General features: G+C 34.7%; 15 protein-coding genes and 1 long non-coding RNA gene across 38 annotated transcripts; 8 read left to right on the top strand and 8 right to left on the bottom strand.

Moving 5' to 3' along the window:
- Window positions 1–141,144: 141,144 nt before the first annotated feature.
- On the bottom strand, window positions 141,145–143,016 carry LOC149923667 (uncharacterized). Its single transcript, XR_016477004.1, has 2 exons — window positions 142,929–143,016; window positions 141,145–142,709 (listed from the first exon to the last, which is right to left on the bottom strand). It is a non-coding gene; the product is annotated as an uncharacterized LOC149923667 (long non-coding RNA).
- Window positions 143,017–166,025: 23,009 nt separating this feature from the next.
- On the top strand, window positions 166,026–398,346 carry Cals (calsyntenin 1). The gene is made up of 16 exons (XM_090161453.1): window positions 166,026–166,360; window positions 281,732–281,833; window positions 295,718–295,901; window positions 312,571–312,779; window positions 327,243–327,389; window positions 331,478–331,669; window positions 365,239–365,511; window positions 390,500–390,678; window positions 390,755–390,881; window positions 391,882–392,036; window positions 392,106–392,257; window positions 392,332–392,753; window positions 392,858–393,003; window positions 393,076–393,307; window positions 394,833–395,005; window positions 395,867–398,346. The coding sequence occupies exons 1-16, from the start codon at window positions 166,237–166,239 to the stop codon at window positions 396,032–396,034; spliced, it is 2,985 nt and encodes a 994-aa protein (XP_090017579.1). The 5' UTR covers window positions 166,026–166,236; the 3' UTR covers window positions 396,035–398,346.
- On the top strand, window positions 208,519–212,630 carry LOC149923666 (uncharacterized). The gene is made up of 12 exons (XM_090160795.1): window positions 208,519–209,760; window positions 209,817–210,345; window positions 210,401–210,548; window positions 210,599–210,737; window positions 210,792–211,110; window positions 211,169–211,269; window positions 211,325–211,633; window positions 211,687–211,896; window positions 211,949–212,059; window positions 212,170–212,312; window positions 212,372–212,587; window positions 212,625–212,630. The coding sequence occupies exons 1-12, from the start codon at window positions 209,022–209,024 to the stop codon at window positions 212,628–212,630; spliced, it is 2,970 nt and encodes a 989-aa protein (XP_090016921.1). The 5' UTR covers window positions 208,519–209,021.
- Window positions 214,657–215,345, bottom strand: LOC149923665 (uncharacterized). The gene is made up of 3 exons (XM_090160794.1): window positions 215,335–215,345; window positions 214,721–215,276; window positions 214,657–214,665 (listed from the first exon to the last, which is right to left on the bottom strand). Coding segments are annotated over exons 1-3 (567 nt in total). The 5' UTR covers window positions 215,337–215,345.
- On the bottom strand, window positions 398,335–399,875 carry LOC149923663 (cell growth regulator with RING finger domain protein 1-like). Of its 3 annotated transcripts, XM_090161455.1 has the most exons (3): window positions 399,776–399,875; window positions 399,640–399,693; window positions 398,335–399,456 (listed from the first exon to the last, which is right to left on the bottom strand). In XM_090161455.1, the coding sequence occupies exons 1-3, from the start codon at window positions 399,805–399,807 to the stop codon at window positions 398,613–398,615; spliced, it is 930 nt and encodes a 309-aa protein (XP_090017581.1). In that variant the 5' UTR covers window positions 399,808–399,875; the 3' UTR covers window positions 398,335–398,612. The 3 variants fall into 3 exon arrangements, with proteins under 3 accessions (XP_090017581.1, XP_090017582.1, XP_090017580.1); XM_090161456.1 differs by having other exon boundaries at window positions 398,335–399,538; window positions 399,640–399,851; XM_090161454.1 differs by having other exon boundaries at window positions 398,335–399,693; window positions 399,776–399,820.
- A 64-nt stretch (window positions 399,876–399,939) lies between these two features.
- LOC149923662 (DIS3-like exonuclease 2) lies at window positions 399,940–407,683 on the top strand. Of its 5 annotated transcripts, none has more exons than XM_090160948.1 (19): window positions 399,940–400,016; window positions 400,380–400,966; window positions 401,032–401,156; window positions 401,233–401,294; window positions 401,358–401,420; window positions 401,497–401,550; window positions 402,017–402,118; window positions 402,176–403,774; window positions 403,836–403,983; window positions 404,050–404,137; window positions 404,199–404,343; window positions 404,404–404,625; window positions 404,699–404,859; window positions 404,923–405,367; window positions 405,437–405,523; window positions 405,586–405,733; window positions 405,810–406,045; window positions 406,941–407,102; window positions 407,160–407,682. In XM_090160948.1, the coding sequence occupies exons 2-19, from the start codon at window positions 400,419–400,421 to the stop codon at window positions 407,181–407,183; spliced, it is 4,419 nt and encodes a 1,472-aa protein (XP_090017074.1). In that variant the 5' UTR covers window positions 399,940–400,016; window positions 400,380–400,418; the 3' UTR covers window positions 407,184–407,682. The 5 variants fall into 5 exon arrangements, with proteins under 5 accessions (XP_090017074.1, XP_090017073.1, XP_090017072.1 ...); XM_090160947.1 differs by lacking the exon at window positions 399,940–400,016 and adding an exon at window positions 400,065–400,111 and having other exon boundaries at window positions 400,334–400,966; XM_090160946.1 differs by lacking the exon at window positions 399,940–400,016 and adding an exon at window positions 400,070–400,132 and having other exon boundaries at window positions 400,334–400,966.
- An 893-nt stretch (window positions 407,684–408,576) lies between these two features.
- Window positions 408,577–416,081, bottom strand: LOC149923661 (segment polarity protein dishevelled homolog DVL-1-like). 3 transcript variants are annotated; one of them, XM_090160951.1, is made up of 15 exons: window positions 415,896–416,081; window positions 415,031–415,136; window positions 414,888–414,957; window positions 414,692–414,825; window positions 414,303–414,382; window positions 412,272–412,334; window positions 411,838–412,030; window positions 411,673–411,766; window positions 411,449–411,606; window positions 411,248–411,376; window positions 411,049–411,176; window positions 410,703–410,831; window positions 409,994–410,296; window positions 409,688–409,921; window positions 408,577–409,618 (listed from the first exon to the last, which is right to left on the bottom strand). In XM_090160951.1, the coding sequence occupies exons 1-15, from the start codon at window positions 415,948–415,950 to the stop codon at window positions 409,176–409,178; spliced, it is 2,319 nt and encodes a 772-aa protein (XP_090017077.1). In that variant the 5' UTR covers window positions 415,951–416,081; the 3' UTR covers window positions 408,577–409,175. The 3 variants fall into 3 exon arrangements, with proteins under 3 accessions (XP_090017077.1, XP_090017079.1, XP_090017078.1); XM_090160953.1 differs by lacking the exon at window positions 410,703–410,831; XM_090160952.1 differs by lacking the exon at window positions 412,272–412,334.
- A 30,015-nt stretch (window positions 416,082–446,096) lies between these two features.
- On the top strand, window positions 446,097–447,349 carry LOC149923660 (uncharacterized). 3 transcript variants are annotated; one of them, XM_090161092.1, is made up of 3 exons: window positions 446,097–446,218; window positions 446,302–446,386; window positions 446,461–447,349. In XM_090161092.1, exon 3 carries the CDS (start codon window positions 446,538–446,540, stop codon window positions 446,982–446,984), a length of 447 nt encoding a protein of 148 aa, XP_090017218.1. In that variant the 5' UTR covers window positions 446,097–446,218; window positions 446,302–446,386; window positions 446,461–446,537; the 3' UTR covers window positions 446,985–447,349. The 3 variants fall into 3 exon arrangements, with proteins under 3 accessions (XP_090017218.1, XP_090017216.1, XP_090017217.1); XM_090161090.1 differs by lacking the exon at window positions 446,302–446,386; XM_090161091.1 differs by lacking the exon at window positions 446,302–446,386 and having other exon boundaries at window positions 446,439–447,349.
- Window positions 447,350–447,781: 432 nt separating this feature from the next.
- LOC149923659 (uncharacterized) lies at window positions 447,782–448,996 on the bottom strand. Of its 2 annotated transcripts, XM_090161089.1 has the most exons (8): window positions 448,906–448,996; window positions 448,766–448,840; window positions 448,664–448,705; window positions 448,476–448,606; window positions 448,317–448,415; window positions 448,108–448,242; window positions 447,999–448,051; window positions 447,782–447,933 (listed from the first exon to the last, which is right to left on the bottom strand). In XM_090161089.1, the coding sequence occupies exons 1-8, from the start codon at window positions 448,991–448,993 to the stop codon at window positions 447,831–447,833; spliced, it is 726 nt and encodes a 241-aa protein (XP_090017215.1). In that variant the 5' UTR covers window positions 448,994–448,996; the 3' UTR covers window positions 447,782–447,830. The 2 variants fall into 2 exon arrangements, with proteins under 2 accessions (XP_090017215.1, XP_090017214.1); XM_090161088.1 differs by having other exon boundaries at window positions 448,664–448,840.
- Window positions 448,997–449,136: 140 nt separating this feature from the next.
- Window positions 449,137–452,693, bottom strand: LOC149923658 (protein regulator of cytokinesis 1-like). The gene is made up of 10 exons (XM_090161194.1): window positions 452,566–452,693; window positions 451,944–452,457; window positions 451,712–451,885; window positions 451,351–451,648; window positions 451,155–451,291; window positions 450,761–450,856; window positions 450,556–450,702; window positions 449,750–449,992; window positions 449,602–449,682; window positions 449,137–449,541 (listed from the first exon to the last, which is right to left on the bottom strand). The coding sequence occupies exons 1-10, from the start codon at window positions 452,610–452,612 to the stop codon at window positions 449,275–449,277; spliced, it is 2,004 nt and encodes a 667-aa protein (XP_090017320.1). The 5' UTR covers window positions 452,613–452,693; the 3' UTR covers window positions 449,137–449,274.
- A 7,953-nt stretch (window positions 452,694–460,646) lies between these two features.
- On the top strand, window positions 460,647–465,137 carry LOC149923657 (immunoglobulin domain-containing protein oig-4-like). Of its 3 annotated transcripts, XR_016476828.1 has the most exons (4): window positions 460,647–461,107; window positions 461,168–461,317; window positions 463,172–463,890; window positions 464,199–465,137. XR_016476828.1 is itself a non-coding variant. In XM_090159730.1 (3 exons), the coding sequence occupies exons 1-3, from the start codon at window positions 460,931–460,933 to the stop codon at window positions 463,334–463,336; spliced, it is 483 nt and encodes a 160-aa protein (XP_090015856.1). In that variant the 5' UTR covers window positions 460,647–460,930; the 3' UTR covers window positions 463,337–465,137. The 3 variants fall into 3 exon arrangements, 2 of the variants coding, with proteins under 2 accessions (XP_090015856.1, XP_090015855.1); XM_090159730.1 differs by having other exon boundaries at window positions 463,181–465,137; XM_090159729.1 differs by having other exon boundaries at window positions 463,172–465,137.
- Window positions 465,138–467,339: 2,202 nt separating this feature from the next.
- Plod (procollagen lysyl hydroxylase) lies at window positions 467,340–502,707 on the bottom strand. 2 transcript variants are annotated; one of them, XM_090159727.1, is made up of 20 exons: window positions 502,554–502,707; window positions 497,216–497,307; window positions 496,805–496,941; window positions 495,759–495,873; window positions 495,605–495,653; window positions 494,348–494,371; window positions 493,747–493,859; window positions 491,656–491,817; window positions 491,478–491,579; window positions 489,190–489,321; window positions 488,191–488,312; window positions 486,198–486,299; window positions 485,985–486,110; window positions 472,413–472,551; window positions 472,225–472,338; window positions 470,830–470,898; window positions 470,666–470,770; window positions 469,853–469,999; window positions 468,650–468,778; window positions 467,340–467,733 (listed from the first exon to the last, which is right to left on the bottom strand). In XM_090159727.1, exons 1-20 carry the CDS (start codon window positions 502,693–502,695, stop codon window positions 467,578–467,580), a joined length of 2,277 nt encoding a protein of 758 aa, XP_090015853.1. In that variant the 5' UTR covers window positions 502,696–502,707; the 3' UTR covers window positions 467,340–467,577. The 2 variants fall into 2 exon arrangements, with proteins under 2 accessions (XP_090015853.1, XP_090015854.1); XM_090159728.1 differs by lacking the exon at window positions 494,348–494,371.
- LOC149923656 (immunoglobulin domain-containing protein oig-4-like) lies at window positions 479,632–483,976 on the top strand. Of its 2 annotated transcripts, none has more exons than XM_090159732.1 (3): window positions 479,632–480,075; window positions 480,142–480,291; window positions 483,223–483,976. In XM_090159732.1, exons 1-3 carry the CDS (start codon window positions 479,899–479,901, stop codon window positions 483,376–483,378), a joined length of 483 nt encoding a protein of 160 aa, XP_090015858.1. In that variant the 5' UTR covers window positions 479,632–479,898; the 3' UTR covers window positions 483,379–483,976. The 2 variants fall into 2 exon arrangements, with proteins under 2 accessions (XP_090015858.1, XP_090015857.1); XM_090159731.1 differs by having other exon boundaries at window positions 483,214–483,976.
- A 1,091-nt stretch (window positions 502,708–503,798) lies between the features above and the next one.
- On the top strand, window positions 503,799–535,598 carry Gbeta76C (guanine nucleotide-binding protein subunit beta-2). Of its 3 annotated transcripts, none has more exons than XM_090160861.1 (11): window positions 503,799–503,835; window positions 503,904–504,007; window positions 504,152–504,220; window positions 504,288–504,433; window positions 504,513–504,576; window positions 505,074–505,312; window positions 508,324–508,453; window positions 508,625–508,696; window positions 510,584–510,800; window positions 510,868–510,988; window positions 535,393–535,598. In XM_090160861.1, the coding sequence occupies exons 2-10, from the start codon at window positions 504,002–504,004 to the stop codon at window positions 510,972–510,974; spliced, it is 1,050 nt and encodes a 349-aa protein (XP_090016987.1). In that variant the 5' UTR covers window positions 503,799–503,835; window positions 503,904–504,001; the 3' UTR covers window positions 510,975–510,988; window positions 535,393–535,598. The 3 variants fall into 3 exon arrangements, with proteins under 3 accessions (XP_090016987.1, XP_090016988.1, XP_090016986.1); XM_090160862.1 differs by lacking the exon at window positions 535,393–535,598 and adding an exon at window positions 516,369–516,451; XM_090160860.1 differs by lacking the exon at window positions 535,393–535,598 and adding an exon at window positions 522,417–522,708 and having other exon boundaries at window positions 503,801–503,835.
- Window positions 519,841–532,887, bottom strand: Gbeta13F (guanine nucleotide-binding protein subunit beta-1). 5 transcript variants are annotated; one of them, XM_090160864.1, is made up of 10 exons: window positions 532,543–532,887; window positions 528,556–528,640; window positions 524,256–524,407; window positions 523,594–523,657; window positions 523,130–523,359; window positions 522,928–523,057; window positions 522,713–522,784; window positions 522,405–522,621; window positions 522,107–522,220; window positions 519,841–521,719 (listed from the first exon to the last, which is right to left on the bottom strand). In XM_090160864.1, exons 2-9 carry the CDS (start codon window positions 528,610–528,612, stop codon window positions 522,114–522,116), a joined length of 1,029 nt encoding a protein of 342 aa, XP_090016990.1. In that variant the 5' UTR covers window positions 528,613–528,640; window positions 532,543–532,887; the 3' UTR covers window positions 519,841–521,719; window positions 522,107–522,113. The 5 variants fall into 5 exon arrangements, with proteins under 5 accessions (XP_090016990.1, XP_090016992.1, XP_090016989.1 ...); XM_090160866.1 differs by having other exon boundaries at window positions 519,841–521,496; XM_090160863.1 differs by having other exon boundaries at window positions 519,841–522,220.
- Window positions 535,599–538,980: 3,382 nt separating the features above from the next.
- Window positions 538,981–544,954, top strand: LOC149923652 (beta-hexosaminidase subunit alpha-like). 2 transcript variants are annotated; one of them, XM_090159990.1, is made up of 12 exons: window positions 539,001–539,199; window positions 540,933–541,215; window positions 541,280–541,398; window positions 541,462–541,572; window positions 541,647–541,748; window positions 541,880–542,018; window positions 542,118–542,316; window positions 543,430–543,586; window positions 543,653–543,848; window positions 543,910–544,000; window positions 544,532–544,636; window positions 544,696–544,954. In XM_090159990.1, the coding sequence occupies exons 1-12, from the start codon at window positions 539,095–539,097 to the stop codon at window positions 544,787–544,789; spliced, it is 1,701 nt and encodes a 566-aa protein (XP_090016116.1). In that variant the 5' UTR covers window positions 539,001–539,094; the 3' UTR covers window positions 544,790–544,954. The 2 variants fall into 2 exon arrangements, with proteins under 2 accessions (XP_090016117.1, XP_090016116.1); XM_090159991.1 differs by lacking the exons at window positions 544,532–544,636; window positions 544,696–544,954 and having other exon boundaries at window positions 538,981–539,199; window positions 543,910–544,004.
- Window positions 544,955–562,069: the final 17,115 nt, after the last annotated feature.

Here is a 562,069-nt window from a genome sequence, read left to right as displayed (position 1 = left end):
CATTCGTCCGAATAGTGTCGCGTTTGTCCAAATACTCATTTGTCCGAACTCGAAAACCGAAATTGTTCCATTTGTCCGAATTTCATTCGTCCGAATAGTGTCGCGTTTGTCCGAATACTCATTTGTCCGAACTCGAAAACCGAAATTGTTCCATTTGTCCGAATTTCATTCGTCCGAATAGTGTCGCGTTTGTCCAAATACTCATTTGTCCGAACTCGAAAACCGAAATTGTTCCATTTGTCCGAATTTCATTCGTCCGAATAGTGTCGCGTTTGTCCGAATACTCATTTGTCCGAACTCGAAAACCGAAATTGTTCCATTTGTCCGAATTTCATTCGTCCGAATAGTGTCGCGTTTGTCCGAATACTCATTTGTCCGAACTCGAAAACCGAAATTGTTCCATTTGTCCGAATTTCATTCGTCCGAATAGTGTCGCGTTTGTCCGAATACTCATTTGTCCGAACTCGAAAACCGAAATTGTTCCATTTGTCCGAATTTCATTCGTCCGAATAGTGTCGCGTTTGTCCGAATACTCATTTGTCCGAACTCGAAAACCGAAATTGTTCCATTTGTCCGAATTTCATTCGTCCGAATAGTGTCGCGTTTGTCCAAATACTCATTTGTCCGAACTCGAAAACCGAAATTGTTCCATTTGTCCGAATTTCATTCGTCCGAATAGTGTCACGTTTGTCCAAATACTCATTTGTCCGAACTCGAAAACCGAAATTGTTCCATTTCTCCGAATTTCATTCGTCCGAATAGTGTCGCGTTTGTCCAAATACTCATTTGTCCGAACTCGAAAACCGAAATTGTTCCATTTGTCCGAATTTCATTCGTCCGAATAGTGTCACGTTTGTCCAAATACTCATTTGTCCGAACTCGAAAACCGAAATTGTTCCATTTGTCCGAATTTCATTCGTCCGAATAGTGTCGCGTTTGTCCAAATACTCATTTGTCCGAACTCGAAAACCGAAATTGTTCCATTTGTCCGAATTTCATTCGTCCGAATAGTGTGGCGTTTGTCCGAATACTCATTTGTCCGAACTCGAAAACCGAAATTGTTCCATTTGTCCGAATTTCATTCGTCCGAATAGTGTCGCGTTTGTCCGAATACTCATTTGTCCGAACTCGAAAACCGAAATTGTTCCATTTGTCCGAATTTCATTCGTCCGAATAGTGTCGCGTTTGTCCGAATACTCATTTGTCCGAACTCGAAAACCGAAATTGTTCCATTTGTCCGAATTTCATTCGTCCGAATAGTGTCGCGTTTGTCCGAATACTCATTTGTCCGAACTCGAAAACCGAAATTGTTCCATTTGTCCGAATTTCATTCGTCCGAATAGTGTCGCGTTTGTCCAAATACTCATTTGTCCGAACTCGAAAACCGAAATTGTTCCATTTGTCCGAATTTCATTCGTCCGAATAGTGTCACGTTTGTCCAAATACTCATTTGTCCGAACTCGAAAACCGAAATTGTTCCATTTCTCCGAATTTCATTCGTCCGAATAGTGTCGCGTTTGTCCAAATACTCATTTGTCCGAACTCGAAAACCGAAATTGTTCCATTTGTCCGAATTTCATTCGTCCGAATAGTGTCGCGTTTGTCTAAATACTCATTTGTCCGAACTCGAAAACCGAAATTGTTCCATTTGTCCGAATAGTGTCACGTTTGTCCAAATACTCATTTGTCCGAACTCGAAAACCGAAATTGTTCCATTTGTCCGAATTTCATTCGTCCGAATAGTGTCGCGTTTGTCCGAATACTCATTTGTCCGAACTCGAAAACCGAAATTGTTCCATTTGTCCGAATTTCATTCGTCCGAATAGTGTCGCGTTTGTCCGAATACTCATTTGTCCGAACTCGAAAACCGAAATTGTTCCATTTGTCCGAATTTCATTCGTCCGAATAGTGTCGCGTTTGTCCGAATACTCATTTGTCCGAACTCGAAAACCGAAATTGTTCCATTTGTCCGAATAGTGTCACGTTTGTCCAAATACTCATTTGTCCGAACTCGAAAACCGAAATTCTTCCATTTGTCCGAATTTCATTCGTCCGAATAGTGTCGCGTTTGTCCAAATACTCATTTGTCCGAACTCGAAAACCGAAATTGTTCCATTTGTCCGAATTTCATTCGTCCGAATAGTGTCGCGTTTGTCCGAATACTCATTTGTCCGAACTCGAAAACCGAAATTGTTCCATTTGTCCGAATTTCATTCGTCCGAATAGTGTCGCGTTTGTCCGAATACTCATTTGTCCGAACTCGAAAACCGAAATTGTTCCATTTGTCCGAATTTCATTCGTCCGAATAGTGTCGCGTTTGTCCGAATACTCATTTGTCCGAACTCGAAAACCGAAATTGTTCCATTTGTCCGAATTTCATTCGTCCGAATAGTGTCGCGTTTGTCCGAATACTCATTTGTCCGAACTCGAAAACCGAAATTGTTCCATTTGTCCGAATAGTGTCACGTTTGTCCAAATACTCATTTGTCCGAACTCGAAAACCGAAATTGTTCCATTTGTCCGAATTTCATTCGTCCGAATAGTGTCGCGTTTGTCCGAATACTCATTTGTCCGAACTCGAAAACCGAAATTGTTCCATTTGTCCGAATTTCATTCGTCCGAATAGTGTCGCGTTTGTCCAAATACTCATTTGTCCGAACTCGAAAACCGAAATTGTTCCATTTGTCCGAATTTCATTCGTCCGAATAGTGTCGCGTTTGTCCGAATACTCATTTGTCCGAACTCGAAAACCGAAATTGTTCCATTTGTCCGAATTTCATTCGTCCGAATAGTGTCGCGTTTGTCCAAATACTCATTTGTCCGAACTCGAAAACCGAAATTGTTCCATTTCTCCGAATTTCATTCGTCCGAATAGTGTCGCGTTTGTCCAAATACTCATTTGTCCGAACTCGAAAACCGAAATTGTTCCATTTGTCCGAATAGTGTCACGTTTGTCCAAATACTCATTTGTCCGAACTCGAAAACCGAAATTGTTCCATTTGTCCGAATTTCATTCGTCCGAATAGTGTCGCGTTTGTCCGAATACTCATTTGTCCGAACTCGAAAACCGAAATTGTTCCATTTGTCCGAATTTCATTCGTCCGAATAGTGTCGCGTTTGTCCGAATACTCATTTGTCCGAACTCGAAAACCGAAATTGTTCCATTTGTCCGAATAGTGTCACGTTTGTCCAAATACTCATTTGTCCGAACTCGAAAACCGAAATTGTTCCATTTGTCCGAATTTCATTCGTCCGAATAGTGTCGCGTTTGTCCGAATACTCATTTGTCCGAACTCGAAAACCGAAATTGTTCCATTTGTCCGAATTTCATTCGTCCGAATAGTGTCGCGTTTGTCCAAATACTCATTTGTCCGAACTCGAAAACCGAAATTGTTCCATTTGTCCGAATTTCATTCGTCCGAATAGTGTCGCGTTTGTCCGAATACTCATTTGTCCGAACTCGAAAACCGAAATTGTTCCATTTGTCCGAATTTCATTCGTCCGAATAGTGTCGCGTTTGTCCAAATACTCATTTGTCCGAACTCGAAAACCGAAATTGTTCCATTTGTCCGAATTTCATTCGTCCGAATAGTGTCGCGTTTGTCCGAATACTCATTTGTCCGAACTCGAAAACCGAAATTGTTCCATTTGTCCGAATTTCATTCGTCCGAATAGTGTCGCGTTTGTCCGAATACTCATTTGTCCGAACTCGAAAACCGAAATTGTTCCATTTGTCCGAATTTCATTCGTCCGAATAGTGTCGCGTTTGTCCGAATACTCATTTGTCCGAACTCGAAAACCGAAATTGTTCCATTTGTCCGAATTTCATTCGTCCGAATAGTGTCGCGTTTGTCCGAATACTCATTTGTCCGAACTCGAAAACCGAAATGGTTCCATTTGTCCGAATAGTGTCACGTTTGTCCAAATACTCATTTGTCCGAACTCGAAAACCGAAATTGTTCCATTTGTCCGAATTTCATTCGTCCGAATAGTGTCGCGTTTGTCCGAATACTCATTTGTCCGAACTCGAAAACCGAAATTGTTCCATTTGTCCGAATTTCATTCGTCCGAATAGTGTCGCGTTTGTCCAAATACTCATTTGTCCGAACTCGAAAACCGAAATTGTTCCATTTGTCCGAATTTCATTCGTCCGAATAGTGTCGCGTTTGTCCGAATACTCATTTGTCCGAACTCGAAAACCGAAATTGTTCCATTTGTCCGAATTTCATTCGTCCGAATAGTGTCGCGTTTGTCCGAATACTCATTTGTCCGAACTCGAAAACCGAAATTGTTCCATTTCTCCGAATTTCATTCGTCCGAATAGTGTCGCGTTTGTCCAAATACTCATTTGTCCGAACTCGAAAACCGAAATTGTTCCATTTGTCCGAATAGTGTCACGTTTGTCCAAATACTCATTTGTCCGAACTCGAAAACCGAAATTGTTCCATTTGTCCGAATTTCATTCGTCCGAATAGTGTCGCGTTTGTCCGAATACTCATTTGTCCGAACTCGAAAACCGAAATTGTTCCATTTGTCCGAATTTCATTCGTCCGAATAGTGTCGCGTTTGTCCGAATACTCATTTGTCCGAACTCGAAAACCGAAATTGTTCCATTTGTCCGAATAGTGTCACGTTTGTCCAAATACTCATTTGTCCGAACTCGAAAACCGAAATTGTTCCATTTGTCCGAATTTCATTCGTCCGAATAGTGTCGCGTTTGTCCGAATACTCATTTGTCCGAACTCGAAAACCGAAATTGTTCCATTTGTCCGAATTTCATTCGTCCGAATAGTGTCGCGTTTGTCCGAATACTCATTTGTCCGAACTCGAAAACCGAAATTGTTCCATTTGTCCGAATAGTGTCACGTTTGTCCGAATACTCATTTGTCCGAACTCGAAAACCGAAATTGTTCCATTTGTCCGAATTTCATTCGTCCGAATAGTGTCGCGTTTGTCCGAATACTCATTTGTCCGAACTCGAAAACCGAAATTGTTCCATTTGTCCGAATTTCATTCGTCCGAATAGTGTCGCGTTTGTCCGAATACTCATTTGTCCGAACTCGAAAACCGAAATTGTTCCATTTGTCCGAATTTCATTCGTCCGAATAGTGTCGCGTTTGTCCGAATACTCATTTGTCCGAACTCGAAAACCGAAATGGTTCCATTTGTCCGAATAGTGTCACGTTTGTCCAAATACTCATTTGTCCGAACTCGAAAACCGAAATTGTTCCATTTGTCCGAATTTCATTCGTCCGAATAGTGTCGCGTTTGTCCGAATACTCATTTGTCCGAACTCGAAAACCGAAATTGTTCCATTTGTCCGAATTTCATTCGTCCGAATAGTGTCGCGTTTGTCCAAATACTCATTTGTCCGAACTCGAAAACCGAAATTGTTCCATTTGTCCGAATTTCATTCGTCCGAATAGTGTCGCGTTTGTCCGAATACTCATTTGTCCGAACTCGAAAACCGAAATTGTTCCATTTGTCCGAATTTCATTCGTCCGAATAGTGTCGCGTTTGTCCGAATACTCATTTGTCCGAACTCGAAAACCGAAATTGTTCCATTTCTCCGAATTTCATTCGTCCGAATAGTGTCGCGTTTGTCCAAATACTCATTTGTCCGAACTCGAAAACCGAAATTGTTCCATTTGTCCGAATAGTGTCACGTTTGTCCAAATACTCATTTGTCCGAACTCGAAAACCGAAATTGTTCCATTTGTCCGAATTTCATTCGTCCGAATAGTGTCGCGTTTGTCCGAATACTCATTTGTCCGAACTCGAAAACCGAAATTGTTCCATTTGTCCGAATTTCATTCGTCCGAATAGTGTCGCGTTTGTCCGAATACTCATTTGTCCGAACTCGAAAACCGAAATTGTTCCATTTGTCCGAATAGTGTCACGTTTGTCCAAATACTCATTTGTCCGAACTCGAAAACCGAAATTGTTCCATTTGTCCGAATTTCATTCGTCCGAATAGTGTCGCGTTTGTCCGAATACTCATTTGTCCGAACTCGAAAACCGAAATTGTTCCATTTGTCCGAATTTCATTCGTCCGAATAGTGTCGCGTTTGTCCAAATACTCATTTGTCCGAACTCGAAAACCGAAATTGTTCCATTTGTCCGAATTTCATTCGTCCGAATAGTGTCGCGTTTGTCCGAATACTCATTTGTCCGAACTCGAAAACCGAAATTGTTCCATTTGTCCGAATTTCATTCGTCCGAATAGTGTCGCGTTTGTCCGAATACTCATTTGTCCGAACTCGAAAACCGAAATTGTTCCATTTGTCCGAATTTCATTCGTCCGAATAGTGTCGCGTTTGTCCGAATACTCATTTGTCCGAACTCGAAAACCGAAATTGTTCCATTTGTCCGAATTTCATTCGTCCGAATAGTGTCGCGTTTGTCCGAATACTCATTTGTCCGAACTCGAAAACCGAAATTGTTCCATTTGTCCGAATTTCATTCGTCCGAATAGTGTCGCGTTTGTCCAAATACTCATTTGTCCGAACTCGAAAACCGAAATTGTTCCATTTGTCCGAATTTCGTTCGTCCGAATAGTGTCACGTTTGTCCAAATACTCATTTGTCCGAACTCGAAAACCGAAATTGTTCCATTTGTCCGAATAGTGTCACGTTTGTCCAAATACTCATTTGTCCGAACTCGAAAACCGAAATTGTTCCATTTGTCCGAATTTCATTCGTCCGAATAGTGTCGCGTTTGTCCGAATACTCATTTGTCCGAACTCGAAAACCGAAATTGTTCCATTTGTCCGAATAGTGTCACGTTTGTCCAAATACTCATTTGTCCGAACTCGAAAACCGAAATTGTTCCATTTGTCCGAATTTCATTCGTCCGAATAGTGTCGCGTTTGTCCGAATACTCATTTGTCCGAACTCGAAAACCGAAATTGTTCCATTTGTCCGAATTTCATTCGTCCGAATAGTGTCGCGTTTGTCCAAATACTCATTTGTCCGAACTCGAAAACCGAAATTGTTCCATTTGTCCGAATTTCATTCGTCCGAATAGTGTCGCGTTTGTTCGAATACTCATTTGTCCGAACTCGAAAACCGAAATTGTTCCATTTATCCGAATTTCATTCGTCCGAATAGTGTCGCGTTTGTCCGAATACTCATTTGTCCGAACTCGAAAACCGAAATTGTTCCATTTGTCCGAATTTCATTCGTCCGAATAGTGTCGCGTTTGTCCGAATACTCATTTGTCCGAACTCGAAAACCGAAATTGTTCCATTTGTCCGAATTTCATTCGTCCGAATAGTGTCGCGTTTGTCCGAATACTCATTTGTCCGAACTCGAAAACCGAAATTGTTCCATTTGTCCGAATTTCATTCGTCCGAATAGTGTCGCGTTTGTCCGAATACTCATTTGTCCGAACTCGAAAACCGAAATTGTTCCATTTGTCCGAATAGTGTCACGTTTGTCCAAATACTCATTTGTCCGAACTCGAAAACCGAAATTGTTCCATTTGTCCGAATTTCATTCGTCCGAATATTGTCGCGTTTGTCCAAATACTCATTTTTCCGAACTCGAAAACCGAAATTGTTCCATTTGTCCGAATTTCATTCGTCCGAATAGTGTCGCGTTTGTCCGAATACTCATTTGTCCGAACTCGAAAACCGAAATTGTTCCATTTGTCCGAATTTCATTCGTCCGAATAGTGTCGCGTTTGTCCGAATACTCATTTGTCCGAACTCGAAAACCGAAATTGTTCCATTTGTCCGAATTTCATTCGTCCGAATAGTGTCGCGTTTGTCCGAATACTCATTTGTCCGAACTCGAAAACCGAAATTGTTCCATTTGTCCGAATTTCATTCGTCCGAATAGTGTCGCGTTTGTCCGAATACTCATTTGTCCGAACTCGAAAACCGAAATTGTTCCATTTGTCCGAATTTCATTCGTCCGAATAGTGTCGCGTTTGTCCGAATACTCATTTGTCCGAACTCGAAAACCGAAATTGTTCCATTTGTCCGAATAGTTTCACGTTTGTCCAAATACTCATTTGTCCGAACTCGAAAACCGAAATTGTTCCATTTGTCCGAATTTCATTCGTCCGAATAGTGTCGCGTTTGTCCGAATACTCATTTGTCCGAACTCGAAAACCGAAATTGTTCCATTTGTCCGAATTTCATTCGTCCGAATAGTGTCGCGTTTGTCCAAATACTCATTTGTCCGAACTCGAAAACCGAAATTGTTCCATTTGTCCGAATTTCATTCGTCCGAATAGTGTCGCGTTTGTCCGAATACTCATTTGTCCGAACTCGAAAACCGAAATTGTTCCATTTGTCCGAATTTCATTCGTCCGAATAGTGTCGCGTTTGTCCGAATACTCATTTGTCCGAACTCGAAAACCGAAATTGTTCCATTTCTCCGAATTTCATTCGTCCGAATAGTGTCGCGTTTGTGCAAATACTCATTTGTCCGAACTCGAAAACCGAAATTGTTCCATTTGTCCGAATAGTGTCACGTTTGTCCAAATACTCATTTGTCCGAACTCGAAAACCGAAATTGTTCCATTTGTCCGAATTTCATTCGTCCGAATAGTGTCGCGTTTGTCCGAATACTCATTTGTCCGAACTCGAAAACCGAAATTGTTCCATTTGTCCGAATTTCATTCGTCCGAATAGTGTCGCGTTTGTCCGAATACTCATTTGTCCGAACTCGAAAACCGAAATTGTTCCATTTGTCCGAATAGTGTCACGTTTGTCCAAATACTCATTTGTCCGAACTCGAAAACCGAAATTGTTCCATTTGTCCGAATTTCATTCGTCCGAATAGTGTCGCGTTTGTCCAAATACTCATTTGTCCGAACTCGAAAACCGAAATTGTTCCATTTGTCCGAATTTCATTCGTCCGAATAGTGTCGCGTTTGTCCGAATACTCATTTGTCCGAACTCGAAAACCGAAATTGTTCCATTTGTCCGAATTTCATTCGTCCGAATAGTGTCGCGTTTGTCCGAATACTCATTTGTCCGAACTCGAAAACCGAAATTGTTCCATTTGTCCGAATTTCATTCGTCCGAATAGTGTCGCGTTTGTCCGAATACTCATTTGTCCGAACTCGAAAACCGAAATTGTTCCATTTGTCCGAATTTCATTCGTCCGAATAGTGTCGCGTTTGTCCGAATACTCATTTGTCCGAACTCGAAAACCGAAATTGTTCCATTTGTCCGAATTTCATTCGTCCGAATAGTGTCGCGTTTGTCCGAATACTCATTTGTCCGAACTCGAAAACTGAAATTGTTCCATTTGTCCGAATTTCATTCGTCCGAATAGTGTCGCGTTTGTCCAAATACTCATTTGTCCGAACTCGAAAACCGAAATTGTTCCATTTGTCCGAATTTCATTCGTCCGAATAGTGTCACGTTTGTCCAAATACTCATTTGTCCGAACTCGAAAACCGAAATTGTTCCATTTCTCCGAATTTCATTCGTCCGAATAGTGTCGCGTTTGTCCGAATACTCATTTGTCCGAACTCGAAAACCGAAATTGTTCCATTTGTCCGAATTTCATTCGTCCGAATAGTGTCGCGTTTGTCCGAATACTCATTTGTCCGAACTCGAAAACCGAAATTGTTCCATTTGTCCGAATTTCATTCGTCCGAATAGTGTCGCGTTTGTCCAAATACTCATTTGTCCGAACTCGAAAACCGAAATTGTTCCATTTGTCCGAATAGTGTCACGTTTGTCCAAATACTCATTTGTCCGAACTCGAAAACCGAAATTGTTCCATTTGTCCGAATTTCATTCGTCCGAATAGTGTCGCGTTTGTCCGAATACTCATTTGTCCGAACTCGAAAACCGAAATTGTTCCATTTGTCCGAATAGTGTCACGTTTGTCCAAATACTCATTTGTCCGAACTCGAAAACCGAAATTGTTCCATTTCTCCGAATTTCATTCGTCCGAATAGTGTCGCGTTTGTCCGAATACTCATTTGTCCGAACTCGAAAACCGAAATTGTTCCATTTGCCCGAATTTCATTCGTCCGAATAGTGTCGCGTTTGTCCAAATACTCATTTGTCCGAACTCGAAAACCGAAATTGTTCCATTTGTCCGAATTTCATTCGTCCGAATAGTGTCACGTTTGTCCGAATACTCATTTGTCCGAACTTGAAAACCGAAATTGTTCAATTTGTCCGAATTTCATTCGTCCGAATAGTGTCACGTTTGTCCGAATACTCATTTGTCCGAACTTGAAAACCGAAATTGTTCCATTTGTACGAATTGAATGACCTTGAGTGTCATTTGTCCGAACGAGTAGTAGCATTTGTTCGAATTTCCATGGCAAAAATAGTGTTTAGTATATAGCATCCAATGAAACTGACACCGCAATTGGTGAAAAGTAATTAATGTAATTTTCCAATATTATAAATATTATTTCATCACGAAATTGTTTTATTTTAACCAAAAATTGGCTGTTTTTGGTTAATTCAGAGTTGGCTTTGATTCCGTTAGGTTAGGTTGGGTGTCTGTTTTAATTGGAAGATAAAAAAACGCACATTTGGGACTCTATTTTTTACGGATTCGGTTAAATGTGATTCTTTCGAATTTGACTAAAGCCAATGTATAACGTTGGGAAAAATGACATTTCGGACATTTGACAAACGGATAGAACGGTTAAATTGCCAACAAATTATACAAAATAATTTTCTGACAAATGAAACCGTAATTCGGCCATCTGAGCCATATTTTTACAGTTCGGACAAATGAGTATTCGGATAAATGCTTCTCAAATTTCACTTTGGGAAATGTAATGTCATATGTAAGATAATCCCTTATAGGTATAGCAGTTTAAATAGAAATAATTCAATGAGACCAGGGGCCCTTCAAAATTCTAAGAAGGAATTCTTCTCTTGAGAAGAGTTCTTCGTGAGAATTTTTATATTTATTTATAAATATTTTCGGTTGCCATGGCAAATCGAATGGGTAGTGCAACGTCTCCTTTTGGGAAATTTCATATCTCATATAAGTCTACATAGAGGTCGGGGACGGTTAATCATTATCCATGTTTAAATAGATTTTTTCTCGGGGAAAAATGTAAACAAAGAAATTTACCGGACAATATTTCGGAAAATGATTAAAAAACATGTATTATTCGTAAAATTTTAGCTTTTTATCGGAAAAAACGTCGTTTTTCCGATTAATTTTACGAATTTATAAAAAAAATTAATCGGATAATACAGAAATATAAATTACTTGATCAAAACATTTTACGAATAATTTTGAGAGCTTTATCTATTGAATAAAAGTTAACCATCCCCGACCTCTTAAGCCTACATTACGCCCGACTTTGAACAAAATTGGCATTAAACACCTCGGGTACTCTCCTTGTTAGTTGGAAGTGACGAAAGTTACGTCATATGCCGTAAACAGTATTTCATTATAAAGCTTTTTGGCATACTTATGAGTGATTATGTTACATATGGTAATATGAAACGTTATCAAAATAGAAACCAAAGCTTACTTTGACCAAAATAATGATCAATTATTGAATCATAATATAAAATTAATTATTAACCTTTAGAGGTACAATTTTTCAAATTTCAGTTGTAAACCAAGTATTTCCTATTGATTTGGTTGTCCAAAAAGGAAAAATGAAACTCATAAAAATCTATTAAATTTCCGATACATTAATTTATTATAATTCTATTATTTAACTGCAAAATAAAAAGTAGGTGTCATTATTAAATTGTTTTTACTTTACTTATGGTCAAACTTGTTGTTATAATAGTTTATAAAGCTATATTCTTAAATTATACTTGTCTTAATTAACTATACAAGATTATATTTAATACTGTTACTTTGATAGTATCACATGAATATTTTAATACTTGGTATTCTTACAATTCTTTCTGGTCTGTCTGCCAGATCTATATGTATATTGTTTTTACATCATTTAGCCCCACCTGGTGGCTCCATATACAACACTTGTAAAAATATCGAACGATTTATATTTATACAACGTTCTAATTCGCTGGCTATAAAATGCTATCCAATTAGGCCTAAATTTGATCTATTTCACCCTGTAGAAATGTTCCACCCGCCGTACTCCGGTGTCCAGGAAGAAGTAAACTTTGAAAATCTAAAAAAAATTAAAACCACGTGATTTTATTGAACCATAAATCTTGTATAGGGAATCAAATTATTTTAAAAGACAATTTATCGAAGGTCTTTATATCAATGATATCAGTAATCTTAACCTTGATGATGGCAATAAAACCGAGGGGATAGCCGATTACAGAGGGGATAGCCGATTACAGAGAGTACAGCTTTTTTATCACTCTTTGCAATGCAGTCCATAGCCGTGGTTCCTTTTAACTTAACATTTCGTTAGTGAATTACTTAGCTCGTGATTTTGTTTCCATATTAATTACATAAGTGTATAATATTGTAACATAAGTGTGAAACTTCCAATTCTTCACATGCAAAAGTTTTAGAGAAAACTATTCGGGCTTTGTCGACGTTTTGCGTCCGCTTGCTCCCGCGTCCCACATAGCCTTTGACAGCGCCTCGCTAGGGGGAGATTTTCTTCTTGTGATGACGTCACTTCGTTACTAGATCTCAGTAAAATATTTCCCTAAGTGACCAACTTATGGAACAATATTATATGGTAGATTTAATCATTAATGTATTCATTTCAACCATGAATATCTAACTATATCATTACCCTTTCTATCATCTGGGGCTTTCTGAACTTTACGTAATGACTTCAGCCAATCAGGAGGCAGACCTTTGTCGTTGACTCGATCCACAAAACGTTTCAGGAATTGCACGATTTAACCGGCGAAGAAAATGAGTGCTGATTCTTCGAAAATACCTGTACTTTAACCAAATTATTTAATAATCATAAATAAAGGAATTTATTAATAATATTCTTACCTATTTTCGTTCAATCGAAAAGATGTTAATTAAAATTTTAGAAATTAACATTTCTTGCTAAGCCTTGGCACTGAAGCTATAGTCAAGTTCTGAAACGATTACCTTCAGTACAATTTTAGAGTGGCGGCGCGTGACCAACGTCATAATAACTAAGCCCTCCCATCCTAGCGAATGAGGCCAGACTGCCTATTGCATTCATGGTTGAAATGAATACATTCATGGTGTAATTATATTTTGTCTTTTGAAAGCTCAATTCTAAAATATTTAATAAATAAACATCCATGTGTTTCCTCCATTTCCATGGATCAAAAAAAAATGTTTAAAGGCCTAGGTTTTTTTCTGCCTGTTCCCCTTTAAATTAGCTTAGTGGAGCACAAATACCCTGGTGGTAGGCCAACTGCTGAACATGTTGGCCTAATTTAAAGGGGGACAGGCAGAAGAAAACCTAGGCCTTTGAGAAGTAAACTATCAGAGGCACGCTTCGAAATCCTATTATTTATCTCTCTTTGGCGGTTAGTATTTACGCGTCAATATTCTCAATAAAGTTTGGACTTCCGCTTGATTTATTTGGCAAGCTGTCTGGGGGGTCTAGGTATAATTGAAAGCGGCGCAAACCGCGTCCACGCGTCCATCGCTGGCTTCCATATCTCAATTCTCTATCCGTGGCTGCAGCATCCTCATCCTCATTTCGTCGTAGCACCATCAAAAAGAGCTGTTTGCGAAAGGTAAAAACAGATTTGGTGGGCGTCCTAATAGATTTCTAGCTGTGACCGTAATGCGTTGCGCCCCCCCCCCCCTTCACCGCCGCTGTTAGCCTCGTTTCCTTCTCTCGCCACCCCCTGATGGCCGCCTTGTCCTACACGAAGCCTTTGACAAAGACAAGAACACGAGGCTACGTCCGAAAAAAAAGACGCGAAACTTTTTGGGCGTTACGTATTAAGGAACGAACGCGTGTGTCAGGGGTGGGTTGCGCCATTGTTGGGGAGAAAAAGGGCTCCCCTTTAGATGTTGGCAGCTGACAACATCCGTCGCGGTACGGAACCACCCTACACATCCTCTACCGCCCAGGCTTATCCCTGTTTTGCCTACAAAGGACTATTTTTCCATAGAAAGGAACGAAAGAAACGCCTTTGGAAATACCTGAAGCCTTCGATAGTTTGCGTCTCAATATTGCTATTTTTATAGCATTTCAAATGACAGATTTTTTACTCGAATAACCGAAGTCTTTATTAGTTTAGTTTTCCTTCCATTTCAAATATTTATCGATAGTTTTTAAACTAAAATTACATACAGTCCTATAGACTGTATCTTCTAGTCTTAGTGGTTTGAGCCATAGTACTTCCAATTAGTGTTGTAAGTCAGAAAATATTCCGCGGAAAATGACCAAGCCCTTTTTTCCGGAAAATTTACTGTATTTTTCCGAAAAAAATAAAAAAAGTTTGCATTCCAAGATTAGTCTAATATTGTTTGCAAATTTAAATAAAGCGGCATTTTCGCCTCATTTTTTCTAAAAGTAAAACTAAACCTAGACACTAGCTTAAACTGATTAACGATGTGACACTATTAATTATTTGTAGTATGTTTACTGTTATTAAACCGTTTATAAAAAGTTAAAAAAATTAAAAAACCCTAAAAAAGTAATTTATGTTTCAATTTTTTACTTTCCCGATTTGCGGAAATTTTCCCGGAGTTTATTTTTCCCGAAAATTAACAACACTACTTCCAACCGTTTCTCAAATAACAGTTACGTTGTATGATCCGATGAAATGATTAAGCGATATCAGACTATCTGCATTTACGTTCCGTTATCATCAGATCAGTTGTTACGGTTCAAAATGCCTAACTAGTTGCTTAAACCAGAAATTAATCTGAATTCATTATAAGCCTCACACATCTCGATTTTACGTATCCCCTGATTAAATTCCATCAGAACCGTCCCTTGAGTAGGGCGAGCGGGGCAGTGGCCCAGGGCGCCAAAGTTTTAGGGGCACAAAATCAAAGATTTTCATTTAAATTGGATATCGAAAAATTAAAAATTTCTATCTAAGGTTCTGGGGGCGCCATTTTGTTTTTTTTTTGTCCAGGGCGACATTTGGGCTAGGTACGGCTCTGAATTCCATTTGAAATTTTAATTTATTTTATTTTCATTGGTTTTTTACAAGAATATCTATCTACTAGACGTATAAGTCAGATAACTGTTAAGAAAACTGTTCAGATTACAGTTCAGATAACCGAATTTGGTCAGTTCAGATCGGTTACTTGGTAAAACAGGCCCGTAGCCAGGATTTTTCAGTTGAGGGGGCCCAGCAAATTCCTAAGCGGCACAAGTAAAAAGCATTTTATTTCCTAAGACCTATGAGGCTATGACTAATTTAAAATTAGCTTAAAGGTCCACAACCCAAGGCACCACCATAGGCCTAAGTCATCAAGCGACGTTTAAAGCCATTAATTCACACTGGGGCTTGGCATTGGAACACGTGGTTTAAATAATTATAAATAAAATTTTTATAAAACGTAAATCGAAGTTGAATTTTCAATCACCTTAGTTTGGTTTTTATTTCTCAGTATTTTTACCGCAAATTTATCCATACCTTGACTTACAATGACTTGATTAATCACACGCGAGTCGATAGTGAAACTAAAATGGTGTATTGGGCTTTATTCCTATTTCCCTCAAACGGCGGTTTTCGGAAGCTTTTGTGCAGAACATGGTGAAGCAATTTTAAAAGTGTTGCCACGCATTTTTCGTTCTAAATTATTTATTTCGCATCGAAAATGTATGGCAGCCCTGTTTTTCTGAGAGGGCATGGGGAACTCTCATTTTTTTTTGAGGGGGCCCAAATTATTTTTGAGACGGCCGGGATAAAAAAGCTAAGCCCTAAACAAATTTGAAGAAATTTAAAAATTTACAAATAGCTCGTACCATAAGTAACATAATAACAATAAGTATGACAATTAACGAGATTTACAACCAAGCTGATTTTTATAGTTATTGCGTAATCAAGATGTTTTCTCAGCACAGAGCCCTCTAGCGTCAAAAATATGCGAGACTTCCGCTAAGCCGAAATATCTGGTTTCCGATAGATAGGCGGAATATCAGGCTAAAATTATAAACATTAAAAAAGTTTTTCTTGGTGCCACGAGCTCATGTTTTTTTATCACGCACGCGGGCTTCAAAACAAAGTCAAAGCCCCTCGCGACTCCAGAAAGTGCTCTCCGATATTAGGCTTAAATTTTTATCAAAAAGTAGTCATCCAAAACGGTAAGTCGCGAGTCCAAGTCACAGCTTGAAGAGAGTATCAGCGCCGAAAAAAGGTTCGGTTAGAAAATCAGCATTAAAGCAATAGGAAGTGTCATACTTATCGTTATTATGTTACTTATGCTCGTAATAATAGGTCTTCGAGCAAACAAAAATACGCGAATCTCGAACCAAATAGATTTTCGAGTGAAAAACTAAGTTAAATAAAATGAAATAACCAGAAGCTCCAACGGTGGTTCCTCTTAACTTAACATTTCGTACATATTATTGATGGCTTTTAAAATTGATTTTGTGAAAATACATGTACATGTTATGGTCAAAAAAGCAAGTAAAAAAGGCTGTTTGCCCAAGACATGTAGTGGCACTGTCGCGCGCAAAAACGTCATTTCAAATTCGGTCAATTACCCACCAATATCCCCGAATTCGAATTTCCGTTGCTACGCAACGCGTTTTGAAATTTATAATGTTTAGGCTTAGTTTCTCTTTTCGGTGTAATTGACGGCTTTTAAAATTCATTTTGCGCGTGAAAATACCTCTACATGTTATGGTAAAAAAAAACCACGAAAAGAAGACTGTGTGCCCAAGACATGTACCTGTAGTGTCGCGCGCTAAAACGTCATTTCAAAATCCGTCAATAGTCGCGAGCCAGATTTCCCGCACGGTACTGACGAGTCCCAAATAGGACGAAACTGGTCTACCGTTGGAATTTATGGTTTTTTTATTTAATTTAATTAAGTTTTTCACTCGAAGATGTATTTGGTCCGAGTTTTGCGTCTTTTTATTTGCTCGAACACCTATTGGTACGAGTTATAGGCAAGTTTTTTAATTTCTTCAAATTGGTTTAGCTTTTTTTTATCCTTTATCATTATGGACTATTCTACTTATTCGTATTTTTTCACTCTGTGTAAAGTCTTATTACTATTCAAATAAATTATTTGATTGTTGTCTTACGTTGATTAATTTCGTTACATACAATCGTTTTTCTTAGGAAACCTTAAACCTTGAAGAGCACAAGACGGTTAATTTCAACCGTTGGTTTGTTCAATTAACGAACTAATTATTAAAACAAACACGAAAGTCGCCATCGCTATCGCTATGAAAGCTACGCATACACTAGAAGGCTTTTTTCTAGCGCTCAAATTTTAAAATATTTCCTTTTGGATATATTAAGTAAACATTTAGTTTTTAAAGGCTTGCTCGAGCGTATAGACTCTTAAACGCGCCTCCCCAATCGACCGCCATGACCTTACAGTCTACGGGGAGGGTGATGAGAAAACCGGTTTTGGGGGGATGAAATTTCTGCGGTAGAGGGCTGGCTCGTTGGTTTTCTGTACGATAATGGCGGCGCCCAGTGAATGTTTCTAAAAAGAGTGTATACCAAATGATAAGCTAGTTAGTCGCGACTGACATACAGCTCTAATGTTTGATTTTCGAACGAAAATTTTCCTCCGCCCACTGATTTTCTTTTAAGGAAAGCGGACACTTTAAGTAACCAACCAACAGTGTCACCACTTCAAAAGAGTGTATACTTTTTCAAAATATCTTCCGGGGAAAACCAACGATGTTTCCCCCTTTTTTATACAGGGTGTCTCAAAAGGTTATGCAAAAATTTTAAGGAGTTGTAGGGGGTGAATTGAGAAGTATGCCTGTTTTTCTCCCATTTTCCTACGATGAGTTAAAAGAGCGCCAGAGAGCTTCAAAGTGTGGCCTACTAGCCCCTGGAAGTAGACTGCAACAAGCGCAAAACCAAGCAGCAGGGAAACGCGAACATTAAGGTTTGGATTTGTGTGATAGGTAAAAAAGGACTTTGTAAACAAATCGAGGTAACCAACGTAAAAAAAGTAAACTTAAGGGGGAAGAATACAGTAAAAGCCTCTTTTATCAATTACATATTTAAATTATATTTTTATTATTTTCTGAACCTTTCTCTAGTGCTTAAAATAATTTTTATAATTCTAATATTAATAGTTAACGAGATATAAGGTCCTAACTAAAGGGTAGTTTGGGCGCTTGCCCAACTTGTTTAGCTCCGGGGGTCCGAATTAAAACGTAATAACTTAATTATTTTTTAATTTAAAATTGTCAAAATTATTTTAAGCACTAAACAAGAGGCTGTTCTTCACTTAAGTATTAATTTTATAAGTTAAAATACAAAATTAAAAGAGTTCAGCTTGAAATAGCGCGAAATTAGACAATGACCACTATAGTCTTCCCCCTTGAACAGTATTTAAAGTCCCTGCTGCTTGGTTTTGTCCTTGTTGCAGCCTACTTCCAGGAGCTAGTAGGCCACACTTTGAAGTTCTCTGGCGCTCTTTTAACTCATCGTAGGATAATGGCGGAAAAACAGGCGTACTTCTCAACTCACATTATTGCATAACCTTTCGAAACGCCCTGCATACACCCATCCAAAGCGATCCTAAAACCCCAAATAGTTGGGACATCTTCCATCCAACAAGATCATTGAAACGTTTCAAATTTTTAAGATTTTTTTCAGATAAATTCTTAGTTGTATTATAAAAGGGATGATCGTTTTGAAAAGGCATTTCTAACAACGGTATTTGGGTCCCAGATTTTTAGAGGTCCCATTTTGCCAACTCGAGAGGAGTTAAACGCGCCTTTTGTTAAAATTCGATCTCGTTTTGAAGTTAGTTTCGAATGGCTTGGAAAGATTAATACGCGTCACCAACACTCAGAAGCAACTCGTTTAAGCCTAGTTCCCACTTACAAGGAGACGACCCGAGGTGTTACACACCGATTTTGTTCAAACTCGGGGGATTGGTAAACCTTCATGTAACTTGAAAAATCCTAAAGGGATTTTATTCAATGGGCAACGGGTTTGCCATGGCAACGAAAAACGTTTTTGACAACATAAAATAACATGGGATTTTGACTAGTGCTTCCAACGGCCACCTGATCAGATTATTCAGATCGTATTTCTTACGCGTATGACGTCATTCAGTTTGTCAGATTACCTGAATCTGGTAACCGACCCCCACCAGTTGATCTGATTTGAAATTCTATCCGATTTTTTTTCTTAATGTAAACTGACCTGATTAAATATAGAGGAGAACCAGTTGGCCTATCGGTTATCTGACATCCGATACACAATACTAAATATTTATGACAATTAATTAATTTTCGCATTTGTTCAATTTTATTTCTGTGTTCCTTACAAAGATAAATGAGGCATATTTAGTGGTTATTTCCACCAATTTTTTAAACAGGTTAGCGCAGTTATTGTTTCGGGCTGCATGGAACCTCTTTTGGGGGAAACAACATCTGATCCCGTAGAAAAGGCGCGTTCAGCGGGTACTGATGTTCCTGAAACGGCAAGGTAATCACGTGCCATTCTAGATACCTGCTTAAATTCGTCTTCATGCGCCTAAAATAGGGTTTATTAAGCCAACAACCTAAAGAAACCATTTATTGAAGATATTTACCTTCCACCATTCGATGATGTTGGTATGGGGTGGCGCAAGGTTGGCGATCAAGTACCTGTTCATCTCGGATCCCTTTGCTTGTTTCTTAGGACGCTTAGGGTAAATAGCAAGAAATTCATCTTCTTGTACCGAAGCCGTCGAGACGCTAGACGCATTAACCTCGTTCTGTTCTTGGTCTTCCAAGATCTCGTAGTATTTTGAGAAAACGTTGAGGACGGCCGCCTTCACTTTCTTACAACATTCTTTGCTATAGCGTTCCTTGAAAACGTCTAGCTTCAATGTTGGATTTAATACTGAAAATAACGCGAACTAAATATCTTTAAGTGCATAAACGTTTTAACTTTATCTCACCCATAGAAATCCAATAAACTTCCGTTCCCATGAGGTCGTGATACGTTTCTAATTTTCTCAATGCAGCGGAACAAACTGGTTTCAAAACACCATTTCTTTGCGCAATACTTGTTTGGAGTTTTTGAATTAACCATCCAATTATTGGCATTACCAGTCCCAACGTAGGATAGCGCGAAGCCGATACACGATTGGTGGCCACGTAAAAATCCTTGTCGGAAAATACTTTTTAGCATTTTCAAGTAATTTTAAGATCTGGTACTTTTACCTTTAGAACGTTAAGTAGTTCCTCGACATTTGTCCATTCCGAGTCCAGGATCATATGACTTTGAAACTCCCTGTCATCGTTCATAAGCGCCTGCAAAGACTAATAAAAACCCACGAACGGTCACGTCAGAAACCAAGGAGCCAAGGTCCGGTAAAACGTCTTTCAAAATGTTCCAACCTGGCGAAGTTGGTGTGCCCTACAGAGCATGACATATGTTGAATTCCAGCGAGTTCTAACGTCTGACATGAGAGTTACATTCGGAAGATTAAACAGCGTGTTAAATTCCATCAACTTCTCTTTTCTTCCTGTTGACAATCTAATTTTAGATACGACAGTTCTTATCTGCAATGAAGTGTAAAGATGATTAACTTACGAGGATAAATAATTGGGTTAATTTTCAATGGAATCAAAGTTATTAATTACTCACCTTGGCTACGGATTGACCAATGTTGCAGTCGTTTTCTAAGTAGTCAAAGTCGCAATCTTGTTCATCTTCGTCGTCATATTTAGAATTTGCTTTCAGTGCCTTCAACATGTCCTGCACAGCTATGTTAAGAATATGTGCGAAACAACGTACACGGTTCTTGGTATTAAACCTAAATCCTCTGTCTTTGGATGTCTTTTCGAATTCGGAGGTGAAGGTATCGTTGTTGGACGCATTGTCCATCGTTATTGCTAACACCTTGAAATGTATCAGTTACCACACATCGTATCCAGTAATGCTCATCACATGTCCTACGTACGGAACCATTACCTTCGATACTCCACGGTCGTCGATCATTTTAAGAAATGCGTCAGATATGTGTTTGCCGTCATGTTTCCCTGGGAAATGCATAAGTCCCAGTAGAATTTCTTTCGACCTCCAAGTGTCGTCAATCCAATGGGCGGTTATCCCAATAAAAGGCCACCCGTTATTCGAGGTCCAACAATCATGTGTAAACGATATTTGTCCAGAAACTTGCTGAAAAAGGTATAGAAGACGACTAATATTAACGATAAACAGTGGAAGAAACGAAACTTTGATATGATATTACCTTCATAATGGTTTGTAGGTTTTCAACTTCTTTCCAATAAGACATCATAACGTCATTTTTAACAGTTGTTGAACACGTTGGTATAGCATCTTGTAGCAACGGATTTTTAGGGGACAGTTCGTTAATGAAAGATTTGAAACTTGGCTCTTCTACCATTGTAAATGGTTGGTTAGTCAAAACTATCCACTCATTTAATTTTCGTCGTACACCAGTAGCTGTAAAACCAATAGTTTATCATCATATTATCCTAAATTGTGTATTGAATGTTGATGGAATTCTCAAATGATCAAACGAGGCGAAGTGTGAAAGTGAAACCACGTTTTGCCAAATTCGGGAAAAATTGGACATCTGCCTTAGACACTAACATTACCTCCATCTATCCATGACGAAAAGTGTTGTCTTGACGAAACCTCCGAGGAAGTAGCCAACGGTACTAGACCAGGGTGTTTATTCACGAGGTGGGTCTTCATATTACCAGTACTTTTATTAGATTTTCCGCTATACAAATACTTTCCTCTAGGGGCAATAAAAGCAATAGATATGGAAAATCTATCAACAAATTACAATATTTAATAATTAAGGATACATAGCTTACCTATCGCAATGTACACACTTGGCAAACTGGATCTCTTTTACTCTACCATCAGGTGATGTAATTCCTTCCGACATGATCATATAATGACCCCATATCTCGCTTCGTGGTCTCCGATCTCGACCGTCTAGCGTTTTACCGCTTGCCATATCTCAGTGATTAATTTCTACTCGTGACGTCCTATTTACTTATATAGCCTTTTTTCAGAAAGTATTTTTTGTCGAGTGAGTCGAGCGACCGCCCTTAATTTATGTTTTACTGAAAATCCTTCTAACTAAAAACACATGGGTGACTATACTGATACATTGTGTATTTTTATAGATCAAATAGGTGTATTTAACTAAAATAAGACAAATGGGTGACTGTACTGATACATAGTGTATTTTTATAGATCAAATAGGTGTATTGGACTAAAATAAGACAAATGGGTGACTGTACTGATACATTGTGTATTTTTATAGATGAAATAGGTGTATTGGACTAAAATAAGACAAATGGGTGACTGTACTGATACATAGTGTATTTTTATAGATCAAATAGGTGTATTGGACTAAAATAAGACAAATGGGTGACTGTACTGATACATTGTGTATTTTTATAGATGAAATAGGTGTATTGGACTAAAATAAGACAAATGGGTGACTGTACTGATACATTGTGTATTTTTATAGATCAAATAGGTGTATTGGACTAAAATAAGACGTCGCGCTTGCCTTTATCAGTGAATCAAACACAACCATTTACTTTAGGTTATACTCTTTTTAAGGAATTTAACAAATAGGGATATGTAAATCAGATAACTGTATTACATTTTTATATCTGATCAGATAATACCCTTCAGTTTGTGATAAACTTAGATTTCTTCCTGTAAAATTATCTGGATTGATAACCTGTTTCCAACCACCCGATCTGAAGATATTTTAAAATGTCATCAGTTTATCTGATGCCAGATTTATTCGAAATTTCGCTCAGTTCAGATAACGTAACTGTTATCTGAGTATCGGTTGGAAGCACTAATTTTGACCGATTGATAAAAATGTGAACAATTTTGATTTTTTTCGTCAATTTTTATAATTTTTTTTTATAATTTTGGTATTTTGATTTTTTTTTCAATTTTGTAAAATGTTTCGCAGTCCACACCTTGGCGATGAAAAGCTTCGGCCAATCAGAAAACGCGTTCCCTCGATCTATTCCGCTCCCGTCCGTCACTTATTAAGCCTAGGTCTTTAGAAAAGCGGCTCAGCCAACTTGACCAAGATACTGAAGTAAAGGTAATTATCTCGCGAATAGAATCGTTTTTTATTGAAATTATCAACAGGAACATCCATTTGGTTCATTTTGAACTGATGATTGATGTTAGGCCTAAAACATTACTAAAAACCCGCACGAGTGGTTTTCAGTGATTTTAAATTTTCGCGCTAAAGTGAGAACCGCTTCCCCAGCGACCGAAAAAACGCGTCTTTTTTCATTGTGCGAAAATTTTATTCGTCTCGAAAATTCGCCAAGTGGGAACTAGCCTTTAAACTGAACGCGGATAATTTTGACAGCTTTTAATTTTGGAATCCTGATTATCATCACGGCGTTTACTGTTTGTTTGGCCCGGGCCTCTCCAGACAAAGAAAGGGGAAGGGGCCCTCCGTAGATGCTTTCTGAATAGCACCTTGATTTATCTAGATCAGCCGAGCCTTTGTTCCGAGGATCGGCGACCTAGATAGGGACCAGGAACGCTCATCAATTATTTCCATTCCCTTTCGCAAAGATTCCCTCGTTCCGCGCGTGCCAACAAGTTGCGATACAAAAGTTTTCAAACGAGGGGGTTTGCGTAGATCTTTTATCACTATTTTTTTTAGTTTCGATGCCTCTTGGAGCGAGAGAGAGAAACATTGTTTTTCAAATCCTCCGTTACTTGATTAACAAATGTCTCGAGAGTCCTCGGGCGAGTTTTGGAAAGGCGGTTTTGCTTAGTTCCGATGGTCGTGTCCTATCTGTCGTACTCAAGATTCATTCCCATTTTGATTAAAGCCTAGAGCGAAAATCACGTACGTCGCTTATGATCTGGATTTATACAGGGTATTTCAAAAGGTTATGCAAACATTTTAAAGAGTTGTAGGGAGTGAGTTGAGAAGTATGCCTGTTTTTTCCCATTTTCCTACGATGAGTTAAAAGAGCACCAGAGAGCTTCAAAGTGTGGCCTACTAGCCCCTGGAAGTCTGCTGCAACAATCGCAAAAACAAGCAGCAGGGACTTTAAATACTGTTCAAGTTTACCTTTTTACGCTGGTTACCTCGATTGGTTTACAAAGTCCTTTTTTACGTTTTTAATATTCGGATTTCCCTGCTGCTTGGTTTTGTGCTCGTTGCAGCCTACTTGTGTACAAAGATTTTAAGAGTGATTATTTCTTCGTTTATAGCGGTATTTAATATCAAATTTATTAGAATAATTTCATAGAAATATTTCATTAAAGATTACTTTTAGATTGTCGGGTGTGCCGGATTTAGGTTTTCGTAGGCCCTAAGCACTTTGGTTTTGGAAATGATATATAAATGTAATTGTCGGGTGTGATTAGGTTAGGGGGGGGAGGCGATTCTGTAAAAAATCGACTGGGAATTCGATCTCGATACCTTATACCATGTCGAGATCGACTTCGACAATTTACATTGATTTATGCTTATTCGAAATCTTTATCGAATACCATTCGTTGAGATCTCGAAGTTCGAAATCTAGAATATTTACAGAATAGGCCCCTAGAGCCGGATTTAGGTGTTCGTAGGCTTTAGATTAACTACTGAAAACTCTCTTTCGTAGGCCCTAGGCCTGTGCCTAAAGTACCTTAATGGTAAATCCGACATTGGTTAGGTTGAACTAGGTAGAAGGCAATTACATAATTTGTTAGTTACGTTGATATTGAAATGAGAGATTCGTATGATCGGAATTCGACGTTGCTAGTGACGTGGATGAAAACAAATCTTGACTGTGTTTGTCGATAATAAAAGCAGTTTTCTGAGTCGCCGGCCGCTCTTGGATAATGAAGCGAAAATTTCTTTCGCGGTTAATTAGCCTTTGTCCGTGTGTCTCTCTCACACTCTCCGTCCCCCCCCCCTTTCTTTTGAAATTTAACGGCTGACGACTTTAGCCACCGACTTCCGAGGCAACTCCCGAACGTCGCGTTTCGCACCTACTCGCGCTTCACTTACGTCAATCGGAAGCGTGAATTCGACGTGTTTACGAAATCGCTAGATCCGCCTGGCCCTTTTTCTTGGCGGAAATTTTTCTATCTCTCGGGGTTCCCGCGAATCATCTTCTCCCTTTCTTCGCTTTGGGCGCCGCTCTCCTCTCGCATCTCGCCTTCCTGCCGACTAAACTTTTAACTTTTGGTTCCGGCGGCAACCGCCAGGGAATTCCTTCCTTTTTAATAGAAGGCTAGCCACCGTGCTTAAACTTGTTAAACTCTAATCGATTTTGGCCACCCGTAAAATTCCCTTCGCATTTTTTTGGTACGTTTGTTCCCGAGGATATCTTTTGTTTCGCAGTTAAGTAAAGTCACTCCGCGCGACTTCTTAACGCCAACGCTACCCCTTTCTTAGCCCGGGTGCCAAGTTTGGAACGAAAACGCTTCCGAGTTCCGTCGTCCGACTAGCCAGCAAAGGCCCCTCTGGGATTTGTTTCGGCTATTAATTATTAGGCATCGCGAACAACGCTGTTGTACTCCGTCGTTCCTTTGAAAAATCACTCGATAAGCGCTGCGTAAATACTGGATTTTCGCTAATTTTTATTCTTGTTCGGCTTGAGCCATTAGATTGTTCCACTTTTTATTGGTTCGTGTTTGGAGGTTAGAATTTTAGTTCGGATTATATTTCAAGATGAAGGTTTGGTCGCGTTTTTTACGCCTAATGATTTATCAGTGGCTATTTTCTTTGACGGAGATATTTGTCCTCTGACATATACGTGGTTTTCGCGTTAAATTATACGTTGAGTTCTGGTACCACAGCCGAATCCCATTGTATTGTATCGCAAATATTCGCGACACTTTCAAACTTTTTTAATACTTTCATTACGCGCTACCAAGAACAGGACTGCCAAAGTTTTTTCAGATTCATATCCCTGGCAGGAATACACTGGGTGAAAACTCGGAACAACTCCTTCTGCGTTGAGTTTGCAAGTTCTCTCCCCACTGGTTTAAGGGGTTTTCCCCCGAGTTCTTCGGTTTCCCCTTCCATAAAAACTTGTCTAGGTTAACGGTAATAGTTAGTGTAGGGAGCTGTTGGCTCGATCTCGTGGCATGCAGGGCTTGTCACCACCCTCCTACGCATTGTAACCCGGCCACCTGAATTAAGGGCTTCAAAAGTCGCATGATGACTTAGGCCTAAGGTGGTGCCTTGGGTATTAGCCTAGCTACTTAGAATGCTTATCCTGGCATATCGCGTATGGTAAGATCACTCTAACGGCTTTGGCCCCGCCTACGAGAGAACAAATCCCCTCTGCGCGCGCTCCCCTCTCACGTTGCTGTTTGTTAAGTCAGTGGCGTAGCCAGGGGGGATGCCCCCCCCGAAACGTATGGTTGTACGTACAAATATTTTTATTTTTTTACTTTTATTTTTCAATGGTGTGCCCCCCCCCCGAAACAAAATCCTGGCTACGCCACTGTGTTAAGTTAACAAAAAATAGTCCGCCACATCGAGACGAAAATCTGCCGCTATAAGCATTCCAAATATAGGTATGGATTCCTGATCCTGACTTTTCCAGGTTTTCTCTGACCATCTCCTTAGATATTCTGTGACTTATTTTGTCACAAAATTTGGTATTTTTTAACTAATATTTTAGTAAATGTTTCCTAATTCCAACCTAAATTAAATTCAATGACATTTCCCTGATTTTTATACTAATATTTAAAATTTCCTGACTTTTAGACCCATATTCAAATTACCTGACTTTTACAGAAGTTCCAGGATTTTCAGGTACCGTGGCCACCCTGAAAAATTTATTTAAGGAGACTAACTATATTGAATTATTGATACGATTTTCTAGCGTTTCTTGCAATATCCCTCACGTTTTAAGCTAACCCTGTATTTCATTGGTTCCATAAAAATGACGTTTTCCGACGCGATTGAAGTACGCGTCGTTGGCGTTGGCGTTTTCTCTACCCCTCTCGTTCCGGTATAAAAATTGAAGGTGATTCCCGGAGATCGTCTTCACGTAGTAATTATCCCTAAATATAAATACATCCTTAATCATACTTTTCGAAATATTACTAAAACAAAAATGCTTTTATCAAAGCAGTTTAAAGGCAGATTTAAAGGGGAACGGCCAAGCGTTAACCAGTTAGATAGCGCTATAGCCCATTAAAAACTAACGTTTATGGCGAAAATCGCATCAAAAAATATCGAGTGGTTAATTTTTAATAAAATAAAGAAATTTCGGGAAATCGAAAAGCGTGCGTCCGCCGCGACACCTGGTGAGAAGTCGGTGAGACAGAAAAACAATGTAAAAGCGCGCGCTGCTGAAGACGCAAAAAATATGTTTCGCACGCGCGGCGCGTTCCGATTGCCTAAATTGCGCGATTTTAAAAGTTAGGATAGTTCGCAAATCGCTTATACGGGGTTAGGGGCGGCAGCCCCTAAGATGGCGGCGAAAATTCAAACCCAAACACCTGGCGTTATTTTTCGTTTCAACTTTTTAGGCCAAAAGCTATTTTTTCAAGACAAAAATATATATATATTGAATGTCTTGTTAATCTTTTGATACGGAAATAATGCCATATTTGGAAAAGCTTGGCCGTTCCCCTTTAAGAGAAGGGGCTAAGTTTGGACCTAGATATTACTTAGATGTATTGTTTTGGGAATAATTTAAAAAATAAAGTATATTTTAGTTTATTCCATAAATGTTTGAAAATAATTATAGTAAATTTTCGTCACCTTTTCGTAAATTTATCTACATATTTATCAGATGGAAATGTATATATTTTAAAACCCTTTGTTTAAATTTGAGCCTCTAAACCATAATAGTAAAATTGATCATTATGTATTAAATTAAAATTGTGTATAGTTAAACGGTTAAGGAGTTTGAAACGCTATATGCAAGTTAATTTTAATCCATAAGTGTACTTTATAAATTATGTAACTGAACTACATTTAAATTTAGGCATGTGTTGAAGTTGTATGAAGTTGCAAAGCTAATTTTAAATGTCTAGCACGTTTAAGTAATTTATATATCGTTTCAGTTTCATATTTTTTACAATATTTCATTTTGAAATACATGTTACAAATTAATTGGTGTTATTAAGGAATATTTTTTTATATTGGAAATTTTTGGTATTTTACTACCAATCTGTGGCTTCGACCTATTATGTTCGCATTTATTGATAGCTTGTTGATGCTTAATGTTTTCAAAAAAATACATTGCGAAACACTCGCTGCCTTACTAAATGAATTCTTATACGAACAATGTTGTCCAAGATCTGAAAACTCCATATACTGAAGGATATTAGATTTTTTTGTTTTATATTTATCAGTTTTAGATATTAGTTACAACCAAAATAAACTATTTCCAGGTCATTCGATAGAGGCTAAGCCGAGGGCCAACGATTTCGGGCCAATCGGAGAAAAGTGGTTCCAACCGGACAACACTCAAAAACCAGAAAATAGACGAACTGATCAAAACTGAACCGAATTACGTTCGAAACCTAAAACTGGACGTTGACTATTACTACCTTCCACTCAAGTACTTGACTAAGGAGAAAGGGAAATTGGTTAACGTCATCTCGCCGGAATTGGTGGAGAAAACCTTCAGTGCTTCCACATGCGGGGAATTTTTCCCTTTTCCGGAATTTTTCAACCTTCCTAAACGCAAAAAGGGAATAATGCCATTTAAGAGGGAAATTGGGAAAAGTAAGGGAAAATGAGTCAAAAGTGCTCTTTGCACGGGGAGAAAGGGAAAATGAGTGAAAAGTGCTCTTTGCACGGGGAGAAAGGGAAAATGAGTTAAAAGTGCTCTTTGCTCGGGAAGAAAGGGAATTTTGAGCTGTTCTAGTCTACTCTAATTGTATATTTAGTCCATGTATTTATTTTATGAGTCATAGATGTAAAAAATATTTTTAATGCGTTCCTAGTAATGAAAGTCATGATCTAAATATCCATTTGCGACTTTTGAGGATATATTTTTGCAAAATTATTCCAATGTAAGTAAATTTGTATTAAATAAAACCTTATATTTGTAATTATTTTCAGAATGAAACTGAATATCTATATAAATTAGTATTAAAAGCTCCAAAATATAGCGAGGGAAAAAAAATGGGATTTTCGCAGTGAAAAATGTGAAAAAGGGATTTTTCGTTTGATGAAATTATCACAAGAGGGAAATTTTAGATATCAAATGTGGAAGCCTTGAAAACCTTTGGAATTTTCCCCTCTTTTGACACGAAACACGAGAATTTCAGGGGTACGTTCAGTAACGCAAATCTGTGAAAAATCGGTTTTTACTTGATGTTTGCTTGATGAGCGCTGGTCGTCATAGTGACATAGGAAGTTACTGAACGGTGTTATTTCTAGTCAGCGCTGTTTTTAAAGATGGCGGTTATTAATGGTTCGGGGCCTGAAAATCAGAGGAAGAGGAAAATATTATTTTCAATAATTAATGAGTTGCTAAATGACGAAATTGTTGACGACCTTATTTTTTTTTTTGCAATGATAGGTCTTTTATTAAAAAAGCTAAAACGGCTATTGCAGTAGCTGAGCCATTCCAATTAAATGATAGGCCTTTGACCAAACCAGTAGAATTGTTGATTAAAACTGCAGTTGTATAATTTTAACTCCTCCTCCGAGATCGTTTTTTGATGAGCATCGGATGCCCATCGTGACGTCAAATCGGAAACGCGAAAAATCGTACAGTAACAAAATGTTGGCATCGATTACTCATCGATGTTTCTGATGAGCGTTATTGAACGTACCCCTGGATTGACTTGAAATCTTCCTGGTCAGTATCGTCTGACGACCGCACCATCACCGACATGGTCAAGTCTTTTCTCTTGGATTAGGTGTTGCTTAGATTGTATATCAGGACGTCGTGGTTCTGAAGGAGATAGATGGCAAAAACAAGATTTTGCAAAAGTACGATGTCAGGGTCAAAAGGAAAATGTTCGAAAACGGAGTCAATTTTGACGTTCGCCTAGCCAACATGGCGCAATTAGTGTGACAGTGACACAAATGCAAAGAGGGGTCAAGTACCACTTGTTCATGCGGGAACTGGTCCAAATGACCAATTCCAATTATACGGACTACGATGGTGTGCAAGCAGCGAAATTTATCAGCGAAGTATTCCTCCTTGTAGGGCTTGTCTTCTTTCATATTTTTTGGTGTTTATTCCTCCAGTGCATCAACGAAGGAAAACGTGATTTATATCCCCACATCTTCGCCACAACCTCGTCGTCCAGTCTAAAGTGGTCTGTTAGTCGTGGAAAGATGGAATAGTTCTACGAGATAATACAATGGCCAGCGCTATCCATTATAACATTTAAAAGTAACGACGTTGTAGGCTTCCCATAGAAAGGTTCCTACTAGTCACATCTTGCAAACTCGATCTCTCAGATAGTTCTTAAGAATATATAACAAATTGCTCGGGCATTTGAACTTCATAAGTTAAGACCGAATGCCTTGCACCCAGACCTTTACGAAGGCGCTGTCAATGTCAAGTGATGTAACGAAAATGAAACTGAACACTGTTAATGAAAAAGGTTCAATGCGGGTAAAAATATAAACCTGAGTTCAGATTTCAGCCTTTAAAGGGTCATTTTACCGAGTAGATTCAGTGAAGAACTAGAAAAGACTCAAATACCAGAAAAGGTTCAGATGATATTAAAATATGGACCTTAAAAGATTTTGATCATTTTGAAGGTTCAGATGAATTTAAAATATGGACCTTAAAAGATTTTGATCATTTTGAAGGTTCAGATGAAGTTAAAATATGGACCCTAAAAGCTTTTGATCATTTTGAATGTTCAGATGAAGTTAAAATATGGACCCTAAAAGCTTTTGATCATTTTGAAGGTTCAGATGAAGTTAAAATATAAACCTTAAAAGATTTTGATCATTTTGAAGGTTCAGATGCTTTTAATATATGGACCTTAAAAGATTTTGATTATTTTGAAGGTTCAGATGAAGTTAAAATATAAACCTTAAAAGATTTTGATCATTTTGAAGGTTCAGATGAAGTTAAAATATGGACCCTAAAAGCTTTTGATCATTTTGAAGGTTCAGATGAAGTTAAAATATAAACCTTAAAAGATTTTGATCATTTTGAAGGTTCAGATGAAGTTAAAATATGGACCCTAAAAGCTTTTGATCATTTTGAAGGTTCAGATGAAGTTAAAATATAAACCTTAAAAGATTTTGATTATTTTGAAGGTTCAGAGGAAGTTAAAATATGGACCTTAAAAGCTTTTGATCATTTTGAAGGTTCAGATGAAGTTAAAATATAAACCTTAAAAGATTTTGATTATTTTGAAGGTTCAGATGAAGTTAAAATATGGACCTTAAAAGATTTTGATCATTTTGAAGGTTCAGATGAAGTTAAAATATGGACCTTAAAATATTTTGATCATTTTGAAGGTTCAGATGAAGTTAAAATATAAACCTTAAAAGATTTTGATTATTTTGAAGGTTCAGATGAAGTTAAAATATGGACCCTAAAAGCTTTTGATCATTTTGAAGGTTCAGATGAAGTTAAAATATAAACCTTAAAAGATTTTGATTATTTTGAAGATTCAGATGAAGTTAAAATATGGACCTTAAAAGCTTTTGATCATTTTGAAGGTTCAGATGAAGTTAAAATATGGACCTTAAAATATTTAGATCATTTTGAAGGTTCAGATGAAGTTAAAATATAATCCTTAAAAGATTTTGATTATTTTGAAGGTTCAGATGAAGTTAAAATATGGACCCTAAAAGCTTTTGATCATTTTGAAGGTTCAGATGAAGTTAAAATATAAACCTTAAAAGATTTTGATCATTTTGAAGGTTCAGATGAATTTAAAATATGGACCTTAAAAGATTTTGATTATTTTGAAGGTTCAGATGAAGTTAAAATATAATCCTTAAAAGATTTTGATCATTTTGATGGTTCAGATGAAGTTAAAATATGGACCCTAAAAGCTTTTGATCATTTTGAAGGTTCAGATGAAGTTAAAATATAAACCTTAAAAGATTTTGATTATTTTGAAGGTTCAGATGAAGTTAAAATATGGACCTTAAAAGCTTTTGATCATTTTGAAGGTTCAGATGAAGTTAAAATATGGACCTTAAAAGATTTTGATTATTTTGAAGGTTCAGATGAAGTTAAAATATGGACCTTAAAAGCTTTTGATCATTTTGAAGGTTCAGATGAAGTTAAAATATGGACCTTAAAATATTTTGATCATTTTGAAGGTTCAGATGAAGTTAAAATATAAACCTTAAAAGATTTTGATTATTTTGAAGGTTCAGAGGAAGTTAAAATATGGACCTTAAAAGCTTTTGATCATTTTGAAGGTTCAGATGAAGTTAAAATATAAACCTTAAAAGATTTTGATTATTTTGAAGGTTCAGATGAAGTTAAAATATGGACCTTAAAAGATTTTGATCATTTTGAAGGTTCAGATGAAGTTAAAATATGGACCTTAAAATATTTTGATCATTTTGAAGGTTCAGATGAAGTTAAAATATAAACCTTAAAAGATTTTGATTATTTTGAAGGTTCAGATGAAGTTAAAATATGGACCCTAAAAGCTTTTGATCATTTTGAAGGTTCAGATGAAGTTAAAATATAAACCTTAAAAGATTTTGATTATTTTGAAGATTCAGATGAAGTTAAAATATGGACCTTAAAAGCTTTTGATCATTTTGAAGGTTCAGATGAAGTTGAAATATAAAACTTAAAAGATTTTGATTATTTTGAAGGTTCAGATGAAGTTAAAATATGGACCTTAAAAGCTTTTGATCATTTTGAAGGTTCAGATGAAGTTAAAATATGGACCTTAAAATATTTTGATTATTTTGAAGGTTCAGATGAAGTTAAAATATAAACCTTAAAAGATTTTGATTAATTTGAAGGTTCAGATGAAGTTAAAATATGGACCTTAAAAGCTTTTGATCATTTTGAAGGTTCAGATGAAGTTAAAATATGGACCTTAAAAGCTTTTGACCATTTTGAAGGTTCAGATGAAGTTAAAATAAAAACCATAAAAGATTTTGATTATTTTGAAGGTTCAGATGAAGTTAAAATATGGACCTTAAAAGCTTTTGATCATTTTGAAGGTTCAGATGAAGTTAAAATATGGACCCTAAAAGCTTTTGATCATTTTGAAGGTTCAGATGAAGTTAAAATAAAAACCTTAAAAGATTTTGATTATTTTGAAGGTTCAGATGAAGTTAAAATATGGACCTTAAAATATTTAGATCATTTTGAAGGTTCAGATGAAGTTAAAATATAAACCTTAAAAGATTTTAATTATTTTGAAGGTTCAGATGAAGTTAAAATATAAACCTTAAAAGATTTTGATTATTTTGAAGATTCAGATGAAGTTAAAATTAGGACCTTAAAAGCTTTTGATCATTTTGAAGGTTCAGATGAAGTTAAAATATAAACCTTAAAAATTTTGATCATTTTGAAGGTTCAGATGAATTTAATATATGGACCTTAAAAGATTTTGATCATTTTGAAGGTTCAGATGAAGTTAAAATATAAACCTTAAAAGATTTTGATCATTTTGAAGGTTCAGATGAAGTTAAAATATGTACCCTAAAAGCTTTTGATCATTTTGAAGGTTCAGATGAAGTTAAAATATAAACCTTAAAAGATTTTGATTATTTTGAAGGTTCAGAGGAAGTTAAAATATGGACCTTAAAAGCTTTTGATCATTTTGAAGGTTCAGATGAAGTTAAAATATAAACCTTAAAAGATTTTGATTATTTTGAAGGTTCAGATGAAGTTAAAATATGGACCTTAAAAGATTTTGATCATTTTGAAGGTTCAGATGAAGTTAAAATATGGACCTTAAAATATTTTGATCATTTTGAAGGTTCAGATGAAGTTAAAATATAAACCTTAAAAGATTTTGATTATTTTGAAGGTTCAGATGAAGTTAAAATATGGACCCTAAAAGCTTTTGATCATTTTGAAGGTTCAGATGAAGTTAAAATATAAACCTTAAAAGATTTTGATTATTTTGAAGATTCAGATGAAGTTAAAATATGGACCTTAAAAGCTTTTGATCATTTTGAAGGTTCAGATGAAGTTGAAATATAATCCTTAAAAGATTTTGATCATTTTGATGGTTCAGATGAAGTTAAAATATGGACCCTAAAAGCTTTTGATCATTTTGAAGGTTCAGATGAAGTTAAAATATAAACCTTAAAAGATTTTGATTATTTTGAAGATTCAGATGAAGTTAAAATATGGACCTTAAAAGCTTTTGATCATTTTGAAGGTTCAGATGAAGTTGAAATATAATCCTTAAAAGATTTTGATTATTTTGAAGGTTCAGATGAAGTTAAAATATGGACCCTAAAAGCTTTTGATCATTTTGTAGGTTCAGATGAAGTTAAAATATAAACCTTAAAAGATTTTGATTATTTTGAAGATTCAGATGAAGTTAAAATATGGACCTTAAAAGCTTTTGATCATTTTGAAGGTTCAGATGAAGTTGAAATATAATCCTTAAAAGCTTTTGATCATTTTGAAGGTTCAGATGAAGTTGAAATAAAAAACTTAAAAGATTTTGATTATTTTGAAGGTTCAGATGAAGTTAAAATATGGACCTTAAAAGCTTTTGATCATTTTGAAGGTTCAGATGAAGTTAAAATATGGACCTTAAAAGATTTTGATCATTTTGAAGGTTCAGATGAAGTTAAAATATAATCCTTAAAAGATTTTGATTATTTTGAAAGTTCAGATGAAGTTAAAATATGGACCCTAAAAGCTTTTGATCATTTTGAAGGTTCAGATGAAGTTAAAATAAAAACCTTAAAAGATTTTGATTATTTTGAAGGTTCAGATGAAGTTAAAATATGGACCTTAAAATATTTAGATCATTTTGAAGGTTCAGATGAAGTTAAAATATAAACCTTAAAAGATTTTAATTATTTTGAAGGTTCAGATGAAGTTAAAATATAAACCTTAAAAGATTTTGATTATTTTGAAGATTCAGATGAAGTTAAAATATGGACCTTAAAAGCTTTTGATCATTTTGAAGGTTCAGATGAAGTTAAAATATAAACCTTAAAAATTTTGATCATTTTGAAGGTTCAGATGAATTTAATATATGGACCTTAAAAGATTTTGATCATTTTGAAGGTTCAGATGAAGTTAAAATATAAACCTTAAAAGATTTTGATCATTTTGAAGGTTCAGATGAAGTTAAAATATGTACCCTAAAAGCTTTTGATCATTTTGAAGGTTCAGATGAAGTTAAAATATAAACCTTAAAAGATTTTGATTATTTTGAAGGTTCAGAGGAAGTTAAAATATGGACCTTAAAAGCTTTTGATCATTTTGAAGGTTCAGATGAAGTTAAAATATAAACCTTAAAAGATTTTGATTATTTTGAAGGTTCAGATGAAGTTAAAATATGGACCTTAAAAGATTTTGATCATTTTGAAGGTTCAGATGAAGTTAAAATATGGACCTTAAAATATTTTGATCATTTTGAAGGTTCAGATGAAGTTAAAATATAAACCTTAAAAGATTTTGATTATTTTGAAGGTTCAGATGAAGTTAAAATATGGACCCTAAAAGCTTTTGATCATTTTGAAGGTTCAGATGAAGTTAAAATATAAACCTTAAAAGATTTTGATTATTTTGAAGATTCAGATGAAGTTAAAATATGGACCTTAAAAGCTTTTGATCATTTTGAAGGTTCAGATGAAGTTGAAATATAATCCTTAAAAGATTTTGATCATTTTGATGGTTCAGATGAAGTTAAAATATGGACCCTAAAAGCTTTTGATCATTTTGAAGGTTCAGATGAAGTTAAAATATAAACCTTAAAAGATTTTGATTATTTTGAAGATTCAGATGAAGTTAAAATATGGACCTTAAAAGCTTTTGATCATTTTGAAGGTTCAGATGAAGTTGAAATATAATCCTTAAAAGATTTTGATTATTTTGAAGGTTCAGATGAAGTTAAAATATGGACCCTAAAAGCTTTTGATCATTTTGAAGGTTCAGATGAAGTTAAAATATAAACCTTAAAAGATTTTGATTATTTTGAAGATTCAGATGAAGTTAAAATATGGACCTTAAAAGCTTTTGATCATTTTGAAGGTTCAGATGAAGTTGAAATATAATCCTTAAAAGCTTTTGATCATTTTGAAGGTTCAGATGAAGTTGAAATAAAAAACTTAAAAGATTTTGATTATTTTGAAGGTTCAGATGAAGTTAAAATATGGACCTTAAAAGCTTTTGATCATTTTGAAGGTTCAGATGAAGTTAAAATATGGACCTTAAAAGATTTTGATCATTTTGAAGGTTCAGATGAAGTTAAAATATAATCCTTAAAAGATTTTGATTATTTTGAAAGTTCAGATGAAGTTAAAATATGGACCCTAAAAGCTTTTGATCATTTTGAAGGTTCAGATGAAGTTAAAATATAAACCTTAAAAGATTTTGATCATTTTGAAGGTTCAGATGAATTTAAAATATGGACCTTAAAAGATTTTGATTATTTTGAAGGTTCAGATGAAGTTAAAATATAATCCTTAAAAGATTTTGATCATTTTGATGGTTCAGATGAAGTTAAAATATGGACCCTAAAAGCTTTTGATCATTTTGAAGGTTCAGATGAAGTTAAAATATAAACCTTAAAAGATTTTGATTATTTTGAAGGTTCAGAGGAAGTTAAAATATGGACCTTAAAAGCTTTTGATCATTTTGAAGGTTCAGATGAAGTTAAAATATAAACCTTAAAAGATTTTGATTATTTTGAAGGTTCAGATGAAGTTAAAATATGGACCTTAAAAGATTTTGATCATTTTGAAGGTTCAGATGAAGTTAAAATATGGACCTTAAAATATTTTGATCATTTTGAAGGTTCAGATGAAGTTAAAATATAAACCTTAAAAGATTTTGATTATTTTGAAGGTTCAGATGAAGTTAAAATATGGACCCTAAAAGCTTTTGATCATTTTGAAGGTTCAGATGAAGTTAAAATATAAACCTTAAAAGATTTTGATTATTTTGAAGATTCAGATGAAGTTAAAATATGGACCTTAAAAGCTTTTGATCATTTTGAAGGTTCAGATGAAGTTGAAATATAAAACTTAAAAGATTTTGATTATTTTGAAGGTTCAGATGAAGTTAAAATATGGACCTTAAAAGCTTTTGATCATTTTGAAGGTTCAGATGAAGTTAAAATATGGACCTTAAAATATTTTGATTATTTTGAAGGTTCAGATGAAGTTAAAATATAAACCTTAAAAGATTTTGATTAATTTGAAGGTTCAGATGAAGTTAAAATATGGACCTTAAAAGCTTTTGATCATTTTGAAGGTTCAGATGAAGTTAAAATATGGACCTTAAAAGCTTTTGACCATTTTGAAGGTTCAGATGAAGTTAAAATAAAAACCATAAAAGATTTTGATTATTTTGAAGGTTCAGATGAAGTTAAAATATGGATCTTAAAAGCTTTTGATCATTTTGAAGGTTCAGATGAAGTTAAAATATGGACCCTAAAAGCTTTTGATCATTTTGAAGGTTCAGATGAAGTTAAAATAAAAACCTTAAAAGATTTTGATTATTTTGAAGGTTCAGATGAAGTTAAAATATGGACCTTAAAATATTTAGATCATTTTGAAGGTTCAGATGAAGTTAAAATATAAACCTTAAAAGATTTTAATTATTTTGAAGGTTCAGATGAAGTTAAAATATAAACCTTAAAAGATTTTGATTATTTTGAAGATTCAGATGAAGTTAAAATATGGACCTTAAAAGCTTTTGATCATTTTGAAGGTTCAGATGAAGTTAAAATATAAACCTTAAAAATTTTGATCATTTTGAAGGTTCAGATGAATTTAATATATGGACCTTAAAAGATTTTGATCATTTTGAAGGTTCAGATGAAGTTAAAATATAAACCTTAAAAGATTTTGATCATTTTGAAGGTTCAGATGAAGTTAAAATATGTACCCTAAAAGCTTTTGATCATTTTGAAGGTTCAGATGAAGTTAAAGTATAAACCTTAAAAGATTTTGATTATTTTGAAGGTTCAGAGGAAGTTAAAATATGGACCTTAAAAGCTTTTGATCATTTTGAAGGTTCAGATGAAGTTAAAATATAAACCTTAAAAGATTTTGATTATTTTGAAGGTTCAGATGAAGTTAAAATATGGACCTTAAAAGATTTTGATCACTTTGAAGGTTCAGATGAAGTTAAAATATGGGTCTTAAAATATTTTGATCATTTTGAAGGTTCAGATGAAGTTAAAATATAAACCTTAAAAGATTTTGATTATTTTGAAGGTTCAGATGAAGTTAAAATATGGACCCTAAAAGCTTTTGATCATTTTGAAGGTTCAGATGAAGTTAAAATATAAACCTTAAAAGATTTTGATTATTTTGAAGATACAGATCAGGTTAAAATATGGACCTTAAAAGCTTTTGATCATTTTGAAGGTTCAGATGAAGTTGAAATAAAAAACTTAAAAGATTTTGATTATTTTGAAGGTTCAGATGAAGTTAAAATATGGACCTTAAAAGCTTTTGATCATTTTGAAGGTTCAGATGAAGTTAAAATATGGACCTTAAAAGATTTTGATCATTTTGAAGGTTCAGATGAAGTTAAAATATAATCCTTAAAAGATTTTGATTATTTTGAAAGTTCAGATGAAGTTAAAATATGGACCCTAAAAGCTTTTGATCATTTTGAAGGTTCAGATGAAGTTAAAATATAAACCTTAAAAGATTTTGATCATTTTGAAGGTTCAGATGAATTTAAAATATGGACCTTAAAAGATTTTGATTATTTTGAAGGTTCAGATGAAGTTAAAATATAATCCTTAAAAGATTTTGATCATTTTGATGGTTCAGATGAAGTTAAAATATGGACCCTAAAAGCTTTTGATCATTTTGAAGGTTCAGATGAAGTTAAAATATAAACCTTAAAAGATTTTGATTATTTTGAAGGTTCAGATGAAATTAAAATATGGACCTTAAAAGCTTTTGATCATTTTGAAGGTTCAGATGAAGTTAAAATATAAACCTTAAAAGATTTTGATTATTTTGAAGGTTCAGATGAAGTTAAAATATGGACCTTAAAAGCTTTTGATCATTTTGAAGGTTCAGATGAAGTTAAAATATGGACCTTAAAATATTTTGATCATTTTGAAGGTTCAGATGAAGTTAAAATATAATACTTAAAAGATTTTGATTATTTTGAAAGTTCAGAGGAAGTTAAAATATGGACCTTAAAAGCTTTTGATCATTTTGAAGGTTCAGATGAAGTTAAAATATAATCCTTAAAAGATTTTGATTATTTTGAAGGTTCAGATGAAGTTAAAATATGGATCTTAAAAGATTTTGATCATTTTGAAGGTTCAGATGAAGTTAAAATATAAACCTTAAAAGCTTTTGATCATTTTGAAGGTTCAGATGAAGTTAAAATATAAACGTTAAAAGATTTTGATTATTTTGAAGGTTCAGAGGAAGTTAAAATATGGACCTTAAAAGCTTTTGATCATTTTGAAGGTTCAGATGAAGTTAAAATATAAACCTTAAAAGATTTTGATCATTTTGAAGGTTCAGATGAAGTTAAAATATAAACCTTAAAAGATTTTGATTATTTTGAAGGTTCAGATGAAGTTAAAATATGGACCTTAAAAGCTTTTGATCATTTTGAAGGTTCAGATGAAGTTAAAATAAAAACCTTAAAAGATTTTGATTATTTTGAAGGTTCAGATGAAGTTAAAATATGGACCTTAAAAGCTTTTGATCATTTTGAAGGTTCAGATGAAGTTAAAATATGGACCCTAAAAGCTTTTGATCATTTTGAAGGTTCAGATGAAGTTAAAATAAAAACCTTAAAAGATTTTGATTATTTTGAAAGTTCAGATGAAGTTAAAATATGGACCTTAAAATATTTAGATCATTTTGAAGGTTCAGATGAAGTTAAAATATAAACCTTAAAAGATTTTGATTATTTTGAAGGTTCAGATGAAGTTAAAATATAAACCTTAAAAGATTTTGATTATTTTGAAGATTCAGATGAAGTTAAAATATGGACCTTAAAAGCTTTTGATCATTTTGAAGGTTCAGATGAAGTTAAAATATAAACCTTAAAAATTTTGATCATTTTGAAGGTTCAGATGAATTTAATATATGGACCTTAAAAGATTTTGATCATTTTGAAGGTTCAGATGAAGTTAAAATATAAACCTTAAAAGATTTTGATCATTTTGAAGGTTCAGATGAAGTTAAAATATGGACCCTAAAAGCTTTTGATCATTTTGAAGGTTCAGATGAAGTTAAAATATAAACCTTAAAAGATTTTGATTATTTTGAAGGTTCAGAGGAAGTTAAAATATGGACCTTAAAAGCTTTTGATCATTTTGAAGGTTCAGATGAAGTTAAAATATAAACCTTAAAAGATTTTGATTATTTTGAAGGTTCAGATGAAGTTAAAATATGGACCTTAAAAGATTTTGATCATTTTGAAGGTTCAGATGAAGTTAAAATATGGACCTTAAAATATTTTGATCATTTTGAAGGTTCAGATGAAGTTAAAATATAAACCTTAAAAGATTTTGATTATTTTGAAGGTTCAGACGAAGTTAAAATATGGACCCTAAAAGCTTTTGATCATTTTGAAGGTTCAGATGAAGTTAAAATATAAACCTTAAAAGATTTTGATTATTTTGAAGATTCAGATGAAGTTAAAATATGGACCTTAAAAGCTTTTGATCATTTTGAAGGTTCAGATGAAGTTGAAATAAAAAACTTAAAAGATTTTGATTATTTTGAAGGTTCAGATGAAGTTAAAATATGCACCTTAAAAGCTTTTGATCATTTTGAAGGTTCAGATGAAGTTAAAATATGGACCTTAAAATATTTAGATCATTTTGAAGGTTCAGATGAAGTTAAAATATAATCCTTAAAAGATTTTGATTATTTTGAAAGTTCAGATGAAGTTAAAATATGGACCCTAAAAGCTTTTGATCATTTTGAAGGTTCAGATGAAGTTAAAATATAAACCTTAAAAGATTTTGATCATTTTGAAGGTTCAGATGAATTTAAAATATGGACCTTAAAAGATTTTGATTATTTTGAAGGTTCAGATGAAGTTAAAATATAATCCTTAAAAGATTTTGATCATTTTGATGGTTCAGATGAAGTTAAAATATGGACCCTAAAAGATTTTGATCATTTTGAAGGTTCAGATGAAGTTAAAATATAAACCTTAAAAGATTTTGATTATTTTGAAGGTTCAGATGAAGTTAAAATATGGACCTTAAAAGCTTTTGATCATTTTGAAGGTTCAGATGAAGTTAAAATATGGACCTTAAAATATTTTGATCATTTTGAAGGTTCAGATGAAGTTAAAATATAAACCTTAAAAGATTTTGATTATTTTGAAGGTTCAGAGGAAGTTAAAATATGGACCTTAAAAGCTTTTGATCATTTTGAAGGTTCAGATGAAGTTAAAATATAAACCTTAAAAGATTTTGATTATTTTGAAAGTTCAGATGAAGTTAAAATATGGACCCTAAAAGCTTTTGATCATTTTGAAGGTTCAGATGAAGTTAAAATATAAACCTTAAAAGATTTTGATCATTTTGAAGGTTCAGATGAATTTAAAATATGGACCTTAAAAGATTTTGATTATTTTGAAGGTTCAGATGAAGTTAAAATATAATCCTTAAAAGATTTTGATCATTTTGATGGTTCAGATGAAGTTAAAATATGGACCCTAAAAGATTTTGATCATTTTGAAGGTTCAGATGAAGTTAAAATATGGACCTTAAAATATTTAGATCATTTTGAAGGTTCAGATGAAGTTAAAATATGGACCTTAAAAGCTTTTGATCATTTTGAAGGTTCAGATGAAGTTAAAATATGGACCTTAAAATATTTAGATCATTTTGAAGGTTCAGATGAAGTTAAAATATGGACCCTAAAAGATTTTGATCATTTTGAAGGTTCAGATGAATTTAAAATATGGACCTTAAAAGATTTTGATTATTTTGAAGGTTCAGATGAAGTTAAAATATAATCCTTAAAAGATTTTGATCATTTTGATGGTTCAGATGAAGTTAAAATATGGACCCTAAAAGATTTTGATCATTTTGAAGGTTCAGATGAAGTTAAAATATAAACCTTAAAAGATTTTGATTATTTTGAAGGTTCAGATGAAGTTAAAATATGGACCTTAAAAGCTTTTGATCATTTTGAAGGTTCAGATGAAGTTAAAATATGGACCTTAAAATATTTTGATCATTTTGAAGGTTCAGATGAAGTTAAAATATAAAAATCTAAAAAGATTTTGATTATTTTGAAGGTTCAGAGGAAGTTAAAATATGGACCTTAAAAGCTTTTGATCATTTTGAAGGTTCAGATGAAGTTAAAATATAAACCTTAAAAGATTTTGATTATTTTGAAGGTTCAGATGAAGTTAAAATATGGACCTTAAAAGATTTTGATCATTTTGAAGGTTCAGATGAAGTTAAAATATAAACCTTAAAAGATTTTGATTATTTTGAAGGTTCAGATGAAGTTAAAATATGGACCCTAAAAGCTTTTGATCATTTTGAAGGTTCAGATGAAGTTAAAATATAAACCTTAAAAGATTTTGATTATTTTGAAGATTCAGATGAAGTTAAAATATGGACCTTAAAAGCTTTTGATCATTTTGAAGGTTCAGATGAAGTTGAAATATAAAACTTAAAAGATTTTGATTATTTTGAAGGTTCAGATGAAGTTAAAATATGGACCTTAAAAGCTTTTGATCATTTTGAAGGTTCAGATGAAGTTAAAATATGGACCTTAAAATATTTAGATCATTTTGAAGGTTCAGATGAAGTTAAAATATAATCCTTAAAAGATTTTGATTATTTTGAAGGTTCAGATGAAGTTAAAATATGGACCCTAAAAGCTTTTGATCATTTTGAAGGTTCAGATGAAGTTAAAATATAAACCTTAAAAGATTTTGATCATTTTGAAGGTTCAGATGAATTTAAAATATGGACCTTAAAAGATTTTGATTATTTTGAAGGTTCAGATGAAGTTAAAATATAATCCTTAAAAGATTTTGATCATTTTGATGGTTCAGATGAAGTTAAAATATGGACCCTAAAAGCTTTTGATCATTTTGAAGGTTCAGATGAAGTTAAAATATAAACCTTAAAAGATTTTGATTATTTTGAAGGTTCAGATGAAGTTAAAATATGGACCTTAAAAATTTTGATCATTTTGAAGGTTCAGATGAATTTAATATATGGACCTTAAAAGATTTTGATCATTTTGAAGGTTCAGATGAAGTTAAAATATAAACCTTAAAAGATTTTGATCATTTTGAAGGTTCAGATGAAGTTAAAATATGTACCCTAAAAGCTTTTGATCATTTTGAAGGTTCAGATGAAGTTAAAGTATAAACCTTAAAAGATTTTGATTATTTTGAAGGTTCAGAGGAAGTTAAAATATGGACCTTAAAAGCTTTTGATCATTTTGAAGGTTCAGATGAAGTTAAAATATAAACCTTAAAAGATTTTGATTATTTTGAAGGTTCAGATGAAGTTAAAATATGGACCTTAAAAGATTTTGATCATTTTGAAGGTTCAGATGAAGTTAAAATATGGGTCTTAAAATATTTTGATCATTTTGAAGGTTCAGATGAAGTTAAAATATAAACCTTAAAAGATTTTGATTATTTTGAAGGTTCAGATGAAGTTAAAATATGGACCCTAAAAGCTTTTGATCATTTTGAAGGTTCAGATGAAGTTAAAATATAAACCTTAAAAGATTTTGATTATTTTGAAGATACAGATCAGGTTAAAATATGGACCTTAAAAGCTTTTGATCATTTTGAAGGTTCAGATGAAGTTGAAATAAAAAACTTAAAAGATTTTGATTATTTTGAAGGTTCAGATGAAGTTAAAATATGGACCTTAAAAGCTTTTGATCATTTTGAAGGTTCAGATGAAGTTAAAATATGGACCTTAAAAGATTTTGATCATTTTGAAGGTTCAGATGAAGTTAAAATATAATCCTTAAAAGATTTTGATTATTTTGAAAGTTCAGATGAAGTTAAAATATGGACCCTAAAAGCTTTTGATCATTTTGAAGGTTCAGATGAAGTTAAAATATAAACCTTAAAAGATTTTGATCATTTTGAAGGTTCAGATGAATTTAAAATATGGACCTTAAAAGATTTTGATTATTTTGAAGGTTCAGATGAAGTTAAAATATAATCCTTAAAAGATTTTGATCATTTTGATGGTTCAGATGAAGTTAAAATATGGACCCTAAAAGCTTTTGATCATTTTGAAGGTTCAGATGAAGTTAAAATATAAACCTTAAAAGATTTTGATTATTTTGAAGGTTCAGATGAAATTAAAATATGGACCTTAAAAGCTTTTGATCATTTTGAAGGTTCAGATGAAGTTAAAATATAAACCTTAAAAGATTTTGATTATTTTGAAGGTTCAGATGAAGTTAAAATATGGACCTTAAAAGCTTTTGATCATTTTGAAGGTTCAGATGAAGTTAAAATATGGACCTTAAAATATTTTGATCATTTTGAAGGTTCAGATGAAGTTAAAATATAATACTTAAAAGATTTTGATTATTTTGAAGGTTCAGAGGAAGTTAAAATATGGACCTTAAAAGCTTTTGATCATTTTGAAGGTTCAGATGAAGTTAAAATATAATCCTTAAAAGATTTTGATTATTTTGAAGGTTCAGATGAAGTTAAAATATGGATCTTAAAAGATTTTGATCATTTTGAAGGTTCAGATGAAGTTAAAATATAAACCTTAAAAGATTTTGATTATTTTGAAGGTTCAGATGAAGTTAAAATATGGACCCTAAAAGCTTTTGATCATTTTGAAGGTTCAGATGAAGTTAAAATATAAACGTTAAAAGATTTTGATTATTTTGAAGGTTCAGAGGAAGTTAAAATATGGACCTTAAAAGCTTTTGATCATTTTGAAGGTTCAGATGAAGTTAAAATATAAACCTTAAAAGATTTTGATTATTTTGAAGGTTCAGATGAAGTTAAAATATGGACCTTAAAAGCTTTTGATCATTTTGAAGGTTCAGATGAAGTTAAAATAAAAACCTTAAAAGATTTTGATTATTTTGAAGGTTCAGATGAAGTTAAAATATGGACCTTAAAAGCTTTTGATCATTTTGAAGGTTCAGATGAAGTTAAAATATGGACCCTAAAAGCTTTTGATCATTTTGAAGGTTCAGATGAAGTTAAAATAAAAACCTTAAAAGATTTTGATTATTTTGAAAGTTCAGATGAAGTTAAAATATGGACCTTAAAATATTTAGATCATTTTGAAGGTTCAGATGAAGTTAAAATATAAACCTTAAAAGATTTTGATTATTTTGAAGGTTCAGATGAAGTTAAAATATAAACCTTAAAAGATTTTGATTATTTTGAAGATTCAGATGAAGTTAAAATATGGACCTTAAAAGCTTTTGATCATTTTGAAGGTTCAGATGAAGTTAAAATATAAACCTTAAAAATTTTGATCATTTTGAAGGTTCAGATGAATTTAATATATGGACCTTAAAAGATTTTGATCATTTTGAAGGTTCAGATGAAGTTAAAATATAAACCTTAAAAGATTTTGATCATTTTGAAGGTTCAGATGAAGTTAAAATATGGACCCTAAAAGCTTTTGATCATTTTGAAGGTTCAGATGAAGTTAAAATATAAACCTTAAAAGATTTTGATTATTTTGAAGGTTCAGAGGAAGTTAAAATATGGACCTTAAAAGCTTTTGATCATTTTGAAGGTTCAGATGAAGTTAAAATATAAACCTTAAAAGATTTTGATTATTTTGAAGGTTCAGATGAAGTTAAAATATGGACCTTAAAAGATTTTGATCATTTTGAAGGTTCAGATGAAGTTAAAATATGGACCTTAAAATATTTTGATCATTTTGAAGGTTCAGATGAAGTTAAAATATAAACCTTAAAAGATTTTGATTATTTTGAAGGTTCAGACGAAGTTAAAATATGGACCCTAAAAGCTTTTGATCATTTTGAAGGTTCAGATGAAGTTAAAATATAAACCTTAAAAGATTTTGATTATTTTGAAGATTCAGATGAAGTTAAAATATGGACCTTAAAAGCTTTTGATCATTTTGAAGGTTCAGATGAAGTTGAAATAAAAAACTTAAAAGATTTTGATTATTTTGAAGGTTCAGATGAAGTTAAAATATGCACCTTAAAAGCTTTTGATCATTTTGAAGGTTCAGATAAAGTTAAAATATGGACCTTAAAATATTTAGATCATTTTGAAGGTTCAGATGAAGTTAAAATATAATCCTTAAAAGATTTTGATTATTTTGAAAGTTCAGATGAAGTTAAAATATGGACCCTAAAAGCTTTTGATCATTTTGAAGGTTCAGATGAAGTTAAAATATAAACCTTAAAAGATTTTGATCATTTTGAAGGTTCAGATGAATTTAAAATATGGACCTTAAAAGATTTTGATTATTTTGAAGGTTCAGATGAAGTTAAAATATAATCCTTAAAAGATTTTGATCATTTTGATGGTTCAGATGAAGTTAAAATATGGACCCTAAAAGATTTTGATCATTTTGAAGGTTCAGATGAAGTTAAAATATAAACCTTAAAAGATTTTGATTATTTTGAAGGTTCAGATGAAGTTAAAATATGGACCTTAAAAGCTTTTGATCATTTTGAAGGTTCAGATGAAGTTAAAATATGGACCTTAAAATATTTTGATCATTTTGAAGGTTCAGATGAAGTTAAAATATAAACCTTAAAAGATTTTGATTATTTTGAAGGTTCAGAGGAAGTTAAAATATAAACCTTAAAAGATTTTGATCATTTTGAAGGTTCAGATGAAGTTAAAATATAAACCTTAAAAGATTTTGATTATTTTGAAAGTTCAGATGAAGTTAAAATATGGACCCTAAAAGCTTTTGATCATTTTGAAGGTTCAGATGAAGTTAAAATATAAACCTTAAAAGATTTTGATCATTTTGAAGGTTCAGATGAATTTAAAATATGGACCTTAAAAGATTTTGATTATTTTGAAGGTTCAGATGAAGTTAAAATATAATCCTTAAAAGATTTTGATCATTTTGATGGTTCAGATGAAGTTAAAATATGGACCCTAAAAGATTTTGATCATTTTGAAGGTTCAGATGAAGTTAAAATATGGACCTTAAAATATTTAGATCATTTTGAAGGTTCAGATGAAGTTAAAATATGGACCTTAAAAGCTTTTGATCATTTTGAAGGTTCAGATGAAGTTAAAATATGGACCTTAAAATATTTAGATCATTTTGAAGGTTCAGATGAAGTTAAAATATGGACCCTAAAAGATTTTGATCATTTTGAAGGTTCAGATGAATTTAAAATATGGACCTTAAAAGATTTTGATTATTTTGAAGGTTCAGATGAAGTTAAAATATAATCCTTAAAAGATTTTGATCATTTTGATGGTTCAGATGAAGTTAAAATATGGACCCTAAAAGATTTTGATCATTTTGAAGGTTCAGATGAAGTTAAAATATAAACCTTAAAAGATTTTGATTATTTTGAAGGTTCAGATGAAGTTAAAATATGGACCTTAAAAGCTTTTGATCATTTTGAAGGTTCAGATGAAGTTAAAATATGGACCTTAAAATATTTTGATCATTTTGAAGGTTCAGATGAAGTTAAAATATAAAAATCTAAAAAGATTTTGATTATTTTGAAGGTTCAGAGGAAGTTAAAATATGGACCTTAAAAGCTTTTGATCATTTTGAAGGTTCAGATGAAGTTAAAATATAAACCTTAAAAGATTTTGATTATTTTGAAGGTTCAGATGAAGTTAAAATATGGACCTTAAAAGATTTTGATCATTTTGAAGGTTCAGATGAAGTTAAAATATAAACCTTAAAAGATTTTGATTATTTTGAAGGTTCAGATGAAGTTAAAATATGGACCCTAAAAGCTTTTGATCATTTTGAAGGTTCAGATGAAGTTAAAATATAAACCTTAAAAGATTTTGATTATTTTGAAGATTCAGATGAAGTTAAAATATGGACCTTAAAAGCTTTTGATCATTTTGAAGGTTCAGATGAAGTTGAAATATAAAACTTAAAAGATTTTGATTATTTTGAAGGTTCAGATGAAGTTAAAATATGGACCTTAAAAGCTTTTGATCATTTTGAAGGTTCAGATGAAGTTAAAATATGGACCTTAAAATATTTAGATCATTTTGAAGGTTCAGATGAAGTTAAAATATAATCCTTAAAAGATTTTGATTATTTTGAAGGTTCAGATGAAGTTAAAATATGGACCCTAAAAGCTTTTGATCATTTTGAAGGTTCAGATGAAGTTAAAATATAAACCTTAAAAGATTTTGATCATTTTGAAGGTTCAGATGAATTTAAAATATGGACCTTAAAAGATTTTGATTATTTTGAAGGTTCAGATGAAGTTAAAATATAATCCTTAAAAGATTTTGATCATTTTGATGGTTCAGATGAAGTTAAAATATGGACCCTAAAAGCTTTTGATCATTTTGAAGGTTCAGATGAAGTTAAAATATAAACCTTAAAAGATTTTGATTATTTTGAAGGTTCAGATGAAGTTAAAATATGGACCTTAAAAGCTTTTGATCATTTTGAAGGTTCAGATGAAGTTAAAATATAAACCTTAAAAGATTTTGATTATTTTGAAGGTTCAGATGAAGTTCAAATATGGACCTTAAAAGCTTTTGATCATTTTGAAGGTTCAGATGAAGTTAAAATATGGACCTTAAAAGATTTTGATTATTTTGAAGGTTCAGATGAAGTTAAAATATAAACCTTAAAAGATTTTGATCATTTTGAAGATTCAGATGAATTTAATATATGGACCTTAAAAGATTTTGATCATTTTGAAGGTTCAGATGAAGTTAAAATATAAACCTTAAAAGATTTTGATCATTTTGAAGGTTCAGATGAAGTTAAAATTTGGACCCTAAAAGCTTTTGATCATTTTGAAGGTTCAGATGAAGTTAAAATATAAACCTTAAAAGATTTTGATTATTTTGAAGGTTCAGATGAAGTTAAAATATAAACCTTAAAAGATTTTGATTATTTTGAAGATTCAGATGAAGTTAAAATATGGACCTTAAAAGCTTTTGATCATTTTGAAGGTTCAGATGAAGTTGAAATATGGACCTTAAAAGATTTTGATCATTTTGAAGGTTCAGATGAAGTTAAAATATGGACCTTAAAATATTTTGATCATTTTGAAGGTTCAGATGAAGTTAAAATATAAACCTTAAAAGATTTTGATTATTTTGAAGGTTCAGATGAAGTTAAAATATAAACCTTAAAAGATTTTGATTATTTTGAAGGTTCAGATGAAGTTCAAATATGGACCTTAAAAGCTTTTGATCATTTTGAAGGTTCAGATGAAGTTAAAATATGGACCTTAAAAGATTTTGATTATTTTGAAGGTTCAGATGAAGTTAAAATATTAACCTTAAAAGATTTTGATCATTTTGAAGATTCAGATGAATTTAATATATGGACCTTAAAAGATTTTGATCATTTTGAAGGTTCAGATGAAGTTAAAATATAAACCTTAAAAGATTTTGATCATTTTGAAGGTTCAGATGAAGTTAAAATTTGGACCCTAAAAGCTTTTGATCATTTTGAAGGTTCAGATGAAGTTAAAATATAAACCTTAAAAGATTTTGATTATTTTGAAGGTTCAGATGAAGTTAAAATATAAACCTTAAAAGATTTTGATTATTTTGAAGATTCAGATGAAGTTAAAATATGGACCTTAAAAGCTTTTGATCATTTTGAAGGTTCAGATGAAGTTGAAATATAAAACTTAAAAGATTTTGATTATTTTGAAGGTTCAGATGAAGTTAAAATATGGACCTTAAAAGCTTTTGATCATTTTGAAGGTTCAGATGAAGTTAAAATATGGACCTTAAAATATTTAGATCATTTTGAAGGTTCAGATGAAGTTAAAATATGGACCCTAAAAGATTTTGATCATTTTGAATGTTTAGATGAATTTAAAATATGGACCTTAAAAGATTTTGATTATTTTGAAGGTTCAGATGAAGTTAAAATATAATCCTTAAAAGATTTTGATCATTTTGATGGTTCAGATGAAGTTAAAATATGGACCCTAAAAGCTTTTGATCATTTTGAAGGTTCAGATGAAGTTAAAATATAAACCTTAAAAGATTTTGATTATTTTGAAGGTTCAGATGAAGTTAAAATATGGACCTTAAAAGCTTTTGATTATTTTGAAGGTTCAGATGAAGTTAAAATATAATCCTTAAAAGATTTTGATCATTTTGATGGTTCAGATGAAGTTAAAATATAAACCTTAAAAGATTTTGATTATTTTGAAGGTTCAGATGAAATTAAAATATGGACCTTAAAAGCTTTTGATCATTTTGAAGGTTCAGATGAAGTTAAAATATAAACCTTAAAAGATTTTGATTATTTTGAAGGTTCAGATGAAGTTAAAATATGGACCTTAAAAGCTTTTGATCATTTTGAAGGTTCAGATGAAGTTAAAATATGGACCCTAAAAGCTTTTGATCATTTTGAAGGTTCAGATGAAGTTAAAATATAAACCTTAAAAGATTTTGATTATTTTGAAGGTTCAGATGAAGTTAAAATATAAACCTTAAAAGATTTTGATTATTTTGAAGATTCAGATGAAGTTAAAATATGGACCTTAAAAGCTTTTGATCATTTTGAAGGTTCAGATGAAGTTAAAATATAAACCTTAAAAATTTTGATCATTTTGAAGGTTCAGATGAATTTAATATATGGACCTTAAAAGATTTTGATCATTTTGAAGGTTCAGATGAAGTTAAAATATAAACCTTAAAAGATTTTGATCATTTTGAAGGTTCAGATGAAGTTAAAATATGGACCCTAAAAGCTTTTGATCATTTTGAAGGTTCAGATGAAGTTAAAATATAAACCTTAAAAGATTTTGATTATTTTGAAGGTTCAGAGAAAAGTTAAAATATGGACCTTAAAAGCTTTTGATCATTTTGAAGGTTCAGATGAAGTTAAAATATAAACCTTAAAAGATTTTGATTATTTTGAAGGTTCAGATGAAGTTAAAATATGGACCTTAAAAGATTTTGATCATTTTGAAGGTTCAGATGAAGTTAAAATATGGACCTTAAAATATTTTGATCATTTTGAAGGTTCAGATGAAGTTAAAATATAAACCTTAAAAGATTTTGATTATTTTGAAGGTTCAGATGAAGTTAAAATATGGACCCTAAAAGCTTTTGATCATTTTGAAGGTTCAGATGAAGTTAAAATATAAACCTTAAAAGATTTTGATTATTTTGAAGATTCAGATGAAGTTAAAATATGGACCTTAAAAGCTTTTGATCATTTTGAAGGTTCAGATGAAGTTAAAATATGGACCTTAAAATATTTTGATCATTTTGAAGGTTCAGATGAAGTTAAAATATAAACCTTAAAAGATTTTGATTATTTTGAAGGTTCAGAGGAAGTTAAAATATGGACCTTAAAAGCTTTTGATCATTTTGAAGGTTCAGATGAAGTTAAAATATAAACCTTAAAAGATTTTGATTATTTTGAAGGTTCAGATGAAGTTAAAATATGGACCTTAAAAGCTTTTGATCATTTTGAAGGTTCAGATGAAGTTAAAATATAATCCTTAAAAGATTTTGATTATTTTGAAAGTTCAGATGAAGTTAAAATATGGACCCTAAAAGCTTTTGATCATTTTGAAGGTTCAGATGAAGTTAAAATATAAACCTTAAAAGATTTTGATCATTTTGAAGGTTCAGATGAATTTAAAATATGGACCTTAAAAGATTTTGATTATTTTGAAGGTTCAGATGAAGTTAAAATATAATCCTTAAAAGATTTTGATCATTTTGATGGTTCAAATGAAGTTAAAATATGGACCCTAAAAGCTTTTGATCATTTTGAAGGTTCAGATGAAGTTAAAATATAAACCTTAAAAGATTTTGATTATTTTGAAGGTTCAGATGAAATTAAAATATGGACCTTAAAAGCTTTTGATCATTTTGAAGGTTCAGATGAAGTTAAAATATAAACCTTAAAAGATTTTGATTATTTTGAAGGTTCAGATGAAGTTAAAATATGGACCTTAAAAGCTTTTGATCATTTTGAAGGTTCAGATGAAGTTAAAATATGGACCTTAAAATATTTTGATCGTTTTGAAGGTTCAGATGAAGTTAAAATATAAACCTTAAAAGATTTTGATTATTTTGAAGGTTCAGAGGAAGTTAAAATATGGACCTTAAAAGCTTTTGATCATTTTGAAGGTTCAGATAAAGTTAAAATATAAACCTTAAAAGATTTTGATTATTTTGAAGGTTCAGATGAAGTTAAAATATGGACCTTAAAAGATTTTGATCATTTTGAAGGTTCAGATGAAGTTAAAATATAAACCTTAAAAGATTATGATTATTTTGAAGGTTCAGATGAAGTTAAAATATGGACCCTAAAAGCTTTTGATCATTTTGAAGGTTCAGATGAAGTTAAAATATAAACCTTAAAAGATTTTGATTATTTTGAAGATTCAGATGAAGTTAAAATATGGACCTTAAAAGCTTTTGATCATTTTGAAGGTTCAGATGAAGTTGAAATATAAAACTAAAAAGATTTTGATTATTTTGAAGGTTCAGATGAAGTTAAAATATGGACCTTAAAAGCTTTTGATCATTTTGAAGGTTCAGATGAAGTTAAAATATAAACCTTAAAAGATTTTGATTATTTTGAAGGTTCAGATGAAGTTAAAATATAAACCTTAAAAGATTTTGATTATTTTGAAGATTCAGATGAAGTTAAAATATAAACCTTAAAAGATTTTGATTATTTTGAAGATTCAGATGAAGTTAAAATATGGACCTTAAAAGCTTTTGATCATTTTCAAGGTTCAGATGAAGTTGAAATATAAAACTTAAAAGATTTTGATTATTTTGAAGGTTCAGATGAAGTTAAAATATGGACCTTAAAAGCTTTTGATCACTTTGAAGGTTCAGATGAAGTTGAAATATAAAACTTAAAAGATTTTGATTTTTTTGAAGGTTCAGATGAAGTTAAAATATGGACCTTAAAAGCTTTTGATCATTTTGAAGGTTCAGATGAAGTTAAAATATGGACCTTAAAATATTAAGATCATTTTGAAGGTTCAGATCAAGTTAAAATATAATCCTTAAAAGATTTTGATTATTTTGAAGGTTCAGATGAAGTTAAAATATGGACCCTAAAAGCTTTTGATCATTTTGAAGGTTCAGATGAAGTTAAAATATAAACCTTAAAAGATTTTGATCATTTTGAAGGTTCAGATGAATTTAAAATATGGACCTTAAAAGCTTTTGATCATTTTGAAGGTTCAGATGAAGTTGAAATATGGACCTTAAAAGATTTTGATCATTTTGAAGGTTCAGATGAAGTTAAAATATGGACCTTAAAATATTTTGATCATTTTGAAGGTTCAGATGAAGTTAAAATATAAACCTTAAAAGATTTTGATTATTTTGAAGGTTCAGATGAAGTTAAAATATAAACCTTAAAAGATTTTGATTATTTTGAAGGTTCAGATGAAGTTCAAATATGGACCTTAAAAGCTTTTGATCATTTTGAAGGTTCAGATGAAGTTAAAATATGGACCTTAAAAGATTTTGATTATTTTGAAGGTTCAGATGAAGTTAAAATATTAACCTTAAAAGATTTTGATCATTTTGAAGATTCAGATGAATTTAATATATGGACCTTAAAAGATTTTGATCATTTTGAAGGTTCAGATGAAGTTAAAATATAAACCTTAAAAGATTTTGATCATTTTGAAGGTTCAGATGAAGTTAAAATTTGGACCCTAAAAGCTTTTGATCATTTTGAAGGTTCAGATGAAGTTAAAATATAAACCTTAAAAGATTTTGATTATTTTGAAGGTTCAGATGAAGTTAAAATATAAACCTTAAAAGATTTTGATTATTTTGAAGATTCAGATGAAGTTAAAATATGGACCTTAAAAGCTTTTGATCATTTTGAAGGTTCAGATGAAGTTGAAATATAAAACTTAAAAGATTTTGATTATTTTGAAGGTTCAGATGAAGTTAAAATATGGACCTTAAAAGCTTTTGATCATTTTGAAGGTTCAGATGAAGTTAAAATATGGACCTTAAAATATTTAGATCATTTTGAAGGTTCAGATGAAGTTAAAATATGGACCCTAAAAGATTTTGATCATTTTGAATGTTTAGATGAATTTAAAATATGGACCTTAAAAGATTTTGATTATTTTGAAGGTTCAGATGAAGTTAAAATATAATCCTTAAAAGATTTTGATCATTTTGATGGTTCAGATGAAGTTAAAATATGGACCCTAAAAGCTTTTGATCATTTTGAAGGTTCAGATGAAGTTAAAATATAAACCTTAAAAGATTTTGATTATTTTGAAGGTTCAGATGAAGTTAAAATATGGACCTTAAAAGCTTTTGATTATTTTGAAGGTTCAGATGAAGTTAAAATATAATCCTTAAAAGATTTTGATCATTTTGATGGTTCAGATGAAGTTAAAATATAAACCTTAAAAGATTTTGATTATTTTGAAGGTTCAGATGAAATTAAAATATGGACCTTAAAAGCTTTTGATCATTTTGAAGGTTCAGATGAAGTTAAAATATAAACCTTAAAAGATTTTGATTATTTTGAAGGTTCAGATGAAGTTAAAATATGGACCTTAAAAGCTTTTGATCATTTTGAAGGTTCAGATGAAGTTAAAATATGGACCCTAAAAGCTTTTGATCATTTTGAAGGTTCAGATGAAGTTAAAATATAAACCTTAAAAGATTTTGATTATTTTGAAGGTTCAGATGAAGTTAAAATATAAACCTTAAAAGATTTTGATTATTTTGAAGATTCAGATGAAGTTAAAATATGGACCTTAAAAGCTTTTGATCATTTTGAAGGTTCAGATGAAGTTAAAATATAAACCTTAAAAATTTTGATCATTTTGAAGGTTCAGATGAATTTAATATATGGACCTTAAAAGATTTTGATCATTTTGAAGGTTCAGATGAAGTTAAAATATAAACCTTAAAAGATTTTGATCATTTTGAAGGTTCAGATGAAGTTAAAATATGGACCCTAAAAGCTTTTGATCATTTTGAAGGTTCAGATGAAGTTAAAATATAAACCTTAAAAGATTTTGATTATTTTGAAGGTTCAGAGAAAAGTTAAAATATGGACCTTAAAAGCTTTTGATCATTTTGAAGGTTCAGATGAAGTTAAAATATAAACCTTAAAAGATTTTGATTATTTTGAAGGTTCAGATGAAGTTAAAATATGGACCTTAAAAGATTTTGATCATTTTGAAGGTTCAGATGAAGTTAAAATATGGACCTTAAAATATTTTGATCATTTTGAAGGTTCAGATGAAGTTAAAATATAAACCTTAAAAGATTTTGATTATTTTGAAGGTTCAGATGAAGTTAAAATATGGACCCTAAAAGCTTTTGATCATTTTGAAGGTTCAGATGAAGTTAAAATATAAACCTTAAAAGATTTTGATTATTTTGAAGATTCAGATGAAGTTAAAATATGGACCTTAAAAGCTTTTGATCATTTTGAAGGTTCAGATGAAGTTAAAATATGGACCTTAAAATATTTTGATCATTTTGAAGGTTCAGATGAAGTTAAAATATAAACCTTAAAAGATTTTGATTATTTTGAAGGTTCAGAGGAAGTTAAAATATGGACCTTAAAAGCTTTTGATCATTTTGAAGGTTCAGATGAAGTTAAAATATAAACCTTAAAAGATTTTGATTATTTTGAAGGTTCAGATGAAGTTAAAATATGGACCTTAAAAGATTTTGATCATTTTGAAGGTTCAGATGAAGTTAAAATATAAACCTTAAAAAATTTTGATCATTTTGAAGGTTCAGATGAATTTAAAATATGGACCTTAAAAGATTTTGATTATTTTGAAGGTTCAGATGAAGTTAAAATATAATCCTTAAAAGATTTTGATCATTTTGATGGTTCAGATGAAGTTAAAATATGGACCCTAAAAGCTTTTGATCATTTTGAAGGTTCAGATGAAGTTAAAATATGGACCTTAAAAGCTTTTGATCATTTTGAAGGTTCAGATGAAGTTAAAATATAATCCTTAAAAGATTTTGATTATTTTGAAAGTTCAGATGAAGTTAAAATATGGACCCTAAAAGCTTTTGATCATTTTGAAGGTTCAGATGAAGTTAAAATATAAACCTTAAAAGATTTTGATCATTTTGAAGGTTCAGATGAATTTAAAATATGGACCTTAAAAGATTTTGATTATTTTGAAGGTTCAGATGAAGTTAAAATATAATCCTTAAAAGATTTTGATCATTTTGATGGTTCAAATGAAGTTAAAATATGGACCCTAAAAGCTTTTGATCATTTTGAAGGTTCAGATGAAGTTAAAATATAAACCTTAAAAGATTTTGATTATTTTGAAGGTTCAGATGAAATTAAAATATGGACCTTAAAAGCTTTTGATCATTTTGAAGGTTCAGATGAAGTTAAAATATAAACCTTAAAAGATTTTGATTATTTTGAAGGTTCAGATGAAGTTAAAATATGGACCTTAAAAGCTTTTGATCATTTTGAAGGTTCAGATGAAGTTAAAATATGGACCTTAAAATATTTTGATCGTTTTGAAGGTTCAGATGAAGTTAAAATATAAACCTTAAAAGATTTTGATTATTTTGAAGGTTCAGAGGAAGTTAAAATATGGACCTTAAAAGCTTTTGATCATTTTGAAGGTTCAGATAAAGTTAAAATATAAACCTTAAAAGATTTTGATTATTTTGAAGGTTCAGATGAAGTTAAAATATGGACCTTAAAAGATTTTGATCATTTTGAAGGTTCAGATGAAGTTAAAATATAAACCTTAAAAGATTATGATTATTTTGAAGGTTCAGATGAAGTTAAAATATGGACCCTAAAAGCTTTTGATCATTTTGAAGGTTCAGATGAAGTTAAAATATAAACCTTAAAAGATTTTGATTATTTTGAAGATTCAGATGAAGTTAAAATATGGACCTTAAAAGCTTTTGATCATTTTGAAGGTTCAGATGAAGTTGAAATATAAAACTAAAAAGATTTTGATTATTTTGAAGGTTCAGATGAAGTTAAAATATGGACCTTAAAAGCTTTTGATCATTTTGAAGGTTCAGATGAAGTTAAAATATAAACCTTAAAAGATTTTGATTATTTTGAAGGTTCAGATGAAGTTAAAATATAAACCTTAAAAGATTTTGATTATTTTGAAGATTCAGATGAAGTTAAAATATAAACCTTAAAAGATTTTGATTATTTTGAAGATTCAGATGAAGTTAAAATATGGACCTTAAAAGCTTTTGATCATTTTCAAGGTTCAGATGAAGTTGAAATATAAAACTTAAAAGATTTTGATTATTTTGAAGGTTCAGATGAAGTTAAAATATGGACCTTAAAAGCTTTTGATCACTTTGAAGGTTCAGATGAAGTTGAAATATAAAACTTAAAAGATTTTGATTTTTTTGAAGGTTCAGATGAAGTTAAAATATGGACCTTAAAAGCTTTTGATCATTTTGAAGGTTCAGATGAAGTTAAAATATGGACCTTAAAATATTAAGATCATTTTGAAGGTTCAGATCAAGTTAAAATATAATCCTTAAAAGATTTTGATTATTTTGAAGGTTCAGATGAAGTTAAAATATGGACCCTAAAAGCTTTTGATCATTTTGAAGGTTCAGATGAAGTTAAAATATAAACCTTAAAAGATTTTGATCATTTTGAAGGTTCAGATGAATTTAAAATATGGACCTTAAAAGATTTTGATTATTTTGAAGGTTCAGATGAAGTTAAAATATAATCCTTAAAAGATTTTGATCATTTTGATGGTTCAGATGAAGTTAAAATATGGACCCTAAAAGCTTTTGATCATTTTGAAGGTTCAGATGAAGTTAAAATATAAACCTTAAAAGATTTTGATTATTTTGAAGGTTCAGATGAAGTTAAAATATGGACCTTAAAAGATTTTGATCATTTTGAAGGTTCAGATGAATTTAAAATATAAACCTTAAAAGATTTTAATCATTTTGAAGGTTCAGATGAAGTTAAAATATGGACCCTAAAAGCTTTTGATCTTTTGAAGGTTCAGATGAAGTTAAAATATAAACCTTAAAAGATTTTGATTATTTTGAAGGTTCAGATGAAGTTAAAATATAAACCTTAAAAGATTTTGATTATTTTGAAGATTCAGATGAAGTTAAAATATGGACCTTAAAAGCTTTTGATCATTTTGAAGGTTCAGATGAAGTTGAAATATAAAACTTAAAAGATTTTGATTATTTTGAAGGTTAAGATGAAGTTAAAATATGGACCTTAAAAGCTTTTGATCATTTTGAAGGTTCAGATGAAGTTAAAATATGGACCTTAAAATATTTAGATCATTTTGAAGGTTCAGATGAAGTTAAAATATAATCCTTAAAAGATTTTGATTATTTTGAAGGTTCAGATGAAGTTAAAATATGGACCTTAAAAGCTTTTGATCATTTTGAAGGTTCAGATGAAGTTAAAATATGGACCTTAAAATATTTAGATCATTTTGAAGGTTCAGATGAAGTTAAAATATGGACCTTAAAAGCTTTTGATCATTTTGAAGGTTCAGATGAAGTTAAAATATGGACCTTAAAATATTTAGATCATTTTGAAGGTTCAGATGAAGTTAAAATATGGACCCTAAAAGATTTTGATCATTTTGAAGGTTCAGATGAATTTAAAATATGGACCTTAAAAGATTTTGATTATTTTGAAGGTTCAGATGAAGTTAAAATATAATCCTTAAAAGATTTTGATCATTTTGATGGTTCAGATGAAGTTAAAATATGGACCCTAAAAGCTTTTGATCATTTTGAAGGTTCAGATGAAGTTAAAATATAAACCTTAAAAGATTTTGATTATTTTGAAGGTTCAGATGAAGTTAAAATATGGACCTTAAAAGCTTTTGATTATTTTGAAGGTTCAGATGAAGTTAAAATATAAACCTTAAAAGATTTTGATTATTTTGAAGGTTCAGAGGAAGTTAAAATATGGACCTTAAAAGCTTTTGATCATTTTGAAGGTTCAGATGAAGTTAAAATATAAACCTTAAAAGATTTTGATTATTTTGAAGGTTCAGATGAAGTTAAAATATGGACCTTAAAAGATTTTGATCATTTTGAAGGTTCAGATGAAGTTAAAATATAAACCTTAAAAGATTTTGATTATTATGAAGGTTCAGATGAAGTTAAAATATGGACCCTAAAAGCTTTTGATCATTTTGAAGGTTCAGATGAAGTTAAAATATAAACCTTAAAAGATTTTGATTATTTTGAAGGTTCAGATGAAGTTAAAATATAAACCTTAAAAGATTTTGATTATTTTGAAGATTCAGATGAAGTTAAAATATGGACCTTAAAAGCTTTTGATCATTTTGAAGGTTCAGATGAAGTTAAAATATAAACCTTAAAAATTTTGATCATTTTGAAGGTTCAGATGAATTTAATATATGGACCTTAAAAGATTTTGATCATTTTGAAGGTTCAGATGAAGTTAAAATATAAGCCTTAAAAGATTTTGATCATTTTGAAGGTTCAGATGAAGTTAAAATATGGACCCTAAAAGCTTTTGATCATTTTGAAGGTTCAGATGAAGTTAAAATATAAACCTTAAAAGTTTATGATTATTTTGAAGGTTCAGAGGAAGTTAAAATATGGACCTTAAAAGCTTTTGATCATTTTCAAGGTTCAGATGAAGTTGAAATATAAAACTTAAAAGATTTTGATTATTTTGAAGGTTCAGATGAAGTTAAAATATGGACCTTAAAAGCTTTTGATCACTTTGAAGGTTCAGATGAAGTTGAAATATAAAACTTAAAAGATTTTGATTATTTTGAAGGTTCAGATGAAGTTAAAATATGGACCTTAAAAGCTTTTGATCATTTTGAAGGTTCAGATGAAGTTAAAATATGGACCTTAAAATATTAAGATCATTTTGAAGGTTCAGATCAAGTTAAAATATAATCCTTAAAAGATTTTGATTATTTTGAAGGTTCAGATGAAGTTAAAATATGGACCCTAAAAGCTTTTGATCATTTTGAAGGTTCAGATGAAGTTAAAATATAAACCTTAAAAGATTTTGATCATTTTGAAGGTTCAGATGAATTTAAAATATGGACCTTAAAAGATTTTGATTATTTTGAAGGTTCAGATGAAGTTAAAATATAATCCTTAAAAGATTTTGATCATTTTGATGGTTCAGATGAAGTTAAAATATGGACCCTAAAAGCTTTTGATCATTTTGAAGGTTCAGATGAAGTTAAAATATAAACCTTAAAAGATTTTGATTATTTTGAAGGTTCAGATGAAGTTAAAATATGGACCTTAAAAGATTTTGATCATTTTGAAGGTTCAGATGAATTTAAAATATAAACCTTAAAAGATTTTAATCATTTTGAAGGTTCAGATGAAGTTAAAATATGGACCCTAAAAGCTTTTGATCATTTTGAAGGTTCAGATGAAGTTAAAATATAAACCTTAAAAGATTTTGATTATTTTGAAGGTTCAGATGAAGTTAAAATATAAACCTTAAAAGATTTTGATTATTTTGAAGATTCAGATGAAGTTAAAATATGGACCTTAAAAGCTTTTGATCATTTTGAAGGTTCAGATGAAGTTGAAATATAAAACTTAAAAGATTTTGATTATTTTGAAGGTTCAGATGAAGTTAAAATATGGACCTTAAAAGCTTTTGATCATTTTGAAGGTTCAGATGAAGTTAAAATATGGACCTTAAAATATTTAGATCATTTTGAAGGTTCAGATGAAGTTAAAATATAATCCTTAAAAGATTTTGATTATTTTGAAGGTTCAGATGAAGTTAAAATATGGACCTTAAAAGCTTTTGATCATTTTGAAGGTTCAGATGAAGTTAAAATATGGACCTTAAAATATTTAGATCATTTTGAAGGTTCAGATGAAGTTAAAATATAATCCTTAAAAGATTTTGATTATTTTGAAGGTTCAGATGAAGTTAAAATATGGACCCTAAAAGCTTTTGATCATTTTGAAGGTTCAGATGAATTTAAAATATGGACCTTAAAAGATTTTGATTATTTTGAAGGTTCAGATGAAGTTAAAATATAATCCTTAAAAGATTTTGATCATTTTGATGGTTCAGATGAAGTTAAAATATGGACCCTAAAAGCTTTTGATCATTTTGAAGGTTCAGATGAAGTTAAAATATAAACCTTAAAAGATTTTGATTATTTTGAAGGTTCAGATGAAGTTAAAATATGGACCTTAAAAGCTTTTGATCATTTTGAAGGTTCAGATGAAGTTAAAATATGGACCTTAAAATATTTTGATCATTTTGAAGGTTCAGATGAAGTTAAAATATAAACCTTAAAAGATTTTGATTATTTTGAAGGTTCAGAGGAAGTTAAAATATGGACCTTAAAAGCTTTTGATCATTTTGAAGGTTCAGATGAAGTTAAAATATAAACCTTAAAAGATTTTGATTATTTTGAAGGTTCAGATGAAGTTAAAATATGGACCTTAAAAGATTTTGATCATTTTGAAGGTTCAGATGAAGTTAAAATATAAACCTTAAAAGATTTTGATCATTTTGAAGGTTCAGATGAATTTAAAATATGGACCTTAAAAGATTTTGATTATTTTGAAGGTTCAGATGAAGTTAAAATATAATCCTTAAAAGATTTTGATCATTTTGATGGTTCAGATGAAGTTAAAATATGGACCCTAAAAGCTTTTGATCATTTTGAAGGTTCAGATGAAGTTAAAATATAATCCTTAAAAGATTTTGATTATTTTGAAAGTTCAGATGAAGTTAAAATATGGACCCTAAAAGCTTTTGATCATTTTGAAGGTTCAGATGAAGTTAAAATATAATCCTTAAAGATTTTGATTATTTTGAAAGTTCAGATGAAGTTAAAATATGGACCCTAAAAGCTTTTGATCATTTTGAAGGTTCAGATGAAGTTGAAATATAAAACTTAAAAGATTTTGATTATTTTGAAGGTTCAGATGAAGTTAAAATATGGACCTTAAAAGCTTTTGATCATTTTGAAGGTTCAGATGAAGTTAAAATATGGACCTTAAAATATTTAGATCATTTTGAAGGTTCAGATGAAGTTAAAATATAATCCTTAAAAGATTTTGATTATTTTGAAGGTTCAGATGAAGTTAAAATATGGACCCTAAAAGCTTTTGATCATTTTGAAGGTTCAGATGAAGTTAAAATATAAACCTTAAAAGATTTTGATCATTTTGAAGGTTCAGATGAATTTAAAATATGGACCTTAAAAGATTTTGATTATTTTGAAGGTTCAGATGAAGTTAAAATATAATCCTTAAAAGATTTTGATCATTTTGATGGTTCAGATGAAGTTAAAATATGGACCCTAAAAGCTTTTGATCATTTTGAAGGTTCAGATGAAGTTAAAATATAAACCTTAAAAGATTTTTATTATTTTGAAGGTTCAGATGAAATTAAAATATGGACCTTAAAAGCTTTTGATCATTTTGAAGGTTCAGATGAAGTTAAAATATAAACCTTAAAAGATTTTGATTATTTTGAAGGTTCAGATGAAGTTAAAATATGGACCTTAAAAGCTTTTGATCATTTTGAAGGTTCAGATGAAGTTAAAATATGGACCTTAAAATATTTTGATCATTTTGAAGGTTCAGATGAAGTTAAAATATAAACCTTAAAAGATTTTGATTATTTTGAAGGTTCAGAGGAAGTTAAAATATGGACCTTAAAAGCTTTTGATCATTTTGAAGGTTCAGATGAAGTTAAAATATAAACCTTAAAAGATTTTGATTATTTTGAAGGTTCAGATGAAGTTAAAATATGGACCTTAAAAGATTTTGATCATTTTGAAGGTTCAGATGAAGTTAAAATATAAACCTTAAAAGATTTTGATCATTTTGAAGGTTCAGATGAATTTAAAATATGGACCTTAAAAGATTTTGATTATTTTGAAGGTTCAGATGAAGTTAAAATATAATCCTTAAAAGATTTTGATCAATTTGATGGTTCAGATGAAGTTAAAATATGGACCCTAAAAGCTTTTGATCATTTTGAAGGTTCAGATGAAGTTAAAATATGGACCTTAAAAGCTTTTGATCATTTTGAAGGTTCAGATGAAGTTAAAATATAATCCTTAAAAGATTTTGATTATTTTGAAAGTTCAGATGAAGTTAAAATATGGACCCTAAAAGCTTTTGATCATTTTGAAGGTTCAGATGAAGTTAAAATATAAACCTTAAAAGATTTTGATCATTTTGAAGGTTCAGATGAATTTAAAATATGGACCTTAAAAGATTTTGATTATTTTGAAGGTTCAGATGAAGTTAAAATATAATCCTTAAAAGATTTTGATCATTTTGATGGTTCAGATGAAGTTAAAATATGGACCCTAAAAGCTTTTGATCATTTTGAAGGTTCAGATGAAGTTAAAATATAAACCTTAAAAGATTTTGATTATTTTGAAGGTTCAGATGAAATTAAAATATGGACCTTAAAAGCTTTTGATCATTTTGAAGGTTCAGATGAAGTTAAAATATAAACCTTAAAAGATTTTGATTATTTTGAAGGTTCAGATGAAGTTAAAATATGGACCTTAAAAGCTTTTGATCATTTTGAAGGTTCAGATGAAGTTAAAATATGGACCTTAAAATATTTTGATCATTTTGAAGGTTCAGATGAAGTTAAAATATAAACCTTAAAAGATTTTGATTATTTTGAAGGTTCAGAGGAAGTTAAAATATGGACCTTAAAAGCTTTTGATCATTTTGAAGGTTCAGATGAAGTTAAAATATAAACCTTAAAAGATTTTGATTATTTTGAAGGTTCAGATGAAGTTAAAATATGGACCTTAAAAGATTTTGATCATTTTGAAGGTTCAGATGAAGTTAAAATATAAACCTTAAAAGATTTTGATTATTTTGAAGGTTCAGATGAAGTTAAAATATGGACCCTAAAAGCTTTTGATCATTTTGAAGGTTCAGATGAAGTTAAAATATAAACCTTAAAAGATTTTGATTATTTTGAAGATTCAGATGAAGTTAAAATATGGACCTTAAAAGCTTTTGATCATTTTGAAGGTTCAGATGAAGTTGAAATATAAAACTTAAAAGATTTTGATTATTTTGAAGGTTCAGATGAAGTTAAAATATGGACCTTAAAAGCTTTTGATCATTTTGAAGGTTCAGATGAAGTTAAAATATAAACCTTAAAAGATTTTGATTATTTTGAAGGTTCAGATGAAGTTAAAATATAAACCTTAAAAGATTTTGATTATTTTGAAGATTCAGATGAAGTTAAAATATGGACCTTAAAAGCTTTTGATCATTTTGAAGGTTCAGATGAAGTTGAAATATAAAACTTAAAAGATTTTGATTATTTTGAAGGTTCAGATGAAGTTAAAATATGGACCTTAAAAGCTTTTGATCATTTTGAAGGTTCAGATGAAGTTAAAATATGGACCTTAAAATATTTAGATCATTTTGAAGGTTCAGATGAAGTTAAAATATGGACCCTAAAAGATTTTGATCATTTTGAAGGTTCAGATGAATTTAAAATATGGACCTTAAAAGATTTTGATTATTTTGAAGGTTCAGATGAAGTTAAAATATAATCCTTAAAAGATTTTGATCATTTTGATGGTTCAGATGAAGTTAAAATATGGACCCTAAAAGCTTTTGATCATTTTGAAGGTTCAGATGAAGTTAAAATATAAACCTTAAAAGATTTTGATTATTTTGAAGGTTCAGATGAAGTTAAAATATGGACCTTAAAAGCTTTTGATTATTTTGAAGGTTCAGATGAAGTTAAAATATAAACCTTAAAAGATTTTGATTATTTTGAAGGTTCAGAGGAAGTTAAAATATGGACCTTAAAAGCTTTTGATCATTTTGAAGGTTCAGATGAAGTTAAAATATAAACCTTAAAAGATTTTGATTATTTTGAAGGTTCAGATGAAGTTAAAATATGGACCTTAAAAGATTTTGATCATTTTGAAGGTTCAGATGAAGTTAAAATATAAACCTTAAAAGATTTTGATTATTTTGAAGGTTCAGATGAAGTTAAAATATGGACCCTAAAAGCTTTTGATCATTTTGAAGGTTCAGATGAAGTTAAAATATAAACCTTAAAAGATTTTGATTATTTTGAAGGTTCAGATGAAGTTAAAATATAAACCTTAAAAGATTTTGATTATTTTGAAGATTCAGATGAAGTTAAAATATGGACCTTAAAAGCTTTTGATCATTTTGAAGGTTCAGATGAAGTTAAAATATAAACCTTAAAAATTTTGATCATTTTGAAGGTTCAGATGAATTTAATATATGGACCTTAAAAGATTTTGATCATTTTGAAGGTTCAGATGAAGTTAAAATATAAGCCTTAAAAGATTTTGATCATTTTGAAGGTTCAGATGAAGTTAAAATATGGACCCTAAAAGCTTTTGATCATTTTGAAGGTTCAGATGAAGTTAAAATATAAACCTTAAAAGTTTATGATTATTTTGAAGGTTCAGAGGAAGTTAAAATATGGACCTTAAAAGCTTTTGATCATTTTGAAGGTTCAGATGAAGTTAAAATATAAACCTTAAAAGATTTTGATTATTTTGAAGGTTCAGATGAAGTTAAAATATGGACCTTAAAAGATTTTGATCATTTTGAAGGTTCAGATGAAGTTAAAATATGGACCTTAAAATATTTTGATCATTTTGAAGGTTCAGATGAAGTTAAAATATAAACCTTAAAAGATTTTGATTATTTTGAAGGTTCAGATGAAGTTAAAATATGGACCCTAAAAGCTTTTGATCATTTTGAAGGTTCAGATGAAGTTAAAATATAAACCTTAAAAGATTTTGATTATTTTGAAGATTCAGATGAAGTTAAAATATGGACCTTAAAAGCTTTTGATCATTTTGAAGGTTCAGATGAAGTTGAAATAAAAAACTTAAAAGATTTTGATTATTTTGAAGGTTCAGATGAAGTTAAAATATAATCCTTAAAAGATTTTGATCATTTTGATGGTTCAGATGAAGTTAAAATATGGACCCTAAAAGCTTTTGATCATTTTGAAGGTTCAGATGAAGTTAAAATATAAACCTTAAAAGATTTTGATTATTTTGAAGGTTCAGATGAAATTAAAATATGGACCTTAAAAGCTTTTGATCATTTTGAAGGTTCAGATGAATTAAAATATAAACCTTAAAAGATTTTGATTATTTTGAAGGTTCAGATGAAGTTAAAATATGGACCTTAAAAGCTTTTGATCATTTTGAAGGTTCAGATGAAGTTAAAATATGGACCTTAAAATATTTTGATCATTTTGAAGGTTCAGATGAAGTTAAAATATAAACCTTAAAAGATTTTGATTATTTTGAAGGTTCAGAGGAAGTTAAAATATGGACCTTAAAAGCTTTTGATAATTTTGAAGGTTCAGATGAAGTTAAAATATGGACCTTAAAATATTTAGATCATTTTGAAGGTTCAGATGAAGTTAAAATATAATCCTTAAAAGATTTTGATTATTTTGAAAGTTCAGATGAAGTTAAAATATGGACCCTAAAAGCTTTTGATCATTTTGAAGGTTCAGATGAAGTTAAAATATAAACCTTAAAAGATTTTGATCATTTTGAAGGTTCAGATGAATTTAAAATATGGACCTTAAAAGATTTTGATTATTTTGAAGGTTCAGATGAAGTTAAAATATAATCCTTAAAAGATTTTGATCATTTTGATGGTTCAGATGAAGTTAAAATATGGACCCTAAAAGCTTTTGATCATTTTGAATGTTCAGATGAAGTTAAAATATAAACCTTAAAAGATTTTGATTATTTTGAAGGTTCAGATGAAATTAAAATATGGACCTTAAAAGCTTTTGATCATTTTGAAGGTTCAGATGAAGTTAAAATATAAACCTTAAAAGATTTTGATTATTTTGAAGGTTCAGATGAAGTTAAAATATGGACCTTAAAAGCTTTTGATCATTTTGAAGGTTCAGATGAAGTTAAAATATGGACCTTAAAATATTTTGATCATTTTGAAGGTTCAGATGAAGTTAAAATATAAACCTTAAAAGATTTTGATTATTTTGAAGGTTCAGAGGAAGTTAAAATATGGACCTTAAAAGCTTTTGATCATTTTGAAGGTTCAGATGAAGTTAAAATATAAACCTTAAAAGATTTTGATTATTTTGAAGGTTCAGATGAAGTTAAAATATGGACCTTAAAAGATTTTGATCATTTTGAAGGTTCAGATGAAGTTAAAATATAAACCTTAAAAGATTTTGATTATTTTGAAGGTTCAGATGAAGTTAAAATATGGACCCTAAAAGCTTTTGATCATTTTGAAGGTTCAGATGAAGTTAAAATATAAACCTTAAAAGATTTTGATTATTTTGAAGATTCAGATGAAGTTAAAATATGGACCTTAAAAGCTTTTGATCATTTTCAAGGTTCAGATGAAGTTGAATGATAAAACTTAAAAGATTTTGATTATTTTGAAGGTTCAGATGAAGTTAAAATATGGACCTTAAAAGCGTTTGATCACTTTGAAGGTTCAGATGAAGTTGAAATATAAAACTTAAAAGATTTTGATTATTTTGAAGGTTCAGATGAAGTTAAAATATGGACCTTAAAAGCTTTTGATCATTTTGAAGGTTCAGATGAAGTTAAAATATGGACCTTAAAATATTTAGATCATTTTGAAGGTTCAGATGAAGTTAAAATATAATCCTTAAAAGATTTTGATTATTTTGAAGGTTCAGATGATGTTAAAATATGGACCCTAAAAGCTTTTGATCATTTTGAAGGTTCAGATGAAGTTAAAATATAAACCTTAAAAGATTTTGATCATTTTGAAGGTTCAGATGAATTTAAAATATGGACCTTAAAAGCTTTTGATCATTTTGAAGGTTCAGATGAAGTTAAAATATGGACCTTAAAATATTTAGATCATTTTGAAGGTTCAGATGAAGTTAAAATATGGACCCTAAAAGATTTTGATCATTTTGAAGGTTCAGATGAATTTAAAATATGGACCTTAAAAGATTTTGATTATTTTGAAGGTTCAGATGAAGTTAAAATATAATCCTTAAAAGATTTTGATCATTTTGATGGTTCAGATGAAGTTAAAATATGGACCCTAAAAGCTTTTGATCATTTTGAAGGTTCAGATGAAGTTAAAATATAAACCTTAAAAGATTTTGATTATTTTGAAGGTTCAGATGAAGTTAAAATATGGACCTTAAAAGCTTTTGATTATTTTGAAGGTTCAGATGAAGTTAAAATATAAACCTTAAAAGATTTTGATTATTTTGAAGGTTCAGAGGAAGTTAAAATATGGACCTTAAAAGCTTTTGATCATTTTGAAGGTTCAGATGAAGTTAAAATATAAACCTTAAAAGATTTTGATTATTTTGAAGGTTCAGATGAAGTTAAAATATGGACCTTAAAAGATTTTGATCATTTTGAAGGTTCAGATGAAGTTAAAATATAAACCTTAAAAGATTTTGATTATTTTGAAGGTTCAGATGAAGTTAAAATATGGACCCTAAAAGCTTTTGATCATTTTGAAGGTTCAGATGAAGTTAAAATATAAACCTTAAAAGATTTTGATTATTTTGAAGGTTCAGATGAAGTTAAAATATAAACCTTAAAAGATTTTGATTATTTTGAAGATTCAGATGAAGTTAAAATATGGACCTTAAAAGCTTTTGATCATTTTGAAGGTTCAGATGAAGTTAAAATATAAACCTTAAAAATTTTGATCATTTTGAAGGTTCAGATGAATTTAATATATGGACCTTAAAAGATTTTGATCATTTTGAAGGTTCAGATGAAGTTAAAATATAAGCCTTAAAAGATTTTGATCATTTTGAAGGTTCAGATGAAGTTAAAATATGGACCCTAAAAGCTTTTGATCATTTTGAAGGTTCAGATGAAGTTAAAATATAAACCTTAAAAGTTTATGATTATTTTGAAGGTTCAGAGGAAGTTAAAATATGGACCTTAAAAGCTTTTGATCATTTTGAAGGTTCAGATGAAGTTAAAATATAAACCTTAAAAGATTTTGATTATTTTGAAGGTTCAGATGAAGTTAAAATATGGACCTTAAAAGATTTTGATCATTTTGAAGGTTCAGATGAAGTTAAAATATGGACCTTAAAATATTTTGATCATTTTGAAGGTTCAGATGAAGTTAAAATATAAACCTTAAAAGATTTTGATTATTTTGAAGGTTCAGATGAAGTTAAAATATGGACCCTAAAAGCTTTTGATCATTTTGAAGGTTCAGATGAAGTTAAAATATAAACCTTAAAAGATTTTGATTATTTTGAAGATTCAGATGAAGTTAAAATATGGACCTTAAAAGCTTTTGATCATTTTGAAGGTTCAGATGAAGTTGAAATAAAAAACTTAAAAGATTTTGATTATTTTGAAGGTTCAGATGAAGTTAAAATATAATCCTTAAAAGATTTTGATCATTTTGATGGTTCAGATGAAGTTAAAATATGGACCCTAAAAGCTTTTGATCATTTTGAAGGTTCAGATGAAGTTAAAATATAAACCTTAAAAGATTTTGATTATTTTGAAGGTTCAGATGAAATTAAAATATGGACCTTAAAAGCTTTTGATCATTTTGAAGGTTCAGATGAATTAAAATATAAACCTTAAAAGATTTTGATTATTTTGAAGGTTCAGATGAAGTTAAAATATGGACCTTAAAAGCTTTTGATCATTTTGAAGGTTCAGATGAAGTTAAAATATGGACCTTAAAATATTTTGATCATTTTGAAGGTTCAGATGAAGTTAAAATATAAACCTTAAAAGATTTTGATTATTTTGAAGGTTCAGAGGAAGTTAAAATATGGACCTTAAAAGCTTTTGATAATTTTGAAGGTTCAGATGAAGTTAAAATATGGACCTTAAAATATTTAGATCATTTTGAAGGTTCAGATGAAGTTAAAATATAATCCTTAAAAGATTTTGATTATTTTGAAAGTTCAGATGAAGTTAAAATATGGACCCTAAAAGCTTTTGATCATTTTGAAGGTTCAGATGAAGTTAAAATATAAACCTTAAAAGATTTTGATCATTTTGAAGGTTCAGATGAATTTAAAATATGGACCTTAAAAGATTTTGATTATTTTGAAGGTTCAGATGAAGTTAAAATATAATCCTTAAAAGATTTTGATCATTTTGATGGTTCAGATGAAGTTAAAATATGGACCCTAAAAGCTTTTGATCATTTTGAATGTTCAGATGAAGTTAAAATATAAACCTTAAAAGATTTTGATTATTTTGAAGGTTCAGATGAAATTAAAATATGGACCTTAAAAGCTTTTGATCATTTTGAAGGTTCAGATGAAGTTAAAATATAAACCTTAAAAGATTTTGATTATTTTGAAGGTTCAGATGAAGTTAAAATATGGACCTTAAAAGCTTTTGATCATTTTGAAGGTTCAGATGAAGTTAAAATATGGACCTTAAACTATTTTGATCATTTTGAAGGTTCAGATGAAGTTAAAATATAAACCTTAAAAGATTTTGATTATTTTGAAGGTTCAGAGGAAGTTAAAATATGGACCTTAAAAGCTTTTGATCATTTTGAAGGTTCAGATGAAGTTAAAATATAAACCTTAAAAGATTTTGATTATTTTGAAGATTCAGATGAAGTTAAAATATGGACCTTAAAAGCTTTTGATCATTTTCAAGGTTCAGATGAAGTTGAATGATAAAACTTAAAAGATTTTGATTATTTTGAAGGTTCAGATGAAGTTAAAATATGGACCTTAAAAGCGTTTGATCACTTTGAAGGTTCAGATGAAGTTGAAATATAAAACTTAAAAGATTTTGATTATTTTGAAGGTTCAGATGAAGTTAAAATATGGACCTTAAAAGCTTTTGATCATTTTGAAGGTTCAGATGAAGTTAAAATATGGACCTTAAAATATTTAGATCATTTTGAAGGTTCAGATGAAGTTAAAATATAATCCTTAAAAGATTTTGATTATTTTGAAGGTTCAGATGATGTTAAAATATGGATCCTAAAAGCTTTTGATCATTTTGAAGGTTCAGATGAAGTTAAAATATAAACCTTAAAAGATTTTGATCATTTTGAAGGTTCAGATGAATTTAAAATATGGACCTTAAAAGATTTTGATTATTTTGAAGGTTCAGATGAAGTTAAAATATAATCCTTAAAAGATTTTGATCCATTTGATGGTTCAGATGAAGTTAAAATATGGACGCTAAAAGCTTTTGATCATTTTGAAGGTTCAGATGAAGTTAAAATATAAACCTTAAAAGATTTTGATTATTTTGAAGGTTCAGATGAAGTTAAAATATGGACCTTAAAAGATTTTGATCATTTTGAAGGTTCAGATGAATTTAAAATATAAACCTTAAAAGATTTTAATCATTTTGAAGGTTCAGATGAAGTTAAAATATGGACCCTAAAAGCTTTTGATCATTTTGAAGGTTCAGATGAAGTTAAAATATAAACCTTAAAAGATTTTGATTATTTTGAAGGTTCAGATGAAGTTAAAATATAAACCTTAAAAGCTTTTGATTATTTTGAAGATTCAGATGAAGTTAAAATATGGACCTTAAAAGATTTTGATTATTTTGAAGGTTCAGATGAAGTTAAAATATGGACCTTAAAAGCTTTTGATCATTTTGAAGGTTCAGATGAAGTTAAAATATGGACCTTAAAATATTTTGATCATTTTGAAGGTTCAGATGAAGTTAAAATATAAACCTTAAAAGATTTTGATTATTTTGAAGGTTCAGAGGAAGTTAAAATATGGACCTTAAAAGCTTTTGATCATTTTGAAGGTTCAGATGAAGTTAAAATATAAACCTTAAAAGATTTTGATTATTTTGAAGGTTCAGATGAAGTTAAAATATGGACCTTAAAAGATTTTGATCATTTTGAAGGTTCAGATGAAGTTAAAATATAAACCTTAAAAGATTTTGATTATTTTGAAGGTTCAGATGAAGTTAAAATATGGACCCTAAAAGCTTTTGATCATTTTGAAGGTTCAGATGAAGTTAAAATATAAACCTTAAAAGATTTTGATTATTTTGAAGATTCAGATGAAGTTAAAATATGGACCTTAAAAGCTTTTGATCATTTTCAAGGTTCAGATGAAGTTGAATGATAAAACTTAAAAGATTTTGATTATTTTGAAGGTTCAGATGAAGTTAAAATATGGACCTTAAAAGCGTTTGATCACTTTGAAGGTTCAGATGAAGTTGAAATATAAAACTTAAAAGATTTTGATTATTTTGAAGGTTCAGATGAAGTTAAAATATGGACCTTAAAAGCTTTTGATCATTTTGAAGGTTCAGATGAAGTTAAAATATGGACCTTAAAATATTTAGATCATTTTGAAGGTTCAGATGAAGTTAAAATATAATCCTTAAAAGATTTTGATTATTTTGAAGGTTCAGATGATGTTAAAATATGGACCCTAAAAGCTTTTGATCATTTTGAAGGTTCAGATGAAGTTAAAATATAAACCTTAAAAGATTTTGATCATTTTGAAGGTTCAGATGAATTTAAAATATGGACCTTAAAAGCTTTTGATCATTTTGAAGGTTCAGATGAAGTTAAAATATGGACCTTAAAATATTTAGATCATTTTGAAGGTTCAGATGAAGTTAAAATATGGACCCTAAAAGATTTTGATCATTTTGAAGGTTCAGATGAATTTAAAATATGGACCTTAAAAGATTTTGATTATTTTGAAGGTTCAGATGAAGTTAAAATATAATCCTTAAAAGATTTTGATCATTTTGATGGTTCAGATGAAGTTAAAATATGGACCCTAAAAGCTTTTGATCATTTTGAAGGTTCAGATGAAGTTAAAATATAAACCTTAAAAGATTTTGATTATTTTGAAGGTTCAGATGAAGTTAAAATATGGACCTTAAAAGCTTTTGATTATTTTGAAGGTTCAGATGAAGTTAAAATATAAACCTTAAAAGATTTTGATTATTTTGAAGGTTCAGAGGAAGTTAAAATATGGACCTTAAAAGCTTTTGATCATTTTGAAGGTTCAGATGAAGTTAAAATATAAACCTTAAAAGATTTTGATTATTTTGAAGGTTCAGATGAAGTTAAAATATGGACCTTAAAAGATTTTGATCATTTTGAAGGTTCAGATGAAGTTAAAATATAAACCTTAAAAGATTTTGATTATTTTGAAGGTTCAGATGAAGTTAAAATATGGACCCTAAAAGCTTTTGATCATTTTGAAGGTTCAGATGAAGTTAAAATATAAACCTTAAAAGATTTTGATTATTTTGAAGGTTCAGATGAAGTTAAAATATAAACCTTAAAAGATTTTGATTATTTTGAAGATTCAGATGAAGTTAAAATATGGACCTTAAAAGCTTTTGATCATTTTGAAGGTTCAGATGAAGTTAAAATATAAACCTTAAAAATTTTGATCATTTTGAAGGTTCAGATGAATTTAATATATGGACCTTAAAAGATTTTGATCATTTTGAAGGTTCAGATGAAGTTAAAATATAAGCCTTAAAAGATTTTGATCATTTTGAAGGTTCAGATGAAGTTAAAATATGGACCCTAAAAGCTTTTGATCATTTTGAAGGTTCAGATGAAGTTAAAATATAAACCTTAAAAGTTTATGATTATTTTGAAGGTTCAGAGGAAGTTAAAATATGGACCTTAAAAGCTTTTGATCATTTTGAAGGTTCAGATGAAGTTAAAATATAAACCTTAAAAGATTTTGATTATTTTGAAGGTTCAGATGAAGTTAAAATATGGACCTTAAAAGATTTTGATCATTTTGAAGGTTCAAATGAAGTTAAAATATGGACCTTAAAATATTTTGATCATTTTGAAGGTTCAGATGAAGTTAAAATATAAACCTTAAAAGATTTTGATTATTTTGAAGGTTCAGATGAAGTTAAAATATGGACCCTAAAAGCTTTTGATCATTTTGAAGGTTCAGATGAAGTTAAAATATAAACCTTAAAAGATTTTGATTATTTTGAAGATTCAGATGAAGTTAAAATATGGACCTTAAAAGCTTTTGATCATTTTGAAGGTTCAGATGAAGTTGAAATAAAAAACTTAAAAGATTTTGATTATTTTGAAAGTTCAGATGAAGTTAAAATATAATCCTTAAAAGATTTTGATCATTTTGATGGTTCAGATGAAGTTAAAATATGGACCCTAAAAGCTTTTGATCATTTTGAAGGTTCAGATGAAGTTAAAATATAAACCTTAAAAGATTTTGATTATTTTGAAGGTTCAGATGAAATTAAAATATGGACCTTAAAAGCTTTTGATCATTTTGAAGGTTCAGATGAATTAAAATATAAACCTTAAAAGATTTTGATTATTTTGAAGGTTCAGATGAAGTTAAAATATGGACCTTAAAAGCTTTTGATCATTTTGAAGGTTCAGATGAAGTTAAAATATGGACCTTAAAATATTTTGATCATTTTGAAGGTTCAGATGAAGTTAAAATATAAACCTTAAAAGATTTTGATTATTTTGAAGGTTCAGAGGAAGTTAAAATATGGACCTTAAAAGCTTTTGATAATTTTGAAGGTTCAGATGAAGTTAAAATATGGACCTTAAAAGCTTTTGATAATTTTGAAGGTTCAGATGAAGTTAAAATATGGACCTTAAAATATTTAGATCATTTTGAAGGTTCAGATGAAGTTAAAATATAATCCTTAAAAGATTTTGATTATTTTGAAAGTTCAGATGAAGTTAAAATATGGACCCTAAAAGCTTTTGATCATTTTGAAGGTTCAGATGAAGTTAAAATATAAACCTTAAAAGCTTTTGATCATTTTGAAGGTTCAGATGAATTTAAAATATGGACCTTAAAAGATTTTGATTATTTTGAAGGTTCAGATGAAGTTAAAATATAATCCTTAAAAGATTTTGATCATTTTGATGGTTCAGATGAAGTTAAAATATGGACCCTAAAAGCTTTTGATCATTTTGAATGTTCAGATGAAGTTAAAATATAAACCTTAAAAGATTTTGATTATTTTGAAGGTTCAGATGAAATTAAAATATGGACCTTAAAAGCTTTTGATCATTTTGAAGGTTCAGATGAAGTTAAAATATAAACATTAAAAGATTTTGATTATTTTGAAGGTTCAGATGAAGTTAAAATATGGACCTTAAAAGCTTTTGATCATTTTGAAGGTTCAGATGAAGTTAAAATATGGACCTTAAAATATTTTGATCATTTTGAAGGTTCAGATGAAGTTAAAATATAAACCTTAAAAGATTTTGATTATTTTGAAGGTTCAGAGGAAGTTAAAATATGGACCTTAAAAGCTTTTGATCATTTTGAAGGTTCAGATGAAGTTAAAATATAAACCTTAAAAGATTTTGATTATTTTGAAGATTCAGATGAAGTTAAAATATGGACCTTAAAAGCTTTTGATCATTTTCAAGGTTCAGATGAAGTTGAATGATAAAACTTAAAAGATTTTGATTATTTTGAAGGTTCAGATGAAGTTAAAATATGGACCTTAAAAGCGTTTGATCACTTTGAAGGTTCAGATGAAGTTGAAATATAAAACTTAAAAGATTTTGATTATTTTGAAGGTTCAGATGAAGTTAAAATATGGACCTTAAAAGCTTTTGATCATTTTGAAGGTTCAGATGAAGTTAAAATATGGACCTTAAAATATTTAGATCATTTTGAAGGTTCAGATGAAGTTAAAATATAATCCTTAAAAGATTTTGATTATTTTGAAGGTTCAGATGATGTTAAAATATGGATCCTAAAAGCTTTTGATCATTTTGAAGGTTCAGATGAAGTTAAAATATAAACCTTAAAAGATTTTGATCATTTTGAAGGTTCAGATGAATTTAAAATATGGACCTTAAAAGATTTTGATTATTTTGAAGGTTCAGATGAAGTTAAAATATAATCCTTAAAAGATTTTGATCCATTTGATGGTTCAGATGAAGTTAAAATATGGACGCTAAAAGCTTTTGATCATTTTGAAGGTTCAGATGAAGTTAAAATATAAACCTTAAAAGATTTTGATTATTTTGAAGGTTCAGATGAAGTTAAAATATGGACCTTAAAAGATTTTGATCATTTTGAAGGTTCAGATGAATTTAAAATATAAACCTTAAAAGATTTTAATCATTTTGAAGGTTCAGATGAAGTTAAAATATGGACCCTAAAAGCTTTTGATCATTTTGAAGGTTCAGATGAAGTTAAAATATAAACCTTAAAAGATTTTGATTATTTTGAAGGTTCAGATGAAGTTAAAATATAAACCTTAAAAGATTTTGATTATTTTGAAGATTCAGATGAAGTTAAAATATGGACCTTAAAAGCTTTTGATCATTTTGAAGGTTCAGATGAAGTTGAAATATAAAACTTAAAAGATTTTGATTATTTTGAAGGTTCAGATGAAGTTAAAATATGGACCTTAAAATATTTAGATCATTTTGAAGGTTCAGATGAAGTTAAAATATAATCCTTAAAAGATTTTGATTATTTTGAAGGTTCAGATGAAGTTAAAATATGGACCCTAAAAGCTTTTGATCATTTTGAAGGTTCAGATGAAGTTAAAATATAAACCTTAAAAGATTTTGATCATTTTGAAGGTTCAGATGAATTTAAAATATGGACCTTAAAAGATTTTGATTATTTTGAAGGTTCAGATGAAGTTAAAATATAATCCTTAAAAGATTTTGATCATTTTGATGGTTCAGATGAAGTTAAAATATGGACCCTAAAAGCTTTTGATCATTTTGAAGGTTCAGATAAAGTTAAAATATAAACCTTAAAAGATTTTGATTATTTGAAGGTTCAGATGAAATTAAAATATGGACCTTAAAAGCTTTTGATCATTTTGAAGGTTCAGATGAAGTTAAAATATAAACCTTAAAAGATTTTGATTATTTTGAAGGTTCAGATGAAGTTAAAATATGGACCTTAAAAGCTTTTGATCATTTTGAAGGTTCAGATGAAGTTAAAATATGGACCTTAAAATATTTTGATCATTTTGAAGGTTCAGATGAAGTTAAAATATATAAACCTTAAAAGATTTTGATTATTTTGAAGGTTCAGAGGAAGTTGAAATATGGACCTTAAAAGCTTTTGATCATTTTGAAGGTTCAGATGAAGTTAAAATATAAACCTTAAAAGATTTTGATTATTTTGAAGGTTCAGATGAAGTTAAAATATGGATCTTAAAAGATTTTGATCATTTTGAAGGTTCAGATGAAGTTAAAATATAAACCTTAAAAGATTTTGATTATTTTGAAGGTTCAGATGAAGTTAAAATATGGACCCTAAAAGCTTTTGATCATTTTGAAGGTTCAGATGAAGTTAAAATATAAACCTTAAAAGATTTTGATTATTTTGAAGATTCAGATGAAGTTAAAATATGGACCTTAAAAGCTTTTGATCATTTTCAAGGTTCAGATGAAGTTGAAATATAAAACTTAAAAGATTTTGATTATTTTGAAGGTTCAGATGAAGTTAAAATATGGGATCTTAAAAGCTTTTGATCATTTTGAAGGTTCAGATGAAGTTAAAATATGGACCTTAAAATATTTAGATCATTTTGAAGGTTCAGATGAAGTTAAAATATAATCCTTAAAAGATTTTGATTATTTTGAAGGTTCAGATGAAGTTAAAATATGGACCCTAAAAGCTTTTGATCATTTTGAAGGTTCAGATGAAGTTAAAATATAAACCTTAAAAGATTTTGATTATTTTGAAGGTTCAGATGAAGTTAAAATATAAACCTTAAAAGATTTTGATTATTTTGAAGATTCAGATGAAGTTAAAATATGGACCTTAAAAGCTTTTGATCATTTTGAAGGTTCAGATGAAGTTGAAATATAAAACTTAAAAGATTTTGATTATTTTGAAGGTTCAGATGAAGTTAAAATATGGACCTTAAAATATTTAGATCATTTTGAAGGTTCAGATGAAGTTAAAATATAATCCTTAAAAGATTTTGATTATTTTGAAGGTTTAGATGAAGTTAAAATATGGACCCTAAAAGCTTTTGATCATTTTGAAGGTTCAGATGAAGTTAAAATATAAACCTTAAAAGATTTTGATCATTTTGAAGGTTCAGATGAATTTAAAATATGGACCTTAAAAGATTTTGATTATTTTGAAGGTTCAGATGAAGTTAAAATATAATCCTTAAAAGATTTTGATCATTTTGATGGTTCAGATGAAGTTAAAATATGGACCCTAAAAGCTTTTGATCATTTTGAAGGTTCAGATAAAGTTAAAATATAAACCTTAAAAGATTTTGATTATTTGAAGGTTCAGATGAAATTAAAATATGGACCTTAAAAGCTTTTGATCATTTTGAAGGTTCAGATGAAGTTAAAATATAAACCTTAAAAGATTTTGATTATTTTGAAGGTTCAGATGAAGTTAAAATATGGACCTTAAAAGCTTTTGATCATTTTGAAGGTTCAGATGAAGTTAAAATATGGACCTTAAAATATTTTGATCATTTTGAAGGTTCAGATGAAGTTAAAATATAAACCTTAAAAGATTTTGATTATTTTGAAGGTTCAGAGGAAGTTGAAATATGGACCTTAAAAGCTTTTGATCATTTTGAAGGTTCAGATGAAGTTAAAATATAAACCTTAAAAGATTTTGATTATTTTGAAGGTTCAGATGAAGTTAAAATATGGACCTTAAAAGATTTTGATCATTTTGAAGGTTCAGATGAAGTTAAAATATAAACCTTAAAAGATTTTGATTATTTTGAAGGTTCAGATGAAGTTAAAATATGGACCCTAAAAGCTTTTGATCATTTTGAAGGTTCAGATGAAGTTAAAATATAAACCTTAAAAGATTTTGATTATTTTGAAGATTCAGATGAAGTTAAAATATGGACCTTAAAAGCTTTTGATCATTTTCAAGGTTCAGATGAAGTTGAAATATAAAACTTAAAAGATTTGGATTATTTTGAAGGTTCAGATGAAGTTAAAATATGGGATCTTAAAAGCTTTTGATCATTTTGAAGTATAGATGAAGTTAAAATATGGACCTTAAAATATTTAGATCATTTTGAAGGTTCAGATGAAGTTAAAATATAATCCTTAAAAGATTTTGATTATTTTGAAGGTTCAGATGAAGTTAAAATATGGACCCTAAAAGCTTTTGATCATTTTGAAGGTTCAGATGAAGTTAAAATATCAACCTTAAAAGATTTTGATCATTTTGAAGGTTCAGATGAATTTAAAATATGGACCTTAAAAGATTTTGATTATTTTGAAGGTTCAGATGAAGTTAAAATATAATCCTTAAAAGATTTTGATCATTTTGATGGTTCAGATGAAGTTAAAATATGGACCCTAAAAGCTTTTGATCATTTTGAAGGTTCAGATGAAGTTAAAATATAAACCTTAAAAGATTTTGATTATTTTGAAGGTTCAGATGAAGTTAAAATATGGACCTTAAAAGCTTTTGATCATTTTGAAGGTTCAGATGAAGTTAAAATATAAACCTTAAAAGATTTTGATTATTTTGAAGATTCAGATGAAGTTAAAATATGGACCTTAAAAGCTTTTGATCATTTTGAAGGTTCAGATGAAGTTAAAATATGGACCTTAAAAGATTTTGATTATTTTGAAGGTTCAGATGAAGTTAAAATATAAACCTTAAAAGATTTTGATCATTTTGAAGGTTCAGATGAATTTAATATATGGACCTTAAAAGATTTTGATCATTTTGAAGGTTCAGATGAAGTTAAAATATAAACCTTAAAAGATTTTGATCATTTTGAAGGTTCAGATGAAGTTAAAATATGGACCCTAAAAGCTTTTGATCATTTTGAAGGTTCAGATGAAGTTAAAATATAAACCTTAAAAGATTTTGATTATTTTGAAGGTTCAGATGAAGTTAAAATATAAACCTTAAAAGATTTTGATTATTTTGAAGATTCAGATGAAGTTAAAATATGGACCTTAAAAGCTTTTGATCATTTTGAAGGTTCAGATGAAGTTAAAATATGGACCTTAAAATATTTAGATCATTTTGAAGGTTCAGATGAAGTTAAAATATAATCCTTAAAAGATTTTGATTATTTTGAAGGTTCAGATGAAGTTAAAATATGGACCCTAAAAGATTTTGATCATTTTGAAGGTTCAGATGAATTTAAAATATGGACCTTAAAAGATTTTGATTATCTTGAAGGTTCAGATGAAGTTAAAATATAATCCTTAAAAGATTTTGATCATTTTGAAGGTTCAGATGAAGTTAAAATATAAACCTTAAAAGATTTTGATTATTTTGAAGGTTCAGATGAAGTTAAAATATGGACCTTAAAAGCTTTTGATCATTTTGAAGGTTCAGATGAAGTTAAAATATGGACCTTAAAAGATTTTGATTATTTTGAAGGTTCAGATGAAGTTAAAATATAAACCCTAAAAGATTTTGATTATTTTGAAGGTTCAGATGAAGTTAAAATATGGACCTTAAAAGCTTTTGATTATTTTGAAGGTTCAGATGAAGTTAAAATATAATCCTTAAAAGATTTTGAACATTTTGATGGTTCAGATGAAGTTAAAATATAAACCTTAAAAGATTTTGATTATTTTGAAGATTCAGATGAAGTTAAAATATGGACCTTAAAAGCTTTTGATCATTTTGAAGGTTCAGATGAAGTTGAAATATAAAACTTAAAAGATTTTGATTATTTTGAAGGTTCAGATGAAGTTAAAATATGGACCTTAAAAGCTTTTGATCATTTTGAAGGTTCAGATGAAGTTAAAATATGGACCTTAAAATATTTAGATCATTTTGAAGGTTCAGATGAAGTTAAAATATAATCCTTAAAAGATTTTGATTATTTTGAAGGTTCAGATGAAGTTAAAATATGGACCCTAAAAGCTTTTGATCATTTTGAAGGTTCAGATGAAGTTAAAATATAAACCTTAAAAGATTTTGATCATTTTGAAGGTTCAGATGAATTTAAAATATGGACCTTAAAAGATTTTGATTATTTTGAAGGTTCAGATGAAGTTAAAATATAATCCTTAAAAGATTTTGATTATTTTGAAGGTTCAGATGAAGTTAAAATATAAACCTTAAAAGATTTTGATCATTTTGAAGGTTCAGATGAATTTAATATATGGACCTTAAAAGATTTTGATCATTTTGAAGGTTCAGATGAAGTTAAAATATAAACCTTAAAAGATTTTGATCATTTTGAAGGTTCAGATGAAGTTAAAATATGGACCCTAAAAGCTTTTGATCATTTTGAAGGTTCAGATGAAGTTAAAATATAAACCTTAAAAGATTTTGATTATTTTGAAGGTTCAGATGAAGTTAAAATATAAACCTTAAAAGATTTTGATTATTTTGAAGATTCAGATGAAGTTAAAATATGGACCTTAAAAGCTTTTGATCATTTTGAAGGTTCAGATGAAGTTGAAATATAAAACTTAAAAGATTTTGATTATTTTGAAGGTTCAGATGAAGTTAAAATATGGACCTTAAAAGCTTTTGATCATTTTGAAGGTTCAGATGAAGTTAAAATATGGACCTTAAAATATTTAGATCATTTTGAAGGTTCAGATGAAGTTAAAATATAATCCTTAAAAGATTTTGATTATTTTTAAGGTTCAGATGAAGTTAACATATGGACCTTAAAAGATTTTGATTATCTTGAAGGTTCAGATGAAGTTAAAATATAAACCTTAAAAGATTTTGATTATTTTGAAGGTTCAGATGAAGTTAAAATATGGACCTTAAAAGCTTTTGATCATTTTGAAGGTTCAGATGAAGTTAAAATATGGACCTTAAAATATTTTGATCATTTTGAAGGTTCAGATGAAGTTAAAATATAAACCTTAAAAGATTTTGATTATTTTGAAGGTTCAGAGGAAGTTGAAATATGGACCTTAAAAGCTTTTGATCATTTTGAAGGTTCAGATGAAGTTAAAATATAAACCTTAAAAGATTTTGATTATTTTGAAGGTTCAGATGAAGTTAAAATATGGACCTTAAAAGATTTTGATCATTTTGAAGGTTCAGATGAAGTTAAAATATCAACCTTAAAAGATTTTGATTATTTTGAAGGTTCAGATGAAGTTAAAATATGGACCCTAAAAGCTTTTGATCATTTTGAAGGTTCAGATGAAGTTAAAATATAAACCTTAAAAGATTTTGATTATTTTGAAGATTCAGATGAAGTTAAAATATGGACCTTAAAAGCTTTTGATCATTTTCAAGGTTCAGATGAAGTTGAAATATAAAACTTAAAAGATTTTGATTATTTTGAAGGTTCAGATGAAGTTAAAATATGGGATCTTAAAAGCTTTTGATCATTTTGAAGGTTCAGATGAAGTTAAAATATGGACCTTAAAATATTTAGATCATTTTGAAGGTTCAGATGAAGTTAAAATATAATCCTTAAAAGATTTTGATTATTTTGAAGGTTCAGATGAAGTTAAAATATGGACCCTAAAAGCTTTTGATCATTTTGAAGGTTCAGATGAAGTTAAAATATAAACCTTAAAAGATTTTGATCATTTTGAAGGTTCAGATGAATTTAAAATATGGACCTTAAAAGATTTTGATTATTTTGAAGGTTCAGATGAAGTTAAAATATAATCCTTAAAAGATTTTGATCATTTTGATGGTTCAGATGAAGTTAAAATATGGACCCTAAAAGCTTTTGATCATTTTGAAGGTTCAGATGAAGTTAAAATATAAACCTTAAAAGATTTTGATTATTTTGAAGGTTCAGATGAAGTTAAAATATGGACCTTAAAAGCTTTTGATCATTTTGAAGGTTCAGATGAAGTTAAAATATAAACCTTAAAAGATTTTGATTATTTTGAAGATTCAGATGAAGTTAAAATATGGACCTTAAAAGCTTTTGATCATTTTGAAGGTTCAGATGAAGTTAAAATATGGACCTTAAAAGATTTTGATTATTTTGAAGGTTCAGATGAAGTTAAAATATAAACCTTAAAAGATTTTGATCATTTTGAAGGTTCAGATGAATTTAATATATGGACCTTAAAAGATTTTGATCATTTTGAAGGTTCAGATGAAGTTAAAATATAAACCTTAAAAGATTTTGATCATTTTGAAGGTTCAGATGAAGTTAAAATATGGACCCTAAAAGCTTTTGATCATTTTGAAGGTTCAGATGAAGTTAAAATATAAACCTTAAAAGATTTTGATTATTTTGAAGGTTCAGATGAAGTTAAAATATAAACCTTAAAAGATTTTGATTATTTTGAAGATTCAGATGAAGTTAAAATATGGACCTTAAAATATTTAGATCATTTTGAAGGTTCAGATGAAGTTAAAATATAATCCTTAAAAGATTTTGATTATTTTGAAGGTTCAGATGAAGTTAAAATATGGACCCTAAAAGATTTTGATCATTTTGAAGGTTCAGATGAATTTAAAATATGGACCTTAAAAGATTTTGATTATCTTGAAGGTTCAGATGAAGTTAAAATATAATCCTTAAAAGATTTTGATCATTTTGAAGGTTCAGATGAAGTTAAAATATGGACCCTAAAAGCTTTTGATCATTTTGAAGGTTCAGATGAAGTTAAAATATAAACCTTAAAAGATTTTGATTATTTTGAAGGTTCAGATGAAGTTAAAATATAAACCTTAAAAGATTTTGATTATTTTGAAGATTCAGATGAAGTTAAAATATGGACCTTAAAAGCTTTTGATCATTTTGAAGGTTCAGATGAAGTTAAAATATGGACCTTAAAATATTTAGATCATTTTGAAGGTTCAGATGAAGTTAAAATATAATCCTTAAAAGATTTTGATTATTTTGAAGGTTCAGATGAAGTTAAAATATGGACCCTAAAAGATTTTGATCATTTTGAAGGTTCAGATGAATTTAAAATATGGACCTTAAAAGATTTTGATTATCTTGAAGGTTCAGATGAAGTTAAAATATAATCCTTAAAAGATTTTGATCATTTTGAAGGTTCAGATGAAGTTAAAATATAAACCTTAAAAGATTTTGATTATTTTGAAGGTTCAGATGAAGTTAAAATATGGACCTTAAAAGCTTTTGATCATTTTGAAGGTTCAGATGAAGTTAAAATATGGACCTTAAAAGATTTTGATTATTTTGAAGGTTCAGATGAAGTTAAAATATAAACCCTAAAAGATTTTGATTATTTTGAAGGTTCAGATGAAGTTAAAATATGGACCTTAAAAGCTTTTGATTATTTTGAAGGTTCAGATGAAGTTAAAATATAATCCTTAAAAGATTTTGAACATTTTGATGGTTCAGATGAAGTTAAAATATAAACCTTAAAAGATTTTGATTATTTTGAAGATTCAGATGAAGTTAAAATATGGACCTTAAAAGCTTTTGATCATTTTGAAGGTTCAGATGAAGTTGAAATATAAAACTTAAAAGATTTTGATTATTTTGAAGGTTCAGATGAAGTTAAAATATGGACCTTAAAAGCTTTTGATCATTTTGAAGGTTCAGATGAAGTTAAAATATGGACCTTAAAATATTTAGATCATTTTGAAGGTTCAGATGAAGTTAAAATATAATCCTTAAAAGATTTTGATTATTTTGAAGGTTCAGATGAAGTTAAAATATGGACCCTAAAAGCTTTTGATCATTTTGAAGGTTCAGATGAAGTTAAAATATAAACCTTAAAAGATTTTGATCATTTTGAAGGTTCAGATGAATTTAAAATATGGACCTTAAAAGATTTTGATTATTTTGAAGGTTCAGATGAAGTTAAAATATAATCCTTAAAAGATTTTGATTATTTTGAAGGTTCAGATGAAGTTAAAATATAAACCTTAAAAGATTTTGATCATTTTGAAGGTTCAGATGAATTTAATATATGGACCTTAAAAGATTTTGATCATTTTGAAGGTTCAGATGAAGTTAAAATATAAACCTTAAAAGATTTTGATCATTTTGAAGGTTCAGATGAAGTTAAAATATGGACCCTAAAAGCTTTTGATCATTTTGAAGGTTCAGATGAAGTTAAAATATAAACCTTAAAAGATTTTGATTATTTTGAAGGTTCAGATGAAGTTAAAATATAAACCTTAAAAGATTTTGATTATTTTGAAGATTCAGATGAAGTTAAAATATGGACCTTAAAAGCTTTTGATCATTTTGAAGGTTCAGATGAAGTTGAAATATAAAACTTAAAAGATTTTGATTATTTTGAAGGTTCAGATGAAGTTAAAATATGGACCTTAAAAGCTTTTGATCATTTTGAAGGTTCAGATGAAGTTAAAATATGGACCTTAAAATATTTAGATCATTTTGAAGGTTCAGATGAAGTTAAAATATAATCCTTAAAAGATTTTGATTATTTTGAAGGTTCAGATGAAGTTAACATATGGACCTTAAAAGATTTTGATTATCTTGAAGGTTCAGATGAAGTTAAAATATAAACCTTAAAAGATTTTGATTATTTTGAAGGTTCAGATGAAGTTAAAATATGGACCTTAAAAGCTTTTGATCATTTTGAAGGTTCAGATGAAGTTAAAATATGGACCTTAAAATATTTTGATCATTTTGAAGGTTCAGATGAAGTTAAAATATAAACCTTAAAAGATTTTGATTATTTTGAAGGTTCAGAGGAAGTTGAAATATGGACCTTAAAAGCTTTTGATCATTTTGAAGGTTCAGATGAAGTTAAAATATAAACCTTAAAAGATTTTGATTATTTTGAAGGTTCAGATGAAGTTAAAATATGGACCTTAAAAGATTTTGATCATTTTGAAGGTTCAGATGAAGTTAAAATATCAACCTTAAAAGATTTTGATTATTTTGAAGGTTCAGATGAAGTTAAAATATGGACCCTAAAAGCTTTTGATCATTTTGAAGGTTCAGATGAAGTTAAAATATAAACCTTAAAAGATTTTGATTATTTTGAAGATTCAGATGAAGTTAAAATATGGACCTTAAAAGCTTTTGATCATTTTCAAGGTTCAGATGAAGTTGAAATATAAAACTTAAAAGATTTTGATTATTTTGAAGGTTCAGATGAAGTTAAAATATGGGATCTTAAAAGCTTTTGATCATTTTGAAGGTTCAGATGAAGTTAAAATATGGACCTTAAAATATTTAGATCATTTTGAAGGTTCAGATGAAGTTAAAATATAATCCTTAAAAGATTTTGATTATTTTGAAGGTTCAGATGAAGTTAAAATATGGACCCTAAAAGCTTTTGATCATTTTGAAGGTTCAGATGAAGTTAAAATATAAACCTTAAAAGATTTTGATCATTTTGAAGGTTCAGATGAATTTAAAATATGGACCTTAAAAGATTTTGATTATTTTGAAGGTTCAGATGAAGTTAAAATATAATCCTTAAAAGATTTTGATCATTTTGATGGTTCAGATGAAGTTAAAATATGGACCCTAAAAGCTTTTGATCATTTTGAAGGTTCAGATGAAGTTAAAATATAAACCTTAAAAGATTTTGATTATTTTGAAGGTTCAGATGAAGTTAAAATATGGACCTTAAAAGCTTTTGATCATTTTGAAGGTTCAGATGAAGTTAAAATATAAACCTTAAAAGATTTTGATTATTTTGAAGATTCAGATGAAGTTAAAATATGGACCTTAAAAGCTTTTGATCATTTTGAAGGTTCAGATGAAGTTAAAATATGGACCTTAAAAGATTTTGATTATTTTGAAGGTTCAGATGAAGTTAAAATATAAACCTTAAAAGATTTTGATCATTTTGAAGGTTCAGATGAATTTAATATATGGACCTTAAAAGATTTTGATCATTTTGAAGGTTCAGATGAAGTTAAAATATAAACCTTAAAAGATTTTGATCATTTTGAAGGTTCAGATGAAGTTAAAATATGGACCCTAAAAGCTTTTGATCATTTTGAAGGTTCAGATGAAGTTAAAATATAAACCTTAAAAGATTTTGATTATTTTGAAGGTTCAGATGAAGTTAAAATATAAACCTTAAAAGATTTTGATTATTTTGAAGATTCAGATGAAGTTAAAATATGGACCTTAAAATATTTAGATCATTTTGAAGGTTCAGATGAAGTTAAAATATAATCCTTAAAAGATTTTGATTATTTTGAAGGTTCAGATGAAGTTAAAATATGGACCCTAAAAGATTTTGATCATTTTGAAGGTTCAGATGAATTTAAAATATGGACCTTAAAAGATTTTGATTATCTTGAAGGTTCAGATGAAGTTAAAATATAATCCTTAAAAGATTTTGATCATTTTGAAGGTTCAGATGAAGTTAAAATATAAACCTTAAAAGATTTTGATTATTTTGAAGGTTCAGATGAAGTTAAAATATGGACCTTAAAAGCTTTTGATCATTTTGAAGGTTCAGATGAAGTTAAAATATGGACCTTAAAAGATTTTGATTATTTTGAAGGTTCAGATGAAGTTAAAATATAAACCCTAAAAGATTTTGATTATTTTGAAGGTTCAGATGAAGTTAAAATATGGACCTTAAAAGCTTTTGATTATTTTGAAGGTTCAGATGAAGTTAAAATATAATCCTTAAAAGATTTTGAACATTTTGATGGTTCAGATGAAGTTAAAATATAAACCTTAAAAGATTTTGATTATTTTGAAGATTCAGATGAAGTTAAAATATGGACCTTAAAAGCTTTTGATCATTTTGAAGGTTCAGATGAAGTTGAAATATAAAACTTAAAAGATTTTGATTATTTTGAAGGTTCAGATGAAGTTAAAATATGGACCTTAAAAGCTTTTGATCATTTTGAAGGTTCAGATGAAGTTAAAATATGGACCTTAAAATATTTAGATCATTTTGAAGGTTCAGATGAAGTTAAAATATAATCCTTAAAAGATTTTGATTATTTTGAAGGTTCAGATGAAGTTAAAATATGGACCCTAAAAGCTTTTGATCATTTTGAAGGTTCAGATGAAGTTAAAATATAAACCTTAAAAGATTTTGATCATTTTGAAGGTTCAGATGAATTTAAAATATGGACCTTAAAAGATTTTGATTATTTGGAAGGTTCAGATGAAGTTAAAATATAATCCTTAAAAGATTTTGATTATTTTGAAGGTTCAGATGAAGTTAAAATATAAACCTTAAAAGATTTTGATCATTTTGAAGGTTCAGATGAATTTAATATATGGACCTTAAAAGATTTTGATCATTTTGAAGGTTCAGATGAAGTTAAAATATAAACCTTAAAAGATTTTGATCATTTTGAAGGTTCAGATGAAGTTAAAATATGGACCCTAAAAGCTTTTGATCATTTTGAAGGTTCAGATGAAGTTAAAATATAAACCTTAAAAGATTTTGATTATTTTGAAGGTTCAGATGAAGTTAAAATATAAACCTTAAAAGATTTTGATTATTTTGAAGATTCAGATGAAGTTAAAATATGGACCTTAAAAGCTTTTGATCATTTTGAAGGTTCAGATGAAGTTGAAATATAAAACTTAAAAGATTTTGATTATTTTGAAGGTTCAGATGAAGTTAAAATATGGACCTTAAAAGCTTTTGATCATTTTGAAGGTTCAGATGAAGTTAAAATATGGACCTTAAAATATTTAGATCATTTTGAAGGTTCAGATGAAGTTAAAATATAATCCTTAAAAGATTTTGATTATTTTGAAGGTTCAGATGAAGTTAAAATATGGACCCTAAAAGATTTTGATCATTTTGAAGGTTCAGATGAATTTAAAATATGGACCTTAAAAGATTTTGATTATCTTGAAGGTTCAGATGAAGTTAAAATATAATCCTTAAAAGATTTTGATCATTTTGATGGTTCAGATGAAGTTAAAATATGGACCCTAAAAGCTTTTGATCATTTTGAAGGTTCAGATGAAGTTAAAATATAAACCTTAAAAGATTTTGATTATTTTGAAGGTTCAGATGAAGTTAAAATATGGACCTTAAAAGCTTTTGATTATTTTGAAGGTTCAGATGAAGTTAAAATATAATCCTTAAAATATTTTGATCATTTTGATGGTTCAGATGAAGTTAAAATATAAACCTTAAAAGATTTTGATTATTTTGAAGATTCAGATGAAGTTAAAATATGGACCTTAAAAGCTTTTGATCATTTTGAAGGTTCAGATGAAGTTGAAATATAAAACTTAAAAGATTTTGATTATTTTGAAGGTTCAGATGAAGTTAAAATATGGACCTTAAAAGCTTTTGATCATTTTGAAGGTTCAGATGAAGTTAAAATATGGACCTTAAAATATTTAGATCATTTTGAAGGTTCAGATGAAGTTAAAATATAATCCTTAAAAGATTTTGATTATTTTGAAGGTTCAGATGAAGTTAAAATATGGACCCTAAAAGCTTTTGATCATTTTGAAGGTTCAGATGAAGTTAAAATATAAACCTTAAAAGATTTTGATCATTTTGAAGGTTCAGATGAATTTAAAATATGGACCTTAAAAGATTTTGATTATTTTGAAGGTTCAGATGAAGTTAAAATATAATCCTTAAAAGATTTTGATTATTTTGAAGGTTCAGATGAAGTTAAAATATGGACCTTAAAAGCTTTTGATCATTTTGAAGGTTCAGATGAAGTTAAAATATGGACCTTAAAAGATTTTGATTATTTTGAAGGTTCAGATGAAGTTAAAATATAAACCTTAAAAGATTTTGATCATTTTGAAGGTTCAGATGAATTTAATATAGGGACCTTAAAAGATTTTGATCATTTTGAAGGTTCAGATGAAGTTAAAATATAAACCTTAAAAGATTTTGATCATTTTGAAGGTTCAGATGAAGTTAAAATATGGACCCTAAAAGCTTTTGATCATTTTGAAGGTTCAGATGAAGTTAAAATATAAACCTTAAAAGATTTTGATTATTTTGAAGGTTCAGATGAAGTTAAAATATAAACCTTAAAAGATTTTGATTATTTTGAAGATTCAGATGAAGTTAAAATATGGACCTTAAAAGCTTTTGATCATTTTGAAGGTTCAGATGAAGTTGAAATATAAAACTTAAAAGATTTTGATTATTTTGAAGGTTCAGATGAAGTTAAAATATGGACCTTAAAAGCTTTTGATCATTTTGAAGGTTCAGATGAAGTTAAAATATGGACCTTAAAATACTTAGATCATTTTGAAGGTTCAGATGAAGTTAAAATATAATCCTTAAAAGATTTTGATTATTTTGAAGTATCAGATGAAGTTAAAATATGGACCCTAAAAGATTTTGATCATTTTGAAGGTTCAGATGAATTTAAAATATGGACCTTAAAAGATTTTGATTATTTTGAAGGTTCAGATGAAGTTAAAATATAATCCTTAAAAGATTTTGATCATTTTGATGGTTCAGATGAAGTTAAAATATGGACCCTAAAAGCTTTTGATCATTTTGAAGGTTCAGATGAAGTTAAAATATAAACCTTAAAAGATTTTGATTATTTTGAAGGTTCAGATGAAGTTAAAATATGGACCTTAAAAGCTTTTGATCATTTTGAAGGTTCAGATGAAGTTAAAATATAAACCTTAAAAGATTTTGATTAATTTGAAGGTTCAGATAAAGTTAAAATATGGACCCTAAAAGCTTTTGATCATTTTGAAGGTTCAGATGAAGTTAAAATATGGACCTTAAAAGCTTTTGATCATTTTGAAGGTTCAGATGAAGTTAAAATATAAACCTTAAAAGATTTTGATTATTTTGAAGATTCAGATGAAGTTAAAATATGGACCTTAAAAGCTTTTGATCATTTTGAAGGTTCAGATGAAGTTGAAATATAAAACTTAAAAGATTTTGATTATTTTGAAGGTTCAGATGAAGTTAAAATATGGACCTTAAAAGCTTTTGATCATTTTGAAGGTTCAGATGAAGTTAAAATATGGACCTTAAAATATTTAGATCATTTTGAAGGTTCAGATGAAGTTAAAATATAATCCTTAAAAGATTTTGATTATTTTGAAGGTTCAGATGAAGTTAAAATATGGACCCTAAAAGATTTTGATTATTTTGAAGGTTCAGATGAATTTAAAATATGGACCTTAAAAGATTTTGATTATTTTGAAGGTTCAGATGAAGTTAAAATATAATCCTTAAAAGATTTTGATCATTTTGATGGTTCAGATGAAGTTAAAATATGGACCCTAAAAGCTTTTAATCATTTTGAAGGTTCAGATGAAGTTAAAATATAAACCTTAAAAGATTTTGATTATTTTGAAGGTTCAGATGAAGTTAAAATATGGACCTTAAAAGCTTTTGATCATTTTGAAGGTTCAGATGAAGTTAAAATATAAACCTTAAAAGATTTTGATTATTTTGAAGATTCAGATGAAGTTAAAATATGGACCTTAAAAGCTTTTGATCATTTTGAAGGTTCAGATGAAGTTAAAATATGGACCTTAAAAGATTTTGATTATTTTGAAGGTTCAGATGAAGTTAAAATATAAACCTTAAAAGATTTTGATCATTTTGAAGGTTCAGATGAATTTAATATATGGACCTTAAAAGATTTTGATCATTTTGAAGGTTCAGATGAAGTTAAAATATAAACCTTAAAAGATTTTGATCATTTTGAAGGTTCAGATGAAGTTAAAATATGGACCCTAAAAGCTTTTGATCATTTTGAAGGTTCAGATGAAGTTAAAATATAAACCTTAAAAGATTTTGATTATTTTGAAGGTTCAGATGAAGTTAAAATATAAACCTTAAAAGATTTTGAATATTTTGAAGATTCAGATGAAGTTAAAATATGGACCTTAAAAGCTTTTGATCATTTTGAAGGTTCAGATGAAGTTAAAATATGGACCTTAAAATATTTAGATCATTTTGAAGGTTCAGATGAAGTTAAAATATAATCCTTAAAAGATTTTGATTATTTTGAAGGTTCAGATGAAGTTAAAATATGGACCCTAAAAGATTTTGATCATTTTGAAGGTTCAGATGAATTTAAAATATGGACCTTAAAAGATTTTGATTATCTTGAAGGTTCAGATGAAGTTAAAATATAATCCTTAAAAGATTTTGATCATTTTGAAGGTTCAGATGAAGTTAAAATATAAACCTTAAAAGATTTTGATCATTTTGAAGGTTCAGATGAAGTTAAAATATGGACCTTAAAAGATTTTGATTATTTTGAAGGTTCAGATGAAGTTAAAATATAAACCTTAAAAGATTTTGAATATTTTGAAGATTCAGATGAAGTTAAAATATGGACCTTAAAAGCTTTTGATCATTTTGAAGGTTCAGATGAAGTTAAAATATGGACCTTAAAATATTTAGATCATTTTGAAGGTTCAGATGAAGTTAAAATATAATCCTTAAAAGATTTTGATTATTTTGAAGGTTCAGATGAAGTTAAAATATGGACCCTAAAAGATTTTGATCATTTTGAAGGTTCAGATGAATTTAAAATATGGACCTTAAAAGATTTTGATTATCTTGAAGGTTCAGATGAAGTTAAAATATAATCCTTAAAAGATTTTGATCATTTTGAAGGTTCAGATGAAGTTAAAATATAAACCTTAAAAGATTTTGATCATTTTGAAGGTTCAGATGAAGTTAAAATATGGACCTTAAAAGATTTTGATTATTTTGAAGGTTCAGATGAAGTTAAAATATAAACCCTAAAAGATTTTGATTATTTTGAAGGTTCAGATGAAGTTAAAATATGGACCTTAAAAGCTTTTGATTATTTTGAAGGTTCAGATGAAGTTAAAATATAATCCGTAAAGGTTTTGAACATTTTGATGGTTCAGATGAAGTTAAAATATAAACCTTAAAAGATTTTGATTATTTTGAAGATTCAGATGAAGTTAAAATATGGACCTTAAAAGCTTTTGATCATTTTGAAGGTTCAGATGAAGTTGAAATATAAAACTTAAAAGATTTTGATTATTTTGAAGGTTCAGATGAAGTTAAAATATGGACCTTAAAAGCTTTTGATCATTTTGAAGGTTCAGATGAAGTTAAAATATGGACCTTAAAATATTTAGATCATTTTGAAGGTTCAGATGAATTTAAAATATGGACCTTAAAAGATTTTGATTATTTTGAAGGTTCAGATGAAGTTAAAATATAATCCTTAAAAGATTTTGATTATTTTGAAGGTTCAGATGAAGTTAAAATATAAACCTTAAAAGATTTTGATCATTTTGAAGGTTCAGATGAATTTAATATATGGACCTTAAAAGATTTTGATCATTTTGAAGGTTCAGATGAAGTTAAAATATAAACCTTAAAAGATTTTGATCATTTTGAAGGTTCAGATGAAGTTAAAATATGGACCCTAAAAGCTTTTGATCATTTTGAAGGTTCAGATGAAGTTAAAATATAAACCTTAAAAGATTTTGATTATTTTGAAGGTTCAGATGAAGTTAAAATATAAACCTTAAAAGATTTTGAATATTTTGAAGATTCAGATGAAGTTAAAATATGGACCTTAAAAGCTTTTGATCATTTTGAAGGTTCAGATGAAGTTAAAATATGGACCTTAAAATATTTAGATCATTTTGAAGGTTCAGATGAAGTTAAAATATAATCCTTAAAAGATTTTGATTATTTTGAAGGTTCAGATGAAGTTAAAATATGGACCCTAAAAGATTTTGATCATTTTGAAGGTTCAGATGAATTTAAAATATGGACCTTAAAAGATTTTGATTATCTTGAAGGTTCAGATGAAGTTAAAATATAATCCTTAAAAGATTTTGATCATTTTGAAGGTTCAGATGAAGTTAAAATATAAACCTTAAAAGATTTTGATCATTTTGAAGGTTCAGATGAAGTTAAAATATGGACCTTAAAAGATTTTGATTATTTTGAAGGTTCAGATGAAGTTAAAATATAAACCCTAAAAGATTTTGATTATTTTGAAGGTTCAGATGAAGTTAAAATATGGACCTTAAAAGCTTTTGATTATTTTGAAGGTTCAGATGAAGTTAAAATATAATCCTTAAAAGATTTTGAACATTTTGATGGTTCAGATGAAGTTAAAATATAAACCTTAAAAGATTTTGATTATTTTGAAGATTCAGATGAAGTTAAAATATGGACCTTAAAAGCTTTTGATCATTTTGAAGGTTCAGATGAAGTTGAAATATAAAACTTAAAAGATTTTGATTATTTTGAAGGTTCAGATGAAGTTAAAATATGGACCTTAAAAGCTTTTGATCATTTTGAAGGTTCAGATGAAGTTAAAATATGGACCTTAAAATATTTAGATCATTTTGAAGGTTCAGATGAAGTTAAAATATAATCCTTAAAAGATTTTGATTATTTTGAAGGTTCAGATGAAGTTAAAATATGGACCCTAAAAGCTTTTGATCATTTTGAAGGTTCAGATGAAGTTAAAATATAAACCTTAAAAGATTTTGATCATTTTGAAGGTTCAGATGAATTTAAAATATGGACCTTAAAAGATTTTGATTATTTTGAAGGTTCAGATGAAGTTAAAATATAATCCTTAAAAGATTTTGATTATTTTGAAGGTTCAGATGAAGTTAAAATATAAACCTTAAAAGATTTTGATCATTTTGAAGGTTCAGATGAATTTAATATATGGACCTTAAAAGATTTTGATCATTTTGAAGGTTCAGATGAAGTTAAAATATAAACCTTAAAAGATTTTGATCATTTTGAAGGTTCAGATGAAGTTAAAATATGGACCCTAAAAGCTTTTGATCATTTTGAAGGTTCAGATGAAGTTAAAATATAAACCTTAAAAGATTTTGATTATTTTGAAGGTTCAGATGAAGTTAAAATATAAACCTTAAAAGATTTTGATTATTTTGAAGATTCAGATGAAGTTAAAATATGGACCTTAAAAGCTTTTGATCATTTTGAAGGTTCAGATGAAGTTGAAATATAAAACTTAAAAGATTTTGATTATTTTGAAGGTTCAGATGAAGTTAAAATATGGACCTTAAAAGCTTTTGATCATTTTGAAGGTTCAGATGAAGTTAAAATATGGACCTTAAAATATTTAGATCATTTTGAAGGTTCAGATGAAGTTAAAATATAATCCTTAAAAGATTTTGATTATTTTGAAGGTTCAGATGAAGTTAAAATATGGACCCTAAAAGATTTTGATCATTTTGAAGGTTCAGATGAATTTAAAATATGGACCTTAAAAGATTTTGATTATCTTGAAGGTTCAGATGAAGTTAAAATATAATCCTTAAAAGATTTTGATCATTTTGATGGTTCAGATGAAGTTAAAATATGGACCCTAAAAGCTTTTGATCATTTTGAAGGTTCAGATGAAGTTAAAATATAAACCTTAAAAGATTTTGATTATTTTGAAGGTTCAGATGAAGTTAAAATATGGACCTTAAAAGCTTTTGATTATTTTGAAGGTTCAGATGAAGTTAAAATATAATCCTTAAAAGATTTTGATCATTTTGATGGTTCAGATGAAGTTTAAATATAAACCTTAAAAGATTTTGATTATTTTGAAGATTCAGATGAAGTTAAAATATGGACCTTAAAAGCTTTTGATCATTTTGAAGGTTCAGATGAAGTTGAAATATAAAACTTAAAAGATTTTGATTATTTTGAAGGTTCAGATGAAGTTAAAATATGGACCTTAAAAGCTTTTGATCATTTTGAAGGTTCAGATGAAGTTAAAATATGGACCTTAAAATATTTAGATCATTTTGAAGGTTCAGATGAAGTTAAAATATAATCCTTAAAAGATTTTGATTATTTTGAAGGTTCAGATGAAGTTAAAATATGGACCCTAAAAGCTTTTGATCATTTTGAAGGTTCAGATGAAGTTAAAATATAAACCTTGAAAGATTTTGATCATTTTGAAGGTTCAGATGAATTTAAAATATGGACCTTAAAAGATTTTGATTATTTTGAAGGTTCAGATGAAGTTAAAATATAATCCTTAAAAGATTTTGATTATTTTGAAGGTTCAGATGAAGTTAAAATATGGACCTTAAAAGCTTTTGATCATTTTGAAGGTTCAGATGAAGTTAAAATATGGACCTTAAAAGATTTTGATTATTTTGAAGGTTCAGATGAAGTTAAAATATAAACCTTAAAAGATTTTGATCATTTTGAAGGTTCAGATGAATTTAATATATGGACCTTAAAAGATTTTGATCATTTTGAAGGTTCAGATGAAGTTAAAATATAAACCTTAAAAGATTTTGATCATTTTGAAGGTTCAGATGAAGTTAAAATATGGACCCTAAAAGCTTTTGATCATTTTGAAGGTTCAGATGAAGTTAAAATATAAACCTTAAAAGATTTTGATTATTTTGAAGGTTCAGATGAAGTTAAAATATAAACCTTAAAAGATTTTGATTATTTTGAAGATTCAGATGAAGTTAAAATATGGACCTTAAAAGCTTTTGATCATTTTGAAGGTTCAGATGAAGTTGAAATATAAAACTTAAAAGATTTTGATTATTTTGAAGGTTCAGATGAAGTTAAAATATGGACCTTAAAAGCTTTTGATCATTTTGAAGGTTCAGATGAAGTTAAAATATGGACCTTAAAATATTTAGATCATTTTGAAGGTTCAGATGAAGTTAAAATATAATCCTTAAAAGATTTTGATTATTTTGAAGGTTCAGATGAAGTTAAAATATGGACCCTAAAAGATTTTGATCATTTTGAAGGTTCAGATGAAGTTAAAATATAATCCTTAAAAGATTTTGATCATTTTGATGGTTCAGATGAAGTTAAAATATGGACCCTAAAAGCTTTTGATCATTTTGAAGGTTCAGATGAAGTTAAAATATGGACCTTAAAAGCTTTTGATCATTTTGAAGGTTCAGATGAAGTTAAAATATAAACCTTAAAAGATTTTGATTAATTTGAAGGTTCAGATAAAGTTAAAATATGGACCCTAAAAGCTTTTGATCATTTTGAAGGTTCAGATGAAGTTAAAATATGGACCTTAAAAGCTTTTGATTATTTTGAAGGTTCAGATGAAGTTAAAATATAATCCTTAAAAGATTTTGATCATTTTGATGGTTCAGATGAATTTAAAATATGGACCCTAAAAGCTTTTGATCATTTTGAAGGTTCAGATGAAGTTAAAATATAAACCTTAAAAGATTTTGATTATTTTGAAGGTTCAGATGAAGTTAAAATATGGACCTTAAAAGCTTTTGATCATTTTGAAGGTTCAGATGAAGTTAAAATATAAACCTTAAAAGATTTTGATTAATTTGAAGGTTCAGATAAAGTTAAAATATGGACCCTAAAAGCTTTTGATCATTTTGAAGGTTCAGATGAAGTTAAAATATGGACCTTAAAAGCTTTTGATCATTTTGAAGGTTCAGATGAATTTAAAATAAAAACCTTAAAAGATTTTGATTATTTTGAAGGTTCAGATGAAGTTAAAATATGGACCTTAAAAGCTTTTGATCATTTTGAAGGTTCAGATGAAGTTAAAATATGGACCCTAAAAGCTTTTGATCATTTTGAAGGTTCAGATGAAGTTAAAATAAAAACCTTAAAAGATTTTGATTATTTTGAAGGTTCAGATGAAGTTAAAATATGGACCTTAAAATATTTAGATTATTTTGAAGGTTCAGATGAAGTTAAAATAAAAACCTTAAAAGATTTTGATTATTTTGAAGGTTCAGATGAAGTTAAAATTTTTGTTTTGATGTTGCTGCTGCGTCACGTGTCGATCACGTTTTACTACGAAAAGCCCTGGAAATAAGGGTAAATTAAACGAGGCGCCCTGTATAAACTACGGGTTTCATGACGCATGAGCTACATAAAAACAAGTTCAGCAAGCGGAGCCAGGGCCGGACTTAGAGATCCTGGGCCCATAGGCAGATAAGGAGTCTGGGCCCCCTTTTCACGCGCTGCATTTACTCTTATCCCGGGAACTATTCTGTGCCTGAATTTCCCTTATTCAGCGTAGAAGTCTGGTTATATTATTAAATAAAAGCTCTTAACAATCGTCGACTAAATACACGATAATTATGCAACATTGCGATTTAAGGCTGCGTCCGTAAACTGCCAGGCAGAAATTTTGGTAATTTTAAAACCAAATCTTCTACCTAGGAATTTCTCCAATATAAATTACGATTGATATTATAGATTTATGCCTTCGAATACAGTAATTACGGTCACTGGAGGGCCCCTTCCAAGGATGGGCCCTTAGGCCACGGCCTAGGTTGGCCTAGGCGGAAATACGATACTGAGCGGAGCGTATTTTATGGAAAGACCTATTGTTCGATTTCAGTTAAGGTTCAGAATTCTTGAAAATATAGTCGCGTTCACACTAGACACTTTGGAACCGTTTTCAAATGGTTTCGAAAGCTAAAATTTAACATTTATGGTGTCGACTGTATTAATAGCCATACGATAAATACATTCGACAGCAAAATTTTACAATTTGATCTTTCGAAACCGTTTTAAAACGGTTCCAAAGTGTCTAGTGTGAACGCGGCTTTTGATACCTTTAATGTTCGAATTACTTTAACGGTCGAAGTGGATAAAACAATTTTGTGCAGAAATGTGAACTCTCTAACCATTTTCATACTCCGTTACAAATCTAACATCTAATTTGTTCTTATAAGATAAAAAGCTACATGAACATTTTAGTACACACATTCCACCCAATGTGCTAAGTAAATCCTGCATATTTAAGTAGAATTTTAAACCAATTTTTAATTATCCTGTATATAAGCTTAAAAAGCGCCCTATACAAACATAAAGGTGAAACATAATAATAATAATAATAACCAGCTAGGCTAATACCCAAGGCACCACCTCAGGTCTAAGTATAACCAGCACCCTGTATAACAAATGACCACCGTAAATAACGAGCACCGAAAGTAAGTTATATTCAAACAAAAATGCTTTTACCAAAGCATTTTAAAGGCTGATTTAAGGGGATGGACGATATTTTAGGTTTGGAGATATTTTTTGTGAATTAACTTTAAAACATAATATATTTAGCCTTTCTCTCAATCCACCCGTTGGTCCCCCCAGTACGCTCCTCCGCTTAAAATAAAACGAATAGTCCCGGTATTTCATTGGCTGCTTAAAATTTACGTCACCTAACGCGATGGAAATCTAACGCCGGTGACGTTTTGTCTTTCAACGTGCCAGGCGATTGTCGCAACATAATCATTCTTCCTAAATATAAATAAATACATTCTTGATATATTTTAGTATATTTTATATTTATATTTAATATTTAATATACAGGGTCTTTTTTTTTGCTCGGAAAAGTGTTTTTTTTCAAAAACTATTTATAGTACCGATTTCAAATTTGGAAGGTCAATTCTCTATACCGGGGGACATCAGTTTGAGAAATTTGAGCGTTTTCGGTAATGTTTTTCACCAATTTTGAAAAATTATTTTTCGACCACTAGGTGCGAGATAAAAAATTTCTATTATAAAGTTGTAGGCCGTCATCGAAAACCCTTAAAAATTGTTCACTCGACGAAAAACAATTTATTTATCAGTGAAAATTCGAGCTTGAAAAATTTACAAGTTGGTGAAGCCAAATTACGATTGTTTGAAACGATAATTGAAACCGAATTACCTAATCCAGTTGAAACTTTGGTTAAAAAAACGACCGGCTTTAAAACACACGAGGCTATAGGTCAATCCTAAACATGCATTGGGTATTTAAAGGAAAACTTTGGGAGATTATTATCAGTGTTTGATAATATTTCGAACAATGCCTCGTTATTCAGTAGCTGAGCGTACCGAGATAGTTGCCATTTACTATGGAGAAGCAGCGCAAAACCTTAGAAGAGTGACTGAAATCTTCGCAGAAAGACATCCAAATGGAGCACCATCTGTAAATACAGTAAGACGAGCAATTCACGATTTCAATCAATTTGGTCACTTGCAACCTAGGTTTCGCGGATTGGGTCAACCGGATTTAGACTTCGAGAACAATGTACTCGCGTACTTTGTGGCATATCCTCGTCACAGTTGCGCTAACACCGCTGCTGATTTGGGTTGTTCTGCAAATCGTGTGTGGAAAATTCTTCGTAAGAATCGCTATCACCCATACAGAGCTACGCTCCACCAAGGACTAATTGACGGAGACCATCAAAGACGTTATGAATTTAGCAACTGGTTACTAAATGCTGTCCAAGAAGATAGACAATTTTTGCGCCATGTTTTGTTCTCCGACGAAGCGTCATTTTCTAGAGATGGGCCCTTTAATCATCAAAACAGCCATCTTTGGTCTGACATCAACCCACATTGGGGTTTTGAATATCATCACCAGGTTCAATTTGAACGGGTCAATGTTTGGGTTGGACTTGTTGGAAACCGTTTGATTGGTCCCTTTTTCCTGCCGACGAACCTCAACGGCCAAAGGTATTTACATTTTCTACAGAACGAACTGAGTGACGCAATCGACGACCTTCCATTGGCTGAAAGACGTCAGTTGTGGTTTCAGCTAGATGGCGCCCCTCCGCATTTTTCCCGGCAAGTAACTGAGCACCTCAACAACGAGTTTCCTGAAAGGTGGATAGGGAGAAATGGTCCAGTGCATTGGCCAGCAAGGTCACCTGACCTAACACCGCTGGATTATTTTCTCTGGGGATTCGTTAAAGCAAAGGTATACGCCACGCCCATTGAAACTAGGGAGGAACTCATTAGACGAATAATCAGTGCTTGCCGAGACGTCACACCAGAAATGGTAGAGAAAGCGTTTGAGAACTTAATTGTCCGCGCACAAACCTGTGTTGCAGCCAATGGTGATATTATTGAAAATGTTTTGTAAAAATTTATGTGAATAAAATATCTGCATTTAAAAACCAAACGTGTACATTTTTTCAAGTGTGAAAACTCTACTACGTTTGTATTAGACTTGTTCCCTTTTCAATTATCGTTTCAAACAATCGTAATTTGGCTTCACCAACTTGTAAATTTTTCAAGCTCGAATTTTCACTGATAAATAAGTTGTTTTTCGTCGAGTGAACAATTTTTAAGGGTTTTCGATGACGGCCTACAACTTTATAATAGAAATTTTTTATCTCGCACCTAGTGGTCGAAAAATAATTTTTCAAAATTGGTGAAAAACATTACCAAAAACGCTCAAATTTCTCAAACTGATGTCCCCCGGTATAGAGAATTGACCTTCCAAATTTGAAATCGGTACTATAAATAGTTTTTGAAAAAAAACACTTTTCCGAGCAAAAAAAAAGACCCTGTATATTTAATTTATATTTCATAAATTTTCAATTGGTAACTAGCACGCTTGTATACAATAGGGGTGTAATCGAACTAGCTGGTACTAAGGTTTTTCTAGGTTAATGCTAAAACACCGTATCGCCAAAAATATACCAACGCTTGTAACGGCGAGTGATAAAATCACCACCGTGTAAAGCCACTGTCAACTTAAAATGTTATATATTTTACTTTTTTTTAATTGCCGTTTTGCACCAGATGGCACTCTTAAATTAATAGCGTTCCCTCCATATCTACCCTTTTATTTTTACCCTGGGGTCTTTAAATCACTCGCCAAAAACGCCAGCCAACGCTTTGGTTCATAATATTTTTTAAATTACCCAAAATACTACTACTCAATAAAAAAATGAATTTTAATTTGAAAGTGTCAATTTGAATTAGGCTAGTTTTGGATCATTGGTGTGAAAGAGTTAAGAAAAGATGGAAAAGCAAATATTTTAAATTATATTTGGAAATGTTTTATAAACGGTTCTCAACCAGTGGCTTAGCCAGGGAGGGGGCACAGTGGGCCCCAGCCCCCCCCCCCCGAAACGTATGGTTGTACGTACAAATATTTTTATTTTTTTACTTTTTTTTTCAATGTTGTGTCCCCCCCACCCCCGAAACAAAATCCTGGCTACGCTACTGTTCTCAACCCCCGATATCAAGTCCGTATTTCCTGCACTTACCCAAACTTGATGAAATTTACCTAAAGGCGGTCCAAATTACCCATTTCATGATTTTTAAATTTTCGTAGCTAGGAAAAAATCCCATGCTTTTTTAAATGGAAATTTATTTGTTTTAAGTGGCCAAAAACATTTTCGGTTGCTATGGCAAATCGAATGGGTAGTGGAACGTCTCCTTTTGGGAAATTTCATATCTCATATAGGTCTACATTTCGCCCGACTTTGAACAAAATTGGCATTAAACACCTCGGGTACTCTCCTTGTTAGTTGGAAGTGACGAAAGTTACGTCATATGCCGTAAACAGTATTTAATTATTGGGTACTCTCCTTTGTAAGTCACGTAACTGTCCAGCTAAGCAAATCTGGTGAGATGAAACAGATTGTTACTTGGTATAATGAATCAGATACAATTTGAGATCAGATTGCTCGGGAATATAAAATACTAATATGATCTGACTATCTGATTATCCTCAGATATCTGAAAATTAGGGACCTGATGGACCACGTAAACGGTCAGAGCGAAACTCTAAAGTTTCATGTCCGTGACTTCGTACCATTGCCCGGTCTTGGTTGTGATTTTTTGTAACGACGCTCGCCAAGGACATTTCGATAAATTAAAACTAGCGTAAAGCAAAACAATTGGTTTATGAGTCAATGGTGAACCTAGTTGACTTGATTTGAATGGTACAAAATGTTTAGCTAAGGTTGAAAGCATTTGAAACAAAGTTGGACTGAAGGGATAGCTATATATAAACGTTAAAAGGAACCACCTATGGACTGCAATGCAAAGGATGAAAAAATTAACGAATTAGTAGATTAGTCCATTATGAAAAGGGATAAAAAAGCTAAACCCTAAACTAAATTAAATTAAATAAAATAGTCAGAAATTCCAACGGTTTAGTTTTTCACTCGAAGATCTATTTGGTCCGAGTTTCGCGTCTTTTTGTTTGCTCGAAGACCTATCGGTACGAGCTCTTAGTAAGTTTTTAAATTTCTTCAAATTTGTTTAGGGTTTAGCTTTATTGTCCCTTCTCTAATGGACTAATTTACTTATTCGCTAATTTTATTATCCTTTACAATGCAGTCCATAGGTGGTTCCTTTTAACTTAACATTGCGTATATACTAATCTCCACCATTCTCCCCCTATTCGGCTTTCCGTTGTTATGCAACTCGTTTTGAAATTTTTAATATTTAGGCTTAGTTTCTCTATTCGGTGTTATAGTCGCGAGCCAGATTTCCCGCACGGTACTGACGAGTCCCAAATAGGAAGAAACTGGTCTACCGTTGGATATTCTGGCTATTTTATTTAATTTAGTTTTTCACTCGAAGATCTATTTGGTCCGAGTTTCACGTCTTTTTGTTTGCTCGAAGACCTATCGGTACGAGCTATTTGTAAGTTTTTAATTTTCTACAAATATAAAAACGTGACGAAGTAAAATAGACCAACTTCGTTATCCAGGATTTTAAGCGCGCGTATGCATTTTTACTAAAGTCTAATTTCAATTTCAATTATACCCGTTACCAAGAGCGTTTTAAATTCACGTTGCTAGGTCTATTTTAACGAAATGACCCTAACCCCACCCGGGTCTCACCCGTAGGAGACGAGATGCTTATGTCTAATGACTATCTTATGGGCTATTCGCTTTTACTCTGTATAATTTATGGGCTATTAATTTGCCATCCACCGGAGGCTATTTTCCCAAAAAACGAGACTACATTTTTCAAAACTCTCTATGTGAGGAAAATCCTATTAAATTTCCTCGTTTTTATCTATTTTTGGCCAACTTTTTATACGTCGCCTTTTAGTATTTATGTATTTTTTTTTTTTTTTTACTGTAGATATTCTTGCTAATATTTTTTTCCCCTCGTTATTCCGTTTGCTGATAAGAGCTGATACGTATGATCATATGTAACATAATCACTCGTAAGTAAACTAACAAGGAGAGTACCCGAGGTGTTTATTGCCGATTTTGTTCAAAGTCGGGCGTCATGTAGACCTATATGAGATATGAAATTACCCAAAAGGAGACGTTGCACTACCCATTCGATTTGCCATGGCAACCGAAAATGTTTTTGACGACTTAAAACAAAAAAGGCTCCATTTAAAAAAGCATGGCATTTTCTCGGTTTCACAGCTACGAAAATTTAAAAAAAAATTAAAATCACGAAAGGGGTAATTGGTACCACAGTTAGATAAATGTCATCAAGTTTGGTTATATTAGAACATTTTAGGGGTAAAATTGTAACAATTTTTGAGTAAAATAAGGAAAAACTCTTATTTTGGTTTTAAGTGGTCAAAACCATTTTCGGTTGCCATGGCAAATCGAATGGGTAGTGCAACGTCTCCTTTTGGGAAATTTCATATCTCATATAGGTCTAAATTACGCCCGACTTTGAACAAAATCGGAAATAAACACCTCGGGTACTCTCCTTGTAAGTATGCCTCTCTATAACATTTGCATAAAAAAAATTCAACGAGATCTTGTTTCACACATAACATACAATAAGAGGACCTAAAAATAAAAAAAATCTAATAATCCTTACCATAAGTCTATAATATTGTTCAATAAGTTTGTCACTTTGGGGAATATTTTACTGAGAGCTAGTAACGAAGTGACGTCATCACCAGAAAAAAATCTCCCCTAGCGAGGCGCTGTCAAAGTCTATGTGGGACGCGGGAGCAAGAAGACGCAAAACGTCGACAAAGCCCGTAATGCAGTCTGTCTTGTGAATAGCTTTCTCTAAAACATTTGCATGTGAAGAATAGGAAGTTTCACACTTATGTTACAATGTTATACACTTATATCCTTAGGCTATTGAAAAAGTTAATATGGAAACAAAATCACGAGCTAAGTAATTCGCTACCGAAATGTTAAGTTAAAAGGAACCACGGCTATGCGAATATGTAGAAAAGTCCCTAAAAAAAGGGATAAAAAAGCTAAACCCTAAACAAATTTGAAGAAATTTAAAAAGCAAACAGATCTTCGAGTGAAAAACTAAATGAAACGAGTCTAGGTGGCGTAACGGCGCTAGCCTCTCTTAGGTTGCGCCTATAATCTAACGTCTGCTACAGAAAAATTATAAAGTCATAAAAACGTTTTTTCTGAAATAAACTTATCAAAATATAAGCACACGATGCAAAAATTATATTAAAAGGCAAATATCATTATTTATCAAGTCAAATTTACCAATAACGATGAGAAAAAACTAATAGCGCTACATATATAGGTTTCAATGGCGAACCCAAGGGGGCGTTGCGATAGTTTTCGGTTGCGAATAGATTGTTAAAGTTTGAAACGCTGGAGTTTTTCGTCATATCTCGTGAACAAGGTTTCATTAAAAAATTCTTTTACGGCATACGAGTGTTGTTAATTTTCCGGAAAAATAAAATGCGGAAACATTTCCTGAAAATTTTCCGCAAATCGGAAAATTAAAAATTGAAACATAAATTACTTTTTAAGGGTTTTTAATTTTTTTAACATTTTATCGTTAAAAAATGTCTAATAACAGTAAATATACTACAAAACATTAAAAGTGTTACATTGTTAATCAGTTTAAAGGTAGTCTAGAGGTTTAGTTTTACTTTTAGAAAAAATGAGGCGAAAATGCCACTTTATTTAAATTTGCAAACAATATTAGACCTAGGAGCAACAAACACAACACCCCACCAAAGGAGAACGCAACCCGTCAAAAGTCGTCGATTTTCTTGTGTACGTTTTTCATTGGCTAGACGCTTTAGCGCCTACTGCCGTCGGAAGGGGAAAATTCTGAAATTGTCTTCCCCCCCCGCCCGTAAAACGCTCAGCGTAAAGGCTCGTGACGCTCGTCCAATGAAATTCGTACACAACCCTTCGTTAGCGTGTTTAAAGGCTAGCTACGTTCTCCTTGTGTTTGTTGCTCCTAGATTAGACTAATCATGGAATGAAAACTTTTTATATTTTTTTCGGATAAATACGGAATATTTTCCGGAAAAATGGCCTTGGTCATTTTCCGACTTACAACACTACGGCATACTTATGAGTTATTATGTTACATATGGTTTATGTTGGCGACCCAAGAAAAGACTGTGTTGTAATTATGGATCTCTACGTAGTCTAGCTCCACACTAAGCTGGTATCTAGGTCATGGCGAATGCTAAGGAGACTTTACTCACTTTTGTATCCCGTGGTAGCACTGTCGGGTCATTTTTGGAGTTTCTATCTCTCCTGCCAACATCTCCATATAGCTCCCCTACGATACCACGACTCATTAGCATATTTTACTTGTCTGGCAAACCATGTCACCCGTTCTTGGAGAGATTAAGCAGCCCTGTTGCGAATGTCTAACGTCTACGTTAAGGCATAACAAGTATCGATCGCTTAGAGCGACCTAAAATATTTTAAGTAACTAAGAACTTTGAAAATATGAAATATCATGAAGTTATACTTTTCATATTCATGGAATTGACTTGGGTCTTCTATAGTGTTTACATTTTCAATTTATTATTTATTGTTATTATTATTATCTTTACTTATATAATTATAAATTATGATTTATTTTATTATTTATTGTTATTATAATTTTTACTTATATAATTATAAATTATAGTTTATTTTATTATTTATTGTTATTAGAAAATTATCGCTATAAGACAATTATAGAATTATGTAAATTACCACCTATCAAAAATAGAATTCGTTATCATGAAATAATGTTTATATACAACCTAATTAACTCAAGTATCGACTGTAATGAACTCTTGAGCAGTCTAAAATTCCGTATACCCAATAAAACAACCAGATCGCAAGACATTTTTTATATTCCTGACCCAAGAAGCACCAATCCTATAACGAGTCTCCAAAAAACCTGTAACTCAATATGTAATAAAGAAACCGATAATAGCAATGTAAACCTTGACTTGGCTGAGCCAAGCAAATTTAAATTCAGAAAAAAACTATTGCAAACCATAGAAATCATGAAATAATTATTCCAGACACTCTGCAATGAACTGTGATCATTTTATGAATCTATCTGCAATACACCTGTTAAACTGTGAAATTTTCTTTAATTTATGGAGATTGATATGGATAGATTTAGGGAGCGCTTAAAGATAGAAGAGATAGAAATAAAAATTGTAGTAAATAAATATATGTAGACATATTATGTAAAGAGTTTAAAAAAATTGTATGTAAATATGTAAGAAAGGTCTTATTAATCTTTAAGATTAACATTAATTTTATCATATTTTACCATGTTGGACCTAACTATTGTTAAAAAAAAAGAAAGAAAAAGTGTATGTAGATTCTTGTAAAAATCTTGAGTGTTTTAAAGCCTAGGCAAACTAACCAAACTGGAAAAAGATGGATAGAAAGTTAGTAACAAACAAGATACAAATAATATAAGACCCTGTAATTTTGTAAAAAGCGCCTATAGGCGTGTTATTTTGGAGGCAATAAAAAAATATTTGAATTGAATTTGAATTGAATTATTATTTTTACATCAGCCGCTTTGAAGCGCCTCAAGAACTCTGATCAATGTGATCATCTATCACTACGAGAATCTTAGTCGGGGCTTAGGCGAGAAAGTTATGTTAGGCTTAATTGATTTAGGTGGGGTGGTGGAGTGGTTAACACTTTCGCCTCGCAGCAAGAGGAGCCGGATTCGATCCCAGCTTGTGGTACTGGGTGAAAACTCGAAAAAACTCCTTCCGCGTTGAGTTTGCAAGTTCTCTCCCCACTGGTGTAAGGGGTTTTCCCCAGAGCTCTTCGGTTTCCCCTTCCATAAAAACTTGTTGAGGTTAACGGTAATAGTTAGTGTATTGAGCTGTTGGCTCTATCGCGTGGCATGCAGGGCTTGCCACCACCCTCCTACGCATTGTAACCCGACCACCTGAATTAATGGCTTTAAAAGTCGCTTGATGACTTAGGCCTAAGATTGAGCCTAGCTGATTATTATAATTTTTTTAAGTTTAGAAATGAAATGGATTCCAATGAATTTAATAAAATAAAACCTCAGCTTTACGCGGCTTAATAGTTAATTTCACTTAACACAATGGTTAATTACAATTACTCAATCCTTTTAAAAAACCAATTTTAAAAACAAAAGGTCTAAAACTTACTAAGACTTAACCGACAACAACGGCGCCATTTTCTCAAAATTGAACGTGAACGCTCCAGCTTATCTAGCTTCTATACGTCGGAAATCGACTTTGTTGACATTGAACTAAAATTTACCGTGATTTTCCTATTCCCAGTATTTTTAAAGCCTGAATAGTAAGTCCCCTTAGATTCTTGGTCCATGGTATGAGATCATGGCATCGAGCGAAAATGTTATTAGATATAGTTCTTAGCTACTTCAACGCCTTCTTGTTTATTAAAGAACTTAAAGAAATCTCTATAGATTTTATCAATATTACCATATGTAACATAATCACTCATAAGTATGCCATAAAAGCATTTTGATTAATGAAACCTTGTTCACGGGATATGACGTAAATTACGTCACTTACAACTCCGTGACGAAATACGCGTCATCAACATTACTGATGGGAAACGGAAGTTAGTGAGAATTCCTCGCGCGTTTCTGGCTTTGCCCATGTCAAGTTTAGCTCGTGCCTCGCGATCACATGATTTCATTTCCATGGTAACCTTTTCAAAAGCGCAAGGATTATAAGCATTTTTGCATTTTTGGGTCCGCTTAATGTATGTTCCGCGTGAAACAAGGTCTCATTCAATTTTTTTAAATGGAAATGTTATACAGAGGCATACTTATGAGTAATTATGTTACATATGATATTACTACTGGGTTTAAAAGATAGGACATTTTCCCTAAATTATATTTTCCCATAAGTCGAAAGAAGCGTTTCTATCCAGAATACGAAAGTTTTAAAATATTACGCTCCCGTTCCTGTTCAGGTTCATTCGTAACGGGCTTAATCTCGTCTTAGTACGTGACGCGACCCGCATGCACGTATCCTCGTCCGTCTATAGACCCGACAACGCTAATAACAGCGACGGTTTTGGAGATACAAACTTTACCGAGCATTCGCCATTGAGCGTTTAATTCGCTCTCTATCTCCGGTTGAAGCGGTCTGATGGAGGAGGGTTGGAATTTCTCCGCGGCTGGTCTCATCTCACTTTCTCTGCCTGTCTCTCTTTGCCTGTCTTTTGTATTCGACGCAGGTGGAATTATCGAGATGCTCAGCGAGTTTCCTTTATCATGGTCCTCAATCGATATCTTTCCAAATATTGTTATATTGAGGCGCATTTAAATTTTCGAGATACGGAGAAATGACGAAAAATGGAGGTATTTTCGAAGCATTAATTCTATATTACTCCAGCTTTCAAACAAATTAAATGTATGGGCTATACGGTACGTGATTATTTGCTTAAAATTCGTTGCATTATTAGACGCGATCGTGTTCCCAAATATTCCTTTAGGAATTTAATATGATGCTTGCGAATTAAACGAATATTTGCAACGCTGAGATACAGCTCCTTTTCACTTTATAGAGAGCCTGTATTATGTTTTATAATTCAGTTGTGATATTATAATTTTCATGGTTGTTATTTCAAATGATTTGAGACACGAATTAATTAATTACTCTTAACTCATAACTTTTTTCTCTCACTTGATATATTAAGTGTTACACAACTCTTGTTATTTATTTACAAATATTTACAACAACCTGATATCTGTTTATTTACTTTGACACCTAAAAAAACTATAATCCACAGTCAAAAACCTCTTAATTGCACCGTCAGCGAATACAACAAAAAACTAAACGCCATTTTTATACTGGTGTTCAACGATATAATTCGCTTCCAACGTCTTTTCAATAAATGCAAAATGTAGTGACATTCAGAAAAATATTAAAACCCTAATCAGATAAATCTGATCCTTTAAACACTGTAATTAATTGAACTAAAATTAAATGGACACTGCCAGAGTCCAGGCCTAAAAGTCGTTTAACAAACATTGTAACCAACTAATATATTTCATCAAATAAAATTTGAATTTTGAATTTGAATATATATAAAAAAAATTCATTAGCTGTTAGACCCGCCAACAATATATTTTGGACGTTCCATTCGCACGAACAAATTTAAAACTTAAATCAATTTTCTGTTATGGCGCGAAACTATACAATAATATTAACCCGTCGCGTCGGCCCCAGTTACCATGGACTCATTTAAAAATTTGCTAAATCATACGCATTAAATAAAACTGTATCTTGTCTGTATAACAACTCTTTTTGTATATTTTATGTAACCATTGATATTTGATTTTTTCTTTAAAACTCGAAAAAAATTTACACATTAATTTTACACATACAGAGGCATAAAGTCGTTCTCGACTTAGCCTCCCCCAAACAAAATTTAAATATTCACTTTAACAAATAAATCATCATAATTATTAATATCTTAATATTACAAAAACGTTTTTTGTAAGTCGGAAAATTTTCCGGAAAATGACCGAGCCTTTTTTTCCGGAAAATTTTCCGTATTTTTCCGAAAAAAAATAAAAAAGTTTTCATTCCATGATTAGTGTAATACGTTGTTTACAAATTTAAATAAAGCTGCATTTTCACCTCATTTTTTCGAATCTAAAAGTAAAACTAAACCCCTAGACTAGCTTTAAACTAATTAACAATGTAACACTATTAATGTTTTGTAGTATGTTTACTGTTATTAGACATTTTATATCGATAAAAAGTTAAAAACATTTAAAACCCTTAAAAACTACTTTATGTTTCAATTTTTATTTTTCTGATTTGCGGAAAATTTTCCGCATTTTATTTTTCCTGAAAATTAACAACACTACAAAAAACTAATAAAATAAGTTTTCAGAATGATGTAACGTTATTTTCATTGTAAATAATTTTTAATTAATTAATTATATTATGTCGGTATAATTATATATTATATTTAACGTTAATTGGCCATAATAGGCTACGCCCCTGTAGAAGTGTTCTACCCGCCGCGCATCTCTGTTCAAGGTGAAGTGAACTACCAGGGACTCCTAGAATTCGTAGCGAATATGTTTCTTGCCAGCAGGAGTTTTAAGTCCTCAAAGGCTCAAAGATGGAAAAACCAGTTTAAAGAAGTATAAATGTCGGTGGCCAGAAGCGGCTTAGGCTTCGTGTTTTGACGTTTCTTGCTGGCAAACAGAATCAAATGGAACTCGTCCGCTCACTCGTTATTTACTCGTTATTTTCGATTTGCTAAAAGCTTTTTAGGTCTAAACTTCACCCTCCCTCTTTTAAACCGAATTCCGTCGTACGGTTCCAGATACTTTGAAGAAGCCGGTTCACATTTGTCACTTAAATCGCGTTTGATTCGCGACATCTGGGAATGTTTCCATTTCTGTTCAGCGGACAACTTAAACTTATAGTTTCACGTTGTGTTGTAAGACGGAAAATTTTCGGGAAAATGACCGAGGCCTTTTTTCCGGAATATTTTCCGTATTTTTCCGAAAAATATAAAAAAAAAGTTTTCATGCCATGATTAGTCTAATACTGTTTTTTTTTTCGCCTCATTTTTTCGAATCTTAAAGTGAAACTAAACCCCCCGACTAGCTTTAAACTGATTAACAATGTAACACTATTGTTGTTTTGTAGTATGTTTACTGTTATTAGACATTTTATATCGATAAAAAGTTAAAAACATTAAAAATCCTTAAAAATAATTTAAGTTTAAATTTTTTATTTTTCCGCAATTCGGAAAATTTTCTGGAATTATTTCCGTATTTCATTTTTTTCTGAAAATTAACAACTCTAGTTCTGTCACGGAATTAAGATAACTGACTACCTTCTATTTTCGCACTAAATTAATAGACTAAAATAAAAAACTAAATTAATAGACTAAAATAAAAAAACGAAATTAATAGACTAAAATAAAAAACTAAATTAATAGACTAAAATAAAAAACTAAATTAATAGACTAAAATAAAAAACTAAATTAATAGACTAAAATAAAAAACTAAATTAATAGACTAAAATAAAAAACTAAATTAATAGACTAAAATAAAAAAACTAAATTAATAGACTAAAATAAAAAAACTGACTTGTTTCCTACCTATTTACTGTAAAAGTAACTGGTGCGAACTTTTATACCTTCCAACTTGGGTGCATCTAAGTAACAATTCTAGTATATCAAAATATAGCCCAGAAATAAATAGCGTTGGATATCTTTGACTTTTTTTTTTGAAGAGATTCTATTCCTGCGCTTTTTCTCTTCAAAAACCCGAGAAGCTTATTGATTCTTATCGTGGCTAGAGTTACCTCAAAGTCCTTACGTACCAATACAGTCGCGACTTTACCTCTCTTCCGGTCATTGAAACAAATAGTCGACTGAGTGAACGCGTGTTAGTAATACTTTTTCTGCGCGGGACAACTTGAGAGTAGGAATATGTAAGGAGCTGAGAGAGAGAATATGGCGGGGAAAAATATCTCTTAGGCAGTCTGCCATCAGAGAAATGTTGTAAGCGGAATCGAGCCGGGAACACGTGTCATTTGTGTAGCCCTTAAGGTCTTCTCGTCTTTTGTATCGTGTCCGAGAAAAAGAAACAGCTTTGGCTTTGAGCCCAGTCCAGATAGCGGATAGCAGATATAAGCTTTATGAAATGTCAAATACATCGCTCTATACTGCGACTTATCGCCGGGTTTTTGTCGCATTCTACGCTGGTCCAATTTAAGTAGCCGTCATATCTTAGACTCTTCTTTATAGTTTACATACTTTAAAAGAAAATACCCCGTCTATTGGATTTGTTTTCAATGTAGGTTTTTAAATTAAATCTAGACTTATTGTCAAGAAAATACGAAGCTGTTTGGAAATATTGTCTAAAGTTTCTATGTATGGTGGGAGCCTTTTACTATTGTACATTGATTCTTTTGGGTCTTTGACTGTTAGACAGGTTAAATCCGTGAAAGAATAAACGTGCAGCGAAAACAGTTTGTACATAATAACACTATGACTTACAATTATGCTTATTTAATGCTACAGTTTCGAATATAATTTTTAGACAGTTTCGAGTGTAATTTTTAGATAGTTTCGAGTATAATTTTTAGACAGTTTCGAGTGTAATTTTTAGACAGTTTCGAATATAAGTTTTAGACAGTTTCGAGTATAATTTTTAGACAGTTTCGAGTATAATTTTTAGACAGTTTCGAGTATAATTTTTAAACAGTTTCGAGTATAATTTTTAGACAGTTTCGAATATAATTTTTAGACAGTTTCGAGTATAATTTTTAGATAGTTTCGAGTATAATTTTTAGACAGTTTCGAGTATATTTTTTAGGTAGTTTCGAGTATAATTTTTAGACAGTTTCGAGTATAATTTTTAGACCGTTTCGAGTATATTTTTTAGATAGTTTCGAGTATAATTTTTAGACAGTTTCGAGTATAATTTTTAGACAGTTTCGAGTATATTTTTTAGATAGTTTCGAGTATAATTTTTAGACAGTTTCGAGTATAATTTTTAGACAGTTTCGAATATAATTTTTAGACAGTTTCGAGTATAATTTTTAGATAGTTTCGAGTATAATTTTTAGACAGTTTCGAGTATATTTTTTAGATAGTTTCGAGTATAATTTTTAGACAGTTTCGAGTATAATTTTTAGACAGTTTCGAGTAAAATTGTTAGACAGTTTCGAGTATAATTTTTAGACAGTTTCGAGTATAATTTTTAGACAGTTTCGAGTATAATTTTTAGAATCCTAAATACAGAATTAGAAAGAAAATATTTAATATTTGAATATTTGTAATAAAAAATTCTGTTAATTATAGCCGGGCATGGAGATATTATGGTCAATTGTGAAAATAAAATAAAATTTACCGCATTTGTTACGAAACAGTTCAGAAAAAGTGCCTACGAACAATGATTATCGACTTTCTGAAGTACCACATTATTCACCAACAGAAGGTTTTTAACATAAGAAAGCTTTTCAAATTTGTAGATATCGGAACAACAATTTAGCCTAACCAGATGGCCTAATTCTATGTCGCAATCATCCGTGGAAAGATAAATAAGCGGATATAGTTTTACAATTCCCTTTCTGGTTAGCGATATTCGTATATCAGTCTTTAAGCCCTTGTAAAGTCGTCCTTTTAAAAACCGGAGAATTTTGGAATTTTTGGCGTAAAATCCGGTTGCCCTTGGAAACGTTCCTTCTTTCTTCGCCCCCCCCCCCCCCCGGACTGCTCTTTCTCTCCATTTCAAATCACCGCTAGTGAATTTTTTCGTGTTTTTTTTCTTCTCCTCTTTCGCTCACTTCTTTCTGCCGTCCAAAAGCCGGTTTAATATATAGTTTTTAAATCAAGGAAGAGAGTGTGTTCCGCTCCGCAGATATCGATTCTCTATATTTTTTTGCTCTTTCATACTCCACAGCTCCATTTTTCAGCTAAAAACCTATAGTAGATAAAAAAATAGACTAAAAGATCATAAAAGGGTTCTCAAAATTATGCACAGAGCACGTACTTTGAAGGGATTACGTTAAGGTTTCAATGCTATCAACGTGTTTATTTTCTGGGCAGAAACTTTAAATAGGTTATTTTTTTTAAATTCTACTTTGAAGGAGTAAACTGTCAAACTGATAGCCTGATTTAATCAAAATTTTAAATTTATATTATCAAAATATTAGTATCTTTAATATTATCAAAATAATAGTGTCTTTAATATTATCAAAATAATAGTGTCTTTAATATTCTCAAAATATTACTATCTTTAATATTATAAAATAATAGTTTCTTTAATATTATCAAAATAATGATATCTTTAATATTATCAAAATATTAGAATCTTTAATATTATCAAAATAATAGTGCCTTTAATATTATCAAAATAATAGTGCCTTTAATATTATCATAATAATAGTGCCTTAAATATTATAAAAATATTAGTGTCTTTAATAATATCAAAATAATAGTGTCTTTAATATTATCAAAATAATGATATCTTTAATATTATCAAAATATTAGTATCTTTAATATTATCAAAATAATAGTGTCTTTAATATTATCAAAATAATGATATCTTTAATATTATCAAAATAATAGTGTCTTTAATATTATCAAAATAATAGTGTCTTTAATATTATCAAAATAATGATATCTTTAATATTATCAAAATATTAGTATCTTTAATATTATCAAAATAATGATATCTTTAATATTATCAAAATAATGATATCTTTAATATTATCAAAATATTAGTATCTTTAATATTATCAAAATAATAGTGTCTTTAATATTATCAAAATAATAGTGTCTTTAATATTCTCAAAATAATAGTGCCTTAAATATTATAAAAATATTAGTATCTTTAATATTATCAAAATAATAGTGTCTTTAATATTATCAAAATAATAGTGTCTTTAATATTATCAAAATAATAGTGTCTTTAATATTCTCAAAATAATAGTGCCTTAAATATTATAAAAATATTAGTATCTTTAATATTATCAAAATAATAGTGTCTTTAATATTATCAAAATATAAGTAATAATAATAATAATAATAATCAGCTAGGCTAATACCAGGGCACCACCTTTGGCCTAAGTCATCAAGCGACTTTTGAAGTCATTAATTCAGGTGGCCGGGTTACAATGCGTAGGAGGGTGGTGGCAAGCCATGCATGCCACGAGATCGAGCCAACAGCTCCCTACACTAACTATTACCGTTAACCTCGACAAGTTTTTTTTATCTTTAATATTATCAGGAAACTATAGATGTATACACTTGGAATGTCTAAGGTTCCATTGGGACGGTGATACGAAAGCGCGTCGTCAAGGGTAAGACGTAACACGACATTTCAAATTCATTGGCTCGAGGTTTGACGCGAAAAGAACGCGTCGTCATGGTAACAAACAGGCGATCTTCCCGCGCAAAAAAAGGCTTATAAAATGATGGATTTGAAAACCTCAATTTGTTATCGTACTTAATATTTTGAAGTAATTATAATGTTCTTCGTGAAAGAAGTGTAGTGATACCTAATTTCAGGTATTTGTATGGTTATAAAAGAGGTAATCAGGTAAGCTAATAATATAAAGACCATGACTTGGCTTAATGACGAGTTTTCGTCGAATTAGGGTAGCGAGTCGCGAAAGTTTTTCTCGTGAGTTTTCCCGCTTTAAGACACGCCCATTTCTACGAGCTTCATCGCGGCCGTAAAAATCTTCCTTAGACATTCCAAGTGTGCAGCTATATAGTTTCCTGATATTATCAAAATAATATTATCTTTAATATTATCAAAATAATAGTATCTTTAATATTATCAAAATAATAGTATCTTTAATAGTATCAAAATAATAGTATCTTTAATATTATCAAAATAATAGTATCTTTAATATTATCAAAATAATAGTATCTTTAATATTATCAAAATAATAGTATCTTTAATATTATCAAAATAATAGTATCTTTAATATTATCAAAATAATAGTATCTCTAATATTATCAAAATATTTGAATAATTAATATTATCAAAATATTTGTATAATTAATATTATCAAAATAAGAATACTACTATGAATATTATAAAATTTTTGAAAGCCAAGACGATAAACATGTATAATTGTAAATAACTCAATATGAAATTTTTCAAATAACTTAATTGTATATTTTTTAAATAACTTAATTGCATATTTTTTAAATAACTTAATTGCATATTTTTTAAATAACTTAATTGCATATTTTTAAAATAACTTAATTGCATATTTTTAAAATAATTTAATTGCATATTTTTTAAATAACTTAATTGTATATTTTAAAATAACTTAATTGTATATTTTAAAATAACTTAATTGCATATTTTTAAAATAACTTAATTGCATATTTTTTAAATAACGTAATTGCATATTTTTTAAATAACTTTTTAAACTTTTAGGTAAATATTGTGACGTTGTCGTATATATCCTTGTATGTATGTATTTATTTACTGTTGATGTTCACGTTATATAAAGAATTTCATTTCATATTCAAATAAGAATAATATTATTAATATTATAAAATTAACAAAATTAAATACGTTTACTTAATTTTACGCAGACTTTGACAGTAATAAATCATGACATTTTATCCAGGAAAATTTAATAATATTTAATATAAGTTTAGTTTATGTATAATGAGGAACTCGAGTGAGTCGAAATTTCGTCCGAGATCAGCGAAAAAATCTAATATAAAAGTTCTACTCCTTCCCCCCCGTTGCGGTATTTTACGAAACTTTGGCGCGATAACCGACAAAGAGATCTTATCCCTCCTTTCTTCTTCGCCGCTTTCATCATAAGAGATCCCACTTCTCATTCGGTGGCCCTTCTTTTCGCGAACCAATTCTAACGATCTTTCGACGCAAAAAATTCAATATCCTCCTCACTGTAAAAACAAATAGGCCTCTCGATAGAAGAAAGAACTTGGAGAGATATGAACGGGGAGCTCGCCGCTACCTTCTTTGGCCAGTATAATAAAGCCGCGAGAATGGAAAGCCGATGTTAAAGGAGGTGAACTTCATCCTTGGAACGCCTCATTGCGAATCTATTGACTTAGCGACGTTCCCATTAGCCCCAAGAAATATAGCTCTCTTTCGCGACCGCAGCGTAGATTCCCATTGTAGTTGAAAGGGTTTCTTTATCATTTATCACGGTTACCGCGGGAATACCCCAGAAATGAACGGGGATTGATTGATATCTTATTTTCGGTTAGGGAATTGATGGAAAACGTTATTTTTAGTTCAGGAATTTTCGGGAATGGATTTTTCCCTATGGCCGCGATACTTGGAGTTCGGGAAAATGCTTGTCGAATGGAATGGGAATGGTTGGATATTGTTTCGATGGGAACGAATATTGTTTCGATGAGAACGGATATTGTTTCGGTGGGAACGGATATTGTTTCGATGGGAATGGATATTGTTTCAATGGGAACGGATATTGTTTCGATGAGAACGGATATTGTTTCGGTGGGAACGGATATTGTTTCGATGGGAACGGATATTGTTTCGATGGGAACGGATATGTTTTCGATGAGAACGGATATTGTTTCGGTGGGAACGGATATTGTTTCGATGGGAACGGATATTGTTTCGATGGGAATGGATATTGTTTCGATGGGAACGAATATTGTTTCGATGAGAACGGATATTGTTTCGATGAGAACGGATATTGTTTCGATGGGAACGAATATTGTTTCGATGAGAACGGATATTGTTTCGGTGGGAACGGATATTGTTTCGATGGGAACGAATATTGTTTCGATGGGAACGGATATTGTTTCAATGAGAACGGATATTGTTTCGGTGGGAACGGATATTGTTTCGATGGGAACGGATATTGTTTCGATGGGAATGGATATTGTTTCAATGGGAACGGATATTGTTTCGATGGGAACGGATATTGTTTCGATGGGAATGGATATTGTTTCGATGAGAACGGATATTGTTTCGATGGGAACGGATATGGTTTCGATGAGAACGGATATTGTTTCGGTGGGAACGGATATTGTTTCGATGGGAACGGATATTGTTTCGATGGGAATGGATATTGTTTCGATGGAAACGAATATTTTTTCGACGGGAACGAATATTTTTCTATGGGAACGAATATTGTTTCGGTGGAAACGAATATTTTTTCGATGGGAACGAATATTTTTCTATGGGAACGAATATTGTTTCGGTGGAAACGGATATTGTTTCAATTGGAAAGGGCTAGAACTCGTTTCCACTTTTAGCGCAGCTCTCTATAGAGTTCTAGCCCTTTCCAATTGAAACAATATCCGTTTCCACCGAAACAATATTCGTTCCCATAGAAAAATATTCGTTCCTATCGAAAAAATATTCGTTTCCATCGAAACAATATTCGTTTCCACCGAAACAATATCCGTTCTCATCGAAACAATATCCGTTCTCATCGAAAACATATCCGTTCCCATCGAAACAATATCCGTTCCCATCGAAACAATATCCGTTCCCATCGAAACAATATCCGTTCCCATTGAAACAATATCCGTTCCCATTGAAACAATATCCATTCCCATCGAAACTATATCCGTTCCCATCGAATCAATATCCGTTCCCATTGAAACAATATTCGTTCCCATCGAAACAATATTCATTCCCATCAAAACAGTATCCGCTCTCACCGAAACAATATCAGCTCCCATCGACCATGTAGACTACTCCATTTAAATTGGCAGTGGTGACTATATTCTGTTTTTAGCTCGTGCGAGTGACTTTATCAAAAAGGACTGTATCAAATATCTTCTACGTGTGCGAACGAAACTTGTCAATACCGTCGTCTGCAGGAATTGTTACATATTCCTCCATTATAAGCTTTCCTCAGCGTTGCGGATCCGAACGCCGTTAGTTCGAAGCCAGCGACTCCGAGCTAAAATTCGTATCTAGACGGAACTAGAATCGAATCATAGCGATATTGTTCTTTTATACACTCGATATATATCGCACTTGTATATGGACATACTTCGCTATTAGTTCGGTGTCTATGCTTTTTTCCCTATATTGATTAAAAAGAGGGCTGACGTCAAACTAAATTGGCACTTACAGAGAAAGCTCTTACCAAGGTTAATCGACTCGGCCAGAGGCGAATACAGTTCCAGCAGCGGCTCGTACCCTATTGGCGCCTTCGACAGAACTCCTGTTTTATTATTGATTATTCCCAGGGCTCTTCTAATTGAAGAAGATTATATTCAAGCGCGCTTCTCGCTACAGAGTAGTAGCACTCCGTAGCTATAGCCATGGCCGCCATTGTGGGTACGAATTTTTTATGAATAGGAAAAAGCATGGGTGACGTCGTGTGACGTAGCACTGCCATTACTCTATTATTTATCCGCATCCATCCTGATCGTTCATTTTCATAAGGGGACTCACGTACCGAAAGACTCGAAAAGATTCTTAGTAGGAACTTAGTTAGGGAAGATGATTCCGCCCTTTAAGAAGTTAATATCGCTCGCATCCTTTCACCTAAGATGGCCACTTGCTGGAGTTCCGGTATTTGACCGGAGGGAAGGGGAATTTCGTGAAATAAATTCAACGATTGCGTAGCTATACGAAATTGATTTACACATCGTCAAGTAGAGATAGATCAATTAATAATAATAATAATAATAATAATCAGCTAGGCTAATACCCTTTTTAATGCCTTTAAACAGGTGGCCTGGTTACAATGTGTAGGAGGCTTGTTGAAAATATTAATAATAATAATCAGCTAGGCTAATTCCCTTTTTTAATGCCTTTAAACAGGTGGCCCGGTTACAATGTGTAGGAGGCTTGTTGAAAATATTAATAATAATAATAATCAGCTAGTTGAATATTAACATTTTGTTATATTATATAATTTATATTTAAATACTACACTGCAAAAAAAGGTTCACTAGTAAATCACTAAAAGCACGCTAAAAGTGCGCAACCAAATCGGATCACTATACACCAAGAGATCACATTTGGAACATAGTACTTCGTGTGTGTAACTAGTGGACTATAGTGATCTACAAGAGTGAATAATACGTTCTTTAAGCAATTCAAAAGTGTGTTTTGGTGGATCACTAAAAGATCACTAGCTCAACAAAATTGGCTCACTCGTTCACTTAAAGCACACTTAGGAAACACATAAGAGAACACTACTGTTTAAGTGTTCTTAGGTGTGTTTTTAGTGTTCCTGAGTGATCTTGTAGTGCTTTTTTGGCATTCTGAAAGTGTTTCAGAAATAGTTCGAAATAGAGCACTAAAAGATCACCTGCGCAACAAAATTGGCTCACTTGTTCAATTAAAGAACACACAGGAAACACAGTAGAACACTTAAACAGCAGTGTTCCCTTATTTCTTTAAATGAACAGGTGGCCCAATTTTGTTGCGCATGTGATCTTTAAGTGCTCTAATATTGAACGGCACTTCTACAAATGGGCTGATGTAGTGCATTATTTTGGTCAAGCACGAAAAGAGCTGTTATAGATTCTAATTTTCGGTGTTCAGTAAAATTTTTCAACGTCAAGGTTTAGTTTTATTTAAATGTAAAACTTTATTACATTTTGACAATTTGTTAAAAAATCTTGGTTTTATCGATATTGTCCCCTACTCACCGCGTTAGGAAATAAATATGTAAAAGCAATAGGCCCCTGGCGTAGATTAGATATCTGGCAGCATTATAGCTAACCGCAGTGAGGAAAAATACCACATGTGGCTCACATTTTCATCTGCTTTATTAAGTTTACACGATTTTAAATTTACTTGGGTCTACTCTTTTCATGCACGGGGCCTATAGACGCCGTGCGTAGAAAAACAGGAATAAGAGTCATCGCCTACTGTCCGTGTTTAAAAAGAAGTGTGTTAGCCATACTGAAACGAACCTAGGTGGCGCCAGCGACGCTGAAGCTTTAGCTTAGCTTCTGCTCAGTGGGATCACCGTGTATCAATCGTCTGCTAAGCCCCCTGCTCTCGTAGCTTTGACTTCATTGCGTATTTGTATCCTCTACATGTTTTTAATGGCCGCCGAAAGGGGGAATAACGAAAGTTTTCAGTAGCGAATGGGGATAAAACAAAAGTATGAAATTTAAATTCGATACCGAAATGAGACTAGGTGGCGCAGCGACACTCAAGCTTTAGCGTCTGCTAAGAGGAGATATATAAACTATTAGATGTTACGCATAGTGTACCAATTTGCATTATTTAAATTTAAAGTGTTCGAAAAGAGATTATGTGGTGTAGCAAATTTTACAACGTGGTGTTCTCAAAGTGACAATTTAGTGTACCAAACCATTGCTACTAGTGTTCTAAATGTGTTATACGTTCTTTAAGTGCACCCTGCTCACTTTAAGATCACGGATAGGTGAAACGAGATCACTTATAAGCGATATTTTCAAAAGAGTGAACACTCAGAGATCGTAAAAGCACACATGGGAACACTTTGTAGAACATATATAGATCACATGTATGTGCTCCCAATGTGTACAATAGTGATCTAAAGGTGAACGATTTATTTGCAGTGTAGGATATTATTAAAAATAATAAAACATAATTATTATATTGATAGCATAAAATATATTACGTCGTTTGATGTTATTTCACAGAATGAAACTGACAAACGTGTTGCTCAAAAAACCAGGAATGCAATGACCTCTCCATAAAGAGACCCTGGATTTACAGCCGAATATTGTTTCCGTTTCGAATTACCTCAGTCGATAAATTTTACTCCCCTAATTTGTCTAAAATTATGGCGAAAAATAAAAAAATATTGTTGGTGCGTGTCCATTTGACCACGGTGAAAAACCGGAAGCGAGACTGTTAAGCAAAGATACGTCATCGTATAGCGGACGAAGTCTTGGGTATTATTGGATTTAAGCTCATTAAAGCCTTGTTAATTATACCGTGATATCACCCAAATTATCCTCTAGTCACGTATATTCTATAGGCACGGAAGAGCTTACGAAGAGGTACATTTACATTCTTTTGGGCCCTCTGTTTAAGCTTCGCGAACGGTGTCATGGCGAGCTAGCTTTTAGATTTATTAAGCATTGGCTCTTGACGGCAGAAGCGTTACTTCGGGTGTCGAATTTTAAGACACTCCAATGTACCTAGAACGGGCATTCATCACTTTACATTCTCACCGCGCGGAGTTTCCTTTGGTTATTCAACTACTCACGCGGCGATAAACCTTAAATATTTACTGCCAAGCGCTACGAGTAAGAACGGCGTTATCGTACGAGACAACGTCTTGAATTAGTCAGTGGAGTTGAAGACGCCCCGGCTTTGTTTGTCGTGATATTTTCGGGTTGGGATTTCCCTCCGGACTTTCTTTTCTCGAGGAGGCTATTTTTCAGGCTGCGGAGCGAGTTGTTGGCCCGAGTGGGTAAATATTAATTACGTTAAACCCCTGAAAAATGAGCGAAAGGATGCTATTAAATATTGTACGCTGGTGAGAATGCTGGCGCATCAACATTACGAAGATGGTCGGTACGTGCGCTGTTCGTGCTAGATTCAGCGAGCTTACGATAGGCGTCCAACCGCTTATCCTTAACGTCTCCGCTCTGCTTTCCACAAGCCATTTTATTCGTAAAGGAGGAAACCTTTCGCGAAAACGGGGTAGAATAAGTTACGAAGCCGCGACGGACGCATGGTTTAAAAGGGATTTCCTAAAAGGAACAAGCAATAAAGTATCATTTTTCCATTTTTCCGAAATGGAATTAACATCTCATTCGGGTAACTGATCTCTGTCACACGCTTCTAGTTAATTGCCCGCCTCGGACATATATTAGAGTCTGATACCACGTTCGTACAAACATCGTGTCCGACGGCGATGGACCAAAATTGTTTGGTACGAACTAGACGTGACCCTCCCGGCTGAAATTCAAGGCGAAGCTACTCCCACGTGTCCTATTTCGCGAATATTTGTACCACGCTGATATATAATAAACATCGAATCTGTTAGAAAATGGATTTCCCTTCTAGTCTTAGACTTATACTTTCCCCGCATCGTCGCGAGGAAGTAAAGGCCACCGCTATCTTAAAGCGAAGTTAGAACTCTCTTTTGTATTCCAGGCGCGCGCCTCGCTTTGGCGGCTGACTCTACGGGCAGTTTAATTAGCAGCAGAGTCTGGCTAATCTAAAGTCCCGGCGTAGTTTCCTTTCTCCGTTCAGCGTGACCCCGCATTCTTCCCAGGTAAACACGATAATCGCATCAGCAATAATTAGCCCGACTAATTCGAAGGCTACGGGTCTTGAGGGGGAGGGGCACCTCTTTCTCTTCGACGCACCTTCGAAGGTGGCCGATACGCCGCGGCCGGGGACAGACTTTCCTCGTATTTCAATCGGAACTGTTCCCAACAATCGGATGGTCACTTTCAGTAACCCCGATAGAATGACCTTTAAGGTAGCTTCCCCGCGGGCAGCACTGACCCGTAGTAAGGATGGGGGGGGGGATTGTACAGACCGCTCCTTTTGTAATTACCAACAATAATTAACTGGCGAGCGTCGTTTCCCGTCAACTCCAAAGCTAATCGACAGCTCGTAACTTGGACGTTCGCCGCGCGTGCCTTTGAGTCTTTCGAGAAGAAGACAGTTTAGTCGCGTACGTGTCGAACTTTTTGCTTTTTATGTAGTTTAGTCTCATATTGAATCTTACGAGGGGATAAACACTTCGGAAATCGGGTGAACCGGTGCCGACAAATCCAAAAAAAAACGTTTCTGGAAGTTTAGAAATCCTCAACGTATATAGGAAATATTGGAAATCTCTAAAAATTCGAAGAATTATTAAGAAATACGAAGAATTATTCTATATCTTAAGAAATACGAACAATTATTAGATACCTTAAGAAATACGAAGAGTTATTAGATATCTTAAGAAATACGAAGAATTTTTAGATATCTTAAGAAATACGAAGAATTTTTAGATATCTTAAGAAATACGAAGAATTTTTAGATATCTTAAGAAATACGAAGAATTATTAGATATCTTAAGAAATACGAAGAATTATTAGACATCTTAAGAAATACGAAGAATTATTAGATATCTTAAGAAATACGAAGAATTATTAGACATCTTAAGAAATACGAAGAATTATTAGATATCTTAAGAAATACGAGGAAATGTATTCAATATTTCTAGAAAACGGAAAATCGTCAATGAAAACCGGAAATTTGAGAAATCCGGAGAAATATTGGAATTATCGAGAAATACGAAAGCAAAATAGAAATCTCGTGAAATTCCAGAAAAATTAGAAATATCGTGAATTTCATGAAAATATTAGAAATCTCGTGAAATTCCAGAAAAATTAGAAATATCGTGAATTTCATGAAAATATTAGAAATCTCGTGAAATTCATAAAAATATTAGATATCTCGTGAAATTCATAAAAAATTTCGAAATCTCGTGAAATTCATAAAAATATTAGATATTTCGTGAAATTCATAAAAAAATTCTAAATCTCGTGAAATTAATAAAAATATTAGAAATCTCGTGAAATTCTTAAAAATATTAGAAATCCAGTGAAATTCATGAAAATATTTATAATTTCGTGAAATTCATGAAAATATTTATAATTTCGTGAAATTCATAAAAATATTAGAAATCTCGTGAAATGCATAAAAATATTAGAAACTTTTAAGCGGTTGTTCTGTAATACATTTTTTAAAAAATTTACTTTCTTCACTTCTGAGTGATACTTCACTTCTGAATCTTTGAAGAGCAACGTCTGCAACGATGGCGAATCCGGTCACCGCGTTCCCGCTGAGTGGCTCTGCGGGTAGTACATTCAAAATGGAATAATATGGCGCTGATTCAAGTTGACACCGAAATTACACTGACGCGTTTAGGCGTAGTTGAATGTAATTGTTTTACCACAAGTGTATTTTAAAATGTTGAGACAATTTTTAGGTATCTGCAAATCCTTATTTAGCTTTTCAAACGCAAATAAGTCAATGTTTGTAAAAGCATATCCAAGTACAAAGATGGCACCACAGTGTTGGCTAACAAACCACCTTTTTCATAAATGGTGATTTACCCCTGAAATACTTTACATTTTAAATATGGAGTATGCAAACAAGAAATAAGGTGACGTCACCAACGTTTTTTTGGTTTAAGCCTACCTGTCAACGCATTACATTACTATAGTCAACTTTATTTGACTATAGTAATAACGCGAACTAATAATATTTCTTAATAATAATAATTATGAGCTAGGCTAATACCTTAGGTCTAAGTCATCAAGCGACTTTTAAAGCAATTAATTCAGGTGGCCGGGTTACAATGCGTAGGAGGGTGTTGGCAAGCCCTTCATGCCTTGCGAGCCAACAGCTCCCTACACTAACTATTACCGTTAACCTCTACAAGTTTTTTTATGGAAGGGAAACCGAAGACCTTCAACCAGTGGGGAGATAATTTGCAATTTCAACGCAGAAGGAGTTGTTCCGAATAGTCACCCAGCAGTGCTACAAGCTCGGATCAAACCCGGCTCCTCTTGCTGCGAGGCGAAAGTGCTAACCACTCCGCCACCCCGCTGTTAACTATTAACGCTACAGCTATGACATCACGTTATTTGAAAAACGTCATGCCATTAAAGTCTCCATACATAACAGACGAAAGGCTTTAAAGTCTTAAACAATCCAAGAATCGTTACACGCTTGAACGGTTGCAAATCCCTTTTAAGGCGCCCGATGTCTTCCGATCTCGGTATCTGACGCGAGGTAATTCGCCATCCAAAGGGAAATCCTCGTCTTTATCCTAACTTACCTTATCTGTGACTTCGTAAGCACCACCTTATCAAAGCAGAAGCGTCGATGTTTACCTAAGATTTAGCCAGTTTGAACAACAACCGATTGTTACTGACCTTTAATTAAAGGCAAATTATTCGGATTAAATATTAAGTAGACCCGGGAAATCTTTACTTCACTCAGGTATTAGCATTTTAATGAGCTATGACGAATCCTCCCCTTTGCGTAGCTAGTTGCTTAGCGCTAAATATATTTTCAATTTACACTTTTATTGTTACGTAGTATTAACTGATTATCTAGCTGGGATTAATTTTTATACTTACCTGGTACAGATAATTTGTATACTTACCTGGTACAGTTTGTGGAACGTATTTCGTTGGTATTAATCTGACTTCCTTACAAAGCTACGTGATGCGTATTAAAGTATTTCATTAGTAATTTGATCTAAAGCCTCGTTCGCAGATACATGTACTAATTAACAACAGGGATGGTCCGGCATGGAAAAAAGTAAAATAGAACAAGCATCGACGCACTCTAGCGGTACTCGCAAGCATAACAGGAAATGCTTGTATAGGCTGGTGATTCAAAAAAGGCGGGGGGAGTAAAATAGGGCAAGAAGCTTCCTTGGAATGCTTGGAATTTAAAATTTGAACCACGAGATTAGCATTAAATTAATCGTCGTAAAAATTTAGAATGTCGAGCTTCTTCGATCATACTTATAGTAAAATATTCTGCTTACCGTCTGAAAGCAATTTCCAAATTTGTAACGGTTGTTATTATTAACATTGTATAATATTATTTATAAATATAAATGATCGTACCGTGGCTAATAGTTGCTTACCTTTTTTATGATGAATAATTTAGAATTAGAAGGTATCTTAGAATTAGAAAGGGAAAACGTATTATTTAACTATACTAATTATACTTATTTAACGTGATAACATAGATGGTTATGAGACACGTTTGGGGCTTCCTTTGTAAACAACAATCTGAAAATTCCAATCGCAACCGCTAAACCGTTAAGAATGTTTCCCGACAGATGGCGAAATTTCAAAAATCAGTTTCCAGTTTATGACGTTTGAATCACCAGGGTAAAAAATATTTGCCTGACAACGCTGCTGAACGCGTTAACACTTTTTTTTGGGTCTTTATAAGGAAATGTTATAGATCTGGACCGTCTCTGTTGTTAATTAGTCCATGGCAGATACAAAGTCAATATTGATAGTGTGAACCAGACGTTATAGATTCGGGTATGTTTCCCATAATTAACGCGATTACGATGGCATTAATTTTTATACAGGGTGTTTCAAAAGGTTACGCAAAAGGCAGCAACAAGCGCAATACCAAGCAGCAGGGAAATGCGAACATTAAGGTTTGGGTTCGTGTGATAGGTAAAAAAGGACTTTGTAAACAAAGCGAGTTAACCAGCGTAAAAAAGTAAACTTAAACAGTATTTAAAGTCCCTGCTGCTTGGTTTTGTGCTTGTTGCAGCCTACTTCCAGGGGCTAGTAGGAAAACTCATCGTAGGCAAACGGTAAAAAAACAGGCATACTTCTCAACTCACCCCCTACAACTCCTTGAAATTTTTGCACAACCTTTTGAAACACCCTGTATACAACAAGATCTTAAGCGGTGTAAAATTATAATTTAGGATTTTGTAAACACGTAATAATTGTTAAATAGGCCTACCAGATGGAATTGATTATCTTAAGCCACGGTGACACTAGAACTTAAAACCCAGTTTAGGTCGGTTTGAATGAAAGTTTTGACCGTCGACGATAATTCTTGGTTCACACGTGCGAAATCGCTTCACCCCGGTTCGCGAATAGCTAAGGCTTAACGTCATTTCAAATTATGACCTGAATTTTGGAAATACTAAAATGTATCCCAAAACAAATAGTTAATCATGTTTACTATGCGTAAAGTAATAGTATTTGACATTATTTTGAATTTTATTCCCATTATTTCTGATAATACGAGCAATTTGACTTCCCCGCCTTGTCGTTTCGAAAGCGATTCTAAGCGATCCGACTTGGACGAGTTGCTTCGTGAACCAACACGAAGCGATTTCTCAGGCTGGTTTAGAAAACTAGTTATCTAAAACGAAGCTATTTTAGGAGTAAGTGCGAACCTGGCCTCAATCGTTATATACTCCAAAGCGTACTGCGAACGCTCTCGAGCTCAGCATTTAGACTATACCGGTTGCGTCCATAATCCATTAGGTCCTGATGAATCTTTAAACACGATCGACACGATTCTCTTCGGTATAAGCTTTGATGTAACAATGGAATCGCTTTAAATCCCCGAAATTAATCCAACTATTTGATTATATTCGAAGGCGAATCTCTCTAAGTACGTTGAGAAGGCGCACTTGACTCGATTGATGACCCTTCTTTTTAAATATACCGAAGTCGCGCTTTATCTCCGAAGTGGCTCTGATGGGAATTAAGAAAGGAGCCCACCTAATAGTTGATGTACCAATGCGATTATATATATATTATATGTGAGTATATGTATACAGTGCCATCTTAAGACATTCGTAGGCCCTGGGCACTAAGACCTTTGTAGGCCTTATTTCTAAGAAGAATTTTTTTAATTGAATTTTTTCATACTCATAAATTTTCGTGGACCCTTTCGAACCTTCGAAGGCCAATTCAAACTTTCGTAGGCGCTGTGTCCATTGTGCCCATCGGATAAAACGGCTCTGAAGATGTAGATAATAATAATCAGCTGGGCTAATACCCAAGGCACAACCCTAGGCCTAAGTCATCTAAGTTCGGTAATCTGCCTTGAACCCAATTGTTCCCATTCATTATTCATTGGTTTTTTAAAGGTGAAGCGATAAACACAATAACAAATACCAAAAGTTCATTATCGAAGTGTTTTAAATCCTACAATGCTTTTATTAATGCCAAGTTCCATTATTTCAAAGAATCGAGTTTCATCGACAATGTTAAACATGGTAAAAAAAATTGGAAATAAGGAACAAGTTTGCACGAGGCGAATGCCAATTCAAAGTATTTTCCCCGATGGATGCTGGAATAGTGCTTTTTATTTTGGAAAGCGCAAAAGAGTGAAATACGAGTGTTCAAGCTGAACGTTTCTGTTTTAACAATTACACAATTGAATTATATTTTTCTTATTAGGCTGAACCTTCCTCTAGTGATTGAAATAATTTTGATAATTCTAATATTAATAGTTAACGAGATATAAGGTCCTAACTAAAGGGTAGTTTGGGCGCTTGCCCAACTTGTTTAGCTCCGGGGGTCCGAATTAAAACGTAATATCTTAATTACTTTTAAATTTAAAATTGTCGAAATTATTTTAGGCACTAAACAAGAGGCTGTTCTACATTTAAATATTAATTTTATAAGTTAAAATATAAAATTAAAAGAGTTCAGCTTGAAATAACGCGAAAGTAGACAATGGCCACTGTAGTCTTCCCCCTTAAGGAAACTGTTGAAGACACGGAATAGTACTGATACCGTTTGATTCGCGTAAAACCTGACCATTTAGTTAAGTAAATTATTTACCAAAGGCGGACTCAAACAATAATTACTTTAGGTTCTTACCTTTGTCGAAAACGATCCTGGGAGACAATTGGTTTTAAATAACGTTATGGTCTGGCGAATTCTCCATGGTCATCAATTTCACCCGTATCACGTTCAAAAGGTTCAAGCTCTGAACGACGCAGTGGCGGATACATTTGGGGGCGCATCCCCCCCCCCTCCTTGACGCGAGTGGCCCAGCACCAAGCGCGGTTCACGGCAAGGGGAGGGCGCGCAATTTATTCGTCAGTCGAGTAGTTGTACTTGCATAGGTACTATCAGGATACTATAGAGGTATACACTTGGAATATTTAAGGTTCCATTGGGACGGTGATACGAAAGTGCGTCGAGAAAAAGGCGGGGCTTAACTACGTCAAGTGTAAGACGTAACACGACATTTCTAATTCATTGGCTAGAGGTTTGACGCGAAAGGAATGCGTCGTCATGGTAACAAATAGGCGATCTTCCCGCGCCTGACCTTTTTGGTAATATTCCTGGTAATTTTCACGATTTCATAGGTAAAAGTACAAAGTGAATTTTTTTTAAATATCTCAAACTGTAATTAGTATTAAAGGCACTTATACATAAGAACTTATTTCTTATTTATATCACAAACTGTATTATATTTTTAACAACATACCGAGAGCGTCTCTCTCCTCTCTCGGGAAAAGGTGCCAGACGTGAGCGCCCAAGAGAAGATACATACCTAATTTTTCTCTGCGATGCAGAGTTTGTTGATTAATGAAATCCCTTACTTATCAATGACTTTTTACGATATTATTTAAATCCCTGACTTATCCCTGACTTTTTCCCTAATTTGAAAATCCCTGATATCTCCAGGTTATCCAGGATATCCAGGTTCCGTAAGAACCCTGTTGAATGGTTAGACATACTTAGAAACTAGAAAGCGCGTGTGGTTTCTGAAAGATGGAGCTCCACCCCATTTTAGCCCTGACGTAAGAGCTCATCTTGACGCGAGTTTTCCTTTAAAGTGGAGAGGTCGTGGTGGACCAATTGTGTGGTCAGCACCATCTCTCGATTTAAACCCACGCGACTTTTTCCTCTGAGGATATCTTAAAGACTTGGTTTACAAGACTGAAGTTCGGGACGTTGACTAGCTGTGACCACGCATAATTGACGGCTGTGAAACAATCCGCAACACAGTTGGAATCATTGAAAGAGTTCGAGAATCATCTGTGAACTTGGCATTAATAAAATCAGTGCAGAACTTAGCACACTTCTGCGAGTACAATAATAAAATTTTGACATTTCCTATTGTGTTTATCGCTTAACCGTTAAAAATCAAGTTAATAATAAATGGAAACAATGGTACTCAAGACAGAATACCGAACTTCACATTACTGGCTATTTCGTTGTTTTTGGGCCTGGTTTAAGTGGGCCTTAAACTCTGAAACATTTTCGACACATAAAGTCCCAAAGAACACGCCCTTAAATTTTAAATTTATTTATAAATGTAGATGTAGATCTATGTATGTATATAACTGTAGATTTAGATGTATGTATATAACTGTAGATGTAGATGTATGTATATAACTGTAGATTTAGATGTATGTATATAACTGTAGATGTAGATGTATGTATATAACTGTAGATTTAGATGTATGTATATAACTGTAGATGTAGATGTATGTATATAACTGTAGATATAGATGTATGTATATAACTGTAGATGTATGTATATACATGTATATATATATATATAGATCCATGTATATAAATGTAGATGTATGTATATAAATGTAGATTTAGATGTATGTATATAACTGTAGATGTAGATGTATGTATATAATGAAGATGTAGTATATGTATAAAAATGAAGGTGTATATGTATATAAATGTAGATGTAGATGTATGTATATAATTGTAGATGTATGTATATAAATGTAGATGTATGTATATAAATGTAGATGTAGATGTATGTATATAAATGTAGATGTAGATGTATGTATATAAATGTAGTTGTAGATGTATGTATATAATGAAGATTTAGATGTATGTATATAATGAAGATTTAGATGTATGTATATAATGAAGATTTAGATGTATGTATATAAATGTAGATGTAGATGTATGTATATAAATGTAGTTGTAGATGTATGTATATAATGAAGATGTAGATGTATGTATATAAATGTAAGTGTAGATCTAGATGTATATATATATACATTTAAAAAAGAAGCGGTACCTGCACCGAAAATCAAAACGGTTACCAACGGAAGAAAAATAAATTTTTAATCGTCAGCGATCACAAACTAAAGGACTCATTAAAAGAGATAAGAACATCTACCTTTCAACTATGGCCAAATCCGTTAAAAAGGACTCCAAAACATTTTGGACCTTCGTAAATAAGAAACGAACCACCACCCAGAGATATACAATTCTTCTTATAGATGGCAATTTAATTACTCAACCGGAACTGATCGCCCAAGAATTTGTTAAATCCTTCTCAACCATCGCCACGGATAACTCTATCCCAGAAATTGATACTTCAAAAACCAATATTCTTCCGAATGACTTCTTCTACTTGAACGTCACAGAGGGCGATGTCAAGACGGCCATTGAAAAACTCAAACCCTCTACCACTGGTGGTCACGATGGTGTTCCTAATTTTATTTTAAAAGGATGTAAATACCTCCTTATTCGTCCTCTGACTTACATATTTAATCTTTCGTTGAAAACTGGCATCTTTAAGGAATCGTGGAAGACAGCGATAATTTCTCCTATTTATAAGAAAGGATTTCAAGGTGACCCAGCTAATTATCGGCCTATATCTGTGTTAAATTCACTAAGTATGGTCTTCGATTACAATACCTCCCGGAAACACAACATGGGTTTGTGAAAGGTCGTTGCGTCGAAACCAACCTTTTGTTATTTACTGACTACGTCGAGCAGGAGATTTCTAACCGGGGTCAAGTAGACACGATCTACATTGACCTTTCCAAGGCGTTTGACCGGGTATCGCACCCCAGACTTCTAAATAAACTAAAATTACATGGCTTGTCTGGTCCCCTTCTCAAGTGGTATAGCAGTTATCTATGTAATCGTACCAATATCTTAAAATGTAATGGATACATTACGAGTATCAAATATGACGTCATATGTGGCGTACCCCAAGGATCGTCCCTAGGCCCTCTATTGTTTAACATTTATACATTTGATATACCCACACTAATTCAACACTCAAAACTCTACCAACTGGCTGACGACCACAAACTTGCTCGAGCCATATCTACAATAACAGACTGTCATGTTCTACAGCAAGACCTATTAAATCTTAATAACTGGTGTAGTGCAAACAATATTCCGATTAACGATTCCAAAACAGTGGTTGTCTCCTACACGCGGAAAACTAATCAAATATATTACAACTATAACTTAAACTCTTCTACTTTAAAAAGGGAAACTGAGGTCAAGGATTTGGGAGTATTTTTCGATCAGAAATTATTATATACAAAACATATCACCCAAGTTTTAAATAGGGGAAATAAACTAATTGGTGCAATCTATAAAATATCTAAACAGTTAAACTGTAGCGAATGTTTTAAAACACTTTTTCAAAGTTTGGTCCTACCCTCCTTGTTATATTGTTCTATCATATATAGCAACACATGTGAAACAAATCTTAAGAAATTGGAATCGATCCAAAATAAGTTTTTATATTTACTGGGATCAACCTTTAAACCAACTGTGCCTGAAAATTATACCGAAGCCCTTATCTTCCTAAAATTCGATAGCATCAAAAATTGTTTAATTAAGAACGACATAAAATTTCTACATAGATTGCTACATTTTAAAATAAATTGTCAAGAGCTTTTAAGGGGGAAGTCTGAGGTAAGTTCAGAAAAACATGGTTTTTTCTTGAACTAGTTACAGAACAATTAAAACTGATAAAAATAAACGGTTTGCGGCGTTTTGAAGTAAAAGGTTTGAAGTATTTCAGGAATCAATTTCATAAAGCTAATACTAAAAATGAATTAATTACAAATGTCTAAACGTAACTTTCTTTTTGTCACAATAACTCAAATACTGCTGGTCGGATTACTATGGTTGAACCTTCGAAAAGAAGAGAAACCAACAGGGTATTTACTGAATCTTTATCAAAGTTGTCATATAAATTTTACTATTAAAAAAGTAATGTTTTTCCGTAACCCCACCGCTTTTTCGTGGCTTATATCGAAAGATCAAAGATGTCGCTACCGTTAAATATTCCGAAAATATAGGTCTTTCGAAGACTTCGAAGTTCATGTCGTCAATCACCTTGGCGACAAAAGAAAGTACGATTTTCCCGAAATCTGAAAATTGGAGGGGGTACGCGCTAATTTTCGGTATTCGCAGCAGGGAGTCCCGCGGGCCATCAAACCACCCTCTGGTAGAAAAATACCCGTAGGCTAAGTAAGGAATTCTTTATTATAACAAAAGAAAATCCCCTTTCAGTCGATTTCCCGGAATAGGGGATTTTTTTTTCCACAACTCCGTGGCCACAGCAGAAGTAACTAGGCGCCAAGCTTCGCTAAATGGCTGTTGGACTAAACAAGGGAGGGATATAGCTAAACAAATTGAAACGAGATATTTTGGCGCGTGATATCACACCAAAACTTATTCTGTAGAGAAAAGTAGATTTTTTGTCATTCTTGATCCGTTATTGTTTAAAAAAAATTGAGATAGAATATTTTGTCTTTGGACTAAATTATAGCTATTGGTATCAACGGACTAGGTTTGTTTTCATTATATTTATATTTCTGGTTTACTTGATATATCGTGGTCACTTTTGTGTATTTCAAACAATATTGGTAAAAATATGTGGATTTAAAATTTAAACGATTTCAGTAAAATATGAAGCAACCGTTTTTTAATATAACTTTTTGTTAAAATATATTTATACCCTAATTCGGGTGTAAAATGAACCATAATTTAAAACATGGTCTAATATTTAAATTAAGATAAAGCTTACAAATTATTCGGTCAAGTTTAATTCTTAAATAATTAGCTTGGAATTGTGTTTTTTTAGAAATAGTGATAGAAAGTTGTTTATTTTATCTGCATTAATTATATTAAAACTTTATTTATATGGTTTCAATAACATTAACAGCCCCTTGAGACGTAGAATAAAATCATAATCTTAAATATTTTCAATATTTTAGTTATTTTATTAATTTCAGTTTTATTTAAAATGTCATTTTTTTAAAACTTGACCCGTGTCGAGAATAAACACTGAGGGCCCGTGTAGAAACGGCTTATACTACAATATAATATGTGAGAAGGCTCCCATGAAAGATCCTTGAGCAGTATCTTTTGTCTACTTACAACAAAGAGTATAAAGCTTACAATCCCCAAACTCCACATGCGGTCTTTCTCCCTTCCACGCTAAAAGCCTCTACGTCGCTCTGGCTAGTCGATAAAGATCGACTATATTGTCACCCACCTGTCAATCAATATTTCAAGTTGTAAATTCCAAATTTTCGCGCGTAAAATTTGACCGAAAATATATTTTGGCAACACTGCCAAGAGACGAGTTTTAACGCCATCTAGTATTTTTTTCTCGAAACACAAAACCTCTTACTTCCCCCTTAAATTATATTTCTTTAAACTGTTCGATTAGAAATCAAAGACACGGGAATCTTTTTTACCCCAACGCAAATTGTACCCTATCTCTTACAAGAATCATGACAAACTCTAATAAGTTTGCTAAATCCGTTGACTTTTTCAATAGCAAGAAACTTTTATCCAAAAATATAAAAATTGATAATCATTGTTAATAGTTGTTCCAAATTTTGTTTTATTATAATTTTTTTTATCTTTTAATTATTTATTTTTATTGGATCCATTCAAAATTGTTTTAATATCTATACGACGAAGTTGCAAATCCCTTAATTTTAAGTTAATTTAAAAAGCGGATTTTGTAGTGAGTATAAAAACCTGTGTACCAACTTGCTGGTTTATTTGTAACTGTTTTGGTGCACAATAAAAATACATTCTATTCTATTCTATTTATATATATATGTAGATGTAGATGTAGATGTATGTATATAAATAAAGATGTAGATGTATGTATATAAATGTAGATGTAGATGTATGTATATAAATGTAGATGTAAATGTAGATGTATGTATATAAATGTAGATGTAAATGTAGATGTATGTATATAAATGTAGATGTAGATGTATGTATATAAATGTATATGTAAATGCAGATGTATGTATATAAATGTAGATGTAAATGTAGATGTATGTATATAAATGTAGATGTAAATGTAGTTGTATGTATATAAATGTAGATGCAAATGTAGATGTATGTATATAAATGTAGATGTATGTATATAAATGTATATGTAGATGTATGTATATAAATGTAAATATAGAGTATGTATATAAAAGTAGATGTAGATGTATGGGTATGTGCGTATAGATTTTGTCGTCTGGTCGCGATTTCGTCCAAGGAATGAGTAGGTGATAGCATTGTGTACTGTAGCCATTTAATCCGCATTCGCTCGAATAGAGAGATCTGGGAACGGCGCTGTTTACATCCGAATCGAAATGAAGGTTGCCTAATTAAATTTTGGCATTCGCGAGGGGGTGGGTGGTCGGAGGCCGTCCGCCGGCCAAATCCAATAACGGGTTTCCAAAGTGGTAACACGGTATCGGCTGAGAGCCGCGGGAGGACGCGCCCTAATTGTATGATTTCTAGGCGCGGCGCCCCAAAGCCAGAAACCAAATGATTAGCTATCTGGGATTGGATGTTCGTTCCGTTCCCCTTGGCTCTCTTTCGCCCGTAATGTGACTTTTCCGCGGTGAATTTTACCGTCTCTCTGATTTTCTCGGACAGTGAAACTCGCCGCGTCTTGGGGCAGGACTGGCCGGGTTCAGTTGGATTAATTGAGGACCGATTCCCGGGCGAATTACCAATTAACGATCCCCGGCCGACCCGCGTACCTGCTCCAGCCCATTTTCTCCAAGAATTTGATTGGCTCGCGTCTTATTCTTGGACGATTTGAAAACGAATGGATAAACACAAAGTTTGCCTCGATTTCTACCCGTATTCGTTATAGTTAAAAATAAGTTACCCATAACTATGGAATTATAATGAAGACCTAGGAAACCGTGTAATTTATTTAACCGACTGAACCAAAATAACTTGGAATATATTCGTTACAAGTTACCCTTAGCTATGCAAATATAATGAAGACCTAGGAAACCGTGTAGTTTAGGTCACCGACGGAACAAAACTGTTATTTTTCTGGATTGCTTAGATATATTCTTAAACTGTAGAATACACCACTTTAATTGTTTTCACGATTTTAATTGAGCACATTAGCGACTGCAGGGGGTAAATATCATCACCCCTCCTTTAATGAACTATGAATGTACTAACAAAGGTCCTCCTTTAGACTATGAATGAAGATTGCCCACTTAATCTCAACCTTCAAAATGTGTCTCGAAAACATAAAAATAGTTTTTTTTTTATAAATTAAACTATGAACAGAACAATTTCGACGTAGAAAATGTCCATCTTTTGAATTGGATGTTTGGGTAATCTTCAAAGAGAAAAGTGAGCAACATTAAATATCGAAGTGGTGTCGACTTGTTCATCACCTTTTAAGTAGAAAGATAGGATTTTCGTCTGTAGCATCCTCCCCATTGAGGCTGTGAAGGCTATTTTTGGTGGTGGCGGGGTGAAATTGAAGGGTGAAGTGTCGGTGAGAACAAATTACACGCGTTTCTTTCTCGTCAAGATAAAAACCCAGAAAAAAGAAAGGAAGATCCAAGTTGGCGTGTTCCGCGGACAACTTTCTTTTAGCAAAAAATATTGGTGAGGATGACAGCTAGGGTAGGCCACCCTTTCCTTTACCCGCCCATGCGCCCCGGTCGCTGGAATTTCCTTACAATTAGTGGGTGTGCTTCGGCGTCAAAGCCACCGTGACAAACGTCGGAGTGATAGTCGGAAATTGCACCGCTGCCAAACTAAACCTCTCTCTCTTTGCTCGCTAACCAGTTAGATTGGCTTTTTCTATAGTTTTCTTATAAAAATTTACGGTCCATTTGGTCCGCGAAACCGAAAATTGCTTTACGTGATTTAGTGCTGTTAAATTAATTTGACTAAATTCTAAGTCAGCGACATCGACGTAGATATTTATTACTAAGACCAGAAGTATATAGTATATCTCTTACGAGATAAGTATTTGGTGTTGTAAGTCGTATTTTTCCGAAAAAAAATAAAAAGAGGTTTCATTCCATGATTAGTCTAATATATTATTTGCAAATTTAAATAAAGCGGCATCTTCGCCTAATTTTTTTTCGGATCTAAAAGTAAAACTAAACCTCTAGACTAGTTTAAACTGATTAACAATGTAACACTATTAATGTTTTGTAGAATGTTTACTGATATTAGACATTTTATATCGATAAAAAGTTAAAAACATTAAAAACCCTTAAAAAGTAGTTCATGTTTAAATTTTTTATTTGTCCGATTTGCGGAAAATATTCCGCAATTCGGAAAGTTTTCCGCATTTTATATTTCCGGAAAATTAACACTAGAAATTAAGTATTCATCTAGCTATCATGTTATTCGCGTGTAAAATGTGCCTACACAGGCTCCCGTTGATATTTTAAAACACGTTTTGGGAATAATAGTGCGGGCTGAAGACCGTCAAATATTGATTTTCTAATATTGTTTCATCGGTTTATCAATAGGTAAATATCCCTACGCAATGAAATTCTTACATTTTACGTCTTTCCGTTGCTATGCAACGCGTTTTGAAATTTTTCATTTTTAGCCAGATTTCCCGCACGGTACTGATGTGCCCCAAATAGGGCGAAATTGGTCTACCGTTGGAATTTCTGGCTATTTTAGTTAGTTTTTTACTCGAAGATCTATTTGGTCCAAGATTTGCGTCTTTATGTTCGAATACTTATTGGTACGAGTTATTTGTAAGTTTTTAAATTTCTTCAAATTTGTTTAGGGTTTCGCTTTTTTGTCGCTTTTCACTATGGACTATTCTACTTATTCGGGTGTTTTATCCGTAAATTTTGAGCCGTGACACTGTGTAGTGTGTACACATCCACGATTTGGCAGGAAAGCTCGCACCCAACGGACCTGTGATGGGTATTAGCCTAGCTTATTATTACTATTTGTGTTATGCAGGCCCGGATTAACCCCAATATCTGCCCTAAGCAATTTCAGAATTTTGGTGCCCCCCCCCCCTCATTAGTTAGTAGACGCCGGACTCAGGAAATCAAAATTCTTATTTGGAATCTTGGATAATACTAATACAGATGTATTTATATTTTATTTACATTTTACTCCGTAACTTAATTTTTTAACGTGTATGAGATACATTTTGTAGGATAAATTTTTATATTTTTTAAATTAAATTTTATGGTAAATCCGCCACTGGAATAAGGCGAAGCGTCTACAGCTGACATCGGCAATTCGCCAAAACGACTACCTCAGTACTTCTATAAATATATTAGCTATCGCAAAACTGGTGGAGATAACAAAATGGTAACACGAAATGTTTTGACTTTACTAAAGTATAATAGATGATGCCAGACTACCATTATTTCAAAATGTTTTCCGAGTTAAATGTATTTACTGAACTGTGAGTTTGTGACGATTTTAGTTCCCGACTCCTACCTTACAGACTGCAAGAGTGTCCCAACCAAACAAACATACGGGGATTCTCTTTCGAGCCGACACTAAATACCATCTACAAAAAGGGTTACACACTGTTTAGATTTTATCCCGGGTTTCCATTCGCGTAACAACCACTGGTATTGGAGTTAGCGAAGTATACTTAAACATGGGTCAGCTGTTGTCTAGGGGTATGAATATTTTTAGGCTTATACTAAACTGAAAACGAGACGTTGAGAGTACCAATAGATTTAATGATATAATTAAAAGTAGAATTAAAATTAAAAGTTACTAAAACAAACATAATTGGAAGTACTTCTCTTCGCGACATAAATACACTATTAATCATGCAATATATATAACATGTGGGGAATGGGACATTAGGGATTATTTACAACATTAGTCCTTTGTCCAGTTTTCTAATTGGGCTGGTGGCCATTAGTCCTCTGTCCAGTTTCCTAATTGGGCTGGTGGCCATTAGTCCTTTGTCCAGTTTGCTAATTGGGCTGGTGGCCACTTCTTGGGTTCCGGTTGATAGGTGGGCGCTGATGGGGGGGACACGTTGATACGAGGATGTTATGTCCTTTTAAGGAAAGGGTGGAATTTTCGGCACACCTGCACTGCACTTGGACCTTACCACGGTACACGCAGTTACCTTGCGCGACTCCGGTTAGGGCGCTCACATTGGTCCTCGGTCAGAGAGGCAGAGTTCAGGCGTCTCCACTCTCTCGTTGCGCCAAGACCTTTTTTTCTTTTTCGCCAACTTCAGCCCTTTTTCTCTTCGCAATCGTCATGTGACCATTCCTACGTTAGCCACTCATGACTCGACCGCGCATCTTTTTAAATTATAACGGACATAGTCCGCATCTCAACCCAAGCTTACGAGTCCGTAGTAGCAACTCTACGTATAGTGGCACTATTTGGTCTCTCTTGGATCCATGCTGCGCCCTTGGACGTCCAAAGATCTAACGTTAAAACCGCACAAAAACATCGCAGATGGGGAACACAAACACTCGCCGAAGAGGGGGACACAACAATAAAACAACACTTAAAATAAAATAAAATAAAATAAAATAAAATAAAACTGGTAATGGTTCTCGCTTGGCACTCTCAGTCATAAAACGGGGGTGGCTAAACGGGGTTACAATTACTCCAAAAATATTTCAATAAAAGAAGAGAGGGAAGCTTCGCTATCTCTTGGCAGTGGTCACCCTACAAACTTCGACCTCGGGGGTCCAGGGAGAATCTTGGCCAAAGACTCGCCGCTGAACCAAAGCCCATAAACTTTCACTTGGCGACCCGCGCCTTCGAATTGAACATCTGATGCCCATTACCCGAAGTCTTGTTAACGAATATAGGCCTACCATAGATGTTTGGGTATATTTTAAAATTGAAGAAAGCTCTCTTTGTCGTTAGGCCTATTTTTGGCACTACAACCTTTAATAAATAAAATTTTACCAAAATACGTGTCTTTAGTATATTTAGTATAGTCAAATATTTCATGTAGCCTTTTTGTTCCCGCCACCAGGCCTGCGGTATTCAATATATTTATGGAGGTTATCGTTTTGGCGAATTGCCGATGTCAGGAGACGCTTCAAAGGAGTATATTATTATAGATATTATATATTTATACTGATATAGTTATTTTTTTATTTAGTTTTAGTTCCATTGTATCATTATCACATTTTTTAGTTTTTCCTAATGAATAAAATTTCGATGGTGCCCCTAATTTCTATATTTCTTGATGCCCTAAGCAATTGCTTTTTTTTGCCTAATGGTTAATCCTGGGCTGGTGTCATGGATGTTGTAATAGTAATAATTACCAAAAGTATTCAATCATTAACAACTTGTACTTTATTGAGACTGTTGGATCAGATCCAGGTATGAAGTGGTCGAGACCTTTGATAGATGTTGTACTGGAGTGTGTTGGAGGTGGCGGACTAGTTCCAGGCATGATGGAAATTTCGCATAAACAAAGGAGAGTTTTTGATTGGTCTGAAGATGATGGATAGATTGGAACGTTTAAAAGGTTCTTTGGTTCGTTGCCACCATGTTGTAATAGTAACAATTACCAAAAGTATCGAATAATTTACAACTCGTACTTTATTTTGTTAAAAGTGAATAACATGTATCTCGTGTACTTTTCTTAGATAACGCCATCCGACCTCTGTCCTGTATATAGCCACATCTGGAAGCCAGTGTGATATTTTTACAGATTGATTATTATACAACAACTTTTTTTGTAGCCAATAGTAGTGATCAGTATCGAGAAGGAGGGTGCACAGGCGGTCTCGGGTTCAAATCCCGCCCGATGCGATCGCAAATTGATACTAAGACGAAAACCGTGTACAACTGGTGAAAACCCTGCCATTGGACGTTAAGATGTTGCATAACACTCAGCACTCGGTCCGTCCCAAAGTCATTAAGAAGAAGTTGGAGAGAAAACGCCCGTACAAACACAACAGACTCCACAACAATCATAACACAAACACCACTGACTCAACAAACACAACAGACTCAACAAACACAACAGACTCAACAAACACAACAGACTCAACAAACACAACAGACTCAACAAACACAACAGACGCAACAAACTCCACAGACGCAACAAACTCAACACCCACAACCGTCATTACAAAAACTCAACATTTACACCCTACACATAAACTTTACAATAACGAAATATCCAATCAAACTGAGTTAAAACCGTCGCAGCAATTTCGAGAAACTGCGTACGCAATGATTAACCTTTGCACGAACGCGGGGCAGACGCACAGACAAGCAGACAGACAGACACGGTGATTGTATAACCCCTCCTAGGGGACTTTGTTCAAAATGCATTTTGAGTTAGACAAAGTAAAAGTATTTGGCATTTTACATTTTGGGTTTCTTGGAAAGTATTTTGCATTTTACATTTTGCATTTTCAAAATACTTTTTCAAAATGTTTTTACTCTGGTACAATCGTCGCGTACTCTTTTTACACTAAAACGTTTCATTCTCCTTTTCCGTTGATGAGAATTACTCCGCCGCATAAACTATTCGCTTGTTCCGGAGTATTAGGGCTACTCTTTTTACTCCTTCTGAAAAGGAGGTGTAAATAATTTATCTGCTAAAAAGGCCACAGGCAGCCATTTTGGACTCAAACTATTCGCCAACACAGAATCTGAGTAAAATGACGTCATAGCTTTACTCTTCTTACCCTACTCCGAAATCCCGGAACAAGCGAAAAGAAACCACCAATTTACTGACAAGTAATCATAAATAGCGATACTCAGTTTCTCACTTACTCAGAAGCAGACGAACATTCGTATAGTGAGGAAAGCATTTTTACAAACCTTGCAGTGCCACCGCTTTAAGTCCCACGCTGGTTGCAAAGGATTTGAAATAAATCTCTACGTAATTATGGTTAATTACTAATTAAAAATAATAATTAATAAATATCTACGTAATTATGTTTAATTACTAATTTAAAATAATAATTAATAAATATCTACGTAATTATGTTTAATTACTAATTTAAAATAATAATTAATAAATATCTACGTAATTATTGTTAATTACTAATTAAAGATAATAATTAACATCAATCAAGTATTTTTGAAGTATAATACCTTCTTCTGCTCCAGTTGAAAGAATTTTTAACTACTCGCAAATAATTTTTTCACCTAACAGACAACGTATGACGAATGAAAACTTCAAGAAATTTACACTTCTGAAAGTTAACGAATTTTGAATAGAAAACATGGTATCAAGTTGATACTATCAAACTACCAATGTTTTTCTCGTGTACAATAAACTCATTGTAAATTACGCATGCGACTAGCGACTAATAAAAAGTAAACATAGTGCATTTGTAAAACCATTTTCAAAATGCATTTGGTATTTTCATTTTGAGTTATGGAGAAAGTATTTTGCATTTTGAACAACCCTGCTAAATGTGAATACTTATCTCTATTTATCTTATGTACTTCAGTTGCAACGCATTTTCCCACCTCTTCAAATTCCTCAGAAATTACACTTGAGATATTACGCATTCGTGAAGAGATGAAAGTTCAAAATGTTTGTTTTTGGTAGGCACAATTTGCATATCACACTAGAACGTTTTATCTCTTTGTTTCGAGTCTGCATTCACTTCGTCACGAACGCTGGACTTTCAAAGGATGTCTTAAACTTAAATTCGTCTATTTTCTTAGATAGCGCCGAGGAAATTGCGTGTTTTGAGGGACTCAAACTTTTATTCGCGAACGGAGAATATCTAGAACCGAAAGCCACGCCCCTCGGCCTTTCCTGTCGCAATCTTGCCCTCTCGCTGCTTGTAAGGAGACACTCCAGTGCGATTGCAGGTTTCGTGTAGCCGGATAACATCTTCCGGAAATACTGAAATCAAAGGCTGCATCATGGCAAAACTCACTAAACGCCCTTTTTAAAATTTTAGATATTTTAGTAGTATTTCATATAGAAATATTTTGACGGGTGGCAATTTTTCCAGTACATAATAATAATAATCAATTAAATTGAAAATGGCGTTTTTTCTTGTGTATATAGATATTTAAAAGAATAATCGACTTTTACACAATTAAAAATACTTTATATTATTATTGTAATAAAGTATTTTTAATTGTGTAAAAGTCGATTACTCTTTTAAATAACAAATAAATAATAATAATCAAGGTACTAAGCCATCAAGCGACTTTTAAGCCATTAATTCAGGTGGCCGGGTTACAACGCGTAGGAGGGTGGTGGCAAGCCCTTCATGCCACGCGAACATGAACAGCTCCCTGCACTTACTATTACCGTTAACCTCTACAAGTTATAATTAAGTCTGCTCTAATTTCTTCAGCCGCATTCCCAGGGTAACAGTCACAATGGCCGTTACTCAGTATTATAATACCACATAACGCGTTTCTGCCAAGAGTTTTAGCCAAACGTGCAAAACGCATTATGTAAAATTATTTTGAGATTTACTTAACTTTGGCGATAGTCGTTGTCATATTTAGAAGAAACCCAGAACAACTAGTTTTCTGTTAACTAAATACCGTAGTATTGTTATTTTCATTACAAAAATCGATTTATCTCGAAATGCCATTTTAGGAGGTAATGCATTTCTGAAACGGAGGACAGGGTTAGCCGGATTACAATGCCTAGGAGGGTGGTGACTAGCCCTTCATGTCACGCGAACAAAGAACAAAGAACACACATAATTACCGTAAATCTCAATAAGTGTTTTAAGGAAACCGAAGGACTCAGGGAAAATTCCCCTCGGAAGGAGTTGTTCGCTTGTTCCGGTTTTTCCGAGGGCCTAGCCACTGTCAGGTGGTCTGTACACCGATTACGCGTACTCGGCACTGTTAAAGATACATAATTTCACCCAGTGCCACACTCTGGGATCGAGCCCGGCTCCTCTTGCTGCGAGCTGAAAGAGCTAACTAATCCGCCACCCCACTTACAAGGAGACATCCCGAAGTGTAACCCACCGATTTTGTTCAAACTCGGGGGATTGGTAGACCTTCATGTATCATGAAAAATCCTAAAGGGAATTTTTTCAATGGGCAACCGTTTTGCCATGGCAACGAGAAATGTTTTTGACAACACAAAATATTAAATTTTCCCATTGAAAATAACATGGGATTTTGACCTCAAATTGATCAAAAGTTGATCAACTTTGATGTTTTTTTTATTAATTTTTATCAATTTTTGAAATTTTTGGCATTTTCGAAATTTTTAAATTTGTTAAAATTTTTCACAGGGGGGTTCCTAGGAATCGGTCAGAATCCCATGTTATTTTCAATGGGAAAAGTTCCATTTGTTGTTGTCAAAAATATTTTTCGTTGCCATCGCAAAACGATTGCCCATTGAATAAATTCCCTTCAGGATTTTTCAAGTTACACGAAGGTCTACCAATCCCCCGAGTTTGAACAAAATCGGTGGGTTACACTTCGGGATGTCTCCTTGTTAGCTGTACCATTAGCAACTGGAATTAACTCCTAACCGGAAATATTTAAAATTGGTGTTTACTAGGTTTTGTCTCTGACGTCCCTTCCAGCCGAGTGACGACCACATAAATTCTTGACTCCATCTAACGTCTCTGACGTCACTTCCGTTGCCCTTTAGAAATGATGTGGGAAACAGTTTATAATCTTTGACGTCATTTAAAAAAGAGGGAAAAAAGCGATTGATTGGAGAGAGCGCGTTGCTCGTGGCGTCATTTTAATTTCCTTATCAAAGTTCTTCCTTTACCCACTTTTCGATTCTTGAAATTGAAGTTGCAACTTCGGGACCTCGTCTGCCGGAGTTTGGCTAATAGGGTGAACGGCGACGTTCCGACATCACAGACTGTCGAGTTTGAAAGAGTGACAGGTCTGCCAAAACGTAAATTCATATTTGAGGAGAGGCCCTTTTTTAAGAGTGTGATATTCGGGTTCGTCTTCTCCTCTGGCGTTCCTCAGTTTCTGTCTTTGCATTCTTAATGAGATAAGATCCTTCTCTACTATTTAGTCTCCCTTTTAGTCCTCGCTTATACACGAACCTTATGATAACTGAATATCTGTATAAGTGGTAGGGGAGTTTCAAGCACGTAGATATATAGAAAGTCTAAGGGGGGGGGGGGACGATTTATAACACAACCAGATGAAATCGCGAGCGCAGCGAGCGCGAAACTTTTCTTTAGCAATAACGCATATTTATAGTACTGGCTAGACTCGGGACGAGTGACAATGACATTTCCGCACGTATATCAAACGAAGTTTTTTAATACATTTGCGAGAAAATGATAATATTTATGATCCTATTAATATATTTAATATAGTAATATATTTTACTTAACTGTGCTGCGTTGCGGATATTTCAATTCATTTTTACGTCTTACTGTTTATTTCTTAATGTTGCGCTCCTTTCGTAAGGAAATTAGTGAGATGGATGTACCAATTAATTCATGAACACAATGTAAAGGATTCATTTCCTAATGTCGAGATTGCTTTGAGAATTTACCTGACATTAATGGTAACAAATTGTTCAGCTGAGAGATCATTTTCAAAATTAAAGCTAGTGCTAAATAGGCTACGAACTTCGATGCTCGAAGGGAGATTGAATATTTTGACTCTCCTCAGCTTGGAAAGCGATGTGTTGAGAAAAATAAGCCATGAGAGTATTATTAATACTTTTGTTCAACTTAAAATTAGACGTAGGCCCATTTAAAATCTGTTCCTTCTAATAGTTTGTAAACAAATTATTTTCCTGTTCCTGTAGAAAGTTCGCTTTTTTTAATGAAAAATATTGGTTGCGCTGTGCCTTTTGTCTTAATTACACTTTACAACATTCGATGGGTTATGTTTTGATTTCATTTTTATTGTTTCGTTTCTAATGCTAATGTGGGAAGAAAGTCATTAGGACCTTGGCAGACTTAAGCTATTTTAACTACAAAGATTTGGGGGCCCCCACCGCAAGTTGTGCCTAGGGGCCCCCAAAGCCTAAATCCGGGCCTGCAGCAAATGGAAATTATGGAACCAGAATCATTAGAAAAAAGGCTGCACTTCGCTCGCCAGCGCTCCTAGCGAAACAATCGCGAATCGTTTCCACGCAAATACAAAGAACGTGAGTAAAAATTTTAGATGTTGCGATAAAGATATTAGGTCTAAAATAACTTGCCTATTACAATCGACATCTGTTAATATTTGGTGGCGCTACAAGCGGCGCGGTTCTAAAAGCATCAAGCGCGCAAACTAGATCCGTGGGCATTAATGTCTAATTTCCACCTTGCAGGAAAGAGGGGAAGAAACAACGTCATCACTGTGTGTTTCAATCACATCGCGTCATCTTCAGGGAACCGATGAGATAGCGGAAAAATTAAGTTTTATTAGGGGGAAAGAGCTCACGGTTAGAGCATGAAGGGGAACGAGCTCACTGTAAGAGCATGAAGGGGAATGAGCTCACTGTTAGAGCATGACAGAGGAGGACCTCACAGTTAGGGCATGAGGGGGAAGGTGTTCACTGTTAGAGCATGACAGAGGAGGAGCTCACTGTTAGGGCATGAGGGGGAAGGTGTTCACTGTTAGAGCATGACAGAGGAGGAGCTCACTGTTAGAGCATGACAGAGGAGGAGCTCACTGTTAGACTATGACAGAGGAGGAGCTCACTGTTAGACCATGACAGAGGAGGAACTCACAGTTAGGGCATGAGGGTGGAGGTGTTCACTCTTAGAGCATTACAGAGGAGGAGCTAACTGTTAGAGCATGAGGGGGAGGTGTTCACTGTTAGAGCATGACAGAGGAGGAGCTCACTGTTAGGGCATGAGGGGGAAGGTGTTCACTGTTAGAGCTTTACAGAGGAGGAGCTCACTGTTAGAGCATTACAGAGGAGGAGCTAACTGTTAGAGCATAAGGGGGGAGGTGTTCACTGTTAGATCATGACAGAGGAGGAGCTCACTGTTAGGGCATGAGGGGGGAGGTGTTCACTGTTAGAGCATGACAGAGGAGGAGCTCACAGTTAGAGCATGAGGGGGAGGTGTTCACTGTTAGAGCATGACAGAGGAGGAGCTCACTGTTAGAGCATGACAGAGGAGGAGCTCACTGTTAGACTATGACAGAGGAGGAGCTCACTGTTAGACCATGACAGAGGAGGAACTCACAGTTAGGGCATGAGGGGGAAGGTGTTCACTGTTAGAGCATGACAGAGGAGGAGCTCACAGTTAGAGCATGAGGGGGGAGGTGTTCACTGTTAGATCATGACAGAGGAGGAGCTCACTGTTAGGGCATGAGGGGGGAGGTGTTCACTCTTAGAGCATAACAGAGGAGGAGCTAACTGTTAGAGCATGAGGGGGGAGGTGTTCACTGTTAGATCATGACAGAGAGGAGGAGCTCACTGTTAGAGCATGAGGGGGGAGGTGTTCACTGTTAGATCATGACAGAGAGGAGGAGCTCACTGTTAGAGCATGAGGGGGGAGGTGTTCACTCTTAGCATTACAGAGGAGGAGCTCACTGTTAGAGCATGAGGGGGGAGGTGTTCACTGTTAGATCATGACAGAGAGGAGGAGCTCACTGTTAGAGCATGAGGGGGGAGGTGTTCACTCTTAGCATTACAGAGGAGGAGCTCACTGTTAGAGCATTACAGAGGAGGAGCTAACTGTTAGAGCATGAGGGGGGAGGTGTTCACTGTTAGATCATGACAGAGGAGGAGCTCACTGTTAGGGCATGAGGGGGGAGGTGTTCACTGTTAGAGCATGACAGAGGAGGAGCTCACAGTTAGAGCATGAGGGGGAGGTGTTCACTGTTAGAGCATGACAGAGGAGGAGCTCACTGTTAGAGCATGACAGAGGAGGAGCTCACTGTTAGACTATGACAGAGGAGGAGCTCACTGTTAGACCATGACAGAGGAGGAACTCACAGTTAGGGCATGAGGGGGAAGGTGTTCACTGTTAGAGCATGACAGAGGAGGAGCTCACAGTTAGAGCATGAGGGGGGAGGTGTTCACTGTTAGATCATGACAGAGGAGGAGCTCACTGTTAGGGCATGAGGGGGGAGGTGTTCACTCTTAGAGCATAACAGAGGAGGAGCTAACTGTTAGAGCATGAGGGGGGAGGTGTTCACTGTTAGATCATGACAGAGAGGAGGAGCTCACTGTTAGAGCATGAGGGGGGAGGTGTTCACTGTTAGATCATGACAGAGAGGAGGAGCTCACTGTTAGAGCATGAGGGGGAGGTGTTCACTCTTAGCATTACAGAGGAGGAGCTCACTGTTAGAGCATGAGGGGGGAGGTGTTCACTGTTAGATCATGACAGAGAGGAGGAGCTCACTGTTAGAGCATGAGGGGGGAGGTGTTCACTCTTAGCATTACAGAGGAGGAGCTAACTGTTAGAGCATGAGGGGGGAGGTGTTCACTCTTAGCATTACAGAGGAGGAGCTAACTGTTAGAGCATGAGGGGGGAGGTGTTCACTGTTAGAGCATGACAGAGGAGGAGCTCACTGTTAGGGCATGAGGGGGAAGGTGTTCACTGTTAGAGCATGACAGAGGAGGAGCTCACTGTTAGAGCATGAGGGGGAGGTGTTCACTGTTAGAGCATGACAGAGGAGGAGCTCACTGTTAGGGCATGAGGGGGAAGGTGTTCACTGTTAGAGCATGACAGAGGAGGAGCTCACTGTTAGAGCATGACAGAGGAGGAGCTCACTGTTAGACTATGACAGAGGAGGAGCTCACTGTTAGAGCATGACAGAGGAGGAGCTCACTGTTAGACTATGACAGAGGAGGAGCTCACTGTTAGACCATGACAGAGGAGGAACTCACAGTTAGAGCATGAGGGGGAGGTGTTCACTGTTAGAGCATGACAGAGGAGGAGCTCACTGTTAGGGCATGAGGGGGAAGGTGTTCACTGTTAGAGCTTTACAGAGGAGGAGCTCACTGTTAGAGCATTACAGAGGAGGAGCTAACTGTTAGAGCATGAGGGGGGAGGTGTTCACTCTTAGAGCATTACAGAGGAGGAGCTCACTGTTAGATCATGACAGAGGAGGAGCTCACTGTTAGGGCATGAGGGGGGAGGTGTTCACTCTTAGAGCATTACAGAGGAGGAGCTAACTGTTAGAGCATGAGGGGGGAGGTGTTCACTGTTAGATCATGACAGAGGAGGAGCTCACTGTTAGGGCATGAGGGGGGAGGTGTTCACTCTTAGAGCATTACAGAGGAGGAGCTAACTGTTAGAGCATGAGGGGGGAGGTGTTCACTGTTAGATCATGACAGAGAGGAGGAGCTCACTGTTAGAGCATGAGGGGGGAGGTGTTCACTCTTAGCATTACAGAGGAGGAGCTAACTGTTAGAGCATGAGGGGGGAGGTGTTCACTCTTAGCATTACAGAGGAGGAGCTAACTGTTAGAGCATGAGGGGGGAGGTGTTCACTGTTAGAGCATGACAGAGGAGGAGCTCACTGTTAGGGCATGAGGGGGAAGGTGTTCACTGTTAGAGCATGACAGAGGAGGAGCTCACTGTTAGGGCATGAGGGGGAAGGTGTTCACTGTTAGAGCTTTACAGAGGAGGAGCTCACTGTTAGAGCATTACAGAGGAGGAGCTAACTGTTAGAGCATGAGGGGGGAGGTGTTCACTCTTAGAGCATTACAGAGGAGGAGCTCACTGTTAGATCATGACAGAGGAGGAGCTCACTGTTAGGGCATGAGGGGGGAGGTGTTCACTCTTAGAGCATTACAGAGGAGGAGCTAACTGTTAGAGCATGAGGGGGGAGGTGTTCACTGTTAGATCATGACAGAGGAGGAGCTCACTGTTAGGGCATGAGGGGGGAGGTGTTCACTCTTAGAGCATTACAGAGGAGGAGCTAACTGTTAGAGCATGAGGGGGGAGGTGTTCACTGTTAGATCATGACAGAGAGGAGGAGCTCACTGTTAGAGCATGAGGGGGGAGGTGTTCACTCTTAGCATTACAGAGGAGGAGCTAACTGTTAGAGCATGAGGGGGGAGGTGTTCACTCTTAGCATTACAGAGGAGGAGCTAACTGTTAGAGCATGAGGGGGGAGGTGTTCACTGTTAGAGCATGACAGAGGAGGAGCTCACTGTTAGGGCATGAGGGGGAAGGTGTTCACTGTTAGAGCATGACAGAGGAGGAGCTCACTGTTAGAGCATGACAGAGGAGGAGCTCACTGTTAGAGTATGACAGAGGAGGAGCTCACTGTTAGAGCATGACAGAGGAGGAGCTCACTGTTAGACTATGACAGAGGAGGAGCTCACTGTTAGACCATGACAGAGGAGGAACTCACAGTTAGGGCATGAGGGGGAAGGTGTTCACTGTTAGAGCATGACAGAGGAGGAGCTCACAGTTAGAGCATGAGGGGAGGTGTTCACTGTTAGAGCATGACAGAGGAGGAGCTCACTGTTAGGGCATGAGGGGGAAGGTGTTCACTGTTAGAGCTTTACAGAGGAGGAGCTCACTGTTAGAGCATTACAGAGGAGGAGCTAACTGTTAGAGCATGAGGGGGGAGGTGTTCACTCTTAGAGCATTACAGAGGAGGAGCTCACTGTTAGATCATGACAGAGGAGGAGCTCACTGTTAGGGCATGAGGGGGGAGGTGTTCACTCTTAGAGCATTACAGAGGAGGAGCTAACTGTTAGAGCATGAGGGGGGAGGTGTTCACTGTTAGATCATGACAGAGGAGGAGCTCACTGTTAGGGCATGAGGGGGGAGGTGTTCACTCTTAGAGCATTACAGAGGAGGAGCTAACTGTTAGAGCATGAGGGGGGAGGTGTTCACTGTTAGATCATGACAGAGAGGAGGAGCTCACTGTTAGAGCATGAGGGGGGAGGTGTTCACTCTTAGCATTACAGAGGAGGAGCTAACTGTTAGAGCATGAGGGGGGAGGTGTTCACTGTTAGATCATGACAGAGAGGAGGAGCTCACTGTTAGAGCATGAGGGGGGAGGTGTTCACTCTTAGCATTACAGAGGAGGAGCTCACTGTTAGAGCATGAGGGGGGAGGTGTTCACTGTTAGATCATGACAGAGAGGAGGAGCTCACTGTTAGAGCATGAGGGGGGAGGTGTTCACTCTTAGCATTACAGAGGAGGAGCTAACTGTTAGAGCATGAGGGGGGAGGTGTTCACTGTTAGATCATGACAGAGAGGAGGAGCTCACTGTTAGAGAATGAGGGGGGAGGTGTTCACTCTTAGCATTACAGAGGAGGAGCTCACTGTTAGAGCATGAGGGGGGAGGTGTTCACTGTTAGATCATGACAGAGAGGAGGAGCTCACTGTTAGAGCATGAGGGGGGAGGTGTTCACTCTTAGCATTACAGAGGAGGAGCTAACTGTTAGAGCATGAGGGGGGAGGTGTTCACTGTTAGATCATGACAGAGAGGAGGAGCTCACTGTTAGAGCATGAGGGGGGAGGTGTTCACTCTTAGCATTACAGAGGAGGAGCTAACTGTTAGAGCATGATGGGGGAGGTGTTCACTGTTAGATCATGACAGAGGAGGAGCTCACTGTTAGAGGGGGACTGGGAGCAACGCTCAATATCGTCTCATTCACCCGAAATATAAATAACAAATAAATAAATGTTATCTCCCCATAATATCAGAGACATTTAGTCCTTTTTGTTGGGTTCGGTTAAAGACACTTGTGCCCGGACTTACGACCTGTTTTCCCCCGTTGACGGTGATGTAAAACTAATTATTAACTATTATAATAATTATTTATGTATACATTCCGGCGTATACAAAATAAGTTTATAACGCGGGTTTTCCATGGCAGAGAGAAGGGAATTAATCACGAATGCCAGACAGTCGGACGCTTCTGGTAAAATGCAAAACAGCCCGAGAGAGGAATACAGGCCCACCCTCAGTCGCAGATCCTAGTTTCGCTAAGCTCCCTTTTCGTAGCTCATTACCTAAAATTCCGGTGTCGGGGAAATTTCGAGAGATACGCTCTCGCCCCTGTCATTCTGTCTTCCTATCATCATTCTTATCTCCGTTCTGGGGCTTCTTTCCATCCCTCCTCATCTTTCCTCCCATCCCCAGCATCCGCCATAATGAAGATAACCCGAAAGAGAATGCTGCGAAAAAATGTTACGCAAAATATTTTTTCTCGTCATTGAAAACGGGAGTATAAAAACAAGGTGCCAAAAGGCAAAATATAGTCCGGTGCTTAAGTCAGCATCAATATTAATCGAACATGAGGCAAAAAAAAGCCCGGTAATAATATTTTATTTTTAATTTAATTTAATTTATTTATTTAATTAAATTTTATTTTAATTTTTCACCGAGTTCTTCGGTTTCCTCATTCCATAAAAACTTGTAGAGGTTAACGGTAATGGTGAGTGTAGGGAGCTGTTGGCTCGTGTGGCATGAAGGGCTTTCCACCCCCCTCCTACTCATTGTAACCTGGCCACCTGTTAAAGGCATTATAAGTCGCTAGATTAGCGAAGCTGAGTATTACTATTATTAATTTAAAATTTAATTCCAAATTGATGCTATATAAGTTCATCTTTATCCCTTTATACCGTAAGATACAGGACCACTTCACCTTAGGAAAAGGTTTCAACAATCAGTAACATAACAACAATAAGTATGACACTTCCCATGGTTTTAATGCTAGTTTTCTAAACGACCTTTTTTGACACGTTCGTCTAGCTCGGACTTTGACTCGCAACTTAACTGAGTAGTATATTATCATCCTTGTAAGTAGTATATTAGACACTAGGTGGCTCTGTGTTGAAATAACCTTGATTGCGCAATAACTATGAAAATCAGTTGGATGATAATTGTGCTAATTGTCACACTTATGGGTACTGTGTTACCTAGGAGCCACAAACACAACACCCCACACAAGGAGAACGCCACCCGTCAAAAGTCGTGGATTTTCTTGTGTACGTTTTTCATTGGCTAGACGCTTTAGTGTCTGCTGCCGTCGGAAGGGGAAAATTCGGAAATTGTCTTCCCCCGCCCGTAAAACGTTCATCGTAAAGGCTCGTGACGCTCGTCCAATGAAATTCGTACACAACCATTCGTTAGCGTGTTTAAAGGCTAGCTACGTTCTCCTTGTGTTTGTTGCTCCTAGGTGTTACCAAGAATGTATTTATTTATACTCAGGGAGAATGAATATGTCGAGACTATCGACGGAAACGTTGAGGCCCTAACCCCGTCACGCTAAGGGGGGGGGGGGGCTATCTTATTTTTTGCGTCCTCGCAATACATTCTTGGTGTTACTTATGTTTCAAACCAAACAAAATTTATAAAATTAGTCCTTTCATCAGAGTATAATTGCGGCATCATCTATGACGCGCCGGACTAAAAACCGCAATTGTAGGAGCCGGGGTCGCTAGTGGTCTCGTATGTGTACCTGGTTCCGAAATGGTTCAGTCGTTAAAGCGCGTTTATTAGAAATGGCGTCGCTGCTCGAAGCGATAACGCGTGCTGGTGCTAGTTAGGTAATTTGGAAGGTGCGGGGGTGGGGTGTAAAGGGTGGGTCTCGCTTTCTTTTTGGCTGGCAAAGTTTCCAAAAAATAAGAGAAAAGGATGCGGAACGAATTGAGCGGAACGAAGCGTGTGCCTCCGAATCTATTTTAGAATGTCTTCCATTTCGTTCTCCCAAAATAGTGGAGACACATTTTCCGTCTTTTTAAATAGGAGCGTTTTTTCGACACGCTTATTTGTCATCAGGGCGTACGTTCCAGAGGAATCCATATCCTCCGTTATCCGTAGGAAGCTCTACTTGTTAGTCATCGAAATTGCTAAGTAGCTACGCAACTTTTCTTAAACGGCTCAACAAGAACGGAACGAGGCAAACTGAGAACACGCGAACCCAAATCGTAAAATAGTTCTTTCAGATTCCTTATCGTGACGTAAAGGTTTTGTTGAACGCCAAACCATTCAAAAACCGTTTAAAATCAAAATTGCTGATAAGTAACATTTTCTATAACGTATGTTTTATTAAACGTATTTAGTCACTATCCCTGAGTATAAATAAGTGTGTCTTGGTAATAGTTATCAAATTAATTGAAATCAGTAAAAGGTTAAACAGGACAAGGAAAGACATCGTTTAAAATAAATTAAATACAGCATACAAATAATTAAAAATAAGTGAAATAAAGTATACCAATAATTAAAAATAAATTAAATACAGCATACCAATAATTAAAAATAAATTAAATACAGCATACCAGTATACAAATAATTAAAAATAAATGAAATACAGCATACCAGTATACAAATAATTAAAAATAAATGAAATACAGCATACAAATAATTAAAAATAAATTAAATACAGCATACAAATAATTAAAAATAAATTAAATACAGCATACAAATAATTAAAAATAAATTAAATACAGCATACAAATAATTAAAAATAAATTAAATACAGTATACAAATAACAAAAGAAATACAATACTAATTTAGAACAAGTGGACTACCACGGGTACCATATGAGAGGATCGCGTTTTGTACGGTGGTCTAAATTGTAATTTATTTAATTACGGGGTTACTAGACTGACTAATTCCGTTCTCCGCTATTTTGCTACACCCCGTTAGATGCGGTAACCTACTAAAAAGCGTAGACTTTACCTTAATCCCACCTTTCAAAGGGGCAACGCAAAGGTAAACACGAAGAGAACGAAAAGCATTTGAAGCGAATCAACTCGAGACAGACAATCCCTTAATTTCATTAAACGCAAAATTGTCCCCGCTTTGAGAGTCCTCCTTTTGTTTACACGTTCCCTTCTTCAGGGTCGAAATAATCTTTGGCACGAAAATAATATATTCTCTCCATCGGCGGCCCATTGTTATTTCGTTATGGAATTTTGCTCTCTTCGGGGTCGCATTCGAATCACGTTTGCGTTATGCTTTTGATATTTATTTCGCCGCTAACATTTTTTCGCTTTCACGCTTTCTTCGAATATATTGGAATATCCCTATTCAAGAAGTTTCTAGACTCTTAAATTTTATCTTGGAAATGCCGACATTTTAGACATTTTTCAGACTGTTATTTTTTTATCATTCTAGATAGCGGGAGGTTTTAGGTACTGATGGAAAGAAATATAAATAAAAGATACTTTTTCCCCGAAAATATTTCAAATATTTTTATTATTTAGCACGTATTGTCAACATTATATATATTTTGATTTTGTGATATTTTCAATGTCGGTTATAATTTTGGTGGCCATTTTGGGTAATCTAATAATAATAATAATAATAATAATAATCCTATTTAGTGTCCAATATTTTCCTATAATTGACTTATTTAGTTTCCTATATTTCCTATAATTAGCCTACTTAGTTTCCTATATTTTCCTATAATTAGCCTACTTAGTTTCCTATATTTTCCTATAATTGACCTATTGAGTTTCCTATATTTTCCTATAATTGGCCTATTTAGTTTCCTATATTTTCCTATAATTGACCTACTTAGTTTCCTATATTTTCCTATAATTAGCCTACTTAGTTTCCTATATTTTCCTATAATTGACCTACTTAGTTTCCTATATTTTCCTATAATTAGCCTACTTAGTTTCCTATATTTTCCTATAATTGACCTATTTAGTTTCCTATATTTCCCTATAATTAGCCTACTTAGTTTCCTATATTTTCCTATAATTAGCCTACTTAGTTTCCTATATTTTCCTATAATTAGCCTACTTACAAGGAGACTACCCGAGGTGTAACTCACCGATTTTGTTTAAATTCCGGGATTAAGTAGACCTTCATATAACTTAATATACCCCAAAGGGACAAAATGCGATGGGCTTTAGTTTTACCACATGTGGCAACCGAAAACGTTTTTGTCAACTAAATTATTAAATTTCTCTATGTAAATTAACATGGCAAAATCGAAATTATTCAATTTTTTTTAAACAAAGGTGGTTAAATTTGGGTACCTGTCTAATTTTGGGTAAATGTGTAAATTTGGGTAAATATCTAAATTTGGGTAAATACCTAAATTCGGGTAAGTATCTTATTTTGGGTAAAAATCTAAATTTGGTTAAATATCTAAATTTGGGTATTTAAATTTGGATAAGTATTTAAATTTGAGTAATAATTTGGGTAAGTACTTAAATATCTAAATTTGGGTATTTAAATTTGGATAAGTATTTAAATTTGAGTAATAATTTGGGTAAGTACTTAAATTTTGGTAAATTTTGGTAAATTTTTAAATTTTGGTAAATTTTAAAATTTTGGTAAATTTTTAAATTTTGGTAAATTTTAAAATTTTGGTAAATTTTAAAATTTTGGTAAATTTTAAAATTTTGGTAAATTTTAAAATTTTGGTAAATTTTTAAATTTTGGTAAATTTTTAAATTTTGGTAAATTTTTAAATTTTGGTAAATTTTTAAATTTTGGTAAATTTTTAAATTTTGGAAATTTTTTAAATTTTGGTAAATTTTTAAATTTTGGTAAATTTTTAAATTTTGGTAAATTTTTAAATTTTGGTAAATTTTTAAATTTTGGTAAATTTTTAAATTTTGGTAAATTTTTAAATTTTGGTAAATTTTTAAATTTTGGTAAATTTTTAAATTTTTTGTAAATTTTTAAATTTTGGTAAATTTTTAAATTTTGGAAAATTTTTAAATTTTGGAAAATTTTTAAATTTTGGTAAATTTTGGTAAATTTTTAAATTTTGGTAAATTTTTAAATTTTGGTAAATTTTTAAATTTTGGTAAATTTTTAAATTTTGGTAAATTTTTAAATTTTGGTAAATTTTTAAATTTTGGTAAATTTTTAAATTTTGGTAAATTTTTAAATTTTGGTAAATTTTTAAATTTTTTGTAAATTTTTAAATTTTGGTAAATTTTTAAATTTTGGAAAATTTTTAAATTTTGGAAAATTTTTAAATTTTGGTAAATTTTTAAATTTTGGTAAATTTTTAAATTTTGGTAAATTTTTAAATTTTGGTAAATTTTTAAATTTTGGTAAATTTTTAAATTTTGGTAAATTTTTAAATTTTGGTAAATTTTTAAATTTTGGTAAATTTTTAAATTTTGGTAAATTTTTAAATTTTGGTAAATTTTTAAATTTTGGTAAATTTTTAAATTTTGGTAAATTTTTAAATTTTGGTAAATTTTTAAATTTTGGTAAATTTTTAAATTTTGGTAAATTTTTAAATTTTGGTAAATTTTTAAATTTTGGTAAATTTTTAAATTTTGGTAAATTTTTAAATTTTGGTAAATTTTTAAATTTTGGTAAATTTTTAAATTTTGGTAAATTTTTAAATTTTGGTAAATTTTTAAATTTTGGTAAATTTTTAAATTTTGGTAAATTTTTAAATTTTGGTAAATTTTTAAATTTTGGTAAATTTTTAAATTTTGGTAAATTTTTAAATTTTGGTAAATTTTTAAATTTTGGTAAATTTTTAAATTTTGGTAAATTTTTAAATTTTGGTAAATTTTTAAATTTTGGTAAATTTTTAAATTTTGGTAAATTTTTAAATTTTGGTAAATTTTTAAATTTTGGTAAATTTTTAAATTTTGGTAAATTTTTAAATTTTGGTAAATTTTTAAATATTGGTAAATTTTTAAATTTTGGTAAATTTTTAAATTTTGGTAAATTTTTAAATTTAAATATTTAAATTGAATTTAGGTAAGTATTTAAATCTGGGTATTTAAATTTGGGTATTTAGAATTGGGTATTTAAATTTGGGTATTTAAATTTGGGTATTTAAAATTGGGTATTTAAATTTGGGTAAATATCTGAATTCGGGTAAATATCTGAATTCGGGTAAATATCTGAATTGTGTAAATATCTAAATTTTGGTAAATTGTATGAATTTTCCACCCTACCTTTTTAATTCAAATGGGTAAATCCAAATTTAAATACTTATCCAAATTGAAATACTTATCCAAATTTAAATACCCAATTTAAAATACTGACCAAAATTTAGACATTTACCCAAAATTAGACATTTACCCAAACTTAGACATTTACCCAAAATTAGACATTTACCCAAACTTAGACATTTACCCAAAATTAGACATTTACCCAAATTTAACCACCTTTGTTTAAAAAAATAATTGAATAATTTCATTTCGATTTTGCCATGTTAATTTACATAGAGAAATATAATGTTGTCAAAAACCATTTCGGTTGCCATGGTAAAACTAAAGCCCATCGCATTTTTTCCCTTTGGGGTATTTTAAGTTATATGAAGGTCTACTTAATCCCTGAATTTAAACAAAATCGGTGAGTTACACCTCGTGTAGTCTCCTTGTTAGTTTCCTATATTTTCCTAGAATTCGCCTATTTAGTTTCATATATTTTCCTAGAATTCGCTTATTTAGTGTCCTATATTTTCCTATAATTCGCGTCTAAAATTCCTATTTTTCCTATAACATTTTCAAAGTCTTTCCCTGGTTACCCTGATAAAAAAAAATTAATATGGCTATGTAATATTCAATTGAGAAATCTAGACAACCGCGTAGACAATATCCAATATTAATTATAATTATTATTATTATTACTATCAGGTAGGCTAATACCCAAGGCACCACCTTAGGCCTAAGTCATCGAGCGACTTTTAAAGTCATTAATTCAGGTGGCCGGGTTACAATGCTTAGGTGGGTGGTGGCAAGCCCTTCATGCCACGCGATCCAACAGCTCCCTACACACACTCAACAAGATTTTATGGTAGGGGAAACCGAGTAACTCGGGGGAAAACACCTTTTAACCCGTGGGGAGAGAACTTGCTGTGAGCCCGAGCTCATTTTGAGACCCCTGTTAAAATACAAATTACTTTGAGCTTGAGTTTGACCCCATTTCATGACTCACATTACTTGGAGCTCGAGCCCAAGCCCGTTTTAAAAATTAACATACTAAGAGCTCAACCTTGAGCCCAACATAATATTTGAGCCCGAGCTCGAGACTGATTTTGGTATTTTTTATATCTGAGGTGAGTCCGAGCTCAACTCACGATTACGACTGAGCCCGAGCCCGTGACCGATTTGAATACTGGTTTCGAATCGGAGGATGAGCTCTATCTCCTTCCAATTCGCGATATTGTTTAGCCCTAAGCCTACGGTCTAGCGCCGTCTGGATTCCCGGGCTCAGGGCTGCCCGACCGCCTCCGACTGTCTTCCAGGTGTGCCATTGATGCCGGAATGGAGCTCGAAAACATAGTCAGACAGGTCTTGGATTAATTAAACACGGGGATATACCACTCCAGCATAAATCTCCATTATGTAGCGGAAAAGATGTTGAATTACCGGAAATCCCCATTGCGCATGCACGAAATTGACATTTTAAGCCAAGGCTTAGGCTTAGTGACTCCACTTACTCTCACATTACAAATTTCAGTAATTAAGTTCTTACTATTGATTCGGTTGCTTGCATTGCTTGGTTCTGATGTCAAATGTAAGATCGCTAAATATTTTTAGTTTAAATTGCTATGATGGAGAATTACCATGCGTACGTTCACCTCTCCCGACTCCCCTAGATCCACTTATCGCGCATGCGCTTTAGTCATTTCCGTTTGGGCGCCGATTTCACCAATAGAGGTTTCAAGCAATCGTTTCCGCGTTTTTGCTTCTGTGGGATATCCCTGTGTGTCATTAATCCAAGGACATTTAAATCATCCATCGAAAACGTGTAGGGAAAACTCTTAGTACTAGTATAGGTTGCTACGCTCAGCTACAAGTTCCACCTACATGTTGTTGTCTCTAATTAGTTAATAATATTAGTTAGGAGCAACCAACTCATTCGCCTGTTCCGGGGATCATAATTACTCCGGCCCATAAACTATTCGCTTGTTCCGGAGTATTAGAGCGATTCTTTTTACTCCTTCTGAAAATCTAGGAGCAACAAACTCAAGGAGAACGCAGCTAGCCTTTAAACACGCTAACGCAGTGTTGTGTACAAATTTCATTGGGCGAACCTTTACGCTGCACGTTTTACGGAAAGGGGGAAGACAATTTTCCCCTTCCGATGGCAGCAGGCGATAATGCGTCTAGCCAATGCAAAATGTACGCAAGAAAATGCACGACTTTTGACGGATTGCGTTCTCCATGTGTGGGGTGCTCTTGTATCCAATATGGTCAGTGGCAGCCATATTGTTAGTAGGCCAAATGGCCAGGATCTTATCTTATCAGGCCTAACTCCCAAGGGCACCGATGGTGGCGCCAGTGTGGGGTTAGTATAAAAGGATATAAGCAGGGAGAGAGAGAAGCAGAGCTGTAGAGTCAGTGGTTAGTAGCAGTCAGGAGTTAGAAGAGAAGTGGTTAACTCCTAGCTGGCCTGATAGTTAAGCATAGTATTTGCCCCAGTGGCTGCAAGGTTACATTCTCTTCCCTTGGTGGGAATATCTCAGAAATATTAGTATCTTATTTTAATAGGATAATTATTGTGTAGCGTTAAAAGGAACCACCTATGGACTGCAATGCAAAGGATGAAAAAATTAGCGAATAAGTAGTATAGTCCATTATGAAAATCGATAAAAAAGCTAAACCCTAAACAAATTTGAAGAAATTTAAAAACTTACAAATAGCTCGTACCGATAGGTCTTCGAGCAAACAAAATGACGCGAAACTCGGACCAAATCGCTCTTCGAGTGCAAAACTAAATTAAATGAAATAAAATAGCCAGAATTTCCAACGGTAGACCGGTTTCGTCGTATTTGGGACACGTCAGTACCGTGCGGAAAATCTGGCTCGCGACTATAACACTGAAAAGAGAAACTAAGCCTAAACATTAAAAATTTCAAAACGAGTTGCGTAGCAACGGAAAGCCGAATAGGGGGAGAGTGGTGGAGAATAGTATATACGCAATTGTGACACTTTTAAATATATGAATAAGAATTAGGGTCAGGTTGTCTAGGGGTATTAAATGATCCTAAAATAAAGTGTCAGCATTAGAGATAATACACACGTGGTTTAATGAAACGATCAAATTAATATTACGCTGGTAACCAAGTACAAATATAAAAGTTATTGCCCCACTAATGAAGAACATTGTTTAACGTATTGTTCTTACATATAGAAAAATAGTCCTTCGATGATTCAATCGGCTGAAGTTCCTGGGCTCCATAACGAAACGCGGAACGCGATACATTAATGCGTAAACTATTCGGACGCGAATTAAAGTTGTCGCCGACACATTACTCGTTTCGTTTACCACGAAACAGTAAGATGGAAAATCACGAACTGGGGGACCGGCGAGCCGGTCGCCATTGTCACGAAGGAGCGAGAGGACAAGTTGTGGTCATCTTCGGGTCGAGAGACCAAGAGAGAGAAGGTTCATGCACGTGCCCCGAAGGTACGTTACCCAACCTTCAGAGTAAGAGCGACTACACTGTGTGTGTTGCTCCTAATAATATCAGACGCGATACTTATCTCGTAGGAGTCTATCATATACTTTTGGTAATAGAAAACCTATCTCCGAGTGGGTCGATGAAATTGAACGTTCTAAATAGGATGCCTATTGAGAGCCGGGTTGTCTCACTTGTTGGTAAACCCGTAAGAGCGTCCGTGTCGCTTTCGGAAAAGTGGCAGGCCGACAAAAGATCTCCGTTGTCCCCCTTCCGGCTATAACTGATATTATTGTGATTGGAGAATGGAAAATAGATCCTCGCTTTTAATTGCGTTTCGTGGGAGGAACAAAAGAGGCCCTCCTTTCGTTGGCCTCATTATTCGACATAAGCCCCATCCCCCGGACCCCTTCTAGACTTTCGTTCGCCCCGAAGATTTTGCTCTTTGTCCTTCGGTAATTATTCCCGCTTCATGCGCCATTTCTCTACGCTAGCGCCCTCTTTTGATGTAAACGCGTATTAAATCACGTAGCGGACATTTTATTTATTTTCGTTATCGTTTCAGCAACAGTCAACTTGTAGGCCTTAGAATGAAGCCCTTTACTCGCTTCAAATTTGCGTATTAATTTTTCAGCTTGTCCGGAAGACGGATTTTATTCCCGGATAAAAAATGTAATCAGTTCTCTTCATCATTCTTAGTCTTCAATCTCTTCATCCCGTCGCGTTATTAATCAATCATCAATATAGCTTGGCATCGTAAGTAACGTAATAACTACAAGTAGGACAATTAGCGCAAAGTTATTGGGAAAACCAAAAATTTATTGCTTTATGCTTAGGAAGAATCGAGGGGCAGGTCACTTCCATTTTGGGTGCGTCTTAATCATAGTAAAATGATTTAATCAGGATCATCGTGATTAAATCAGGGTGATCAAGATTAAAAAATTTAATCGAGATTATAAAATCTAATCACGATTTAATCAATCTAATCACAATTTAATCAATCTAATCGCAATTTAATTATTCTAATCATGATCTAATCTTTTTATTCAGGATTTAATCATTTTAATCAGATTTTATCATTTCAATCATATTTACTCATTCAATCATGATTAAATCCGATGTAAACATTCGAACCATGATTCAACGTGATTTAAGCATTCTAATCATGATATAATCTTTTTACTCATGATCTAATCTTTTTAATCATGATCTAATCTTTTTAATCATGATCTAATCTTTTTAATCATGATCTAATCTTTTTAATCACGATCTAATCTTTTTAATCATGATCTAATCTTTTTAATCATGATCTCATCTTTTTAATCATGATCTCATCTTTTTAATCATGATCTCATCTTTTTAATCATGATCTAATCTTTTTAATCACGATCTAATCTTTTTAATCATGATTTAATCATTTAAATCCGATCTATTCATTTAAATCCGATTTAATCATTTAAATCCGATTTAATCATTTAAACATGATTAAATCCGATTTAATCATTTAAACATGATTAAATCCGATTTAATCATTTAAACATGATTAAATCCGATTTAATCATTTAAACATGATTAAATCCGATTTAATCATTTAAACATGATTAAATCCGATTTAATCATTTAAACATGATTAAATCCGATTTAATCATTTAAACATGATTAAATCAGATTTAATCATTTAACCATGATTAAATCAGATTTAATCATTTAACCATGATTAAATCAGATTTAATCATTTAAACATGATTAAATCAGATTTAAACATTCTAAACATGATTTAAAGTGATGTAATCAACATAATCGTGATTAAATCGAATTTAAGCAAAATAATCACGGTTAAATTGGATTTAATCTTTGTAGGGGTGCGTCGTTAATCAAGGAAGTGACCTGCCCCTCGGGAAGAATACGCTTTTCCGTAAAATATTTCTGGGTGCTTTCATTGTTTCTTTCTACGTCACCCACCACCAATTTCGCTAAAACTAAACAAAAAATTGGCTGTCCCCAAACATTTTACAAGGAGCTAGGGGAGGCTTACTGGTTTAGTGACTTCGGAGCTCAAACTGATTTTAATTTATTTTCGATACTAATTAAATTAATTATCATTGCAATACTCATATCAACTCTGTGAAAGTATATATATTTATTACTAAGTATTTTATGATAAACTACTATGGCTGTCAATGAAATGTTAAGCCTTAGTTAACAAGGCTATTTAAACATCATCGAAACCGTGCTAACCTTTTCGTTTTTAAATATTTAAATCCTAACTAGTTAAGTAAACTAAATACTTTTATACTTTAAACATTTGATATAACAAATTTAACAATATCACTTGGATTAATTTTAATTCGCCATGTTTTGCAAATACTTACACTCGGTAGCAGACGACATAACGAGCTCAAGAGTCGAGTGAGAGTAAAGACAAGGAGTAATATATACAGTATAACGTTGTTCTAAATCATCCTTGCAAAAACCGTTTTCCTTCCCCCTCTTACCGTAACAAACATTTTATGGAAAGGTCTATTGTGTTTTTGCACAGAGCCCTATATTAGGTGGTTTCTTTTCGCCTGTTCTCGGACTAAAAGTGTACTCTTTTTACCATTCGCCTGTTCCGGGGATCATAATTACTCCGGCCCATAAACTATTCGCTTGTTCCGGAGTATTAGAGCGACTCTTTTTACTCCTTCTGAAAATCTAGGAGCAACAAACTCAAGGAGAACGCAGCTAGCCTTTAAACACGCTAACGCAGTTTTGTGTACAAATTTCATTGGACGAGCCTTTATGCTGAACGTTTTACGGAAAGGGGGAAGACAATTTCCGGATTTTCCCCTTCCGACGGCAGCAGGCGCTGAAGCGTCTAACCAATGAAAACTGTACGCAAGAAAATGCACGACTTTTGACGAGTTGCGTTCTCCTTGTGTGGGGTGCTGTGTTTGTTTCTCGTAGCTGAAAAGGAGGTGTAAAGGAGTAAATAATAATCAGCTACGCTAATACCCAAGGCACCACCTTGGGCCTAAGTCATCAAGCTACGTAGATTGGATTTTGTCGTCTGCTAGCCAGAATTTATCTGCTAAAAAGGGTACAGGCATCCATTTTGGAAAAACGTTTTTACTCCGACTACCACAGAATCGGAGTAAAATGACGTCATAGCCTTACTCTTCTAATCTTACCCTACTCCGAAATGCCGGAACAAGCGAAAAGAAACCACCTAGTGTCTAAATATACTCAAGGCGAAATTAACGACGATAATATACTTCCGAGGGGTAAGACACTCGGCGAACTCGGTGTACACTGCCGTACCTTTGACGGTGCTAAATGGAACTCGCGAACTCTTGAAAATATGTACCTTTAACAGTGCTAAATGCACGAACTCCGTGTACAGATTATCTGAGACTGTCTTACCCCTCGTATACTTCTCAGTTCGGTTGAAAGTCTAAGTCAAACCTGGATCAGAGTATCGATAGGAAATATCATACTTATTAGTATTATGTTACTAATGGTACCAAGCAATTTAAATTTTTAACTCCAAATACCTAAATTAAAGTTTTTTTAAATGGTTACTAATTTGACTTTTAAATATTTACATTTTGGCATTGATTTATATTTAAAAGCCAAATTTGTTATCTTAAGAAATGTTTTTTTTTGTTTGTGTGTGTATGTTATTGGTTTATCTTGTCTTACGTCCATCTTATTCAAGATTGTCTCAAAGTTCAAATTCTTAGGTTTTGTGTCATTTATGAGAGATTAGATTGTGACGTTCCGAATTCTCTTTAAGAATCAGTAATATACCGAGAAATGTGTTTATGTGTTTTGAGGAAATCTGTCGGAAACAAGTTTGGTAGAAAAGAAGGTGCGGAAGCCAGCGCAGGCCTGCCGTGGGCATTTATTCTTTTGCCATCGTTACCACCCTCCCCAGTGCCGCGTCCCCCCGCGCCTTTCCTCCGAGGAAAAGGGCTTTCGCAGTCGGGCGCATACGCAGTAAAACGCGTATATCACGTGGGATTTTCTCTAACCTTCTCGCGCTGTTTCCGCCCCCCCGCCTTTTCCGCAGTTCGCCTCCCTGGGCCAGTGACGTCACTAGACAGATCGCGTCCTCCGTACTGAAGCGCCGCCGCTGCTGCGTCGTCGAAGGAACTTTTCCGCCGATTCGAAAGGAAGCCCAAATTACGGTTTGTTCGGCCATAGCCAAGTGTTGAAAGCCGATTCCGTCGAATGCCTTGGAAAAATTGGTCTTTGCGGATACGCGCCAAAGTCGGACATTTACATGAGACAATGGGATTTCACGTGATTTTCGTCGTTTTAAGTTTATGTGCGGCCATTACTACGCAGAGTTCTGGTGAGTACCGATATTATTTTCGCTTTAATTCTATCGAGCGCTGCCCCTCGCTCGGCCCGCGATTAGCCGCCGCGAAAACCGCGTATCGTTATCCTTATCCGTTGACAACTACCGAAGGCGCGCTAAGCCTCGCCCGTAGAACCACCATGGCCAGTCTCTCGGTTAGGCTTAAAAACGTCGGCTTCATTCTTTCGGAGCAACCGCGTTTGCAACCCGCGCCGCCCGCGGGCTTTCGCGTTCGCCGTCATTCGCTGGCTAACTAGACCCCGCGGTTTGGCGATCTACAAATCGACTTTGCATAGGCTTAGAACTCGACTATTCCTATATTCCTAACAAACTTACGAGGTTTCTTATTTAGCCCTCCTCGTACGAGCCAGTTGCGTTCGCGAAATACGTCTGTTTAAAAATCAATAATTTGAGGTTCGTCGCGTACTTGGCCGTAATTACACGAGACAATTTCGGCCCTTATTCGAAAACTAAAGTCTTGACCGAGGGTCAATCTCGTTTGACGCAAAAACTCGTCTTCGTGCATCGTAACTGGACCTTGTCGTCTACGGATCTCTGTCAGAAAATGTCAGGAATTCTTGTTAGGCCGGTATAGCGAGTGAAGCTATTATTTTGTAATGCGATAATTTATCGTCCGACTTGTTATAAGAAACTTTGCAATGACGAGGCTTAAGTAATAGGTATACCTAAGAAGGTGTAGCCGACCATCCATATATGCCTTCTTAAATACGGTCGAGCTATCTTGGCCTTGGGACATTTTCTATATAGAAATTAAACTTGTGATGGTAGCTCGTAATGTTTTTGTTATGACATAGGCTTAGGTCCGATTCCTCGTAAACCCCCACAACGATAACCGTATAATTCTGCTGTTTTGTTTTATTAGTTTTATACGAGATAGTTGTTCATTACGTACGGTATTTTTACCAAACATTTTCCTGCGAAACGAAGACCTTCGCTCGTAGGACTGGTTTATGTACTTTGCATTTTTTGGGGGTGTATTCTTTGTAGTTTTGACCCCAATTTCTATACAGCTTAACCTTTTAGGGCTTCGAAACGACCACCGATATAAAACTAAAAAAATCCCTGTTTTATATCTTACGGTTATTAAAGAAAATAAACTGACTTTGGAGTTTTATTTTAAACATTTCCTTCCTACAGTTTATCGAATGTTTATTTTGGTTATATTTAAATATTAGGGATATGGGCACAGCCTATATATCGGCTTTTAGTGACCGATATAAACAAAGTTAACTATCATAAAAGTAGTGTATATGATAAAATCATTGTCAAAGACGGTTCAGTACACTGTCATACCATTTTATTCTAATTTTCCATTAAAAAAAGTTTGCAAGAGCATATCCGAATATGTTTCTTTTCATTTTACGTGATACATATTTTCTTTGACAAATCGAATATCGTTGTTTTTTAACTCCCTGTCCAAGAAAAAGGTATGATCTAGCTTCTGAAGTCTGGCGTACATAGCTCGGCCAACAATAAAATATTATCATTAGTTATTTAAACATTAATTAAACATTATAATTTTCTTATTTTTAAATGTTTTTCTGAAAATATTTTTCTTATACCGATTTCGGCCGATACCGATATTAGAAAAATAGGCTGATATATCGGTGCATCCCTATTAAATATAAAAACATTTTTGGGGTTAGTGTAAAGGTGAATTAACATACTAAGTATTTAACGTTACCTAAATATGGTTATATATTAATTTTAAAGTCTTTCAACTCGAATGAACTCAAATGAAAAGTGTTCTAAATCGGGTTTTAATAGTAATTGCGCCTAAGTTCACGTAGCCTGACTTTCGTAATACCGGGTATGTCGTGTCTGGTGACCGTGAAAATTCGTCTACTTTAATAACGGCTTAATTCGCCGCACTAACCTGGCACTAAGTATTTACGCTATATATATACCGCGGCGTCTTCAAATGGAACGTTTTCATAATATTGTTGGACTAAATTATTTAACTCCCACGCTATGAAATGATAGAACCGCATCTCGGAGGCAAATAATAGTATGTTCGCCACTGGGAATTTTATTAAAAACGTGTCAAACGCGTTATATCATAATCCTAAAAAACCTTATTGTTTAATTTACGATATTTGGACACTTTCGAAAAAGAAACAAATTTGAAAGATACGATATATTTGAAGCGATCTAAACTAGAAATCGGAATTCTAAGATAAGGGGAAACGAACCGTGCAAAAATGTCGTATCTGTCTTTTATAACTCGGATGATGTAGGGTCTTTCCCGTAACGGAAGAGACAGTTTATTGTATAAACAAATTATCAAGAAGAGTGTTTAGGTTTAGAGAGAGGGGAGTGATTCCACTTTTCTCTATGGGTGGATTTCAGTTTAGTCTGGCTTCTGGGTTCGCTTTGCTTAATGAGCGTACTGTGTGACAAATCAGGACTGCGCTTTTTTTTGTCCTGTCTTTAGGCTTCGGGGTGGTGATTATCACCTTTGTTTCCTGTCTGGGGTTAAACACTTTTTCAATATACATATCGCGTTTCCCACGTCCTCCTCATCTGAGAAACACATGTTTGTAGTCATCGGTGGGAGAATATGCTGATATTTAATGTAAAACACATGTTTATTGACGGGGGTCACACGTGGGTGTCGAGGAAAAACCGAATTTTTTTTCGCACGAAAAGGCTAATTTCTGTCATTGTTTTTCAATTTGCAACTGAGAGACACTGTATACGTTTAACTGCGTGGTAAATGTGGCGTGTTTCCGGCTAAGGACTACCATCCACCCCTCAACACGATTAATTTAACGATATTTTTTCATGTATAGGTGAAGGTTTTGGGTGTTTGTGCCAAAAAAAGGTGCCAATGGGACACGCTTCGACGGTTTATGAGGCGATTTGTATTGTATCTGTATCTACCTGCGTTCGATTTGCATTCAATTATTTTATTAGTTCCAACAGGACGTGTCTAGTTTGTTGAAATGAAATACGCTCCGAAAACCCGGTAGTATTGTAGGGAATTTTTTCGAAATGCGTTAAAATCGTTTAATTTCAGATAAATATTGCGTACAGAACGTGCTTTTCCCCACTTATTTATTAAATTTTATTATAATTTTTCCTTAATGGACGGTTGTTCAGTTTATAGTTTGTTATAAAGAACTTATTTATTATATTTTGAATAACGTAAAGAATTAATTGTTTTAAACATGGTTTTCGGTATGTTTATTAAAGCAGGTGACCAGACTTCCTATATTTACTATATTTTCCGATTTTCTTTTATAAATTCCTTTATTTTAACCTATTTTCCTATAATTTCACGGTCTTTTGATAATGAAAGAACTTTTTTTGTACGTGTCATAAAACATGTATACAGTGTAAACACTGCCACTTTCGAATAAAATCTTGCGGGCTTTAGAATCCTCTAAGTGATCCAATAATGCAAGAAAACAGTGTACAAAAAATTATTAATATTTTAGGTGATTCGAGTCCAAGTATACCGATATTCAATAATTACCTTATTATTTTTTTCCTATATTTTCCGATTTGGTGTCCTATATTTTCCTATAATTGGCCTATCTAGTTTCCTATATTTTCCTATAGTTCGTCTATTTTATTTCTTATATTTTCGTATAATTCGCCTCTAATATTTATATTTTTCCTATAAAATATAAAAGCCTTACCCTGGTAACCCTGCAAGAAATCAATATGGCTATGTAATATTCAAAGAGAAATCTAGACAACAGCGTAGACCATGTCCAATAATAATAGCAATAATTATTGTTATTATTATTATTATCAGCTAGGCTAATACCCAAAGCACCACCTTATAGGCCCAAGTCATCTAGCGACTTTTAATGCCATTAATTCAGGTGGCCGGATGACAATGCGTAGGAGGGTGGTGGCAAGCCCTTCATGCCACGCGAACCAACAGCTCCCTACACTCACTGTTACCAAATGCACTAATATTTGTACCAAAAATCGTCCCGAAAACTTTGCTCTCGTCCATCCAAAAGCACTCGTATAGTCGTATAGAATCGGAAATATTTTTTCATAGCCCACCTTTGTGAATTTAGGCAGGCCCGCGAAGAGAGGGGGGGAAACCGGGACAAATTCCCGGGGCCCGTGCCGTCTAGGGACCCGGGTTTGAACAATCGAGGTATACCAGAAGTAAATGAACCGAAGTTATCGCTCTACTCCCCTTGTTGGAGGCGTTTTCCTTATGAAGTTACATTTTGACCTCGAATTTGAAATTTTGCGCGCTCCTAGGCCGAAATAAAAATGTTTTGGTTTTTAAGAAACCATTTTTTATCCATAGAAATAGCTATACCCACAATTCCCTTATCGCGTCAAAAGACGGGGATGGAAATTAAGCTTTTATTTGACTCGATTTTCGCATCATTTTCATCAGGAAAACGCCCTCCGATTCTGAGCGCTATTTCGATATCATTTACTTCTGGGTATACTTATCCCGGTTTTTAGTTCGGGGCCCGAAATTCATATTTTACCGGGGCCCGGGCCCGATCTCGGTGGTCCAGAATTTTTACAAAATAGGTATTTCGTGTACTTAATATTATAAGATTTCTGTATTTTTCTATATAAATACGTAATTTAATCGGGAAATAAGTAAATGATAAAAATCTTCGTTTCTCGTGAAACCTTAAGAAATCCTTTAAAAAACGTCACTTCATAAATAGCCTTAATTCGTTTTGATTTCGTAAGAAAATGAAATGACGGCTAGTCGTAACCTTTATCGTCAAAACACGGCGCTGATTGATAGGCGGGAACGGGCCTTTGCTTATAATTTCAATAAAGCGAGATCAGTTTGCTCGAAAAACGAGACAGAAGGAAGTGAAGAAAGCGTGATTTGAAAGAGCTTCGGAATTTGCAACTACTCAAAATAATACACTTTATAAAACTCCCATAACATATCTTTTTTCTCACTCTCGAAAAGCAAACTTTGAACGACGGGCGAGCGGCCGAGCAACCCGGAGAAGGGGTTTTTATCCCTCGGATTCTAGGAAAGACCTTTGACAGATTTTTTTCGCTAGTTGAGCATTTTATTGATCTTGAAACCCCAACTTCGGCACCCTCGGCCCACCCTGGTTCGATATCTGCCATTTTTCGCCCTACCGATTCGAGCTGTCGCCCACCCCGCGGCTCCTAGGCAGGGCTGCGGAAATTGTCAAGTTTCTTATAGATTGGACGCTATCCGCCGCGGTAAGAAAAATATCTTTAAAACATTGACAGAGGGCTCTGGCTTGGTTTAGTTTCTCGCTATGAATATCAAGTAACTTAGTTGTTACTTGTCTATAGGGTAATTCGCAAAGATGGCTCCGAAATAGGGTTCCCATTTATTCGCTCCTTTTTATGGCCTTTTAGAACGGGAAGGATCGAATATAAATATACGAAACAGCCTGTTATTTTCTCACGTTGCTTAAATTTGCCATTATATCTTCGATCGATTTTCTCTCTCTCGCTAGGCACACCTATTTACAAATACCTTCTTTTAAAGAGGAAAACGAGTTCACCTTTATTGTCGCGTTTTAGTGAGAATCAATTTCCCATGCAAAATTTCCATCTCGACTTCCTATTTGCGTATTTGCCAATAGCGTTGAAATTTTTCTATTTGTAGGTTTAATTCTTTTAGAAATGCGAAATAATTTTAGGTTTAATACATTTCGGAAAACCTAATTTGTAAAATTTTCACATTTATTATTATTAATTTGTACAATTTTCGGTCCAATATTTTCACTTTTATTTATATTAATTTGTACAATTTTCGGTCCAATATTTTCACATTTGTTAATACTAATTTGTACAATTTTCGGTCGAATATTTTCACATTTGTTAATACTAATTGGTACAATTTTCGGACGAATATATTCTCATTTGTTAATATTAATTTGTACAATATCCGTCGAATATTTTAATTTTTTTTATTAATTTTTATATGTACAATTTTTACTCTAAAATTTTGTTTTATGAATATTAATTGGTACAATTTCCGCTCGAATAGTTTGGCATTTATCAATAATAATTTGTACTATTTTAACTTAACTTGGTACATTAATACATTTATGGATATTAATTTGTACAATTTTAACTTTTTAAAAATTGGTACAAATTTAATTATAAACTTTTTACATATTAATATCTATAAATATAATAATTTTCGATCTAAACTTATTAGATTTATAAATATTAATTTATGATATTTTCACTCTTGAAAGGAACGTAACGTTTAGTTCTATCAGCCCCAATTGGTTCCAATATCGTCCGCTCCCTACTTTTGACATTTTCGGCGCTGCTTAGTGGCGTATTTCGGAGGAAATTCCTAAAATTATTTGGGGTGCTTCCATAAAGAACTCGTTGATTTATTATTCCCTGTTTAATTTGAAAATTTTACTGACAACCTATAAATAAGACTTTTTTTTCACAATACCAATCTCTAATAATAGCTTTTTGCAATTTATCAAAAACGGAATGACCAACTCTTCGAAAAAATAATTGGGCGACACTAAAATAACGAAGTTTTATTCCCTTTCTTAAAACAAATTAGCGATTCGAGAGTCGTATCATTTTTCGTTATTGGTTCGCTATTCACGAAATATTCCGGCGTGTAGAAGTAATAAAAAACTCTGTCGTGTTTATTACAATCGAAAGATCATTTTTTGTTCCGCCCACCACCACTAGAGGGCCATTTTATTAATCTAGTGGGCGCGAGAAAGTCGGCCTTAGGTTCATTACGCCCTCTGATTAATAAACGGCGCGGTACCGTAAAAATATTTCGGCCTCAAAATTTCTCGGGTAATGACCAGCGAGCGGTCCACCCCTTCTTGACGTACCCCGAAGCGGGCCTACGTACCCCACCCCGCGGACACTGCCTATCCATTCCGTCTAGTTTCCTAGAAAATAGCCGCTTAAAGTCAGCGACGCCAGTCCGGGAGATTTTCATTTGTTGACTTCCTTTTGTCCCCGCTACGAGTTGACCCGGCGCTGAATGCCTTCCTCGTCTTTTAATCAAAGCCCCGTTTCGTAGTCGCCTGCCCCCTCCATCTCATTCCTTTCTGTTTGGTATTCGTGACGCGAGAGGACGCTAGTGGCGTTTTCCCTTCTCCAGCCTTCTATGCCGAGTTTCTGTGATTGGGATTTCTTTTAACTCGCTTAGTTCTCTTCGAGATCTATTTCGGGGCCGAATAAAAGCGATGCTCGCCGAAATACCGATGTTTGATCACGTGGAATGTTACTATTCCTAAAAAATAAAAAATATTCTTCTCCACGAATGTGCGTTTTTTATGGCTAAAAAATGAATTTATTTATGAGTAAACTAGGTAAATATCCAAACGCAACCTACTTCAGGAACTCCTACGAAATATTTCAAACTCGATCGATTCCCAAGATTCAGAAAAATCTTAATGTTTTTATTTTTAAAATATTCAGGGTACTAGGTACTCTGATTTAAAGGTAGTCCAGGCACGTGGCGGGGTGCACTTTAAAATAGTTGGTATATCAGTGGATAATTCAGACATTATTGGTCGGTCCAACTCACTTTGGACTGTAATCCTATTAATATTACTGGGATATCCATTCTCACTCAGGGTTGTCATTTGTCAAGGAATATCAGGGATATGCCAGGGAATTTGAAAATAGACCTAAAAGGTCGCGCTATTTTAATTTTAAAAAGTCAGGGAATTTAAATTTATTTTAAACATTTATGACGGTAATTTTGCTGTAAATTCTACTCTTTATTTAGTGTATTTTAAGCATTTATGTCGGTAATTTTACTGTAAATTCTACTCTTTATTTAGTGTATTTTAAACATTTATGACGGTAATTTTACTGTAAATTCTACTCTTCATTTAGTGTTTTAAACTTTCTGGTCATTTTCAAACGGTTTTTTAGTTAAAACATAAGCCGTTATGAGTTCTTTATACGCCTATATTAAATTCGAATATATACGAAAGATCAATAAGTAACTGTTATTTCTTCACAAGTCGTCTGAAACGCAGATTTTAAACCGAAAATACGAAACTACGCAAGACCGGAAATTAGTCTCCATATAAATTAAAATTTCGCAGGGCGAGTCCACATTTTTACCCACCTTTTAATATAGGCGTATAATAAAATATGTTGAAGTAAATTCATTAACTTGCGACAAAATTAAAATATAAAGTAAAAAAAAAGTTCAGGTTTTGCCTGTACGATGATCATGGAATTTGAAACCGAAAATATTGTTCCAACCTTGTAACTTTGCAAACAAAAAACCAAAAACGTAAATGAATGAAATTCCATGATGGTGCAACTGGGGTTTTTTTCTATTGGATAATTACTTGGTCTCGCTTATTTTTCGTGGCTCCGTCCCCTCAACGAGAGAGAGAGAGATGATTCTCTAGAAAAAGAATCTTTCCGCTTTTAGTCGATTTGTTTCGGGCGCGCGCCATTGGCTTTGATCTCATTAGTCCCAAAATAGCCCAACGCCGCCGAGTAATGGAACAAGATGCGCTTCCTCGATTCCTAAATTAGGCCTACTACGGTTCGATTCAATCGCCATATCGCCGCTTACTAACGAGGGCGAAATCGCAAAAGAAATCTTGCAAATGTTAGACGCCAACGCCGATCGGTTTTCAGGGTTGCAACACGTCAGGGAAAAGTCAGGGAATTTAAAAATGGGCCTAAAAAGTCAGGGAAATGTCAGGAATTTTAAGAATTGGTAAAAATCAGGGAAAAGTCAGGGAATTCAATTTTATCTTGGCACTTTTTGAATTTAATTCAACTCTAGATCTATGACAAATTCCACGATTATCATTTATTTCCTTGAATGTTTGGCTAATTTTTTCAACATTGCAATAACCTTTTTACTGAAATATAAGTTCATATAAATTTATTAACTTCTGATAAAAGTAAAATATAAAAGAACAATTTTGGCCTTAATAAGTCAGGGAAAATCTGTTAAAATGGTCAGGGAAAACAGGGAATTTGAATCTGAAATTTTGTGGCAACCCTGTTTTTCTTGCGCCGCCGCCGACGGTTTTGAACGGCGCGCCGCCGACGGTTTATAAATTTTTTTTAACAGTGCTACTAGATTTTCCGTTGATATCAGTTTCTTTGCAGCTTAAACAAAAATGTAGTTATTTCGTTTTTACATTTCAATAGACCATTCTATAAAATAATACTTTTGTGTACAGATAGGCAGAAGGCTTGGCTCGATTTTTCACGAACCAGGGCGGCTCATAAAAGGATTCTCTGGCAAACCTGCCAACCTAGTTGTTTGGATAAATAGTGGATTTTTTATCTAAGTTTTACTCATTTAACGGTTACAATTTTATACAAACCATTATAAATAGTTAATTAACTATATATCATTTTGTAAATAGTTCAGTTATAGAATTACTATATTTTTAAATATACTATCTTCACGTAAGCTACCTTAGCTATATTTTGAAAATCCCATTCAAATGAGAATGAGCATAAGTTAAATTTTTTAATCCAAAGAATATATGCTTTTGCGAGTCTTTCTGAAGTAGCACTATGTTGTCTTAGTGAAAGTGTTTGGCCTGTTTAGCTAGGAATTTATGGAAAGTTCTATTATTACTTTGGTAGTGCAAATAAAAGAAATTTCATATAAACGCCCCTAACGCGGCCGTTACAGTTTCGTTGTTCTACGCCTCCCCGACCAAAAAAGTCGACGCACGCCGATGGAAAATCACCGTATCGCCGCCGCAGGTCAAATTTCGCGGCGTCGGGTGGTACATGTACTATAGACTTCATTTCGCGGCAAAACATGGGCGCCGCCATTATTGACTATTTCCCGTTACAGTCACCATTATTCATCACCTAGTAGTGATTTTGGAGAATTTCTCCCATGTTCGTACAATTATTCTAAAGGCCCGGGCCCCGGAAAAATATTAATTTCGGGCCCAATAGAGCCGTAATTATTGGAGATGACTATACATTTTAAGAACCTCGTTTCTTCCAAATCGGGCCCCTAAGGTTGCACGGGTCATTTGTACAGGCTTCCTGTCTACAGGCGGGCAACCCAGCGATCCTATAATTCCTATAAAATTCTATATTTTTAAATTGTTTTATATTATCCTAGAAATGTTCTATAAAGTTACTTAGAATGTCTTCGAAATATTTATTTAGCGACATAATTCTTGCCTGAAAAATATAGCCTAATCCTTTTTCAGTTAACCATAGACCTTTCTATAAATTCCTAGCTAAACATGCCAAACACTTTCACAAAGACAACATAGCGCGCTCCTTCATTAGGACTAGCCAACTTGCCTATTCGGCCTTTGGTTTAAAAAATTTTGCTTATGCTCATTCCTATTTGAATGGTATTTTCTAAAGCGTCACCCATAAAGTGAATTTTCAAAATATAGCTAAGGTAGCCTACGTGAAGATAGTGTATTTCGAAATATAGTAAGTCCATAACTGAATTATGTACAAAATTAACGAGATATAGTTAATTAACTATTTATAATGGTTTGTATAAAACTATAACCGTTAAATAAGTAGGATTTTGATCAAAAATTTACTATTTATTTAGACAACTAGGTTGGCAGGTTTGCCAGACAATCCTTTTTTGAGCCTCCCTGGTTCATGAAAAATTGGGCCAAACCTTCTGCGTCTCTATACACAAAAGTAAATAACCACATAAGTAGTATTTTGATTGTTAACTATGCCCACTTCTTCGTGTATTTGTAATTATAACGTTTTTTATGCTGAAATTTATTAGGCCTATATTATCATATGCAGTGGAAAAAATGGATAATAAGGGTAAATTGCATTAAAAATCTCAAACAACTAATTACATTTCAGTTTTTAATAAATTTAAAATTTATTTTCATTGATATTTAACGAACTTTTTATAATTTTAAAAAAGTTTTGTATATATTCTGCAATATGATTAGCTGGGTTAAGTCCGCGCTTGAAAACTCGTAGATTTAACGTGTAGACGTAGCTTTACCGTGCATAGACTCTATGCTTCACGTTCCTCAGCGCCGGCTTAACCTGCCTAATATTTTAATGGATCTTTTTGCCGTTGGGTTTAATTATCTCAACGAGAATTCGAGACGGTGAATAAGAGATAAAATCCTAGTAGAACTCTGTAGTTAATATTTTCGTTCATTTATTGGCCCATCTTGACTCCGGAGGGGCAAATGATCCTTTTTATTATGTAGCTGTTTAGTTTACGGTAGCCACTAGCAATTACGTATCGAAAATAATTGGCCATTTGTACGAGACGTCGTTACTAAACATAAGCTATGACGAAACAACTAAAATAATATTCTGATAAAGGGACGAATTTCATAAATATAGATTTTGTTGACATTATTTCCGCAAACGTGTTCCTACTAGGGAATAGAGGGAGAGTATATATAGGGCTTCGTCGCTGTCTGTTACAGGAATATGGCGCCCTCTATCTAGTGGAGTTAAAGGTTAAATTTAAAAATAATTTTAAAATTAAACTAATTAAATTAAAATCAAGAATTAAATTAATATTACAATGTAATTCTTGATTTTAATGTAATATTAATGTAATTCTTGATTTTATTATAATATTAATTTACTTCTTGATTTTATTATAATATTAATTTAATGCTTGATTTTATTATAATATTAATTTACTTCTTGATTTTATTGTAATAATTTAATTATGGATTTTATTGTAATTTAATTCTTGATTTTATTGTAATTTAATTCTTGATTTTATTGTAATTTAATTCTTGATTTTATTGTAATAATTTAATTATGGATTTTATTGTAATTTAATTCTTGATTTTATTGTAATAATTTAATTATTGATTTTATTGTAATTTAATTATTGATTTTATTGTAATTTAATTATTGATTTTAATTACATTTTTATCTTTTCTGGCCAGCTGATCGGTTTTGTGGATAGCACCGTTCCAAATTTTGAATGTGGTTGTGTAAAGAAAAGAGGGTCGTATAAAATAATATTATATTTCTCGCTGGCCAGCTGGTGTCTTAGATATTTCTTACTAAGGTATTTTTTCTTCGGTATTATTATTTTTTGGGGCTACTCTATCTCTTCAATTTCAGCGTTGGCAGGTGGCCCTTTTTGCAAGTTTTCGACCAACTGGATATAAGGTTTACTCTCGCTCTGGTCGGCCACTGGTTTTCTTTAATCGTCTGGACGATTGTGCGCACTTTGTGCCCATTTCCCTCCTCGCTCTCCCCTCTCGTCGTTTTTGGCAGTTTTAAAGGGTTTTTAAAATAGTTTCTTCCCTTTTTTTATCGAGAGCCGTCGCTTCCGGCGCTTTTTCTGTATTGTTCGGTCGCTCTTCTTTGGCAGAAATGTTTGATGTTTGCCCTCTCAACGAGATAGCCAGGGCCGACGACCTGTGGGGTTTTGTTGTTCGGTTCTTCGGTTTCAAATTCGAAGCTTAGAATAGCGAAGGGTTGCCACAAATATTGCGCTCGTTTTGATTGTGAAGAAAATTGATTTTCAAACGTATTTTTTTTGCTCCGCGCCTAAAATTACCGATAAATATCGATTTAAAAGCGCTAGAATCGTCTTAAACTGGCAGAAATGTTTACCTTTAACTTTTATCTCAATTTTATGTGAAAATAAGTTATTTTTTATCTAAATGTTTGTGTTGAATTAATCTACTTTTACCTTAGTTTTGGTTAAAATAATCTAAATTTAAATTAATATTGTTTAAAATAAGCTACTTTTATCCTAATTTTTTGTGTTGAATTAAGATATTTCTACCCCAATTTTTGTGTTGAAAAAAGCAATTTCTACCCCAATGTTTGTGTTGAAAAAAGCTATTTCTACCCCAATGTTTGTGGTGAAATAAACTATTTCTACCTTATTTTTTAAGTGGTAATGTCGAGATATTGTCTACTTTCGTCTCAATTCTGGAAACAATAAAATAAAATTATTTTGACTAAATTATTTTTCATCGTTGAAGGTTACCGATGGTAAAAGTAATTATACATGGCAGGCTATTTCCAATCGATCCCGGATGTAATAAATTTTGGGTTACCGATAATGGAATTAAAAACAGCCAGACAGTCGCGATTTCGAAACAAAGAGTTGACTCGATGAAATAAATAATTTTTTCGTGACTTGGCGTTAGTCCTCCCAAGTTGTTTCTAGAATGAGGAAAGTAGGATTGCTAAATCCTGATAAATGCTAATATTATAACTTGTTTTAAACCAATTTTTTTGGTTTTACAGGAACACGACAAAGCCTAGATTTAATATTTCCAATTTGCAAACGATTTCAAAATCCTAAACCATCTTTTATTATTTTTCCTTATCTGATAAGAAAGTTTTATATTTGTCTTAGAAATGATGACGTAGGAATAGTGGCGTTTTTTCTTAGCACATGCTATTAAAAAAAATATTTTTCTTTCTTCATCGAAGGTTAACTGGAACCCATTTTAAAGGTTTTCTTTAAAACAATCTGAAATGGAAATAAGCTATCGACTATTTTATCGCGGAAAGTACCTTTTCTATTTTAATTTTCCGATTTTGTTGTGTCACTGAGTGATTAAATTGGGGCTTTTATGATAAGTTTTTCTCCCTGCTAGTAGAAAATGGGACACCCACGTGACACGGCTTCCTTACTTTTGGCCAAACATGGAGCCTCTTGAGTTTTTGTAGTTTGCTATATGTTGTAGTCTTATTGGAGAGCTTCATATGTCTGTACGACCTAGTGTTCCGAGGTGGGAAATGTCAGGTGGACAATAGTGTGGAAAATTCCGGCCTGGCCAAAAGTGGATAATATTTTTACCACAGAAAATTATAAAATAATAAAAAAAATATTGTAACACAAATTTCAGATTTGGGCTACTTAAGGCAAATATATATGCATAGATTCTATGTCAGATTCTGATTAACATTAGAATAGTCGATTAATTTTTGGAATAATAAATTATAACATTGTAAGTTCAGTAAACTAAGACATTTTTACAACAAACTTCTTTAAAGTTCAATTCCATTTACTTGTTTAAGCTTTGAAACACATTTTTTCTTTATTAGCCAATTTTCCAATATTTGCCAATATTTGCCACTGGCCTGGACCTTTCTCCAAAAAGGTCCAAACTCTAGCCACAAAAATACTTGTATACTAGAGTATATCTATAATATTTTTGACTTGTTGTTATATAAACGGAAATTAATTGGTAGGTGGTAGTTGTAAAGCGCTCACGTCACAGCTCAAGGTACTAGACGGTAGCTTAATTTATTTCATTTCCGATCTGCCTAAGTGACGTGATTGCGTAAGGTAAATTCCCTTTTGGGCAGCTTAGTCATTGTTGTGCTCTTTTACTAATATTTTTGCAATCAAATTTCGTAAGGATGACTTTTTCTGTTAATCTTTTCTGAACTTTATGAATTCGGTGTTATTATTTAAAAACCCATTTATTTGATTTTGATTGTTTAAACATTTAATGCCTTTTTTTCTGTAGATAGCCTAAGGTAGTGCTGATTATGATTTATTATTATTATTGTTAATGATTAGACTCTTATTGAAATCAACTTGATTTAAATAAATTTTTATATAGTATTTTTGAAATAGAAACACCTCGCCAATTGCTATAATTTAGGTTTAAATATAATCTTCTTGTACTTCCCCCCCTAATGTTGCATTGGATTGTACCTGTGGGTGGAGATTCCGCCGCATTTGTTTTGTAAAAGTACCAAAATAGGTTTTAAAAAATAAAAACTTATACGATTATTAGCTTAAATTGAATCAATTCATTATACATATATATATAGTCTTTAAAAATTAAAACATTTGTTTTAGGTAAAATTATGATACTAAATTATATAAAACTTTGAAATTTTAATTAAAATAAAAAATCAATAAAAATACGATTTAAATAAAAAAAATCGATTTATTTGATTTTTTTTAGTAAATCAAAAAATTGTCAACCTATACTTCAATATGTCCACCAATGATCCTGTCGGGGCTAAAAATTGAAAGCCTAGTGATGTCACGAAATATTTCTCGCTTTAAAAGTGTAGGCTCAATGTTCTATGAGACAAAATTTAATGAAATCTACCCAGCTGGCGGCGCTGCGTTGCTAGTAATACATATTCATATTTTAACGAATTTCGCCTCCTTTAAATAATAATGAAATTTAATGAATGTTATCAATGTCTCCTGAAATATTAATTTGGTTACTTTCCGCTGTTTTTGAATAATATATTCCATCTCGTGATGGAATGTGAATATTAATGATTTTAATATTTATGTTTTTTATTTGTAGCTGTACAATTTTGAATATTTAATTAGTAGTAAAAACTATATGGTAATATTTGAATCTCGCTTATCAAATATAAAATTTAATATGGCGAAGTTGGAAAACCGTCCGAAAATGGTACGCCATGATTTTATAAACAAACGAAAATTTAACTAATGGTTTGGTTCCCTCAACCCACCAGAATGTAACGATTAATCGCGTTCATTTGCTAATGCGCGGGCGAGTTTGAATAACAATTGAATGAGCACGCGGCTTCTTTTAATTTTTGTCAGTTAAATCGGAGCCCTGTGATTAAAGACGGATTTTTATAACCAAGTTTGGACTTTTCTTTTGTGCGATGATAAATGGTCTGTGTGGGAGATTTTCCCCATTAATTAGTCACACACCTGACTCAATTCCGCCCCCATACTCTTAATTCTTATAGTCTCAGGACTATAGCCGCTGCTAGGAACTATTTTCTGGTTTTACTACGCCGTACCATACACCGTTGGCTACGTTATTATAAAGGCCTGTGCACGGGAAGGTTTTGAAATTCATTTTTGGAATTTTAGTTCGACAATAGGGGTACGTTCAATAACGCTTATCAAAAACATCGAAGAGTAATCGATGTCAACATTTTGTTACTGTACGATTTTTCGCTTTAGTCCCATTCGACCGAAGGCGGTTTTTGAGGTGTCCCATTCGACCGAATTCCGCCGAAACGCGCGGTTTTTATGTGTCCCATTCGACCGAACGCTTTTATGTGTCCCATTCGACCGAACGCTGCTATATAAATTGGCTTTTGCTATGTTTTCAATTTAGTTACTGAAGTCGTTTGCAATGGAGCGGATAGCTAATAAAGGATGGTATTTATACATCAATCATAATTATTTATTCCGTCTTAATAAAAAGAAAGATACAAATTGCTATTTTTCTTGCCGAAACGCGATGTGTAAAGTCAAGAAAAGTAACGGAACCAAAACTGAAATAGTAAACTTAACCAACTCTAACCTAACCTAACCTAACCTAACCTAAACATGGATCTTCGATAGTACATACCTTATAAATAAAATACCAAATCACCCCGCCAATTGGGCTACATTTTAAAATTCTTTCGGTCGAATGGGAATAAACGGATTTTTCGCGTCTCCGATTTGACGTCACGATGGGCATCCGATGCTCATCAAAAAACCATCTCGGAGGAGTAAAAATTATACAACTGCAGTTTTAATCAACAATTCTACTGGTTTGGTCAAAGGGCTATCATTTAATTGGAATGGCTCAGCTACTGCAATGGCCGTTTTCGCTTTTTTAATAAAAGACTGATCGTTGCAACAATAAAGAATATTGTCGTCAACAATTTCGTCATTTAGCAACTCATTAATTATTGAAAATAATATTTATCGCTTCCTCTGAGATTTTCGGGCCCCGAACCATTAATAGCCGCCATCTTTAAAAACAGCGCTGACTAGAAATAATACCGTTCAGTAACTTCCTAGGTCACTATGACGACAAGCGTATTTATTATTTCAGATCAAACTAAATTTAATAATTTAAAAATTAATTTTAGTTTACAATAGAGGTACACGTAAATTCAGAGTAAACTAAATTACGAGTAGTTAATTTTAATGAAATTAAAGTATAATTTGCTATGAGTTTCTGTATTATAAACTAAATTACCAGTAGTAAACAATTTTAAATAATTTAAGTTTAACTTTGGTTTACAATACCGCTGCACGGAAATTCAGAGCAAACTAAATGAAAAGTACCTTTTTAATTAAGATTAATTTAAATTTTGGTTTACATTACCACCGAACGAAAATTATTAATTAGTCGAGAAAGAGGCAAAAATATAAAAAAATAATTAAAACAAAAGAAATCTGATTTTAAATCTAATAATAATAAAAAACATAATCTAGGCCTTGTGTTTGTGACTAATCAGCCTCTATCTAATTTAAGTAACCTTTTATATTACTGGAATGGAGAATTTAACTGAAAATAATTACGCTTGATACGGGTTACCCCGTGTAAATTGTCCGTATAGGGGGCTAGGGGCTTCAAAATTATTTTCCCTCGCGTTGCATTTTATATCGCAACCTAAATTTTCCTCTTCTATAAATCGCATTCTTCGAGTGACTTCCCCCATGTATTTTGGTATTTTACAAGGCCGGCTTCAAATATTAATTAAAAATATTTCTTTCCATACCGTAACTTTTTAATTCTATCATTCCACAAACTTTTTAGTTTTTTGTTCCCGTAGTTCTGTTTTAAATAACCGGTTTCTGAATGCGTAAAGCGCTTATCTCGAGTTACTAGTTTATGGCCATGATCAGGATTTTCACTTCCGTTCTTGATAACGTTCATCTTTGAATAGAAATTGGGAATTGCGCTGGCATTGGTTTTATTTACCTTGTCCGCGCGAAAGTAGGGCTAGCCCGAAATATAATTTGATAAGTGACGGTACAACAGTGATGCCAAATCGCGAAAATAAAATTTCCCTTTCACGGCGTGAAAATTTACCTTCTCTAGACAAATATTCCCTAGTTTGACAAAACCTAAGAGACATTCATAGTTACATCAAGGATACAGTATCCTTGGTTACATTAAAAACTACATGTATTTTTCATTCTGACGTAAACAATACTCTAAACTAGTGAAAACTAAATAATTAAATTGTTTTCAAAACAATTATCCCATATTATAAAACTTAAGCGCCATCTAGATTCTCAATATCGAACTATATAACCATATTTAATCTCTAATATTACTTGATTTTTAAATTTAGATTTTTGACGAAGGCTTAAATAAAATACCGAAACAAGATTGGATGTTAATATTATCAGTGGCTAAATTTGTTTTTTTTTTCTTAAATTTAATGAATTTAGTCAGCTGTTGTGAATTTTTAATAGTTTCGAGAATTTTCGATTTAATTTCCATTTTCCCCAATTTTCTAGGTCTAAATTTCCCTAGATGTGGGAAATATCCCCCAATCTGGCATCACTGACGTAGAATCGGTCGATACACCCAATTCAAGTCGCGCACAAGACTTTCAATTACGTAAAGAAAGTTTTCGTTTTGTTTACAAATTCGTTTCGTAAAACAAAAACCACACCGTCAACGTAACTGGATTTATTGCGTTAAGAGCGTGATTCGATTGGGCTTCCAGTTTCCTAGCTTTAACTCCACGTTCATTTTAAGTTGTACTTTTTGTCCGGGTTTGGGATGGGTTCTCTCGCGGCACACCTGTCCGGGTAATGACTGATGCTAGTTTGACTTCAGCCTGTTACCCACCCTCGTACGAGTAGCCTGGCTTACGCCGTCGAAGCCCGTACCCCCGTCCCTTCGCTTAATAAGGAGTGTTAGGTGACACCCTGTCTGATGATTGGGGTAACCCACACTGGCTGCGCCAGATGCCGAATTCAATTTTTCCGGCGCCTCGAGACAAGGTAGTTTGTTTAGCCATAGCGGGCTTTTTAACCAGCGTTCGTCCTTGTTGGATTAGTAATGGCCTACGTGTTTTTCCACGTCTTCCCCCCCCCTTTCGCGCCCCCCTTTCGCTATTCGCCAGCTGCTGCAGATGGCCCGTTTGGGTGCATTTCGTCCACCTTGGATTTCTATATCTATCCCATATGCTTATGTTTTAAGTGTCCCTGCCTCACCCGTTCGCCGCTAGGGGGATATATGATTCTTTTATGCAAATAAGCTCCCTTTTATCTTAATTCTGGAGAGTCGCTTATTATCGGTAATAATTGAAAATCCGCTCGCAGATTAGGCTTATCTTTTACGCTTCAAATTTTGAAGGGCTCTACCGCGATTGTTTTTGCCTGTTGTCGTTAAAAGAGATTATTCAAGTTGATTTGTTGCCGCCAGGGTTGCCAGCTCGCAGTGTTATGAGGTGGACAATAGATCGATTTACAATTTTTAACGTGCAAAGACGACTTTAAAGGGGTAAAATTCATCCGAGGTAACGTGCTGATGGCGTTATTTGTTAGTAGATGGCGCTCTGATAGCAACATGACGTCATAATTTTGATTTTCAACGATTGGTTGAAAGTTTTCAGTTTTTAGTGGAGAACGGTTTTGTCGAGATTTAAAATTCAAAATTATCTTCCCTGATTGGATAGTTTAAAATTGTACTATAGTGCCATCTATGGCGGAGAGTGTTAACTACTGTTAAAATTAATTGTTAATTTAAATTACAAAAATTATATATTTTTAATAAGAATTTAAAGTACTATAATTTAGTAATTAATTAATATCTTTTTAAAAAGTTCATTTTTCATAAACTTTATAGTGTCGCCATCTACCTCAAACATTATTAAATAGGAAGGTACCTCGGGTGGATTTCGCCCCTTTTTGCATATTTCCCTGTAGGCAATATGTGAATGCGTCTATAGTGTGAAAAATAGTGCCAAATTCCGTCCTGGACAAAAGTGAATTCCGTGGACAATAAATATTTTTACCACAGAAAATTATAAAATAATAATAAAAAAAATATTTTAACACCAATTTCAGATTTGAGCTACTTAAAGGGAGCATAACCTTTTCAGATATTTGAGGCAATACATAATTCCCTCCCCCCATTTTTCTAACCACGTATTATACGTAGTGTGAAATACAGTGGTTTTTGAGGAATTATCCTACTAAAAGTATCCCCGCTTCGGCGCTTCGGTAGTGCTTTAATTTCTCATATCTACTAGAACGCCTTTCGTGAATCTAAAACCACGTACCTCATTATTAAGAAATCATATTTGAATAAATATCCAAACTATAATGAAAATATTTAATTTATAGCTCGGATATTGTGGTTTATATGTTAATTAAGGGTGCATTTAAAAAGTAAACACTAAATATGAGACAGTAAAGGTTTCAAGTGAGAAAACCTCTTCAGGGCGGGCACGCTTCCTCTAATTGAAGAATTGGGTGTTTCTACTATCGTTCTAGACTAGCGCCATGAGCGAATAAAGGGAGAGGCTATGGCGCACCCTACCAAACAAGGAGGGCTCTACTCCCTTTAATTAAGGCAAATACATATTCGTAGGAATGGTCAGATTCTGATTAAAATTAGAATAGTCTGTTAATTTTTTGGAATAATTAATTCTAACACTGCAAGTTAAGTGTAAACTAAGACCTACTTACAATGCACTTCTTAAAAATTTAATCTAATTACTTTTTTAAGCTTAAAAATGCAATTTTACTTTATTAGCCACTTTTTGTCAATTTTCCCCTATTTGCACCTTTTTGTCAATTTTCCCCTATTTGCCACTTTTGTAAATTTGCGACTATTTGCCACTTTTTGTCAATTTTCCCCTATTTGCACCTTTTTGTCAATTTTCCCCTATTTGCCACTTTTGTAAATTTGCGACTATTTGACACTATTTGCCACTTTTTGTCAATTTTCCCCTATTTGCGACTTTTTGACAATTTTCCCCTATTTTCCACTTTTTGCCACTGGCCTGGACTTTTTAGGAACACTGCAAGCTCGCTTCTCAGATTATCGCACAAAACCTATTTAAAGTAGCCCAATTTTCCACCCAAAAAAGATTTCGGTATTATCAAATTAGTTCCATTTTCCGCCCAAATTTAAACAATGCCAACTAATTTCCTAACGATGCGTATTAGTTTATAATATAATAATCAGCTAGGTTAATATTGTAAAACTTTGTTTAAACAATATCCACTACTAAACTTTATTAATTTATTAAAAATTCCTCAAAGTGAACCTCGAGCGTTCATCAGTTGATTAAATGAGTCTAGAAAAAAAGTATTGTTTCGCGGGAACCCCGCGAAGCTTCTTTGGCTCTTTTCGACCCTTGATGTCCCCAGCTAGAGACAATTTTTAACGTTATCAGGGCCCACAGAGGTCCTATAATTTCTATAACATCCTATATTTTTAGCAAAATCCCCAAAAACGTCCTACAAAATCCTATAAAATCCTATAATTTTGATATTTTGCCCATTTCAAATCCAGCCACTCAGTTAAATTGCTAGATTTAGCTATAGGATAAATTCCTATACAAAGTCTCATTCTAATCTATATACTTTTGTTATTGTTAACATGGTTAGCTACTAGCAAATTTTTATTGATAAAATGGTTAGTTTCTATTTTTTATGTTAAAATCAAAGATTTATTTCACTGAATACTACAGATTTTGTTTTTAAATGCCTAAAGTTAGTAAATGAAAGCGTATATAGTCCTATGAAATCCTATAATTTTGAAAAAAAGGTCCTATAAAGTCCTATATTTTTAGAAATATAATCCTTTTTTACCTATAAGGTGGTCTGTGGTTTTATTTAGGAATAAAATTCAAATAGTACGATTTTTTGAGTGTTTTAAGGATTTTAACCTGCGGGTTTTGATTTTTAATAAACGTTTTTTTTTAAATGTCTAACACAAAAATAAAATCTGAATCTGAATCGGAATTTTTTAAACTTAACTGATATTACATTTTTGGTACAGAAGCAACTATTAATTTAAATGAAATTAAACCAGGTTTGAATAAAATAACAGGATTTGGTTGTAAAGATTAGTTTACCAACCCTGCTTTGGAATTTTTGAAAATTTCAATTGTTTTAGGTTGATTCCTTTATTTTCAAGATTTAGCAAAAAGTATCATGAAATCCAAAAGCACTAATTTTAAAACGAATTTTACGAAAGCGTAAAAGCGTAGTTTCTTTAAAACATGATTTTCAATTTTGTAAATCTGGGTGGGATTATCTCGAAACACATCCGAACACCATTATATTTTGAATAATATTTTCATTAATTTTATTATTTTTTACCAAGAATGTATTAAATTTAAAAGAGAATAGGTGGCCGACACTAAAGTCCTTGTTTTACGAAAAAAATTCTAAGTACCGTTGGAAACTTTGTGCAGTTGAAACAACAATAAAACTTAAAAATTGTCCGGCGAAGAACGGAAGGATTCTCGTCATTACCAGCGAAAGTGCTAACTCTTTCTCTCCTTAATGATTCAATGTAACAATCTTCTTTTTAATTATTTCACGTTTTGGTCGTTAAGATTTAAATCGCTTTAGGGTGGCACCTTTTCATTTTGTTCTTTCTGTTAGAACTAATCACAAACCCATTGTCTATTGGAATCATTTTTACCTTTTTTCACAAGGTTAATCTCGAAATCTCTCTCCCAAGACCTTCTTTATTTCCATTTTATTTCTAGAAAAGCGTGCTTTTGGAGCTGAAGAGATTCGTAAATTTTTTCCTCCCCAACCCGTATTAAACGAAGATTTGTTTGCCGGCAGTTCCTTTTCTAAGTATATAAAATGGCAGCGCACCCTGGAGGTAAAATGGGCAGAGTTAAAGAAATGTCGGCGCTAGATGGCGTGGATCTGTGAAGTAATTCGCTTTATTCGGCCGGCGATCATTACGTCCTGATGGAGGGCTGCCGCGTGAAGAAAATGAACTCGCCACCTCGCGTGATTTGAGTGCCTGGCCGCCTTACCGGCTAGTTTCCCGTAGCACCGGAGAGAGGGTAAAGTTAGCGTGTTTCATTCAATTGAAACGCGGCTCGGTCAGTGGCGATCTTACTCTTATTATTTTTGGAAAAGGACCCTTTCTTCACCTTTTCATTCCAGCCCTCTTTTTCTTAAATTGAGACTCTTTTATATTCGAGGGTCTTATACGTACATTCTTTTCTTATTGAATACATTTTGTAGAATTGGTTCTGGTTTAAAGGGGAAGTTTTAACTTACGACATTCTGCCTTTATGAAATTAATTACGTCACCGAGCACGAGACAATCTGATTGGTTCTATAAATTTTAAAGTGAAAGTTTTAACTTACGACATTCTGCCTTTATGAAATTAATTGCGTCACTGATCACGAGGCAATCTGATTGGATCTATAAATTTTAAAACGAATGTTTTAACTTACGACATTCTGTCTTTCGGTATATAGTCTTATATCTAGCCACAAAATCTGTGATGTTTTCGTATTAAATGTAATATTACCATTCAACAAAAGTTCCTTTAAAAGCATTGGTTTTATCTTTATTAAAATTATTATTAAAACAAATAGTCATTTTATAGGAAATTCTAAGATTCATTTTTAGGTAACTATAGGAAATTATAGGAATAATTTTAATAAAGATAAAACAAATAGTCATTTTATAGGAAATTATAGGAATAATTTTAATAAAGATAAAACAAATAGTCATTTTATAGGAAATTATAGGAATAATTTTAATAAAGATAAAACAAATAGTCATTTTATAGGAAATTCTAAGATTCATTTTTAGGTAACTATAGGAAATTATAGGAATAATTTTAATAAAGATAAAACAAATAGTCATTTTATAGGAAATTCTAAGATTCATTTTTAGGTAACTATAGGAAATTATAGGAATAATTTTAATAAAGATAAAACAAATAGTCATTTTATAGGAAATTATAGGAATAATTTTAATAAAGATAAAACAAATAGTCATTTTATAGGAAATTCTAAGATTCATTTTTAGGTAACTATAGGAAATTATAGGAATAATTTTAATAAAGATAAAACAAATAGTCATTTTATAGGAAATTATAGGAATAATTTTAATAAAGATAAAACAAATAGTCATTTTATAGGAAATTCTAAGATTCATTTTTAGGTAACTATAGGAAATTATAGGAATAATTTTAATAAAGATAAAACAAATAGTCATTTTATAGGAAATTCTAAGATTCATTTTTAGGTAACTATAGGAAATTATAGGAATAATTTTAATAAAGATAAAACAAATAGTCATTTTATAGGAAATTATAGGAATAATTTTAATAAAGATAAAACAAATAGTCATTTTATAGGAAATTCTAAGATTCATTTTTAGGTAACTATAGGAAATTATAGGAATAATTTTAATAAAGATAAAACAAATAGTCATTTTATAGGAAATTATAGGAATAATTTTAATAAAGATAAAACAAATAGTCATTTTATAGGAAATTCTAAGATTCATTTTTGGGTAACTATAGGAAATTATAGGAATAATTTAATAAAGATCAAACAAATAGTCATTTCATTTTATAGGAAATTCTATCTTTATTAAAATTATTCCTATAATTCTCTTTAAATTCGCCGAACGTTCTTATAATTTCCTATATTTACCTAAAAAGACTATAAATTTCCTATTTTTCCAATAAATAATTGGAGGGTTTCCTGTGGTCAGTGGGTCACCCTGTAAGCTTCATTCGAGCCGAGTTTTAAGAAGACGCTGATCTAAAAGGCCCTCATAATCTGATAACGCTGAAGATCGTTTGGCGTCTTTGCGAAATTTAAATTCCGCAGACTGCCATCGTAATAATCCTCATCAATCCCCCCCCCCCCCCCCAAGTCGATCTGATAAAGTATTTCGAGCCAGCAGCCCAGGCTCTCTTAGCGTATCTATCCTCTCCAGAGCGCTACGTGTCTCGAAAAATGATTAATTACAGTTGAATTTGGAGAAAACTGACTTCCCTATATATACGATTAAAATTGGCCGCGCTCACACTTTGATTAATGGACTTCCTCGCGAACCCTACTAACTTTACACTAATTATAAATTAGCCCTATTAGGGTAATTTATCTAGGCACTTGGCGCCATCTATTTTCTCTATTTGAGACCACGCCTACCTTTAAGAAAATGGGATCAAGGTTGAAGGGACGAGCTCAAATCTGGCGTGTTTGATTATTTTGTTCGAATGATTTTGAATGAAACAAATTGGCAAATGGGTCGAGGAATTTTTAATTTAGCTTGCAAATGAAGAGGTTTCACCAGGGTTCATACATACCTGGAAAACCTGGAAATATCAGAGAATTCGGCTGTCGACAGAAAAGTCAAGTCAGGGAAATCAGGAAATTTTATGAGAGTTCAGAAAGTTTTCCCTTATGAGTTCAAATTTACATCAATAAGACATAAGTTTTATTTTAAAAATGTATTTTCCAAAGAGTAGCTCACGCATCTAAGCCCCGTGTATAATACTTCCTAGCGAATTTTAGCGATACACCCATATGGTTACAGCCAATATATCGACTATTAATGGCCGATATACCAGCGATATTAACATAGTTATCTATCATAACAGTAGTGTATATAATAAAATCATACCATTTTATTCCAATTTTTCCTGAAAAAAAGTTTGCAAGAGCCTATCCGAATTTGTTTCTATTCATTTTACTTGATACATATTTTCTATCACAAATCGAATATCGTGGTTTTTAACCCCCTGTCTAAAAAAGGTATGATCTAGCTTCTGAAGTCTGGCGTACGTGGCGCGGCCAATCGAATAAAATGTTTTAATTAGTTAACCGAGAATTTTCTTAATTTTAAATTGTTTTTCGGAAAATATTTTTCTAATGCTGGTATCGGCCAATATCGGATTTGCTTAAGCCGATATTAAAAAAATAGGCCGATATATCGGCTAGGGACATATCGGTGCATCCGTACTTTATCTTAGCGCCTATCACAGTCGACTCCAATAGGCGAAACTATAAAGTCCAGGGGGCTGAAAAGATGGTAGTCACGTGACTTTGTGGAGAACTGCAGCGCCATCTATCCTAACAAATACGAACTATTATTAATTTTATTTTGCTAATGGTGGTTTAAATTTTGATCGATTCATATAAATTATCTATTTATTATTATTATTTAAAACATTTTGTAATAGAAAAGTGTAAGTTAATTAGCTGTCTGCAGTATCTGGAAGGAATATTTTTTCTTTAACGTCATACTGCCAACTATGAACACCAGTTACCGAATCGAAGTTGGCTGTGAAAAGGTAGTCGCGTGATTTTGTTTTCCCATTTAAACAAGTTGGTTAAGATGTACTTTATACTATCGCCTATTGGTAAATGTATGAAAACCCTTTTGCATCAGACCTTCAACCGGAAATATCCAGTTCCGCGTATTAGCGACAAATAACCCGTCAGATCCGGAAAAAGCGCAACCCGGGAGCCGACGATACGCTAGCCATCTTATTTGATTTGGAATCCATACCGTACATTCCTCGCATTTGCGTATGTCCGACGTACCGGCCAGTAAGACGAAGGGTAAGAGAAGGCAGACTTTACCCCGTCTTGGCGGTCGATTGAAACGTCAGGCGTCGATGTCGTCGGCGGGGCGCAACCGTGACCCCGATAATCCCGAAGGCGTAAGTGACTGGGACTATTAGCTAGCAACCAGTAAGTAGAAAGAGTAGCCGAACCAAAAGAAAAAGTGGTTTGGAGGCCGGCGAGAAAACTCAATCTTGGCCCCCTTTTTAGGGAGTGCGTAGCGCGTCCAGTCCCCTTTGACTCGGGCGCCTTTAGTTTCTCCCCGCGCCTGACAGGCTGCATTCTGGAAGCCCGCGAAAGAGACTCTATTCGACCTTTCGGGCTGAGTTCAGTCTCTTCATCTTTAAACGAACGCGAATCGAAGGAAGGAGCTGTAGCTTGTTTATTTGCCGCACTCGTTCTGAGGTTCTTCGCTAAACTTACTTTACCAGACTGGGCACCATTTTATTTTACTAACCGAGACGAGTCTAGGTGCTCCTGGGAGTCGACGCTCTTCCAAGGTGTAGCGCCTATTATCATCTAGCCAGGGTTCGTACACTACCTGGAAAACCTGGAAAAGGCAGGGAATTTGGAAATGTTTCGAAAAGGTCAGGGAAAAGTCGGGGAATTGGAAATTGTTTCGAAAAGGTCAGGGAAAAGTCGGGGAATTTGAAAATGATTCGAAAAGGCGGGGAATTTTGAAATGTTTCGAAAAGGTCAGGGAAAAGTCAGGGAATTTGAAAATGTTTCCAAAAGGTCAGGGAAAAGTCGGGGAATTTGAAAATATTGGAAAAGGTCAGGGAAAAGTCGGGGAATTTGAAAATGATTCGAAAAGGCGGGGAATTTTGAAATGTTTCGAAAAGGTCAGGGAAAAGTGGGGGAATTTGAAATTGTTTCGAAAAGGTCACGGAAAAGTCGGGGAATTTGAAAATGATTCGAAAAGGCGGGGAATTTTGAAATGTTTCGAAAAGGTCAGGGAAAAGTGGGGGAATTTGAAATTGTTTCGAAAAGGTCACGGAAAAGTCGGGGAATTTGAAAATGATTGGAAAAGGTCAGGGAAAAGGCGGGGAATTTGAAAATGATTCGAAAAGGCGGAGAATTTTGAAATGTTTCGAAAATGTCAGGGAATTTGAAAATGTTTCGAAAAGGCGGAGAATTTTGAAATGTTTCGAAAATGTCAGGGAATTTGAAAATGTTTCGAAAAGGCGGAGAATTTTGAAATGATTCGAAAAGGTCAGGGAAAAGTCAGGGAATTTGAAAATGTTCCGAAAAGGCGGAGAATTTTGAAATGTTTCGAAAAGGTCAGGAAAAAGTCAGGAAATTTTAAAATGATTCCAAAATGCCAGGGAAAAGTCAAGGAATTTGAAAATAGTCCCAAAAAGTAAGGAAACTTTAAAATGGCCCCAAATAAATCAGGCAAATAAATATTTGAAAATATTTTTCAGGATTTTTATCTCAACCATTCATTTATTCTACCTAAATGGTCAGGGAAAATTTTGAAATTTGGTCAGGGAAAACCTGAAAATGTCAGGAAATTTAATTCCGGAAATTTTGTACGAACCCTTCTAGCATCTGCTATTGTCAAATTCGATAAAGATTCCTAAATCTAGGCTTCGGAATTGACGCTTCAATGGGTCATCCTCCAGGGAAATCAACAAGAAGTAATATTTCCGAGAGCCAGGACCTTCAAGTTACCGTTTATATAGTGCTTGTTAAAATATTGGAAATTTTTCACCTTCGCGGCAGTTACAAGCGTTCCCCATGGCGTTCCCTTTTAACCAGGTAGCTTTTTTGACATATTAAGGCTTGGCAAAAACACGACGTTCTGTTTACAGGTGAAAAGTTTCCATTATTTCAACAAGCACTATATAAACGGAAATACTTCTTCTTGGCGATTTCCTTGGAGGATGATTTATTTGAGCGCCTATAGGCTTCGCGCTTAGAAAAGATAGCGCCATCTACTTTAATACCTGTCAACTAAATGTGTGAAGAAATAGCGGACGACTTTTGAATATGAATGTTGTTTAACTGAAACGTTCAGCTTTTATATCGAGATAATTTTGAATGAGCAGACAGCTTTCACACATTCGATTTAAAACTCAGTCGGTAGGCGGCGATACTTTTGACCAAAGTTTAAACTACGCACGAAGCCTATTGCCTCTTGTTACCACGGAGGAAATGCCAAACTGTATAAATATCACCTTTTTATAGCGTACCGTAAAATAGTCTTACCCTACTGGCGGCCAAACGCAAATATTGTCTGTTAATACACTTCCTTTGAACGGTAACCAAAAGAGGGCGTAGTGATAGCTTCCGGTTCCTGCAGACTTTCGAAATATTAGGGAATTATATGGTCGGCGGATAAAAATAAAAAAGAATCCACGCTACCTGGCGTACAAAGAGAAAGTCTTCACAACCCCCTCATTTGCGCGTAAGTTTCAATTTTCCAGATGGATTCATGTAGCCAGTTTGGCCAGTCATTTGTCTAACGTTAAAAATTAAAATCCCAAACTTAGGGGGAAGATCTTGATAGTCTTATGGTATAATAAATAATATGCAACCAATTTAGATTCAATGCCAATCATGAAATTAGTGGCCCTCGAGGGGCCGGTCACTTCCATTTTAGGTGCGTCTTAATCATAGTAAAATGATTAAATCAGGGTAATCAAGATTAAAAAATCTAATAATTTAAATCAGATTTAATTATTAAATCATGATTAAATGAGATTTAAACATTATTAATTGATTAAACATGATTTAATCAACATAATCATGATTAAATTGAATTTAATCAAAATAATCACGATTAAATCGGATTTAATCTTTCGAGGGGTGCGTCGTTAATCAAGGAAGTGACCTGCCCCTCGGTGGCCCTATACTTTGGCTAAGTTAGCAATGAGAGTTACTCTAGTTTGCGACATAATAAGATAAAACCTTAGTTTTTATTCAGGTTTTATCTTCCACCTCTAAATATCAGTGGAGAAACCTGGACATATCAGGGAAATTGTAACCCGGCCACCTGAATTAATGGCTTCAAAAGTCGCTTGATGACTTAGGCCTGAGGTGGTGCCTTGGGTATTAGCCTAGCTGATTATTATTATTATTATTAAATCGGTTTGCAAATAGTTGTATGGACCGTGTTATATATCGGGATAAAATCTAATTTAGTTTGGTATTATGTTTTTTGACGTTGTGAAAATGCACTGATTTCATGGTTGATGACACCTAGCTAGAGCGACAAAAATATATCATTTTCGTTCTTTATTTTTGGAATTTTCTAAATTGTTATCCAGGTCGATTTTGTATATAGCTAAGGTAGTGAAGATAATGTATTTTTGATATTAAATATATCAATATTATAAATGTAATTTTTACACAATCAATGAGTTATCGTTATTTTATTGTATGCAATGGTTTGTTGGAACATTTTACCGATAAATGATTCAGAGTACTCGTGAATCTAGATATTTAAAGACCAAACTTTCGTCCTCTTTAACCTTAGGGGAAAGCATTATAGCAGAAGTTTGAAAGATGACCGTAGGAACGTGAGAACTTGCTGTTCGAAACGGAAGGCGTTTTTAAGAAAAGTATTTGGAATTTCGAGGCGTCACGACCATCAAATATTTCGTTTTATACTTCGCCATTAATTGCGTTTACCTCCTTGTCAGAATAACACTAACAAAGAGTACTCGGGAAGTGGTCTAATGCCCGAAGCAATGCCTCTTTAGCCTTGTTTCCCAGCGCCGTAATCCGCTTTGTCGTACAGAATATTCTTGGCCGCCGCTCAAGGTAGTCTCCGGCGCGCGTGTGTCCCATAAATTGGCTCAAATCCAAAGAAATGTCCACGGAACACGTCCCTTTAAAACCTACAAATAACATCGATCTTTAAATTTGAAGGGATTTCGATGCCCCCAACCCCAACAGCCGCGTATCTCGACTCCGTAACGCTACCGTCTCACCTTCCGCCGTACTCCCGAGAAGTACATTGGTCAGGACTAACAGTATCCGTTACGTAACCACCACCGTCGACTTGTCTCGTTCGGGGGCTTCGTTCCTTTTATCTCCATCCCAGCAGTTTCGTCACGCTAACGTGGTAGTGATGGAACAATGCGAAGGTAACGTAGACGGCCTTTCGCGTACCTTCGAACCGCACTCGCTAGTAAATTAGACCCAGTTCTCCCCGGTTTCCTTAGATTCCTCGCGCGGACATTGAATTTGATCAATAATCGAGTTCGCCGTTGGAACCTCCATCAATTCGTACATTTTGATGCTTTTCGCTTGTCAGTTCTTTAGCGAAACTCGGGATTTGATTTTGTTACGAGTCTTAAAGATGCTCGGATATATTGGGTCTGGGGTTTCGTGTTTCGGTACTTTGGTTAAAAGTTACAACTTAATTAATATTTTTATTAGGTTCAACGTGTTTTATTTAGTACCGCTGTATTTCGAATTAAGGTGTTATATGTTATAGCAAGAATGTATTGAAGTTACTAAGAATATTGGACTACAGGATTCTGATTCCCATCCTCGCAGCCTTTGTAGGTTAAATTCGTCCACTTTCCCATATGGTATGACCTTGAATGCGCCTTAACTGCAGACGAACTTTCTCCACAAAAGCTGTGAGGATGGTACCAGGGGTTAATGCTATGCTGAAATATTCTTAGTAACTTCAATACATTCTTGGTTATAGAAAGAACTTATTTTATTAATATTGGGTCTCTAACAAGGAGAGTACCCTAGGTGTTTATTGCCGATTTTGTTCAAAGTCGGGCGTAATGTAGAGATACGAAATTTCCCAAAAGGAGACGTTGCACTACCCATTGATTTGGCATGGCAACCGAAAATGTTTTTGACCACTTAAAACAAAAATAAGATTTTTTCCTTATTTTACCCAAAAATGTTCCAATTTACCCAAACTTGATGAAATTTACTTAAATGTGGTCCAAATTACCCATTTCGTGATTTTAAATATTTTTCAAAAATTTACGTAGAGATTTATTTGTTTTAAGTGGTCAAAAACATTTACGGTTGCCATGGCAAATCGAATGGGTAGTGCAACGTCTCCTTTTGGGAAATTTCATATCTCATATAGGTCTACATTACGCCCGACTTTGAACAAAATCGGCAATAAACACCTCGGGTACTCTCCTTGTAAGTGTACTTGCTTTATAAATCTACTTCTTGTTTTCTTGGTTCAAACAATTGTAAGTGTATTTACTCCTTTTGGGATTGTTAGAGTAAAGCTCTAATAATTTTAATGGCTTAAAGGGATATACTAGAAACTGGGCTCATAGGATAAAACACATACAGGAATTCATACCCCTACTTGGAATGCTTAGGGCGGCAGATTTTCGTCAATATGTGCAGGGTTGCCACACGTCAGGGAAGTCAGGGAATTTTAAGAATTTGTAAAATTCAGGGAAAAGTCAGGGAATTTTAAGAATTTGTAAAATTCAGGGAAAAGTCAGGGAATTTTAAGAATTTGTACAATTCAGGGAAAGTCAGGGAATTTTAAGAATTTGTAAAATTCAGGGAAAAGTCAGGGAATTCAATTTTATCGTGACAGTTTTTGAAGGTAATTTTACTCGAGATCTATGACAAATTCTATGACTATCATTTATTTCCATGAAAATTTGGCTAATTTTTTCCACATGGCGATAACCTTTTAAATTTATTAACTTTTGATTAAAGTAAATTATAACGTTAATATTTAGGCCTGAATAAGTCAGGGAAAATCTCTTAAAATGGTCAGGGAAAACACTGAATAGTCAGGGAATTTATCTCAAACTTTGGTGGCAACCCTGATGTGGCTAACGGGTTTTTTTGACGTCACTATGTTAACTTAATAAACAGCAACGTGAGAGGGGAGGGCGCGCAGAGAGGATTTTTTCGATCGTAGCCGGGGCCAAAGCCGTCAGAGTGATATTGCCATACGCGATACGGTACGATAAGCATTACAAGTAGTCATGGATTCCTGAGTTATATAGGTATTATTCGGTAGAAATTTCGACAAGATGGCGGCCCTGTCTCTAATTATATAGGTATTATTCGGTAGAAATTTCCGCAAGATGGCGGCCATTTATCTAAGGCAGGATGTCATGGGGGAAAGATAGATGACGTCAGTCTTTCGCTATGGTCGTAATGACGTCACGTGTATACTCCCTATAGTAGATAGACTTGGTATCTACATTCTGGTTTTTCATCAAAAATAAATTCCAGACACATAAATCGTCAAGTAATGTCTGCGACTTATAAGAAATCGCCCGTCAACGTAAAACAAAAGCAGTTTAAACCAATGGGAGACTTTGGAACAGACGGTGTCCCGAGGGGGGGGGGGGGGGATGCTCAAAGATTGGGTATTATTACAAAAGGTTACAGATGCTAAATTCTGGAAATAATGGGGTTTATGTATTTAAAAGGCTTATTTTTTATTTCCTTCTCTCTATTTAGTGCATAGACAGATTAACAAATTGCTTACAGCGACATAAACCTTTAGCACGAAGCCATTAGAGGTCCGAATTTAATGATTTAATTTAAACCAGATGGCGTTAATTTCTACCTTTTAGAGGAAACGGTGTAAATACTCGCTGAATTATTAATAAAATGGCGATTTCTAACGGTATTTCAAAGGCTATTTTATGTAAAAACTTCAATTAAAGGTTTGACTGACGAAACGAGAAATTTAATAAATTCAGGAATTGTTGGACAATTTAAAAGTTTCACGTTTTTGATTGATGCTGCCATCTGGCATGACTTCGGGGACTTAAAAATCGATCTCCAACGGCGGCTCCCCTGTTAAAGCATCTTCTCCCTTGTCAAATGTATTATTTTTTTAATGTGGTTAAATAAATATTCATTAATTATGGTCTATTCAATGTATTTATTCCTTAAGTATAAATAAATATATTGATCTATTGACGGATTTTGAAATGACGTTTTAGCGCGCGACACTACAGGTACATGTCTTGGGCACACAGCCTTCTTTGCGTGCTTTTTTGACCATAACATGTAGAGGTATTTTCACGCGCAAAATGAATTTTAAAAGCCGTCAATTGTTGTAATGAAGATAGAAAAACACTTCAATCATTAAATTAGTTCTTCTGGCGGAGGAAAATAGTCGGCAATATTCAGTCTCATAAATTAAACCCGCTTAGGCCCGTTTCAAGAGCGAAACTTGAGCTTTGACGCTGTCTTTAATTACGGTATCGGGTATCTGCCTCTAGAGCGATTATTTGGTATCCCTCGAAAAGTTGTGACTCATAGCAACGCTTTAACCAAGCTGTCAAATTACAAAGTTGCCCCCCTTTTTTTTGGTGTAGGGGGAAAAATTCCATTCCTTTCAATGGCTTCCCCCCATTTTTTGAAATATTTTTAAAAAGCGCCATCTATTTTTAGACAAAATTCTAATCGACCGAACATTTAGCCAAAAAGTGTTTAGTTCATTTCCGGAACTTTTTAATATTTTTTGGTCCACTTTAGAGATTAGCGAACAAAATATGTTATCGCAGTTTTTAGGGTACAATTAATACAGGGAAAACTATTTGGTTGTCTTCAGTTTTGTGTTGCTAACGCATTTTAATCGTTTTAAAAGTACGAAGGCGTGGCGTGTTTGTTCTCCCCTTTTAACTCCCCTCCCCGTTTGAAGTTGCCGTCTGTAAGCAGAATCGTTTAGCACTTTAAAACGAATAGTTTTTGCGATGTATTTTTTTGTTGGTTTTCTCTCTAAACTGTTTTCGACGCCCCGTTTTATAGCGTGAAGGGGTTTTTCACTTTCAAAAATTAAATTTTCATCTAAGTTTGCGGTGGAGTTTTTTTTTCTATAACCTATCTTGGTAGTATGTTTGGCTTGCCCGCTTTACGCCAGAGCTTCGCGGTTTGGAATGCATCCAGGAGCGGTTTTCGACCTACTTTCTGGATTCATAAACGAAATATAAATAGGAGGAGTTGGAAGGCGTGTTATTAAGCTTTATTATCGTCTAATATATAACGTGCCTGTTTCTCAGAGTTATTTTTAATCGTTTCCACGTTAATTAGCCACGTCTACTTTAATTAGGAATTTTTCGTTTTTACCGAAAAGGAGTTTTATAGCCCTATTTAAACCACTTTAATAACGCTATTGTGTATTTTTGTGCACATGATGAGTATTAGAGTCATGTATCTATTAGGTCTTGATTAATCTCGAGGTTTAGAGGCATGCATCTATTAGGTCTTGATTCATCTCGAGTATTAGAGGCATGCATCTATTACGGCTTGATTCATCTCGAGATTTAGAGGCATGCATCTATTCCGTCTTGATTAATCTCGAGTATTAGAGGCATGTATCTATTCCGTCTTGATTAATCTCGAGGTTTAGAGGCATGCATCTATTCCGTCTTGATTAATCTCGAGTATTAGAGGCATGTATCTATTCCGTCTTGATTAATCTCGAGTATTAGAGGCATGTATCTATTCCGTCTTGATTAATCTCGAGTATTAGAGGCATGTATCTATTCCGTCTTGATTAATCTCGAGTATTAGAGGCATGCATCTATTCCGTCTTGATTCATCTCGAGTTTTAGAGGCATGTATCTATTCCGTCTTGATTAATCTCGAGTATTAGAGGCATGTATCTATTCCGTCTTGATTAATCTCGAGTATTAGAGGCATGCATCTATTCCGTCTTGATTAATCTCGAGTATTAGAGGCATGCATCTATTCCGTCTTGATTAATCTCGAGTATTAGAGGCATGCATCTATTCCGTCTTGATTAATCTCGAGTATTAGAGGCATGTATCTATTCCGTCTTGATTAATCTCGAGTATTAGAGGCATGCATCTATTCCGTCTTGATTAATCTCGAGTTTTAGAGGCATGTATCTATTCCGTCTTGATTCATCTTGAGTTTTAGAGGCATGCATCTATTACATCTTGATTAAACTCTAGTTTTAGAGACATATCTATTACGTCTTGATTTATCTTGGGGTTTAGAGGTATGCATCTATTACGTCTGGATTAATCTCGAGTTTTAGAGGCAAGCTTCTGTTACGTCTTGATAAATATTCAATTTATAAATCTCGAGTAAATTTTTAGATGAATGGATAAAACTTAATTTTGGTTTTGATCTCGATTTTGTTGTAAACATATTCGAATAATTGACTAAGTTTATGTATACTATAATATCGATTTTGTGGTAAATCCGTGAAAAATGAAACGAAGAGTGGAACGTTAAAGAATTTATCAATAATATATAAAACATTGTTGATCGTTTATAATCCCCTAAGTTCTATCAAACCGCATCCGTATTTGATATGAAAAAAAAATCGTAGACCACCATAGTGGCTCGTTATCATAAAATTTCCCATCTAGAAGCCCCCGAATAAACCTACAAACGTAATCGGTGGCTTGTGATTTCGTCGTTGTCTCCGGCGCGGCTAATTGCACCAGAGCGATTTGTATCGAACGTTTTGTAGCTCTGGCACGCGATCTTTCCCCAGCGCGTTTTATTTAGCGGGGCTCCGAGAGAAATCTACTATCCATTGATGCGAAATTCGCGTTCTGACCGACAATATTCTTCTATGGTCGTTGTTATCTTTTATGGTATGGCGCACTTTTGGCGCTTATGTAGAAACGGGGAGCATTTATTTTTCGTGGTTTCTGTGTGCCTGGCCTTCCTCCGGAATATAAATTGTGTTCCAACGCGCGGTCTGTCTGTCTCTCAAAGCCTTTTCGTTGTATATCTTCGCCAGTTTGGAAGAGGTAAAGATGTTCATTCCTCTGTACAATCTGATTTAAATCGACTATTATATGCAGTATCTATGAAAATGTACAAATGTTAATTCAGAACTAATTTAATTTAGTCTTTAAATAAAGATTAAATTTAATTAAAATTAATTTAGTTTACATAACCGCTTTATTCAAATTGTTAATCAGTTTATTAAGAAAAAGATGCAAAAACGTTTAAAAAATCAATATTGAGTTGGAACCAGTCTTGTAAATAGCATATGTCTGCAGGACCAAATTCTGTTTATTAATTGCACGGACAAGTTTATTAATTGAAAAACTAGGGGTCACAGGACCAGTTAAAAAATTTACCTTATTTACAAGACTGGTATGCAGCAGTACCCGGAAAATGCGGAATTCTTGAAATAGTCGGGGAATTTGAATATTAGTCTAAACATCAGGGAAAAGTCTGAATTTTAAAAATTAGTCTGAAAATCCGGGAAAAGTCTGAATTTAAAAAATTAGTCTGAAAATCCGGGACAAGTCAGAATTTTAAAAATTAGTCTGAAAATTCGGGAAAAGTCAGAATTTTAAAAATTAGTCTGAAAATCCGGGAAAAGTCTGAATTTTAAAAATTAGTCTGAAAATCCGGGACAAGTCAGAATTTTAAAAATTAGTCTGAAAATTCGGGAAAAGTCAGAATTTTAAAAATTAGTCTGAAAATCCGGGAAAAGTCAGGGAAATAAATTTCGGTTGCAAATAAGAAACGTTTATTAAAATATAGGTAAAAAAAAATTAGTTAGGGAAAATTTCCGGAGAGGTGGTCAGGGAATTTGAATTTGATAAAAATGTGGCAACCCTGGAATAATTTTTATATATTAATAAATTATTTGCTATATTTCCCTTAATTTTACTGAACTTGAATTGATTAATTTATTTTATTATTTGGTATTATTTGGCAGTATGGCCTATTTTATTCGACCTTAAGGTATGGCCGCCATTTTCTTACCAATTGGAAAAAGCATTGGTGACGAATTATCTACGTCACGCTGCCAAGTCGCTATTGGGTACTTTTATCTTGTCCAGTTTTATTCGTTGAATTTATCATTTTTTCCCCTCGAAGTATCTCTACGTGATTTGAATGCATCCTTATATTTTATTGGCCAAATATCCGCCTCCCCGTAAATTTGGTAAACGGTATATCAAATATATATGTATTTATTTCGCTTTTTATACTTGTAAAAAAGCAGATTTGCATGTTGCGTACGCTTAAACTCGTATTCCTCGTTTGACCGAAATGCGGATAAATTTTGTTTTTATTTGGCCGGGTTTTTTAAAGGGGAAGAATACAGTAAAAGCCTCTTTTTCGTTCAAGCTGAACGTTTCTGTTTTAACAATTACATAATTGAATTATATTTTTCTTATTAGGCTGAACCTTCCTCTAGTGCTTAAAATAATTTTGATAATTCTAATATTAATAGTTAACGAGATATAAGGTCCTACCTAAAGGGTAGTTTGGGTGCTTGCCCAACTCGTTTAGCTCCGGGGGTTCGAATTAAAACGTAATAACTTAATTACTTTTAAATTTAAATTTGTTAAAATTGTTTTAGGCACTAAACAAGAGGCTGTTTTACACTGAAATATTAATTTTTTAAGTTAAAATACAAAATTAAAAGAGTTCAGCTTGAAATAGCGCGAAAGTAGACAATGGCCACAGTAGTCTTCCCCCTTAAAGGGCTGAAAATTTCTTAAAACTTGATTATTTTCGCTTTACGTTGGATATTTATGTACTATAAGGCGTGAATTACTATGTCGGAAAAATGATTATTTTTTAATCACACTCGTGTATGGAATGTACCAGAGGAAGTTATTAAAAAGATTATTCTGCTGATACGTTTATATAGAGTTGGGAATTGGCTTGGGCGCTATATGAGAAAACAAAGCCGTACGCTGTTATAAATTATTAATTATTATTTTACTAACTCGGTCAGATTTCTAACACTACAGCCATTTAATACCGAAAGTTAAGCTATTTAAAATTTAACGCTGGAATGATAAATTTAGTAATAAGATTTAATTTTCGGAAGCGGATATAATTTTTGTCTTACTATTTTTAGCTTTTGTCCCTGTCAAAACCATTCTTCCAGATTCTCAATAGGCGAAACGATAAAGTAAATTTGGTCTTAACCAACTTGCTAAAATGGGAAAACAAAATCACGTGACTACCATATCACAGCCAACTTCGATTCGGGAACTCGTGTTCATAATTGGCCGTGCGACGGTAAATAAATAATATTCCTTCCAGATAATGCACTTTTCTATTACAAAATATTCTAAAAATAATTAGATAATTTAGATGAATAGATCAAAATTGAAACCGCCATTAGCAAAATAAAATAAATAAAAGTTCGTATTTCTTAGGATAGATGGCGTTGCCGTTCTCCACAAAATCACGTGCTTACCATCATTTCCACCCCCCCTGGACTTTATAGTTTCGCCTATTCCCAACCCTACTCCAGAAATATGCTTGTCCCTGTTCCCCCAAAGTAGTCCGATGGACCACGCGGCTTCCAATTAAGGGAACCCCCGCAGGTATGGTTCCATTCTGCGCCTATCCTTTCACGCCTTAAAGGGAATAAAACCTACAAAGCAATCGTTATGGATGACCCCTTCAATTTTCAAATTTCCCTGTACAGTGGCGACTAAAATTTTTAAAGCCAAAGGCAAGAGCGGCCAGAGCTGCAAACGTTGGTGTTCCACACCAAATACCTGAGGTTATATTCCCTTTAAAACTGAAGAATCCGAATACAATTTATTTTGGTAAATTACGCGGTAAGTTACGAGGGTAATTGTATTTTACAATTTTCTCTTGTAAATTACGAAAATGGTAAATACCCTATTAATTACCAGGGTAATTTACTGTGGTCTTATTTGTGTTTTACTATTTCTCAACTTTTTATTCACTATCGTGCGAAAATGTGCTTAAAATTCCCTAAATACGTTAAAACCTTATTGCAGAGGCGCCCAAAGTATCGATCTTTGGCAAATATCGATCTCGACCTTCAAAACGCTTATAGCGAAAATATACTTATATTTTATTTTAAAATAATAACTTCCTATGGCGATTAAATCAAATAATGTTTTCACAATCACCGCTAATAAAAACTTTTACTAAATGGTAGTTAAAATACAACTACACTTGTTATTTTATTTCAAAATTGGTTCGTTATCGTTGATTTCTATATTAATATCTCTATTGAAAAAAATATTGGTCAAATTTATGTATTTCCTTTTACGAGCATATATTTAGTCTTTATTTTTTTAAGTATGTCGATCGCGACCTTTAAAATGTTGATCTTCGAGATCGCAAACTTGGGAAAATATCATATTTAAAAAAATAGTGTAAATACCTCGTAATTTCCGTTTTCCAAAATTACGGTCTGAATTTGAATCTGAGAGTATTGTGGCACCTAGGAGCAACAAACACAACACCCCACACAAGGAGAACGCAACCCGTCAAAAGTCGTGCATTTTCTTGTGTACGTTTTTCATTGGCTAGACGCTTTAGCGCCTGCTGCCGTCGGAAGGGGAAAATTCGGAAATTGTCTTCCCCTCCGCCCGTAAAACGTTCATTGTAAAGGCTCGTGACGCTCGTCCAATGAAATTCGTACACAACACTTCGTTAGCGTGTTTAAAAGCTAGCTGCGTTCTCCTTCTGTTTGTTGCTCCTAGGTGGCAGCAACCCTTATAAACTGGGCTCATCGGATAAATCATATTCTATTGTAGTTATATGGGTATTATTCGATAGAAATTTCGACAAGATGGCGGCCATGTCTCTAAGGTAGAACGTCATTAGGGAAATGTAGTTTTTCGCTATGGTCCTAATGACGTCACGTGAATACGCCCTATAGTAGGACTTTTTATCGTCATTCGGTTTTTTCTTGGAAACCCAGTGGGTGGATAATTTGTCGTAACAACTCTCTCTATTATACCAAAGTAAGGCGTTCAGCGTAAAAGTGAGCGCCATGAGCGTGAGCCAGTGGCAGTCATCCTTTAAGCTCGCGTGACGGAAAACTTAAAAGCGAAAAACCTCTCGCTCCAAAACCTCCGCTTCGTTGTATATGAAAATTCATTGGCAGCGACATTGCCATTAGCCGCTACGATTAAAAAGCGCTTCTAAGTGGCGCTAATTACTTCCTCCTTTGAATGTTAAATCCACAGAAAACCTCCATAGTAGTCCTTCCTCCGTCCCTCCATTGTTTTGGGCTGTTCACAAATTACGTCATGCTAAAAATAGGAGGCGTTATGCACGTCCTGGGGCCTATTTTAAAAGTAATATAACTTGCAAAGCAATCTCTACGGAAAATCCCTTCAAATTTTCAAAAAACCCTGTACAGTGGCGCCAAACATTTCTAAAGCCAAAGGCAAGAGCGGCCAGAGCTGCAAATGTTGGTGTTCCACACCAAATACCTGGAGGTTATATTCCCTTTAAGGACCTTTCAGAACTACCCAAATACGATTCTGCTTTTTCTCCTAGAACGATCGATCCTGATCACTTAAGATACGATATAATTGCATTATTATCTGTAGCGAGAGTTAAGTTTGGCTTGTCAGAGTAGGTTATAAGATTTTTAGAAGAATAATTGTCAAAACTCAATTTTTGAACTACCCAAGATGATAAAATATCTGGGAAAATGTCGCTGCAAAAACGTGGGGAAATATCTGTGGGAAAACGTGGGGAATATCTGTGGGAAAACGTGGGGAAATATCTGTGGGAAAACGTGGGGAAATATCTGTGGGAAAACGTGGGGAAATATCTGTGGGAAAACGTGGGGAAATATCTGTGGGAAAACGTGGGGAAATATCTGTGGGAAAACGTGGGGAAATATCTGTGGGAAAACGTGGGGAAATATCTGTGGGAAAACGTGGGGAAATATCTGTGGGAAAACGTGGGGAAATATCTGTGGGAAAACGTGGGGAAATATCTGTGGGAAAACGTGGGGAAATATCTGTGGGAAAACGTGGGGAAATATCTGTGGGAAAACGTGGGGAAATATCTGTGGGAAAACGTGGGGAAATATCTGTGGGAAAACGTGGGGAAATATCTGTGGGAAAACGTGGGGAAATATCGGGGGAAATATCGGGGGAAAACGGGGGGAAATATCGGGGGAAATATCGGGGGAAAAACGGGGGGAAATATCGGGGGAAAAACGGGGGGAAATATCGGGGGAAAAACGTGGGGAAATATCGGGGGAAAAACGGGGGGAAAACGTGGGGAAATATCGGGGGAAATATCGGTGGAAAAACGTGGGGAAATATCGGGTTGTGTGAACCCTGTAACATTTAGTAACGCTTAATGAAAACCCCCGTCCGTCTTTAACGCGAGACGTAATTTGCGAACGGCCCCCTCCCCAATTTTATTACTGAGCCAGTTTACTCTCGGTGAGCGCTCGCTAACCGCTTGACGGAATATGGGGGTTTTCACTCGAAAAATGGGAAGGCCGAAAGGGATTTAAAAAATAAAGATAATAAAGTAAAAAATTTGTAGGAGCGTCCACGCGAGCTCGGCATTTGGTCCGGCCCGTTTTTTTCCCCATTTTAATGAAGGCGGCGGGACGGACTAATAAGGGAGTTGGTGGAGGAGAAAAAGCTACGCTTATTAAAACGTCCATTTTCATCCTTCACCCAACTCTTACGCGTAAAGCGTATGTTTTGGTAACGCCAGTACAATGTCGTTGTTTTTAAAAAATTATTTTTGACGAGATATTGGCTAAATGTAGAATCAAAGACTAGATAATCTAAGAGCAGAAACTTAAGATATATTTTCAGCAATAAATTTATCTTATTAAATTAATATATAATATGAAACCGATTTATTTCAAATTCATGAAAAGATTGGTTAACTTTAGCAAAAACAGTTACACTAGATACGTGTTTGTGACACCCTAAGATCATAGGTTATCTTAAATCATTTGTAAACACCAGGGAAATGATCATAGGTTATCTTAAAACATCTGGAAAAATAAGGGAAATGATCAAAGGTTATCTTAAAACATGTGGAAAAATCAGGGAAATGATCAAAGGTTATCTTAAAACATCTGGAAAAATCAGGGAAATGTTCATAGGTTATCTTAAAACATCTGGGAAAATCAGGGAAATGATCATTGGTTAGTAGAAGGAAAGTGAGGGTGTGGCATCGATCCCGGGTTCGGGTTTGGGTTCGGGATCGAAATCCGGGATTTAAGGGATGAAATGGGGGTAAAATCGTCAAAAAGTCAATGTATTTAGGGTATTTCTCGCGACGATTTGTTTTCCCGTATATCAACATATTGTGTCCAGGCCAACTTGTTCATTTATCTACGCTTATCTCGAAAGATACTTGAACGTATATCTTATCAAGTTTTATCGTACGGAATAAGTTGAAATGATGTAAAAATTGATAACCTAGGCGGCGCGTGCGCAGATTCCCCGGGAGGCGCGGTTAATTTGAATTGAAGTGTTTTGACGTCATGGAATATTTGTTGTTAAAGTAGAATGGAAATATTTTTAAACTTCATTTTAATAGCATTAACGCGTAAGTAGTACTTAAATATGCTTAACACTTGAACCTATCTCACGAGTATTTCAAACGAATATTTTAAGTATGAGAAACGTATTGTTCTCAAATGATACTTGAATATACTATAAAAGAGGTTGTATAGCGTTGTAGGAGGTCATTCCACGGTTAACCGCGGTAGCTATATTCAAGATGCCTAAAGCCCAACATATTTGCCCTACGTGCGCGAAAAGTTTCGCTACCAAGTCCTCCTTAAATCGGCATGTTAGAGAAGTACACGGTGATAGACATACGTTTGTCTGTGAAGTATGTGGTAAGAATGTTGCTAGATTGGGACATTTCAAGAGCCATCAACGAACTCATGACTTGAACGCACCCGGCCCTTCCGAACCCATGGACCTGTCTCGCACACCGTCACCAATGCAACGTTCGCTAGCATCTTTCCGTCCACCATCGCCATACCGTCCACCTTCACCTAGTCTGCTTCAAGAAATTCAACTGGAATCTATCCAACCATCTACAGCGGATTTACCCAACAACCCAACGCCATCACCTGTTCCCGCCTCATCAATACTTGATGAAACACCACCAGCATCTCCAAGTATGGTCCAGGCCTTGAATGATACGTTAGCATCTATCCGTTACAATGCTGAAGACTATGATATTGATGCGGGGATGTTTATCGGACGTTACCGAGCCGCTTTCAGTAAATTTCTAATGGAAAGACTCACCAGTAAACGTGGAATTAAATGGTTCCTACTCGTAAGATCTGTTTATATGAGACCTTTAGGGGGTGAGGAACAAAGAGCGGAAGTACGACCCTATTTCCGGAGCACTATGCAAACAACATTAACGCCCGATGTCATTGAAAGCCAGCTGAATGAATGTCTTGAAACAATACAGTCAGCAGCGGAAAACTTTGAAGCGACAGGTATGTACTAAAATTTATAAGTTATATTTTGAACTAAAACATTATATTTTTGATAGGATCGGGTTGGGTAATTGACCGTGTTCTGTATGTAGAATTAAATGTAGCATCTTACCAACCGTTGCGAGGGTCATCGTATATGGAACTACCTGAAAAACTATCTCGACGTCACGCGATTCTTAATATTAGAAACGAAAATGACGAGAAATGTTTTCTCTGGTCAATTCTCGCTAAACTTCACCCAGTTCCTCGGACTCAAAACGCTAATCGTGTTTCCAAATATACACCTTATGAAAATGAACTTGATACCAGTGATATATCTTTTCCTTTCAAATTAAACGCTACGGAACTTAAAAAATTTGAATTAATGAATAATTTATCAATATCTGTGTTCGGCTTTTCGGGAGACATATTCCCCCTTTACGTAAGCGCTAACAAGTGTTGTAAGGAAAGGGAGGTTGATTTGCTATACATCACCGACGAAACTAAAGATATTGACGATGGGAATAGACATTACTGTCTTATACGAGACCTAGGAAAACTGCTACAGCATCTAACAAAACACAGAAATACAAGTTATTATTGCAGGTAATTTAGTTTCCAATATATTAGTTTGAAATATACTAATTATTTTCTGTATTAGAATGTGTCTTCACCGATTCAGTGGAAGCAACGCTGAACAGCGACGTGATGCGCATATCGAAGAATGCGCCACTCACGGCGTCCAAAAAACAGTTTTCCCTACTAAGAAGAAGACGGTTTATTTTGATAAATATGAGTGGACAGAAAAGGTAAAAATAAAAATTATTTAATTTAACTCTTAATGAAATGAAATTATTAGGTGCAGTATGTATTTTACGCCGATTTTGAAGCAATCCTACCGAGAGTTCAAGGATGTGATCTAGATCCCGATATAAATACCAGCAAAGTAAACATGCACATCAGCTGTGCGTATTCGTGGGTGTTTGTTGGACCTGACGGTAAGTTATTTGACAAAATTCCCTTTTAGATATATTACAATAGGATACTTATAGGTGTACCTGTTCGAACCGATTGCTATCGAGGACAAGATGCAACTCGAAGATTTCTGGAGTCTATTCTGGAATTAGAGAAGGAGTTGATGGAACTCATTGAGACAAATGTACCAATGATTATTACCCCGGAGGAGGAGGAACAGTTTCAAGCTGCTACGCATTGCTACATTTGTCAGAAGCAGCTAAATCAGGGAAATATGCCCGCTGTTCGAGATCATTGCCATTTCAGCGGCAAATATAGGGGGCCAGCGCATAACGTCTGTAATCTTCAAAAGAAAGTTCCAGAATTTATCCCTATTTTCCTTCATAACCTTAGCAGGTGAATTTATTAAGTTAATTAACCAGGAAATAAACCTAATAATAATAAATCTTCATAGATACGATTTACATCTTATATGTCAGGAGATTGGTCATTTTAAGGAACAGACACTTGACTGTATTCCTTCCACTAGCGAAAATTATATTTCGCTGAAACTAGGTAAAATATATTTAATTATGAATTTAACCTTAACATTAATTTTATTGTTTTTTAGGGAGATTTCGGTTTTTAGACTCTTATCGATTTCTAAGTGATAGCCTCGATGCTCTAGTATCTAATCTCGTTTTGGAAGGAGCCAGTAAATTCCAGATTGTTAAGAAATATTTTGAAAGTGAGAAAGTTCAACTGCTTTTGCGGAAGGGGGTCTACCCATACGAGTATATGGACGATGAAAAGAAATTTGACGAGACGATGCTGCCACCTAGAGAAGCGTTTTTCAGTTCATTGAAAAATCAAAATATTTTAGAATCTGATTATTTACACGCCCAAAATGTTTGGACAGCGTTTAATATTCAAACATTAGGTAAAATTACTATAGTATAAATATTTCAAATCTCTTAACCTCGGTTTTCGTAGGGGAATACACCGACCTCTATGTGAAAAGCGATGCGTTGCTCTTAGCCGACGTTTTTGAAAATTTTAGAACATTATCTATAACCCATTATAAATTAGATCCCGCTCACGCTTACACCGCACCAGGTTTAGCCTGGCAAGCAGCTTTGAAGATGACCGATGTTCGCCTCGATCTCATACTTGATATAGATCAACACTTATTTATTGAAAAGGGTAACGCTTTTGTGATATTTTAAATATTATTGTATTTACATTGAATTTTTAGGGATTCGAGGCGGTGTTTCAATGATCTCAACTCGTTATTCTGAAGCGAATAACAAATATATGGCCGACACATATGATTCGTCTAAAGAGAGCAGTTATATATGCTATTTAGGTAATTTACATTTTTAAAAAAAATAAATAATTTTTTTTATTTTTATTTTTTTTTATTTTAATTATTTTTATTTTTATTATATTAATTAACTTAATTTAACTTAATTGAAGATGCTAATAATTTGTACGGTGCTGTTATGTGTGAACCACTACCGCTAGGCGACTTCCAGTGGGTTCAGGAGGATGATTTGCAAACACTCAGTGAAAATATTCTGAGTATTCCCAATAACGTTGAAAACGGATACATTTTAGAGGTAAATAACAAGTGTTATAATTATTGAATTATATTTTTAAAGAATTGTTTCCTTTGCAGGTGGATCTTGAATATCCTCCAGAGTTGCATGACTTACATAACGATCTCCCAGTAGCGGCGGAATCTAAAGTTATTACACATGATATGCTATCTCCATACTCCAAAGATCTCTTAGGAAAATTAAATATTAAGGAGAATCAAAGTCTACCAAAACTTCTTCCTAATTTAAATAATAAAGAGAAATACATAGTACATTACCGCAATTTAAAATATTATGTAGAATTAGGTTTGAAAATAACCAAGGTTCATCGAGCTCTAACCTTCACTCAAGGAAAATGGTTAGAAAAATATGTTAGATTCAACACTGAACAGAGGAAATTATCCAAGAGTTCATTTGAAAAGAATTTCTGGAAACTAATGGTTAACTCTGTTTTCGGGTAAATCAATTTAAATAATTTATTGCTGTTTTTTCCCCTTACTTCATTTAATTCTTTAGAAAAACAATGGAAAATTTACGGAAGCATATAAATTTCGAGTTGATTCATAAACCAGAAAGAATGTTAAAAGTTACAAGTTCCCCGCAGTTTGAACACTTTACCATCTTTAATGAAGAGTTAGCCGGCGCTCATAAGAAGAGAGCTAAAATTGTTCTTAACCGGCCTATATTTACCGGATTCACCATTCTAGATTTATCCAAGGAGCTCATGTATCGGTTCCATTATGGATTCATAAAAAATACGTACGGGGACAAAGCATCACTATTATTTACAGACACTGGTAATTTAATTTAATATGCATTTTTTATTTAAATAGTACTAATATATAAAATATTTACAGACAGTTTAACGTACAACATTAAGACGGATGATGTTTATAAAGACTTTGAAGTTCATAAAAACCGCTTTGACTTCTCTGATTATCCACCTTCGCATTTCCTTCATTCTAATCAGAATAAAAAAGCTCTCGGTTATTTTAAAGACGAGACAAATTCGCAGTTAATTCAAAGCTTTGTAGGACTTCGTCCAAAGCTTTATTCTATTAAATTGTACGGGGAGTCTAAGACCGCTGAAGAGATAGAAAAGGAGTTGCGATTGGGGAAATCTTTAGAGTCAATTTTAAACCATAAAAAGGTTTGTAAGGGCGTTGCCATGAACGTTATTAGAAACGTCATCCGCCACGAAGACTATGAACGTTGTCTTTTTAATCAAGAAACCATGTCAGCCGAGATGATGCGTATAGCTAGTTTCAAGCATGAACTATTTACTATAAATACTAGAAAACTTTGTTTATCACCAAATGATGATAAGAGATACATTCTACCCTGCGGGGTTCGTACATTAGCGCACGGTCATAAAGATATTGAAAAATTATAATGAATGCTTGTATTTATGTATATATAAAAAAAACTGCTATTGCTATAAATTGTAAAAAATTATTTTATTGAATACATTTTGCACATAAACTCTTTAATCATTTTATCGTTTACATATTTATCTTTCTTAAACCTAGACACAATGTTATACATTTCTATTCCTTTACACCTGTTTATAGCAAAATAGATACAGAATGCTCCACACGTATTACTAGAATTACTCTGTAATTGATTAGAATTAAAAGTTACAGTTTTACTGTTTCGTTCAATAAAGTCATTAAATTTAAAATAATCTGGCGGGTTTCCAAAGGAATCCATGAATTCACAATTTTTATGTTTAGAAAAATATATTAGAACCCAGTGTTCTCCAGGTTCAGCACTCGTATCGGTATTTACAATAAATAGAGAAGGGAATATTTTTACGTATTTAGGTAGCTTGTCAGCCGCGAACACGCCTTGAAATATACTTTTAGTACTTAAATCTTTTTCAAGTATTTTAGTTATCTGTAGCGAATCCATTAATTACTGTAATCGAAAATCACGGTTCGATTTTTATCAATTTCAATCAAATTTTGAAACTCGGCGTAAATTAGAATGGAAATCGTCTCCGGTAACGGTTTTGCAAATTTTAATTCTAATCTCAGGTTACTGTTTTTTACAAGATGCAAGTGATTAGCGTTGTTATTAAGATCCGAGGTTAAATTGTACGCGAATAAACAATTTCCGTTAGGGTAATCTTCCCGACTTATCTGATTCCCTTCATCTACGTTCCACTGATTAGTTTGAATGAAAAGATTGCAATACGCTTGAATATATAGATTTTCCTTGGGTGGACCCGGCTACAAGCCCATTCATTGGATGTTGTAAGCTTAAATCCATAATGGTAAATGAGAATCGGAACATTAGTGCAATCAATTTTATTAACTTTTTAACAAGTTTTTAGCATTGCATATTATTAGTGACATTATATTATTTAAAATTTCTTTCGACAATTCACAGCGAATAGTAAACATTTCAATAATATTTTCACAATCTACCGACATAATTATTTCATAAAAATGCAAATCTACGCGCTTAGAATAATCCGTCATGATACAATCATGCTGGAGTTGAGATGGATGATCAATTTGACAGCCATTGCACGCTTTCTTAAGAGCTTCGTGTAATTGTTTAATTACAACGTTAGTCATCGCCTCCTTTATTTCCTTGATTTTCTTTAAACACTTCTGAATAGACTTGTACTGGTCGAGGAAATTCAACCAAGAAGATTGAGCGAAAGCTACCCCCTCTTTAGTCGGTAACAGTTTTCCATAGTTTACTCCATAACCATGGTACATTTGTCTAACATCTAAAACCTTTTGTTCGGCAAATCTATGAACCGAAAACCGTTTAGTTTCAGAACCTGTGAAAACCCACGAAGTTTCAGCTTCGTTATTGAAATAAGCTTCAATGGCATCTTTCTTTGTCCATAGCTCTTGCAGTTCCGCTTCTGTTAGTTTGATACCCTTTGTTAAATCTAATAGACCGCAGTAGATGGTTTCATCTGCATAAACGATTAACCCTTTGTCAGCAGACACAGGAAATGAACAATTCCTATAAAATAAATACATTAAGACAAAGTTAAGAATTATCACTGAGTATTCCTACTTACATTTTAAGGTTCCTCGAAGTCACTTCCAATACAATTCAGATGGTGAACTTTCTAAATATGGTCTTACTATTATACGGTTTTCCCTTTTTATACTCTGAAATTATTTATCTTCGATATCTTATTTTTTAAAATGGAGTTTAAAATTAATTCCATTCTACGTATACGCATTTTGAAGTGTATCGCGTTACGTATATAGGAATTTACCCGGTTCTCATACGGAATCACGTGTACAATTACAATACTTGAGAACGATACGTTTCTCATACTTAAACTTTAGATATTCGTTTGAAATACTCGTGAGAAAGGTTCAAGTGTCAAGCATATTTAAGTACTACAATGATATTAAAATTAAGTTTAAAAATATTTCCATTCTACGTCATTTTAACAACGAATATTCCATGACGTCAAAACACTCAAATCTATGTTTTAAATTCAAATTAACCGCGCCCCAATCCGCGCACGTTAACCGCGTCCCATATTCCATGACGTCAAAAAACTCTTAAATTCAAATTAACCGCGTCCCCCGGGGTAATCTGCGCACGCGCCGCCTAGGTTATCAATTTTTACATCATTTCAACTTATTCCGTACGATAAAACTTGATAAGATATACGTTCAAGTATCTTTCGAGATAAGCGTAGATAAATGAACAAGTTGGCCTGGACACAATATGTTGATATACGGGAAAACAAATCGTCGCGAGAAATACCCTAAATACATTGACTTTTTGACGATTTTACCCCCATTTCATCCCTTAAATCCCGGATTTCGATCCCGAACCCAAACCCGAACCCGGGATCGATGCCACACCCTCACTTTCCTTCTACTTTGGTTATCTTAAAACATCTGGGAAAATCAGGGAAATGATCATAGGTTATCTTAAAACATCTGGAAAAATAAGGGAAATGATCAAAGGTTATCTTAAAACATGTGGAAAAATCAGGGAAATGATCAAAGGTTATCTTAAAACATCTGGAAAAATCAGGGAAATGTTCATAGGTTATCTTAAAACATCTGGGAAAATCAGGGAAATGATCATTGGTTATCTTAAAACATCTGGAAAAATAAGGGAAATGATCAAAGGTTATCTTAAAACATGTGGAAAAATCAGGGAAATGTTCATAGGTTATCTTAAAACATCTGGAAAAATAAGGGAAATGATCAAAGGTTATCTTAAAACATGTGGAAAAATCAGGGAAATGATCAAAGGTTATCTTAAAACATCTGGAAAAATCAGGGAAATGTTCATAGGTTATCTTAAAACATCTGGGAAAATCAGGGAAATGATCATTGGTTATCTTAAAACATCTGGAAAAATAAGGGAAATGATCAAAGGTTATCTTAAAACATGTGGAAAAATCAGGGAAATGTTCATAGGTTATCTTAAAACATCTGGAAAAATAAGGGAAATGATCATTGGTTATCTTAAAACATCTGGAAAAATAAGGGAAATGATCAAAGGTTATCTTAAAACATCTGGAAAAATCAGGGAAATGTTCATAGGTTATCTTAAAACATCTGGGAAAATCAGGGAAATGATCATAGGTTATCTTAAAACATCTGGAAAAATAAGGGAAATGATCAAAGGTTATCTTAAAACATGTGGAAAAATCAGGGAAATGTTCATAGGTTATCTTAAAACATCTGGAAAAATCAGGGAAATGATCATTGGTTATCTTAAAACATCTGGAAAAATAAGGGAAATGATCAAAGGTTATCTTAAAACATCTGGAAAAATCAGGGAAATGTTCATAGGTTATCTTAAAACATCTGGGAAAATCAGGGAAATGATCATAGGTTATCTTAAAACATCTGGAAAAATAAGGGAAATGATCAAAGGTTATCTTAAAACATGTGGAAAAATCAGGGAAATGTTCATAGGTTATCTTAAAACATCTGGGAAAATCAGGGAAATGATCATTGGTTATCTTAAAACATCTGGAAAAATAAGGGAAATGATCAAAGGTTATCTTAAAACATCTGGAAAAATCAGGGAAATGTTCATAGGTTATCTTAAAACATCTGGGAAAATCAGGGAAATGATCATAGGTTATCTTAAAACATCTGGAAAAATAAGGGAAATGATCAAAGGTTATCTTAAAACATGTGGAAAAATCAGGGAAATGATCAAAGGTTATCTTAAAACATCTGGAAAAATCAGGGAAATGTTCATAGGTTATCTTAAAACATCTGGGAAAATCAGGGAAATGTTCATAGGTTATCTTAAAACATCTGGAAAAATCAGGGAAATGATCAAAGGTTATCTTAAAACATCTGGAAAAATCAGGGAAATGATCAAAGGTTATCTTAAAACATCTGGAAAAATCAGGGAAATGTTCATAGGTTATCTTAAAACATCTGGGAAAATCAGGGAAATGATCATAGGTTATCTTAAAACATCTGGAAAAATAAGGGAAATGATCAAAGGTTATCTTAAAACATGTGGAAAAATCAGGGAAATGATCAAAGGTTATCTTAAAACATCTGGAAAAATCAGGGAAATGATCAAAGGTTATCTTAAAACATCTGGAAAAATCAGGGAAATGTTCATAGGTTATCTTAAAACATCTGGGAAAATCAGGGAAATGATCATTGGTTATCTTAAAACATCTGGAAAAATAAGGGAAATGATCAAAGGTTATCTTAAAACATGTGGAAAAATCAGGGAAATGTTCATAGGTTATCTTAAAACATCTGGGAAAATCAGGGAAATGATCATAGGTTATCTTAAAACATCTGGAAAAATAAGGGAAATGATCAAAGGTTATCTTAAAACATGTGGAAAAATCAGGGAAATGATCAAAGGTTATCTTAAAACATCTGGAAAAATCAGGGAAATGTTCATAGGTTATCTTAAAACATCTGGGAAAATCAGGGAAATGATCATTGGTTATCTTAAAACATCTGGAAAAATAAGGGAAATGATCAAAGGTTATCTTAAAACATCTGGAAAAATCAGGGAAATGTTCATAGGTTATCTTAAAACATCTGGGAAAATCAGGGAAATGATCATAGGTTATCTTAAAACATCTGGAAAAATAAGGGAAATGATCAAAGGTTATCTTAAAACATGTGGAAAAATCAGGGAAATGATCAAAGGTTATCTTAAAACATCTGGAAAAATCAGGGAAATGTTCATAGGTTATCTTAAAACATCTGGGAAAATCAGGGAAATGTTCATAGGTTATCTTAAAACATCTGGAAAAATCAGGGAAATGATCAAAGGTTATCTTAAAACATCTGGAAAAATCAGGGAAATGATCAAAGGTTATCTTAAAACATCTGGAAAAATCAGGGAAATGTTCATAGGTTATCTTAAAACATCTGGGAAAATCAGGGAAATGATCATAGGTTATCTTAAAACATCTGGAAAAATAAGGGAAATGATCAAAGGTTATCTTAAAACATGTGGAAAAATCAGGGAAATGATCAAAGGTTATCTTAAAACATCTGGAAAAATCAGGGAAATGTTCATAGGTTATCTTAAAACATCTGGGAAAATCAGGGAAATGTTCATAGGTTATCTTAAAACATCTGGAAAAATCAGGGAAATGATCAAAGGTTATCTTAAAACATCTGGAAAAATCAGGGAAATGATCAAAGGTTATCTTAAAACATCTGGAAAAATCAGGGAAATGTTCATAGGTTATCTTAAAACATCTGGGAAAATCAGGGAAATGATCATAGGTTATCTTAAAACATCTGGAAAAATAAGGGAAATGATCAAAGGTTATCTTAAAACATGTGGAAAAATCAGGGAAATGATCAAAGGTTATCTTAAAACATCTGGAAAAATCAGGGAAATGTTCATAGGTTATCTTAAAACATCTGGGAAAATCAGGGAAATGTTCATAGGTTATCTTAAAACATCTGGAAAAATCAGGGAAATGATCAAAGGTTATCTTAAAACATCTGGAAAAATAAGGGAAATGATCAAAGGTTATCTTAAAACATCTGGAAAAATCAGGGAAATGATCAAAGGTTATCTTAAAACATCTGGAAAAATCAGGGAAATGATCAAAGGTTATCTTAAAACATCTGGAAAAATCAGGGAAATGTTCATAGGTTATCTTAAAACATCTGGAAAAATCAGGGAAATGATCATAGGTTATCTTAAAACATCTGGAAAAATAAGGGAAATGATCAAAGGTTATCTTAAAACATGTGGAAAAATCAGGGAAATGATCAAAGGTTATCTTAAAACATCTGGAAAAATCAGGGAAATGTTCATAGGTTATCTTAAAACATCTGGGAAAATCAGGGAAATGATCATAGGTTATCTTAAAACATCTGGAAAAATAAGGGAAATGATCAAAGGTTATCTTAAAACATGTGGAAAAATCAGGGAAATGTTCATAGGTTATCTTAAAACATCTGGAAAAATCAGGGAAATGATCAAAGGTTATCTTAAAACATCTGGAAAAATCAGGGAAATGTTCATAGGTTATCTTAAAACATCTGGGAAAATCAGGGAAATGATCATAGGTTATCTTAAAACATCTGGAAAAATAAGGGAAATGATCAAAGGTTATCTTAAAACATGTGGAAAAATCAGGGAAATGTTCATAGGTTATCTTAAAACATCTGGGAAAATCAGGGAAATGATCATTGGTTATCTTAAAACATCTGGAAAAATAAGGGAAATGATCAAAGGTTATCTTAAAACATCTGGAAAAATCAGGGAAATGTTCATAGGTTATCTTAAAACATCTGGGAAAATCAGGGAAATGATCATAGGTTATCTTAAAACATCTGGAAAAATAAGGGAAATGATCAAAGGTTATCTTAAAACATCTGGGAAAATCAGGGAAATGATCATAGGTTATCTTAAAACATCTGGAAAAATAAGGGAAATGATCAAAGGTTATCTTAAAACATGTGGAAAAATCAGGGAAATGATCAAAGGTTATCTTAAAACATCTGGAAAAATCAGGGAAATGATCAAAGGTTATCTTAAAACATCTGGAAAAATCAGGGAAATGTTCATAGGTTATCTTAAAACATCTGGGAAAATCAGGGAAATGATCATTGGTTATCTTAAAACATCTGGAAAAATAAGGGAAATGATCAAAGGTTATCTTAAAACATGTGGAAAAATCAGGGAAATGTTCATAGGTTATCTTAAAACATCTGGGAAAATCAGGGAAATGATCATAGGTTATCTTAAAACATCTGGAAAAATAAGGGAAATGATCAAAGGTTATCTTAAAACATGTGGAAAAATCAGGGAAATGATCAAAGGTTATCTTAAAACATCTGGAAAAATCAGGGAAATGTTCATAGGTTATCTTAAAACATCTGGGAAAATCAGGGAAATGATCATTGGTTATCTTAAAACATCTGGAAAAATAAGGGAAATGATCAAAGGTTATCTTAAAACATCTGGAAAAATCAGGGAAATGTTCATAGGTTATCTTAAAACATCTGGGAAAATCAGGGAAATGATCATAGGTTATCTTAAAACATCTGGAAAAATAAGGGAAATGATCAAAGGTTATCTTAAAACATGTGGAAAAATCAGGGAAATGATCAAAGGTTATCTTAAAACATCTGGAAAAATCAGGGAAATGTTCATAGGTTATCTTAAAACATCTGGGAAAATCAGGGAAATGTTCATAGGTTATCTTAAAACATCTGGAAAAATCAGGGAAATGATCAAAGGTTATCTTAAAACATCTGGAAAAATCAGGGAAATGATCAAAGGTTATCTTAAAACATCTGGAAAAATCAGGGAAATGTTCATAGGTTATCTTAAAACATCTGGGAAAATCAGGGAAATGATCATAGGTTATCTTAAAACATCTGGAAAAATAAGGGAAATGATCAAAGGTTATCTTAAAACATGTGGAAAAATCAGGGAAATGATCAAAGGTTATCTTAAAACATCTGGAAAAATCAGGGAAATGTTCATAGGTTATCTTAAAACATCTGGGAAAATCAGGGAAATGTTCATAGGTTATCTTAAAACATCTGGAAAAATCAGGGAAATGATCAAAGGTTATCTTAAAACATCTGGAAAAATCAGGGAAATGATCAAAGGTTATCTTAAAACATCTGGAAAAATCAGGGAAATGTTCATAGGTTATCTTAAAACATCTGGGAAAATCAGGGAAATGATCATAGGTTATCTTAAAACATCTGGAAAAATAAGGGAAATGATCAAAGGTTATCTTAAAACATGTGGAAAAATCAGGGAAATGATCAAAGGTTATCTTAAAACATCTGGAAAAATCAGGGAAATGTTCATAGGTTATCTTAAAACATCTGGGAAAATCAGGGAAATGTTCATAGGTTATCTTAAAACATCTGGAAAAATCAGGGAAATGATCAAAGGTTATCTTAAAACATCTGGAAAAATAAGGGAAATGATCAAAGGTTATCTTAAAACATCTGGAAAAATCAGGGAAATGATCAAAGGTTATCTTAAAACATCTGGAAAAATAAGGGAAATGATCAAAGGTTATCTTAAAACATCTGGAAAAATCAGGGAAATGATCAAAGGTTATCTTAAAACATCTGGAAAAATCAGGGAAATGATCAAAGGTTATCTTAAAACATCTGGAAAAATCAGGGAAATGATCAAAGGTTATCTTAAAACATCTGGAAAAATCAGGGAAATGATCAAAGGTTATCTTAAAACATCTGGAAAAATCAGGGAAATGATCAAAGGTTATCTTAAAACATCTGGAAAAATCAGGGAAATGATCAAAGGTTATCTTAAAACATCTGGAAAAATCAGGGAAATGATCAAAGGTTATCTTAAAACATCTGGAAAAATCAGGGAAATGATCAAAGGTTATCTTAAAACATCTGGAAAAATCAGGGAAATGATCAAAGGTTATCTTAAAACATCTGGAAAAATCAGGGAAATGATCAAAGGTTATCTTAAAACATCTGGAAAAATCAGGGAAATGTTCATAGGTTATCTTAAAACATCTGGGAAAATCAGGGAAATGATCATAGGTTATCTTAAAACATCTGGAAAAATAAGGGAAATGATCAAAGGTTATCTTAAAACATGTGGAAAAATCAGGGAAATGATCAAAGGTTATCTTAAAACATCTGGAAAAATCAGGGAAATGTTCATAGGTTATCTTAAAACATCTGGGAAAATCAGGGAAATGTTCATAGGTTATCTTAAAACATCTGGAAAAATCAGGGAAATGATCAAAGGTTATCTTAAAACATCTGGAAAAATAAGGGAAATGATCAAAGGTTATCTTAAAACATCTGGAAAAATCAGGGAAATGATCAAAGGTTATCTTAAAACATCTGGAAAAATCAGGGAAATGATCAAAGGTTATCTTAAAACATCTGGAAAAATCAGGGAAATGATCAAAGGTTATCTTAAAACATCTGGAAAAATCAGGGAAATGATCAAAGGTTATCTTAAAACATCTGGAAAAATCAGGGAAATGATCAAAGGTTATCTTAAAACATCTGGAAAAATCAGGGAAATGATCAAAGGTTATCTTAAAACATCTGGAAAAATCAGGGAAATGATCAAAGGTTATCTTAAAACATCTGGAAAAATCAGGGAAATGATCAAAGGTTATCTTAAAACATCTGGAAAAATCAGGGAAATGATCAAAGGTTATCTTAAAACATCTGGAAAAATCAGGGAAATGATCAAAGGTTATCTTAAAACATCTGGAAAAATCAGGGAAATGTTCATCGGTTATCTTAAAACATCTGGGAAAATCAGGGAAATGATCATTGGTTATCTTAAAACATCTGGAAAAATCAGGGAAATGATCAAAGGTTATCTTAAAACATCTGGAAAAATCAGGGAAATGATCAAAGGTTATCTTAAAACATCTGGAAAAATCAGGGAAATGATCAAAGGTTATCTTAAAACATCTGGAAAAATCAGGGAAATGATCAAAGGTTATCTTAAAACATCTGGAAAAATCAGGGAAATGATCAAAGGTTATCTTAAAACATCTGGAAAAATCAGGGAAATGATCAAAGGTTATCTTAAAACATCTGGAAAAATCAGGGAAATGATCAAAGGTTATCTTAAAACATCTGGAAAAATCAGGGAAATGATCAAAGGTTATCTTAAAACATCTGGAAAAATCAGGGAAATGATCAAAGGTTATCTTAAAACATCTGGAAAAATCAGGGAAATGATCAAAGGTTATCTTAAAACATCTGGAAAAATCAGGGAAATGTTCATAGGTTATCTTAAAACATCTGGGAAAATCAGGGAAATGATTATTGGTTATCTTAAAACATCTGGAAAAATCAGTTGTTCAAGCCCGTCCAAAGACATCAGATTTAGGAAATCAATTAATGGGTTGAATTGATTTTATTATGGGAAAAGAACTTACTATTAGAGTACTATGGGATTTGGAACAAACCTAAAAAGCGTTCCAACAAAGTCATTAAAATTGATAATTTTAAATTTGATACAATACGTAAAACCAAAAGTAACCTAAGACCCAAGTCTTATGCTACTTTTGGTAAAAATTCTAAAGTCACTCCGTTAAGAGGATAAATTCGGGGTTAGTGGAGCTTCGTTACGGTCTTTACTACCTTGTTAATATTTTTTAGTACAATTCTTCGGAAACCTTCATTCTTTAAAGCCCAGTTCGCTAAAACCCCAGGGTGATTTAAGCCCTGGTTTTAGAGTTAGTTATCCCCCTAACAAGTACTGAAATGGTCTTCCGTGCGGTCAACGGGAGGCTATAGTTTTTTCTCCAACTTAGCATATACAGCTGTTTAAGTTTGGTGGCGTGGAACCTTCTCGTTCGACTTTATTCCTGCAGGATTAATTAATTTGAAGCCCTTATGAAGTATCTCGTTCGATTGATGGGGATTTAACACGTGCGCCGTGTGTTTCCGCTCGTTTCAAGCACGCCACCACGGTCTCCACAGACTAGAACTCTTTAGCTCATCAGACTGAAGGGCCGAGAGATTGTAGACTGAAACCAATTACTTTACACCGAAAGAATTGTTCGTTGACCTTGACCGTCTATCGTTCAACAAACTTCAAAAGGGGTATAAAGTAGGACGTTCGACGAAATTAATTTTTTGGTCGCTAGAGGCGCAGTTTTTAGCGTTAACCTTTATTAATCGCGTCTATTTCTTCTCAAAGAGCGTAGAGCTTAGTGGAAAATGATTAGTTTCAAGACGATTCTACCAGGGCTCATACAGACCAGGAAAACCTTGGAAATATCAGGGAAATTGACTTTTCTACCGAAAATCGTGGAAATAGGGAATTTGACATATCTGCCGAAAATCGTGGAAATATGGAATTTGACATATCTGCCGAAAATCGTGGAAATATGGAATTTGAATTATCTGCCGAAAATCGTGGAAATATCTGGGAAATTCCCATTTTTGGTACAAATCAGGGAAATTTATTAGGCTTCCGAAAGTTTTCCGTAATGAGTACCAATTTCCATCAATAAGTTTCCGTATACAAAATGTATCTACGATTTTGCACAAATAATAATATTGGACTTTATTTATTACACCTTTTATATAATAATATGGAACTAATTTACTTTAAATGACAACCATGAAATGAGTCACTCTGTAAATCTTAGTTTTTTTGGTGTTTTTCTTGCACATGGAAAATTCGGGGAAATATCCGTGGTTAAACCGGGAAATATCCGGGAAATCAGGGTTGTCATTAGTTGTATGAATCCTGTCTACTGAACAACTCACCGCGTTAACTTGGGGAAATAAGTTTTGATCTGGCTGTGTCTGAAATGGCGATTTGAAATATATTATATACACCACTTCAGTAATACGGCCGGCCCACGCGTCTATCAAAAAGAATTGCTGAGGATGTAATTTCGTTTTCTCCCCTTTCTACGGAACCTAAAGGTCAACCTAGGTAGTTGGGTTTAGCCTGTCTTTGGACTGGAGCGTGCCAGCTAGGAGCAACAAACACAACACCCCACACAAGAGAACGCAACCCGTCAAAAGTCATGCATTTTGTTGCGTGCAGTTTTCATTGGTTACTGGTTAGACGCTTTAGCGCCTGCTGCCGTCGGAAGGGGAAAATTCGGAAATTGTCTCCCCCCACCCCAGCCCGTAAAACGTTCAGCGTAAAGGTTCGTCGAATGAAATTTGTACACAACACTGCGTTAGCGTGATTAAAGGCTAGCTGGGTCCTCCTTGTGTTTGTTGCTTCTAGGTGCCACGCAGTTAGCCAACTTATTGCGTAAGTTTATAATATACTAGCTTCCTGTAAGTTAGAATCGTACATAGGCTGCGCGTTAACCGCGATTTATCCCAAGACGTCGAAGTCGCCATCTGATGGCGAAAAATCGGAATATGAGTTAGCCTGTTAAATCCGTTCACGTTTAAACGACGGGATCGAAACTCGTTAAGCCTAACGCGAGATAAGCTTTTAACTACAAATATTTTACGACAATACGTGCAGGGTTGCAACAAGTGCAAATCCAAGTTTACTTTTTAACGCTGGTACCTCGATTTGTTTACAAAGTCCTTTTTTACCTATCACACGAACCCAAACCTTAACGTTCGCGTTTCCCCGCTGCTTGGTTTGGCGCTTGTTGCAGCCTACTTCCAGGGACTAGTAGACCACACTTTGTAGCTCTCTGGCGCTCTTTAAACTCATCGTAGGAAAATGGGGAAAAACCGGCATACTTCTCAACTCACCCCCTACCACTCCTTAAAATTTTTACGTAACCTTTTGAAACACGATGTATATAAATTTAATAAAATAAATTTATTGCCGAAAATATATCGAACGTTTCTGCTCTTAAATTATCTAGTCTTCGTTTTTACATTTAGCCAATAACTCGTCAAAAATAATTGAATTGTTAGGTTTATCCGAGTTTTCCGCGGCTATTTTAATAGACACTAGCGCGTCTTTTTAGGCTGAGTTCGACGCCTATACTCGTTTAGTCCATAAAATATCTCTTTCCTAAATCGCGACGGGCGAAAGGACTAATTGCCGGAGATGCGCTGGTCGTAATTACAATTTGCGGGTTATTTAACAGTCCATAAAAAGGAATGTTTTTTATTACTGGTATTATTATACGTACCTCGATCCTTTCCTACGCTCGCGCCATCTTCCGGAGAGTTGGCGATCACGTAGCGCGTTAATCCATTAGGAACGCGGGGGCTTTCGGCAAACGAAAAGATGACCACTGCCCGGGCTCGTAAAAAAGCACTCGTAACACGCGCCTACATCCTCCACACCGTCTTCGCTCTGTTTGCGTTTCGTTTACCTTCAGTTGCCCGCTGAATGTACCGTCGTCCCCCCGTCGATTACATTGTCAAGACGAGGTTCGATTTTTGACTCCTAATAGACGATTTCTCCTTAATGCGTCTTACGACTGTTTGATGGTGTTTCTTACCCACCCCCCGGGCGGCAAATTGCGGTATCGACTATTTTACTACTCGGGACCCTCTCCTCCGCGCTGAATGTGGAGCTTCACAAAAATGTGTAAAATCGTCATAAAGCGGAAGAATTTTGTAAACCAAGTTCATACGGACCGTTGAAATCCTGGAAATAGCTGGGAATTAAATTTTCGACGGAAAAGTTAGCAAAATTTAAATTTTTTAGTAAAAATCATGGAAATTTATTAGGGTACAGAAAGTTTTTCTTATTAAATATTTCATTATTATTTTGTATATATATATATATATATATATAAAAATTAAGGGGTTAGAATATCAAGAATTGAAAACTTTTATCTTTTGTCAAACACAAAAAATAAGAAAAAAAGCTTCATCCCGGGGGTTTTATTCTGTCGACTTGATCTCGCGGACTGGCAAAGAAAATTATCTCCTATCTGGCTTCGGCAGATCCCGACAAACCCAGCAAATAATACCCCGGCTCTCCGTCTCATCAAAACAACACGTCTTTGTGTCTTTCACTTCGGAAGCGCCGTTCGACGCGACTTCTTAATTGAAGGATTCGATGTCCACCGTTAAAAGCCTAGTTCCCACTCAGCGAATAGAACAATTTTCGCGCTGAAAATTGACGCTCGCGAGAATAAAATTCGCGGTTTTTTTCCAATTCGCCGCTAAAATCGCGTCTCCGCGGTATCTAGCGAATGTTCTATTTTTTTTTTTGACGTCCACACCTTGGCGATAAAAAGCTTCGGCCAATCAGAAAACGCGTTCCCTCTATCTATTCCGCTCCCGTCCGTCACTTATTAAGCCTAGGTCTTCAGAAAAGCGGCTCGGCCAACTTGACCAAGATACTGAAGTAAAGGTAATTATCACGCGAATAGAATCGTTTATTTATTGAAATTATCAACAGGAACATCCATTTGGCTCATTTTGAACTGATGTTTTATGTTAGGCCTAAAACATTACTAAAAACCCGCACGATTTGTTTTCAGCGTTTTAAAATTTTCGCGCTAAAGTGAGAATCGCTTCCCCAGCGACCGAAAAAACGCGTTCTTTTTTCGTGGCGCGAAAATTTTATTCGCCTCGAAAATTCGCCAAGTGGGAACTAGCCTTTAAGCGGCCGCGTGACGGAGCGACGCGAAACGCCGGCCGTGTGAAAGTAACGTTGTTTTTACCATTAAAAATGGAATTGCCTTCGTTGCGAAGTGGAATTAGGCTCGGCTAATGGCAGCTCGCGTTCCCTATTGTTTTCTAGTTTCCACTTTAACACCCCGGCTCGAGCTGCGAACCTATTTTATCCGCTTACGGTCTCTGTTATTCTTGGAAAGCGTTACCTCCAGCACTCCCCGTGTTTTATCAAAGAATAAATTCATTATGATTTTCCGTAAATCCGTATATGGTTCCTTTATGCAAATTAGGCCTTTGTCGAAGATTATGGGCCCTCCACCAATGTCTGCCTAATTTTCCTCCGTTGTCGAAAGAGAGACGGAGAGTATTTCACTATCCTAAATAAGAGATGCTTCGCTAATTTATCCTACTTGGGATGGCACCTGGTGGGGAGCTTCTCCCTGCACGCGGGAGCAAGAGTCTGAAGAGTGCGTTGCCTTTTTGCTGGGTTTAGGTTCGAACTGCGCAGACTGGCCTGATTTAGTCGTCACAAAATTATAAGCGAGTCTGGTTTAAAAATATTTAGATCAATTCGATTTAAATCGTCTATTATACGTACTATAATTATAAAAATGTACAATTTTAATTTACAATGTCAATTAAGAGCGAACTAAATTACAAGTACAGTGTTGCCACACGTCAGAGAAAACAGGGAAATCATGGAAAAGTCAGGGAATTTAAAAATAGGCCTAAAAAGTCGGGGAAGGGTCAGGGAATTTTAAGAATTTGTAAAAATTCAGGGAAAAGTCAGTAAATTCAATTTTATCCCGACACTTTTTGAAAGAAATTTTACTTTAGAAAGACTAGATCTATGACAAATTCTATGATTATCATTTATTTCTTGAAAATTTTGCTAATTTTTTTCAACATTGCGATATGAGTCAATTTAAATGTATTAACCTTTGATAAAAGTAAATTATAACGTAAATATTTAGACCTTAATAAGTCATGGGAAATCTCTTAAAATGGTCAGGGAATTTGAATCTCAAACTTTGGTGGCAACCGTGAAGTAGTAAGTTAATTAATTTAATACATCGCAGCTGTATGTAAATTATTCAGTTTTTCAATAAAGAGGCATTATACGTTTAAATAACAGTAAAATAAGAAATAAGATTTAAATAAATTGAATTTAAAAAAAATCAACAACCTACTTTTTAAACCTCCTTATATATTCGGGGAAAAGTAACATAAAACCTAAATGGACAATAAATTTTGATAATTTAGAACATTTTTTGTAGTACTTTTAGAGTATTAGACATTGTTACGCTCGATCGCATTGTGGTTTTTATTAAAAGCAAAAATGCCTAAAATACTGCCGCGTTCACGGGCTGTTTCACTGACGATAATGAGTGGAGAACCGTAAAACATTTTTTAACCTAAACCACCGCTCTAGGCTTTACTATAACTCTGCACTAACGATTCAACTACAACGTACATTTCCCGGTTCTATTCTTTGCAAATTTCGCGAGAAAAGGGGATCATGATGCGGAACAAAAAACGTTGATCGATATATATATATATATATATATATATATTCTCACTGTGAACAGCCCACTTCCCAGGAGGCTACCACAGTGTTCTATCCAATTTATCGGCAGAGAAAGGGAGGGACGTGGGGGTAAAACTATCTGGTCGTATCGAGGATTGGATCATGATACACATCCACACCCCCCTTCGCCACTCTATTTCCAAAGGGAGCTCACCTGGCACTTCCTACGAAGGCGACCAGCTACCCCTCCCGCCTTGGATCACGGTGCGACTTATTCGTGATCGATATAGCGACGAGACACTCTTGGCCCTCCCCCCCCACAGTGTTTTTATCCCCCCGTCCGTTCCCTGGTTGGATATGTCTCGCAGGGCCATGTGCTTTTCTTAAGGTTCGGCTCGATCGACCAGGGTCGCTTAGCTCCCTCACTTATTTTGGGTTTTTATCCGGAAGGTGGCGGATGTTGTTTAGATACTGGAGTGATTTTTTTTAACTTCCGTTAAAAATATTTTAATTGAATTTTTTTCTTATTTTATAATTGAATCATCGTATAATCATAATATTACCGTAATTGGATAAAATGGGGGATGGGACGTACGTTATTAAATAAAAGTATGATAAAATACAGGGTGGCCACAGATCAGGGAAAAGTTAGGGAATTTGTAAACAGACCTATATGTTAGGAAAATGTCTGGGAATTAAGAATTTGTAAAAGGTTATAGTAAAATTAAAATTTAATCATAAAATTACGTAAGTCTGATCAATTCTACGATTATATTATGAGTTTTAAAGTCCAACGTTGCAATATAACAGGGTTGCCACAGTACCAGGTAAACCTGGAATTCCTGGAAAAGTCAGGGAATTTGAATATGGGTATAAAACCCAAGGAGAAGTCAGGGAATTTTAAAAATTAGTCTAAAAATCATAGAAATGTCAACGAATTTAATTTCGGTTGCAAATAAGAAACTTTTACTAAATTATAGGTAAAAAAATACAAAATCTTGGCGCAAAAAAAGTCGGGGAAAATCGAGGGGTCGGACACTTGCCATTATTCTGTACGGGATTTCGGGATTTCGTGGAGATTTTGGCGATTTTTTCATTACTTTTTGAAGTGATTTTGGGATTTCAATGTTAATTTACCATAGAGAGAGTTTAAAGATTTTGCGATTTTAGACAAAGTGTACGGGATTTTGGTAAATGTCCGACCCCTCGTGGAAAATCTCCAGAGATGGTTAGGGAAAACCTGGAAAAGTCAGGGAATTTGATTGTGAAAAACTTTAACGTTTCTTAAGTTAAAACATAATTTTGAGAGTGACTTTTATAAGAAAATATACCCAAAAGTAAATTCACTTACTTTATTATAAATAACCTTAGCTCTTAAGCCATATATTTTATAATCATTTCAAATAAATATAATCTTGGATTTGGATGTCACTGATTTTAAACATTACATTTCCTATAAAAAAATCTAATTTGATTTAAGAATAAATTTAGTCTGAAGTTTCACGTCAGACAAGTTTGCAATTTCCCTTTCCGACGCCTTTCAATGAAACCTGTTCAGCACTCGCCAAGGAGTATTAACATTCCGCGCCTGGACTAACAGATTCCTTTTTGTATAGTCTTTGTCACTTGTGGTCGCTTGGTGCCTGAAATAAGGAAATATTTTTAACGCTGTAAACGTTAGGCCTAAGTTGGAATTCAGGATCATAGATATAGATAATAATTCGGGATTTCATTATTCTAAAATGCCTAAAAAAGCTACGTGGGTTAAAGGAAACACTTGTTGCATTCCGAATTGTGAAAATAATACGTTGAATTCTAATGGGATCAGTTTTTCTCGTTTTGAATTTTCCTTCAATATATTCGGAGATTTGAGCATTAACTGTACTTTTGCTGGTTTTGGGGTTTTAGTACCGTCTAGTGGCTCCATCTCTACTCTATTTAACTGAAAACTAGAAATTATTAAGTTATTTACGTTAGATTTATTTCATTTAATTAAAATTTTAACTTGCCGAACGTTAAATATCTTAATGAAGGACCACAGAGAACGGTAACGCGTGTGCCGAGGCTTACAGTTTAAAGCGAAATCTTGGATTGAAGGTGGCTGTTTCAAAGAGGGTTGGCTGTACAACTACCCAATAAAATCTGGTAGCCGTGTAACAGAAATTAAATCACCTAGTTCCGGTTTTACGCGGCGGGCGGGATGGAAGGGGGACTAAAGACCTATTCCATTAATTTGTTATAAACCGAAAGTAGGAAAAGTAAACGTTTTAACGCGTTAATAAGTACCGTTACTTAATCCGTTTTCGCCGTTTCATTTGGGGAATTCACTGCTAAAAAGGCTTAATTTATAGCGAGGATAATTGGTCGTGCCTATCAATTTTCATTATGAAGTCGTAATCTTTTTACACGTCTGAGAAGCGATTTTTTTACGTACGCCGGTGCGAGCCGCCATTATAAGTAAATTAAAGCGCCACCAATCGGCGGACTGTTAATGGCCGCCACCCGTTAAAATGGTGAAACTGAAAACGATCCCAGCGAGAACCGCGATGGGAAATGGCGTCTTTTCGCGCGAAATGGCATCGCCCGATAGGTTTGGAAATTAAGGACCTTTTAATTCTCGCCTTAATTATAGAGCCATTTGGACTGTCGGCCCCTTTTCGGCATTTACGTAAAGGGCCCTCTTCAATTCCCACCTTTTAACCCGTCCCTTATCAAAAGTCTCATTGGAGCTGTCAAGGGATAAGATAGAATTCTGGACCATAATTAATTGAAGGAGCGAGAGAGAGGTGCCTGAAATTTCTAAACGCGCTGAACTGGCTGCTTAATATAAATGCAGAGCGACTGACTGTTGTGGCTGAAAGTTTCGTAAATAAAGTGGCTTATATGGATCGGGTTTTTGACCCTCGATTCTCCAGTGAACACGCTGGTACAGGTAAACGTATCAATCTTAGTTTTTGTTCCAGCAAGGAACTTCTACCGCTGTGAATTTCTCGGTGAAATCGCTTGGTCATGGTTGGGATGTGTAAAGGTGGAATATACGGGAATTTCATATCCACGAGACGCTTGAACATGGTTGCCACAGGTCAGGGAAAGGTCGGTGAACTAAAATAGGCCCAAAACACCAAGAAAAGGTCAGGGTAATTAAAGTTATGCCTAAACATTTGGAATTAAAATAGACCTAAAGCGCCTTGAAAATGTCGGGGTAGTTAAAAATATGCCTAAAAATTCGGAAAAATAGTTCTAAACCGCTAAGAATAATCAATGGGAATTAAAACATGCCGGAAAAGTCGGGAAATTAAATTATACGTAAAAAGTCAGGGAAAAGTCGGGAAATTAATGCCTAAAAAGTCAGGGAAAAGTCGGGAAATTAATATGCCTAAAAAGTCAGGGAAAAGTCGGGAAATTAATATGCCTAAAGAGTCAGGGTATAGTCAGGAAATTAAAATAGGCCTAAAAATCGGGGAAAAGTCGGGAAATTAATATGCCTAAAAAGTCAGGGTATAGTCGGGAAATTAAAATAGGCCTAAAAATCGGGGAAAAGTCGGGCAATTAAAATTTGACTAAAAATCAGGTAATTGAACAATTGGAATCTCTCGCTAAAATTTTTACTTATGATACAATTATCTGAATGTTGGATTTCAACGGAAACGATGTTAAAAGTAAAACAAAGGTAAACATTACCTAATTTTCTCGGAGAATTTGAATCTGAAAATATTACGCCAACCCTGGTTCAATAAATATTTGTTTTTGTAATTGAAGCCATTGAAGTAATTCGCTTGGACAAATATACAAAAGCAAATAACAGAAATGTACAGTTATGTCTCTAGAACAAAAGTCAAACAAGTCGAGATAGCCGACGTATCAAATATTATCTTTTACAGTTGCTTGACTTTCGCTTTCAGGTAGCGTCCCATTCTCAGTTTTCCCGTTGTCTGCTTATAATCTTTGGTTCGTTATTCTCGGACGACAATGATGACGTAAGAGGAAGCTAGTAATAAATGCAATGATGATCCATTCCCTAAAAATGTTACTTTCTCTGTATCTAAATATTTGATAATTTGTCCGTGGTGGCATCTTAGCGCTTACCCGCGTAGCGTTTTCTCATTTTCAATCCCGTTTATTTAGTCTTAGTGTTAACCGATATCTCGCCGATTATTAACGATATCTCGCCGATTATTAACGATATCTCGCCGATTATTAACGATATCTCGCCGATTATTAACGATATCTCGCCGATTATTAACGATATCTCGCCGATTATTAACGATATCTCGCCGATTATTAACGATATCTCGCCGATTATTAACGATATCTCGCCGATTGTTACAGATATCTCGCCGATTGTTACCGATATCTCGCCGATTGTTACCGATATCTCGCCGATTGTTACCGATATCTCGCCGATTGTTACCGATATCTCGCCGATTATTACCGATATCTCGCCGATTATTACCGATATCTCGCCGATTATTACCGATATCTCGCCGATTATTACCGATATCTCGCCGATTATTACCGATATCTCGCCGATTATTACCGATATCTCGCCGATTATTACCGATATCTCGCCGATTATTACCGATATCTCGCCGATTATTACCGATATCTCGCCGATTATTACCGATATCTCGCCGATTATTACCGATATCTCGCCGATTATTACCGATATCTCGCCGATTATTACCGATATCTCGCCGATTATTACCGATATCTCGCCGATTATTACCGATATCTCGCCGATTATTACCGATATCTCGCCGATTATTACCGATATCTCGCCGATTATTACCGATATCTCGCCGATTATTACCGATATCTCGCCGATTATTACCGATATCTCGCCGATTATTACCGATATCTCGCCGATTATTACCGATATCTCGCCGATTATTACCGATATCTCGCCGATTATTACCGATATCTCGCCGATTATTACCGATATCTCGCCGATTATTACCGATATCTCGCCGATTATTACCGATATCTCGCCGATTATTACCGATATCTCGCCGATTATTACCGATATCTCGCCGATTATTACCGATATCTCGCCGATTATTACCGATATCTCGCCGATTATTACCGATATCTCGCCGATTATTACCGATATCTCGCCGATTATTACCGATATCTCGCCGATTATTACCGATATCTCGCCGATTATTACCGATATTTCGCCGATTATTACCGATATTTCGCCGATTATTACCGATATTTCGCCGATTATTACCGATATTTCGCCGATTATTACCGATATTTCGCCGATTATTACCGATATTTCGCCGATTATTACCGATATTTCGCCGATTATTACCGATATTTCGCCGATTATTACCGATATTTCGCCGATTATTACCGATATTTCGCCGATTATTACCGATATTTCGCCGATTATTACCGATATTTCGCCGATTATTACCGATATTTCGCCGATTATTACCGATATTTCGCCGATTATTACCGATATTTCGCCGATTATTACCGATATTTCGCCGATCATTACCGATACCAATATTTCCCAATAAATTAGCAACGCCAAAGGTCAAGGCTAGTGGCGCCGTCTTCCTAGTTTTGAAGAATATCGATTTTAAAATATCAGAAAATATCGGTATTGGGTAATCGATAATTTAGACACGAACCGATTAATTGGCAGTCTGGTAACTTCGGTTCATTTACTTCTGGTAAAATGATCTAGTGATTCCTAGAGTGTCGAAAAACCCACACTTTGTTTAAGCCTAAACATTTCGGTATTTAATCCCGCTCTCCGGCGGACTCCGCTTAATATAAAGTGGTCCTTTTTCGATGCTGTTGCCAAGGATGGCCGCGTTCGCCGGTATCAATCAATCGCGATTTATAGGGAATAAAAATAAAGTGCTGAAAGAGTCCCCAATTACCCGGGACGCATTCGTTACCGAGGGCAGCCGTAAAAGCGACGGCGCCCAGTTCTTAAATTAAAGACAGCACCCATAGCTGTCGAAAAATGGCCTCGGCTTCGATATAAATGGCGGGAAAGGCGCGCTAATATATCTCCATATAGGAAGTAGCCCTTTTCGCTTCTATTTTGCCATTTACTTTTAAATCAAAGTTAGAACTTTCCCCCGGTTCAGACCTTTCGTTAAACTGTTTTTTGGAATCCTCTCTCTTCAGATTGTTCGAGTTTGTATTTGGTTTCGAAGCGAGCCGGATATTCTGGCGAATAACTTTTGAGAAATACAACGCTTTCCATTACGGTGGGCGCTATTCTATTTTGGAGAGCGTCCCCTGGCGGGAAAGAGGCGCGACTCGAATTGGAAAAGACGCTTCTGTATATATCATTAGTTGACAGTCTCGGCGTATAATGGAGGCTTTATTTCGTTTCGATTTAAGGTGTACCGTATCGAATACGATACTGGTTAGCTCCCGTTTCTACTGACGAGCGATACGTGTCGGGGCTGTGTTATATTAACGCGGTCTCCTCGGCTCTCTTGTCAGTGTGGGATTGCGCCGGACCCGCGTTTCGTTTCGTTGTATTTCGGAGCTGGATTTGATTTAAGTCCGTTCTTTCTGCTTTTTGACAAGACGTCTTTGTCTCGGAAATTTTATTTCTTGTTTTTCCGGAAATAAGAAATTCCAAAAAAAAGCGTTCTGGTGGCGCGCAATTTCGCATTTATTTTGGAAGTATTTCTCCTGTTCTCCAGCGGGGTTTATTTTATAGCCTCGCACGTTTTTCAATTTGGAGATGTTATGTTGGAATAGATGTTTTACTACTAGTAGACAAGAGTGGTCCTATATAATTACTATTAAAGTCCTATATTTTATGGCCCATCCTATATTCTCCTGTGATTTCTTGAAATATCCTATATTTTTGAGTATGTTTCCGAAATACCTGGTTATTTAGAGACAGATTTCGCAACGTCCTTTGGGTTGGACACTTGATTGTCAGAGCTTCTAGTATGAAATAACCATAATTTTTCCAGGGTTGGCAAAAAACCGGCTTTTTTAAAAATTGAAAAAATCCAGTATGGTTAAATCAAGCTGTAACCGGTGGTTTAAACCGGTTAAATATATTAATAAAAAATGAGAAAATTGATTATATCAAGCCTTCATTGCTCAAATTTCCCGTTTGAAAAATTACGTTTTTGCGCGTTACAGTACCTTTACATTGTGAGGTATAGCAGACTTATTTACCCGCTTTTATACCCTAACATGGCAGCGTATTTTCACGCGCAAAATTAATTTTAAGATACCCTAATTGCTTATATGTTAGCTCTCATTACTCGCGACAAAAAGTGAAGGTTAAGTTTTGTTAATGTTTCTAATTAATTTCTCAATTTGTTTATAAAAAAAAGTGGTTTTAACCATGGATTTTAATTGGTGGTTAAATCCGGCTTAAACCAGGGTGGTTTAACCCAGTCTGGCTGGCTTATTTTTCTGTTCATTTGTTAATTTATCTTAAAAATAAAAGGTTCATTTCCTACTTCCAATCAAATAAAATATCATAAGTTAATCGATAATTTTCTCATTTTTCCTGAAATTTTTTTCTAATACCGATAATGGCCGATACCGATATTAGAAAAATAGGTCGATAAATCGGTGCATCCCTAAAATTGTATGTCCTGTACTAGTTCCTGATTTTCCAATATTTAAATTTTGAGACATACTGGAACTCAATTTTGAACCACCCGAAATATCAGAAGCACATTTTAAATAAACAAGATATCTAAGATTGGTAAAATCCACGGTTACACCAGGGTTGTCACACGTCAGGAAACCAGGGAAAAGTCGGGGAATTTAAAAATTGTCCTAAAAAGTCAGGGAAATATCAGGTAATTTTAATAATTTGTAAAACGTCAGAGAATTAGAACTTTTGACACTTTTTGAAGGTAATTTTACTCTAGATCTATGACAAATTCTACGGTTATCATTTATTTCCTTGAAAGTTGGGCTACTTTTCTCAACATTGCAAAAACCTGTTTACTGAAATTTAAGTCCATTTAAATTTATTAACTTCTGATAAAAGTAAAATATAAAAAATTTGCCTTAAAAAAAGTCAAGGAAAACAGGAAATTTGAGTCTAAAAATTTTGCGTGTACTTCCATCTCCTACCAAAAAATCCGCATTTGGAAAAAGGTTTCTTGGGAAGCAAATATTCGTATTGGAGTGCCAGTTTCGTCGCCCCCTTTTTTGTCGTCGTGGTATGAAGGGGTCGGCAACATGACCCCCTCCCAAACAATACTTTTCTTATTTGATAAATGGGCGACCGAAATAAACGAATAAAAGTGAAGGATAATTTGACTTCGGGTCTCGTACCTCCTCGCGCGCCTCCTCCCGTTCTCCTCCGGCAAAAGGAACGAGCCCGCGTAAAATGAAATGTTGTTTCCGACGTAGGCAAATCTGCTTCCATAAATAAGCATTCTCCGCCTCTACGTTGACTCCAGCGACGATATTGCATTTCTGGCTGATGTATCGGCTCTATTGTATTGCTCCCTCTTTCTAGTTTCCGCGTAATTGTCTTTTTGCGTTTAAACTCGTCACTGGGAGCCGCTTGTACGGCCGCCATTAGGCCTCGTTACGTAAACTGTATCCCCAATAGGCACTCTTATTCAATTCGTGCTCAATTTTTTTTTAAAGGGAGTATGTGGTGGCTCAGAAAAAATCACTTTCCTGCCAACTTGGTTAAACAGAAGCTAGGCGTTTTTGGTTCAGGTGTCAGAGTACCTTTTTGTTTTTGGAGATCGAATCGAATATCAAAAATATTTCTTGCCACGTCGAATACCCAATCGAATACTGAGGTCGAATACTCAGGTCGAATACTGAGGTCGAATATTCAGGTCGAATGGTCGTGTACGTAGGTCGAATGCCTTGGTCGTGTACGTAGGTCGAATGAAAATACAGGGCTAGATACTAAATAATTGGATGTATTTGGTCCTGTTTCGGTCTGGGTATTCAATTTTTAATTCTAATTGGCTTCTCTAGAAAATTCCAAACAAGCCGAGGCTCAATAAGAGACCTAACAGGTCTACTTTGTTACGCCTTAGAAAATCGAATAGAATATATTTTTCCAATAATGGCGATTGCAGCGCCATACCACGCGTCATTAAACCGAAGTACTGAAGTAGATTTTTCATGAAGGAAACATAGGGAATTTCCACCACGTTCTGCTTTCATGGCCTGGAAATGGAGAAAAATCCCATTCGCTTATTCGACCAGTATTTGAAATACCATATTTCCCCCCTCTCCCCCTTTTCGAATATTCGAGTATTTTGATTAGCAAAAATGAATATAAATTGAAATTAATTTTCAATAAATTTAATTATTCATTGAAAATGGAATTAAATTGAGTTTGCCCTGAATTGACATTGCTAGAGATCCTACGTTCGTTCATTATCATAAATACATTGAAGTATAAAAAGTTATTTCAATGTTTAAAAAAATCATTTCAATTAAATCGGATAACCCTAACAGTATGTTCCTCCCCTTAAACGTCAATCAAATTGGTCCGGTACCTTATTGGTTTCCTTAAAATGACGTCATTTTCCTTAAATATAAACACATTCTGGGTAAAACAAAACTTGTCGAATACTTCATTTTATTTGCTTGTAAACGACGTAAGATTAGAAACAGTGAAATAAATTAATTACTAAACAGAATAATAATAATAATAATTAAAAAATATAATAATAATTATCAGCTAGGCTAATACCTAAGGCACCACCTTAGGCCCTAGTCATCAAGCGACTTTTAAAGCCATTAATTCAGGTGGCCGGGTTACAACGCGTAGGAGGGTGGTGGCAAGCCCTGCATGCCACGCGAGCCAACTGCTCCCTACACTAACTATTACCGTTAACCTCAACAAGTTTTTAAGGAAGGGGAAACCGAAGAACTCGGGGGGGGGGGGGGAATCCCCTTACACCAGTGGGGAGAGTACTTGCAAACTCTTCGCGGAAGGAATGTTTCAGAGTTTTCACCCAGTGCCACAAGTTGGAATCGAAGCCGGCTGCTCTTACTGCGAGGCGAAAGTGCTAACCACTCCGCCACCCCACCTTTGTCTTTGAAACGTCAAGATATTATGAATAGATGAAACCTCCCCGTGAATCGCTAATGCCCCGGTAAAATTTCATCAGTGCAATGAAATGTAATCTTCACGGAATATAATTCGGAAATATTCGAAAAAGAGTCGCTGCTAAGTAGGTTTAAGTAGTCAAAATTTAATAAATTAGCGAACTGGGGTTTAAACCCGGGTCCCGCTGCAGTTGGCAGATTAACGCCCGTAATAAAGCGCTCTTTTTGGAAGGTGAACGAACCCGCGGAGTGCGAAATGGTCGGCGATGTGTCGGCGGCCTAAGTAATGAAAAGTACGCGGCGACTCGTCTCCGTTTCGCTGTCATCCGCGAACGGAGAGCCTCTCCCGTTGGTCGATGCCTTTCCCGCGGGTTGTCATGGCAACGACGGGGCCGAGTCGCGGACCGAATCCGACGAGGCTTAACGAAAGGAACGGCGGCTTCCCCGCAGTGTCAGCCACTCTTTGTTTGTTGTTCGACTGCGCCGCCGTTTGTCGACTTTTAAATTCGTTGGCTTATTTTCCCGGCAAGGCCAAGGGTTAATCCAATACAAGTTGCTTAGTTTCGAGTTAAAACGAGGGCGCCCTTGTCGCTCCGAGGAAATAAACCCGAGCCCCGGGTGGGGGGGGATTGTTTGGAATGGGGGGGTTCTTTTCTACTTTCTACTTTCTAACCGCTCTCATTTGGAACGTGACTTGGATCACTTGGGCTACTTGGGACTTACCCTAATGTCGTTTCTGTTGGAATGAGGGTATTTCCAATTTTAACTATCCAAAGTTCAAGTCTTTTTCCAAGAAGAATCTCCAGATTGGAAATTTTTCTTACTTAAATCACCACCATTTTTTTATTTTGGTTAAAATAAATTCAATTGGGGGAATATTTTTAATGACGTTTTGATTGGATGGGCTATTGCCCATTTTTTAAAATTTGCCATTACGAAGAATTTGAAATGACTGTTAATCGAATTTCAATTTATCTTGCCAAGAACGGTGCGAAGTAACTGACGACGTGAGAACGAACTGGTATCCTCACGCACTCTTTTTTTAAATTTTGTGGGCGGAGCCTAATTAACCAATGTCGTAGTCGCCATCTGTGGGTCAATAATACTGCTATATGTACAAACAGTCGAAATAATTATATAAATTAATAGAATTCTTCGCAATTCCTTTTAGAATTTAGAATTCTTCGCAATTCCTTTTAGAATTTAGAATTCTTCGCAATTCCTTTTAGAATTTAGAATTCTTCGCAATTCCTTTTAGAATTTAGAATTCTTCGCAATTCCTTTTAGAATTTAGAATTCTTCGCAATTCCTTTTAGAATTTAGAATTCTTCGCAATTCCTTTTAGAATTTAGAATTCTTCGCAATTCCTTTTAGAATTTAGAATTCTTCGCAATTCCTTTTAGAATTTAGAATTCTTCGCAATTCCTTTTAGAATTTAGAATTCTTCGCAATTCCTTTTAGAATTTAGAATTCTTCGCAATTCCTTTTAGAATTTAGAATTCTTCGCAATTCCTTTTAGAATTTAGAATTCTTCGCAATTCCTTTTAGAATTTAGAATTCTTCGCAATTCCTTTTAGAATTTAGAATTCTTTGCAATTCCTTTTAGAATTTAGAATTCTTTGCAATTCCTTTTAGAATTTAGAATTCTTTGCAATTCCTTTTAGAATTTAGAATTCTTTGCAATTCCTTTTAGAATTTAGAATTCTTTGCAATTCCTTTTAGAATTTAGAATTCTTCGCAATTCCTTTTAGAATTTAGAATTCTTCGCAATTCCTTTTAGAATTTAGAATTCTTCGCAATTCCTTTTAGAATTTAGAATTCTTCGCAATTCCTTTTAGAATTTAGAATTCTTCGCAATTCCTTTTAGAATTTAGAATTCTTCGCAATTCCTTTTAGAATTTAGAATTCTTCGCAATTCCTTTTAGAATTTAGAATTCTTCGCAATTCCTTTTAGAATTTAGAATTCTTCGCAATTCCTTTTAGAATTTAGAATTCTTTGCAATTCCTTTTAGAATTTAGAATTCTTTGCAATTCCTTTTAGAATTTAGAATTCTTTGCAATTCCTTTTAGAATTTAGAATTCTTTGCAATTCCTTTTAGAATTTAGAATTCTTTGCAATTCCTTTTAGAATTTAGAATTCTTTGCAATTCCTTTTAGAATTTAGAATTCTTCGCAATTCCTTTTAGAATTTAGAATTCTTCGCAATTCCTTTTAGAATTTAGAATTCTTCGCAATTCCTTTTAGAATTTAGAATTCTTTGCAATTCCTTTTAGAATTTAGAATTCTTTGCAATTCCTTTTAGAATTTAGAATTCTTTGCAATTCCTTTTAGAATTTAGAATTCTTTGCAATTCCTTTTAGAATTTAGAATTCTTTGCAATTCCTTTTAGAATTTAGAATTCTTTGCAATTCCTTTTAGAATTTAGAATTCTTTGCAATTCCTTTTAGAATTTAGAATTCTTTGCAATTCCTTTTAGAATTTAGAATTCTTCGCAATTCCTTTTAGAATTTAGAATTCTTCGCAATTCCTTTTAGAATTTAGAATTCTTCGCAATTCCTTTTAGAATTTAGAATTCTTTGCAATTCCTTTTAGAATTTAGAATTCTTTGCAATTCCTTTTAGAATTTAGAATTCTTTGCAATTCCTTTTAGAATTTAGAATTATTTGCAATTCCTTTTAGAATTTAGAATTCTTTGCAATTCCTTTTAGAATTTAGAATTCTTTGCAATTCCTTTTAGAATTTAGAATTCTTTGCAATTCCTTTTAGAATTTAGAATTCTTTGCAATTCCTTTTAGAATTATTTGCAATTCCTTTTAGAATTTAGAATTCTTCGCAATTCCTTTTAGAATTTAGAATTCTTTGCAGTTCCTTTTATAATTCTTTGCAATTCCTTTTAGAATTCTTTGCAATTCCCTTTAGAAATCTTTGCAATTGATTTTAGAAATCTTTGCAATTGATTTTAGAAATCTTTGCAATTGATTTTAGAAATCTTTGCAATTGATTTTAGAAATCTTGGCAATGACTTGGCAGCATGACATACAGATATCTATTATATCTGAAATAAAACAGTATTATTTTACCCTTTAAGAAGTTGTTACGTAACACATCTTATTTTTAAAATCTCAGAATAAAATCTTCATCACTTTCAGAAACAGTCGCAATTATTAAAAACATAAGCATTTTCATTGGTTTACTCACGTTTAAAAGAATTTCATACCCATGGGTATAAAGTGTTGCGTAAAAATACAGTTGTAATTTCAAATGTAAATTACAAACAATAAAATTTAGTACCTGATCTTATTGTACTTTATTACCAGCATATTAGTTGTTACGTACTATAATAATATAAGGGGGGGTCGATATTTGTTACGTAATTTAAGAAGAGGGGTCTATCCATTTGTTACTCTTTGTTACGAGGGGGAGGGGGAGTCCAAAAAGAGGTTTTTCTACGTTACGTAATTTGTGAACAGCCCCTTACTCACTTACACAGTAAAATTTAGTGATTTATCAGTCCTTCTCTTAAAGCTATATGACGTACTTGTAAATATAAATACATTTATCTTTATATTTGGGAGCGGCGATAAGAGGAACCTAACTAAGGAAAACTTATTTCCGGGGGGATTACCGCGAAGATGAGATCCCGGTCATTGGCGAGGTCCGAGCTGGCCAGTGGCGGCCGGGGTCGCTTCTAGTCCATTAATCAGCATCTGGCCCCTCGTCCGTCCGTCCTGTTCTTCGTCCCTCTTCTCGCCAAAATAAGATTTCCATCCTTCATCGAACTCTCGATAGATGGAGCTAGGCTGCCTTTTGGGGATATATAGATTCGGCCCCGAAACCCGGCCACCCCGGATAACGGCGCTAGGAGGGTACGGTTTGTAGACGCGATGATGGCGGTTCCGACTGCATCGACGGCCGTAATAGTCGGAGCTCCCCAATATTATTATTCCTCGACGGACGTTTAGGCTCACTTTGACGGAACACTTTTTCTCGGTTCATTGAACATTTTTTTTATTATTTCCTACCCTCCCCTACCCCCCTACCCCCTCTGCTTGTTCGTTGATGGCTCCTTTCAATGCCCCCGCTATAGCGAACATATTTTGTTGGGTTTACAAATAGTCAACCCAACTTATCTAGATGAGTTGGGTTGACTATTTGTGGGCCAAATTTAAAGAAACTTAAATCGTCCCCCGATACGGGAAAGATAATATTAACCCGACCCGATAAAAAAATCAATCCGACCAAAAAAAATTTTTACCCTACCCGAAAAAAATATTAATCCGACCAGAAAAACTATTGACCGGACCAGAAAAAACTTCACTCCGACCAAATAAAACATTTATCGGACCAGAAAAAAATGTTAACCCGACCCGACCCGGTAAAAAACATCAGTCCGACCCGAAAAAATGTTAACCTGACCCAACCCCAAATTATGGTTAATCCGACCCGAAAAAAACCAATCCGACCCGAAGTTGTGGTTAACCCAACCCGAAAAAACATCAATCCGACCCGAAAAAGACATAAATCCGACCCGAAAAATATTAAACCCGACCCAACCCATAAAAAAAATTAATAAATTTACCTGACCCGACCGAAAAACTAAACCGACCTAACCCAAAAAAGTCGGAATAATATTTAACTGATAAGGACCCGAGAACGACTTATTAAGGTTTATAAAGTTAGTTCCTTTTATTCGAAGGGTCCAACATAAGTAAAAATCCCGTACACTCTAGAGAAAATTAATTTAAAGAATTTGGAAATTCCGAAATGCGGTCGAAAAATCAGTTCCAAAATATCAAAATTAGTCTATAAAAGCAGAAACCAACACGAAAATCGTACTCTGAAATCCAAAATCAGTTTCTGATTTATGAAATCACTGTGTGACTCAAAATCCCGTACGCCCAATTCGCAACTGTAAAATGTCGCTTCAAAGTTCTTTTTCTCGGTTGATCTATTTTTGGCCAACGTTCTTGTTTGCATAACGCCAAGATTTAAATAAATTCAGTTTCCTTTCGGAGAATATTCCGATATATTTCTTTCGGCTCGTTCTTTGTTCAGGAATTAAATTCTCTCCTGAAATGAAATCTAAATTTTTCCCAGATAGTTTTATTGCCTTTTCTGAATATTTTTTTCCCCGGTGAAAAAGACCCCCCTTTTTATTTTTATCATTCATTCACTTGCCGGCCTCCTTTTTTGACTTTGGTGGCAACAGATAAATCACCGAAATCGTAATTAATTCTTTTTGGCTGCGAAATCGACTTTTCCCCAATTTTATCGAACGAGCACCTGACACCGTTAACTTCGAACTGGTAAGTACATTCTACACCTTTGACCTTATTACGAGGTAACCCAGTATCGTGACCCGAGCTCTATCTCTTGCGGGGTTTTTTTTTCCTTTTTCTGTCGGACCCCTGTAAATCCGGTTTCCCCTTTTATCGCGTATGCGCGCCCCTGGAAAGGGAACTTCCCCGCAGTTGTCCAGATTTTTCTCTCTTTTCTTTGGTCTCTTTCTTAATTAGTTTTTCTCTTTGGCGGGCTCTTTCCGAGGGGGGCTATCTTAACTCGCCTTATTTCTCGAGCCAGTCGTATTGACTTTCTTCTTATTGCATAATAGATGGCGCTGGTGATCCTTTCGTGTAGCGATAATCAGTCACTGCAGCGACCTCTTTCAGGTGTTGTTCTCCTCTCCCGCTACGATTCGTGTTTCGCGGTCGCACCCCCCCCCTTTTTTTACACCTAGCCCCCCCCCCCAACCCTCTTTCGTGCTATATCTCAACTTATGCGACAGAAAATTAATCGAAAAAACGTTTTAAAAATACCACTTTAAAGCAACTGTCTTATTAATGTGAAAGTTATGTTAACGAAAATTTGTGGGGAAAAAATTTCAAAATGATTTTGAAAAATTAAGTTACGTAGAAAAGCTCAAACATTTTTCGGTTTTGACAACACACAATTGAAAATAACACGGGAATCTGACCAATTTTAAGGGTACCCCTGTAAAAAATTTAAATTTTTGAAAATGCTTAAAATAGAAAATATAAATAAAAAAATAATGACAGTTCGAAACGAAATTGATTAAAAAATTTTAAATTGGTCAGATTCCCATGTTATTTTCAATGGGAAAATTTCCAATTTATGTTGCCAAAAACATTTTTGGTTGCCATGGCAAAACGGTTGCCTATGGAGACATTTCCATTTAGGGGTTTTCAAGTAACATGAAGGTCTACCAAAACCAAATCGGTGCGTTACACCTCGGGTCGTCTCATTGTTAGTGGACTTTAACCTAAATTATATATACCTATCCCATATAAAATATATTGTTAAAAATTAATATAATTTAAGTTGTTGTCAAATTTACAAACGAGCCAATCAACGTGAGAGGTACTTTTATGTCCCGCCTTTTGGGTCGAAATGTAGCGTAAGCATCTTGTTTTTATTTCAACGCTAGCGACATCTGTTGAAAAAAGAGCTACTTCACGTCGAGCCGACTACATACTTATTCGGTTTACTCTGTTTTTCACTGGTAGTGGGCTGCTTGCATAGCACAAATGTCTTGCAGCGAGCCAACTTCCAGTGAAAGACAGAGTAAGAAATGTTTAACACAGTGATTCTCCGGAAGTAAAAATAAATAAATGAACTTAAATATGCTCAAATAGCGGTTAAACCTATTAATAAAAAACTGCTCAAATCTAGCCCGCATTACTTCGAAAATGCTCAAATTGCCAGATTTCAAAATGACGTTTTTACATTGTGAGGTATAGCAGACTTATTTACCTGCTTTTATACCCTAACATGGCGGCGTATTTTCACGCGCAAAACTAATTTAAGATCCCCTAGTTGCTTATATCTATCTCTCATTACTTACGACAAAATGTGAATGTTAAGTTTTAGTTTTTTCAATATTTCTAATTAATTTCTCAATATTTGTTTAATAAAAAAAGTGGTTTTAAACCGTGGATCTTTTCGATGTTTTAAACCAGGGTGGATTAACAAAGTCTGTCTGGTTCTTGCCCACTCTGAAATTGACTGGCGATCGTAAATGCGACTTTTTAAGTTGTGCCGCGTAGGCCTTATGTGTCGTCTTTGAAACAAAGGGCTTTTAAGCGCGTCTCGGCCGAGAAAAGAGGAATTCCGAATGAGAGCATGCAGCGTTGGAAGAGTGTGGGAAGCTTTACTTGATGAATATCTGCTTTTTCAGAGGGAATTTGTCGAAATTGGATCTGGATGCTGGAGCATTAACATAAGTGGGTTAGAATAGTCAGCTTACAAACGTCGCGATCAATGGCGCCCCACCGCGCGGAAAGAACTTCAATGAGAGATGTCTCCCCCCATTTTCACACGTTTTTCTTTTGCCTAAGTTTATTTATTCGTTAGGGATGGTATGGTAACTTATGCGGTACGTAATATAGTTGATGTACGTTGTACCCTGTAATTGTCATGTCATTTTCGCTAGTAGTAAAAAAATACGTTCAAAATTTAAATTTTATAAATATACTTTTTTAACATTTAAAGCCTATTTAATAGAAAAATAATTTTTTAACATTTAAAGCCTATTTCATAGAAAAATACTTTTTTAACATTTAAAGCCTATTTCATAGAAAAATACTTTTTAACATTTAAAGCCTATTTCATAGGCTTTAAATGTTGAAAAAGTATTTTATATTAAATAGGCTTTAAATGTTAAAGTATTTTTCTATGAAATAGAAATATACTTTTTAACATTTAAAGCCTATTTCATAGAAAAATACTTTTTTAACATTTAAAGCCTAAAAATACTTTTTTTAACATTTAAAGCCTATTTAATATAAAATACTTTTTCAACATTTAAAGCCTATGTTAAAAAAGTATTTTTCTATTTCATAGAAAAATACTTTTTTAACATTTAAAGCCTAAAAATACTTTTTTTTAACATTTAAAGCCTATTTAATATAAAATACTTTTTCAACATTTAAAGCCTATTTCATAGAAAAATTATTTATTTAGCCTTTTTACGTTTAACAATAATTAATATAGTACTATATAAAAGGCTTAATGGATTTTTCTATTAATTAGGCTTTAAATCTTGAAAATTATATTTTTATAAAGTTTATTTCGAAAATGGTGCTTAAAAATTAAAAATAATTTTATAAAATTTATTTTGAAAATGGTGCTTTAAAATATAAAATTATATTTTTATAAAATTTATTTTGAAAATGGCGCTTTAAAATAAAAAATTATATTTTTATAAAATTTATTTTAAAAATGGTGCTTTAAAATATATTTTTAAAAATAACATCGGAAATTGTTTTTTTTTTGCTCGTATCAAGAATTTAATTATTTGTACTTAAGGATCATGACTTTTCCATCGCTAATTTCCTGACGGAGAAATTTTTTCTCTAAATATAAAAAAACGGTATAAATAAATATATTATTTGTCAAATTTGTTCAAAATGCAAAATACTTTTCTCCATATCTCAAAATGCAAAATTTAAATTGCAAAATACTTTCTCCATAACTCAAAATGCAAAATTTAAATTGCAAAATACTTTCTCCATAACTCAAAATGCAAAATTTAAATTGCAAAATACTTTCTCCATAACTCAAAATGCAAAATTTAAATTGCAAAATACTTTCTCCATAACTCAAAATGCAAAATTTAAATTGCAAAATACTTTCTCCATAACTCAAAATGCAAAATTTAAATTGCAAAATACTTTCTCCATAGCTCAAAATGCGAATTACAAAATCATTTTGATAATTGGTTTTTCAAAATGCAAAATGTTTTTACAAATGCACAGTTAATTAATTATTATTATTAATTAGTAATTAGTTTGATGTCATGAATCCGAAAATATAGATGTTATACCACTTTAAATTAGTATTTAATTATGAAAATTTACTTTAAATTATTTGTGTAATGTTCTGGGAATTCGCTATTTTCCCTATGTTTTCACTCTAAATATTCTCTCAGCGCGAATGACGTCAGCAATATTATACCCGGAGCTTGCGGGGAAGTTGACCCTTCCATTTAAAATTTAATAGTGAATAACTATTTTTTAACTAAAATCGTTATTACCACTATACTTATCATGGTTTTTGTATATATTTAATGTAAAAATATCATAGATGCAAAATAGCTGTCACTATCTCTATAATAAACCCGGGAAAAATATACCGCAGCTTTTGACGCTGTTATGTCGGTGGCCAACTTGTCCTTCCAATCTAATTTCGAAATTCTGGAAGATAGCTTTTCCCAATGCGGGTGACGAAATGGAATCTTCAAATTTATTTTACTAACAGGGGCGGTTGAAGATTCCGAAATTACCTATAAAAGAAAGGGGAAAAAAACAATACGGTTTTCCGCAGTGCTATTGGGCAATGAATAATGGACTATTTCTCTATACAAGTTGTTCCATCGCAGGCTGGTGGAGAGTAAATTCCGCGCTCAAAATTGAGTCGTTGCGGATTGGGAAAACAGTCTGCTTTGGGCCGATTTGATTGCAACGATATAACCCGCGTGCAGTTCTCCCGAGGGCTCTATATTCCTTTAGTGCCATAAATATTTGATACTTTTCTAAAACGTGTTTATCTCGATACTCGACGGCCTTATGGAGTTATTCTCTGTAGTGCGTAATTGTATAGATTTGTCTTTTAGAGAATTTTCCGAATTGGTGAATAAGGCCAATATTAAATGCAAATTTCTACGGTTTTCGGGCTGGTTTGGTTATTGATTTATTGCAGTCTAGATATTTGATCAAGTGTGTTTAACAGTTTGAACCGGGCAGCTTTAAATCTATTCAGGGCTGCCTCAGGGAATTTTAAAGTAAGCCTACGCAGTCAGGGAATTTTAGGAATTTGAAAGTAAGCCTACGCAGTCAGGGAAATTTCAGGGAATTTGAGAAAAGTCGGGGAATTGGAAAGTAAGCCTACGCAGTCAGGGAATTTTAGGAATTTGAGAAAAGTCTGGAAATTTGAAATTTAACCTACGCAGTCAGGGAAATTTCAGGGAATTTGAGAAAAGTCAGGGAATTGGAAAGTAAGCCTACGCAATTAGGGAAGTTTTAGGGAAATTTCAGGGAACTCAAGGGATTTGAGAAAAGTCAGGGAATTTGAAAGTAAGCCTATGCAGTCAGGGAAATTTTATGGAATTTTAGGAATTTGAGAAAGTCAGATAATTTGAAAGTAAGCCTACGCAGTCAGGGAATTTGAAAGTAAGCTTACGCAGTCAGGGAAATTTCAGGCAATTTTAGGAATTTGAGAAAGGTCAGGGAATTTGAAAGTAAGCCTACGCAGTCAAGGAAATATCAGAGTTTTAGGAATTTGAGAAAAGTCAGGGAATTTAAACTAAAACCGGAAGTCACTTACATTAAAAAAAAGATTAATCTGATTAAAATCGGATTAAAGTAAAATATAAAAAATTTGCTCTCAAATAAGTTCAGTAAAAATTTATAAAAGTAGTCAGGAAATAATTGGGGAATTTTAAACAATTTTTTGTGGCAACCCTGCTATTGTTTTTCCGAGGTGGTGAGTGTGAGGTTTTCGTATACCGAAAGCCTTCGTTCGGATGACGCTTATCCAGGTAGTGGCGCTGTGGCGCGCCTGATAACGAGGGAAGTGCAGTTTCCGGATTGCCGCCTGATTAATTCTACTTTCTTCCATTCTCACCTGATGTTAGAAGCCAGTAAATTCTTCGCAACTACTGTCGCCTCGGCTTTAGTGGCAGTTGAAGTACGGCGCGTTCACTGCCTTCTGAAGGTGTGACTACGGCGGCCTCTCTATCACTTCGCTCGTTGTTTCCTTCTTCACAGAAACCCAACCGGCCCCGTTCGTACCGTCTCTTCAGGGTTGACACAGTACCTGGAACTCGTGGAAATTTTGGGGATTTTGAATACGGCTCTCAAAGTCAGGGAAAAGTCAAGGAGTTTAATTTTAATTGCAAATAGGAATTTCAATTGCAAATAGGAATTTTAATTGCAAATAGGAATTTCAATTGCAAATAGGAATTTTAATTGCAAATAGGAATTTTAATTGCAAATAGGAATTTTAATTGCAAATAGGAATTTTAATTGCAAATAGGAAACCTTAAAGTACAGGTTAAAAATTGGAAAATTTGACGTAAAGTAAGTCGGAGAAAATCTGGAAAAGTCGGGAAATTATCTGAAGAAACTGTGGCAACACTGCTCTTTTGAATTTTGGCTTACAGTATTAATAGTAATAGTAGTAATCATTGTAATAGTAATAATTTAAATTATACTGCGCTCTTTCGACAGTAGAATTTATAATTCATCGCGGAAACCAAAATGATTCTACTTGCATGAATATTAATCTCGTAGCATGGAGCCAGAATCAGAGATGGGCACATGTTTTGCCTATCTATCTTTTTACCTCTCAAAATCATCAAGATGGCGCCAATATCACTATCACGATCAATTCTTTTTTAAAACCCCGCAAAGTTTCAATATAATTTTCAAATCAAAGATGAATAACTTTAATCGATCAATTTTTTTCCTCTCAATTTTTTTAATATAACGCGACTATCACTATTCCGATCAATTTTTCTATCAATAAAAATCCGTGGAATCAATACCAATCAATTTGTATAGCATTTTTTGGATAAAAATCGTATCAAAATAGTTCTTTTTATAAAGTAACGTGGCCTTCTTGTTGAAATGTTGCTCTTACGTCACAGTCTCTTACTTTGACAAGCCTACGAGCGCGCGCTACAGTCGCGAGGAATATAGCTTTTTCTAGAGCGCGTGCAAATCGCTCGTGCGAGGAATACACTAATAAAGCTGGGTCTCGTGACGTAAGAGCAACATTTTAACAAGTTGGACAAGACCACTTTTTATTTTATAAAATCAACTATTGATAGAATTATAAGGTATATTTCTGAAATCGATCAAAAAAGTATCAGATTCAAAAAAGATATGATAGTGCCCATCTTTGGTCAGAATTACTCAATTAAGCGCGTAAACCCATCTATAAGTGTATATAAAAAAAGCTTGTATCTTAGACAGTATTAAAACACTTAACTAATAACCAAAGGCTGTACTCTGTTCAACAGACTGTTCCGTATGCGAACGGGGCCATTCGAACATCCTCTCTGTGACGCGCTGATGTCGGAAGAAGAGATCCTCGCTCAGTGGATAAGTTACAGGCGCCTGTCCCAGTGTCCCCAAATGGACGGGGAAATAGCCCGTGGCCTGGTCCCCTTCGTCCACAGTCACTCCACTTCCAAGAAGCCACCGCGGGAACGATCATATTGAAAAGCGAAGTTTTCCCACTTTTAGGGTTAGAGTTGAGCCCGCACTCTCCTCTCAGCAACCCACTTTTCCCAACCAGCGTCCGTCGACTCAAACTGGACCCGTTCGCTCGGCTTCGTGGCTAGCGCGCGCTGAGGGTGTCTTTTCCGCTATTACGTATAGTTTAGTATTGACGGCCTGTTGGATCGTTGGCTGAGCGGAAATGGTCTTCTTCCTTCGCTCCGTATACTTACTTCCATCGCTCCCTTATCTCTCCTTCCTCCGCGCATCCCGCCATCTACATTTTATAACCAGAACTATTAAAAAGTTTTAAGCTTCCTTCTATTTATTGACTGCCACTATGGGCGTTCGTCCCAGTAAGAGGATGTTTATCATATAACGGGGATTTAGTTCACCATTTTATCACCGGATAATTTTGCATATTCGCCTACGTAGAGCCTAAATTTAGGGCAACTGCCCACTATATCCCCCCCCCCGTCCGGAACTGTATATTTAATAGCGGCTAAAGCTTCGTTGACAGAGGTGGCATACGTAATTTATTCAATAGTTTTATAACATTTTTATCCGTTTGAAATTTGTTATTTTTAAATTACGTTTTTTTAACCGACGTTGCTTCATTTTTATTATAAGCTGTTCAAAGCACGTCATAGTTTTAGTATCGAAGTTGGACCGAGGGAAATTTTTTTTTATTAATTTTTAAGATTTTTTTGCACATTTGTAATGCGTAGTTAAGGCTAGAACGGTGAATGATACGCTAGTCGATGGGAAATTCCAAATAATTCGTTGTTCCAATACACATATATGGTTTATCAGGGCTGCCACACGTCAGGGAAAAGTCAGGGAATTTTAAGAATTTGTAAAAAATGACCCTTAAAAGTCATGGAATTTTAAGAATTTGTAAAAAATGACCCTTAAAAGTCATGGAATTTTAAGAATTTGTAAAAAATGACCCTTAAAAGTCATGGAATTTTAAGAATTTGTAAAAAATGACCCTTAAAAGTCATGGAATTTTAAGAATTTGTAAAAAATGACCCTTAAAAGTCAGGGAATTTTAAGAATTTGTAAAAAATGACCCTTAAAAGTCATGGAATTTTAAGAATTTGTAAAAAATAAAGTCAGGGAAAATATCTTTAAATGGTCAGTGGCATCCCTGTTTCCGGTGTTAAATTACTCGTATTTTAAAATTATGAGAATTCGAATTCCGCGAATTCTCCATTTCGTCTCTTTTCTGGCCGTTGTCATGGCGACGCCATTGATAAGAAAGATAACAACAATGTACTTCAACCCTCGGCGCGCGAAAAGATGCAACCAGGTCCCCCCCTCCAAATAAGAAAGTCGTCTCTCCTCATAGTCGCACTTCAGCCATTGATTTTTTTTCTCCACCGGAAGTCACTAACGGAAGTAGGCGATTAAGGGACTCTCGGAACACCTCTCTTTCTAGCCCCATCTTCTCCCGCAGACTGCGGAGATAGAGCCAGAGCCAGGTTAGGCATCCTTCGGTTCTCAAATAAAAAGCGCGGTTGCCGCGAACCTCATTCGTCGAAGATAACCACTACAGTCTTCTTCACCTTTGATCTTTAGAATTTTCCCCACTTCTACTTTACCTATTCTACCGTCCATAAAATATAAAAATAATATAAAATTATATCACTTCAAATGTAGCTCAATTACGAAACTTTTATAATACAGGGTGTTTCAAAAGGTTTCTTCGGTTTCCCCTTCCATAAAAAAAACTTGTTTAAGATAACGGTAATAGTTAGTGTAGGGAGCTGTTGACTCGCGTGGCGTGAAGGGCTTGCCACCACCCTCCTACGCATTGTAACCCGGCCACCTGAATTAATGGCTTCAAAAGTCGCTCGATGACTCGCGCCTAAGGTGGTGCCTAGCTGATTATTATTTGAAGGAGCTGTAGGGGGTGAGTTGAGAATTATTCCTGTTTTTGTTAAAAGAGCGCCAGAGAGCTTCAAAGTGTGGTAAAAGTCCGCGAGACGGGGATGCGCCGGTTCGGGTACCTTTCCTGGTAGAGACGTTGAGCAGCCAAAGCATTGCCATCCGCTAGTCCATACACGAAATGAATAACCGCCAGTTCTTTCGAAGGGAACTCCATTGTTGCAGTTTGAAAGTGACGAGAAATCGCGGTCCATCACGACTTTAAATACGGTTTAAGTTTACTTTTTTAAGCTGGTTACTTCGATTTGTTTCCAAAGTCCTTTTTGACCTATCACACGAAGCCAAACCTTAATGTTCGCGTTTCCCTGCTGCTTGGTTTTGCGCTTGTCGCAGCCTACTTCCAGGGGCTAGTAAGCCACGCTTTGAAGCTCTCTGGCGCTCTTTTAACTCATCGTAGGAAAAAGGGGAAACAACTAGTGATGTGAATTTACCGGTAAAAATAAAAACGGTAAATTAACCGGTAAAATTACTGGTAAAATTACCATTAACTTTTTTATTTAATCAAAATAATGGTTTGATGTCACAATAATTATTAAAATAGTATTTAAAGTTTACCATAGCCTTAGGTTACATTAAACTTAAAGAAACCTCCTAGATAACCCCTTAGAAATACATTTAAATGTATGGAACGTAAAATCACAGTGCCGGGAATTCGGAGTCTTTAACAGGAAAATGATTTGGTTTTCTGGTCCAATGTAAAATGTCATTGTTTCTTCTTTTATTTGAAGTTTAACAAAATATTTTTGGGTGTTTTTGCTTTATGAAAGTAATTGGTAAATTTACCGGTAAAACCACTCGGTAAATTTACCGTAATTTTACCATTACCGGTAAATTTAACGAGGTAAATTTACCGGCTCACATCTCTAGAAACAACAGGCATACTTCTCAACTCACCCCCTACAACTCCAGGGCTCCAAGCGAACCTATAATACCTATATTTACCTATAATTCTGAAATGGTCCTATAAAAACCTATAATTCCTTTTTTTATCCTACATTTCCTATATTTTTAACATTTTGTTGAAAATTATACTAAGACAGTTTGATTAAATTTCGGATTGTTTACGTTTTTTTCTCGAAACTCCCGCCGCTATAAATTTGTGCCAAAAGTTTTCTTTGAAAATGGCAGATTACCTGATCAAAAACTCTCAAATCTCCAAAAATATCTTTAAAAATTTACAATTTCTAAAACCGAGTGAAATCAAGAAGCCTCAACCACCTTAATTTTGCGTGAGGTAGAAACAATTGAAACAAGTTAGCATTTTAAAAGTGGTCCAGGCTGCTTTATGTATTCCAATAAAGCAAAAATTTTATACTTTTAGTCATAATTTTGTGATAGTTTTATTAAAGTTTAAGTATCCGTGAATTTTGATCCTCTAAAAACCTATATATTGATAATTTTAGAAATATATTTAACCTATAATTTAGGGATTCCAAACCTATAATACCTATAATTTTTTAGAGGGTATTGGCTGAGAGCCCTGCAACTCCTTAAAAATTTTAAACATCCTGTATACATGTTTTCAGAAGTTATTTTATAAAATACTAAGAATCTCTAACCCACACTTATGACTTGAGAGTCTACAGGAGTGTCTTCCCCCATTAGAGGGAAGGGGCGGACCCCCATTAGAGGGAAGGGGCGGAGGGCGTGGCTTTTCTTCCGGGAATCCTAAGGTGGACAGGCTGCTGCCCAAATATTACCCGTGATCATTCGGGGTCGTTGGCTAATGATGGAAGTCACAAATCGTCAATTGCGTCACTCCTTATCTGCCTCGTGGAAATTACGATAAAAATACCTATTTAATATTATTAACAGTGAAATTACAAGGAGTCCTATAACGCCTAGAAATCTTGTATTTTAAGAACCATCTTATATTATCCCAGGGCTGCCACACCTCAGGGTAAAGTCAGGGAATTTAAAAATGGGCCTAAAAAGTCAGAAAATTTTAAAAATTTGTAAAAAGTTAGGAAAAAGTCGATGAATTCAGTTTTATCTTGACACTTTTTTAAGCTAATTTTACTCTAGATCTATGGCAAATTATGTTGTTATTATTTAGAACCTTGAAAGGTTTTTTAACGTTGAAATAACTTTTGTACCTAAATATAAGTTAAATTTATTAACTTCTGATAATTGTAAAAGTTAAAAACTGTCTAATTTTGGCCTGAAAAAGTCAGGGAAAATAACTTAAAATGGGCAGGGAAAACAGCGAAAAGTCAGGAAATTTAAATCTAATATTGTGGCAACCCTGTATCCTGTAATTTCATCTTTTCGGGTGGTTTCGGCTGCGGATAACCGTCGTTAATTGAACGTTGGCAACTCTAGTAAGAAATAAAAAATAAACTAACAAAAACATTATGGTTAAATAACTTATCCTAAAAATAAAATGTTAATTTCTTAATTTTTTTGAAGCGTTATTACGTATACTAAGCTGAAATTTACCCTTAAAATTCTATATTTTAAAATGCTAGTCCTATATTATCCTATATAATCGGATTTTTTGTCCTGTATAATAATATAAATTGGCAAATAAAATCTTATTCTTCCTATAAGGAATTTAAATATGTCAAACAGGGTTGCCACACGTCAGGGAAAAGTCAGGGAATTTAAAAAATGGGCTTAAAAAGTCAGGGAAATGTCGGGGAATTTTAATAATTTGTAAAAATTCAGGGGAAAGTCAGGGAATTCAATTTGATCTTGGCACTCTTTGAAGGTAATTTTACTCTAGATCTATGACAAATTCCACGATTATCATTTATTTCCTTGAAAGTTTGACTAATTTGTTCAACATTGCAATTACCTTGTTATTGCAATATGAGTCCGTTTAAATTTATTAACTTTTGATAAAAGTGAAGTATAAAATAAAAATTTTGGCCTTAATAAGTCAGGGAAAATCTCTTAAATGGTCAGGGAATAATCAGGAAATTTGAATATCAAAATTTTGTGGTAACCCCGTCAAATGCGCCAATTCTTCCTCTAAGGTAAATTTATAAATTATTTTAAAACTGGTTTTTCTCTTATTTATGAAGCAATTAACCGCTCTGAATACGTAATGCCAGTTAGCCGTTTAAGCGAATTAGAAAACGGTGGGTTTCTTTTGGCATTGTGCGGTAGCTCTCATCCAAATATTGACTCGTCGACTTAGTCACGAAATCTAGGGTGGCGTAGCCTCGAAAAGCTTTTAAAGGGAGCCTTGTCCGTTTAGATTAGCCCCGCTTGCTCCATTGTTTAAACCTGTCATATTATATTTCGTGTCATCGGCGAACAATACCGCGAGAAAATGTCATTTTTTTCGGGGCCCTCAACCCCTCCTTTCTTAGGCAAGCTGCGAAATCCGCTTTTTCTTCTTATTTAGTTGAGCCGCGTTTATGACACAATCTCCATCAGCTACCAAAATAAACCGCCAAGTTCGCTAAAAATATCCGCCGGCTGAAAAAAACCCTTAATGGATACATCGTAGTTTCTAAAAGCCAAAATTCGTTCTCAATAGCGATTGTTCCCTGATATTTTTAAAGTTAATGAATTTTCCGAATTTTTTTGCTACTTTTAAATTTCGAATTTACAAGTAGTATTGCGATTTTATTCTATAAATGTTTTTGGGTTTCTCGGCCATTTTTCTTAATATTTCTTACGTTTCCACCGTTGGTTGATTCTCTACTCACAAGGCCCCCAGAGGTCCTATAATTCCTATAAAATCCTATATTTTCAAAAATGTCCTATAACATCCTAATTTGTAGCGAAATCCCCCAAAAGTCCTATAACATCCTATAATTTTGCTATTTTGGCCATTTCAAATCCAGCCACTCAGTTAAATTGCTAGATTTAGCTATAGGATAAATTCCTATACCAAGTCATTCTAGTCCATACTTTTTTATTGTTAACATGGTTAGCTACTAGTATATTTTTGTGATAAAATGGTTAAATAGTTTTATTTTAAGTGAAAATCAAAGATTTATTTCTCTAAATAAAGATTTTGTTTTTAAATGCATAAAGTTAGTAAATTAAATAGCATATATAGTCCTATAAAATCCTATAATTTTGTAAAAATAGTCCTATAAAGTCCTATATTTTACGAAACATAATCCTATTTTTCCTCTAAAAAATTGAAGATTTGAGTGGGGTCCCTGTACTTATAATAACGATGGAATTATAATTTACACTCCATGAAATTACTTTTGGGATTATGTATTAAAGGGAATATAACCTGCAAAGCAAGCTATATGGAAGACCCCTACAATTTTTCAAATTTCCCTGTACAGTGGCGCCAAATTTTTTTATAGACAAAGGCAAGAGCTGCTAACGTTGGTGCTCCACACCAAATACCTGAGGTTATATTCCCTTTAAAACACCTTCTAATTAAGCGAATAAAATCAATTATTTATTAACAAACTTTACAGGTTAATATTGAGAACGAATTTCTCACGCTTATATTCCGATCGTTCTTGAAAACGTAGTTTTTCTTTTCTATAACTCTCCTCTAGAGAAATTTTCGGCGGAAAAAAGGGGAGGAGGGCAAGGTAGCGCAGTTACTAGCTCCTTTCAATACTTAGGTCCGTACAATGGGCCGTTTATAGGTCAACTAGTTGATCCTATCTAAGAAAATTATTCATTCGAAATTTCCACTGCTAAATTTAGCTGCAAGAATTATACCCAAAAATCCCCAAATACCAAATAGTACCAACATATCTAATTAAATGTAACACCATTTTTAACACTCCAGGAATGTAAGCTGACTTTAGTGGCATAAATTCCTGCCGATCTATGGGATAAATTCCGCCTAAAACCTTCGTAAAAGTTTCGCGGGACCCCAGAGATCTCAGCTACGCCACTGCCCTGAAGCTCCTCCCGTTAGTGCAAATTGCTTTTATCTCGTTTCCGGTTTATTTGATTATCTTGGCCGGATGTTCCCACGTCAACTCCAAAAAAATGTTCATCTTCCCATCCCTGGCCTGTGAAATTAAACCACATGCGAGTACTTTCTCCTTTTCCGTATGAAGGGTTTTTAAGATTTTTCTTAAACCTACAAACCTAGTTACTTTAAAATCTGTATACATTTATTGGTTAAATTTTTAACGAAACAGTTGTGTACATTTTATTAACCATATCTCATAAATATTACATTTATAATATTGCTATATTTCAAAATATACTATCCTCACGTAGGGTACTCTAGCTATACTGTATATCCAAAATTTATGTTACGCCGGGCTATTTAGAAAAACTATAGGATAGTCGCATTCGCTGCTTGTCCTACTAAAGTTGTTATCTAAAGTCTTTGTGAAGGGTTTTTCGGGCTTAATTTGGAATTTATAAAATTGTCTATTTTTCGGGTAAATGACGGCGTCTCCAGCGCAATTGGGCAGGGTTCGTACGCGACCTGGAAAAGTCGGGAAATTTGAAAATGTTTCCAAAAGATCAGGGAATTTTAAAAAGGTTTCCAAAAGGTCAGAGAATTTTGAACTGATTTCAAAATGTCAGGGAGAAGTTAATAAATTTGAAAATGGTCCTTTAAAGTAAGGGAATATTAAAATGACCCCAAAATAAATCAGGTAAATAAATTTTTGAAAGAAAATATTTTTCAAAATCTTTACTACATTTATTCTACAAAAATGATCAGGGAAAATTTGGCAATTTGGTCAGCGAAAACCTGGAAATGTCAGGGAATTTAATTCCGGAAATTTTGTACGAACCCTGTTGGGCTATTTTTATCGCGCCTGGCAACTCGGAACCGCGTATCTTTGTATTGTAATGGAAATATTCCGTCTGCTTCGATCTTTGGAAGTTGGACTGCGGATAAAAATTCTGATGAATTGACTATTGTAATTTCTCGCGGTGAAAACGAGACTGCAGTTGCGATAAAACCCCTCGCTATTTACTAGAAAAAAGTCACCCGAGATTAAACGTTTAGGAATAGGAGGGTACTAGCAGCCTTTGCCTAGAGTAACCGGTCAGAATATACGAAGTTGAGAAGAGTCAATGCCTTTTATTTATCGGTTTCGTTCCCCGCTTAGTCAGAACGGAGCCTTTATCTAGAAGCCAGGCTGGAATATATCAATTCCATGTTACGCTGCCAAGACAGTCATTTTTCTTGGCGTGACAATGTACTTGATACGCTTCTTATATCATAGAGTTCGTTACGTATATACAGCGGAGCTGATAAACACTGTATTCTATATTTCTATTCTTCGAAGGCGCAGTTCTGATTCGACGTATTTACTATTTTTTTATCCTCGGAATGTCCCGATTTCTCCGGAAAGAGTTCTGAATGGGTTCTATTTTTTCTACGGTAAAGATGCTAGTTGAAGAATAGGAAGTCCCATCTTCATAGTCTAATATAATAAACTACTTTCAATCAATACTGTATTTATTTATATTTCGGCAAAACAGGGTTGATTTAAATCCAATTTGATTTAATTAGTGATTTAACTCAACCTATTTTTTAAATCTTTGATTTAAATCAAGTTATTTTTCAAGTTATTTTTTTAAATCTTTTTTAAATCTTTGATTTAAATCATGTAGTATACTTTAACGTATTTATGAAAATATACTAACGTATGTTTTCTAACAAGGCCAATTCAATCTAGTTTTTATTAATAATTAGTTTACATAATAATCAGCTAGGCCTAAGTCGTCTAACGACTTTTAATGCCTTTTCACAGGTGGCCGGTTACAATGCGTAGGAGGGTACATTATTTATCCAGAACAACAGGCATAAAACCTTAAAAAATCTACAAAATAAAAAATTTCAATAAAATCAATAATAATCTGATTTAAATCAAATAAATCGTTTTGTGTATTAAATTTATTGATTTTTATACAATTAATGGCTCTTTTCCTGTATAATTAAAGGATATTTTACTTTTATGAGTTAGCTAACCTTGAATTAAATGAAATCTTAATTAAATTTAATTACTATTAAATATTTTAGTTTTCTCAGATTTTCTATGTATTTTAATTTTTTAAGAAACTATTTTTTAAATTTTCGTCATTTTTTATCGCTTTATTAAAATACATAGTTTGATTTAAATCAATTATTTTTTTAAAATAAGTTGATTTAAATCAAATTGATTACAATCAGCCAACCCTGCCAAGAACCTCTTTAGGGTATTTAGAACGTACGAGTGTTATTCTTCCAAGCTCGCTAGAATGGTCTATCTAAATTACAAATATAAAATTAATTAAATAATTAGTTACTTATATACTAATAATGTAATATAATATGAGAATAAATTATTCTGCTAAAACCAAATATTAAAATTGTTGGCCGTTTATTATTCTGCCAAAACAAAATATTTTTAAACCAAGCTTTACGGTTTCAATTTGGATGGCGAATTTCAGTCCGCTTCATGCTTGTCTAAACAGGTCAACTCGTACGTTCTCAGTAACCTAAATACGTTCTGGCTTATACTTAATAGAAAGCGAAGGTTTAAAGTGTAAACAGACGGAAGTGTGGGTGATTAAATCTTTCGGCGGCGAGCTGAAACGTTCTCCACTTGATTGGAGAATGGCTTTTAATATTTTTCTAAGATATATCCTTTGGAACGAAGCCAAGTAGTTCTTCCTTCTTTTGCAACTTACATTTATCGTGATTTTCAAGATCTTTTTCCCAGACATTTCTAAGAGCGGACAACGGTCGGAAAAAAACTGGTCTACTAGTTTTTATTCTTTTTAATCCTGTCTGGAACGTCATCTTTTCAACTATGTTTGTGGCTAGAAATTAGCCTGCTTAGCAACGTATAGCGAATCGATTCTTAAATCCTACAGGGCTCGTACACGACCTGGAATACCTGGAAAACCTGGAAAAGTCAAGGAATTTGAAAATGTTTCCAAAAGGTCAGGGAAAAGTCAGGGAATTTGATGACCCCAAAAACAAATCCGTCAAATAAATTTTTGAAAAATGTATTAAAAATACATAATTCACATTTTTCAAGATTATACCTCAAAACATACATTTATTCTACAAAAATGGTCAGGGAAATTTGGCAATTTAGTCAGGGAAAACGTGGAAATGTCAGGGAATTTAATTCCGGAAATTTTGTACGAACCCTGTCCTATTTTAATCATTCCGATTCGGTATTTTAAAACTTATTGCGAGTGTCTGCAAAATTCGACTTTAACTTAGGAATAAATTAGCCTCGAAAAGTCACGCAGTTTCAAAACTCCGATATGTATGGCTAGAGGTCGGCGGAACGAATAATTTAACCGGCAAAATACTACAAAAAGTGAAGGTTAATTTTTAGTTTTTTCAATATTTATAATTCATTCCTCAATTTTTTTTATAAAAAAAAGTGGTTTTAACCATGGATTTTATTCGGTGGTTAAATCTGGCTTAAACCAGGGTGGATTAAACCAGTCTGGCTGGCTCTTGCCAACCCTGCTTATACGTTGCCGAGTATCCAGTAGATTTCACTCGTGTGCTTTCCTTTGTACGGTTTCGTCTAGACGAATTGACTCGTTCAAAATTTGATTGGAAAATTGAGTTTCTTTTTAAAAGCGGGAATGTCGCATCTTCAAACTTCCATTGAGATTTCGGTAACCTTTTTTGATAAATATATTTGAATAGAATTCTGTATCTCTTTGGTCGTTCGTTTGAAGTCACGTTGTGGGCTTTTTACATTTCGAATTCAAAAGCAAAATGAATACTCTGGCTATTTTGTACAATAAAAACCCAATGTTGCGTAATTATTTAACCCACGTCGACAATATTCCCCCTTCGATTTCCTCCCCTCCACCCGTGACGATTATAGTGACGTCATAATGAGACGTGTATGGTGGCCCGGAATTTCGAGTAATTATTTCGATTGAGCGCCTTCTTAAATCTGGAGCGTCGTAGATGGCGCCGGAATTATGCTCTGATAAAGGGATGTCCGCTAACTGACTCCTAGGATAAATAGAGGACTTCGTCGCTGTCTGTTGTCGGAATATGGAGCCATCTATGAAGTGGGGCTAGAAGACTTAAAAGCAAAATTTAAGAATTAATTTTAAATTAAAATTGAGAATGAAATTAATATTATAATGAAATAGAATGAAATTAATATTATAATGAAATAGAATGAAATTAATATTATAATGAAATAGAATGAAATTAATATTATAATGAAATAGAATGAAATTAATATTATAATGAAATAGAATGAAATTAATATTATAATGAAATAGAATGAAATTAATATTATAATGAAATAGAATGAAATTAATATTATAATGAAATAGAATGAAATTAATATTATAATGAAATAGAATGAAATTAATATTATAATGAAATAGAATGAAATTAATATTATAATGAAATAGAATGAAATTAATATTATAATAAAATTGAGAATGAAATTAATATTATAATAAAATTGACGCTTAAATTTATATTATAATAAAATTGAGAATGAAATTTATATTATAATAAAATTGAGAATGAAATTTATATTATAATAAAATTGAGAATGAGATTTATATTATAATAAAATTGAGAATGAAATTTATATTATAATAAAATTGAGAATGAAATTTATATTATAATAAAATTGAGAATGAGATTTATATTATAATAAAATTGAGAATGAAATTTATATTATAATAAAATTGAGAATGAAATTTATATTATAATAAAATTGAGAATGAAATTTATATTATAATAAAATTGAGAATGAAATTTATATTATAATAAAATTGAGAATGAAATTTATATTATAATAAAATTGAGAATGAAATTTATATTATAATAAAATTGAGAATGAAATTTATATTATAATAAAATTGAGAATGAAATTTATATTATAATAAAATTGAGAATGAAATTTATATTATAATAAAATTGAGAATGAAATTTATATTATAATAAAATTGAGAATGAAATTTATATTATAATAAAATTGAGAATGAAATTTATATTATAATAAAATTGAGAATGAAATTTATATTATAATAAAATTGAGAATGAAATTTATATTATAATAAAATTGAGAATGAAATTTATATTATAATAAAATTGAGAATGAAATTTATATTATAATAAAATTGAGAATGAAATTTATATTATAATAAAATTGATAATGAAATTTATATTATAATAAAATTGATAATGAAATTAATATTATAATAAAATTGAGAATGAAATTAATATAATAAAATTGATGCTTAAATTAATATAATAAAATTGATGCTTAAATTAATATAATAAAATTGAGAATGAAATTTATATTATAATAAAATTGAGAATGAAATTTATATTATAATAAAATTGAGAATGAAATTTATATTATAATAAAATTGAGAATGAAATTTATATTATAATAAAATTGAGAATGAAATTTATATTATAATAATATTGAGAATGAAATTTATATTATAATAATATTGAGAATGAAATTTATATTATAATAAAATTGACGCTTAATTTAATATTTTAAAACTAAAAATTGACGCTTAAATTTATATTTTAAAACTAAAAATTGACGCTTAAATTTATATTTTAAAACTAAAAATTGACGCTTAAATTTATATTAAAAAATGATTAGTATGGTTTTCTCGCCGAATATTATTTCACGAATGTAGATGGCGACTTAAGTGCCGGACTATATATGGCCTTGTTGCAACTTTCTTCTTCTTCCGCAGCATCGTATTCTTCAAAAATGAGCGGGGTTTATTTCGCGTCGAATGAATGTAATCCCCTTATTTTTGGCTTTACTCAGCGTCTCTAAAAAAAGAAAAGAAAATCGAGGTCAGGCGAGTGTTTCTTCACTGGGTCCTTCGCGAGATGGCGCTGTCGGTCGTCCTCTAACGATGACTGATCTCCGGGACGCGATACCGAAATAGAAAGTATCACTCCTTCCTATAGGATACGCGGGAACACTTTCACCACGCTCCTCTATTTCATGGTTAATAATCCGAAACTGTTCATTTCAATGACTACGATAGAGATACCCCCGTTTAGATGTTTGGCTCGCTCTCGAAATCGCCTAACGTCTACTTGTAGGCCCAACAATGAATGATTGTCTCGAGTTTTAATATTGACCAAATCAGGGAAAAGGCCAAATAGGTTAAAAAGTTTGGGTAAATTTAATGGATTCTGTTTTAAAAATTTGTAAACAGGCAAGGAAACCAGGGAAAAGGCAAAATAGGCCTTGGGAAATTTCATGAATTCAGTTTTAAGAATTGGTAAACAGGCAAGGAAACCAGGGAAAAGGCAAAATAGGCCTTGGGAAATTTCATGGATTCAGTTTTAAGAATTGTTAAAAAGGCAAGGAAACCAGGGAAAAGGAAAAAATAGGCTTCAAAAGTCTGGGAAATTTCATGGATTCAGTTTTAAGAATTGGTAAACAGGCAAGGAAACCAGGGAAAAGGAAAAAATAGGCTTCAAAAGTCTGGGAAATTTCATGGATTCAGTTTTAAGAATTGGTAAACAGGCAAGGAAACCAGGGAAAAGGAAAAAATAGGCTTCAAAAGTCTGGGAAATTTCATGGATTCAGTTTTAAGAATTGTTAAAAAGGCAAGGAAACCAGGGAAAAGGCAAAATAGGCTCCAAAAGTCGGGGAAATTTCATGGATTCTGATTTAAGAATTTGTAAATTTAAATTTATAAATCGATTACATATTTCCTATAATTCTTATAAGATTTTTGTGAGTTTTTTGTCACGTGAAAATTACTATGACGACGCGAAATTAAACATATTTGAATTTGAAGTTCATTTTTGGAAAAACAAAACTAAGGTCAATATATTACACAGGGTTCCCACGGTGCCTGGAAAACCTGGAAAACCGGGAAAAGTCATGGAATTTGAATATCGTTTTAATAATCAGGGAAATGTACTAATTAGTCTAAAAATCAGGGAATTTAATTTCGGTTGCAAATAGGAAACTTTTACTAAAATATAGGTTAAAAAATGCAAAATCTTCGCACAAAATAAGTCAGGGAAAATCTCCGGAGACGATCAGGGAAAACCGGGAAAAGTCGGGGAATTTGATTGTGAAAAAACTGTGGCAACCCTGTTAAAATATAACGATATTCAAGATGTTTATCATTAATTTTGTTTCTTCGAATTTAACGCACGATACCATCATCTTCCTTGGATCTAAAAATCGAATGCTTGAAGTTTCTTCCGCGAAAGTTTCTCCTATTAGCAAAATTTCGAAAATCTGGAAAAGACACGGTGGTTTCCGTAGAGAATTGATCGAACCTAGCATCCGAAGTTCCCTTAGAGAATATTTATAATACATTAAGACTTATTTCCATTTTTAGCTCCCCCGCAGAAGCTCGTGGCTGGCGGAAAAAATATCACGTGATATAGCGAGACGGGTCTGTATGGATTGAAAGCTTATTTTTTCAATCCGGGCTGCCATTTTGTGATGCATTCGTAAGGATCTCGCACTCTCGCTAGAAACTAACCGTACTCCGCAGCGCTGACCCCTAGCGGCGACTGGGTAAAGGCTACGGTTATCCGAACTACGATAAATGGTCGGTTAGAAGGTAGTTTTCCGTCTGTGAGAATCCATATTTCAAGGGAAACGTAACGTCGAGGCGGTTTTCTGGTAGTTTGTAAGCGATTCCTTCTTTCGCTACCTTGGGTAATAACATGCTAATGGCTCCGCTTTCCTATATACTCCTATATGTAGGAGAAAATATACTATATTTTCTTCTTTCCAATCGGATTTTCCGCTTTTTCTCTTACGGATGCCAGCCTCTAAGGCGGAAAGATTTAGTTACGATATTTGTTGCAAGGTTCGCTGGTTTAAACCTAGTGGTTTAAAAAATATTTTCTTTTCATGCTTTGGTTTTTTTTAACTTTTCTACTATTCATGGTTGCAAGAAATCCGATTTTTTTTATAATTATCTGATTTTTGTATACTTATCCGATTTTTTTATACTTATCCGATTTTTTTATACTTATCCGATTTTTTTATACTTATCCGATTTTTTTTATAATTATCCCATTTTTTTTATAATTATCCCATTTTTTATAATTATCCGATTATTTTATACTTATACGATTTTTTTATAATTATCCGATTTTTTTATAATTGACCAATTTTTTTATAATTATCCGATTTTTTATACTTATCCGATTTTTTATACTTATCCGATTATTTTATACTTATCACATTTTTTTATAATAATCCGATTCTAATAATAATAATAATAATAATAATAATAATAATAATAATAATAATAATAATAATAATAATAATCAGCCAGGCTAATGCCCAAGGCACCACCTTAGGCCCAAGTCATCTAGCGACTTATAATGCCTTTAAACAGGTGGCCGGGTTACAATGCGTAGGAGGGTGGTGGCAAGCCTTTCACGCCGCGCCACGCGAGCCACCAGCTCCCTACACTTGATACTGAATCTGAAAATATTGCAGCAACCCTGTTAAATGATTCTGTGACCCTATAAGTAAAGCACCGTAGATGATATATCGAAATCTTGGGAATATATTCCTCGATAACAGTGGTATTTTATCTTGACGATTGACGAAACTCCTACGAAGTACGTAGTGGTAGCCTAAATATTCCATTTCGCAATTCCATAAGGATGGCGCTTAACCTCTCTATTGACCGTGTTTTTCCCTCTGTGTTACTCTCAAGAGGTCTCCTAAGTACGTAAGTGGGTAGCGCGAGTGTTTCTTCTAGCGGCCCTGACGAAGAGCTCTTGTAATTACCACAAATACCGTTAACACTTTTTTCCTATTTTCCGCTGGATGCAGACGCGACTAGCTTAAACAAAACTTCGATTATGGCGCTAAATTCGATATATATCAAAAACCGGCTGAATTTTCCTTTATGTAATGGTCCGATGGGGATTAATCGGATATAAGAATTGGTTCAAGATCATTTGACAGTGAAAAAGTGCGTGGGTGGCGGGTACAGTCTGCTTTGTAACATACGGGTATCTACGAAATCGTTTTATCGAATAATTTACGACGTCACGTGTAGATTCCGTCCATCGTGGCCTGAGATTTCCCAGCGCTGTATTCATAAGCACGCTTTAGCGTCAAGGGTGGAATTTTAACGTTATTCTTCCGTCACCCACCGTTAGATGGGGCTGTTTCGCGTACTTCGCTACGCCTTTGCTTCACGCACCGCGTCTAGAAATATGAAACTGCGGTGGAAGAGACGACCCGGATAGCCCGAATTCCTTCTGGGAAAATCAAAGTTCATGTATAAAAAGATGGTATATATCGGGCAGCCGCATGTTGGAATTATAATGGCTGAGATATCGGAATTCTGGTGGAAAACTAGGAAAAATCCCCGAGATTTACTGTCTCCATTTTCACTCTTGAACGACACGCTTTATTTTGCATACGGGGTGGTTTCCTTCAATGCCGCATTTTGAAAACCACACACGACAATTTTTCCAATTTATCAGTTATGTTTTTAAAATTTATCAGTTATGTTTTTCCAATTTATCACGATTAAAGAGAAATAAAAAAACCACTGTATGTATAATAAAACTGTATTTAATTCTAAAAGAAAACGACTAGTTTCGCCAGCCCATTCGGGGGCATCATCAGAATGGGCTGGCGAAACTAGTCGTTTTCTTTTAGAATTAAATAGTTTTATTATACATGCAGTGGTTTTTATTTCTCTTTAATCGTAATTATTGTATAAGTGCCACTACAGGTCGTATTATCCAATTTATCAGTAATCTATTTTTTTTCAATTTATCAGTAATCTATTTTTTTTCAATTTATCAGTAATCTATTTTTTTTCAATTTATCAGTTCTGTTTTTCCAATTTATCAGTTATTTTTTTTTCAATTTATCAGTAATCTATTTTTTTTTTCAATTTATCAGTTCTGTTTTTTCAATTTATCAGTTTTTTTTCCAATTTATCAGTTATCTGTTTTTTTTTCAATTTATCAGTTATATGTTTTTTCAATTTATCAGTTATCTGTTTTTCAATTTATCAGATATTAGTTTTTTTTCAATTTATCAGATATTATTTTTTTTCTTCAATTTATCAGTTAAATATTTTTTCGAATTATCAGTTATTTTTTTTCAATTTATCAGTTATCTGTTTTTTTAATTTATCAGTTCTTTTTTTAATTTAAATACTTTCATTATTGCTATTACTATTTTATCGGTAGTTTTTTCCTATAAAGTCAGGGATAGGTCAGCGAATTTTAAGAATTTATAAAAAGTCAGGGAAATAAATTTTATCTTGACACTTTTTGAAGGTAATTTTACTCTTGTTATTTGACTGCTTCTATGATTAATACTTAGTTCCTTTAAAGTTTTGCCAATTTCTTTTTGTTGCAATAATTATTTTGTACTGAAATGTAGGTTGATTTCAATTTATAAACTTCTGATAAAAGTAAAGTTTAAAGCAAAAAATGTCTAATTTTGGCTTTAAAAGTCAGGGAAAATCTCTTAAAATGGTCAGGGAATTTGAATCTGAAACTTTTGCGGCAATACTTTACACGCAATTTCACTCATCTTCCAAGAATTTGTTTATCTCCAAACCAGTATCTAATTATGTGTAATTCAGGGAAATCGTGACGTAGGAAGGGCAGTCCTAATAGATTCAACCCCCGCTGGGCTCGCGCGTGTGCGTGTATATTGTCGGTTGTTTGAAAGGCAATAGTCGGCGTTGCAAGACGACTCTCTTGTCGTCTACAGCTGCTAGACATGACATCTGAGCGTGTCATTTTTCCCAATATTGCCCACTTTATTTACCATAAGAAAGTCTTTCAACATCAGACTTTCTACGCGTTACTTTTCTATTTTATCCTTAGATTTCGATCGCTTTTAAAATATTGCCTGTTTTGTATTTGAAATTATACTTTGTTACAACCTTTGAAGGGTTTAAATTTAAATTATACTTTGTTACAACCTTAGAAGGGTTTTAATTAAAATTATACTGGGTTACACGGTTACAACCTTAGATGGGTTTAGTTGAAATTATACAGGGTTACAACCTTAGATGGGTTTAGTTGAAATTATACAGGGTTACAACTTTAGATGGGTTTAGTTGAAATTATACAGGGTTACAACTTTAGATGGGTTTAGTTGAAATTATACAGGGTTACAACTTTAGATGGGTTTAGTTGAAATTATACAGGGTTACAACTTTAGATGGGTTTAGTTGAAATTATACAGGGATACAACCTTAAGAAGGGTTTAGTTGAAATTATACAGGGTTACAACTTTAGATGGGTTTAGTTGAAATTATACAGGGTTACAACTTTAGATGGGTTTAGTTGAAATTATACAGGGTTACAACTTTAGATGGGTTTAGTTGAAATTATACAGGGTTACAACTTTAGATGGGTTTAGTTGAAATTATACAGGGTTACAACTTTAGATGGGTTTAGTTGAAATTATACTGGGTTACAACCTTAGATGGGTTTAACTTAAATTATACGGGGCTACAACCTTTGAAGGGTTAATTTAAATTATACTGGGTTACAACCTTAAAAGGGTTTAGTAGAAATTATACTGCCCTACAACCTTAGAAGGGTTTTAGTTGAAATTATACAGATAAAATGTTAAAACTCATTTCCAGGAAACCGTCAATTAAAATCAATTGCGTAATATTTCAAAGTGATAAATAAATTTGAAGAAGTCTAACCACCGCAATTAAGTTCAAGCTCCATTAAATACTCACTGGTGGCGCGACAGTCTAGAAAGTGGTTACATATGCTCATTGTAGCATATTTTGGTTACTGTAATTTTATTTTATTTTGTAAATCTTTCGTAATTTTATTTTATTAGTATACATACAGTATACAGCTCGATTCCAACTTGTGGCACTGGGTGAAAACTCGGAATCACTCCTTTCGCGTTGAGTTTGCAAGTTCTCCCCCCCACTGGTTTAAGGGGTTTTTCCCCGAGTCCTTCGGTTTCCCCTTCCATTAAAACTTGTTAAGGTTAACGGTAATAGTTAGTGTAGGGAGCTGTTGGCTCGCGTGGCTTGCCACCACCCTCCTACGCATTGTAACCCGGCCACCTGAATTAAAGGCTTTAAAAGTCGCTTGATGACTTAGGCTGATTATTATAATAACAATAATAATAATAATTGTTATTATTATTATTATTATTATTATAGATTGCCGATAAGTGATCATACTTAGCTTTCTAACCTCACAAAAGGAAATGTAAAAATTATGAAAAAATAAATTTAAAAGAAAATAAGGTTTATCGGTGTGTGGGAATAATATATTTGAACGAACTAATTTAAAGTCGGAAAAGCTGTCTCGTTGAAGTTTCCCGGGATCATTTGGAAGCGTTCTAAATTATGCACGACTCTAACTTCCCTCCACTCTTAGCTTTCCCTCTCTTCTCCAAAAACCCCTCAATTATTCAAATTTTCGATCGTCGATTGTACCGTTAAAATAGAAGTCCTTTGGGCAAATTGCGCCCCGAAAAACTTTATCCAATGATTTGATTTGGTTAATGATATAATGAGCGCTTGTATCTGTCGAGCTGGGACGTAGCGCATTAGTGCCAGCCAACTCGAGAAGCGCATTTGTCACCGAAAACCGCCATTCTGAGATATAAAACGCTGATTTTACCCCTTTCTTCGCATTTCCAGCGATGTCTATTACGGAGAATGAAGCATTCCCATCCGAATCCGCATCCCTCCTCTTGGGCTTCACCTCCATCCTCGTCCTTGCTCTCGAGCTTCTTCGGTCCCAACCTCATCTCGCCCCTATCAGCGTCAACAGGGACGAAAGCTAACTAAAAGTCTGTGTCTCGATGAAATGTCCGCGTGGTGCGGCCCCCCCCTCCCCTTTATTTCCTAATGAATCTTGTCTGCCACTCTGCGAGGTGTCCGTACGGAGGGTGGCGGATGTCACGCCGCCCTTAAGCCTTTGTGTTACGCGTAAGGGACGTATAGCCACGCTATCTGTCGCCTCTCCCAAAGACACGTATGAACTATGGCCGCGAATCGCGTTTGTTGAAACGACGTCCGAACCATCTTCCGCGAAAGCCCGTCCAACTACCGCTCCATATGTTACCAATAAGGGACGAAGCGAGAACACCTTTATCTCATTCGCTTTGAATTCGACTTCTGTTCGAATCAGGGCTTGCAGTCTTTTCTGGTGGATTAGAACAATTATATTTTGCCCCTGGTCCTAAGTGAATATTTGCCCTAAATTGAGATAAGGTTCTTCAATTGGAGAGGCTCCAATTCATGTTGGGGGCACAATTTACTTGAAATAATTAAGGCCTAGGATTTCTTCGGCCAGTTTTCCCTTAAGTTTTCTTCCCGCCGCGCATTATCCTGGTGGTAGGCCAACCGCGGAACACGTTGGCCTACCACCAGGATATTTGCGCGGCGGGAAGAAAACTTAAAGGAAAATTGGCAGAAGAAATCCTAGGCCTTTAAAGAAATGTTTTTTGATAAATAGTGAAAGGAAATGGTTTCCGAGTTCCTCTATTAAACTTAAATTAAAATTACTTGAACTAAAACTCAACAAAACTAACAAGTTTTTATCTCTAATAATTAAATCATTATGAACAATTTTTAAAAGCTAAACCTTCTGATGCATGGTTCAATAACGTTGGATTTTAACTATAATAGGGTTACCACGGTACCTGGGAAACCTGGAATTCCTGGAATAGTCAGGGAATTTGAATATGTTTATAAAAGTCGGGGAGTTTTAAAAATTAGTCTAAAAATCAGGGAAATGTCAGGGAATTTAATTTGAGTTGCAAATAGGTAACTTTTACTAAAATATAGGTAAAGAATTGCAACATCTTGGCACAAAATAAGTCGGGGGAAATCTCCGTTGATGGTCAGGGAAAACCTGGAAAATTCAGGGGATTTAATTGTTACCTAAAAATTACTCTTATAGTTACCTAAAAGTTACTTCTATAATTTCCTATAGTTACCTAAAAATTACTCCTATAGTTACCTAAAAATTACTCCTATAGTTACCTAAAAATTACTCCTATAGTTACTTAAAAATTACTCCTATAGTTACTTAAAAATTTCTCCTATAGTTACCTAAAAATTTCTCCTATAGTTACCTAAAAATTTCTCCTATAGTTACCTAAAAATTTCTCCTATAGTTACCTAAAAATTTCTCCTATAGTTACCTAAAAATTTCTCCTATAGTTACCTAAAAATTTCTCCTATAGTTACCTAAAAATTACTCCTATAGTTACCTAAAAATTACTCCTATAGTTACCTAAAAATTACTCCTATAGTTACCTAAAAATTACTCCTATAGTTACCTAAAAATTACTCCTATAGTTACCTAAAAATTTCTCCTATAGTTACCTAAAAATTTCTCCTATAGTTACCTAAAAATGTCTCCTATAGTTACCTAAAAATGTCTCCTATAGTTACCTAATCATTTCTCCTATAGTTACCTAATCATTTCTCCTATAGTTACCTAATCATTTCTCCTATAGTTACCTAATCATTTCTCCTATAGTTACCTAATCATTTCTCCTATAGTTACCTAATCATTTCTCCTATAGTTACCTAAAAATTACTCCTATAGTTACCTAAAAATTACTCCTATAGTTACCTAAAAATTACTACTATAGTTACCTAAAAATTACTACTATAATTTCCTATAGTTACCTAAAAATTACTCCTATAATTTCCTATAGTTACCAAAAATTTACTCCTATAATTTCCTATAAAATGACTATAAATTTCCTATTTTTCCTTAAAATAATTGGAGGCTTTTCTGTGGTCACCCTGGTTACGTTAAAAACCAGTCGAAGCGCCTATTAGAAAACCACTTCTCAATGTATTGAATATACTAATATCTTAGTAATAACTATTTACGTGAAAGGAATGGAAGAAAAGCTTGTCTATTAGAGAAAATACTCGAGTGGCCAGAGATTCTAAGCATTGTTATTCCAATATTGATAAGTATCGAGTTTCGCTCGCTGAGAATCGGCCGAACGTTTCTATTGGACGGCGCGATTGGTCATTACTCTTCGAGTCCCCAACAAATGAGCCTTGATTACGGGTATAGTTGCGGTCATTAGTAGTTGCTCATTAGTTACCACGACTGAGCCCTTGGATTCGAAACCGGCTGCTCTATATCTTCCAATTGATTAGGATTCTACTGTCTATATCGATGCTGAGAATCAATAACTTGAACTATCCGTACTGGATGGCGTCTCGCTTAAGACCCCGGACGGTTCCAAGTACTCGTTGTAAGCTTCTTTGGGAGAAGCTCAAGTTTTCGAAATACGCAAAATATCGAAATCGGGCAACTTCGTACCACGGTTGGAAAAAAGTTCATTTTAATAAAAACCCCAAAAACCGGTTTATTTGGCTTAGACCAGTTTTTTTTTGTTTAAATCAGGTTTTTTTTAACACTTCGTTATTTTACTTTTAATCTATTTTTCGCTTTTTGTTAACCGTGCATACATATTACCAATCAACTAAAAATTTATGAGTAAGTCTCACTAGAACAAAGTTTTAGTTTTAGTTTCATTTTGTATAAATGCAGGGTGATCAAGAAAATGCCTCGAAAATTTTATAGAAAAAATAGGTAATTTTCAAGCGAATTAAAGGAAAATATAGGAAAACCCCATAAGCAAAAATAAGGATTCTTATCGAAAAATAGTAGATAAAATAAAGTGAAATATAGGATGAAGGGTACACTACGACGGAATATTTTCGGCTGAATATACTACATAAGAAAACCTAAGGAATTTATAGGAAGGTATTGAAAATATAGGAAATGTGGTCACCTTGTTAAGGTTTTAGAAATGTAATCATTTCGGTAAGAAAATGTACAAACAGGTTGGAATAAATTTTAGTTAATTACAAAAACTATTACAGGGTGACCATATATATTTTATACTTTTTCCTACATTTCAATCCTTTCCTTTATTTTCCTATAATTTAACCATTTGTCCTATATTTTCCTATAGTTAGATATTTTATATTTCGCGCTGTTTTTTCGAATTTCCCGCGTGCCTAGTTCGCCTTTCGTAATACAGATGGCGCTCAATGTACTAAATCGCTTTGATAAAATGTAAACTGCTTCTCCAAAGAACTGCACTGAACGAAATTAAGAATTAAAACAATTTAAATTTTATTTCTGCAAATTTTCCTATATGTTCCTATATTATCAAAGAAAATACTCCTATATTCTCCTATAAATCGACTGTTGAATTTCCTATATTCCTATAAATTTATTGGGGTTCTTTAGCGGTCACCCTGCCATTGGTTTTTTTCGAGGGGTCGGTCATTTGGCCAAATCCCGTACAAAATTTGGAAAAAATCCACAAATCCAAGAATTTTGCTCCCATAGACTTTGTATGACAAATCCACAATAAAAAATCCAAAATCCCGTACACAAAACAGGCAAATGTCCGACCCCTCGGTTTTTTTAATAAAATCCACTTTGTTTAAACCATGATTTAAACCAGTGTGGTTTAATCCAGTCAACCCTGTTTCGTACGAAAGTAAAGCTAAGAAATGGTATGAGCGAAACTAAGACCTTAGAGACGGACGGATAAATATTTATCGTCAGGAGTAATTCCGCTCGTCGCAGCTTGCCGGTTTTTTCTCCTCGCGGGTTAGAAATGTCAAGGGGTGGTCGCCCCCCTCCGAAATCTATTCGCGGGGTGCCAAAAGTGGCGCTGAAAGAACGCGTCAGCTCTCGGACAAATCGATGGGTCGCACCCTCCTTCTCCGCGGTGGCGCGTCCCACGGAGAAGCCCACATTTCTCTATTCCTCATTTCGTACTTCCGCTGCCATCAGTCACGGTTCCACGTCACTATAACCCGCCAGCAGAAACTAGGGTTAGTTTCCCCGCCACATTTCCTCGACACGCGCGACAACTTTACCTTTACCTTTACCTTTACCTTTACCTTTACCTTTACCTTTACCTTTACCTTTACCTTTACCTTTACCTTTACCTTTACCTTTACCTTTACCCTTGCTCTTTTGTTGACTTATGTACCTTTTTTTTAATTCATTTATTGTCGGAAAAAATCAATAACACAGTCGCAATTAACGTAGCTAAAAGTCATCAACAAATGGGTGACATTCTTCCAACCACGATATTGAATAATGGTAAACTAACAAGGAGACGACCCGAGGTGATAATCACCAATTTTGTTCAAACTCGGGTATAACGTACACCTCCATGTTCCTTGAAAAACCTGCAAGGGAAAAGTTGCGACGGGCTTTCGTTTTGCCATGGCAACCGAAAACGTTTCTGACAACATGATTTGGAATTATTTCCATTGAAACTAACATGGGAATCTCAAGGATTTTAAGGGTCCCCCAATTGACCAAATTGCATTTAAACTTGATTAAATTGAATTTTTAAAATCAATTTAATTTTTTTTTAACGTTTTTGAAATTTTCAAAATGTTTCATTTTTTAAAGGTTTCCCAGGGGGGGGGGACCCTTAAAATCCTTCAGATCATGTTGTTTAAAACGTTTTCGGTTGCCATTGCGAATCGAAAGCCCGTCGCAACTTTTCCCTTGCAGGTTTTTTAAGGTACATGGAGGTGTACACTATACCCGAGTTTGAACAAAATCGGTGATTATCACCTCGGGTCGTCTCCTTGTAAGTTATCTCCCCACTGGTTAGAGGGGTTTCCATCGTGCTGTTGAGTTTCGCTTTTCCATTAAAACATGGTGCGTACACGACCTGGAAAACCTGGAAAATTCAGGGAATTTGTAAAAGTTTCCAAAAGGTCAGGGAAAAGTCAGGGAATTGTAAAATGGAACAAAAAAATAAGGGAATTTTAAAATGACCATAAAAAATCCGACAAATATTTTTTTGAAATTGATGTATTAAAAATACATAATATTTTTCAAGATTTTATCTCAAGACATTAATTTATTTTTCAAAAATGGTCAGGGAAATTTGACAATTTGGTCAGGGAAAACCTGGAAATGTCCGGGAATTTAATTCCGGAAATTTGGTACGAACCCTGAAAAACCCTATAGAAAAATTTAAGATTTGAGTGAAGGCCCTGTAATAGTTAGTGTAGGGAGCTGTTGGCTCACGTGACTTGAAGAGCTTTCCACCACCCTCCCACGCAATGTAACCCGGCCACCTGAATTAACGGCTTTAAAAGTCGCTTGATGACTTGGGCCTAAGGTGGTGCCTGGCTGATTATTATTATAGATAGAACGTTTTGAAGTATAGATTCGATTTTTAATTTATAAGGTGGTGCCTGGCTGATTATTATTATAGATAGTACGTTTTGAAGTATAGATTCGATTCTTAATTTATAAGGTGGTGCCTGGCTGATTATTATTATAGATAGAACGCAACTGAACGTTTTGAAGTATAGATTCGATTCTTAGAAATTCGCGGATAATATCGTGGTCAATTCCGAGAAATCGGGCGACTCGTTTCTTAATAAATTTGCCAATAATACAGCATCAACTCTTAAACGTCGCTTTTATTTTGGGGCTTATGATGGCGACCCGGGCTGAATTATGGACCCAGAGCCTGCATTAGGGTCTCTAGTATTTGTAAGCGCACATATTTCGACGTTAAACTGGAAATGCGATGAATTCCTAAGGGGAACGCGTTTTCTCTGGCCAACATTAATTTTCTCTTCCCACCCTCACCGTGCACGCCTCGCAACTGACGGGAAAATACGGCTATTTTTATTTATTTTTTTGGTAAGGGGTTTTTTTTGGGCGCTTGGTAGGAAACCATTATCTAAATTCGTTCCATAAAATAACCTAAGCTACTATCGTACTCACCAACACTGGTCGTAAATATTGGAGGAGACGGGTGAAGTTTGCGTTGGTTGGAGGTTCCGGCTTCGTACCGCGTCGGCGAGCGACGTTCGACCGGGATATATGGAATGTTTTATGTCGGTCTTTCGGTCTTATTTTCGTGCCTTTCTCGCGATGTTGTTTATTGGGGGAGTGTGGCTCTGGGGAGGATCTATTGGCCATGTAATTTTGATACGCGTTTCCAAAGTGCCGTATTGCGTTTCGCGGACGTGTAAACACTTTTTGCGTATACTTTAGAGTAATTGAAAAATGGATAGTTTTATCCTGGTTTTACAATTAATGGAAACTGCTGACTGCGGTGTTAGCTAGTGCTAAACTGTTAGTAGAGCTACATATTTAAGCTAGAGTTAAGAAAAAATTTAAGCTAGTTTAAAAAAATTAGGCCAGTGTAAAGAAATTAAGCTAGAGTTAAAAAAAATAAGCTAGAGTTAAAAAAAATAAGCTAGAGTTAAAAAAATTAAGCTAGAGTTAAAAAAATTAAGCTAGAGTTAAAAAAATTAAGCTAGAGTTAAAAAAAATTAAGCTAGAGTTAAAAAAATTAAGCTAGAGTTAAAAAAATTAAGCTAGAGTTAAAAAAATTAAGCTAGAGTTAAAAAAATTAAGCTAGAGTTAAAAAAAATTAAGCTAGAGTTAAAAAAAATTAAGCTAGAGTTAAAAAAAATTAAGCTAGAGTTAAAAAAATTAAGCTAGAGTTAAAAAAATTAAGCTAGAGTTAAAAAAAATAAGCTAGAGTTAAAAAAATTAAGCTAGAGTTAAAAAAATAAGCTATAGTTAAAAAAAAATAAGCTAGAGTTAAAAAAAATAAGCTAGAGTTAAAAAAATAAGCTAGAGTTAAAAAAAATAAGCTAGAGTTAAAAAAAATAAGCTAGAGTTAAAAAAATAAGCTAGAGTTAAAAAAAATAAGCTAGAGTTAAAAAAATTAAGCTAGAGTTAAAAAAATTAAGCTAGAGTTAAAAAAATTAAGCTAGAGTTAAAAAAATTAAGCTAGAGTTAAAAAAATTAAGCTAGAGTTAAAAAAATTAAGCTAGAGTTAAAAAAATTAAGCTAGAGTTAAAAAAATTAAGCTAGAGTTAAAAAAATTAAGCTAGAGTTAAAAAAATTAAGCTAGAGTTAAAAAAATTAAGCTAGAGTTAAAAAAATTAAGCTAGAGTTAAAAAAATTAAGCTAGAGTTAAAAAAATTAAGCTAGAGTTAAAAAAATTAAGCTAGAGTTAAAAAAATTAAGCTAGAGTTAAAAAAATTAAGCTAGAGTTAAAAAAATTAAGCTAGAGTTAAAAAAATTAAGCTAGAGTTAAAAAAATTAAGCTAGAGTTAAAAAAATTAAGCTAGAGTTAAAAAAATTAAGCTAGAGTTAAAAAAATTAAGCTAGAGTTAAAAAAATTAAGCTAGAGTTAAAAAAATTAAGCTAGAGTTAAAAAAATTAAGCTAGAGTTAAAAAAATTAAGCTAGAGTTAAAAAAATTAAGCTAGAGTTAAAAAAATTAAGCTAGAGTTAAAAAAATTAAGCTAGAGTTAAAAAAATTAAGCTAGAGTTAAAAAAATTAAGCTAGAGTTAAAAAAATTAAGCTAGAGTTAAAAAAATTAAGCTAGAGTTAAAAAAATTAAGCTAGAGTTAAAAAAATTAAGCTAGAGTTAAAAAAATTAAGCTAGAGTTAAAAAAATTAAGCTAGAGTTAAAAAAATTAAGCTAGAGTTAAAAAAATTAAGCTAGAGTTAAAAAAAATTAAGCTAGAGTTTAGCTGGCGTAACCAGTGTTTTAAGCTACACTAAATAAAACTATACACTCTCTTTTTAGAAACGTTTAGTGGGCGCCGCCATTATCGTACAAACAACCAACGAGCGAGCCCTCTACCGCAGAAATTTCATCCCCCCAAAACCGGATTTTTCATCACCCTCCCCGTAGACTGTAAGGTCATGGCGGTCGATTGGGAAGGCGCGTTTAAGTCTATCGGCGCTAAAATACGTGGAGACTAACCTGCTCCATGTTGCTAAGTAACTGTCGCATTCTACCCATAAAATTATTTATTTGTCGCGAAACTGTTATTAGAAAATTTCTTTTATTCCATTTACATTGGCGATTAATATGTATTGAACGTTAACTAGTTACCTAGTACCATACCCAACACCAGAAGTCTCTATATTAAGCCAAAGTCCAAACGCATTACGCATATTGCATTGCCAGTTTAGCACGCTCGGCTTACCAATATAAGCCCTCGGATGCATCGGAGTGTTTTTGTAAGGTCGGCGTGCATGCTGTGCTCCAGATTTCATATATTTCCAGTTGGACGATACTCCAAATAAAGTACTCGAACAAAAATAAATAACCCAACTGTTTCGTCGCGCTCCGCTTAAAATACGTAACAATCTCAATATATCAAAATGCAATAGTGGAATTCACGCCCTGCCTTTGAACTACGACCGCCATCTTGATCAAATTTGTTCTTATATTATTAGAAAACTTTCAAAAGCTCAACCCAAAAAAATACGAAAAACTTTTCTATCGGTTTTGTCCAACGCGACATTAAATGTCGTCGACCATTATAAATCAAAAAGGCGACCACCAGAGAGCGCTGGTAAACACTATTCTTCTTGTACGTTTGTCGTTTGATATAAATAAATATTTGTTCCCAAATTCCTCGCTTCGTCCGGTTTGGCTCCATCCATTTTTGAATAAGTTGCCTTTTATCGCTTTGCGGCGAGTCACCATCCAACCCGATATTACGGTCGAAAGCGCGGCGGGGGTAAAGTTAGCGCGAATCTTCTATCGGTTGAAGTGTCAGGACACGCTTCGGAGTCTGGAAATTCTCGAGTGCCTGGAGACGGTTCGCTAGTTTATGGAATCGTCGCCGACTAGGACCCAAAGAGATAAGCGCAGGAACACGTTTCTCTTTTGGGATCTGTGTCCTATACGCCGCGTTTACTCGTAATCACTCCGGTTAATTTGTTTAACGCGGATACTGGCCTTTCTTCGCCTGTTCGTAAAGTTTTGACGTTCTTAGAAGCGTCGGGAGATCCGTGGTCCCCTTACTGCTACTGCCTTTGTTAATCCTCGGATGAGTCGGAGAACTGTAAATTATAAACTACTCGACATTTATTTAATCGGACAAGGGCTGGAAATATTTGAAGTCGTGGCGTTTTCGTGTTTGTTAATAACGAAAATAGAATTACCTAAGGATTTTCGTTCTTTAACGCGACTTTTCTTTAAAGAAATTAAACAATAAATTGGGACGAATTTAGAAATTTTATCGCCGTCATCGAATAATTTTCTTCTTCTTAAATTCTTAGCTCAGTTAGTTATTAAACTTTTCGTCCTCTTTATCAGTATTTAAAACCTATAATTTTCTGTAATATCAACCAATTATCCTATATTTTACTTCATTATCCCAAACATAGCTCCTATGAAATCCTATATATCGACTACAAATTTCCTATTTTTCCTATAACTAGGGTTCATGCAGACCTGGAAAACCTTGAAAACATTTAAATATCACGGATTTCGATTGTCGACAGAAAAGTCTGGGAAATTATTGTTTTTTTTTAGTAAAAATCAGGGAAATTTACGAGCGTTCACAAAGTTTGCCCTAAGGAATACAAAATTACATCAAGAAGTTTTTCTTATTTAAGATTTGGCTTTATTTCTTCTTGGATATGATAATATTGAACCGATTTAAAGGGAATATAACCTCAGGTATTTGGTGTGGAACACCAACGTTTGCAGCTCTGGCCACTCATGCCTTTGGCTTTAAAAATGTTTGGCGCCACTGTACAGGATAATTTTAAAAATTGAAGGGGTCTTCCATAAAGATTGCTTTGCAGGTTATATTCCCTTTAACTTAAATGACAATCATGAAATGAGTTACTCTGTAAATCTTAGTTCTACAGGGTTCATATACCTGGAAATATCAGTGAAATTTATTTAAAGCAAAAAAGTTAGATAAATATCAGGGAAAATGAAAATTTTCCTGAAAAATCCGGGAAATCAGGGATAATAATTATGAGAACTCCAAATTATGTGCAATTTGTTTTAGTATTTTTGAAATTATTACTTAGTATTGAATTCATACGTTCAATCTTGACTATATTATATTAGAAAGTGTAAAAGTAACGCTTTTAACATTTTAGAGACCCTTATGGTTTTAAAAAGTGCACCTGGAAAATATTAAACACTACTCTGGAAAACGTGGAAATATCAGGGAAAATGGTTTTTGAAATATTGTATGAACCCTGTTCTATTTTATCTGGCACCTAGAAAAATCAGGAAAATATTCGTGTGGAAACCTGGAAATAATTAGCAATCATCCTGCTCATAAAGACGAATTATCCTTTTTAACCGTCTTGTCCGATACACATCCATGTAGTCTTCTAAGATTGTCCGTGGCAACCCTCGGGTTCCCTAGTTAACAAAGCGTCCTATTAGCATTATTGATTGTAAGGAAGTAGTTTGTATTTTGCTAACGAGTCTGTGTTTTTTTCTCTCTTTCGAACAGTTCCCAGATTAGATAAAGTCCAGCCAGATGTTGGATATCATGCCTTGGTTCGAGAGAACGAGAGGAAGGTTGAGGTCACACCCAGGATACGAGTGGTCGACGGTAAGTACCTCGCTCCTTTCGCCCTATGTAATAACCCGTCCTTTTTTTCGGGCTGGCGCCTTTGAACTCCCTCAGAGCTTTATCTCGCCTCATTAACTCCACTATGACGTCAGCCTACGTACCCCATCCCATCCCATCCCACCCCCCTCCCCGTGTACCTCATCTTTCTAAATCATATGGCGGCCTCCATTGTCGGAGAGGGAATCTTCTTTATGTTTGATACGGGATAGTTCGAGCAAAGAATATAAAGCCCCAGGAATGGAAGGTGTAGCTCCGTCTAGTGCCGGGGGTCAGGTCACTTCCATTTTGGGTGCCTCTTAATCATAGTAAAATGATTAAATCAGGGTAATCAAGATTAAAAAATCTAATCACGATTTAAACGAGATTTAATCATTCTAATCATGATCTAATCTGTTTAATCAGGATTTAATCAATTAAACGAGATTTAATCATTCTAATAATGATCTAATCTTTTTAATTAGATTTAATCATTTTAATTAGATTTAATCATATTAATCACGATTTAATCAATATAATCGGTCGAATCGAGAATTTATCATTAAAATCAAAACTAAAGTACGATTTAATCATACTAATCACGATATAATTTTTTAATCAGGATTTAATCATTTTAAACAGATTTAATCATTTTAAACAGATTTAATCATTTTAAACAGATTTAATCATTTTAAACAGATTTAATCATTTTAATCAAATTAAATCATTAAATCATGATTAAATCAGATTTAAACATTCTAATCATGATTAAACGTGATTTAATCAACTTAATCGTGATTAAATTGAATTTAATTAAAATAATCACGATTAAATCAGATTTAATCTTTTGAGGGGTGCGTCGTTAATCAAGGAAGTGACCTGCCCCTCGGTCTAGTGGAACTTTTGCGCCTCTCATTTTTAAAGAGAGACCGGGTTGCACTAACCGTTTCCGGTTACTCTGATTTGCTTTGCCGGAAGTTTCTAGCGCAGCCAAAACACGCGGCCAATAATATCAATCCTTCCATTCCTGGGGCTTTATATTCTTTGGTTCGAGTGGTCGGACTTTGATGAAAAGTTTAAATCCGCTTGGGATGCACCGATATGGGTACAGCCGATATATCGGCTATTCGTGGCCGATATATCGGCGGTAATATCGGAGTAGTGTTGTTAATTTTCCGGAAAATTTTCTGCAAATCGGATAAATAAAAAATTGAAACATCAATTACTTTTAAGGGTTATTAATGTTTTTATTTTTTATCGATATAAAATGTCTAATATCAGTAAACATACTAAAAAACATTACTAATGTTACATTGTTAATCAGTTTAAAGCTAGTCTAGAGGTTTAGTTTTGCTTTTAGATTCGAAAAAATGACGCAAAAATTCCGCTTTATTTAAATTTGCAAACAATATTAGGCTAATCATGGAATGCAAACTTTTTTTAATTTTTTTCGAAAAAACACGGAAAATTTTCCCGAAAAAAGGTCTCGGTCATTTTCCGCGGAAAATTTTCCGACTTATCGGACGATATTAACAAAGTTATTTAACATAAAACTTTATTTCAGTATTAGAAAAGATAACTCAAATTGAAAAGTCTTTTAATTATTAACCTCGCGTTTCTTTAATACTATTCTAACACTTTTTTTGATAATAATATTTTAATTTCATAATTCTGTTATTTTAATTTGTAATAATATAATTGTAAAAGAGGGCTATAAGTTGAAGACTTGGCCCTCTAATCTCTAATTTACCTCGATTTTAAAATACAATGGAAATGAATTGAACATTAGTGTATATGAGAAAATCATTGTAAAAGACGGTTCAGTACACTGTCATATCATTTTATTATAATTTTTAATTAAAAAAAGTTTGCAAGAGCATATCCGAATGTTTCTTTTCATTTTACGTGATTCATTTTACGTGATATATTTTTTATCACAAATCGAATATCGTTGTTTTTTATTTGTTTAAACTCGTAACCCCCTGTCTTAAAAAAAGGTATGATCTATAGCTTCTCAAGTCTGGCGTACGTGGCGCGGCCAATCAAATAATATATTATCATTAGTTAGAAAACTCGGAACAACTCCTTCTGCGTTGAGTTTGCAAGTTCTCTCCCCCACTGGCTTAAGGGGTTTCCCCCCGAGTTCTTCGGTTTCCTCCTCCATAAAAACTTGTCGAGGTTAACGGTAATAGTTAGTGTAGGGAGCTGTTGGCTCGATCTCGTGGCATGCAGGGCTGGCCACCACCCTCCTACGCGTTCTAGCCCGGCCACCTGAATTAAAGGCTTTAAAAGTCGCATGATGATTTAGGCCAATATCGGCTTAAGCGAAGCCGATATCGATATTAGAAAAATAGACCGATATATGCATCCCTAAAATCCGCTAAATAATCCCTCAATTATTTAGTATTTAAATTTCTTGACTTCATTTTTAAATCAACACCATTTAGGAAAAACCAATTTCGATAATGATTACTGATAATATTTAGTTGTATCTATTTTTTGCGTAACATTTTTAATTTTGGTTAATCTATTAATTAAAAAGAATTTAATTTAATTATATTTTCTTATTTGGTTTTAATAGAATTGTTTATAAATTTCGAATATCCGATTTACAATTTATTTATTAATCGGATAACTGAATACCAGTTTACACAGACATACGATGCGTTGGTTAGAAGCACTGATTTATAAGGTGAAGAATTCCGTTTCGTTTAGACCAAATGTAAAGTCAATAAATATATTTTTAATGGGAAAATCCCACTTGAAAAAATCAATCGATTTTTTAATTTAAATCGGATTTATTTTATTTTATTGAATTTATTGATTTTTATACAATGGCTCTTTCATTGTAAAATTAACGGATATTTTACTTTTACCCAGATTGCTATTCTTGAATTAAATTAAATTTAATTACTTTTTAATATTTTTAGTTTGTCCAGATTTTCTATGTATTTTAATTTTTATTCCCCCATTGAAATACATTGTGTGATTTAAATAAACTATTTTTTTTTTAGAAAAATCACTTGGTTTAAATCAATTGAATTTCAAAAATTACAAATTCACAAAACGTTCACTAATATGTGGATTTTTTAAAAATATTGTTGGATTTCATTAAAAAAATACAAAACCCGGGGAAAATTCACAAATCTACAAAATGTAGTATAATAAACTAACAAAGTAAAGAGAAATCAACAAATTAACAAAATTCTCAAAATCCACCAATCTGCCAAATCTAAGATAAAAATTCATCAAAAGTCGAAATTCCTAAAAATTCCCCACCATTTTAACTAATATATGTATTTTTTTTAAATATTATTGAATTTGAAAAATATACAAATCTAAGGGAAAATAATAAATTTGCCATATTTTTAAATCCCAAAAATCCGGTGCATTTTCCCCCTGAATGTCCGCTAAGGGTATCCACACCCTTGGCTGGAATTTCATTAGGTGATTATAGTCTCGGTGAACGACCTTTTATCAATCAGTCTTACGAATTATGCGTTAGGGTCTATAGCTATTTATGTCATTTATGATCGTAAACGTATTCCTTATCGTATGGCGGTTTTATGACTATGAATATTAAACATTAATATTCAAAAATTTTGTTATTTTTGTAAATAATTCACATGTTATCAGTAATTGTTTGACCATAATTAATAAATTTTTTTCTAGTAACATAATTTTCCTAACTATATCAGTATATCTGGTAGTTTATTTACTTAACTTTACCCATATAAATAAAATAACCAATTTGACACTAGCTTATGACTTATACGGATATTATGCAGGGTTCGTACACGACCTGGAAAAGTCAGGGAATTTGAAAATGTTTCCAAAGGGTCAGGGAAAGTCACGGAATTTGAAAATGTTTCCAAAGGGTCAGGGAAAAGTCAGGGAATTTGAAAATGATTCCAAAAAGTAAGGTAATTTTAAAATGACCCCCAAAAAAATCAGGCAAATCAATTTTTGAATTAAATTTTTAAAGATTTTTACCTCAAACCATTCATTTATGGTCAGGGAAAATTGGGCAATTTGGTCAGGGAATTTAATTCCGAAAATTTAGTACGAACCCTGTTATGGGTTACGAGGATTCCGCATTTGCAGAGGCAAACCCAGAAGTGGTATAAATCATAAGGGAATCTTAGTTTTTATCGCTAATAAGATAGGAATGCTTATTTTCGATAAAGCGGACAGTGTTGTGACGAGAAAATACCCCGAATAGACTGTCTCTACAGAAAATGCGAAGGCTGCAGGGGTCATCGCCTTAGGTCATTTCGCGTAATAAGAGCTCTGCGATGACTAATGACGTTGCACTTACTCTAGTATCTGGAGAGTTAGATCAAATACGTGTTTTATTATTATTATGACTCATTTTTTCTCTGGTTTCCCAGGGCCCCAAGAAGTCCTATAATTCCTATAACATCCTATATTTTGAAAAAATGTCCTATAACATCCTATATTTTCAAAAATGTCCTATAACATCCTATATTTAAAAAATGTCCTATAACATCCTATATTTTCAAAAATGTCCTATAACATCCTATATTTAAAAAAATGTCCTATAACATCCTATATTTTCAAAAATGTCCTATAACATCCTATATTTTCAAAAATGTCCTATAACATGCTATATTTAATAAAATGTCCTATAACATCCTATATTTTAAAAAATGTCCTATAACCTCCTATATTTTCAAAATCGTCCTATAACATCCTATATTTTCAAAAACGTCCTATAACATCCTATATTTTCAAAAACGTCCTATAACATCCTATATTTTCAAAAATGTCCTATAACATCCTATATTTCAAAAAGTCCTATAACATGCTATGTTTTTTATATTTTGCCCATTTCAAATCCCGCCACTAAGTTAATTTGCTAGATTTAGTTATAGGATAAATTCCTATACAAAGTCATGGTTAGCTACTAGTATATTTTTGTGATGAAATGGTTAAATAGTTTCTATTTTTTAAGTGAAAATCAAAGATTTAGTTCACTTAAAATAGATTTCGTTTTTAAATGCATAAAGTTAGTAAATGATATAGCATATATAGCCCTATAAAATATTATAATTTAATAAAATAGCATATATAGTCCTATAAAATATTATAATTTAAAAAATAGTCCTATAAAATCCTATAGTTTTGAAAAAATAGACCTATAAAATCCTATAGTTTTGAAAAATTGTCCTATAAAGTCCTATATATTATTTCAAATATAATCATATTTTAATATTTTTCCTATAAAAAATTAAAGTTTTGAGTAGGGTTCCTGGTTTCGCTAAAAATACACAAAATAATGTTGAGCAAAGTCTTCGCAACAAAAATAAATAAAACTTCTGGAAAATATTAGTCAGTGTACCAATTTTTAAATTTAAATTTTCAAACTGTTATTTTCATTTTTAACCTATTTGAACCTCAAATCTGCGCGAGTAACGAACTTCAAAAGTGAATTAAATTAGTTATCTTTCATTTGTGACCCATTTTCACTATTAAGCCTGGCCTATAATAACATCCAAAATTGCTAAAAAAATTGTTGAACTTATCCCGGGTTTCTCTTCGAGAATAATGAAAGGCTATCTGCAGTAGTAACGGCTTTCTTTGGGCCCTGCAATTTGACCGGGGTCTGGGATATTGAAGCTCAACCAAAATAGGCCTTGCGGAAAATCGAACATTTATTGCAGTCACTTTATTGGACAGGTGTTCGAAACACGGCGTAATTATTTCTCGTTTGCTGTAAAAGTAACGCTACCACCGAAAAGGGTATTTTTCGAGGTCCGACGTCAAATCGTACCTCGGCCGCTCCTTTGAGCGAAATTTAACCCGACAGCTTTTGAGATTGGCTTCGCCTAAAAAGGAAAATATCCGTCGAAGGAAGCTCCTCTTTGTAGTTTACGAAAGGGAAAATATTTTATCCAAAAGTTTTGATCCCGACTTTGAAGGGTAGCTTAGCTTTGTTGTCAAGGTGGTTACACTTTTGAAGGTAAATCCCCTTCTACGTAACCCTTTGTTCCTTTATTCGCGTGACCTCAGCGTTTCTTTTCTGACAGGGTTATATTAGACGTTTTAGGCTACTCCTTAAAATGCGTAAACGCGAACGTCGACGTCTCGCCTCAAATTTTGTTACAGTTTGAACTTTTTATCGTCATCTACGTTTCCAATAGGATACTAATTTTTATCTACACGATATTTAGTTTATTTCGCGATTTTACTAAAAGGTTGCCTGGAAAAGTCTAAAAGTTAGGGTAAAAACAGTGAAATTTAAAAATGGGTCTAAAAATCAGGGAAAACCAGGGAATATTAAAAGTGGGTCTAAAAATCAAGGAAAAAACAGATAATATTAAAAATGGGTCTAAAAATCAAGGAATAGTCAGGGAATTTAAAATTAGGTCTAAAAATCATGGAAAAAGTCAGGGAATTTAAAAATTAGATCTAAAAATCATGGAAAAAGTCAGGAAATTTAAAAATTAGGTCTAAAAATAATGGAAAAGTCGGAGAATTTTAAAAATTAGTATAAAAGTCGGGGAATTTAATTTTGGTAGCGTTCAGTTTGCAAGTTCTCTCTCCACTGGTTAAAGGATCTTTCCCGCGAGCTCTTCGGTTTCACTTTCCTTAAGCACTTATTGAGTTTAACGGCAATAGTTAGTGTATGGAGCTGTTGGCTTGCTGGGCAAGGGGGCATGAAGGGCTTGCCACCACCCTCCTACGCGTTGTAACCCGGCCACCTGAATTAATGGCTTTAAAAGTCACTCGATGGCTAAGGTCTAAGGTGCTGCTTTTAGTATAATAATAATCAGCTAGGCTAATACCCAAGACCTTAGTATTAGCCTAGCTGATTATTATTGTTATTATTATTATTATAGTTCTTAAAAATTGGCCAATTTTGGCATAAAAGAAAACTATCCACGGAAATAGTTAGGGAAAAACTTAAAAATAGGACATCTTTATTAAAATATTTTTAGGAAATTATAATTTTTAGGAAATTATTTTTTTTAGGAAATTATTTTTTTTAGGAAATTATATTTTTTAGGAAATTAATTTTTAAAAATTTAATGATACTTTCAGAAATTTTTTCTAATTATTTAAAAATTAAAACTTTTATGATAAAGTATGAAAAATAACTGAAATACATTAATTCCGAGAATTTTTTTAAACTTCCATATAATTATTTTTTTAAACTTACTTTTCGAAAATTGAAGAAATTATAACTTATCGCAATAACTCATTTTAGTCCTTTAATTCAACGTAAAGATAAGTACCATTCCTTCGCTTATACCCGTGAAATAGACTGGCCATATCATTTCGTAGTGAGTTGGAAAAGAAATACTCGACTCTATTACGGAATTTTTCATTCTGCCAAGACATTGTCTTATCTCAGAATACAAACGAAGAGAACCTGCAGGCAAAGAAAGTATTAAGTTTTATTCTCGGGACACTTTATTTTTCCAGTTTCTATCCTCAACTTCCTCTACAAGGCAGCTTCCCCGCACATTCTCATTTTGCGCGAAAACGCGCGTGCGTTTTCGCGCGATGTCGAAAGAGAAATTGTCAGTCTTATCTCTTGAATTCGATATATTTTCCGAGCATCGCTACACACCCGCCGCGAATTCTATTTCGAATTTTTTAAATTGCTTCTTCCTTTTTCTGTCGGACTGAGAAAGAAACGGCGAAAAAATAAGAAAGAGCGCGCCAAGAATAATGGCGAAAGAAGCGCGCAAAGTGATGAGTTAGATATGCAGATTTTTTATGGCAGGGTTATTTTTTTATTTTTGAAGGAAGGTCCCAGCCCTAATCTTCGTTCCTTCACGGCTTATATCTCGTTAATCAACAATGCGCGTATAAGGTACGATGCCTTCTGGAATATAATATGACAGTGATGGGCACCGCTCTTCTCATTGTGAGCGCTTTTTTTATTATGAGTTAAATTGAGCGGCAAAATGTTTTTTTAAAAGAGCACGAAATAAAAATGAGAGGAGCGCCGTTTTCAGCGCTCAGAATAGAGCGGAAATGGAGGAGCGCCCATTTCAACGCTCAAAAAAGAGCGGAAAGAGGAGCGCCAATTTCAGAGCTGAAAAAAGAGCAAAAAAGAGGAGCGCTTATTTTACCGCTACTAAAAGAGTGCAAAGAGAGGAGCGCTTATTATTTTCCCGCTCAAAAAATAGTGAAAAGAGAGGAGCGCTTATTTTACCGCTCCTAAAAGAGCGAAAGGAGAGGAGCGCTTATTTTACCGCTCAAAAAGAGCGAAAAGAGGAGCGCTTATTTTACCGCTCATAACAGAGCGAAAAGAGAGGAGCGCTTATTTTACCGCTACTAAAAGAGTGCAAAGAGGAGCGCTTATTATTTTCCCGCTCAAAAAAAGTGAAAAGAGAGGAGCGCTTATTTTACCGCTCAAAAAAGAGCGAAAAGAGAGGAGCGCAAATGTTACCGCTCAAAAAAGAGCGAAAAGAGAGGAGCGCCAATTTCAACGCTCAGAATAGAGCGAAAAGAGAGTAGCGCTTATTTTACCGCTCATTAAAGAGTGAAAAGAGAGGAGCGCTTATTATTTTACCGCTCTTAAAAGAGTGAAAAGCGAGGAACGCTTATTATTTTACCGCTCATAAAAGAGCGAAAAGAGAGGAGCGCTTATTATTTTACCGCTCATAAAAGAGCGAAAAGAGAGGAGCGCTTAAGCGCTTATTATTTTACCGGTCATAAAAGAGCGAAAAGAGAGGAGCGCAAATGTTACCGCTCAAAAAAGAGCGCCGATATTGAGCGGAAATAGAAAAAAGCGCTTTTAAAAATCGTGTTTTTGGCGTCGTTGCGAATAGTGGTTATTTACATGTTGATTACAAAATTTAAGTGGCTAAATTGCATAGTTTTGTTTAAAATAAATGAAATTGCAGTATCTTGAACAAAAAAGAGCTTTATTGAAAATGAACAAAGTAAACAACGTACGCAGTGATGGGGAGCGCTCTTCTCATTGTGAGCGCTTTTGTTATTTTGAGCGAAATTGAGCGGCAATATGTTTTACTAAAAGAGCGCGAAACAAAAGTGAGAGGAACGCCAATTTCCGCGCTGAGAATAGAGTGAAAAGAGAGGAGCGCTTATTTTACCGCTAAAAAATGTATGAGCGTGAGCGGATATTATGCTAGCGAGTGCGAGCGGTGAGTGAGCTGAGCGGCTCTTTGACGAAAATGCCCAACACTGGAATATGATACTCTTCATTTTAAAAAAACGCACATTTTTTTAACACTCCATTTTTGGGACATTGTCTCTGCATATTGCGATTAATGCTTTCAGCGGCTCTTTTTAGATAGGTGAAAAGCTTTTGACGACGTTTTTAAAAGTATATTTTTAATGGATTTATCTTAAGACGTATTTATCATTTTAGTCTCTGGGAAATTTAAATTATAGCCGTATTTAATTAAAAATCTATTATGATGATTTATTAGTAGTTGAAGTTGATAAATATTTTTTTATCGTGCGTCGTATTAAATGATGTATTCGTACGGGCTAGTAACGAGAAGACGTTTATGGTTCCTAGAATATGTGAGTATAACATTAGCCTCTGCAGGGCTGCCATACTACCCGAACAATTTGCGGATTTGTAAAAAGTTAAGCGAAAATTCGGGCAATTTTAAGAACTAGTAAAAAGGTCGAGAAATGTTAGTGAATGTAAATTTAAATGCAAATGGAAAACGTTAAAAATTTACAAATTTCAGTTTAATAAAAAGTCTGGGCAGTTTTAATCTGAAAAAAACTGGCATTGCTGCTAAGAAAATAGACGGTTAAAGTTAGTGAATTTAAATTTGGTTGGTTGTTATTATAAAACGTTAAAAATTTCCAAAATTCAATTTAATAAAAAATTGGGGCAGTTTTAATCTGAAAAAACTGGCATTGCTGCTAAGAATAAAGTCGGATTTAAATTTGGTTGGTTGTTACTATAAAACGTTAAAAATTGCCAAAATTCAGTTTAGTAAAAAGTCTGGGCAGTTTCAATCTGGGAACAACTAGCATTCCTGCTGAGAACTTGTAAAAAGGTCGAGAAAAAACGTAAAAAAAATTAAAATTTCAGTTTAGTAAAACGTCGGTGAAAATCTCTGGATTGGTCGGGAAGTTTAATCTAAAATCTGGCATTCCTGCTCTGGTAGAATCCTCGTATCTGCTTTTTAATTACAAAACGTACGCGTAGATTGCGACCCGCACTCGCATATTCTTAGGTTCATGAATTCGTTCTTGGTAGCACTAAGCAGAAAATATACTAAGCCAAGTCATAAAATAGGTCGTAATGTCTTTTTTTATTTTTTGAGTATAGGCCAAATATTATCTTGGGCAGTGTTCCAAAGTGTTATTTAACAGGTGGTAAATAGTGCGATATAGCGGAATAATGGTCTTGTATAATATGAAAAAGTTCCAAACCAATTGTTGACTTAGTTATCAAAAAACTATTATTATATAATTGTGGCACTCCTATATTTTACTATAATTTTGAAATGGTCCTATAATTCCATTTTGTATCCTATATTTTACTATAATTTTGAAATGGTCCTATAATTCCATTTTGTATCCTATATTTTACTATAATTTTGAAATGGTCCTATAATTCCATTTTGTATCCTATATTTTACTATAATTTTGAAATGGTCCTATAATTCCATTTTGTATCCTATATTTTACTATAATTTTGAAATGGTCCTATAATTCCATTTTGTATCCTATATTTTACTATAATTTTGAAATGGTCCTATAATTCCATTTTGTATCCTATATTTTACTATAATTTTGAAATGGTCCTATAATTCCATTTTGTATCCTATATTTTACTATAATTTTGAAATGGTCCTATAATTCCATTTTGTATCCTATATTTTACTATAATTTTGAAATGGACCTATAATTCCATTTTGTATCCTATATTTTACTATAATTTTGAAATGGTCCTATAATTCCATTTTGTATCCTATATTTTACTATAATTTTGAAATGGACCTATAATTCCATTTTGTATCCTATATTTTACTATAATTTTGAAATGGTCCTGTAATTCCATTTTGTATCCTATATTTTACTATAATTTAAACATATTCGGTTAAAATCCAACTGATAAAATTGTGAAAGATTTACACACCAACAAGAAAATTGAAATCACAAAGTAGCAGCTTCGAAAAGATTTTGGAATTTCTATTCTGGTGTGTCTTACGTCGTCATGACTCCTTTTAAATAGGTAATTTAGTGTCCTATAATTTCTTTATGGCTGAGCACTATTGTGGCTTTACTACGTATCTATCGGTACGTCATTTAGAGGAAAACCCCATAATCATAACCATGTAGAATTTTAACCTCACGTTTATCGTTGCGGAAAGCCGATGTAAATTTATACAAATCAATTCCGAACTTGTAGAGCTGGAATCATGGACCAAGAATTTAAGGGGACTCACTGTTCCCGATATTTTGACACGGTAGGCGTGGCCTAAATCGGAAAGCTTACTGAGGCACGCCAGACGCTTTAAAAGTGCCTCAAGAATTCTGTTCAACTATCACTACGAGAGGCTCAGTCGGGGCTTAGGCGACAGTACGTGCGAAAAAGTTAGGTTAGGCTTAGGTCATTAAATATTTTAAGTTTATAAATGAAATGGATTCCAGTTCATTTAATTTTAAACCCTAGCTATATTCGGCTTACTAGTTATTTTTACTTAACACAATGGTTAATTATCATGGCTTAACTTTTAAAGAACCAATTTCAAAAATAAAAGGTCTAAAACTTACTAAGCCTAATCATTTAACTGACAACAACGGCGCCATTTTGTCAAAGTTGAACGTGAACGCTCCAGCTTCTTAATCTTAAAAGGGTTGCAACGGTACCTGGAAAACCTGGATTTCTGGAAAAGTCAGGGAATTTGAATATGGATCTAAAAATTAGGGAAAAGTCGGGGAATTTGAATATGGATCTAAAAATTAGGGAAAAGTCGGGGAATTGGAAAAATTAGTCTAAAAATCAGGGAATTTTAAAAATTAGTCCAAAAATCAGGGAAAGTCGGGGAATTTTACAAATTAGTCTAAAAATCAGGGAAAGTCGGGGAATTTTACAAATTAGTCTAAAAATCAGGGAAATGCCAGGGAATTTAATTTAGCTATTCAAATAGAAAACCTTTATTAAAATTTAGGGTAAAATAATCAAAATATTTTCACAAAATAAGTCTGGAAAATCTCCGGAGATTTGCGACTTATGTGACGCCAAGTTTGTCCACATTGCACTAAAATAAATCGTGATTTTCCTATTCCCAGTATTAACGCGTGCTTTTTAAAGCCTGAACAATGAGTCCTCTTGGATTCTTTGTCCATGCTGGAATCGTGGAAGATTTCCAACACATCGTCAGTAGAAATTTATTTGCCATTCATAATGGCTAAAATATGACCGCTGTTTCCGACTCTGATTAATTTCGGGTTTTGTTTTTACATAATAGGCCACTCAACCTTTCACTTCCGGCGGAGGCCGTTTAACCGATTCCCACTTCCTTCCAATACACGCCAATAATTCATAATTATCGCGAAATCTAGATATCCCTATTGTCAAAGAGCCATTTGTCAGTGTTTCCTAGATGTCACTTTTTTAGAATAAAGTCCATGTCAGTGGCAAGAAGTGACTAATAATCAGTAAATTCTTTGAAATGATGTAAATAATATCTTGCAGATATGTAGCATCACTTACATGTGAGATAATGTTTCAGTTTTTTACAAAATGACCATTATAAACACCTTAAAGCAGTGTTGCAAAGTTGAAATTCCCATTGCTGGATAGTAAATTTCCCACAAATTCCCACAGCTCTAATTAGCCCCAACCCAACGAAAACTCAACGGAAAACATGCCATAATTTTTGGAAAATTAACTTTTTAAAATTAAATTTTATTGAAATAATAATTTTTAAACATTTTGGTTATTAGCCCTATGCATTGATTGATTGTAGTATTAGGAGGCGCTTTCTTTATTTTATTCATAAAATCCCATGATTCACGAAAATGCACTGCTCTAGATAATTTAGATAGTCAAAATAAAAGAAAATAGGATAAATACCCGCAGACATAAAAATTCCCACAAAATCTACGTTTTGGAAAAAAAATTACTTTTTCCCCACAGAGCCAAAATGAACCTCAAAAATTCCCACAATATGGAAAATTTCCCAAAATCTGGCCACACTGCCTTAAAGGTATATCAAACTCGGGAAAAATCGTTGAAAAATAGCCAAAAGAAATAACTAGATTGGGCTATAATTGAGCTTCTAGCCCAAAACCTGGCAACTAATTCAGTATATATATATTTTGTCTTTATTAAAATTTATTATTTTCCAATATAATAATAATAATAAATAATAATAATCAGCTAGGCTAATACTCTAGGCACCATCTCAGGCCTAAGTCATCAAGCGACTTTTCAAGCCATTAATTCAGGTGGCCGGGTTACAATGCGTAGGAGGGTGGTGACAAGCCCTTCATGCCACGCGAGCCAACAGCTCCCTACACTAACTATTACCGTTAACCTCAACAAGTTTTTATGGAAGGGGAAACCGAAGAGCTCGGGGAAAAAACCTTAAACCAGTGGGGAGAGAACTTGTAACTCAACGCGGAAGGAGTTGTAACGAGTTTTCACCCAGTGCCACAAGTTGGGATTGAACCCGGCTCCTCTTGGTGCGAGGCGAAAGTGCTAACCACTCCGCGGACCCCACTTTAATATTTGGCATATTAGCCAGTAAAAGTATTATCCACCATGTCGGTATTTACCACTTTTGGCCACATAATTTGACACCTGACATTTACCACTTCGGAACACTGCCATTTGTTTGAGCCTTATTTAATTAATTGGCCCGTCGTGTTGGACTGTCGATTTAATGGTAACGTTCTTATTGTTTGTAGCGGAAGCATGCGCGTTCATGGTGACGAATAAGCACCACGGCGAAGTTCCGTTCGCTGTCCAAGTGAAAGACCGCGAGACGGGCGAGGCGGAGTTGATCGCCAAGAAAGACCTGGACTGCGAGAAGAGGAGAAACTACAAGTTCGACATCGCCGCCGTGTCCTGTGACAACGTCATGTCCAAAAAGTAAGACTTTTACTCGCATTTTGACGCTGACGGATTTCTGAATACGGCTTTTTCTGGCGAAATTTTTCGTAGATTTGTTTTTAAACTTTTATAGGTGGCCGATTTTAGGAGATTTGTTTTGAAATTTTGGCCGTTTTGTCAAGGTTTTGATTTTTACGTCGGTTTGGGAATATTAGGCGCTTACAGTCGGTTTGGGAATATTAGGCGCTTACAGTCGGTTTGGGAATATTAGGCGCTTACAGTCGGTTTGGGAATATTAGGCGCTTACAGTCGGTTTGGGAATATTAGGCGCTTACAGTCGGTTTGGGAATATTAGGCGCTTACAGTCGGTTTGGGAATATTAGGCGCTTACAGTCGGTTTGGGAATATTAGGCGCTTACAGTCGGTTTGGGAATATTGTGCGATTATAGTCGGTTTTGGAATATTAGGCGCTTATAGTCGGTTTGGGAATATAGGGCGATTATAGTCGGTTTGGGAATATTGGGCGCTTAGTCGGTTTGGGAATATTGAGCGCTTGTATTAAGTCGGTTTGGGAATATTGAGCGCTTGTATTAAGTCGGTTTGGGAATATTGGGCGCTAGTATTAAGTCGGTTTGGGAATATTGGGCGCTAGTATTAAGTCGGTTTGGGAATATTGGGCGCTTGTATTAAGTCGGTTTGGGAATATTGGGCGCTTGTATTAAGTCGGTTTTGGAATATTGGGCGCTTGTATTAAGTCGGTTTGGGAATATTGGGCGCTTGTATTAAGTCGGTTTGGGAATATTGGGCGCTTGTATTAAGTCGGTTTGGGAATATTGGGCGCTGGTATTAAGTCGGTTTGGGAATATTGGGCGCTTGTATTAAGTCGGTTTGGGAATATTGGGCGCTTGTATTAAGTCGGTTTGGGAATATTGGGCGCTGGTATTAAGTCGGTTTGGGAATATTGGGCGCTTGTATTAAGTCGGTTTGGGAATATTGGGCGCTGGTATTAAGTCGGTTTGGGAATATTGGGCGCTGGTATTAAGTCGGTTTGGGAATATTGGGCGCTTGTATTAAGTCTGTTTTGGAATATTGGGCGTTTTTAGTGGGATTTGGAATATTGGGCGATTTTTTCAGCGTTTTGGAACATTATGCGGTTTAGGTGTTATTTTTATATTTGTGTGGGGAATATTGTGCGGTTTAGCGGTTTTTTTTTAAATATTTGTGTGTTACACCCAACATACACTATCATTGGTACTTATTGATACAAAAACCTAATCATCTTGCTCGATCGCTCGGCTTAAAAAGAAGAAAATACAGCGCAGGCGTAATTCTGTATAATTTAGCGAAATTTTAACTTTTGAAAAGGAACGTTTCCGGATTTCCTTTCCTATTAAATTTCTGCCGCGATAATAAAAGAGTTTTTGAAAGTGACAAATTGTAGCCTTTTTTCGATCGCTGAGAATAACGGACGCTCATTATATTAAATTTTAACCCGAATACTCACTAGACCTACGCGGTAGAACTTACATGGAACGTACTTTACCTCCTCCTGACCTTTGACTTAAACTGTCCGGTGAAGCGGTCGTTTCCCCCATAAACTATAGGCGTGGAGGACTTCCCTTTGGAATTACGAGTTTAATTAAAATCGGCCTTCGCGTCGAGTTTTCATTTCTTTTAACGCATTCGAGTCGCTATGGTGGAGCCATCTACCAACGAAAGGATAGAATTGCCTTTTCGTCGCTGACTGTGTTTTCGTTATTTGCTATTTTTCCAAAGAATTTACTCCGGCCAACTTTCTCTTACTCCGGCGCTCTCAAATGTCCGCGTTATGAATCCGGGATCCCCTCAAAGAAAACGTAATAACAATTAACTCCCGCAGTTTTCCAATTACGGACTTAATTTGCAGGCCACCTGACTGCAGCCTGGTCTGAGCAGGTTGCCTTTATTGTTCGTCGCTAAACCGTTAACTTTGTATAAGCCGTATAAAGCTAAAAATGGATCCTCATTTTCCATTTGCGCATTTTTATTCTTTCGAAAATCATAGCGGCGCGCCGTTTTAATTTGCTGTATGCCATCTTGTGATAAAAGGAGTTATAAAGTAATTAAGGTTATATTGCCTTTAATTTCATTAAATAAAATGGCTAAAATCCATACGCAAAATATTAAAACGAGATAATTTGACACTAACGAGGAGACTACCCGAGGTGATAATCACCGATTTTGTTGAAACTAGGTGGGTATGTAGACCTTATGGTAACATGAAATTTCATCAAGGTAAAAGTTGCAATGGGCATTATTTTTGCCATGGCAACCGAAAATGTTTTTGACAACAGGTATGTATATTTTCCCATTGAAAATAACATGGGAATCTGAGATCTTGTAAAATTTTCAAAACCTAAAAAGTAGATCAAAATTGACAAATGAAATTAATTTTATGATATTTTGATGAAATTTGGTCAATTTGATCAAAATTTTATTATTATTATTTTTTAGAAGTGCTCAGATTCCCATGTTATTTTCAATGGCAAAATATACATACTGTGTTGTCAAAAACATTTTCGGTTGCCATAGCAAAAATAATTCCCATTGCAACTTTTCCCTTGGTGAAATATCATGTTACCATAAGATCAACATACCCACCTAGTTTCAACAAAATCGGTGATTATCACCTCGGGTAGTCTCCTCGTAAGTATAATATTTATAAATAAATAAAATACTGAAAATTACAATTTTCTGCTCAACAAATCTAGAGATTATTATGGCAGCTAGGAGCAACAAACGTCAAAAGTCGTGCATTTTCTTGCGTACAGTTTTCGTTGGTTAGACGCTTTAGCGTTTGCTGCCGTCGGAAGGGGAAAATTCGGAAATTGTCTTCCCCCTTTCCGTAAAAAGTTCAGCGTAAACGCTCGTCCAATGAAATGTTTACACAACACTGCGTTAGCGTGTTTAAAGGCTAGCTGCGTTCTCCTTGTGTGGGGTGCTGTGTTTGTGGCTCCTAAATGGCAGACTGGTTGTTCCATTTCTCAAAAACGTGCGTTTTAGCCATCGTAAATACTGGTTTAAATTGAAATGTTTCGAAGCCTCGTATTATATAGCTCCTCCCCCTTTATAGACATGACGTAATGGGAAACATTTCACCGAGCTTAGGTCCTCCCCTTTTAAAAAAGCCTATAATCAACTTGGCTAATACCTAAGGCACCACTTGAGGCTCACGTCATTCGGGTGACCCGGGTTACAATGCGCAAGTCGGTGGTGGAAAGTCCACGTTATCCTCAACAAATGTTTATAGAAAGGGGAAACCGAAGAACTCAACTCGGAAGGAGTTCACTGGGCATTTTTATAATAAACTTCTTAAACATTTATTTCCAATTACTTTTTTAAGCTTTGAAATGTAATTTTCCTATATTAGCCACTTCTTGCCAATTTTCCAATATTTGCCACTTTTTGCCGATTTTCCAATATTAGCCACTTTTTGCCAATTTTCCAATATTAGCCACTTTTTGCCAATTTTCCAATATTTGCCACTTTTTGCCAATTTTCGAATATTGGTCACTTTTTGTCAATTTTCCAATATTTGCCAATTTTCCAATATTAGCCACATTTTGCCAATTTTTCCAATATTTGTCACTTTTTGCCAATTTTCCAATATTTGCCACTTTTTGCCAATTTTCCAATATTTGCCACTTTTTGCCAATTTCCCAATATTTACCACTTTTTGCCAATTTCCCAATATTTACCACTTTTTGCCAATTTTCCAATATTTGTCACTTTTTGTCAATTTTCCAATATTTGCCAATTTCCCAATATTTACCACTTTTTGCCAATTTTCCAATATTAGCCACTTTTTGCCAATTTTCCAATATTTTCCACTTTTTGCCAATTTTCCAATATTTTCCACTTTTTGCCAATTTCCCAATATTTACCACTTTTTGCCAATTTTCCAATATTAGCCACTTTTTGCCAATTTTCCAATATTTTCCACTTTTTGCCAATTTTCCAATATTTGCCACTTTTTGCCAATTTCCCAATATTTACCACTTTTTGCCAATTTCCCAATATTTACCACTTTTTGCCAATTTTCCAATATTTGTCACTTTTTGTCAATTTTCCAATATTTGCCAATTTCCCAATATTTACCACTTTTTGCCAATTTTCCAATATTAGCCACTTTTTGCCAATTTTCCAATATTTTCCACTTTTTGCCAATTTTCCAATATTTTCCACTTTTTGCCAATTTTCCAATATTTACCACTTTTTGCCAATTTTCCTTTATTTGCCACGATTGGCCACTGGCCTGGACTTTCCTCCAAAAAGGTGTATTTTTAGGAACACTGTTTCCGGGAAATCGAGTTGCCATTAGTTGTATGAACTTCATCTAAGTACGGAATAATCGTTATAGTTGTTGTAGGCAAAACTAATGCCGTTGAAGTGTTGTTTGAGGCTGGTGCGCGCTATAAAAAGGCAATAGTCTAAATCTTCGGGTTGTTTGAAAGGCGGATAACGAGGACCCAAAGACATTATCTTTCGGACGGATAAACAAAAGCTGGGATTCCCTGATTCCCGCTATCTCCGATATAGGCCTCTCATGTCGGCCCGGCTCCACCCCGGCCCGAAAGGCGCGGACTTCACCGCACCCCAGCCCTGGAAAAGCGGTGTCAAGCGACCTCGGGTTGGCGTGATAAATCTCGGGAATCGTGTCGGGGGTCGGAGGGAACTTCCATCTTTTGTCTTCCGGTAATCCGGGCCTCCGCTGTTTTTGTCGCGGTTCGAGATGCGCGTACCCAGCGTCTCCGCGATGGCTACTTTGACGACGTGCTCGGCAAATATGCCGCCCAAGACCGGACTATATCGCAAAGAGGATTACGGGCGAATCTTTACAGATTTCCCAGTTGGTTACCGTTCTTCCGCCCACGGATTTCCCGACAAATCCCGCTTCGATTCCCCACGCTTTCGTCCAGATCGCCCATCAGCTTAATACGTAACAGTTTTGTAGTGTCTTCGATTCTTAGCGTTTATTGTTATTATTGTTGTACATCGTTATTATGATGCGGCTTCGTGGGTGGCTCGTCTTGTGGCGTCGTTTTCGTGATGGGGGGCTCTGATCTTCCATATTATCAGGGCTCGTACACGACCGGGAAAGTCAGGGAATTTGAAAATGATTCCAGAAGGTCTAGGAAAGTCGGGGAATTTGAAAACGTTTCCAAAAGATCTGGGAAAGTCAGGGAATTTGAAAATGATTCCAGAAGGTCAGGGAAAAGTCAGGGAATTTTAAAATGATTCCAAAAGATTAGGGAAAAGTTAGGGAATTGTAAAAATTATTCCAAAAGGTCAGGGAAATTTTAAAATGATTCCAAAAGGTCAGGGAAAATTCAGAGAATTGGAATATGGTCCCAAAAAGTAATAATTTTAAAATGACCCCAAAAAATCAGGCAAATAAATTTTTGAAAGGCAATATTTTTCAAGATTTTTCCTCAAACCATTCATTTATTCTACGAAAATGGTGAGGAAAAATTTGGCAATTTGGTCAGGGAAAACCTGGAAAAGTCAGGGAATTTAATTCCGGAAATTTGGTACGAACCCTGATTATGAAACAGTGGCGCCGCCAGGGGTAGGTTTACTTGGGGCCCCGAATCACCTCAAGCCTCTAAAAATCCTGGTGCCGCCACCTCGAGTTGTTACTAGTCATTCGAATTTCCCGGTTACTACCGAAAACTATCGCCATTAAAACCTAGATAGCTTGCGGCTAAAGCAGACTCTATTAGTTTTTCCTCGACGATATTCGTAAATTTGACTTTATAAATAATGATACTTAATATAATATTTGCTTCGTTTGATGGGTTTATTTAAGAAAAAAACTTTGTAGGACTTTTTAATCTGACTCCAGAAGGAGTAAAAAGAGTAGCCCTAATACTCCGGAACAAGCGAACCGTTTTTGGGGCGTAGTAATCCTCATCCCCGGAACAGGCGAATAAAACGTTTTACGGTAAAAAGAGTACACTTTTAGTCCAAGAACAGGCGAAAACAAATCACCTAATCTAACCAATAAGGTATTTAGGCTCTGTTTTCACGATCCCCAGAAAATATTATCCTTGCGCTATTGAAAATGTTGCCATGGAAACGAAATCTCTTGATCGCGGAATTCTGGGCGTTTCCAAAATCCGCTTCACTAACTTCCTTTTCCCATCTATAAAGTTGATATGTTTTTCGTCACGGAGTTGGAAATGACGTTATTTACGTCATATCTCGTAAAACTATAGTTTAATTAAAAAAAATACCTTTATGGCATACTTACCAGTGATTATGTTCCACAGGGTTCGTACAGACCTGGATAACCTGAAAATATCAGGGCGTTAGTATCGTCAGAAAAGTAAGGGAAATTGAAATGTGTTATTAAAATCGTGGGAATTTGAGGGTTTAGAAAGTTTGCAAGAGTACAAATTTACACTAATAATTTTTTCTCACTAAAGATTTTTCCTTTATTAATTCTTATAATATTAAAAATAACCATCATCAACTAGGCTAATACCCAAGGCACCAATTTAGGCCTAAGTCATCAAGCGACTTTTGAAGCCATTAATTCAGGTGGCCGGGTTACGATGCGTAGGAGGGTGTTGGCAAGCCTTGCAAGCCAACAGCTCCCTACACTAACTATCGCCGTTAATCTCAACAAGTTTTTATGGAAGGGGAAACCGAAGAGCTCGAGGGAAACCCCTTAAGCCAGTGGGGAGAGAACTTGCAAACTCAACGCGGAAGGAGTTGTTCCGAGTTTTCACCCAGTGCCACAAGCTGGGATCGAACCATATTAATATGGAATCAATTTAGTTTAAATGAAAGGAGTAACAGATTGGTTTATTATGGTATGGAGAGTTACACCAAATGTTTGCAACCTAATAAGATAACCTTAATAAAAACTATCTTAAAACATGGAGTGCTCTCGCACCTGCAATGATCAGGGAAGAATCAGCATTGTCAATATCTATATGAACCCTGTGACATTTGTTATCTTTCAAGAATGTATTTATTTCTACTCAGGGAGAATGAATATGCCGAGACTATCGACAGACACGTTGAGGCCATAACCCCGTCACGCTAGGGGGGGGGGGGAAGGAGGCGGTCTTATTTTTTGCGTCCTCGCTGCAGCGTTAATCGCGTCGAAAAACGTAATTTTTAAGAACCAATGAGATTGCAGTATTATTTGATTTTATTAAAGCGGAGGAGCATACCGGGGGGCCCAACGGGTGGAATTGGAGAAACGCTAAAAATTATCTCGGCATATTCATTCTCCCTGAGTATAAATAAATACATTCTTGATTCTTAAAACCTCGATCACAAGTAGACCAAATTGCGCATCGTTAAAAAAAACCTCAACGGATTAATGCATAATCCTAAGTAATTGCGAGTCTCTCGTAATTAAGATAACGTTACAATGACTAGATATGGGAGATTAACCCGCTAAGTTTTAATCCCGAATTAAACCACGAATACGGTGTTGTAATGGTTAACATCGTTAGAGATACACAGGCTCGCGTGTATCTCTCGATGCCGAAACATTAACCTCGGATAATTCTCGTGCCTAAGTTATTAGGGAACTAATCTAGCACGCAGCGACCGAGAGAGAGCAAGGGCCCATCCCGACGTTCACCGCGATTCGGGAACGTATTCTTGTACGCCAAGAAGCCGTTTCGAATGCCTCGCCTAAGATAAACCAACGAAAAGAACGGACCCTCGCAGATTGCCTCCTTCAATATTCCCGATGATTTAGCCCTTTTAAAAGCGCTTATGGCCACGTGATCAACATAGGTGGGCGCGATCGTCTCGCGATGGAGCGGAATGAGTAAATTGAGAGGGAGCCCCGAGCCGTTTTCACTCTTTGAGTTGACAACCACTGTTGCCACGGTACCTGGAAAACCTGGAATTCCTGGCAAAGTCAGGGAATTTGAATGTGGGTATAAAAATCAGGGAATTTGAATATAGGTATAAAAATCAGGGAATTTGAATATAGGTATAAAAATCAGGGAAAAGTCAGGGAATTTGAATACGGGTATAAAAATCAGGGAATTTGAATATGGGTATAGAAGTCAGGAAATTTGAATATGGGTATAAAAATCAAGGAAAAGTCGGGGAGTTTGAATATGGGTATAAAAATCAAGGAAAAGTCGGGGAATTTGAATATGGGTATAGAAGTCAGGGAATTTGAATATGGGTAGAAAAATCGGGGAAAAGTCAAGGAATTTGAATATGGGTATAAAAATCGGGGAAAGGTCAGGGAATTTGAATATGGGTATAAAAATAGGGGAAAAGTCGGGGAATTTGAATATGGGTATAGAAGTCAGGAAATTTGAATATGGGTATAGAAATCGGGAAAGTCAGGAAATTTGAATATGGGTATAGAAATCGGGAAAGTCAGGAAATTTGAATATGGGTATAAACATCGGGGAAAAGTCAGGGAATTTGAATATTTGTATAAAAATCAGGGAAAAGTCAGGGATTTTAATTTTGGTTGCAAATGGGAAACTCTTACTAAGATATAGGTTAAAAATTACAAAATCGTAGCACAAAATAAGTCGGGGAAAATCTCCGGAGATGGTCAGGGAAAGTCGGGGAATTTTATTGTGAAAAAACTGTGGCAACCCTGTTAAAATATAACGATATTCAAGATGTTTATCATTAATTTTGTTTCTTCGAATTTAACTCATGATACCATCATCTTCCTTGGATCTAAAAATCGAATGTTTGACCAGGAAATCAGGGAAAAGGCAAAATATTCTTAAAAAGTTGGGGAAATTTCATGGATTCTGTTTTAAGAGTTTATAAAAAAGCAAGGAAACCAGGGAAAAGGCAAAATTGGCTTAAAAAGTCGGGGAATTTTCATGGATTATGTTTTAAGAGTGTATAAAAAAGCAAGGAAACCAGGGAAAAGGCAAAATTGGCTTAAAAATTCGGGGAAATTTCATGGATTCTGTTTTAAGAAATTGTAAATTTAAATTTATAAATCGATTACATATTTCCTATAATTCTTATAAGATTTTTGTGAGTTTTTTGTCACGTGTGAAAATTACTATGACGTCGCGAAATTAAACATATTTGAATTTGAAGTTCATTTTTGGAAAAACAAAAATAAGGTCAATATATTACACAGGGTTGCCACGGTGCCTGGAAAACCTGGAATTCTGGGAAAAGTCGTGGAATTTGAATATAGTTATAATAATCAGGGAAATGTACTAATTAGTCTAAAAATCAGGGAATTTAATTTCGGTTGCAAATAGGAAACTTTTACTAAAATATTGGTTAAAAAATGCAAAATCTTCGCACAAAATAAGTCAAGAAAAATCTCCGGAGATGGTCAGGGAAAACCTGGAAAAGTCGGGGAATTTGATTGTGAAAAAAATGTGGCAACCCTGGTTGAGCTTTAACGAAGAAGAGGAAGTTCAGTGTCTATTTAGATACTCAATTCACCATCTCTCATAAAAGTAATTTTAATTTTTGGGAGCAATGAAATAAGTGAGTTGAATCTTGAGAAACGAAAGAGTTTGGTATGTAGCTCGTTGGTGAGGGGATACAACCTCCGAAAGTGAGACAAGGAAAAAATAGAAGAAAGGAAATACAGACTTTCAATTTGTCTGATAAATAATGTGCGGCACCTTATTTTAAGGAAATAATACTTAAATAAATTCCCAACATATACTCTAGTAAGTCCATACCAAAATTTAGTATATTGTACGAAATTCTTTGTTTTTATAAATGTAAACAGAATATTTGAATCGGTTTGGTTTAAAATGTAGTTGTTGGGATACTTCATATACTGTTTCTTCTTCATTAAAATTCAGAAACCTTGGATAGTAATAGGATTGAATTCGATTTGAAGTGAGACGAGTTAATTTTAATGAAACTGAAATGAAAGTGAATTTGGGGGATGAACTGGGTATATTTCGGAAATGCAGCGAGAGTGAGCGCAATATTCAATTATGAAATAGAGCGTGAGCGTTCTAAAATACCACAAGCGAGCCTGTTGATAATTTTTGGAACTTAAACTAACAAGGAAACTACCCGAGGTGGTTATCTCCGATTTGGTTCAAACTCGGGTGGTAAGTAGACCTACATGTAACTTGAAAACCCCTAAAAGGGTGGACAAGAATTGGCTTTCGTTTTGCCATGGCAACCAAAAATGTTTTTCGCAACTTAAAAACTGATTTTCTCTATGAAAATTAACATGGGAAAATCGAAGATTTTAAGGGTCCCCCCCCTAACAATATTTTTAAAAAAATTAAAAAAGGTACATCAATTAGATACATAATTCAGATCATGGCTAAATCTGGTACATTTGAACCAATATACGTCAATTTTGGTAAATATGAGTAAATATACATATATTGGGTAAACACGAGTAATCAGTTTTTGTTGTGAAAAACATTTTCGGTTGCCATGGCAAAACTAAAGCCCATTCTTGTCCACCCTTTTAGGGGTTTTCAAGTTAAATGAAGGTCTTCTTACCACCCGAGTTTGAACCAAATCGGAGATAAACACCTCGGGTAGTCTCCTTGTAAGTGAGTGTGAGCCCGAACACTATTACTCAATTCAAGAGTGATTGTGAGCGGGGGCTCTTTCGCGTGTGCCCACCTTCGGTGATAAATCGCCTCAAATTTGTTTAATGATTCAAGACCTTCAAGTCGAAAGGCTCACCGATCTTTCGGGCTCTATATTATAGGGAATAAACTGTACCCTTTCCAACGTCTTAATCTTATTTAGCCGATGATTCTCATTTGGCGTAAACTCGCGAGCGGCTCGTTAAGTCTCGAAATCGCTTCGAAAGATGAGTTCAGTAATTCAATGCCTTATAAGCGAGTTACTTTGGCCCGTGCGACATTTTCTCATCTGAATGAATCTCTAACAGCTCTCAAATTTCTTCGTGTTTTTTGCCCCTCAATAGCATGTTAAGGAGTAAATATTTAGTTACGAAATGCAAACAAGACATATAATCAGATTTTTATCCAAAAACCATTTATAGTATATGTTCCGAAGTTAAGAGAACTTGGATTGAAAACAGTCTCTAGACAATTAAGGCGTATTCACTCGATGAAACATTTTTGAATTTTCGACCCGAGTTCTCAAAACACGTTGCAGTTTTGTTCACACTTATTTTGGAAAGTAAGCTTCTTGTCCTTAAAATAAATCAAATCAGAGCGGTATCTCATTGGGTCCTTAAAACAGACGTCTTCCTTGTCCCTTTTCCCTAAGCAGGGTTGCCACAGTACCTGGAAAATCTGGATAAAAGTCGGGGAATTTTAAAAATTGGTCTAAAAAACAGGGAAATGTCACAGGGTTCGTACACGACCTGGAAAAGTCAGGGAATTTGAAAATGTTTCCAAAAAGGTCAGGGAAAAGTCGGGGAATTTTAAAAGTTGGTCTAAAAAACAGGGAAATGTCACAGGGATCGTACACGACCTGGAAAAGTCAGGGAATTTGAAAATGTTTCCAAAAAGGTCAGGGAAAAGTCAGGGAATTTTAAAAATTGGTCTAAAAAACAGGGAAATGTAACAGGGTTCGTACACGACCTGGAAAAGTCAGGGAATTTGAAAATGGTCCAAAAAAATAAGGGAATTTTAAAATGACCCAAAAAAAATAAGTCAAATAACATTTTTCAAGATTTTACATCAAACCATTCATTTATTCTACAAAAATGGTCAGGGAAAATTTGGTAATTTGGTCAGGGAAAACCTGGACATGTCAGGGAATTTAATTTCGGTTACAAATTAGAAACCTTTACTAAAATATAGGTTAAAAATACAAAATAAGTCGGAGAAAACGTGAAAAAGCCAGGAAATTTGAACCTGAAGAAACGTGGCAACCCTGCTAAGTGTGAAGAAATAAATTCTTGGTTTTGTTCAGTCAAAAGAGTGTGTATGCGAATTATTACGTTTAAATAAAATAAGTTCCAAAATCTTGAAATTAGTCTAAACAAGATGTCACGGACATTTAAGTACACACAATCCTCCCGGTGTTGGTCCATTTGATCGAAAAATATGTGATCGACAGTCGATCATTATACTTTGCAATTGATCGAAATTCCATATGATCGAATCCCATTTGTCATTTGTTTCATAAGATCGAACCTTCAAATGATCGAATACTATTTGATCGAATTCAAAAGTATTTATAGTACCAGTTGGTATGTTTTTATTTTACCGAATGTCAATATGAAGTACAGAAGGAATAATGATGGAATAATTCATTGCTTTAACTGTATTAAGCCACAGAGATGAAGAGATTTTTACTTTATACACTATATGATGGAATTTTTTATGACATCGACGATAACGGCCCGTTGTTTTTGATATATATAAATAGGGTCAGGTTAGGTTAGGTTAGGTTAGGTTGATGTACGCGCGCCGTAGGTGCGTATGCACCGTTGCCTTTTCGATTTACTCCCAAAAACTAGTAGTTTTACCCTACAGTAGCTTTCGATCAAATGGAAATTCGATCAAATGCCATTCGATCAAATGGAAATTCGATCAAATGGGACCCGTTCGATCATTTGGGAATCGATCAAATAGACTCAAACCATCCTCCCGATTTATTAACTATATTTTAAATATTGAATTTAAATTTGAATAAATCTTCAATCATCTTGTAAATTAACTTAATAAACCCAATATGATTTTTTTCCCTGTTCGGAAATAAGGTAGCGAAAAGCGAACACTTTAATTTAAATTAATTTTTAGACAAACTGAATTTTTCGAGTTACCTGGTTTCGGAAATAAGGTAGCGAAACGCAAACGAGTTAGATGGCGCCTTTATCAAATGGTATGAAATTCAAATATGACAACAGTGCGTACGCGGGTTGAGGAGTCCCGCGAATTGGCCAGAAATCTCACTTTAAATTATAATTTCTTAATGCAACCGAAAGTAGTTCAGAAATGATCAGCACTAACTAAAATATAATATTCAACTAAGTCGCTCTTAATTTAAAAAATATATATGTAGATTTTAAGGCGAAAATCGCTAAAAACCACTAAAATAAAAAACGATTAACTTCTTGGGCTCAGATTTAAAGAAATTATATTGGGATACAGAGGCCCGTAAATGTAGCGGCGAAATATATAGCGTTGAAATTTATAACCCTAACTAGTAAAGAGTTATGTATGACACAGCGGCACCGGCTTCGTGAAACGAAATACACAAAAATTTTGTGTTGTTAATTTTCCGGAAAAATAAAATGCGGAAAAATTTCCGTAAACTTTTCCGCAAACCGGAAAAATAAAAAATTTAAACATAAATTACTTTTTAAGGGTTTTTAATGTTTTTACATTTTTATCGATATAAAATGTCTAATATCAGTAAACATACTACAAAACATTAACAGTGTTACATTGTTAATCAGTTTAAACTAGTCTAGAGGTTTAGTTTTACTTTTAGATTCGAAAAAATTAGCCGAAAGTGCCGCTTCATTTAAATTTTCAAATAATATATTAAACTAATCACGGAATGAAAACTTTTATTTTTTTCGGAAAAATACGGAAAATTGTCTGACTTACAACACTACAAAAATCCCTTGGATTGTGTGTAAAAACCAGACATCAACACGAAAATCGTAAGCACTCTGAAATCTTAAAATCAGTTTCGAATTTCTATAAAATAACTGTGAGATTCAAAATCCCATACGCTAAATTGGCAAATGCCGTACCCCTCTTAAAAACCGCGAGAATTGGAGGCAGTGACTTACAATACCGAAACGTAGAATTATTACATTCGTATTAACCGACGTAACAGAGTGTGGGACATTTTCGGAAAAGGTCATTTTATATAAAGGCTCTTCTGATTTTAATTCAACTGCAGATCGATAAAGTCCGGCGCAAAGTATACGCGGCTAAAATAGTTGAAGGTCTGGCAGGTAGAGGTCGCCACGCCGGCGTTCGCGTGCGTTACTCAACAGCCATAAATTATTAATGTCCAGTCAAACGTGCCACGGAATTACAGGCGAGGAAATTCCCGGCATTTAACCCTCGGCTATTTCTCCGTGTCAAGCAGCGTGTTTCAAATCTCTTCATCGTCGCTGCGTATAAGGGTACCTCCGCGACTTCTTCCTTTACGCGTTCGAGCTTGTACGGCGCTTTAGTTTGGAACGCGGAGCCGAGGCTCGCGATAAGCGAAACTGTCCCGTCGTGGAGTCGCGGCTGCACTCTGTTAGTTATACCTTTGTACGCCTTCGATTAATTCGTCTACGCCGCGAATATTTGTTTGAGCAGCGCTCGAACGGGACCGATTGCGAGTTGGCAGGCGATTTCATTATCATAATTATAACTCTGAAACGTTCGCTCCGAAATTGTATTTAGAATTTACACCTTTAGGTTTGTTATGACTTTAGAAGTTGAAGATCTGTACACAGGGTTGCCACGGTACCTGGAAAACCTGGAATTCCTGGAAAAGTCAGGGAATTTGAATATGGGTATAAAAATCAGGGAAAAGTCAGGGAATTTGAATATGGGTATAAAAATCAGGGAAAAGTCAGGGAATTTTAAAAATTAGTCTAAATATCAGGGAAAAGTCAGGGAATTTTAAAACTTAGTCTAAATATCAGGGAATTTTATTTCGGTTACAAATAGGAAACTTTTACTAAAATATAGGTTAAAAAATACAAAATCTCGGCCCAAAATAAGTCAGGGAAAATCTCCGGAGATGGTCAGGGAAAACATGGAAAAGTCAGGGAAAACATGGAAAAGTCAGGGAATTTGAATGAGGAAAAGTTGTGGCAACCCTGTGTATAACAGACTGGATCTACTCCAATATATTCTTGGGACACATTCGACAAAGGATAAGATCCTTTCACGGGGGTTACGCCATTAGTGGTCGATTTTTAAATAAATCTGTATTTATTCCATTCCCACCAAAACGTTTAAATTAGCGCCATCTAGCATAAATAAAAGCGTAGAAATCGAACCTTTAATGACTTGTTTCCTAGTAATTCGCTGTGATTTCTATGACTTTAAATGTAGCTTAAAGAAAACATACCTTAAAAGTCGTGAAATTTTGTTAGGTTATTATATTATATTTACAATAGAAATATCCATATTATCTTGGTAATTAAAATGAAACTTGTAAACATAACATTCCTTAGGAAACATTTACTTATTTGAAACCTTATTTTTTCGATCTGAGTTTCAGAAATAAAGTATATATACGATGTATTTAGCCCCGTATTTAATTTTTAGTCCCCCGGAATTAATGGCATTAAAAGTCGTTCGATGACTTGGGCCTAAGGACGGTTTAATTTAAAAAATGAAGATAACACGTCCATAACGTTGTTCCAGAGTTTTATCCTCTTAGCTAAAAACTTCTTAAGCCTGCTCGATCGAATATTAGATTTTCTTTAAACTAGATTAATTTGCATAAAACTAAGAAGGCGGCGCTGTGATTTTGCTCACTTTTCATCTCGAGGGCCGGCTCTCGTCACTTCATAACCTCGGGATATTTAGTCTCGGTAGGGAGCTAGACGTTGACGTTTACGAAGTAGCGACGTTGGTGTAGCTTTTTACTTAAAGCGCGTTGTTCTAAATTGCTTCTTAATGAATTGAAGTGAAGAGGAATTTTTTTCACCCTGAAGACTAAAAACGATGAAACGAATATTGGAGCTTATTTAAGCGAGGAACCACGAGGTAAAAAAAACGGAAAAAGTCCGGGTTTGGAACCTCTTTTGTGTCTCCAGATATAATTAAAATCTCTACTTTTTCTTTTTTGTCGTCATACTCGAGTTAGAAAAATGACAGCTTCCTCAACGACCACGCGTCCTTGGGCGGTTTTAATATCTCACTGGATCAAAATGAGATGGTCTTTTGATTTAAATTCTTTTAAAAATGAAGAGCCCGAGAACCTTGAGCGTGGCGTTTAGCTTATCGTTGCAGAAATTGGATTTTAATTTCGTGTACTGACTAGGATAAGGTGGGGCCTTAACTTAATTAAGAATGGATTGGTTGATTTTCTTGGTAGTACAATTTTATTGTAATTATAAAGTGTAATATTCTAGGATCTAGTTTAATCTATTATCAAAATATGGTATGTATCCAATTTTAATGATGAACTACACACTTTGACTTGCCAATCGACTTATTATATTTCAAAAAAATTGATTTAAACGAAATTACATACTTTGTACAAAACAAATTATTCTACAGGTGCCTATTTGCACTTGACTTAAAGCTTTTAAGTTTTTCAAAAATTGTGTTACTGAATTACACCAAAAACTATACAACAAAGAAAGTTACAAACGATGGACTTATTTTTAAAATTCCAAACATTTGGGAGGATTCCATAAGGTCTCGGACAAGTCAGGGAATTTGAAAATGATTCCCAAAGGTCAGGGAAAAGTCAGGAAATTTGAAAATGATTCCAAAAGGTCAGGGAAAAGTCAAAGAATTTGAAATTGGTCCCAAAAAGTAAGGGAATTTTAAAATGACCCCAAAAATCAGGCAAATAAATGTTTGAAATTATATATTTTTCAAGATTTTTACCTCAAACCATTCATTTATTCTACAAAAATGGTCAGGGAAAATTTGGCAATTTGGTCAGGGAAAACCTGGAAATATCAGATAATTTAATTCCGGAAATTTTGTACGAACCCTGATTATGAAACAGCGTTAATTATCCTCAAATTTAGAAACATACTTAACACGGTTCGAGTGGTGTTTAATAGGAAAGCATTTTTCGTTTATCGTAGTGTCACAGTCCATCTAACAGTAGTGGACGTGAACGAGCATCCGCCAGTGTTCCTGGAAGAGTCCTATTTGGTCAGCGTCGACGAGGACAAACTCTACGACAAGATTCTCCAAGTCGAGGCCGAAGATGACGACTGTACGCCTACCTACAGCGACATCTGCAAGTACGAGATCTTGGAGACCAATCAGCCCTTCGCCATTGACAGTGACGGTAAGTTATACCATATTGTTACATAAGTGTGACACTTCATATTCTCCACGTGCAAAAGTTTTACTGACAAGGAGAGTACCCGAGGTGTTTATTGCCGATTTTGTTCAAAGTCGGGCGTAATGTAGACCTATATGATATATGAAATTTCTCAAAAGGAGACGGTGCACTACCCATTCGATTTGCCATGGCAACCGAAAATGTTTTTGACCACTTAAAACCAAAAAATCTCTATTTAAAAAGCATGGGGTTTTCTCGGTTTCGCGGGGTCCTACCACGGACTGTAAATTTTAGAGGACCGGTATTCCCGAGTTATTTTACGCCCCGTTCACCGATCAGGCTGACGGAAGTCGCTCAAGGTCATAAACTAAAGCGCTTGTATTTCGGTCGGCCAGATTTCCAGATAACATGCGTGAGGGGGGGGGGGACTAGCTCTATGCCTGGTACAAATGACCTTGACGGACTCTCTCTCTATTTCGAAGTGATTGATGCACGGGGAAACCAAAATTCTACAGGGGAAGGCAACGCTTTACTCGTCCTCTAAAATTTACAGTCCGTGGTCCTACCTACCAAAATTTAAAAAAAAAAAATAAAATTATGAAATGGGTAATTTGGACCATATTTAGTTACATTTCATCAAGTTTGGGTAAATTAGACCATTTTTGGGGTAAAATTGTAATAATTTTTGGGTAAAATAAGGAAAAAAATCTTATTTTTGTCAAAAACTTTTCGGTTGCCATGGGAAATCGAATGGATAGTGCAACGTCTTCTTTTGGGAAATTTCATACCTCATATAGGTCTATATTACGCCCGACTTTGAACAAAATCGGCAATAAACACCTCGGGTACTCTCCTTGTGAGAGCTATTCACAAGACAGACTGGATTACGGGCTTCGTCGCCGTTTTGCGTCCGCTCGCTAACGCGTCACACGTAGCCTTTGACGGCGCCTCGCTAGGGGATATTTTCTTTTTGTGATGACGTAACTCCGTTGCTAGCTCTGAGTAAAATATTTCCCAAAGTGACAAACCTATGGAATTATATTATGGACTTATGCTTATACCTATCTGATTTGAAAATACGTCTAAAAATCAGGAAAAGATCGTAGAATTTTAATAATTTGCGAAATGTCACTGCCAATTCCAGGAATTTAAAATTATGTCACTGCCAATTCCAGGAATTTAAAATTTTGTCACTGCCAATTCCAGGAATTTAAAATTATGTCACTGCCAATTCCAGGAATTTAAAATTATGTCACTGCCAATTCCAGGAATTTAAAATTATGTCACTGCCAATTCCAGGAATTTAAAATTATGTCACTGCCAATTCCAGGAATTTAAAATTATGTCACTGCCAATTCCAGGAATTTAAAATTATGTCACTGCCAATTCCAGGAATTTAAAATTATGTCACTGCCAATTCCAGGAATTTAAAATTATGTCACTGCCAATTCCAGGAATTTAAAATTATGTCACTGCCAATTCCAGGAATTTAAAATTATGTCACTGCCAATTCCAGGAATTTAAAATTATGTCACTGCCAATTCCAGGAATTTAAAATTATGTCACTGCCAATTCCAGGAATTTAAAATTATGTCACTGCCAATTCCAGGAATTTAAAATTATCTTGAAGGTGATTTAAAATCTAAGGTTTAAAAATGTTTAAAATAAATTAATTAACTTCTGATGAAAATATAATATAAATTAATTGTAGCCTTCAAAATGTCAGAAAAAAATTATAATAATGATCAGGGAATAATAATCAGAAAATATCGAACTGACCATTTATTTAAAATGCTATTAGGTTGAAACACGTGAATGCGTTGGGTGAAATCCTTTTCGGTGGGACACGGCCGTCTCGAGATCTGCTCTCACGCTCATAGCAGCCCCGGGCAAAGATTTATCTCTCCATGCTAGGAGGATGTAAATTATGGAGAGGAAATTATGAGGTAGACTGGGTAGGTAGGCTGAGCAACGTTAAACCATTGAACTGAATACAATATAGACATCTAGTGGAAATACTTTGAACTTAAGAAAATATTATCCTCTGCTAGTTGTTGGCACGCCACGTGTTTTTATAGTTTTTACAATGAAACAAGGAAAAGCGTTCAATTTAATTTTCCAAAAACACAACTATACTGTTTTTACCAAAGTAAAAAAAGAGACAAATATTGGTAAATATATATTGTTTAATTAGATATCACAATATTTTGCCACAAAAACCAAACATTTAGCTTCCTCCACTAATTAAAATCAGTTTCCACTATTAAACCAAAGAAAAACCCGTTACTCTTTCTTATTTCATACGTCTAGCAGACGAAATTATATGTACTCGCAGATATTTTAATCTAGTAACGCTGCCTGCCGTAAGATGGCGCTATAGGCTTAGGTTAAAGTTTTAGCTCGAGCTACGTTACTGTAGGTGCGACGGGGAGCCCGAATTGGGGGAATACAGTTTTCCATTCCAGGATACTGGTCATTCATATTCCTAGCTCCATGTATTTTAGCAAATACGCAGACTACCGCTACGAGCGCTGGTAGAGCTCGAGCCAAAACTATCATGGTTTTCAATAAGCCTTTCCATAAAATATTTCTACGTGCTTTCACTGTGTTTTTCTACGTCACCCACCATCTATTTCGCTAAAACCAGGGTTGTAGAGAGATGGCTCGATCACTTAGATTTTTTACTTGGCGAAATATTTTTTTACCACGGATGGCGCTAGTGACGCTTAGTAGCCCCTACAGATATTTGTGGGCTTTACCTCATTACACTGGAGTACCTACGGAAAGGGAACACTACCAAGTTTCCGTGTCGATCGATCTCGGTTCGTTATGATTTCTAAATTAGTTCATTTTCGCTTTGTTATAAATCCATTAACAATTTAATTTTTGAAAATTGCGAATAATCTAAGCAAACCTAAACTAAGGTGTTCAACGTGCCCGGCGATTGTCGCAACATAATCATTCTTCCTAAATATAAATAAATACATTCTTGATATAACAAATTTAACAATATCACTTGGATTAATTTTAATCCACCGTGTTTTAAAAATACTTCCACTCGGTAGCAGACGACATACCGAGCTCAAGAGTCGAGTGAGGGTAAAAACAAGGAGTAATATATATAACGTTGATCTAAATCATCCTTGTAAAACAGTTCCCCCCTCCCCCTCTTACCGTAAAGAACATTTTATGGAAAGGTCTTTAGCGATAAATTCCACTAGTTGAGCTTATTTTTTATTATTTTCAAAAAGTTTTGAAAAGTGCAAGATATGCAACTTACGAGTTAACCTTAAACGAAGTTTTCATTTAAAACATTTATTAAAAAGAATTTAAATATATTTAGTTTTATTAAATAATTGCTAGGCCTAAGCAAAATTAGTTCAGGTTTTTCAGTCACAGGTTTTGATTTTTTTAGTTTTCAATATTTGACAATCTTTGATGTGCAAAAATGTCTGGTACAAATATTTGTTGCGTTCCATTCTGTACGTCTAATGTGTCGTTTCATCAGTTTCCCGTTGATGATAATTTATGCATATTAGGGATTAAGAACATAGATTTTGGGGTTCCATGAAGCTTGCCTATCACGTAAAAGATTGGTTTGCAGTGTCAGGGTTAGTACACGACCTGGAATACCTGGAAAAGTCAGGGAATTTGAAAATTTTACCAAAAGGTCAGGGAAAAGTCAGGGAATTTGAAAATGATTCCCAATGGTCAGGGAATAGTCAGGGAAATTTAAAATGACCCCAAAAACAAATCCGGAAATTAAATTTTTGAAAAATACATAATTAACATTTTTCAGGATTTAACCTCAAAACTTAAATTTATTCTACAAAAATGGTCAGGGAAATTTAGCAATTTAGTCAGGGAAAACCTGGAAATGTCAGGGAATTTTATTCCGGAAATTTTGTACGAACCCTGAGTGTGCATTTTAAGGAATCGGATTACACGCAACCTAAAGAAGTCACCAGGAAAAACACAGAATGAAATCTAGAGCCTCCACCATCAAAGATCTTAAGACGTTAAAGAAAGAAATTACTCCTTCCAGATACTGCAGACAGCTAATGACCTTGCACTTTTCTATTGCAAAATGTTTTAAATAATAGTAATAAATAGATAATTTATATGAATCGATCAAATTTTAAACCGCCATTAGCAAAAGAAAATGAATAATAATTCGTATTTCTTAGGATAGATAGCGCTGCGGTTCTCCACAAAGTCACGTGACTACCATCTTTTCAGCCCCCTGGACTTTATAGTTCCGTCTATTGTTCAAGATGCCTGAATCAATCAAAATATTACTGAAGTTAAAGAGCATTCAGTGTCAGTAGCAAACAAACTAGAAATCGAAGAAACACTTCAGACACCTGCCAATTTAACAGAGATGCCAACTACGGAATGCATTCTGCAAATGCAAAGAACTATTAGCAGCTTTAGGAGCAAAGTCTGGGGCCAAAATAAAATATGACAAGATCAACAAGAAATAATAGACTCACTTCGTACCCAGCTTGATGAATTAAATAAACCTCCAGTAAAGATAGTTCAAGAACTGATGGCTGATGCCGATGATGTAAATGACGAGGCTATTTTCTTGCTGAACATAGTTTGCAATTAATGAAGCTACTGTTAGACAGTGTGCTCTATGGAACCAACAATATCTAACGTACCATAATTATAAGCTAGGCTAATAGCCAAGGCACCACCTTAGGCCCAAGTCATCAAGCGACTTTTAAAGATAATAATTCAGGTGGCCGGGTTACAACGCGTAGGAGGAAGACCTCACAGCCATGATTGATAATAAACTCGCCGAATTTTCAACTATTTTAAGTAACAATGAAGAACTATTACCAGCTGAAGTCACAGACATACTTAATGCTTGGGACGGGTACCCAGAAACACAAAAACCGGCAAAAACAGTTTTTTGGCGGGACATGTGGGAAAAACTGGTAAAAACCGGAAAAAAAGTGGAAAAAACTCATTCAATGCTAAATTAATCATTGATATATGTATTAAGGGACTAATTTGGTCATTGCAAATAGGAGAGATGAAAAGAAGGCCAGAAGAAGAGTGAATAGAATAGAAGAATATACTGCTTTTATTATTTATTTTTTATTGAATTTTGCCACTAGAGGTGAAAAAAAACTAGTGTTGTAAGTCGGAAAATTTCCCGCTCGGAAAATTTTCCGGAAAATTACCGAGACCTTTTTTCCGGGAAATTTTCCGTATTTTTCCGAAAAATATTAAAAACGTTTTCATTCCATGATTTGTCTAATATATTGTTTGCAAATTTAAATAAAGCGGCATTTTCACCCCATTTTTTCTAATCTAAAAGTAAAACTAAACCTATAGACTAGTTTAAACTGGTTGAAATGTAACACTATTAATGTTTTGTAGTATGTTTACTGATATTAGTCATTTTACATCGATAAAAAGTTTAAAACATTAAAAACCCTTGAAAAGTAGTTTGTTTTAATTTTTTATTTTTCCGATTTGCGGAAAATTTTCCGCATTTTATTTTTCCGGAAAATTAACAACCCTAATAAAACCATGGAAGTACGATTTTCCACCCGGTTTTTAACAGGAAAACAATAGGTGGAAAAATCTAGTGTTTTCCACCCGGTTTTTTCCACCCTTGGCAAAATTGTGCCAACACACAGATTTTCGTTACGACTTGCCAGTATCGCGTACTTGACTACCACGTCGTTCAAATCTTGGGGGAAGATAAAGGTCAATTGTGCCGTTACATCCAATATGATCTGGGTGATAACCACCCGAAACAAATTGCGGAAAGGTCATACCTCTAATTATCACCAATATCACCAAAACATTGTCCGCACGACTTGAGAAAGTGAAATAATTAATCCACCAATGTTTTACCAATTTTCATTAGATAACATTGTATCAATCACGCAACAATGCGTTCAACAATTCCTCCTTAAGCTTTCAAAATTCATATTCTATAAAAGCATTGTCCTTTATTCTTCAAACCAGCCTTATTCATCGCGTGTAATCTTTATTTAAAATTAACCATTTAATACGACATACCATCAGGAGCCTTGGGAATTTGGAGAGACCAAAACTACGGCTGATATGAAAGACCACGTGTCATTTCACAGCGACTTCTGGCTCTAGGCCGAAATGACGCGGTTTTTAAAAAAACTTTTCCAACAATTAAATTGTTGCGTTAAAAAATCTCAAAGTGTTTTATTTGTTTATGATGAAATTAAATATTACAAGAAGAAATATTACAAATTACGTAATAATGAATGAAATTAAAAAGTTAATTATATTTCCCCTCTTCCAGTGTACTTTCTCAGGTTGGGGAGGGGGTAGCTCGACTAGCGCTAATAAGCGATGTGGGAATCTTTTGAACTAATTTCGCATACGCGATTTTCGATTGATTACCTGGGTCGCTATTAGCGCGAGAGCTCTACACGTCCCAAGCTGCCGATAGATGGCGCGTTAATAGAAAAGAGAAAAGAACTTCAACTCGACCTCTTATGACGTAGAACGCGCCTGCGCTGTTCGAGTTTCTTCCCTTAACTTTTGATGAACCTAGTGGTAGAAATGAAAAATGAGGTGATGCAACAGTACCTGGAATTTTAATATGGGTCTAAAAGTCAGGGAAATGTCAGGGAATTTCATTTTGGTTGCTATAAATAAAAAAATACAATTTATTATTTTGACATAAAATAAGTCGGGGGAAATCAGTGGAGATGGCCAGGGAAGACCGGGAAAAGTCAGGGAATTTGAATCTTAAAAACTATGGCAAACTTTATATTCACTTTAAATATTTATTAGGCCAAAACTATTCGCTCGCTTTGGGACGAAAAGATTTCACCTTTTACCCCAAACTACCAACTTCTTCCATACAATAACCGCCAAACTGTATTTTGAAGTTGCTCGCTATACACCAATTCGCATATTACATACAGGGAAACAAACCTTTAGAAACCGCCATCGAGTACAAAATTTTAATTTCGTATTTCTACACTAGATGACACCAGCGTGGATATTTTGGCGCAAAATATGAAAAACAAAATTAAATTTTTATATTTATTATATAATTTAAGTGCTATTTCAAGCTGAAAGTTTATATAAAATATTTTAGAAAATATAGTTATACATAATTTCAGTTTTTAAATAACCACAATTTAAATTAGACTTTCGTGGATATTATCATTTTTGTTATTTCGGATTGTAAACTGATGGCGCCATCTAGTAACAAGTAGATTATTAAAAATGTACACACAATGGCGGTACCCCTGTAAAAGGGTCTTCTCCCTTCTTATACGCCTATTAGTGTATTTCCTAAAAATTACTCCAAAAACTAGCGAATAGTTTTCGACTTCTATCGTTATTTCAACCACTCTACATCAGACGTGGGTTGAGTCAAGAGTTATTGAATTTGCAATTAAAACTCGTAATCTGGTTTTGGATGATAATTTTGGTCCTAGCACTCTATGTAGGGGCGGTTTCCTTAAGACTCCAACTAGAAATTGATTTAACAGGTGGATCTCCCTCAATCCCATTTCTATTTTATCCCTTAAATGGGAAATAGCGTGAGGAGTGTCAAAGAGTGCTCACCCGGTGGTTCTCTCGAAACCAGAGACTAGGGTGCAATCTTCGTCCGTTAAAGGGTGGATAAATCGCGGGTAGGCGAAGGGATTCGGGAAGATAGGCTTAGCGAAGGGGAATCCGTTAATGCGGTTTGCAACGCTACTAGGCCAGCTACACGAAAGTGCATTGTTTCGGGTAATGCGGAGGACGCGCCGCTTAAGCCTTTGCAATTGCGTCATTTCGGATTATACGCCCCCTTTGGACGGCTTACTCCATTATTTTGATAGTTTCTTCGCCGCCGAATGACACTTGGACGTTGAAAGCAATTGGATGACGCCTCAACAAATTAACGCGACTTTTCAATTCTCGAGACGTTTTTTTCGGCGAAAGTATGCCTTCTAAAGGGATGCTTATGAAACTCGCGTATTTTAACTTTAATGAGGAACGGCCAAGCAGTGGCGTAGCTGATGGTCCGCAGGGCCCGCGGTACGGGGGGGCCTCGAGCTTCAATGGGGGCCTAAAGCTTAAGGGGCTCCGCTTACCATAAAAAAATTAAAAAGGGGGGCCTCATAGAGATTTTTGCGGGGGAGCCTCTGAGTTCTCAGCTACGCCACTTCCGTATCAAAAGATCAACAAGACGTTCCATATACTAACACGTACCTTTTTTGTCTTGAAAAATTAGCTTTTGGCCAAAAAAATTGAAACGCAAAATAACGCCAAGTGTTTGGGTTTGAATTTTCGCCGCCATCTTAGGGGCTGCCGCCAGCGCCCCTAACCCCGTATGAGCGATTTGCGAACTATCCTAACTTTTGAAATCGCGCAATTTAGGCTTAAGTCTCTTATAACTGGAACGCGCCGCGCGTGCAAATTAAAAAATCTTCCGCATCTACAGCAATTTCACCTATTTTCCTATATATTCCTTTATTTTCACCTATTTTCCTATAATTTCACGGTCTTTTGAAAATTAACTTTTTTGTACGTGTCATAGAACATCTAGTTCTAACACTGCCACTTTCGAACAAAATCTTGAAATGTGCGGGCTTTGTAAATCCGCTAAGTGATCCAATAATGAAATTCTCGAGGGGCTGATCACTCCGCGTAATCGGTGTACAGAGCCGTACCTTTGACTGTACTAATGGGATTACGCGTAATCTTCGAAGTCCCTGCCTTTGGCAGTGCTAATCTAAGCGTAATCTGGTGTACAGACTTTCTAAGAGTGGTTAGCCCCTCGGAAATTCTTTCCACCACCCTCCTACGCATTGTAACCCGGTCCCCTGATTCAAGGTGGTGCCTTGGGTGTTAGCCTAGCTGATAGTTATTCAATATTTTAGAAGCTAGTCCCAATTTCATGGACTTTCTTCCTTAATGAAATCTGTAAAATTAACGAATATACAGCTAGTGTTTCGTTTAGGTAAGGTTAGGTTACTATATGAATACTGAGGTTTTTCGCTTGAAAAATTACTTCGCGTTGCTAGGCGGATTTTTTACCAATGATAATTGGGAACCGTTGCTAGTTTTAGTCACGCGTAATATACTGTTTAATAAATCTCTTAACGACAATGGCGACAACTAGCGACCGACTTGGGCATATTTTTTTCTCTAATTTCGGTAGAGGCAAAGACGCGTTGGTATTGAAAATAGGTAAAATCCAATTTTCCAAGAACTTTTTTGACCCCGTCGAAAATTTTCATAACGGACGCTTCGTTGACTTTTGGATTTTTTTCCCGCAATTTTCTCTTCTCATTTTTCCGAGGTTTCAATTTCGTTTTACCCCGAAAGCCATGGAAATATATCTGTATAGAAAGTGTCCCTATAACTTGACTATTCTTTCCGAAACAAAGTGCTTATATCGAAAGGCTCTCTTTCAATGTAAACTAAAATAGTCCACGAAAGAAGGAAGCCTACGAAAGTAACTTAAGAAATATAATAATAATAATAATAATAATAATCAGCTAGGCTAATACCCAAGGCACCACCTTAGGCCTAAGTCGTCAAGCGGGTGTCCACTAAAAAACGAAAAATTATAAATAACTGAAAAATTTCAAATTTCTATGGAATATTTCTCGTGCCGGGGGACATTTACTAGTGTAAAATAGAATGACCTTGAACCATGTCTTCAAGGTCATTCAAAAATATCTCGAGAACCGTTCGGTTTACGGATTTGGTTCCAATTAGAAAGTTGTTGCTCGCCATATTATTAGTTCCAATAACTTAGATTTGACCAATCGGAAGCCGATAAATTGAATATTAATGAATTCAGTGTTTGATAATAAAATTATCTGATTAGTTTTAATGTGACTAAATCAAATAAAAGCTGAATAGTTTACAACGGTCGGCTACAATACATGCTTGATCTCGTCTAACGACTGAGTTCAATTATTCTCAAACTTGTTGTCATGACAACCAGTCTTACAGAAATCAGGCTCAATTCATTAACCTTCAATTTCTCAAGATAGTGTTTGAATGACCTTGAAGACATGGCTCAAGGTCATTAAATTTTACACTAGTAAATGTACCCCTGCACGAGAAATGTTACATAGAAATTTGAAATGTTTAAAAATTAAACGTATTTTTAGTTATATATCATTGTTCGTTTTTAGTGGACACCCTGTATAATACAGGGTGGAAGCCTCAGCCGTATTCCAGCCTCGGTACTTCTCCTAGTACACCAGAGTGCTGCGGGTGGAACACTTCTACAGGCGCTGCTCCGTTCATTTAATCCGTTGTTTAATTATCGACTAACCAAATTTGGTAGGAACAAAGTTACGCGATAGCAGACGACGATTTAAAACTGAAAATGAAAATAAAGACCTATTAACATATTCTAGCTTTAAAATTAAATAACGGATTAAATAGCCGAGGCAGCGCCTGTAGAAGTGTTCCACCCGCAGCACTCTGGTGTACTAGGAGAAGTACCGAGGCTGGACCCCGGCTGAGGCTTCCACCCTGTATATTTCTGGTTCAATTGACGTTTCGCGTAAACGAATTTTAAAATGCCTCAATATTAAAGAAACCATAAAAAAATGGATATTAATATTTCCTTATTTAAATAAAATCTGATAAAGATGTTGACACGTGGAAGGATTTTTTATAAAAGTGACTTAAAACGTGCTTTTACTTCGTTTGTAAATGTGCGGAAGTAATTTAGGCGAAGGTTAGATTTAATGAATGGTTTATCCTCTTCAATCCACTTGACATTCACCGCTAATCCGCGGCTGCCATGCGCTCAATGAAGTAAACAAACCTTGATTATTTAATGAACTTCAAGCCCTCATTTAGTCCCACATAAACTAATTAGAAACAGTGGCGTTTTGTCTTTCGAAGACTTGGGTTATCTTTAAAATGATTATCTGCAGGCTCGATTCGTCCGAAAACACTTAAGGGGAAAACCCTGCGAATGTTTAGCAACATTATCTGTCACCAGATGCAGGTAGACCACACTTCCTTTTTTTGAAAAAATCATTGATTTAAATCATACAATGTATTTCTAAGGAGGAATAAAAAATGACAAAAATTGTTTCTTAAATTAAAATACATAGAAAATCTGAGCAAACTAAAATATTGAATAGTAATTAAATTCAATTAGGATTAATTTAATTCAAGATTAGCTAACTGATAAAATTAAAATATCCGTTAATTATTCGGGGAAAGAGCCATTAATTGTATAAAATCCATAAATTCAATAAAAAAAACCCGATTTTAAAAAAATCGAATGATTTTATTTTTATTTTAAAAATAAAAAATATCTAACCTAGATATTTCTTTAAAAAATAACTAAATAGTTTATGACAAAATGATCCAAAAATGTCAATCGCTGTATTTCGCATTTTAAAAATGTTATATAGAAAATAATACGTATAATATATTTTTTATTTTATGGTTCCCCATTAACTAAGTTATTTGTTCCCTAATTTAAAGGTAAGCAACAATCTCTGCCGTATATACTGTCAAGGGTTCCCGCTAGGTTTCTAAAAGTCCTTATTTTTTTCAAGGTCCATAAAATACTCTTATATTCGATAAATCAGGGTATCGACTCCAATATTTTTGGTATAACAATATCACGTTTTTTGTACAATTTAATTAAGTCAGTTTTGGTTAAAATAATGAAAACTAAGTCAGTTTTGGGATGCCATAATGAAAACTAAGTTAGTTTTTGAATACCATAATTAAAACTAAGTCAGTTTTGGGATGCCATAATGAAAACTAAGTTAGTTTTTGAATACAATAATTAAAACTAAGTCAGTTTTGGGATGCCATAATGAAAACTAAGTTAGTTTTTGAATACAATAATTTAAAGTAAGTTTTTACTTCAAATACATATCTTGATTTAAATCAGCCCGTATTTGATTTATCTTTAAAAAATTTGGTTTTATTTTACGTAATCCAAAATATTTCGTTCAACCAAAAGACTTTAGTATGTAATAATATTGATCTAACCTAACGCGAACCAAATTAACCATAACCCTTTAAAAATTAGGTGTAACGATCGATTCCCGAATTTCACATTACAAAACGTTGGCAACGCTTAATCGCTCCAGTTTCATCAGCTTCCCCCGTGACTTATTCGCCGATCCGGCCGCTATGCCTAGGCGCACCTACCGCCATTTCGCGTCATAACGAGAACTAAAACATCTTTCCTGCGATAATGATGGCATTTTCCTCATTGAGGCCATTCGCTTTTAAATGGTAGAAAATTCCCCGCGGAATCAGCGGGGAAACTCTTAATCGCTCTTTGAGAATTAAAATTCTACGGCGATAGGCGTATTTAAGGCCCAGTTCTTCGGGGCTAAATCAGTAGGCGAATTCCTACGAAAGAAAACATTAAAAGGCGATTTGAGTCTCCTCCGGTAGAAGCGCAAATTTGGCTAATGGCTATTTTTACTCGTGTAATATACGAGAGTCAGCGACTAATTCCGCGCTCAAATCTTAATGGCTTTCCAAATAAAAGAAAGATCAGTTTTCGTTCTCTCTCTCTCTGTCGGAATCTGGAGATCTTCCCCGCTGATGAATGAAAGGCGGACATTGTTTTAATATGTAGATTTCCTCGATACAGTTTGACCATGAAAATAACCTTCCTTTTTGGCAAATTAGGATTTAATCCCGTCTCGCTTAATTGCTGGAGAAAATTACCCGAATCACGCGGAAATGGGTCAAAGTTAGTACGTTTGAATGGCGTTTCTTACACGTTTTATTTTTGACTTCACGTGTTTTAAAGGAAAATATTATATTTTTGCCGATTTTATTAATTATAGGCAATTGTGAATTTCTACAAAGCTTTATTTTATTTGGGTCTTTAAAATGTTTTATTTTATATACGTTCATTTTACAAATATTTTACTTATTAAATATTTTACTAAAAGATATTTAAATATTAGTTTATTTATAATATAAGTTCAACTTGTTATAGCTCTTGGGGTTATATTTTTAATATTAGTTCATTTATAAGTTCAACATGTTATTGCTTATTGTGGTTATATTTTAGAAACATACAGTACAAGTAATTACAAAAAGATACATCTTTAATATAAGTTTATTTATAAGTTCAACTTGTTATAGCTTATTGGGGTTATATTTTTAATATAAGTTCATTTATAAGTTTAACATGTTATTGCTTATTGTGGTTATATTTTAGAAACATACAGTACAAGTAATTACAAAAAGATACATCTTTAATATTAGTTTATTTATAAGTTCAACTTGTTATAGTTTATTGGGGTTATATTTTAAAGACAAGCAGTACAAGTAATTACAAAAAGATACATCTTTAATATTAGTTTATTTATAAGTTCAACTTGTTATAGCTTATTGGGGTTATATTTGAAAGACAAGCAGTACAAGTAATTACAAAAAGATACATCTTTAATATTAGTTTATTTATAAGTCCAACTTGTTATAGCTTATTGGGGTTATATTTTTAATATCAGTTTATTTATAAGTTCAACATGATATACCTTATTGTGGTTATATTTTAGAAACATACAGTACAAGTAATTACAAAAATATACATTATTAATATTAGTTTATTTATAAGTTCAACTTGCCATAGCTTATTGTGGTTATATTTTAGAGACCTACAGTACAAGTAATTACAAAAGATATATATTTTAATATTAGTTTATATAAATAACCTTATTGGCGTTATTAATAAAAATAGTTTGATAGATTACATAAAGAGCTCATTTAAAGAACAAATTAAATCTCGATCTGGAAGCTATCAACAAGAACGTATTAATAAGACTACTGAGAACGTATGAGTTAACCCATTTTTCAAGAAACAAGATAATCTACCAAATAATAAATTTAAATTAAATCGCTTAATTTAGTTTTTATTAATGGTTTATTTGCGTTTTAAAAATTGAACAAGGCCTTTTTTTTAACTTTCATTTTTTTGCCAATAATATGAAATATATTTTACCTCTTTTTAAATTAATAAAAGTTTTAATTTGACATACTATAGAGTAGTACCGCTCTGTAGCTTTGGGCAATGGCCGCCATTTTGAGGGCAGTTTTTTATCTATATTAAAAAGCATAGATGACGTCGACATATTTAACGCCGATATTAGTCTATATCCATTCAGCGAAAATTTTGCTAAGAGCCTTTGTTATTAAATTTGAAAATCGTACCTGTGTTAGCGCTTAGCTTGTTATTATTATATTATATTATATTATTTTATTATTATATTATATTATTTTATTATTATATTATATATTATTTTATTATTATATTATATTATATATTATTTTATTATTATATTATAATATTATATATTATATTATATTATTATATATTATATTATATTATTTTATTATTTTATTATTTTATTTGAAGATGTATCATTAGGAGAATAATATAAGGCTACACTTACGATTACCTTAATAAGTAAATATCTGAAATTGTTTTCGTTGCAGGTCGTATTAAGAATACGGAGGCTCTGTCGTGGAACCGAAGTCGAAATCATATCCTCTCCGTGGTCGCCTATGATTGTGGCATGAAACGATCCAAGCCCGTCACCGTTAACATCAAAGTCAACCGAGTCTGCAAATTAGGCTGGAAAGGTAAACAAACTCGCTATTATACTAGGGAACAAATTGTACCTTCCAATTTAAATCAATTCATTTTTTTTTAAATCATACAATGTATTCAGAAGTAAATGAAAAGTTATCAGACTGCTCTACTCCCCATGTTGGAGGCGTTTTCCTTATAAAGTTACATTTTGACCTCGAATTGGAAATTTTGCATTCTCCTAGATCGAAAAACAAAACGTTTTTGTTTTAACCATTTTTTATACCTAGAAATAGTTATACCCACAATTCCCAAGTACAATTTATCGCGTCAAAAGACGGGGATGGAAATTAGCTTTTATTTGACTCGATTTTCATAAGGAAAACGCCCTCCGATTCTGAGCGCTATTTCGATAACTTCGGTTCATTTACTTCTGATATATTTCAATGGAGGAATAAATAATGCCAAAAAATAGTTTCTTAAAAAATGAAAATACATAGAAAATTTGAGCAAACTAAAACATTAAATAATAATTAAATTCAATTAAGATTACATTTAATTCAAGATTAGTTAACTGATAAAAGCAAAATATCCGTTAATTATTCAGGAAAAGAGCCATTAATAGTATAAAAATCAATAAATTTAATCAAATCAAAAAATCCGATTTAAATTAAAAAAAGTCAAAAAAGTGCCAACCCAGATTTTTCTTGACGAAAATACTTAGTCGTACGGTTTTTGCTCGTGGTTTGGCAGCGAGAGGAGCCGGGTTCGATCCTAGCTTGTGGCACTGACAAGGAGACTACCCGAGCAGGGTTGGACATAAGGATATTTTTTAGTAGTCAGCCTGACAAGTGAGCTTCCTATCTTAATTTATTTTAATAGTCATTGACAAAAACAAGGACAGCCAACATTTTGCTTTACCCGTCAGAATTAAAATTGGAGTCTTTTATCAATTGAGTTACGTGACTTTGGCCAATCACAATTTTTTTTAAATAAAATGGGATTGAAGAATGAAGAAGTTATGATACGCCATATTCGCCATTATTTATGAATATTGAGGTAAATGTTTCACTAGTCAAATTGACTTGAGAGCCCCCAGATTTCGATTAATTTTAGTAGTCGGAACATTGAAAAGGTGGGGTGGCGGAGTGGTTAGCACTTTCGCCTCGCAGCAAGTGGAGCCGGGTTCGATCCCAGCTTGTGGCACTGGGTGGAAACTCGGAACAACTCCTTCTGGTTTAAGGGGTTTTCCCCCGAGTTCTTCGGTTTCCCCTTTCATAAAAACGTATGAAGGTTAACGTTAATAGTTAGTGTAGGGAGCTGTTAGCTCGCGTGGCGTGAAGGGCTTGCCACCACCCTCCTACGCATTGTAACCCGGCCACCAGAATCGAAGTCAATAAAAGTAGTTAGGTGACTTGGACGGTGCCTAGTGGATTATTATATTATTATTGATCCAACTTCGGGAGGTTTTAAATTTTAATTTTTATCTGTCGCGAAGAATGTCATTTCTCTGAGCTAAATTTTTTATAAAATCTGTTGGTTCCGCGAATTTCCCGTTGAATATTTTATCCGCAAATGGAAGCTTTCATTTTTCAGAACAGAGTGTGGAAGTTTGGCGGGAATAGCAAAGTCCCCGAGATAATCATAAAAGGTTTAATTTTATTAGTTTACGTCAACAAACTCCGAGTTCGCGTTTTAGAAAACACTCGCTGTCAATGTATGACAGCCGGATGCGATAATAGTTAGAAGGGATTTTCGTCCGGGATAAAACAGGCGAATACATGGCAGTGGTTATTTTCTAGTGCAATAGAAATCAAAATATTTTGTTAACGTTTTTAAACCAGTTCATACTATAAATCATACCGAAATCTAGAGTAGATATACAAATACCAAAATTACACCGGTTTGGTTGATCAGTACAATGCTTGAATTCTGGCATACCTCTGATTAGGTGGTTTCTTTTACCCTAAAACGTTTTATTCGCCTGCTCCGGGGATGAGAATTACTCCGGCCCGTAAACTATTCTCTTGTTCCGGAGTATTAGGGCTACACTTTTTAATCCTACTGAAAAGGAGTTGTCAAGAGAGTAAATCGGATTTGGTCGTCTGCTAGTTAGAATTTATCTGCTAAAAAGGCCACAGGCCACAATTTTGGAAAAACGTTTTTATCCCAACTCAAACTATTCTCCACCACAGAATCGGAGTAAAATCTCGTCATAGTCTTACTCTTCTTACCCTACTCCGAAATCCCGGAACAAGCGAATAGAAACCACATAATGTGTCCGAGTACTTGCCCTAAATGAGCTTCTAATGCAATATTTTTTTTACTAAAAATCAAATCAATTTTTTTATTTTATTGAATTTATTGATTTTCCAATAATTAATGGTTTCAGTCTAATTTATGCCTACTTTTCTATCTGTTATCATTTAAGATTTAATTAAATCATAGTTAAATTTAATTATTTAAGATTTAATTAAATCATAGTTAAATTTAGTAATTTAAGATTTAATTAAATCAGTTTAATTTAAATATTTAAAATTTAATTAAATCATAGTTTAATTTAAATATTTAAAATTTAATTAAATCATAGTTAAATTTAATTATTTAAAATTTAATTAAAGCATAGTTAAATTTAATTATTTAAAATTTAATTAAAGCATAGTTAAATTTAATTATTTAAAATTTAATTAAAGCATAGTTAAATTTAATTATTTAAAATTTAATTAAAGCATAGTTAAATTTAATTATTTAAAATTTAATTAAAGCATAGTTAAATTTAATTATTTAAAATTTAATTAAAGCATAGTTAAATTTAATTATTTAAAATTTAATTAAAGCATAGTTAAATTTAATTATTTAAAATTTAATTAAAGCATAGTTAAATTTAATTATTTAAAATTTAATTAAAGCATAGTTAAATTAAATTATTTAAAATTTTATTAAAGCATAGTTAAATTTAATTATTTAAAATTAATTAAAGCATAGTTATAATAATCAGCTAGGCTAATACCCAAGGCACCACCTTAGGCCTAAGTCATCGAGCGACTTTTAAAGCCTTTAATTTAGGTGGCCGGGTTACAATGCGTAGGAGGGGTGGTGGCAAGCCTGGCAAGCCACGCGAGCCAACAGCTCCCTATACTAACTATTACCGTTAACCTTAACAAGTTTTTATGGAAGGGGAAACCGAAGATCTCGGGGGAAAACCCCTTAAACCAGTGGGGAGAGAACTTGCAAACTCAACGCGGAAGGAGTTGTTCCGAGTTTTCACCCAGTGCCACAAGCTGGGATCGAACCCGGCTCCTCTTGCTGCGAGGCGAAAGTGCTAACCACTCCGCCACCCCACCTTTAAAATTAAATTTAATTAAATCCATAATCGTCGCCTGAAAGCACAATCAACGTAACTTTATACACAAATCTTTAAAAGATACGTGTATTTGGCTTTAGGGCGACGTATTTAAAATTAGTTACTTTCTAAATAGTTTAGTTTGCTCAAAGGGACTTTTAAGGGGTGGTTGAAGCATCGACAAACTACATCCAAGTAGTAGTTTGTCGATGGTTGAAGTCCATATAAAATGACATTCGGTCGCCGTTCGTTGCATTTACAAAGAGGGTGACCATTCTTCCTTTATTTTATAATTTTTCCTATATTTCAATGCTTTCCTTTATTTTCCTATAATTTAACCTTTTTTTCTATATTTTCCTATATTTAGATATTATTTTGTATTTCGCGTGGTTTTTTCGAATTTTCCGCTTACCTAGTTCGCTTTTCGTAATACAGATGGCGCTCTATGTACTAAATCCCTTTGAGAAAACGTAAACTGCTTCTCCAAAGAACTGCACTAAACGGAAATAAGAATATCGTCGTCTGCTTAAAAGAAGTTCCTTTATATTAACACAAATTTAAATTTTATTTATGCAAAGAAAATACTCCTGTATGTTGCTATATTATCATAAAAAATCTCCTATATTCCCCTATAAATCGACTGTTGAATTTCCTATATTCCTATAAATGTTTTGGGGTTTTTCAGTGGTCACCCGCCTTGAAAATCCCTTTAAGTCCCTTGATTTAAGTCAACCCTGCCTATGGAGAAGGCTGAGTTCCCAAACATATTTTAACTTTCAAATTGAAATGTTGTCTTAGAAATTCGCGAACGAGTGGAATACACGCCAGGTTCGGGTCAAAGGACACTCTTCCCTCGAGCCAGGCTGGAACTCTGCGACGTCCCCTGCGACGTGGAGAAACTCGTCACCAAGATATCTCTGACCACCAGACACATCGGCAAAGGATGCGACCGGGACACCTACTCCGTCGAGTCCCAACGGAAACTTTGCGGTCAGTACTGTCCATTCCAAAATAATTCCAAACCAAGAGATTAAAGCTTATTCCTTTGTACGGAACTATCGGCTAATGTAGAAATTATCCGCCCTTAATGAGGCTTTTTTTGAAACGGGCCTATTTAGGTCAAAAATCGATCGGAGAGGGCGCTGCGAACGGAGATTTCGAAGGGACGCGATTTACATTTGGCCAAAACAGTTTCGCCATTCCAAATCATTAACGCCCGCCCTCTATCGGAGCCTTGTTTAATTATTGGAGAGAAATTCCGAGACTATAAATGGCTTCGAAATGTAAAATAAACATATTAAAATTCAGCAATCCCAAACCCTATTTGCCGCGTCCCAAATCGAAAACTCGGGGGGGGGATTTAATTTTCCGGCTTTATAGAGCAAACGGCGCGCCCCCTTCTGGGAGAAAATGAAAGTTTTGTCTTTTTGGAGAGTGGACTACGCTAATGATCGGGACACAGTCAGTTTGGTCGCGATTCAAATGATGGAACCGGTAGAGTCGTCCTCGTTAAAATGTTTACGATATTTGGATGTTAGCTTTTTGGGATCGCGACGATCAACTTGTCTCGTTGCAGGCGAGGCTTGTTATTGGGAGGCCTTTAATGGAAATTGAATTAGATTTCATGTTGTTTTAAGGAGTTTAAATTTAATCGCCGGATTATTATTATCGACCGTTGTGACTGTACCTGCTATTTAACGTCTATAGTACTACTAACTTGGTTACTCCGAAAACGTGGATTTAAATTAATTTTTAGACAACCCGAATTTTTAGAGTTACCTGGTTTTGGAAATAAGGTATATACGTAACCTGGTTACGCCGAAAACGTTCATTTAAATAAATTTTTAGACAAACCCAATTTTTAGAGTTACCTGGTTTTAGAAATAAGGTCTATACGTAACCTGGTTACGCCGAAAACGTTCATTTAAATTAATTTTTAGACAAACCGAATTTTTAGAGTTACCTGCTTTTGGAAATAAGGTAGTGTAACACGAAAACATTCATTTAAATTAAGTTTCAGACAACCGAATTTTTAGAGTTATCTGGGTTTTTAAAAAAAATAAGGTAGCGAAACTCGAACGAATTAGATGACGCCTGTATCAATTGGTTAAGAGGTCCAGTTAATTGGCCAGAAATCCTAGTTCAGAAATGATCAGTACGAACTAAAAATATTATATTCAACCAAGTCGCTCTAAATTAAAAAAATATATGTAACGTTTAAAAAAAATCGCCAAAAACCACTGAAATGAGAGGAGGTCATGTGACAATGTTTTGTCTACGTCACTTAGCTGTAGCTCTTGAAGGTAGAGAGCACGCGGGGCAGTCGCTAGACCCTTGGGAATCTGAAACCCGCGTGCATAACTCGCGCGCAAGTAAAGCACTGAAATAACTGGCGCACGTGACTCGGATAAAAACATTTTATACTTTATATTTTTATGGTTTTATTTTATAGAAACTCCTATTGTTGAAGAGATATGTGGAATACACAAGTGGTCTGGCCCAACTTGTTAAAATGTGGCTCTTACGTCACTAGACCCGGCGTTATCAGTATATTCTTCGCACGAGTGATTTGCACGCGTGCTAGAGAAAGCTATATTCCTCTGGCCACTGTAGCGCGCGCTCGTAAAATAAGAGGCTGTGACGTAAGAGCCACATTTAAAACTTAATAAAAAGACAAGGTGGTTTCTTTTCGCCTGTTCACGGACTAAAAGTATATATTTTTTAAAGGCCTAGTATTTCTTCTGCCTGTTTTCCTTTAAGTTTTCTTCCCGCCGCGCAAATATCCTGGTATAATCAATATTTTTCAAGATTTTACCTCAAAACATTTATTTTACAAAAATGGTCAGGGAAAATTTGGCAATTTGGTCAGGGAAAAGAGTAACCAACTATTCCGGATAAAAGAAACACACCATGGAACACAGAGCGCCCGTTAGATTCATTGTCCGTGCTTCCTAGAACCTCAAACCTAATTCCAACGCCAGTTTACTCCGACGAAATTGTGTACCCGCCGCGCGTACCAAAAATGTCAAAACTCGGAATTCTCAACGCTTAATTTATTTATTTTTTACAATGAATTCTTTAATGGACTTATTATGGTCCAGTTTTTTGGCGTGGCCTTTCACCGGGAAAGGAGTCCAGGGAAATTAAAAGTTCGGGTGACGGCTGGACACCTCGTTATTGTTATTAGGCTGCCCACCCCCTCGACGGATGGAACCGCGTCGGTGCTTCCCCCTGGTGTCCGCTTTGGGAATTAACTGGTCGATGCGAGGTACGTGCGCTGGACGGAAAACGGAGGGCTAGAACTTCCAGTTAAGCCCCCAGCCGGATGTAAGGCGGGACGACGGGTACAGTCTGCGCCTTTCCCTCTTTGAGTGAATTGTAAGTTAGCGAATTGGTTTGACACTAGTCTAAGTTGACCAAGTGGAAGATTGCGCCTGTCCGGTACCGGCCATTTCGATAAGGCCACTGTCCGGCTAGCCAGCTTCAACCCTCCCTTCTCTTCAACGTCCGTTATCTCGGCCAGTTCCGTTACGATTGAAGGGAAAAGAATTTTGAACGAAAGAGCGCTCAATTTCCCTCGCCTATTTTTATTGTTTTTTTCTCAGCCGAGGCTTTTGAGTGACTACGCTCTTTTGCCCTTTAAGAATTTTCTCGTCGCCGGGATGGAAGAATTTCTATCAGAAATGGCCCGGCCTTTTTATGCCCGATCAGCGATTTTTTCGCTCCACTTCCCGTTTTCACTCAAAGTAATTCGAATCGACATCAATTGGTATTCTTTTTTCTAACTTATTTTCGAGAAGGTTCGGTTTTTCAAAGGCGTTTAATGGTCGAAATGAATGAAATAATATAGTTCTTTCAAGTCGGGTTATCTACCATCTTTATGGCCTGCTAATTTATCCCCGGTGGCGATTTCGAAGTGTTTACTGGAAGGGAGCTCCTCCTTGAGCACGTACGCGTTGCGTGTCAAATACTTCTACAGGCGTTTCATCCATTTTTCATCTACTTTCATTTTTCCCTCTAATGAATTAATAAATTTTTATTTTGCCACTCCTTTTACAGCAAGCTAACGGTAGTAATTTACGAAAGATAAATAATACAAAGAAAAGTATACAAAAACAAATGAAATGCAAATTGACCAAAACAATTAAATTTAAAATGATAAATTTTAAAATGAATATGCCTTTCTATAACATTGGCCTTCTTGTTTTGACGTCACGGGTGACGTATCGATGACGTTTCACTACTAAGAGTAAATTCGACGAGGCACCCGGTTTTTAAGCATAAACTGAACTGAACTTCTACGTATTTCGTGACGAATAAGCTACATAAAAACAAGTTCAGCAACATGAGAATGTTTGAAAGTTTTTCAGAAACCTTTAATCATTATTTGAATGTTTTTATTTATAACATTTAAAAAATTTGAAGAGAATAAATACTGATTTATTTTAAAATCAACTTCTCACAGTAATTTATATTTATAATATTGACTATAAATGAAAGTTACACTCTGAATAAATTTGGTAAAAAAGATAATTTAAAATTTTTACGTTTCAGACGTCGGCCGTTTAAAAATCAAACACTGGTTTCGACTTTCAAAATTTGAAAAGGCAATTGTTTTGAAAAAAGGGGAAAAGAGGGAATTTTCGTCTTTTCTTTAGAAAACAATGTAAATTAGAACTATTTTGGATCACAGACCCTGCAGTAGTTTGTTAGTAATCTGCGTTTTCATTGTTGTTCATTTCCAAATAAATATTCTAGTTGTTTGGCTTAAGCAAGGAAGATGTTTGGGGAATTTTTGAGGCTAGCTAGTACAGGGTGGTCAAAGCTCCTATATTTTAAATTATTTCCTATATTTTCAATGCGTTCCTATAACTTCCTATAATTATACTATTTTCCTTTTCTTTTCTTAAATTTGAGAAATTTTTCGGGCTCCACCTATTGCAATTATTTATTTTGATATCAAAATCTATAAAGTTAAAAATAATTTTAGTAATATTTTAAATTTTCGCTCGCTCAAGCAATTATTCAATAAACCATTTTACTGTATTTTTCACATCATAAATACTATATAGAAACCAATATTTCCCTGTTATTTTATTGGGATTTATCGTTTATTTTGCAAAACAAACTCCTTTAAAATCCTATAAATCGATTAAAAATTTCCTATAATTCCAATCTGATTTTTGAGTTTTTTTGTGGTCACCCTGCTAGTAAATAAAAAAACAAGATGTCACGGACATTTAAGTACACACAATCCTCCCGATGTATTAACTATAGTTTAAATATTACATTTTAATTTTATAAAATTCCAAATAATCTTGTACATTAACTAAATAAACCCAAGAGGTATTTTATCGGAAAGGAATTTTCTAAGTTACCTGGTTTTGGAAATAAAGTAGCGAACACGTTAATTTCATGAATTATTCACTTGTAAGTAGCAGATCTTTTGTTTATTAGTAAATACAATAACGGCAATTGAAATTAATTTTTAGACAAACCGAATTTTTCTTTTTACCTGGTTTGGAAATAAGGTAGTTAGATAGGCGCCTGTATCAATTGGTACGAAATTCAAATATGACAATAGTGCATACGTGGGTTATGTGGTCTCATTTAAAATTAAAATTTCAGTACTAACTAAAAATATAATTTTCAACCAAGTCGGTCTTAATTTAAAAACTAAGTATGTAGATTTTAAGTCGAATATCGCCATATAGCACTAAAATGGGCAAATGACCAACTTATGGGCCCCTGATCTCCAAAATCTGACTTAAAATTAAACTTTCTTAAAGGGGAATTGTCACCAAAACCAAAATTTACGAGGTTTTTTACCGAATGATAGAAAATATATTAATGATTATGTCCCTGAAATTTTATAGTTATTGGAAAAGTATTTAAAAAGTTACGCTACTTTTCCGCAACCTATATCAAACGGCTCCAAAAATTTCAGTAATCGCGGTTGAACCTACGTGCAGCGCCAAAAGAATAAAGCGGCAAAAATTTGAGAAAGGGCGGCGTGTAAGGCATTTTAGAAACACGATAAACTACAATCTACGAGTATAACTCGGTTGAAAAGCCAAGGAGAATGTCGTAGCAGACGACAGTTCCGACCGAAAAACGGGGAAAATAATATTTCGTTCACGAGATGGCGCTACGGTAGGTTCACCCAAGCGGTTCTGAGATTCTCGAGTCGGGGGGATAAAACTCGAAATTTGGTTGCTAATAATAAATCAAATACTGGAAATTTTTTGTATAACCATTTTCGGACGTCCTCTATCCATTTAAATGGTTTTTAACCAATTCCCCTTTAATGTAACCGAAAACGTAGTTCAGAAATTATCAGTACTAACTAAAAATATAATTTTCAACCAAGTCGCTCCTAAAAACGTATGTAGATATAGCACTAAAATGGTCAAATGAGCAACTTGTGGGCCCCCGATCTCCACAATTCATAGCGGGCTACCGAGCACAGGATATTTTCTTTCGGTTAAGATATCCCAGGCCCTTCTAAGCCTAATTCTTGGAGAGTTATGTGCAATACGACGGCATCGGCTACAATGTACGTGGGCTCAGTAGGATTTGTGTGTAAAAAATAATTTAAAATTTCCCAAGCTGGAAGCACTCTAATGGCTCTAAACTCTTCTCCTTTGTCAAATTCCTAAACAAGGCAAAATGGAAGTAAATAATACGGCGGTCGTGTTTCATTACGACTACAAATTGTAGTTCGGGATCAGTGATGGGCACTCTCCTCTCACCGTGAGATCAGTGAGAGCAATTGAGAGGAGGTGAGATGCTCTAAGCTTTCAATGTAGAGGAGCCTGAGATGAGTTTCCAAGCTATGAATTTAAGTGAGAGGAGAGTGAGTGGAAATTTTTCAAAGAATGTATTTGGAGTGTGAGCGAGAGTAATTTAATTAATTAAATGCGATGAGAGGAGATCAGTTTGCGGTGGTGAGTGGAGGTGAGTTTGAGTTTAGATGTAAGAAAACCAAAACAAAGGAAATATATAAACATGACCTTCTTGGAAATAATTATGTAACTTTGGCCAATAACAAATCCCGAGGGGTCGGTCATTTAACAAAATCCCGTACACTTAGTCTAAAATCGCAAAATCTTTTAACTCGCTCTATGCTAAATTAACATTGAAATCCCAAAATCACTTCAAAAAAGTAATGATAAAATCGCCAAAATCTCTACGAAATCCGAAAATCCGTACAAAATAATGGCAAGTGTAATATGGTCGTTGAGAACAGTGTGAGAATCTGAGAGGAGGTGAGATGCGGAAAAGTTCTAAAGGAAGGAGAGGAGCGTGAGAGGAGTTTCACAAAGTACGCACTTCGGAGAAAGGAGATATTTTATGACTTCCATAAACGGAAAAGAGCGTGACATGAGATCAGATTTTTCAACAAAACTAGGGAGAGTGTGCGTGAGGTTAGTATTAATTAGTGAAATTCGATGAGAGGAGATGAGATAAAAAGTTAGTTTACGGTGGTGAGAGGAGATGAGATAAAAAGTTAGTTTACGGTGGTGAGATTAGATGAGATAAAAAGTTAGTTTACGGTGGTGAGAGGAGATGATTTTGAGTTAAAAATTTTAGAAACGGGAATGAGGTGGAGTGAGAGCTATCACAAAATTTGGAAAAATGCCCATCACTGCTCGGGATAAACTAAATCTGAAATCGCTCCTCTCCGGATGACGGCGCATTCTTATACAGCCAGCTTAGCCTCGCCGCGATGGCAGTCGTGAAAAGAGTCGAGCGCCTGTTCCCGGAGGAATTCGGACGATTGAGAAACAAAAATGATTCGCTGTACCACTTCATCAAAATAACCCGGGGTCGAAACGAGTTGTTACGTATAGCCGAGGATGAAAACAGTATAGCCCTAAAAAATAGTCTCCCGCCTCCGTAGAGACGAACGCCGACTGGACCCCTTTCGCGCCTTGTCCGGCGCTGCGCGGCGAGGTTGTCTTAATGCTGGTAATCCGAGAATAGCCGGGAGCTAACTGCGGACGCCGGCTTCTTGAAACTTGATTGCTTCGCTCGACTGGAGACAATTCGACCCTCACGCGGACACCGTTCTCTGGGACGACCAGTGGCCCCTTTTATTCCGGTCGATGCGGACGCTGCTATGTACAGTTTCTTTCTCAATTTGTAAAGGTTGATGTTTATATGCGGGAAATGCTTTTCCACCACTTCCTCACATATATTCGCACCGGGTTTCTCCAGCCATTTTACGTTTCGTATTATGTTGTATGGAAAATTATAAATAATAAAAAACTATAACAAGGCTCCCAGAGTTCCTATAATTCCTATAAATTCCTATAATTTCAATATGCTCCTATAATTTCAATATGCTCCTATAATTTCAATATGCTCCTATAATTTCCTATTCTCTCAAAATTGTTCCTATAAATTCGTATTTTTTCGAAATATTCTAGTTTTTCTATAGCTATTATCCAGAAATTCCTATAATTTTAAAAATAATGTATTAGAAAATAGCCTTAACGTTTGGGAAAAATTTGCCTTCTAAATAGAGCTTAGCTCTGGCTTAGATCCCGAAAACATCAACGGTTGGGCTGGCAGAGTTCCTATCAATTCCTATATTTTCAATATACTCCTATATTTTCAATATACTCCTATATTTTCAATATACTCCTATATTTTCAATATACTCCTATATTTTCAATATACTCCTATAATTTCCTATTTTTTCAAAATTGTTTGTATAAATTTCTATTTTAGCTAAAATGTTCCTATAAATTCCTATTTTTTGGCTAAAATATTCCTATAAATTCCTATTTTTTGGCTAAAATGTTCCTATAAATTCCTATATTTTCTATGAAATTTCCTATAATTCCTATAATGTTTTTAAAAAAATCGCTGGGAGCCCTGCTATAATGAAAAATATAAATTTGCCAAAATAAAATTATTAATGTTGAGAAAAAATATAAATTTGCCAAAATAAAATTATTAATGTTGAGAAAAAATATAAATTTGCCAAAATAAAATTATTAATGTTGAGAAAAAAATATAAATTTGCCAAAATAAAATTATTTCTGTTGAGAAAAAATATAAATTTGCCCAAATAAAATTATTTCTGTTGAGAAAAAATATAAATTTGCCAAAATAAAATTATTTCTGTTGAGAAAAAATATAAATTTGCCAAAATAAAATTATTAATGTTGAGAAAAAATATAAATTTGCCAAAATAAAATTATTAATGTTGAGAAAAAATATAAATTTGCCAAAATAAAATTATTTCTGTTGAGAAAAAATATAAATTTGCCAAAATAAAATTATTTCTGTTGAGAAAAAATATAAATTTGCCAAAATAAAATTATTTCTGTTGAGAAAAAATATAAATTTGCCCAAATAAAATTATTTCTGTTGAGAAAAAATATAAATTTGCCAAAATAAAATTATTTCTGTTGAGAAAAAATATAAATTTGCCAAAATAAAATTATTAATGTTGAGAAAAAAATATAAATTTGCCAAAATAAAATTATTTCTGTTGAGAAAAAATATAAATTTGCCCAAATAAAATTATTTCTGTTGAGAAAAAATATAAATTTGCCAAAATAAAATTATTTCTGTTGAGAAAAAATATAAATTTGCCAAAATAAAATTATTTCTGTTGAGAAAAAATATAAATTTGCCCAAATAAAATTATTTCTGTTGAGAAAAAATATAAATTTGCCAAAATAAAATTATTTCTGTTGAGAAAAAATATAAATTTGCCAAAATAAAATTATTTCTGTTGAGAAAAAATATAAATTTGCCAAAATAAAATTATTTCTGTTGAGAAAAAATATAAATTTGCCAAAATAAAATTATTAATGTTGAGAAAAATATAAATTTGCCAAAATAAAATTATTAATGTTGAGAAAAAATATAAATTTGCCAAAATAAAATTATTTCTGTTGAGAAAAAATATAAATTTGCCAAAATAAAATTATTTCTGTTGAGAAAAAATATAAATTTGCCAAAATAAAATTATTTCTGTTGAGAAAAAATATAAATTTGCCAAAATAAAATTATTAATGTTGAGAAAAAATATAAATTTGCCAAAATAAAATTATTAATGTTGAGAAAAAATATAAATTTGCCAAAATAAAATTATTAATGTTGAGAAAAAAATATAAATTTGCCAAAATAAAATTATTTCTGTTGAGAAAAAATATAAATTTGCCCAAATAAAATTATTTCTGTTGAGAAAAAATATAAATTTGCCAAAATAAAATTATTTCTGTTGAGAAAAAATATAAATTTGCCAAAATAAAATTATTTCTGTTGAGAAAAAATATAAATTTGCCCAAATAAAATTATTTCTGTTGAGAAAAAATATAAATTTGCCAAAATAAAATTATTTCTGTTGAGAAAAAATATAAATTTGCCAAAATAAAATTATTTCTGTTGAGAAAAAATATAAATTTGCCAAAATAAAATTATTTCTGTTGAGAAAAAATATAAATTTGCCAAAATAAAATTATTTCTGTTGAGAAAAAATATAAATTTGCCCAAATAAAATTATTTCTGTTGAGAAAAAATATAAATTTGCCAAAATAAAATTATTTCTGTTGAGAAAAAATATAAATTTGCCAAAATAAAATTATTTCTGTTGAGAAAAAATATAAATTTGCCAAAATAAAATTATTTCTGTTGAGAAAAAATATAAATTTGCCAAAATAAAATTATTAATGTTGAGAAAAAATATAAATTTGCCAAAATAAAATTATTAATGTTGAGAAAAAATATAAATTTGCCAAAATAAAATTATTTCTGTTGAGAAAAAATATAAATTTGCCAAAATAAAATTATTTCTGTTGAGAAAAAATATAAATTTGCCAAAATAAAATTATTTCTGTTGAGAAAAAATATAAATTTGCCAAAATAAAATTAATGTTGAGAAAAAATATAAATTTGCCAAAATAAAATTATTAATGTTGAGAAAAAATATAAATTTGCCAAAATAAAATTATTAATGTTGAGAAAAAAATATAAATTTGCCAAAATAAAATTATTTCTGTTGAGAAAAAATATAAATTTGCCCAAATAAAATTATTTCTGTTGAGAAAAAATATAAATTTGCCAAAATAAAATTATTTCTGTTGAGAAAAAATATAAATTTGCCAAAATAAAATTATTTCTGTTGAGAAAAAATATAAATTTGCCCAAATAAAATTATTTCTGTTGAGAAAAAATATAAATTTGCCAAAATAAAATTATTTCTGTTGAGAAAAAATATAAATTTGCCAAAATAAAATTATTTCTGTTGAGAAAAAATATAAATTTGCCAAAATAAAATTATTTCTGTTGAGAAAAAATATAAATTTGCCCAAATAAAATTATTTCTGTTGAGAAAAAATATAAATTTGCCAAAATAAAATTATTTCTGTTGAGAAAAAATATAAATTTGCCAAAATAAAATTATTTCTGTTGAGAAAAAATATAAATTTGCCAAAATAAAATTATTTCTGTTGAGAAAAAATATAAATTTGCCAAAAAAAATTTATTGAGGAAAATATTTTCGTTGGGAAAAATATTTTCGTTGGGAAATAAATATTTTCGTTGAGAAAAATATAGTTTTTTGTTATATTTTCTAAATTCCAATGGCATATTTGCTAGTGATTTTCACGGCAATAGACCAGTGTTTAGCAAATAGTAAGTCTAATTGCTAATCAAGCTGGGCCGTTTACTAGAGGACAGTACCTAGCCATATCGTACCGAGTATTGTCCAACCAAATATTAACCCAAGCCTACCGAACCCAACCCAACGTATACTACCCCATTCTTGCTAATCAAGCTGGGCCGTCTACGCTGCGACCTAAAGGACAGTACCTAGCCATATCGTACCGAGTATTGTCCAATTCAAATATTTTCTCAACACAAAATATTTTTTTCTCAACTCGAAATATTTTTTCCTCAACTCGAAATATTTTTTCCTCAACTCGAAATATTTTTTTTCTCAACTCGAAATATTTTTTTCTCAACTCGAAATATTTTTTTCTCAACTCGAAATATTTTTTTCTCAACTCGAAATATTTTTTTTCTCAACTCGAAATATTTTTTTCTCAACTCGAAATATTTTTTTCTCAACTCGAAATATTTTTTTCTCAACTCGAAATATTTTTTTCTCAACTCGAAATATTTTTTTCTCAACTCGAAATATTTTTTTCTCAACTCGAAATATTTTTTTCTCAACTCGAAATATTTTTTTCTCAACTCGAAATATTTTTTTCTCAACTCGAAATATTTTTTTCTCAACTCGAAATATTTTTTTCTCAACTCGAAATATTTTTTTCTCAACTCGAAATATTTTTTTCTCAACTCGAAATATTTTTTTCTCAACTCGAAATATTTTTTTCTCAACTCGAAATATTTTTTTCTCAACTCGAAATATTTTTTTCTCAACTCGAAATATTTTTTTCTCAACTCGAAATATTTTTTTCTCAACTCGAAATATTTTTTTCTCAACTCGAAATATTTTTTTCTCAACTCGAAATATTTTTTTCTCAACTCGAAATATTTTTTTCTCAACTCGAAATATTTTTTTCTCAACTCGAAATATTTTTTTCTCAACTCGAAATATTTTTTTCTCAACTCGAAATATTTTTTTCTCAACTCGAAATATTTTTTTCTCAACTCGAAATATTTTTTTCTCAACTCGAAATATTTTTTTCTCAACTCGAAATATTTTTTTCTCAACTCGAAATATTTTTTTCTCAACTCGAAATATTTTTTTCTCAACTCGAAATATTTTTTTCCAACACAATTTTTTTTATTTTTTTTATTTTGAAATGAAAGGCGTTAAAAATAATGATTTTTCCATTTAAATATAAAAAATATCGATCTTCTTTATTTTTATTGCAAAATGTGTGGAAAAAGTCCATATTGTTTTATTTATAATTTTGACCTAGATGGCGTTCCATAATTTTGGTCTTAAAACTAGAACATAGCGCCGAAGGGTCAAAAGTTTATCCCCCTTTTGAAAATTTTAAAAACAAATTTCCAAAACTAGGCAGATTAAAAGCATAAAAAGTCGCTAGATCACTTGCGCCTAAGGTCGTGCCTGGCTGTTATTATTTCGTTTTTTCATTTCGACTGTGATCGAAATCTAGATAAAAATGTAGGAAATTCCACTTTATTCCGATTTGAACGAAATTATTTGATTCAAAGCGAATTAGTATCGAATCATTTTCGCAAGGTAGTGGGCCAATTAATATCAGGGCTTGAATTCCCTATTTTTGTTGAAGGTTCCTAAACCACCCTAAACTCGGATTTGTTTCCTAAATAAAGCATCAACGACTTAAAAGATTTCTAGATTTCTGTTTAAAAGCCGTTTACAAAATGGTCATTCATACGCGAGTCAGTGTTTGGGATAATTAAATACTAAGGCAATATATGCTGAATGATGTATTTAAAAACAGATAAAAAACTTCGTTAAAACTTTAATTAAAATCAATGATATTTACAATGATTCAGTAAACCGGTCAATTATTTTTTTTTTGACTGAATCATTGTAAATATCATTGATTTTAATTAAATTATCAATTTTATTTTCTGTGTTTCTAAATACATCAGCTTTTGAGGTAACTTAATTGAATTAAAAATTTCATTTCGTTTATTATTGGTTATTATATAGGGTTGCCACATGTCAAAGGTCCGGGAATTTCCTTGAAATTTTGGCTAATTTTTTCAACATTCCAATAACCTTTTTACCGAAATAAAATAAATTTATTAACTTCTGATATAAGTAAAATATAACGTAAAAATTTTGGCCTTTAAAAATAAAATCTCTTATAAAGTGGTCAGGGAATAGTAAGGTAATTTGAATTGGAAAATTTTGTGGCAACCCTGTTTTACTAAGAAATTTGTTTATTTTTTTTATGGTGAAAAGTCCTTTTTTAACCCCTAATTAATTCCCATATGTTAGACACGTTGGCCCGCAAAAATTCGCCTATTAGAGGAACTGAGCTTAAAGAGTGAATTTGCATCGATATTGGCCGCTAATCAACCACGATTATTTTCGCTTAATCCGCGTGCCGGAAGAGAAGAGAAAAAACCGGAGTGAATCATTGTAGCCCGTAAGCCACGCCAATCTAGCCAATTAAGGCCGTCGTGGGGGTCAGATTAAAACTCGCGGGACAGCCTGACATGTCAGTGTCGCGGGATGCTATACATTTCACGTTCTTGTTAGCTTCTCTCTCTTCGCTGATGTTGGAAGAGTTCACTTCGCTAATCCGTTATTGGGAGAGTTGTCGCGAAACTGCTCTTCGGGGAAGGGCAATAAATAAGGGGAGCCGCCCGAATGACACGCGTGACCCCTGAGAAGCCACGCCCCCTTCCCGTACCACCCCGAACACCGCCAACCTCGATTGATTCGATGCGCGGGGTATCAAGTTAAAGGGAATATCACCTCGGGTATTTGGTGTGGAACACCAACGTTTGCAGCTCTGGCCGCTCTTGCCTTTGGCTTTAAAAATGTTTGGCGCCATTGTGACAGGGTAATTTGGAAAATTTAAGGGGTCTTCGATAAAGATTGCTTTGCAGGTTCTATTCCCTTTAAGCTTAACAAGATATTTTTGCGTCGGCACGAAAAACTTGCGTTAAGCTTAACAAGGGATTTTATGCGTCGGCACGAAAAACTTGCGTTAAACCTGGTTTTCACAAGGACAAAAACGCCACAACGGTGGGAGTCGACGCAAAAATATTGCATTAGGCCTAACGGGAATTTTTCGCGTCGACGTTCATCGTCGGGGCGTTTTTGCCCTAATGGAAACCAGCCTTTAAGCTTAACAAGGGATTTTTGCGTCGGCACGAAAAACTTGCGTTAGGCTAAAGCTGGTTTCACACTCGACGGGAAATTAGCAGCGTAAAGTTGAACGTTAGCGGTATATCGAATGGGAATCAATTTTCAGCTCGGCGTTTATTATCGTCTTTCCGGCATACTTTCCGTCGAGTGTGAAACCAGCTTTAAGAAATGATTTCTGCGTTGGCACGAAAAACTTACGTTAGGCTTAACAAGGGATTTTTGCGTCGGCACGAAAAACTTGCGTTAGGCGCCACTGTACAAGGTAATTTGGAAAATTGAAGGGGTCTTCCGTAAAGAAATTCCCTTTAAGCCTTAAGGCTGGTTCACACTTGCAGTGTTTTCTATTCGCTAGCGAAACGGGTATAGGCGGCGCCACAGTCGCTACCCCTGCAGCTTGGTTTGTCTGCGTACTTTGTTGATCAAAACAAACGATTAATATGGCGGATTGTAGGCGCAGAGGTATCATAAATTGCCTTTTTGTAGTAATACTGCGGCTTTACTGCCTTTAAAAATATTACAATTCGAGTAAATGGTGAGAAAAGAACGTTGGAGTTATCGTTTCACAATTTTCCGAAATACAAAAATCTTTTTAATGTGTGGTTAACTAATATAAAATCAGGGAAGATGCCTAGTTAGTGGGCACAGATTTGCAGCGCCCATTTTAAAGATAAAGACTTTTTAGAAAGAAATGGTGAGACACAAATTTTACTTGTTATTACTGATTTTAAAGTTAATATTATTAAATATATATCATAATAACTGTCATTTAGATTAAGAGAATTCAAGAGACGCATGAAATGCAGTGCCATTCCAAGCAATAATTTACCATGTAGACTTATTACAAATCCAATGTAACTAAATAAAAAGAGAGGACCCTACGTTTTGTGAATCGTTTTAAAGGTGATCTGTTTTATTATATACTGCAAAATAAGGAAATGCTAATGAATTAAATTAATTTTTGGTCAAGCCGTTCGATTGTCATTATCGCTGGAAAATATTACATTGAGGCCCACAAAATTATGCGTTAAAAGGGCATATTTTTCTATTTTGTATTGGACCCCAATTTTCCTATCTTTGCCACCCTGATGGTTCGGTATGAGTTTTCGAGTTGATTAATAACATTTCGAGCTATTGCCGCAGATCACAATATGATTAAAAATAATACTGTAAATTCAAATGGTTTTTATTTTTAATACTTATTTGCATATCTTAACATTTTATTCACCTCTATTGTAATTTCTAATTAAGTGGTTTCTTCAATGAATTTAATTGCTTTTAACTTTGAGTTAATTCTATAATACATTTGTTTTTGCCTTTTTAGTTAACATGGCTTTGAGTAGAAAATTCATAACATAAATAGTTCAGTTCATTTGTTATCTACAAATACTAATTGGCCAAAATTTAAAATAGGAACTAATTTAACATATTAAAAATATAACTTTCCTTGACTAGAAGTGTAAATTTAATTATAACTTTTCTTTAACTAAAATCTAAAATAAAAATTATATATTTGGACAACGTTTTTCTTCAAATATTGTCAGTCTCTATTAATATCAATTAAAAATAGCCCTTGAGAGAATAGACAAAAAAATGAAAAGGCCTAGCTGAATTTTTCCATAGTAGCCTCTACAATCGTTAGCCAGTAGATTCCTTCCTTTCCAACTTAGTTATTTTGTGCCACTGCCTCTTCAATTGATATTATCTTCGCTACAAATGGACTCTCCACAAATATTTCATCCCGACTAAAAGCTAGAAATAAATTTTTGAGACTAACTAAGTGACCAAATAAGAGTACATAAACCTTTTTGAGCCAGCCAAATTTAACCCTCGCAACTCTAACCATTTTATTACCGTACAATACCGAAGGTACAGTTAGTTCTTTTCCTTCATTTTACCTCACTTCTAAAGTCAGAAAGTTGGGATAGCTCTCAGTATCTTTATATATAAAATAGACCAGCAATTTACTGCATGTTTGCAAAAGCCTGAATTTCTAGAATAATAAGTAAAACAGGTTACATTAAAGAATTGGGTTTTAATAAAAAATATATTTACCCACTATTGCATGAACAATGGACACTTTCAATGCGGTGTTTTCCATCACCAACTTCAAATTTTAACTTTTGTTTTAAGCATCCGCACACCTTATTCTATGGATCAAGAGTAGACTACTCTCCAATATACTTAAAAATTTCAATCATGGAGCGATTCACTAATATACCAAATAAAATTATTTAAAATACATTATACATTATACAAAATGCTGAAGCTACTAGTTTATGAAATTAGAACAATCTGGGCTTGTTCTAATGTGAAGATAATAATAAATTTCCTACATACCTTTAAAACTTTCAAACTGATCCCGTGTATGAATTCTCCAAGGCCTACTCATAGTGTTATTAAACTCGAATATTTATACTTATATTTACGAATTCAATACCTATTGACAGTTCAAAATTAATAAATAAATGTCGTATATACACCTTTGTTAATACAAAACATTCGAACACGCTTTAAAAAATATGCTAAAATCGTTAGTAAAATGTTTTAATTGATGTTATAAAACGCGCATTTTCGCATAACGCCATTACCCGTATCACCCAAATATAGTTCTAGGCAGTGTGACTAGGTGGCGCAGCTGTAGTTTTCGGTGGCGAATATTTTCTCGTTTTACGGCTTTTCCCCATTGTTCTGGCACGCGGGAAAACGACTGTACACACGGACCAAATTTGCCAGAATTTACCGCCGCCAGCGCTGCCGGTAAACGAGAAAACGGAGGAAAACAAATGTTGAAATATCTCTGTTCTTTATTTTCCCGCTTTTTTTAAGCACTTTGAGCTCGACCAATCAGCGAGCGTTACGCTGTCACGTGATATAAGGAGCGATTTTGAAAGTCTTTAAAAGTAGGCTTACGAATTTTTGCGTCTACCACGTGACGGCATAACGCTCGCTGATTGGCCGAGCCCAACGCGCCTCAAAAAAGGTCCTCCATTTTTCGGAATAACACTGCGACTTCGCTCCTTATATGTTATCAGACTAAAACGCAGGGTGACCAGACTTCCTATATTTCCTATATTTTTAATGCCTTCCTTTAAATTCTTTTATTTTCACCTATTTTCCTATAAATTAACACTCTTTTGATAGTAAAAGAACTTTTTTTGTACGTGTCGTAGAACATCTAGTTCTAACACTGCCATTTCGGAATAAAATCTTGAAATGTGCGGGCTTTGTAAATCCGCTAAGTGATCCAATAATGCAAGAAAGCAGTGTACCAAATATTATCAATATTCTAGGTGATTCGAGTCAAAGTATACAGATATGTAATAATTACCTTATTATTTTTTTCCTATTTAGTGTCCTATATTTTCATATAATTCGCCGGTTTAGTGTCCTATATTTTCCCTAAAAAACTTTCAAAGCCTTTCTCTGGTCACCCTGAAACGTTTTATTCGCTTGTTCCGGAAATGAGAATTACTCAGCCCTATAATCTATTCGCTTGTTCCGGAGTATTAGGGCTACTCTTTTTACTCCTTCGGAAAAGGAGGTGTAATGACGTAAGTCTAATTTTATCGTCTGCTAGCAAGAATTTATCTGCTAAAAAGACCACAGGCAGCCATTTTGGAAAAACGTTTTTACTCCGACTCAAACTATTCGTCACCACAGAATCGGAGTAAAATGACGTCATAGGGTTACTCTTCTTACCCCACTCTGAAATCCCGGAACAAGCGGAAAGAAACCACCTAATATCCCGTCTACACCTCCACTTGGAATGCTTATCCTGGCGTATCGCGTATGGTAAGATCACTCTGACGGCTTTGGCCCCGTCTACGAGAGAACAAATCCCCTCTGCACGCGCTCCCCTCGCGTTGTTGTTTGTTAAGTTAACATAGTGACGTCAAAAAAACCGTCAGCCACATCGAGACGAAAATCTGCCGCGATATGCATTCCAAGTAGAGGCATGGATTCCTGCCCGTAATAAATATAGCAAGTCTGATACTGAGTCACTTTTCTCACTTAAAATCAACTTTTTTTAAATCTGTTACTAATAGTAACTTTTCCCAAAATTAGTTACAATATCTCACCTTTTTCTAATTTTTAGATTTCCTTAACATTGAACGTTAGAAAACGGTCTTAAAACCTTTTTTTTTAAATAAAACAAAATCAAACTTCGTTCGCTTTTAATTTTTTTTATTAGCAAATAAGCCGTTGAAAAAAAGCTATTAGTTAGTGATAAAAACTTTGTAGAAATGGAATTAACCGAAGCCATGCTTATCTGTTCTAAAAAAGTGATATCACTTCCGGGGTGGGCCTTAGCCGTGGTCCATCGTCGGTACTTCTCCTAGTACATCATAGTGCTGCGGGCGGAACACTTTTACAGGCGCTGCTTCGCCCATTTAATCCGTTATTTAAGAGGTTTAGTTTCAGATTCGAAAAAAATAGACGAAAATGCCGCTTTGTTTAAATTTGCAAACAATATTAGACAAATCATGGAATTAAAACTTTTTATTTTTTTCGGAAAAATACGGAAAATTTTCCGACTTACAACACTACTATTTAGTCACTTTTTTAAAATTTATAGTCACTAAACTCACTAAATTCTACTGTGTAAGTGAGTATCAACCTGATATAGATAATTTTAGGAACTCCCGTAATCGGATTAGTTTGGCCAATAAAAATGGTAACCGCGCACTTTTTTTTCATCAAAGCGTGAAATAAGTAAGGATCATTTTCTATTAGGTCCTTCCCTTTATGTTGCAACTTTTATTTGATCCCCGCAGAGAGATCCGTTGTAATAAGGTTTCCTTTATTTCTCGACGCTCCTTCGCAGTCCATGATATCTGCCCGTGGCTCTCGGAGCATGCGCGGACTGATCGTTCTCCGTCCCCTCCCCGACAGTTTCTTTCGGGCCTGCCTCGCTTTGATTGATGAAACGAGCCGCCGCCCTGACAAGGTTAAGAATATCAGCCCGTAGGTGCTACCCCGCACTTCCGAAGCTCCGCGAACAAAATACTTCTCCCCTCCCCCCTCGCTGGTTTCTTAGATCCCACAGCCAGTTTCCACTCAAAAATTCGGAAAATACGTTCGTGGAAAACAAAATTTCCAGATGAAATCTATAACCGGGGTCGAAAGATTAAAGGGAATATAACCTCAAGTCGTTTTTTATGCTTTTTTATGTAAGCAATTTTGGCGGGAAGTCACTAAACAGCGCCAAAAATATCTAAAGTCATAGGAGCTGTCTCGGGCATTGACGGAAATAACAGAAACTATATCTTCAGCCTCAGGGTGACCACAGTTCCTCTATTTCCTATTTTTTCCTATAATTTAACGGCCTTCTTTTATCTCCTATAATTTCATTAAATTTCCTATAATACTCTGTATTTTAACACAAATGTCTGAAGAAATTAAAATAGTTGATATTTTACCTTTAGATATTTTTTTTTTCGAAAAAGTTATATTTTTAATCAATAATGTAATTTTTTTACTTTTAATTAATTTTTCGGTTATTTAGAACGAAAAAATGCGTGGCAAGCCTGTTAAAATCGCGTCTGCTTCACCATGTTCCACAAGAAAGCTTCCGAAAACCGCCGCTTGAGGGAAATAGAAATAACGCCTATTCCTAAAATATTCGAGATATTACTATTCCTTTAATAATTCGAGATATTAAAAAGCGGTCTGCCATTTCATTTTAAATTTTTCGGTAGCTTTGGTGTATAGTTTTGCTTGGAAGCAAATTTATCAACTTAATTATGGCCTTAAAATGGCCGGGAAAAGTCGAGAAATGGAATCTTAAACAGGGTTCATACAGACCTGGAAAACCTGGTAATATCAGGAAGTTCGGCTGTCGACAGAAAAGTCAGGGAAATTCCAATTTTTTGTAAAAATCAGGGAAATCAGTTAAATTTATGAGGGTTTAGAAAATTCGCCCTAATGTTTACCAATTTACATCAATAAATTTAAGTAATAATATTTTATATTATAATATTGAACCTATTGACAATCATTTACTCTGTAATTCGTAGTTTTAATTGAGGCTATCTTGCACCTGAAAAATAATAAGGGAAATATACATAGGAAGACCTGGATATATCAGTGAAATCGGGCTGCTAATAGCTGTATTAACCCTGCAGAGCTATAATTACAGGGTTGCCACGCGTCAGGGAAAACAGGGAAATCAGGGAAAAGTCAGGGAATTCAAAAATGGGCCTAATAAGTCAGGGAAATGTCAGGGAATTTTAAGAATTGGTAAAAATCCAGGGAATTCAATTTTATCTGGGCACTTTTTGAAGGTAATTTAACTCTAGATGTATGACAAATTCCACGATTATCATTTATTTCCTTGAAAGTTTGGCTAATTTTTTCAACATTGCAATAACCTTTTTACTGAAATATAAGGCCATCTAAATTTATTAACTTCTGATAAAAGTAAAATATAAAAGAAAAAATTTGGCCTTAATAAGTCAGGGAAAATCTCTTAAAATGGTCAGGGAAAACAGGGAATAGTCAGGGAATTTGAATCTGAAAATTTCGTGGCAACCCTGAATTAACTAACTCGATCTAAGAAATGAATGGTAAACGTATTACTATCATATTTGACCTAGAAAAAACATTTTTCCCCATTTATATCCGGAAATAAACGGAACAAAAAAGTAGAAGAAAACGTGTGTATAGGAGAAAACATCACGGCAGGCGATAGGGGCGTTCGAACCTCAATTTATCACGATGCCGCGCCGAAGAAACTGGATCCGCAAAAGGCCTATTAACCTCTATATTTATACATTAATTCCCTGGGCTTCGTTGCCCGGAACAAAAAACCGACTTTTGCCTGATTTACTGCGAAGGGATAACCACTTTCTTAATGCTAAATCTGTAATCACTTTAGCTACAGCCTTGCGCACCGATTATTGGGGAGTGATCAGCTATTTCACATTCTGTTTATTTGGGACAACCGACGCAAACACATTGGAAAATTTTGTTCACGGAATTTTAAATCTCAAGGTTATTTCGGAAATATGATTTTAAACTATGATTTTCGGGTCGATTTCGACGTCGAAATTATCGGGATTTTCAAAGTTAATTTCGAGATATCGGGGTTGTAAAAGTTAATTTCGAGATATCGGGATTTTCCAAGTTTAGTTTCGAGAGTATCGGAATTTTCCAAGTTTAGTTTCGAGAGTATCGGAATTTTCCAAGTTTAGTTTCGAGATTATCGAGATTTTCCAAGTTTAGTTTCGAGATTATCTGTATTTTCCCAGTCGATTTCGGGATAATCGGAATTTTCCAAGTTTAATTTCGAGATTATCGGTATTTTCCAAGTTTAGTTTCGAGTTTATCGGTATTTTCCAAGTTTAATTTCGAGATTATCGGTATTTTCCAAGTTTAATTTTGAGATTATCGGTATTTTCTAAGTTTAATTTTGAGATTATCGGGATTTTCCCAGTCGATTTCGGGATAATCGGAATTTTCCAAGTTTAATTTCGAGATTATCGGTATTTTCCAAGTTTAATTTTGAGATTATCGGGATTTTCCCAGTCGATTTCTGGATAATCGGAATTTTCCAAGTTTAATTTCGAGAATTCTAAAATCTTATGGTTGCCTAGTGTACCCGAGATACGGTACTGCAGAAGGAAATTAGAAGTCAAGCAGGATTTTCATCTTCAGCCAGATACCTTTCCGTCGGGGTAATGGCGAGCGAGTCAATTAAAGGTGAAACAACGCGAAACAAAGAACTTTTGCGAGCTCCAGTATTCGTCATTTCGTGGAGACCTGGCGACACTTCCCAGTAAAGGGCATCGCGGTCCGGGTTTTAATAATAAAGGCTTTCAAATGTAAACTTGATTCCGCGAACTAAAACGATACCGCCGTCAGCCGGGATTAGATTATTGGCGAGTCGCTCTCCGTGGCCCACTTTGCGTCGTCTCCAATATTGCGCCTGGGTATTACGGAAGATGGCGCTTTGAAGGCGAGCCCGTTGCTAAGCCTTGCCAGAAATTCGTTTCCTCGGCTAGAATTTCAATTAACATTCCGTTTGGCCGAAGGCGGTTTGAACCGCTCGCTCTACTTTTTCTCCCGCCGACGACGCTGATGTGTCATTCGGAATTTTGAGATTGTATTGAGTCGAATGTTATTGCTGAATACCAATCGGCAACTAGATTTGTTTCGAAAATTTATTTTGAGATTTTTTTTTATATAACATTGTGACTGATTTTAGAGTTTTAGAATTAATGGTTCTGTTACCGTGATTTTTTGGGGGGAATTTTGAATAAACATTTTGGATTTTCACCCTGATTTATCGATTAAATTTTAGGTTTTTAGAATTTTGCGATTTTCACCCTGAATTTTCGATTAAATTTGAGGTTTTTAAAATTTTTGGATTTTCACCCTGAATTTTCGATTAAATTTGAGGTTTTTAGAATTTTGGGATTTTCACCCTGAATTTTCGATTAAATTTTAGGTTTTTCGAATTTTTGGAATTTCACCCTGAATTTTCGATAACAATTTTGGATTTTTGTATTTTTACCCTGAATTTTTTTTACCGTTCTAATTATATTTGTAGAATTTCCGAGTTTTAAATTATTTGATTTTTACCCGATTTTTCGTTCTGAATTTTACATTAAATTTTAGTGTTTTCGAGTGGAATTTACTTTTTAAGATTTTTAAAAATATGTATTATAACTCCTATTACACTCAACCAAAAGTTCCGAATTTAGCGGTAGATATCTCCAATATATTAAAATGGTAATTAAATTATTTCATCGTCCTTAACTATTTGTCAAAATCCTGGCAGAGTGCTGTTGGGAACGGGGAGTAGATTTCGTGATGGTGGTATTTCATATCGTGTTTGAACTGATAGGTTTCGGAGAATTGGAAAAGAACAATTGGAACGAGTACCGAGGGGAAAATTGGCAAAGGAAAAATTCTCTCTCTCTTAATTCAAGTTGTCTTTCTCAATTTTCGATAACATCTGTACGTGACACATCTTTTCTCGCAGCCAGCGCCCGCTTCTCATCCCTTTTCTATTGGCCGCTGTAAGGCTCTGAAAAATACGAGCCGAGAGAGATGTCTTAAAAGCAGCCATAAAAGGAAAGCTCTTGTTTTTCACTTTTTCTTCCGCCTGCTCTAGAGCGATTATTTCCTTTCTAGAGCAGACGCCGGGGATGGAATTTCAAGACTTCTCATTGGCCAAATCAGTTTCGCCTCTTCCTGTCAACTATTATTAGGCGTACACTCAACTATAGACGTACTTTAATTTCCTCTGAGAACTTATTCGGTAGATATATTTTTAACTGTAGTAGGTGTTTCTATAAAATAAAAAGATAAAAATTAGGAGTAAAAAATGTTTTTATCCGCGTCACGAGCGCAAGTTATTTAAGTGTTTTACTGGCGCGCGAGTTTTGCACGCGGGTAGAGAGTGCGCGCTCGACTCGATAAAGCTTGGAGGAATAAAACAAGTATACAGGAGTTGCGGAGAGCTGCGAAATCGGTTTCGTCAGTGACCGTGAACTCGCGCGAGACGGAAGGGTTCAAACGCGACTAGCGCCAACTGCATACGGAATTTTGCAACTATTATCGTTTTATATCATTGTTTTCGCGTCGTCTGGTTTGTTTTATTCCTCCAAACAAATACGAGTCATTTTGGAAAAAGGCGCAAAGAATTTAGAAATGTTTCAAAACAAACCAGACGACGTGAAAACAATGCTATAAAATGATAATAGTTGCAAAATTCCGTATGCAGTTGGCGCTAGTCGCGTTTGAACCCCTCCGTCTCGCTCGAGTTCACGGTCACTGACGTAACCGATTTCGCAGCTCTCCGCAACTCCTGTATACTTGTTTTATTCCTCCAAGGATAAAGATTTTGGAATTCGAAGTCCGCGTGCGAAACGCGCGTGCCAATAAAATACTAAAATGCTTAAGCTCGTGGCGCGAAGAAAAACATTTTATTATTTTATTTTATTTTAATTTTATTTTATGGAAACTAAAATTCATTTTGCACGTGAAAATACGCCGCCATGTTAGGGTATAAAAGCGGGTAAATAAGCCTGCTATACCTCACAATGTAAAGGTACTGTCACGCGCAAAAACGTAATTTTTAAATTGGTCAATTCTTCCATTAGAAAAGGTGTGCAAATAGCATTTTTTGGACATCGACTCGAATATCAAATATTTGTTTTCAAGCCACGTTAAATACCAAATCGAATAGTTTGGTCGAATATAAAATCTAATATTTCTAACTTTAAACGTAGAGATTATTTTTATACATATATTTACACATATATTTATAACGCATGAATTATACGATTATAGAAGTTTCGTTAACCAAGGAATAATTCCGCGCAAGATTCCATACCAGAGTGACCGAGAAAAATCAAATTATAATCCACAATAATAGTCAGCTTACATAATTGTACTAAAATTAATCAAACCCTAATCTTACTCTACTAAAAATATTGCTCTTACTACCCTGGTGGACAGAGGAGAACCGACACTAACTAGTTTCTTCGACGCAAAATAGCGGCTAAACATTTTTGACCTATTTAAACCGTGCTTTGCTATTATAAACCCCAAAAAGGAAAATAATAGTAACATTCCGTTTAAAACAATTTGCGACAAATACAGTTAACAGAAATTATACTAAAACAAACCATAGTCACATTTTGAACTACCGCTAAGCAGAGTTGACCAAACGGAAATTAAATTACCGCCTACCGTCAAAAATGGGGTTTTTTTTTCGTAAAATAGCCCAAATTCCAACCCATTTTATAGCGAGATTTTCACGAAATAAGAGTGGAAATTTTTATAAAAGCGATAATTTTTCAATCAAAATTTACTATACATTAGGGATGCACCGATATGGGCACAGCCGATATATCGGCTATTCGTGGTCGATAATATCAGACAATATATAGACCGATATTAAAGGGAGTATAACCCCTCTTGTTTGGTAGGGTGCGCTTAGACTATGCCGAGTAGCTTCCACAAGCCTTCCTAGCGAGGGGAGGCAAAAAGTTAGTTCGATCGGGTTTTACCCCCAAACTTTGAAAACGTTTATAAACCCTAACTAAACTAACTCCTTGCCGCCCCTCGCTAGGAAGGCTTGTGGAAGCTACTCGGCATAGTCTAAGCGCACCCTACCAAACAAGAGGGGTTATACTCCCTTTAACAAAGTTATCTTTCATAACACGAGGGGTAGCCACTTAAGAAATATGGTGTACAAATAGTGAGAAATCCAAATAATTATTTTCGGAAATCTAGAAATCCACGATAAATATAGGAAATATTAGAAATCCACGATAAATATAGGAAATATTAGAAATCCACGATAAATATAGGAAATATTAGAAATCCACGATAAATATAGGAAATATTAGAAATCCACGATAAATATAGGAAATATTAGAAATCCACGATAAATATAGGAAATATTAGTAATCCACGATAAATATAGGAAATATTAGAAATCCACAAGAAATATAGGAAATATTAGAAATCCACGATAAATATAGGAAATATTAGAAATCCACAAGAAATATAGGAAATATTAGAAATCCACGATAAATATAGGAAATATTAGAAATCCACAAGAAATATAGGAAATATTAGAAATCCACGATAAATATAGGAAATATTAGAAATCCACGATAAATATAGGAAATATTAGAAATCCACGATAAATATAGGAAATATTAGAAATCCACGATAAATATAGGAAATATTAGAAATCCACGATAAATATAGGAAATATTAGAAATCCACGATAAATATAGGAAATATTAGAAATCCACGATAAATATAGGAAATATTAGAAATCCACGATAAATATAGGAAATATTAGAAATCCACGATAAATATAGGAAATATTAGAAATCCACGATAAATATAGGAAATATTAGAAATCCACGATAAATATAGGAAATATTAGAAATCCACGATAAATATAGGAAATATTAGAAATCCACGATAAATATAGGAAATATTAGAAATCCACGAGAAATATAGGAAATATTAGAAATCCACGATAAATATAGGAAATATTAGAAATCCACGATAAATATAGGAAATATTAGAAATCCACGATAAATATAGGAAATATTAGAAATCCACGATAAATATAGGAAATATTAGAAATCCACGATAAATATAGGAAATATTAGAAATCCACGATAAATATAGGAAATATTAGAAATCCACGATAAATATAGGAAATATTAGAAATCCACGATAAATATAGGAAATATTAGAAATCCACGATAAATATAGGAAATATTAGAAATCCACGATAAATATAGGAAATTTTAGAAATCCACGATAAATATAGGAAATATTAGAAATCCACGATAAATATAGGAAATATTAGAAATCCACGATAAATATAGGAAATATTAGAAATCCACGATAAATATAGGAAATATTAGAAATCCACAAGAAATATAGGAAATATTAGAAATCCACGATAAATATAGGAAATATTAGAAATCCACGATAAATATAGGAAATATTAGAAATCCACGATAAATATAGGAAATATTAGAAATCCACAAGAAATATAGGAAATATTAGAAATCCACGCTAAATATAGGAAATATTAGAAATCCACAAGAAATATATGAAATATTAGAAATCCACGATAAATATAGGAAATATTAGAAATCCACGATAAATATACGAAATATTAGAAATCCACGATAAATATAGGAAATATTAGAAATCCACGATAAATATAGGAAATATTAGAAATCCACAAGAAATATATGAAATATTAGAAATCCACGATAAATATAGGAAATATTAGAAATCCACGATAAATATAGGAAATATTAGAAATCCACGATAAATATAGGGAATATTAGAAATCCACAAGAAATATAGGAAATATTAGAAATCCACGATAAATATAGGAAATATTAGAAATCCACGATAAATATAGGAAATATAAGAAATCCACGATAAATACTAGAAATATCGAGAAATCCAAGGAAATATTGGAAATATTTGTAAGAGCATATCCGAATATGTTTCTTTTCATTTTACTTGATACATATTTTCTATCACGCAATAGTTAGATAATCAAGAATTTTACTATTCTTAAGTTTTTCCTAAAAATATTTTTCTTATACCGGTATCGGCCAATATCGGCTTCGTTTAAGCCGATATTGGCCGATACCGATATTAGAAAAATAGGCCGATATATCGGTGCATCCCTACTATACATAAAAAATAAGCAAACCAAAGCAAGTATAATATCTGTTTTTAGCGTAATTTTGATTTAATATTAGGGAATCTTTACCCCGTGAATTTCCACGATGCAGCTATCGCCTCCTTTTCATTTTCATTTCCCTCCGTTTGACATATTTTACGGTATAATTATTCCCTAGACCAGCGGTTCCCAAAAGGTGTTCCGCGGAACCCTAGGGTTCCGTTCAAGGGTCACAGGGGTTCCGAGAATTCGCAGCGCGGCCATCTTTGTTTGTGTCAAGAGTCTTTTGTGTAAAAAAAATTAGTTTAGGTTCCGCCAGAATTGGGTGGATAATTTAGAGTTCCATAACAAAAAAAAATTGGGAACCGCTGCCCTAGACTAATATTTGGTAGAAACCACAAAAACAAGCCCAAAACGTTTTTCCTCGCAAAAGAGCCTAATCGGGCAGTTTTCCAGTCCATCTGGCAACTCTCCGCTAAGACACGATTTTGACATGTGCGACTGACAATAGTTTAAAGCAACTGTCGGCTCTATCATTGCCACCTGTATAATGATAAGGCCCTAGCGAAACGATAACGTCGTCAGATAACCATTTATAATTATTATAATTTGACAACTTACTCTACTTAGTGGACTTTAACCTAAATTATATAAAATATATTGTTAAAAATTAATGTAATTTGTCAAATTTACAAACAAGCCAATCAACGCGAGGGGTACTTTTACGTCCCGCCTTTTGGGTCGAAATGTAGCGTAAGCATCTTGTTTGGATTTCGACGCTAGCGACATCTGTTGAAAAAAAAGCTACTTCACATCGAGCCAACACTTGCTTTAAATTATTTTTTTAACTAAAAAATTAACTTAAATTTGGTGTTAAACAAAGATTTAATATTGCCAATAACTAGTTATAAAAAATTTTAACCACTATAGGCTTCGTGCTTAGTTAAATTTTGGGTTACAAGTATCGCCGCCTATCGACCGAGTTTGAAATTGAGTATATGAAAGCCGTCTGCTCATTCAAAATTATCTGCGCAACAGCTGAAAGTTCAAACGAAAAAAATTCAAAAGTTATCTGCTATTTCTTATCATATTTAATTGACAAATATTAAAGCAGATGACGCTATATTTCCTAAGCTATACCCGAATTATCAAAAGACCAGGTAATTGAATATTATGAAAAACTTAACATCCCAAATAGATTTGAAGGTTATGTTGATAAAGAAATGGTAAGTATGACGTCTTACGCCTGTAAAGTAAACCGTGCATGATACACTTTCCTTCATTTAATATTTTGAGAATTTATCCGTGTTAAGGAGGGGGGTTCATTACACGTGAACTGTTAATTCTTTACCTCAGCGGCTAACCCCTAAAAATAGCGCCCCACGAACTGTCCATAAAATCTTTACGTGCCGCCTCCAACCGGCAACGTTTCCTTTCTTTTTTCCAATTATCAAGTCCGTATGGTTCGGCCGCTTCTCCCTGAACACCGGTGTACTGCGGCTGGAACACTTCTACAGGCGCAAATAGGCCAATTTTAGACCACATTTTCCATCTCGGGTTAACGGTAGCAATACAAATTTAGGAGATCATTATTTTCCAAATTTAACGCGATGGATGGAGTGGAATTTTGATCATTATCGTCACGTCGTTTAAAAAAAGCAAATTAATGAAGTAATCCTAATTATAATCTTTTTATATTCCCCAATAATCCCCAAACCATTTTTCTTTTCTCACAATGGACAAGCGCGTGTTGCGCTACAGTCAAAGGCTGGTAAAGTCGGTACAGTTTGTAAACAACAGGGCGCGGTTCGATTTCTCCTTATCGACAATTTATTTAGCATATTCGATTTTTTGAAGAACATTTTTAAGTTGAAAAGGTTCCATGTAAATTTATTGGGAAAAAATCAGTCGATATGTTAAGGTGATGACGGGGTTGCCAGGTAAGCTGTTTCATGGCAATTTTTGACGGTTTCGAAACACTATTATTTAGTTATAACAATATTTTCCGCTCAATGGACATTTCTATTGAGAATGAAAATCTATTTAAACAAGATATCACGGACATTTAAGTACACCTTTATTCCCCGATGTATTAACGATATTTTAAATATTTAATTTAAATTTGAAATTTTTTTGCAATCATCTTGTACATTAACTTAATAAACCCAAGAGGAATTTGACCGAAAATTAAATTTTAGAGTTATTTGGTTTTGGAAATAAGGTAGCGAAACGCAAACACGTTAATTAAAATTAATGTTTAGATAAACTGAATTTTTGTAGTTACATGGTTTTGGAAATAAGGAAGCGAAACGCGAACGAGTTAGATCAATTGGTATGAAATTCAAATATCACAATAGTGAGTACGCGGGTTGTGGGGTCCTGCGAAATCTGACTTAAAACTAAATTTTCTTAATGCAACTGAAAACGTTGTTCAACCAAATCGCTCCTAATTTAAAAAAACTTAAGTAGATATAGCACTAAAATGGTCAAATGACCAACTTGTGGGCGCCTGACCTCCAAAATTCATAGCGGGCTAACGAGCACAGGATATTTCCTTTCGATTAAGATATCCCCGGCCATTCTAAGCCTAATTATTGGAGAGTTATGTGCAATACGGTGGCATCGGCTACATTGTACCTAGGCTCAGTACACACAAATCCCTTAGGGATTGTGTGTAAAAACTTAAAACACCGCTTTTGGTTACTTTTGAGCTTTAAATTTAAAAACATTAAGATTGGTAATGAAATTGCCGGGGTTTGAACGTAAAAGTATCGCGTGTAATCTGGCAACACGTCGATAGTTGAGTGGAAGTCGAAGGAAACTATATTGTAGCTGTCAAGTGGCAATCGATGGCAGGTATAGGAACACTATGTCGACGAAACGACGGCCCGTAATCAGTAAATGGGTCGAATGACCTTTACCCGCGGAAGAAGGCGGTGTAAACATACACGGGTATTGATCACGTGGTATCCGATACGAACCCAATATGGCCGGCCAAGCGCCATCTATTAATAGCTCTAGTTTCGCCGAATCGGGATAGGCCAGAAATTTCAACGGAACCCCCGTGTACCGCTCTAGTATCTCGTATCGAACGCGTTGTTCTCGTTGCCATCCAACTGGGGGCGCTTTAGTCCGAGGCTTAGCTATTGACGGTGGCGTTATTAGAATGGTTTTAATTTACGGCTTCGCCCCTTCGATGATGAGTCCTCCCGATGATGACAGGCCGTAGAAATTATTAACGATTTGCCCGTTCTTTTGTCGTTCATTGTTGCGGAATCGGGGGAGTTTATAGGGGTATTTTCGTGGGATGAGATTGGAGCGCGCTTTCCCCGCTGCCCCGACGAGTTTTCTCGGAAGAATAAAAGCCCTCCCATTTTCCCGGAGTTCCAAATCATATTTTCTCGCATTTTTCCTTTTGTGTGTCTTGCGTTTTCTTTCTATAAGGTGTGCGGAGGTTATTTACCAAATAACTCTCACTTTGTGCCCACAACGTATTACTATGTTTTCATTTTCCTAATCAGGATTCTTCAGGAAGAGTTATTTTTTTGGATAAGAACGGTGTCACAAAAATTATATAACATAACTCGTAAGATTAATTCATACTTCTTGTCATTTCATTTATACAACCGAATAGTTTAATAATTACATAATAAATTACATTAGTATTTAAACCGTCTGCACACTTAAATATTAAAGAAATTAATTCATAAAATTAGTTGTTTGAACAGGATTTTGGGTTTAAATTCTGTTATATATACCAAAATTGTAGATTTTCTATCCAAACCCAACGTTGCCACGCGTCAGGGAAAGTCAGGGAATTTAAAAATGGTCCTAAAATGTCCGGGAAAGGTGAGGGAATTTTAAGAATTTCTCAAAATTAAGGGAAAAGTAAGGGAATTCAATTTTATCTTGACACTACCGTGACACGGTCTAATCAAAATCCGCGACTGACAATAGTTTAAAGCAACTGTCGGCTCTATCATTGCCACCTGTATAACGATAAGGCCCTTGTTATTAGAGATTTCTCAAAATTAAGGGAAAAGTAAGGGAATTCAATTTTATCTTGACACTACCGTGACACGGTCTAATCAAAATCCGCTGTCATACAATAAAAGGGGATTTTTTTTTAATTTACATAAATATTTAAGAAACTGTCCGTACACTTAAATGATAAAGAAATTGATTTACAAAATTATTTGGTTTTTGATTTTCTACCAAAACAACAAGCAGTGACAGTGAATCTTTTTACTAAAATAAAGCGTATTTAGACTAAAAAAATGGCCTTTATTTCGACCAGTTAAGAGAGACTGAATACATCAAAAGAAGCATCTCCATGACAAAGATCATCTCGGTATTACTTCATTTTTCCACGGAATAACTTACTGTATAATCTTAATCTAGCAAATTTGTTAGGAATTCATGGAATTTATCTGATTATTTTTCGGTTCTTTTCGGAGGGCATTTTTCGTGATTCGCTTCTCTCTTAGTATACTATCATTGTTTTTTTTTTTGGTCTCTATGTCGATTAAAAAAGCGTTGAATTTTTATGAGTCGCCGGGATTCTCATTTCCCCGTTGAGTTCCCCCATTGTGCGCCCAGGAATATTACCAAGTAAATCTCTTTCGAGCCGATTTTTCCTGGAATTCTGGGATGACTCACTCTGTCTCTCTTTTCGTGTTTTTTTCTCCTCTCACCATCATCAAAAGGGGGATCTTTTTGCGAGGGGGGGGATTCCTCGGGGCGGTTGGAAAAACGTTCTGTATAAATTGCTCCTTTCCAGCTAAGACGATTTCATTCAAATCTTAAGTTTAAAGCGGAATATTTTGTACAATGTAAAGGTTTTCACGAATACTATGATTTTAATCAAACTTAGTTTATTTACACTGTAACCCAGGAGCAACAAACACAAGGAGAATGCAACTAGCTAAGGCAGTGTTGTGTACAAATTTCATTGGGCGAGCCTTTCAATGTAGATTTTGCGGATATTTTAGTGACTTTAATAAATGATTGTTTTACATTTACTAAAATTACCCCTTAAAAAATTTTGAAAATTAAATGATAAAAATTTAATTGATACGCCGTTCGATTGAGCAACAAACACAAGGATAACGCAGCTAACCTTTAAACACTAACGCAGTGTTGTGTAAAAATTTCATTGGACGAACCTTTACGCTGAACGTGTTACGGAAAAGGGGGAAGACAATTTCCGAATTTTCCCCTTCCGACGGCAGCAGGCGCTAAAGCGTATAACCAATGAAAAATGTACACAAGAAAATGCACGATTTTTGACGGGTTGCGTTCTCCTTGTGTGGGGTGCTGTGTTTGTTGCTCCTAGGTGTAACCAAAGATAATATAGATCTCGTACCTTAGATTCGAAATAACTGCCTAGCGCGTAGTCAAGAGCGCTTACCTACTTCCTGACCGGAACTTCGAAACAATAGCTCCGCAGTTACCATGGTAACGAACTATAGATAGCGCCTACAGCAACGGGGGGGGGGCGGAAGTGGTTAACAGGGTTGCCACGGTATCTGGAAAACCTGGAATTACTGATAAAGTCAGGAAATTTAAATATGGGTATAAAAATCAGGGAAAAGTCAGGGAATTTTAAAAATTAGTCGAAAAATCAGAGAAAAGTCGGGGAATTTTAAATATTAGTCTAAAAATCAGGGAAAGTCAGGGAATTTAATTTGGTGACAAATAGGAAACTTTCACTAAAATATTGGTTAATAAAATACAAAATCTTGACACAGAATAAGTCTGCGAAAATCTTCGGAGATGGTCAGGGAAAACCTGGAAAAGTCTGGGAATTTGATTGTGATAAAACTGTGGGTTAAACCCTTCGTTACAAAATCGGGAAGCTCTCTGAAATCGAATCTAGGGCACGGAGTTCTATATCATAACGTACATTTTTTATTATTAAAATTAAATATACAGGGCTCCCACCAGGTCCCTAATATACCTAAAAGCCTCTACTTTTTTTCGAGATCCCTAAACCACCTTAAAATCGGAATTTGTTTCCTAAATCACCCTATTTCTAGTAAATTTTGTAAAAACTACCATCGGCTTATGATATTGAACCAGAATTGTATCGATTCACGTTAGCTATAGTGTATGTTAGGTGGCGCCACGAGCTCGGCTAAATTGAAATATTCATTAAAATTCATAATGAGCAGTGTCCTAAAGTTGAACTATATAATTTTGAGTATAAATAGGTCATTTTTGGAATAAAATATTTTTACAAACTAAAACTAAGTCAGTTTTAGAAATATTCTATTTTTAAAGTAATTTTTGTAAAAATGTAATTAAAAAAAGTTTCATTTGAATTAAAATGGTCCTAATTTGGTTTCTACTTTTCAAAATTTGGTTCCTATTTCACCCTATAGAGTAATGGCAGTGTGACGTCACGGCACGTCACCCACGCTTTTTCCTATAGATAAAAAATGGCGACCATGGTCAAAGCTACGGAGTGCCTTTGCTCTATATCTAGCCTGAAAAATCCCCTATTTTCCTATTTTTGGTTTCAGATTTTGGTATCTAAAAACAAGAATTTTTTGTTATGAACAGGGGCCAGTTCGGACAGCGTGGACCTATTGCCCTCTCCGGGCATCGGCACGGAATGGACGCGAGGCCTCCCGACGGACGAAGGTCACGAGAGCGACCAGATCTACGAGTTCGACGGCGCCACCAACGCCGTGGTCATCCCGGAGACCACCTTGAGCCACAATTTGACCGACAACTTCACCGTCGCCTTCTGGATGAAACACGAGCCCTTGCCGGACCAGAGCAACGGCTCCGTTCACACTAAGGAACACATCATTTGCAACGCCGATGATCACAGTGAGTCACCCCGTTTGTAACTCTTCGTTTATCACGTCTTCGTTTGAACCCAAACGTTACGGAGTAGAAACGGACGTCTGTTCAGAATCGCTTTTACAGCTTCTGTTTTTATACTCGGTATCTTTCCCCGAATTGAGCCATCAAAATGCCACCGTGTTTTATCCGAGGATATTTTTCTATTCATTTCAAACGCGGTAATAATTTCCAATTTGGCCGCTAGGGAGAGTGACGGAGGAAAATAACTTTCTTTTTATACCATTCTTAGTCTCTCTCTCTATCTCTCTCTCTCTCTCTTATCTGGCGGCTATAATAATCCGGTTGGAGCTTTATCGTTTCTGACAGACTTTATACCCGAATCCGTCCTTTTATCTTTTGGCCAGAGTGGGATTTTCCTCTTTGAAGGGCCCGTCGTGCAGCGCCATCTGGACACGCTCGAAAAAATAATTCGACGAATTTTAAATCGATAGAGCGCGCTAGTTAGGTGATAACTCTAATAATGACTAACCTTTAAGTGATATTTAGTAAATTTAAAAACGTTTGATCCAAATCATGATTTAAATCAATTTGATCCAAATCAACTAATTTCTTTGAAAAAAATCATTGATTTATATCAAGCAATGTATTTTAATGTAGGAACAAAAAGTGACAAAAATAGTTTCTTAAAAATTAAATTACAATCTGAGCAAACTAAAATATTAAATAGTAATTAAATTCAATGAAGATGTCATTTAGTTCGAGATTAGCTAACTCATAAAAGTAAAATATTAGTTAATTATACAGAAGAGCCATCAATTAAATCAATAAATTAAAAAAATCCGATTTAAATCCAATAAATCGGTTGATTTGATTTTTATTAAAAAAAAATAAAAAGTGCCAACCCTGCTTTTTGTATCCTCTGTTCTTTCACTTCTTCATCGTGGACGCTGGTCACGAACTGGGATGACCACATCTTTTACATTTTATCATTTTTCCTGTATTTCCAATGTCCCCCTACAATTCCTTACAATTACACTATTTTCTTAGTACTTTCTTTACCCGTTGAAATTTCGTGTTTTGATATAGACGGCAATCAGAAACTACAAAGTTGAGAAAGAATTTCAAAAACCAATTTCGCAAGAGTCAAGACCAAATATTTTCTATCCAATTAGAAATAAGCCAATTTCTGATCCAAATTACCTTTGAAAATACCCGATTAGTATTTCAAACCCATATTTCCCTGTAATTTCAAAATAATTTATCCTATATTTTCCAAAATAAACGCGACTATAAAATCGACTTCAAATTTCCTATTTTCCCCATAAACCTTTTGGGGTTTTTCTGTGGTCACCCTGAGCTATACGATTACGATAACAATCGTAATTCGAAACCCACCCTAGGTTCATCAAAATTCATTAAATATTCAACCCTTGGGAGTAGAGAAGTCCATCAGGCTCAGCATTACGCAGAATCCTTTGTTAAGGGGGAAGAATACAGTAAAAGCCTCTTTTTCATTCAAGCTGAACGTTTCTGTTTTAACAATTACACAATTGAATTATATTTTTCTTATTAGGCTGAACGTTCCTCTAGTGCTTGAAATAATTTTGATAATTCTAATATTAATAGTTAACGAGATATAAGGTCCTAACTAAAGGGTAGTTTGGGCGCTTGCCCAACTTGTTTAGCTCCGGGGGTCCGAATTAAAACGTAATAACTTAATTACTTTTAAATTTAAAATTGTCAAAATTATTTTAGTCACTAAACAAGAAGCTGTTCTTAACTCAAACATTAATTTTATAAGTTTAAATACAAAATTAAAAGAGTTCAGCTTGAAATCAGGGTTTTTGATTTTTTTTATTTTAATCTATTTTTTTATTAATTTTTAGGTTTTTGTCACTTTTTAAAAGCAATATATAAGCTTATTGATATTTTATTTTTGTATAAATAATGTTCAATAGTAGACAGTTTTATCATGTCAAAAAATATTTATTCGAAGAAATAAGTATATTTGTATCACAGGAGTAACCTTGTAAAGTAAAATTAATTATAGTGTGAGAAATAAGGCACTATCACAGGCCAATCGCCAGTTTAAAAATTAGCTGGGCCAGTTTAAAAATGAAATGCCTGGGGTGTTAGTGGCCCTGGTGACCACTTAATTAATTCTAAGTTCTTCCCTTCAAGATTTATAGTTCTTTATTTAACACTCCAAAATTTTGAAATACCCATAATAACTAACCTACTAAGCCTATGCCCTAGCACATATTGTCAAGACTCAAGAGTAGATAATTTGACCATAAATGATGAAAGCCTGATTTTGAAGGTTAAAAATGGTAAGTGGCCAGTGGCCAGTTTTTTCATTAAACTACTTAGGCTCTACTGGCCACAGGTCCAGTTTAAAACAATTCCTTATTTCTCAGCCTGGGAGAGTCCATTATTTTCAAAGGACCAAAAATGAGGTGGGGAAGGGATCGTGGTAGTGATAGGTAATAGTGTAATATAATGACAATATTGGTCTAGAATATAATAATTCAATAGTAAATCTCTCATTTATGGAAATTCAATACCTTTTAAACAATCTTTTATAGGAACTGATTTAAATCAACGATTTTTAAAAAAAAATCATTTGATTAAAATCGTGATTTAAATCGCTGATTTTAATCAACTTGATTTAAATCAAGCAACCCTGCTTGAAATAGCGCGAAAGTAGACAATGGCCACTGTAGTCTTCCCCCTTAAAGGGAATATAAGTTGCAAAGCAATCTTTATCGAAGACCAATTAAATTTTTCAAAGGCAAGAGCGGCCAAAGCTGCAAATTTTGGTGTTCCACACCAAATACCTGAGGTTATATTCCCTTTAAGCGTCGGGTTTTTATTGAAACTCAATTTGAAACATTCGGTTGTCTTGGATCTTGGAGTAGTTTAGAATGGATTAAATGTTTATTTGATTTCCGTTTATATTATTTTTTTATAACGGATTGTTTTATTTTAAAACATTTTTACATATAGTAAATTTTAAAAAAAATATTCAAAAAAATGAAGGTAAATCTTTGTTATATTATCTAATATTGTATCTAAAAACCAAGGCCTAACAAGTTATTTTCCACTTTTATAAATTAAATTTATTAATAGAACAATGTTGAGATAAAATCTGCAACAAAAAGGAAATCATCAAACATAGGCTGTGTTGGGCATTTTCGTCAAAGAGCCGCTCACGCTCACGTCTTTTTGAGCGGTAAAATTTTCGCTCCTCTCTTTCCGCTCTTTTTTGAGCGGTAAAACTTTCGCTCCTCTCATTTTTGTTTTGCGCTCTTTTAAAAAGATATTTTACCGCTCATTTTCGCTCATAATAACAAATCCGCTAACAATGAGATGAGCGGTGCCCAACACTGAACACAGCGGATCCCATTACTAAGAAATATTTAAAGCAATCCTTGGAAATAACTCTATTTTTCGTCGCTAGAGTTCGGGTAAAACGCTGGCACCTACCAAAAACGCAGTGCATGCCGGGAGGGCTTAGGCAGCGTGGATGGGGGAAGATACTCAATGCTACAGATATGGGCATTTCAACTCCAGTAAACTTCTCTACTCCAAGAAGTTCAACCTACTGTAAACTATTTTTTTAGCAGATGCGCTTTGTAATAACACTCCCCATCTCTAAAATCCTTGCTGAACCACAATTTAGCAGGCGATAGTTTCTAGAAGAATCCCGTGACCTTTACTAATGAATAGCTAATCGATAGAACTAGGGAAAGCGCCACGTTAGCCGCTGTCACGCGATAGTCTTCGTGACAGGCGGTACTAAAAACCAATATATAATATTAATTACAACATGGACCAAGAATCCAAGGAACTCACTGTTCCCGATATTTGGACACGGTAGGCGGGGCCTAAATCGGAAGGCTTACTGAGGTACACCAGCCGCATTGAAGCGCCTCAAGAATTCTGTTCAACTATCACTGCGAGAGGCTTAGTCGGGACTTAGGCTTAGTTCATTACAATTTTTAAGTTTAGAAATGAAATGGATTCCAGTGAATTTGATTAAAAAACCTCAGCAATACACGGCTTGCTGGTTATTTTTACTTAACACAATTGGTTCTTTAAAAGTTTAAAAGAGGAGCCGGGTTCGATCCCAGCTTGTGAAAACTCGGAACAACTCCTTCCGCGTTGAGTTTGCAAGTTCTCTCCCCACTGGTTTAAGGGGTTTTCCCCCGAGTTCTTCGGTTTCCCCTTCCATAAAAACTTGTCGAGGTTAACGGTAATAGTTAGTGTAGGGAGCTGTTGGCTCGATCGTGTGGCATGCAGGGCTTGCCACCACCCTCCTACGCATTGTAACCCGGCCACCTGAATTAATGGCTTCAAAAGTCGCTTGATGACTTAGGCCTAGGGTGGTGCCTTGGATATTAGCCTAGCTGATTGTTATTATTATTATTATCGTTCCGCGTGCATTTGCTAAGTGTTTGTTACGGGTTCTGCCTTGTAAAAGGCTACGTGTTACGGGAGTTTCGGAAAGTCTCCGTTAAATGGCGCTGCTGTCGCAAAAGCCATTTGCTGGTCAGGTTTTTTTCCAAGTTATATATCCAGGTAGAAACTACTATTATTAATCCAAGCATGAAACATCTAGTTCTAACACTTCCACTTTCTAACAAAATCTTGAAATGTGCGGGCTTTGTAAATCCGCTAAGTGATCCAATAATGCAAGAAAACATTGTACAAAAAATTACCAATATTATTATTTTTCCTACATTTAGCCTATTTAGTTTCTTTTATTTTCCTATAATTCGTCCCTAAAATTCTTATTTTCCTATATTTAGCCTAAATATGATTTGTATTTTCCTTAATTCGCCTATTTAGTTTCCTATATTTTCCTATAATTCGTCCCTAAAATTATTATTTTTCCTATATTTTTCTATATTTAGCCTAAATATTTTTTGTATTTTCCTATAATTCGCCTATTTTCCTATTTTTTCCTATAATTCGTCCCTAAAATTATTATTTTTAATATATGTTTCTATATTTAGCCTAAATATTTTTTGTATTTTCCTATAATTCGCCTATTTAGTTTCCTATATTTTACTATAATTCGTCCCTAAAATACTTATTTTTCCTATAAATTTTCAAAGCTATTCCCTGGTCACCCTGAAACTAGTAGTCATAATTTAAAAGGTCTGTTAAAAATAACTATTAAGCCCCATTTTCATGCTCGCTGGTAGCGGATATAAATCGTCAAAATTCGCTTCCGCCACTCGCAAGCGTGAAAATAAAGCTAAATTATCTGTTTGAAACAGATCGACGCGGAAAGTGAAAAAGTGTATAGCTGAAGCGGATTTTGTTGATTTTTACCCGCTACCAGCGAGCATGAAAATGGGGCTTAAGAAAATATATATATATTTTTTTAAACCTCGTACATAAAAATATAAGAAAAATGTTGAAATCTTAACGAGTGTTTTAAGATTAAAATCCCGTGGACAATTTCGGTCAGAAAAATATGAAGGTTGCGAACAGCTAAGCCCAAAGATTCGTCATAAGAGCCGAAACCGGGAGGATAGCGGAAGACCTTCTTCTTAGGAGAGTCCTTTGTTTTGGCGCGGAGACCCGAGGCTCTGGGCCGTAACTCATCTTGTCGTCTTCGAATCCTGGCGGGCCGAAGAAGGAAGAGAGAACCTTGTAGAAGCGAAAAAAGGACGAATTTGGAAATCTCCCCTCGGCGGTGATATAATAGCGCGTCTTGGTGGGGCCCCCGAATTTTTCCGTCGCGTCCCCTAAAAAATCTCCCTTGTCAGAATGGTCGACGCCAGCACCGGGGACCATCAAGATCCCATTAAGAGCTTCAGACACTGACTGCGCGCGCCTTCTGCCGATCGTTTCACATTTTCGTATTCCTCTTTTTCCCGCGCTTAATTATTCAGCCGCGGATGTCTGATGGGGTTTGGAAGGGGTTCAAAGACCTTCTCGATGTTTTTATAGCCACTAATTGAAAGTCGAATTTTTACTTATCCCCCCAATGGTAGAGACTGCGAAACTCTGGAAATAATTGCCCTTGTGAATTGTACTTAAGTCGGTCGTTGATGTTCTACAGTTCTTGTCCATTTACAAAGTGAAATTACCGAATAACGCTGAGAATGTTCTGGGATTTCGGAGTAGGGTAAGAAGAGTAACCATATGAGTCTTTACTTCGATTCTGCGGAGTCGAATAGTTCGAGTCAGGATAAAAATATTTTCCCAAAATGGCTGCCTGTAGCCTTTTTAGCAGATAAATTTTGTTTACTCTCTGTACACCTCCTTTTGAAGAGGAGTAAAAAGTGTAACCCCGATAATCGAATCATGAAGAATAAATAAATAATTCAGTAATTATCTCTAACAGAAAAACCTAGAATTTAGCTTAAACGGTGTCCACCCTTTGTTCCAGAACAAGCGAATTTGGCTTAAAAGGTGTTCACCCTTTGTTGCAGAACAAGCGAATTTAGCTTAAATGGTGTCCTTCCTTTGTTCCAGACCAAGCGAATTTAGCTTAAATGGTGTCCACCCTTTGTTCCAGACCAAGTGAATTTAGCTTAAACGGTGTCCACCCTTTGTTGCAGAACAAGTGAATTTGGCTTAAATGGTGTCCACCCTTTGTTCCAGACCAAGTGAATTTAGCTTAAACGGTGTCCACCCTTTGTTGCAGAACAAGTGAATTTGGCTTAAAAGTTGTCCACCTTTTGTTGCAGAACAAGTGAATTTGGCTTAAAAGTTGTCCACCCTTTGTTGCAGAACAAGCGAATTTAACTTAAAAGGTGGAGACGCGTATCCCATTCACAATTTTCTTCTTGAAATTTGCGGAGAAGGTTGTCCAGATGATTTCGCCATAGGCCCCAGTCTTCCGCTCTGTTTTTTCGATCTTGGAGTCTGATCCCAGCAGCTAGACCATCTCCCCCTCTCAAATCTGCCGATAACTACCCAGAGGGATACTCGCTTAATGTTTACGAGAAATTGACCTCCCGCGTGTGGTCTTCCCCGCCAACATCCCGGATAGATTTAGGTCGTCCGCGAGGCTCCGTCCCCCAGGGTTAATCCCCCTCTCGCTCTTCTCCTCCATCTTTTCTCTTCATCCGGATCCTCTTATCACCATCTTCGACCGCGCGACTTCTGTTCAAAATGTCTACCGCCGCCACCGAATATCTCGCTTTATAATCGGACGACGCCGACTGTACGTATCCGCGCGCCTTTCGCTCAACTGTCCTGAGTCGAGCTGTCGCGTTTCTTTGTCTGTAGGGCACTCGTAAGCCATTTCATTTCCTGGCTGAAGAATATCGTACACTCCTTCAAATTGCCGCAGATAGGTTTAAAGATGGCGACCCTCTTGGAGCTGATCTCTTTAATGCTTTGGCGCTTCGGCACACGCGACTGTGGTCGAGAACTGGGATAGAATTCGATATTTTGGGTGGACTAGGTGTTGCAGAGACTGGCGCGAAGATTCCCTGCAATATGACCACGCCATTTAGAAAACAAGCTACCTTTTAGTTTTATATCCAGCGTAATTGCGCAATTAAACTACTAATTAAAAATATGGTTAGAGTGGCGTAAAACAAATCAGTAATAATTCAGTATACTGTAAAAACACGCTATCTCTCTCAGTCAGGGTTCGTACAGAACCTGGAAAACCCGGATAAGTCAGGGATCTGTAAAATGGAGGAAAAATTTCAGGGATAAGTCGGGGATTTAAATAATTTCGTAGAAATTCAGGGATAAGTCAGGGATTTAGATAATTTCGTAGAAATTCAGGGATTTAAATAATTTCGTAGAAATTCAGAGATAAGGCAGGGATTTAAATAATTTCGTAGAAATTCAGGGATAAGGCAGGGATTTAAATAATTTCGTAGAAATTCAGGGATAAGTCAGGGATTTAGATAATTTCGTAGAAATTCAGGGATTTAAATAATTTCGTAGAAATTCAGAGATAAGGCAGGGATTTAAATAATTTCGTAGAAATTCAGGGATAAGTCACGGATTTAGATAATTTCGTAGAAATTCAGGGATTTAAATAATTTCGTAGAAATTCAGAGATAAGGCAGGGATTTAAATAATTTCGTAGAAATTCAGGGATAAGTCAGGGATTTAGATAATTTCGTAGAAATTCAGGGATAAGTCAGGGATTTAGATAATTTCGTAGAAATTCAGGGATTTAAATAATTTCGTAGAAATTCAGAGATAAGGCAGGGATTTAAATAATTTCGTAAAAATTCAGAGATAAGGCAGGGATTTAAATAATTTCGTAGAAATTCAGGGATAAGGCAGGGATTTAAATAATTTCGTAGAAATTCAGGGATAAGGCAGGGATTTAAATAATTTCGTAGAAATTCAGAGATAAGGCAGGGATTTAAATAATTTCGTAGAAATTCAGGGATAAGTCAGGGATTTAGATAATTTCGTAGAAATTCAGGGATTTAAATAATTTCGTAGAAATTCAGAGATAAGGCAGGGATTTAAATAATTTCGTAGAAATTCAGAGATAAGGCAGGGATTTAAATAATTTCGTAGAAATTCAGGGATAAGTCAGGGATTTAGATAATTTCGTAGAAATTCAGGGATTTAAATAATTTCGTAGAAATTCAGAGATAAGGCAGGGATTTAAATAATTTCGTAAAAATTCAGAGATAAGGCAGGGATTTAAATAATTTCGTAGAAATTCAGGGATAAGGCAGGGATTTAAATAATTTCGTAGAAATTCAGGGATAAGGCAGGGATTTAAATAATTTCGTAGAAATTCAGAGATAAGGCAGGGATTTAAATAATTTCGTAGAAATTCAGGGATAAGTCAGGGATTTAGATAATTTCGTAGAAATTCAGAGATAAGGCAGGGATTTAAATAATTTCGTAGAAATTCAGGGATAAGTCAGGGATTTAGATAATTTCGTAGAAATTCAGGGATTTAAATAATTTCGTAGAAATTCAGAGATAAGGCAGGGATTTAAATAATTTCGTAGAAATTCAGGGATTTAGATAATTTCGTAGAAATTCAGGGATTTAAATAATTTCGTAGAAATTCAGAGATAAGGCAGGGATTTAAATAATTTCGTAGAAATTCAGGGATAAGTCAGGGATTTAGATAATTTCGTAGAAATTCAGGGATTTAAATAATTTCGTAGAAATTCAGAGATAAGGCAGGGATTTAAATAATTTCGTAGAAATTCAGGGATAAGTCAGGGATTTAGATAATTTCGTAGAAATTCAGGGATTTAAATAATTTCGTAGAAATTCAGAGATAAGGCAGGGATTTAAATAATTTCGTAGAAATTCAGGGATAAGTCAGGGATTTAGATAATTTCGTAGAAATTCAGGGATTTAAATAATTTCGTAGAAATTCAGAGATAAGGCAGGGATTTAAATAATTTCGTAAAAATTCAGAGATAAGGCAGGGATTTAAATAATTTCGTAGAAATTCAGGGATAAGGCAGGGATTTAAATAATTTCGTAGAAATTCAGGGATAAGGCAGGGATTTAAATAATTTCGTAGAAATTCAGGGATAAGGCAGGGATTTAAATAATTTCGTAGAAATTCAGGGATAAGGCAGGGATTTAAATAATTTCGTAGAAATTCAGAGATAAGGCAGTGATTTAAATAATTTCGTAGAAATTCAGGGATAAGTCAGGGATTTAGATAATTTCGTAGAAATTCAGGGATTTAAATAATTTCGTAGAAATTCAGAGATAAGGCAGGGATTTAAATAATTTCGTAGAAATTCAGAGATAAGGCAGGGATTTAAATAATTTCGTAGAAATTCAGGGATAAGTCAGGGATTTAGATAATTTCGTAGAAATTCAGGGATAAGTCAGGGATTTAGATAATTTCGTAGAAATTCAGGGATTTAAATAATTTCGTAGAAATTCAGAGATAAGGCAGGGATTTAAATAATTTCGTAAAAATTCAGAGATAAGGCAGGGATTTAAATAATTTCGTAGAAATTCAGGGATAAGGCAGGGATTTAAATAATTTCGTAGAAATTCAGAGATAAGGCAGGGATTTAAATAATTTCGTAGAAATTCAGGGATAAGTCAGGGATTTAGATAATTTCGTAGAAATTCAGGGATTTAAATAATTTCGTAGAAATTCAGAGATAAGGCAGGGATTTAAATAATTTCGTAGAAATTCAGGGATAAGTCAGGGATTTAGATAATTTCGTAGAAATTCAGGGATTTAAATAATTTCGTAGAAATTCAGAGATAAGGCAGGGATTTAAATAATTTCGTAGAAATTCAGAGATAAGGCAGGGATTTAAATAATTTCGTAGAAATTCAGGGATAAGGCAGGGGTTTAGATAATTTCGTAGAAATTCAGGGATTTAAATAATTTCGTAGAAATTCAGAGATAAGGCAGGGATTTAAATAATTTCGTAGAAATTCAGGGATAAGTCAGGGATTTAGATAATTTCGTAGAAATTCAGGGATTTAAATAATTTCGTAGAAATTCAGAGATAAGGCAGGGATTTAAATAATTTCGTAGAAATTCAGGGATAAGTCAGGGATTTAGATAATTTCGTAGAAATTCAGGGATTTAAATAATTTCGTAGAAATTCAGAGATAAGGCAGGGATTTAAATAATTTCGTAGAAATTCAGGGATAAGTCAGGGATTTAGATAATTTCGTAGAAATTCAGGGATTTAGATAATTTCGTAGAAATTCAGGGATTTAAATAATTTCGTAGAAATTCAGAGATAAGTCAGGGATTTAGATAATTTCGTAGAAATTCAGGGATAAGTCAGGGATTTAGATAATTTCGTAGAAATTCAGGGATTTAAATAATTTCGTAGAAATTCAGAGATAAGGCAGGGATTTAAATAATTTCGTAGAAATTCAGGGATAAGTCAGGGATTTAGATAATTTCGTAGAAATTCAGGGATTTAAATAATTTCGTAGAAATTCAGAGATAAGGCAGGGATTTAAATAATTTCGTAGAAATTCAGAGATAAGGCAGGGATTTAAATAATTTCGTAGAAATTCAGGGATAAGGCAGGGGTTTAGATAATTTCGTAGAAATTCAGGGATTTAAATAATTTCGTAGAAATTCAGAGATAAGGCAGGGATTTAAATAATTTCGTAGAAATTCAGGGATAAGTCAGGGATTTAGATAATTTCGTAGAAATTCAGGGATTTAAATAATTTCGTAGAAATTCAGAGATAAGGCAGGGATTTAAATAATTTCGTAGAAATTCAGGGATAAGTCAGGGATTTAGATAATTTCGTAGAAATTCAGGGATTTAAATAATTTCGTAGAAATTCAGAGATAAGGCAGGGATTTAAATAATTTCGTAGAAATTCAGGGATAAGTCAGGGATTTAGATAATTTCGTAGAAATTCAGGGATTTAGATAATTTCGTAGAAATTCAGGGATTTAAATAATTTCGTAGAAATTCAGAGATAAGTCAGGGATTTAGATAATTTCGTAGAAATTCAGGGATAAGTCAGGGATTTAGATAATTTCGTAGAAATTCAGGGATTTAAATAATTTCGTAGAAATTCAGAGATAAGGCAGGGATTTAAATAATTTCGTAAAAATTCAGAGATAAGGCAGGGATTTAAATAATTTCGTAGAAATTCAGGGATAAGGCAGGGATTTAAATAATTTCGTAGAAATTCAGAGATAAGGCAGGGATTTAAATAATTTCGTAGAAATTCAGGGATAAGTCAGGGATTTAGATAATTTCGTAGAAATTCAGGGATTTAGATAATTTCGTAGAAATTCAGGGATTTAAATAATTTCGTAGAAATTCAGAGATAAGTCAGGGATTTAGATAATTTCGTAGAAATTCAGGGATAAGTCAGGGATTTAGATAATTTCGTAGAAATTCAGGGATTTAAATAATTTCGTAGAAATTCAGAGATAAGGCAGGGATTTAAATAATTTCGTAAAAATTCAGAGATAAGGCAGGGATTTAAATAATTTCGTAGAAATTCAGGGATAAGGCAGGGATTTAAATAATTTCGTAGAAATTCAGAGATAAGGCAGGGATTTAAATAATTTCGTAGAAATTCAGGGATAAGTCAGGGATTTAGATAATTTCGTAGAAATTCAGGGATTTAAATAATTTCGTAGAAATTCAGAGATAAGGCAGGGATTTAAATAATTTCGTAGAAATTCAGGGATAAGTCAGGGATTTAGATAATTTCGTAGAAATTCAGGGATTTAAATAATTTCGTAGAAATTCAGAGATAAGGCAGGGATTTAAATAATTTCGTAAAAATTCAGAGATAAGGCAGGGATTTAAATAATTTCGTAGAAATTCAGGGATAAGGCAGGGATTTAAATAATTTCGTAGAAATTCAGGGATAAGGCAGGGATTTAGATAATTTCGTAGAAATTCAGAGATAAGGCAGGGATTTAAATAATTTCGTAGAAATTCAGGGATAAGTCAGGGATTTAGATAATTTCGTAGAAATTCAGGGATTTAAATAATTTCGTAGAAATTCAGAGATAAGGCAGGGATTTAAATAATTTCGTAGAAATTCAGGGATAAGTCAGGGATTTAGATAATTTCGTAGAAATTCAGGGATTTAAATAATTTCGTAGAAATTCAGAGATAAGGCAGGGATTTAAATAATTTCGTAGAAATTCAGGGATAAGTCAGGGATTTAGATAATTTCGTAGAAATTCAGGGATTTAAATAATTTCGTAGAAATTCAGAGATAAGGCAGGGATTTAAATAATTTCGTAGAAATTCAGGGATAAGTCAGGGATTTAGATAATTTCGTAGAAATTCAGGGATTTAAATAATTTCGTAGAAATTCAGAGATAAGGCAGGGATTTAAATAATTTCGTAGAAATTCAGGGATAAGTCAGGGATTTAGATAATTTCGTAGAAATTCAGGGATTTAAATAATTTCGTAGAAATTCAGAGATAAGGCAGGGATTTAAATAATTTCGTAGAAATTCAGGGATAAGTCAGGGATTTAGATAATTTCGTAGAAATTCAGGGATTTAAATAATTTCGTAGAAATTCAGAGATAAGGCAGGGATTTAAATAATTTCGTAGAAATTCAGGGATAAGTCACGGATTTAGATAATTTCGTAGAAATTCAGGGATTTAAATAATTTCGTAGAAATTCAGAGATAAGGCAGGGATTTAAATAATTTCGTAGAAATTCAGGGATAAGTCAGGGATTTAGATAATTTCGTAGAAATTCAGGGATTTAAATAATTTCGTAGAAATTCAGAGATAAGGCAGGGATTTAAATAATTTCGTAGAAATTCAGGGGTAAGTCAGGGATTTAGATAATTTCGTAGAAATTCAGGGATTTAAATAATTTCGTAGAAATTCAGAGATAAGGCAGGGATTTAAATAATTTCGTAGAAATTCAGGGATAAGTCAGGGATTTAGATAATTTCGTAGAAATTCAGGGATTTAAATAATTTCGTAGAAATTCAGAGATAAGGCAGGGATTTAAATAATTTCGTAGAAATTCAGGGATAAGTCAGGGATTTAGATAATTTCGTAGAAATTCAGGGATTTAAATAATTTCGTAGAAATTCAGAGATAAGGCAGGGATTTAAATAATTTCGTAGAAATTCAGGGATAAGTCAGGGATTTAGATAATTTCGTAGAAATTCAGGGATTTAAATAATTTCGTAGAAATTCAGAGATAAGGCAGGGATTTAAATAATTTCGTAGAAATTCAGGGATAAGTCAGGGATTTAGATAATTTCGTAGAAATTCAGGGATTTAAATAATTTCGTAGAAATTCAGAGATAAGGCAGGGATTTAAATAATTTCGTAGATATTCAGGGATAAGTCAGGGATTTAGATAATTTCGTAGAAATTCAGGGATTTAAATAATTTCGTAGAAATTCAGAGATAAGGCAGGGATTTAAATAATTTCGTAGAAATTCAGGGATAAGTCAGGGATTTAGATAATTTCGTAGAAATTCAGGGATTTAGATAATTTCGTAGAAATTCAGGGATTTAAATAATTTCGTAGAAATTCAGAGATAAGGCAGGGATTTAAATAATTTCGTAGAAATTCAGGGATAAGTCAGGGATTTAGATAATTTCGTAGAAATTCAGGGATTTAAATAATTTCGTAGAAATTCAGAGATAAGGCAGGGATTTAAATAATTTCGTAGAAATTCAGGGATAAGTCAGGGATTTAGATAATTTCGTAGAAATTCAGGGATTTAAATAATTTCGTAGAAATTCAGAGATAAGGCAGGGATTTAAATAATTTCGTAGAAATTCAGGGATAAGTCACGGATTTAAATAATTTCGTATAAATTCAGGGATAAGTCAGGGATTTTAGTTAGTCAACCAAACCACACATTATCAAAGAATTTTTGACCTAAAATAATAACCCTGCCATTACTATTAAAAAATTCAAAAATAATAATCGGATTTAAATCTGCTTAATTTTAATCTTCCCCAGGATCAAGTCCTTAGCTATAGAACATACTGTTTATAATTGTAAGTAATTAACTTAATTTCAATTAAATCGTCTTACAATACCATTCCTTAAGTTTATCCTGATGGCGTGTTAACGTTGGCACAGCGTGAATCAATCGGAGGTAGTAGTTTGAAACATTCATTGTCTGAGGCGGATAAAAATAGCTCTCACAGGGCAAAGTTGACCATCTTTTAAATTTATTACTTACGTTCCTTAGATCTCCATTCCCCCCAGCGGAAAAACTGAAAAGGATTCCGATATGATAAACCGGCTAGATCGCCAAAATAGCCTCTAATCTCGAAACGAAAGGTATAGCCAGACGAGAGCATTAATTTCGCTGATCGCGGGGCTTGGAAGCTTGCAACTGCCCGCCGCATCTGTCATTGGCCATATTTTAAACTTTAATGGCTTCTAAACGCGCTCGAAATCGCTCAAACCCTTCGGATTTAATCTCTCCAGTCGTCGAGCGGTAAAGATGGCTGACGAACCATCCCCGCAACAAGATAATCTATTTTCTTCGCTTATACGTGGAAGAGCTATATACCATCTATGGACAATTAATTTATCCAATGCCAAGCATTACGAAATAGTGAGACTTCACTATGACAGGGCCCCCAGAGGTCCTATAATTCCTTTAAAATCCTATATTTTCAAAAATGTCCTATAACATCCTATATTTTTAGCAAAATCCCCCAAAAGTCCTATAAAATCCTATAATTTTGATATTTTGGCCATTTCAAATCCAGCCACTCAGTTAAATTGCTAGATTTAGCTATAGGATAAATTCCTATACCAAGTCATTCTAGTCTATGCTTTTGTTATTGTTAACACGGTTAGCTACTAGTATAGTTTTGTGATAAAATGCTCAAATAGTTTATATTTTTTAAGAGAAAATCAAAGATTTATTTCTCTAAATATAGATTGTTTTTAATTGCATAAAGTTAGTAAATATATAGTCCTATAAAGTCCTATATTTTTAGAAATATAATCCTATTTTTCCTATAAAAAAATTTAAGATTTGAGTGGGGGCCCTGCTATGACTTAATCACTTTCAAAATGCCATCTACCGTCAATTTTTATTAGTAGTAGTACTAAAACGTGAAGACTAGCATAGCGCCGATTTTAAAAAATCCTCGGTGGCGTTGATTTGTTTCGGCGGCGGCGGCGCAAAGGGGAAAAAATGTCTTCCCCCCTTTGAAATTTAAAAACAAAAATCCCGGTAGACGCTTCAATAAAACACCTTCTATGAAATAACCATGAAGTAATATTTCCGAGGGCCAGGACCTACAAGTCACTGTTTATATAGTGCTTGTTGAAATAATGGAAAATTTAAACCTGTACGGTATTGAACAAGTGTTTCCATTAAACCAGGTAGCGTTTTTTTAATATATTAAGGCTTAGCAAAAATACGACGTTCTGTTTACAGTTGTAAAGTTTCCATTATTTCAACCAGCACTATATAAAAAGTAACTTGCAGGTCCTGGCTCTTGTAAATATTACTTCTTGGCGATTTCCTTGGAGATGTTTTATTTAAGCGCCTATCGGTGTTTCTATAAAATACGGGAGGCCACGTGATAATGTTTGGCTTACGTCACTTAGCTGTTACTTTTGAAGGTAGAGAGCGCGCGCTGCAGTCGCGAGACCCTTCTTAATTTGAAACCGGCGTGCAAGTAAAGCACTTAAATAACTTGCGCTCGTGACGCCGATAAAAACATTTTATACTTCTAATAATTATTGTTTTATTTTATAGAAACACGGTATAAGATAACCCCGGTATTCCGTACGTTTGTGTAAAGCGATTCGTCGAATGCAATGGGCGGTATTATATTGCCAAATCGATTTTTGGGATTTAACTCGTGTGTTATTTAATAAGTCCTACCCGCGTTTATACTTTAAGCAATCTCCCTTCCAACTGCGCCGAATTGAATCGCTCCCCATCTTGTTTGCTTCCTTTCAACTTACTTCCGACTCGCTCGTTCCGTATTTTTTGGCCCCCTCCCACTTGAATCTCGATCAATAACTTCCGCGGATTTCCGCGGCTGCTTTTGTTGCGAACTGGCAGCTCCTAATTTGTATATTTTCACTTACAATTTAAAAGCTATTTTCGACACAAACCCAAAAGAATGTCTTTATTTGGCAAAAAACCGCTTAAAGGCCTAGGTTTTCTTCTGCCTGTCACCCTGTAAACTTACTTTCCTTCAAAACAAATACCCTGGTGGTAGGCCAACGTGTTCCGCTGACAGGCAGAAGAAAACCCAGGCCTTTAATATTCATAGTAAAATGTATTTATTTGTTCCTTCGTCGCAAGTATCTACTTTCATATTTAAGTGCTTAACGCGTTTTCCTGATGGAACTTTTTAGCATTTTAAAAGCGCCGTTTGACCTTTATCTCTCCCTTTTCAGTGTGTCCCCCCCCCCCCGCGGAACAGAGAGGGGGACAAACGTCATCCAATCGTCGAGTTGCGACCCCACCTCGAAGCTATTTTGCAGCCACAATGAGATTATTTCCCTTAAGGAATACATAATAGGAACTCCCTCTTTCATTCCCTTAATAATACCAGCTTGCGTCCCTCGTGAAAGATTCTTCCCGAGCGGAATTAATTGCGGTTTAATTTTTTGGCTTCCCTTTTAGCGCGTAAACTTGTGCCATTTATAGACTCACGAACGTTATATTTCAATTTAAAATGTTATTATAAAATTCCGAAATTTGGTCTATTTGTGACCTACTAACGCCTGTAGAAGTGTTCCACACGCACTACACTGGTGCCCAGGGTGAAGTTAACACTTAGGAGGGTAACCACAACTCTTATATTTTTAGCCTCACCCCTCTAGTTATAGGGTGATTGGGGCTGTTATTTTCATTCTTGGTGATGGTGGTGAATACACCGCGGCGCTAGCTCCGAAAGGGACTCCGCGAAAAGTCAATTACTCATCAACGGCACTCGATAAAAATTTAATTGATACGCCGTTCGATTGGTATTAGTTCCCTCTATCTAACCTAGGAGCAACAAAAACAAGGATAACGCAGCTAGCCTTTAAACACGCTAAGACAGTGTTGTGTACAAATGTCATTGGACGAACCATTACGCTGAACGTTTTACGGGAGGGGTGGAAGGCAATTTCCGAATTTTCCCCTTCCGACGGCAGCAGGCGATAATGCGTCTAACCAATGAAAATTGTACGCAAAAAAATCCACGACTTATAATAATAATAATAATAATAATAATAATAATCAGTGTTCCGAAGTGGTAAATGTCAGGTGTCAAATAATGTGGCAAAAAGTGGTAAATACCGACATGGCGAATAATACTTTTACTGGCTAATATGCCAAAAAGTGGGAAATAATAAATTTTAATAAAAATAAAAAAACATACGAAAGGAAAAATATATTTGTGCTATTTTAGACAAATATACTGTATTAGTTGTCAGGTTTTGGGCTAGATACTCAATTATAGCCCAATCTAGTAATTTATTTTGGCTATTTTTCAACGATTTTCCTGAGTTTGAATTCGTCTGCTATATATCTTTAAGGTGTTTTTAATGGTTCTTTTGTGAAAAACTGAAACATTATCTCTCACATGTAAGTGATGCTACATCTCAAAAGATATTATTTACATCATTTAAATGCATTTATTGATTATTAGTCACTATTTGTCACTTTTTGCCATATTTGCCACTTTTGGCCATATTTGCCACTTTATGCCACTGACATGGACTTTATTCTAAAAATGTGACATTTAGGTAACACTGATAATAATAATAATAATCAGCTACGCTAATACCCAAGGCACCACCATAGGCCTAAGTCATCAAGCGACTTTTGAAGCCTTTAATTCAGGTGGCTGGGTTACAATGCGTAGGAGGGTGGTGGCCAGCCCTTCAAGCCCCGCGAGCCAACAGCTCCCTACACTAACTATTACCGTTAACCTCAACAAGTTTTTATGGAAGGGGAAACTGAAGAGCTCGGGGGAAAACCCCTTAAACCAGCGGGGAGAGAACTTGCAAACTCAACGCAGAAGGAGTTGTTCCGAGTTTTCACCCAGTGCCACAATCTGGGTTCGAACCCGGTGCCTCTTGCTGCGAGGTGAAAGTGCTAACCACTCCTCCACCCCACCTGGTTGCGTTCTCCTTGTGTGGGTGCTGTGTTTGTTGCTCCTAGATCTAACCATGCCAAATCAGCGACGTTGTTATTAATCGTTTTTAACTTCTTATTTGCAAAACAATATCTCGTTTCAAGTTCTATAAATTGACTAAAAAATTTCTAACTTAACCTATAAATGTTTGAGCTTTTCCGTTGTCACCCTAATTTAAGTGAAAAAGCTAGGTTTCAAAATTAGCTTAAATTACTTCGAAAACAAGCTTGTGTTTCGATTCTTTACTATAACCACGTAAACGAAGTTCAACGGGACCGCACCAAACCCGACTTTTTTTAGTTTTCAAGCGCCTTTGTAAACCTAGCTTTAAGGCGAAAATTTACATCGCCTTTTTATGTCCAAAATTAATTTATAATTTATAGTATAATCAAGAACGCGTAGAAGTATCTAAGAACTATGTACGATATCATTGATTTGTCCCCTGCTGCCATGATCTCTTGATCTTATACTTCTCAAAATGGAAGCGCCCTAAAATTCGGTCTGTAACGCCATCTGGAAAATGCAAAAGTGAAATATATTTTAGCCGCCTTGGTTGAAGTTTCAAAAATGGGAATAATTTATTAATTGGCATTTTCTGACTGCTGTGTTATCATTTATATTTATAATAATATACAGGATGTTTCAAAAGATTATGCAAATATTTTAAGGAGTTGTAGGGGGTGAGTTGAGAAGTATTACTGTTTTTTCCCATTTTATTCGATGAGTGAAAAGAGCGCCAGAGAGCTTCAAAGTGTGGCCTACTAGCCCCTGGAAGTAGGCTGCAACAAACGCAAAACCAAGCAGCAGGGAAATGCGAACATTAAGGTTTGGGTTCGTGTGATAGGTAAAAAAGGACTTTGTAAACAAATCGAGATAGCCAGCGTAAAAAAGTAAACTTCCACAGTATTTAAAGTCCCTGCTGCTTGGTTGCAGCCTACTTCCAGGGGCTAGTTGGCCACACTTTGAAGCTCTCTGGCGTTCTTTTAACTCATCGTAGGGAAATGGGGAAAAAAACCGGCCATACTTCTCAAATTCACCCCCTACAACTCCTTAAAACTTTTTGCATAACTTTTGAAACACCCTGTATAATAAATGATAATGAATTATAATTTAAAGACTCCATTGTCCGCGACTTTACGAAAATGTAGACACAAGAGGACGCCAGTAAATTTCCTCAATTTAAAAAGTATAACTTCGTGGGAATTAACTAATTTGTACCCTCTGTAGCCATTTTATTCAGTGAAATATCTTTTAGCGACGAAGCATCCATTGTTTTGGCGAGGGGGGGGGGTGATAAAAAGTCCCTCGAATCATAGGAGTTGGTAATGATAATAGTAAGTTTCATCTGGTAGCTCATTCTAGCCAATAGACAACGTGGAAATAAAGGGGGAAAAATGGCCGATTTGCCGTAAATGATTGGTCAATTTGCAGCTCGAGGTATCGATGGGAACTAATTCGGAGAGGCTTAAGGGAGCCGGCGAAGCGTTGTCGCTTTTACGACTGCCATTTCTTTGGTCCAGCAGACAGCGGCGGAGCGAAGGCACGTATATTCCGGCGCTTTATTACTGCGTAACGAAAAGTGCCTCGCTACTTCATCTTCCCCAAAACGGGCACTCTCTTATTAAAAATGGTCTGCCTTTAAATTACCTTCATTTTTATCGCAGATCGGTTAATTTAAATGATAAATATATACAGACTTTGATATTCCTATATTAATATTATAATAATAATAATAATAATAATAATAGTACTAATACTATATAAATATTATTATTATCATAATCACATCATCATCACCTTTAAATTACCTTCATTTTTATCGCAGATCGGTTAATTTAAATGATAAATATATACAGACTTTGATATTCCTATATTAATATTATAATAATAATAATAATAATAATAATAATAGTACTAATACTATATAAATATTATTATTATAATAATCACATCATCATCACCTTTAAATTACCTTCATTTTTATCGCAAATCGGTGGATTTAAATAATAAATATATACAGACTTTCGATCTTCCTATATTAATATTATTATAATAATAATTAGAATAACTGAATTCAATTCAAACTGTTTTTATTCTGTACAATAACATGTTATTACGCACTTTTTAAAATTGTAATTATAATAATAATATTTTTAATACTATATTAATATTAATATTATTATTATAATTATAATAATCATCATCATCATCAGCTAGGCTAATAACTAAGGCACCGCCCTAGGCCCAAGTCATCTAACGACTTTTATGGCCTTTTAATTCGGGTGGCCGGGTTAAGTTGTGTAGTAGAAAGTGGCGGAAAAGTAATACAGGGTTCATACAAACCTGGAAATATCAGTGAAACAGATTCTTTCCAAAAAATATCAGGGATATATCCGGGAAATTAAATATTTAACAAAACCTGGATATATCAGGGAATTTCTTTTGAGTCTGGAAGCGCCTCAATAATTATGTATAATTTTTTCGATTAAACGAAAACATACGGTGCTTTAGCACCTGGAAATATCAGGGAAATTAATTTTCCAAATGTTGTATGAACCCTGTAATATAATAAAAATAAGTATGTCACTTTGACATTTTAATGATGTTTTCATTTCATTCGCGGTGCACGCCATTTTGAAGTATAGTTTTTGGAATGTAATTATTTCAGGCCAAGGCATAGGGAAATTTAAAACTTTCAAATTGAAAACTAACGTATTTTTTTTTAGAAAAATAATGATGAAATTATGAATCAGAACATAAAATTTGCGTATTAAAAACACTCGCTTCATTTCTTGAATTTAAATATTTCCAGTTTCAGATTTATAAATTATTTTTTTTGTTAAGTTACATCATCAACCTACATTTTTCGAGTATTTCGAATTGGCTGAATTTAAAGCAAGTGGCGACTCTATCATTGCCACCTATATTATGTAAAGGCCCTTGTTATTAGAGATGGCCATGAATCTATCCGATTCTTGAAAAAGAAAAAACGACTTTAGTGGAGAGCCTGGTGCCATCTATTAATGGCAACGGAATCTAAAATTAAAAATAGCGAAATGATAACGTGGTTGGAGAGCCACTGTATTGTAGTTATATACTCTTTTTAGTGAACTTTAAAATAAATTATGTCCCGTATAAAAATATTATAATTTCTGTAATTTATGTTATTAACCAATTTACAAACGATCCAATCAACGCGAGGGGTACCTATAAGTACCGCCTTTTTGATTTCGACGCTAGTGACATCTATTGAAAAAAAGAGCTACTTCACGTCGAGCCGCCAGTTGCTTTAAGTCTCGCGGACCAATACGAAAATAAACCCAATAAAGACTACTAAGTTCCTCATCATTTATTTGCTAATCCTAATACTAATTTGTACCAAGGCTACAAGCGTTCACACTTATGTTTATTACCTTACTTACAACTCTACATTTAATGTCTGAAGTTATGTTGTTTTATTATTATTTTTTTCCCTTCCCACAAGTCCCAACAAGACACTCTTTATAGCAATAACTTCAAAATATAACAGCCCAAAAAAGTCAATATTTGCCGCTTTTTTTACGAGTTGGCTAAAAAGAAGGGTCTTTAAAAAGAGTTTGTTTTTTTTACTCCAGGATTTAACCCTTTTTTCCCCTCGCGGCCACCGCCGATGCTACGAACGAGAAACTGGCATTTTGAAAGATCAAGGCGAGGCCCGCGCCATATTTAAGATGTTACGCAACATTTCACCGAGTTTTATTCTTTATATATACTTTATTTCTTTCCGTGGGAAATAAAATCCATCAGCCAGCTAGCAATTTAGACAAAGCTGGAGCGAAACGTAAAGTCTTCGAGCTTATATCCTAGAGCCGCCTTAGATTGGGCTATCAAGTAATCGATTTGTTCTCCCCGTAGCTGTGTTGGATTTTTCTTTCACGGCTGTTTCTTCTCCGCATTTTTTTAACGATCGTTAGGGTATGGAGGCGTAAACAACACCCGGGGGCTCGTTTTCCCCCAGTTGTCGCCTGCCCCCCCCCCCCTTCCCGGTCCCGCTTCTCCACGGCCATTTAATCTCACCGCCAAAAAAGGATTAGAACAAAACAGCCGGGTCGGTTTTGAGAAAGCAATTAATATTTCTCTTCTCAACTGGCATCTTCTCGGCCATCTTTTTCCACTTCTTTCATTTAATGGCTTTCCATCGCCGAATCGATACAGAAACGTCGTTAGTCGTCTTTAGCAGATATTACCATGCAAACAAAATACATTACCATTTCACGGACACACTCTTTTTTTGTTTTTAATTTCTTCCCCAGTCTTACGACCGAATCGCTCTGGAAACATCTCGAACACCTGATTATTGAGTTACGAAACTTTTGAGGCATTTCTCAATGTTACCGATTTTCCTATTCAATTCACATCATTTCGTTCTGGGATTTGGAGCTATGTTTCGATGTTCAATTTTACCGACCATTCGATGTTCATTTCACCGACCATTCGATGTTCATTTCACCGACCATTCGATGTTCATTTCACCGACCATTCGATGTCAATTTTACCGACCATTCGATGTTATTTTACCGACCATTCGACGTTATTTTTACCGACCATTCGATTTTATTTTCACCGACCATTCGATGTTAATTATAGCCATTTTTTAGACGTGCATTGCGGGTTTTTCCGTACTATTTTTACATCTTATCTGATTATTTGAGTGACTACCACCTTACTTACAAAACGCGTGCTCATTCCTTTTTTGCTAATAAATTTTTTCTTCAACTAGTTTTTTTTTTTAATATTCCGTTGAATTGATGAACTTAAATACTTTGGGTGGAACCAAAAGTTTATAATAAACCCTCTTTGGGAGTTAAACTTAGAAATAGTTTTAACTAATAGATTAATTCAAGCAGCCCAACGGGCCTATAATTCCTAAAAAATGATCCTATATTTTTAAACCTATCCTATTATATTTTAATTTCTTGAAATGTAGTGTAAGTTTGAGTTAGTATATGAAATACTTATTTATTAAGATTCATAATTCGTGATCTTATATTTGAGAAATTTTAATCCTATATATTATCCTTTATAATCCATAAATTAACAAAAAAATCCTACTCCTACAAAGAATTTAAATTTTTGGCTGGGTATCTGGTTTTCATCTTCAGGGTTCATACAGACCTGGAAAACCTGGAAATATCAGGAAAATCTATTGTCGACAAAAAATCAGGGAAAATCCCATTTTTTGTTTAAATCAGGCAAATTCCAATTTTTTTGTGTAAATCAGGGAAATTTATGTGGGTTCGGAAAGTTTGCCCTAATGAATACAAATTTAAATCAATACGTTTTTCTTATTTAAGATTTGACTTTATTTCTTCTTGGATATGATAATATTGAACCGATTTACTTAAATGACAATCATGAAATGAGTTACTCTTGTTTTATTTTATCCGGCCCCTGGAAAAATCAGGGAAATATTCGTGGGGAAACCTGCAGGGCCCCCAAAGGTCCTATAATTCCTATAAAATTCTATATTTTCAAAAATGTCCTATAACATCCGATATTTTTAGCGAAATCCCCCAAAAGTCCTATAAAATCCTATAATTTTGATATTTTGCCCATTTCAAATCCAGCCATTCATTTAAATTGCAAGATTTAGCTATAGGATAAATTCCTATACAAAGTCATTCTAGTCTATACTTTTGTTATTGTTAACATGGTTAGCTACTAGTATATTTTTGTGATAAAATGCTTGAATAGTTTCTATTTTTTAAGAGAATATCAAAGATTTATTCCTCTAAATATAGATTTTGTTTTTAAATGCATAAAGTTAGTAAATTAAATAGAATATAAAGTCCTATATTTTTAGAAATATAATCCTATTTTTCCCATAAAAAAATTGAAGATTTGAATGGGGGCCCTGGAAATATCAGGGAAATCGGGTTGCCAATAGCGGCATGATGCTCCTCGTAATTAAGACTAATAATAGTAGTAACAGCCTTAAAACCTTGTTTAAGTTAATGTTAATAGCGGGTGTAGGGAGCTGTTGGCTGGCGTGGCACGAAGGGCTGGCCACCACCCTCCTACGCATTGTAACCCGGCCACCTGAACTAATGGCTATTTGACTTGGGAATAGGCCTAACTGATTATATATATTATTATTAGGTGGTTCTAGGACTAAAAGTGTACTCTTTTAACCTTAGACTAATACTCTTATTTAGCTATACTGAAATGTGCTATAAAAATTTAACTTTGGTTTACTGAACCCAGTTTTATTAGCCTCGTCTGAATAGGGTATTAGCGGGAGTCTCGCGTATTTTAGACGCTAGAGGGCTCTGTGCTGAGAAAACATCTAGATTACGCAATAACTGAAAATCAGTTTGGTTGTAAATCTCGTTAATTGTCATTCTTATTGTTATTACGTTACTTATGTTATTATTAAGAAATTAAAAAAAAATTGTTTCGTGTTCCCTGTTAATTTCGAACGTTTGATTTAGAAATGAACCGACATCATTATGCCGTATTCGTGAGAAACTGCCGGCTCATTCTTCTTTTGAGGCGAGAATTCTACCAGGAAAGACCGAGTGTGTTCAGGCCCGCCGAATGGAGGTGGAAATTAGCCGAAGTGTGCGACAATCAGTGGCATCACTACGCCGTCAGCGTCAGCTTCCCCGAAGTAAGCGCGACACTTTTCACTTTATTTTCTCACTCTTAATCATCGACGCGCGTTAAACTGGGCTTACCCTTTCCAGGCGACCCTGTACATCGACGGACAACCCTTCAAAATACAGACTAGCAACCCCGAAATCATCGACGACTGGCCGTTGCACGCTGCCCGAGGAATTAACACCACTTTCGTTGTCGGAGCTTGCTGGCAAGGTAAGTTATCGCCTGTCATCAATAAAATTATTTATCTGACAAACTTGTGCTCGGTTTCGAAATAAAATATAATACAGGGTGTTTCAAAAGGTTATGCAAATATTTTAAGGAGTTGTAGGGGGTGAGTTGAGAAGTATTACTTTTTTTCCCATTTTATTCGATGAGTGAAAAGAGCGCCAGAGAGCCTCAAAGTGTGGCCTACTAGCCCCTGGAAGTAGGCTGCAACAAAGGGCCAAACCAGGAATCCAGGGGCCAGTACAGGGTTCATACACGACCTGGAAGTGTCAGGGAATTTGAAAATGATTCCAAATAGTCAGGGAAATGGTCCAAAAAAGTATGTGGAATTTTAAAATGATCCCAAAAAAATCAGGCAAATAAATATTTGAAAGATGTATTAAAAATACATTATCAATATTTTTCAAGATTTTATATCAAAACCATTCATTTATTCTACAAAAATGGTCAGGGAATTTAATTCCGGAAATTTTTTACGAACCCTGCAGTAGGCCACACTTTGAAGCTCTCTGGCGCTCTTTTAACTCATCGTAGGAAAATGGGGGGGAAACAGGCATACAACTCAATTCACCCCCTACGACTCCTTCAAATTTTTGCATAACCCTTTGAAACACCCTGTATAACGGAGATAAAATTATTTATCTGACAAACTTGTGCTCGGTTTCGAAATAAAATATAATACGTCTGGTACACACAAAGACTGAAAATAAGCTAAAGTTTTGAAACCAAAGAATAGAGAACGTTGCTAGTCCCTTAAACTTGGTCGAATAGTCTCAGATTTTCTAGAATGGGCTATTGCATACTATCAAGACTGTATTTATGTTGAGACGAATTTTAGTGTTATTCACGTCTAACAGTAAGCTGTTTCCCCCTAAACCAAATCAAATCAGTTTGGCCATTGGTCGTCTCAAATAAATAAATACATTCTTGAAATCATAATAATCAAAACGTTTTCGGTTTCATAACAAGCCTCCTCCTCACGCAGGTAAAGAAAACAAAATGTCATTTCATTTCCGTGGCTTTTTGGCCGGATTGTCTATATTGCGAGGTCGTACCGAAAGCCCGGAAGTGTTAGCTTGTCTTCACAGGTGTAAAGAGGGCCTCGAAGTCCCTCCCGCCGAACTTTTAGAACCGGGAATGGTAAGTTTTAGAATTTGCTCTTTTTTTTCGCGTCTGGTCCGTAACTTATTTGATCATATTGTAAATTAGGAATTGTTGACTAACTCCGACTCGAGCGAAGTGACCGTTGAAGGAAACAGCAAGTCCTTGTTAGAAGAATTAGTTTCGCACGTGGCTTATATGAATTCCAGAGAATTTCCCACTCCTGGTCGAAGGAACTTAAAAATATCCACTTCCGTATCGTAAGTACACGACGTCTCTCGAGACAGGCTCGTCACTTCCAATGACTTTAAACGACTATTTCTAATCGCTACAGTTGTCTGAATGGTAAATCCGTGAAAGTTCCACCGTTGGAAGCTTACGTCATGGTGGAACAACCGGAACAGCCCAGCATCACCATCAACGGCACTCCCAACCTGGCCCGGGAATACGAAGCGTTCAAACAAGGCGTGGATCTGTTCGCGTCCGTCTCGGTTCTCGTCAGTCAAGACAACGACGAAGAGGAAGACGATGACGACGACGACGATGATGACGACGCCAATATGCGAGACAATTTGGAGACCAGTAGCAGTACCAGCAGCGTGGCGCCCAACGGCAAGGAACACAAACTCGACTCCTGCACCGTTCAAGTGTATCCTCCGCTGAATCCCGATCACGAGTATTTTAAGCTTCCAAAAAATCTTATGCTGACGTTTGGTATTCATCAGAAGGAGAGCAAAGATGGACTCTTAATTTATGGTTAGCGACTTTATTCCCTTTCCCGTGTTCCGCTCTAGAAGTTTTGGTTGAGATTGAGCGTATGACTTTTAATGAGTACTAAGAAACTCTTACGACCATTTCAGGTGCTGATACAATACACAACTACGAAATGATATTGCGTCAGATTCTTTATTTCAACCGTAAACCAGCTTATTATCTAAACCGTGCCTTCAAGCTGGTTTGTTCAGAGTTGAATGGAAGATTTGTCAGCAACGAATACATTCAAACTGTAGGGGTTGTTTATATACGCTTATCGTTTACAAACGTACATATCCTAATGGGTTATTTTGCTTCGATACAGTTAACTGTCATCCACCCGAGAGCGGAGCCCAGTCAGGACACGAAATCTAAACAGACTGAAACGGCCATTCCTCCGGTGTCCGCGGTTGCTCCAGAATCCGTTGCTTCTAACGTAGCACTCGCGCAAGTAGACGGTCACGAAGTCGAATTTAAGGACGCGAAAATTAAGGCCAACAACTATTTGGATAGTAACTTGGCCAACTCAGTCGATGCCATTTCCAAGACATCAGCTAGTAAGTATCGCATTTTTTACACCAATAGACGCTTCAATAAAATGCATTCGGCGATTCGCTATCAAGTATTAATGCATACATATGATTCTTGTAATGACTGGTTTTCAAAAGGGCAAAAACGTCGCCTCGTTAAAACTTTTGTAGCGAAAAACTTTCATTAGACCTAACGGAAATTTTTGCGTCGTCACGAAAAACTTGCGTTAAGCTCATCAAGATATTGTTACGTCGGCACGAAAAACTTGCGCTAAGCTCATCAAGATATTTTGCGTCGGCACGAAAAACTTGCGTTAAGCTCGTCAAGACATTTTTGCGTCGGCACGAAAAACTTGCATTAACCTCATCAAGATATTTTGGCGTCGGCACGAAAAACTTGCGTTAAGCCTGGTTTTCACTCGGACAAAAACGCCACAACGGTGGGAGTCGACGCAAAAATATTGCATTAAGCCTAACGGGAATTCTTCGCGTCGACGCTCATCGTCGGGGCGTTTTTGCCCTAATGGAAACCAGCCTTTAAGCTTAACAAGGGATTTTTGCGTCGGCACGAAAAACTTGCGTTAGGCTTAACAAGGGATTTTTGCGTCGGCACGAAAAACTTGCGTTAGGCTTAACAAGGGATTTTTGCGTCGGCACGAAAAACTTGCGTTAAGCTTAACAAGGAATTTTAGCGTCGGCACGATAAACTTGCGTTAGGCTTAACAAGGGATTTTTGCGTCGGCACGAAAAACTTGCGTTAGGCTTAACAAGGGATTTTTGCGTCGGCACGAAAAACTTGCGTTAAGCTTAACAAGGAATTTTAGCGTCGGCACGATAAACTTGCGTTAGGCTTAACAAGGGATTTTTGCGTCGGCACGAAAAACTTGCGTTAGGCTTAACAAGGGATTTTTGCGTCGGCACGAAAAACTTGCGTTAGGCTTAACAAATGATTTCTGCTTTGGCACGAAAAACTTGCGTTAGGCTTAACAAGAGCTTTTTGAGTCGGCGCGAAAACTTGTGTGAGGCTTAACGGTGATTTAGTTGCGTGAACCATCGCCATCGCGCCATTTTTACACTTTGAAAAATTAAAACCGCAATAGAGCTTTAATAAAACATCTTCAAGAAAATTGCCAAGAAGTAATATTTACGAGGGCCTGGACCTGCTAGTTACCGTTTATATAGTGCTTGTTGAAATAACGGAAACTATTCACACGACGTTGTTCTATATAAACAGTGACTTACAGGTCCTGGCTCTCGGAAATATTACTTTTTTTGGCAATTTGCTTGAAAATGTTTTACTGGAAGCGCCTATTAGGAAACAATTGCATTTATAAAATCAATGTCGAACCTAGTTTGCTTGTTTGTAATCAATATGGATTGTAGTTAGCTTCTTTGGCTAGCCAGGCGAATATGATAACCAACCAACCGGAAATATTTCATTCAGTGATCCCCCATGTAGTAAGGGTGTTTTATTGAAGCGTCTATTTTGGTCATGAAAGTGACTGAACTTGACACTTAAAATTTCATTTATATTAAATTTTGCTATTTTCAGGCCACGCTGTCACAATTATCATAGTAGTGTGCGTCGGCTTCCTCATATTTATGATAGTATTAGGCGTGATTCGCATTCGCGCCGCTCATCACAGAGCCCAAGAAACAAGGGATGAAGATCAAGAGATGGCTTGGGACGATTCATCTCTCACCATTACCGTCAACCCCATGGACGTATGTTATCCAATCATTATGGACTAAATTTATAGCTTTAGATAAAATCTTTATTTTGCTTGTCGCCGTTTAATAAAGTGCCGGATTTAACTATCAACGAGTTTTTGGACAAACAAAATTAAATTCGCGTGAATCTGATTCATATTTGATTGTAGGACGTTGAATATAACTTTGGTAGATTTTGTTTAGTCTGCTCGTTAATGGGAACTAGAAGGGGTTTTTGGTTTTAGGTCGGTGGAGCTAACTAGCGTGGGGGGATTCTAGACCGTTGTACTGAACTTGTGGGGGGATGCTAGACCGTTGAATTTAACTCGTGGGGGGGGGATGCTAGACCGTTGAATTGAACCCGTGGGGGGATGCTAGACCGTTGAATTGAACCCGTGGGGGGATGCTAGACTGTTGAATTGAACTCGTGGGGGGATGCTAGGCTATTGAATTGAACTCGTGGGGTGGATGCTAAGCTGTTGAATTGAACTCGTGGAGGGTGGCTAGACCAGTGAATTGAACTCGTGGGGGGAAGTCTGGGCCGTTGAATCAAACTCGTGTGAGTTTTCTGAGATAGTTGAATTTAACTCTCCCTGTTTGTAGTCCATTGAATCAAACTCGTATGGTTTTCTAAGATGGTTGAATTGAACTCTCCCAGTTTTTAGTCCGTTGAATCGAAATTGCATTGACCGTTCAACCAAATTTACATTGAACTTGCGTTGCTTTTTGAGACCGTTAAAGCTAACTCGTGTGGGTATTGTACAATTGAAAGATCGAAATAAACTCATTTAGGTTTTCAGGTGGTAGAAATGAATGCTAGTCTAAGGTTCCACTAACAAATACCTTTTAAAAATTTATTTCATTTATAATTTGCAGCAAATTGAACAGGAGCAAGAGAGTAGGCAGCATAACGAGGATGACGAGGATAGTGATAGTTCCGACGATGGCAGCAGCTATCACGATGAGATGGAGAGTTCTGAAGAGGAACAGGAGAAGGTGAAAGGACGCGAATTGGAATGGGACGATTCAACCCTGACATTTTGAGATGGGAGTTGAAAACTTTATTGATTTATAAACAAAAAAGAAAAAAGCAGCTGAGGGCGCCCTTCTAAGTTTATCTCCTTTTGTTTATAAGGTTATTGTATTTAAGAAAAACGTAGAGAAAATCACTGTTATAAAGAAAATAAAAAAAACGCCACTAAGATTATAATAATCCACACACTATAAAAAAAAAAGCTGCAAATTATATATGGAAATTTTTTAAAGGAGAAACGTAGAAAGTACGCTTTTCTTTATTTTAATACTACTTTTTTTTACTTACTTTGTCAATGCGGAAAAGAAAGAGCTTTTTTGACTAAGTGCCCCGTTTAAAATTATATAAAAAAATTAGCCTGTAAAAATATCTTATCAAATTTATTATTGAAACTAATTTAAAACATTTGGGTTGTTTTGATCATGCGGGTGGGGCCAATGTTTTTATTCTACCCTGAGTTTTTGGGGCATTCGTACGTACGAAAGGAAAAAATAACCAATTTTCTTGGTTAATTGTTACGTTTTTACCATTAAATTTAACCCCCTTTTTGTTTTTATATTAAAAAAAATAGTAAGCGGCTACACTAAACAAAATAAAATACAAAATGAAAAAAACTGGTTTTATAGGTACAAAAAAATATCTAAAAAAAAGGGGTAGTGTAATTAATATATAAAAACTCGCGTTCCGCTGTGTACCAAAACTGCAAAAATGTGTACATTGTTTCTACTTAGCATATATTGATAGGTGAAAAAACGGTTTTCAGTGCCATATAAATATAGTTATTGCATTTTTTCATCGTAGCTCCTCTGTTGGTTGACCCTCTCTCTACTTCTATAAAAATCTCTCTCGAAAAATATCTTAACTCTCGATATCTTAAAAATCACTATTTTCTATCCCACAAAACTTGAAGAAAAAAAAGTATTTGATTATTACATGCCATAAAAAAAATTGTTTTTCTTAACTATTTCGTGCTAATCGAGGCGAACGTATTACATATATAGTTAAAAATGTGTGGGGTATGTTTTAATATAAGGAAAACTAAAACTCTGGACATTTTTGCGAAAATACATCGTTTTTTGGAAGTTTTGCCTTGGGTATTTTAAAAAATATGGGCGAGAAATATGATAGGAAGGCCACAAAAAAAAACATATCCAAGCTTTGCATTTAAGACCATTTTTTGTGCGACAAAAAATCCCTATGTCATTTTAGTCGGAAAAAACCAGTTACGTATAGACGTCTTAGAGAAACAAATTCCCTCCCCACTTTTTGTGATGTAATTTAAAACCCAAAACAAATTATTAATAACATCACATGAATGTTATGTAAAACATGTATCTGTATAGGAAAAACAAAAGCACTACATCGGTGTTATGACTTTTTTTTTAAATTTTGTTTAAAAAATATTTAAAAAACTGGACTACAACATTTTTTAAGCCAAGGACTTTCCAAAAAAATACTATCGGTATTTTGAAATTATATTCGTTAATAAAGTGGGGTACATATATAAATATATTTTAATTTTTAAAAATGAGGTTTGTTCGTTTTTCTTTCAAAGGAGCCTAATTTTATTATGACGCTCTTATTTGTATGCGAATGTGTATAAAAATAATGAAAAGAAACAGGTGGCCGCTATTGAAATGTTGAAATATTCAATGTTGGCTGTGCCTATGGTTAAATGGTTTTAACTCTCCACGATATAGTACTTAGGCATGCGAGAGTGTCGTAAAAGAATCAGGTTCTTTTTTTAGAATTTTTTAACGAATCTAATTTCAATAAAAGGGGGTCCTTGTTACATTGAATTCTCGATCAAGGGTTTGATTAAAAAATGCTTCCTTTAAATAAAAAATATAAAAAAACAGCGCACGTGTTGAAAGTGAGACATTCCATGTGAAAAAAAAAACATTTTTGAAAAGTAATTGTTTTTGTGTTTAGTATTCCATAGTAATTGTCGGGGTAAATTTTGGTGGTGGGCTAAAATATTTAACTGCGTAGTGCTAGTTAATGTATAAAAAAAAACTTTTAGCTGATAATTTGGCTGTTGTATAAAATTGGTAGTTTTGCGATTAACAAGGGGAAAGATAATTTTTATTTAATGATTTCCTTGGGTCTTTTTTTATGACAGAAAAAGCTCTAGGTAATTTTTTAAGTAACCATTACCGATAATGAATGTTTTGTTTGTGTGTGAGTTTGCGATTTGGCCTTCCAACTACCTGCTCCAGTACCCTCTCAGACCGTACTGCACGAGTTTGGGTCAAATCTTAACAGATGTCTACTATGTATTTGTTGGTAAATAATGCAATAAACACCAAACTTTTACCCCAAATAGTGATTTTTATTTAAATAATAGAAAAATTTCTTTATTTAATTTAACATGGAGCTAATTGAACATTTCTAAAAACAGATAAATATTGATCAGCGCATCAGAAGGTGCTAACTGTGAGATTTATGCCACTAAAAATTGTCATATTAGGTCATTCACCTTTTAACAAGTTTCTGATTACTACTACGTTAACAAGTAAATCCTATATTAAGGTATTTTTGTTAAATAATTTTGTTAAACTGATAAGTTTCCACAATCTAGGTTGAGTATTAAACATTTCTTTGCCTTAATGGAAAATCATCATCAGAATTTGGAGATTCTGAATCAACTGATTGTTCTTCATGAGTTGCAACCGAAAAGAATGATTGTATCAAAGACCGACACATTGGGCACTTATCAAGTAAAATAAAACAACTTCCACAAACACAGGTATGTCGACATGGAAGGCAAACGTGGGTGATGTTTTTTGTTTGACAAACCACGCAGAGTCTATTCTCGTTGAAATTGCTATTTTCATATGTGTCGGTATCAGCTTCGGGGATATATAAAGGCTTTAGAGGATAGGTTTTTCCATTAGCTTGTTTTAGATATTGCAAAAGTACCCGACTTTCCATTTGACATTCATCATCTTTAAGATGAACTATAACGGCCATAGCAACAACCACGTTTAAATCTGGGTTGTCAGTTTCACGATATATTAAAATAACAAGGGGATAAGTTTGTCTTGGTGATTTACCAAGATCACTAGATTTAATTTCACAGGGAGGTTTTAAAATAACAAGTTGCTCATTTCCGCTACTAACACATTGTGTAGAACTCTTAGCTCCAATTGGAATAATTGAAGTATCTTGATTTAAATTTTGTTTTAATTCGGGCCAACTTAAATTCAATAATCTGTGAAATTGGTACAAGTTGACACCCCAAAAGGCACTGACAGTACAGTCACATTGGTTTGAGATTAGGCAATTTACTTGCTCTAAGGAACATTTTTTTATGTTTGCTAGTTTAAAGGTGAAAGGGTTTTCTACTTTCACCATCGGAATATTTTTTTGTTCTCTAGGATAAAATACGGTGGAAGTTGAGGCCGAAAAGAAATCGTGACTTGTTGTAAGTCTGTAGAGATATGATAGCATGATTATTAGTAGAAAAATGACTAAAGCAATAGCCACTATATTTGACAGTTCAGCCATGTAAACTAAGAAAAAGGGCATATTAATAACTTATTAATAAATTAATTATTGAAAATATGAAACCAAAATAAAACGTTTAATTTATAAAATGGTTTCCATTACGAACTTTGAACTCTTCGCCGCGGATTCTCCCGCCTCGGACATAAAAACGCAAAAATGACTGAAACGGAAACTGCGTACTTTGTTACTGTTTTACTTAGGTAATTTTAAATTACCGTAAAAACTTCTAAACATCAACTTACACAAAAAACTTCAATTTAAAAAGAAATAGCATTAAGAAATAAAAATATCAAATTCAGTCAAATAAAAACTATTATGTTATAAAGGAAAGCGGCGAGGTGGTTGTCATAGCAACAATTAAGAACAGTGGTGACGTAATTATAGCTTTCTCCTGAATTTTGGTTTCTTAAGGACGTACCAAGCTGGAAAGATTACACGTCGCGATTGTAAGGACAAGCGTATATTCCTCAAAAAAATATATAGGTATTATAAATAAAATGAATTAGTTCCAGGTTGATCTTTTACTAAAAAAGTTTCACGCGTAGTTGTCAAATGTTAAAATAACTAATAATCCATTGGTAATTGTTTGATAAGCCTTTGTATGACTTTTATGGGTGTTTCTACCATGGATTAATAATATACATTATTAATCTAAGTTTCTACCATAGATATATGAAATAATATTATTATTTTATTAATATAATAATATTTATAATTAGATAATATTATGATATATTATAATATAATAATATAATTTTTTTATATTATTTCATATATGTATGGTTTCTACTTTCTACTAGGAGTCTCTTCACTCAGTTCACTGTTAACTTACATCTTTTCCATTAGAAATGGAATTGGCAAAAAATTAACCATGAAAAGCATTAGATGATGGCAGAAGCGGCATGGAAATTAGGCAAAAGTGAAGAATTAATTGACAAAGTTAACGAACAAATAAGTCAAATTGCTTTAAACGAAAGTGAAGATATTTGCAAAGGTGCCAGGAAAAAAGCTAAGAAGAAAGAGACCAAACGACTAGTTCAAAGTGCTACTACTAGTCCTTCTTCAAATCCTACTACACCTAGTCATTCCACACCCGGTCTCTTTAGACAGAATTCTGCAGATAATAGTTTTATCAATTCCAATAAATTTTCTGGAACTAAAAGCAAAATTCCACTGAGACAAAAACGACTTTCTGCTAGTGATACCTTGTGCGAAACAACTCGTAGATACAACTATCTGTATAACGGTACTCATTATCCACGCAGTGCTGGAAAATCAAGCTCTAGTTCTTCATCCCAATCATCTGAAGCTACAGCAACAAAAATCAAGAGAATTCAAGATCGGTTCCGTAGAAGTTCAGATTCACTTCCGGAAAAGGGATATTTAGTCCCATACGGGTTGAGAATCCAACACGCCGCGCATAGATGTGCATGGTATGATAACCAATTTATATAATTTACTACAGAAAAAAATTAAAAACTATGTCAAAAAATTTAAGGTCTGAATCTGATAATTCCACATCTTTGGGTAGTGTTGGATTAACACATACCCCTACCATGAGTAAAAGAGGAAAAAGTGCCCCCAGTTCCGCAGCTAGCACCCTTTCGCCTTCCACTTCCAGAGGTGAATATTTAGTGTTCTACCATTGCTTTTTAATTTTAACCCATAAGGCGATATTCTCAATTTAAACCTTTTTCAGTTGATAATGCTTGTCGACAACACAGAGCTTCGAGTGGCAGGCCATTTAGCCAACAGTCCAAAGTATATTATAAACCTTATTACATTTTATTTGGTTAATATTATAATGATGTTTGCTCTTTGTAGTTTGATGTTTACTTGCCATTATGCGAGGTTCAACAAGGTTTGAAAAAGGGAGAGGTTCTTGAAGTATGTGAAATCATTACTCGGACATCTGTGGTTCCATTGAAAAGCTACTCTATTAATATATTGAACTATCATTTAGGGAGTTCTTCGAATTAATCCCAGAAATTACGAAGATGCCTACATTAGTGCGCCGGTAATCCTCGGTAGCTCTCTTTTTCAGTGTCTTTCTGTTTAAATGTATCACGACAACCCACGTCCAAGATTCCCTGTTTCAATGTTGACCATTGGAACTATGGACAGAGGCTGTATACAGTGTGGGATCAATATATTTCACAATTGAGATTGACACTGATTCAAAAAGAGTTATTTTTTGTTTTATTTTTTTATATTTTCAATATTGTTTACTTTGTTTGTTTTATATAATTTTTACCTTATTTTTTCATTTAACACCGGGTACTAAAACTCTATTGAACATTTTCTGTTTAATTCTATTTCTTTTTTGTTTCTGTATATTTCTTTTGGTTTGGTTCTTTCCTCAGATTAATATTTCGTTTTTCAAATTACCCAAATTATACTAACCATGCTAATACATAGCCACTGGCCATTTCCAGGAATATTTCACGTTTGCTTACCTTATTTTTGACTTAAATAAATTTTAGGACGGTCAGATGGACATCTACATTGGCGGCATACGTGATCGTAATCGTGCGCTTAACGGAGATGTAGTGGCAGTTCAATTAGGGCCTGTGGAGGACTGGAAAGTATGTCGTCTTAAGAGCCATGTGTAATGAGTTGAAATTGAAATTTTACTTCCATAGATTATGTGGGAAAATATTAGGGAATATGAAGAAAGAAAAGGTTACAGCATTTTTGACGAACCACCGGCTGAAGTGTCATCTTTTCCCGAGACACCGTTGAATGAAGAGGCCGAAGATTCAGATTTGAATTTAGAATCTGATCAACTTCAGCAGTGCAGTGGTTGGGATCAAAATTGCGGACCTAGAATGCCTGACACTGTTGAGATTCTTGGTGTAGCTGGTTTGCAACAACAAATGCGTGATTTTTGTAATGAAGCCAAGAAGAAAAGAAATCGCCACCCTAATAAAAAGAAAAATAAGATGAAATCCGAAGAGAACACTTCCCCTGAACTGAAAGCGACTACATCTTCAGACAGTCAAATTTCGCAGCTTCCTACGTATCTCACAAATGTCCACGTTTCAAATGGCACTTGCCTCGATGTTTATAACGCTTCGTTAGTTACTGATAGTCTTATATCTTCCACAGATAATCTAGCCAACTTACACTTAAATTCAAATGCTAATTTAGGCTCTAATCCTGTTACGACTAGCGCGAGTAGTGACTATGTAGGTCAGTTAAGTTTGTCTAAAGATTTGAAAGATGAATCCATAGTGATTAATACTTGGACTATGGAAGATGATAAAGGCCCTCGTTGGGTTGTATCTCCTGAAGATCTACTTAATCTTGATGATTTTGAGATTCCTCATTTCCAAACCAAGGGAAATAATGAAGATATAGAGACCGACTTGGTAGAAAGTGACGACCAAGATTGTAGTAAGGTTGTAGCACCGGATGAGCTTAGTGAAGATGATTATTCTCCTTCAGTGGGTGAGGAAAGCAATTCGAGCCAGTATGCGGAGCAAGCTTTAGAAGATGCAGCTTTTTTTGCGAGCCAACAGGATGCTTATAACAATAACTCTGGTGAGGATAATGTCATTGACGCTTACTTAACCCTGAATCAAGAAAGTGCGCCAGTTGTTGCTGAAGCACCAATTGCGAATGAAGAAAGCCTAGTTCCTTCGAATCCTATATCTGTAGTGGCAGCCCTAGAAGAAGCCAATAATTATAGTTCCTCTTCCGAGGAGCATCCAGTCACTGACCTGGAAGATAAATTAGCCAATGTACATAAAGTTGCACATCATGTAAATATGTCCAGTTGGCCTGATCGAGTACCTGACTCTATTCAAGCGAGTTCTAATTCTCTACCTGCTAAGTGCCAATGGGAGGCGGTTGATGCTGGCGCTAGTACGACTATTGCCAAGATTGAGTTGAAAGATTGTGATTTTAATCCATCCACTGACCAAATTTCAAAATCCCCCTTGAATGGTGAGGATGAGAAAGGTGATAATGATGATCAGGGTAAGAAACAAAAGGCAAGGAAAAGAATTAGGAAAAATAAGAAGAAAAAATTTAGAGCCGCTAATTCAAAACTCGATGTAAATAAACCCCTCGTTGACAAACCTATATGTTGTGATACTCCCGAAAAAAGTATTAAAACTCCGAATTTCGCTGATCAAGAGCTTGTTAAATCTATAAACAGTCTCCAGCATCGCACTTTTACTATTTATGATATATTGGCTCTTCCTACATGTGGAAAATTTGTTCAAAGAACTGGAAAAGTTAGTGTGATACTTAAGAATTTTTAAAGATACCTTAACAATTTGTAAATTCTTGATTTAGGTGGTGTACATAATTGAGAAAAATCATTCGAGGGTAGCCATGGGCCAGATTAAGCTCATGCAAGATAGAAATCCCAACTGGGCTCTCTTTTCACCATCCGACCATAGACTACCGCGCATTTTTGTACCTATTCAAGATTGCCCTCAAGGTAGGTTATATATTTCCTATTGAGAAGCGATTTGACACTGAAATTCGTGTTGTTTGTTGTACTTAGGTTTCTATGAAAGACCCATGGATTTTTCCAAGATGTTATTTATCGCAAGGATAACGGAATGGGAAGAAGATTCTATGTTTGCAAAAGGGTACCAGTTTTTTGTTTTACTATTTTAAGCTCTTATAATAAAAATGGTACAAATTTAACAGGATGTTAGCTAGAAGTTTGGGAGAAGCTGGTGAAATTGAACCAGAAACCGAAGGAATTTTAATGGAACACGATGTTGATTGCTCAGAATTCAGCGACGAAGTTTTGAAAGACCTCCCCCAGAACTTGCCATGGACCATTCCTGCGGTATTACGCATTTATTACGACAAATCTATAAAACATCTGATTTTGAAAATATAATTGCAGTCTGAAATTAAAGAGAGGAGAGATTTTCGTAAAGATTGTGTTTTCACAATTGATCCCAAAACAGCCAGAGACTTAGATGATGCCGTTTCTTGCAAAATACTTTCTGATAACGTATTGGAAGTTGGGGTTCACATAGCGGATGTTTCTTATTTCGTCAAAGATGGACTAACTCTTGATAAAGTAGCTGCCAAAAGGGCCACTAGTGTCTATTTAGTACAAAAAGTAAGTTTTTTTTTTCAGTAAGACTATTCTTATTGAATTAGTAATTAATTTATGGGATGTATTTTTTAATAAGGTAGTGCCAATGTTACCCCGTTTATTATGCGAAGAACTTTGCAGCTTAAATCCAGCCCAGGATAGATTAACTTTCTCCGTTGTATGGAAAATGACGGAAGATGGAAAAATTTTAGATGAATGGTTTGGAAAAACTATTATTAGGTCATGTGTCAAGTTGAGGTAAACGTTTGAAGTCACTCTCTTTTAAGGATTTTTGACTTTAAATTTCCTGTCAATTTACAGCTACGAACACGCTCAGGACATGATTGAACACCCAGACAAGAAATGGCAACCGAATGAAATACCGGAAATAACCGGAGGCTATACCACAAAGAATATTGTTGATATTATTCAAAAATTACAAGGAATAGCCAAAAATCTGAGGCAAAGGAGATTCCAAGACGGAGCGCTTCGTTTAGACCAAGTGAAACTCCAGTTTACTTTGGATCAAGAAACTGGATTACCTTCTGGATACAGTGTTCACGATTTGAAAGATAGCAACCGGCTGATAGAGGAATTAATGCTTTTGGCAAATATGGCCGTTGCGCACAAGATATATAACTCATTCCCCGAAAAAGCTTTCTTGAGGTCACACGAACCGCCCCAGACTAAAATGCTTGATGACGTTGTGGCTTTATGCGAATCGTTAGGAATTGTTTTGGACGCATCTAGCGCTGGAGCGTTGCAGGTTTGTAATTGAAATTTAATATATTCCTTAATGGTCATAAAAGTAAGCATTATATTTACATAAATATAGGCCAGTCTAGCTCATTATATGGGTGACGATATATTCTCCGAAGCCAGAGTGTCTGTTCTTACACATCTTCTTTCAAAACCTATGAAAGTATGTTTTAAACTTCAATCCAAATTATCATTTGCGAAATGAACAAATATGGTTTTCTGTAGCCAGCTACCTATTTTTGTTCTGGGGTTATCATGGACCCAATTCGATTCCGTCACTACGCATTGAATGTACCGTTATATACCCATTTTACGTCACCAATTCGTCGGTACCCTGATATTTTAGTACATAGGGTTTTAGCAGCTGCATTAGGTACGTTTTCCTATTTCTATCAGCTACGTTGCTTTTCAAATATTCAGAGTAAGCCAGATACTATATATTTAAATAGGAATTGGCCAACTCCCTAAACCTTCAGCTACAGAACTTCAAAAACGAGCTACACACTGTAATCAAAAGAAGTTAAATGCCAAGAGAGTTTATGAAATGAGCTGTGAACTGTTTCTGGCTACTTTTGTCAAAGAATGTGGTCCTTTTCAAGAAAAGGGCATGGTGGTGTCTGTAATGGATCATTCCTTTGACGTTCTCATTATTAAAATGGGCATTATCAAAAGAATTTATTGTGATGTAAGTAATTTTTTCAATTTTGAACAACGCTTCATTAATTTCGTAGTAAACAATTTTGATGAGGATTCTTTTAATAATCCAAATTTTTACTATGTCCTTCAAAATTTTTCTACTGTAACAAAAAAATTTACCTAATCTGCCTTAAATCTAAGCTAAAATTGGGCAGGTGATAATGAATTTTGATAATATTTGGCACATGTTATTTTAACCACGAGTCAATAACAATTTCCATAAAGATGACACTTAATTTTGATCACGTGCAAAATAGTTACTAAAAGCTTTTTGAGACAAACTAGCAGCCATTGTCACCATTTTGTATCCTGTCGCTCTCGAGTGTCGCATAATCTTTGCAGGGCCCAAGGTCCTATAATTCCTATAAAATCCTATATTTTCAAAAATGTGACATCCTATATTTTTTAAGCAAAATCCCTGTTAAATCCTATAGCTAAATCTAGCAATTTAACTATAGGATAAATTCCTATACAAAGTCATTCTAGTCTATACTTTTGTTATTGTTAACATGGTTAGCTACTAGTATATTTTGTGATAAAATGGTTAAATACTAAATAGTTAAAATCAAAAATTTATTTATCTCAATATAGATGCATAAAGTGGGTAAATTAAATAGCATAAAATCCTATAATTTTGAAATAATAGTTCTATAAAGTCCTATATTTTTAGAACTATAATCTTTTTTTCCGTTAAAAAAATTTAAGATTTGATATCGACTCACTAGAGATAGATTTATTTTCTTGCTGTGGTGATGTAAAATATTTTCCAATAAGACATAAATTATTATAGAATTATGGTTCAACTTTATAGACAAGTTGGCCTGTTTAGTACATTTTTATTGTATGAAACAAAATCTTAAAAGCTAATTAATTGAAATTAATAGAAATTGGCCATAAGCAAAGCTCAATATGAAAAGAAAAAAGCTGTACCTCATCTAATTCTAACATGGAAACATGACAAAACTGGATTTCAACAAATTTTGACTCTATTCTTGATGGTTGATGTGATACTAACTTCTATTCCGAAATGTCCCATGAAATTTCAGGTAATTTCATTTGGAATGATTCTCTTTCATATAACAAGTATTGAAATTTTTGTATAGGCAATTATGAAGCCACCTTTCTAGTCTTGATCAAATCTTTTCCATCTCAAGGAAGTACAATTATAAATAAATAGGCAAACTTAATTTTTAAATTCCAGTTAAATATTTTCAATTGTAAATCGATATTATGGTCAATGTATTTAAAATAGGCACTTTTATTTATCTGTAATGTTTTATTTGATAGATTCATGTATTGGTAGAAATTTTTTAGTCCCTCAGATTTATATTAACCATTTTATCGTGGTTTTCCCCGTGAGTAAATAATTCAAAAGAAATCCCTTCTAAAATTATTTTTAATTTTTCATTTTATGAAAAAAAGACATACAACTTTTTCCAAGTTTATGTTCAAAAAATGTTTCTCTTCTTTATGGAGGACAAAAGTTTTTTGTCACGAAAAATACATTTTTGGCTTTTACCATTTTATTACTTTCTTCGGTTGTAAAAAATACCCGAAGACTTTCTTTGAGTCTTTTTTTATTTATATTTCCTATAAAGAATTGTACCGTAAAAAAAATGAAATATGCCAGATAAAAAATAAAACTGCCTGCGAATTGAAAAATGTCTTATTTTTCCAACTTTTATATAAAAGTTGTGATACAAAACAATATATATATATATGGGGGAAATGAGTTAACCATTTATAAAAGGACATAAAAAAATGCATTTAAATAAGTTAATAATTAGGCTCCTTACTTTTTCCCTTTATTAGCAGAACACAAAATTGACTAGGTTATTTTACAAAAGCAGGCTTATTTTAGAGGTAAATGGGCAATCTCATTAATGGAGATTAAACAGTGTTATTTCCAATAGTTCTTAAAGGGGGTTAACAGTTTGTTCCAACCCCTTTTATTGGTTGTTTTTTGCCAAACTCCGTGGCTTTTCTTTAAATAGGCCACTGATAAGGTGATACTATATCCAAATCTATTTGGATACGCTTGTATTGAGAAAGCTGTAGCGTTAACCAATTTAATAAAATAAAATGCTTAAAACACGAAAACAAAATATAAATAATCCCATGGTTATAATTAAATACTATTAAAGGGTTAGGTATTTTAAATTTTTAGTCAATTATTTAAAATACACTGTTTTTCCATTCACACGTAGTCACGTAACAACTTGATCAGTGTTTCTGCGTTCAAACACCAGGTTTATGCATTCTTTTGTGGTTCAGGCAGGTTTTTCACGTTCAGTTGGGAGTTAAGGGGGAAAATGAAAGGAACCAGGCTTAGATATCGCTTGCGATGAGAATGTTTTCCAAAGAATCTTATTACACAACACCCTTGTCTATGAAATGATATTCTTCTTCTTCTATGCGATTATTGATAAATCCAGTTGGGTTTTGCGCAGGAAATTTACAAATTAAGGTACCGGTAGTTGATTAGGGTGGGGCAAGGGTAAAAAAAAAGAAATGAAACTATTAACCATATTATAGTATTTATTACATATATTAAAGGTAAAAAACACCATATATTCATGCATTTATTATTAAATGCATGGTACAAGTACTGGTAATAAGCGATTTAGAATTTTCACAACAGTTCTTTGGAATAAACAGTATTTACATGCTTTGAAACGTGAAGAACATGCGCATTTTAAGTAATCGTACAAAAAAAAAAGATTCAAGTCATACAAGCATGCTAAGACCTAATCCATGCTGTTATTAGGACTGGATCGAGCGATTTAAAATGTGCATTGGCACTATTTGAATTTTCAGTATTGTATCTTAAAAAAGTCTGTAAAATAATTTTCGGTAGCAATAAAATTGTATTTGGAAAAGAATTAATTTGATTTTAAAGAAATTCATTAATAACAAAAAGTATAAATCACTGACAGACAAATTAACGAAGGGAACTAAAATACTGGTATCAAAATTATCTAAAAATAAATTAATTTTACATTGTCCATGCAGCTAATATAAAGTAATAAAAGTATGACGATTGTAACCCTTATTTACAACAAAGGTTGCGTATCTATAATCTTTCCCCACATTTACAACAAGAAAAAATAGGCCTAAATTCACATAACATCAACGTAAAATTCGCAAGGGTTCCCCATAGCCATTTTAAAAGACTTCCTGCTACTACCGGCTTGCTCCGAAGGGGCTGTTTCTAGTTGTCCTTCAACCGAATTTTGGCTGCTTCCGCTATGACCACTGCTGCTGCTTCTGCGACCATCTAATGCGCTATTAGGTGCTCCGCGACTCGATCCATGTACTCCAGAGCCAACTATCCCTATACTTTGCACATTTCCCATTGGCTGTTGCGTTGAATTGGCGAGACCAGGCATAGAACCACACATGCCTTGTAAAGTACCCTGAATGCCGGCTATGTTAGGCGGATTATTTCCCAAGCATTGAATGGCGCTTCTCTGACTGGCCACTTCAGAGTCACTACCAGCGGGACTTCCTAGTTTGGGCTCTTTGTCTTTCATAGGATCTACTAGCCCATTGCTGCTTCCACCTTCAAAATTAACAGTAACGTAAATAAACAATATTTTTTGTGAATGTCTCAAGCTTAAAAATACTGTACCAGAGCCACTATGTAAACTTCCACCTTCTCTGCCAAAAGATCCATAGTTGACCATATCTTTACTGAATCCAAATGGCATTGGCATGAACCCAGTTGGTGGTATGTAACTGCCAGAATAGGAAACTTGACTGTTACTCCATGTAGGTTGAGTTGAAGGTGGTGGAAGTGGACCCAAAGTGTCACGATCAGCCTCACTGACTGTATCGTCGTCATTCATTTTTAGAGATGCCATGTCTTATAAGGGTGCGATAAAGTTAGATAATGTGTTTGAAGTTTAAGGCTGGTTAATCTAAAAGTATAACTTACTGCCACATAAATCTCCAAAAACGTAGTAGCATTGTTCGGAGAAGGTTATTTTGTTAACCGTATGTCTGATATAGCCGGCTTTCAGGAGTTGGGTGGCATATTTACGCGCTTCCCTTCTATCCTGGAAGCCTTGAACGTGACTATACAGCCAATCAACCACATCAACGCCAATAAACGCATTTGGGATAGTTATTTTTAACCACATTCGGTCTCTAATATCTAGGCCCGAATCAGGTGATGCCATGGCTTTAACTATAGTTAGCATATCAGTTTCCAACGTTAGTGGTATTTCTTGAAATTGCCCTAAGAGAAAAATTAAATTTCATTAAACGTTGGCTTAGCTAGGCTAAGTCACGCAATGCAACTGTAATATAAGATAAAGCTAAAATTAGGTATTGCAGTTGCATTGGGCAACTATTAAAAGGTTAACTTCTTAGATTTTCAATTTAAAATCTAGTAAGCTAACTTTTGGGGTTAACAAAATGGGTAATAACTAGACAGGCAAACCAACAGAGGGTATTTACGAAACATTTTAAAAATTACTTTAAAACTTATCTTAACAGTTCAAGCGATAAAAATTAAGAATGATTAATCATTCAACAAATTGATTTATAAATATGGGAAAGTATGCGTAATACGTTAAAGAAATATAGTAGGCCTGTTTTGTGATAAATTAAAAATAAAAAGGGGGTCCGGTTGTAAAACTCACTGTCAGACTCGGGGATGGAACTCGTAATGGAAGAACTGGTGGAAGTGAGGGTGCTGACTGACGGAGGACGCAAGGGATAATCGCTTGCTGTGTGCAGGGAAAAACAGCCTGGATTAGCACAGCCGCTACCTACAATTTCGGGGTTGCAAGCAATCACCGTAAAAACAAATAATATGAAAAAAATGGGAAATATTCAAAGTAAAAACATGCTAATGTAATATGAACAATGACATATCATTAGCAATATCAATAATAGAAAAGAAAAACAAAGTTTCCCTCGCTGGTACTTGACATGGTCAATTCGTGCCTTTATCATGTACCTTTGTAAGGAAATATAAGGTAATACCTCTAGCTGCTTCGGTATGGGCTACCCATGCACCCGGGTCAATTGGTCGTACAGGTTCCATTCTTGGAATTGTGAAATAGCCTTTTGGATTTGGATCCCAACATTTGGCCACTACTAACTTAATGGGCCTTGAAAAATATTTAAAGAGGTCAAATTGACGCTATACATAAGAGTTATTTGGTAGCTTAATGATAATTACCCTGGTTTTTGGACAGCTTCCCTTAGGACGCGTACGGCATCGTCGTTGCTCATATTTTCGAAATTGATATCATTGACTTGTAAGATCATATCACCAGGTTCAATACGCCCATCCAAAGCCACAGCTCCACTATATTAAAGAAAATATTGTTCGAAAATTAGGGATTTGTTTCAAACAAAGTTAATTTAAAGATATATTTACCCTTTCATAATAGATCCAACGTAAATTCCACCATCCCCACCTTTGTTTGATTGCCCTACTATACTAATTCCTAGAAAGTTTACAGTGTCCAAATTTAAAGTGACCGTTATTATATTCAGAGACATTGTTGAATCTGTAATACTGCTAATGGAAGATGCCTAAAACCAAAGATTTTTAAAGCTACTGCTTTCAAATATAAAAACTATCTTTGTTGTTTGACTTACTCTACTCATAGGGGGCATTCTATGTTTTCTTCTCCTTCTTCGATGTCTTGCATGAACCCTTGATACGCTAGTTTCTTCCGTTGTAGTGGATATTCTGAGATTTTACGATTAAATCAGTATTAAATGGGCAAATCAAATATGGTCATTTTCAAGCTTAGCAACAACCTGCTAGTATCATCTTCGGAGTCTAGGAAACTCGTAGTTTCTATGTCACTCGTCATCAACGACGATGACTCGTAACTGTGACCTCCTCTGTGTCGTTCCGGACGAGTATTTGAGGGATAGGCGTGTTTATTGTGTCCATTGATACGTGCCGCTCCACAACAACAAGGGTGAGGGGGTTTACAAGAACACGTGACTAAAATATTAAGTAAATATTTAATTCCATCGAGAATTTATAAGTAACAAAAATCTAATCTTTTAAACCCAAGTTAATTTCCCAAATGTGATAGTTAAAGTTGATCGAGTTATTTTAAAATGAAACAGTAGCTAATAAACATGCTAACAATTATCTAAAAAAAATAGGCTTTGCTTATATTCTACTCTAAACATAAACCCATGCCAAGCTGCGGTATTTTAAAAATATATTAGTGAGTTACCACGGTCACTGTGATAATGTTTCTCCCGATGTTTTGATGGCCGATGACTGTGACCATGCCGATCTGTTAGGCAAAGCAAAACAAAAAAAAGAGAAAAAAGATTGTGAAGGAAATAAAAAATAAAAAGCGTGAAAAAACTACCCGAAAGCCCTACTCACAACAAATGTTGTTGTACAAACTTTTAAGATTAAAATTTAAACATCCCATATTGTTAGAATATCCAAGGTTTTTATCATATAAGCATAAAGCACCGAATGAAAAAAACATGAGAAGGCAGAAAGGGAAAGAATTGAGAGAAAACTGACAGCTGTTGCCTGATGGAGTTGGGTTTTGGGTTAAATATAGAGCTATAATTGGAAACAAAAGATACACTGATGATGCTGGGAATTGACAATTCACCAACTGAATACGTTATATGCAACATTTCCCACGACCAAGTAATGTACCTGGTGTGATTGTATTATTTTTAACATTGGAATACCAGGATTTTCAGTCATTTGGTAAAATTCTAATTATCATAAGTATATATTACATATTTTAGTAGAAATGTCTCCAGCTCCTCACAGTACCAATGATATTCATTTTAAACATAAACCTTCACAAGCTCCTGCTTATTTTTCAAAGACGCTCCAGAAAAAAAAAACATATTTCATGGAAAAATACTAAAACTATTAAATATGGAAAATATAGTTTTAACAGTAATTATCCCTCGGCAGTGTAATTCTTATGTTGTTCATCTTTCAGTAAGATTATATTTTGAGCTGTAACCATGAATTTATATATTTAACCCATGAATATTCTACTTCATCACTACCCTTTGGTTCCCACTTAAAAATCGAAAGGGTATTCAAATTTTGCACAAATATATTAAAAGCCCTTTTCTCTCAAAGTTAATAAATTAAAATTTTAGAATAGTTGAAAAAAAATTGCAAGAATCATTTTCATTCCTTATTTTTGGGTAAGAAATTGATAGAATATAAGTTCTGTCTTTTAGGAGAGAAATATTCATATACCTATCTTTCTAATGTTATTGGCTTGTAACATGTACCTAAGAAGCCTGCTGTTGATTTTTTAAAAAAGGTTTGCAAGAGGAAATATTTAAAATAATAGTTTTAAAAACTATTTCATAGGGAAAATGTTTATCAATAGTTAAATATCCCTATGCAGTTTAATTTTTAAAATTCATATCTTTAAGTAGAGTAATAAAATGTTAAGCTGTGATGTGATAAAACGTTTTCGTGACACTTTTTGGGTTAAATAAATTTAGGCCCCATTTAGTAACTGCCACATATTTAATTTTTAACGCCCCAGATTTATACTTTTCTATTAAGATGTATGTTATGAACTGCTATTATTATCAATCTTTTAATTCGTAAAAAGCCAATGTTTTAATATTTCTCGTAGCGAAGACTTGTAATTCTGCATTTCTTAAAGGAAAATTACAACCTTCCATCCTGAATATGTCACTCTTCTGAATACATGGCTATCAAAACGCGCCAACGAACGGTGAATTTTGCGTTGGTGGTACAAAACTAATACTTATATGTCTAAGAAAACAGTTGCGATTTTGATTACGTCATAGCCAAAAGTCATATTCCGTATTCGCAATACCTTTTTTCTCGCTTCGGCAACCTTTTAACGGGCAAATGGCCGAGCGTTGGGGAAAGTAAGAGTGACATATCCAGGAAGCTTCGCTTCCAAGCTTTCATAGACCATGTTAAAACATCCATTTGGGGATTAAAATACTAATTTATAGGATTGATTTTTGTCAGTTACAGAAATTTAGATGGTTTTACGTTGATCAATCCCCCAATAGAAATGATGGTGAAGGTTCATTAAAACATATATTACAAAATTGACAAACAACGTGCAAAAATATCTTAATTTATTTGGAATTTTAATATTGAAGTAATCCAAATCAATAAGCAAAACAATACATGCAAAATGAAATACTGATCAAGCCAACATGCATATACAAAAATAAGGCACCCCATGCATTTACAGGATTTTGATAACAAAACTTGAACAAACCTCTTCTAGAGCTCACAACCGATTCTGTTTCAGTACAAGTTGTATCTCCTAAGTTATCTCTATGGTCAATGGCAGTTGCACTGTGAATATTAAAACAAAAAATCCTTACACTTTTTTCAGACGATGCTTAGAAAATGGGGTTTAAAAAAGTTTTTTATACATATTTCCGTACAAAAATTTTACTTTGGTTTCCTAATATCAGTCCATAGACAAATAAAAGATATTAAACTGGGTTTAGTAAATCAAATGGGAATTTTAAACCAGTGTTTTAACTATAGTGTATATATTTTAAGGCTGAAGATAAACCAAAATTAGTTTATTTTATAAATGCCTGAAAAAATTATTAAATTTTCAAATATTTCAACATTATTATTAAAATCAATACTGACTGGAAAGAAGGAGGTCGGCTATCGCCAATTCCAACAGTTCTTTCTAAAGGTAGTCTTATGTCTGAGCGTTGTGATATAGTGTCTGTACATTGAGAGGTGCTATCCGATACACTGCTTCCCTCAGCCGTGACCAACTGTAATAAAATTATTGAAATTTATCAATCGTGTTGATACCACTCAAGTTACTTTCACATACCCACGAGACAACTCTTCCATTGAAACATGGAAGTTTTGCGTCATCATCTACAATTTCTTCTTTCACAACCCTGAAATTTATGAATAAGAAATGTGTCAGCTCTTGGTTTATTAGGTCTGCACTTATTTTGATAAATAACTTACCCAAAGTCATCATCCATGGACTTAAAAAAGAATTTGTAATTTGGCCTATTAAGCACATTTTTGAAGTCTCCGAGGGATACCCTATCTGGGGGTATCGGAATCTTGACTGGAATAAAGAAGATTATTATTCAGGGTCTGGTTTATAGTGGAGGATTAAATTTAATTAAGATGTAATTTAAAATTAGTTTTATAAAGTTAAAGGTATTAGGGTCTAAAGCAGTTTATATCACATTTATGAGAAACAGAGAAATGAACAAATGTACTTTAAACAAGGACCAAACTGGTCCTCAACCCAATTCGAAAGTCCATTTGTTCTTATTTTCAGCCTCCAAACAGGCAATGAAAATCCAATTTGAGTCTAATAGCTCAGTTAATAATTATTACCACATAATCATGACTTATATAAAAAAGATGTTATAGCATATTTCACTACCATTTGTACTTTAGTCTATAACTTTAGATTATAACGGCATTGGACTTTTAGTAAACTTACTAAAATATTACAAGGTCATAAAGAGTTGACTATTAAAAAGAGGCAATCCCTTATTTTTTACACTTTTATAATTGATAGTACAATTATTTGTGTTACATTACAGGGTTAAAACAAGAAATTATATAAAGTATAAGCCCCTTTGTTCAAGGGACTATGTTTTAGGGCACTGAAGAATTAATTTTATTAATTACATAGTGTAGTAATCACTCATAATTAGTTTACCACCTTGTAAACTAATCAGGATGTACCACAACAAAACTAAAGTCTTGGTTAAGGTCCTGTATTCCTGGTTACTAAACCAGTTCTTAGGGCATTGGGAACTAACTTAAATTATAAATATTTCCCCTAAAACCAAATCGACTAAAAATTTACTTAGAAAAGGAAAGTCTTGTTCGTCTACGTGATAAATTATTTTAGTTTCCTCCATTTAATTAAACTTCATCATAATTATAATAAGCTTGGTATTCGGCCTTTGACCGTTTCGAGAAGCATCAAAAATGGCTGCTCATGGTGCTAACTGAACGGTCTGAACCTCAGTCAGTGCTTCCTCTCGAATAACTTTGAAATTTCCTTTTTTGTTCTGTAGGAAAAAGAAACGGGTTTGATGGTGCAGTTAAAAGGTTACAACGTGGGAAAGCTGCGGGTACTGATGGAATCTATGCTGTCACTTGGTCCTCTGGCGCTAAATTTATTGTATCTGCTATATTTATAATGACATTAAAGATTCTGCCGAATGGAAGGTTTGCCGAGTTAGTCTTATCCATAAGGGAAAAGCCAAACCGGAAGACGAGTTGCAATTTTACAGGCCAATAGCAGTGACGTCTATTATGTACAAAATATACGCTATTCTTTGGATAGAACGGATCTCCACACACGTGGAGCTTTATGTCTTTTTAAATGAGTCGCAGTATGGATTTCGTCATGGTCGTAGGATAGCGGACAACCTCTTTCTGCTGACCCAACTCATTGAGGTGCATCGCTTGAGAAAGAGACCGTAATTTTTTGGATTCTTGGATTTAGAAAAGGTGTATGATAGCGTTCGGCTTCCTCAATTATGGCAAAGCTTTTGCGGTCTAGGCGTTGGAGATGAAACGATTGAAAAATTGAAGCAATTGTACAATGGTGCTACCAGAATATATAGCGAACACTATGTCACCACTTCACCAATTCTTAATTCCGTCGGGCTTCGACAAGGATGCCCTCTCTGTTCTGGTCTCCATTTACATCAATGCATTGGCTGATCAGCTGGAAAGCTCAGGCTTCAGAGCCTTCGTAAATGGCGAAAATCAATTACGTGTTTCTATCCTAATATTGGCTGATGATGTCCTTCTCTTGGCTACTAGTCCGTCTGATCTTCAGAATCTCCTCAACATTTCTTCTTCTTTGCGGATCGACAGGGTTTGCACTTTGGAAGTGCAAAATCGAAAGTTTTGGTTTTTGGAAAAGAAGCTACCAGTGATAAGTTCTTTCTATATTATGTACCAATTGGTCTGTACGGTAAGAGTCAACTATATTCATGAACACGAAAGGGAGTGGACCCTAAAGGTCATGCGGTTAAGATGGGCGTTGAAAATTCTGGTGAGAAACTCTTACAATAAGTATTCCGTGGGCCTTATTTTGTGGAAAACCGTTGCTGTTCCTTCGGTGACTTATGCTAATGAGGTTCTTGCTCTTTCAGATGTGACGCTAAAGGCCTTAGATTGTGTCCAAAGAGAAGCGGGTTGTAATGCGACTGTTCAGGGAGAAATGAGTGAAGCGCTAAGCAAATTAAAGTATTTAGGACGCTTTCTACTGCTTTAGGACGCTTTCTACTGCTGCCGGCCAATATGTACCTGGTATAGTGTTCAGAATCCACCGACAGGCTGGAATTAGAACGAAGAGGGTAGACCAGTTGGATATAGAATCTATGGAAAGGGTACCCAGAGGGCAGCATCGACAACAGAACATCAATGGAGCGCCATTGTAACGAGGGAAGTTGCTGGAAAACTTAGCCTTTTGGTTAAACGAAGACTAAACTTGCACCGGAACCGTTCTATGACGGTTCGTGGTTTAGTGACTTATTGTTTGACGCACGTTCAGGTGCTCTTCTAACCAGCCTGAGCCAATCTGAACTCCCAAATAATATCTCACCTTCGTGAAAATTGTGCCGACATGATTTTGAGGATATCAGGCACATTCTACTAGATGGTCCGGCTTTAGATATAAAGGAAGACATCGTTGAATGGCGGGCACTTAACTTAGGAATTGTTAGGCTTCCCCGCCGACGATGTCGATTTGAACCAAGTAAAAAACATCATTTGTCTATGGAAACGTGCTAAGTACACGTGGCGTCGCGATAACTTGTAGCGCTTATATAAATATATTTTAATTATAATATGAAATGTTATATGTAATATCAAGAACGGATATATGTATAAGAACGTTGAACAAAAGGCATCGGTTAGGCCATGATTTAATCGGTTTCAGAATAACTCCGTGCGCTTGAACTAGAAACGGTTTTAACATTTAGCGCGCCGCACGCGGCTTTTCGGGCGGAGTTATTCTGTAACCGATTGTATCATGGCACCAGGCGCCAATTTGATCGTTCAACGTTCTTATACATATATACGTTCTTGGTAATATGTATTGACTGAGCTCCCTTTATAAAAGGTGAGCCACCCTGCTACAAAAGGGCTGTTTTGTACAAGTCTAAAATTAAATCTTTAATCTTTAAAGAGGAAAATTTCCTTTTTTTCAATCAAAATTTAATTTAAATTATCTTATTACATTAAATGTCAAATACCTGGATTATTAGGTGTTTCTATAAAACAAAAATGGTAAAATATAAACATGATTTTAGAAAGAATACAATGGAGGTAAAATAAACAATATACACACATGTGAACAGAGATGGCCAACACCGAAATCAACATTATTAACACTATTTATACACTGAAACAAGGTACTAAATTAGGGGGGGGGGATACGTGAAGTAAAAAGTTGGTGTATATAGCCGGAAACCTTCACACCATGCACACAGAAGAGAAACTCATTCACTACAATATAATCAAGTAACACAAAAGGCCCTACTACAAACGGTAAAAAGAAAAACACAAAATACATATCAAGGTAAAAACGCTTCCGAAACGAGTCTAGGACGGTGCCGTAAAGGCGCTAGCTTCTCCGTGGTAGCACTGGGCTAAGGTTACTGGAGATGGCGCTAGACAAATTAAAAATTCCATAAAAACATTTATTCTTAAATAAACTTACAAGAAAACGGTGCAAAAATATATTAAAATGCAAGTATCATTATTCAATATCAAATTTACTAATATGGATGGGAAAAAGCTAAAAGCGTCTGCTTTAGCCACTACCTATTTGGGTTTCAAATTCGAACCAAAGGGGGCGTAGCTATAGTTTTCGGACGCCAAAGCATAGACCTAAATTTGGAATAATCGTTGATTGAAACTATGTATTGGGGAAGCGGAATTCCAATCATTTTGTGGTTTCTTTTCGCCTGTTCTCGGACTAAAAGTGTACTCTTTTTACCCTAAAACGTTATATTCACCGGTTCCGAGGATGATAATTACTCCGCCCCATAAACTCTTCGCTTGTACCGGAGTATAAGAGCAACTCTTTTTACTCCTTCTGAAAAGGTGGTGTAAAGGAATAAATCGGATTTTGTCATCTGCTAGCCAGAATTTAGCTGCCAAAAATGGCTCCAAGCGTCAGGCAGCCATTTTGGAAAAACGTTTTTACTCCGACTCAAAACTATTCGCCACCACAGAATCCCAGTAAAATGACATCATAACTTTACTTTAGCGTTTTCCATTGGGAACCTTCGAGTGTGATCCAGATTTGTTGAATAGCCTACTCCGAAATCCCGGAACAAGGGAAAAGAAACCACCTATTGATTACACTGTGAGGAAAGGAGCTAACTTTTAGTTTAAGCCAGGAGCAACAAAAACAAGAAGAACGCAGCTAGCCATTAAACACGCAACGCAGTGTCGTGTACAAATTTAATTTCCGAATGCTGGACTTTTGACGGGTTGCGTTCTCCTTGTGTAGGGTGCTATTTTTGTTGTTCCTAGGTTAAAGAACTCTGAAAAGTTCAGTGCCAAGTTATTGTAGAAAAATGTGTGTAATACACAGAGGTTGTTAACCTAATGCCGAGTAAATACCGATTGAATGTTCAGAGTTTTCAACCAAGAAGGAACATAATTATTCTGTATTTTAGTGGCAAGCTTTGAAAATTGGGTCTGGCCTTTTTGAAGTGCCAGTTGGTCTGCCAACAAATGGGTCCAAACAGGGGAGAAGTAATCCAAGATAGGGAGGACAAGAGTTTTAATGAATCTAGGGGACCAAAAATTAAGGTTGCGGTGAACTAGAGCAGCCACTGAGCAAACTCGTTTAGTAAACTTGTTAGTATGAGAGCTATCTCGGTCAATGGTAAGTCCAAGGTTTTTCGTTCTGACAGAGTGGTTTTTAGGAGTAGTCCGTTAATGGAATATTTAACATTTTGGGTTTTTGATGCAGAGCTAGTGGAGCACAGAGCATTGGGGAAAGAATAAGCCATTATTTTTAGTCCAGGCATTAACCACATTAAGGCCGGCCTGGAGTTTGTAGCAATAGAGATTTAAGTTTACCAAAAAAGTTTGGAATCATTCGCGAAGAACAAAGGAATCCCAAAAAAATCGAAGCCGGCGTGAAATTTATGAGGACATTAAATAAAAGATTTACCAGGACTGAACCCTGTGGGACCCCCTTTCCCACAGCACTCCAAAAAGGCGCTTGACCATTGCTGTTTGCGCCTACTTAAGTAATTTTCTAGGCATGGGAATCTCACAGAGCTCCATCCAGACCAGAGGATTTAGAATCATTAAGTTTAAAGGGATCCCTCACTCACAACAGGGGAAGGCATAGGGGTCACAAAAAACTGGTTTTCAAGCACCCTGCAAGTCTGGATTTTATGTTACCCCAATGCCTCCCCCTGTTGTGAGTGATGGATCCCTTTAATGAGTAAGCGAAAAACATCCTCAGGGTTACAAGTAAATTGCGATAAGGTACAGATGTATGTAGAGACAAGGGTCAGAGACCAGTCTAGTGGAAAAGAATAAATAGATAAGTTGGGCTTACAAGTTGAAAAGAACCATTCCGTGTTCACTCCTGCCTACAGCCGCGCAAACATCTCATGGTCACTAACAAGTTATTGAACGGATAAGAAATTTAAATCTAAACATTTTCATTTTGGTATAGGCCACCATTCCTGGTTGGAAAGTGGATATGCCGCGTTAAAGTGCTATCAATAAAACATTCTAAAAAGGATTTTGTGTATTGACTAATTTTTGGGTTTTGAGGGATGGAGGGCCAATCAATTAACGGGTAATGGAAATATAGAATAAAATGGTTTCAGTACGAGAGAGTGAAACAATTAGAATGTTTAATCCCTGAAGGTTAGGGGAGAAATTGGTTTAACCAATACCACTAAAATGTATGATTCTTGAAGAGAGAGAATCCATAACGTACAGGACAACCCCACCATAACAACTGGTATCTCTGGCCTGCCTGAAAAGACAATAGCCTGAGATTCAATGCTCGAGTCCAATGAGATTCATTTATTGTGGCAAGCTTTATGGGTTGATAGGACCTGGGCAAGTTTATTATGTTGATTTATGGATGTTAGTGCATTGGCATTATTGAGAAAGGGTGGACGTTAAGAAAACCCTTTGGTTTTATTTACTATCTCAGTTAGCCGTTCCATAATTAAGAGCTGGATTTTCGTCTGCTAAGACACATAATGTTTTTTAATAGTAAATCCTCTTCCTAGAAGACGAAAATCCAGTAGTTTATGAACCTAATTTCTAAAACCAGGTAACTTGACTTACATTATTTTGCCTTTTACGAAATAGCACTTCCAACATTTCGTTTATACTATAAATTTGAAAAATAACGCCAAATATTTTAAAAGTTATAGTTGTGTAATGCTATTTTTTTAAATCTAAGTCCACAAATCATTACGTCCACCCTGTATGTATTGGAAGCCAGAATGCAAAGCTAGTGAAATAGCCCATAATTCCGCCACTGCCTCGGGTTCTGGCTCCTCCTCCTTCTCCTACCTGAATCTAATACGATAATTTTTTTAGGGGGTCACCAATATGGTTTACTAACCAGGAGACCACCCGACGTGTAACGGTGTAACGCACCGATTTTGTTAAAACTCGGGGGTTTGGTAGACCTTCATGTAACTTGAAAACCCTTAAAGGGAAAATATCCGTTTTGCCATGGCAACAAAAATGTTTTTGACAACACAAAATGGGCATTTTCCCATTGAATATAACATGGGAATCTGACATACGTAGTTATATTATCTACGTACGTAGTTATATTATCTTTGATGCTATGATCCCAAAAACTTTCCGTTAGGCCTATCCCTGCTACGCTAATACAGTTTTAGTTAAGTTGTTGTATTTAGAATTTCTAACACTATAGCCTGTGAAAAGATATATTTTTGTTTGAGTAATTACTCTTACAAGATTTAATAACACGAGTTTGAGACCGCCATTTTATTTTGGAATTTTGGGAGAGATAGTTTCTAGTAAGACCCAAAATATAGAATCCTTGGTTAGACCGTGAAGTTGGCCATGGTTAGACCATGGAGGTGTATCTATGGTTAGACCATGGAGGTGTATCTATAGTTAGACGCGGTGGAGATCATAGACGTATGAAATAAAATAGACCCACGATTTTACACGGAGATCGTGTACCAGCAAGAGCTAGAACTCGTGAGGTAAAAACTGCGGAAAGCGCCTTCAATCGATATAAGAAATTATATAATCCCACGTGATTTCGATTTTCACGTGTCGAGAAAATGATTCTTTGGTAATCTGAAATTGCTATTTAATTTTAATTATGCAAATAAATATATTTATTCGTAAAAAATGAAAGGTAGACAAATCGAAAATTATATTATTTCAAAATAAATAATGAAAATTAAAATAAATATTAAAATATAAATTTAAAATGTAAATAATATTTGACCGAGGCTTAAAAAGTAGGTTACTAGGTTATATAGTAAAATGATATTTCAACTACATTTTCCCCATTGAAATATTAGGCATGTAAAATGCACGGCTTGTAACAGTAATCTCCGCAAGGTTTTAATATTTATTCTTCAACCTACACGAATAGCTCCGTGACCCAGTGGCGTAGACAAGGTGGGGATTTTCGGGTCCAGACCCCCCTTTGGGCCTACCTTTGACTGTACTAAATTCCCACATCCTTCTCGATCCCCCTCTTAACATTCACATATTTCGACCCCCTTGAAGAATTTCTGGCTACGCCACTGCCGTGACCCAAGTATGTGTCAGTAGTTTGAGAGATATCCTTTGAAGATTCTAGTTCAAAATGAAATTATCAGTTGGTATTGCGTTGGGTACAAGTCTCCGTTTTCCATATTAGCATGGAGGAAGCACGTGACTGATACTGCGTTCAGTCAATAGGAGCGGACATCTCCATAGAAGAGGAGGGGTTCAAAAATCAAGTGGCTCTGCCGAACGGCGGAGACACGAACTGAGTCTAAGCGGACGAATTTTCGTGAAAATTGTTTTTTCTCCCTAATGCTTTTCCTACGGGAATTTGTTTTCCTAACTGTGTTGCAATTCGGAGACTTTTTAATAATTTTAGTGTTTGTACTCAACTTTGAATTTTTCATTTTAAGGTGAGGAAATGAATTCCCGCCTTTGGGACCTGTATTTGTGCTAGGCCTCGGTATTGCGCAATGATTTTTAAATTCCAAACATTAAAACCGAGGCCTAGCACAAATACAGGTCCCAAAGGCGGGGCATTCATTTCCTCGCCTTAAAATTTTCGTCGATTTTAAAAGTAGATTACTGGCGAAATAATTAAGGGAAAATTATGAAAGTAGTCTTAAATAAAACCTGGAAACTTACTAAAAATCATATGAAAAATTCAAAGTTGAGTACAAACACTAAAATTATTAAAAAGTTTCCGAATTGCAACACAGTTAGGAAAACAAATTCCCGTTGGAAAAGCATTAGAGAGAAAAAACAATTTTCACGAAAATTCGTCCGCTTAGACTCAGTTGGTGTCTCCGCCGTTCGGCAGAGCCACTTGATTTTTGAACCCCTCCTCTTCTATGGAGATGTCCGCTCCTATTGACTGAACGCAGTATCAGTCACGTGCTTCCTCCATGATATTAGCGTCTAAAAATGGTTCTCTGATGGATGCCAGTTATCACGGTTGACGGCACTAATCCATTTTGAGAGTGTTTCGGGTTTAGAGAAGGGTAACCTATTGTTTAAAACAATTATAGACCTATAAATAATACTATAAAATATTCTACGTATGAAAAGATACGTTTTTGCCTAATTTCTAATTTCGGCAATGCGAAAACTTTTTTGACCATTTTAGATCTTGTAAATACCAAACCTTTTTTCGTCTCTTTTAAGCCTACGTCGAATTCCACGATTGTTCTTTTTGTAAGTTGTTTTTAGCCATCAGTTACTAGATGTCGCGAAATAAGTTTTGATAATTTCGAATTGATATTTCAGATGGCGCTTTTTACTGAATTTACCTTACGACTGCTAGTTCTTGCTTACATGTTTATTGTTAGGCGTAGCCTATTCGTCGGGGTCTATTTTATTTCATATGTCTATGGTGGAGATGGCGTTACTGTTGTACGCCAACCAACGAAAAGCACAGGTTAAAGGTACGATTCTAATCTGCCTGCACCGAAATATTATAAAAATCGTTCTAGTTATTTCTCCGATTTATATGGAGGTGGGATTCACAGTGCTTTCACTTGAAGGGAATTTTCTCCTTTGTAGGGAAGTTTAATTTTCGATTTTTTTAGAATAGCCGCTTATATAAAACATCCTTCAATCTGTAATATTGGTTAACTCTCTAAAATCTTTCGATTTAAATTACGCGCCATATGTACGGCCAAGTAGCTAAATGGCGCTATTTACATAATCTAAACAATTATGACACGTGAACTATATTAGGTCCTAAATGTGTATATAAGCAATTGACCCAAAAGGGAAGACACAATCATGTAAATAACTGTTTCAGTAAAGTACTTTCATTGATAACCAAATAGAACTTTACAACACAATCAAATCGCCCAAAAGCAATATTTGTTACTTTTTTCTTTTCTCTCTTTATTTGTTTACGCACCAAAGCTGCCACTGGCTGCTTATAGGCACTCAAAAAATATTGGTTACAGAGAATACAAACGTTTGAGAGAGAGAGAAAGAGAGAGAGAGAGAGAGAGAGAGGGACCGACTGAATAACGTGCATCCTGATTTACGTGGAAAAGTTTGTAAAACCTGAATAACGTGGAAACTGAATAATGTGGAAACTGAATAATGTGGAAACTGAATAATGTGGAAACTGAATAACGTGGAAACTGAATAGCGTGGAAACTGAATAGCGTGGAAACTGAATAACGTGGAAACTGAATAGCGTGGAAACTGAATAGCGTGGAAACTGAATAACGTGCATCCTGATTTACGTGGAAAAGTTAGTAAAACCTGAATAACGTGGAAACTGAATAATGTGGAAACTGAATAACGTGGAAACTGAATAGCGTTGAAATTGAATAACGTGGAAACTTAATAACGTGGAAACTGAATAGCGTGGAAACTGAATAGCGTGGAAACTGAATAGCGTGGAAACTGAATAACGTGGAAACTGAATAGCGTGGAAACTGAATAGCGTGGAAACTGAATAACGTGGAAACTGAATAACGTGGAAACTGAATAATGTGGAAACTGAATAGCGTGGAAACTGATTTACGTGGAAACTGAATAGCGTGGAAACTGAATAGCGTGGAAACTGAATAGCGTGGAAACTGAATAGCGTGGAAACTGAATAACGTGGAAACTGAATAGCGTGGAAACTGAATAACGTGGAAACTGAATAACGTGGAAACTGAATAACGTGCATCCTGATTTACGTGGAAACTGAATAACGTGGAAACTGAATAACGTGCATCCTGATTTACGTGGAAAAGTTAGTAAAACCTGAATAACGTGGAAACTGAATAATGTGGAAACTGAATAACGTGGAAACTGAATAACGTGGAAACTGAATAGCGTGGAAACTGAATAACGTGGAAACTGAATAGCGTGGAAACTGAATAACGTGCATCCTGATTTACGTGGAAAAGTTAGTAAAACCTGAATAACGTGGAAACTGAATAATGTGGAAACTGAATAACGTGGAAACTGAATAATGTGGAAACTGAATAGCGTGGAAACTGAATAACGTGGAAACTGAATAATGTGGAAACTGAATAGCGTGGAAACTGATTTACGTGGAAACTGAATAGCGTGGAAACTGAATAGCGTGGAAACTGAATAGCGTGGAAACTGAATAACGTGGAAACTGAATAATGTGGAAACTGAATAGCGTGGAAACTGATTTACGTGGAAACTGAATAGCGTGGAAACTGAATAGCGTGGAAACTGAATAGCGTGGAAACTGAATAGCGTGGAAACTGAATAACGTGGAAACTGAATAGCGTGGAAACTGAATAACGTGGAAACTGAATAACGTGGAAACTGAATAACGTGCATCCTGATTTACGTGGAAACTGAATAACGTGGAAACTGAATAACGTGCATCCTGATTTACGTGGAAAAGTTAGTAAAACCTGAATAACGTGGAAACTGAATAATGTGGAAACTGAATAACGTGGAAACTGAATAACGTGGAAACTGAATAGCGTGGAAACTGAATAACGTGGAAACTGAATAGCGTGGAAACTGATTTACGTGGAAACTGAATAGCGTGGAAACTGAATAGCGTGGAAACTGAATAGCGTGGAAACTGAATAGCGTGGAAACTGAATAGCGTGGAAACTGAATAACGTGGAAACTGAATAGCGTGGAAACTGAATAGCGTGGAAACTGAATAACGTGCATCCTGATTTACGTGGAAAAGTTAGTAAAACCTGAATAACGTGGAAACTGAATAATGTGGAAACTGAATAACGTGGAAACTGAATAGCGTTGAAATTGAATAACGTGGAAACTTAATAACGTGGAAACTGAATAGCGTGGAAACTGAATAGCGTGGAAACTGAATAACGTGGAAACTGAATAGCGTGGAAACTGAATAGCGTGGAAACTGAATAACGTGGAAACTGAATAACGTGGAAACTGAATAATGTGGAAACTGAATAGCGTGGAAACTGATTTACGTGGAAACTGAATAGCGTGGAAACTGAATAGCGTGGAAACTGAATAGCGTGGAAACTGAATAGCGTGGAAACTGAATAACGTGGAAACTGAATAGCGTGGAAACTGAATAACGTGGAAACTGAATAACGTGGAAACTGAATAACGTGCATCCTGATTTACGTGGAAACTGAATAACGTGGAAACTGAATAACGTGCATCCTGATTTACGTGGAAAAGTTAGTAAAACCTGAATAACGTGGAAACTGAATAATGTGGAAACTGAATAACGTGGAAACTGAATAGCGTGGAAACTGAATAACGTGGAAACTGAATAGCGTGGAAACTGAATAACGTGGAAACTGAATAACGTGGAAACTGAATAACGTGCATCCTGATTTACGTGGAAACTGAATAACGTGGAAACTGAATAACGTGCATCCTGATTTACGTGGAAAAGTTAGTAAAACCTGAATAACGTGGAAACTGAATAATGTGGAAACTGAATAACGTGGAAACTGAATAACGTGGAAACTGAATAGCGTGGAAACTGAATAACGTGGAAACTGAATAGCGTGGAAACTGAATAACGTGGAAACTGAATAACGTGCATCCTGATTTACGTGGAAAAGTTAGTAAAACCTGAATAACGTGGAAACTGAATAATGTGGAAACTGAATAACGTGGAAACTGAATAGCGTGGAAACTGAATAGCGTGGAAACTGAATAGCGTAGAAACTGAATAACGTGGAAACTGAATATCGTGGAAACTGAATAGCGTGGAAAAGATTCCTTTTGGCGTTGCTAGAAGTCGCCACTAACTGAATTTTGAAGGCGTCGTTCTCCATATAAACAGGCTGATTTCTTCAGTGTAACATTAAATATTTCTTCCTCTCTTTTCTCGGCTTTTTTAGAGGCTGTTCTAAGATGATGTTCGCGGTGGTGGTGATCACTTCACGCCGCTATTGACGGTTTTAAAACGTGCCGCGAAAGGGAAATATCTCATCAACGGTGTATAAAGAAATTTCAATTGATACTTCGTTAGATAGGTATTGATCAACTCTATATTATGGGTAATTCCACGAGAGATTGACTTGTTCACCCTACCAACGTGAAATTTTGTGAAAACTTTAGTCGTGGCTGGACGGGAACGGCTGCCGGCAGAGAATTGCTGCCCTACGTATAACTTGTGTTTACCGGACTGTCTCGAGCGATGCGCTAAGGGTCCTTGCTGGTATACAAACGTTAGACCTGCTGGTGAGTCAGGAAGCTGCTGTATTCAGGTCCTTCTGTTTCAGAGAAGACAGCAAGATGGAGTTACAAGGTGGTAACTACCTCTACCCAGGTGACCCACGGGAGGACCACCCAGCGGTCAAGGGAATTATAAACATCAAAGAGCAACTACTAATAGGGTAGAGGTGTTTAATGACGGTTCGTTGTCCAGTAGGGGTGCCAGCGTGGCTTTTGTTGTGTAAAGGAACGGTGTAGAGGTCTATACCGTAGTCAGTTGCATTAATGAAAAGGTAGATGCGTTTTCTCTGGAGTTCTTTGCAATACACACAGAAAAATATTATTGTAAATTTTACAGTAATCTGCGGTCAGCATAGATGCCAGCAGAATGCTGTTAATTTCAAAACCAACTCTGACTGTTTTCTTTATTGTCATGCTTCCTGTTAAATTTACTGGACACTCTGCTTTTTAAAAATACAGCAAGATAAAGTTATATTTACAGAGTATTGCTGTTTATTTAACCTTCATTCCAGACGTATTTAATACGGTAAAATTCCAGTGTTTGCCGTAGTTCTAGTTATTAAACGTATTTAGTACCGGACCTATTCACAACCTTAAAATTCCATCAAATATTTTACGGATCAAACCATTATCACATTGGTTTAGGTCTTATTAAAAATTTACAAATATTTTATTAATCAATTCATGATAGAAATATATAAATTTTTTATCAATTATTATAACAAAAACTTTGACCAAATATTTTCATAATTCAATAGAAAAACTTGGTCGAAAATATCAGAAATGACTACAATTCTAGTCAATCATGTTTAATTGTTTATCTCGAGCCTTTGTGGTTTAGAGTTATAGGGAAAAGCAAAGGAAAGTAAACTATTAACTTGGTTTCAAATGATTAAGCACACGATGAACAAGGGTTGTAATTAATATAGCATTTTGCGTGGGGTGCTACTTAAACAAAAGAGTATATAAAAATATTTTTATCGGATATTATTATATTTAAAACTAAAAGGAATCTTGTACGATTTTAAAAATGTTTTGACAACTAAATAATAATTAGTGGTTTTATATACTAGCGCTTGCCGTTTATAACAGAAAAAAACAGCAACGTGTGGTAAATTTTACGCATTTTTGAAGTAAAACGTCAACCACGGTTTCATATTGTTAATTTTAATATAACTGTCATTTTAAAAACAGTACGAATATGAATTTTTACAGTCGCTACTGTTTTCTTCAAAATACAGCAGAAAGCTGTAAATTTTACGACAAACTGCTCTTAACCCACTTCAACTGCGCCTTGCTGTAAATTATTAACCGTATTTGCTGTTTTTTCAACAGTAAGTTTTGAGTGTGCACCTGTCCAGGCTGTGGACGCTGGCGTAAGGTATTAGGATGATAGACTTCCAGCGGCTGCGGTTAGACGGAATGGTTTTCTGCGGCTGCGGCTGGATGGAATGGCTTACTGCGGCTTGGAGCACCAGTCTATAAATTCTGACCACATGGCTGCGGCTGGCGGCAGCTGTGACTAAATGGAACGGCTGGCTGCGGCTGGACGGCAACGGGTGGCGGCAGCTGTGACTAAATGGAACGGCTGGCTGCGGCTGGACGGCAACGGCTGGCGGCAGCTGTGACTAAATGGAACGGCTGGCTGCGGCTGGACGGGGACGGCTTATTAGACTCGAAGTCGGACTCATTCTCCCTCCCAAATAATATTTCTTTTATAAATCTGATCAGGAATTTGAGAAAAGTTCGAGGTCGGAAGTTATAGCATCGTGGTTGGACGGGAACGGCTTACAGCGGTGGCGGCAGGACGGGAACGGTTGGCGGCGGTTGCGACTGGACGGAACGGCTGGCTACGGCTGCGGCTGGACGGAACGGCTGGCTACGGCTGCGGCTGGACGGAACGGCTGGCGCTGTCAAGACCGGAACGTACTAATTTGGTTTTCTTGTATACTTTTGCCATTAGTGTTAATATCATATACTCTTGACCTACACCAACGATTATAATATATAAATTCCCCTGACTTATAGAAAATACGGCTCTTGACCATCTTGTTGTCGCGTATAAGGAGTAATATTTAGCACATTAGTAATAATTAATTACATGTAATTCGAATGTTCAATACGTCAGACTGGAAATTTCAACCCATAATAGATAAAAACTAGCCCTTGTGGTTTAAGAGTAATAAAAATTTAAATTAATCTTTAACCCCATATAAATTTCGAGCGATACATAATAAATTTAATTTATACAGATCATAGAATCAATTAAGTGTTTATAGTGTTATTTTATAAAATATAAATATTTATTCTTCTGGTAAACAGTATTTGCAGAAATACTTCGGCACTTCATTAGGTAATTATTCACAATTTCCTTCACATGGTTTCAAACAAGTGAAACAAATCCAGTCTTAACAATTCTTGCACTTTAATCCTTCATCGTTCTTTTTCCTCGTACTCTGAAGTTAATCACATGTAGCGCCTCTTTTTCCACGCTTAGACGAGGGGCAGGTCACTTCCATTTTGGGTTCGTCTTAACCATAGTAAAATTATTAAATCAGGGTAATCAAGATTAGAAAATCTAATCACGATTTAATCAATCTAATCACGATTTAATCAATCTAATCACGATTTAATCAATCTAATCACGATTTAATCAATCTAATCATAATTTAAACAAAATTTAATCATTCTAATCAGGATTTAATTTTTAATCCGGATTAAATCATTTAACCAGATCGAATCGAGATTTTATAATTAAAATCAACACTAAAGTACGATAATTTAATATTAATTATTAATATTGACGGTTCTATCTTAAATGTATTTGATTGAAATGATAAAAAAATAACTTATCGCATTTTATTTAAAACATCCGAAAACATCACAGCTTTGTAACAAGTTGTCACAGCTTAGTTACACGAGTTATCACCGCTTAGTAATTAAGGAAACATTGTAATAGGAACGACTTTTTTCATGTAACATTATTCTAATCCGCTCGTTCTAATCACGCACAATTGTAATCATTCCATTCACCAATATAATCATTCTGATTCTCCTTCAAATTTCTAATCGCGATTTAATCATACTAATCATTATTAAATCGTTTCAATCGGGATTTCATTATTTTAATCAGATTTTTTTATTTAATCATGATTAAATCACATTTTTTCATTTAATCATGATTAAATCAGATTTTTTTATTTAATCATGATTAAATCAGATTTTTTCATTTAACCATGATTAAATCAGATTTTTTCATTTAATCATGATTAAATCAGATTTAAACATTCTAATCATGATTAAACGTGATTTAATCAACAGAATCGTGATTAAATTGAATTTAATCAAAATAATCACGATTAAATCGGATTTAATCTTTCGAGGGGTGCGTCGTTAATCAAGGAAGTGACCTGCCCCTCAGATTTAACAGTTTTCTTCAAAATTTTCTCGCTCGGTTTCTCCGGCCTTAATTTTTATACACTTCCTTTTCTCGGGCAAACGTTTCTATTTGAAGTTTTGCTTCTTCAAAATACTTCATACATACATTCAGCACTTGTTAGATGTTGTAGAGTTTCTTGACTTTCCGTGCCGAAGTTTTATTAAATTCAATTCGTTTTGGATATGTTATAAAAGGGAATATAAATTACCAATACATATTCTTAAAGAATTAATGAATACTAAGATAATTATATAACTGACTTCATCTAAATCAGTGGGAATCTTAATTTTTCAACAGCCCCTTTCCGGGCCGCTACCCAGGCTGAAACGAAGAAGAGATCCAAACACGGCGCTTGAGTAACACTATATGTTTAAAGCAGTGGCCATCGAAACTCTTGGCTCCTTCGGTTTGGAACTGACCAACGCTATAGGTCGTAGGATTCGATCCGTCACTACTTAATCCAGCGCTTCGCCGTCGTGGTTCAACGAGGTAATGCCCCTTCGACACTGTACACCTTCCCACCGGGAAATTCCCTGGATGACTATTAGTTCATTATAAATATATTACACCAAGTGACAATTAAAACTCTCAAAATAATTTCTACTTGGACTTAAAAAGCTATGATCTGTATAAATTATATTTAATTCTTATGTATCGCCCGAAATTTATTTAGAATAAAAGTTAAATTTAATTTTAAATACTTTTAAACAACGTGGGCTAGTTTTTATCTATGATATAAACACTATTACCAAGAATTTATTTATTTCTACTCAGGGAGAATGAATATGCCGAGACTATCGACGGACACGTTGAGGCCCTAACCCCGTCACACTAAGGGGGGGTGGGAGGAAAAAAGGAAGGGTCTTATTTTTTGCGTCCTCGCAGCAGCGTTAATCGCGTCGAAAAACGTAATTTTTAAGAACCAATGAGATTGCAGTATTATTTGATTTTATTAAAGCGGAGGAGCATACCGGGGGCCCCAACGGGTGGATTTGGAGAAACGCTAAAAATAATCTCGACATATTCATTCTCCCTGAGTATAAATAAATACATTCTTGCTATTACCAAAAGTATACAAGAAATCAAAAAATAATTATAACGAGTTCTGTCGCCGTCGTACGTCCCGGTCTTTACGCCGCCAACCGTTGCCGTACAGCCGCCACCACCGCCAACCGTTCCCTTCCAGCCACCGCCAGCTATTTCCGTCCAGCCGCCACCACCGTCAACCGTTCCCGTCCAGCCACCGCCAGCTATTTCCGTCCTGCAGCCTCCTCCGCCAACCGTTCCCGTCCAGCCACCGCCAGCTATTTCCGTCATGCAGCCTCCTCCGCCAACCGTTCCCGTCCAGCCACGACGCTATAACTTCCGACCTCGAACTTTTCTCAAGTTCCTGATCAGATTTATAAAATAAAATCAAATATTATTTGGGAGGGAGAGCGAGTCCGACTCCGTGTCTAATAAGCCGCTTTTTCCCATGGGATAATTTCCGTGGCACCCTGTTCCCCATAGTCGATCCACTGCAGTAAGGCCCCCTTTTTTCTCATGTGATAATTACCGTTCCTCCCCTTTTTTCAAATGTTATAATTACCGTGGTACCCACCTCCCCCTTTTTCCCATGTGATAATTACCGTGGAACCCTTTTCCCCAAAGTAACCCCCCCATTTTCCCCATGTGATAATTACCAGGGTACCCCTCCCCCTTTTTCCCATGTGACAATTACCGTGGTACCCTCTCCCCCTTTTCTCCATGCGAGAATTTTCGAAGTACTCCCCTCCCCCTTTCCGACGCGAGAATTTCCGTGGCACCCTTTACCCCATAGTCGAACCACCGCAGTAAGGCCCTTCCTCCCCTTTTTCCCATGTGATAATTACCGGGGTACCCCCTCCCCATTTTTCCCATGTGATAATTACCGAGGTACCCCTCTCCGCTTTCCACATGTGATAATTTCCGTAGTACTCCCCACCCAGTGGCGTAGCTGAGAACTCAGAGGCCCCCCCCCGCAAAAATCTCTATGAGGCCCCCCTTTTTATTTTTTTTTATGGTTAGCGGGTACCCCCTCCGAAGTTCGAGGCCCCCCCGCACCGCGGGCCCTGCGGACCATCAGCTACGCCACTGCCCTCACCCCCTTTCCAACGCGAGAATTTCCGGGGTACCTTTTTCCCCGCAAAAATAACTCAAACTCGCAGTCGTTCCAAACCTCCCTGTACCCCTTTAAACCTCCTGTATCCAATGGCTGATGCATAAAGGCCACGGGACTTTCAAATCGGAACGAACCCGAAACCCCCCCTCCCCGTTTCCGAAACTCACAGGCCTTCTGATACTACCCCGCACAATCCCCCCCCCCCCCTCCGAAATCCGCGGCGGAAAGATATAAAATTTCTGGTGTATTGCGTGTTGGGACAAACACGGCCAACTCTCAGGGGCGACAGATTTTGAGCATTTTTAGAAACTGATATTTGCGTCACTTCTGAAAATTTTTAATAAAAAAACTAAAAACCAAATCGGAAATTGAAGCCGACTCGATGCGAAAACCAGCGTTGCCAGACGTACGATAATTATCGCACAGTGCGATAGTTTAATCAAAATTTTTAGGGCGTACTATAATTTTCATGGCGTACGATATCGTACCATTATTTCGATAATTCTGCCTCAACGTACTATAATGTACGATAATCTTTAGATTTTTTTTTAAAAACCCACGAACGATTTATATTTTATTATTAATTTATATAACTTTTCTACTTAAAAATGAATGATATACATTTTCTGTACGCGTAGTCCAGAGTGTGAGTTTATTACTCCTAGCTATTACCGCATTTTTTAAAACATTTTTAAACATATTAAGTTCAGTTAATAATGATAATAGACATTTTGTTTATTTCCCGGAAATAAAACTTCTGTAGTGCTTTAAAAAATCATCTAAATTCAACGCATTTACGTATGAATTAAAATTTATCGCCATAAAGAAATGTACGATAATTTTCCAAGAAAATCGATAATTTTTTGGCCTAGATACGATAATTTCAGATTTTCGATCTGGCAACGCTGGCGAAAACGCAAATCGTAGCGTACGTAAAAAAATGCCACGTCGTAGTGGCTGTGGTCGAATCCGGGTGATGCCTCCGAGGGTTTCACAACATCAAGACCGTCTTCGCAGATTCGGAAGTCGTAGACAATGGTGAATCGCCAATAACGTTGTTGATGGAACCGTTAGATAACGAGGCTTCGATTCGTCGAGTTGATTAAATCTTGAGCCTTGACCAATTCGCTGGTATTTGTAAATGCTAAGTATTTCGTCAAGTTAGCACGTTAAATGAAAATGAGACCTTAACGGCCAAAGTCCGTTGGACCGATAAAATTTGTGTCCGTCTTTTAGTAGTGTCCTTTACGAACCGACACTCCCGATTATTATTATGCACTCTGTCTCGTAATTTATTTAAACGCCAAAACATTAACAATAAAATAATATGCAGTCAAGAATTACAATTTTACTATTATACAAATTCCAAAAACAATATCTCGGCAACCTCTTAACGGTTTGAAAACTATTGATAATTAAAGAAATTTGGAAAGAGCCTCGCTAAACCATATTGGATGATTGACTGTTAAGGGATTGGCCACTCCCCCACCGAAAAAGTTCCAACTAACAGATATAAACGTTCAAAGACACCCAATCCCAAAATATCTGACCAGCAGATACCTTTCGAAAAGGACGATTAGAATTTCTATATTGTATTTAATGATTTAGCTTTAAAGATAGTACTGGCTCATATTTTTCGTTATAGGACTAAGAGCGCTGCAAAATATTCGAAAGCGGGAAAAAAGGTAATAAAGCGGGGAAAATCACTCAGAACGGGAAATTTCGCGGCAAAAGTTAACGATAGAGAAAACTATATAGTGCATGCTTATTTCTAGACCTTTTTGTTTATCGTACTTATTTCTAGACCTTTTCTGAACTCGCTAGAGACACTGCGCAAGGTTCTTCCTAGGTACCCTAGATTGGAAATTTTAAAAGATTTTCCACGACTTTTTAGTTCCTCATCGATATATATATATCGAAGTGAGACTATTGCTATGGATGGAATGTCGTTAAGTGTTGTAGTTTGTTTGTTTGGCGTGGAAAAGCGACGACACGGTAGATGGAGCTGCGAAAAATAATTTTTATTAGTTATAATATTGGCGACACCGGGATTCGAACCAAGATAGCCGCTGGCCGCATTAACTTGAAAACCGACGCTTTTACCAACCAAGCTACGGCGCTCTCAAGGCTACATTCGGAACTTCTAGTCGTTTTTAGCGACGCGGGGGTATTGGCTAGTTAAGTTGTTGCAATTGCCGTTCCTTTTTCCGCGTTATTTTACGTATATTTACGGCGTTTAAGGTCAAGTGAACCTCAAACTTCGCCTCCCGCCCCCCACCCAGTGGATTTCCACGAAGGGTGACACGGGCGTGGCGGGAAGTTTGAATTACAGTGTGGGGCTACACAACTTTTACCGATAGCCAGTTTCAGGTCTGTCAGGTAAACAGGGAGCACAATTTCGACCTCCCCCTTTAATAACAATACGTTAAAGTTAACTCTTTAACTTAGGATGGTACTTTTTATATCAAACGATAGAACGCGCAGTGCAATTAATTCCGCCCCCTCCGACCAACCCCCTTAAAGGGAGAGTTACCGAAAAAATTAAGTTGGTTTCATTCGATAGAACTTTTTGACGCGCAGGCAGTGCCGTTCATTTCCGCCCCCTCCGACCAACCCCCTTAAAGGAAGAGTGACCGAAAAAACAAGTTGGTTTCATTCGATAGAACTCTTTGACGCGCACGCAGTGCCGTTAATTTCCGCCCCCTCCGACCAGCCCCCTTAAAGGGAGAGTGACAAAAAAAAAACAGTTTGCCTCATTCGATAGAACTCTTTGACGCGCACGCAGTGCCGTTAATTTCCGCCCCCTCGGACCAGCCCCCTTAAAGGGAGAGTGATCGAAAAGTTAATAAATTCATGGGCATTTTTTTATGAATTTGCGAATTTACATGACTTTTGGTGCCTAAACTACCCAAATGTTTGATATAAATTTCCTAAAATAAACCCATTTTAATCCCAGTTTAAGAATTTCTTTATATCATATTTCCACTAATTTCAATAATTTAAAAGAATTATGTTCGTCGTGTTTTGCTTACCTATTTCACCTTTGATACTTTCCGTCTATCTAACGATAGGAAATCACATGGCCTCAACAGCTTTTGTATTGGTTAATTTGGTTTGCCCACCCGGGTATCCTGATTGTGGGCGGTGGCCACTCTTTAACATAGGATGGTAAATGATATATCAAACGATAGGAAATCACATGGCCTCAACAGCTTTTGTATTGCTTTGCCCACCCACGTATCCTGAGGGTGGGTGGCGCCCAAGTTTAAATCCTTCAACTTAGGATGGAATTTTATATCTAACGATAGGAAATCACATGGCCTCAACAGCTTTTGTATTGGTTTGCCCACCCGCGTATCCAAAGGGTGGGCGGTGCGCACTCTTTAACATAGATTGGTAAATTATATATCAAACAATGGGCTCAACAGCTTTTATATCAGTTTTCCCACCCGGTTCTCCTGATGGTGGGCGGCATCCACTCTTTAACTTAGGATGGCAATTTATATATCAAACGATAAGAAATCACATAGCCTCAACAGCTTTTGTATTAGTTTGCCTACCTGTGTCTACTAAGGGTGTATGGGTTTGGGTTTGCCCACTCGAATACACTGATGTGGAACTAATATTACGGCCTGGACCTGTTAAAACTGAATTTAGACAATTTTTAGCTTTATATTTTACTTTTATCACACGTTTATCAATTGAAATCAACCTACATTTCGGTACAAATGTTATTGCAACGTTAAAAAAATTAGCAAAACTTTAAAGGAACTAAATGATAATCATAGAATTTGTCAGATAACTAGAGTAAAATAAACTTCAAAAAGTGTCAAGATAAAATAGAACTCCCTTTTCCCTGACTTTTTACAAATTCTTAAAATTCCCTGACCTTTTACAAATTCTTAAAAATCCTTGACTTTTTTGGCCCATATTTAAAATCCCTAACTTTTCCCTGATTTCCCTGTTTTCCCTGACGTGTGGCAACCTGATTAATCTATTTAATTAAATAGATTCATATTTTTTTAATTTATTATTATAATAGTTATTATTATAATACAATTGTAACAGAGCAAATATTATTTAATAATAATATGGCAAACACTGACTCAAGTTTTCTTCTAAAGTATCACTGAGGCTTAGCTTTTCAGAGATTGTTTGTATGTTACTATGTTTAAATTGTTGAAAACCTCACAGGCACTCGATAGAATCGCTTTCAAAAGATCTGAGTTATATTCCTTCATTTTGTATTTTTATTCTAAAAATATTTATCACTTCAAACCTTATTTTTAACAAAATAACGCGAACCGTCCGTGAGAAGTCATTTCGCGGTAATTCTGCGGGACTTGTGAAAGAAATTTTAAACCTCCTTTTCGTGAACTTTAATTTTTTAGTTTAATATTGTCATAATTAAGGATTTAAAACAAAACTTTTTTTTCTAAAATGAGGTTTTTTTAAGCTCGCAGCGAGAGGAGCCTGGTTCGATCCCAGCTTGTGATCGTGGGTGAAAACTCGGAACTACTCCTTCCGCGTTGAGTTTGCAAGTTGTCTCCCCTCTGGTTAAATCGGTTTTTCCCTGAGTTTTTCCCACAAAATCTTCTTCGGGTTAACGGTAATAGTTCGTGCAGGGAGCTGTTGGCTCGCGTGGCATGAAGGGCTTGCCACAACCCTCCTACGCATTGTAACCCGTCCACCTTTTTAAAGGCATTATAAGTCGCTCGATGACTTAGGCCTAAGGTGGTGCTGTGGGTATTAGCCTATAGCTGATTATTATTATTATTATTTAGTACTCTGTAAGCGACTAAAGTTCAAACGCTTTTTTTCCTTTGTAATATTACGTAATCGGATGATTAATTTTACGGGCGGTAGGTGTCGCTAAAGTCGTCGACCCCTCGTTGTTTTGGTGCTCGGGGAGACATTTAACGTCTTATCTAAAGAAAGGTGGATTATAAAAGTCCCGGATAGTTTGGTTTTTACTCACGCTTAGAGCACCGTATCCACTTTGCTTAATAACCTAAATATGACAAACTTCTCACCTAAAGAGCTACAGGTCCATATGCTAAAGCTATTTTAAAATACCTTCCTTCAAAAGATTTTATCACACAGCCCCTGGTAGCCTACTTCTTTTTGGACAACATCTGGTCGGAAAGGCGGCTGTTGGCGGGAATTTTTTAACGTCGAAGGCAGCCATCAAAGGGGAACTAGCTTGGTCTTCCTTCCAAGAGCGGACAGCCAAAAGTATATTAAATTACCTGGGAAGATTGATTGTCACCACCCTAAAATTGGTTAAAAACCATTTAAATGGATAGAGGACGTCCGAAAATGGTTATACAAAAATTTAATGTTAATATTTTCAGTATTTGATTTGCTATTAGCAAACAAATTTCGTGTTTTATCCCCCCCGACTTAAGAATCTCAAAACCTGCAGCGCCATCTCGTGAACGAAATATTATTTTCCCGATTTTATCGTTTTTCAGTCGGAACTGTCGTCTGCTACGACATTCCCCTTGGCTTTTTAACCGAGTTATATTCGTAGATTGTAGTTTATCGTGTTTTTAAAATGCCTTACAGGCCGCCCTTTCTCAAATTTTTGCCGCTTCATTCTTTTGGCGCTGCACGTAGGTTCAACCGCGATTTCTGAAAATTTTGGAGCCGTTTGATGTAGGTTGCGGAAAAAGTAGCGTAATTTTTTAAATACTTTTCCAATAACTATAAAATTTCAGGAACATAATCATTAATATATTTTCTATCATTCTGTAAAAAAACCTCGTAAATGTTGGTTTCGGTGACAATTCCCCTTTAAAGCCCTTTTTTTCTCATTTTTATAAAAATATTCGTCTGCTATAAATTCTGAATTCTGACGGCTTTTATAGCACATTGAAATTATGTTTTGAGGGTTTAGTTTAGTTTGGGCAGTTCTAAAAAATCCTTATTTTAGCCCCTGACGGAAAGAATACTCGCAGACAGTCTGCTGAGTCGGAGTCGGAAATGGCCCAAATGAACTGGGTACACGAAGTCGCGAAGCATCCGATCTTAGCGCTGTTCAGTTTTAAAGAGCGTCCATTCGTCGAACGCATTTACTCGAATGGTCTCGATAGCCAACTACTTTTTCAGGCAAGGGTCCGTTCACTGCAGACGCCAAAAGGGTTTCGGATGTTTTCGGAGAAGAACGAATGTTAAATTAATTAATTAATATTTCCTTTTAAATTATAAATAAAATTATTTTTTCCTTCATATATCGTCGTGAAACCGTATAAAAATAATATTTATGGTCAAAGGCTTAGTTTACAACGTTCGCGGCATTCTCCTAAGCAGTGTTGTGAGCGGATTTGTTATTATGAGTGAAAATGAGCGGTAAAATATCTTTTTACCGCTCAAAAAAGAGCGGAAAAATAAGAGCGGAAATTTTACCGCTCAAAAAAGAGCAGAAAAATAAGAGCGAAAATTTTATCGCTCAAAAAAGAGCGGAAAAATAAGAGCGAAAATTTTACCGCTGGGTCGTTACCCCAAAGATCCTATCCTTGGTTACCCGTATCCTTGCCGTTACGAACTTAAGGGCCATATCATTTATTCATTTCTAAGCAGGGCTGCCAGTTGGGCGGTTTTCCAGCCCAATTGGGCTACTTTCGAAAAAATACAATGCTTCCAAAACTAGTGAGATTCTTTTTGTGCTTGCCTTATTCTAATTCAGTAACAGAGTAGTTTAAAATCTATTAAAACTGAAAAAAGGAACCGATAAGGGAATTATACCATTTGTGGCCTCCTTAAACTTAAGGTGGAAGTTAGTGGTTTTGTGTTTCTGGGAAAAAATAAGAGATGGCGCTGAAACACGTCTCTTGCTGGTGTTGCCGGAAAATATTTTTATTTTAATTTCACGTGATTTGCTTTTATTCATTGTACCATTGTACTGTTAAAGTTGAGTGCGGCGCGCGCATTACCTCTTCAAAGGAGTTCGTGCGTAAAGTGCGCGAGTCCTTCTATATTAGGAAGCGCGCGATCTAAGGAAAAACGCTTTTATATATGTATCTAGTTCGTATAGGTGTTTCTTTAATATACGGGAGGTCATGTGATAATCTTTTGTCTACGTCACTGTATGTAACTATTGAAGTTAGCGAGGGCGCGCTGCTATCACGAGTTCACGACAGACTTCGGCATTCGAAGAGCACGTGCAAATCACTCGCGTTGTAAAAACATTTTATTTTGGCCTACTTGTATTTATTTTATTTTATGGAAACACCTAATATGTTATAGAAATAGCTATTTACAATCACGTTGATAAAAAAAGAGTTTTTATCAGTTGTATGGGCTTGAACGACAGAGACGGAACAGAGAGAGGGGTGAGTTGGGGATTATAAATGGACCAAAAATTCTGAAAATACTTTTAGGGTTAATACAGTTGGCGAAAAATTAAAAATCATTCCATTTTCTTTTGTTTAGCTTGTAGGCCTATAATGTTTTTAGAACTACAGGTATTTTTTTTCTAATTGTGTATTTCTTTGTCAAGGTTTGAAATTTAATATTGAATCATGTCTTTCCAATGTCATGACTTTCATGTAGGATCGAGATTGTAAGAAAAAGATATTTTTTAAAAATTATTTAGCTTGTAATTTTGTCTGTTTTCGGAGAAAATGCTGAGTTACGCAAGAATTTACGTAACAAAATCTGACACATACTATACACAATGATTGAAATAACAAACTATAAGGTTAGATACTCGTTCGATCAGGATAGCCAGTAGAACGGTATAAAAGTAATTGATACAGTGACAATTATATTATTAAAAATAATATTTGCATTGAGGTGAGACGTTTATTCGCGCTACTTTTTCTTTGGTTGTTTATTCTTTGGTGCGCCAATGCTTTTTAATTTTATTTTATTTTGGGGAACCGTTTTTCCTGGTGCGACTGAGGACTCCGGCTCTCGAATGCGCATCGATCTCGTAAATCTTGGGTCAGCTAATTCTGGAAGAATACAGCGTTCGAAATAGAATTTTAATTTTCCAAACACCTTACTCCAGAATGCGGGGTCTGGGTAAATTCGTTCAGTTACAGAGCCTAGTGGCGTCCAAATTAGAAAGTTGCAGTAACTTCTTTTGGTGATGCATAGTTGACCTTGAATTTGATAGTAATAGTCGTGGTTACGCTTTAGGATCAAACATTCGCCAACCAACTTTGAACAAAAATTCTTCAATTTTTCGGGGGCTTCGATTGGATGGATATATCTCGCTGAATAGGGACATTTAATTTCCAATAATCCATCCGTTCCGATTAATCCATCAGGGGAGGCACCCAAGTATCCATATTCAGTGTCAATGAACAAACCGCATTTATTCACCGATATTCCTTGTTTTTCCGTTTTTTCTTTACGCTCTTCAAAGGCTCGCTCTTCTTTTTCTATGCCGTAAGAACAAGCGGGATTGGAAAATCTTTTCGGGTACAAATGGCTTTGAACTAATTTCGCGTAACCACTTCCCGCTTTCCGTTTCGCTATAGTTCCAAAGCTGGATGCCGTGATCCGTTTCGCTCGTTGCAGGTGCCATTCTTCGCTGTTCGTTTGTTCTATCGTTCGATTTTGGATCGCGTCTCGCTCGCTGGGTGTTACATTCAGCTCGTTCATTATTTCGCATTTCCTTCTTTCGAAATCTTCCACGCTCATATCTGGCTTTTTACAATTTTCTCCGTAATTTGCGTGATCTCTTTCTTGAGCGGTTTCCACTTTGTCCATCTCGCCAAATCTTTTTTTCAACGAAGTTCTTTTGAATTTTTTTTGCAGTTCACAGTTCCTGACGTGCTTTTTTTATGGCCAGGCTGGGTGATTTTTTCGAATAGGCCCGAATGAGTTTGGCGTGCCAAGATCTCCCAAGAATTTGCTTAAGTCCGGCGGCTCTGCATCTAGTTTTCTTCCGACAGCCTTGGTGACGAGGGACATATAATTTTCAGCCAGGTTGTTGGTTTCATTGCAAAGGAGTAGGGGGGCCAAATTTTGGACGCGTTGAGAAGCTTCTCCAAGTTTCATCTCGAGTTGTTTAGTCAATACCACGGTCCTATCGGGTCCCGATTTGTCACAAAATTAATCCCGACAATTGGTATGGCGTCTAAATACGTGCCACGGAGTATTCCAGATTTCCCTTCTCAGAATTTCTTCGTATCGCGAGCGTATACGTAAGACAGTGTTGGTCGTATCGTCCCGCGCTTCCTTTAGATCTTTTTCCATTTCATCCGCGACGTGCGAAATAGCCGCTCTCACGCCTTTCCCCATTCGTTTGCATCTGTCTAGCGTTAGAGATCCCTTGTAGGATTTGGCTATGGCGTATAATTTCGACCGGTAGTTGCGTACCACGTGATTGGCGCATTCGCTTTTCTCCACCTGTATTTGTGCTAGGCCTCGGTTTTAATGTTTGGAATTTAAAAATCATTGCGCAATACCGAGGCCTAGCACAAATACAGGTCCCAAAGGCGGGGAATTCATTTCCTCGCCTTAAAATTTTCGTCGATTTTAAAAGTAGATTACGAGCGAAATAATTAAGGGAAAATTATGAAAGTAGTCTTAAATAAAACCTGGAAACTTACTAAAAATCATATGAAAAATTCAAAGTTGAGTACAAACACTAAAATTATTAAAAAGTCTCCGAATTGCAACACAGTTAGGAAAACAAATTACCGTAGGAAAAGCATTGGCAAGAAAAACCAATTTTCACGAAATTTCGTCCGCTGAGACTCAGTTCGTGTCTCCGCCGTTCGGCAGAGCCCATAGAAATCTCATAGGTAACTAGAATGCTGCCGCCTACGGCCGAGCTTGACGCCAGTTCGCCTTGAACCTTCAGCCAATGAGAGGCCGTAGAGTGGTTCCGCCAAGGAGGATAATAATCCTCCTTGGTTCCGTTACTATAGCGGGAGATAGGTGACGTCATTCTCTCCGGTGACATTAAGTTCTTGGCAGAACCGCTCTTTGAGCTCTGATTGGCTGAGATCTGGCTTCGTCTGCCACGGCGTTTGGGCCATTTGCCAGTTACACGGCAGCATTCTAGTTACCTATGAGATTTCTATGGCAGAGCCACTTGATTTTTGAACCCCTCCTCTTCTATGGAGATGTCCGCTCCTATTGACTGAACGCAGTATCAGTCACGTGCTTCCTCCATGATTCCGGGTTCCCTTTAAAATTTCAAACTTCCCGCCTATCGCGACACCACAGCGATGAGCGTCGAGATGGCGGACACCTTCGATGAAGTGCTTGATGTCAACAATCCTATTCCCAGACAACTTGAGAAACATCTCATTTGGTTTGGGAGGAATGAAATTGCGTTGTGGCGGCGTACAAGGCTCAATAATCAAGGGAGTAAAAATGGATTTATCTTCTCCGCAAGTATCTTTCACTTGTTCTTCAAACCAACTGTTTTCAATTTTTGACTGGATGAGCGGCGATTCGCCTTTAGTTGGTGTCATAGAAATATTTCTAACTATTTCGACTTCTTGCGGATAAATATTAGATACAAATCGACGTTGTTTTGGGGTCGAGAATAAATCTTCAGAGGCCAAACTTCGGTCAACTTCCCTTTGGACATCTTCATTTTCAATTTCTATCGCCGTAAATCCAGAGTTAGACTGTCGTTGATTCGATGTCGAAGCCAAATTTTGTTCAACTTTCATTTGATAATTTTCGGTTGAAATCGCGGATTCTTCAGTATCGAGAATACGGTTTACTTTCGCCTTCCTGGAAAACACAATACCTTGGAGGAATAAAACAAGTATACAGGAGTTGCGGAGAGCTGCGAAAACGGTCATTTTATAGCATTGTTTTCCCGTCGTCTGGTTTTTTTATTCCTCCAAACAAATACGATGCATTTTGAAAAAAGGCGCAAAGAATTTTGAAATGTTTCAAAACCAACCAGACGACGCGAAAACAATGTTATAAAATGAGAATAGTTGCAAAATTCCGTATGCAGTTGGCGCTAGTCGCGTTTGAACCCCTCCATCTCGCGCGAGTTCACGGTCACTGACGAAACCGTTTTCGCAGCTCTCCGCAACTCCTGTATGCTTGTTTTATTCCTCCAAGGGATAAATTATAGGTGAAGCATTAAAACTTTTCCGACTTTTTAAAAACGTACTCGCGCTAAAAAATTACCTCGTGGAATAAAGTGATATAGCGCGCGTTACATTTGAATTTTGCTATTTTTTAAGAAAGTCGCTCACCAAGACCCTAGCGACCTCAAGCGTCAGGCAGGTGAACTACTAGAAAAGTGTGGCTTTAATTGAATAATAAATTAGTCTTTCGAGCTAGCGGTGCCGTTTTCAATCGTAAACTAGATTTATGCCAAACCTATCGAGAACACTTTTAATTTTAAAAATCGGTCCACTAGTAAAAAAAATTCAAGGCCGCCAGTTTCCAAGTACTATAGTTAATAAAATATTTATAATTAAACGTTAAAAAGGAATTCGAATGTACATCTTCAATCATTGAATAGTTAAGGTTTCAAAGAAAACACGCGGTTTAATATCTTAATTATTGTAGAATTGGCGAGTGTCGTAAAACGTCTTATTTCTATGGTTATTGCTGACTTCCCCCTTAAATTTAATATGGAATGAAAATCGTCATCATTTAGTCCACATTTGGGAGAAAAAAAATAATTTCTGCTGGGCACGCGATTTTAACATAAGTGCCGTCGGTTAGAATTTAGCGGGAAAAATTGTGGGAAAAACGGTTTTCGAAAACGGGAAAAATTAATTTATCGGCTCCAAAAAAAGGGAAAAATAAAGTCGCCCGTGTGGAAACACTGGCCTTGTCAGCCATTCGATTAAGCATTCTAGTTTGTTATCCGATTTCTATGGCGATCACAGACCAGTAGGATGTTAGTTTTCTGCGTTAAAATGAAATAAAAATATTTTTCAATTAACAAATTATTCACCCATTTCATTCTGTACGACTGCATATAAGCTCAATACAACTTAGCAATCGATGTATTTCTCAGACTAAACATTGAATTATAGCAGATTTTTAAGAGTTAAAATTCAACAAGGATCACTTGGGACTAAACGTAGCAACGGGTTCCCATTTTCCATTGGTCGAAAAAGTACTTGTTGAAGCCAAAGACAAATCCTGGCTCTAACCTCAACCCAAAGACCATATAAATTCTTACATAGCTTATATAGTCTTTGCCTCAACAATAACTTAATCCAAAGATAATTTAAACTCGTACCCTAGATTCGAAATCACTCTCTCGCGCGTTGCCGATAGCGTTTACCCACTTCCCGCTGGAACTAAGAAAAAATTCGCTCCATGGTTTGCGCCTTACCGAAACCGATGGAGCCCGATTTTTCTGAGGTCACGTGCCGGAAAAGGGTAAACGCTTTGTAACAAAACCGTCAATGGAAAAGCTCTCATTATTCGAATCTAGGGTACGAGTTTAAATTATCTTTGCCTAATCTATATTAATCCAAGATCTAACCTTCCCTTTGAAAACTCAGCCTAGCAATGGATTCGTGAGCTCGTAGTCCATAAAGCTTTATATTCTTTGCGTAGACCACGGAAAAAGAAACCTGATGACGTAATCCGTAGCCAATAAATTCTTTTTTGGAAATGACTTGAGAACGAAAGAGTGCCGAAATTTTAAATAATAAACTTGAAAACTGTGAAATATTAGTACTAAGAAGATTGACTTAACCCTGAAATTTAAAACAAATTCCAAAGTTTTGTAAGTTTATGTTAACTGCTTCCAAATCCTAAATATATAAAAAAAAGCTAGTCTGTTGATTTTAGTGTTTACTATTTGTGTAGGCCTAATAAGGATTACTTAATGCTCATGCCCTAGTTTAATAAGAGTAAGCGTGACTTGTGTTTTAGAGGCATGTTTTAAACTTAAGTAAGGTTTTTAGTAATATACTACGTAGTATAATTGAGACAAGATTTTTTAGGAAAACACTATTCATTTAACAGAACATTAAGGGATATTTGAAAGATCACACTGAAACACACGGAAAACTTTGATTACTTCTATTGGATGGTTAAGAGTCATGGGTGTGTCCGAGGAACCTCTGGTTATCTCACCAGCAATGACAAATCTACCTGAAGGATACAACATTCAAACTGTACAAACTGTTGCTCTCGATAATACAAACTCCGCTCAGTATCAAACTTTAATCACAGTGCCATTTACGGAGATTGTTGTATTAGATCAGTCTCAAGTTAAGACGCTTTTAACACCCGATGTTCAGTTGTTAGTGGCAGATGCCTCTGGAAATAATCAAGTTCTCAGTGAGTCTAGCATGGTCATTTATGTTCCCCAAGAATCCACTAATAGCCCGGAGCACGATAATGATAGTGAAGTAGCGAGAGGCTGGTATCAAGACTCCTTAGTTGCCACGCAGGCATTGAGTTCCTTAACTCAAGCATTGTCTCAGATTTTAGGTGATGAATCTGTTGATTGTACCACTGAGGCCAAAGATAATACCACAATTTAGATTTCAGCTGTGCCATGTTCATTGATACATCACTCTTTTTATCATTTAAAAATTTCAGACAAGATATTTAGTTTGTTTTGGATAAAATGTAGTTTTGCAGTTTTTATTGAAAGCATAATTTTACCAAAAAAACATTGGTAATTGTTATTATTTTTGCCATGAAAATTATATTTTAATTCGCCAATTTATTTACCTGGAATTTACATTTTATTCTAAAACCTATTAAAAGATTTTATACTTAACTAAATGTAAATTCGAGCTTTAAAAGTATATATATGAATGTAGGCCTAGGTCAGGGAAATTGTGCCTTGCATCAAATTTTAGATATCTCTCAATTGTGAATATTAAAATTTTTGTGTAAATAATATCCTGATTTTGTAGCAACACAATGAAAACTAACAATTTCGATTTAAGGGAGAGAGAAGTGAAAAAAAAGAGGCCTATATTTACGTATAGAGTAGTTGGTGTATAGTGTTTAATGGTGTACATTTGTACATAATTTCGTTAAAGCACTGGTAAATATTTTTCTAAAACAAATGTAGATAAACAAATGTGTCAAGTTTTGATGTATATAAACAATTTAGATTCATATACCAATGTAGGAAAATATAGATATATAAATTCATTTGTTACCTTTGGGGTCTCCTGTAATTGAAATCAAATTTAAAATTGTTTTAAAATAGTAATTTTATTTTGAAATTGGTTTATCGCAACATATATACAATGTGATTTGTGTAGTGTTAAATGATTGTGGAAACTAAGTCAGATTTTCAAAAATAAATTGGTAATTTAAATATTTTATTTCATTATTTTAACATCATGTGTGGAGAAATTTGTATACAACAACTAAGAATAAAAAAGGCGACTGAACAAAGTATCATGAGAGGTTTGCATTAAATCCGATATAGGAAATTTTGTACAAACACTATTGATATCTCGGTTACAGTTTCTGTTAGATAAAAGTTTGTATTTAATTTTAACAAACACAAGTTATTTACTTCAATTTACTTATACCTTAAAATAATACTTGGAATTAAATTTTGTATTTCATTTTGTAATACTTGAGCCTATAGAAAACAATTATGTAATTTTCTGAAGAATTTTAAATAAAAAATAGCCTTACTTTCATAGGACCAATAATTTTACCCAATCTAACCATACTGTTAACCATTGTTCTTAATGCTCCAAATAAATACATTTGCATTGTGTTTTCTAAACTGATGTTTAAGTTTCCACAAACAAATCCAAAAATGATATCCTAAACTCACGATTAAAATAAAATACATAATAATAATTTGTATCAAATTGTAGGAACAATTAAACAGTTATTACGTGAAATCCTTCTATTTTGTTATCATCAATAATGGTTTCCAATTCCTTTAAAGCTAGCAAAGAGAATGTTTCAGATGAAGTGTGTAAAAATGATCGGCCCTTTAATGTTAATATTAAAATTAGTTCTTTCCTCTTCAAAAATAATATTAAATTATATACCTGTTGTTTATTGGAGCGGTTAGCAATATGATTAGAGTGAGTTAAACTATAATGTCGATCCAACTCGACAATATCTTTCAAACAATGGTTGTTCATGTGGGATTGTTTTACATATGGAATATTATTGGAACCTTTCCAAATAATTCCCTTTTAGTCTGTTATGCTATTATTTATATTATTAACTTTACCTATATTTTCTAAAGAACAAATAACAAATGATCGGAGATTATCTAAAATATTTACAAAATAGATATTCAAAGAGCAATTAATTTTACATATATGAGAAATACCAATATTATAAATGTGCAGCCTTTGAAAGGAAGCTTCACATCCCAAACTGTGCGTAAATCCACCAGTTGGAAAAACTTTAAAAATAAGGGGCTTTTTAATATTGGCGAGTTTATTCTCCACATTTAATAAATTTTAATACCACTATCGTTAACCTGAAGCATAATTAAAATATTATCGCGCTTTAACTCATTTTTAGGGACAATTTTAGATACTTCCATTTTTGACATATTTTCAAATATTTTGTGTGAAGGCCTCTTGACTAATTTTCTCAAGCTTTAACAAATAATCAAATCTGATAATGTTATCTTACGTCTACATCGTCAGTATGAATCTTGGTAAAAAAGAAAAACTAAATTATGCTTTAATCTTTAATACAATAACAAAACTTTTGCCCTTTTTACATTAATTTTTTTTTTAAATTTCATAAAATCTTATCACAAAAAGAAACTTATGTACAGTTAAAACCACAAGGAATGTTTCAATTTTAAGAATTTACAAATGAAACATCTTAAAAATTAAGAGTTTTGCCATTAATTGGTATTGCGAGTGAGGGTTGTTGATTAGCTGCGGAAATATGCCTAGCTAATTTCTGGGCTCCTCTCTGTAAAATACTAATACTGTTTTTCGTACTGGCTCTAAGTGATCTGCGACGCTGAGCTTCATTACTGTATCTTTTCACTACTTTGCTACCAATAACTTTAACCACTTGGTTTTTAGCAGTAGATGAAGAAGAGCTAGTGGCATCCGAAGCAATAGAAGTGTTATTTTTTTTGGGCTGTAAACAAATTTACAGTTAATATAATTGTTAATTAAGTCAAAGTCAGATCTTTTATACCTGTTTTGGCTTATAGGATACTGAATATTCACCCATGTCAGTCATTTTGTTTGTTTTATGAGTGAGGGGTGTTCCTGCATTCTAAAAAAAAAATGTACCAAATTTGCATAAAATTTTTATTTCATGTTACGAGTTAAAATTTCAATACCACAGCCTGATGTTGGGCCTGAAGTCGCGCTGATTTTCTGCCAAATTGAAGATTCTTCACCACACTTGCAGGTGATTTTAGGTTTAGCCGAGAAGGGACGGTTAAACGTGACTTGCAGCTGCCAGGAGTTTGTTTATTTCTCATAGGAGTACAAGTGTTTCCCATTACAGTTGGTGTGCAAAAGCGTTTGGATGGTGTATGGGCCATATACATAGTTCTATCATCTTCTGTTCTTTTCAATTGCTAAAATTGAATTACGAGTAAGTGATCGTACGGGGTGACAATTGAGTCGGGGTCAGGGTGAGGAAAAACCAGTTTGCGTCGGGATTTTTATTTTTAAGCATTTTTTAACTACAAAAGTGACAAAACTCATTCAAAAGTTGACAAGTAAAAGTAAAACCAAATCTAAACGGCGAACAAGAGGAGAGTGTGACGCGACCTTTGTACCTTCAAACGCGAGAAGTCGTTGAGAGAATAGAGTAATATCAGCGCGACTTATGTCGACGGCACCCATGTTTTTTCCTATAGATAAACATTGCCTCAAAATGGCAGCCATAGCCCAAAGCTACAGAGCAATACTACTATATAGGCTGACTTGCCCCCTCTTTCCTCGTTTTAGTTGTAGCTAAGCACTCGCTCTGGCATTCTTTTGATTTGGAAAACCAGACTAAAAAATTTAACAACCCAACCCGAGTCGTGTCGGGGTTGAAACCCGGGGATCCCAGACTTACCAGGTCAGGGTCGCCGTACAATCACTATTACGAGTTATTGAAATTCTATAAAAAAAAACAGTTTAAGTAATGTACCCTTTGCATTTTGAGGTTTTCTTTTTCAATTTGTAAATCCATTTTTTGTTTTTCAAAATATTCTAACGCGTCCATTCCAAAAATTAGAAATGTTCCGTTATGGTTTTGCTCCCAATTGGTTATTAAGGAGATAATTTCTGCTTCAAGCTATTAATTGAAATAAAATAAATGGTGATGTTTGTGTACCGAATAAACCCAAACCAACCTTAGGAAGTTGTTTATCAAGTTGCCTACGTTCTTTTTCCTCCTGAAGTAAATTGCCTCCTCTATTGTGATACCTTGTCTTATCATTAGACTTGTTCTTTAAAAATTACATTAATTAATTAGAAATTGATAATAGTTGATTTTATAAAATAAAAAGTAGTCTTGCCCAACTTATTAAAATGTTGCTCTTACGTCTAAAGACACTGCTTTATTAGAATATTCTTCGCACGAGCTTTTTAAACGCGCGCTAGAAAAAGCTATATTCCTCGCGAGTGTAGCGAGCGCTCGTAGACTTGTCCTAGTAAGAGACTGTGACGTAAGAGCAACATTTAAACAAGAAGGCCACATTACTTTATAAATAGAACTATTCCATATTTTGTCAAATTTTTACACACTTCGAAAGTCAATAGTTTATCCCACAGAGAAAACCACTTCTCAATTTTAGAAAACAATTTCTTATTTTTATCGTGATACTGCTTCCATTTGTTTAGTTCATCTTGCAGAGACGAAAGCATTACTTCAGTATAGTCATCTAAATGGAATTTCATTAAAAAGACTGAAAAAAGATAACTTTTATCAGTAATATCGAACCTTGGGTAATATTTGCGATTTGGATTCTCTCATTTTCAGCAACTTTGCACTTATTCCACCATTCATCTAGTTGTTCAAAAACTTTTACGAAACATTTGGACAAATTGGCTTGGCGTTGAACATCCAGTTCATTTATAATTCTTTTAAGACCAGCGATTGAATTGGCACTGTAAGTGGAATATTGGCTAGTAATCAGTTCTTGATCGGGTTTATCCACTTCAAGAAGTTCCCAAAGGGTTTCCAGACGGTGGTACAGATTTTTTAATTCTTTCCTATTATTCTGCTCTTCTTCCTCTAGCTATACCAAAATAAAATGTTTTTTAGGTTACAATATAAACTTTCTACTTTTAATTTAATTTACTTCAGAAAGCCAATTTTGAAGTAGTTTCAAGTTATTGTCTGATAATATGACTTCATCTGGATACTTTAAAAGTTGCTTTTGCAAAGTATCACACAATTTTACATCTTTTTCCAGTTTCTTCATCATTGTTTGAATTGGTTTTTGAAGTTTGAGAACTATTGAAAAACGCCTTTTCTGAAAATGAAATAAGATCGTTATTATTTTAAAATTGATAAAATGAGACGTACTATACTTTTTCTGTTTGTAAGTCTTTAATATGTTGTTTGAGATTTTCAACTACGTCATCAGATGGAATAATGTCACCAGTGAATAACAACAAAGAGAATTTCTGTTCCAGTTCCATACTACCACAAAGTTCTTGCTCTTGTTTGGAAAGACTATGAAATTCTGCTATTCTGGAATCTCTTAATTCCAATAATTCTTCCACTAATAATTTGAAGTGAGTTTCTTGCTCAAGGAGAGTGGCGGAATGATCACACGTTACTAGTGTTGCTGTGTTCATTTTGAGTTGAATGCAAAGTAATTCAAGCTCATCTTTAAGGTTCTGCAGGTTGTCACGTAATTTGTCACGGGTTTTGATCTCTTCGTCAATCATCCGATGTTGCAAATTCTTGTGATGAGTTAAAAGCATTACTTGCCGGTCACGCAATAGCTCTCCAGTTATTCCAATTTCTCTCCATAAGGTAAAGAGTGTATCAAACGACGAGACAAAAACTGATGTCAATTTTTGTTTAAATTCATCAGTCCTGATTTAAAAATAATAGTATTATTCGTAGGAGTAAAGAGATATTGGTGTGGGTTGCTTGACCAGGTTAAAATTTAACAAAGCTCATTTTACTAATACTAAGACTTACGGTATAAAATATCCCGACTCCTCGGAAAATTCATCTATTGTTTCCATTTTATAGCTTTAAAATCAACAGAAAACCCTGTAAAGATATCGACATTTTTAGATCGAGGTTTAAATTTAAATAAAAAGCGGTTACAAAATAGCGCTTTCAAAGAATCTTCGTTGGTCGTTGCGCAAGCGTACGGCTAATTTATAGCGGGTCGTTGCGCCGCTTGATGACCATCTAAGTTGGCCGTAGAAAGTGCAACTAGTAGCGCCATTCAACGGCTAAAATTGGTTACAATTTCATGTAAAGAATAAAATAATGTGAAAAATCTAAAATCATAAAGGCTTACAATTGGTATTAGAGATGATTCTTGGGCACAATAAAAGTGGGCTTGCCCGACCCGAGCCCGCCTCGATGCGGGTCGGGTTTTCGTAATCGAAGTTTCATTTTATAATTTGTTTTTCGGTCCCGGACGGGTTAGGTCGGGCTTTTTACATAAAACTGACCAGGGGGCCTATTCTGTAAGCATTTGAAATCCAGTTTTCGATCGAAAAATAGATTTCGAATTTAGGGGATCTCGACGAATGGTACTCTGTAAAGATTTTAAATAAGCATAAATGAATGCAAACTGTCGAAGTTGATCTCGACATGGTACAGGGTATCGATATCGAATTCCCGTTCGAATGTTTACAGAATAGCCCCCAGGGTCAGGCTTTTTATATATTATATAGTGATCGGGCCTTCAAGTTTCTATATTATTCGCAACAGCAAATCTCTAAATACAGAAAACGAATCACTATCACGTGTTAATCTTACTCTTTCAGTGCTTCCACTTCCAAAAGATCATTTTACTCAGACATAAGCTGAAAAATGCCCACTTTTACCCCATAGAAATCTCATATTTAACTAGAATGCTGCCGTGTAACTGGCAAATGGGCCAAACGCCGTGGCAGACGATTGCCAGATCTCAGCCAATCAGAGCTCAAAGAGTGGTTCTGCCAAGAATTTAATGTCACCAGAGAGAATGACGTCACCTATCTCCCGCTATAGTAGCGGATCCAAGGAGGATTATTATCCTTCTTGGCGGAACCACTCTACGGCCTCTCATTGGCTGAAGGTTCAAGGTGAACTGGCGTCAAGCTCGGCCGTAGGCGGCAGCATTCTAGTTACCTATGAGATTTCTATGTTTTACCCTTTCAAAATTTCAAAAATACCCTTAAAATTCCCACAAGAATCAAACAATAAAATACCCACTTTTACCCATTTTAAATTTAAAAATACCCTGAAAATTCCCATAAAAAACACCATAAAAAATGTAGTTTAATTATCACAGTTTTTTCTTTAATTTTTACAAAGAAAAAGACACTAATATTAATGGTAGGTATGCAATTCGCTTACTAAGGGACGAAAACAATATATTTGTCTGCTCCAATCGGCAAAAGCTGACAACAGAGAAATAACCTAAAAGGGTCTCGACATAAGCAAAACCAGTTTTCCACTTACGGCCAACTTAGTTACACTTTGTCAAAAAGGGAAATTATATTTAATGGTAGATTATTTAAAAAAAATTTAAATACCTTTAAATTTCCCATGAAATGTTCAAAATACCCTAATTTTACCCATTACCCTCAACCTCCAAAAAAAATCCCTCTCGGGGTCAATTTTACGCGAAAAAGGGTAAAATACCCTCAAAGTAGGTGTTTTTTTTTCGCTTGTCCGGGGACAAAAAGTGTAAAGTTTTTACCCTAAAACGTTTTATTCGCCTATTCTCGGGGTAAGATTTACCCTGTCCCGAATTTTGTTCGCTTGTTCCGGAGTATTAGGGTTACACTTTTTACTCCTCCTCGAAAGGAGGTGTAGAGGGAGTAATCTAGTTTTGTCGTCTGCTTAAATTTCGTTTCACGAAAATATGATGGGAAACTTTTTATAAATAACCTTTAACCTTTAACTACTCCCTTTCTACTCCAACTCGTTTTTTTCGTCAAGACAGAATTGTAGTAAAATGACGCCATATGGCTACACTTTTTAACCTTCTCAAAAAACCCAGAACAGGCGAAAAAAAACCACCTAGTGGAAGCACTGTACTCTTGGCACATTCACTAATTTTTAACGGTTTCTCAAAGAGTTCCAACCGCCATCTACTGATAAAGTTTGAATCTGGGAGACCACTCTAGCATTTCGTGCAAGCGTATACTATTATGCCAAGAACGCGACGGTGATATACACTGACGGCTCATTCTCGCCGGACTCGGGAGTGGCAGGTGCAGCTTTCGCGATTCCTGCTCTGAAAGTCGGTGCGACTTCGTTCCAGGATTCCGGGCACCCTATCAATAGGATTGAGTTGTTCGCTATCCAAATGGCTCTTTCCTACACGTCGTCTCATCTCCACGGGCCGCTAGTAATCTGCTCTGATTCCGATTCAAAAAGCGCCGTTACTCAACTTTATTCGCGCTCTCCTGATCCAGTGGTTCAACTTATCCATGCCCTCTGCGACGAATACTCTGGTTCCATAACTTTGTTGTGGTGTTCGGCACGTGTGGGAATACGGGGAAATGAATTGGCGGACAGTCTTGCACTAGTTTCTAAAACTCCGCGCGGATTGACTTCTTCCTTCCCTCTACTCTAGCGGAGTTTAAAATTGCATGTGGACGGACTATTACCACGGCATGGACACTGTACGACCTCTCTATCGCGGATCCGTGGCCTCTTCACGATGCGAAGCTCAGTCCTGAATCTCGAGCTATTATTCCCGTTAATCTTACGCGAAGAGATGACGCCCTGCCGCAGACTTCCTACCAAGGCTTTGCTACCTCGTTTTCGGCTGAGCCCCACCGACTATTGTATTTGGTGTGGCATGCGTGAGGATGCCTCCCATATCATTTTTGACTGCCCTTCAAATGCAGCCGCTCGGAACCTACTCAGATGTTCCTTACATCAGAAGGGTCTTCCAGAAACATTGGTTGTCGTACTAACGGGGATCCAAGCCGAGTCCTACGGTGTGATTGAGAAAACTTGTGACATTCTGCAAAAGGCCATTAGTCCCTAACTTTAACCATAGATATAAGAAATGTATATAAAGTTCTAGATAAATTTCGGGGCGTCTAAGCCTAACATAAAATACAGAATTGACACCTAGCAGACACCGAGGAAGGCACGTGACCAAGAGCGCGAGCTCTCTTAGCATTTTAGCACTAACAAGGAGACGACCCGAGGTGATAATCACCGATTTTGTTCAAACTCGGGTATAATGTACACCTCCATGTAACTTGAAAAACCTGCATGGGAAAAGGGCTTTCATTTTGCCATGGCAACCGAAAACGTTTTGACATCATGATTTGGAATTTTTCCCCTTGAAAATAACATGGGAATCTGAAGGATTTTAAGGGTCCCCCAATTGACCAAACTGCATTTAAACTTGATTAAATTTAATTTTTTAAATCAATTTAAATATATTTTTAAACGTTAAAATACTTCAGATTCCCATGTTATTTTCAATGGGAAAAATTCACTCCCTTTGAAATATTTTATCTAGACCTTTATATACGTTTCCTATATCTATGACTTTAACCCTGTGTCGATTACTCTTATGTGGTACAGTTTTTTTGTTTTGTTTTATTGACATTTAATGTATATTTCGTAAAGTTTACCTTTAATTTAACTCGTAAACTTTGGCGCGCATGGTGTGAAGGCTTTCAGCTATATACACCAAATTCCCATCTACATTATTCTGACCCTCCCTATAAACATAAAAAGTGCAAGTTTTTCGGGATTCAATTTTATGAGGCCTGTTCGGGTCGGGTTTAAAATTAAAAAAAAAATCGTGAGCCGGGTAGGGTCGGGTCAGGTCGCCCCTGAAAAGCAAGGCGCCGCTGACGGGGCGGTCTGCGGATCGGTCTGGGGATTAGCGGACAACCATATCCCGATCTCTTTCCGTCTCTCATTTTTATGAATCATGTACTTAAGTAAACGAGTCATTATAGGCTGGTGCAGTGGCAGCTTAAGAAGGCTGGGTCCCCGGGGCGGCGGCAGCGTTGCCAGACGTACGATAATTATCGCACAGTGCGATAATTTAATCAACATTTTTAGGGCTTACTATAATTTTCATGGCGTACGATATCGTACCATTATTTCGATAATTCTGCCTCAACGTACTATATGGTACGATAATCTTTAGATTTTTTTAAAAACCTACGAACGATTTATATTTTATTATTAATTTATATAACTTTTCTACTTAAAAATGAATGATATACATTTTCTGTACGCGTAGTCCTGAGTGTGAGTTTATTACTCCTAGCTATTACCGCATTTTTTAATACATTTTTAAACATATTAAGTTCAGTTAATAATGATAATAGACATTTTGTTTATTTCCCTGAAATAAAACTCCTGTAGTGCTTTAAAAAAATCATATACATTCAACGCATTTATGTATGAATTAAAATTTAGCGCTAAAAAGAAATGTACGATAATTTTCCAGGAAAATCGATAATTTTTTGGCCTAGATACGATAATTTCAGATTTTCGGTCTGGCACCGCTGGGTGGCGGCAGTGTTTCGTGACACCCCCCAGGACCGTGCAGAAGTTTTCACGGGTCCGTCTTCAAGTTTAATCGTTCTGATTTGCACCCCCCCCCCCTCGAGCTTCTCCGATGGCACCCCTGGCTACCCTGGTACCCCCCCTTAAGCCGCCACTGGACTGGTGTCGTGCGTGTGCGTGTGCGCGCGCGTGTGTGTGTGTGTGTGTGTGTGTGTGTGTGTGTGTGTGTGTGTGTGTGTGTGTGTGTGTGTGTGTGTGTGTGTGTGTGTGTGTGTGTGTGTGTGTGTGTGTGTGTGTGCGTGTGTGACACAGCTAATTTATATGTAATATTTAAAAAATAATTAGTTACATAATAATATGACCTTTTTTTAACACTGACACTCTCGCCTAGCTCCGATTTGAACGTTCAACCGAACTGAATAGTCTATTATCGTTATTGTTTTGTGCAATATTTCGCCTTGGGCATATTTAGACACTAGGGGCTGAACTAAAGCTTTATTGCGCAATAACTCTGACAATCAGTTCGGTGAGAATATTTCCTAATTGTCATTAATGATAAATACTAGGTTGTCTCTAGCTAGGAACAACAAACACAAGGAGAACGCAGCTAGCCTTTAAACGCTGTGTTTGATGCTCAACTTGCTAAGTTGCTCCTAGTCTCTAGCGACCCGATAAACAAGCGGCGAAAGCTAATTTGTAACCTGGCAGCTAGGAGCAACAAACACAAGAAGAACGCAGCTAGACTTTAAACACTCTAACGCAGTGTTGTGTACAAATTTCATTGGACGAGCCTTTACGATGAACGTTTTACCAAGTATTCTATATTTTTAGAAGGATAGGAAGTTTTCACGGGTCCGTCTTCAAGTTTAATCGTTCTGATTTGCACCCCCCCCCCTCGAGCTTCTCCGATGGCACCCCTGGCTACCCTGGTACCCCCCCTTAAGCCGCCACTGGACTGGTGTCGTGCGTGTGCGTGTGCGCGCGCGTGTGTGTGTGTGTGTGTGTGTGTGTGTGTGTGTGTGTGTGTGTGTGTGTGTGTGTGTGTGTGTGTGTGTGTGTGTGTGTGTGTGTGTGTGTGTGTGTGTGCGTGTGTGACACAGCTAATTTATATGTAATATTTAAAAAATAATTAGTTACATAATAATATGACCTTTTTTTAACACTGACACTCTCGCCTAGCTCCGATTTGAACGTTCAACCGAACTGAATAGTCTATTATCGTTATTGTTTTGTGCAATATTTCGCCTTGGGCATATTTAGACACTAGGGGCTGAACTAAAGCTTTATTGCGCAATAACTCTGACAATCAGTTCGGTGAGAATATTTCCTAATTGTCATTAATGATAAATACTAGGTTGTCTCTAGCTAGGAACAACAAACACAAGGAGAACGCAGCTAGCCTTTAAACGCTGTGTTTGATGCTCAACTTGCTAAGTTGCTCCTAGTCTCTAGCGACCCGATAAACAAGCGGCGAAAGCTAATTTGTAACCTGGCAGCTAGGAGCAACAAACACAAGAAGAACGCAGCTAGACTTTAAACACTCTAACGCAGTGTTGTGTACAAATTTCATTGGACGAGCCTTTACGATGAACGTTTTACCAAGTATTCTATATTTTTAGAAGGATAGGAAGTGATGGCGCTTTCGCGCCGGGAAGAAAACGCGCGGCTGCTCCTTCCAAAAATGACCCAGCCAAGGTCAAATATCTTTACCGTGAAGGTGCCAAAGCCCATTTCGCCGTTGAGCGATTTGGCCTTGGGTGTGAGTAAAAGCGGTAAAAGTGACGTCACTCTTTTGTAAAACTCCACGCTCTTCCCGCCAGGCCGTTTATACAGGGGAACCTAGTCACTTCCTATCCTTCTAAAAATATAGAATAATTGGTTTTACAGAAAGGGGAAAGACAATTTTCGAATTTTGCCCTTCCGACGGCAGCAGGCGCTAAAGCGTCTAATCAATGAAAACTGTACGCAAGAAAATGTACGACTTTTGACCGGTTGCGCTCTCCTTGTGTGGGGTGCTGTGTTTGTTGCTCCTAGCTGAAAGCAGGGAGCTTCTGCTGAAATAGTCCTATCATGGCCAACTTTGATGACGCGTTGTCGCGCGTACAGATCATCATCAAAGTTCGCCGAGGTCTTATAGATGGTTATTTAGCAAATTTTTGGTGAAATATACTTCTATACCGAGGACGATAATATATAATGTAAACGATGTACGTTATTGTTCAGTAAAACAGGGTACACGAAGATAGAAACAGAGTAAATGTTGGGACAATATTAACAATAAATATTTTCCTCCATACATAGTACAATTAGGTTTGTACGTCAGAAAATATCCCAGCCGGAAAATATTCTGGAAAATTACCGAATCCTTTTTTGCGGAAAATTTTACGAAAAGAAAAAAGTTTTCATTCCATGATTAGCCTAATATAGTATTATTTTCGCCTCAATTTGTTGAATCCAAAAGTAAAACTAAATCTCTAGACTAGTCTAGACTAAAAACCCTTAAAAAATAAATATATGTTTAAATTTTTTATTTTTCACAGTTCCGGAAAATTAACAACTCTAATACATATTAACCTAACAAGTAAAATTTTCTAATACCGAATGAAAAGTTGTATTTTGTGAATTTTAAATGTTATTTAGATAACGATTGTTGTACGTACCTGAAATACATGTATAAAGAAGGTACTGGGAAACTGATAAGTATGGCGTATGTTTGGAGAAGAGTTAAGGCCCTAATTCTTCATTCCAACTGGGTCTGGCAAATAATCCCCGACGGGGAAAAAAGAGTTACCAATTTGCAGGCTAAGCACGTTAGAAATGGTCAATAACTAAAAGAAGGCCAGGCCGCCCAAGAAAACTTTCGTCGGGGCTCTGTTCCCATTTACCAAAATTCAGATTTAAGGGTAGAGAGAATTTTCTTTTACGTTGTTTGGGATGTAACGATGTAAAAAAGTTGTTGGTTGATTCAGAAATGAAAAAAATGGCCGCGTTCTATTTGGGGTATGATAAGCAAAGGTAAATTTCGACTCGATTTCTGTTTTTTGCAAGGTACGTAACACAAACCCCTCTCCAACTCTAGTGTTGACTGCGCTGACTGGATGTCTACCTTGGTTTGTCACCAGAAAAGAATAGAAGAGTTTTCTTTAAGAATTACTTGAGAATTTCTTAATACATATATTTTAGAGGAAATAGTAATAATAATAATAATTTTATTGTGTGTCATAAAAATTATACATAAGGAAGTAATGGGGTAAGTCAGTATTGACTTTTATGTCCTAGTTTTACCCTGGAACAAACCAGTTTTTTTTTTTCAGTTTTGGCAAAATCTTGGTTGGGCTCCGAAAATACGGCAGCTCGATCTGCAGAAACTGCAACTTTTGTTACTCTTTACCTAGCCGACCCAATCAGATCTGCCCCATCTCTACGTTTCTCTCAGCCGTCCTCCTGCGCCTCTTAGTATCCCTTCCCTCGCCTTTTGGGGCTGCGGGAGGAGGAGCAAAAATAGATGGGGTTTCTCCGGAATCCACCGGCTGCTGCCAGTGGGCCGATTTTCAGAGAGCTCGCCGCTGCCCCAGACCCCAACTCATTTCAGACACCGCTCTGCCATCTTTCAGACGTCGCGGACGGATAATAACGGGAACTCGAAAAATATGCCGCGAGTTTCGAGAAACTATCACGTCATTCATCGTCGTTAGAATCTCTTATAATCGCGAAACGCGAATACGACCACATTGACTCTAATTATGAATTGCTAATTCGGTTTATCGGAATCAGATTGAAAATATCGATAATAATAGTATCGGATCCTTCGTGACTATTTTGATATATTACGAGGCGGAGTAAAATGCGACGCGTTTGGGTGGCCGGTTTATTTTTGTTGTTCTTGACCCTGTTGCTGGTCGTCCCGTCGGACGCGGCCAAAGGACGGGGTCGTGGTCGAGGAAAAATGAGGGGGAAAGGCTCGACCAGATACATTTTCTACACCAATCCCAAAATGAGGGCCTATTACGATAATCCCGACGTAAGAAGTCTTTTCTGATACGTATTCGCAAATCTGAGCTAAATTGCCCGTGTTCCGCAGGGAGCTCAAATAATAAAGGCCTCTCACTTCGACTACGAGTTCTTTCTGGGCCACAAGATTGTCTTCATCTGCGTGGCCAAAGGCGACCCCCTTCCTCACATCTCCTGGTTCAAGGATGGCATTGAACTCTACTCTCACCCTCATTTGCAGGTAAACTCATTTTCTTATTCTGTTAGTAAGTGACGTAATTAACCATAAATATGACTGCTGTACACTTATTATTCACCCGCACTTATTTCTTATTAAGTAGATAATCTTAACATAATAACTCGTATGCATCTTTATAACATTACCATAGAAAAACAATCAATGAGAGCTTGTTTAACACGGAATATACAGTAAGTGGACCTAAAAATTGAATCTCGCAATCGCGAAGCAACAGCTAAACTATAGATTGGCAAAGCCAAAATCCACTCACTAATTTTGGTTCCCCATTTTATCAAGTTGATGACGCGTTTTCAAAATCCGCTTCAGTAAAGCTAATGGCGCGTTTTTCGTCACGGAGCCGGAAGTGACGTAATATACGTCATATCTCGTGAACAAGGTTTCATTGCATACTTATGAGTAATTATGGTACAGTCCCGATCAAAAGTTTCTGGCCGTTTTCTTTTGGCAGCCATTTTGTTTCTATTTTAGGTAGAGAGCCGAATGAGGGCTTCTATGAAAGCAAACCCTCACGAAAATAAAATAGGTGAAAATTAATGCCCTACCACAATTAGGGCGCGAGCAAAGCCGGAAATAGCCAAACCCCTCCAAAATGACGTCATGAAAAATAAATAAAATATGTCGTGCTTAAGCTTGTTCGAAGCGTCATAATATTCGGAAACATAATCTGGTTTCATTTTTCAAATCGGATTTGTGGTTGTAAAGTTATTGAAGACATATAGTGATGAGGGAAAACATGGAAATTAACCCTAATTTAACAAAGCAAGCGTGAAAGTAGTATTTAAAATAAGATCGCTATTTGAGGTGAAGCAAAAAATATCATGGTCTCGAGCGATATGATTGTGTGACATGTTCTATTTTTCACGTGTAAATTTAAACGGTTAATGAGAGTTATTCGCGTTGTGTCTGCTTGTCGTAGCGTCTAGTTAGTCTTTGAATATTTTTTTTAGAATAGTTCTGAATACACAAAAGGAACAATATTAGAATCTAATGGTACTAGCTAATTTTGCCATTGACGAGGATTAGGAAACCCAGAATTCGAAAGTTTAGTCATAAGTATATAAGTATCTTTAACATAAAAGTTTCCGTTCGCTATCTCCCGCGTGTCTGCACAAAAATCACATCTAGCATATCCGATCGGATGTTCCTTCGTTATGAAACGTGTTAGTAGAATTCAAAACGTGTTGGTTCACTTGCGAGGAGACATCCCGAGGTGATAATCACCGATTTGGTTGAAACTAGGTGGGTATGTAGACCTTATGGTAACATGAAATTTCACCAAGGGAAAAGTTGCAATGGGCATTAGTTTTTGTCAAAAACATTTTCGGTTGCCATGGCAAAGCTAATGCCCATTGCAACTTTTCCCTTGGTGAAATTTTTTGTTACCATAAGGTCTACGTACCCACCTAGTTTCAACCATATCGGTGATTATCACCTCGGGATGTCTCCTTGTTAGTCTCCTATGAGTGGAGCTATTTCGATATTTTTCGGGTTCAGTGTCAAAATGTGACGAATTTTAATCTATTAACTGCCAATGCCATAATTACATATAACCATCATGCCTAACAGTCAAATCGCCAGTCTTCCAAAGGGTCTTTTAAATAACCGCTGACAAAAGGAAATTAAATTTGTTACTTCGAAAGTTAAAGTAATTTAAAGATTTAACTATTATGTTTTGGTAGTTTAATTGGTGAAGGCAGACGATAGCAAACCAGTGGGTATAGTTAGCCAGTCCTAATTGGATAATCGAAGGGTATTAAAAGGCAATCAAGAAAATCCGCTAGCCAGGAGTTCTTTGACCATCTATTCCAGCATACTTCGTTAAATATTTATTTGAAGAATTTGCAGATCTCGGAATGGAAGGTGGAGAAGGACACGATAAAGAGCAAGCTGGAGATCGACCCGGCCCGGCAAATGGATTCGGGCACGTACGAGTGCCAAGCCAACAACAAGTACACCGTCGACCGCCGGGCCTTTAAAGCCGACTTCAGCACCATCACCTAGATGGCATTTTCTCCAAGTTAAAGAAATAAGATGAGGAAATCGAGGGGGTAATCACTTCATCGCTGGGAAATCAATGGCATTCGTGCAAGAAAGTACAAAAAAGAGATACTAGAAATTATCGGTAATGAGATGTTTAAACCTTTCGCGAGTGACTACCCCCTCGGGAAAAATGATCTAAATCGAACTTGTATAAACAGTCGCGAAGGTATAAAAACCCTCGATAATTTGCGTGCCAAGAAAACGCCGCAATAAATCATTGGATAGGCCTAATTTTCCGTCTTTTCGCGTTTCCCGCAAGTGTGGTCTCAAACGAAGGAAACTCTGGAAAATTGGCATATATGTCTAGGCAATAAATAATATAACGAGTAGTAAATACTAGAATTGTTTAGCCTCTTTTGTAGAATATTCTTACAGTTTGAAGCTTAGTTCGCTTCTACGGTTTTTTTCGCGTCACGCTAATCTTGGATTATTTAACGGCTTAGCAAAAACCTGGAAACCTATGCTAATGGCGCTCTAGCGAGAAAATGCAAAGCACGAATTTATTCAGAGAGTAGGCACTCATAGAAATCTCATAGGTAACTAGAATGCTGCCGTGTAACTGGTAAATGGGCCAAACGCCGTGGCAGACGATAGCCAGATCTCAGCCAATCAGAGCTCAAAGAGTGGTTCTGCCAAGAATTTTATGTCACCAGAGAGAATGACGTCACCTATCTCCCGCTAGAGTAGCGGATCCAAGGAGGATTATTATCCTCCTTGGCGGAACCACTCTACGGCCTCTCATTGGCTGAAGGTTCAAGGCGAACTGGCGTCAAGCTCGGCCGTAGGCGGCAGCATTCTAGTTACCTATGAGATTTCTATGTAGGCACTTCTCAAAATCTTGACGGTCCTTCTCACAGGAAGTGACGTAATCTCTTCTCACGAGTTCTCCTGAGAAGAGTGAGAATGCTCCGAGCATTCTCACTTGGTCCAAAGGGGGCGGGGGAAATTATATATAAAAATGGCAGCTAATATTCTAGTCAGTTTACTTGATGCGGAAGAAAATAAACAGTATGATACTTTTGTGGACGAAAATGAATTTAAGAGAAAACCGAATGTTAAGTTAATTTCCGATGAAATATTTCCTTTTAAATTATAAATAAAATGTTTTCATCCTTCATATATTGTTGTGAAATCGTGTAAAAATTATATTTATGGTCAAAGGCTTAGTTTACAGCGTTCTTGCCATTCTCGTAAGCCGCCATCTTTAGAAGAATCTTTTTACATTGGACGTTTTTTAGCGAGTTCTCACGGGGTGAAAAATTCTCACGAAGAACTCTTCTCAAGAGAAAAATTCCCTCTTAGAATTTTGACGCGCCCCTGGCGTTTATTTTTTGAACTAATTTTCGCGTCCAATTTTGGTAGTAGATATATTAACGGGTGGCGTAATTTACGTAGAAACAAATGTACATCGTTTTTCGTCCATGCGCAGACGTTGTTACGCCCATCTTTCCCGATAGAGCGCCATTAGCACACGATTTTCCGCCAGCGAAGGGAATTTCTACGAGACCGGAATATCCCAATGCGGTTATTAATCCAAGTGCCAATAGATGGCGAGTCCGCGAAAGGAAGCGTTGAAGCCAGGCGATTTCCTGGTGCTGGCCTATAGTCCATCCGTGAGCGATCACTAATAAACCCAACCGCTCTTCAGGCCTGTGAGATTGTGCTGGAATTAGACCCTTTAACCCTTACCTATTTTTGTATCAAGAAATTATAAATTGTAATTGTTCTAGTTAAAATTATCTCAGATTCCAATAAAAAGAACTCATCCAAAGTTTCTAATGTCGGAACTTCATATTAACCCACTCAAACAGTACCATTTTTGTGGATCCAAGATGGGAAATTTAAATAAAACCCATTCAGCGATTCGATAGGTAGTATTAATACATAGCGCCTGGACATGCTACTCTGAATATGGTGCTTGTACACGGGCAAAATGGCCGCGATGTTGAGCGTCGACCAGAAAAAATCGTGTTAAGCCTAGCGGATAATTGACGGCTTTTAAAATTCAATTTGCGCGTGAAAATACCTCTACATGTTATGGTCAAAAAAGCACGCAAAGAAGGCTGTGTGCCAAAGACATGTACCTGTAGTGTCGCGCGCTAAAACGTCATTTCAAAATTCGTAAATTTTTGCGTCGAAGTTAATAAAATTGTCTTAGGCCTAGCTGAGATTTTTAGCGTCGAGGAGAGTAAAATTGTATTAGGCCTAGCTGAGATTTTTAGCGTCGAGGAGACTAAAATTCTATTAGGCCTAGCTGAAATTTTTAGCGTTAAGGATAATAAAATGGTATTAGGCCTAGCTGAGTTTTAAATAATAGTTGTCTTAGTTTGGGGCTTTATTTTGGCAAATTTGGCTAGCTAATCGAAGCTAATAACCTACCAACCGGAAATTGTTCATTAATCGATGCCCTTTTCGTCACGTAGGGAGGAAATAACAAGAGAGGGTTTTTTATTGAAGCGCCTTTTACCGTAAGCTCATCGATCATAAACATTGGGATTCCGAGAACGTGTCATAGGAATCATAGCAAACCTTGGGTTTTGCGAGTGTATGAATATGGTGACATTCATTTGCTTTCCACCGGGAGAGCTAATGTGAAAAGTTTGTCCGCTCTAAATCCCTCAGAGTGCCGCTTTGTGGATTTATCCAACAGCTTATTGCTATTTCAGAATAAATATTGGCGCAGTTCATATCAAGTCACCCCTTTCCAATTTTACACCAAAATATCTAGCCCAACGATCGATAGGAATTTAGGGTCCCATAAGTCACTCCAGCATTGCCGGAGGTCTCCCTTTCTCTTAGCCAATAGGTTTCATCCAAAAAAAAAGGATTTATTTATACTTAGGAGAAAGATAGTGTGGAAACGATCCGTTGTATCATGGTCGAATAGGCGATAGCATAAACTGTTTAGGTCTTAGCTAACTTGTTAAATATTCCCAGAAATTCGTCAAAGCACTGCAAACTTCTATAACGCGCTTCCGCCATCGGGGTTGGCCGTATTCAAAACATAGAGGCTGCGTCACTAAGCCTGGGATAAAAACGTGTTCTAGTCTGTATTTTATATCTTTAAATAGGGACTTGGCAGCATGACGTATATAATATAATACGTCACCCATGCTTTTTCCAATTGGAAAAAAAAGATTACCAGCATGGCGGCCATAGTCAAAGGTACGGCGTGACGTCAGTTTTTGGGGACCAATGAGATACGGGACTGATTTGATAACGCTAAAGAAACGTCATTATCCTTAAAAAGAAATTAATAGGGAACAGTGATGGACAACGCTCATCTCATTTGAGAGGTTTTTCACACTTTGAGCGAAATTGAGCCGTAAAATATACTTTTTGCTCTCCAAATGGAGCTGAAATCCGCCAGCGCCTATTCCGGTTCTCAAAATTGAGCGAAAATTCGCGAGCGCCTACTCCGGCTCTCAAAATTGAGCGAAAATTCGCGAGCGCCTACTCCGGCTCTCAAAATTGAGCGAAAATTCGCGAGCGCCTACTCCGGCTCGCAAAATTGATCGGAAATTCGCGAGCGCATATTCCGGCTCTCAAAATTGAGCGAAAATTCGCGAGCGCCTACTCCGGCTCTCAAAATTGATCGGAAATTCGCGAGCGCATATTCCGGCTCTCAAAATTGAGCGAAAATTCGCGAGCGCCTACTCCGGCTCTCAAAATTGATCGGAAATTCGCGAGCGCCTACTCCGGCTCTCAAAATTGAGCGAAAATTCGCGAGCGCCTACTCCGGCTCTCAAAATTGAGCGAAAATTCGCGAGCGCATATTCCGGTTCTCAAAAATGAACGGAAATCAGCGAGCGCCTATTCCGGCTCTCAAAATTTGAGAGCGAGAGCGGTTAACACGCGAGATACCTCGAGTGGTGTGCGAGCTGAGCGGTTCGCTATCGGAAGGGAATAGGATGAAAAAAATCAAACATTTTGTATTAAAAAATCATTTTTAGTTTCAAGCTCATTTTTCAGTCTTATAAAGCAAACGGCACATTCTCTTTCACATTCGCATCTTTAAACTTATTGCACATACATTAAGAAATATAAAATCTGGTTTGAAACTTTCACACGCTAACAGGCTAGGACTTCGAAATATATAAAAAAGGGGATCATTTCCGCGCTAGATTGTTCATGTTTAAAAATGAGAGTTGATTAGGACATCATCGTAGTCGTCGATTAAGTAGATTAAAAACCAACCGAATTTACGGATCTATGAAAGAGATCATAATGTAACGAACGCCCTTCGTTACTAGCAGCCCTTCGTGGTAGTGCGTCAGCCGGCCGGGATGGATCAGAGACCAGCCGATGCGCAAGTCCACCACGCTACAGTTGTAGCGAATAAATTTGCATCCACCACCCTGCAAACACATCATACAAATCATCGCTAATTAATAATTAAAAATTTATTTAACTAATAATTAAAAACTAATTGAAATTATAATTAAAAACTAATTGAAACTATAATTAAAACTAATTGAAATTATAATTATAAATTAATTGAAATTATAATTAAAAATTAATTGAAATTATAATTAAAAACTAATTTAAATAATAATTAAAAACTAATTTAACTAATAATTAAAAATTAATTTAACTAATAATTAAAAATTAATTGAAATTAAAATTAAAATACTAATTTAATTTATAATTAAAATACTAATTTATAACTAATAGTTAATTTAACTTATAACTAATTGTTAATTTAACTTATAACTAATTGTTAATTTAACTTATAACTAATAGTTAATTTAACTTATAACTAATTGTTAATTTAACTTATAACTAATAGTTAATTTAACTTATAACTAATAGTTAATTTAACTTATAACTAATTGTTAATTTAACTTATAACTAATTGTTAATTTAACTTATAACTAATTGTTAATTTAACTTATAACTAATTGTTAATTTAACTTATAACTAATTGTTAATTTAACTTATAACTAATTGTTATTTTAACTTATAGTTAATTGTTAATTTAACTTATAACTAATAGTTAATTTAATCAATAATTAATAGTAAATTTAACTATCAATTAATAGTTAATTTAATCAATAATTAATAGTTAATTTAATCAATAATTAATAGTTAATTTAATCAATAATTAATAGTAAATTTATCTATTAATTAATAGATAATTTAATCAATAATTAATAGTAAATGTATCTATTAATTAATAGTTAATTTAACCAATAATTAATAGTTAATTTAACCAATAATTAATTAATTTAACCAATAATTAATATTTAATTTAACCAATAATAAATGTTGTACCTCGTAATCGATATCTTTCCTATTAAGAGCGATGTTTATCGTGTACGTGGAAGCATCGTGATGTGGCCTTAAAGAAGCTTGTTCCTCTGGTTTGTAGCGCACCACGAAGTTCATGGCTGCTTTAGGTGGCTTAAGTAACGATTTCAATTATTATACGATTCAATAAATTAGGAAACTATAACGCTACTTGGACTGATATGAACTTTAACAGCTATGGCTAAAATTACATTGTTCGAAGTTAATTTAAAATTAGCTTACAGGGCCCCCCACTCGAATCTACAATTTTTTTTATAGGAAATTATTTTAAAATTATAGGATTTTATAGGACTATATATGTCATTTCATTTACTAACTGTATGCATTTAAAAACCCAATCTATATTTAGTGAAATAAATCTTTGATTTTCACTTAAAAATGAGTAATAATTTAACCATTTTATCACAAAAATATACTAGTACAATAACAAAAGTATAGACTAGATCAGCGGTTCCCAATTTTCTTTTGCTATGGAACCCTACATTATTCCCCTAATTCTGGCGGAACCCCAACTCAATTTCTTACTCATCTTAAAAGACTCTTGACACAAACAAAAATGGCCACGCTGCGAATTCTCGGAACCCCTGTGACCCTTCCACGGATCACGGAACCCCACGGTTCTTTGGAACACCTTTTGGGAACCGCTGGACTAGAATGACTTTGTATAGGAATTTATCCTACAACCAAATCTAGCAATTTAACAGAGTGGCGGGATTTGAAATGGGGAAAATATCAAGATTATATAATTTTATAGGACTTGTCGAGGTTAACGGGAATAGTTAGTGTAGGGAGCTGTTGGCTCGCGTGGCATGAAGGTCTTTCCACCATCCTCTTACGCATTGTACCCGGTCACCTGGATTAATGGCTTTAAAAGTATATTGATGACTTAGGCCTACGGTGGTGCCTTGGGTATTATCCTAGCTGATTATTATTATTATTTATTTATTTTTGGGAATTTTGCCAAAAAATAGGATGTTATACGACATTTTTGAAAATATTGGATTTTGTAGGAATTATAGGACCTCCGGGGCAGTGTACTTATCAATTAAGCATTTTTCACTTAAGCTAAAGCTTAAAACTATCGTTCGAAGTATAACGGATAATCAGTCTGTAAGTAGTGTTATGGATTCCTGATAAATAATATAAATAAAGCAGAAAAGAACTTACATCGTGGAAGTAGCCAAGGAATATTTTCTCTTGCACTGGCCGGATGTATTCCCTCAAGAAATACAGCCATTGTTGTTCCATACCAATTTGGTTCATGTGTATGTCTCTCGTTGGGACGTTTTCGTAACCACCCGACACCCTAGGATCCTGACCACCGGGAGTTCGGGTTTAAACACGGTTACCAAAGATTACGGAAGAGATAGTCCAAGAGCCCATGACCAAATAAGCATGTGATAAGGTACACGATGGGTCAAGGTATTTTTTAATTAGGTTAGTGATTCGTAACAAAGAACTGTTTGTCTTTCGGGTCAAAGTGGGGGCTTTCCGGAAATACGAACCACGTGACGTCACTTCCGGTGATTTTGAAAATTGATATGACCTGATATTGGTATCATTCGATTGGTCTCAACGTGCTCTTACCAAATATCACAAAATTAACCTTCAAATCTGAACCAAGAGGCGTATAAGATTAAAAAAGTAATTTTGTCTTATATTTGTAAATTTGGGAGGGGCTCGAAATTAATTTTTTAATCTTATACGCCAATTGGTTCAGATTTGAAGGTTAATATATTTGGTAAGAGCACGTTGAGACCAATCGAATGATACCAATATCAGGTCATATCAATTTTCAAAATCACCGAAAGTGACGTCACGTGGTTCGTATTTCCGGAAAGCCCCCACTTTGACCCGAAAGACAAACAGTTCTTTGTTACAAATCACTAACCTAATTAAAAAATACCTTGACCCATCGTGTACCTTATCACACGCTTATTTGGTCATGGGCTCTTGAACTAAGAGGCTAGAAAAACTTACGTAGTTTGTTCCAGCAGACCATTGTCCAAACCCCTCCATAAGGTCTATTAAATGTTTGGTAAAAATCTCGGATACAACGGGGAACCAAAAGACATCGGGACAAGGCTAAATAGTTCAATAATATTATTGTCGAAAAAAATTGGACGTTCAAAATGGAAATCTACCTGCTCAAAGACATGATCAGGTTCGAAGTTCTTCGAGTAATTTTCATGAATGTATCTAAGTTCCCAATCCTTGTAAGAAAATAAAGAATAATTAAATAAAGGAGGCTCAACGGGTTAGTCACCCTTGGGGCATCCCGGACCCCGGAAAATAATAATTTTTGGTCCCAAGAACGCCGTAATTACTGGAGATATCTATGTTATTTTAACCCTGGGCCTCTGGCAGCACGGGCCACGGTCGTTTGTTCAAACCCTGGGCCTAGGGCAGCACGGTCCACGGTCATTTGTATTAGGGATGCACCGATATATCGGCCTATTTTTCTAATATCGGTATCGGCCAATATCGGCGGCTTAAAGGGACTTTCAAGTGAGAGCTGTGGGGGGTTGAAGTCCATTTAGAAATACATAATTCATTCGCCGTTCGTCGCATTAACAAAGTTACACTCTGATGACGTTTCAGTGACGTTTTTGAATCGACTTCCGACCCCTCACTCGGAGTCACTCCTACCTTGAAAGTCCCTTTAAGCGAACCCGATATTGGCCGATACCAGTATTAGAAAAATATTTTCAGAAAAACATTTAAAAATAAGAAAATTCTCGATTAACTAACTAATGGTAATATTTTTTTGATTGGCCGCGCCACGTACGCCAGACTTTAGAAGCTAGATCATACCTTTTTTAGACAGGGGGTTACGAGTGTAAACAAATAAAAAACCACGATATTCGATTTGTGATAGAAAATATGTATCACGTAAAATGAAAAGAAACATATTCCGATATGCTCTTGCAAATATTTGTGATGAAAAATTAGAATAAAATGGTATGACAGTGTACTGAACCGTCTTTTATAATGATTTGATCTTATACACTACTGTTATGATCGATAACTTTAGCCACGGTCACACTAGAGCTTAAAACCTAGTTTAGGTCGGTTTGCATGCCAGTTTTGACCGCCAACGATAATTCTTGGTTCACACCTGCGAAATCGCTTCACCCTGGCTAGCTTATAGCCAAGGCTTAACGTCATTTCAAATTATGACCACAATTTGGAAAATACTAAAATTTATCCCAAAAGAATTAGTTAATCATGTTTACTATGCGTAAAATAATAGTATTAGACATCATTTAGAATTCTATTCCCATTATTTTGGAAAATACGAGCAATTTTATTTCCCCGCCTTGTCGTTTTGAAAGCGATTCTAAGCGAACCGACTTGGACGAGTTGCTTCGTGAACCAACACGAAGCGATTTCTCAGGCTGGTTTAGAAAACTAGTTATCTAAAACGAAGCGATTTTAGGGGTAAGTGCGAGCCTGGCTTTTGTTAATATCAGCTGTATCCATCCCACCCCTAAAGTTACCCCAACTAAAGCATGCAAAAAAAAATGAAAAAAGCTTACCAACTGGTTGCTATAAATTTCGAACATCTCGCTGTGCTGTAGACTCAGGTCGTACGTTTCGGGATTAGTTAAATGGCCATAGTGGTGGACGTTACTTATGTACATGAATACACCCTTTGCGTAAAGAATGTCACGTATTAATAAGGAACTCGAGTCACTCGACGCGAATGACGACAAATGTATCATACCTTATCCCTAACGTTCTTGCAAAAAGCCATATCAGGGTCCAGCAGGCCGTGAATGTAAGACGGAGAACTGTCCCTGTCCTTCAGCAATGAGCCGTGTATCAGGTAACAAGTAGATATAAACGGAACATTCCACAGACCCCTGTTCAAAGATTATTACATCATATACAAACAATATAATTGTTCAGGCAGAATAGCACTTTTAACCTATCGAGACGAATATCGAATGCCCAAACATTTTCTAATAGAATACAGGGACGAATAGTTACTGTAGTTTTCGAACCAAATACCAAATAGTTAGGCTTAACGCAAATACTACCTTATCGAATATTCGTCGAATATAGGCCCAAATATTAGGCGAATAACTCGCTACCTTAGAGCAAGAGTCAAGCAAGTCTGAAAACCCCTATTTGAGAAAAACCAGTTTTAAGTTCGAAATCTAGCATAATAACAATGATAATCTAATAATGAAAATTGATAAAAAATAGAGTTAAAATATATATTGAAAGTTTTGTCCTGTGTCACCTTAATTTAAAAACACTCAAGGATTCTTATTTTGAATTTCTTTCAATAGTCACGTATCTCGACTTACTTGACTTTTGCTCTCAGGTAGCGAACAGGTCTAATAGTCAAAATATTTAAAATTTTAATATCTAAATGGTAGTACTGAATTATTTAATAGTATATGTATATGAATTACTTAATGACGTCATAGGTGACCTGTGACGTAAATAAAAAACTAAAACTATCTGTACACACAAAAAAGTATCTGCTGAGAGCCAACTGAAAAATGGCGTACGTTCTTTTATATAGAATTTCTCTATAGCCTATAGATTTACCCTCCCCATAGACAGCTACGCGGTGGCCGATAATATTAGAATTTATATTTTCCGAATATTCGCCGAAAAATGTTATTCGATAATCGATCAAATACCAAAAGAAGATGTAAGGGAGTAAATAGGATTTTTTCGTCTGCAAGCCAGAATTTATCTGCTAAAAAAGCCACAGGCAGCCATTTTGGAAACACGTTTTTACTCCGACTCGAACTATTCGCCACCATAGAATCAGAGAAAAATGACGTCATAGCCTTACTCTTCTTACCCTACTCCGAAATGCCGGAACAAGCGAAATGAAACCACCTATTGTAGGTGAGTTTAAAATAAGATTTAAAAGAATTATAACGTTATAACAAAAGTGACATAATTAATAAAAGTGTGACAATCCCTGTACTTTCGTACGCTAAAGGTTTAATTAATGCTCGACTCGAGATCGACCACATAAAAGACGGCTTATTGTCGCCATTCTGGATCTTTTTTTAGTCCATGGTATTACATCGTAGGTAGATGGCGATAGCATCTCCACAGAACGACGAAAAATCAAAAAATACACTAACTTTGACCAGTGCTACTTAGTTCCTCCGTTCCTCACTACGAGGCGTTATTTGTTGGTTTTAACTTCCTTCCCTCCCCAAGGCATACTTTCCCTTCTCCCCTCCCAACTTGTATTTCGCTCGTAACATTCATTCAGAAATAGGTCCGATTGACACACTTTTGGTAATTATGTCACTTTTGGTTATAAGTCTATTATCATCGAAGAAAATGGTCTATTAATAAATAAATAATTCGTATGGGCCGCGTCAAAATTCTAAGAATTCTTCCGTTGATAGTGAGAATTCGGTCCTTCTCAAGTTCTCACAGGAGGTGATGAAGAGTGAGAATGCCTCCGAGCATTGAATCTTTGGTTTTAGGAAACCAATGAGATAATGTGTTGATTGGATTTTTTAATAGAGTAGCTTACTGTTAGCGCAAGACGTTGGTTGGGAGGGAGCGATGCTAAAAATTGTCATTCTGCCGAGTCGAAAAAAATAATTAGGGTTTTATATAATTTAGTATTATAATTTTACCTAAAACAAATGTTTTAATTTTTTAAAGACTTAATCTACATATATCAGGGTTCATTGTAAACATGGAAATCAGTGAAAACCTTGAAATATCAGTGAAATTTATTTAAAGCATAAAAGTCAGGGAAATATCAGGGAAAATGAAAATTTTCCTGAAAAATCAGGGAAATCAGGGAAAATAATTATGAGAACTCCAAGTTATGTGCAATTTCTTTTAGTATTACTGAAATTATTACTTAGTATTGAATTCATACGTTCAATCTTGACTATATTATATTAGAAAGTGTAACAGTAATGCTTTTAACATTTGATAGACCCCTATGATTTTAAAAAGTACACCTGGAAAATATTCAAAACTACTCTGGAAAACCCGGAAAATTCAGAGAAAATGGTTTTTTAAATATTGTATGAACCCTGATATATGTATAAAGAATTTATTCAATTTAAGCTAATAATCATATAGAAGTTTTTTTTTAAATCTAAAAAAATTGTGCGGAATCCCCAAGCACCGGTAGAATCCAATGCAACCATAGATGCAACATTAGGGGCAAGAATGTATTTATTTATACCTAGGGAGAATGACTATGTCGAGACGGTTTTTAGCCTTTCTCTCAATCCACTCGTTGGTCCCCCCAGTACGCTCCTCCGCTTAAAATAAAATGAATAGTCCCGGTATTTCATTGGCTGCTTAAAATTTACGTCACCTAACGCAATGGTAATCAAACGCCGGTGACGTTTTGTCTTTCCCCCCGCGCGAGACGGGGGAAAGGCGTTCAACGTGCCCGGCGATTGTCGCAACATAATTATTCTTCCTAAATATAAATAAATACATTCTTGTAAGGGGAAGTACAAAAAAGATTATATTTAAACCTAAATTATAGCAATTGGCGAGGTTTTTTCTTTTTCAAAAATACTTTATGAAAATTGATTTAAATCAAACATTTCTTTTGAAAACCATCATTGATTTAAATCAGCCAACCCTGCTAGATACTTATCTCGTAATACTTATATACTTCTGCGTATACTATTTTAAAAGTAATTTTGAGAAGACGGCTCTTTTGTTCTAAATGTAAGGCTCATCATTCAAAACTGTTATTAAGGTAATAAAGTATCGATTTAGAATTTTGCGCGCGCAATGTTAAGAAGAGTATGAGCGAGAAAAAGTCATTTAGGAGTAAAACGAAACTGGACTGGGAGATTACCGTCCGAAAAGTATAGCGTACGTACTGGGCGTGGGGAGGGGTTGATTCCTCATTCCAAACGAGTCTGGCAAACAATCCCGGAGGAAAAAAGAGTTCCCCATTTCCAGCCGGAGCACGTAAGAAATGGTCAATAACTAAAAAGAACGGCCAAGGGAGACACGCTGAGAAAGGAGGTCGGCTGCCCAACAACACTTTGGCGCCCTGTTCCCATTTCCAAAAGCTGATTATGGAAACCGAGATTAACAAGAATAACCGCCTTTATTGCCTTTTAAAGCAAGTGGGGCGGCTCTAGTGTTGTACCTGGCTGGTACGGTAGATGGCGTTTTCGGTAGTGTTGTACCTCGATAGTACGATATATGGCGTTTAAGGTACCTCGATAGTACGATATATGGCGTTTAAGGTATTGTGTAGTACCTGGCTGGTACGGTAGATGGCGTTTTCGGTAGTGTTGTTCGTCGATGGTACGATAGATGGCGTTTATGGTATAGTGTAGTACCAGGATGGTACGATAGATGGCGTTTATGGTATAGTGTAGTACCAGGATGGTACGATAGATGGCGTTTATGGTATAGTGTAGTACCAGGATGGTACGATAGATGGCGTTTATGGTATAGTGTTGTACCTGACTGGTACGATAGATGGCGTTTTCAGTTGTGTTGTACCTAAATGGTACGATAGATGGCGTTTATGGTATAGTGTAGTACCTGGATGGTACGATAGATGGCGTTTATGGTATAGTGTAGTACCTGGATGGTACGATAGATGTCGTTTTCGGTTGTGTTGTACCTGGATGGTACGATAGATGGCGTTTATGGTATTGTGTAGTACCTGGATGGTACGATATTTAGCGTTTATGGTATAGTGTAGTACCTGGCTGGTACGATAGATGGCGATTTCGGTAGTGTTGAAACTCGTTGGTACGGTAGATGGCGTTTATGGTATAGTGTAGTACCTGGATGGTACGATAGATGGCGTTTATGGTATAGTGTTGTACCTGACTGGTACGATAGATGGCGTTTTCAGTAGTGTTGTACCTCGATGGTGCGATAGATGGCGTTTTCAGAAGTGTTGTACCTCGATGGTACGATAGATGGCGTTTTCAGTAGTGTTGTACCTCGATGGTACGATAGATGGCGTTTTCGGTAGCTATGTATACGGTATTATCTTCGATTGGTAGCGATTTCCAAAGTTTACGAACGGGGACTAACTGCTACGCATTATAATCCGGCCACTTGCATTGATGGCTTTAAAAGTCGCTAGATAACTTGGGCCTAAAGTGGTACTTCGGGTATTAGTCTAGCCGATTATTATAATTATTACCATGCAAGTCCAAATATCTCCAATTTAGACGTTTACCGTCTTGCGACCAACGCTTAGCGTCAATTTGAAAGTTTGAATAACATTACCGCCATCTAACATTTAGCACTGAATAAGGTAGCGTGTTCTTAAAATTAGTATCGCGCAAAAGTACCATCTTGTCCAGTTGCGATAAAATAAAAGCGCGTGTCAAAACTATTGAAGTTGGCTGTACTTGTGGTATTTACATTATTGAAACTAGCGAATTATAATACACAGCTTTCGATTGAACCAAAATAATTTCATTACATCTAGGAGCAACAAACACAGCACCCCACACAAGGAGAACGCAACCCGTCAAAAGTTGCGTATTTTCTAGTGTACAGTTTTCATTTTAGCGCATGCTGCCGTCGGAAGGGAAAAATTCGGAAATTGTCTTCCCCCTTTCCGTAAAACGTGCATCGTAAGGGCTCGTCCAATGAAATTTGTACACAACACTGCGTTAGCGTGTTTAAAGGCTAGCCGCGTTCTCCTTGTGTTGTCGCTCCTAGGTTACATTATGTTCATCGATAGATATTAATATTTTGTTCGCCAGTAACTAGGAAATCGGATGAGTTTTTCGTCGGGTGACAAAATTAAAAAATTCGCGCTGCAGCAATGATAGGGGGCGATACTTTACGGGAAAGCAGCCTATTGTTGTGGATTGCCATCTTCCTAAGTGATAAAAAAATTCCGCTTACATAAAACCACTAACGTTTCATCGTTGCCTACGTTATAGTCGGGATTAAAACGTAGGGCCGTAGGCAACCGTTTCATCAATAAACAAGTTCAGGGTTGCCACAAAATTTTCAGATTGAAATTCCCTGACTATTCCCGGTTTTCCCTGACCATTTTAAGAAATTTCCACTAAATTATTATGGCCAAAACGTTTATTTTTTATTTTACTTTTATCAGAAATTAATAAATTTAAATTTACTTATATTTCAGTTAAAACAAGAATGTATTGAAGTTACTAAGAATATTGGACGACAGGATTCTGATTCCCATCCTCGCAGCCTTTGTAGGTTAAATTCGTCTGCTTTCCCATTCAAGTTTGCTATATGGTATGACCTTGAATGCGCCTTAACTGCAGACGAACTTTCTCCACAAAAGCTGTGAGGATGGTACCAGGGGTTAATGCTATGCTGAAATATTCTTAGTAACTTCAATACATTCTTGTTTTAACTGAAATATAAGTAAATTTAAATTTATTTTTCTTGGTTAAAAGGTTATTGCAATGTTAAAAAAATTAGCCAAACTTTCAAGAAAATAAATTATAATCATAGAATTTTTCATAGATCTACAGTAAAATTACCTTCAAAAAGTGTCAAGATAAAATTGAACTCCCCGACATTTTACAAATTATAAAAATACCCTGACCTTTCCCTGACGTTTTAGGCGCATTTTTGAATCCCCTTACTTTTCCCTGACGTGTGGCAACCCTGAAGTTGCATAGACTATATCTCCATCCAGCGACACCACTAAATTAATTATGGGTTTTCTCTTTTTAACGTTATTTGAAGATGATTTTCAGCCTTTAAATTGTCTCCTAATTTTGTCTGCCGTTTTGATATTGTTCGTAGTAGCACGATTTTGTTTCTTTTTAAATAAGTTTTGGTGACGTCAATGGTAATGAAAGCGAACATCCATAATGCATTTGGCGAACTCGCGTGGTAGCGCTACTAGCTTCCATCGCGACCATTAAAAAAATCACCGAAAACTTAACCATGAGCCAAGAACGCATAGCAGTAACTAACAAGGAGTCATCCCGAGGTGTTTCTTCCCGATTTTTTTCAAACTCGTGGGTTAAATGTACCTTGAAAGCTCCTAAAGGGAAAAGTTTCAATGGCCATTCATTTTGCCATGGCAACAGTGGCGTAGACAAGGGGAGAGTTTGCTATATGGTATGACCTTGAATGCGCCTTAACTGCAGACGAACTTTCTCCACAAAAGCTGTGAGGATGGTACCAGGGGTTAATGCTATGCTGAAATATTCTTAGTAACTTCAATAGATTCTTGGTAATACCGAGTTCGTATGAAATTTTCGGAATGAATTTCCCGTACTTTTCCAAACCAATTTTCCAAATTTTCCCGGACCATTTTTGTACAATAAATGAAAGGTTAGTGGTAAAATCTTGAAAAATATTTCATATTTTTAATACATCAAAAATGAAATTTCCCTGACTTTTTGAAACCATTTTTAAATTTCCCTGACTTTTTGAAACCATTTTTAAATTTCCCTGACTTTTTGAAACCATTTTTAAATTTCCCTGACTTTTTGAAACCATTTTTAAATTCCCCGACTTTTCCAAAAAGTCGTGTAATAACGAAGCTTCTCCCTGAGAGCAATTCACGCTTTCGTAAGAGTATAATTTGAAGTGTTTGAAGAGAAAGGGTCGGATGCGAACGCGGCCTTGAAAAACTTTTCAGGGTAAAGGGAGCGAACTAGTGTTGGATAAAGTATCGGGGAAGAACGATTTATATTAGGGGCAAAAGGGGCGGGGGTCAAGAGAGGAAGGCCCTTCCGAGAGATGAATTAACCTATGGACCAAGATCAATAACTATAAAACCAGGAAAATACGGCAGCTGGATCTGCAGAAACTGCAACTTTTGTTGCTCTTTACCGAGCCTACGTTTCTCTCAGCCGTCCTCCTGCGCCTCTTAGTATCCCTTCCCTCGCCTTTTGGGGCTGCGGGAGGAGGAGCAAAAATAGATGGGGTTTCTCCGGAATCCACCGGCTGCTGCCAGTGGGCCGATTTTCAGAGAGCTCGCCGCTGCCCCAGACCCCAACTCATTTCAGACACCGCTCTGCCATCTTTCAGACGTCGAGGACGGATAATAACGGTAACTTGAAAAATATGCCGCGATTTTCGAGAAAGTATCACGTCATTCATCGTCGTTAGAATCTCTTATAATCGCGAAACGCGAATACGACCACATTGACTCTAATTATGAATTGTTAATTCGGTTTATCGGAATCAGATTGAAAATATCGATAATAATAGTATCGGATCCTTCGTGACTATTTTGATATATTACGAGGCGGAGTAAAATGCGACGCGTTTGGGTGGCCGGTTTATTTTTGTTCTTCTTGGCCCTGTTGCTGGTCGTGCCGTCGGACGCGGCCAAAGGACGGGGTCGTGGCCGGGGCAAATCGAGGGGAAAAAACTCTCCCAGGTTCATTTTCTACACCCATCCCAAAATGAGGGCCTATTACGATAATCCCAACGTAAGTCTTCGCTAATTTCTACATATTTGTCAATATTTTCTATAATTGTCGGTGTTAATTGGGCAGGGAGCCCAAATAATAAAGGCCTCTCACTTCGACTACGAGTTCTTTCTGGGCCACAAGATTGTCTTCATCTGCGTGGCCAAAGGCGACCCTCTACCACACATCTCTTGGTACAAGGATGGCATTGAACTCTACTCTCATCCTTATTTACAGGTAAAAATTGCCTAATTCATCATGTAGGGCAACCTTTACATTTTTATTAACACAAATATATAATATATTTTATCAGATAGAAAAGTATCTATAAATCACACGGCGTACAATAGATGTTTCTATAAAATACGGGATACCACGTCTAAATGTTTTTTTTTCTACGTCACTAGCTATAGTTATTGAAGATCGGGAGCGCGCTCGAGTCGATAAAGATTTTGGTATTTGAGGACCAGGTGCGAAACGCGCTTGCCAATAAAATACTAAAAAGTTTAAGCTCGTGACGAAGATAAAAACATTTTTACACTTTAATTTTTTTAAGGTTTTATTTTATGAAAACATTAGGTGTTTTCATTATCAACCATATTTTCCATAAAAACATGTTAGTATCCGCTACTGGAGAGCTAACGAATAATATTATAAATCTAGTTTATGATTGAAAATGACACCGCTAGCCCAAGGAACTAGTTATATATTCGATTAAAACCGTATTTTTGAGTAGTTAGCCTAACTGACGCGTGAAGTCGCTACAGTCTTGATGAGCGACTTTTGCAAAATTCACTTCCTAATGTAACGCGCTAAAGTATCGTTTTATTCCGCGAGCTAATATTTCAGCGCGAGTACGTTTTTGAAATGCTTTCAACTTTAACAGTACAATAAGTTTAACTAAATCACGTGAAATCGAAATAAAAATATTTTTCAGACAACACCACCTGAGAGCAAAAGTCAAATAAGTCGAGATACGTGACTATTGAGTGTTTTTAAATCAAGGTGCCTCAGTACAAAATTTTCAATATATATTTTAACTCTATTTTTATCAATTTTCATTATTGGATTATCATTGTAATTATGCTAGATTTCGAACCTAAAACTGGTTTTTCTCAAATAGGGGTTTTCAGACTTGCTTGACTCTTGCTCTAAGGTAGCGTTACCGTCCAGCAAGAGACGTGTTTCAGCGCCATCTCTTATTTTTTCACAGAAATACAAAACCACTTACTTCCGCCTTAAGAGCTAAACTAAAACGATTTCATAGCGGACCAGCGTTGCCAGACGTCCTATAATTATAGGAAAAATCTTTAATTTTGCCACAAAATTTTCGGTGTCCTATAATTTTAACAGTGTACTACACAGGGTGTTAACTAAAAAACGATACAGAGCCAATTACCCAAAATGTGTTTTATGTAAGAATTTGAAATTTGCAGGTTACATAGAGGGTGCAGGGGGACAAATGACAATGGAAATTTCAATGACCTTGAACCAGGTCTTCAAGGTCATTCAAATTTTATCTCTAGAATCGTTAGGATTAAAAGAATGGTTCCAATTAGAAATGTGTTCTACGTTTAATTTTAAGTCTAAACAGCTTTGACCCGATCTAATTTGACTAATGGGAAGCCGAGAAATGTTAGACCAAAAACCATAAGGTCGTGTGTGGTATTCTAATCAAGACACGACCTTTAAGGGCTTATAAATCGAAAACTACCAGATCTAATGAATCAAAATTGTCGTGAAACTCTAAACTGAGTTCGTAAATTGTAACTTGTGATGACCTTGAAACATTAGTTCTCGAGAACCATTTTGCAATAAACGAACTTAAGAATGGTTCTAATTAGGAAAATACCCGCCAAGGTTTTTTAAGTCAAATTACTTTTTACCCGAGGTAAATAAACCAATAAAACTCCAAAATAAACGTTAATTAATTGATTTAAGACGTACCAAGTACTTTTATTAACCTTTTTTTAGTTTAAATGTTTTAAACACAAAAGAAACTAAATAAGTAATTGAAATAAATTCTAAAGTTAGAATTGGGGGTACCGTGAAACGGCTAGTGGCCAAGGCGAGCCTACAGGCAACGAAAACCTCCCAAATACAAAAACCTGAAGAAATGTTCATGCACATGGTGTACACAAAATGTTAAAAACATCCATTTTAGGTGTTTAGACTTAAAATTAAACGTAGAACACATTTCTAATTGGAACCATTCTTTTAATCCTAACGATTCTAGAGATAAAATTTGAATGACCTTGAAGACCTGGTTCAAGGTCATTGAAATTTCCATTGTCATTTGTCCCCCTGCACCCTCTATGTAACCTGCAAATTTCAAATTCTTACATAAAACACATTTTGAGTAATTGGCTCTGTATCGTTTTTTAGTTAACACCCTGTATAGGGCGTTTTTTCCGATTTTTCGATATTGATGACCTATAAATCCTATAATCTGAAAATCTCTTACTGTAAGCGTTAACAGTTGAAGAATTTATCGGATCGCAGCCGACAAATGCGATGAATAAATGTGTTTTTATTATTTTTTTATATTTTATTTGTTTTTATTTAAAAGGTTTTATTTAACCATACGTCAATGGGTTTATTTGAAATTGAAATTTTATCAAACGTCAGTGGTATATCCGATGCAAAATTGAAATTACCGCCAAATACAATGTGTCCTATAATTTGAACTGGAAATCTATAATTTTTAGTCCTTAGGCCTATAATTTGATTTTGGCTATCTGGCAACGCTGTAGTGGACAATTTTTCGATTGAGTTCATACTTCCTTTCAGGTAGCTATTAGCTCGCAGCGCGCTACCTTAGAGCAAGAGTCAAGCAAGTCTGAAAACCCCTATTTGAGAAAAACCAGTTTTAACTTCGAAATCTAGCATAATAACAATGATAATCAAATAATGAAAATTGATAAAAATAGAGTTAAAATATATATTGAAAATTTTGTACTGAGTCACCTTAATTATTTTGAATTTCTTTCAATAGTCACGTATCTCGACTTACTTGACTTTTGCTCTCAGGTAGCGAGCCTATCTCAAAGGTGACGCCATTTTACAGAGCGCGGTGTAAGTGTTGAGGCAATCTATAGTGAAAGGACGAATCCGACAGCCACGAGCGCATTTCCTACTTCGTTAAATATTTATTTGAAGAATTTGCAGATCTCGGAATGGAAGGTGGAGAAGGACACGATGAAGAGCAAGCTGGAGATCGACCCGGCCCGGCAAATGGATTCGGGCACGTACGAGTGCCAAGCCAACAACAAGTACACCGTCGACCGCCGGGCCTTCAAAGCCGACTTCAGCACCATCACCTAGATGATATCACAGCCCCCAAACCCCCCTCCGCTATCACGTACCCGCGCGCGAGACCATCAATCGAGTTGACGAAATAGTAAGGGGGAGACCAATGTTCAGTATTCAATTTATACGAAATACTGGCAATGGTATAAAAACCCTCCATAATTTACATATCGAATCTTTGCATTGGCCTAAGATGGCGTCACAAATAAGCCTATTTTGGACAACCACGTATCTAGACACCACGAAATCCCCGTAATGTTTGGGCTCAAATAATATCCTATAAATATCCGTTTGAAGAAATTAATTACACAATAAAAAATCGAGTTGACGAAATAGTAAGGGGGAGACCAATGTTCAGTATTCAATTTATACGAAATACTGGCTAAGGTATAAAAACCCTCCATAATTTACATATCGAATCTTTGCATTGGCCTAAGATGGCGTCACAAATAAGCCTATTTTGGACAACCACGTATCTAGACACCACGAAATCCCCGTAATGTTTGGGCTCAAATAATATCCTATAAATATCCTTTTGAAGAAATTATTTAAACAAAAAGATAACAAAATTTAAAATGATAAAAACGTAGACATTTTTCAGAATTTTATAATAGCACACATACATTATGTATGGCAATCAGCTGTAATATTTACGCTCATAGAATAAAAAAAGCTATATAAAAAAACTTTCATTTGTTTAATTTTATAAGAAACAAATATTTACCATATATTGTTAGTATATACTGCTAAGGTTAACCAATCTGAAACACGTATCTTCGCAGTATAATAGTAATTACTGGTTATATTTTGGGACCTTGAGCCTACGAAGGTGCGTGTTTTAATACGGCGCTTGTTCGTCATAGCCATTACAAGATTTACTGAAGGCACATTTTGGTGGGGTCCTATATAAGGAAACCATAAAAACGCAAAACTCGCGTGTCCCGAAGCTGAGCTTATGCAGGGTTGCCACATTGTTTTCACAATCAAATTCCCTGACTTTTCCAGGTTTTCACTGGCCATCTTCGGAGATTTTCCCTGACTTATTTTGTGCCAAGATTTTGTAATTTTAACCTATATTTTAGTAAAAGTTTCCTATTTGCAACCGATATTAAATTCCCTAATTTTAAGACTAATTTTAAAAATTCCCTGACTTTTCCCCGATTTTTATTCCCATATTCAAATTCCCTGACATTTCCAGGAATTCCAGGTTTTTCAGGTACCGTGGCAATAATGTTATGTCACGAGAATAATTATTCAGTGAAAAATCAATTGATTTCATCAGTGGTAGACGCCTTCTGTTGGTGGGGACCCATAGCAGGGTTGCCACAAAATTTTGAGATTCAAATTCCCTGACTATTCCCTGACCATTTTGAGAGATTTTCCCTGACTTTTTAAGGCAAAATTTTTATTTTATATTTGACTTTTATCAGAAGTTAATAAATTTTAATCAACTTATATTTCAGTAAAAAGGTTATTGCAATGTTGAAAAAATTAGCCAAACTTTCAAGGAAATAAATGATAATCATAGAATTTGTCATAGATCTGGTCTAAAAAATAACCTTAAAAAAGTGCCAAGATAAAATTTAATTCCCTGACATTTTACAAATTCAAAAAAATCCTTGACATTTCCCTGACTTCTTTTTAGGTCCATTCTTAAATTCCCTGATTTCCCTGACGTGTGGCAACCCTGCATAGGCCTGTCCTTAATCCGACACTGGTCATAGCCCCGCCTTAAAACAACCGCCATGACGTTATTCTACGTCGCAGATCACCGGTCAAAATACCGAACGATCCTGTTTGGCAAATAAACACCACTCCATATGGGCGTCTTAATGTCAAAATGCTGACATAATCTCGTTACTATGGCAACGAAATTAGGCCACACCCACAAGGGCCGTCTTTACCTTTCAGGCGCCCCTGGGCTAATAATATCAGGGCCGGGTCTTTATTGAATATTTTCAATTAAATTATAAAAATAAAATATATATATTGCGAGACGGCGCCCTAGGGCTTAGCCCTACCTAGCCCAATAGTAGAGGTGGCCTGACAACCACGAGCAACCTACGAATAGGCAAGTTGGATATATTTACGAATTTACCTAATAGGATTCTAGCCCCTTCCCTTAAAGGGAGTATAACCCTTTCAGGAATTTGGGGTAATACATAATTCCCTCCCCTCATTTTTTTAACCACATGTTATACGGAGTGTGAAATACAGTGGTTTTTGAGGAATTATCCCACTTAAAGTATCCCCGCTTTGGCAGTGCTTTAATTTATCATATCTACTAGAACGCCTTTCGTGAATCTAAAACCACGTACCTCATTATTAAGAAATTATATTTGAGTAAATATCCAAACTATAAAGAAAATAATTGATTTATAGCTCGGATATTGTGTTTTATATGTTAATTAAGGGTGCATTTAAAAAATAAACACTAAATATGAGACAGTAAAGGTTTCAAGTGAGAAAACCTCTTCAGGGCGGGCACGCTTCCTCTAATTGAAGAATTGGGTGTTTCTACTATCGTTCTAGACTAGCGCCATGAGCCAGAAAAGAGAGAAGCTATGGCGCACCCTATCAAACAAGGAGGGAAACCGTGTCGCAAAATGGACTGTTCTTACCTTCTGTTGTCTTGGACAATGTCCACGTAGTCGTGGGAACGAGCGTAGAACTCCTCAGTGGACAATGCCCCCCAGAAATTAGACCACAGCTTGTTGGGACGAATCAATTTTGGACCAATCATTGTTCTGTCAAACGAAGATGAAATCATAATGAATGCGGGGATTATACTGGTAATATGTTTTTCTTTAAACAATTTAATTGTAAGAGCTTACCTGTTTTGTTCGATGAGATATCTGAGAGTGAGAGGATCGGTGATTTGAGCCTCCGAGTCGATTGAGAAGTAATAATCACATTTGGTTTTCGAGCATTCCTCTCTGCAATTCGCAAGAACAGAGGTGTCAAACATTTTGGGGTCAAATAATAAAACATTTCTTTTGCAACTCGTTGTATCTCTCAAGGTCACAAGACCGTCGGATCATTAAAATTAGAGAATGACAATTTTTAGACGATCCACCGGCACTAAAGACGCATATTCACCTGTCACGAGCGCAAAAGGAAAAAAGTCACCAGTGTCCGCTTCAATCTCATCGAAAGATGTCAGTCAGGGTTGCCACAAAATTTTGAGATTCAAATTCCCTGACTATTCCCTGACCATTTTAAGAGATTTTCCCCGACTTATTAAGGACAAAACTTTACTTTTACCCGAAGTTAATAAATTTATATGGTATTTGACTCTATGTAACAAACCCTTTGCCGCCTTACTACCTTTTTTGTAGCCTTTTGTAACTTTTAGCGAAATTGAGCGGTAAAATATATTTCAACTCACAAAATTGAGCAGAAGTTCATGAGCGCCTATTTCAGCTCTCAAAAATTGAGCGGAAATTCACGAGCACCTATTTCAGCTCTCATCTATTACTAGAGATCGGCGGAACAAATAAATTAACCGGCAAAATTTCGATTAATCATAAAAATTTGGTTAACTGTTTATTTATGAACATTTTATACGAATAAACAACGATTTAACATGGAAAAATAATGGGATTTTTCTGATATTTTTTGGATAATTGTCGGTTATGAATAAAAATAAATAATTGGATAATTTCCTATTCAAACGCCGATCTCTACCTATTACAACTCTCAATAATTTGAGAGTGTGAGCGGTTAACACGCGAGAGACCACGAACGGTGTGCGAGCTGAGCGGTTCGCTAACGAAAGTGCCCATCACTGTTTGTGAACGGCCCCTTTACTGAGATTTCATCTTCCCTCGCTCAATTTTTTAAGAAATTACGCGCTCTCTCATTCGCTCACTTTTGAACTGATTACATCTAAAGCTCACTGTACCCGAGGTGTAAATCACCGATTTTGATGAAACTCGGGGGGTATGTAGACCTTGGGGTAATATGAATTTTCACCAAGGGAAAAGTTACGCTGGGCTTCCGTTTTGCTATGGCAACCGAAAATGTTTTTGACAACTTAAAATGAAAAAATCTACATTTAAAAAAGCATGGGATTTTCTCGGTTTCTGAAAATTTTTGAAAACCCAAAAAAATTAAAAATTTAAATTTCCATTTAAAATGCTAAATTTGAACAATTTTGGGTGAAATTCATCAAGTAGCCCCCCCTGTGAAACCGAGAAAATCCCATGCTTTTTTAAATGTAGATTTTTTCATTTTAAGTTGTCAAAAACCCCCCGAGTTTCATCAAAATCGGTGATTTACACCTCGGGTACACTCCTCGTCAGTAAAACAATTAAAGAATCTGCTCGTTTCATCAAACCTAAATCTAATTAGAATTCTATAAAATTACTGAAAACTTTTCATAATATTTTGAAATTAACTACTTGATAAACCAAAAAAAAAAATGAACTAAATATATGAAAAATCAACGTAAAAGGGTCTCAGTTTGAGAGTAAATACGACTCCGCTTTGGTCTCGCTCAATCTATTATTACGTGAAGCGCTCATCTCTAAAGTCCGCTCACCTTCAGACTAAGAGCTCATTTAACCAAAGTAAGATTTCAATTGTGGTTCATCTCACTCATTAATAGCCAAATAGAGTGGGAGTTCTGCTCTTCTCCTCTCAATTATTTCCGGCTCATTCTGACGCGAAACGATACGCGCTCTAAATTGAGAAGAGCACGCCCATCACGGGATAAAAGAGGGGGGAGAAACAACTGGACATCTGGTGACGTAGAAAGCACCCACGCCGTTCAAGTTTCTCGAGTGACGATGAATGAGCTTCCTTGAGAGAAAACTAAATACTTACAAAGCAAGATTCCTGGCGTGCCATTCCTTGACTTTGTCCTCAATGCCCAGGAACTTTATATTATTGTACTTGTGCTTGTGTTTTTTCAAGAAGGTTTCCACATCTTTAACGTGATGTTCAACCTTTTAAATTAAAACGTATAATAATAATAATAATAATTATAATAAAAAGCTTTATTTCAGGATATCCCTATCAGTTAGATACTGGTTTACATAGGAGTGTTGTTAATTTAAATTAAATCTAAAATCCAAAACCAAAGGATAAATAAAATACTGAGGAGTAAAAACGCTAACAAGTAAAGAGACCAAGAAGTGGGGGAGAAAACTAAGCTTAGTTTTCTCCCCCACTTCTTGGTCTCTTTACTTGTTCGCGTTTTTACTCCTCACTCTCTAGACCATTGGTGGTTCTCGTGTTTTTGCTCTAGCTGTTAAATAAAATACTACAATTTTGCCACCAATTTTCAATTATATATTTTTTAGGTCTTTTTTGAAAATATTAAAAGAGTTCTGACTTTTTTTAATCAAATAAATCGCTTGTAAAAATGACTATATAGTTACTAATTCAATTTCATCTAAACTAACCAAGGTTCATAAACTTCATACAACTATTGGCAAGCCGATTTCCCTGATATTTGCCGGTTTTCCCACTGATGTTTCCCTGATTTTATCTCAATAAAAACCAAGGTTTTATACTATTATGCCATTGCCAACTTAACCAATCTTGTACAGAAGAGGTATAACTTTATAAGGTTACTCATGATTGATTTTTAAATTTAACTGGTTAAATATTAAAATATATAAGACAAGTAATAAAGGAAAATCTTTATTAAGAAAAATTTATTTATGTAAATTAATTTGTACTCTGTAGGTCAAACTTTTTCAATCCACATAAATATCCCTGAATTTTCTAAAACAATTGAATTTCCCTGCCTTTTCTGTCTACAATCTAATTCCCAGGTTTTCCAGACCCTGTTAAAAGTGTCGAAAAAGTAATATTTACCATGTTATGCAAAAAAATGTCAATTCTTTCTTTGGGATAAGATATTTGTACGATTCTGTCAAAAAACTCTGGCAGGAACGGAGTCGGTTTTTCAATAAATACTCCCATCACAACTTTTGGCATATCTTTAACCTAAAAATCGTAAAATCAACGTCAATTTATTTCAGAAAGTTTAATGTGGAAAGATAATTGGAAGAATTATTACTTCCGAATACTCCACATCATTGATCAACTCCAAGAGTCAATTAAAACATAAATTATTTATTAGAACGCTGCCATTTTTGGGTGAATATCAACACACCAACGCATGTCCGACTTTTTTATTTTTATTTTTGATACTTTAGACGATACTGAACATTTCTGTGTAAAAATTATTTTGGTGAAGTAAAAATTCGCGGAGATATTAATTTTGGAAAATTTACTTCTTCCAGCGTTAATTTTCCGTTTGAGGTGTAGTAGGATACACGAAATTTTACGTTTGCGGTAGTGTGCGTACGGGGACCCCGACCCCGACTGTCGCAAATCAAGTCGGGGTTTTCCATTTTTCGGGGTTATGTTTTCGTAGTGTAATTTTAAATTTTCGCGCCGACGCACCCTGCTAAAATCCTAAAAATATAAAATAGATAGGTTCCTTCTCTCCCCTTTTTTCGTGGGCGACAATAGAATGATCCGAATGACCTTCGGCTGATGCCGCTGACGTAGCTCTCGCTTGACGCTTGATTATAAGTTTTAGTTTCATAATTGCCGTTGTTCGAACTCTCTCAGTCTCAGCTAAGGAGTGTGGAGTTACAACGTTTGTAAATAACTTGTGTATTTATAAAACAACTTATTTAAACAATTGCAATGCCTAAGCTATAGACCTCTATTTTAAAATCTACCTATCTTATCTATTTTTACTATAGTCCTAGTCGATAATTCAAAATAACGGTCAAAAATGCCGCTGATCAGTTTTGTAAAATATTTTCGGCGGCGTAATCGTCGGCCATTTTCGGTATGGAGATACAGGCCGGAAGGCAGGCAAGGCTGCCAGATTTCGATAGATCGAAAAAGGCCAACTCTCTCCAATGTTTTCGTTTTCAAAACGAAAATTTTGCGGCGTAGCTATCGACTAAGACTATTACTAATAGTCCCTAGGCTCAGAGGCTGGCTTACACAAGATACACTATCTAATCTTAACCAGTAAAATTGGGGTATTTTGATAATTTTTCTATTCTTAATAAATACAAAGAATTTTCCATCCCCGACCCCGACTTGTTTTTCGCGGGGTTAGACCCACCCCGACCCCGACTTTATTTTGACCCCGTACGAACACTAGTTTTCGGAATATTGTGGGGGTCAAATTATATTCTATTTTTTCTTGTTAAGCTGGGTATTTTGGTATTTTGCCCCCATCGCGTATCCTACTACACCACAAACGGAAAAGAAAACGTTAATTTGAAATTTGAAATAGAAAAATAAATCTTAAATAGAAAAATTTATTTTCAATAGAAAAATAAATCTTCAATAGAAAAAAGTTAATTTTCAATAGAAAAATAAATCTTCAATAGAAAAGTTAATTTTCAATAGAAAAATAAATCTTCAATAGAAAAATAAATCTTCAATAGAAAAAGTTAATTTTCAATAGAAAAATAAATCTTCAATAGAAAAAGTTTTCAATAGAAAAATAAATCTTCAATAGAAAAAGTTAATTTTCAATAGAAAAATAAATCTTCAATAGAAAAATAAATCTTCAATAGAAAAAGTTAATTTTCAATAGAAAAAGTTAATTTTCAATAGAAAAATTTAATTTTAAATAGAAAATAGTTAATTTTCAATAAAAAAAGTAAATTTTCAATAGAAAAAGTTAATTTCCAATAGAAAAAGTTAATTTCCAATAGAAAAAGTTAATTTCCAATAGAAAAAGTTAATTTTCCATAGAAAAAGTTAATTTTCAATAGAAAAAGTTAATTTTGAAAGAAAAAGTTAATTTTCAATAGAAAAAAGGCTATCGAAAAAGTTAATTTTCAATAGAAAAAAGGCCATCGAAAAAGTTAATTTTCAATAGAAAAAACGCTATCGAAAAAGTAATTTTTCAAAAATTAATATCTCCGCGAATTTTCATTTCTGCAAAATAATTTTGACACAATAAAAAAATCGGACATGCGTTGGTGTGTTGATATTTTGCCCCATTTTCAAATAATAATTCTCCGTGTGCTTTTTTAAAGGGCCTCAGAATCGTTTGAAATTGGTCCTGAATTTTTCAAATTATTCTGTGGACCTTATTCTTATACTCTACATAAACAATTTACCTTTAATTTTGACAAACTGATCGTGTTTTCTTTACAAATTAAGCATCCATCTTTAGGTACCCAGGATTTCGCTAAATAGTTTCCCAAAGAACTTAGGGCCACCTACGAAATTTAAAATTAATTTTATCTGTTGAATTTTCTGTTGAGTTCACTAGAGAAAGCAAATTGCAAAGCGTACCTTACTAAGACCATTTCCGTGTATGACAACTGGATTAGTTCCATAAGCCGTGTTATACACAGATCCGTCACCATTCATAAATTTCAGTTCCACATCCCCAACGGCTCCGTTGAGGTTTTGAAAGATATCAGCTTTGTGGTCCAGTTTAATTCCCCACTTTTTCTGAAATTAAAAATACATCAATAACGTGAAAAATGCCGATATTAATTAAAAAACAAATTAACAAATCAGTTTGAAGGATATGATGAAATGGGTGGGATCTCCCAAGGAACAGATATTCTGAAGTGGTTTAGATAAAAATTTATTTTTCTTGAATCATTTTCGAAAGACTAAATATATTTATACAAGTATCCATAACCCTACTTATGGATTCCTGATATTACCAGGAAACTATAGAGGTATACACTTGGAACAGGATTCGTACAAAATTTCCGGAATTAAATTCCCTGACATTTCCAGGTTTTCCCTGACTAAATTGCCAAATTTCCCTGACCATTTTTGTAGAATAAATTTATGTTTTGAGGTAAATTCTTGAAAAATGTTAATTATGTATTTTTAATACATTTTTAAATAATTTATTTGCCGGATTTGTTTTTGGGGTCATTTTAAAATTCCCTTACTATTTCAGACCATTTTAAATTTCCCTGACTATTTCCTGACCATTAGGTATCATTTTCAAATTCCCTGACCTTTTGGAAACATTTTCAAATTCCCTGACTTTTCCAGGTACGAACCCTGTGGAATGTCTAAGGTACCATTGGGACGGTGATACGAAAGCGCGTCGAGAAAAAAGCGGGGCTTAACTACGTCAAATGCAAGACGTAACACGACATTTCTAATTCATTGGCTCGAGTTTTGACGCGAAAAGAATGCGTCGTCATGGTAACCAATAGGCGATCTTCCCGCGCAAAAAAGGCTTACAAAACAATGGATTTAAAAACCTCAATTTGTTATCGTACTTAATATTTTAAAGTAATTATAATGTTCTTCGCGAAAGAAGTGTAGTGATACCTAATTTCAGGTATTTGTATGGTTATAAAAGAGATAATCAGGTAAGGTAATAATATAATAACCATGACTAGGCTTAATGACGAGTTTTCGTCGAATGAGGGTAGCGAGGCGCGAGAGTTTTTATCGTCAGTTTTCCCGCTTTAAGACACGCCCATTTCTACGAGCTTCATCACGGCCGTAAAAATCTTCCTTAGACATTCCAAGTGTATACCTATATAGTTTCCTGATATTACATAATACAAGAATGTATTACATGTAAAATGGTTTTATATATTAAACTCATTTTTCTTGAAACTTGAAAAGGGCACTTTTTTAAATAAAACAAAATAATGTGGTTTTCCAGAGGCAGCCGGGGGGATTTTGATGCTTTCCCCCGTGTGCCCAATATCCTCGCTACGCCACTTGTCCTAACTGATACTACGGCTCAAAATAGGGTTCCTAGTTCGGAGTTCCTACCCTCACATTCACGGGTAAATGAAAGTTGGCCCTTTTCAGTGTATTTCAAACAAAAAAATCTGAACCTGACAGTACTGAAAATGTTATTGGCCGGGCGAGAATGTTTTTGCCTGGCAGTGTTGTTTCTCCACACCGAAAATGGCGCAGGAATATTTTCCGAGGCTTTTTCGACCGTTATTCTGAATTCACCAGTTTCAATAAATTAAAGGTATTTTCAAATAACACAAGTAAAGCCAACGCGCTTTTATTTTATCGCAATTGGCCACGATCGTACTTTAACGCGAGATTAATTTTAAGAACGCGCTGCCTTATTCAGTGCTAAATGTTTGAAACCGATAGATGGCGGTAATGTTATTGAAACTGACAAATTGCGTCATTTTTAGGGAACCAATGAAATACCGTGCTGATTTGATTGCGTATAAGGGGAGGAGCATACTAGCAGATTGTGAAAAGCACTAAAAATCCTTGGAGCATTCTCCCAAAGTAGATAATATAATGTAATATTTGTTATATTTTTAATTTATTATGAATGTTTGGAAATAATTGTTATTGAATTTTCTTTCCTTTTTGAAAACTGATATGCATATTTATCAGTTAAAGATGACTATGATTATGAAATTTTACCCGTAATTCTTCGTTCAAATAAATTTTGGTGTAAAAAAGTTGGTCATCTTCCAAATTGGCAATATCGGCGCTGGTGATGATATCGTAGATTTGAGGAGCATAACCCATGAAACCTGAAAGAGGATGTTGGGAAATTTTTATTAAATTTAAAAAAGCATTTTCCTTTAAAACGTAATAGCCTTTAAAATACAACATATAAGCGTTTAAACGAAGATAAAAAAAATTACGACAATTTTAAAAGCTAAGGAGACTTTTAAAGCGTAGTTAGAAAATCACCCAGCTGAATTGTAGACAATAGAAAATTATTTAAAGGGTTTTTCCCATAGCACCAAATATTTTACGCTTCAAGCTACAGAATTTCCATATAGTTATTACCCAAAGTTGAATTTATTTATTATTATTGGTTAGCATAATTTGTACAATTAATTGCTCATTAATGATTCAAAAATGAAAGAAAATGTTAGTCAACCTACCCAAAAAAGGTTTGTTTTTAGAACTGACAAGTGTTATTGTAACTATACATTTCGGCATGCTTTTAAGACGTGTAAGAAACATTTTTCACATGCTTGATTCAAAACTGGACATTTTTGGCTTCCCTTACCTGTGTAAGAAAAGTCAGCACAGGCTGCAGATCAGAAGCACGGTAAATTTATTTACGATTTTATTTTATTTTTTAAATAAAAGGAAGCCAAGAGAAAGGATTATCGAATTGGTTTCAGGAGCAAAAGAATGGACAAAACAATTAAAAAAATTAGTCACTTTAAAACACAAAATCTAATTTAAATTCAAGTGCAAGTTTGTAAACCAAAAATATATTATTTTAATGTTAATTTTGTATACGGTAAACGTTACTAGGGTCAAATTAGGAAGTATATAGCCCTAGTAGTGTCGGTCTAAAATTTATTATGTTTTAGACTGTCGCGCCACGAGTGAGTATTGATGGAAGCTTGACTTTCCATGCTAGGGTTATACTCCTATTAACATAAAGCAAGTGTCGGCTCGACGTGAAGTAGTTCTTTTTCAACAGATGTCGCTAGCATCGAAATCAAAACAAGACCCAAATGGCGGGACATAAAAGTACCCCTCGCGTTGATTGGTTCGTCTGTAAATTCACCAATAACTTAAATTATAGTAATTTTTTACAATATATTTTAGATAATTTAGTCCACTAACTAGAGTATAAGTTGTCTAATTATAATAATTATAAATTGTTCTCTGACGACGTAATCGTTTCTTTATTTTGGATTTTAGCTTCCTTTGCCATTAATAGATCAAAGTCGTTTTTTCGAAGAATTGGATAAATTCATTGTCATCTCTAATAACAAGGGCCTTATCATAATACAGGTGGCAATGATAGAGCCGACAGTTGCTTTAAAGGCGAGGGGATAGTGACTTATAACAGGTTTGTACAACAATGTCTTGTGATTTTCATTGATTTATCACAATTGATCTGTGATTGTTAGTGATGTATCGCAATATTTCGGTGATTTTCCGTGATTTTCTAAAGTGATTGAACTTTAGTCAGGGTTACAACCTGCTTTAGTGATAACCCCCTCGCTTAAAAGGTCACAGAATCATTCTAAATTTTGAGGGTGGAGCCGCAGTTTCAGTTGTTTTGGAACGGAAGGGGGGAAACTACCTAAAATTCGGTCCGAAATTTCGAAACATTTTCGACGAAATTTAAACGCAATTCATTTAGTTTACAAACTTGAAAGAACTTGCAAAAACATTCGAAATTGCAATAGTTCCATGTTGAAAAGTTTAATCAAGAACATATTTATTTATACTCATTATAAATAAATAAATACAATCTTAATTTAAATCGCAACATCGTTAACGATATTGTAACTACTTTTACCTCCAGAGTTGAGGTACTGTTTTCCATTATCGGCTTTAGGATACTTCTCCTACAGACCCCAAAAATTAAAAACAAAAAGATAATAAAACGAATATTTGGGTTTATGGATTTTAATTTATCAATATGGGACGATCGTGTTTGGAAAAAAACTCACCGCCAGGGTTTTATCGGGCCAACAAAAACCTTCCGCGGAAAATACCACTTTCGCTTTGCTTTTGAGGAATTTTTTAAGAACGATGTCTTTGCCACTTGTAAATATAACGTCGTAGCTAAAATTTCCGTAGAATAACGGTAAATTTCAACATATTAGAATTGGAAATTTTTCAATACCACCTACATCAATCAAAATTATAAAATAGGTCAAGAAGAACCGAAGAAAAAACCAGATTTCTGGAATTTATTTTAAGTTATGTATGCCAAACTAACCCGTATTGTTCGATAAAATATTCCTCATTGTTACAAATGGATGCGTTAAAAATCGTGTAACGGACTAACGGACATAAGTTGAATTAGGAGAATCGTGCATTTATCAAAACACAGGGCCAAGAAGGTATTTTTTTTATTTAGGGAGAATGATTGGGATGCTCTCAATACATCCCAGTATACTTTTTACACCGAATTCCAAAGAAATGCATTAAATTTACAAATATTTGCGCTATAAGTAACTGCGAATGGACAGATGATAGTAAAAATTACCTATCGACAACCAAATGGTCCAAGTCTTTGTATACAATTACCTATCGACCACCAAATGGTCCAAGTCTTTGTATAAAATTACCTATCGACAACCAAATGGTCCAAGTCTTCGTATACAATTACCTATCGTTAACCAAATGGTCCAAGTCTTTTTATACAATTACCTATCGACAACTAAATGGTCCAAGTCTTTGTATACAATTACCTATCGACAACCAAATGGTCCAAGTCTTTGTATACAATTACCTATCGACAACCAAATGGTCCAAGTCTTTGTATACAATTACCTATCGACCACCAAATGGTCCAAGTCTTTGTATACAATTACCTATCGACAACCAAATGGTCCAAGTCTTTGTATACAATTACCTATCGACAACCAAATGGTTCAAGTCTTTTTATACAATTACCTATCGTTAACCAAATGGTCCAAGTCTTTGTATACAATTACCTATCGATCACAAACATGCCAACCAAATGGTCGGAATCTTTGTATACAATTACCTATCGACAAACATGACAACCAAATGGTCCAAGTCTTTGTATTTCTTCATGGCATCCTTGAGCAAGTTGACCTTATGTCCGCCGCCGGCGTGCCTCTTCACATCGCCACCTTCCCACTTTTGGTGCAATCCAAGTACCTACCCAAGCGTGACACCATTATAAAACGAAAGTATGTAATACAAGATAAAGAAAGAAGGAAGTGGTCTCTAAGCAAGGAGGGAGAAAGCCGGAAGAGTTTGAAGGGAGAAGTGGGCTATCGGGGCTGATGTCACAAACAAACAAACGCGTTTCGACATTAAACGGGTTAAGCCACCCATCGAAAACGTGCAGGGAAACTTGTGGGATTGCTGTCACTCCTATAAGTTTCCCATACACGTTTCCGTGGGGTTGCTTAACTTATTATTTATTTACCTCAATGTCTAAGTCGTAGATTTTGGTTGACCTGATGAATCTATTGTAACCATCCGTTTCTTCGGTGGCTACCGTGAGGACAAGCAGTTTTTCTGAAATACAAAATAGTTTCATTAAATTTTAGCCCAGCCAAAATTTTAAAATCCTTATAGGAAAATAGAATTTTTTTTAAACCAATTATAGTATAATATATGATCTAAAACTAGAATATATAGTACTATAAAGAACTACAACTTTTAAATATATAATATCAGAAGTAAATGAACCGAAGTTATTACAGGGTTCGTACGAAAATGTCTGATCTAAAATCCCAGACTTTTCCAGGTTATCCCTGACCAATTTTTGCCAATATTCCCGACCTTTTTGGTTATATTTTAGGACATTTTTTTATTATTTTACGTCAAACATTCTTTGTTAATGTGTGGTTTGGATGACTAACTAAAATCCCTGACGTTCTACGAAATTATTTAAATCCCTGACTTATCCCTGACATTTTTCCTCCATTTTACAGATCCCCGACTTATCCAGGTTTCGCAGGATATCCAGGTTCTGTACGAACCCTGTATTAGACTGCTATACTCCCCAGGTTGGAGGCGTTTTCCTTATGAAGTTACATTTTTACCTCGAATTTGTAATTTTGCGCGCTTCTAGGCAGAAAAAAAGGTTTTTGTTTTTATGAAACCATTTTTTATACATAGAAATAGCTATACCCACAATCCCCAAGTGCAATTTATCGCGTCAAAAGACGGGGACGGAAATTAGCTTTTATTTGACTCGATTTTCATAAGGAAATCGCCCTACGATTCTGAGCGCTATTTCGATAACTTAGGTTCATTTACTTCTGATGATATTAATTAATAAAAGTGATTCGTAAACCTATGTACCAGTCAAAAATTATAGGACTTTATAGGATATTATACTGTATGAAATTACGGGAGAATACAGGATAGGTAAAAAAAAATATAGAATTTTATAGGAATTATAGGATCGCTGGGCTCCCTGCCCGGGTCACTGTACTTACGAGAAAAACTTAATGGAAATAAAAAGTAATTTTATCCGAATAAAGGTACGTGTAGAGACGATTATCAGAAAACGACGGTTCCATGAGACAACCTAGCAAGGCCATTTTTTTTTAATTTGTAATTTGATTTTGATTGATATTATTTTTTATGGTAATCTAAATGGAGGAATAATTAATAAGCGCTCTTTAAAATGGGGTTAAGCGCTCTTTCAGTTCGAATTTTTTGAAATTGCACACCTTTCGCTAATCCAGGGTACACGAAGAATTTAAAACGTCTTTTGAACAATATTAAATCAGGAGTTATGTATGGGTATGAGTATTGTCGAAATATAATTATTTGTTTCTTCGTGTGTCCGGGTGTACCCCAAATGTCTCTCTTTGTATAATTGTACTTATTGCGCCAAATTCATCTTTATTGTATAAGGCCTAACTAAAGGTAGTTTGGGCGCTTGCCCAACTTGTTTAGCTCCGGGGTCCGAATTAAAACGTAATAACTTACTTAATTTTAAATTTTAAATTGTCAAAATTATTTTAGGCACTAAACAAGAGGCTGTTCTACACTTAAATATTAATTTTATAAGTTAAAATACCAAATTAAAAGAGCTCAACTTGAAATAGCGCCAAAGTAGACAATTACTAACTTGAAATTTTCAAAATTGGCGTTTACCAGGTTTTGCCCCGGGAAAACACTAATCTATAAACGTTTCTCTAAACAGTATAGAATGTATTTGGATAAATAATAACGCGATTAGAAACCTATAGCAGTCAATCTTGTTTAAATAGGGTGCGGTCTTTTTTTAAAAATATTTATCAGTCACGTTTTATTTATAAGTCTTCTACGATACAGAAAACGTCGCACCTTGAAATGGGTTAATGGGAAAACTCGAGGAAAGGCGAAATACTTATTAAGTTTTAATTAATTAGAAACCACTAAATACGGAAAAACATCACCACAAATGACAAGCACTTTTTATTTTTGAAAAATCTTTATTTTATTAATTAAAATTTTAATTACTCTCGAATAATGATACAGTACATTTATTTTTTTGAAAGCCTGTTATGATACTTTATAATATACATGCGTATATATGCTAAGGTTAAATCCTTTAATGGCCCTACCAGATGTGGCGTGGGTTGCGAGTCTAAAACTCGAGAAACATTTACTGTTCTCGCTTGAGAAGACTTTTTAGCGAACAACTTTTGAAACTATTTCAGCGATGTTAAAAAAAAAAGATTTTTCACAATAGCATCTTCAACTGTGTCCTATTTTACGTGATGATGGGCATGCTTTTTCTACATAGTTTTTATACAAGTGGCTCAATTTATGCTAGAAATAATTCGAGGAAATAAAAAATATCGTGGGGTCAGAAGAATGGATACTTCTTTTAAACTATTTTTAGTGTCTTTTGTGGGTACCTTCTCAAAAAAACCATTATAGTACTTGGTTCTACCATTCCTGCTAATGGTTCACTTTTTTTGTTATATTCACGTTTGAAAAAACTAGTATTTCTTCGGTCTATTTATAACCGTTATATTAAATGAACTGGTCAAATTATTCTTAAAACTAGTAGAACTTAATGAAATTCATATAGGAAAGAAGAAAATAGTTATAATTCTAGCATAGCACGAAAGTTTACTCGATTTTGCCCTTTCAAACGAGGAAAACTCGATGCTATTTGAAGAGACCTTTCGAAGTCGAAAGGTCAACTACGAAAAATTACTTATAATGATCGCGAGGGCCAGACGGTGGCAGCGCTGGCTTCCTTCTAAAATAAACCTTTTGGGGGTTTTGGGCTGACAGGGCGAGTTTATTTATACAGCTACACTCGAGCGGATTTAATAAACAAAGCGAGAAAGAGCAAATTCGGAAATTCCGCTTTAGGTGGCATCATTTAAACTCTTCTAAACGAGTACTGGAAATTGAGACCGATTTTTCCACGATAATTAATTGTATGGAAAGCAATTAATTTTTATTTAATACAAATTAAATAACTCTTGCATTCGTTACTCCAAATCGAATCATATTTATTGAGTTACATTTAGAATTTTGGGCAAGGGCTAGAGGTCGGGGATGGTTAACTTTTATTCAATAGGTAAACCTCTCAAAATTATTCGTAAAACGTTTTGATCAAGTAATTTATATTTCTGTATTATCCGATTTTTTGATAAATTTGTAAAATTAATCGGAAAAACGACGTTTTTTTCGATAAAAAGCTCAAATTTTACGAATAATACATGTTTTTTAATCATTTTCTGAAATATTAACCGGTAAATTTCTTTGTTTAATTTTTTTTCTCGAAAAAAATCAATTTGAACATGGCTAATGATTAACCGTCCCCGACCTCTAGCAAGGGCTAAGTGAACTTTCTACTTGTAAGTAGTTGTTGTTCCGGTAAAAGAGAAACATTATTTAAATAATATTTTAAAATCTCAAGTGAAACAGTTAAAACAAATGAGGGAAAACAAATTAACAATATTTCAAATCCGTTTGGTACTTTAGATATTATTTGCTTGATTTATACAAAACATATTTAAAGTATTATAAATATTTTCTTTCATTACCATGGCAAATACTAATATTGTAATTATTAATAAAAAGATATGATATTTCATGGTTTAAACTGTTTTTATTTTAAAAGTTTTTTTAGAGCTTTCGGACCGAGAGAAAATACTGAAGTAAAGGCTCAGAATATTCAACAATTGTAATGGTTAATATTTAAATAATGTAATTATACTACTTTTGCGTATAATACAATTAATTACTTTCCATACACTTAATATTGTTACATATCCCGTGAAATTATTTTCATATTCTTCGACGTTTTGTTTTGTAATGGCTACGTACGAGTCAACTTTAACTTATAAATTGTTAGTGGTCTAATCAACTCAAATAAGACTAAATATATAGTACTTTATAGATATACACTATAAAGGAAGTATTAATAGTAGAATCGCTATCTTTAAGACGTTCTGGAACAGGTAAAACTTTTTGGGCCTACCTGTCCAAGATGGAAAAATCTAGGTTACATAATTGTCAGCCTTTAATCCGAAACTGGGCTCTTGGGCGGCTTGTTTCGTCGAATATATCTCTATATAGCCGCGATAAATTGCACCCTGAGGAAATATTAAAGGTACACTGCCTAAATATAGGTCCCCCCAACTTGTTCTTTTGATTAGTGGTATCTAAATATTTCCCGGGGGTTGATTGTTACCACTTATATTTTAATTTGCGAAGGAGAAATTCAGGTGGCCAGAAAATTGGGTGAAGAGTTAAAATACGGTTTTTTTCAGTATCACAGATTTTAACACCAGATTAAACGATGAAAACATGGAGTTTTTTTAAATTAGTGAATCGTGTATAGGAACTAAGACGAAAATGATTATCCTCGAAGTAAATTTAACCCTTCAAAATGCCCCAATATTTAAAATGTAAAATTTTACATTCAAATTGTATATTATCAATAAACGTTTTTAATTTTGCCCATGTTACAATTTTAAACTCCAACAAAATCCGGGTCGTCGTTGATAATTACCGATAATTATAATTTTTAGTGTTATTTTATAACTGTTTAGGTTACTTCATAGCAACGTTTGAAACGATTAGAGGTCGGGGATGGTTAACTTTTATTCAATAGATAAAGCTCTCAAAATTATTCGTAAAATGTTTTGATCAAGTAATTTATATTTCTGTATTATCCGATTAATTTTTTGATAAATTTGTAAAATTAATCGGAAAAACGACGTTTTTTCGATAAAAAGCTGAAATTTTACGAGTAATACATGTTTTTTAATCATTTTCCGAAATATTAACCGGTAAATTTCTTTGTTTACATTAACCGTCCCCGACCTCTAGAAACGATTACACATTTAAGCTCTATAGATTTATGCAGATCGTCGTTGTTAATTACCCATAAATATAATTGTTTAGGTTACTTCATTGCAGACAATGACTTCTCAAAAACAACGTTTGAAACGATCACACGTACATTTAAAGTTAAACAATATCCATGTCGTCGTAGTTAATTACCCATAATTATAACCAGAAATGTACTAGGATTTCTTAAAAACAACAACTCCTTATATGGTCTTTTCTGGCGCAAATATCTTATAACAGGGCAATCGTAACGGGGAAAGATTAATAAAGAAGATCATATTTTCTCCAAGGACTAAAAAAGTGAAGAAAACGAAAGAGAAAATGTGTAGGTTTTACATTGAAAAATAACTGACAACACCAAGGCCTACATTTGGCGCGTTTAACATTAAATCCTCCACTATCCGACTATTTTACTGCGCGAAGAAGCGTGAAAAGCGACTTACCGGGTTTATTTTCGCATTTGACGGGAGTAAAGCTGGCGATAATCACGATTAAACTTAACTGAAATAGGAAAAAACGCGTCGCGAATGCGGCGAACACCGTTGACGGAGACGCCATGTTCGGCTCTGAGACGACTGAGAGCATCCGCCGTTGCCGCGAGCCTCAATTCTCCTTGAAAACGGACGAAAGCTGACGAATGAGTTTCTTTCTCTCTATCCCCTTCTTTCCCCCAGTCCTCTCCCTCGATTCAAACAACAGCCCCGAAAAAATTTGTCGGGGGTAGGCCTACGTAATAGTTCTATAATTAATGCGTCGCCGGGTCTGGAGGCAAGCTACATACGTACGCGCAAAAGGATACTCCAACGAACCTTTCAATTCAAAACTAATTCTATTTCCAATTCATTTCGAATAGAAATACCGGAAATAAAGAATTTCGCTTTTGTAAACAATGAAATTAAGTTTTTTTAATAAATTATTCAAGCTTTAAATTTAACAGAATAGGATAATTATAGCTTTATTTCTTACAGCCATAGAAATACAACAAAAAAAGATTTAATAATAGCTTCAGATCGTGGTATAAATTTAATATCGAAGTTACCTAATTATTTTACATTTTTTGAATTTGTTTTCGGTACCTTTGTTCTAGGCTTCTAGCATAAGACTATCGGTTCTAGTGGTTTAAATTTTAGTCGCGAGGTTTTAAGCATTCAATGCGAGTGACTAAACCATTATTTAAACTTCGGCTTAGACAAAAGCTTTTAATTTTATCACGAAATTGTTTAGAAAATATAATACGAGGATTATGCACGGGGTCGGTTCAGGGCGTTGCCGTTTCAAATCGTATGATTTACTGGCCGTAATATTTTATGCTGTTGTCAATAAAAATACCATATATTTTACCAAGAATATATTTAGGTAAAAATAGTTTTATTTAGGTTTTTACTAGAAGATCTATTTGGTCCGAGATTCGCGTCGTTATGTTCGAAGACCTATTGGTACCAGTTATTTGTAAGTTTTTTAATTTATTCAAATTTGTTTAGGGTGTAGCTTTTTTATCCTTTTTCATGATGGACTATTCTACCTTTTCGCGTATTTAAACACTCTTTGCAATGCAGTCCATAGCCGTGGTTCTTATCAACTTAGGACTATACTAAAACCTACATCAATTGATTTTTCAAGGTTTATTATTAGTCTAAACACCGCAATAATACTACAACATATTTTCTAAGACATCCAATTGGTTCCTCGAATACTAATAATCCAATTATGAGACTACGCACGAAAGTAGGTAGATATATAATACACACGGAAGCTCTAGAAAATCTCAAGATTATCTCTTTAATTGCATTAAGATTGGCGGGGATAATTTCAAAGGTATCGCGTCAGAAGCACAAGTTAAGAAACTTTCGAGCGAGATAGACAACGAAATAGCAACACGTCCGTCGAGACAATGAAGGTACGTTTTTTATTTAAAAGAAAAACGGGGTGAACTGGGTAATTATAATTTATACCGAAAAGAAGAACCAGACATCCCTGACCCTAATAATCGCGTAGAAGCGACGCGAAAAAGAAAGTGTTTTTGAAAAATGATAATTTGTAGGAGAGCAATTCTAAGAATGATTTGGATTCCCTCAAAGAAGAACTCAGCGAGCTGAAGGAGAAAATGAAAGTTGGTGGTCAAGGTCGTTAGTTGAAATTAAAAATCACGATTGAAAATTTTCGCGTCAAAATTTTAGAAAGCTCAGGAAGAATCGGCCGACAAAAAGTTATCCGATATTTGCGGGGATTTTCCAGGCGTGAGCAAATGTCAGTTACACCTGAAAAAACTCCTAAAGGGTCACATCAGCAAAGTCAACGCTGTCCATTTCAGCGGCGACAGCAGGTATTTGATTGAAAGCCGAAATGGGGGCACCATCGTCCTCTTCATAATAGTTCCGTTTCTTTGATTCGATTTTTGACAGGCATTGCGTTTCCGGGTCTTTGGACGGAAAGTTGATTATCTGGGATACCTGGACTGGAAACAAAGTAAAGACAGTTTCCTCTTCCTCCGACATTTTACTCGCGTTGTTTAGATTTGTGTGTAAGGGGAAAACTACAGTGGCCATTGTCTACTTTTGCGCTGAACTCTTTTAATTTTGTATTTTAACTTATAACATTAATATTTAAGTGTAGAACGGCCTCTTGTTTGGTGCTTAAAATAATTTTGACAATTTTAAATTTAAAAGTAATTAAATTATTACGTTTTAATTCGGACCCCCGGAGCTAAAAAAGTTGGGCAAGCGCCCAAACTACCCTTTAGTTAGGACCTGATATCTCGTTAATTATTAATATTATAATTATAAAAATTATTTTAAGCACAAGAGGAAGGTTCAGCGTAATAAGAAAAATATAATTCAATTAGTAATGGTTAAAACAGAAACGTTCAGCTTGAACGAAAAAGAGGCTTTTACTGTATTCTTCCCCCTTAAAAACATACTTCAAAAGCGTATTTATGTCCGGTTAATAACCGTAATCGAATATAGGTTCAAGTAATTCCTCTTCGATCCAGTTGGGTAATGACGGCTTCCTTCTCGTCATCCGGAAATTTGGTAGCTTCCGGTGGCATGGACAATATGTGCACCATCTACGATTTGAACAGCAAAGACAGTAGTACCGGAGTGGCCAAAATGTGCAGGGAAATTGCGGGATTCGAAGGGTTCCTCTCTTGCTGTCGATTTTTGGACGACAACAGACTCATTACTGGCTCCGCTGATACCAAAATGTAATTGAAGTAAACGCGTTAGTCGAAATAGAAGCGAGTAAACCTAGCTACGGTTCCCAATTTCATTGGCTGCGGATTACGTCATCTGGTTTCTTTTCCTATGAAAATCGCGAATAGTCTTAGTCGATAGCTACGCCGCAAAATTTTCGTTTTCAAAACGAAAACATTTGAGAGAGTTGGCCGTTTTCGGTCTATCGAAATCTGGCAGCCTTGCCTGCCTTCCGGCCTGTATCTCCATACCGAAAATGGCCGACGATTACGCTGCCGAAAATATTTTACTAAACTGATCGGCGGCGTTTTAACCGTTATTTTGAATTATCGACTAAGACTATTGATGGCTAGGCCTTTTGTTCGTTCTATTTTGATTAATTTAGGTTAGGGTTAAGCTTAGGTCTAGGTTTAAATTAAGGTCAGTTTAGGCTTAGGCTTACGTTTAAGTTCATGTTAGGTTAAGTTAAATTAGGCTACTAAATGAATACTAAGGTCTTTTGGTTTGAAAAATAGCTTTGGGTTGTTAGAGGATTTTTGACCAATGGAAATTGAGAACCGCTGCTACGTTTAGTCACATGTGTCTAAATCATTACTGCGCGCGCCATACTACGATGACGAGGCAAAGGGCACGTATTACACTTATAGCGTTTGTCTGCTCTCGAGCACTCTATATCGCACTGATCAACATTTTATGTTCCATTAGCGTGCTCGGATCTGCTCCGATCAATTTTCGCGCGTTCCATTTCCCGCTTTCGGGTGCTCCGAGATCGCCTAAAACCGATCTGCCGATTTCGACAGATCAACGGATCGAGATCGAGATCGGAGCAAATTTTCGCGTGTTCCTTTTAGATTTTTTGGCAAAATGGCAGACCGAGACGCGAAAATTCAAATTACTAGCAGACGAAAAACAACAAAGCGCGGGAATATGTTCATGGAATGTTCCATTTGCGGTTTTACTCTAGTCGATTGGGGCGAGATCTATGACGTCAGAGACAGATTCAGAGCGAATCTTGAGCAATCAAATGGAAAACGCTATTAAAGACTTGGTCCCAAAGCCACCAAAACTGTAAGGTCCATCTAGAAACGGCTCTCAGTAAAACTTAAACACGTTGAAGCAAAGGATCTGGTACACTTATGCGAATCATAATTATATATGATCAACGTAGCATTGAATTGGGGGATCTTAAAATTCATTTTGCGCGTGAAAATACGCCGCCATGTTAGGGTATAAAAGCAGGTAAATAAGCTATACCTCACAATGTAAAGGTACTGTCACGCGCAAAAACGTAATTTTGAAATCGGTCAATAAAACAGAGGTTTTCAACCTGTATTTTCCGCGGAACCCTGCGCTATCAGAATTAAAATCCACGGAAACCCTGAAATTTTAGGAATTAAATAATATCCCGGTACCGGTGGTGGGCAAAGCACTCAACGTTTGGAAAAACAATTTTTAAATACTAAAACGCCGCGAATTTCAAATAAATAAAACATATTTTTTTTATTAAAAATAAAAATTATTATTTATTTATTATAATAATATTTGTTATAAAAAGGAGAGAGAGAGACTTCATTAAATTTTCATATTTAATTAGTTAAAATCAATGATATATACAATGATTTAGTCAGACCGGTTTCGAGATGCCTAACATTTCATCATCATAATGAGATGTTAGGCATCTCAAAACCGGTCGGACGAAATCATCGTATACATCATTGATTTTAACTAATTAAATATGCAAATTTAACGAAGTCCCTCTCCTTTTTATAACCATTATCAGCATATTGAGCTTACAAAAAAAACCACCTAAGCCAATAATAATATAATAATATTTATAATTATTTATAAACAAAACTGCGGAATTATCATTTTTAATCAAAACAACACAAATATGAAGTAGAATAGGCTAGATTATAGATTTGTTATTTGGGTTTTTAACCTTTTTATATATTTTTGAAATGTTTCCGCCTAACCCCATTGTTCCGCGTTACACAGGTTGAAAAACACTGGAATAAAAGATAGTTAAAGTTGGAATCTTAAATACACTTTTCTGTGGTCAAAAACTCAAAACCGCAAAATAACTTGCTATACAATGTTCTTAGTAGACCATAACGCATACTCATCACGGGCCTACAAATACATTTTGTATCGCATCCCTGGCGTGGCATGAAGGGCTTTCCACCCCCCTCCTACGCACATGGCCTATTTTTAGGAGTTTTCAGTCGCCACTAGCACAATCGATCCAGATCACTGAAGATACGAGCTAATTTCATCAATACCTTTTACAGCTTAGCTGGCTTTCTTTATCTTCGATAGCGTTGTTAAATTTGGCTAGTCAGAATATTTTATAATTTTCTTAGAACAATAACTTAATTGTAAAAACTCAATTTTAGAACTACCCAAAATGACTTCCGGAATGAAAATTTTGGGTAGTTCTGAATTTTAGAACTACCAAAATACGGCAGAACTACCCACTAAAATAGGCCCTACCTACGCATTGTAAAACCTTGGCTTAATAATAGTAGTTCCTACCTGGTTATATCACTTGGAAAAAACCTGACAAGCAAATGACTTTTGCGACAGCAGCGCCGCTTCGGCGAAGTTAACGGAGAATTTCCGAAACTCCCGTAACACGTAGCCTTCTACAAGGCAGAACCCGTAACAAACACTTAGGAAATGCACGCGGAACGCTAGAGTGATATATCCAGGTAGGAACTACTATTATTAATCCAAGGTAAAACGGCCACCTGTTTAAAGGCATTAAAAATCGCTAGATAACTTAGGCCTAAGGTGCTGCCTTGGGTATTAGCCTAGTTGATTATTATTATTACTGCCCAAACCTCTTTCGTCTTCAGCTCCAAAATTAAAATCTAAAATTTCCAAGCTAAAATTAATCGGTTTAAAGGGATAATAAAATTACATATTTATGGCGATTCACCTAATTTCAGAATTCTAACTAGCGCTAGTTCCAACGTAACGGGTTCTGGTGCATAATTTAAAACCATCGTACAATTTATTGCAGAATTCTCTGGGATTTAGAAAAAGGCACCAAAATCGAAGAATTCTGCGGGCATAGCGGAGACGTGATAACCATGGCGTTACATCCGGACTCTAGCACATTCTTGACGGGATCAGTTGATCAAACGATAAAAGTAAGTATACGATTTCGACCTACGTTATTTTGCTTACGGATAAATAAAATAGAAATTAAACGTTGGGGAAAGCACGCGGTGTTAGGGTTAAATCGGGTTTAGCTAACCACACGGCGAGAATCTTAGATACAGCTTAATATAAAAAAAATAAATGTTCTCTTTCGTTTACAGATCTGGGATATCAGACAAGGAAATTGCACCCAAACATTTTGGGGCCACGAATCGGACGTGAATTCCGTTTGCGTAAGTTTTAAAGTTTTTACATTTCTTTCTTTCTGTTCGACCATATGTAACATAATACCTCATAAGTATGTCATAAAAACATTTTCTTTGATGAAATCTTGTTTACGGGATAAAAATTACGTCACTTTCAATTCCGTGACAAAAAACACGTCATTAACTTTATAGTAAAGCGAAATTTTCTGTCTTTGACCCCACACAAAGAGAATGCAACTCATCAAAAGTCGTGCATTTTCTTGTGTACAATTTTCATTGGTTAGACGCTATAGCGCCTGCTGCCGTCGGAAGGAGAAAATTCGATAATTGTCTTCCCCCACCCGTAAAACGTTCAGCTTAAAGGTTCGTCCAATGAAATTTGTACACAACACGGTGTTAGCGTGTTTAAAGGCTAACTGCGTTCTCCAGATTTGACAATATAGTACAGCTGCTCGTGCCTGGCGATCACGAGATTTCGTTTCCAAGGTAACCTTTTCAATAGAGCAAGGAATATAAGAATTTCCAATTTTAATGTCCGTTAATTGTATGTTCGATGGATCTTAAAATTAGTCTGATATACCTCATAATGTAGAAGTAGTATAACGCGCCAAAAAGTAATTTTGAAATCGGTAAATTTTTCTCCGAAAATGTAATACTGAGGCATACTTATGAGTAATTATGTTGCATATGGTCCAACGAATCGAAATTCTGATCCTATCACCGTAAAGGAGCGAAACACGTTCTATGCGACTTTGTAACTTTTAAAATCATGTCGGGTAACCTCTCCCAAGAGTCAATGTCTTTGGGTTAAATCGTTCCGGTTCACCGGGACCCGCCTAATCGAACTAGAAGTATCATTTGAATGACTTTTTCGAGAAAGTTCGGTCAACCAGACGCCAAAAGGGAAAACTAGACTGAAACAATAAAAGGGAAGAAAAATCTCCAAGATAACGACTTTTTAGTTTAACCTAGTTAAAGGGTCTCTTTAGAATAGATGGGAGATACTAATTGGCCGTTATTTGGATTATTCGGTAATTAAGGGTTCTTTTAATTGCTAATTTAAGTGGGCTAAAAGCTCACTGGGTTCTACCACAACAAGTGGCCGATTAACTAGCATCTGGTCCCCTAGGCTTAAGCTTTATTAGGGTCCCTACCTTTAGGCACGTCTCGGGCCCCTACGCTTAAGCTTTATTAGGGTCCCTACCTTTAGGCACGTCTCGGGCCCCTAGGCTTAAGCTTTATTAGGGTCCCTACCTTTAGGCACATCTCGGGCCCCTACGCTTAAGCTTTATTAGGGTCCCTACCTTTAGGCACGTCTCGGGCCACTAGGCTTAAGCTTTATTAGGGTCCCTACCTTTAGGCACATCTCGGGCCCCTACGCTTAAGCTTTATTAGGGTACCTACCTTTAGGCACATCTCAGGCCCCTAGGCTTAAGCTTTATTAGGGTCCCTACCTTTAGGCACGTCTCGGGCCCCTAGGCTTAAGCTTTATTAGGGTCCCTACCTTTAGGCACATCTCGGGCCCCTACGCTTAAGCTTTATTAGGGTCCCTACCTTTAGGCACGTCTCGGGCCCCTAGGCTTAAGCTTTATTAGGGTCCCTACCTTTAGGCACATCTCGGGCCCCTACGCTTAAGCTTTATTAGGGTACCTACCTTTAGGCACATCTCAGGCCCCTAGGCTTAAGCTTATTCAGCCTATTGGTTAATTTGCCACTATCTACAACCTAAATTCCGTAATAAAAGTCCTCTGGTTTTTGCTGAAGAACTAACTAAACAACACGGCGTCTTTTAAAGTTAATTATTTTGGACCAACATTATGTTTACATTAAATTAAATAAATGATGCGATTGAATTGAAATGGCATAGATTTTCAATATTAAAAATATAATTCGTAATTTTACGAATCCAAACAGTACCATACCAGTGGTCATTACTTCGGTACTGGGTCCGACGACAAAACAGCGAGACTGTTCGACATCCGAGGTGACCAACAAATAGGGATATACAAGCCATCGACTGCCGGAAGCGGTTTCACGTCCTGCGCTTTATCCACAAGCGGACGCCTAATTCTATGCGGCTCCGACGATTCAAACGTTCACATCTGGGACACAATGACTGCGGAAGTAAATGGTAAAATGGCCTTAATATCACAATTTCCGATAGAGTATCTTTCGATAAAATTAAAATATACCTGCAGCTTGTTTGTCGGGACATGAAAACCGGATTACGTCCTTGACCATGGCTGGCAACGGGATGGCCATCGTCACCGGATCCTGGGACACTACTGTCCGCGTGTGGAACTAGAATCTCACTTAGTGGTGAGTTTACCAACTATTTTCACGTACACCGGCAGTGAATAGAGTAATGGCACTGTGACGTCACAGGACGTCACTCACGCTTTTTTCTATACAGGGTGTCCACTAAAAACCGATCCAGGGCGAATATCTCAGAAACCGTTTTCTCTAGGAATTTAAAATTTTTATGTTAAGTAGCACGTGCAGGGGGCCAAAGAAGAATGATATCCTCGATGACCTTGAACCATGTCTTCAAGGTCATCCAGAAACTATCTCGAGAACCGTAAGTGTTAGAAAGTTGGTTTCAATTAGAAAAGTGTTCCCCGTCACGTTTTATGCCTACATAGCGTGAACATGATCGGATTCGACCAATAGTAAGTCGATAAATTTTTTACCAAAATCACAAAGGTCGTAAAAGGGAAAATTGCAAGATAGAGCTAATGACTCCAAAACAAGTCGTGCTACATTATCGAAATTTGCTAGACAATCGCATCATGGTAGGAGATTTTAATATTTGGAAAATTGAATGACCTTGAACCATTGTCTTCAAGGTCATACTAAAATTATCTCGAGAACCATTACGTTTAGAGCAAAAATTCCAATTAGAAAGTTGTTCTTCGTCACATTTTATGTATTAATAACTTTAAATTATACTTTATAATTGGAATTTTTCGAGGTGTAAGTCACTCTCGGATGACCTGCACACCGAGTTCGCGTACTTAGTACTGTTAAAGGTACGGATTTTAAAGAGTTCACGAACTCTTATTAGCAAAGACAGAGGTACGACAGTGTACACCGAGTTCGTGGAGTGACCAACCCCTCGGAATTTTTGCTCTAAACCTAATGGTTCTCGAGATAATTTTAGTATGACCTTGATAGCGCTGTCTTGCAATTTTCCCTTTTTCGACCTTTGTGATTTTGGTACCAATTTTCTCGACTTACTATTGGTCGAATCCGATCATGTTCACGCTATGTAGGCATAAAACGTGACGGGGAACACTTTTATAATTGGAACCAACTTTCTAACACTTACGGTTCTCGAGATAGTTTTTGGAAGACCTTGAAGACATAGTTCAAGGTCATCGAGGTTATCATCCTTCTTTGCCCCCTGCACGTGCTACGTAACATAAAAAAAAATTTAATTCCTAGAGAAAACGGTTTCTGAGATATTCGCCCTGGATCGTTTTTTAGTGGACACCCTGTAGATAAAAAATGGCGGCTAAGGCTGCGTTCTACTACTCTAAAATGGGGCAGATCATTTGCACCAAAAGTAAACAGAAATAACGTAACGTTAGCTAGTGGTCGAAGGTCAGACTGTGGTCTCTGGTCTCTATCATGTTTGACGACCAAACGACGCTTTATTTTAGACAACCAATAAGAGGGCTTAGTGTTACATGACGTCACATTTAGCAAAATATTTTTGGCAATGCTTGTCGTTATGCCGAGTGACAGAGGATTACAAGTTGAATCGACTGCTACAAATACTAAACTTTATTCTTAGCCAAAAGGCAATTAATACCAAACTGATAAATAAAGTACTACATTTATTACAAAAAAATTCTACTCTTAATAAAAAAAAACAACAAAGATGAGCTTACATTTTCAACGCCTGAATTTAATTCTATCATCATTAGTGGATGGGTAAATGTTTATATTTCTGCAAAGGCTTATGTAATATTAATACGATTTAAAAAATAACGCTTACTTGGTAAAATAATTATGTATTATTGAATCTGATTATAAAAATAACTATCATATACAGGGTCTTTTTTTTTGCTCGGAAAAGTGTTTTTTTTCAAAAACTATTTATAGTACCGATTTCAAATTTGGAAGGTCAATTCTCTATACCGGGGGACATCAGTTTGAGAAATTTGAGCGTTTTCGGTAATGTTTTTCACCAATTTTGAAAAATTATTTTTCGACCACTAGGTGCGAGATAAAAAATTTCTATTATAAAGTTGTAGGCCGTCATCGAAAACCCTTAGGGAACAAGTCTAATACAAACGTAGTAGAGTTTTCACACTTGAAAAAATGTACACGTTTGGTTTTTAAATGCAGATATTTTATTCACATAAATTTTTACAAAACATTTTCAATAATATCACCATTGGCTGCAACACAGGTTTGTGCGCGGACAATTAAGTTCTCAAACGCTTTCTCTACCATTTCTGGTGTGACGTCTCGGCAAGCACTGATTATTCGTCTAATGAGTTCCTCCCTAGTTTCAATGGGCGTGGCGTATACCTTTGCTTTAACGAATCCCCAGAGAAAATAATCCAGCGGTGTTAGGTCAGGTGACCTTGCTGGCCAATGCACTGGACCATTTCTCCCTATCCACCTTTCAGGAAACTCGTTGTTGAGGTGCTCAGTTACTTGCCGGGAAAAATGCGGAGGGGCGCCATCTTGCTGAAACCACAACTGACGTCTTTCAGCCAATGGAAGGTCGTCGATTGCGTCACTCAGTTCGTTCTGTAGAAAATGTAAATACCTTTGGCCGTTGAGGTTCGTCGGCAGGAAAAAGGGACCAATCAAACGGTTTCCAACAAGTCCAACCCAAATATTGACCCGTTCAAATTGAACCTGGTGATGATATTCAAAACCCCAATGTGGGTTGATGTCAGACCAAAGATGGCTGTTTTGATGATTAAAGGGCCCATCTCTAGAAAATGACGCTTCGTCGGAGAACAAAACATGGCGCAAAAATTGTCTATCTTCTTGGACAGCATTTAGTAACCAGTTGCGAAATTCATAACGTCTTTGATGGTCTCCGTCAATTAGTCCTTGGTGGAGCGTAGCTCTGTATGGGTGATAGCGATTCTTACGAAGAATTTTCCACACACGATTTGCAGAACAACCCAAATCAGCAGCGGCGTTAGCGCAACTGTGACGAGGATATGCCACAAAGTACGCGAGTACATTGTTCTCGAAGTCTAAATCCGGTTGACCCAATCCGCGCAACCTAGGTTGCAAGTTACCAAATTGATTGAAATCGTGAATTGCTCGTCTTACTGTATTTACAGATGGTGCTCCATTTGGATGTCTTTCTGCGAAGATTTCAGTCACTCTTCTAAGGTTTTGCGCTGCTTCTCCATAGTAAATGGCAACTATCTCGGTACGCTCAGCTACTGAATAACGAGGCATTGTTCGAAATATTATCAAACACTGATAATAATCTCCCAAAGTTTTCCTTTAAATACCCAATGCATGTTTAGGATTGACCTATAGCCTCGTGTTTTTTAAATCCGGTCGTTTTTTTAACCAAAGTTTCAACTGGATTAGGTAATTCGGTTTCAATTATCGTTTCAAACAATCGTAATTTGGCTTCACCAACTTGTAAATTTTTCAAGCTCGAATTTTCACTGATAAATAAGTTGTTTTTCGTCGAGTGAACAATTTTTAAGGGTTTTCGATGACGGCCTACAACTTTATAATAGAAATTTTTTATCTCGCACCTAGTGGTCGAAAAATAATTTTTCAAAATTGGTGAAAAACATTACCGAAAACGCTCAAATTTCTCAAACTGATGTCCCCCGGTATAGAGAATTGACCTTCCAAATTTGAAATCGGTACTATAAATAGTTTTTGAAAAAAAACACTTTTCCGAGCAAAAAAAAAACCCTGTATAAACGTTAGTTTTTCAAAGGTAATTATAATTGAATATCAGGTCTAAAAGAAATTTGAATCAACTTTACCCCACATAAATGAACATACACGAATAAAATTATCAGCTGTTAATAGAGAGGGTTATTAAGATGAAGTTATTAAAAGCCACATTTATAGGGTTCCATTAAAAAAAATTTAAAAGGGGGTCCATAGAGATTTTTGCGGGGGAGGGGGGGGGGGGGCTCCGAGTTCTCAGCTACGCCACTGGTACGGTCAAAAGTCATAGCATAAGACCATAGAGAAAGAAAAACCCGCTTAAGTTTGAAACAAATACGATTTTAACTAGCCAAACTGGATACATAAATCCACCTGGTGGTGCAAAACGGAAACTCACGCACAATACGTGGGCTCTTATGCCGATTTCAAACTTAGGGGGGGGGGGGGGGGGCGGCTTGATAGTCTTTTGGTCATAGTGCAAATATTATAATATTTTTTCCTACGTGCACTCAACGGGAAGCAGCTTTTTATCCATGAATATCGAACAGGCCCCAAGATTTTCCCGCGAATATATTTGAATTTATGTCATGGGCGCTACCTATTATTGAGCTTATCCGAAACCTTTGGTGTGAAAATTTTGACGTAGATGCTATGAGGTTGTTTCTGTTAATGGCTTACACCAGGGAACACAACAGCTAAATATACTCTTCCTAATCGCTGCCTTATTAACTTCACAGAGAGGTAGGACTTCACAGTTCACACTAAAAGTTCGAGCTTTTACGACCAGAATCATGGATGGCGCTGCGATCGGAAATAAAAAGATTTTTTTCGGGACCTACTGCATTAGGTCGCTATGATGGGGAGGGGCTTCGTTGGTCACGTGCTGAAGCTCAAAAATGGTTTTCATGTGTAACGTTTTGTAACATTGGCCTTCTTGTTTAAATGTTTATTTTACGTTTACCTTTAAAGCCTAGGAGCGCGTGCGAGTGTCGCGACGATTTTCGGATTTCCCAGTGCGCGTGCAATTGCACGTGGTACGATTATACTAATAACTTTTTTTTGTGACGTAAGATAAATATTTTATATTGGCTTTTTTAGTTCAATTTATTTTATTGTTACATCTATTTCGTAAAATTTTGTTTTCGTTTGAACGAAAATAGGTAAATATTTTAAGAATATCAACAGATTTTGAAGTAGTACAGGTATTTTTCTAAGAATTACAAGTAATTTTATTGTGTCTTTAAAACGCCCAATTGCGAAGCATGTATTTTGATTGGCGCAAGTCCTTAAGTAAAACCAAGAATGTATTTATTTATAATCAGGGAGAATGAATATGTCGAGATTATTTTTAGCGTTTCTCTAATTCCACCCGTTGGGGCCCCCGGTATGCTCCTCCGCTTTAATAAAATCAAATAATACTGCAATCTCATTGGTTCTTAAAAATTACGTTTTTCGACGCGATTAACGCTGCAGTGAGGACGCAAAAAATAAGACCGCCTCCTCCCCCCCCCCCCTTAGCGTGACGGGGTTAGGGGCTCAACGTGTCCGTCGATAGTCTCGACATATTCATTCTCCCTGAGTATAAATAAATACATTCTTGGTAAAACGCATAATGCCTCCGCCCTAGATAGTAGAATGGGTAATAATGTAGTTCAATATTCATGGTTGAAATGAATACATACACTCACTTAGCATTCAATCTCGCCACTTCAGTATTAATTGTAACGCCATCTACGAACGTTTTTTGGAAGCAGATATTATGTACAGTATAAAAATAAATTATATTTATCTTTTCCGATAACAGATGGCCCGTTATTCATTGAACTTGCGCAGACTGTAGTGCTATTGTCGATGATAAATCGATATTTAAAAATGAATGAAATCGCGATTAAAATGAAACAAGTGTTTCAAAATCCTGCTTGAAGTTGAAAATCGAGTAGTTTTCATTTGCCGTACCTTGTGGTACGAGATCTGCCAAAATGAACTAAGGATAAAAAAATGATTAAATGTTGATCGAAGTGATTTAAATTAATTGTTTGAAGCAATTTAATACCGATTGAAATATAATTCCTTTGAAAATAAATCAATCATGGTTCAAAATTAATTAAATCTTGACTGAAATTAAATGATTGACACAATTTAATCCCTATGAAAATGAATAAATCCTGCTTCAAAATTAAACCCTGATTGAGAAGTTTTAATCCTTAATGAGAAGATTTAACCTGATTGAGATGAGTTAACAATTTTATAGCTATTGAAATATTTTAATTCCTTTGAAAATTATTAAATTGTCGTTTAAATCTTGACTGAATTTATTAGATCAAGACCATTCAATGCTGATTAAAATGATTTAATAAATATTGAAATTATTCAATCACGATAATTGGAAAACAAAATTAGGTGACATTAATTGATTCCCTTAAGTTCTTATGTAAAAATAATATTTATTTATCTTGGTGGCAAATATTAAAGAATAATAAAGAATATGGTCTTACTGATAAATATTATAAATCTTAAATTTTCTAGAGAATATTTATTTGCGTGACAAATATTAAAGAACTACATATTCTAATTCTTTAGACTATAAATCTTCGTGATTTCAAGAAAAGCATTGGAGGGCACAATTTCGAATGCAAAATTTTTAAAGTCTTCGCTCTAAAATGAGCAGAACATACCCACTACTGAGTACTGACGTTGAAATATCCTTATCAGGGCTCCCACGACAATCTGAAATTAGATTAGGAAAAAAATGGCCTTTTCGCGATAAAAATGGGGCAAAATAATTGTTTTCAAAATAGGAAGCAAATGGGGATCAATGCAAAACAAAAGTTCTTTATTAAATCATGGACGAATTAATTAGTTGAAATTATGTTTCAAAGTTTGTGGCGCCACATTGTGTACTATGTTCGAACTATTTTATCATTAATCTTCAGCTTTGATTATTTTGTAAACTGTCTTTCAGCAGATGTTTAAACAATAGGATCCTTGGTTTAAACATATTTTAAGATTATGTTGTATTCCCTGGATTACATAAAAGTAGGGTACTTTAAGGGCCAAATCTCGATTTTAGGGTAGATTAGACTTAGGTATTTTAGGAACAATATTCTCAGATTCAAATTCCCTGACCATTTTAAGTTATTTTCCCTGACTTTTTAGGGCCAAAATTAGCCAGTTTTTACTTTTTACATTTATCAAAAGTTAATAAATTAAATCAACAAATATTTCAGTACAAAAGGTATTTCAACTTTGAAAAACCTTTCAAGGATATAAATAATAGCAGAATTTGCCATAGACCTAGAGTAAAATTACTTTTTACAAATTCTCAAAATTCCCCGACTTTTCCTTGACGTGTGGCAGCCTTGCAGTAGAAAATGGCCCGAAACTTTTAAAGACAAACATCTTTATTGGACAATTTGAATTACATACACAAGTGTAGTTTTTTTTTCACAAATAAGACCAAAAAGCTACAGACTTAAACCAGCTTCATATTACACGTTGATAATAATACTAAGACAGCCGCTTATTTAAAAATGCAGTTGGCATTATATATTTTTTTCTCATTTGATGTCGCCGTTGCGTGCCTGTGGTTTTTATCTTTCATTCTCTCATATTTTTGATATAATATATATATATTAAACTTCATGACCCTTTATTTAATCAATAAATGTGTTTCGCCGTTATCATTCCGTGTTTGGTTTAATCCGAGGAAGAGTGTAACGGAAAAGGCAAATTTGTTTATGTTGTTGTAGTTCCAGAAAAAAACCAAACTAGAAAAAAACCGATCCATTTTCCGCCGAGAATTCACCCGCTAGTTGCGAACGAAGTGTCTTTTGACTCAGTTAATTTTTTGCTCTGATTGTATCACTTCCACAACACGCGATTGGTAAAAAGGGGAATATTACCGATCGTAGATTTTTTCCCTTTCTTAACGGTATTTTTTTAAACACGTAAGAGAACGCGGATTTTTTCATTTTCTTAAATGTTTTTAACCGCGTTTTTTTAACGAACACACTGGGCCACGAGTATTTCAAGAAACGGCTGTAGATTTTTTTCAATTTTCTTATTTTTGGCAGTTATATTATCTTGTTCGGGAAACGGAAAATAAAACACCAGCGAAATAAAAACATTTCAAATGTTTTTTTTAATTTTCCCCCCATTTGTTTCGCAACAAAAACTTTTAGCGTTAGCATAATTTAAACACCTTATTTTTCATTTTATAATGCAGCCCATGGATTTTTTTTTAAATTATTGTTCTTTAAGCATTTACGGGTATATCGAAGATTTGGATAATGTCCAATTTGTTTAAAGAAACATTTTTTCACTACAATTTCTTTTAGTTACAGACAGTAGGCTACGACAAACAGGGGGGATATAGGCTGTATTTAATATTTTTCAGTATTTTTTTCAAAAATATCTCCCGTTTCTGTCGAAAACCTAAAGATTTTATATAAAAAATTTACTATTTGGTCGATTTCAACATTCGAAATTATTTTCGAAAACCTAATTTTGTCAACGAGGGCAAATTAAATTAAATTACATCCCTGGATTTGGTTATAAATGATAAATATTTGAAATTGGTTTATATTTTGAAATGGTTTTAAGGTGCGCAACTGATTTGGATTCCTCAATTAGTGATTTCTTTTCTTATAATTCTTAATTCTATACATATTATTGTAAATATGAGCGTTTTCTCTTAACTTTAATTTTTCACACGTAATAACGTAACAGAGGCTATTTAACTTACCCCCATAAGCTAGAGAATTAAAAACCCCATAATTTATTTCGTAAAATAAATTTTTTTCAAATTCTGTGGAAAAGAAAACTTTAGCGTTTTGGTTTTTTTGTCCCCAAAGCACATCCAAATATTGGTGTCTTAACGAGGGAATTGTTTTTTTCATTTTTTCCATAATTAAAAAGGCGACAATTACACAAATTTTATCATGGTCTATGTGACAGTAAAAAATGTTTGGGGAATTTGAAACGTCATCGCCATTTAAAAATCTTTAACACTTCTTTTTATTTAAAACTTTGAAATTTGGAAAATTTCAATGTAATAAAAAAGATTATACAATTATTTTCCTACATATAATAGAGATGTTTGCGCAAACGGGAAAAAATTTGATAGTTTATAAGCGAAGTTCAAATTAGGGGCGTTTACTTTGAACTGGATGCCAATTTATTTCCGTTTGTGTTTTCCGCGAAGGTTGGATGTTTAAATGGAAAAGTCGTTTCAATTCTCGAAGGGGAAATAGACCATGGTGTAGAAATAGCTAGTCTCAACTTCCAAGTTTTCATTTATTATTTTTTAAAACAAAAAATGATACGCGATGGGCGGGCCCTTTTGACTAGAGAGAAATGCACGTTTCACACAGTCTTTTAATTAAACTAAACATCAAATGATTCGGAGGATAGAATTCAGTAAAAAAATATAGAACGTGGTGCTATAAAAGCTTAAATTCCATTAAAAAAGTGCCCAAAAATCATATATTTACACTATTCCAAACAATAAATGGCACGATAAAAGAAAAAAGTCCGAAAAGGCTACTTTTTTTTTTATATATTTGAAGGGTAACAAAATGGTGATTTATTGTAAATTTAAATTGCACAGACTTGTGACCTAACATTGAAGGGGGTCCCGCCCGCAGAAATTTCACACGCACATTCACATTTCTTCCAAAAAAAAGTTTAACAATACACACCCTTCTAAATTCTACATTTGCTTTCCATAAGCAGGTAGAAAGGGCTAAATTTTTTACTTTTTTTAAATATGGTTATAATTTTTTTTATAAAGGTCTATTAACACTTCCTTCATACGGATGTGATTATTTGTTTTTTTTTGTTCGACAAAGTGGGAGAACCACAAGATCCCCACTTTTAAATTTAACTTTTTTCTTTAATTTCAATAGTGCGCACTCTTTTGGTCAATGGTAAAACGTAGCAGTCTTTATATCTTTAATTTTTTCCGAGTGGAAAAAATCTACGACAGTGCACCATTAACGTGAAATTTCTAAAGCGCAAAAGCGGGGCCTGTTTTTCGTATTTTTCTCCAGACAAATAGTTAATCGTTTTAGTACCGCGAAGGAAACAGAAATACATGTCCATTAACAGTGGACTGATTATATCAACGAGTTTTTAAATTTCACGAGGCTTATTGAGATTTGTTACAATATTTCAGTCTCAAAAAGCGAATGGAATTGTGGGGCTCTTAAATTCCATTTACGAAAGAGAAAAACTCGTTCCACTGTCATTTGTTTATCTAAATTTTCATGGAAATTAAAAAGTATCATCCAGAGTAGTTAGTTTTTTCATTGTCCATCCCGTAAGAGAAACTCTCGCGCTTGACACCTTAGGGGCTCAAAGTTGTCTCGCTTGAGAGTTAAAATGGGCGCAATACAATCTTACTACTCCCTTTTTCTTAAAAGTAATTTTTGTCCTTGAGAAACAGCCATATTGCGTAAAAAAATTTAAGGTATTCGAAGGATTTTATTTTACGAAGGAAGGGCAAATTAGAAAGATTGCAGGCATTTTTTTAAAAGATTGTTTTTCATTCTTTACTTTTATCTAAAACATACTAAGTGTGGCTAAAATTAACAGGCATTTGATAGCCTTTAAACACATTCAACACAGGGATTGGCACGCTATTTTAGTTTAAACGCTAAATTTGGGAGTACAAAAAAACTTCACTAAATACCGTAATAATACTTAAAGCCGAAATACTTTCCATTTAGCAAACTAAATCGTGGCATCATCGGGTGTTAAGTGACAGAACGCGGGAGAAATATAGTCGAATGGTGATGTAACATTCACTAATTCAATTCACAATGTCTCAGATTATATCGATAGTTTACGGGGGAAGTCAGGTTGGTTATTATTTTCGGTACTTGGGCAAATATAGATAGAGGAATTCAGAGTTGACCCGATCTTCGTAATGACTAGAAATAAGGGAGAAAATATTGGTTTTTGGCTCCCTATTCGAGTTTTCCTCTTACAATACGAAAGTAGAGTAGTATTTGCGAGTATGTATATTTAGTTCCTCGAGGGTAGATTAAAAAAGTTAATTGGAGAAAAGTTATTTTGAACGCGACAAATTTTTAAATGAAATAGTTAACAGCCACGCAACTTTAGATTCACAGCGGGTAACTAAACTCGAAGCAGCTAGTAATAAAAATTAGTTTTAGATTAGTCCTTTCTTGCGTAAGGAACTAATTGTTTTCTGTGCGGAAAATTAGAAATCAAAAACCTGCAATCCTGTGGGGTTGTCTGATTTTAGACTTTATATATATATTTATATTCATTTAAGTATGTCCTTAACTGTATCGTGCAGATAATGTTTGACTTTTGTTTTCGTTATTTTTTCGCTGAATTTGGGGGATTGTTACGTTATAGAAATGAAAATTTGTTTTCCAAGGGCATTTTTTCAGGTGTGTAGGTTTGGGAGAAGGGTAGTAAAAGGGTGCGGGAGGGTTAGGTTGGAAGTGAAATCTGGATAGGGAGCTCTTTTTTTCTTTAATTTTTTTTATATATAATAAATGAGAGTTCTACTTCAGAATCAGTTCCAAATCTTCAAAAAGCTGTCCCACGAGCCTGTTGCCACTGCCATTCCATCTTCCGTAACCCCCAAGCAGCTCACCCTGTTATCGTGTCCCGCTAACACTCCTGAAAATTCACGATCACTAAATATTAATATCAAAAACCAACAAAAAATAGTAGAGCTCTCATTCTTAGTGTAAAAAATATCAGACTAAAGACTATCTCAACAGAATAGTTCAGGAGAACGAAAGTTTAAAATACATCACTTAAAACTCAATCAAATACGGAGGAACCTAAAAAAGATTCTTACCCGCTCTTTCAGCTTTCATGGAGTCCCAAACGTTACAATTGAAATCATCGTAGCCTGCAAGAAGTAGCCGTCCGCTCTTAGAGAAGGCTACGGAGGTGATGCCGCAGATTATATTATCGTGCGAATACATGGCTAACTCTTGGTCAGCCCTAATGTCAAAAAGACGGCAAGTTGCGTCATCAGAACCCGTGGCAAAGGCATAGCCATTGGGGAAAAACTGCAATCATCAAGTAACGTTTTTGAGACTTCCCATTTGCATTTAAGTGTATTTACAATTTATTTAATTAAAAAAGTTTAAAATTGATTACCGTCACAGCATTTATGTCAGATTCATGCCCTGGGAATGTTTGTTTACACATCCCATCCCTAATGTCCCACAACTACAAAAGTAACAAAACAGTTAATTAGTAAAACTTTTGTGGTCGAAAGGCCTTAGATTTCCCATTTTATAAGTTCGTACGCAAAAACTATAATCAGTTTTTGGTATCTAGAAACTGAAATGTAATCAATAAAATCCCCTAACCTTAGCCGAAGCGTCACAAGCACCGGACACAAATGTTCTCATATCTGGTGACAATGAGAGGGACATAACATCACCGGTATGACCAGTGAAAGACGTACACTGTTGACCTGTTTCAATATCCCATAGAGCGCTAGAGAAACAAAACCAATTAAGTAAATCTATCAAATACACGCAGAAAACTAGGTAACATAAAATTAACTACCAGGTCATGTCTCCTGAACTGGTAACTATTTGGTTGTCATCCAAAAATCGGCAACATGATAGGTAGCCAGTGTGCCCCGGTAATTCCCGGCTAACCCTCACATTGCCCTCTCTCGTTTTTAAACTATATATAGAGCAAATGTTGTCCAAGCCTCCACAAGCGACAAAGCTGCCTGATGGAGCGTAGGCACAGGTCATAACCCAACTTGAACGCAATGGAATGGCATGAACCTTGAAAAAATTTAAAATAGTTTTTACAATTTCGTAAGTTGGTAATCTCAGAATTTATAGACAGGATATCGTTATCAGTTAAAAACATTCAACAGATTATTCAGGAGAACGAAAGTTTATAGAATGACATCATTTTTTAACCTATTATTTCACAAAATGATGGCCCAGAGAGGGTAAAAAGGGACCGTTGCCACATTAAAAATTAGTTTTGATAATGAATTGAAAAAGAATTACCTTATTTGTTGTATATGCATCCCAAACTATAAGTTTTCCATCCTGAGAAGCTGATACCAGGTATCTTTGGGTATTTCGTATTGCGATGTCCAAAACAAGGGTTAAAGGATTGGGAAATAAGAAAAATAATGTTAAAAGCTGCTCAACTTTAAATTTTCCTGCCTATCTATGCGAGAATGAACAGAGTAGAAAATACTGGGTTACTAAGTCACATGCTTGCATAGAAAAAGTCCTAAAGAGCTTTAGAAAATTGTTCAGCCTGCCGATGGAAATAACAAGAGGCCCACAATACAACCCCCCATTTGCTAGTTAGCGAAGAAGAGATTCTAAATTATTAAGCTACAATATGAAAATATAGTAAATAATCGTTTAAAAAGAAAAAAATTAGAGTAAAAACTACTATAAGCACCCAGAAATACGTACAGTTTTTTTTATATTCACTTAGAGAGAGCGAGCAAGAGATCTGCTAAAGCCGGGTTCATTTTGAAAAGCGGTTATTTTATCGACGGCCAAGTAGAGTCGAGTGAAGTAGTAGTAGTAGTAGTAGTAGTAGTAGTAGTAGTAGTAGTAGTAGTAGTTGTAGTTAATTATTTTTTAACGCGTGAGCCAGTTGTTAGTTCGAAATTCCCTACCTGAAGAGCAGAGCTTCGTAATGCACTTACAAATACCTCGAATCTGATCCCCAATGCATGGCATAGATTTTAGCGAGGTGCCCACGAAGGGTGCGCCGTGTTCGCATCTGGATTCGACCGACGGGCTCCATGTTCGCCGTCGCCTGCACCAGCGTTGTGTCACACGCCGCTTTCCTGGCATCCTATGGATATATACAAAATAAGCACCTTACACGCGCACCGATAAATTATTTAAATGAACTATGGGAACGGCCAAAACTGTTGATAGGAAACCTTAGTATGAAAAAATAGAAAATAGGTTTGGGCTCCCACCAAAATCTTTAAATTGGGAAAATTGGTACTTTTTGCAATAAAAATAGGGTAAAATGGGGACGAATGTGAAACTAAATGAGATTTTTATTTGAACTAAATTCAAAAACTGACTTGGTATTTATATATTTTTTTTTAATTTTACAACCTAACAGGTAGGCTCTGTCCTACAATTTAATAATGTTACCAAGCTTGTGGCGCTACCTTATGTACTATGTTCCAACTATTTTATCATTGATCCTCAGATTTGACTATTTTGTAAGCAGTCTTTGAGCAAATGCATAAAAATGTTTTAAGCCTACGATGGTTTCCCTGCAGCTCATGGAAATAGGGTACTTTAGGAACCAAATACGATTTTAAGGTAGATTAGGGAGCTTGAAGAAAAATAAGGACTTCTGGGTATTTTAGGGAACTGGTGGGGAGCCCTGCAAAGCCCTGAGAACAGGGGTCCGATTATACAATTGAAGTCTTCAAGTGCAGTGTGATTTTGGGGCCCGTTTGGCACCCCCATCCCCAAACCTAACACCAAATGTGAAGCCTAAACGTAAAATTGCCCCTCCCCGCCCCGAAACAGCGCCAAATTAGAGGTGTGGGGCATTTGCCCCTAGACGCCTAAGTAATCTTGTAATGTTTTGAACTCATTTGGTGGCGCTAACTAAGATATTGCCCTAGCTACCTTATGTACTATGTTCCAACTATTTTATCATTGATCCTCAGATTTGACTATTTTGTAAGCAGTCTTTGAGCAAATGCATAAAAATGTTTTAAGCCTACGATGGTTTCCCTGCAGCTCATGGAAATAGGGTACTTTAGGAACCAAATACGATTTTAAGGTAGATTAGGGAGCTTGAAGAAAAATAAGGACTTCTGGGTATTTTAGGGAACTGGTGGGGAGCCTTGCAAAGCCCTGAGAACAGGGGTCCGATTATACAATTGAAGTCTTCAAGTGCAGTGTGATTTTGGGGCCCGTTTGGCACCCCCATCCCCAAACCTAACACCAAATGGGAAGCCTAAACGTAAAATTGCCCCGAAACAGCGCCAAATTAGAGGTGTGGGGCATTTGACCCTAGACGCCTAAGTAATCTTGTAATGTTTTGAACTCATTTGGTGGCGCTAACTAAGATATTGCCCTAATAGTGCTAGTCCGGCCCTGCTTGCCCCGAAAAGATTTTCGTAAATCGGTACCTCTTTTAAAGTGAGCTAATGCACGGAATAAAAGTGGCAAAAGCAACTAATTTGCGCGATTTTTCGAAGCTGCTAAGGACAAACTAAATGTAGACGAGCATTTATTGCATGCAATTTGCTATAATCTCTTCAACGCGCGAATTAAATCGACATTGGTTTTTAAAGTTGGCAAATACCTTGGTTTTTTTAGGCAAGATTAGACTTCGAACAGTAGCCCGAACTTATCGAATCTTCCCCGGAAACAATTGTTGCTGACGTCATTTGGCGGGGAGATGCCGTCAGCCGCGCCCTTCAATCGTTGTCATGGCGACGCGGAACTGAGGTAGGGCCCGCACGCACGATCGCCGCTACCCGGCATTTTCCCCCACCTCAACTCCGCCCCGTTTACGGAAAAGACCGAAAATATACGCGGCATTTTCGCCAAAATAAAGCCTCGAAAAACTGAAAAACGGATGCCACTAATTACTTAGGGACTAGGTCCCAAGGTCCTTTTTTCACCCCCCCCCCCGACAGATTTATTCCGCAAATAGCCCTAGTTCAATATCTGAGGAATTTAAAACTTTAACAAAAACATATATAAAAGTTCCATTGCCCCAGCTGCTTAAACTTAACTTCAAAACATCTTGCAGGAGGTTTGGGCCAAGCTAAATAAATGCCTACAAAAATAAACCTAACTGTCAAATTCGCGCAGGCAAGATATTGTCTTACGTAACTCGCATTACATCTAGTACGAAATTGACGAAAACATTCGTTTGAAACAAACCCTAGAAAAAAGACGTTGAAAAAATAAAATTTCCGTATCCGCGTACATATCCTATTGCGTTTAGTCACACCTTACAAACGAGTATTGCGACACGTTGGTTTCGCAGAAACTAAGGTGAATCTACCGTATGGAACCTTTCATAGCTTGCAAGTGTTTATAATAGAACCTACTTTTTGCTGTTTAAAACTTCAAGAATCAAATTACATATAATGTTTATTATTTTTAAAGTTGAGATAGCCATTCAAGATTATTATTACAAATATTATATAAGTAAATAAATGTAACTATTATTACTTAACTAAATAAATGTAACTATTATTACTTAACTAAATAAATGTAACTATTATTACTTAACTAAATAAATGTAACTATTATTACTTAACTAAATAAATGTAACTATTATTACTTAACTAAATAAATGTAACTATTATTACTTAACTAAATAAATGTAACTATTATTACTTAACTAAATAAATGTAACTATTATTACTTAACTAAATAAATGTAACTATTATTACTTAACTAAATAAATGTAACTATTATTACTTAACTAAATAAATGTAACTATTATTACTTAACTAAATAAATGTAACTATTATTACTTAAGTAATAATAGTTACATTTATTTAGTTAAGTAATAATAGTTACATTTATTTAGTTAACTAAATAAATGTAACTATTATTACTTAAGTAAATAAATGTAACTATTATTACTTAAGTAAATAAATGTAACTATTATTACTTAAGTAAATAAATGTAACTATTATTACTTAAGTAAATAAATGTAACTATTATTACTTAATTAAATAAATGTAACTATTATTACTTAATTAAATAAATGTAACTATTATTACTTAAATAAATGTAACTATTATTACTTAAGTAAATAAATGTAACTATTATTACTTAAGTAAATAAATGTAACTATTATTACTTAAGTAAATAAATGTAACTATTATTACTTAGTAAATAAATGTAACTATTATTAACTTTTTGCTGTTTAAAACTTCAAGAATCAAATTACATATGATGTTTATTATTTTTAAAGTTGAGATTGCCATTCAAGATTATTATTACAAATATTATATAAGTAAATAAATGTAACTATTATTACTTAAGTAAATAAATGTAACTATTATTACTTAAGTAAATAAATGTAACTATTATTACTTAACTAAATAAATGTAACTATTATTACTTAACTAAATAAATGTAACTATTATTACTTAAGTAATAATAGTTACATTTATTTAGTTAAGTAATAATAGTTACATTTATTTAGTTAACTAAATAAATGTAACTATTATTACTTAAGTAAATAAATGTAACTATTATTACTTAAGTAAATAAATGTAACTATTATTACTTAAGTAAATAAATGTAACTATTATTACTTAAGTAAATAAATGTAACTATTATTACTTAAGTAAATAAATGTAACTATTATTACTTAATTAAATAAATGTAACTATTATTACTTAAGTAAATAAATGTAACTATTATTACTTAAGTAAATAAATGTAACTATTATTACTTAGTAAATAAATGTAACTATTATTAACTTTTTGCTGTTTAAAACTTCAAGAATCAAATTACATATGATGTTTATTATTTTTAAAGTTGAGATTGCCATTCAAGATTATTATTACAAATATTATATAAGTAAATAAATGTAACTATTATTACTTAAGTAAATAAATGTAACTATTATTACTTAAGTAAATAAATGTAACTATTATTACTTAAATAAATAAATGTAACTATTATTACTTAAGTAAATAAATGTAACTATTATTACTTAAGTAAATAAATGTAACTATTATTACTTAACTAAATAAATGTAACTTTCCAATTTTTTTTTAAATAGCAAACCAATATATCAATTTCTAATCTTGCTAATCTCGGTACTTGCAATGTCACCAAAGGGGTAAAAGTGGCCCGGGGTGGGTTGGGGTTATAATAGTTACTCCAGCTTATTATTAAATTATTTGTGTTCGAACTGTTAAACAAAAAGTCTAGAAGAATATTTAATAGTAAAAAGAGTAGGTGTAAAAGAGAGTAAAAAGGACTTACTCGGATTGTGTTTTTTAATGTCTCTGCTTCTTGACGAAGGCTGTCTAATTCATTCATTCTGACGTCTCTCCAAAAAACTCAATTCCTGAAATATTCAAGAGGAGCGATTTTAGTTTATCCATCGGAAATATTCCCAAGACTGTTTCCCCCTTCTTACACGCGAGCTGGCAAAACTGCGCGAATTCGTGGAAAACTAAATATAAACCCAATCATATATTTTGGTTTCAGCTTAAAAATACTCTCAAAAAGCAATAAAAATGTACAGACCGCCAAATACCACGGAGGGGGAACAAAAGGCTTAATTACAAACAAGAAGGCAAAGTGAGAAGGGCTTGGTAATCAGCTACGATATTGTTCCGAAGAACAAATATTGGTTTTCATACCCATTTTATTAACCAAATACGACGGATTTTTAAACTTTTAATTACTATAGTTCTATTGTTAATTTTTACAATACAGTAGGCAACGATACAAGTACAAGTTCTCGCAAAAATTGAACTACCGACCGCTTCTTAGGAACACTATAACGCTATTTTCACTGTCCACAAAATGTAAAGTCAAATAAACTAAAATAATTCTTCGCGAGTGATATTTTTTATTTATTCCTAGAGTATTAAAACCATTTAACCACCGCTATAAGTATCGAAAAGCTTAAGACTTCACGCGAGCTAAAATAGTAGGCTTAAGAATTAGGGTTAGTAAAATCCCGTCATGGCAAGGCCCATGGACAAACGCAAATTCCAAACCAACGATAATAAATCGTACGTAGTTAAATTAGTCAGTTTAATATAACATTATTTAAATAATATTAAACATTTAAGCCAACAAATCCCCAAGAACATGTATCCGAATTGAGTAAAAAGGTCCGAGGCTTAAAAACGTACCTTCATCTAGTCATTTCGAGCAAACTTTTTCGCGTTTCGTAATCCTTTTACTAAGACGCAAAATCAAACGATTGGTTAGGAATTATCCGTAAGGGTATCGCGAATCGGACAGCAGTAAATTAAAATTCCGTCCGTAAAAATTAAAACATAATAAAGTGTAAAAAAACTCTTAGCGGGGAGTGCCTGAAAGCCGGTTTTAGAGAGGAGACATTAGATAGAAAGCGGTGTCGTCCCTTCCGAAGAAGCGGGAGAAGGCGAAGGAGCTACCCTCCCCTTGGGTTCCTAATGGAATCTCCCAATCAATAACGGGGCTGTGGCTACCAGACAAGATGAAGCGATCAATCTAAGCGAGGGAGTGAGAAGGGCCCATCTCAGAAAGGGGAGGTCGACGATATCTCGCGCGCAACTCGGGGACTCTCGACGAATTTTGAGGGGAATTTAGCATAGCGTTACGACAACCTCGGGGAAGGTGGGGGATCACCTCAGTAGGCCTAGAACGTCAAAACGATATCTATACAAGAACGATTTATATTACCCTTTTTACACCGCGTACGCTAATGTCTATACCGTAGAAGTGGTCTGGGGGTGTGTTTCCGCGGGGGCACTTAACTTGGAAAGGTGTTGGGGGCCGGCGTGTGGTCAAAACTACGGGGAAAATGACCACAAGCAGTTTTAAAAATGACCAAATTTGATATAGCTATTTAAGAAATACAATGTCGGTATACAATGTCGGTATTATATATAACTCAAATTTAATTTAAAATTAAAATTTAGGTGCAGGTGGAGGTGGATAACAAAATAGAACTTCTGGCGATATTTCCGTAGTCAAAGGAAAAACTAATTGGCAAACATAAATACAAAGGGTTACATTGTAAGGCAGCTTTTTTTTTATAGGCCGATGACCCGCGTTGTCAGAAAATAACGGGATGGAATGTTTTGGGAAGAACTAAAACAGGACTACTTCGTTGTTCTCTCGCGTCACTGATATTATTCGTCTGCGCCAAGCGACACCACTGCCACTTCTTCCATAGACACTTCACCCAAAATGACAATAGAAATTGGCAGCGGTCAGGCGTACAGTTAATTTACACCTATTGTGTGGCGTTAATTTTTTAAATGGGGAAATGACTAGATAAATATCCGTTAATAATTGCCAACCGTCGAATTTTGTTAAATAGCGGCTTTTGTTTCCCAAGACTAGGAGTTACTATTTTCTTCAAAATAATCATGAAAGTGTATAATTTTTTTACAATATTCAATAACTTTTAACTTATACCAAAATCTTAAATTTAATTAATTTTAAGTTTGTTATAAATAAACTGTCACATAATGCTAGTTAAATATTTAATTTTATTTACAAACATTTAGTTAGCAATTACATGATTGCCTAATTCAGTTTTGTTTGAAAAACAAGACTTCTGTGGGGTCTAGGTCCCCCACACAGCGTTCTAATACCTCAGACCCCTACCTCATTACCAAGGTTGTTTGATAGTTAAAGAATATTACCCTGTTCCAACTATATAAGTTGAGAGTGTAAAATAGCATGTACCAACTGACTGTATGGATAATGGCTACCCACCCCCTACCTATGGCAACAGTTGAAAGGCCATTAACGTGGGTGTACTTCACCATAAACGGGCTCGAAAGCCAAATTACCCCATCTAAGTTCTTAAGTCTTAATTGTCCCGCCTATGCCCAATTGATGCAACCTTAAAATACAAACACTAACTGCGTAAACCATAAAAGGAATTTCACAACCTCAAAAAAGGCAATAAACTGGTAGAATTATTTTTACCACAATTATACCTTGCCAACACGAAAATGAGGTCTAACAGATTTTTAAATTTATCTGGAAAAAAAAATAGAAAGTGAAAAGATCCACTGACATGTAGCGTTTATACCCTTGGCCTACTTCAATAACCTTCAGTGTTTTCAAAGACTGATAATGTATAATGCATTGAGGCCTATATAAATGTCAGAAAAAAAGGCCCTTCCAAACCAGTTTCAATTAGGTAGTCTGTAGAGTTTATTAAATCTTATTTAAATATGTTGCGTATCTAAATAGAAATCTATCATTGGAGATACTGGTAGGCCTACAGATTAAAGTATAAGGTTCAAGGACATTGAGATAAATATGCCCCCACATTGAAATTAAGCTGTTGTAGGAAAACAACATTGAAAAAGATAAGGTAGTTCAATATTTTACCCTAAAAAGGAAATTAACAATTCAGATATGAATTATCGAGTGTTTCTACTGTTCAGTAACTTGTTTAACTACCGGTGTTTGCTAGGAAATCAGTATTTCCAATCGATTGTACTTGAAAATGAACAATTGGATATGTAATATCTTAAAATTCTCAGTGGGAGAAAATTGGCTTACATATATCAATATTCATGTAAAATTTGCTAATTTATGCAAGACTGCATAAATAAATAGTAAATTTACTCTCAGAGCCACTATCAGAGCAGTATGTTGTATTAAGAGTGTATACACATTTTATAAAGCCAAATATATAACTATACGTTCGTTAAATCACGCTTTAAATAACATTACTTTTTTCCTATTAGAGATTACGTAGCGTGTCCCTCATCAGCACCTTCACAAATATGATAAAGTGGGGCTGAAACGAACTTTGACAATTTCATTCAACTATTTAGCTATGAAAGAGCTAACATTTCTAAATGTTGGTTTTTAGGTGTATCATGTTAATTTAATTAGTCCATGGGTGTATCAAATAAGATTCACATTTACCGTCTTAGAGACTGACAAGTATTACGATATTTGTAGCTTCTTGTATGGGTAGTAGAAATAATTGTAAAGCACTGACCAATATTGTTAAATGGGCTTAACAAACCTTCTAAGCCGAATCCTTACAAAAGAAATTTAATAATGTTGGATCATAGCAAAAACCCGAAGCCTCGGTTTCATAATGTCAAGGGCTTTGAAGACGAACGCCATTTTATGTTACGCCAAGGCTTAGCCCTATACCTTATTTTATAAGGCTTGTTACAAGCTATAGGGATTTCAATAGCGTTTTAATCATATAATGTGTGTAGGCTTAGATTAGTAAAACGAAAACGAAAGAAGTTAGAAATACTTTACCTATTCAGTATTCCAATTCGGGTTACAAAATTAACCCTAACGTAAGGTTCCAAAAAACCGGGATACCCGCAGCGGGCGGGAGGGGAATTTCGCTAGTCCCAGGCAGCTTCGTTAACTTTCGCTTCGGCAATGCAACATGAGTATCGGTACTTTTTTTCCACCTTCTTTGCACGATAAATTCGAGCTTTAGGGCCACGTCGGGACGTATCCAAATGTTAGTAAAACTTCATTAATATAAAAAATAGTCTAAAATATTATCCTTTGAGCTTCTCCGAAACATAAAAGTATTTTTTAATCGGACGTACACTCTCACGCGCTTGGGTGGGGTTGCTGCCCGTGCACTGAAGTATTTCACCCCGTAGCGGCGCAGGGATGCCAGGGTCTTCTTACTCGAGGATCCAAAATAATTTCGTAAAGAGCCCAAATTTATAGTCAATGTAGTTTTTCGTATAATAACACAAAAAAAAAGAGTAATCAAACCCCCGGCCGGCGTTAGGGGGGGGGGGGTGGTAAGCGGGTCAAATGTACCCCGGGCCCGGGCCTCCGAAAGGGGCCGCCGGAACGGGTGCCTAACAAAAACTATCTGACTATTTCCAAAAAAACAAATTTTGGAGTAAAAATTACCTGGGGCCCGAAAATCCTAGCGCCAGCCCTGATCAAACCACGAAACTTTAATAGGCTAACTGTAATAACTTTATCGCCTAAGATTATAGTTCATTTTAAGCTGAACGAAATACGAATAACAAAAGTGTACAGACAAGTATGATGATAGGCCAAAAAGTCGGCTTCAAAAATAATTATGAAAAATAGCACAATCAACTTTTCAGAGATAAATCTGGCATCCCCATAGATGCGCAAAATGGCGCCTACCTTAAAGGCGCGCATCCTTTCGCTGCGGCGAAATATAAAATTATGGACACGCAGCGCCATCTATGAAATCTACATATAACTAAAACATCAAAAGTCCTTATAAAAATAAAACAACTCTTCCCGCCACTGAAACTACGCGCAAATGAAAAAATAAAGATATTTTCAAATGCAAAAATAACCTAATTAAATTTCCAACTCAAAAACTATGGCAAAATTTGCACCGCTAGCATAAGCAAGCGTACAAATCAACGCCAGCGCCTAGCGTATAAAAATCATATTCCCCGATTCAATTTATTTGAAAGCAGAAAGTGCAAGCTAAAAGGGGATCGCCAGATAAACCCTTTTTCGATATATACACGATATTTCAATAAATTTAAAACAAAGTTGCTTTTCGAAAAAAGTGAGTCTATTTTTAGCAACCCCGTTCGATAGCGGCGACTCGAAATAGCGCAGAGATCGGCGTTAATATAAATAAGTAGCGGTATAGGCATAAACACACTCGAGTATGCCCTATAAACCAAGAGATAATTAGGGTTAGGGTGGCGTGACACCTTTTTCATTGAAATTGCAAGAAGAATAATAAATACCCCACGGCCTATCAAACACGGTCCAAAAATGAAATAAAAACGCGAAGCAATCAAATAATTGCGTTTCTTAACGTCGAACGCGAAAATGAAACCATAACGCGCGTCCGCGCTTAAGCCTTTGCAATCAATCACAATTTTATTTTTCGTCGTATATTTAAAACTACCTTCGGATAAATATAATAGGCTTTAAGCTCAGTAACGATTTTCGGATTGCAAAAGGCTGGAAAATGCGCGCCGACAGAGGCATGTGTGATCGCGTGGGGAACCCTTTGACGTCAATGGAAGGTGGCCAATCGGGTGAAAAAGCCCGGGCCGACGTCATCGCGGGGTACTACGTGATCGGCATCACTGGGAGCAATTCATTACCAGATGGGTTTAATATTCTCCTTGGATCGCCTCTTTCCCTATTGTAGCTTTAGACACGGTGGGCCGTTAAGCCAAAATGAATGTAACTGAGCAATCTCCCGCATTGTGTTCACCCTTTTTTTACTTATGGTTTATAGGAAGAAATTTAATAAAGGGGTTTATTATATGTCAAAGGTTACGGGGTGAAACGGATGTCCCGAGGCTAGAAAAGAACGCGTCCCAAACTGCATTGTATTGCGTTTAATAGATTTGTGGTGACATAAACATAACTACGTCGAAACGGCGATGAGGATTGCGTTAAGCTATTAATTTTGAAAGCATTTTTCTACTAGATATCTGTGATTTGCGTTGGTCATTTTAATTTCGCACATAATATCTAAATTTCACCATTGCTCCTAATCCTTTGATTTGTAATGGATCAATAAAATGTATTTCGAACTACTTATCAATTAAATTATTTAATTTATTACTAATTCCATTATAATTATTATTTGTAGAATATTCAATAGAAATAAAAATCGATATTATTAAAAAAACCACCACCAGATGGCATTACTAACTTACTTCTTAAATCGATTAGATAATAAAGGGTGGGGGTAGGGGATAACTAAACTTCCCAGCATGGACGAAGAATCTAAGGGGACTAACTGTTAAGCGTTTCCCGATATTTTGACACGGTAGGCGACTGGCGTGGCCTAAATCGGAAGGCTTACTGAGGTACACCCATGGACTAATTAATGTATACATTAATTAGTCCATGGTACACCAGCCGCTTTGAAGCACCTCGAGAATTGACGGATTTTGAAATGACGTTTTAGCGCGTGACACTACAGGTACATGTCCTGGGCACACAGCCTTCTTTGCGTGCTTTTTTGACCATAACATGTAGGGGTATTTTCACGCGCAAAATGAATTTTAAAAGCCGTCAATTGTGTTCAAATATCACTAACAATTTGTAAGAGTGAATAAGCACGCACCTATTTATACAATGTAACCATTGAAGTTTTTCAAATCAATTTCTTTTAAGATCTATTGAACGTGAACGCTCCAGCTTCTCAACGAAACTAGGTTGGAAAACGACTACAGCGAAGCCAAGTTTGTCCACATTCAACTAAAATTAGCCGAGATTTTACTTTTCCCAGTATTAACGTGTGCTTTTTAAAGCCTGAACAGCGAGTTCCCTTAAACCAAGTTCACACTTACCCCTTAAAGCAAGTGTCGGCTCGACGTGAATTAAGTAGCTCTTTTTTCAATAGATGTCGCTACCGTCGAAAAACAAGCAATGCGCTACATTTCGGCCCAAAAGGCGAGACGTAAAAATACCCCTCGCGTTGATTGGCTCGTTTGTAAATTTGTCAATAACTTAAATTATAGTAATTTTTAAAAATATATTTTAAATGGAATACATAATTTAGGTTAAAATCCACTAGAAGTAGAGTTAAGTTGTTTAATTATAATAATTATAAATGGTCATCTGACGACGTTATCGTTTCGCTATTTTGAGTTTTAGCTTCCTTTGCCATTAATAGATGGCAACATGTTCTCCAGTAAAGTGGTTTTTTAGAAGAATTGTCTATATTCATGATATTCTATATCAATGATAACAAGGGCCTTATCATTACACAGGTGGCAATGATAGAGCCGACATTTGCTTTAAATCTCTTCGTTTTAGCTAGGAGCAACAAACACAAGGAGAATGCAGCTAGCCTTTAAACACGCTAACGCAGGGCTGTGTACAAATGTCATTTAACGAACCTTTACACTTAGCGTTTTACGGAAAAGGGGAAGACAATTTCCGAATTTTCCCCTTCCAACGGCAGCAGGCGCTAAAGCGTCTAACCAATGAAAACTGTACGCAAGAAAATACACGACTTTTGACGGGTTGCGTTCTCCTTGTGTGGGGTGCTGTGTTTGTTGCTCATAGGTTTTAGATAACTAGTTTTCAAAACCAGCGTGAGAAATCGCTTCGTGTTGGTTCGGGAAGCAACTCGTCCAAGTCGGTTCGCTTAGAATCGCTTTCTAAACGACAAGCGGGGAAGTAAAAATACTCGTATTTTCAAAAATAACGGGAATAAAATTCGAAATAATATTACTGTATGTATAGTATACATGACAAACTAATTGGTTTGGGATACATTTTAGTATTTTCAAAATTCTGATTTCGCACGTGTGAACCATGTGTGAACCAAGAATTATCGACGGCGGTCAAAAGTGGCATTCAAACCGACCGAAACTGAGTTTTAAACTCCAACGTGACCGTAGCTTTAGATTTTTGGTCCATGTTCCCAGCAAATACATTGCGGGTACCGTTGGTCAAGATTTTCCATGGTGCTTCCAGTATATTACATCAAACAGCGTATTATTTTTATTATCCGTGGATCAGCATTGTTTCACTCATTATAAAATTTCATAAGGGCCTAAAATGAAATCTAGGTCCTTATTAACTGTCAGGAAAAAGCGCCACTAACAAAGTAGAACGCGTCATTATAATGAAGAATATTTTTAGGTCAGTTTTTATTTTCCACAAGCGTCAAATACAAATAATGAAATTGAAGAGAAGAAGATACTACGTCAATACTATAAGCAAATTTAACTTTTTTGTGTATTTACGATAAATTGATAAAATAACGCTTATTTGTCAAACATAAATGATAACTTTGGCCACAATATCAACGAAGAAAATTTTCAAACTTGCCACTTAGAATTGTTCCCAAAAAATTCCTACATACTACTTATTCAATTACATTACCATTCTAAATTATACCATTGTTCGATTTATAGAGATAAGACGACGATGTTCCAATGTTACACGTTAGATTAGAAGTACATAAAATCTAGGTCGTAGAGTAATATCGGCGTGACGTATGTCAACGTTACCCATAATTTTTCCTATAGACAAAAACTACCCTCAAAATGGCGGCCATAGACCAAAGCTACAGAGCGATACTATACTGCGCTAAGTTATTTATTATTATACATGTATTTATTGTATTTATTTAAAAAAAAACACGTTAATAAAGAATATGTAACTCACTATATTTTACAGAAAACGTATTTTAAACAAGTTAGCAAGCCAAAATATAAATCTCCTCGTAAGAGTTTTCCGATGATATTTTTTCTTTTCAATTTAATGGCTCAGCGATAAACAATCCACTTTTTGAAAATAATTCATTAATTTTAATATAATTTATAAATATTTAAAATATTATAGAATAAATTGACATTAATACGATTATAAAAGTACGTGTCGGTGGTTCTATGGTAGAACACTCGTCTGTCAAGCAGGAGGGCCCGGTTTCAAATCTCACCCGAGTGACCCGATGCTTTCGCAAATTGGTAATGAAACGTACATCGCGAAAATTTGGTGGAAAACCTGTCATTTCGATGCTAAGATTTTTAACGTAACCCTAAACGCTCGGTCCGTCCCAAAAGTCAATAACTAGTAGCAGACAGTGTGTCAGAATTTATAGCCCGGTGCACCTAGTAACAGAGACCATACCACCGGAGGCCTATCATCATAGTGCCCTACGCCAGCGTCCACCTAGCCCGGACAGGTGACAAATCCAGCATGGGTAGCAGAACCCTACTACTGATGGTCTCACCTTTGACGCAAGCCACTCAACCCAGCAGAAGGTGCAGCAATGGGTGAACCAATCCCCACTTCGCACACAGCAGTGGGATTTAGAATGGATGCTATAGCAACTCCAGCCGACACCCTACCTACGTAGGTAAGGAGCCAAACCCTTTGGAGAGAGCTCCTAAAGGGGAACGACGGGCACACAGCAGCCCAAGTAACCCGGCACAGCTGGCACCGGAGATCCCGGTGTGAATCAAAAAGGCCGGGAAACAGGACCGCCGTGCCCGCATATGGAGGCCCGCCGCCCCACAGCAGGCTACCCAATCCGCCGAGGCGATCAGTTTGCCTGGACCCTCTCCGTTAGCCTGAACCGAAGTTCAGCATCCAGCCCAAACCTGACCGAAGTCGGAGGTGGAGATAGGACCATTTGATCAGAGCTAACATCTCCCAGTGCGCCACCGCCCTTATTTGTTACAAGAGCCGGACCCCAACTCCCCGGTAAAGCCACCAGTTATTGCACACTCCAACCCATTTAGGGCCAACTAGTAGCAGACAGAGAGTAGAAGTACAAAAACTCCAACATACGCCATATTACACTCAGACAACAGTTGCAAACACTCCAACGTACGTCACGACACAATGCAATTTCACTAATTGCACGTACACTCATACAATTGAAGAAAGAACGGTTTTCAAAAACTGCGAACGTGGTTTTTACACCCTGATACTGCGAACGCGTTTGCGCAGACAGACTTACACACGGTGATTGTAAAACGTCTACCGCAGAAATTTCATCCCCCCAAAACAGGTTTTTTCATCACCCTCCCCGTAGACTGTAATGTAATGGTAGTCGATTTGGGAGGCGCGTTTATAACAGTGTATATTATCAATATTATTTACTCCTTAAAAAGCTCCTAACGTTCGGAACGCAAACAGGTTTTTGGCAAGTTTTTATAGATCTCAGAGGTGCGAACCCAGAACTAGACTCGCGATTGGTCGATACATACCACGTGGTTTTTGGATAAAGACTATCGGGCGAAACTTGAAGATAGGAAGCAGCTTGAAGTTACCGCGTGTTTCACATCGCAATTTCCCGTGCTAGAGAGCTGTTCTTTGATTCCACGCGCTAGAAATAGGCCAATTAGAGCCAACATGACATTCGGGCGTCAAACAATCCTAACTTTGGTGGTTTTAACAGCCGCTTTGTTCTACGGCCATGGATACATCACCTACATCGAAGTCAGGTTGCCACTGCCGGTAAGTATCCCTTCAGTTAATTATTACCGAAACCAGATCGACCTAAATATACGTAAGAAGGAAAAGCAATTTTTTAATTCGTTCAAATATAAAACATTTTAACAGAAGTACGTAAAATCTCTATTTCGCGATAAATGTCCATCTACGTCGTTAAAAATTAAACGTAGCCAGAAGCGTTGTTAGCTAATGTTACTTGGTGGTATAGTAAGTCTGGCTCAGAGGGTAACACCAGGAGTTACCGCACGGGTTTAATGTAAAAAGCAGTTCTGGAGTATTTGGGTGATCGTACGCGGATCCCCGGATTTTCATCCCGACTCGGGTCGGTGTGGTCAATTTTCGAGACTGGTTTTAAAAAAAAGTCTGGTTTTTATAATATTAATAAATTTTAAAATATTCTTCCACAATAACATAAACAAATCTGGAAATTTGAAGAACGCGTAAAGGAGTTTGAGCGCGCAGCTCCGTTTTCGGCGAATTTTAAATTTTAGGGTGTAAACTAATTTTATTTTTAAGAAGTAGATTTTGACTGCGAGTAATGCGTAAAGCCAGTGTGCTTGTTATTGTTTTACGCTCAAGCCTTGACCTTTATTTTAAAATAGTTGACTTTCAGATTGTTTTACATGAATTTCGTCAAAGTTTGATATTGTCAACTGTCACCGTAAAACGCAAGCTAATAAAACTTTTGAAATTTGACTCCGACTAAAATCTCACACTGTATGATCAAAAGATCGATGACTAAATATTTTCATTCCTATTAAAATTGCTATTTGGGAAAAACCAGTTTTTTGTTTCCAATCTATAAAAATGCAAAAGGTAATCTAATATTGCAAATAAGCTTAAGAAAAGTGATAAGAGATTATAAAATTAAATAGCCGAGTAGAATTACGTATCTCAACTTTTGATAATTTAGCCGTTAATTTTAGGAACGTTTTACATGTGTGACTCGATTATTATTAAAAACTAATTTAAAACAATGTTTATCAATGGTTTTAAAATGATTTGGTGATTATGATAAGGTGTTTTGGGAATTAATAATAAAGCTAGAGTATAAAAGTAATTTGATGTAAAAGGCCTTGGCAATAGGGTTTTCCTATTATTATTTATCGCGGCTTAGATATATTGCATAGATAAATATTGTTTTTCGAGTATTTGTCTAAGTGGCACCCTCAGAAAACTAGTCTTTTCCCAGTCCCTCCAGCGCACTGTCGAAACTATATCGCAGCCTAGATAACTTTTTTATTTCATGCCAATAAGTTCCTGTTTCGATGTCGACCATATTCTTCACCTTTTTCTCGATTAATACCACGCCACTATCATAAATCTCATTTTCTGAATTTTTGATATTTCTCGCTTTGCCTACTGTAATGAAAATACTATTCTTCGAGGAAAGCCAAGGTTGAGGTAAAATCTACATCAATTAGATTGTAGCTTACTAGCTTTGAAGTTAAAATGAAAATAGAAGTTCAAAAAGGCGTGAAACAACCTTGAAAGCTCTCAAATTCAATAAAATACTTTGATACCAACAGTAGATAACAAAAGAACTTTGCTGTTTCGTATTTAAATATGGAAACAGATGTATTTGCTTTTACGGATAAATTGAAATATTTTAGTAACGAATAATAAAAGGCATACTATTAGATTTATGACAGTTCAGTTTCGGTGCTACAGGGAGACGCGAAAATTATAATGTGTCCCTTCAAAGTGTCCAATTGGTTTGATGTGTATTTGTCTAGGGTGAGCGAGCTCCTCCTGGTTCCCCATGGCCGCAGCCGCAAACCTGGGAGAAAGACGAAAAATTATTGACTTTGGACCCCTTGAATTTCTTCTTTACCTCGAACGCTCGAGAATGCGACGTGGTGGACAGTGCCCTGCAACGTTATCGCAACATCATCTTCATAGACCGCAAACGAGGCATCGTCCAACAGGGCATGCCGCAATTACCAGGACTCAACCTGCAGGTCGAAAACTTCAAGGGCAGTCATTGCGAATACCCGGGACACGGAGAAGACGAGAAATGTACGGTCTTCGTCGTCGTCATCTTGGAATGACGCATTCCCTAACAATAGCTTCGTCATTTCAGATTCTATCGATGTCCCCACGGAAGGAGCGGCAACAATCAGAGCTAAGACTGTTTGGGGTGCCCTCAGAGGCTTAGAAACGTTCAGCCAACTTGTGTTCCAAAACGATGATTCTCACGGAGTAAAATTTCAGTTAAATTTCTCTATAATTAAGATTAATTAACCGTAGTAATTCGCTTCGCAGTATATGATTAACGTAACCAGAATCAACGATTTTCCTCGTTACAAATTCAGAAGTTTACTCCTGGACACTGCACGCCATTTCCAACCGAAGAAGTCGTTGAAAAAGAACTTGGTACGTTTGGCAATAACCTCGGTACAGCCTCTGGGAATAACAAATGCTAATTCGTTTTTCACCCGCACCGACAGGACGCCATGTCTTACAACAAAATGAACGTCTTCCACTGGCATCTGGTCGACGACCAATCTTGGCCTTTCGAGAGCAAGCGATTCCCCAACTTAACTCTTTTAGTACGTCCGGTTACTTGGCTCATTTAAAATTCTAGACACACTTTCCTCCCAATTATGACAGTTCAATCGCGTTAAAAGACGGGTTTTCTATATTTATTCAAATTTAACTGGTTTCCTTTTTCTCAAAAAAGGGAGCTTACAGCCCAAAACATATCTACACGCAAAAGGATATTAAGGAGATAATCGAATACGCCCGACTCCGTGGCATCAGGGTCATTCCAGAGTTCGACACCCCGGGACATACCCAAGCCTTGGGAAAAGCCTTCCCTCGTACGTAACTGGCATTTTAACCATATATTATGGGCAAAATTAACTCCTCCAATGTGACAGTTGGTTAAACCTCTCAAATCTATAATGACTACTTTTCAGATCTTCTAACTCCTTGCTACGGCGAGGGTGAAGACAAACCAAATACCCCGAGGCACCCCGAGTTCGCCGCTAGTGAATTTTTGGACCCTTTGAATAATGGCACTTACGAAATGTACAAAGAGTTGATGAAGGAGGTAAAAGAAGTCTTCAAAGATCAGTACGTACATTTGGGCATGGACGAAGTCTACTACGCTTGTTGGTAAGTTCCGACCGAGTCATCAAAAGAAGATAAGTGCCCCGGTAGCCAAAGCCCTTAAATGGCTTGTGCTTATTTACTATCTGAATTTCGTTACTCTTAGTCTTAGTTTGAATGAAATAGATCTGATTTGTACGTAAGAAAGGTAAAAGGTTCTGAACTACTTAAAAATCGCAACTAAACCTCCTCTTCTACGAAGTCCCTTTCTTTCACACTAACTCCGCTTCTACGAATTTCACACTAACCCGTTCAAAAAGTTCGGGACGGGCGGAAAATAAAATTGAATTAGATTAATAACCCCTGTCAGGTATTAGGAATTAGGCGCGTTTAGTTGGAAATCAGGCCCTGAACATTGAGTTAAAATTTCAAAGCTCTAGAGCTAACCGTTCTCGAGTTTTTAGGAATATGATATACAAATAAATAAATAAATAAAAGGACCAACTTTAAGACTTAAGCCCCATTTTCATGCTCGCTGGTAGCGGGTAAAAATTGACAAAATCCGCTTCCGCTACACACTTTTTCACTTTCCGCGTCGATCTGTTTCAAACAGATATTTTAGCTTTATTTTCACGCTTGCGAGTAGCGGATGCGAATTTTGACAATTTTTATCCGCTACCAGCGAGCATGAAAATGGGCCTTTATAGTTATAGATATTAAGGTCCTTTTGAGTCGGCAAGTGGTTCCAAATTGTACCGTCGCCTTCCTTATAAAAGGGATCAAAAACGTACTTACGCCGAATTATATCAAAACCCCTTTTAAGACTTTTTGTGTCCTCATTTGTACCAGGACCCAAAAGCAACTTTTCGAACAAAGCCCTAAATCGACTCTTTCTGCTACAGGGGTGGTGTCTTAAATCGTACAAGTAAAAAATTATGATACTGAGAATGTGTTATTTGAAATACTGGGGCAAGCCCTTCATTACACTATTAAATGCGGATGCATACATAAAGCTCGCAAACGAATTTCGAGCGGGCACGCATGCGTCGTCTCAAAAACTCATTTCGCGCACGAGCACGAGGGTAGAGAACCTACAATCTCAAAAATTTCAAAACCCTTTACACTCCCTTTAATCCATTCAAAAAGAACAAGGGCTAACTTAAAATTGAACACTCGCAGGAATTCAAGTCCGATCATCGCCGACTTTATGAAACAAAATGGCATGACGAATATCAACGAAATCGAGCAACATTACGTCAGGAAAACCGTCGCTAATGTCAAAGACGTGGGCTACAAGTATATCACCTGGCAAGATCCCGTCGATAATGGCGTCGTGGTACGTCTTTGAATTTTCAAAACGAAGAGCAATGAACTACAAGCTTTTACGCGTTTAATCCACTAGATGTCACCCGACACCATCGTTGGAGTCTGGAAGGACACCTACTTGGACTCAAAAATGGACAAATGGGAGAATTACATCGAGCCGATCGCTAGGAAGGGCTATCAGATTGTCCTGTCCGCTTGTTGGTACTTGAACTACATCAGCTACGGACCCGACTGGAAGAAATATTACGAATGCGATCCCAGAGCGTTTAATGGTAGATACAATTATAGTTTGGATTTACATTGAGAACTGTGTTTCACGGAATTTTATGGCAGGCACCGAAGCTGAGAAGGACCTGGTGGTTGGAGGGGAAGTCTGCTTGTGGGGAGAATACGTCGACGGGACCAACTTGCTGTCCAGACTTTGGTAAGAACTACGATATCCTTTGCCACTATGGCGTGGATACGTTGTAAGTTGTAATAGTAAGCTTGTGATGGAGCTCAAAATACGCCACTTTCAAACCAATTATCTAACTCTAGTGCACCTTCTCGAAACTTAGTCTGAACAAAGATAATGTAAACCTCGTACCCTAGATTCGACATCACTGCTTCGCGTAGACAATAGCGTTTACCCACTTCCAGTCGGAACTCAGAAAAAATTCGCTCCGTAGTTACCAGCGCGTCATCAAAGTTGGCCGGGATTGGACAATACCGCGACCAATGGAAGTCGATATTTCGGAGGTCACGTGCCGGAAGTGGGTAAACGCTTCGTTACAAAACCCTCAATCCGAAAGCTCTCAGAATTCGAATCTAGTGTACGGAGTTCTATTTTATCTTTGGTCGTAAGTCCCACAAACATGTGTGTTTATTATAGAACTGCCTCTCACTAAAAATTTAAATAACACACTTATGTAAAACTTAGTTATAATGTTCTTATCTCGATGTAAACTGTTCACAGGCCCCGCGCGTCAGCCGTCGCGGAAAGGTTGTGGAGTGACGCTTCGGTGAACAACACGGACGACGCCAACTTCAGATTGGACCAACAAAGATGCAGAATGTTGAGGTATTTGACGTGACAACGGATGACGTGAAAGTCACTAACCCTAAATCGATTATTTACAGACGTGGAATCCAGGCGTCTCCAATATTGAACGGATACTGCGGGGACTATGAGTGGGACATCAACGAAAAAGAGGAGGAAATCCCTTGCTTCTAAAATCATCCCATTTTCCTCGCTTTAAACCGTCGAAATATCAAATGACGAATTTTTACTAATTTCCCTTTTTAATTTAATTTTTTCGGTTCTCAGTAAATTGTTCAGCTTTACATTTCACGTATTTATATATATATATATACAAAATAAAGTGTTACGAGCCAAATAGTTTCAGAATTTTTCTCGTATACAAATTTCTTACAACGAAGCCATTTGAGATATTAACGCTTTTATTAATCCTGGATGGCGCCAATTTAAACCTTTCCGCAGAGCATTAATTAGAAGTGGTGAAAACACCATGGTGTTGTGTGGCGCCATCTTCAGCGTAGTCGAATAAAAAATCTTCATCGTTCGAATAAGATTTTGGCTGCCGGGACTACTGGGGTAGTCAAGGACCTGAGAGGCAGAGTTTGTGGATGGCCGTGTGAGGGCGACCATCAATCCCCCAACAGGTGGTTGTTATATTCCTTCACGGGTGTCCCCTCCCCATCCCCAAGTCTCCCCCCCCCACTTTAGCATGGCCGTAACACATATCTCACCCCTGATTAATCAGTTTACTGGAAGAACGGACTACATATGTTGTCCACGCTTTACTTTGTCTCTTGGAGTGGCCTCCTGTTGCCTATACACCCCTGGAATCGCGGTGAATAAAACAAAATTGGTTGGTGTCTTCGTCTAACCAGTTGCTTACGACTAAAGCTAAGATTACCTTTCTAACTTCCCTGAAAACTGAAAAGCTTATCAACCTCGGAAGAATTTACGAGTGCGTTTATAGAAACGTAATTAAGGTTTGAGAGCAAATATTTATTTTCTTCCGGGAATTCGGGACGCATCGGATCTTATCAAGAGAAAATAGAGGAGAGTGTAGCTTTTAAACAAAAATGACCTTTCCCTTCACTTGCTACCTTGTTTGAGGGGCTCAATCTTTTAAAACTTACCCCCCGCGAGCGAGAACCAATAAAGACGCGCGTAAGTCATGGGACCCCAACGCCGTTCTTCTCGGGAATATAGTGCTGACTAAAAACTATATAAATTCTTACACTTATATAGTCTTTGGTACTGACCGAGGTAGTCTGGGACAGGGTGAGAAATAAGGAATTTTTTTAAACTGGACCTGTGGCCAGTAGAGCCTAGGTAGTTTAATTAAATAACTGGCCACTGGCCACTTACCATTTTTAACCATCAAAATTAGGCTTTCATAATTTTTGGTCAAACTATGTATTCTTGACAAAATGTGCTATAGACCCGACCCGAACCAGCCTACTGAGAGAGAGAGACTGTTTATATTTCTTGTTGCTAACTGCTCAATTCGCTTCTTCTATACTGTGTGTAGAGTGTCGCGTAGACAGACTCACGACACCCAGTCACCCACCAGTGGCGCCGCCAGGATTTTTTCCCATAAGTAACATAATCAACATAAGAATGCCACTACCTATTTACCTAATGAATTTTTTTAATAATGGTCTGTTTCGCCATTGACTAAAGACTAAAAACTCTCGGCGAATTCCTCTTGTCTTTGGAAATCGCCGTGTGATACAGCCAATGCCCATTAAAAATTAAAATGGTTCCAAAAATGTAAATAACCCTTACTTTGGGTGAAAATATTTATGCATTATTATATCAGGAGATAAAAATTACTATTATTAACATTAAACATTAGCCAGTTATTTTCGAATTTAAAACATGTGTTTTCTCTGGTATGAATAACCATCTGAAACTATACTACTACTATAACTAACTAAGTTACTTTGTCAACTTATATACAGGGTGATTCAATAGTCAGTACAGACATTTCTGGTGGTTGTAGGGGATGCGCTGAGAAGTATGCAGGTTTTTGTCGCGTTTCTCTGCGACGAGTTTAAAGAGCGCTAGAGGGCTTCAAAGTTTGACCTACTACCCCCTGGAAGTAGGCTGCTGTAAGCACGCACCCATGAAGCAGGGAAAATTTTTTTCAGGGCTTATATAGTTAAAATATCACGCCCCTGAAACAGTTTTTTTCCTGCTTCGTGGGGCGTGCTTACGGCTGCCTACTTCCAGGGGGCTGTAGACTGTTAACATAAAAGGGCCATTCCACGTGAATACACCCAATGATGTTATCATGGGTCAAGTGATTTTTTTTAAAATTTGCACACAGTTTCGTCAGTATTAGGAACGACTAATTCTGAGTTTTTATCTAAAATTTCCTAGTAGTTATTGAAATACGCCCTTACAACCACTAGCCCCGATTTTTCGTGAGCCGCGTTTACGTAATTCGCCGCCCTTGAATAAAAGTTGAATATCTTTCTATCCAACCATTAGAAATTAATGAAAAATTAGTTTCTAGGGTAAATTGGGGTGCAGAACGCAGAAGTCGTGTTAATTGTTTTGTAGATAGTAAGCTCTCTAGGTATTTCTTAAAATCGCAACTTATCACATTTCCACATCATCTTATAGTGTTTAGCACGTTACCCCTGAAAATACAAATATTTTCGACTTTTTCGCCTTTAACTCATAAACTTTGCTATCTACAAAACAATTAACACGACTTCTGCGTTCTGCAGCCCAATTTACACAATAAACTAATTTTCATTAATTTCTAATGGTTGGATAGAAAGATATTCAACTTTTATTCAAGGGGGGCGAATTACGTAAACGCGCCACACAAAAAACCGGGGCTAGTGGTTGTAAGGGCGTATTTCAATAACTACTAGGAAATTTTAGATAAAAACTCAGAATTAGTCGTTCCTAAAACTGACCAGACTGTGTGCAAAATTTAAAAAAAATCGCTTGAACCATGGTAACGTCATTGGGTGGAATCCCTCAAAAGAGAAAGTAGTGAGTCACCCTTTTTTTCTTACACTACATGTCTACATCTCTACCACTGACGGTCTTTTCAAAATAGTCGTCCAAATATAGCGAAGAGAACTATATATATACAAGCCTTAAATCTAGTCACAAGATAGCTTGTTGTTTGTTTGTTTATTTATCTCTTTGTCGCACCTGTGCGATTTCGTGTTTCGTCTAGCTACGCGCGTAACCCCCCTCAGCGGGAGGAGTAGTGACGGCCGCGTAAGGCACCCGTTGCGTTTTTCCAGTGCCGGATTAAGACCCTTGGGGGCCTCTAGGCACTAGGCTATCGGGGGCCCCTTTAATACAAGTAGAGGACTCAAAGATGGAGTAAGAGGGTAGCTAAGCAAACCAACTCTTTCTAGAGTTGACACAATGACCATTTTGAAAATGGGAAATGGCAAAATATAGGTAACCTAATGATTTATTTAATTTAAATCTAGATTTTACAACGCCCATAAGCAAAAGAGATAAAGGGAGAATTAACATTCTTATTAATACTATTACCTGGCCTAAGCCCTATTTAAATTCTAAATTTAACTCAATCTATCTGACAAAGTAATTAAAAACCTTATACTAACACTCCGTATAAAAACCCAAAATACCCTAAAACCAAGGGCAAAATACACCTCCAAGCTAACATCATTAGTTTGTCATAACGATAACGGGGGAAAGAACCTCGCACTCATAAAAATAAAAATATTACCATAAATAAAACTAAAAAAAGTCTATATTAAAAAACAAATAACAACTAAGCAAACTTATAAAAAGAATATTACCATATTCTGCACTAAAAATTAGAGCAAAGCCCCCAGAGCCATACTCAACATTAAACCCTGACACCAATTCAGACTCCCCTTCAGCAAAATCAAAAGGACTACGGTTAGTCTCAGCAAGACAAGATAAAAACCACACCCATAATAAAACTAATAAAAGACCCAACTTCACTAAAGAAAAACCTCAACTCTCCCCCAAATTAAAACTACCCACCAACTGAACAACACTCAATAAAATTAAAGCCAAACTTACCTCATAAGAAATAGTTTGAGCCACAGCCCGGTAACAACCCAACATTCTATAAATAGAATTAGAGCTCCAAAGAGAATAAACACCTAGACTCGACAAAACTAAAAAATAAATTAAACCATACTGATAAAAAAAAACAACACCCCCTAAATTACATAAAGCTCAATAAGCTAAAGCTAAAAATAGGCCCAACACCGGTCTTAAGTAAAAAATCACTTTATTACTATATAAGGGCCAAATCTGCTCTTTAGTCATTAACTTTAAGCCATCCGAAAAAGGTTGTAAAAGACCAATATAGCCCACCCTATTAGGCCCTTTACGAACCTGAATATAACCTAATACCTTACGTTCCAGTAAAGTAAAAAAAGCGACACTCACTAGAAGACACACTAACATCAAAGTATAGCTTAAAATTAACAAAATTGTTAAAAAAGACACTGTCTTATAAATGAAGCTTAAATTCAACACACTAATCTGCCATATTAACCAAATAAATTTTTACTAATTAACATAATATAAATAATTTATAGATTCTGGTCCTTTCGTACTAAGAAACTTTTTAAAAACTATAGATAGAAACCAACCTGGCTTAAACCGGTTTGAACTCAAATCATGTAATTTTTTAATAGTCGAACAGACTAACTAGTAAAGCTTCTTCACCTTCCAGTTTAATTAATTCAACATCGAGGTAACAAACATACTCTTCGACTAGAACTCCAAAAGTATATTATCCTGTTATCCCTAAAGTAACTTAGTCTTATTTCACCAAAAATGGATCTTCATTAATTTTAACTGAACTAAGTTCATTAGCTACCGCCCCAGTACAATTAGCTTAGCTGTAAAACTAGAATTTTTTTTAAAATTAAGACAATTAAGCTTTATAGGGTCTTATCGTCCCATAGACTTATTCTAGCATTTTTACTAAAAATTTAAATTCAAAATATTTAAAAAAGATAGACACACCTTATTTATCCCTTCATACCAGATCTCAATTAAAAACCAAATGATTATGCTACCTTAGCACAGTCAGGCTACTGCGGCCCTTTAGTATAACCAGGGGGCAGAATTTACTTTAAATAACTACCCTTAAAGAAATGTTTTTGATAAACAGTTAAGGTAAATGATTGCCGAGTTCCTCTATTAAACTTAAATTCAAACCAATTCAACTAAAACTTGACCAAAAAATAACCAGTTCTTATCTCTACTAATTAAATCATTATGAACAATTTTTTAAAACTAAAATCTTCTCTTTATAACCCTTCAATTCTTAACAAAAAAATGTTATTAAACAACAAGCCACTATTAAGCCTCACTAACTACCTCTAAAAAAATATATAAAAATCATATGTTAAGCTTAACCCTAACAAACTTTTTGCTATTCTTTGTAGCCGAATAACACCTACCTTTTTAATTTCTAAAGAAACCAGATAACCTAAAATTCGATTAGCATCTCACTACTAAATACTTATTCTATTAATTTTGTCACAATTAACACTTAAGCATCTAACTCATTCTAATTCGGGAAACTAAAATATATCTAAAATTTTAATCTACCCCGAGACAAAAGGTACAAAAAGTTCTACGTTCAACTAAATCTTTTAACACCTTCACAGTTCACACTTATCTAACTTTTTCAAAAAGATTTAATAAAGCAAAAAAACAATTAGCTTATTCAACCAAATTTACCCCTAATACTCAAACTAAAAAATATTCATAAGAGCACTCCGTTATACAAAGAACTATTTAATGTAAATAAATCGCTTTAAGCTCTACTCTAACCTCTAGATACAAATTCCCTTACATCTACTTTGTTACGATTTATCTAATATTAAAATTAGAGTGACGGGCGATATGTGCATGTTCTAGAGCCTGATTCAACTCATCTTATTAATAAAAATTTACTAATAAATCCTTTTTCGCACAAAAATTCAATTCATGGTCCAAACCTTTACTAAAGTAACACATCTCTACCTAAGCATAAACTACACCTTGATTTGAAGTAATAAAACCAACCTATCTATAATGAAAACTAACAATTTATTTAGCTAAGTAATCCAACAACAACGGTATATAAACTCAATTAATTAATAAAAACCAGGGTAAGATTTATCGGGGTACATACGATTACAGGACAAGTTCCTCTAGGAGGATAAAACACCGCCAAATTCTTTAATTTTAAAATTATTCCTTAAAACAATATAAGTTAGCATAGAAGGGTATCTAATCCTAGTCTTTACCCTAACTTTACATCCAACAAACCATAAAATTTATTAAAAAATAATATTTCACTAATTAACCCTTAATTTTTTTTAAAGATCATAGTCAAAATGCGCATAAACAAACTTTATATAAACCTTACGTATAACCGCAGCGGCTGGCACGCTTTTAGCTGGCTAATTCACTTTAATCTATACATAAAGAAATTAGATAAACATAAATAATATTTCTACCCTCAAAGTCTATCAAAACGCATATAAAACTTTAAAGCAACTATAAAAGATTTTAGCTTAAATTAATCTATCCAGTAACTCAAACAAAACAATAAACCTTAAAAAGAATACCTAACTGAACCGCCTAACAATAATAATATAGTATAATAAAACCTAATTTTCCTTTTTCTAAGCTAGGGTAAAAAAGAAAAAATTAAGTTTAATAAGACAACTTATCCCCTGTGCCTTCAAAGAGCACTTTGCAACGACACCAAAACTTAAAAGTAAGCTAACTAAGCTTTTAGGCCCATAACCTAACGATGAGAATAACTCCTTTTATAATCATAAAACCTGCCAACCTAATTTTCTTAATAATAGTTTTATTAGGGCCAATAATCTCCCTAAGAGCTTCGTCCTGATTTTTAGTCTGATTTGGCCTAGAAATAAACTTGATAGGCCTTATCCCCTTAATCATTAATAAAGTAAATATTAGTAGCTCAGAAGCTGCTATAAAATATTTCTTTGTCCAGGGGGTGGCTTCCTCGATACTCATTATCAGATCCGTACAAATATAAATAAATTTTTCATCCTCTTCTCTCATACTCTTAGCATTAATAACAAAAATGGGGGCAGCTCCCTTACACTTCTGAGTCCCTACACTCTTAGAGAGTGTAAGTTGACTAAACACATTTATTATCCTAACATGACAAAAATTGACCCCTTTACTTCTAGTAACCTTAACAATAACTAAAATAAATCTCTTATTTTATATTGTATTATCATTAATTTTTGGGGTCTTAGGGGGGTTCAACCAAACTACCACAAAAAAATTCTAGGATTTTCGTCTATCTCCCATTTAGCGTGGCTCCTAGTGGCACTAAAACTTAACTTAAAAATTGTTATAATGATTTTCTTGTCTACTCAATCACCTTAGCTATTTTATCAAATATTTTGAATAAACATAATATTAACTCACTTAATAAAACTATATTTATATTCAAAGGATCCAGACTACCCCTCTACTTCCTGATATTAAGATTGGGAGGAATACCCCCCATAATTGGATTTTTCCCAAAGATCCTACTACTAACAAATGCCAGATACTTCTTAATTCTCTTAATGTTATTAGGTTCTATAATTAACTTATATTTTTATCTACGAGTTACTTATACTGCCTTAGTTATCTTAAGCCAAAGCCCCCCAAAGCTACAAAAAGGACAAAACTGATTATCGATCTTATTCCTTTTATTGGGCCCTCTAATCATGCTAAGCTATTAAGGCTTTAAGTTAAAAAACTATAAACCTTCAAAGTTTACATTAATCAAAATTAAGCTTTAATAAGTATATCTTAAAATTTGCAATTTTAAATTTTTTTTTAAACTATAAAACCATAGTAAAAGGAGTAACCCATCAATAAATTTACAATTTACCTCCTATTTTCAGACATTTTACCGCGATGACTATGCTCAACTAACCATAAGGATATTGGGACACTATATATAATTTTTGGGGTTTGGGCCGCAATAGTTGGCTCTGCCCTAAGAATCCTAATTCGAATTAAATTAGGGCAACCAGGATCAATAATAGAGAATGAACAAATTTACAACGTAATTGTTACCTCCCACGCTTTTGTTATAATTTTCTTTATAGTTATACCTATTATAATAGGTAGTTTCGGGAACTGATTAGTCCCCCTATTGCTAGGAGCCCCTGATATAGCATTCCCCCGTTTAAACAATATAAGATTTTGATTACTCCCACCTTCTTTTCTATTACTTTTAAGATCAACCATAGTAGAAAGTGGGGCCGGAACAGGATGAACGGTTTACCCTCCCCTATCAAGAAACTTAGCCCATAGAGGACCTTCTGTTGATCTCACTATTTTCTCTTTACATTTAGCAGGTATCTCCTCAATTTTGGGGGCTGTAAATTTTATCACAACTGTTATTAATATACGAACCCCAGGGATAATTTTTGAACGAGTACCTTTATTCGTTTGATCAATTAAAATTACAGCAATCCTTCTCCTCCTTTCGCTACCAGTTCTCGCAGGAGCTATCACAATACTCTTAACTGATCGTAATTTTAATACTTCTTTTTTTGATCCTGCGGGGGGAGGAGACCCAATCCTATACCAACACCTATTCTGATTTTTTGGGCATCCAGAAGTATATATCGTAATCCTCCCAGGGTTCGGGATAGTTTCTCACATTATTAGACACCAAACAGGATAAAAAGAACCGTTTGGGCAACTAGGAATAATATACGCAATGTTAGCTATTGGGATCTTAGGCTTTGTAGTTTGAGCCCACCACATATTCACTGTGGTAATAGATGTGGACACACGGGCTTACTTCACCGCTGCCACAATAATCATTGCTGTGCCTACAGGAATTAAAATTTTCAGTTGATTAGCAACAATACATGGATCAAAGCTAAATTTAGACCCCTCTCTTTATTGAAGCCTAGGCTTTGTCTTTTTATTTACTATAGGGGGACTCACAGGTGTAATCTTAGCAAACTCTTCATTAGATATTATTCTCCACGACACCTACTATGTAGTCGCACATTTTCATTATGTTCTATCAATAGGAGCAGTTTTTGCCATTATGGGGGGGGGGGATTGTTCACTGAATGCCCCTATTTACAGGACTAGTTATAAACCCTAAATGATTAAAAACACATTTTATCCTAATATTTTTGGGGGTTAATTTAACCTTCTTTCCCCAACACTTTCTGGGTTTGGGGGGGGGGGGATTCCCCGACGCTACTCTGACTACCCAGATGCCTACACCTCGTGAAATATTATATCTTCGCTTGGTTCCACGCTATCCATAATTGCAATAATTTATTTAATTTTTATCATTTTTATCTCTTCCCATATACCAACCTCTGTAGAATGGGCCCATCAGCACCCACCAATAAGTCATACTAATACTCAATTAAGTTTAGTATTCAATTATGGCAACTTGAAATAAGATTCTCTTCCCAGACGCAGCTTCTCCTATTATGGAACAAATAATCTTTTTCCATGATCATACTTTAATTATTTTAATCTTAATCACTATCTTAGTTTCATATATAATAATTAATTCATTAATTAATAAGTTCTCAAATCGAAAGAAATTGAAACTTTCTGAACAATCATTCCCGCTTTCATACTTATTTTTATTGACCTTCCCATCGTTACAGTTACTTTACATAATGGATGAAACAAACCACCCAAACATAACCATCAAGACTATGGGACATCAATGATATTGATCATACGAATACACAGATTTTAAAGACATTATTTTTGACTCTTATATAATCCAAACAAATGACCTTTCAAGAAATAACTTCCGACTGCTAGAGGTAGATAACCGAGTAGTAATCCCAACTAATATTAATGTCCGCCTTTTAATCTCAGCGACAGACGTAATCCATTCATGGGCAATACCCTCAATAGGAATTAAAGCAGATGCTGTCCCAGGTCGAATCAACCAACTCCACCTTTTATCCCTACGAAATGGAGTATTCTACGGCCAATGCTCAGAGATTTGCGGGGCAGAACACAGTTTTATACCTATCGTTCTAGAAAGTATCCCTCCACAAAATTATATCAACTGAATTAATATAGAAGGTTGGGAAAATATATAAGTACTACCATTAAGTGGCTGAAATTGTAAGCATTGGTCTCTTAAACCATACTATGGGTTCCCCCCTTAATGCAGAGGGTAGTTAACAAATAACAGTATTTTGTCAAAATACAATCGCAATCGCCCCTTTTATTGCCACAAATAGCGCCCATAATATGAACTAGCCTTTTCTTTTATCCTCTCATTTTAATAAGATTAACTTTAATTATACTAAGTTTTCACAAAAAATTCAATGCTAGAAACATAGATAACCTCCCAAATCAACAACACAAAAACTTAAACTGACAATGATAACTAATTTATTCTCCACTTTTGACCCATCTACTTCACAAAATTTCGCAATAAACTGAATTAGAGCCTTTAGTCCTATTTTCATCATACCCTTATGATTTTGGCTATCACCAACGCGAAATAATACTTTAATAAGTAAGAGGGTAAACTACTTAACTAAGGAACTTATAGCCCTATTTGGGAAAACTTCAACACAAGGGATACCCCTAATTATTATCGCACTAATATGGATAATTCTAATTAATAATTTAATAGGACTATTCCCATTTATCTTCACCGCCACGAGCCACATAGTAATCACACTAAGTTTAGCCCTTCCAATCTGAGTCACATTTATACTATTCGGGTGACTAAATAACACAAATAAGATATTTGCACACTTACTCCCCAACAACACCCCAATTGCTTTAATAACCTTCATAATTCTAATTGAAACAATTAGAAATGCAATTCGGCCTATTACTCTCGCTATCCGACTTTCTGCTAATATAATTGCAGGGCACCTCCTTCTAACGCTCCTCGGTAACCAAGGAACAATTAATTCTTTAACTAAAAGAAGAGCAATTATTTCGACACAATTCTTACTCTTAACCCTAGAATGGGCAGTAGCCATAATCCAAGCTTACGTTTTTATCGTTTTCATCTCTTTATACTCAACATAAATTCATTATGAAGAACTTTCACCCCTACCATATTGTAGATCAAAGCCCATGGCCTTTAACAACATCCCTTAGTGTTCTATTTATAACTTCAGGTATTATTAGATGAATGTACCTAAAAGTTAACTTTTTACTATTAATTAGACTAATAATGCTATCCCTGTCAGCCTACCAATGATGGCGAGATATTACTCGAGAAGCAACATTTCAAGGCATACACTCCAATAAAGTTATAAAAGGGCTCCAATGAGGTATAATCCTCTTTATTATTTCAGAAGTATTTTTCTTTATCTCATTCTTTTGAGCTTTTTTTGCATAGAAGATTATCCCCCAATATCGAAGTAGGGATAATCTGGCCCCCACAAAGAATTCAACCTTTTAACCCCCTCCAAATCCCGCTACTTAACACAACAATCCTCCTATCTTCAGGCATCTCAATTACATGGGCACACCATAGACTCCTACATAATAACTTTTCACAAGCTAAATCCGCTTTAGCAATCACTCTAGCCTTAGGAGTATACTTCACACTTTTACAAGCCTGGGAGTATATCGAAGCTCCTTTTACCATCGCAGATTCAATTTATGGCACCACATTTTTTGTATCCACAGGGTTCCATGGCTTGCATGTAATTGTAGGATCCACCCTTTTACTAATCTCCTTACTACGGCATAACAATTTTCATTTTTCAAGTCTTCATCATTTTGGGTTTGAAGCCTCAGCTTGATACTGACATTTTGTGGACGTAGTTTGGTTGCTTCTATACTCAATAATTTACTGATGAGGTAGCTATCTACTTAGTATAATCAAAGTACAATTAGCTTATAACTAAAAGGGTTGAATAAATTAGATAATCATTATTACACTAGTTTTAATCGCCCTAATAATTAGAATCTTATTTATATTACTTACCTCTAATTTAGCTTTTGCCCCCCACACTGCACTAGAAAAAATTTCCCCCTTTGAGTGCGGATTCAACCCCCTGTACAAGAACCGAGTCCCGTTCTCTCTCCAATTCTTTTTGATTGGTTTAAATTTCATTGTATTTGATATCGAAATTGTCATTATAATCCCCATCCCTATTAGAGACTTTATGTCAATAACAATAGTTACATCCGTTGTTATTCTAGTACTTATTTTAATACTAGGGCTATTACACGAATGGCACCATGGTGCACTTAATTGAACTTAAGGTTAGTATTTAAAAAATAAAATTTAATTTGCAATTAAAAATTGTAAGCCTACCTAGCCTTAATCCCTTAATAGTAGTATAACATTACATTCAGTTTCGACCTGAAAGAAGGAAAACCCCTATTAATTTAATAGAAACTAAATAGAGGTATCTTATTGTTAATAAGAAAATTGAAAACACTCCTATTAAAGAGACTAAATAAATAAAGCCGCTAACTTTAGAAATGTTAATTGACAACATAGTCTTTATTTTTTATGGTGTAAAAAACACGTGGGATTTTCAGACCCAAACTACCTTTGGTTAAAAATACTTATAAAATTCTTACCCTAGTTGCTTCAAAACTATATTCTACTTAAACTATACAAGTAATAAAAAAGACAACAAACTATAATTAGTAAAATAAGACCTAGTTGTGACCCTAAAAAATTATACTGATAACTTTGCATTTTTACTCTTATTTCACCTAAAACCCTATAGGCATCTACACCCCCTATTAATTCATTTCAACCTAAATCTCCTCTAACCACCACCCTGCCAATTTTATCCCCTAAAAGCATTACAGGGTAAGAACTAACCCAGTTTAAAAATCATATTCCTAATAAAACATTTATCACCACATTAACAAATTTTAATAAAAAACTGCTATAGAATACATTTAAGGCTACTAAAAATAGCACCAAAAGAACACAAGTAAGAGTAAAGACCTTTCCCCAAAAAGATAAATAAACGCTAGAAACATAGTCCAAAGTAAGCCATTGAACTATCTCCCCAAACATTACCCCTAAAAGTCTTATACCTCCAATAGAAAAATTTATAGTACTATCCTCCTTATAAGTTAGTAAACATCCCCCCTGATAGTCTCTTATACATAAATAATAAACCAAACGAAATCTATAAATTATCGTCATAAAAATACCAAAAAAAAAAAGCCAAAAACAATAGAGAAATTTTTAGACCCTATAAGATATAGCTCAATAATTAAATCTTTGGAGTAAAACCCGCAAGAAAAAGGGATCCCACACAATCTTAAAAAACTTACTAGGAGCCCCAGACCAACAAGAGGAGAACTCTGTATTAGCCCCCCCAAAACCCGGATATCCTGATAGCCAAATATACTATGAATAACAAAACCAGCACATAAGAATAATAAGGCCTTAAAAATAGCATGAGTCAAAAGATGAAAATAGGCTATTTCTCAAAGGCCTAAAGAAAGTGTAAACACTATCAACCCTAATTGACTCAAAGTAGACAAAGCAATGACCTTCCTAAAATCTATTTCTACACAAGCACCTATACCCCCTATAATTAGGGTTAATAAAGAAATCACTGCCGAAAACTAGAAGGATAACTGCTATAATATTTTTAATTAAATAAAGGAATACCACTGGGCATGCCTCAGGCTGGAATCAAACCAGCGACCTGTGGGTTGTGGTCCCAACGCCTCTTCCTTTTGGACTACTAAGCCCACAATGTAGGTGTTCCCTTGTCTCGCGTAAAATATATCCCGATTTTTTATTAAGCCATAGCATTTTATATATCACCTAGTTGTAACAGTTCCTTTCAATTGGAATACTCTTTGAAACGGCAACTCATAGGTCGCTGGTTCGTCGCCATTTATAAATGAAATGTTTTAGCGATATAATGTTTTTAATAATTACAGATAACATATTAAAGGCAATACACAGTCGATACTAAATGTAAACATAATCATACAGATTGTTATTTTTAGTTTATATTTTAGACAAATGCCGAAATTTTACTTATTAACCGGTTGTTTAAAAGCATGTTTCATGTTCCACTATATTTTGAGTAATCGTTGGAATACACTAGATGACTGTGCGAATCTGTCAATAATTGCTTCTACATCCAATTCATCTAACAATTCCTTTTCAATTAAGCAATAATTTTAATACGTCGAAGTTCGAAGCAAAAGAAAGCAATTCCAACATAACTTCATCTTTACTGATTCGTGGAGAAAGCTTAACACCATCCAAGGCGTCATCTTCTAGGCCCTTCTCGGTAATATTTTTAAAATTTGCTGTGTCCAAGCAAGATAAAGCTTTATACAACTTTTTGTGTTGTAAAAAACGTGAATCTAGTGACTGGACAATGCGGTCCATTATTAGGTTAAACACATTTACTCTTAAATCAGCGGGACCCTGCCAAATATAAGACGTACTGTTCAACTACGTAGTTTCTTTCGTCGGGTACTCGGGCTTAGCCAAACTTTTAAAAATGTGTTAAAAATGGTTAAAATTGTTTTGAAAATGAATCCACGCTGAATCGCCAGCGCCTCGGCACCCCGACGATGTCATTGGAACTTTTTTTATAAATAAAATATTAATTTATTCAGTAAAAATATAATTTAATATTGAAAGTTTTGGAACTTCTATTATATTTTGAAGCTACTATAATGTTGACATATTGTTGAAAGTTTAAGGTGTCCCACTGACCAAATTTATCATGGGGCCCACCTGCCATCGGTTAGGCCCAGTCTATGGCCAGTCCACCACTGCTACGCGGTACTTTATCTCGACTTACTCGAATTCGTTTTTTAGTGTTTTTCGGAATAGTATTTCATATTTCATTTATATTATAAATATTAAAAAAAGAATCAATATAGTTTCAAAGTTATTGATTGTTTTCATTTTGAAAAAACATGCCGTAAAACTGTTATTAAATTTAAATAAGCTTAATGTTTTTTTTCAAATAACTTATTCTTTGAACTAGCGTATTGACGTGGGATCTTTCGGGGCCCGCTGACCCTCGGGGGCCCCTAGGCACGTGCCTAGTGTGCCTAATTCTTAATCCGGCACTGCGTTTTTGCTTACGCGCTTACCCCCTGGTATTATACAATGGGTATTATCCTTTTTAAATGAAGTAAATATAAACCCATAAAATATGTGCATTAGTTGATAGTCACAAGTTTGAAAATTTTCTCTATTAATTCGGCTACAGAAAATTTACCAATATGAAAAAATAGGGCCCCTTTTTAAAAAAATTTGGGGGCCCCTCTAAATTTCCACGTAGGCACGTGCCTACTCGTGCCTAATGCTGGCGGCGCCACTGTCACCCACCCATACACACAATTGACCGCAATTGACACAAGGCCAAGCACACAGCATAGAAGCAAAGACCAAACAATTTCAGGGATTAATATTGGACTTTTTTAATGAACTAAAATCTTGAAGGGAAAAAACTTTGAATTAATTAAGTGGTCACCAGGGCCACTAACACCCCAAGCATTTAATTTTTAAACTGACCCAGCTAATTTTTAAACTGGCGATTGGCCTGTGATAGTGCCTTATTTCTCACACTGGTCTGGGATACGTTTATCTTTCGTTTTCTACGAATAGCGCGCTAAAATGTCAGAAATTTAACCCGGCCTTGGTTTCATCGCTTTTAATATTTACGTATGTAATAAATAATGCACAAAGTGTTACAAAGTTTTGTTAACGCACCACTGTTTTGTAGTTTTTATATTATGCTCGAGATTATGCTCCAGTTACTTCCACTTTCGTCTAACTCAAAATAATATATCAATATGACTGGGTTTAATATGATTCCTCGCGTTGGCAATTGGCCATTTTGACTTGACATAAACAGTAAAACTACAGGCAGGCAGACTACTACACAGCTTAGCAGACAAGTGACGAAATATCCCTTTGATCTAAATTTCATAATTGAAAATATAAATTTACTTTTGTTTATATATATAATATAACATAAATATATCATATAAAACAATCATTTAATTAGCTCGGTTTTTGAGCCCATGGTAACAAAAAAACGAGATACTCATGAAAATGTGAAGAGGCTTCCATTGAGTTGGGAATTAATAGAGGTACAACTAAATCTGGCGCGGGACCAATTTCGTTCAATAAGGAGACTTTATCAACTTGATCGTTCTACCGTGGCGGCGTCTGTCTCTAGTGGTGGAAACTATATTGCACTTGAATTTTTTCGCGAATCTGATGCGAAATTGAAATGTATGATTACTCGTAACAAACAACCTTTGAAGTTGTTTAAAAATAATTTTATTCTGCCAACACGATCCTTTTTAACTCAAGTTACGGTGAGTTAGCTAATAATTATTTATTTTTGGCAATATAACTTTACAAAATATAGATGACGCTACCTCCTAATTATAAAGATGAATTTCGTACAGTCTTATCAGAACAGGTCCCGCGTAACCATGGCAACCGAAATCGTAATTGTAATTGTAACATCTTGGTATTGACCTCTCATATAGGACGCTTAATATCCTACATCGGAGGCCATTTCAACGAAACATCTTGGTATTGGCCTCCTTTATAGGACGCTTACTATCCTATATCGGAGGCCATTTCAACGAAACATCTTTGTATTGGCCTCCCATATAGGACGCTTATTATCCTTCTTGAGTCGCTGGGTTCCCGTCGTTTCCCGTTTGGAACTCTTTCTGAAGGGTATGGTTCTCTACCTACGTAGGTCAACCGCAGAAACAGTAAGGACGTCGCTGATGTGATATATTTCGACGTCGAATGCATCATCTTCCGTTCTGTTTCCGGAAGTCTCCTCGATATTATTTGCAGGGGCGGATTAACACTATCGGCGCCCCTAGGCACATAATATTTTATCGCCCCAAATCCAAACTAGCTGTTGATTTCAGGTTTTGTTTTGAAAATTAAAAACCATTTAAAAAAATATAATTTACTAACTTGTAAGTATCTACTAGTTCGATTTCCCTTCAACGGAGAACCTTAACCTTGGATCGGACCATTATCGTATTTTTTAGCGTTTGGATAATTGTGCAACAAGATTACTGTCCGTCCAATGTGACGATATTACAGCGATATTTTTAATAAATTCGCCGAAGAATGATTAAATGTGACCTGTTTTACAGTTTCTTCGTTTTACTACATTAGTCTGTCTAATTTTGAACAAAACGTTTGAGAAAATGGAAAAACGATATCAGAATATTGGCGCCCCTAGAAAAGTGGCGTCCTAGGCACGTGCCTACTGTGCCTAATGATTAATACGCCCCTGATTATTTGTCGGAATTATTTTTGTATTTATCCTTTTGTTTGTCCTTGTCAGGTGGGTTGACCAATGCGTTCACACTTCCTGCATTTTCATTCCTTCAGGGACAAACGTGCGCTTTATGCTCCTCACTCAAGCAACCCAGGCATTTACTGTAGTCCGGGACAGGTTCCCCCCCTTCAGCCTGTTTCCCTTT

Source organism: Leiobunum rupestre, chromosome 10 (assembly GCF_980474605.1).
Source record: "Leiobunum rupestre chromosome 10, qqLeiRupe1.1.hap1, whole genome shotgun sequence".
Classification (NCBI taxonomy): Eukaryota; Metazoa; Arthropoda; class Arachnida; order Opiliones; family Sclerosomatidae; genus Leiobunum; species Leiobunum rupestre.
This window is presented reverse-complemented; position numbering and strand designations above follow the sequence as displayed.

Excerpts from the sequence above, each read along its gene's own strand:
- LOC149923652 (XM_090159990.1), top strand. The coding sequence starts at position 539,095 with ATGACATTCGGGCGTCAAACAATCCTAACTTTGGTGGTTTTAACAGCC. Across the intron at positions 541,216-541,279 it reads ACACGGAGAAGACGAGAAAT|ATTCTATCGATGTCCCCACG; the intron begins GTACGGTCTTCG and ends TCGTCATTTCAG. Across the intron at positions 543,587-543,652 it reads CCGTCGATAATGGCGTCGTG|ATGTCACCCGACACCATCGT; the intron begins GTACGTCTTTGA and ends TTAATCCACTAG.
- Plod (XM_090159727.1), bottom strand. The coding sequence starts at position 502,695 with ATGCTCTCAGTCGTCTCAGAGCCGAACATGGCGTCTCCGTCAACGGTG. Across the intron at positions 470,000-470,665 it reads GGTCTGCTGGAACAAACTAC|GATCCTAGGGTGTCGGGTGG; the intron begins GTAAGTTTTTCT and ends CCCGGTGGTCAG. Across the intron at positions 468,779-469,852 it reads TCCTTGGCTACTTCCACGAT|CCACCTAAAGCAGCCATGAA; the intron begins GTAAGTTCTTTT and ends TCGTTACTTAAG.
- LOC149923657 (XM_090159729.1), top strand. The coding sequence starts at position 460,931 with ATGCGACGCGTTTGGGTGGCCGGTTTATTTTTGTTGTTCTTGACCCTG. Across the intron at positions 461,108-461,167 it reads CCTATTACGATAATCCCGAC|GGAGCTCAAATAATAAAGGC; the intron begins GTAAGAAGTCTT and ends CGTGTTCCGCAG. Across the intron at positions 461,318-463,171 it reads ACTCTCACCCTCATTTGCAG|AATTTGCAGATCTCGGAATG; the intron begins GTAAACTCATTT and ends ATTTATTTGAAG.
- LOC149923663 (XM_090161454.1), bottom strand. The coding sequence starts at position 399,554 with ATGCCCTTTTTCTTAGTTTACATGGCTGAACTGTCAAATATAGTGGCT.
- Gbeta76C (XM_090160861.1), top strand. Across the intron at positions 505,313-508,323 it reads GGCTCCGCTGATACCAAAAT|AATTCTCTGGGATTTAGAAA; the intron begins GTAATTGAAGTA and ends AATTTATTGCAG. Across the intron at positions 510,801-510,867 it reads AATGACTGCGGAAGTAAATG|CTTGTTTGTCGGGACATGAA; the intron begins GTAAAATGGCCT and ends ATATACCTGCAG.
- LOC149923658 (XM_090161194.1), bottom strand. The coding sequence starts at position 452,612 with ATGGAAACAATAGATGAATTTTCCGAGGAGTCGGGATATTTTATACC. Across the intron at positions 452,458-452,565 it reads GAGTCGGGATATTTTATACC|GACTGATGAATTTAAACAAA; the intron begins GTAAGTCTTAGT and ends TTTTTAAATCAG. Across the intron at positions 449,993-450,555 it reads AAAACCTCAAAATGCAAAGG|CAATTGAAAAGAACAGAAGA; the intron begins GTACATTACTTA and ends ATTCAATTTTAG.
- LOC149923661 (XM_090160951.1), bottom strand. The coding sequence starts at position 415,950 with ATGGAGGAAACTAAAATAATTTATCACGTAGACGAACAAGACTTTCCT. Across the intron at positions 411,607-411,672 it reads GAATGCCCCCTATGAGTAGA|GCATCTTCCATTAGCAGTAT; the intron begins GTAAGTCAAACA and ends CTTTGGTTTTAG. Across the intron at positions 411,177-411,247 it reads GAAGCTGTCCAAAAACCAGG|GCCCATTAAGTTAGTAGTGG; the intron begins GTAATTATCATT and ends ATATTTTTCAAG.
- LOC149923660 (XM_090161090.1), top strand. The coding sequence starts at position 446,538 with ATGGGTGTGTCCGAGGAACCTCTGGTTATCTCACCAGCAATGACAAAT.
- LOC149923659 (XM_090161088.1), bottom strand. The coding sequence starts at position 448,993 with ATGTCAAAAATGGAAGTATCTAAAATTGTCCCTAAAAATGAGTTAAAG. Across the intron at positions 448,607-448,663 it reads TTGTTCTTTAGAAAATATAG|GTTCCAATAATATTCCATAT; the intron begins GTAAAGTTAATA and ends TTATTTGGAAAG. Across the intron at positions 447,934-447,998 it reads ATTCCAAGTATTATTTTAAG|AAACTGTAACCGAGATATCA; the intron begins GTATAAGTAAAT and ends TTTATCTAACAG.
- Gbeta13F (XM_090160863.1), bottom strand. The coding sequence starts at position 528,612 with ATGAATGAATTAGACAGCCTTCGTCAAGAAGCAGAGACATTAAAAAAC. Across the intron at positions 522,622-522,712 it reads CTGACATAAATGCTGTGACG|TTTTTCCCCAATGGCTATGC; the intron begins GTAATCAATTTT and ends TGATGATTGCAG. Across the intron at positions 522,221-522,404 it reads CATGAAAGCTGAAAGAGCGG|GAGTGTTAGCGGGACACGAT; the intron begins GTAAGAATCTTT and ends GTGAATTTTCAG.
- LOC149923666 (XM_090160795.1), top strand. The coding sequence starts at position 209,022 with ATGCCTAAAGCCCAACATATTTGCCCTACGTGCGCGAAAAGTTTCGCT. Across the intron at positions 210,549-210,598 it reads AATATGAGTGGACAGAAAAG|GTGCAGTATGTATTTTACGC; the intron begins GTAAAAATAAAA and ends TGAAATTATTAG. Across the intron at positions 211,270-211,324 it reads TTATATTTCGCTGAAACTAG|GGAGATTTCGGTTTTTAGAC; the intron begins GTAAAATATATT and ends ATTGTTTTTTAG.
- Cals (XM_090161453.1), top strand. The coding sequence starts at position 166,237 with ATGCCTTGGAAAAATTGGTCTTTGCGGATACGCGCCAAAGTCGGACAT. Across the intron at positions 312,780-327,242 it reads CTTCGCCATTGACAGTGACG|GTCGTATTAAGAATACGGAG; the intron begins GTAAGTTATACC and ends TTTTCGTTGCAG. Across the intron at positions 327,390-331,477 it reads CTGCAAATTAGGCTGGAAAG|AAATTCGCGAACGAGTGGAA; the intron begins GTAAACAAACTC and ends ATGTTGTCTTAG.
- LOC149923656 (XM_090159731.1), top strand. The coding sequence starts at position 479,899 with ATGCGACGCGTTTGGGTGGCCGGTTTATTTTTGTTCTTCTTGGCCCTG. Across the intron at positions 480,076-480,141 it reads CCTATTACGATAATCCCAAC|GGAGCCCAAATAATAAAGGC; the intron begins GTAAGTCTTCGC and ends TTAATTGGGCAG. Across the intron at positions 480,292-483,213 it reads ACTCTCATCCTTATTTACAG|AATTTGCAGATCTCGGAATG; the intron begins GTAAAAATTGCC and ends ATTTATTTGAAG.
- LOC149923662 (XM_090160948.1), top strand. The coding sequence starts at position 400,419 with ATGATGGCAGAAGCGGCATGGAAATTAGGCAAAAGTGAAGAATTAATT. Across the intron at positions 400,967-401,031 it reads GCCGCGCATAGATGTGCATG|GTCTGAATCTGATAATTCCA; the intron begins GTATGATAACCA and ends AAAAAATTTAAG. Across the intron at positions 406,046-406,940 it reads TCAAAAGAATTTATTGTGAT|AAATTGGCCATAAGCAAAGC; the intron begins GTAAGTAATTTT and ends TGAAATTAATAG.